Below are 576,716 nucleotides of genomic sequence, written 5' to 3' on the forward strand. Positions count from 1 at the left end.
GAAAATAATCTGTAATTGGATAATTTTCCTACCATTAACAATATGCAAATGAGTCTGTTTACATGGTTGAAGTGGTCTCTGCAGTTTTTAAAGATTGCCTTAAAAACGTCAAAGAAAATAACTCTTTTCAAAAATTTTATATCTTTGTGTTATGTCAAAGCTGTTGCTGAATTTCACATATATTCAACCAATTAATCTCTCTAAGCTAGGAAACTCGTACGCCACCCGCAAGCTAAGTTAAATTCAAAACAAAAATATTCTTCTAAATCTCTTGTTAGTTACACTAAAAATGGATTGTTATTGTACAACGTACAATTTAAGGTTTATCAGTAACCACAAAAGTATTGAAAAATGATAATGTAAACTACAAAATTTTTTGAATAAAATTAAATTGAAAATCAAAAATTCAAAAATTTAGACAGGTGGGAAATTAATATTGGAACAAGTAAAAGCTTAAATCACCCCCTCCCCCTCTTTTTATCCTAGAAAATGATTTTACGCTCATAATTTATTCACCATCACCTACCGCTTTCTTTAAAGGCTTCTCCAAGGGAAATAACCAGCCGTTGTCACACCCATTTTTTAAATCATCAACGTTGTCCAGGGTCAAATTGACCTATCACGAATTTTGATCGTTTATTAATAGCAGACCCAGCACGAATTTGATCGTTTATTATTTTGGTATAAGATGGTCGATTGTCTTGAAAGAAGTTATAAGTGGTAGATACTGTAAATGTTAGCTTAAAGATTGTCACACGACTATTTTTTAAATTTTTATTTAAATTTATTAGTGAAAAAACCAATCGTCAAACATTTTGTTTAAATAATATAAATTAAAATCAAATTGTTAATTTAAGCTTTAATTTTGCCCGCAGCTTTTTTCATGCATTAATTGCCCATTCTCAAAAAGTCAAAGTAATTACCTAACTTTTGATTTAAAACATATATTTTTTTTAATCAAATTTTTGAAAACGAGGCATTGATTTTTTTGAAATTTCGGTTTTAGATTTTTATTAACAACTATACTACAAAATCTCATCGCAATTATATTTTAAAATACAAAACTTTAAAAATTTATTCAGCTTACAAACTGAAGAAATTACTAATCCATTCAATTGTCTTGCTCCGTTTTTCATACTTGTTAACAAAATCACCTTCATTTTTTTTTTTTTTTTAATTACAAAAACATTTACATTCAGATTTAAATTCCAAAATACATAAGTATTTTTGTTTTGACGTTCACTTAAAAGATTATTTATTTATTTATGTACAAAAAGATAACACAAAAATGAACACAGTTGCCTTTATTTTACTGCTGGTCCCTTAAGCCCTTTTATTTTCATAACCTACATCTTCCTAAAAATAATATTCGACAAGCCCCTTAATATAAATTCGCCGAATTCAAAAAATAGAATTAAATTCACATAATTTTCAAAATGTAACTTGGTTACGGTTTAACCACCCGCAGATATTGGCCAGATGTAATATGAAATATTATTTCTTATTTCTGCTTTTGATTAGGTCTCATGTCGGGCAATGTCTTAAGTAACCTAGAGTTACACGACAAAACCAAAATAATTTCAATCTCCCCTTACATAAACATCTGGAATAGTGCACCACCTTCATAATTCAAAATAATAAAAAAAAAGGAAAACAAAATAATATACATTAGATTAAAAAAAGAACTTGTCAGAAGAAAAAAAAAATGTCAAGTTGTATTTCTAATAAGTTGTCAATACGAATATACCCAATACTCAAACTCATTCCATTTCACTATACTTTCTTATAGAAGGTTAAGGTACTGTGTGCCCGGCAGCCTGAAACCTCAATAAAAGGTATCGTTGACTTCCGCTTAAGTGAAAACAAAATTCTGCTATTCAAACAAACACATTCCCGCATATAATATTGTTTGTTTTTTCTTTTTTTTTTTTTTATTTTATTTACCCTTAAGCTCTAAGAAACACACAACAAGCAGAGACGATGACAAAGTTTATCATAGCTCTTCTTTTACAGAATTGGTAAGGGTATGGTAATATTTGTGTGGGTTTCGAAAACAAGGTGGTGTAAAATTTTTCAATCACTTAATAAATTTGGAATTTTACCTATACATAAAAGGGTACGGGTTTGAAAACGTAGCTTTTGGTTAGGTAGGCCTTTTGCAAAAAGGCTTCTATAAATTCCTGACGAAATTAACTTTCTAGAACATACTTACACTCGTTTTTGATCGGTAATTCTGCAAATTTCTGAATTTTGAGGTTTCAGTGATTCCTATCTCACAAAGATTCCCATTTTTAAAAGACATTTATTTGCTATTGTCTTTTAAGATTTTTATTGCAAAATGCGAATCACCCTGTGGAAATGAAAAGAATATCAGAGTTAACTAAACCCCCCTTAAACTTATGCTTTGCCATCTAACAATCACCTTCTTAAAAAAATATACGGAAAAAAAAATAAACTCGTACACAACACAAGCGTACGCTCGAATTCATCGCTCCGGGATACAATTGAACAAGAAGTGGAAAATTTCTACCTCCTTGCATTATAGGATGTATAGGTTCACATACATAAAGGGAAGAAGGCAACATTTTTCCACACCACTTGAAATCCGTTCCAGATTTTAGAACAGATCAGAGAGGGTTTCTATATCACGACCCTGTTGAGAAATTGTTTTATTTTTTCTGAAATAATAAGAGATTTTTTTTTGTCTTCATTTATTATTATTATGATTAGGTAACCAACCATAATTAGATGCATGGTGGACTGAGTAAAAAAAATAAAAAAAAAATTACCCAAAATACGTCGCAGAAAAAAATTAAGGTTTCAGAGGAAAACAGTGTTCTTTAAGTCGGGCTTAGAATTTGTTTTCGACTCCCATCCAAAGGCATGGCGCAGTAGAGAAAGACCGAATTTTTCATTCAAAATGAAATGGTGCGGACGTCGTGCAGAAGTTGTTCGGGGCAATAGAAATTTCTGATAATGGTGCGGACGTGGTGCAGCAATGGTGCGGCGGTCAAAATGTGATGCGGACGTGGTGCAGGGGTGGTGCGGCGGAATTCCAATTTTACTTGGGTGGCTGGAGAAGCTGGATGGTGGAGGCCCAAATATACAGCAGATTGTAGCCGCCTTATGGCGCTGTCCATCCTTAGTAATTTTTGAAAAACGCTAATGATGAAGATTATAATTTCTACAGTATAACTTAGTAAAATAAATGAAATAAAATATACAGGGTGTCCCAAAAGTAATGGATCAAACGAAATATGCTGATAGGCCAACTTAAGGGCTCTCAGAATTTGGTAACTTGTTCATCCCAAATCCTTACGGTTTTCGATTTAATGCATTTTTTGTGAAATTTCGAAAAATGCCGACTTTGCATCAGTATTTTGCTTCCTCCGCTCATAATTGATTTTTGTTTTTTACAATTCTTCCACTAAAACGTTGCCTAATAATAGGAAATAATTAATTAATCAAAATATTTTTTATTTCATACGCCATCTTGCTGCAAATTAATTAACAGTTTCATGTTTTATAAAAACTCAATTTCTTACTTTTATTTCAGAGCAGCACTCCGAAAAAAATTTGCATGGTGTGATACTGGTTTATTATTTTAAAAACTTGCCGTGTTATTGCAGTTTCCAAAAATGTATAAAAATTTCCAAAGTTGAAATTGGAACGAAAGATATTACAATTTAAATGTAACAAAACAGGGCTTTTCAGAGAAAAATAACAAAGAAAAATAAACACATTTTCTCGACTGTAGTTTGTTTATTTCTTTTTGAATAAAAGTCTCGACTTTTGTTTGTTATTTTTCTCTGAAAAGCCCTGTTTTGTTACATTTAAATTGTAATATCTTTCGTTCCAATTTCAACTTTGGAAATTTTTATACATTTTTGGAAACTGCAATAACACGGCAAGTTTTTAAAATAATAAACCAGTATCACACCATGCAAATTTTTTTCGGAGTGCTGCTCTGAAATAAAAGTAAGAAATTGAGTTTTTATAAAACATGAAACTGTTAATTAATTTGCAGCAAGATGGCGTATGAAATAAAAAATATTTTGATTAATTAATTATTTCCTATTATTAGGCAACGTTTTAGTGGAAGAATTGTAAAAAACAAAAATCAATTATGAGCGGAGGAAGCAAAATACTGATGCAAAGTCGGCATTTTTCGAAATTTCACAAAAAATGCATTAAATCGAAAACCGTAAGGATTTGGGATGAACAAGTTACCAAATTCTGAGAGCCCTTAAGTTGGCCTATCAGCATATTTCGTTTGATCCATTACTTTTGGGACACCCTGTATAGGCTCGTTTAAGAATCTCTTGTTAATATTTAAATACATTGAAAGATTTTATAATATCCCAATTTGATAATGCATCAAAAAAATATAATAATGTAATTGATTTTTTAACAGCTTAATCAACCAACGTCCCATCAAAACCTGGTATATTCATGTAAAATTAAATAAAACCATTCATACTTATGACAGCACATTTCGGCAATTAACGCTAATCCTTTCAATTAGATAATAATGAATTTCGTAAAAAAAAAAGTGTTATTATTTGATTTCATGCTCTACGAAGCTTATTAATAAATAGAGCTTTTAATACGAGACCATACGTATAAAAGCATCAAAAATACCAAATTCTGTAGTATTAACCTCAAGCCACAGTCATGGGAAAGTCAGTAACTTTAATTCTGATCGTTTGTATGGTGATTGGGGCTTCGGTAGAGAACTTTTAAAAAATATCTATTTTAAGTAAGAAAGTATAATTTTTTTTTTAAATTTTATTTATAGATATGTTCGGGTGCACCCTTATTAGCCGCTAATGCTGACCTTAAAGGTTCCAGTTTACAAGGTAACTTTATAAAACTAAATTATTGTCTATTAATCAACCTGATTATTATAAATTTACAATAATGAATTTTTAGGTGGTCCACCAGAAGGTTGTGGCCCACCACCTGATGGTCAACGTGGTCCTCCTCCATCTGGGCCTCCTCCATCTGGAATGCCACCTGGTGGTGGTAAATGCGGACCACCACCTACATCAGCTACATCTGGTTAAACATGATCCACAACAGTTAAATGCTACTTTTTTTGTATGCCTTAAAAATTATAAGCAAATAAAATTTAGACCACATAATGCAAGGAAAAAGAAAAAAATATTAAGGTTTCACAATAAACATGGAACACTTATTGACTATGCTAAGAACTAAAACTTTTTTTAAACAAATTTTACGGAACAACCATTCATTCACTGATTCACATAGATTATTATTTATTGCTAGCTGACCCGGCGGATAAAAATCGTTCCAAAAATACAAACATATATATAAAACATTTTTGATTGGACCACCCTAACCATTTAGTGGTATGAAAATAGGTGTTGGTCGATTCTTTGACTTACCCGATATACCCACAAAATTTCATAAAAATCGTTCCAAAAATATATTTAAAAAATTTTGGTTGGACCACCCTAATTAATTTATGGTATGGAAATTATGTTGGTCAGACCTACCCGACAAACACAAAAAGGTTCGTAAAAATCGTTCCAAAAAGATACAAAAAAAAATTGACTGGGTGTACCAATTTAGAGGTATGAAAAATAGATGTTGGCCGATTCTCAGACCTATCCGATAAGCACACAAAGTTTCATAAAAATCGGTCCATCCGGTTCGGACGAGTTTAATAAGAATAAAAAACACTGCGACAGGAGAATTATTACTTTTGATCAAAGTAAAATATGAGCATGAGCAATTTAATATCTACGAAACACAAAATTTGTACATATTTTGAAAATGAAAAAAAGTGTACCAACACATGTACACACTTTTACGGTAATGCTTCTCACTCACAGACATTCACTTTTATTAAAATTTTTTTGTACTCGTGGGAACATACCTTTTAAAATTAAGTAGGTTCAAAGTTCAAAGCTGCCTTAAATATATTAGGCCAGGGAATTTAGACATAATGGAGCCCTGATCCGGACAAATTACTATACAGGATCTTCTTTCCCGCCAAAATGCCCATGAAATCTCGGTCCGACGCGACGGGTGGTTCTGTAAACTCCGTACAACTTGCCATCCATGGTGAGGTAGGAACTATGACGGCCGGCTCCCGGACTATTAGAACTACAAAATTTCAAAAGTTCGATCCCTCAGAACAGAAAAACTGTTTGATGAATAAATCTATAAATTTTCAGATTTCAGATAAAAAATCGTAGAAGAGTCAAACAAACAGAAACTTTAAGCTTATTTATTAAATTGCTTTTATAATTAATTTGTTTCACTTTTTTATGAAGGAAAATATCTATTTTATTATTTATAAATATGTGCGATTACGCCATTTAAAAGAAAAAATGTCTACTAAAACGAAAAACCAGAAGAATGTATGTAGCTTACACCTGCTTTTTGTTCTATCATTATACCATCATTTTTCACTGAGATACAGTCTATCGAAAAAAAAAGTCACGAATTTTTGTTTTTTTGTTCCTTTAATTTTTTAGGCTACACCGAAAAAAAAAATTGATAATAACAGCTATCAAATTAACATTTTTCAGTGACAAAAGTCGTCCAACAATTAAAATATCAATTTTGATATTTTATCATATCATTTTCACATTTTTTAATTTCAGATGGGATGGTGAAAATTTCACTTTGACAATTAAAATATCATTTTGACATTTTTTTACGTTTAAGTGGACAGTGAAAATTTCACTTTGACAATTAAAATATCAATGTTGACTAGATTTTACGTTTTAGTTTATTATAATGAAACCTATTTCTTTCTTTTTCTTTTTTATTATTTTTATTATTAAAAGAATTTTCTTTCTTTTTTCAAAACATTGCTGAAAGGGAATATTCTTTACAAAATAATGATCATATTATTTTTTCTATTATAGGTGATATAATTGTTTTGTTATTTTCTCCCAAACTATGTGAAGTAAAATCTTAGTGCCGATCAAATTTTATCAGTAAATCATACATTTTACTTCGAAAAAACACAACGCGCCTTTAAATTAGTACACATTAAGAATTTTGTATTTAATATTTTTCAATAATTTGGAATGAGAAATTGATATGAAAAAATGATAATAAAATATCAAAAAAAAATTCCAAAATGTGACATTTAAATATCATCCTGATAATAAAAATGTTGTTTTAACATTTTAAATATCATTAAACACATTTTATAGAGCATTTTTGGCTGATATTTAAGAAATGTTAATTTGATATTTAAAAAATGTTAAATTGATATTGGTTTTTTTTTTCGGTGTAGTGTTAGTGTGAGCCTGCCTTTTAAAATTCAGTAGGTTAACACCATAATAATAATTAAATTTAATATCAAAAGTAAATTTTCAATCTGATACAAACGTCGGAAAAGAATTATAACTCCAAAAATTTTGAATTTGGTTAAACTGTGTATAGCATTTTATTTGTGTTAGTCATATTTAACCAGAAGATGCTGTTGAAGATGATGTTGAGGGTGCACTAGTTGCCATACCGGATGTGCGAGCACCACGTTGACAATCCCGACCGTTCGCTGGAGCACCTACATATTTTCATTGAAATTGTTAAATTAAATCTGAATATTTTGTTTCCATATAATATTATCTATGTACCTTGTAAACTGACACCTTTAAGATCATCACTAACAGCTAATAATGGTGAACCCGAACAAATCTGTAAATGACAGTTTTTTAATAAATCTATGTATATTACTTGCTTTTGAAGGTATTTTTGAAAATTCTTTACCGAAGCACCAAACAGTATACAAACAACTGAAATTAAAATTATTGTCTTTTCCATGATTGTAGATTTAGTAGAATTATTCAAAATTTTACGTTTTTTATGTTTTTATACTTCTATCTGGTCAAGTAAACAAATCTCTATTTATTAATGGAATTCATAGAGCGTAAAATCAAACAATGAAAGTTTTTTTTACATATTTTTTTAATTGAATAGACGAGTGTTAATTGCAATAATTTGCAACCATTATTTCGTTCACTTTTTTAAGGTTTAAAAGATATACTATAAGCTTTTTTCGGACTTTGTCATTAAAAAAAAATTAATTTAAATACTGATCATTTTCCAGAATTTTATTTTTAAAGAGGGAGATTATGATTTTCCCTAAAATTTGCAAACGCAGTGCGATTATATTATCAAAAATGAAGAAGGTTCAAAAGAAAAATCAAAGATGTATAAATTCAGAAAAATTTTTTACTGAGCTAGTTACTGCGTTACCAATAAAAACAAAAAATTTGTGGCTTCTAAGTTTAGATAAAAAACTGTGCTTTTTTAACAAGTTTTTTTTTTATTTTAATTTATAGGGTTGTATAATTTGTTGCCAATTAGTTACGGTTGTTTTGATTTTGTTGCTCAATTATTTTTTATATTTTTAACGCCACTTGGCTAAGTTATTAAGAACTATTGATGTATAATTTCAGCGAATGAATGAGCAACAAAATCGAAACTGCCCTAACTAATTAAAATTTTCAGAATCAATTATTAAGTTCGTTTATGGAAAAAAAATATGTTGCGTATACACCACAGTGTCCAACAATTGTTCTTGAATTTCATGTAACAAATGTTACACTATTTTCTATTAACTATAATTCAAGTAGGTAGGTAGGTACATTATGTAATATAATATCATCCTTTAAATGATTTCTTTTAGTTTTCCAAATAAACAACTATCGTAATAATCATAACACATTCCTTTTTTTTTATCAAAAATTAAAAGCAATATTAATTTTTCATTGAATAGTTTCTAAAGGACATCACTTTAAATGAAATGTTAAAAATTACTTTTTACATCAAGAACATGAAAGAAAAAAAAGAATATAATACCAACATTCAATAGAGCAATAAATCTGACACTCTACGACACACTCTCGAGGCTTCAATAGAAAAGACGAAGACGATATTTTCAAGACAACCATATACCAACAACAACGAAGAAGTCGCGTCGCGCGTCTTCCGCGCGCCGTTTGAAAGTTCATTTCTTTAACACACTTTTAGTTGTCAAGCATATTAAATGATTGCCGGTAAGGAATTTCACTCCTTTGTCTACGCTTTCCAGGTCCTTGATTTTTTGTTCGAAAGTGATTGAGAGATTGGGTGTGAGGTGTGTATAGCGATGTGGGGGTCGGGTGGCTATATAGGTGGTAGCAATGGGTGTACGATATAAAGTTCAATTGAGAGTCTAACTTGTGATTGACTTATTCGGGTGGAAATTGAAATCGTTGTTTCCAGTTTTTTTTTTTTCCTCTCTTTTTTCTTTTTATTTTATATTTGCTGTTCTATTGTGTCTCGGCACTCTTGAAGCCCGTCTGTTCCTGGCAGAAGCATCATCACGTGGAAATGGCAGCAGCAAACACTTGCTGCGCCACCGACCGGGAAGAGGCAGACAATTTTAAGATTGAACCTAGTTCGTTGTTCGTGTTTTTTTTTCTGCTATTTACTCTAAGAAGAACGACTCGAAGACGAGGATGAAGACGAAGAAAAAGACGACGATGACGACGTCTGTTGCGTTGGAGAGTGAATTGAATTTTTCTTCTTTACTCTTGCTGTTGCTGGAAATAAAACGCACTGAAAGAATCGAGAGAAATTATTATCATTCATGAATTTCACTGAATTTGTCGGAATTTAATTTTATTTCTTATTTTTTTTTTTTTATTTTTGTATCTGTACATTTTCCTTCGGTTTCGCCTTCTGTTTTTATATCCTCGCGACAAGTCTTAAACATTTTTCGTTGATTTCTTCTTTTTTTTCACGGAAGACTTTTGTGGATTATTCGTTGGACTATAAGCTAAAAAGGGATGCTTCATGTTAAATCGAAAATAAAAAAAAAATATTTACTAAGAGAGATATCTTGAATCTAATTTTTAAATGGTAATCATGATGGCATCTTGAAGTCAACAACACTCCACCATTGCTACGTTTTATTAATTTCTTAAAGTGCTCGCAATGTTAAGAGCCAGCAGCAAAGATAGCAGGGTGGAGTTTTTCTTGCGAATAATGAAAATTGAGTGACAGGACATAAAATCGAATGAAATAAACATGATGCAAAGATGTTGTTGGGTTTAAAAATAAAAAAAATATTGGTTAGAATGTTATGGATATTTTGGGTCACATTAAATTTAAGAAAGAATTAAATATTTAAAATGAAGAGTATTTTGAAAAGTTAAAGGTAAACATTTCATGAATTCAATTAAAAGTATCATAAGATAAATTGTCCTTGTCACTCTATTCTATTCTCAATCTTTTAATAAATTCGTCATCTACATATCTGGTTTCTTTCAGAATCAAAACTCTTATTTAGGCCCATTTGAGAGTAAAACTTTTATTAGCAGTCTTCAAGTTTCTTGAGAGTTGACTTATGTTGGAAAAACCTGTGGACAGTTAGAACTAAACTATGAAACTATTGTGGGAAAATATTAAATAGAAAAAACGTCGAAAGGAACAAGATGTAATTTTTCATGACAATGATACTCTTGGAGGCTTTGTCAATTCCTCGTAAGAGGTGGTAGGTACTCCTGAAATTTTTTTTATTTTAGGTGGTGGAAGCTGGTAATTGAACCCAGATCTCTGGCACCATAGTCCATCGCACTAACCATCAAGTTCCGTGGATGGTTTTTTTTTTTCAGAAACATTGGATGTTATAGTTGGTTTACTGACAAGGTCATCTTTGAATCGTTTCACCCAATATTATAGGGGAAGTGGGGGCAAGACCGCCTATGGGGGCAAGACGGTTTTCGTACTATATGTTGTATGAAAAAAAGTAAAATTGGCAACACTTGCAATATAAAATAGGTGCCCTTTGGTATGATCGATCACGTCTGTAAGTTTTAGCAATTGCGGTTAAGACCCCGAAGAGTTACGGTAAATTTTGTGATTTTTCATCAAATTCTTATCGTTCATGTGAAAAGTCAGTGGCATTTTTGACACTGAAATAATTAAAATTTTTAACTTTTCCTTTTTTTATAATACAAAGTGAATATTAAAAAGTATTTTCTGCGAAAGAAAGAGTCATAAAGATAAATTTAAAAAAAAAATAATACAGAACATCAAATATGATATGACTGGGGCAAGACCGCCCATGGGCGAAATTGGAAGCTCTGGTAGCTTAAACAAAGTGAAAAAAGAAGTTCACCGTTAAATCTTCCAAAAATCTAAGCAACAGGCGACAAACAATACTGTAATTGATGATGATGAAGAGAACTCTTCAGATTGTATTTGTACCTTCTATCTGCAATCCAAAGTATTGTTGGATTAAGTGCAAAATGTGTACCAAATAGTACCAAAAAGCTTGTGCTGGAGTGAGAACTAATGAAAATATAGCATAATTGTGTTATTATTACAAATAGGTTGCATTTAAAACAATAGAAACGGTCTTTCTACCAACAAAATTTTATAGGGCGGTCTTACCCCCATGTGGGGGCAAGACGGTTTTTTGTTTGATGTTTTTTCAAAACTTATTATCTTTTGTTCAGTATTTTTAAATTTTCTTATAATAATGAGAGTTTCTGCAAAAAACATTAAACTTAATAATTAAAAACTTTATTCTGTTTATAAGATGTTTTTCACTGGTTTTTAAGACAGTCAAACACTAAGTGGGCGGTCTTGCCCCCACTCCCACTATAGCAGTAAATGGTCAACAAAAATCAAAATGTTTCATTGTTTGTAATGCTGTAAGTAACATTATATTAACCATTAAAATTATTCAAGCAAAAATGTTACGCATACACCTCAGTGTCCTTATTTATTAAAATTATTAATAAAGTTATAGTCTTTATGGTTATGGAACTTAATTATCTCTATTGAGGGTTTTTACTCCTATCCTAACCGATCTTATTAGTCATTTAAAATTGTAAAAATATGTTATGTGGTAACATCCTTTGAAATTATAACAGTCGTTTGTCTCACACTACAAGGGTTGACCACGCTCCTTAATTGTGGAAACAAGCTTGTTCATTTGAGCTAGAAACATGATTTGTGAAATTATTTTATTATAACGAATTAGGACCATTTGCTGAATCGGAACTTAAATAATTTATGTTGAACATAAACTCTTATTCCCTACTTTTTCCTCTGCGTAAACTGTCACATAAGGATTTATGTAGAACTAAAATGCTTAAGTATCGATTCAGCAAACGGGTCTCAACTTTAAAAAATGCAAGATCGAGTCTCGAGGGAGATGCCCCTCTTCATGACGGTGGTTCTGATAAGATATTAGTGTCAATTCCCTGAGGGAAAAAATTTAACATAAAATGTTAGTGTTCAACGTTGAATTAATTTTGAAAAACTAACAGGAAACATAAATTAAAATTGAAACAAAGTAAGAATTTTATTTATTTTTGTCGGACTTCAGCTTTTGTTGTATTTTATCACCACAGTGAGGTAGCACGTTAGTAAAGCATTCACCTAGTGACCCAAGAGTTTAAGGTTCGATCCCCAGTGGCTGCCAGTTTTTTTCGGTTTTTTAAATAAATTGATGTTTTTTTTTTCAAGTTGAAATAACTTTGATTAAAAGAAGTTTTTTAACGGCAAACCACTTTCGTCTTTGTTTAAGTTGTTTTTTCCCCCAGTGTTCTTCGCTTTTTTTAATAATTATATGATCCACCTTCAATCTTCTTAATTTGAAATTAAATAAATGTATAATTTAAAGGATTTTAAATTAACACAATAAACACACTTTTGTGAGAAAGTACATACATTTAATAAAAATATTTTGTTTGATTCAAATGTTAGAAAAACTTTTATGTTTTTTTCTGAAGTAGGTAATACATTCGAATTTGTATTATTTTAAATATTTTTAGTTTAATTCTTAAAAATATATTTCCTCTTAAATTTTTCAATAAAACAAAATGTTACACATACGCCATAGTGATCAGATCAGGTTGTTGTTTAAAAAAGACTTGATAACATAACACGTTCCTATACAAACCAAATTGTTATCAAAAAATTAGAAATCTTATAAAATAAGGTGACAACATTATTGAATGCGTTAATATCAATTTGAAAATAGAAATATTAATAAATTTAATTGTATTCTTTTACAGTAGGTATAAACATTTATTTGGGAAAATTAAAACCTATTATAAAGGGAAAGGCTAAAAACATAAAAAAAATTAAAACACATAATAGCAGCGATCACTTGTAATCTTGCTTTACCTACGAAGAGAGCCAAGAATCGAAAGGGTTTATTATATATCGCATTCGAAAGGGTGTTTTTTTTTCGAGGGAAATAAAATATTCCATTTTATAGTGCTATGCTAACCATATTTCGGAGCAATGGAATAATATATGTATAATATGTATTTTCAGGCATCTAATAGAATAAGAGAATTTTGCTTAGTTGAAATTTGTAGTTAATGATAAATTGAAGTTTTTAAGGGCTTCTTATTAAAAAGTTTTCGTAATAACAAAAACCCAACCTCTCCCTATATATCTTTTGTATAGGTACAAAATAAGATTATCCTGTGAAAAATTCCGCAGTGCAGCATATTTTGTTCTTTTTTTTGTCCATCTTAATTATTATTTATTACTGTTATATATGTTCCTTGACGAGTTAACGCTTTAAATTAACCGAACTAAATTGATGTTGTCGTTTAATCCGTCCATACCGCTGTATCCATGTTTTTTTTTCGTTTTTGCTTTTTATTCTCTACTTACAGCCGGATATTGAGAGCACAAAAAGATGGCCGCTCCCAGGATTCACACGTTCACGTTGTAATCAATCTGATTGAACGGTGGTGGTGTATGGTACATGCAAAAAAAAAAAAAAAATAAAAAACATAAATAAAAAAACCCATGCAAGCTGCAAAAGTATTTATGTGTATTGGTAAAGGCGGAATGGGACATGCACCTGAACATACATATAAATGCAAATATTTTTAAAGTGCAATTTTAATAGCACTTTAGGTGTGAATAATTTACACGTCAGCCGCGCCGAGCCCGATCCCGGTGAGATATCAGTGTCCTTATTTTACAAGCGTTAATGCGTGCATGTATCTGCATATTTTTACTTTTGGTTAAGCTTTTTTTTTTTTTGTTGTATTTTATTTCCTTTTTTGTTTATGGATAATGGAGGAGTTTTTAATTTGTGGGCGCTGATTGTGAAAACATTTCTCTTTTTTTTTTGTAATTCAACTTTTATTTTAATGTAGGTAATGACGAGGTCACGCTTTTTATGTTATTCAGCTCATCAAATGAATGGTGTTGATTTTAAACCAATTTATATTGTTCGTGCGTAATGCCAACGATATTGTGAATCTGTAGATGTATATCCACAATTACGGTTATAATTTTGGTTTTAATGTTGCTAATATGGAGGGAATATCAGGCACCGCAGGCATGAAAAGCAGACTTATTATGCTCGGAGCTGCAGTGCAGTGCAGAGTTGAAACTGCGTTGAACTTTTTAAACGCAGGATTCCCAACAATACACATTTATTTGGATCTAAAGGCCTCATAATTTTCTTAAAAAGCTTATAGTTTAATGGTTCAAGTGAATTCTTTAAGTTTCTTTACTATAATAATTATTTAATTATTAAGAGAGAGTATGGTGCATGAAGGTCCACATAAGGCATCTTTACTGTTTCTGCGTTCCCTAAAACCTATGGTTGTAAGGTTGGCATGAATGAGACTTAAAGATAGTTTTGATTTTTCATATTAATTTTAAATAATACAAAATATTTAAAAGTAGGTATTTTTAAAGTGGAAGGGTAACAGTCTTGTAGATAATTGATACTCCATCTGGACCACGCCAATTGCTATGAAACACCGCATTTTCTTTCTTAAATTCATGATTTAGTAGGTAGCCAAGCCTTTTGACTTTTGAGTTCTACCCAATTTGGCTAAGAGTAACTGCGTCTAGCGTAGGTATATTATTCAGTTTCGTGAAGAAAAAGATTAGTGAAATCTTAACACCAAGCTCCATTTTAACATAACATAACTCCGATGTACTACTTCGAAAAACTTTGGTTAATGGTTACATCTTACATCCGTAAATCGTACCAATATAGTTTTTCGAAGTAGGACATATCGGAGTTAGAAGTTGGAGCTTTTTGTGCCAAATGTTAAGATTTCACTTGCCTTATCTTTTTCACAAAAGTGAAGAACGTGGCCTAACGCAGTCTAGCTCTAAGGGACATGTAAATTTTTCAAAAAATTTGTCAATTCAACAGCTTTTATTTAAAAACATAATAAAAGACATAGTTTTTGGACAGTACGTTATTTTTGGTGTAACCGTTTCCGTTGATTTTTAAATTTGTTTATTTCCAAATTAAGTGATTTTTTTATAAAATTGCCTCTACCAGCTAAAGGGGCGGGGGGGAATAGATACCCAGGTCCCATACATTTTTTTCTTGTCTTGTCCCCAGCTTTTTGGTACATTCCTCCTGAATCATCCCGTATATTCGTTCCTCTCAATGGTTGTCAACCCAAATACCACGTTTTATAGCTTTAGTCTCATAGTTGAATCAATTATTTTCAAAACATGATAAGTCCATGATTTTAAATTTTTCAGGAGAAGAAAAAAACTTTCTATTTTCTATTGATGTGTGTAGCAAAATTTGTAAAAAATATATTCTGTAAAGGACTTCCCTAACTATAGAACATCGTTTTGTTTTTACTATTTGGACCGATAGTTCAAAAGATAAAAAATGAAAACGCTTTTGGTTGTATAATACTTTGAAAATAAACGGATGTGAAATTGTTTTAATATGGATACACAATTTTTTTTAAGCCTTAGTCTATCAAACAATTGCATTTGAGATTGAAATACAATGTTCAGAGTGCTTGCAGACGCTTTAAACTTAAGACTTTCAGCCAGTAGTATATTATAGCATTAACACATACAAAAGCTGTTGTTTATTTTCAAAAGATGATAAGTCCGGGACTTATCCTGTTTTTGATACTAAAAAATATTTCGCGTAGCTGTTAAATCGGATATACATATTATGTAGATAGATCAGATAGTTCATATTTTGAAGACTAAGTTGTTACCCCTAGAGCACAAATTTAGTCCAAAAAACGAATTTTGAATAAAATGGACTTATCATGTTTTGAAAATAAATGATTCAATTCTGGTTTTCATAACTTTGGTTCTTCATAACTTTGGTTTTTCATAACTTTGACGCGCATAGCTCTGGTATAGGTTGGGGTCAAAATTCTGCCGGGGTCAAAATTCTTTTGTCAAAATTCTGCTTTCAAAATTCTGCTTTACAAAATTCTGCTTTCAAAATTCTGCTTTTCAAAATTCTGTTTTTCAAAATTCTGCTTTTCATAATTCTGCTTTTCAAAATTCTGCAAAAAATTAAAAAAGGGTTTGGAAAATGTTAAAAAGCGCGCGCTTTTAAACATTTTCCAAACCCTTTTTTAATTTTTTGCAGAATTCTGTAAAACCATCTTTTTGAAAAATTATTTCCTTATTTGATTACTTACCTACATAATTTGTCATTTTTTAAATGCGAATTAATTTTTGTTTTATAAATTAATAAATTTGAAAGTATTAAGAAAAGGTTTTTAATATTAAACATTTCCGAAAATAACTAAAAATTTATTAATTTATCAAATAAAGATGAATATTCAAAAATTTGAATAAGAAAAGGAATATACAACATCGGTTCCAATTAGTATACATATTTTATTTGAAAGAAAGTCAGTATATGCATTTCAAAAAATATTTGCGACACTTAAATAAAAAAATTTAGGAAAGTACCAATGTTGAATTACATTAATGAGGTGTATTTTTCTTTAGCCAGCGCATATGCTATAAAAAAAAAAACAGAATTAGCTGAATTTTTTTGTTCACATATAATGCTGGCAGAATTTTGAAAAGCAGAATTTTAAAAAGCAGAATTTTGAAAAACAGAATAGAAAAAAAGCAGAATTTTAGCTGAAAAAGCAGAATTTTGAAAAGCAGAATTTTGAAGCCAGAATTTTGACCCGATCCCCTCTGGTATTCATAACTCCGTTACTTTACATACGCTAAGCGGTGCAACGGCAAAGTACTTTTTATTTTGAAAAGCTGCTGTCCACTAAATAAGTCGAGAAAATAAACCATTCCCATTTTCGTTATAATCTCTTGTTTATATTTTCATAAATCCATATAGTTCCCCTCAATTATTGCCAACCCAAAACCCAAAAACCACATGAAAATAAAGTTTCCGTCATTTTTAACGCTTTGATATTCATAGCTCTGGTTTTTTATACCTTCAGTTTTTCGTATGTGTGTCGTGTATATCTTTATCGCTCATAAATCTGGTTTTCATATGTTCGTTTCTGTTTCCCAAGTGCGACTCAATCGTGCATTTAATTTTATATAGTTCTTAGATTTATTTTTTTTTTTTTTCTTTTCAAGAAATTCCATATAAGTAATATCTAAAAGAATAATAGAAGAATAAGTCGATAATCTACGTTTGAATTGCAGATGAGTTTATTGGTGTGCGCTACTTGGTAATCTAATAACATCAACGAACAGACTATAAGAGCAGTATCACTAAGCAGCTTCAAACAACAGTTGTTGCAAATTCTGCTTTATTAATTTGAAAAACAAAAACAGCATAAAATCAATTATAGATTACTGAGTAAAGAACTACCACATTACGGTAAATATTTAAAACAGCATTAGTAAAGACAATAACCAATCTAAACTCACCACATTCATGTTAGGAAACATCTTAAACACCAATCTTTGTTGGTAGATACAAAGCTTTTTCAATAAGAAACTTTCGGATGTCAAAGTTCAACAGAAGCAATTCGAAACATTCGTTTAATAAAAACGATTTATTTAAATTTTTAAAGAAAATTATTTTATTTATAAAGGATAATTCAACAAGACATCTTGTCGAGCCAATTCCAACAACATAGGATCGTCGAAGAACTTATTAATCGATACATCTTCGGAGAGACCTTTCCTTCTTCTCGTCTTAATCATAAACTCTCTGGCTAAGTGTGAAGCAGCTTGAGGTTCTAGTGGTCGAATGATGATGGATTTATCCAAAGGATCACCTGGTACAATTTGCCAATGATGAAATACTGACAAACAAAAGGCTTGTCCTTGAGTATGTGTTCTCAAATCAGTTTCAAAACCAAACGAATCAATGGCGGGAATAAATGCTTTGATGGTGTAAATTGGCGAACCAGACACAGGTGCATCTTGTGTTACATGTCCTCTGAAATAATTTATATATTAGTAAAAATAAAACAATTAAATTAGAAACTAAGAACAAACCTTCTTCTTGCCAAAACAGTGTAGACAGCCGAAACACAATCTGCAGGTGCTTGTACTTCAACGAATAAATACGGCTCCATTAGTCTTGGAGTTGCCATCAAGAATGCGGAGTAGGCGACACGACGAGCTGTTGGGATGACTTGTCCTCCACCACGATGCAAAGCTTCATTTGCTATGACTGCATCGAGAATTTTGAATTTAACATTCCGAATGGGTTCTTCACAAAGGGGACCTTCCCTCGTTCCCCATTGGAAACCTTGAACAATAGAATCTTTCACTGAAGTCAGTAAATTTTTGTCCACCTCCGACGGAAGAGTATCATCAACGAGAATATTTGGCCCAGTTGTGTCCGGTCCAAAGGCCCAAATAGAACGAGCTGCCAACAAATCCCAATCGTAGTTGATTTGGAAGAACTCGCCAAGACGTTTTTTGTTCCAATTGATCGAAACCACTTCATTTTCTATATCCTCTGCAAGTCCCTTTTCTAATGGTTCAGAAATCATTGTAATTTTATTCTTTTTATTTGGTGTTTCAGCAAAACATTTCAACGATGAAGTTTCGACAACAGTTTCACAGAAAGCCACTACCGGATCTGCAACCTTGATGTCGATTTCTGAGTACATTTTACGCAAATCATGCATTACACAATCCAAATATAGTTCTCCTGTACCAAGGATAACATGCTCCCCAGACTCTTCTACACGTGTCGACAACAATGGATAAGATTTGTTCACCTTTCTTAAACCATCCAACATTTTTGGCAACTCAGAAGGATTTACTGGCTCGACAGCAATTTTAATTATACTCTGGGTATTGAATTTAAGAGGTCGGAAGATATAAAGATCCTCGACAGCACTTATATCTGCTATGGTGGAGGTTTTGACAATACATTGATCAATACCTTCTATTAGAACCCAATTGCCGGCCGGAACTCGATTAAGTTCGACTTTATAACGAGCTTCATAGACCCATAAACGTCCAACTTCTAGAATTCTCGAGTCTTCTTCATCTTGAAGAGTATAATTTTCACCAAGAACACGAACTTCTTGGCCTGCATGGAGTGTTCCACTCACAACTCGTGCAAGAACCTTTAAATTTAAACACAAATTAATATTTAAATATAAACAGAAGATTATGTTTTTGTCAACTTACTTGAAAGAATGTACAATCATCGGTTGGATACATTTTCGAGCTGTGAACCATAAGTGTTCCATTTTGATTGCAATTTATCATATCCTTGTAAATGTCTCCTTCTTTAGGGCCTGTATAAATATGATCGACTTTCTTCTTTGCATTGTCCAATGGAGACTTAATATGTTCCACACACATATCGACAAATCCACTGAAGTCACTCATAAACCTATTGCAAACTAATCGCAATAAAGGTCTTATATTTGTTTTCATCTCTTCTTTGGTAACACGAACATTTAACTCAGCCAAGGTATCTAAGAGTGTGGTATCAACATCTCCCACAACTTGAGCAATAAGTTTGTACATTGGTTCGAGAATAAATTCAACAAAACTACGCTGTGCCGAACTGTGTGGTGGTTTTTTGGTGAATTTACGGCTAGATTGATTTGAAAAATTTTGTTAATTTATGCAAAAGATTGGATTTATAGAACAGTCTTACGATTTAGTGTGGAAATACATATCACCCCAAAGTCGTTTGGCAAACTCAATGTAGTTGACTCCTTCATAAGTGTCGGCGTATAGTTTTGCAAATGATTTTAGAGTAAAACAGAAACCATAGAGTGAACTTGCAAAACACACATTGCCAAGGGTGGGTGAAACCACTATTGCCTCGTCTCCATCGCAATAAACGCTGAAATGAAAGAATTTTTGCATATGTTATTTAAGTTTGTGATTTAATCTTCTTTAATCTTTTTTTAAACAAGCTGAGCAGAACATAAACAAAATTTGCGTGCTGACGGCCCACGATTTATCTCTGACTGATCTGCACTAGAAATCAAAATTCTAATTTGGACTTAAAACAAGAAAGATCATTACAAAAAAAATTTGGGGAAGTTTAGGAATGTTTTCACTGTTGGACTTTTGGATCTCTTTGAGTTCGTTTAATTTAAGCAATACAATAATTTTGGAATGCACATTTCTTATAAACTTCCTCCCACAGAGTTAGCATAATTAACGCAAATCATCATTTAATGTATTAGAAAACTACATATTTTTAGTGCAAAAACACGTTTTATGAAGACTGTAATTTGAAACAAATAAAAGGGTATATCGCTAGGCACTATCAATGTGACTCTGTAATGGGATGTACCGTGCCGTAGGATATACCACGGTTGCCACGGGCATTTGTGAACAAAATTGGTCATTTTATTTTCACTTGGTCACTTTTTACTCTATTTTGTCATTTTTTTCAAAACATAACTTGCTTTCCAGCAATGACCGTAGGGAATAGAAAATTTTGTTTGCCTATTTATGATGATTTAATAAAAAACAAACTAATTTTAAACAATTTAAGGAAATGAAAATAGAGATCAATTTCTGAAATTTTAATTTTAACTTCATTGGTTAGTTTTTCAACCTGAACAAAATCACAAGAGACATTTTTTTCTCTTTATCTTGAGTTTATTTTGACCTTAAAAAATATACATGTACATATTCAATCTTTTTGAAGTACGTTAATTTATTATGAAACATTTACTATCTACGCAAGATTTTTGGCAAAATTTACATTTTTTCATTCGATATTGTGTGTGGCTTTGAGTTCTTCTAATATTAAGGACACAACATGGAACTACATTCATGACAAATCATTTTTCAATCGCACTTTAAGTAGATAATAATTTTATATTTTAATTCAATTTTATTAAAAATAAGCGAAAAAGAGCTCAATTCCACATAAAAAACAAATAAAAAGTAGTGCTTTTTAATTTATATTTCTAAACATGTTGGTTTTCGACAAAATTAATTAATTGTAACCAAATTAACTCCTATTCAAAATTATTTCCTGTCCCCTATATACGAACTCCAACTAACTGAGTGATATCATTTTTTGAATATACGTATGTATGGAAAATGTTTACAAAACATTCAATAACTATTTCAGTCTGATAGGAAATATAAAACAGAGAAAGGTGCTTTATGAACAAAAATCTTCTACCTTTCTGATGCAAACAACAAAGTAATGTTAAACTTAAACTATAAAAAAACATTAATTTATTTACCTCAACAAACTATTGACTTCTTCAACAATGTGCTTAAGCTTAAAATAAGCATCCTGAGGAGGAAGCTTTAACTCCAAAATAAGACGATCAATCTGGAAAAAAAATAGGAATACAAAATCGAATACAAAAATCGAAGTGTAACAGTTATTTCTGAAGACTGAATGAAACAATAGGGTTTACGTTTTTCAGTTGAAAAACATTGTAGATTAAAAAGACAACTTACCTTATTTATGCAAATTGTGATGCCCATTTTCTCTTGGACTGCATGTTTCAACAACCTCTCAGTATTGAGCATAACTCCTTCAGCGGCATCAACAAACACTACAACACCATCACACATTCGCATTGCAGCTGTTGCTTCGTCCGAAAAGTTAACATGTCCTATAAGCATATAAGAATATTAAATGGACCTGAAGAATATGTATTTATAAACTAAACAGCTTACCAGGAGTATCAAATATATTCATTAAGAAACTTTTATGCTTAACGTCTGGCAAAACAAGAGTAATAGGAGTAGCTTTAATGCTAACTCCTCTTTCTTGTTCAGTAAACAGAGTATCTGTATAACGAAGTGTTCTTTCCTCAGTTGTATCAAATTGAGGATGAGTCTCTCTGATTAGACAATCAACAAATGTAGTCTTGCCATGGTGCAAATGACCAATAAGAGCAACATTTCTTATCAATGGTGGTGTATCCATCAAATCAGCCATGAATCTAAAACAATCAATTAGATCAATTTGTTTATGGGTCATAATCTTGGAGGTGGGAAATTTCGAGGACCGAATTCTTAAAAATCGAAAACGGTTTTAGGGTTCTAGAAATAATATCAATGTGAATGATCTATCATTTTATTATGATAGTAGATCTTAAATATATCATATATAACTTTATTTCTTTATTTTAGTCATGTCCGAAACACTTAGGCCATAGGTAATTTTTTCTTTTGTTTTTTTGTTTGTAACTTTTTAGATCAAAGTATATATTACAGCCATACTTGATAGGATACTGATTAAAAATACCCAAAAAAAAATGTAGAATCATGTGTGTAAGACCACATTATTTATTCAGATTCTAAGAGCGTTCCCGGAAATGAAGTTTTGAACTTAATTTATTTTTATTTTTTATGTCACAAAGAAAAACGAAATACTTTTGAGATTTTATTGTAGTGGCCTCGATTTTTGATCATTAATCAAAAAAAAAAAAAAATTTGAATCTAAATATACCCCAAAACTAGTGTTCCCGGAACGACGGTTAATTGATGTACGCTCTTATAGATGAAACTAAAACAAACTTATAACATAAATTTAATAGCGCAAAATTTTAAACGATTTAGTATCAGTCTAATTTTGGCTTAGTTACTTACTAAAATGGCTTTAGCAATTTACTTAATCGTTTAAAATTTTGCGCTAATATATTTACATATGTATAAAAATAGGTGTGGAATGATAAGTCTATATAATATAAACTTTAAAAACTGCGTGCAGCACCATTTGTACGTAAGATTATTAAAAAATTAACACTTTAACAAATTTTGCTACGATGCGTAGTTTTTCTTGGGACAACTTTTATTAATATATAAAAAATAGCACAATTTAATTTTTTTGTAAGAGATGTACAAATTTATAGAGAGTATTGTGTATAAGTGGTGTTAAAAAAAGAAATACTCAAAAATAATTGACTTCAATGTGTTTTTAAGCCATTTCAGTTTTTGAGTTATGGATATGTCCGGGAACGCTTTTTTGATTATATTATTTTCTAACCGAAACATATATACACTCCTTTTCATCAGAATAGATACACAATTTTTCAAATGTTCATTAGGCCGTGTGTGAATTGCGTTAAATAGTTAACACCGTGTAAAATTCTTGACACTATTGAGGTGAATAAAAAATGTTCAGCTGTTAAAAATGTATTGGGCTCTGGGACCTGGGGTGGAATCGCATAAGGTGATGGGTGATAAGTCACATTTGTGATTATGAAATGTGATCACATAAAATTTTCCGTCTGTGTAAGGTGATCACCAAAAATGTTTGATAAATTGGCATCACTCTGCTGGAATACACAGAATTGGCACAGAATTGGCACACATTTTACAAATTTTCATTGTTCATTCATAAAAACTTTTTTTTATTGTGGGCTTTCGGTTTGTTTTGCTTCTGTTTTATTGAACAAAATAACTAAAATTAATTAATTTATTACAAAGGTGTATTTATTTGCATCTATAAGAAGTGTCCTTCAAAGAAAAAAACATTCAGTTTATGTGATTGAAATTATTTTTGTGGAATTCCTTAACCATTTGAGAATATTTATTGTACAAGGAAATCTGTTTCTAAACAAATGATCTCAAATGGTTCCTGGGGTAAAATGTTCATTATAGAGTAAAAAAAAAAAACATCGAAAATTTTCTGTAGATAAATATAATAATATATTGTGCATTGATGAGCTTTTACATTATGCAAAAATAAAATAATTCAAATAAATTAAGATTTGTTTATTTTTGTTTTGCCTTGAAAATTTGAATACGAAATATATTTTGTATGGAAAAGTGATAGCAAAATAGTAGTCATAAGAAAAAATCACAAAAATGTGATTATAACTGTTACAATCACCTTTTGCAGATCAAATTTGTCTTTTGTGACTGTCAGCGATCACAAATCACAGTAGCCGATTCCACCCCTGGTTAAATTTGAGCTAAATTTTTTTTGCAGATGGTTTTGTTGTTTTTTTTTTTTATTAAAAAGGAGTTTCATGGCAGAAAAGAGGCAGAGAAAAATATTAAACAATAAGTCATACAGCTGAAATTTTTTTGTTCACCTCAATACTTTCAAAAATTTTACACGGTGTTAACTATTTAACGCAATTCACACACGGCCTTAATCGTTTGTCCTCTATAGTGGTGCGTGACCTAATAAGGTTTTTTTGATAGTTTAAGATGTTAGGAAAAACAACAGCTAAAATTATTTTTAAATTGACCATAACTTTCCCATTGTTTTTCTTGCAAAGTATTTTTTGAGAAAAAATTGATTCATTTTTTTCTTCATCAGAATAGGTACACCCTTGTTATCTTTAATGTTTTTGTGGATTTCGAAAAAAAATTACCATTGACTGGAGTTTCCTAAGCTTCGAAAGTGTAATTCAATAATCATACTTCAAATCGCTAAACAAATCGAAAACACCTTAATAAATAAAATAAAGAATGAAGGATCCACCAGAAATGGTATTGTTAAAAACAATTACGAAGTATGAATATTGTCTATCCAGACTTCAGATACAAACATTCTGGAAGTAAAAAAACCACGAATGGTGGTAAAAAAAAAAATGCAAAAAAACACTCGAAGATGAGTAAATTTTTACATGTGCTATCAGTTTTGGTGGATTAACGAAAAGAATAAACGTAAAAAGCAGTTGTAATTTGTAATTTTAGGACAGTAAATAGAATAGTCATTAGTCCCAGTCTTCTAAAATGGTTGAATTTTGAAAAGACACCATCACTAAACCAAGTATGCGTTTAATGTTTTTGAAATCCTATAGAACATTAAAAGTTGAGTGCTATTTCTTGTTATTTTTGGATTAACAATCATTTAATTTTGATGTCCTTGGTGAGTTAAACTATCAGTTTTCCATTCTACGAAAGGAGAAACCATTTTGAGCCCATCTTCATAGTTAAAAAAAAAAGAAGTGTTAAGGCATGGAAGAAAGTACTTCCGAAGAATGGTCACAAATATTTGTAAATGAATAGGTATTCAAGAAACTTTTCTTAATTCTCTAATATTTGTGAACAAGTATACTAAATTTTTCAACAGTACCAGGCCCCCTCCCAAAAATAATGCTCTGTAAAATATTGGAAGAAAATGAAAAATTAGGAAGTACTTCAGTATCTGCCATAGAAAACGGAAAATGGCTGGCCCATACCGATAAAATTTGTGATCGCCGATTTTAAGACAAAAACATTTTCTAACCCACCATTTAACAATTTAAGGAAGAGATTCAGATAGACTGCATAACGAGATTTAACAATGCAATTCTTGGACAGTTTTGTTATTTTTTATGAAATAAAAAGGCCACTATACAAATAATAAAATAAGTAAAATACATTCTTTAGAAGAACTTGGTTTAAATTCATTTCATGGACCACTTTGACATCATTCTTTATGTGTACCTATTCAGATGAAACAAAAAATAAACTCAGTTTTTTGTTATAAAATGCTTTGCCACAGAGAAACAAGAAAAATAAACACACCCTTTGAATTATTTTTTTTTTTTTTTTGTTTCTGCTAACAACGAATTGGCATAAAAAAAATTATTTAACTTACACTGTAAGAAAAAAACGAATACTGGACATTTGAAAAGTTGTGTACCTATTCTGATGAAAAGGAGTGCCTATTATTCTAATTGGTATATGACAAAAAAAAACTTTAATCAACTGTTACTTTGATTTTTTTTAATTCCTGGACATCGAATTTTTCACCTCTATGATTTTGAACCCTTATAGAATTTTACATTCGTAGGTACTTACTCCATTTCATAAGTTGTATCAGGTAGTTCTTGTTCTTTCAATTGAAACTTTAACTTTTTAACCGGTTCAATAAGTGGCTTATCCAATGGTTGGGCATCTTCTTCCTGAACAATCGTCTCCACATCAGGACCATAAACTTCAACAGCAGTTGGATAATAACGTTTGTCTTCATGCAAAACTACGGCAGTAATTTCTTTATCTTCATCGTTTTCTGGTTCATCTTCTTCCATAGCGTCATCCTTAAAAAAGAATGTCAATCATTGTTTTGTATGTAAATTTGATGCTTACATCAACGTCATCTTGTATATCGGTTTGTCCATAAATACTTTGATCATCATCATCGTCACTGTCCAAATCGGGTCCAATGTAATTACCGAATTCATCGTATAAATCTGAATCCATGTTTTAGAGAGGTTTGACTGTAAAAAGCAAACGTTTGTTTTTTTTCTGGCGGGGTATAAATCAACTCAACTACAAACTATTGGTAAAAGTTGGAAGATTGTATTTACCTGAAATACTTTTAGTATATGAGTTATGTACTTGATATTAAATTGGTTCAAACTATTTAATTATTTTGTAATTTTTAGTTAAAAAATGATTATTTCTTTGCATTCGCAGGAAAACGTTTTCACAAAAATGCAAATGAACTTGTCAGAGAAATGTCAATTTTGACAGACCGGCCACCGGCATCGGTCAGTTTCGATTTCGAAAAATTAATTACAAAAAGGAATAGAATAAATTAAGGGTATGTGTATACTTAAGAAAATGAAAATTGACTAAAGCCAGAACAATAATTGGCGGATATAGTCGGAAGCTACTGTCAATTGTTGTTGTTTTCTTTGACTTTTCATAAGTCGAGTGCGCTCGCAACCGCACGACGGATGAAAACTTATGGAAAAGTCAAAGAGTGAGTCTGGAGTGAGCCATTTAAGCTCAGATAGCTCAATCAAGTGCATACGCAAACAACAACAATGTTTAAATTCAAAGCACAAACCTGTATGTGAGGGAATCTAGTGGCGAGTGAAAAGTATTAAACGCATTTTACCTTTCATACGTATTCACAGATAGGAAAACAAGAGAAAAATAAGAGAGATGTATACCAATCATCTGAAATTAAATTTGCTGGTGTTTTAGGCAAGGGAGGTACGAGTCGGGTCTTTAGGTATACCTCCTCTATGGAGTAAATCATGTGTACTAGATCTACTCATGAGTAAACAACCACCTCCAGTTTTTTAATCAAAATAAATTCTCTTGCATCCTAAAATTACAAAAATCTGGGGTCGAATTACAGCATACGATTACGATCATTCGCTAACGTTTTTAATATTTGTGTCTCTATTTAATTAGTAGAAAAATATAGGGGCACATAGCAACTATACGATAACGACCCCTGTTTTTTATTTCAAATTTTTCTGCTTATTTCAAAAAAAAATTTTGAGTTGGTTTTGTAAACAAAACATCTACTTTGACACATCAACAATCTCATGAGTTTTCAACTCATATCATCTAGATGAGTTGGAAATAGTAACGATTTGTAACTATTTGACACTTCAAAACGAGTTTAGGAACGATGTTCATCTGTCAAATAGTTACAAATCGTAACTATTTTGTAGTTTAGAAACGACAAAAGTTAACACTAGCCCTGTTCCATTGGGAGGTGGCAAAGTACTAATAGTAATTTACTAGCGATTTTCAATGGAACGCACTTTCAACGAATTCAATACAAATTGTATTTACTCGGGAAGAAGAGCATGAGGAGATGATAGTTCTAGATTAACCAAAACATCTACTAATACTAAACTACCATCTCCAATGGAACAGGGCTATTATTTAACTATTAGCCCCGTTCCATTGGAGTTGGTAGTTTACATGGTATAAAAAGAGAAGGTATGATCATTAGAAAAAACTCAGTATCGAGAACTGTCAAAACTTATGGCTACTTAAGGTTTTGACAGCCCAGCCCATTGAAATTGTTGTTGTAAACAAATTTGTCTTGGAAATTGTTGTTGCTTTTGACTTTGCCAAATGCCAAACGTCAAAACCTTATTACCCCATTTTGTAAGATGGCGGCTCTAATGATCATACCTTGTCTTTTTATACCATGGGTAGTTTACTCATGAGTAGATCTAGTACTAGAATTAACATATGATCTTCTACTCGAGGAGATAGGAATGTGTAGTTGTTGTACTAGATTTCTACTCACGAGTAAACTACCACCTTTAAGCCATAGAGGAAGGAATACCTAGAGAACCGACTCGTACCCCTCTTGCCTGAAACACCCGCAAATTTCATTTGAGGTGAATAGAAGAGAACTCTCTTATTTTTCTCTTTTTTTCTTATCCGTGAATACGTGTGAGTGGTGGATTCAGAAAAAAGATGGCGGTTGTAGCTCAAAAAAAAAATTCTTAAGTGACAGCTGACAGCTGTCAATTTCTGATAATTATTTTGTTTTGGTTGCGAAATAAAAGTTTTTTTCAAGTTAGTTTATAAAAAATGTGCAAAAGTTAGATGAGAACAATGATAATTAATTAATAATCGGTCCAATTCTGGAAATGTGTTACCCCATCCAGCTAATGCCACAACCCAAAATATTGGTCGCTTGTCCCAATAAGAAAATAATCATAGCAAGGTGAGTACCAAAATATTGTCATGGTTTTCTCTCAATAATTTCCTTTTTTTAATTTTGCAGCCCTCAAAATTCTTACAAATTCCAAAACCTACAAACCATAACAACATACAACAACAACAGCAGCGGTCGATCGAATTCAACAACGCAAAAAAAAAATAATATTCAGGAATAACCACCATATAGCAGGACTGGGATGATAATAGTCTTGTATGTGGACACATTACTTGTTCCAGCGACAATTTTTTGGTGGTCAGTTGCATTCTAAAACCAAAGCAAGAATAATCTTTCGTTTAATTTCAGTGCTGCGGTTGTTGTTAGAGTTAATAAACTAAATAAATTATATATTTTCTTTTTAGGTGACAAAAAGCACCCTCGAAGTAATAAGACTAGAAGCTGAATTAGAATTAGAAGAAGTAGTCGGTTGCCAAATGCCTTGGGGCGTCTTGATGGGATGTCCTTTAAAGTATCCTATTTTAGTGAAGCATTTAAAGTTCGTACAAAAGAATCAAAAGATGATTTTCCCAGTCGACACGATTGGGATATATTCTTTCGTGATTCTCATTACATGGATGAAATGAAAGCTGGCGAAAGACCCGACACAATTCATTTTGCAAATCTACCAATTCGTTGGTTTTGTCCACGTCACAGTGAAAATGATGAAAATGTCAAGCCCAGCGAAAGTATATTCAAAAGAATAATAGAATAGTTTGGTGTTGTTCGGGCAGTAGATATTCGAATATGTGATGTTTTTCGACAAAAGATGAGCTCGACTGTCAATGGAATTCAGGTGCATAATTTTGAACAGGATCTTCTTTTCGAAGGGTAAGTTGTAAACAAAAAATAATTGTTGGCAAAAATCTAATAAAATTTGCATTTATATTTTGCAGATATGTTCAATTTGAAGAGTACATTGGATTTGTAGGTACGTGCAATTGACGAATTTATAGAAATGAAGCTTCTGCGCAAGTTTGTTTACCTGCAAGTAAACACACTAATTACCACATATTTTAGCTCTAAGCGCTAGTTTTTGTTTCATACACATTGACGTAATGGGACTGAATTTAAAAATGAATACAAAAAATAAGGAAACTTAAAACGAAAAGTAGCGTAATTTTTTTCAATTTAACAGCCTTCCAGCCCAGTAAAGATGGGAAATCTGGTATTGAGGGAGTTAGAAAGATTACACCCTGTATAGCAGATTCTATGACCCCCAAAATCCCCGTATGGTTTTTGTTTTGAAACAAATACAAATTAAATGAAACTTTCATTAAATTTTAGCATAATTATGTATATATTTAGTTCATCCATTAGGATAATTGGAACGTCCTGGTTTTAGCTGCTTACAATGCTTATTTTTTTTTTTTTTTTTCAGTTACATATAATATAATCACCCATATAGGAATAGATAAATGTGTTATGTTACATTGTACAAGCGCTAAGCTTAATGAATAATTATGAAATATATGAATTAATTGCTTGGTGAAAAGTACAAATTTCTACTTTTATCTAATTTTTTGTTTAAATATAAATAATTTATGTATAAATGTGTATTTAAAATGTAGTTACGTTGCACTTGATAAATATCTTTATTCTAATGTTTCATTTTAAATGCAATGATATATGTGCGTATTGTTTTTTTTTTCAAATATCGAATTGAGTCTACATAAAAGTAAATGCATGTTTCTTTTGTGTATAATGCAGCAGGTCTTTAAACCACACCAGTTAAAGCTTAAACAAAAAATTACACATAAATCCCTAATAATTATCTGTCTTTCATAATTACAATAAAGTAAAAACTTAAAATTAATTTAAATAAATAAAAACATATCGAACTTCTTTAAGCCGTTTAGTTTTTGTCGCATTGGCTCTTTCGCATTTCAAATACATAAGTACACGAAAGTATTTTTTGTTTGTCTTTTTGTTTATATCTAACCCATATACTGATACGAAGCACACACTTGTTCTGTGTGCCTGGCATGTGGCGATGCTTGCAAGGCCAATCTTTGAAGGTGACATGCTCGACAAAGTAATCTTCCGTCCAGCGGATAGCACCGCTTATCTGGTTCATCAGTCAACTGCATTCCACATTCCTCACATATGTAGCAATCTACATGGAAGTCTTTGTCCATGGAAACAACGCGAACAGTTTCATATCAGTTCCCTCAACAGGTGTAATACCTAAATAATAACAAAACAAATTATCAAATGAGTTTTTCTTTTAAAGAAAAGAAAAATACCCTTTCCACAGCTAGCACACTTGGGGGAAAACATTCTATGATAATCGTTGACACAATAGATCTTGAGATCTACATCAACAGTAAAAGGAACACCATCCAAGCACTCATTGCAAATACAACAACGGAAACAACCGGGATGATAGGATTTTCACATTGCTTGCAGTATCTTGTAACGAAAAAGAAAATTAAACTACAACAAATATTTATAATTTAATTCAGACTTACCATTTCCATGATAAGATGTCAGCATATTGCACATTTTTCTGCAGTTTGTTGAAATCCCGAGTACTGAAAATCAAGTAAGTTCTTTCAATTAAATGTTATATGTCTTTAATAATTGCTTGCATTTAAATTACCATATAATCTTCTTCGCAATAGACTCTTCCGTGAACATTGTAAAATGCTTTTCCACGCAATGCACGACCAAAAGAGCAACAAATAAAATAATTTGTATGATATAGATTGCCCATTGCCTGACAGGCTTGTCCAGCACCTTTGACTTAAAGTTATTTTTTCTATAGAAGAAAAGAAGTTGAAGTGCTTAGTAGTAGATACTTGAGCCCAAAGTAACACATCTAAAACCAATATTTAAGCTGCTTTGAATCTTTGGAAATAGTGTTTGTGTTTCAGATTTCAGATATGCTAACATTTTATCCCTGAGGAGATGATTTACTTGTAGCTAATGTTGTTCGATGGGAAATAGACCCTATGTTGCAAATATTAAAACTCTGCAAGTATTTGTCCGAATCGATTTCCAAGTTATCATATTATTCACTTAATTTACTATCATCAGTTATCTCATCAGGGTATCCAATATCAATTTAACGAATTTTCTTGAGTTTTCTAGACAAGAACCGATGCTATTTCCAAAATACTTGTCCTATTGAGATGAATTAAGCGAACGTTAGTCTGAATTGAGGTCCTTCAAAAGTAGTTGAAATCCAAAATACGTTTAGATAAGGATAAAATTAATTTGGTATCCAAAAGTATTTCCGTCATGTGTCTGCATATTGAAACATGACTGAAATACTTTAGGATACCAAATTAATTTTATCCTTATCTAAAATTATTTTGGATTTCAGTAGTAGTAGTAGCAGGGGCAGCAATCAAGACACAAAAAGCTAGATTTCATCGTCAGCGTCGACACAAATGGCAACATTAGAAGTCATGTCGTCAACCGCCGTCGCCATGACAGGAAAGAAACTAACAAACATTGAAAATTGATAATATTGGATTGGATTGGATTGGAGGGTTACTGAAATATTATGGAATTGAAGTTATTGTCAGTTTAGGTGAAGGAGTTGGTCGCCAAGAACTTATAATCTTGTAGATTGAAAGCTCTGGCTCCCGTCGACCAAATCATTCGCCTGAATTGACAATAAAATCAATATGCTTTATAGTTATATATAAGCTGCACTTACCTGACAAAAATGTTGATCACTTTTTTGCTGAAAGGTTAAAATATTAATTAGTATTCTTTATTTAAAAATTGTAAATTTTATTTCCTTAAAACATCCGTTCTGATAAGAACAGCGCCAAAAAATTAGAAATTGTATTTTTTTTTTATTTTTTTTATCTGTCAAAATACGCACCTTTGAGCTACTTTTGTGTGGTGGAAAATTAGACGCTGTTTATACTTTTCATAGTTTAGTTAGGGTGCGCCTATACTTTTTTTTGAAATTTTTATAGTTTTTAGCAATAAAGTTCATAAATATTGTTTGATTTTTATGCTAAAAGCAATAAAAAGTAATATTTAATATATTTTTTATTGATTAAATGTCAAAAAAAGATTTTTTTCTGCAAATTTAATTTTATTTTGCAATTTTTGAATTAACCGAATTTTTTTGTTCACCTCAGTTGCGCACTGGGCGGATTGAGCAAAACTCCACAGTTGAATGTGTTAGTGCCACTTAAAAAGCACGGGGAAACTACCACATATAGCCACTGTGGAGTTTTTTCTCTCATTGCAGCTTGTAGGGTTGAAGAGAACAACCCCCCGGAGTCGGTTCTCTAGGTATTCCTTCCTCTATGCTTTAAGCCAAAACTATAATTGTCGGATCGTCGGATGCAAACGGAGGGGAACAGCGCTCGCAACCGCACTCGACGGATGAAAACTTATCGAAAATACAAAGAAAACAACAACAATTGACAGTAGATTCCGACTCCATTCGCCAATTATAGTTCTGGCTTTAATGGAACAGGGCTATTGTTAGAAAAAGAAGGCACATCAGGGCTAATGTAAGCTTCTCCTTATTTCTTTCTTATGACTGATCTAGTACAATTCAGAATTTATTTCATCTGTCAATTAATTCGAAATTCGAACTTAAAACATGTGTGATAAAAAACACATTTGTTTATATTTTTTTTTTTATTTTTAATTTTCATAAAATTTGTTTTATAAAAAGAAATATTAAATGAGTTCCAAAAAAATTAACTTAAAAAACAGTGTAAATGCAATAAATGCAAAATCAACTGCTGCTGGCAAAAAGAAAGCCCTACCAAAACTTAAAGTTATTCTAGCCAATCCCTACAAACCTAAATTGTAAAAATGTGAAATTTACATTAATTTTCAATGATTCTTAATTTTATATTTTATTTTCAATTTTAGTGAACAACTCATCGATAATGAATTATCTCAATTCAAAGAACTTATATCCTCTGAAATTAAATCTTCCGGAACGACTGGAAGATTATTTGTCAAACAAAACAATATTCAACTTGGACTTGGTAGTTCATTGCGAACGATTGGAAATAAAAAAGCTTCTTGTGTTATTATATCTCATTCAATAAAACCCAAATTCATCATCGATCAGATTGGCTCTTTTACCAGACAATCAAATAAAACCGTGCCAGTGTTCATAGTCGAAGATTGGGAAAACATTTGTGCAAAACTTTTCGATGTAAAAGCACTTGTTTCGGTGTTTCCCTTAAATGTTTCTGGAGAACTAGGAAAATGGATATCAAATCGTACTCTCACGATTCCAAAAGTTGACCAAAAACTTAATAAAGTTACAGAGCCCATCGCAGAATCTTTACCGCCAGATGCCACCGAAAAGAGATTCAATTTGGAATCCATGTATTTAACTAAACCTTTAAATGGAAAACGATCTTTTATTCCAGATGTTGTGGTAAAATCTGAACCAATACCAACAAATCAAGAAAAAGACTGGACTGGAGACTTTATATCATTTTCGAATACAAAAGATGAAAACGTAGAAAAAATGGACATGGATGAAATTGATGAGGAATTTAATAGAAAACAAGACAAAGCTTTGGAAGCTTTAAAAAGAATTGCGAATAAAATTCAAAAAGTTGATAATGAACCTAAAGCAATAACCAAATCCAAGGAAGAGAAACTGAAATTTTCATTACAAAAGAAAATCGATAGTAAAGAGGATGAAGAATGGGAAAACGATAAATATGTTTCTCTTCAAGTACACAAAATTCAACCTAATCCCAATCGAAAACCTAAAAATAAAAGAAAAAAGAAGAATAAAAACAAAACCAATAAAGTTAATTAAGCTTTAAATAAAAAAGAAACAGTCTTTAACTGATGTGGTTCAACAAATTAAAAAAAATAACCAACAAGCTTTAGTTACTTGTTTACAGGTTGCATAAGATGTATTTTAAAGTCAGTCAAAAAAGGAAGTAATGCATCCTTAACTTTACTGTACAAAGATCGCTTAACCCTTTGCTCCCTAGTGGTTTCACCATGAAACCATCTATTAATTATTTTTTATTGCAATAACCAAAATTTGAAAATTATTGCATGAGCAATTGAATTATGAGTAGTACGACCAACAAAAAATTTAATATCTGTATAAAAGTTAAAATTTAGTTAAAAAAATGCAGGATTTGTGAGGGCTTTCTCAATTTTTCAAGTAGCCTTAAGCTTAGAGCTATAAAATTAAATAACGGTAACACTGAAAGAGAATGATTGTAATGGTTCTTCAATCTATGGAATACGTGAACATGTTTTTCATCAAAAAATTTGCTTTTCCAATCTAAATACTAGATTAATAAGACTTTTTGGTAAAACACATTGGTTTGTACGCGCATTTTTATCTTTTAGTTTTTTTTACTAAAAAATGGACTTCAACTTTTGTACTCTCAGCTCAAAACATTCCTTATACAATGTTATTACTAGTTCAATCATTATTTTTTCGTTTTGGTGTGTTATTAGAAAATATAAAAACTTTTTCTCAAGATTTTTGGAATTTTTCGTGAAAATTTTTTAAAAAAAAAGTTACTCCGGGAACAAAGGGTTAAAGGGTTCGATCAGATTTTCGCTCACTTGAATATATAACTGAACTTTACATTTTTTTTCTTTACCAACAACCAATTCAATAGTCAGATTAAAGACTAAGGCTCGGTTAAATTTTATAGTTGGGAAACTCAACTATAAAATTTAACCTACTGATAGCCTTTAACCTGACTATTTAATTGGTTATTAATATGGTGAAATATGAAAAATTCTATGTATCTAATGTGGAGTAAATCCGGGGTACTCAGCTCCGTAGTACTAAACTTACTCCAGAGTAAGATTTTGTTAACACTTTTGTGGTGTGAAAGAACATAAAACCATCAAAAGTGCAAAAATATGTACTCAAAGGATAATCTCAGTGGAGTGAAAAGGAATACGACATAAAATTCTGTATTTAAAAATTCTTTTAACATAATCCTGGGGTCGAATTACGGCACACGATTACGATCATACGTTAACGTTTTGACTATTTATGTCTCTATTTAATTATTAGAAAACGATAGGGACACATAGCAACCATTCGTTAACGAACGTATGCCGTAATTCGACCCCTGGTTTAGAAAAATCTGTAAAAGCTTGTGATTTTATTTTATTTTTTATTTTGTAATCTATAATTATTTAAATTGAAAAAGAAAAAAATTCCTTATTCCAGCTGCGTTCCTTTGGAAATATTTATCTACTTTTTAGTACTTAAAACTACTTTGATCTACTTTGCTATACTGAAAAAGTAGTTCAAAGCAGCTTTAAGTACTAAAAAGTAGATAAATATTTCCAAAGGAACGCAGCTTCCATTAACATAATTTTGGAATAACATTATTTTTAAATGCAAAATTTTGAAATACCGAATTATGGATATGCAGATTTTTGGAATATTAGCCGTTTTTTTTGTATCCCACTTGATCCATATAGATCATTAATTAACACGTAATACGATCACGTGTAATACGTGTTAATTAATGATCTATATGGATCAAGTGGGATAATAAAAAACGGGGTACTCCCGATTTTTTTAGTACTAAGCAGTAGATAAATGCTCCCAATGGAACGCAGAGAATATAGAGTTCAGTTGTTGCAGGGTCTTACTCTATCATTGAACAGTAATAAATGTGCCCCTAAAAATAAGAAGAACTTCTTATTATTTCTTATGCTGTTTTCGATTGGTCATTCGGAGTGCTTTTGGATGCTGTTCTTCTCGAAAGAAAAGAAATTCTCTTCTGGATTTGAAATCAGAATTTTTTTTGCTTTTAGATGCGATTTTTTTGGTAAACTGCTAAAATTTAATTACAAAAGCTCTTGAAAAGTACAACAAAATGAATATCAATATCCTTTCAATCATAAACGGTTTTGCTGACTTTTCATGACTCGATTTTAGCCGCAAAATTTTAGTCACTTGCGGCTTTCGTTTAAAGGAGAAAAATTACAGCTAAAAGCTTCTGCAAAAATTGACTCGTGAAAAGTCGGCATTTCCGTTGAAAGTGCGTTAAATTAAAAGTCGCTAGTAAACTACTAGTAGTACTTTGCCACCTCCCAAAAGAACAGGGCTGAAATAAATCGGCTTTATCATAAATTCCATTCGTATCGGAAATTTGCTACGATTCTCGAAATTACAATCACAAAATCCGATCGTAGGGATGATTTGTATGAAATTTTCCATTACGAACGGATTCCGTGATTGTTTTATCGGGAATCGTAGCATAGCGTGATAAGGCCGAATATTTCTAATGGAAGCGAGGCCTAAGGTGCGCCCGTGTTTTTTTTACATCTCTACTTTGACACTTTAATCTTCTAGTACAATTTAATATTTTTCATGTCATTTTTTTTTCGAAATTTGAATTAAAAACATGTGTGTGAGAATCACAAATGATATTTTCATTCTAATTTTGTAAAATATTTTTTATTTACATTAAAACCTTGGTCTAATTAACAAAAGAAACGTCTATTTTAGTGATACAAAAATTTAAGTTGTTCACTCTTGTGCTAATTTTGCAAAAGAGTGTCGTGCATTTGTGAGGACACGCGCATTAAAAAAAAGTAGGATAGTCTTTCTTTAAACAAACTTTCCACCGCATTTGGTAATTTAATAACAAAAATAATACACTGCTTGTCACTTGAATAGAAACAACAATTTTACTTAAGAAAAAAGCAATTGGCGCTATGGCCAGGTAACTAAGCAAGTTTTAAGTTTTGCATTTGTAAAGAGGAACCTTTATCAAACAATGTTAAAAAAATAAAAAAAAAAGAGAAACAACAGAGACTTCCTGTCCAGATCCTCAGAAGAAAACTTCCTTGACTTTCCCAGAGATGCCATGGTCACAAACTATAACTTTGTGAAGAACTACAACATATATCTCAGTAGTAAAAAAGATTGAGTAGTGGAATCTATTAACTACTCATTTAAAGAAAATACCATCAAAGGGTATACAGACGGGTCGAGAACAGCGGAAAGTACAAGTGCAGGCGTCTTTGAGTCTAGTACCAAACTCTCCGTACCAATGGGTACATCCCCAAGTATCTTTCAAGTTGAAGTAAATGCCATTGTAAAATGTGCAGAAATAAACCTCGAATTAAATCACCGAAACAAAAATATTGCCATTTTATGTCTGATAGTCAAGCTGCCCTTAAAGCACTTAAAATCTAAGAAATTAACTCCAAGCTAGTATTGGAGTGTATAAAAAAAACTTAACAAGCTTGGCAAACAAAGTCACTCTCCACTGGGTACCTGGGCACGCTCGTTAGTGCCCAGGGAACGAAGAGGCGGACTTTTTAACAAAAGCGGGAGCATGTTCTCCTTTAATGTGACCTGTACCGTATTACGGAATAAGAAAACATTTATTTAAAAAAAAAAAAAAAACAAAAAAACTAGAGGGGATCAGAAGAGCTAAAAACTAGGCAGAACTACCAAAACTGCGACAGACAAAAATGCTTCTCGAGAACTACAACCAAGAGCCTTTCAAATCATGTATCAGTCTAAGGTTAATAACTGGTCTCCTCACGGGCCACTGTAAGGTAAAAAAGCACCTTAATATTTTGGGTCTAGTAATTAGTGCAGTATGTAGATTTTGTAATAAACAAAAAGAAACACCAGGGCCCTATTGCACCAACCACTTTGCATTTCGCAAATTTACAAAATAATACTTTTCTGCAAAGTAAAAGTGCAAAGTGTTTCACCAAATATTAAAAGTTCCCCACTTTGCACTTTGCATTTTTCCAAAACATGATTCTCATCAAAAATTTTTACATTGAGACTATATCTAAAAAAAATGGCCTAATAAGTCAACATATACCTATTTAAAATAAGAAAAACCTTTAACCCTCTAGGGGCGCCATCTAGCGTCAAAATAAAAATCTGAAAAAATTAGGGGATTTTTTTGAAGTGAAAACTTCTTTAGTATCGTAGTGATTTGAAACAAGATGAAACGAAAAAGCGACACGAAAAATCAATTGATCATAACTTTTTTGTTTTAATAGTTAGATGAATTAAATTTTTACAGTAGATAGGTAATTAAATAAATTATAATTGTGCAAAATTTCAATTAATTTCATATTCAAAATTCTGAGATAACGGTGAAAAGATGTTCTTTTTCTAAACACGTTATATCTTTTTATCTAGAACACATAACAAATAATGCTGATAATATTACCTTTCATTTAATATATCACACATAACGGTACGTGCTCTACAAGTTATATAATCTTTAATTGAAAAAAACTTGAAAAATACCTCAAAACACCTGTGAAGATTTGTTGCCGATGACCAGCCAGCAGTAGAGGAAGTACCGTAATCTCAGTTTAAAATTTCGACATGGTTGGCTTAAAAAAATTCTTACTTTTTTTTGTAGGTATGGTAGAAATATGATTGAAGCGTCATATAAAAGGTGAAATAATAATGATATATATTATAGGTTGTCTTTTGAAAAATGGATTTAATGGCGTTAGAAGAGAAAAGAGATGGATTGTTTTGCTTTTTTTATGAAAACTAATTGGGTTAAAAAAATTCTACCTCTTTTTGTAGATGTTGTATAGACATGGTCGATATAAATATTTTGAGCTGCAACAATAAGCTTTCAGATGGTAAAAAATTTATTGTAGTTTGTCATATAAAAAAAGTGATGGAATAAAAAAAAAGTTATATTTTTTCGATTTTTTTTAATTGATTTTTAAGGTTTCACTTCAACCACGTGTGAATTACACACATGGTTTTTTTTTAATTACTTAGAAACAGTTTTTCCACTTAGGAACTTGATTCCCAAAAAAAAACCTAAATAACGAACGCCCTAATATATATAGTATAAATGTATACTCTTCATCTTCAAAAAGTCGTTCAAAGCTATTCATTTTAAATTATTATACCTGGTTGCTACCAGGTCGAAGAGAAAAAATTACACTCAAGAGAAAATCACAATTCACAAGAGGAAGAAAATACCCCAAATCCTCAATTTCCTTAAAGAAATTAGTTTAGAGAAGGAGTTATAACATGAGGAACTAACTTAGCTAGCTAAAAAGGGGGGCACAATAGATTTTATAGGTCGCAGTGCATCTTACACCCCAATATCAAACAATCCATCAATACCAAGGATGAGAAAAACTAGAGCGTTCCTATTTTTTTTTTCTGTGGGAATATTTTTGTCTTATACAATTTTTTAAAACAAGTTAAAATTGAGAATTAGTTATCTCAATGTCATCCGAAATATGTAAGTTTACAATGCATTGAGAATGTCGAAAAGTTGCTGATAGTCAAAGGCAAACGAAGTGTCTTTAGTTCCTATTACTATCCAAACAAAATTTAAAGGGAGGATGGTAAAGGTCTATGTTAGATATTGTAACGTCAGTTGAAAAAAACTAAATCGAGTATTCGATTTCTAAAATTGTTGATACAGCTAACTTGCTATAAGTTTGTTGGGATAATATTGCATAAAAAATGAAGTTCCTGTTGAGATGAAGTCTTCTGATGGCACCCAGTCAATGTAAGGAAGGTTAAAATCGCCTAATAGAAGAATTGAATTATCCAGATCTCCAATTCCAAAAATAAAATCTAGTGCTAATGAAAGTGCATCAAAAGTAGAAGCAGAAGTTTTGTTGGAGATAACAATATTATTGATAAAAGTTCCTTTTTGAAAAACCAATAAAATGCACGGGTCGCATGAACTTGATCTTAGAGTTAAAGTTGCTTAAATTGTACTATGTATGTTGTATATACATAGGTGCAAAAAAAAAAACATAAAATTCTTCTTTTTTTTTAATAAAACAAAATTTGAAACCAAATTGCCCTTCAAAACAAGTATGCAGTTTTGATTGATATATTAAGATGCATTTTTAGAAAAAAATTTTCAAAATCGTTAGAGCCGTTTTTTAAAAAAACTTATTTTTTATAAATATTTTTTTGGAAAAAAAGTTTTAAAATAAAATTGGTGTGCCATTTTGTAGAAATCACTTATCAACATCTAAAAACAAAATTTCAAAAAAATATACTGTCCCGTTTTCGAAAATTTTATTTTTCAACAAAAAAATTTTCAAAATTTTTAAAAAAATCCAAAAATGATTTTTTTTTTAAATTTTATTTTTGAGTTATATAAGTGCTTCTCCACAAAAAGTTTCGTTGAAATCGAATCAGCCGTTTTGGAGAACATCGGATTTGAAAAAGACGGTTCTATGGCAGGTACCGTTAATAATGATTCAATATAATATAATAATTTTTTATTATTTTTGTTATTTTTTTATTCGTTATGTTAATAATGATTTTAAAAAAAAAAATTTTTCATTAAAAGATAGACCTTGTCTTAAAACTTACATTTAAATTTTTTAAACAAAATCTTTGGAGCCGTTTTTGAGCAATTTCAACTTTACTAAAAACGGTATATGACAAGTACCATTATTTTTGGTCCAAAAAAATTAATTCCAAAAACCCCTCTGGAGAGTCTCCAAAGAATGCTACATACCAAATTTGAAGTCAATCGGTCCATCCGCTTAGGCTGTAGCTCCTTATACAGACAGACAAACAGACTGACAGACTGACTGACAGACAGACAGACCAACGAACTTCCGGGACCCACTTTTTTGGCATTCTCTACCATCGTAATATCATGGAAAAATGTTATCTCAACCTTTTTTTTTGTACGAATGCATAACTTGATATATAGTACCTATATCGCAAGTAAAAATCTGCAAAATTTTGGTTTCTATTCAAGTGACGCTCAGCGTATGTACATATGTATATCTATTGAAAAGTAGTGGTGCATATTGGTCATACACAAATAACTTTGTTTTGTAGGTCTTGTCTGAATAATGAAAATGTTGAGTGAAGTAACTTCTGCACCACTTCACGCTACCAGAATTTATTCACGAAAACGTTCTTCTAAAAATAAAAATGCTACATTTGCAAAGAGGCTACGCATGGATGAAAATGCTACTGTTAATATTAATGATGAATTTCCTAGCGATATACAGGATAAATCTACACAGGATTTGTCTGGTGAAGTAATAAAATTTGCTAAAAGTGTTGCCGGCAAAGAAGGTACATCTAGTTTTAATAAATTCTTCGATTTTTTAATTGAAAAAGAAGGGAAAGAATGTCTAGAAGTTCTGAAAAGAGAAGGAGTAAAATTAACTAGAATGTCCAGTATGTTATTCAGAGCACAACTTAATTCTTCTAAAGCCTTTAAAGGGTTATATGATCTTTGGATTGATAAAGAAGGAAATAAAACAAAATATTTAAAAGCTCTAGAAGATAATGATGTAAGTTTAGGTAATATAACAAGTATTTTAAGTTTAACAGGAACTAATGCTCCTAAAGCTTATAAGGACTTATATGACATATGGTTTGATGAAGAAGGAAAGAAATCTCGATATTTAAAAACTCTAGATAAAAACGGTATAAAAATGTCTAACATATCGAGTGTTTTGCATAAAGCAGGTTCTAATTGTGTTGACGCGTTTACAGACTTATACCACCTGTGGTTCGATGAAAAAGGAAATAAAACAAAATATTTAAAAAATCTAGAAGAAAAAGGACTTAATCTATCTACTATGACAAGTATTTTAAGTGGAGCAGGAGCTAATGCTCCTAATGCTTTTAAAACCTTATACAACATGTGGTTTGATGACGAAGGAAATAAGACACAATATTTAAAAAATCTAGAAGAAAAAGGAGTAAATTTATCTAATATGTCCAGTATTTTAAGTAGAGCAGGAGCTAAAGCTCCTTATGCTTTTAAAAACTTATACAACCTGTGGTTTGATGACGAAGGAAAAAAGACACAATATTTTAAAAATCTAGAAAAAAATGGAATAAATCTGTCTCACATATCGAGTATTTTGCATGGAGCAGGATCTAATTCTCCAAAAGCGTTTAAAGAATTGTACAACCTGTGGTTTGATGAAAAAGGAAAAAAGACAAAATATTTAAATAATCTAGAAGACGAAGGACTAAATCTATCTAATATGTCGAGTATTTTAAGTGGAGCAGGAACTAATGCTCCTAAGGCTTTCAAAAACCTATATGAAATTTGGTTTGATGAAGATGGAAGTAAAACACAATATTTAAAAACTTTAGAAAAAGAAAGAATAAATCTATCTAATGTATCCGGTATTTTAAATGGAGCAGGATCAAAAGCTCCCAAAGCTTTCAAAGACTTTTATGATCTATTGTTTGATAAAGAAGGAAACAAAACGCGATATTTAAAAAATCTAGAAGAAAAAGGAATAAATCTGTCGAATATATCCGGTATTATAAGTGGAGCTAGAGCTAATGCTTTTAAAGCTTTTAAAGACATATATGACCTGTGGTTTAATGAAGAAGGAAACAAAACGCCATATTTAAAAACTCTAGAAAATAACGGAATACATCTGTCTACCATATCTTGTATTTTGAATAGAACAGGAGCTAATGCTTCTAAAGCTTTTAAAGACTTATTTAACTTGTGGTTTGATGAAGAGGGAAATAAGACACAGTATTTAAAAACTTTAGAAAGGGAAAACATAAATCTATCTAATATATCCGGTATTTTAGGTGGGGCAGGAACTAATGCTTCTAAAGCTTTCAAAGACCTATATGACATTTGGTTTGATAAACAAGGGAACAAAACAAAATATTTAAAAACTATAGAAAAAGAAGGAATAAATCTTTCTAATATATCTTCCATTTTGAATGGAACAGGAGCTAATGCTCTTGAAGCTTTTAAAGAACTATATAACACCTTTTTTGATAAGCAGGGAAACAAAACACAATATTTAAAAATTTTGAAAGAAGAAGAAGGAATAAATCTATCTAGTGTATCCAGTATGTTGAATGGAGCGGGATCAAATGCTCCCAAAGCTTTAAAAAACTTGTATGAACTGTTGTTTGATAAAGAAGGAAACAAAACGCGATATTTAAAGAATCTAGAAAACAAAGGAGTATATCTATCGAATATATCCGCTATTATAAGTGGAGCTAGAGCTAATGCTCCTAAAGCTTTTAAAGACTTACATGACCTGTGGTTTGATGAAGAAGGAAACAAAACGCCATATTTAAAAACTCTAGAAAAAAACGAAATAAATCTGTCTAACATATCTAGTATTTTGAATGGAACAGGAGCTAATGCTTCTAAAGCTTTTAAGGACTTATATAACTTGTGGATTGATGAAGAGGGAAATAAGACGCAATATTTAAAAACTTTAGAAAGGGAAAACATAAATCTATCTAATATATCCGGTATTTTAGCTGGAGCAGGAACTAATGCTTCGAAAGCTTTCAAAGACCTATATGACATTTGGTTTGATAAACACGGAAACAAAACACAATATTTAGAAACTATAGAAACGGAAAGAATAAATCTGTCTAATATATCCACAATTTTGAATGGAGCAGGAGCAAATGCTCCCGAGTCTTTTAAAGAGTTATATGACCTTTGGTTTGATACACAAGGAAATAAAACACAATATCTAGAAACTCTAGAAAAAGAAGGAATAGATATACCTAGAATATCCATTATTTTTCATAGGACAGGCGCTAATTCGTCTAAAGCTTTTAAAGAGCTGTATGATTTTTGGTTTGATTCAAATGGAAAGAAAAAACCGCATTTAAAGCATTTTATCAAGAAAAAAGATAAAGAAAGAAGTTTTACGATGCAAAATATATTCGATATTTTATGTAAAACAGGAACTAAAGCCAAAGATGTTTTTGAAAGATTGCATAATGTGTGTTTTAATGACAAAGGAAAAAGGACACAACTTTTAGATGATTTCTTTGATGCAGGTTTTACGCCAAGTAACTTATCCTTTGTTTTATGTGGGACAGGAGTATCTGCTTCTTTTTGTTTAGAAAGATTACATGGTACTTGTTTTAACGAGAAAAGAGAAATATCTGAAGTTTTAGATGATTTCTATAAGTTGGGTTTTATGCCTGATCAACTATGCAGTATGCTAAGTGGAGAAACATATGATCTAGAAAAATTTCCAAAATTTTGTTTGCATGCAGAAGGCGCTGACATTAATTCAACTTTAGAAGATTTTCATGATGTTTGTTTCGAAGAGAATGGAAACAAAAGCCAAATTTTAATTGATTTTCGTAATGCAGGTTTTGTGGCAAGAGATTTATCAAAAATATTATCCATGACAGGATATAATGCCCCTTCTATTTTACGAAATTTTCATAATTCTTGTTTTAATAAAAAAAATTATTTAAATCATTTCTTGAATGAAAAAGAACTTTTCAAGCCAAAACGTTTAGCTAAAATATTATCTGGAACCGGTACTAATGTCTGTTATATTTTTAAAAAATTGCATCATCTTTGTTTTGATAAAGCAGGAAACAAAACAAATTATTTAAATAGTCTTATAAAATATTATCCATCGAAAGAGATAATTAAAATTATAAAAAAAGAAACTTCAACTTTCTTCGATTAACAAACAGAATGTTAGTGAATGAAACAAGGCAAACAAGTCCAGGTCCAAGTCCATGTTAACAAAGCTTTTCTCGTTTTAAGAGCAGATATTAAATGGGTTTCAAGAAAGTAAACTTAAATACCATTGTAAATGCATTAAATGCAAAATCAACTGCTACTGGCAAAAAGAAGGCTCTTCCAAAACTTAAGGTAATCCTATCAAAAACCTAATCTTTAACATTCCAGTAATTTGTATATATATATTTTTTTCATTTCAGTGAAACACTAACTGATAGTTAATTATTCCAACTCAAATAACTTATATCGTCCGAAATTAAACCATCAGGAAACACGCGAAGATTGGTGGCCAAATGAAATAATATCTCATTGCCAGTTTATTGCGGACGATCGGAAACAAATGGTGTTATTGAATCACTTAAGATATTTCCGATGCTCTGGAAAAGTAAAATTGGAATATACATTATGTTGAAAGATATGAACTTGTTAGTTTTATTAATTTGGATTTTGAATGCGTGTTGCCTCCTTTGGGAGTTTGCGAATTCAAATTCAGTTCTTACCAATCGCCAAGCCTGAATTACTTATTACAAATAATGAGCTTTCTCACCAATATAATCTAAATAATAGTCCAGACAAAATAAACATTAAAAAGAGAAAACCCAGAAATAATTCGCATAGGGCTGAAAATTGGTACAAAAGTCCCATGTGTGCATAAAAAGTAAAAGCTGAAACACAATCACGCTTTAGGGCGTCGCTTCGTTGCGTTACGTTGAGAAATCCTCCCCTTCAAGCAAACAGGTCCGACCTCGGTCCGAATCCGCTCCGCCTGAGGCGGAGCTGAGTCCGACTTCGGATCAGAAACTGGTCCGAAGGCGGCTCAAATTAGTATGGAAATTATAATCACCGCGAAGTCGATTGCATATGTATTGGTGTGGTGAAAATCTCCATACCGAGAAAACGGAGCCGAAGGCGGACCTGAGTCGGAGCAGCGAAATCCTACCAGAAAGAGGAATAAAAAAGGGATGACGTTTCGCATTTGCGACCAAAAAAAGAACAAGATTTATTTTTTTTTTTTTCACTGAAACTGTTTTATTTTTTATTTAATTTTGGCAAACGAAATTTTCACAATATATACAATATAAAATACAATACATTTTTTTCATTTTATTTTATTTGTTGTTGCTGCTGTTGTTGGTGTTTCTTTAGATGCCCAATTGCATGTTTCACCTTCTGCCTTTTTCTTCATCATTAGAGATTACATCTACAACACAAACAGAATCACATCACTTTAATCCAAACACTTTGAGCGATATATACAACATACCTTTTTTTGTTTCCATATTGTTTATAATTTAATAAAATTGTTTATAATTAATAAACTAACATTATACAAACAACGACACGAGACACGACGCGACCAAACACTTCAACAAAAAATAACAAAATGACGCTTTGACTCTTGTTGGCCTTGTCTTTCTTTTCCTTTTCTCATTTTTCACCACGATTCTCGTTCGACTTTGTGTTCATACACAAAAAGTTGCAAGTGTGTGAGTGCAACCCCGCTTTTCTCGGTCGGAGGTCGGACTGTTTTTTCTGGACTCCGTTTTCTTGCTTGAAGGGTCCCCTTCAAGCAAACAGGTCCGACCTCGGTCCGAATCCGTTCCGCCTGAGGCGGAGCTGAGTCCGACTTCGGATCAGAAACTGGTCCGAAGGCGGCTCAAATTAGTATGGAAATTATAATCACCGCGAAGTCGATTGCATATGTATTGGTGTGGTGAAAATCTCCATTCCGAGAAAACGGAGCCGAAGGCGGACCTGAGCCGGAGCAGCGAAAACCTACCAGAAAGAGGAATAAGAAAGGGATGACATTTCGCATTTGCGACCAAAAAAAGAACAAGATTTATTTTTTTTTTCACTGAAACTGTTTTATTTTTTATTTTATTTTGGCAAACGAAATTTTCACAATAAATACAATATAAAATACAATACATTTTTTTTCATTTTATTTCATTTGATGCTGCTGCTGTTGTTGGTGTTTTTTAGATTACCAATCGCATGTTTCACCTTCTAGATTTTTCTTCATCATTAGAGATTACATCTACAACACAAGAAGAAACAACATTTTAACCCAAACACTTTGAGCGATATATACAACATACCTTTTTTTGTTTCCATATTGTTTATAATTTGATATTGTTTATAATTATACTAATATTATAATAACAACGACACGAGACACGACGCGACGCGACTATACACTTCAACGAAACATAACAAAATGACGCTTTTGCTCTTGTTGGCTATGTCTGTTTCACTTTTTTTTCCATTTCTCACTTTCCACCACGATTCTCGTTCGACTTTGTGTTCATACACAAAAAGTTGCAAGTGTGTGAGTGCAACCCCGCGTTTCTCGGTCGGAGGTCGGACTGTCTTTTCTGGACTCCGTTTTCTTGCTTGAAGGGTCAAAGCGCGCTTCTGTCACTTTGACTTTGAACAGCTGATTGCAACATAAAATCTGCTGTCAAATAAAAAAAACACAGTCACTCACAAAATTATTGGGCCAAGTCTTTATCTTGATTTAATTGTGGAAAAATGAAAAAGGATATTAATGTGTTCAAAAAATGCATAGAAATTTGTTTATTCTTTAATCCTATATTTATAAAAACAAAACCAATCAAAATATATCGTTTTTAACAATAAAACATCATTAAATTTTTTTTGTTTTTAATACGTAAATTGTTTTGATTTAAAATATCTCGATGTCGTTTTTTTGTGCAAAATCTATATAGAGAAATTAAAAAACACACATAGTTTTACAATAATTAATTTTTTTTTATTCACATTTGGCGCAATAATAATGTGGGTGACTGTAACTATGTCTGTTAAATGTCAGAAAGCGAGCAAAAGTTCAGTCTGGTTGAACTTTTGCTCGCTTTAGGGGGGTTCACATTGACCAACTTACCGGACAGACCAGCCGCCATTCGGTCTGATCTGATGTTGTTTTGATAATGTGAACACCCATCCGACAGCCTGTCCGGTTTGCCGGATGGTTTTCAAAAAATTTTGATTTTTTGGTGGTCGGACGGACATGTTAGTCGATTAAACGACATGTCTGTCCGGCAGACAGTGATAATCCATTTCTCTAATTTTAGAGCAGAATAGGGTAAAGATACATTAAAAATAAGCTGAAAAATGGGTTTTGATAAAAATTATCTGATGAGTGTGAACGAAAAATATAAAACGGCCATCAGGCCAAATGACAATCGGTCTGTCCGGTAAGTTGGTTAATGTGAACCCCCCTTTTCTTACGTTTCCTTACGTTTGTCAAAAAAAGCGTACGTAAGAAAAGCGTCGTTGTGTGAGGATACACAGATTTCCTATAGTTGAACTTTTCGCAGTTGTCAAAATCGACGGCAAAGCGTGATTGTGTTTCAGCTTTAAAAGCTGAAACACATACACGCTTCAGGGCGTCGCTTCGTTGCGTTACGTTGAGAAATCCTCAAAGCGCGCTTCTGTCACTTTGACTTTGAACAGCTGATTGCAACATAAAATCTGCTGTCAAATAAAAAAAACACACTCACTCACAAAATTATTGGGCCAAGTCTTTATCTTGATTTAATTGTGGAAAAATGAAAAAGGATATTAATGTGTTTAAAAAATGCATAGAAATTTGTTTATTCTTTAATCCTATATTTATAAAAACAAAACCAATCAAAATATATTGTTTTTAACAATAAAACTCAGTCTAAAACATCATTAAATTTTTTTTGTTTTTAATACGTAAATTGTTTTGATTTAAAATATCTCGATGTCGTTTTTTTGTGCAAAATCTATATAGAGAAATTAAAAAACACACATAGTTTTGCAATAATTTTTTTTTTTTATTCACATTTGGCGCAATAATAATGTTGGTGACTGTAACTATGTCTGTTAAATGTCAGGAAGCGAGCAAAAGTTCAGTCTGGTTGAACTTTTGCTCGCTTTCTTACGTTTCCTTACGTTTGTCAAAAAAAGCGTACGTAAGAAAAGCGTCATTGTGTGAGGATACACAGATTTCCTATAGTTGAACTTTTCGCAGTTGTCAAAATCGACGGCAAAGCGTGATTGTGTTTCAGCTTTAACAGTGCCGGTTTAAACACTACCGGCGCCCCTGGGGAAGATTGCAAGTGGCGCCTCTAAAAAAAATCATTTTAAAACAATTTTTTAAAATCACGAAAAAAAAAGCAATAGCAGACCTATAAGGTGTGTTTTTTATTACCACCGGTCTTAACTGGACAAAAAAAACGCAGTCGGGGCTAACCAATTGGGTGCGTTCACGTACGCACAGATACCCTATCCAAGATACCTAATGTCGTTTTCTTTCACTCCAATGAGAGCACCCTTTTAGTACTTATTTTTGCACTTTTGAAGGTTTTGTGTTCTTTGACGCCACAAAAGTGTAAAAAAAAATTACTCCGAAGTAATTTTAGTACTACGGAGTACCCTGGATTTACTCCACATTTTTAGTCAGATTTACACCGATTTGCACACACACTTATGAATTTGAAGTTTGACATTTTAAAATTTTGTTTGAAAACAGAAAAATGCGAAAAGTGTTTCTTTAAAATTCTTTTGTTATTAACAAAAAAACAACCATTATGAATATATTTCCTATTATATTATATTCTGCCATATATATTTCTTCCATTATTTTCGTTAATTCTTCACTTTTTGACTTTTTCCAAAATGACATTGAAAACCGAATAAAAGAGTTTTTCAGCCAGTGTTCTTCATCAATAAAAAAAAATCCTGTGCCAGATAAAAAAAATCCCATTTTTTTCTGCGATGATGGGATATTTTTATTTTACAATTATCAAACTAAGGGTGTGTGTCAATTAGGCTGAACAAAACCGATCAGAAGTATAATGAAAAATATACCAAAAGTAAAACTAAGTCCGCTACTACACGAAGACGCAAAGTGCGAGACGCACACAAGAGCAAGGGAGAAAGAAAGTTCCAAAAAAAGGGAAGGAAGATTTTTTAACGTGAGTCTCCGGTAAAAAGTTTTGTGACTCTTTTTGACGTTTCTCTTTGATCTTGTTCTTTTTTTCTGCTTTATTTTATTTCGTCGGTTGCGGAGTCTGCTTCGTCGGTGGTCCGTTCTTTTATTGAACAATGTTAACTATTGTTGTTATGTCAAAAAAATCGTTGTATTTGTTTTTGTTACATTTTGTTACAAAATGTTAACTTTGATTTAGGAACGACTAAATGTTACATTTTGTTGATCTGTCAAAAGAAAAATTTTTGAGATTAATTTTATGAATGAATAAACAAGAAAAAATTAATTTGGTACTGAAATAATTCTTTTTAATTGAATTCTAAGCAAATTGAAACAAAAATATACATTCAATAATTTCAAATATGGAAACAAACAAGAAATTCTCTTCTCACATCATCCCCTCTCTTCCCCATTTAGTTGTGTTTGACAGATTAACATTGAAACTCAAGTCCAGAAGCTGAGTTGGAAAAAGTAACAAAATGTAACTATTTGACACTTCAACACTGGATTTAGGAACGATGTTGTGACGTCACGATGTTACACTTTGTAACTTTTTTCTCATTTAGGAACGATAAAAGTTAACTATTGTTAACAATAGTTAACATCGTCGAATAAAAGAACGCATCACGGTTGTGTATTATTTGCGTTTATAGTAACGTTTTTAATTTATTCAAAAGTTTTCGTTGCACATAGACCCCACTGGAGTTGTTTTTTTTTTTGTATATTTTGGTGTTTTTTTTTTGAATTAAAATACATAGTCTGCTTCAACACTGGATTTAGGAACGATGTTGTGACGTCACGATGTTACACTTTGTAACTTTTTTCTCATTTAGGAACGATGAAAGTTAACTATTGTTAACAATAGTTAACATCGTCGAATAAAAGAACGCATCACGGTTGTGTATTATTTGCGTTTATAGTAACGTTTTTAATTTATTCAAAAGTTTTCGTTGCACATAGACCCCACTGGAGTTGTTTTTTTTTTTTGTATATTTTGGTGTTTTTTTTTTTGAATTAAAATACATAGTCTGCTTCTACACGAAGACGTAGACACAAGATGCATATAAAGAGCAAAGGAGAAATCGATCTTTCTCACTCCCTTGTTCTTATGTGCATCTGGTGCGTCTACGTCTTCCTGTAGAAGTTGTCATACGAAAACAAGAACAAAATAAAACCAAAGAAAATAGCTGTCAAATTTGCGTCTTCAAAAAATACTACGCGCGACGCACCGGAACGAAAATCAAAAGGAAATTCGAAGATAATTTCTACGCCTTGCGTCTTCGTGTAGAAGCAGACTTATCAACGAACGCTTGTTATGCTTCATTATGTTATTAATACCTATTATTATTTTTTTTTTTTTTCAATTCATAAAAATTTGTCCCTATGCCTGTTATCACTATTTTTTTCAAGGAAATTATCCATTTTTGCCTTGTCACACACAATTACAAAAAAAAATTACTCTAATTCACTGGTCAACAAGGTTTTTGCCACAACAACCAAAATATACTTTTCTAGTAGTTTTTGATGTGCTGAACTCGAATCTGAAGTTAGAAAATTGTTATTGGCCTCCGTTTTTTAAATATTACCGTTAGAAAATGTCAAAAAACGTCATTTTGGCTGCTTTCCAGGTTATGTTTTTATGTGGGGTAATACATTATGAATAAATTTGTAACGGTGGCTATAAGAACTGATATTATTGTTTCAAAAAATGTTTAAATCTTTCCGATATCTCTTTTACTGCCCGAGATATTTAAAATTTAAATAGCGGTCTTTGAATCAGAAACAACACTGGCCAACCAAATTAAACTTTTTTTGCCACAAGAACCAAAATATACTTTTCTGAAGGTTTTTGGGTTGCTGAGCTCGAATCCGCAGTCAGAAAAATTTTATTAGCCTTTATTCTTGAAATATTACCGTTATAAAATGCAAAATAAAGGTTTTTTTATAACGGTTATATTTCAAGAACGGAGGCTAATAGAATTTTTGTAATTGTGGATTCGAGCTCAGCAACCTGAAAACCTTCAGAAAAGTATATTTTGGTTCTTGTGGCAAAAATTCTGTGACCAGTGACTTAATCTTTGAATTAAGTTTAGTTTCTCTTTGGCTTATTAACTGAAACTTAAGATATCTCGAGCAATAAAAGAGACATCGGGAAAATTTAAACAGTTTTTGAAAGTAGAATATCAGTTCTTATAATTACCGTTACAAATTTGTTTATAATAAATTAGCCCACATAAAAACAGAACCTCGAAAACAGCCAAAATGACGTTTTTTAGCATTTTATAACGGTAATATTTCAAAAACGGAGGCCAATCAAATTTTTCTGAATTTAGATTCGGATTCAGCACCCCAAAAAATACTAGAAAAGTATATTTTGGTTCTTGTGGCAAAAAAAAAGTCAAATTTTGTTGACCAGTGTCACTCCAGAAAAAGGAGTACAAATTTAGAGTACTCCTTAATAGAGTGAAAGAAAACGACATAAGTATGCGATACGTTCATCAAATATCCCATAAGGTACACGAGAATCCAGAAATTTTTAGGATACCTTTGGATTTTTTTGCTTGTCAGCACATGTTTACGATCAGCTGAGATTTTATTACAACAACACAAAGGTATCCGGATACCCTTGGATCGGTACGTGAACGCACCCACTGAACGCAAATACAATTCAATTCGATTCAATTCAATTGAAACGTTGAATCGTTCTGTCAGTTATCAGCTGATAAAAATTGAGGTTAAGTTGATTTACTTCAAACAATTTTCATAACAAATTTCGCTAATCTTGAATAGACGAACCTAAAAAAATGTTAACAAATAGATTTTTAAGAAATTTTAAACATTTAAGAATATGTAATTCAATATTAAAAACATCTAGTGAACTTCCTGCGATTCTTAAGTACGAAAACACAAAGAATCAGACTCATATTGTTGTTTATCCAGCAGTCAAATTAATCAACACCAGTACAGTGTTTAGTAAAAAAGTTAAAAAGCAATCATCAAAATATGAGGTATGATTGAAATTTCTCTAAAGGTTTATTAGCTCAACTAATGTTTCTCCTAGGATTCAGATAGTGATGATGATGACGATGACCCTCACCTTCAAGACGAACGAGATTCCAAGGTTGTTAAAGTCAAGGTTAATTCATTGCGAGCCGATTTGCTATTAAAAGCTGGACTACAAATAGCTAGAAAGTAAGTTATTTACTTTGTTTTCAGGATTATAAAAATATTGATATAAGTTCTGTAATGGAAAAGTGTAAACTTATCAGTAACAATATAACTATAATGATTACGCAAGTTTACCTAACTCATTAAAATTCTAATTGGAACTTGTTAAAAATTAAATTTTAATATTTATTTTTGCAGCAAAATTGAAGTTATTTTCTATGAAAGTAAAATACGTGTCAACGGACAAAAAATACCAAAGAAAAGTGTTCAGGTAAGAAACTATACAAATTTTGTATGAAACACTCTTTCAAAGACCTTTTTTCAACATATTTTTGGATTACAGTACGTATAACCATTCTTATTTTAGCTCTTTTCCATTGGAAGTGGTAGTCTACTAATAGTAGATGTTTTGGTTAATCTAGTACTATCATCTACTCATGATTTTCTTCCCGAGTAGATACGATTTGTATTGGATTCGTTGAAAGTGCGTTCCATTGAAAATTGCTAGTAAACTCCTAGTAGTACTCCCAACAAATAATATCCCTTCTTAAAAGCTTTACAGGAGTTATATTACCACCTGTAAAGCTTTATAGAAGCAAATTTGTTAGTCGGGCTCTGCCACCTCCTAAAGGAACAGGACCTTTATTGATAAAGTCATATAAGATATAATGGCTGTGTTCCTTTGGGCTCAGCAAAGTACTTTCTGAATTTATTCAAAGGCATTTTTTCTAAAGAAGAAATGGAGTTGAATACAACCAGAGGTACTTAGCAGTAGATACTTTAGGCCAAAGGAACACAGCTAATATATTGAGTTGGAGTTGAACCCTAAAGAGTTTTACAATAATTTTTTATTATTGTGATATGTATTATTATTTTTGTTACTGGATAATAGTCAAAAGTAAATTAGGCTCTGATTTATTATTAGGTATATGAATTGTTACCTACAAAATATGTCCTTAGCAGCGTTATCACTTTCAGAAAAAAAGTCTAGGTACATGTGAAGAAAAAATGGAAGTAGATTGTGAAAAATCGAAGTAGATTTCAAAAGATCTTTGTTTTTTATAAAAATATATGTATAAAAATAATTTAATTAAAGGAGAATGCCCAAAAAAAAACCAGCATGGATACGAATAAGACCTATATGGGTTGAAAGGGCATCAATAATAGTAACAAATATGAAATTTTTTTTTCAAAAAACCATCCCCTGAGCTTTTGATAACGATTCTTATTTTCATTCTTTTTTTTCAATGACCCTAAAGTCTGCAAAAATAAATCCAAATCCAAGATAACAATCATTTCATGTTATCACCCACGACCACATAACTTCAGTTAGAGTTGGGCACTCTATGTGATGAGTTATTTGACCAAATGATCACTTAATTAAAGATGTTTTAGAAAGTAATCACTTGTTTTATGTCGTTTTCTATTGACTTTTGAGATTTTTGTGTAAAATTCTCAGATTTTCCACTGCAAATAGAATATGAAATCTAGTTTTGTAATTGTGTGCGAAATCTGTGCGTATAAAAAAAATAAAACAACAACAAATGTTCAGACAAATGTCAAACAGAGGAGTGTGTGTGAAAGTGCGTGTGTTTGTATGCGTGAATCTTGATAAAAATCCAGAATCAGATTCTTGAATCTCAGATTCATTTTTTTTTTCTTCATTTTTTTGAATCTCAGGACGCAAATAGATCATGAAATCTGAGATTTGTCCACTATTTCCCCTCTTCCCCCCCCCCCCCTTTTTCAGCTGTCAAATTCACAAATCTCATTCTGAGATTCGTCAATAGAAAACGACATTAGATAACCTATTGCATATTTATATTCGGGTGGCTTGCCGAGCACACTTTTATCTACAAATATGTTGGGCTAGTGCCCAAAAAATGATCCAAAAAAACTCCTGGTACAAGCAAATGCAAAAACACCAGCATTCAGTTGGCCTCAGAAACGGAACAATACAAAACCGGGAGGCTTGCCGCCGATTTCAGAGGTCAACCCGGCGAACCCCACAGGCGGATCACTAGTGTGAAGCAGTAACGTGGGAAGGTTATGATCCCCTCCACATCGAGAGAGAAAAAAGGAAGAAGAAGAAATTTACTTGGAAGTGGCCCCAGAAATTATTATTTCAATATAGAATAAGTACAACAACCACAACTTTCAAGCAATTTTTAATTATTTTTTTTTTACTTTTTTCCAAAAGTTGAATTCAAATTGTAATATTTTTCGATATAACTTCAACTTTGGAAAGTTTTGCACTTTTTTTAAAACTGCAATACGGGGACAAGTTTTTAAAATAATAAACCAGTGCCATACCATACAAATTTTTTTTCTGCATGCTGCTCTGAATAAAAGTAAAAAATTGAGTTTTTAAAAAATTTGGAACTGTTAATTAATTTGCAACAAAAAGGCGTATGAAATAACAAATATTTTGATCAATTAATTAGTTCTTACTATTAGTCAATGTTTTAGTGAAAGAGTAATAAAGAACAAAAATCAATTGGGGACGGAGGAAGCAAAACACTGTTGCAAAATTTCACAAAAACTGCATTTAATCGAAAACCGTCAGGATTTGGGATGAACAAGTTACCAAATTCTGAGAGCCCTTGAGATGGCCTATAAGCATATTGCATTTGATCCATTACTTTCGGGACACCCTGTATAAGTGACACCAGAAAAAAATCTATGAATGTAGCGTTTTCAAGATCAAAAAAATCTCTGAAAAGAACATTTTGGTTACTAATAACCAAAACTTTAATAAAAAAATGATATTTAAATTTGTTTTACTTGTATTGATTTTTTTTTGTGTTAGGTGGTATTTATTTACTTTTTTCTTGTAATATTTTTAAAATAACTTGATTTTACGAGACTGTAGAAATATTTTAAAATTTTTGATATGAAACGATTTTGTTTTTATTTATTAACACTGACGACAAGAAGATGAACAATTTGTTGAATTATTGAGTGCAAATGTTTATTTAATTTTGATAAGGATGTGTTAGCATCTAGGGCAAAGTTGTAATACACATTATTAGCACGTTGTCCATGTGCACTGTGGCGTATAAGTGCTGTTTTTTGTATTGTTTTTTGTTTTTTTTTTTTTTAAGTTATAAAGTTATATTAAGGAAAAGTGTGAACTTTGTTTTTGTAATATTTCATGCCGGCGTAAATTGTATGAATTTTCCGGAGTAAGTTGTAACAAGTTTAAATTTGATCGGCAAGTGTTTTATGTGTTTTGCAAATGTTTCGTAGGGTTGTGATTCCGTGAAAAAACGTGCTCCTTTTTTGCACTTTTCGTGTTATTTAGATTTTGGTATAGTTGAACCCCCAATTTATTTTTTTTGTTGTTATTTTCTAAAATTAATTGTTTGCAAAAAGACCAAAAATATCCGAGATTTTTTCACGAAATAAAAAATGAGGATATCTTCAATTAATTGTTGTTTGCATCCAATGTCGCTGGGTAGCAATTGTAGGATTGAATGTTTGCCGGTTTTTCCATTGAACATATAATTCTATTCATCCAGCGATATGTCCGTAAGATATATCTCATTTAATCTTAACATTAATGCCCAAAAATATCTTTGGCGCCGGGTACAAAGGTGTTAAGTCAGAAAATGTAGTTTTGAGGAAAATGAAATTGAAGTTTCAATTTTTGTTTGTAAATCTGAATATTATTATTTTTAAAAAGTAATGATGCAGAAACATCATTTATAAGATCTATTTGAATATCCATATGCTGTTGACCAGAAAATGACCGTTTAAAAAAAAATTGTGTTGACTTAACACTTTAGAGCCATTTAGTCTTCAAAAATAAACTTGGTCCAAAGGTGTTAAGTCAAGAAAAATCTTTGTTTACATTGATAACAAGGTTTAATTTATAAAAGAAAGTTGGAAATATTAATGTTATTAATTACCAAATGTGAAAATTCTTTTTGAAATAATATAATACAGTAGAAAAATCGCTTTTCGTTTTTCTTCCCTTGACTTAACGCTTTAGGATCAATTTTTTTATTTAAAAATTAAAAATGAATGCAAAAACAAAGGAATTAAGTCAACTTACGCCCTTAGTATCATACAATTTAAAAAAAATTTTACTTAAACCCTTCGTACCGAATCATTTCTAACAGAAGGAGATACGCTAGAGCTATGGCGATAGGACCAAACGAAAGAGAGAAAAAAAACTGACTGAAGTCCAATAAAAATCCGAAAATCGATTTTTTTGACTTAACCCCTTTGTAAACGGCATCAAAGATATATATTTTTATTTTTTACTTATAAATGTCGTCTAAAATTTTCGAAAAATTCAACTTTCCACAAACAGATTATAAACTTTATCACTGTCTGATCTGAATAAAATATTTCATGGATAAACTTACAAATAATCCTCAAATCCTGATATCATTTCATGTCTTTTACTTTACGATGTGTTTTTAAGCTTTAAATATCAAACTCGCAAGAAAATAATCATAAATATCTTCTATATCTTTAACAGCTCAACGTTGGTGATGAAATCGATGTTATAAAAGGCTTTAGCACCGTAAACCCATCCCATTTGGTAATATCTCGAGTTATTATAGCATCGGCAAAAGAAAAAGAGGAAACCATAAGTGTACATTTGCGGAGATACAAAACGATGCTCATTGAAAACTATACCGGAACAAATGCATATAAATCCTCAGAATCCTCAGGGAGTACGTGAGTTTGCTTGCCAAGAACAATAACATTTCATTCAAAATAATAATAGCAAATAAAAATTCTTAAAACAATCAAATATGTGTTTATTTTCTATTTATCCTTTATTTATTGAAAACCTATATCTGCCTACCCCCTTAGTAAATACTGAATTTTAATTCATCTTATGGACGAGTTTTGTAGAATTTTATCTAGAGCAGTAGGTTTTAATTGATATTTCCTACTATTTGCATCTAGGTTCGTATACTGATGAACTGAAGATATCGATGAAATACAAAATAGTTGCAATAATCCACGTAGCTATATGAAGTGATGGAACATTCTTCTTCTTCTTTCTGCAACGATAGAGTTTTCGAAGTCCTTGGAAGAATAAAAAAACAATTTTTTTACCTTTACACTTCATAAATGGCAGGATATTTCCATGAACACATGACTGGAATAATAATAATAACGAAGAGGATGATAAAAAAAAAAATATATGAATAAAAAATGCAATCGATTTTGAAAATGCAGACAACGATAGACACACCGGTAACGATGACAACGACGACATCGTCGTCGTCAATATATGATTTTTTTGGCTAAAACTTCTTCGCTTGCACCTATAACAGTGAGAAAAAGGGGACGATTTGCATAGCAATGATGATATTATATCGACGAAAGTCACGATTTTGATGATGACTTTATGAAGGAGAACGCAAATGTGAAGCATTTTTATAATAACGATGGCTTTACTTCAGGTCGTAACTCGTAATGTTGAAGTTTAAGTAACATGTAGAAAAGTTTAACGCAACGAGTATACCTATGTGTATTGTTTAAAATGAGAGGAAACTAAAACATCTTTAGGTTTAAAACATTGCAACTTTTAATACATGTTGAAACTTTGGATACAATATAGCACTTAAATGGTTCTAAAGGAGTTTTAAATATAGCTCATTGGGTTCATAGTTTTATGTTTTACTTACTCACTAAAAACATGTAGGAAAACTTGATGTCAAGTCTTTTTACGAGTATAAGTATCTATTAATTGTAATTATTTGTATAGTTTTAAGGGATTTTAGTAGTAAGGCCGTATATGGATTTTTTTTTTACTGCCGCGGAAGTATGAATAGAGGGCCTGAATCTTCTAATAGAAGCGTTTGTTTCAAAATTCCTTAATAATAGTGCCTCTCATTTTTTTTTATTTTGAACTTTCATTTAAAGTCATTTATAACTTTGAACGGAAAAGAATCTATTTTTTATGCATTTTTATTAATTAAAATGTCATTTCTTAAAAAAAGATCATTTTACATTCAAAGTTCGATATCTCAGCATCGAAGTTTTCGTATCGAACTTAAAAAAAAAAGAAAATATAAGAAAATATAAAATAAACAAGTTATCCGATCCATGTAGTAATTAATGTGAAAACATTTTTTCGATAAAAAAAACCGAACAAGTTTCGAAAAAACAACACTTCGGTATTGAATAGCATTGAGCGGAACACGTACAAAGTTTGAAAAATGTTCATCATAAGATCTCAAGACTAGGAAGTTCGAGCTTTAAATCGCCTTTTTAAAAATCCAGTATGACCATTTTTAAGGGAAAAACATCAAAAATTTTGCTGACCCCATTACTGGCATGAATTAAAAAATAGTTTCCTAGTATCTATTTTATTTCTGCTTTTGGCAGTATTTTTCTGCATTAGCGGAAAAATACATCATCTTAAAGTCAATAATTTAAAAAAATAAAAAATGGAAAAATTAATATTGTACTTTACACAAAATTCAAGCTTTAGTACTTAATAGAAATCTAATGATAATATAATCGATTTTCTCCTTATCTATACCATTTTCTTTCGTCCATACATCATTTTTAAAAAATTTTATGTTATCAGTTTGTCACCCTTTTTCATTACAAAAAGTCAAAATTGAGAAAGAATTAAAATTCATTGTGGCTTGTGGGCCAAGACAACGTCATTCAGTTTAGTTAAGCAATAGGCTGGTTTCGAGATGTTCATAACTGATCCTCAAAATTCTAATTTCTACACAAAAATACGTTCAATGCGGAGTTGGGGTCAGAATCTCGAAAATCAAACTCTCGTTCACCCAAAGTCCCGGAAATCCAAAATCCCGAAAACCTAAAATAACGAAATCCTAAAATCACGAAAACTTGAAACCCTAAAATCCCCCATTCAAAATTCCGAGAAATTATTTTACTTTAAATAATTTCATCTTATACAACTTCTCGGAATTTCGACTTCGAAATTTTGAGTTTTCGAGTTTTTGGATTCTCGGTATTCTGGGTTTTCGAGATTCTGAAAGTTTCTCGATTATGGATTCCGGTATTTAAGATTTTAAAAATTTTGGGTTTTCGAAATTCGGTTTATAAGATTCTGACCCGAACTCTTGATCAAAAATAAATCAGGGATCAAAAAATTACTCAAAGTCGATGATCCTGGACAGAGAAAAATTTATCAGAATTGTACAAAGTTTCCAAGAACTTTATTCTTTTTAATAAAAGAGTTGAGAATACCTAATTATGTTGTTTAATCGGTGTCTCAGTTGTAGTCAACTAAAAAAATAAAACAAACAAAGTGAATTTGGATGCTTAAAGCTGTATGAATTTTGTTTGTTGAAGTGCGAAGAAAAGCTTTCGCAATGGTTCAGTTCAAATCTTATTTCTTAATTAAAATAAAATGTTTGTTGATGTACGAACACTACTCATATGTACATATCTATGCAAAACAGATAGCAATCAAAGTTTTCGTTTTAGTTTGCCATAGAACAGATAGTCAATATTCGTCTACTACAACGTCTAAAACTTCTGCAATCGTCATTAATATCATTTAATTGACATAGTTCGTACAATTCTTTCTTTCTCCCAATCTGATATTGATCTCAATTTTTTTTTTATTTCAAACTGTCCGAATGCCACTCAAGTGACTCAAAATTGAAAAACCATGAACAGATGTCCAGCCAAAGCTTATAAATGACAAAAACTCCGCTATTGACAGCAAAAAACACAGAGAGAAAACATTTCTGAGAGTCAATTTTAGAAATATCTGAAGGAACAAAAAAAAATAAAAAAAAAGTATAAAACTAAGGAAAAAACAATTTCCTGTTCACAAATCGAAGATGAAAAAACAAAAGATATACTAGAAAAGTTTGTAGAAACAAAAAAAAAAACATATTTTTTTCTTGCCACATGAAGGACCCCCAAACACCTATCTACCGAGTTCGAACTTAAAAACCCCCTTTTTTGGTTTTATAAGGGCAAGTTATGGGATCCTTAAAAAAATAGTGACTTAAAATATAACTTTTCTTTTTTTTCGTAATTCTTTGTTGGTAAAATAAAATTATTTAAAGTTAAAATAGATTAGTAGCTTTTTAAGAATTTAGGGCAAACCTTGAGAGTTAAAGAATTCTGTCAGTCTTTTTTTTATATAGTGTCTCAGAATACACTTTCTAGTCCCAAGTTCTTAGAACCACAACCTTCAACCTAGTCATGTGATTTAATTAAGTAGAGATAGAGAAATTGTTTCCTTTGTTAGGAAATATTGAATTGTCCAACGGAAGTGCATGATAGGACTTAACGAGGTTCTTCGGCATTCCGCCACTAAAGTCCACAGCTCGGAATACTACATTTATCCCATGATACGTGCATATACCGCTATTATAGTGATGCTCTGCTATATTCCTGCTACTCTAGAGCTGTTATACCAACAACAATCAGTATCACCTTCAACCAGGAAGGTTCCACATCGACTTGGAGATATACTATATTCTGATGGAAATCTATTGGTTGGGTTTATCTTCTTGCAATGGGATGTCAATGACGGTGATTGTGGAATGTGCAAGGATATTCAGTCAAGTGGGAATATCCTTCTTCGATTTGTCAACGATGGAGAGTAGGTAGACTAGAGAATGTATCTACATTTAACCTGATTTCTCATTGTTTCCCGTCATCGCTTCTATAAGGATATACTTCCCTTGTGCCTGCTAATGTGCCTGTGCCTTGCATTGGCAAAGTCGCACAATGATTGGGAAGTATTTTTTTATGAGCTCTTTCTTCTTTTTTTCGATTTCTTATTCATTATCAGGTCATTTTGTTATCCGATGTCTGCAATTGGATGGAAGAAAAATTTTATTTTCTCTCATTGAAGTGACTAAAAAAATTGTTTGAAAAAGGAATGGTTTTATTTAAAAGAAAATCGTTAATTAAGATTGCGATTTTATTTAATTAATTTCTTTCTTTTTTTTTTCAAATTTTCAATCATTGAGAAGCTATCCTTATTGCAGTTTTGAATTAGTAAGCACTCAGACGTGCGATACTAAAAGGATGTACCTACATTATAGTGAAAATGGATTAAGTTATTAGAATTTTTTTTTCTTCGAAGGAGACGGAGACAGCCTCAAAGTGAAATTTAAAAAACCTCAAGGTATTCAGCCCTATCGAAGTATCCGTTCGGAAAAATTTTTTTTTTTAACGATTTGTTCGAATTCGGAGAATTTTCTATCGAGGTATCCGTTCCGATTGACGTAGTTATCGGAGAATCTTCCGATGAAACATATGGCGCCTATCAACGCATTGCGATGAAGTGTTTTCAGCAAATACTTTTTGACAGTTGTGCGTTAAATTTCATCGGAAATTCTCCGACACAAAAAGGTTACGGAATACTTTTCGAAAAGTGAAATTTCACAGAAAAAAATATAAATATATGTAGGTATGTAAATATAATTTTCATTTTTTAGTGCAGATTAATAAAAAACAGCGACAAAGCCTCAGCAAGAGAGGTTGGTTAAAATTAAGAAGACTTTTGAGCAACTCAAGGATTTTTACTTATTGAATAAAAATTACGCTGACACAATGCGTCAAATGAATGCGGTTGTATACTTTATTTTTTTTTGTTCAGAAGTGGATACTTTGAAAGAAATGTAAGTTCCGTTCGGAAAGGACTATCGTTTCGGATTTTTCTGCGAACGGATACCTCGATAGGGGTGATTATTATTTTGCAGGTTGGGTTGTAGGAACTAGTGATGTCGCCGAATATGGCGAATATGGCCGAATAGTTCCTTAAACTTCCGCAACATTCGGCGGAATACCAAAAACTATATATGGTATAAAAGAGAATTAATTTGCGGTCCAGATGCAATGGTCATAACACGTCAAAAGTCATGTAGGAGTGACTTTTGACGTGTGAAAGTTTGTAAGTTTGTCCAGCCAGGCGACTATTGACTTCATAAATTTGGCCACGACATCTTCTAAATGAATCCAGCATAGTGCAAGTTGCAAGTTGCAAGTATCCAACTATGATATCATTTGGGCGCCAGGTCACAGTGGTATTGAAGAAAATGGCCATGGAAGAATAAGCCCTTCATTACTCACTTGAAGATAATTTAAAATGCAAATTGTTTTATGTCTTCTTAAAAGAACCAGATTTTTTCAAGATTTTTGGTATACAGCTTGGTGTTGGGGTGGTTTACAATTTGTAAAAAGTCCTGAAGTTTCCTCTGTCCGCTAGTCCCATTATAAAGGGCCAAAGGTTACAACATTTTTTGTTTTAAAAATGGTAGGTTATTATGTTCTAAAAAATTGTAGTTGAGGTTATTTTACAAAAAATTGTCACCGTTTTGAAATTATATCATTTCAAACTCGCACATGTTTTTCTTGATGTTTTTAAATTTGTTATTTTTATCATATTACATGGGATAGTTTGAAATGTTGTAATGTCTTAACGGTAAATGATACAAAAAAAAAATTCACGACTGGGTCGCACGTACTTGCTCTTGTAGTTCACAGTATCTTTATCTTAAATATCTATAGGAAATTTAAGATTTTGTTTAGTGTCGAGAAAAAAAAAATCGAAAGTTTAAAAATTAAATTCAAATTTTTTTTTTTCAAAAATGTTTTTAAAAACCTTTTTTTTTTATATTTTATACTTCAAAATGATGTCTGTAAATTTTTAACAAAATTGACTTAAGCTGTGATGAAATTTATGAACTTAAAAAATATGTCAATTTTTGAAAAACGGCAACGCCATATTTCCGTTCGCCGCATTTTTTGAGAAAAACTAAAAACGTATGATCAAAAACCAATATACTAAAAACGTAGTTTTGTTAGAATCAACAAGTCTATTACGTATACCAAATTTGATCAAAATCGTTAGAGCCGTTTTCGAGAAAGTTGCAATACCTCGAAAACGTTATATGGGAGATATCCGTTAAAAAGGCGATATTAAAAAAATAAAAAAACGGGTCTAGGGAATAGCGTAAAAAGCATCTGTACCAAGTTTCAAGCAAATCCATCCATCCGTTTAGGCCCTAGCTCGATGTACAGATGGACGCACAGACGCACAGACGCACACACGCACAGACCGACGGACGGCATGACGAAAACCACTTTTTTGATATTCTCCATCATCGTAATGTTGGTTTTGATTAAAACCTCAATTTTTTTTTTCTACTCGAAACCAATACTTGCCCTATAGAGCAAGTAAAAAACTTTATATAACAATTTTTTTGTAAAATAAGCTCAGCTACAATTGTGTAGAACATAATTTTTGTCTAAAACCTACTATTTTAAAAATAAAAAATGTTGAAACCTTTGACCCCTTATAATGGGACTAGCGGATAGAGGAAACTTCAGGATTGCAAACCACCTTAACACCAAGCTGTATACCAAAAATCTGCCTGTTACAATTTTTTTCAAATCGAATGTCGAGTAGGTACCTACTTTGACAAACTGTGACATAGCCACAATTGTAAAAACCTTAACACATACAGGACACTTGCAAATAGGAAAGAATATGTCTAAAATAAACAACCTAAAATCAAACAGTTGGCCACTTCTTTTCGGTACCCTGCTCATTCAAGAGGGATCACTAGGTAAACGCTTCAAAAAAAAAAAAATTATTAATTAATAAGGTTTATGTCAGTTCCGTAGCTTAAAAATTGTGTAAGCAGGTGTAGCTTGTTGAAGCTTGCAAGTTGCAAATATACTTTGTATAAATAAATGATTCAGAAAATTGCAAGCGAATAAATCACATACGCAATTTTACAATTATCAGACGGAATGCATCATCAAAAACTCTTCATAATTTCAAAATAAAATAAACACTCATTGCTCACAATTTCTAATTACTAAAGAAAAAAAATTACTTTAGTTTTACCTTTCATAATTATTGTTTTTTTGATTTCAAGATCAAAGACACAATTTATAATTGATTGCAATGTTATCTTTTGACTTTGCGTCTTCGGACAAACCTCTTCAAAATGTCATGTTAAAACATTAATTGCAGTTGCATTTTCTTCAAATATTTACATAAGATATCATTTAATTGGCACAAATTGAAGTATAAATACTTGCATTGAGCTAAATTTTAAAGTTAGGTTCCACAATGAAGGCATCAAGTAAGTTTCACCTACTTATAAAAAATCAGAGGTGATATTTTGTAAACTAACCTGTATTTCTTTATTTTAAAGTTTTGGCAATATTCTTTGTCGCCATTATCGGCATTGCTCTTGGTTCGAACAATCTTCGGGATGGTCGTCCTGGATGTGCGACCGATATAGAAATGAGACAGGTTTATTATAGAAATTTCTGGGATGCCAATGCTTACTGGAAGTGCATAAACAAAGGAGTTCCTGCTTCACCTATGCGTTGTGAAGAAGGTGGATATCAAGGAAATCTTAGGAAGTGCGTCGACTGGGAGGATTGGGAATGGGAGGATCCTGTTGCACCACCATCAAGTGCTTATTAAAAACCGTATGGCTAATGAATAAAAACATAATGTGACAAACGAAAATGGACATCTCTTTTATTACTATCTTCAAAACAATATTTTATTAAATTTAACTTTATTAACTAGTTTTATTTACGTTGCTCAACAAAAACATTTGCATTAAATTAAATACAGAACAAAAAATGAGTTTTTTTCTAACCTGACTACGGCAAATGAGAATTATCTGTTTTACCGGTATTATGAAGTAAGTATGTTTGTTCATCTGTGACATAAAAACTCTAAAGCTTCTTGTCGCAATTTGACAAAAGAGGTATCGTTGGAAACGTCTTGCTTGTCCGCTGGTTAATGAAAGTAAGAAGTTGTACAAAATCAAATATTGCGCCCTCTAGAGGCAAAATTTATAGACAATTTAAAATTTGTTTTAATGTACAGAGATAAGTTTGTAAATATGTACTTCATAACGAAATTTCAACTTTAATACATCAAAATCACGCTCTAAAAAGTAAGAAACAAGAAAATATTCTCATCTAAATTTATTTATGATGTTCACTAAATAGCCGTTGGTTATATGCCACCTTATGTGACCAAAACAAATATTTCCTCTTTACAATGGCTGCATATTTCTAGGATTTGGTATTGTTATTTAAAAGGTAACTTATCGGCCATTCCAAAGTAACGGAGAAGACATGTTGACCTTGTTTCCAGTTTATCTCGCTAAAGAAGCAATATTTTTTCTTGAAACTTGGTAGGCCTTAAGGGCTCATGATAAAGTTGATGTTCTAGATTGTAGAAGTTTCACAAATAAATAATTAAACGTAGCCAAATTATTCACAGATATAGCGGTAACGGAGAAGACGCGTACAATACTTCTCCGGGGTGCCTATTGTTTCGCCTTTTTTACTTCGATTTCTGTTATTTCGTTTTTGACACAATTTTTTTTTATTAGTTCGCCATCCTTTATTTGGGTTTTCGTTTACTTCGTATTTCGATCATTTCGCCCAACTAAAACTTCGCCTTGTGTCTTCTTGATTTTTATTTATTTCGCATTTTCATTACAAGTCCAATGAGTTGTTTCGTCAAGGTTCATTTCGCTTTTAGTTTGTTTTGGCATCTGGTTATTCCGTCTTCAGTTTTGTGGATTGTTTTGGGTTTTGCAGACTTTTGGATTAAGATTAAGCAAATCCTTATAATATAAGAGATCTGTTACCTTAAATTGTAACGAATTCGTTGTTTTTTTTTTTCTTTTTTTGGGCATTTTTAAAGTAAGCAGGCACTCAAAATGACGCGAATTATTCGCCACCATTTGTTTCGCCATTTTTTGTGGATGTTAATAGCCTAAGGGCGTTAAAATTCGCGCGAATTTTAACGCCCTTAGGCTATTAACATCCACAAAAAAAATTGGCGAAACAAATAGTGGCGAAATAATTAAAGTCCAAGTGAACTAAAGGCGACTTAATTCCAAAACGAAATAATGAAAAAACGAAGTAATCAATAACAAAATAAACCAAAAACGAAGTCATAAGAAAACAGAGTATAAGTTTGTCGAAATAAGGAAAAACGAAATAAATAAAAAACTAATCGACAAAAATACGAAACAATAAAATAACGAATCGACTTAGACGAAACAACCAAAAACCGAAATAAGAAAAGCGAAACAAACCATACCCCTTCTCCGTTACCGTCTTTGTCTGTTAATAATTTAGCTATTTTGAATTAATTTTCTAGAAATTTCTAGAACTTTAACTTTATCATGAGTCCTTAAGAACCACCAAATTCCAAGAAAAAATATTGCTCCTTCAACGAGATAAACTTGATAATAAGTCTAATAATGTGATAAAAATGCAAATGGAATGGCCGTTATGTTAACCTCAACTCAGACATTTTAATACATGAATACATTTTATTTTATAATACGAGTATATTTTAAGGGGCTTCTTACCTTTTTAAAGTCTAGCATAATAAATTCTTTATAACATTATGAAGACTTTTAATTTCATAGATACTCATCTTTTATGAAGTCTGTTCTAGTCAGACTTTTTGCATGAAGTCCATATATAACATGAAGACTTTTTATTAAAACATTAAGACATTAGGATGAAATCCATTGGAAAAGGAGGTGAATATGATAAAAATGATAAGAAAAATAAATTACAGGCGAGCCGAGTTCGGGAAGTTGGTAAAAACTTACCTTTTAATTTAATTGATTTAAAATATTCACTTTTTCACCATAAATTTTGACTTAATAAAAAAAACACCTTAATTTTCAATTGCAAATTCACATTTCAAAATATCAGCTTTATCAGAAAATCGGTGTCCATTTTGTTTGTTGAAATCTCTAATTTCTGATGGTGTAAAAAATATACATTATCTACTACTATGTTAAATTTTCTCAGAACATGCAAAAGCTGAAAAAAGCTTGAGTTCGAAAATTTTTACTTGCGATATAGGTACTATAGGGCAAGTTTAGGATTCGTAAAAAAAATCGAACTCGAGATAACAATTTTACATGACATTACGATGATGGAGAATGCCAAAAAAGTGGGTCCGGCAATTCTGTCTGTCTGTCTGTCTGTCTCTATCTGGAGCTGCAGACTAAACGAGTGAAGTGATTTTCTTCAAACTTGGTGGTTAGCAGTTTTTGGTGATTCCCTAGAGGGGAAATTGAAATTTTTTTTTTATGACCAAAACTAACGGTACCTACCTGCCATATAACGGAAATAGAAAAGTTAATTCTTTTCAAAAACGGCTCTAACGATTTTGATTAAAATTTTTGTGTGTAGTACTACACATAATAGCCAACTTTTTAAATAAAAAAAATATTTTTTGTAAGGTTATTAACGGTACCTGTCATAGAACGGTTTTTTTCGTTTCTGAATATCTCGTACAACATTAACCCGATTTAAATGAAAATGTTTATACAAAAGTGTGTAAGTAAAGATAATATTAAAATTTTAGAAAATTTTCAAAAAACGCATTTTTGGTTTTTTTAAAAATATTTCAAAATTTTTTTTTGAAAAATCAATTTTTTGAAAACGAATCAATAAAAAAATTTGAAATTTAGTTTTTATGTGTAAATTAATTATTTCTTCAAAATGGCATACCAACTTTTTTTTTGAAAAATGTTAAAAAATTTTTATATATAAAAAATTATTTTTTTAAAAAACGGCTCCTACAATTTTCGAAATTTTTTTTCTAAAAATACCTTTTTATACAAGAAATAAAATGGCATATTTGTTTTTTTTTTAAGATAATTTAAAACGGAGTTTAATTAATTATAAAAACAGATTTAATTTTTTTATACTACTTATGAAATTTCTTCAAAATATCAAATTTTAAATTTCTTGAATAAAAAGCTTTAACATTATAGTTACTTTAAGCATAAGAGCAAGTACGTGCGACCCCAGTCGTGCAATTTATTTAAAATCATTTTGTACAATTTTGAGCTATATTAATTAAAATTTGCATTTTAATAACAGTGGCGTACGTTGAGTCGCCGGGGCCCCTTTGATATAAAAAAAAGTGCGTATACGCCATACATTTTTTTTGTATGGCTTATTTATTTTTAAGTTTATTTTAATGTTTTAATATGTTCGTAATGCACTTAAAATTTCTATAAAATTTTTTTTAGCTTAGAATTGATAGTTTCTTGGGGCCTCTGTTCTTAAGTAATATGTAGGTACACATTTGATTTTCCATCATCAAACATAGTTTATTTTTTTTGGGCCCTCAAAATTAAGTGCTTAGGGGCCCCTAAAATATAATATAATTTTTTTGGAGCCAAGAAATAATAGGTATTGGTGCCTCTGTTCTGAAGTAATATTCGGAATGCCACCAATAACGTAATGTTTTTATTTTGGGCCCTGATGTATTTATGTTGGGGCCCCTGAATTGATATTTAATTTTCCATTTTTTTTTGTTTTGAACCACTGAAGTAATAGCTTTTGAGGATCCTCAAATAATATTTGTCATGCCATCAGAAAATTTGATGAATATTTTTGGGCTCCTTAGTAATAGTTTTTGGGGCCCCCAAATTAATATTTGATTGCCTCTCAACTAAGGGGGTTCCTGAAAAATTATTTTTTGGGCCCTTCATATAATATTTTTGGAGCCCTGAAGTCATATTTTTTGGGGCTCCTAAAGTAATATTTAGTAATCCATCAACAAATGTAATTTAATTTAAAAGACAATTTTTTTTAATTTAATTTTTCTTGGCGCTTTGAAGTAAAGGCTTTTGGGGCCCCTGGCCTGAAATTGTTTTTTGCTGTTTTGAGGCCCCTAATGTATTATTTGTGGTTGAAAAGATTTTTCAAGTTATATTTTTTGGGGCCCTAAGATAAAATTATAATTTTTCTTTTAAAAAAGCAGTTTATGTTTTTGGGGCCCCTGGGGTAACCTTTTTATTAAATCAATATATATTGTTTTCCATTTGATTGTTTTGAACCACTGAAGTAATAGCTTTTGAGGATAAATAATATTTGTCATACCATCAGAAGATTTGATAAATATTTTTGGGGCCCCAAAATTAATATTTGATTGCCTCTCAACTAAGGGGGTTCCTGAAAAATTATTTTTTGGGGCCCTTCATATAATATTTTTGGAGCCCTGAAGTCATATTTTTTGGGGCTCCTAAAGTTATATTTAGTAATCCATCAACAAATGTAATTTAATTTAAAAAACAATTTTTTTTATTTAATTTTTTTTGACGCCCTGAAGTAAAGGCTTTTGGGGCCCCTGCCCTGAAGTTGTTGTTTGCTTTTTTGGGGCCCCTAATGTATTATTTGTGGTTGCAAAGATTTTTCAAGTAATATTTTTTGGGGCCCTATGATAAAATTATAATTTTTCTTTTAAAAAAGCAATTTATTTTTTCGGGGCCCCTGGGGTAACCTTTTTACTAAATCAATATACATTGTGTGTACCAATGCATTATACATTACACTGAATGTCATAATTTGTCCCCCTTGTATCCGAAGTGATTCAAATACGGGAACGGGTCGTTATTCTGCATTCTAAAATTCTGTATGACCCAAATTCTGTATTTGAATAAAAAATTCAGTATGAACATAATTCTGTATTCCATTGTTCTGCTTTTCTATTATTCTGTATTTCAAAATTATGTTTTCAAAATTCTGCAAATCCATTATTCTGCTTTTTGGAATTCTGTATATTCCAAACTTATACATTTTTATCTTGCCTGTTGAACAATTTATATTCAATTAACAAATTAAGTATAACAATGTATAAGAGCCGTTTGCTAAAACGAAACTTAAGGATTTATGTTCTACATAAAACCTTATGTGGAAGTCTACGCAGAGGAAAAATTAGGGAATATGAGTTTATGTTCTACTTAAATATTTCAGTTTTGTGTCAGCAAATGGCAATAAAAGACCTTACAAAAAAAGAGAAATAAACCCTGGCCTTACACAAAAACAAATACAAAATAACAAAAAACAATTTGATAAAATATGTACATAATGAAGATTCGTGGCTAAATATTACTCGTATTTTGGTATTCAAGGTATTTCATTGCCATATGCAAATTAATTGGGGAGATACTTTACTTCAAAGTATTTTCTGCAAAGAAAATACCAAAGATCTGTTTTCCAAAATTCTGTAAATGATAAAAGAAAAATTGTGTTGATAATGAAAAAAAGTGCGCACTTTTTTTAATTATCAAAACAATTTTTCTTTTATCATTTACAGAATTTTGGAATACAGAATTTTGAAATCCAGAATTTTGTTTTTACAGAATTTTAGAATACAGAGTTTTGAATTTACAGAATCTTAAAATACAGAATTTTGAATTTACAGAATTTTAAAATACAGAATTTTGGAAAACATAATTTTGAAATCCGAATTTTGGCCCATACAGAATTTCGACCCCAACCCTGCAAATACATTTTAATTTACTTCGTAACTCAATTCATGCTAACAGTTTCCTTCTCTGCATTGTCTCCAGTGGGGGCCCTGGGGTCGGTCGGGGGCCCCGGGGCGCCACCCCGCTTGTCCCAAGGGAGTGTACGCCCCTGTTAATAACTCAAAAAAAGTACGATATAACAATTTCACATGAAATCTTACGGTTTTTGAGTAATTAAAGTGTAATTTTTTAATAACTAGCTCAAAATTGTGCATAATGATTAAAACAAATTTCAAATTCAAGCTTTTTTCATTTTTGCATTTTCTGAGAAAATTTACTTTAGTATAGTAATGTACAGTAGCGAGCAAAAAAAATGCAAACAATAAAAACATTTGCATTTTTTTGCTCGTCTTAAAACGCATATTTAGGTAGACTTTTGACCAAATAATGCTTTTGGAGTAAAATATTCCACAAATTGACTCTGTTTAATGAAAATAAAACAGTTTCAATATGCTAAATTTGGTAACTTACTTCTTGTTCAAAACTCTTTATAGTTTTTTCGTTTGCATTTTTTTTGCTCGCTACTGTAGGTATATTTTTTTACATTATCAGAAATTAAAGATTTCAACGAACAAAATGGCCACCGACTATTTGAAAATTTTGAATTTTCGATTGAAAATTGAAAATTTTGAATTTTCGATTGAAGATTAAGGTGTTTTTTTTTTAGTAAGTCAAAATAATGTGAAAAAGTGAATATATTAAATCAATTAAATTACACTGTATTTGAGACATAATAAGGTAAGTTTTTATAAAAATAAAAACCCAAAAACTTGGTTATTTGAATTTTTCACATAAATTTTGAGGTTAGGTGAAAAAATTGTTAATACAAAAGTTGAAGATCTCTTTATTACCTACTTTGCCATACAACTTCTTTGATTCTTTCCATAGGACCTGTAGTTTTGCCGGAAATCAAGATATACCATTTTTTACCATTAAAAACTCAACCACCCACTTCCCGAACTCGGCTCGCCCGTAATATTATTATTTTCCTTTCATTTTTATCATATTCACCTCCTTCATCCTACTGTAATTTTTTTTTGGTTTCAAAAATTATCGACCCTGGCCTATTAAGAAATAAAGAGCAAAAACGACCTTTGGCAACACATCTGAAATATATTTTTATTCAAAAAGTTTAACAAATCTAGTTATTACATCCTGTTTTGTTTCTCCACGTTTTCCATGGTAAACATCCTATGTATCCTTCATGTGCAATAAAACCTCTACTCTTTGGACATGACAATACAACAGGTTCAGAACTGCCGCTACTGCACAAATAATATCGAGTAGGATCTCCTTGTACGGGTAGAGGACTTTCTAATCCTTCGCAAGACTTAATTTCTGGAACTGGTTTTCTCAAAATACAGTCATCATTCCAATCTTCCCAGTTCACACAACCTGAAAGGGTGGCATTTCTTATGTACCCAGTGCCTGTACGACAACTTGTTTCTTTAGGTTCGTTTGTCTTTGAATTGCAATAGATGATTTTGGTTGGATCTATATCTCCCCATGTCTGATCAGTGAAAAGACAATTTTCACAAATAACACCACTGATCCAAAGGACAAAAGCAAAGGATATCAGTACTTAAATTGATTGAAGAAAAAATGAATTTAAAAAAATAAACATGTAAATAAGTTCTAGTTAAAATTACCTTTAAACATTTTAGGAATGTCTAATGTAGCTGAATGAAATCAAATATGCTTTATAAAGTATTCTTCTAACTACCTGGAAGCACCTAGTACTTCTTGATGACTGAACTGGTTAAGTATTTGTTGTTAAAATTTTTGGCAATAAATTAATCGGCATGATTCGAAATTGTAGGAAGGTTCTTTTTTTTATTTAAAAGCGATTTATTTCCAAGATAATAAGAGAATTTTGATATAAATAAATAGTCAATGCCGTAATACCTACATAAAGACGATTGACAAAATAGCTTATCGTTTATTTTTTATATAGATTAGAAAAATAATTGTCTTCTGTTTAATGAGAATTCATCATTTGATAAGATTTATTTAGGATAACGTGCCTATTTTTTTTTTAATTGATTGATGAGTTCTTATAAAGAAAGCCATCTTTATTGTAAAAATAAAATTATTATTGAGTTGAGCCCAGACAAAATATAAAAAAAGAAAAAGTCAAACTCAAGGAGAATGCAAGTGATTCAGAATACGTTCGCGAAAGTTCATGAGCAAATTATGACGAAATCATGGTTTGTTCAATTTTTAGGCTGCATTTTGAAATTTCAATCAATTTAAATGACTAAATAGATTCCAATTTAAGTTTTGTAAATGAAAAGATTTCTTTCATTTGCAGGTCACTGTGGCGTATGCGTAACATTTTTTTTAGACACTCGTAAAAAGTTCATAAATTAAATTTATATCGCCGACCAAATAATCTATTGATTTTTATTTGCTATATCGGTACTAAAGGACAATTTTAGGAAACGGAAAAAAATGAAACTCGAGTTAATAATTAGACATCATATAACGAATGCACTAATTCTGTCTGTCTGTGTCTTGAGCTGCAGTCTAAGCCGACTTAAGGTTTTTGGTAATTTCCTAGGGCTGAAAATTTAAATTTTTTTTTAGGAACAAAATAGCACTAAAAAAGTTTTTCTCAAAATAAGCTCCAAATTAAAAAAATAAAAATATTGCCGCAAGTAAGACAATACTTTTGAAATAATAAAAAAAATATTTTTTAAACCAGTATTTATACTACCTGCCATAAAACTGCGTTGTTGATCAATTTACTAATCTTAAAGATATACTAATTAAGAAAAAATTTAAAAACACAAATTTTTGGATTAAAAAAAATTAAAATTTTTTGTTTTTGAAAACGTATTAAGGAATTTTTTCAAAATTTCTGAGGGTATTCCATCGATCCCAACATCTTTTTCCTTTGGAGTGCTGAACAAAATCATTCATAATAAAAATAACCATTCATCTTTGAGAAGATGAAGATGCAGTCTCTAAGAAAACATTGTTTTTATTTGTTATTCGCTGATGTATTATTTTTTTTTGATTAAATTAAATTAAAAATTTTGTTTTAATTAAATTATATTTGACACCTATCGAGAGATGAAAGAAAAACAAAACAATATTGAAGCCAGTTAAGCAAATACATGAAAACAATAAGAAATCATGTACCTACATTACAAAAAGAACTTATTACACTGCCAAACTAGATGCTACAAACTATAAGAAATACAAAAAAAACTTCTCAAATGTCGATATCCTTAAAGTTAAAGATCAAACATAAAAACAAATTAAAAAAAAAAAACTTCAGAACAAAGACGACCAAACTCTATGGCTTCCTTCACAAAATCAATAAAAATAATAATAACGACTAAGATAAACGAAGAAGAAGGCAAATATATGAAAGTTTTTCTCAAATATTTTCATGAGGAAAATAAAATTCCAAACAAAAAACTCAGAGATCCAAGCCAAGGAGTTTTATTCAAGAGTTCTCATCTTTTTTGTTAAAGAATTTTCATCATGCGGCATGTGTGGAGTTTTTTTTTTTTTCATTTTATTTTTTTGTTTAAGGTGAACCTACGTTTCCGTATATTTCCTCTATAAACATATTTTTTTTACTTTTCTTCTTTTTTTTTTTTATTTTATTTTTTTTTAAGTCATAAACTTCTACCTCATGTTATCCTTCAGTTTGGCTTAGCTTTTATTTAAAAAAAAAATAATTCTGAGGACTTTAGCTATGTTTTTTTGAGAAGACCTTTAAAGCATAAAGAGAATGTTTGGTTTTATTAAAGAACCATCACTGAATTCTTGCAGCTGTTGATAGTTTTGAATTTAACAAATAAAACACTTTATGTTGACAAAATGTCTTGAATCTCTGTTAAATAAACCACAATTTTTATTTAATTTTCCCATTTTTATATCAATTTTAGTGTTTTTTTTTTTAAATCGGGAGCAGATGCTTCATGATGACTTCACGAAGGAACTATACTTTATAAATTTATTGTCTCATGAAAGATTTGGTGTTACTTAAAAACTATCTCTTGCACGCATTAGTTTAAACTCGACGGACATACATAGGTTTTTTTTTTCAAATAATATCAGTATAGCGTCGGTTTCAATAGTTGAAATTATTTTATTTTAAGCTCTTAAGTGGACATGTAGTTCAACATGAAGGTCAGAGAATGGTTAACAAAGGTCAACTTGTCGTTTATTAAAAAAAAAAAGGTACTCATACGTCACAGTGTCCCTAAAAATATCTTCTAATTTAATCATCGATTCAATAGTAAAACAAGTGAAATTTTGTTCACTGGCCGTTAAAATTATAAAGTCATAGTCAAAACCATGCATGTGGGATAACGGAAATCTTAATTCTCAATATCGTAAGTAAGTAAAATGCACGACTCGTAGTTCAAAGTTATATATTTATGTACTTTGAACTACGAGGGCTTCTACTATCGATCCAGTCTTGCATTTTACTTAATTACTATCTTGAGAATTAAGGTTTATTCATATATTATCTAACCACTGGAAAATTAACATATTGGCTAAGATATCAGAAGAAAAAAGAAAGAATAGGTTTATTAAATTATATTTTTTGTGACTATTTTTTTTTTTAAATGAGGCGATATGATCTAAAAATTCATTTTGAGTTCAAAGAAAAACATATTTTAAGGATTAATCGTAATAAAAAACATTATTAAATCGGTTTTATATTTTGTTTTGCGCAACAAATTAGCATTTAATTAGCTACAATTAATGAGATAAATTTTTTTTGATTCCGCCACAAAGTGTCCGCCAAAGTAAGGTACGTCAACTCTTTGTTCTTTTCCTTGACGTAAAAACAAACATCCTGTGACGCCATCAGCTAGGTACCTCGATCAGTCACCGTTTGAGCATGATAAATCTTAGACTTTTCGTTTTTAAAGTTATATTTGCAGAGTTACAGCGCCTAAAAGTAGGTTAATTTAACTACCATTTAGCAGTTATGAGTCAAAAAGTTGTGAATCGATAAATGACACCATCAAAAGAAAAAAACTTATATCGTAAAAGCCATTATTTTGTGCCGCAATTTGCTTGCTTGTATTTCAGTTCAATTTTAAACAAGTTTTTAGTGGACTGCAAGAAATGCAGAACTTCTACATTATTGCCACACGGTTACTTTTTCTTAAGGTTCAATGCGGTGTTGTAACTTTTGAGAAAAAGGATTCTAGATATTTAAATATTTTAAGAAGTTCTACCCGCCACAGTACAAAAAAAAAAAAAAATAAAATTAGGTTCCGATTATACTATAATTTTCTTTAACTTAAGCATACACATAAACTTTAAGCGGTTGAGTCCATAAGATCAGTAAACAGTTAATGAAACAGATAAAAGATGTGAAGTCCCGAAAACAGTGAATATAAATAAATTATTACTGCAACCATATCATTTTTCAGATATTGCAATTATATGAATGACGGTCAGCGTAGAATTCCCATTGATTATAATCTACCACTTTCTACAAGACAAGAAATCAATTTAATTTTTCATGTTCAATAACTTGTAAATATTGTTAAACATCTGCAAGGTTAATAATTTATAAGTAAATATAAACAAAACTTAAGTGTCTCTGTGTCTTATTTTTGAAGGCGCTTTGTGACTCTTTAAACCTCTTGAGTTTATATCTCTTATCGATGTTTATACATTATTCATTGTTTCCTTTGAAGTTTGAAGGAACAAAATTCTACTATAAATACAGACAATTTTTAACTAAAGTAATTTAGTATTATTTTCACTTGATCGAACGACAAAATGAAACTTTGCAGTAAATTAAAAAGATCAATTTTGTATCTTCAAGTTCCTGTGATTTAAATTATTTTTTTTTATTTTTTCATTTTAGTTGCTGTAGCTTTCTTGATGACCATTGGTGTTTCAATGGCTGTTATTTTGGGTAATGGTCAACCAGGATGTAAGACCGCTACAGAGTTGGTTGTTAAGAATTACAGAAATCTATGGGATCCAACATCGTACTGGGTGTGTGAGGAGAAAAATGTAGCTGCTTCCAGTAAAAAATGCCCTGATATGACAGCTTGGGATGATTCTGAAAAGAAATGTGTCGATTGGGAACTCTGGGCTTGGTTGGATCCAGTTGAACCACCAAGTAATCCTTAAATACATCATATAATTCTCAAAAATGTACTAAAATGGCTGCAAAATTATGTTGACAATAAATTAATTCTGCATAAAAAGTGATTGAATTCAGTTAATTTGTAAAAATAATATCATAAGTCTAAAGCAAATAGTTAAGAAGAATATAAGTAAGTAAATATGTACCACGAGGATGTTTAAAAATTATTACAATGCTATCTGATTTGGACACTCCAAACAACAATTTTGCTTCTATAAAACTAAGCAGATGCTAAGGTAAGGTAGATAAGGTAAAACTTTTTAAGAAGAAAAATTGTAGTTCGGATGGGACTAAGAAAATTATCGTAAATTCCTTCTAACTAAGTTGAAACGAAATTCTAAGCCTTCAGTCTCCAAGTCGGAGAAATTTTGTGTGGAGCTTAACAATACTATTCACCAATGAAGTTCGTAAGAATTTTTTGAAATATTGATTTTTAAAGAAATGGCATTAGTTTGAAAAAATTCATTTGTTCCAAAAACAAAATTCGGGAAAAAAAAGACCATAAAATCGTTAAATTTTAATATTTAATATTACGTACTTCACTGGTGAATAGTATTGTTAAGCTTCACACAAAATATCAGCCCAATCGGTTAAAAACTGTAGGAGTAAGTTGATCGGCCGATGGGAGCACAGGAGTCTGCGATCATATATTCAAAATATTTCACATCATTAAAAAATCTCACATTAGCCTATTCTGTTACCTATTGATATACTTAAACAAACTCTAAATGAAAATAATGTTTTCACTTTGTATCATACGCTGATGAACATGGTGAAACGATTTCGTGTCTACAAAGTGTTATTACCTTTTAACCTTACCCAAACCACTCTCTCGGTTACATTGTACTAAAATCTTAAATTTTAACCAAGTTTCTTGATCAATTTAAACAAGTTGACCTTCTTAAATGGTAATTTTAAACAATTTAGGTAATTTAACCGAGGTGACTACGTTGATCTTAGCAACGAGAAATACATATGCAGTTTTTAACCAAGACTACGTTATTTTTAATATATTTTTTTAAACCCACCGAAAAAAATGTCTCGGTAGTAGATTTCGTCTATTTAAATATGTGTGTTAAAATCATTTAGGCCACTCCACTATCATGGTATAAAAGTGCGATTTCTATTTTCCAACATAAAGGGTTCCTCAAATCTTCGTAGTTCGAACATCCAATTCGATACAGTTTATATCATTTGTTCTAGTCAAAACAGCTTAGAAGGAAAGAATGTTGTTATAAAAAACTATTAATTTAAAAGCGTTTTTATTATTTTCAATTTAAAGTTCATCTGTTCCCTCAGAATTTTTAAAGTACTGAACATAATTTGACAATTCTTTGGAAACATCTTATTTGTACGCTGGCTATAGGTTTTATGTCACATTGAATTCAAAATTCAATTTGGTGCTCTCTACACTGAGGGAAAAGCCACCATAAAACAACGTGAAATCAATGAAAACCACATTGATTTAACTATTATTCGGAATGATTTTGCGTTGAAGATGGACATTTTAAAATCAACGTGGAAAATAGGTTAATTTTTGGTTGTTTCGTATCTTAAAGTCACATAAATCAAAGTAGTTCAACTTTGAAACAACGACGTTTCAAATTCAATTTATTTTTTCCCTCAGTGTAGATTCAAATATTTTAAATTAAAAAGAATTTACAATAATAACCTAACGTACTTCGACTCCAGTACAAAGTAAAAGTTCTTTCAAATTACATTTCAGCTTCAGCTTCGCATTGTAGCACTGTATACTCATTTCGTATCATTCAAATTTTGTAGTACCACGAGCTTCAGCGTCATCATTGTGTTCAAGATTTTAATCTTAACAAAAGCATAATGAAAAATAAATAAAATGCAAGACTGGGTCGCACGTACTTGCTCTTGTAGTTCAAAGTATCTTTATCTTAAATTTCTATTGGAAATTTAAGATTTTCTTAATTTTCGAAAAAAAAAATTTAAGTTGAAAATATTAAACTTTTCAAATTTTTTTGTCAAAACTTTTTTTTTTTAATTTTTTTTACATTTTACACTTCAAGATAATAAGAAATACCTGCCTGTAAATTTTGAATAAAATTGGATTATGCTTTGATGAAATATACGAACCTAAAAACCTATGTCAATTATTGCAAAAAACGGCAACGCCTTCTTTCCTTTCTCCGAATTTTTTAAGAAACCTAAACACGCAATTTTGTTAGAATCAATAAGACTATTATTTACACCCAATTTAATCGAAATTGTCAGAGCCGTTCTCGAGAAAATTGCAATACCTCGAAAACGGTATATGCAGGGGCGTACGTTGAGTTGTATGTCGGGGCCCCGGGGCAAGACTAAATTTTTGGGGCCCCTTTGATATAGAAAATAAGAACAAATAAAAAAGTACCTATACGCCCACTTATTTTTTTTTTTGGGACCCCTGATGTACCTATCATTTGTTGGTCGTTAAAATTATGTAAGTAATATTTTTTGGGGCCCCAAGATAATATGTATTTTTTCTTTCAAAAAAGCAATTTTTTTTTTTTTTTTTTTGAAATATTATGTGGCTGGCTAACAATTCACTGAAAAATATAATTTGTCTTCCTTGGGGCACCGCCCACTTGCCCCAATGCACACTGGTCGATTCAGTACATCATAGCTGGTCAAAAGTCGAAAAAAAAGTTGTTGTCAGCATAAAAAATACCGTTAGGCCGAAACTAAATATTCTTAAACAACAAAAAACAACAAAAATAATTTTTTGATTCCGTTATTTTATTCATGGGAAGCAGAGATGGCAAAAATTGGATTTTTTTTGATTTCCTACATTTGTTACGTCTACTACATAAATGAGGTAGTTAACGTAGTTTAATGTAGTTAACGTAATTAAATGTAGCAGACGTAGCGCTAGACGTCAAAATGTAGTTTGAAATGCCAATTTTACCACCAAATTGTCAAAGTCTTATTCAAATCGAAATACATAGCTGTGATAGTGTAAATTTGAATAGAATATTTGAAACCAGATGGACTTGGGGTGGTTTCTTTGAAAAGGTTTTACTTTACGAAACCAAATTCTCACGAAAACACAGCTATTTTTTTTTAAATATTTTTGAAATATAACGTTTTTTATGTAGTTATTGCACGTAGCAAATGTAGGTAGTACATGAAACAAATCAAGCGAGTAGTTTATTCGATTAACTACGCGTAGTTAACCGAGTAGATTACCTGACGTAATCTACTCTGCCATCTCTGATGGGAAGCATCTCAATGTAATCATTCATGATTTGCTCACTCTCTATTTTAACGTCCGCGAGTTAACAAGTGTTTACAAAGTGATAGTTTATGATAAAAGTGAGTAATTGAGTTGAACAAAAAAATGTCAGAAAATGCTAGTGGTATGTATTTTTAAATTCAATTTGTTTTTTGTAAAAAAAAGTCGGATTCTATTTCTATTAACTGAATGTTGTAAGACATTTTTTTTGATAGTTTTCAGATGTTTGTTTTTTACTTCTTGGACGACTAAAAAAAAGTGCCGAATGGTGCCATCGTGAATTTTTTATAATTTGTAGTTTGAATCATTACCTTTAATTTGATGCTAAAATTAAATGCCGAAAACCGCCGCAAACTATTTTTTTCGTCTCTTTCAGGTACCAATCCGCTCTTTTTAAGGTGACAATTTTTTTTACGGAAGGACATTGTTCAAGATTGTCTAGCTTGTAGAGCATGAACTGTTATGTGTGATATATGAAATGAAAGGTTATATTATCTCTTTTCAAAATAAAAATAAATCAATTTTATAAATGCTCTATGTAAAAACATATTACGCGTCAAAAAAAAGACCATCTTTTTATCGTTATCTCAAAAATGTGACTATGAAAATGATTGAAATTTTGCACAAATATAGTCCTGGCTTTTATTTATATTTCAAAAAACGGTCAAAAGGGCTCAAAAACTGTCAAAAATTTGGGAAAAAGAAATATTTTTTCCCATTAAAGATATCTCGGGCAATAAAAAAGAGATCAGAAAGATTTAAATAGGCATTGAAAGATGGAAAACAGTTCTTAAAGAAAACTTTACTAAATATGTTCAAACAATTTTCCTTATATAAAAGAATAAGGTCCGAAATACCCAAAAAAAAAAACGTTTTTTTGCATCTTCTAACGGTAATATTTCAAAAACGGGAGCTGATTAATTTTTTTTAACTTCGGATTCGAGTTCAGGACACCAAAAACCTTCAGAAAAGTATATTTTTGTTTCGGCAACAAAACCCTTGTAAACCAGTGTAATAGTTTAAGCTGTACATTGATAATGAATATAGCAGCCAATGTGAAAAAACTGCTAACAGGCACGGGAAGAACGGAAGACCAGGGTTCATCGATTTTTAAGACGTTATCACATTAAAAAAATATTCAAAGCCAATAAGACATACAAAAGAATTAAGTCCACCTAGTAACTCAAAATCGACCACTGTGCAATGGTGTGTACGCCCCTGGGTATATGGGAGATATGCGTTACAAAAGAGATATTTAGAAAATAAAAAACGGGTCTAGAAAATTGCGTAAAAATAATCTGTACCATCCATCCGAGTCCCTAGCTCAATGTACAGATGGACTCATAGACGCACAGAAAGACGTACGGACGCACATAGGAGTATTCTGGTAGAAAAGCTGGACAAAAGTCGATTTTCTAAAAATCAAAATTTTAATTATATTTTTTACAAAGCGGATGGTAAATATACAGGGGCTCATATGATGCACCTCTTTTTTTTTTGTGGTAAATTGTGTGGAGTGACAAAACAAGTTCAAAGTCAGTTATTTATTTTCTGAATTTTTTTTTAATTTGTGGTGATTTGGTGAGCATTGGTAGGAGATTGATTGTGAGCGAGTGTGCTTTTAAACAGAAAATTTTCAAATTAAAAACACAATTGCGGGTATTGAATAAATTAAAGAGTAATTATGGAAATATTAAATGTTTTTTGTTCAATTAAATGACAGTGGGAAAAGAGTCTGCCACATATAGATATTTTTATTGATTTTTTTTAAAGTCTTAGTGCTTTGTTATAGTATACCCTACTATTCTGCCTTGAAACATTCAAATTCAATTCAATTTAAGTTTATTGAGACTTTCTTTCTGTTTTACATTTGATTTTTAAAAGTAATAATACTAATACTAGGTTTTGTTGCTGACTTGGAATTGGTCTAGCTTATACATAAATATTTTATAAAATGATTTATATTATCTTGTGGACAAAGTAATAAATAACTTGACTAGTTATTTGGGTGCGATTTTTTGCGATTAACGAAATAATTTGCGAATGAAATTTTCACTTTGAGTAAAAAACACGCCCTACGTTTTTTTTTTTTACTGGTTGTTAAAATTTTCCAGAAATTTTTGTTATTGAACTTGATGCATTTGGATTCAGTAAGCCTAAAAATCACAATGTTTCCTTTCTAGAAGCTCCAATAATTTAGATTTTTTAATTTTTCACATTTTGGGTGTATGAAATTTCATACTATTTTTTTTAGTTTTTCTTATCATGAGCGTTTTTAAAGTTTTTCAACTTATGTACATAAAACCGCCTTTCATTGCATAAATAATAAGTTCTAGCATAAATAAATTGTTTTACTTCAAAAAATAATTTTGTCCAGGTTTTTAATGGAAATACTCCTATGTGGGACGGCATGACAAAATACACTTTTTTGATTTTCTTCATCATGTATGTATGGAGTATGGAATATTAAGCCCTATGGAGCAAGTAAAAACAAGTCTCATAAGTGGGCCTTAATACGTACTACGGTAGGTTATTAAGGCCTGAGACTTTTATATAAGATAGCAACAAGTTTGTATCGTTATTTATGAGTGCCAATTTTTGGTATTAAAAATTAGTTTATTTACAATATAATACATTTTCAATCAAATTTAGTTTTCTTTTTATTAGCCCTTTGCATATAGAACCGTGTTAATATTTCTAAGAAACACTTTCTCATCCCCTCCCATAAGCCTTCTTCTAATATTCATATTAGGTACCATTAAAACATAAACCACTCTTAATTTTTTTTCCTGTCGGAAAACATCTTACGAAAAATTCTCTTTTTGCCTTTGCTACCAAAGGCATCTTGAGTGTGTCACCTTTAACGTTGCAACTCAATCTTCAAGTCCATAAAACTCAATTCCTCGCATTATGCTATTTTTGCACTTTCCTGGTTGAGAGAGGATTGCAGTATATAGTGTCAAACCCTTAGAAACACCTGAAGCGATAACTGTATTTTTTTAACCCTCAGAGCCAATTACTTTTAACGAGGTGACTTCAAGTGCAAGAAGCTTTTAATGGCTGCCAATTAGGGGAGAGGTTACACCAACAATTTTTTTTTTTCGCTGTACTTACTTAATTTTAATTCCTCGGATAAGTGCAGTAACCAGAAGAAAGTTGTTTGTAAATTTTTGGCTTATTTAAAGGTTAAAAATGCAAACAAAAAGAAAAAAGTTTTAAATTTTTTGAAAAAATAAAAAAAATTTGCAAAAAACCGATTTGACAGTTTTTTATTTTGTTGAAGTAAATTATGAAACTGCGGGAGAAAAGTATACACATAGGTGAAGGAATTAAGGAAGTAGGAAGGCAGCAACAACGTGTCAGTAGCAGCATGAACAGGAACTTAATTAAAGTTGAAAGAAAACTTAATGACACCCGGAGTTGTTGTAGGACAACGACAACTATACTACGACGATGATGATGACGATGACGAAGATGGCAACGTCGACGACGACGACGACGATGTCAACGACAACGACGACGACGCGTTGCTGTTTTGCTCCAGAATGTAATTAAATTTCAAACCGTGCAATGGACACATCTTCGCAAAAACCATAGACTACAACGGTCTTCTACACAGTAGTTTCCGGTTGTGGCACAACGGAAGAAGGCAGTTTGGGATAATATTTTCATTTTGAGTACTTGAACTGAACTGAAAGGTCCTTGCGGATGTGGAAGAGGAAATTACTTTTTGAAGGGTTATATAACAAGAAGTTATAAGTTTTTGGGTGTTGGCTTTTATTATTGGAGTCTGGATCTCTGGATTCGACAAGGATGATTTTAATTAATTTAAAGTGTTCTGAAACTTATGTTTAGTATTTTTTTTTTGCAATCAAATATTTTATGGAATCGAAGTTGTAGTTAGTCAAAATGAAAAAGGAAATAAAGTATTTTAAAGTTATGACATTTCAAAACCTTCAACGTTTAAAATAAAAATAACTTCAAGATAATAAAATTTTATAAAATTTAATTATAAAGTCAACCTTTATCATTTATTTTTTATTATCTCAAACATCCTGTTAAATTCCTCCACATATCCCATCCAAAACATCCAAGGTAATTTTTTTGAGAATAAAATGCTTTGCCTTTTGGACATTTCAATTTAATTGCACTGCCACTCGAATTGGTGCAAAGGAAATAATGTTCTGGATCTATTGCTGGCTGAAGTCGTTTGTAATTATTTTCATTGCAAGTCAAATTAAGTTCATTCGTTTTAGTAACACATGCATCATTCCAATCTTCCCATGGTATACAACCCGAAGCGGTGTGGTTCCTTACAAATCCTGATCCACCTGGACATGATCCTACAGCTGTGCGATTTGTCCTCGTATCACAATATAAAAATATTTTTGGATTTGAATCAGCATGCCAGAGTTGATCTTGGAATAAACAATCTTCGCCAATTGTCAGAGTTATCCATAAGACAAGAATTGTGGATATTAGAAGTTGCACTGAAATTATTAGAAATATTTTATTATTTTAAGTTAATTTGTATTACAACACACAAAAAAAAAAAGAAGTCACAAGTAAATTAAAGCCACAATTTATGATTATAAAATACCTTTAAACATATTGAACTTTTTTTCAAGTCCCTATCTTACAACTTAAAAGCAAAGGAAAGAGAAGTGTTTGGTTTTATATATAAAATATTCACATATCAGTTGTTACTGTGTAATCAGAAAAAATGTTCTACATAAATACTACATTCCACAAGTTTCAATGATTAATAAGAATTTGGTAATAATTAAAATATTGAAACACGTTTGTGATGATTTTCTGCTGATAATTTTGTATCTCTTTTGTTGTGTTCTTTCACACTGATTTCTTGGAGATCATTTTTTAAGATTTTTTTAAGTTAACAGAAATGGTAAGTGAAACAAAAGTACTAGCGCTATTGGAAAAAAAGCCTCCGACGTTAATCAGAACAAAGATTAATGAAAATGAATCCATTTTTTGATATGTTTAGTAATTTGTTTAACTTTAGTTTTTTAATTTCATATGTCTCATATGTTTGTAATTTTAGATTTTTTTGTGTAATGTAGTTTATAACTACACTGGCTGTCAAAATTGACACACCGCTGACAAAAAGTGATCTTTTTAAGTTTTATCGATTCCACATCATTTTAACAAAAATTTTTTTTTTTCTTGAGAGAAAAGTCGTAAAGACCAAAAATAGTCAAATTTGCTTTGTAAAGTATAATGCTTGGGAGCGGGTCATAATTCTGTTGTCAAAATTCTGTACGACAAAATTCTGTGGGGTCAAAATACTGTAATACTATAATTCTGTACGTCATTATACTGTAAATACAAAATTCTGTACGTCAAAATACTGTATCAACAAAATACTGACATGCAAAATTCTGTTTTGTAAAATTCTGTACGGCGCGCACTTTTTTACATTATCAAAACGATATTTTTTTACAGCATTTTTACAGAATTTTGATTTACAGAATTTTGATGTACAGAATTTTGAAATACAGTATTTTGACCAACCAGAATTTTGCTATACAGAATTTTGACTTTCAGAATTTTGTTCCTACAGCATTTTGCACATACAGAATTTTGACATACAGTATTTTGGCATACAGTATTTTGAATACAGAATTTTGCAACATACAGAATTTCGACCCCAACCCATAATGCTTATCAAAAAATTGTTTAATTTTATTTTCCATCAAGGTTCCACTAAAAGTTGGATAGTTTAATACATACTTGATATTTTGCCAAATTAGTATAAGTACTGCAAAAAGTGTCTGGCAAACCCCAACAGGCGGATCACTATTGTAAAACAGTTACGTGGGAGAGTTATGATACCCACGAGATCAACTATGCTAAATTGTTCAAAATACTTGAAAATTTAATAATTTTATTAACTTAATTATTATAAAATTATAATTTTCAATTTTTAGTACAGGAAAATTAGTAACAAAACAGGCATTTTGTGGAACTAAATACAGGAAGGCTGAATTTTACAAATCTGAAAGAGGGGTATTAGAAAAGCATAAGTCCTGATTTTAAGGACGCCAACCCCCTGACGAAATCCGCCATTTTGGAAAACATGAATTGCTCAATATCTCCAAAACTTTTGGTCCTAGAGAAATGATTATCAGACCAAAGTTCTTGGAAATTTAATTATATTTTTTTTTCTGATACATTATTTTTCTGAACGGGAAATAGTTTTGAGGTTATGTTGATTTAATTTTTTGTTTCGTTTTTTTTTTAAGTTCTTATCATTCCCGCGTAATAATTACATAATTTTTTAAAATAAAAGTTATAGACCATCAAATTTCCAATAATTTGGTATATTTTTGAAAGTCATGCGATGTATGAGTCGAAAGATATTGATCTGAAAAGTAGAGTTTTAGTACATTAAAGTTAGTAAAAAAAACAGGCATTTTGTGGAACGAAATATAGGAGGGCTGATTTTTTCAGATCTGAATGAAGGGTATTAGAAAAACTTAAGTAGGTACTAGTTTACGTCGAAATCCACCATTTTGAAAAACGCTAATCGGTCAATATCTACTAAACTATTGTTTTGACCGAATAATTTACTTAACCACAGTTATAGGTAATATAAATATTATTTCTTGTGCATTCGCTATTTTTCAGTGAGGACAACCTTTTAGAGTTTTTTTTTTATTTTTTCGGCTTTTTTAACTTTTCTCGGTCATAACATAATTTGTTTGCATCATAAAAGTTGGATGTTTGACTTAAAATAAAATATATATACCACAATATTGTAAGGCTAAGTATCTTATTCGGTCAAGCGTCAAGCCAATAGTTTAGTAGATAAAGACCGATTCGCGTTTTTCAAAATGGCGGATTTCGCCAAATGGTTGGCGTCCCGAAAACCAGGACGTAAGCTTTTTCTAATACACTTCTTTCAGATTTGAAAAAATCAGCCTTCCTGTATTTCGTTCCACGAAAAAGTCTATTTTTTCTGTACCTACTATTAATTTGTCGTCTTGTATAGCTTTCTGATATTGATAATATCGTTAAACTACCCATTACATAAACTATAGGAAATCCTGCCTAAAACATTTTTCTCTAAGAATCAATTCATGCAAGTCAGGACTATTGTGAAAATCTTTCAACCTATCGATGAAATTGAGGAATCTTGGTAAGGTTGTATTTTTATTAAACCAATGAAGTGTTAAGCAATAACCACATCATAATAATCGGAAGGTTGTGCACCGAAATTCAAAAAGAATATTCATGCACTTCTAAAATCTAACCCTAATTTTTTAATTTACAGAAAATATGTGAGATTTTACAAAGAACTTTCCTGTGTTTTTTACCAATTCATATTTATTTAAGGAATGAAACACATTCTACCTTCATTAATATTACTTATAACTTAGAATAGGATTGAAAGCCACCACATACAGACACAAAGCATATTTGAAATAAATTTGCAGCGCTATGAAATAGGTACAACAAGTAAAACCTTACCCAGCTTTAATTATGTATACTTATTACGTTAAAATCTGATAAAAGCATTCTTCATCGAATTCAAGATATAGTTTCCTGAATGAAGAGTAATCAAAAATGCTTTTGGCAAATAACAATCAATAAATAGATCTTCTAAGAAGACAATTCAATTCTAAGCCAAAATTCTATTCAATTACGAGTACCTACATAAACTTTGGTTTAAACTTTCTGAAATCTCACCAGAAAATCTCTATTTATCTCTCTTCTCTCTCTCTCTCTCTCTCTACGTCCAAAAAAGTTATTGAAAACAAAACTTTGATGGTTTTGTCTTTCTGCAGTCTTTTAATTAAGTTTTAAGATTGGAAAAAATAGATTATTTTCTTTGAAGATTGAGGCTAGGGAGAGTTATTTATTTTATTTTATCAAGTGTAGGTATTCCGGACCGAGTCTACACAAGTAAAAGCATAGGTATAGTTTTGGCAGGATAACAGCTTTTGAGGAAATAAGTGAATTTTTTATTTTCAAAGAAAAAATCTAAATCAAGAAGGAATATTCAATTTAAAAAAGGAATTTTGTGAAAGGTTTCTCAATTAATACCTTGACTGATTAGAGATATTTATGGTAGACCATAATAAATACCAAATATAACCAAAATATTTCCTTTAAATTTTCAAACCATTTATCCCATTCAAATTCTAACTGGAGAAGAACTTGTCAAAAGCTTTAAATAAACCGAGTCAATTGCAACCAATTTAAACGATATTTTAGATAGTAGTTCTCTATTTCAAGATAAATAAATGCAATACAAAAGTGATACAAATAATCTCGAACCACTGAACTGATTTTGAATTCCTTTTAAGTTAAATAATAATTCATTCCCCTTTTGAGAATAGGTACTCGTAAATCCTTGCCAGCCAGTACCGCCAGACCTTATATACACAGTGAACCTGACAGAATCGATTCCTTGCACAAAACTAAATAAATCGGAGCAAATACAAAAATGAAAATACAAAAAAAAAAAAAAACATCGAAAATATTCAAAAACGTTCAATGCAAAATGTTTCAGGTTGGGGTTTTGTGTATGATGCCAGGCCCAGAATCAACTTCACAAACATAAATCCTATACCAACCAACCAACAGAAGAAAAGCCGATTTACTTTTGTGTTTGCCATGGTGCTTGTACCTTTGCCTCTGCTTTGGTGCTCAATGCTTAATGCTCACCAACTCGAAGGAGTACAATTTTTGCCAAATGCCTTCTTCTAGTGTGGCAATGCCAAGCTTCTTAAAATAGTTCTATTTTTGCTTTGTATTTGGTTGCGAGTAAAAGTATGAGTGTTGAAAGGAAGCTAAACAACACTCATTTGCATCCCACATGCATCCTGTTGCAGTCATCCAGCTTTATAGGTCCAGACTCCAGCGTTCCTCTATAGTGGCTTATGTCTGTATACCCTTACATAAATGCATTGAGGAAATTTCTGCATTGTGGAACCTACCTCCAGCTTCGGGTGAAATCCAGGAAGAATGACGATGCTTTGTGTGTTTTGTTGGTTGAGTGTTTGAAGCCAAAAGAAATAAGCAGGGAATAAATTAATGTAACAACATTTCCATGGTTTCAATTAAATTTAGAAATCATACCAAATGGAAAGTTTTAACGATGAAAGGTCGATATGCTTGAGTATATAAATAGGTTTATTCGTTTCTTTCTATGCTTAAAATTAAACAAAAAAAAATTTTGTGAGGAGAAACTTAATACATTTATCAACAATTTGAAAGCAATTGACATCTTTTTATTTAGCTTTCTGCAATGGCAGGTAACGTTTATCGAAAATAAAAAATCTCAAAGCAATGCTGTCTTATATTTTTATAAGACATTATATTTTTCCCATTTTTTTCTTGGATTGAAAGATTACCAAAATAGGAACATTTACAGTACGGTCAACTTGGTTAGTCACATTGTACCAAGAATTAAGTAGCTACTTAGTATGTATTAAAGATTTTGATTTTAGTTTTGGTTTACATTAAAAAGAAGAATGATACAAAATTCTAGAAATATGTTCTGTCGTTTCCATAATCACCGTGAACGCATATTACTATTTGCAGAATTAAAGCTACAAGCATTTTTGTCATTTTCCTCACACATCGTGTCATTTTTACACAGTTATATCAGTGAATTAAAGTCTAACTTTTGGAAGTATCTAGTAATAAAGGGCGTTGGTGTTAAACAAAATTTGTAAATTGTGTCCTGTAACAAATCGAAAAATTTGCGGATCACTGTGGTGTATACGTAACATTTTTTTTTTGTTGTTGTTAATCTTGTACTGTCCACAACTGTGACATTTTATAGCTTTGAAATGCCTTTCAATTACGTTTTTAACCTATATATTTGAACTATTAGGTTTTTTTTTTAAATTAAATAAATCTAATAGTGAAATCCAGCATCGATTTTTTGTATCCACAATTTTTCCATGAAAAAACATTACAGTCAACAAATAAAAGTCGTTTTCTAAGGCACAGCTGTCTCTATACATTTTCAAATTTCTTTTAAACAAACATGATTCAAATTACATCCTTTATCTTTCAGTATAAAATTATTCAAACATCTTGGCGAACACAATCCTTGCTAAACTCTAATATCAGGGTTTTAACCTCTTGTATGTGTAATATAAGGCTTAACACAAATATAAAGTCATCTCAGGTTGCCCTTTGGGTATAAAATATCGAAAAGAAAATTCCATTTCATATACCCAGCTTGTTATAACATCTTTACATACGTAACGTAGGTATCTTCTTCAAAAAGAGCAAGAAACAAAACGAAATAATGATGAAAACTTTTGAATATCTAAAGTATATACATGAAATTTGATTTCTGAATAAAATTTTATTGAATTGCTGGTGAAACGCATGAAACAAATGCTTGAAGCTATTTTTAAACTTTTTGTAACGCAATCTTTTGAAGAATTATAATTAAATTGGAACAAAAAAACAAACAAACAAAAAAAACAATTTTGGAAAAGTTAACCATACTATGAAATCTTCAAGGACTGTTATTGTAATCCTTTTTTTTTTTAACCACCTGCACCTGGAAATATCAACATGAAAATCAACACCATAGCGTTTGTTTGAAAAGGATGAGAGAAGATAAGGAAAAGCTATTGATTTGAATAAAGCTGATGAAAATCGCTGATATCTTTACTTCTGTGTTTGTTGGAATGAAAGGAGATTACTTTTGTTATATTTACACATATGTTGAAGATACAAGGATAGAGATGCTCTTTACAATTTAAAAAATAAACAAGAAAAAAATGGATTTTAAGTTCAGGTGAATAAATAAGGGAAAGAGATTTCATTAAGTCTCCATACACGATGCAAGAGATGAAAGTTTTTATGAAAATACTTGTAAATTTTTGTATATGAGTTGTAAAAGTACATTTTGTACACAAAAGCTCTATCAGTGTCTATTTCTTTAAACTTCATTTTGAATTTTGTGTCTTCTTATAAAACAATTTTACGTATGTAAGTCATACTTGATTCTTCAAATATTTGCTCAATACCTGTAAATGGAATGACTAAAGTTTTGAATATAGTGTATGTGAGAAAAAATTTGTTTGGAAAGCTTCTCATTGACATTAAGACGACTTGAAAAGTGCCTGCGGATTGAAAAGTTGCTGATTGCTGTCCGCAAATAAGTTTCTCGTCTGGAACTGCCTTGCTGGTAGAAATTTGTTTTCTAGTTCTCATAGCTCCACTTTTACGATGTGGCCACTTTTTGTTATAAAGTTCCTAATAATTACATAAATCAAGAATACAATTAAAAAACTGTTTTAAAATATTAAAATTTAAACAACGGATTTCATGTGTTTTCTATGAGCAACACCATGCGACCCAGTTTTCATCCCCTATAGGCTGAGTAAAAATAAAAAGAATGTATTTTTTTACTGTTTCGGTTTAAACTGTTGACTTTTTGCTTACACCTGTGTTGTGAGCATCTTTATCTTTATCCCATGCAAATACAAGAAGACGTACAATAATACAATACAAAGTCATGGACGTCCCTTATCTTGGCGGACACTTTGTGGCGGAATAAAACCAAATTAGTCTCATTAATTGTAGCTAATTAAATGCTAATTTGTTGCGCAAACCAAAAATTTGTAGCTCGTTTAGTTTTTGAGTTATTGAATTTTCCGCTAAAATAAGACTGAAGTTAGCGGACAAAATCTGAAATAATTAAAATAAATGAGTTAAGTTGGCCTCCGAATTTGTAGCTTTTTAAATGCTTTTCAATTCCATAAACTTGGATTTTGTAGCCTTAACAGTTTTTTTGATATTAAAAATTCCGCTAAAATAAGACTGAAGTTAGCGGACGAAAGTAGGAAATTTAATATTTTTTTGATGCCCAAAATTGTAGCTAATTAAATGCTAATTTGTTGCGCAAAAATTAATTTTGTAGCTCCACCCAGTCATTTTTTATTTAAACTTAAAGATTCAGAAGTGCACTTCCGGTTTGACGAGGCCAGTGGAGACTTTTTGAAAAAATCACTTTTTTAAATTTTTTCTTTTGCCATTAATTGTAGCTTTTGAATACATTATTTTTGAAAGGGTACTTTTGAGGTGTATTTTTAAAACAAAATCTTGAATATTTCAAAAACGGTTTGAGCTACAAAATTGTGGTTTGTATCAAAAATAATGTATTCAAAAGCTACAATTAATGGCAAAAGAAAAAATTTAAAAAAGTCTTTTTTTAAATTTCGTGCATTGGTACAACGAACAGGAAGTGCACTTTTTAAACTTCAAATTTGAATTTAAAATGACTGGATGGAGCTACAAAATTAATTTTTGCGCAACAAATTTTGTTTTGCAAAGCTACAATTTCTAGAAAAGAAAAAAATTTGAAAATTCAACTTTTTTGAAAATTTTGACCGTTACATATGAAATTGAGTCTTATTTTAGCGGAATATTGAATAACAAAAAAACTAATCGAGCTACAAAATCGAGGTTTTTGGATTTCGTCTTAGTCTAGGTTACTTCAAATTTCTGGAAAAAAAAATTTTGGAATTTGGCATTTTTTTGGATTTTGAAAGGGTACTTTTGAGGTGTATTTTTAAAACAAAATCTTGAATATTTCAAAAACGGTTTGAGCTACAAAATTGTGGTTTGTATCAAAAATAATGTATTCAAAAGCTACAATTAATGGCAAAAGAAAAAATTTAAAAAAGTGATTTTTTCAAAAAGTCTCCACTGGCCTCGTCAAACCGGAAGTGCACTTCTGAATCTTTAAGTTTAAATAAAAAATGACTGGGTGGAGCTACAAAATTAATTTTTGCGCAACAAATTAGCATTTAATTAGCTACAATTTTGGGCATCAAAAAAATATTAAATTTCCTACTTTCGTCCGCTAACTTCAGTCTTATTTTAGCGGAATTTTTAATATCAAAAAAACTGTTAAGGCTACAAAATCCAAGTTTATGGAATTGAAAAGCATTTAAAAAGCTACAAATTCGGAGGCCAACTTAACTCATTTATTTTAATTATTTCAGATTTTGTCCGCTAACTTCAGTCTTATTTTAGCGGAAAATTCAATAACTCAAAAACTAAACGAGCTACAAATTTTTGGTTTGCGCAACAAATTAGCATTTAATTAGCTACAATTAATGAGACTAATTTGGTTTTATTCCGCCACAAAGTGTCCGCCAAGATAAGGGACGTAAGTCATGGTACATAGAACAAAACAATACCAATTTGATGCAAGGATATAAGTTGAGCCTTTCATTGATTTTGATATTTATTTCTGAAAAGAAACCAAAGCAACCTTTATTTCAAGAGAAAACACTTTAAATCATTGCTTCATATTTTATGGAATTTATTTAACCATAAATTCATCATGTCCAAACATTAATGTAACATATCTATTTGTAATTATTCATCAATCACAAAATGCAATCCCTACCAAGCTTGTGTTCTAAATATTTCAATCAAATGTCAATTTCCTGCCAATGAGGCCAGGAACAAAGTAAATATTCATGAAGTCCAATTTCAGCCCATTTTTGACAAGAACACGTGTAACTATAGGAACTGTTTTCCTTGTATGTATTTGGGACTAACTACATATATGTTTGTGTTTTGAGGAAGCCGACATGTTGTCGTATTATCATTCGAAGGACCACCACACCATCGTCATCGTATCCCACCATCTCGTTGTTGACCACAAGCTTAATTCAACATTTAATTCAACTGTGTGTTGTGTGTTCTCGGAAGTTGTAAATGATGTTCTTATCTGTTCAACGAAGATGGCCACTAAATTTAAGGAAATTTATTAGTCCCGGATATAAAATACATAATTCACTACAAGCCTCATCAATTATGTAGGTAAAGTAGCAACCTTTTGGCCAATTTTGGCCAAAGATTCTACCCAGAGATTTCAGTCCTCTTTTTCTCTGGTAGTAGGTATCTCTCTCATGACTCTGTTATATGGTATCAACAAGAGTATTTAACACACAACACCCTGATGCCTTTACTTGATGTCCTTAAATTCTACAACCACCATCAACCCGCCATATGGGGTGTTTGTTGAAGAATGAAGCTGTGCTAACAATAATTTGCAAAGCTTCCAACATACATGGTATACTTGAGTCTTGAGTGTTTGTGTCTATAAAGGCAACAAATTGTTTGGTTCTGGTCATTTTGGCTTTAAACAACTAATTAATTTAATACATGTATATTTATTCCAACATACAAACAAATTCACATGCAAACATACACAGAATTACTAAATAGAAAGGATGCCTACATATTATAATTTTGTACGATGTAGGTTAGGTACATGTGGAACACTTGGAGGAATTTTAGCAAATATTTTGCCTATTCATTTGCTGGATTGCATGTGTGTTCGAGTATGTGGGGGGTATTTTGTATAGGTATTTATTTGAAAGGATGGGTTTAATAAATAATTCACCAGGTCTATTATCCCGAAGGATATTAAGAAAACGCCTTGGGTAGATGTGTTATTGGAATTGGTATCGAAGACGTGAGAATTCAGTAAAAATTGATTAGTTTGTAAATTAATTTTGAAAGCTGATTGTTTTTTTTTTACAATTAATTTTGGATTTGATTTTTAATATTTAACTGTTTAGACTTAAATATATGTGGAATTTTTAATAATAGTCAAAAAAAAGAGAGCCGATTTACGGAAAACAGTTTGTGTGCTTTTGTTTGAAATGAGTCAATTGAAGCGTTTACTTATTTCAAACAATCATAATTTACAAGAAAAAGCTAAAAAAAAATACCTTTTTATTTTCTCATTATACCTATGTATTAATTTTTTTATTTTAAAAGCTTACAAAAAAATTATGCGATTTAAAAGCCAAGTATTCCTTTTTTAAATTTTTACAATGCGCAAAAAGTTTAAAAATAATTTATGGAAAACAATCAAAAAAAGCAAAAAAAAAAATAAGTTTTTTTTATCTTCTCACGTCATTAATTTCATTTTTTTCCCTAACAACCTATACAAAATTTTATACCATCTGAAAGCTTATTGTCTTAGCTCAAAACATATATATCGATCAGATCTATGAAACATCTACAGAAGGAGCTAGAATTTTTTGAACTCGATCAAATTTCATTAAAAAAAGAAAAAAAACATTTATTCTTATGTTCCACGCTATTCTATCAATTTTTTTCAATGACAATCTATAAAATTATATCGTGTGAAAGCTTATTGTTTCACCTTTCATATGACGCTTCAATCATATTCCTGAGCTGCTTACAAGAGGAGTAAGAGTTTTTTAAAGTCAACCATGTCGAAATTCCAGACTGAGATTACGGTACTTCCCACACTGGTGGCTGTTCATGATCAACAGATCTCCACCGGTGTTTTGAGGTTTTTCGCAAGTTTTTTGATTTAACATTTGTAGCTTGTAGTTAGTGTACCGTTATGTGTGATAAACCAAATGAAAGGTATTTGTATCAGGATGCTCATAACAGTGTAATCAAATTTCTATCTACTCTAGATCAAAATTAATAACCTGTTGAATTTGAAAATATTATTTTACCGTTATCTCATGATTGAAATTTTGTACACCTATAGTCCTGTGCTTTTCAAAAATTCATATTTCGAAACGCAGAGTGTTGGAAAAAAATCCGTATCAAACGCCTAAAATTTTCCCCTTTATATTTCACCTGGCATCGTTAGAATTGTCAAAAAAAATTTCCTTTACCCAAAATCATCATTTTGTCATAGCCCCAACACGTGTACAACGTGTAAACAAAACGTTATAGTTTAGTTCCAAAATTTTTTAGAATTTTTTCTTAAATGCAGTTATTCTTAAATTAGTCTCATCTATCTATAACAAAAAAAATCAATTCTCTACAACTTCGCGTTTAGATTTTAGCCTAAATTTCATCTTTCCGTTTTACCCCTGTTTACCCTTTTAAATGACGGAATTTTTAAAAATCCTTTATTTGGGTTAAGTTTTAGGTTATTATCTTTCAAATAAGCTACAGAAGATTTTTGTATCTCAAATAGTTTATTTTTAATTTTGAATTGAAATTTTTTGCGAGAGTGTAACGTTAGAAAATGGCGTCACTTTTTTGTGGTGGCTGCCATGGTTCATCGATTTATAAGACGTTATCACGTCAAAAAAAACTTTTTAAACATTTATAGTTGTTGCTGCTGAGAATGTACAAATATTGACCAGAGTGGGAAATGAATGGTATAGATGTAGAATTAAATTTTTTGGTATGGAGTAGGCACCTTGATTCTATTCCACTCCATTCTTGCAACTTAATTACACGCACACAATAATGAGCTGTTGCACGAATGACATGTCGGTCCAGGGTTCCCAGGTTGAGGGGAAAATCACCTTTTTTGCGGATTTTTTAGGACGAAAGGGATACAAAATAGGACAGGGATAAAAACGGGGAAAAATAAGCTAAAAGGGGAAAAATATAATCTTACAAAAACATTACACACAATATTTAAAATTTAACAAATAGAATTAATTTAAATAAAACTTAATTTCGAAATAAACCATCATATTCCACACTTAGTTGATTTTTTAATTCAACAGTTTAATTAAAGACTAGGGTACTTCCATTTTTTGTTCACTCCTCAAAATACTTTATTTTAAAGTTAAGGAAATCTCTCTTTGGGTAAAACAAAATTTTGAGCAGGGCAAAGGGAGTGAAAAATAGTCCCAAAAAATAACGACTAATAAAATTGTAAATACTTCGTGGTTGAAAAAGGCTGCCCAGAGCTGCATAAATGCTCTAAGATGTAGAAAAATATATTAAATTTCAAAAATTATGTCTATTTCTCAAAATAAGATTTATGAAGTTTTAAATACTTGCATTTTTTCTTCGTGAAAAAAAGGGGATTTTTTTTTAAAAAGGGAAACAATAACGTTTTGGTGTCAAAAAGGGAATTTTTATTTTGTCGGTCCACGATATTTACATACAAAAATGAATCCTTTTATAATTTGTCTCAGATTACAATGTTAAAAACTTATTGTTTAAAGTAGTACCAAGTTCAAGTTTATTATTTCAAAGGTTTGTTTTAAACTAATGGCTTTGTTTGGTTAAAACCAATAAACAATGCAGTTTCAAAACAAAAATAATTTCTTTGATAACTGCAATATTAAAAGCTATGATTCAAAGAATGTCAAAGTAAATAATAACTTGTATGTACTTTACCATTAATTTTTTGTTTTCTAAAATATTCTTGTTTTTCAAAAAGTTCTGACTCAAGCCGAAGACAAACAGACCCATTGAAAATGCACACAACAACAGCGCTTGTCAAAAGCACATGGCCATTAGTGTTTTTTTGATGATAAAAAAAAGTTCTGAAAGTGTATTTATTTTAATTTTACAAAACGAAATCGAAAACAATAAATAACTGACAGTGATAATGGAAAGAAATTAAATATTGTTTGACTCAATTTCCGACGACAAACAACATCACAAACTCTCAATTCTTAAGAACCTTGTTCGAATAAAGTTTTCAAAATCAATGTCAACCTGGAGCATATACATTTCCTAAAGCAATTGATCAAAAATCACAGATAAGAAAAGTTTCAAACACATCAGCAATAATGTTATTCTTTCTAAGACAGAAGTCGGTTAACAATATAGGCAATATCATAAAAACATGGTTGTTTCGATAACATAAACATCGTGTGCCACCACCAATATAACGTGTGATTGAATCAATTTGCCTCAATTGGTCTTGAAATTAATTGAAATAGATAAACCCAAAAAGATGGGACCGACGACTTTTTTCAAGAAGACCTTCCCAGATAATAAAATTTAATGGCTTTGCAAAAAAAGAAGAAAAATACTTCTCATTGTAGTCACAGGTGTTTGTGAAGAAGATGAACAACAACAAAAAAAAAATTGAAAAGGCACAACACTATCACAAACAACCGTCTCTCAGAGTACGTCGTTTAAATTGATTTTTTTTTTCATTTAATAAATTCAAAAAAACCTCTAAAGCCATTGGGGGCAATTTTTCTGAATGAGTTCCTATATCTGAACTCTCTATCTGTATCTTTCACCTTCTCTTATCATCATCAGGAAGTGTGAATATTCTGTAGAATCCTAAGGATCCATCCAAAGGCAAAGGCTTATAGATAGAAAGAGAGAGAATTCTTTTGGGGTTAAAAGGGTTTTAAATTTGCATTTAAATTGTATCCTTTTGTGCTTCACGCACACATCTTTATATATGAATTCTTTTTTAGAATTGCAAGTGATTACATCGACCTGATATAATTTTATTCACCGCATGAGATGAAATAAAGGTCCTTGAAGTTGAAAACATAGCTCTTTCAATTGAAAACGATTTTAAATTTTTTTTAAGCTTTTCTTTCTCAAAGGTGATTTCAATCTAACGGTTATGGATGCATAATACAAGGAAAAAAAATGTTAGACGATAGTCTCTTCTGCCAGCAGAAGTGATAAAGAAATCACTTAGAAATCGATCACAGGTTATTTGCATGAAAGAACACAGACATACTACGTTTATAAACATTTTTCTTTCATTAGGTGATTTTTTCATAGAAATGAATATTCAAAGTGATTTATGACTTTTTGAAGTGCAAATGATGAGAAAAAAAAGAGACTATCAAGAGATTGTTGATAAAGTCTAAAAGCAAAGTTAAAACAAAAAAAATTATATTTTAGAAAAAACACATAAATTATGTTTTTTAAAATGATCTTTATTAAGCTAATTCTGTTTTTTAACAGTCTAATAAAAGTTCCTAAAGTTAATACAATTACGTACATATATATTAAAACAAAGTTACATTTGGTCACTGCGACGATGTAACTATTGTAGGCATATAACAAAAATAAATTAAAAAAAAACACATACAAATCGTTTTTCAAGGAATAAAACAACATCTGAAATCAAATTGCCCTCCAAAAGAAGAATGCAATTTCATCTGTTTTAATAAGTTGCATTTTTAGAAAAAAAAAATTACAAATCGTTAGAGCCGTTTTTTTAAAAACAATTTTTTTTTAAATAATTCTTTGGAAAAAAGTTTTAAAATAAAATTGGTATGCCATTTTGTAGTAACTAATCAACATCTAAAACCAAAATTTCACAAAAAATTCACTGTCCCGTTTTCGAAAACTTGATTTTTAAAACAAGATTTTCAATTTTTTTTAAATTATTTTTTTCAAAATTTTATTTCTGATTTACATTAAAGTTATAAAAATGCTTTTGTATAATACAATTAGCAGTATGGCAGAAAATCGTTGGAGCCGTTTTCGCTAAAATTGAACTTTTCCGAAATTACACAGAGAAAAATATGACCCGCTAAAAACTAACAGATTGCCATATTGTTTTACCGTCCATACATTTCATAAGGAAATCTTATTAAAATCAACGATTAATAAGGTTTTTTTAAGGAGATTTCTTATTATTTTTATAGAGAAAATCTTATTAAAATTTGACTGAAAAGTTGATTTTTTTTGCAACTTAGCACTAGAACAAAAATCGCGATCAATATTTTCATGGCAGGTTGGTTCAGGTGGTAAGGTGGGCGACTAATGATTTGAAGTCTCCAGTTCGATTCCCAGCCTGGTCATCGTTTTTTTTTATTTTTTTGCAGATTTTAAAACAATAAGGAAAACCCGATTGTTTTAATAAGGTTTCCTTCTTGGATGAAAACCATAGAGAAATCTTATTGTTTTTGTTCTATTTTATGTGGTCTATTTTTCTCTGTGTAGTAAATGACAGGAACCATTATTTTTGGTCCAAAAAAAAACTAATTCCAAAAACCCCACTGGAGAGTCTCCAAAAAATTCTACATACCAAGTTTGAAGTCAATCGGTACATCCGTTTAGGCTATAGCTCCTTATACAGAAAAACAGACAGACGGACTTCCGGGACCCAATTTTTTGGCATTCTGACTTTCTCGTATACCATTAAATCGATTTCAACGCAAATTTGTATAAGAAATCTTTATAGGTATAAACCTTAATAAAGGTAAATAAAAATCATAAAAATATTTTTTGGATTTAAATAACAAAAATCAAATTTTTTTTTGGATCTACGAAATATTTGTTTTTTTTAAGTTTTTTGTTTTAATTTTCAAGTTATAAAATATTATTTTTTGTAGAAACGACTCTAATGATTTTTTTCGAAAATTCTTTGTTTTACAGGAAATGCAACGGCATAGTTTATTTGGTGCCTGATTTTGGATTTTGGAAATACATACTTTTTCCTTTTTTTCAGAACCGGTCGATCAATATGTTCTTAAAATTTGTGTTTCGATGTAAATTTATGATTTCTTGCGAATGGCATACCAAAGTATAAAAAACTATTTAAATAAAAATGACTGCAACGATTTAATTGTTTTTTATATTGCATCTTGAAAAGGGTCACTGTGGCGTATGTGTAACTTTTTTTTTAGAAAAATAAAAATAACGCTTAGGCTAAATATTAATTGTTCCACTCTTGAGTAGTTAATCAGGCGTGTTTTTTCAGGTCTATGAATTTTCAAATGAATTTTCTAATATAAGAAGAATTATAGAGTAAGTGGTATATAGATAGAGGAGAAGGTATGAATATGGAGCCCAATTTTGTTTTTTAGCTTTTTTTTCCGTACTAGTTAGCTGAAGAAATTAAATGTTGTTCAATAATAATAAGTATATATTTTTCCATAAAAAAAGAACATGTTCTAAGAACTTTTTGTATATAATTTTGTACTTTATTTAAAAAATGTTCCCTTCGTTCCGTAATAAATGTATGTTAAAATAACATTTTACCTCTGAGTACAAAAATCGATTTCATTTATCATTTTGTTTTTGTCCCACGACTTTCTTTCTTTTTTTATTGTTTGGTGACTTGATTTGGCTTCGTGGCATTATGTTGGCTAGAGGTTGTTGGAAACAGCTTTACCACGAAATGATCAAGGCCAAAGTTGTGTATCTTGGCAATATGAGTATTTGCTATGAGACTTCACAAAATGTTGCTATTCGATAAAATATGGCACTATCTGTTTTGTTTTTACAGAGGGGTACCATATTTCCACCTTTTTCTCTACATCTATAAAAACGTATTTTGTATCAGATCATCATTTTATCAACCTATTTTTTTGAGTTTTAAAAATAGTATTAAAAAAAATTATTTCTACACTGTACCAATATTCGTCAACATGATTTTCATCTCAAACGATTTATTTTATGATTTTAGAGCGTTGCTACATTTTTTATTTGGTAAAATGTACTGGTACTGAGTGAAATGCATTTTTAGGCATTTTTTATTCAAAATGGTAGATTCAGCTCTACATCAATGTCGAAACATTGTAGTTTTCATAAGACTCAATATTAAACAAAAAACACATATTTTGACATACAAACTTTTGATGACTAAGTACTAATATGGATGAATAATTTTTGCATTAGATTTTGAACTTTCCACGGTAAAAAAGAAATCATTTTTATTCAATGTTTTCATCAATTTCAAATTATATTTCTAAACAAAATAATTACGAAGGACAATTCTTAATAGCTCTCCATTTTGAATATTCAGCACATCCAATGGTACCAGGTACATTTACGAATCCTTTGCCTTCGGGACATGTCATCAAAATAGGGTTTAAGCCTTCACGAGGACAAAGATAGTATTTATTTGGATTAGTAGCTGATGATGGTCGATTAACATTATTTCCAACACATTTTGGTACGGCAGGAACTTGTGCAATACATGGTTCTGGCCATTTTTCAAATGGAACACATCCTGAGACAGTACTATTAACCAAGAAACCCAAACCTTCATCACATTTTTCTACAGATTGTCGTCCAGTTGTAACATCACAAAAACTGAAATAATTTATGTCAACATTTGGTAATAATTGACTGGTAGTTGAATTTGAACATTTCGAAGAAAGTTTAAATGCATTTGTGGCACCAACGAGGAAGATGATACTTAGAATTGCAATTTTCTCCATTTTGTGAACTGAAATGATAAAAAACAAATAAGTTGAAAGAAATTTAATAAAAATGCTTTGGTTAGTACGTTTAGTGGGAATCACAATTCTGGAGTTCTTCAATTAACTGAAAAGTTATTAGGTTTAGTTAAGGAATTTATACCTATTGATAAAAGGTTTTCTTTATAATTGCTTTTTAAGTAGAAGAGTTTAAGAAGTGATAAGCTTTACACATCTTTTTGTTAAGATAAAACAAGAGCCCCAATTTTCAGGCAATAAAGTCAACATTACTAATTAATTCTTATCAGTTGATCTGGAGCCCGTAGTATTGGATAAAATATTTCGTTCGAGTCTCGCTAACTCAATCAGTATGTCATTCAAAAGAAAACCGTGACACACTTAAGAAAACGCTTATTAGTCTATTGTTACGCTGGCTTAAATACCTTTTATTTCAATGATTCCTAGTTATAGGTCAAATAATCACAGAATGTTCCTCTTCAAAAGACGATTATTGTCTTCCGTTTAAGAGAGAGAAAACTAAAATATTATTCAAACTTCCACCTACATAAAGTTCAGAAAGACAAATTGCCACTCAATGGAATTATGCAAATACCAAAGTGCTCCTCTCACAATGAATTCTAAGAAAATTCAAATAGTTTACCTTTCCCGTGGAGTTTTTTTAAAAGTATATACAAGTAATCTAGCACCCTTATCATTGGGGAGACAAAACACTCTAACAACGTCGTATAACAGAGAAGATGCAACTTTGCATGTCGAAAAAGAAACCAGAAATGGAAGCACACCAAAGAAGTCGAGATCCACTATACTACTTCAGCTTTTAGAAGTCTCTCTGTTAAGTGGATAAGTTCTTTCCTTATCCCGGAAAAAGCACTACACTCTTGTACGATGATGTTAACAAAGGACGATGACGACGCAATGGTAACGCTGATTGTAACACACGGAATGATGCATCAACGAGTGAGAGAGACAATAATGCAAACATTTGAGTCATAACGAATTTGCATTTGGTAACTATATGATGTGAATTTTGATCCTAATGATGGTGTATATTCAGTTGCAGATTTCAAGTGGAATAAGAGTTAAAATTTCAAAATTTTCTTTGTTTTTATCTCTTCTGTTGCTATGGTTTTGGCTTAGCTTAGAAGAAAGTAAGTTATTATAATAAAATTATTTTAAGAACTAAAATTGTACATGGTTTTACACACTAATCTAAATTTTCGTTAAAACTTTTTTTTTTTAATTTGTTTTAAATCGAAAAACTGTTTTTCAAACTGAGGCTTTAAAAAAAAAAACTTAAAATAATAATTTAGTAAGAAATTAACTGCCTTTTTTCCAAAATTTGTGTGATAAAATATAATTATTTTTCAAAATTAATTAGTTAAGTTAGAGCCCCCGCACTCAACAAACTTTTTATCGGCCGACAGTTTAGTCGGTAAGTTGAATGGAAAAGATTGTTTTTCTAAAAATCGGGTTTAACGACTTTAATTAAAAAAATATGAGAACTATGGCAAATGAGGTCCTGCTTTTGATATATGTACCTACCTAATGCAAAACATTTTTCGACCGTTTTAAACGGTACAAGTTATAGAAAATTTAAACGAACATTTTTAAACAAAAACGTGTTAGTAACCTTAATGACAAAATTTACAACAATTTTGAAAAAAAAAAAAAAATAATTTTAGGATTTAGTTTTTTTGAAAAAATCAATGAAGCGGATCTAACGATTTTCAAAAAGCAAAAATATTAAAATTCAAGATATACAAATATATAGTTTGAAGTAAGGATCTCAAAGTTGAGGAGAAATTCAAGTATTTCAATACATCAATTCTGTGTTTGAAAGGACAAATCTATGTAAAGAAAGTCATTATTGTTTACAGTAATTGAATCGTCAGTTGTAAGAACGGAATAAGCCCATTTTGCAAAATTGTTAGGAAAACGCAAAAAACTGAATAGCTTCTGTATTTTACTGTTTTCCGATGTTTGACCTTCAGAGTTATCAAAACAAAAAAGTGTTATGCATAGTAAAACAAAATTTTTTGCTGTGGTCTATTTTTTATCTGAGTAAAACAAAAAATTGGAAAATAAAGATAGATTCGAATGGTCATTCTTCGGTTAATTTTCAATGAAAAAACTTTTAAGTCCAGCATTTTGAAGGAAATTTAATCTTCTAATTTTATTTAGAGCAATGCGTATGACTATCTCAGTCCGAAAAAAATACCGTTAAAAAGCAAAAAAACTCAAAAAAACGCTTTTTTCTTTTTTCATGTTTTTTTGGACTGTTTTGGTATGGAATTTTTTTTTTTTTCAATTTTTAAAAAAACATTTTTTCGATAATAAATTTGATTCTTTTCAACAAGTTTTAAAATCAATTTATCAAAATTATGCTTTGTTTACGAGATATATTGAAAAAACCAAAAAGGGGGCTTTTGCACCCCTTTCTTCAATTTTCACCATCTCATTTAATAGCACTCCGCGGTATTATAACCCATTCAACGTTTTTTGAAATCAAAACTCGTGAACGTTTTAGTTAAGACATTATCAATAGCCTGAAATCCTGGATTTATTCTTAGTACAGGTAAAATAGGCATTTATAAAAAAAAAAATTGTTCCACTCATGAAACTTGGCAAAAAGTTTGCTTTTGGGATAAGAACCAAGTACAAAAAAAAGTCTATAAAAAAAAGTTGGGTGGAAGGGTGTTTTTTCGCGGACAAGAGGGAGGGGGTGAAGGTCAAAAATATACTGAAAAAAATTGTTTGTTGAATATCATCATATGACACATGTTTTCAAGGTATTTTTTGATGCTGAATCCAATGACATAAAAATAAAGCCAATACGATTGCTCTAAGAAAAGTTATTGCCGATTAAAAACAAGGGTGCTTGTTTTTTTACTTCAACAAGTAAAATATTACTGAAACCCATATGAAAGCATGCTACACTGATAAAATTCGGGATGAAGGTTTAAGATAAAGTAGGGACAAAGGACTCATAAAGTTCTTAAAATTATTTTTGGTGAAAGGGTGTTTTTTTGATGGGTTAAGTTGTGTGTGAGGAAGTTATCATAACAGCTGACTTATATTTAATTAATTTTTAAAACTTGGTGTAAATGTTTTGGTTGGTATAAGAATTAAGAATCTATAAAAAGTAAAAAATTATTTTGAGTGAAAGGGTGTTTTTTTTAAGAAATGATGAAATTCGGAATTAGTACCACAAAAACTAGGAAAAAATTATTACACCAATGAAAATTGGTAAAAATGTTTCATTTATAACAGAAAGCAAGAACTCAAAAAGTCTATACAAATATTTTAGGTTAAATAAAATATAAGTTAGCTGTTATGATGCCTTTCTCACACACAACTTAACCTTTGTCCCTGTTTTATCTTAAACCTTCATCCCAAATTTTGTCAGTGTAGCATGTTTTTCACATTGGTTTCGGTTATATTTTACTTGTTGAAGTAATAGAACAAGCATCCTTGTTTTCAATCGGCAATAACTTTTCTTAGAGCAATCGTATTGACTTTATTTTTATGTCATTGGATTCAGCATCAAAAAATACATTGAAAACATGTGTCATATGATGATATTCGACAAACAATTTTTTTCAGTATATTTTTGACCTTCACCCTCTTGTACGCGAAAAAACACCCTTCCAGCCAACTTTTTTTTATAGACTTTTTATGTACTTGGTTCTTATCCCAAAAGCAAACTTTTTGCCAAGTTTCATGAGTGGAACAATTTTTTTTTTTCATTGATTTTATGTACTATTTTACCTGTAATATCTGTTTTTCAAACTTATACAATTTTTCAATTTTTTAACTTCGACACCTTAAATAACACGGTGTTACAAAAATGAGGTTTCAAAATATACGCGGGTGGAGACTTATCAGGTTTTGTAGAGCTAGTCACACTGAATACGAAACGGTATTTGAAAATCCCCTAACACCCCCAAAATCTGGAGTTACGGGCAAAAAACGGTTTTTTGGACCTTCACCCATTGAAAAAATTCTAGCTTCGACAATTTTTTACCCATTTTCGATTTTTTTACAGTTTCTGATAGAAGATAAATATACCTTTTCAACAATGTATAAAACATGTAACTCGGTTAAACCACTTAGAATTTATAAGCTGTCAAAGTTCAAAAATTCCATTTTTTTCGTCATTTGCCCAACTTCAGCATCAATTTAAAGTATATGTTTTCAAAACAACATGCTATTTAAAAAATATATTCTAAAACTATATCTATTTCCCAATCAATCGAGGTATTTTTTATGAAAATCACTTCAAAATTGGCTTAGAAAAACAGAAATTCGAACTTTTAGGTATAGAAAAAAAATGTTGTTTCGGCACGTAGTAGGATAACTTGGGCGCCAGGATTTGATAACGGGTTTTTGTAGAGGAGCTCAAAACAAACATTTTTTTCTTTGGGAGGGGGGTCTATCTCTCCCCGTTTAGGTGGGAGGGGCATTTTTCAAAAAAAAAAAATTATCAAAATAAAAAAAAATTATTAAAAAACAACGGCAACACTTACAGTAATAAATGATACCATTTCCGAAAGGAAAAATTGTACATTTGATTCTAATTTTTAAATCAAAAAATGGAATTTTTGAACTTTGACAGCTTATAAATTCTAAGTGGTTTAACCGAGTTACATGTTTTATACATTGTTGAAAAGGTATATTTATGGGTAAAAAATTGTCGAAGCTAGAATTTTTTCAATGGGTGAAGGTCCAAAAAACCGTTTTTTGCCCGTAACTCCAGATTTTGGGGGTGTTAGGGGATTTTCAAATACCGTTTCGTATTCAGTGCGACTAGCTCTACAAAACCTGATAGGTCTCCGCCCGCGTATATTTTGAGTGTTACACCGTGTAATTTTTTTGTTTTTTTTTTTTTTCAACTTGGAAGATGTGTCTACGCCTAAAGATGAAATTTGCATCAAAAAGTCAATTTTGGAAAAAAGTGGACTTATTCCAACAACTGACGATTAATTTAATACCTATAACTTTAAAAAATGGTTCATGACAAAAATATCAGCCCTGTTTATTCTCGTGGAAATATTATCACAACAAAAACATAACTGTTAAAAAAATAGCCAAGTTTTCCTATGTTAAAATTATGTTGGCACAAAAAGTACTGAGATATAAAAGTTAACCAAGTTCTAAAGTTTGGTTTTGAATTTGTATCAATTAAATTCTGATTGTTTAATTGAAAATTTTTCTTTTAATTATTATAAATTTTTAAGGTAATTTGAAAAATTGCCAAGTAAACAATAAAAATTTAATTGATACAAATTTAAAACCAAACTTTAGAACTTGGTTAACTTTTATATCTCAGTACTTTTTGTGCGAGCGAGTTTGAAATTTCTGACATATTTGGTATAGAAGTTAAAGGGGGGTCGAAAATGGCCTGACTTGTTTCCTGTACATAAGGGTGTAGTGCCAAAGTTGCTATAGAGAACTCGGCTGGGCACTACCGTGCCCCTTGATTTACACGTAACATAATAAACTTTGAAGCGAACTTATTTCCATCATTAATAATGTCAGGCCAATTGAACTAAACCTATAATCCAATATTAATAATTGACTTCATTTTTATCTTTTTCAGATTAACTTGTCTTCCTTCTCATTTTCACTTTTCACAATGCCATTCATTTTTATCGAGTCAACAAAAGACAATTTTTCAAAGAACAAACTAAAAAAGCAACACAAAATAGAAAAGAAATAAAAGTAGCTGGTACCTAATTTTTATTTAAGTCACCTCAGCTTCCGACATCAAAGCGATTTTCTGCATTCACTATGTATAAAAAAAGCTATGGAGAAAAGCAAGAGAAAGACAACCGACAGACTATTTCGAGCGAGAAGATTTAATATCGCAATTTACCACAAAAATTACGTGATTAGCATTACAAATGTTGCCTTCCTCCTCCAATACTAGGAGTCTGTGCAAAATGTTGCACCCTTTTGCACGGAAAGAAGAATATAGTTCAGATCAGACTTTACCTTTCCTACCTTAGAGTAGTTGAACCTAGGTGCACGTTATAAATAAAAAAGAAAGAAAAAGTAACAACCGGTGGATAGATAGGTCTGTGTGGTCGGCTTCCATCGACAAGAACAAAGTATCTGCAACCATGACTGAGTGGGGGTAACCCCCTTCTTCCCTTCTACTAGATTTCAACAATGTATAGGTACCTAAAGAGTCTATCCCAACTTCAACAGGATACTACACTCCGTCGGAGCTCTTGATATTAAAGCTTTTGAGTGCCACAAGACAAATTTGTGTGCAGCCAGACTGTCTGAAATGCAACTCGCTCTCGGATGTCTTTAAGGCAAGATGATTAATGATGTCATCAGATCGGAGCGGTTTTACATTATTTAGGGTATTTAAGATGTTAAATCATAGACTTATTACAGCTCATAGAAATTAATCCTGAAAATATGCACTAGCGTTGCAATGAATTTGCTTTTGCACACCACAAAAGTATGCAAGCACGTACCATACATCTAGTACAGGTAGAAGAAGATTTAATCACGTAAGATACAACGAATACCAAACGAATTGTATTGCTGCCACAATGGCTATGATTTATACTTTCATATCGTAGATTGTTTTAAGATTTACTTTCTGCTTCTGCTGCTCATACTGGTGTTGCTGCTTTTGTGCTTTATCGTTAGATAGGTAAGGTATCCCATCCACCAGGGTAAGTAAGGTGAAAAAGTTTCATGTCTTTTCCATGTCGGTCAATGCATCATTCTCTCTGTGCGCGCCCCAGGTGAGTTGAATTATCTAATCTTTTAGTGTAGTGATCCCCGGAAAGCATGGCAAAGTATGAGTATGATGTGTAATAAATCTTGTTGCTCTTTTAGCAAAAGATGGAATACAATATAAACGTATGTTGTTGGCTAGCATACGAGGTCTTTCTCTTTATAATTTTAACCAGGTTATTTATTACAAAATTTTTGGAATCTAGTTATGATGTGTGCTAGTGTTAATTCTGTTTATTAAAAACAATAGTTTGTGAAGTCTGATTTTTATTTAATACATATTAATAAGGATGACTAAATTACTTTTCTAGCAGAGACTCAAGCTTTAGTTAAGACCGATTTTAAGCTTAAATTTGCTCTAGAACATGTTATTTTTAATTAATATTATATTTAATTTTTCTAGACTAGTCAAAAAGTTTTTTTTATAGAAATCAAAGTATATTTTTCTAATGGTTTTTTGTGCGCTGAGCTCGAATCCGAAGTCAGAAAAATTCTATCACATCACGTTTTTGAGATATTACCATGCAAAACATCACAAAAATAGTGTTTTGGACGTTCAAAATTCAATATCTCAGAAAACTTTTCACGGTAGAGCTATTCTAATGCTAGATTCAAATTAAGAAGGTCAAAGGCCATTAGAAAAGTATAATTTAGTTTCTATGGAAAATTATTTCTTGCCAATATTACTGTCATTTACGGAAAAATCGATCTTAAAAATCGTTTTTTTTGTTGTTTTTTTCTCAATATTTTCTAAAACAAAAGTATAGTTTTTCCACACAATCTTAAAAATCAAAAATTTTTTCGGTAACTTTTTTAATTGAAAAATATGCTATTTTTTCAAATTAAATTCGTCAAAAATCACCTTTTGCTCAAAAAACATTTCTAATAGATAGAAAACATAACAAAGTAGTTTTTAACCAAGTTTTGTTAAAATCCAACCATTTTTGTAAAAGATAAAAATAAAAAATCAAAAAATCGTATTTTAGCATTTTTTCCAATATTTTTGAGGTTATATAGAAAAAAATTGTTTGAGTAAAAGTTGTAGACATTTAGACTACCTACAACTTTTGCATGTAACTTTTTTCGATAGGACGTCTAGTTTTGACAGAAATCGTAAAAAACCGTGATTTTTGACACCCACCCCACTTTTTCGCCCACCCACCCCCTTTCCCCCAATTTTTTTGTGGGCAATTTATTTTTCCCCTTTCATATACCATTTATCCTAAATTTTCCCAACACCCTTATGCTGCTAATAATTTGTTCAACTTTTGCCCTCTGAAAACCGGATTGCCACTGGTATAGGGTTTTCGTTTGGTACAAAAATCAATTTTTTTTATTGAATAGATCTGTTAAAAAACTGTTTTTTTTTTTACAATTTTTGACTTCGTTTGGCCATCTGTTTGATAACACTGGTTTACAAGGTTTTTGTTGCCGGAACAAAAATATACTTTTCTGAAGGTTTTCGGTGTGCTGAACTTGAATCCGAAGTCAGAAACAACTAATCCGCTCCCGTTTTTGAGATATTACCGTTAGAAAATGCAAAAAAAACAACGTTCTTTTTTAGTTCTTCGGACCTTATTCTTTTGTATAAGGAAAATTGTTTGAGCATATTTAGTAACGGTTTCTATAAGAACTGTTTTCCATCTATCTATATTGCCCGAGATATCTTGAAGTAAGTGGGTTTGGCTTCATATATCATAAACAAAACTGAGGATATCTCGGGCAGTAAAAAAGATATCGGAAAGATTTAAACAGATTTAAAAAAGTGGAAAATAGTTCTTATAAAAACCGTTACTAAAAATGCTCAGACAATTTTCCTCATATAAAAGAATAAGGTCCGAAGTACTGCATTTTCTAACGGTAATATTTCGAAAACGGGAGCTGATTAATTTTTTTGACTTTGGATTTGAGTTCAGCGCACCGAAAACCTTCAGAAAAGTATAATTTTGTTTCTGCAACAAAAAAAAGTTTAATTTTGTTAACCAGTGTAATAATTTGTTTCGGTTTCAAGAAACAATTAAAATATTTTTGTATTCAAATGGAAGTAATTTTAGGTGAATTAACTTATTAGTCCAGCTCATCGTCAGACACAAATACAAACCAAAATTGTAGCAAATAAAAATCAATCTGAAAAAGTATTCGTTTCGTAACGAAAAAAATCAAGTTAGAGATCAAAATTTAAATTTACCAAACGAAAACCCTATTAGAATATCAAAACTTTATACGTAAAAAAAAAATGTTTTAATTAGATTTTATAAGAAATTTAATAAAAATCTAAACAATACCTAATATAAAATCTTCATCTTTTTAAATATTTTGATCCAGAAAAAAAGTGTGTCATTTGATTTCTTGTCATCGTAAACTTAAATTTAAAAAAAATTTTGATTTTAAATCAAATTCTTTTTTGTTTTAAATTTAAATTGTAGGATTTGTATTACTTTTTTATAAAAAAAAACTTGTTTCCTATGTCATTACTTTTTCATCTTAATATTACTTTAGGAATACATTTTTCTGTTCCATTCCAATTCTATTTTCCAGATCTAGAAATTCATTTTATATATACATTTTTATTTTTATTCTAACTATTGTGCTGTCTGAGAATATCTTCAAATAAGATGCATTTTTTAGATATTCTCAGACATATAGATAGAATAGAAATTTTTGAACAAAAAAGTAAAAACATATCGTGTGTTTGCATACAGAGGCTTGCATATTATTAAGGAATCGAAGACTTATAGGATATTCATTCACGATGTTTTGATAAAATATCAAGAACCAACCCAGTTTTCAATTTTCCATAAATTAGAAAATCCATACAAGCTTTAAACTAATGCTTTTAATATTCCAAAATTAATTTGGTCCACATGTATAGTACACCGCATAAGGTATTATTTATTCATCTGAGAGAACGCAATCCCCAAGATAAATCTAAAGCAATTAGGCAAATGCACTTATTGTTAATCCCATATAGAAATAGATAAATAACTTAAGGGCAATTTAAAATCAATCCAAAATTTACCCGAAGGTAAAACAAAATTTAATCCCCCCCAAGCTGTAAACTCAATCATACACACAATTTCGATATATTAATAAAGCCCAGCAATAAGACGCATTCCATAACCCACATCCCCCCATGAGATAATTATATCCATTTATAGACTACGGAGTAATAAAACAAATAAACTCTCCCATGTGGCATAAATTCTTCTTGGTCCCGGACGAAGATAAGTATTATTTATTTTGTACTGAGAAGATATTACAAGGACTTAAGATAAATACACAGGATAAATAGCTCCTTTAATATTAGTTAAGTTGAAATAAGTAGAAGAGTTTGTTTTGATATTTTAAGAAAAGTATTTTTTTTTGTTAAAATTTAAGTTTAATATCGATTAGGCCTGAAGTCTTTCAATTTTCTTAAATTTTAATTTGAATAAATCTTTCCATATTGAAAGACTTGTTTCACCAGGATACCTTCATTTATTCTATGAATACTCTCCAGCATCAGATAAATTCCTTGCAACTTGTGTATATATCTGCAAAATTTAATTTAGCTCAAATCAATTAAGATCATTGCCAATCACTCACAAAGAAAACTCCGTCAAATACAACGAGTATTTGGCCAAAACTCTCCCCATAGAGTAGTCTGTCGGCAAGGATTTAACTCATCAATTTGTTTGTTATCATCCGACAACCCGAGGTTATCCATCAACAACAAGCAAAAAGGACTTTCTCGAAAAGAAAATAATAATAAAAAAAAAAAAAAAATGAATAAAAAAAGAAAATACACAAAATGTTTCTTCCGTTTCAGTGAATTTATTCAATTCGATTTGTTGCTACGACGACGACGACGAACGACCTCGACGGCAGCCAGCAACGGGCTCGGGCAGCAGCTCAATGAAACGAAAGAATCTTTCGAGACGACTTTGAAAAGTAAATCAGCTAATCAATCATCCAATCACGTCTTGCTGGCCATCAGTCCGCACCCGATCCGGATCCAATTCTCATACCTATCCCCATTTTTTTTTTTTGACTTGAGTTCCATCCCCCAGAGTTGGATCTGGTGGAAGGGTATATAAGTGAATTGTACTGCTCCATTCAGCCATATTCTCACTGCAGGCGCATCATTCGTTTCGTCCTCGTCATCATCATCATTGTCGTTCTTCTGGTTAAAGTTCAATATCATTGAATCGAATTTAGAATCGGAAGTGGAAGTGGAGAATGTTGTCTTCTATACGACTACTGTCATTCTCAGAGGCGAGCTCTGTGCACGAGAGTAGATAGTATTCTCGAGTTCAAGGATGAATTGCGAAACTACGTGTGGCATTAAACTTTTCCTCGGTTTTGGAAATTGATCTTCAGCAGGCGGATGCTGTCGGATTTGATTGTCTACACTTTGTTCATTGAAACGAGAGATGTTTTGTGTTGATTTGCCTATGGGCAGGGGTAGAAGGAAGAGTTGGAACCATTGGATGTGAAATTTGTCCAAGAAGAGAAGTGAGGAAACTTTATGCTCGAGGAAGCTATTTCTTGTCCATGTCCATGATATGAATACTTTGTATTTGTATTTGTACATTTTCGTAGTTTTGGACAAAAAAAGTTTATGAATTTTCGAAGAACACTTCTTAAATTTGAATGTTTAAAGATCGTTAAAAGGCATTTCTGCTGATATGTAAGAACACAAGGATGGTTTATAATTAAATAAAATTGATGATATGCAATTGAATTCAATTCATTCGCAAAAAAAATTAGAAAAATAAACAGAATTTTTTCTAAATTTTGACCATCCCGTTTTAATGATAAATTTTACAAACTCTTACTTTCTAGAGGGAAAACGAAATTTGTTTCAGGTTTTTGATATAAAAATGTAAGTGTATTTTCGCAAACAAAATTGTTTATTGTTTTTATTAAAAAAAATATGTTTTTTGACCCGTTTTCGGTGCCTGTTATAGAACAGTGTAGAACCAATTTAAATGAAAATTTTTGCAGAGAAAAGTTAAGCATTTTTGCTTGAAAATTTATTATAGGTTCATGTACAAAAAATTACTATTTTTCTTATAAATTAACGAGTTACTTTTTTTCTTTAAATTACAGTTGACTCCCTCTTAGTCGAAAAACTTTTTACTGACGGATAGAAAAACAAGAAAAAAGAAGGTTGAAAATCTTTTTAAAGTGCAATTTATTGAAGAGCTCTCAAAAAATACCTTTTTTCGACAGATTAATAGAATAGGTTCATTTGTCTTATTTGGGAAAGCGAAAAGAAACTTACTCAATTATTATCAAAGTAAAATAGTTCCTATCGATAATATTGGTTTTATTTTACTGATCGAAACTATTCGGACTGTGTGCATAGCTGGTTATTTTGCAGAAAAGTTAATCTAATGGCTCCGATAAATGAATTAACTCTGGAAAAGATATTTTGAGAGTAATTTGTCACGAATTTTGAGTCATGCGTGACGACGGAAAATCAAGTCTTACCAAATACTATGCAGGCAGAATTTAATTGAAATCGTTACAGCTGTTTTCGACAAAAAAAATTGCAATAGCTACCTCGAAAATTTTATATGCTATAGGTATGCAATCTAGAAGAGATATTAGAAAAATTACAAAAAAAAAAAAAATGGTTCTTGAACTTAGCTCGATGGGCGCACGGACATGCTGACGAACCTATAAAATTGATAAAATTTTGAAAGGAAAGGAAGACAGTTTTTTTGAATTCATATTGTAATATCTTTAGTTTTAGAATGAACTTTGACTTCTTTTATTTATTACTTGCGATATAGGTACTATAGGTACGGAGACCATATTTCTTGGAGCGAAACCCGGGACAGATACAAAATTTGTTGGACCGTTTCAAAAATATTGATTTTTCAAAAAAAAATGTATTATTGTTTTAAAATGACTCATCGTAATTATACTTATTTTGAGGTCTAGATTTCTTAAACATTTTTAAAGCCTAGTACGAAGCTGAAGCAAAACCAAATTTTTCTTAAAAAAATAGCACAACGAAATCTTGAACCAAATTTATTTTTTTTTGTTTTAAAACTTATTTTTTGATGTTTTTTCTTGAACTTTTTTACTTGATGGTACTTTTTTGTTAACATGTTCGCTGTTGACTTTGGAGACGCTTCAGCCGCCTCAGAAATCTTAAAAAATATTTTATCGTCGAAATCGTGAGAGCTGGTTTTTGACATTATATTTTATTTAAAACTATTTTGAGTGAGGTTATCTTTAATTCAATTTTTAACATGCCTTTTAAAGTTTTGAAATTTAGCTGGTATTTATGTTGTTCATTATTAGAAAAAATAACTTTTTCTGGTGTAGCTTTTCAAGCTGGAACTAGAAAATTGACGAAAAATCTTAAAAACTAATGCTTATTAACTAATTAGAAAAACTTTTATTTTTCAACCACTGATTTCTTGTTCTCCTTATAGTACAGGAAAGATAGACTTTTTCGTGGAACGAAATATAGGACGGCTGAATTTTTCAAATCTGAAAGAGGGGTATTAGAAAAGCTTAAGTCCTGGTTTTCGGGACGCCAACCCCCTGGCGAAATCCGCCATTTTGGAAAACGCGAATCGCTCTATATCTCCAAAACTGTTTGTCCTAGAGAAATGGTTATAAGACAAAAGTTCTTTAAAATTTAATTATCTTTTTCTTTGTAATACATTATTTTTCTGAGCGGGCAATAGTTTTGAGGTTATGTTGTTTTTATTTATTTTTTTTCGGTTTTTATAAGATTTTATCATTCCCGGTATTAGTTACATAATTTTTTAAACAGTTACAGTTGTAGACCATCAAATTTCCAATAATTTGGTATATTTTTGATAGTCATGCGATGCATGAGTCGAAAGTTATTGATCTGAAAACTATAGTCTAAGTACAGGAAAGTTAGTAAATAAAACAGGCATTTTGTGAAACGAAATATAGGGAGGGTGATTTTTTTCAAATCTGGAAGAAGGATATTAGAAAAGCTTAAATCCTGGTTCTCGGGACGCCAACCACATGGCGAAATCCGCCAATTTGAAAAACGTGAATTGGTCTATATCTGCTACACTATTGACTTGACCAAATAAGTTACTTAACCGAAGTTGTAGGCAATATAAATATCTTTTCTTGTGTATTCACTGTTTTTCAGCGAGGACAACACTTTTGAGGTTATGTTGTTTTCTTTTTTATTTTTTCAGTTTTTTTTAATTTTTCTCAGTCTCTATGATAGAGACATAATATTTTAGCGTGATTAAAGATGTAGAACATTGAATTTCTATTAATTTGGTATACTTTTGAAGATTATATAACTTTTCAAACAAAAGATACGGAATTTTAAGAGCAATCCCTTTTAATATTTTCAAAAATTATACTAATATGGTTTTGCATAAGGTATGAAAAAAGGCTAGATCGTGTACGTAAAGTAAAAACAAGAAACATATGGTATGAGAGGGAGTTATTAAGGTGGGTAATGGTAAAACTTAGAATATTGTGGTACGCATATTTTGTTTTAAGTCAAACATCCAACTTTTATGATTCTAAGATATTATGTCTCTATCATAGAGACTGAGAAAAATTAAAAAAAATGAAAAATTAAAAAAGAAAACAACATAACCTCAAAAGTGTTGTCCTCGCTGAAAAACAGTGAATACACAAGAAAAGATATTTATATTGCCTACAACTTCGGTTAAGTAACTTATTTGGTCAAGTCAATAGTGTAGCAGATATAGACCAATTCACGTTTTTCAAATTGGCGGATTTCGCCATGTGGTTGGCGTCCCGAGAACCAGGATTTAAGCTTTTCTAATATCCTTCTTCCAGATTTGAAAAAAATCACCCTCCCTATATTTCGTTTCACAAAATGCCTGTTTTATTTACTAACTTTCCTGTACTTAGACTATAGTTTTCAGATCAATAACTTTCGACTCATGCATCGCATGACTATCAAAAATATACCAAATTATTGGAAATTTGATGGTCTACAACTGTAACTGTTTAAAAAATTATGTAACTAATACCGGGAATGATAAAATCTTATAAAAACCGAAAAAAAATAAATAAAAACAACATAACCTCAAAACTATTGCCCGCTCAGAAAAATAATGTATTACAAAGAAAAAGATAATTAAATTTTAAAGAACTTTTGTCTTATAACCATTTCTCTAGGACAAACAGTTTTGGAGATATAGAGCGATTCGCGTTTTCCAAAATGGCGGATTTCGCCAGGGGGTTGGCGTCCCGAAAACCAGGACTTAAGCTTTTCTAATACCCCTCTTCCAGATTTGAAAAATTCAGCCGTCCTTTATTTCGTTCCACAATATGCCTGTTTTTTTACTAACTTTCCTGTACTATTACAAAATAATTACAATTTTGAGTACACAAATCAGAGAATTTGCAAATACGGGACAATCACGGGACAAATTTAAAAATACGGGACACTTATACGTCCCGGGTTTCTTAAATAAAAACCCGGGGCAAGCTATAGAAATACGGGACAGTCCCGGGTAAACCGGGACGGATGGTCACCGTAACTATAGGGCAAGTTTAGGATTCGTAAAAAAAATCGAACTCGAGATAACACTTTTACATGACATTACGATGATGGAGAATGCCAAAAAAGTGGGTCCGGCAATTCTGTCTGTCTGTCTGTCTGTCTGTCTGTCTGTCTGTCTGTCTGTCTGTGTGTCTGTCTCTATCTGGAGCTGCAGCCTAAACGAGTGAAGTGATTTTCTTCAAACTTGGTAGTTAGCAGTTGTTGGTGATTCCCTAGAGGGGAAATTGAAATTTTTTTTTATGACCAAAACTAACGGTACCTGCCATATAACGGAAATAGAAAAGTTAATTTTTTTCAAAAACGGCTCTAACGATTTTGATTAAAATTTTTGTGTGTAGTACTACACATAAGAGCCAACTTTTTAAATAAAAAAATATTTTTTGTACCGTTATTAACGGTACCTGTCATAGAACGGTTTTTTTCGTTTCTGAATATCTCGTACAACATTAACCCGATTTAAATGAAAATTTTTATACAAAAGTGTGTAAGTAAAGATAATATTAAAATTTTAGAAAATTTTCACAAAACGCATTTTTGGTTTTTTAAAAAATATTTCAAAATTTTTTTTTGAAAATCAATTTTTTGAAAACGGATCAATGAAAAATTTTGAAATTTAGTTTTTATGTGTAAATTAATTATTTCTTCAAAATGGCATACCAACTTTTTTTTTGAAAAATGTTAAAAAATTTTTATATATAAAAAACTATTTTTTTAAAAAACGGCTCCTACAATTTTCGAAAATTTTTTTCTAAAAATACCTTTTTATACGAGAAATAAAATGGCATATTTGTTTTTTTTTTTTAAGATAATTTAAAACGGAGTTTAATTAATTATAAAAACAGATTTAATTTTTTTATACTGCTTATGAAATTTCTTCAAAATATCAAATTTTAAATTTTTTGAATAAAAAGCTTAAACATTATAGTTACATTAAGCATAAGAGCAAGTAGGTGCGACCCCAGTCGTGCAATTTATTTTGTTTTTGAAACGATAATTTTAAAATCCTGCCTTAAAATTAAAATTAAAGTTATAAAATGAATTTTATTAAAACTTTGAACTTTTAATTAATTTTAAGCTAAAATTAAACAATAAAATACGGAATGAATGAGTTACTAAATTTTGAGAGCCCATACCCAGCTAACAGTTTTGTGAACGTTCATGAAACATTCAGTTTATGTAAAGAATATTTATCAACCAGGCTGACAAGACGAATTCCTGCTGTCAATATTTGTCTTTGTGATTGATAAGTGAAAGTTCAAGAAGAAGAGTATTCACACCTCCTAGTAAGGGGGATTGGCCAGCTCCCGTTGGAAAAAGTATTCTTAGTTTGAATCTGCTGTCTTTTTTTATTTTTTTGTTTAACGATTTTTATTAACTCACGATCATTTCCATTTCAGTATTTATTGGATAGCTCTATCAGTCAGTTTTTTTTAAACATCATTATTATGTACTTTCACAGTTCTTCAATGAACCTTCATATTCAGCTGTGTCGTTTTATCTCATACATTGTTTCCCATTGTCCAACTGGACACACTTTCCTCTAAGGCAGATTTTTGATCGAAAGCAATGATGTGTTATCTAAGCCAAAAATAATTCTGGGAAACAAGAGGAAGGATTCTAAATATTCAAAAATGAGTTATTGTTCCATTGAAAAGTTAACATACTTAGGACCACATTAGAGATTTTGAACAGAAAAGGGAATCTCTTTTTTTCTCTGAATTCCATGCATACATAATTTCAAGAAATCATTTTTGTTTTTCAATGAAAATCCCATCATAATGTCGATTGTCGAACAGCTAAAAATTGTTTCAAAGGAAAAATATCAATACTTGCAACTTTTTCAGTCCACCTTGTAAAAAAAAAATATAACCCAAAGAATAAAAATAACTAAATTACCGTGTTCACTTTCAAAACTTCACTAGTATTTCAAGTAAAAATACGAAAAAAAAAAGAAACTTGATAAAAGCCAAGAATTTTTCTCTCTGACATCCCAAAGCTAATAAAGATCTCTAGTTTCTTCACACATAAAAAAGAAATATTTCCTGACAAGGACGACATTGGAATCTTATTAAGGTGTATGATTCAATTTTCAAGAATGAAGCAAATCAGAGGGAGAGCATGATTTCTTCTCTTGTATAAGAAACTGCTAGTTTTTTTCTTCATTTTTTCCTTCTTTCGTATATTTTTGTTCATACAGAAAATGAAACATATTAGATTTTGTATCTTTTTCTTTTTAAGTATTTTCTTTTTTCTTTAGAATGAAGAAGATAGTTGGATGGATTTTAATCTTATTTTTAGACCTGGACCATCAAGGACGAACTACATCAACCATGCCAACTTATTTCATATGAAAATTTCAAATTCTTTCCATCGTCTTCGTCTTCATCTCATCTATTTCTTGAGCTATTACATACCATCTTCAACATCGTCGTTGAGGTAAAAGTAAATACTTTAAAAACTACAGAAAAAGGACGACAATGTAATGGGTGGTTGGTTACTTTTATCTTTCTCACTGGGCACCCATCATCAGAGAGGGTGGATTAGGTTAAATAACAAATAGAATAACGAACTTGTTTAATGTTGAAAGTTGATTTTTCTTACATTCTCCTTGGACGATTTTTAAGATTCTTCAAGCGTTACGAAACACAGAAACAGGACCAAACATTTGATTAAGCCATATTCCCTAAAGTACGGTCGCACAACAGTCTTAGATAAATAATAAATTCTATCTTGGAATCCTTAAAAAGAAAAAAGTTGAAAGGTATTTTTCCTCTCTCTCATAAATTCATGCACGTTTGGATAAAATAAGCAAAAGAAAAATTGAAAAAAAAGGGACTGGTACTATTTTTGGAACATTATGGGATTGAAATGCACACGAACTTAAAGGTGCGTGTACCAAAACGATATCAGTTCATATATCCTTGAACGATTCTTGTTGACCTTTTTTCAAGGGATTTTCTTCTATAATGATATGTGTGACGAGGAGCCGTTGTAAAGGAGCAAGGCTTATTTTTCGGAAAGGCATGGTTTTTTTTTTGTGTATTAACTAACCCAATTTGATATTCTGTTTATTTTTTCAAAGGACCATACAAAGGATAAATGGGGTCATATAGGAGGATATGATGATATTTTTTTTTTTCAGCTTACTTCCTTTTACGTATACGGATAACATTCATTACCTTTTTCTTGAAGGCTTTTTTTTCATGCGTAATATTTATTCAAAGAGACAGGTAAGCGTTCTTCTTGAAATAATTTTTGCCCCCAGCTAGAGTGGAGGGGAGATAAAAAATTCAATTGAAAATAGAGAAAAAAATGGGTCAGAATTTATTAGAAGAGATTATCCTTTTTTTGCTTCACTGTAAAAATGGTAGATAGATTTTTAAAAAGGACAAATTTGTCACAGAAATTTTTTTTATGATTGTTTTTTTTTTTTATAAAATTTTAAGGGCTTTTGGTTTTTTGGCAATTGGACAAAATCTTTCTTTTATGTTTACTTTTATAGATTAAATATGTAATAGGGCAGGTATAATTTGTAATAAAGAGCTTAGAAATATAAGATTGGTATTGGGGAAAGCTCATCATAATTTTCTAGTGATTTTATTTTTCAAACATAAAAGGTACTTGAATGAATTTTGTGCTCTTTGAAGGATCTATTTCTTGATGTCTACTTGAGTCAATGTTCATCAAATGTTATTTTTACCATTGTCGAGCTTGCTTATGATTAAGTAATAAATGGAAAAGATTGAGAATTGAAATATTAAATAGGTAAATACGTACTTATAATTTTAACATTATGATGTGTTTTTGGAGAAAATCTTGGTTGCCTTTGTTGAGAATTAAGATTCCAGTCTTAAATTATGGACCTCGTAAAAAGGATGCCGATGCGTACTCAAGTTGGGGACATGCAAAGGTAAAAACTCACATAATGGTCTTGAAATTCTTTTTACGCTTTAAAAAACCTTGCAAAGAGAAGGGCCTGTTCATGATATGATCGGTAAAATCAAAATAACTCCTATAGGTTTTTGAATATCTGAACACGCTTCAAAGTGTGTTGAGATATTTTATATTCATATAAATTTTTTTTTTTTTTGAAAAAATTATTGTCTGACATTTTGTTGTATTCAGAGGTAAGCTATTCTTGTTACATCATATAAAAATTAATTTATGTTCTCTTGCAGAAGTCTCCGATCATTGACCGATTTAATACATTTATATATTTTCATGTCACTGCAAAAATAAGAATTTTACTGTGGTTAATACATAATGACGCATCATTTTTATAGCTTAAATGAAAGGTAAAAAAAAAAAAATTTACGACTAGGGTCGCAAGTACTTGCTCTTGCAGTTCAAAGCACTTTTATGTTAGTCTACTTGTAGATTATAAGAGCTGCCTCTATAAATATAAATTTTTAAGAAATTTGGTTTATGTACAGGAAGAGGCCACATGGAAACTAATTTTTTGTTAAATTAATTTTTTTTGTTATTTGACTTTTTTGAGAAAAACTAAAAATGCAGTTTTATTGCAATTACTTTGAATATTACGTATTTCCATTATCCGTATTTTTAGAAAAAAACTAAAAACGCAGTTTTGTTGGAACTTTGTACAGTATTACGTGTGTTAAATTTAATCAAAATCGTTAGATCCGTTTTCGAGAAAATTGCAATAACTCGAAAATTTTGTATGGGAGCTATACCTACGTTCTAAGCGAGATATTAAAAAAACAAAAAAAAAATCATCCTTGGAAATTACGAAAAAAAACATCTATACCAAATTTCAAGAAAATCCGTCCACCCGTTTAGGCTGTAGCTACTTGTAAAGATGGACGCACCGACGCATAGACGCATAGACCGACGGACGTCATGACGAAACCCACTTTTTTGGAGGTTTTGATTAAAACCTCGTAATTTTTTTTGACAGGAAACCAATACTTGCCCTATTGAGCAAGTAAAATAAAATGCGCGACTGGGGTCGCACGTACTTGCTCTTGCAGCTCAAAGCACTTTTTTGTTAGTCTACTTGTAGATTTTAAAAGCTGGATCTAAATTAAAAAAAAAAAAAATGATATTGGGGAAGAGCCGACATTTAGGGCAAAATTATGTTAAATGAAAAAAATTTTTTTTTGTTATTTGACTTTTTTGAGAAAAAATAAAAATGCAGTTTTATTGCCACTGCTTTAAATATTACGTATACAAAGTTTAATCAAAATCGTTACAGCCGTTTTCGAGAAATTCGTAATATCGTATTTTTTTGTATGGGAGGTATACGTTCTAAACGAGATAAAAAAAAAAACAAAAAAAAACCAACTTTCAGAATACCATAAAAATCATCTGTACCAAATTTGAAGAAAATCCATCCACCCGTTTAGGCTGTGGAAATGTGTACAGATGGACGCACAACCGCACAGACGCACAGACGTACAGACGCACGGACGGAATTGCGAGACCACCTTTTTTGGAATTCTCCATCATCGTAATGTTGGTTTTGATTAAAACCTCAATTTTTTTTCGACACGAAACCAATACTTGCCCTATAGAGCAAGTAAAAAAGGTAAAAGAGGTCCTAAATGACTTCCTTGTGGAATATGGAACACTTAATTTTGCAATGAATGATTTTGAGGCAGAGTCTCTGAGCATCGCTTGATAATATCGAAGAGCAAAGGGTCAGTATTTGGCAAAAGTAATTCTTCGATTAATATCAAGGCTGGTCGTGTTGTCTGTATTATTGTAAGAGCAAACCTATGTAAACGAAGTGAAATGTTTTAATATCTCAGGATTATGGCTGCCCATGTACTGTTCAATACGTAGGTGTTCGGTTCTTTTTATAACGACATCAAACTCGACTAGCCTGAATACTTTGTCGGACGTATTTTCGCGCTATGGCTATGGTTTCCAAAGATTCCTTCTTATCCCAGCTATCGAATCTAGGAATTTTCTTGTATTTTTTTTTTCAAGGAGCTCCTAGAGTTCTTTTGTAGAATCGTACTTCTTTTGCCCATCTTTTCCCATCGTACTTCTTGGATGGAAATAATATTTCCTTAACGGTCTAGACTTTAGAGTCTCCGCTAATTGTTTGTCAGCAAGTGATCTATTAAAGGAGCTAACACTCCACATTCAGATTCGAAATTCGTCGTCATCATTAAATTCTTCCATATCAGAGGCATATCGTAGCGTCGTTCCATAACATCCTACTACTTCTGGCCATCCATTTACCCCGACACGTTTAGAGCCCCAAACCTTGACCGTTCTTTAATCACTCTTAAGGCGCTCTTAATATATCGAAGAAGCGGCACTTTTGCACTTTTATGTTCACTGGTGAATAATTACATAAAACAAGAATATGCAAAAGTGCCTGTCATTACATCTTATAGTTATCAAAATCGTGTTGAAGATTAAACTACAGATTATTTTCAGTATTTTATTTAGAGATACTTTTTCGGATCTTTAATTTTCAGGAAAATATAAATTATATGCAAAAATTTCTATATCTTATGTTGCTTAAAAATAAAATTTCAATTAAAAACATCTTAAACATTTCGAACTAGGCACTCGAAATATTTTTTGCAAAAAATGCATCTGACAAAATGATCTTCTTTGGTTTGTGAAGACGTTCCACAACACAACCATTTTTTAAAAGGAATTTTTAAGATAAAAAAAAAAATCACCATCCTTTTTAACATTCTCTTCGAACAACAAGAAAGTTACTCCAAATTGAAATTCTTACTTCCATGTTCCATCATTCCAGCAGTAGGTTACATATTTTTTATTTTTGCTACTCATACAGATTCGCTTACTATTATTAAAAAAAAAAAAAAATAATGTGAACGAGAGAAAAGGGAAAAAATATATAAAATTAACTGAACGAACTGTATGTACAAGTACCCACGGAGGCGAATATACAAGACCCTAGAACACGCCATCCTGAAGGTATTATCTGCATTTTTCAACTGAATAAAGCAAACCACCACACAGTGTGGCCAATCACGAATCTAGCTGGACAAAATTAATAACTCGCGTTTAATCGACTTTTTTTCTAAACAGTTTTAAACAAATGAATGTGAATAGATAAAATTCTATAAAAAAGAAAGATTTTTTAAAAAGAAATCTATAATTTCTGCAAAAAGTGGGTCAAAATAGTGATGAAGAAAATGCATTTTTGATTATGTTTCCGTAAACATATTCTATGATTGGATATACTTAATTATTTAAAAAAACGCTTGAAAATCTCAATAAATAAAAACTCTATTGCTATTCACGAAAAAAGAGAGGCAGAATAATTAGGTTTTATTAAGAAATAGAACTTTTACACACGTTTTTGCCAGGTGACATACATGATTTATTTTCTCAATATCATGCTTTAAATTAAAATGTTAGCAATGATTTTAATTAAATATGCTTCACAATCATAAAAAATGGCATCACCTTTAAAAATATCTGCAGATAATTTAAAAAAGTAACTCCTTTTTGTGCGATGCAAACTTGAAACATAAGGGCCTATTAAAAACAGCTGTGTTTATATTACCTTCGATGTTTTTCAAGCTAATAATTCTCTAAATTTTTTCGTGACCCTATTTCTGGCCTTTTACACTTGCTTGCTTTTTGCATTGAACTTGTTTAAGATGTTCCGACAGAAAAGCATCATTCATCAATGATAATGCCTCATTAAATTGAAAATTCCAGTGGTCTAGTGGTTCCAGAGGATCAGAACTTAATCTTTTATACATTTTGATCCTTCACTCAAAGAACATTTCTATAAATCCTTTCCGGTATTATTGGAATATGCTTTTTAAATTTTGCGGAGAGCGATTCTAATGATTTTAACTATTTTCTAATGGATAGGTGCACTTAGGAGACTTTTAACCTTCCGTTTTTTATTTTTTTTTCCGTTTTTTTAGTTTTTAAAAATTCTTTTCTACTTTTGTTTCACTATCTACTGTTTTTGTTTATGTAGTTATCACATAATATTGGTCAAGCAAAATGAAATTCATGTTTAAAGAGTGGTCCAAAGTGTCTTCCACCTTTTTTGTCTTTTTTCGCTTAACTTGAAGCACAAAACTTTTATATATGTTTTTAATTTTTATTTATTGTCAAAAATGTTCCAAAAATGATACCTGCTCATTCAAAGATCAAAAAAACTGTCTTTTCGATCTTATTTGGCAGTTTTGACACATTTTTCGAAAATTTGTTTTTTTGAAAATCTTGACTTCATTTTGAAAAGTGAAAAAAGTTGTATGGCGGTCGAGAAAACGCGAGACATGTAACTAGCTAATCTTAATGACAACACTCCACCAAACACTAATTAATTAATTTCAGACCGGAAAAATGCGGAAAAATTAACTTTACCTCTATTTGAAAAACAAAGATATTTTTTTTTGCACTTCCTAGCCTTCATACAGAATTTATTTTTTTTTAAATAGTTGCAATGGTAATTAATAAATAAAAATTATAATACCTTACCCCCAAATGTAGATTAACAATTAAAAAAAACAATTACAACAAAAAAACTACCACAGCGTTTTTAGTCGTCAACCAAACTCAAGCGAAAAATAGAATACTTTGTATTATCTCCATCCAACTGTTGACAAGAACCAACTTTCAAGCTTAGCTTACGATAATCCGAGATGAAAACAAAAAAACCAAACATGAATTACAGTTACCCATTGTATTGAGAAGCTCTGCTCATGATTTAAAATCATGTGGCTAAACTTTTTTTTTTCTATTTTGTCCAGTCAGATTGGCGAATTACCACACTGTGCACCACCAGGAACAAGCAGGACCAGCAAACAGAGGTATAGAAGAGGCAGCCAGGATATTCCCAACAAGCAGATATTTACGACTTTATAAGAAGTATTTGGCTCGCGTGCCGCTGGTAATGGCTGTGTTATGCGATAAAACAGAAACCAGAAACCAAAAAAAAAAAACCCTTCTAGGGCTTAACCCAGTAGCTAAGCCCGCAACATCACATCACTTGCACCAAGAAGAATGTGAACTTGAGAAAAGAAATAATTGTGGTGCCTGCCCCACCGGAGGAGATTCTCTCTAGCGCATATACTTAATACCTTCTTTCTCGAAAAAAGGAGCAAACAGAAAAAAATATATGAACCAACCTACATTCTCTAAAAGTTACAATCTACAAAGAAGAGAGAAGCAAATTCCCAGAGGTTAAACTCTGCGGTTTGATGTTATCCCAGTTCTCCAACAGTTCCCAGTCATAGTACGATGGTGGTATACGATGCACAGAAGATGACCTGCAGTGTAAAACCCCCATAACATAGCCTCGGCTTAATTCCTGACAATCAGAAAGACATTAAGCATTATCCTCAATATAAAACATGCTGAGCAACACACAAAGGAAAGGAAGGAGTATTGCACAGCAATAATAATAGAGGGAAAACTATTTCGGAACACAGAATGCTGGGAGAAGAATCCTTCGAAAGATTACTTCGCTTGGCAGCACAGCTGATGAGTGAAACTTTTCTTTTGTGCGCCCTTAATTGAATCACGTCAGAGAATTACGTCCCGAAGCACTTATTAGTAGTTATTCTTCTGCCAAGTCATGCGAGGAATTTTTTCGGGGAAAAAAATAAACGCAAGAACAAGGATATTCTTTGTTATATAGAACGAAACGAACGTCTTGATTCATGTACTTAAGATAATGAGGTAAATGTATGAATGGATTAGCGTCGCATATTCTAGCAAAGATTAATTTCACCATTAAGATTTTATACCATATAACTAGCTTTTTCTAAATGATGAAATTAGTTATGTATTTTGTTGTTATTGCTGTATCCTAAATAGCAGGGGATTTAGAAATAAAATATTGATCAATGGTGTCTTCAAGAGTAACTTCAAAAGATAAAAAGGTTTTATTAAGATGAGACTTAACGAAATAAGAAGTCTTCATAAAATAAAGGAACTTCACGATGTATATACGAGTACTATGACTTCAAAAGATAAAAAGGTTTTATTAAAAAAAGGAACTTCACGATATATAAACTATGACTTCAAAAGATAAAAAGTTTTTATTAAGATAAGACTTAACGAAATAAAAAGTCTTTATAAAATAAAGGAACTTCACGATGTACTTGATATGACTTCATAAGGTAAAAAGTATTTATTAAAGATGAGACTTAACGAAATAAGAAGTCTTAATAAAAAAAAGGAACTTCACGATGTATATACTATGACTTCAAAAGATAAAAACTTTTTATTAAGATAAGACTTAACGAAATAAAAAGTCTTCATTAAATAAAGGAACTTCACGATGTTCATAAGGTAAAAAGTCTTTATTAAAAATGAGACTTAACGAAATAAGAAGTCTTAATAAAAAAAAAGGAACTTCACGATGTATATACTATGACTTCAAAAGATAAAAAGGTTTTATTAAGATGAGACTTAACGAAATAAAAAGTCTTCATAAAGTAAAGGAACTTCACAATGTACTTGATATGACTTCATAAGGTAAAAAGTATTTATTAAAGATGAGACTTAACGAAATAAGAAGTCTTAATAAAAAAAAGGAACTTCACGATGTTCATAAGGTAAAAAGTCTTTATTAAAAATGAGACTTAACGAAATAAAAAGTCTTCATAAAAAAAGGAACTTCACGATTTATATACTATGACTTCAAAAGATAAAAACTTTTTATTAAGATAAGACTTAACGAAATAAAAAGTCTTCATTAAATAAAGGAACTTCACGATGTTCATAAGGTAAAAAGTCTTTATTAAAAATGAGACTTAACGAAATAAAAAGTCTTCATAAAAAAAAGGAACTTCACGATTTATATACTATGACTTCAAAAGATAAAAACTTTTTATTAAGATAAGACTTAACGAAATAAAAAGTCTTCATTAAATAAAGGAACTTCACGATGTCCATAAGGTAAAAAGTCTTTATTAAAAATGAGACTTAACGAAATAAAAAGTCTTCATAAAAAAAAGGAACTTCACGATGTATATACTATGACTTCAAAAGATAAAAAGGTTTTATTAAGATGAGACTTAACGAAATAAAAAGTCTTCATAAAGTAAAGGAACTTCACGATGTATAAACTATGACTTCAAAAGATAAAATGTTTTTATTAAGATTAGACTTAACAAAATTAAAAGCCTTCATAAAATAAAGGAACTTCACGATGTACTTGCTATGACTTCGTAAGGTAAAAAGTATTTATCAAAGATGAGAATTAACGAAATAAAAAGTCTTCATAAAATAAAGGAACTTCACGATGTACTTGCTATGACTTCATAAGGTAAAAAGTATTTATTTAAGATGAGACTTAACGAAATAAAAAGTCTTCATAAAAAAAGGAATTTCACGATGTATATACTATGACTTCAAAAGATAAAAAGGTTTTATTAAGATGAGACTTAACGAAATAAAAAGTGTTCATTAAATAAAGGAACTTCACGATGTTCATAAGGTAAAAAGTCTTTATTAAAAATGAGACTTAACGAAATAAAAAGTCTTCGTAAAGTATAATATCTTCACGATGTACTAACTGCGATTTCTAGAGTTAAAAAAGTAAAGTTTACGAAATAAAAAGTCTTCGTTAGTAAACAACTATTTTTGTTTAGAAATTCACCTTCGTGAAAAATCTATCTACAAAATGCTTCCACAACACATTCGAGCCAAGCAATCTAGTTGAAATTCTTCGACTACATTCACACTACCACCCTTGCCTAGAGGGAGAGTAATTTTGCCAGAAACTTTTTTCATTATGACATCAAACGCAAAATTGAAGATAGGTGGCGCGCGGGTGGCGCGCGGGTGGCACACAGAGGGGTCTTTACTTTAATTAAAGGTAATGAAGGCCGTGAAGCATAAGGTATGTGTTATTTCAATGCACCTAAGGGTTTATGTGTCATTTAAATTAGAATCAACTTTAGGAAAGAAGAACGAACGAAATTCATGCTGAGATTGTGTATAGTTTATTGTACAGAATATGCAACGGGATACGATATGTTGAGAAAGTATCTTTTGGATTTTTATTTGTTAAATTCTTCTAACAGATACAGTTGTGGAAATAATAATAAATCTGAGGTTGACATTGAAAGTGAACGTTTGGATGATGTCTTTGAGGGAACAACATCCAGCAAATGGATATGATTTAAGTGGATTTTGATTTTTTTCAGAAATTACATTTTTTTTATACCAAATAAAGATTACACTTCTCCTTCTGATATGAGTGAAAATTTCTTTACAATTTGAAGTAGTTCAAGGTGTGCCTGTATGAAAAAAGACATCCGTTCAGAAGATATGAAAATACTTTCTTTAATGAAAAGTGTGGGGATATATTTTTAGAACTTTTTCCCTCTCTCGATTCATAGTCATTATGTTGGCAGTAGGTGGGTAACACAAGATACAATCATTATTACAAATGATTTTAAGTGGTATTTGATGGTAATGGAAGTATGGAGCGGGATTTCAAATGAATGTTATAATACCTACTTAGAAGAAACTCGAGCGTTTGAATTGCATTTGGGGTTTGAATTAAATTTATGATATCTTTAGCTGGAAATGCTTTTGTGGAAAATAATTTAAAATAGAAATGTTATCTTAACAAATGCAATTACTATACCGAAGAAAGGCTTTATGCTTCTTAAGAATCCAAGGTAATGATAATAAAAATGTTTAGTTGCAAGCTGTTTTAATAATGTATGGGTGGGATTAAGAATGAAATTGAAATGAAATTTGAGATTATTTCTAGGGGTGGTGCCTGTACTTTAAGACAATTAACTGGTTCATTTAATTCATATAATTCAAAGCACCTCATTTCTTCACGAAATATTTTTATATTAATAATTTTATGATCAAAGAGGCTAGACGCTAGACAAATAAATTAAAAGTTTCGATAAGAAACACATTTCGACCGCTTTTTACTTGCGATATATTTATTTATCTGACTTAATTCTATATATATTTATTTATCTGACTTAATATAGGTACTATACATATATCAAGTTATGCATTCGTACAAAAAAAAAGTTGAGATAACAATCAGACAGGATATAACGATGATAGAGAATGCAAAAATAGTGGGTCCCGTTAATCCGTCTGTCTGTCTGTATATGAACCTACAGCCTAAACGGATAGACCGATTAAGATCAAACTCGGTATGTAGAACGGTTTTTTTTAAATCTGATTTGCTCCTGAACTAATTTTTTGGTTTCAACAATTATTTTTATGCTAAAGCACTTATACTATTTACATATAAATTTAAAATAAAATTTTTGAAAAATCAAATTTATGAAAATGGGATATTGAATTTTTTGGAAATTTTAGATTAGTAATTTCTTAAAAATGGTATACCAATTTTATTTTAAAACTTTTTCCAAAAAAATATTTATAAAAAATTAGTTTTTTTAAAAACGGCTCTAACGATTTTGAAAAAAAAAATTTTTCTAAAAATGCATCTTAATTATACAAATGAAATTGCATACTTATTTTGGAGCTCAATTTGATTTTAGATGTTGTTTAATTATTTTGGAAAACGATTTTTATGTGTTTTTTGGTTTTTGTATACCCACAATAATTACATTTACTAAACTTCTATATAAAAAGTACTAAAAATTCTAGCATCTTTAACCCTAAGAGGAAATTCGTGCGTATTATCAGAATCCTTCTTTAAATTATAATTTGGTTCAACAAAAAAAATTTATTATTCAATTTTTTGTTTAACATTGTAATTTGAATTTTTTTTTCTTTCATCCTTGACTTCAAACTTAGTTGGCAAACCATGAACCGTAGAAAAGCCCGGTCTCAGGTTGAGTGGGAATTAGCCCAGGCTCAAGATAAGAGGGAATATTCTGGTGCACACCTCCTAGCGAGGGTGAATAGGGCGCTACCTAATAACTCTCGGAGAAAGCCCAACCTCAAAGTGAGTGGGAATTAATTAAGTCCCTAGTGCACAGCCTCCTAACGAGGGTGAAAGAGTTATATAAAAAACTAAATAAACTTTTGCTTCAAAAAATCGGATCAATTAATTAAAATTGAACCTGGCACCATAACCAAGTTGCTATTCAACTTTAGTAGCGGCGGGAGAACTACTTCTGGTATTGAAGGTTGACGATTCTCCATTTTCAGTGGAAATTTCACCTCTACTTACATATATTTTTGCTTAGACTAAATGTGAATTGTAAAAACTAAACAAAATAATTCTGGTATAAAATTACACATTATAATTAATCTTAAATATATATATGTTGTTGCAGCTGTTGATGGTGTGGTGATGGTTGGTAGGTACGCTTATAGTCTGGGTGCAGTTGCTTGGATTTCATAGTCTGGGCGTACAGTTGCAAAATTGGATTTCGGTAATGAAGGTGATGATAGTGGACTGGGTTTATAGTCCGGGTGGTATCGGTTATCGGTTCTGTTTATAGTACGGGGGTATATGTATATAGGGAAATGTAACGCTTCGTTAAAACTTACAGTTACCAATGATACCTTTTTCAAAAGGCAAAACTATACAATTATTTCTAATTTAAAACAAAAAAATTAAATCAATTGTTTTCGAAATAATCGATTTCAAAGTCAATATTTGGGGAAAAATGTTTGAAAAAAAAAACACATTGAATACTATTTTTGTCATGACTGTGAATTTTAATTTTTTTTTAACAAAAATGTATTAATACACTGAACCAAATCCTTACGTAAATACAACGAAAAAATTCGTTGAGCCAACGAAAATTTAATTAATTTTCAGCCGATGAAAAATTTAATTGGCTCAACGAAATGGCTTTCATACGTTAATTGAAGAACTTCATCAATCAACGAAAACTGTAGTATTTTAATGAAATTTTTCATAAAAATTTTTGATCGAGAGTTAATGAATTTTTACATCACTTTACGAAATTTTTCATCGATTAACGTAAAATTTAATTAACCACGGTGATATTTTTCGTTAGTCAATGTATTTTTTGATTAATTTATGAAAGAACTTTCGTTAGCTAACGAATTTTTTCGTAAATTTAATGAACATTTTTATTAAATTACGAAAAAATATTTGTTAGCTAACGAAACTTTTCGTTGTATTAATTGTATTTTTTATTGGACTTGTTAAATTATTAATTTAATATAGTCCAAACCAAAAATTGGCGTTTCGACCCGGTGGAGCTCACTTAAGTCAACTGATGAGTCCGACTTATCGTGAGACACCTTGCCAATACGCAAATATTTTTTATATTCAGCTCAGCTTACATAGATTTTTAAACAAAAACCTAATGTGAACTATATAAAGCAAGATTCAATTTTTAATCATTAAAACAGAAATGCACCCAAGTCTACATTTTTTTTTGTAAGGCAACGATTTTTTTCCTTAACTGATGTATTTTTTCATAAGCCAATGTAATATTTCATTAGTATATGAAGAATTTTCATAAGCTTATGAAGATTTTCGTTAGTTAATGTTGAATTTCATAAGTTAATGAATTTTTTCCTTACTTAATTAAAACTTTAATAAAGTAGGGAAAAAATTCTTATTTTTATTCTTTAAAATGAGTATGAAATTTTTCGTTAATTAATGAATCTTTTCATTAAATTGGATTTTTTGGCACCAAAAAGGGAGAAAAAGTGTATGAAACGTTTTCATTAATTGATGAAGGTTTTCATATTACTAAAAATTACATATTTTCGTTGAGCCAACGAAAGTTTCGTTGGGCCAACGAAAATGTAGTGTATGAAACGATTTTCGTAATTTTACGAAATTTATTATTTTCAGTGTAACTTTTATATTTATGTATAGCGATAAAAAATTTTCTATCAGAGTTGTAAAGAATTTTAAGATGAACAATCTTTTCTCGGAAGTTCTTTTTTTCAAAATTTTGATAAAAAGTGCTAAAAACTTAAAGTATTCTTTTTTTTTAATTTTGGTTTACTCTTTTGGCTTATAACTATTTTAATATTAGGAATATTGAAAATTGTCTACGTTTTTTGTACCACCAATTTTAACATAGAATGAACAGAAGTCAAGATATTTAATAAAAACTTAAATTCAAGATGGTGGCCAAAATGTAATTTCACGAGTGCGAAAAATCAGGGGTGGTACAAAAATTTGGGTCAAATTATAAATGCACTGGATTATAGACCGCTTTTGTTGCGGAAAAATAGCCATCAATAACCATTAGCCATACAGATCTTCGAGAAAGAAAGAACGAGCCAAAGAGCTCATCAACGAAGTACTAGCGAAAAAATCTCTCCTAGCTAAAAAAAAATCAGTTGGTAAACTGAACGAGTACCTAATTCTTGGAGAGAAAACCAACATCAGAAAATTTGTTTTTGTTGTTGAAAGTTATGCGAAACGAAAACACGGTTATTATCTCCCTAGTTTTGTATTGACATATGCACGGCACCTTTTTAAATGTGGTAGTGGTCGTTTAAAAAAATTTAATTTTTGGTGTCTTTGGTTCGTCAAATGTCAATTCACGATGTATAGTTTTATTTTTCAAATAATTATAAGTGTTCTATATATTCTATTCAGCGTTAAAAACCAAGCACAAGTAAAGTCAATTTCTACCAAATGCATTTCTATAAATTTCAAATGAAATTTAGAAGAGTGTTTCAAAAATTGTCAGAAGTTTTATTTTTTTCAAGAAAAATCTATTTTTTTCATGTCATACATTTCAAAATTTTATAGAAAATTCGATCAAGTAAAATACTGAACAAATAAATCATAGAACAAAATAACAAAATTCAACAGCATTACCACTTGAAGGCGCCATGGGATTTTGGTAAAATTAAATACAAATCCAGTGACCACATACCATAAACAAAAAGTAAAATGAAATAAAATACAAAAAAAAAGAAAAGTTTCCTTGCAAAATTGTCCAGACCTTATTTCAAATTGAAGGCAGAAAAAAAAAAAAAATACTCAACGGAATTTTATTAGTAGCTGGCATAGAAAAGGGACACCATTACAAGTGGAATTTAATTTACTCAATATCTTCTTCATTGTTTTATGTTGTATTTTTTTTTTGTTCATGGATTACATACATATTATATTTATAGGTTAGTCTTCCAGCTCATGAGGAAGAAAAACTTGGCTATTTCTTATGGACATCATAAAGATTGTTTTTTTGTTTTTTGTTTTGTTTTGTCCTTTTTTTTGAAACTATGTGAAATTTCCCTGGGGGATCTCCTCACAATACACATACTGAGCGCTAATATCCGGGGAGTTGAAAATCACTTTAGGATCTATATACTAATAATAACATGTGAAAATAACGATGTCGAGAGAGTGTCCTGCTGCTGGCAAGAACCACATTGCTACATATGGGCCACTTGAGACAGGACATTCTCATATGAATGCAGAAGGTAAAGAAAACTCACATACCTGCAGAACATTCTGGAACGAGCTAAAGGAAATTGATTTTGGTTAATTTTTACCGAATGAGTAGTTTCTAGGACAGCGACGAGGATAAACATTGTTATTATTCTCTTTTTTCTATTTTTAGAATCCTTGTTTTATCCCTGATGTAGAGTTTTTCTAAATAATTACTAATAATAGAGTATGTAATTGTTTCATTTGTGTCGCATGTTCTGAAGTTCTTCATATTGCTCATAGAGAAGGTACGATTCATTGACGGACTATAACCAAAATTTATTAAGGCTCTTACTTCTTAAGGGGCCCTGGTAAGAAAGAATTTTTTTTTATTCTAGATTTCACACCAAACTAAGTTTATTTGAAGAAAGCATTTTTAGGAGGCTCAATTCAAAACACTTTTGCTGATTCAAAACAAATAATTGCATTTTAAAATACAGAACAGATGATTTTGTTGGCCCTCTTAATTCCTCAATCCAACCCCTGATGATATTTTCAAAGACAAAAAAGTATTCATTGTCTTTGTTCTTTTTATTACTTGATGAATAATTGCTTCAAATAGGATTTGTATTTTTAGATTTTCTCTTCTTAGACTCATCTCCTTTTTTTCCTTGGAAATTTTATGATTGACATTAAGAAGACATTTTTTTAGAATAGGGTAGGGGAGAGTGGGGCTAAATGTAACAGGGGTAAGAATTAACAGCTAAAAAAAGCGATGTTCCTTTCAATATTAAGAAACGCGTAAAGGAGAAAAATGGCTCAATTTTTGCATATCTACCGGCACATTTTCTTCAGATGAAGATTAGACGACAGGGTGAGAAGTTACACTAGTGGTGCCCAAAAAATGCATGTTTGTAACTTTTTTTTTTAATTTTATTTTTGGTCTACCTCTTAACCCGAAAAAGATAGAGTGCTAAGTGTTTTTTTGTTATATGCAACTGTGTTTTGGCTCAAATTGCGTGTATATGTTATGTCTATATCAGTTTCGCTTTTTTTAAAATTGATTTTATGTGCCAAATTTCATGCTGGGGTTAGTTGTAACATTTTTCCGGGGCAAGTTGTACCATGTAAAAACCTACCTATACTGAAAAATTGTTTACCTAATATAATTAACAACCCTGAATATGAATGCTTGTTATTGAATTTGTATTTATTTTGAAATTGGAAACACATTTTTGAACCACCACTTGAATTCATAAAGGTTATAAAACAATTTATGAATTCTTATAACTTTTATTTAAGACTACTGTCAAATTTTCTCTGGAAATCTTGGATTTGCTCCACTTTTTACAAATTTGCACCAAAATTTCATGACTGAGGTTTGTTTTTATTGTTATTAATTAAAAATAAATAAATATAAACAAATAAAGGTATTTTTCTCTTATTTTTAGTTCTTGGTACAACCTACCCCGGTATGTGTTACACTTTGCCCCGTATGTGGGGTAAGTTGAAACAACACGATTTTTTTTTTGGAAGCTTTATTTTTCAACATTACCGTTATGTTTTGCTAAATTTTTATGATGGATCTTGAAGCTAAAACATGGGTCTTTAATTTAAAAAAGGTCTGGTTGACCCACTTTCAAATTTGTAGGAGAACCATCGATTTTAGAAAAAAGTGTTACATTTGGCCCCACTCTCCCCTACATAAATATGATTTAAAATTTATTTTCCTTAAACCAAATAAAAGAATATTTTTTAAAGACTAATTTCATAAAGTTGGGCAACGAACAAAAAGACACGTCATAATTTAGGGTGTTTCATCAAAAAAAAGATTAGAAGGATACATTTTTTTTATAGCATTTTAACACTAAAAAAGGGATTATCTTTCTTTTTTATATTTTGTATGATTTATAATAAACACGCGGCAAACGATTTTTGTCAAACAGATTTTAAGTGGTAGATTATGGTGTTATTTAAGATGTTTTATTAGAGAGTTGACAGATGAAAAATGAAACATCGATAAAATAGAATGCGAGGGAAGGGTTAACAAAATGCGGATCAACAATGTTGAAATAATTTAATAATAGTGTTTTTAAGAACTTTTTTTTGGGCTATTCTAAATTCACTCTTGCTCTTTTCGTTAAATATTAACACTGATCGTTTTGAAGCAAAAAATATGTAATTGGAAAAGTAAACTTAATTTGTAATACTAACCGATTAAAAATAGAAATAGAATTTTTAAAGAAAAAAAATGTTGACCGCTGCACCACAGCTGCACCATCGCCACACCGCGACTGCACCACGTCCGCACCATTTCACTTTGAATGAAAAATTCGGTGCACCACCATTTTATTTTGTATGAACCATGATACATAATTTTGTATTATTGAAAAATAAAAAAAAAAAAAACTACTGACGAGAAGGAGATTACAACCCAAGTATCCAATTAGAAGTCCAACGCCTTAACCACTCGGCCACAAAGTCATGTTTGTACGAACTGGCAATTGCTTAAGTCAAAATAACTTTGAAGACGACTTAAACATTTGTATAAGTACGAGAATAGAAATTTTGATCATGGTGCAGGCGTGGTGCGGCGGCGGTACACCGAATTTTTCATTCAAAATGAAATGGTGCGGACGTGGTGCAGCGGAATTCCATTTTAACTCAGGTAATAAAAGGTAAAATAAATATGTTGGGAAACCTTTTTAAATTTTAATTTCGCAACGTAAAATCAATAAATTTAAAAGAAAAGAAAAATGATATGACAAAGTTTACTTTTATCACTCGGACCTCAAAATTATTAAATTAATTTAAGTGAATTTATATGACATTTATTACTATCAATGCAAATACGTAAACATGTGACTTATACAAGTTTCCAATATCCTATATGACAAATAAAAATTGTAAAACGTGTTTTTTTGTATTTTTCATAAATTGAATAACATTTATAAAGTTTTCTCAGCATGAAACTGTAGCAATTTTCCAAACCAATCACTTCAATCATTTTACACACTGTACCAACAAACCCACACACATTTAAACCGGACCCAACATATACACCTTCATATGACCAAACTCCAAAACAGATTTAACAAATACCCCTTCTAACTGTATAATATTCTATGAATTGAAATACCACAAGGAAATGCCAATGTTTGGATTTGAAAACCCAAGTGCCATCAGGAAAATTTTCACTTCACTCATTCAATTGCCAAATGGCAAATGCACAAGTAGAAGTTGAGATGATGTCGGAAATGGACGCAAGAAGGCAGAAGGGGCAAACCACTTACATTATTTGCCATTTCCTCTACAGACACCATATATTTTTTAAGAGAAATTGAGTCTGGGATGTTGAAGTGAAACACCCAAAGTGGATTACAATCGATTCCCACGCTTTATCTCTATACATCACCTAATACATACATAGTCTGGATCTGGGATCGACCATAACTTGACATTTCCTTGTCTTCATTTAGCACACATGTACACACGGAAGTATACCTTATACACAACCTAACCATCAAACTAACGTTTTAGGTAAATCCTTGCTAGATTAGATTGACATTTCCATTGGGTTCTTGCTCTACCTACGATTTCATTCTTTAAGTGGTTTTTGGTACTCTCTATTAAAAAATAAAGAAGTACAAAAAAAAATATATAAAATCACAGGAGAGAGAGAAGTTGTAGCCAATTTTCTCTCATCGACGCTAATGAATAAGTTATAAACGTTTCCCACAATAACAGGAAAAATCCATTTGAATCTTACAAAATCCTCTTAATATACCAAAAAACCCTAACAGCTCTTCATACCTTAGCATAGGAAATACTAAAACGATTTAAATGATATTTAGTGGTCGTGTGAATTTGCATAAAATTTTGAAATCAGAAATAATCGACTAAAATTTTTAGAACGACTTTTCTAAATAATAATAATACAAAATTAACCACCCAAGTAAAAATTGAAACCACCGCACCGCCGCGCCACACGGCTTTTTGAGAGCCGAACCACTGCCTCCGACGCACGCATCACAGTCGCACAATGATCAAACATTTCCATTCAACCACACCACCACCGACGCACCATCTGCATCATAATTAAACATTTCTATTCCGTCGCATCTCATCCGCACCATGATCAAACATATCCATTTCGCCGCACCTTCGCCATCCCATGATCAAAAATGTCCATTATGCCGCACCAACACCGCACCACATCTGCACCATGATCAAAAATTTCTATTCTGCCGCACCACCACCGCCGCACAACATCTGCACCAGATTAAAAATTTCTATTCCATCGCACCACATCCGCACCATGATCAATAATTTCTATTCCGCCGCACCACCACTGCGGTGCGGTAGTGCGGCTGTGGTCCAGCGGCCAAAAATGTTTTTTTTTTACTTTAAAAATTCAATTTATATTTTTACTCGGACTTATATCTTTTTCAATTACTTTTTATCTAAAAATTCCACTACATGTCCATTAAGGTACCATGTGAAAATATCTTATAAAATTTGCATTATCTTCTCAAGCACGTGCATGGATTATGTGCAATGTGCAAAGCGCGGATGTCCTGTTAGTAGGGCTCTAAATTGAAATTTCAAAATGTTTCAGCACACATATTTGCACTTGCAAAACCCTAAAAGCAAGGTCCAATGAGCCAAAACAGTCCATCATTTCCATTCTGTTTTGTGGTGGTGGCGAGCGTGCGGCAATGAACAGTGAACAATGTGCGTTCACATAGGACCTTCATTCTTCATTGCATTGGACTACTCTTAGCAGAATAATGCAAAAGCACCAATGTTATTGTTGTTTTTTTTTTTTATTATTATTATTATTTTTGGTACTCATCCAAAAGTCCTCCTGTGTGTATGTTTGTGTCTGTGGTGGTGTGATGGGAATTGTCCTTAATCACTGATGGGAAGTGGTTTGGAGATGAAAAGTTTTAAATTGAAATATGGGCTCTATGGTGCTGTCTAGTGTCTATTCTATTGGATGGTATAGCATGAATGTGTCCAAATTTTAGTGAAGTAGCAGTTATTTAAAGAAGAGCAGAGAGAAGTTTGGGGAGGATATGGGAGGAAGTTATTGGAGGAAAATGTTGGTGCTTTTGAATTTTAATGATTAATTTGTACAGTTCTGCCATTAGGATTAATATTTTGAATATGCTTGTGCCGTTATCACCATCAAAACCGCAGAACAGTGGGTTCATTAAGTAGTGATTTAAAATTTTTTAAATAAAATAAGATTTTAAATCAATTAAATATAATAAAAAAATGCTTTAAATTTCTATAAAAACATCCTTTTTCTTTATTGAAATTCAATTTATGTAATGAAAACAAAATTTTATGAAAGGACATTTAGTACTTTAGACAATCATATTCAACCAGATGCAGCTGTTGTTGGTGGAAGACCACCGCCAGGAGGCATTCCAGATGGAGGAGGACCACGCTGACCATCAGGTGGGCCACGACCACCACCGGGTGGACCACCTGTTGACAAGTAGTAACGAGAAAAAGTAAATTTGTTAACAGAGATATAAATATTAATTAGTCTTTTGTTTTTCATTAAATTACCTTGTAAACCGGCACCTTTGAGGTCAGTACCAAGGGCCATTAATGGTGCACTTGCACACATCTGTTAAAAAATATATTTTATTATTTTATTCAATAAGTACTTAATTTTTTAAAATTCTTTATACCGAAGTTCCAATCAGCATGCAAGCGATCAAAAGTAAAATTATTGTTTTTCCCATGATGCTTTAGTTGAATACTATACAATTTTGTGAGGTATCGATGCTTTTATACTATTGGTCTAGTTAGAAAAATCTCTATTTTATTAGCAACTCTTATTAATAGGTTTCATAGAGCATGAAGTTAAATAATAACACTTTTTTTTGGTAAACTTAATATATGACAATTTTAAAAGGTGTCAAAGTGACAAAGTTAATTGATAAAAACTGGGATAAGTATAGGCATAATAAAAAAAAAATAGAAAATGTAATGAAGTTGTTAAGTTTTTGGTATGTTTGTGTATCGTAAATGGATTTCAAAATAATTAATTTAAATTAAACATTATTTGTCAAGTGAAATTTTTTTTGATTAATTTTAATCAGGAAATAACTATTCAGAGCCTACTTAGCAAAGTGGATTTTATAATAGGTACATTATATGTAAATAAAGCATCATTATCATTATGTTGTTCATATTTCATTTTCAAATAGAAGTTGTTAGATTTTTTTTACTATTCTGAGGGTTAATTTTACTTAATAAAGATAGTTGTTATTGAAGTTATTTCAGTAGGAATTATTTCAATATTTTTCATTTAAAATAGAAAATCGTTATTGGCTATGGAAACAGAGTTTTTAATTCAATTAACTTTTGGTCTATTCTTGCGTCGAAAAGCGCTTTTTAACATAATGAAGCGGGTTTAAACCTTAAACAGTGTCCCCAAAGTCCAAATGTAAAAAATAGAAACATCTTTAAATTAAACTTGAATTAACTAAAACAAATTTTAGAAATAAAAGTGTTTGAAAAACTCAACAAAAATATAGCTGTTAAAAGGGAGCCAAGTTCTTCTTTATTTTAATAAAGTCTGGCACAAAAAGCACTGAGATATAAAAGAGTTCCAAAGATTTGGTTTAAAATTATAATCAATTAAATTTTGACTGGTTTATTTGTTTTAACTCAAATGATTTTTTTTTTCTTTTTTAAATCAACTCTTGAGGAAATTGCCTCTAATTTCTAAACTCGTGAAAAAGACCTCTGCTCCTACAAGATATTTTTTCGAACAAAACCACCGAAAATTTAATTATAATTTATTTTATAAAATTTAAACAACAAACTTGCATACAAATATTTTGATTACATTATTACAATTACACTGGTCGGCAACGAAAATGGAGCTTGAACCAAACTATACTTTTCTAAAGGACTTTTTTGTGCTGATTCCGAATCTGAAGTCAAAATTTCACTGGCACGTGAAGTTTTGGAAAGATTTAAATATTTACAGGTCAAAAACGCGTTTTTGTGGTACTTTTGGCGTTGAATTTCATCACCGTTAAATTTTTTTTCGCAAAACTACATATGCAATATTCAAAAGCCATATTTTATCATCTTAAATACGTTTATTTTTATTTTCAAAATTATTTTTTTCTGAAAGATATTTGGTATAGAAAGGTATGATATCTCAAAATCTTGGTGGTTAAGGTAACTTATGGTTTTTGAAGCAGATTTGAAGTAAATTTCAGTTTTCGACTCCTGATTCGGTTGAAAAAATAGCAAAATATTACGGAAAAATAATATTTTTAGATCAAATAATGTCAAAAAACATTTCATTTAAAATTAGTTTTTGGGACTTTATAGCTAAAATTGTGATGAGCAGGGCTCAAAACTAGAGGTGATGGAAAAATCTGTAAACTGTTTTGAATTCAGCACACTCAAGTTTATTAAAATCACCTCTCAGAGTTCTTGCTCCAGAATTTTTTTTGTTTTTTTTTGCCGACCAGTGTTATTAATGAACACCTTAAAGCATTTTTTTGAACAAATTTTTTTCATTGATTTTTCAAAAAAATAATTTAATTTACTCATAAAATTCCAAAGATATGTTTTTTTCGCAAAAATTTTCTGAGCCTTAAGATAAATAAAAGTTTCTACACAAACATTTCAGTAAAAATTGTTTTTTTGTTTTTTTTTTTTAATCCGATGTTCTTTTTTTTGAAAATATTTTTTTTTCTTTGAATTTTATTCGTTTTATTTATTTGAAATGCAATAAAAAAAACTCGTTTTCTCATACTTTTTGTATGAAGCAGCTTTTTCCATAATATTCATATTCAAGGACGGACTAAGTGATTTCTATGATTTTGTTTTGTTTCGGCCCTGATTCCAAAAGTAAAATTTAAATCTATTTTTAATGCCATCTATGAAATAACACAGTAGCAAAATATGGACAAATATGAAGAAAAGTCCAAAAACGGTCCACTTCAATTAAAAAAATAGGTTTCATTTCACTTTATATTGCATATATACATAAATATCTTGAAGTTAAAAATAAACCTTTTTAAGTGCGAAAATGCCGATTAAACTGTGAACACCTTTTTTCGAGATAACAGCCAAAGCACATATTTTTCAGTTCTTAAAATTAGTGTTTAAAGCTTGTCTCGATATGTTCGATATTCAAAGCCTTTGAAAAATGTTTTGAATACTTTTTATTTTATTTAGTTAGAAATTTTGTATAAGTTATAATTGGCACCACTGTGCACTCACTTTTACTACCGCTGCATAGTCAAATATTACATTTTTGAAATATGCCAATGATGGTTGGTCCTACGTCCTACCAAATACTATGCATAGAATAATTTCAAATGAACCGTAACAAACATTTTCATTTCACCGTGTATAGTAGTCGTCGCCATTGCCACCAACACTCTCATTAAAATAATGCCAACGTTGTAAATTTGTATTACATATTTATTTTTGAACATCTAAACTGCAAATGAGTTGAAATTGGAATTGAGATTCAGTGTGAAATTGCGAAAACGAAATACTGATGGTTGTGTGAATTTATTATTTGTTTTTTATTTTTTTGGGAAGAATGGAATCATTGTTGTTATCATAAATAATGAATTTCAAAACTGATTGCGGACAGGAAGTGTGATATGAAAATACTTTACTCGTATGATAGAGAGCATCATGATAAGAATCTCTACTTCATTTGCATGCGTTTTACAAAAGAGGAGGCATTGTGACTATCATTATTTTTGAGGTAGATATCTGATTTATTTGCTTTTGGTTAATGGAATGGGAAGTTTATTATATTAAATATCGCATTGTCAGACAAAACAATCGCAAACATGTTTGAAAAATTTATGACAGTCAATAAATTTTATAAATTATTCCTCAACATTAAATAATGAAGGGACTCATTGAGCTATGAAGTTCACCTGAACTTTGGAAAATAATTCAGTAAAGTTATGTATATACATTTTTTATAGCTGTAAATATTTTTAAAACTGAGAAATTCAAAATCCTCTAAAAACAAAATTGAGTGGCCAAGACTTATGTATGAAAAATATATTTTTGAGCTTATTATGTTGGTCCCAATGCGCAAGGATAATATTTAAATTCAGAAAATAATGTTTAAAATTTTTTTTTAATTAAAAATCTTATTATTGTGGGTATCTTTTATTTGAATTGGAATACATCAAGCTGTATTAAATTTCCAGAATTCTGTTGTAAACTTTCTTTATACCTTTATTAATAACCATTAAAAGTTAATGATTTGAATTGTTTTTCATTCAATGAAAACTTTATCAAAATTTTTGGAAATATAAACCACTATTCAGCTCTTTACCGAATACATTTATGATTAAAGTGAATATAAAAGTTGAATTATAAACAAGGAATATACCCCAATGGCGGGGTATATAAATTATTATTTTCAGTCTAAGGAATTGAGAGCAATGCAGAATGCTTTTGAACAGAAACCAAACTAGAGCGTTGGCGTTTGCATAGTCTGGAAAAACTTATATACACTAGAAGCTACTGCTGATGTGCTTCGTTCTTATTAAAATAAATCCAATTAATTTATTAAATAATAATATTTTGTTGCTGCTGTTGCGACAAGGACACAGACACAACACAAAGGAGGAGTTTTTGGTTTTTCTTGCGACGAACGCGACGTGCCAGCTGTTATTTTTCACTTGGGATTTTTAGTGCACTTAAATTTAACTATACTGGAAATATAATTTTGTCGTTGAGAATAAGTGTGTGTGTTTGTCTGTGTGAGTGGGTAGATGAAGTGCAATAAATGAGTCGCGTCATTAGGACATTAAAATCGAGGAAATAAACTTGCGATATAATTTCTTTAAAATTAAAAGCAGTAAAATTATATTTTCTCTTGGTGTTTAAAGAAGTTGATTAAGAAAATTCAAAGAGCGTTGTATGAATGTTTTTCCAAAATTCAGTTTCGTTGGTAATAAATAAAAAAAACTTTATCGATAACTTCTCAACCGATTTTTATTAAATTTGTTAAGATAGACATGCAGTTTCCGGTGTTTTTCAAAGACTATTTTTAAGTTTTATTTTAATCTAGGATGTTCAGCATTCAAAAAAGTTCACCGAAAAGTTTATGTTTTTGCCGTTATCCCAGCTTTTTCTTTAATTTTGCTTGGGGATAGAGCTGTTTTCGACGCTTTTTTTATACATTTTATTTTTTTCCTGAGGTGTTAAAGCTTCTATTGTTCCTCCTTTGAAGTTTTTACCGTTGGAAGCACTGTCTAAAAAATAATTCTTCTCGAATCGAAATGGTCACGTCATCCTATTTTTTTGGCAATGGTGCTTTTGGAAATACCTTTGGAATCCAACGAGTCATTTTCCTTTTTTCTTTCGCGCTCAGAACTATTTTTTTTACAGATTTTGAATGAAAATCATAAAAAAATCACTCCTTGATGCTTAATCTTCCAAATTCAATCAAATCAGCGCAATAAATCTCGCCAAACTAACTAATTTAAGGTGTGCGTCTAATCATGTGAACAAAAAAAAAAACGACCCTTTTTCTTACATCAGAAAGAAGAATGAGTAAAAAGTAACGTTAAACTCCACTCATCCACTATTTCTTTTTGTTTTTCTAGTAAGCACTAAATAACCATTCTAATAAAAACATTTTTTTTTTGGTTATTCTTGCACACACCTACAAAAAAATGAAATTTATGTAAACGAAAATTGGTGCGTTCAGGACATGTGAGCCGCACTGTATTGTTCAATTACAAATGTTACACATACACCATAGTGACCCAAGTGAACAAATAAATGATAGTCACAAAACTAATTATTTTCTTACGTTGTTTCAATTTTAATTTAAATATTATGTTTTATGTAAGTTTTTTTCAACATTAAACATGAAACAACATGAGCACTAACTTTTCAGGAGCAACAAAAAACTATTTTTTGTGTTAAAATTCCACAACACTTTAAATTTAGAGTATGCCGAGTAATAATCTAGCTAAAAACGCATTTAAAAACCTTTAAAACATAAACATTTTTTTTCAAGTCTTAGCGGGTTTTTAAGCTTTAGGTACTTCTAAGACACAAGTCGCTGGACTCAGGTCGTTTCTGAAATAAACGAATTTTTGTTGGTAAAACTTTTATTTTGAACCCTGCTCTTGATTTTAATGAATAAAATAGCAGTAGAAAGAGAAAATCTTTACCTATTTATTGATGTATGACTTAAAGGCTTGCGTGTCATGATGGCTGCCAAAATAATTTAAAACTATGGTAAAACGTCATGTATTTAACAGTCAAAAATGTTGCCACTTCGTGAAATCTTTCCATATATTTTGTACCCTTTACTTTCAGTTTTTGTATTTTGGGAGGTCTGACATACTTAATTATTTTTCCAGAAGATGAATAACTATACATAAATGAGAAATTTCAAAAAAAAAAATTTGGGAAAAATTGACTTATGAAATAAGCGATTCATTTTACGTTGCCTTTTTTCCCTCAATGATTCAAATGCACGACTGTGTCGTACGATTTCGCACATAATTTTCAGGTTGGTAAAATTTTTTTTGGCTTTTTATATTAATATTTGGTAAAAAAAAAAAAAAACAAACCAAAAAAAAAATAAATACAAGTTCTTTCTTCAAAGGAATAAAAAAACAAAACCTTATTAATAAAAATTTAGCACAAAAAAATGTTCCAAATTTAACAAATAGCCGGTTTTTAAAAACAATTTTTTTATAAATAAGCAAAGTTGGTAAACCGTTTTATAGCAATTATTATTAATAAACATCTAAAACCAAAATTAAAAAAAAAAACAATATCCCGGTTTCGAAAACATGATTTTTCAAAACGTAAAAATTATTTTTTTTTTCAAAATTTTATAATTATAATTATAAAATTTTGAAAAAAAAAATTATTAATTATTAAAATTATATAATTCTTTTTTTATAAATATTGATGAATTTTAGTTGAAATTAAAATTATTAAACAAAACATTTCAGCCAAAAGGTGTGCAGTAAACACCGGATCGGATGTATGGTGCGCCAACTGTAAGAAGGAAGGACATCCAGCTAGCTTCAAAGGATGCCCGACACTGAAAGCTAAGCTTCCTGAAAGGAATAAGGTGCTGGCGGAGAAAAAGTCTCACCAGGAGTTTGCTGCTAAGTCAGCATGTACCATTACCCGGCCAGCAGTGAGCTATGCAGCAATGGCCCTAAAAGCACAACCACCAAAGGCAGCAACACCCAAGCCAATAGCACCAATGAAGAACCAAAAACAACAACAGCAAACCAGGAGTCCAGCAAAGAGCATCCCAGTTAAGACAGGGCCATTACCGATGAATCTCAACAACGAAGTTGAGCGCCTCTTCGGAAGTGACCTCTTGTCAGTGATGCAGAAAGCCCGGAGTGCCGTTCCATCTAACTATGGGCTTCTGAGTGATAAAGATAAGTCCGCGGCCTTAGCCACCTTCATCTACACACTATGTCATTAAAGTAACTCCGCATACTGACGTACAATGTCAATTCATTGTACAGCCTGGAGAAGAGGACATCATTCAACTTGTTCTTGAAGAACAACAGCCCAGACATCGCCCTCATCAGCGAGACCAACGTGACACGGAAAAATAACATTGACATCGTTGGATTTAACACCTTCCGACAAGACAAAGCCGAGAACCGCAGAGGGACTGCAATTTTTGTAAAGAAAAATATAAGCACCAGTGAAACCATCATCAAAGGACTCTTGACCAGTGAAGCTACTGCCGTAATCTTAAACCTAGGAAGAGATGAGACACTCACCATAATAAGCGTGTACTTCAAATGCAATTCCACGGCCAAAAACATCCAGAGCGACTTACAGACCCTCAACGGCACACTCTCGAGAAGCAATTATGGACTCATCGGCGGCGGTGATTTCAATGCTAGACATCACCTTTGGATGGATACAACTATCAACACTGAAGGGAAGGCAATATCCGACTGGTTGGATTTCAACAGTGCCCAACACTCGTTAGTTGTAATTTCTCAACCGAAACCAACCTACCCAAGAACACCTTCAACATTGGACTTCTTCTTAGTAACATCAAATTTTGTGCATATTCATCCTGATTTCTGCAACTCTATCTGTTCAACAGTATCCAGCGACTCGGACCATGAAGCAGTTCAGCTCAGTATTAAGCTTCATCAGCCCATCAACTTAGTGACACAACCAGCGGAACACTTCATCAACTATAGGAGATTGGATATAGACAGGCTGCAGAGAGAGGTTGAACAATCCATCGCATTTGCAGCCCACTTCGAAGGTAACTTCACACCGAACCCTTCCGCAGACCCAGTCTTCTTACAGGAAATGGAAGCATCCATCCGAAGGACCTTAGTACCAAACATCGATGTAGCAACATTCAGCAACACTAATCCCGCAAGTGATCCAGTTGACAGCCCAAACCTGAGCACCCCAGAAGAGATTGCCGAAATAATTAGCCTATCCAAACCTAAGAAATCAGCCGGACCGGATGGCATTTCCAACTTCGTCATTAAGAGGCTCCCACAGACAATATTAATCTTCTTAACCATTATCCTCAACAACTGCATCAACAACAGCTACTTCCCGCAGAAATGGAAAACTGCAAGAATCGTGGCAATTCCTAAGAAAGGTGCGAGGAACATTATATCTAATTACAGGCCAATTTCTCTTCTCAACAACCTAAGTAAGCTCTTGGAAGAGCTGACACTGAGGAAGCTCAAGAAGTTTTGCAGCGATTTCAACATTATCCCAGACATGCAGTTCGGCTTTCGGGAGAAGCACTTCACACTGCATCCGCTCATGAAGTTCCACCAAGACATCACCTCAGCTTTGAACAACCATCAAGTTACCGTCGCATGCTTTCTGGATGTCGAGAAAGCATTTGACAGCGTATGGATAGAAGCCCTTATCCATAAACTTCATTTACTAGGCTTCCCTGTAGCACTAATAAAAATCATTTTTTCTTTTCTTTCTTCTAGGAACTTCTTCGTACAAGTGGAGGATAGAAAATCAGCAATGAAGTGCATTAGAGCTGGAGTTGCCCAAGGATCAAAACTTGGTCCCTTTCTCTATAGTATCCTGACGTCAGACCAGCCGCTTGCAAGTGAGTGCGAGAACCTGCTTTACGCTGACGATTCGCTCACATACTACAAGTCCGTCTCGCCAACGATAGCTGCCAGGAAAGTTGAAGCTCACATTCGAAAACTGTATGAGTTCTACAGTAAATGGGGTATCCGGATCAACTCATCAAAATCGGAATTACTGTACTTTAGACGAACAGGAGGACGAAGCATTCGGTCAGCTGCAAACTGAAGGAGCATCACACTTACACTACCTGATGGTACTAAATTGGCAGCCAAGCGCAACGCGAAGTATTTAGGGATCAACTTTAACGAGCTCCTGAGGTTCAACCTTCACTCTAGGTCTGTCCTGAAAAAAGCCAACTACGCCTTCCATCGCCTCCACCCCCTGATGAACAGAAGAAACGGATTAAGCCAACCAACGAAACTCCTGATCTACAAGCAGCTTCTTCGACCTGTCATCACCTATAGCTTTCCGGTATGGTATATAATCCCAACCGACAACGAGGAAGTAGTTTACTTTTACGCCGATACGCAATCGGCCTACTACCGCGGCTAAATGCCATACCACCCAACCCACCATAAACAGTACCACAATTGGACAACCGGGATGGAACACCCCGAGGATAACCTAGTCAGCAGACTTGTAAAATTAAGCCTATTCATGTACTATATTTATATATATTTTATCTTTTATCCATTGTATAAGGTTAGGCCCCATATGTGCCAACAAATTTTATATCAACCAATGTATGTATCTTATTAGAAATAAGTTAAGCTTAAGTCAATTGTATATAGTATGTTCAATAAAACAAAATTGAATTGAAAATTGAAAAGTTGTGCAGTTTATTCAATTTCAGTTACTCTAATCCGTTTAAAATAACCAAATAAAATATATAGGTATATATAACTTTCATATTTACCTACCTATACATATAAATTACTTAAAAAATCCCAATAATGAGTGTGGGTTTCATATTAAATTGTCTTTGCATTTTTTTTTAACTCCATTCATTGAAAAATGTATGAAACCCATGTTGACATTATAAATTGAATATCAAAGTAAAAGCCTATGTACACAGTACACACAATTATGACAAAACCAATAGACCCATTGACCTTTTTTTTCGACCCAAAATTATTATTGGCCTACAAAATAAAAGGCCTATATATTTGCTAAAATCTCCAAAGTCAAACGAAAAAAAAAAAAAAAAAACAAAATCAACAACGAAAATATCTAATTCAATTGAATTTTATTCCACAAAATCGCCATCATTTCATTCATTTAATTGAAAAATAATGTTGGCACCGAAAATCGAACGTGCCCGTTTTGAAAAGGATTAGGCAATAGAACCTTTTAAAATAGTTAACAATTCCAATCACACACGTTTTTGTCTCTTACGTGATTTCAGCATTTCTAACCCAAAAGACAACTCGAACAGGACCCTGTGAACTCTCTTTCTATGACAAAAAGAAAAAAAAAATAGTCAACACCAACAACGCACCCAAAAAACAAAGCAGATTCAGTAATTTGGTCCTACTGGTACCTGGTTCCTGTTCCTGATGGTCGTGGTGGACATTGGTACACAAAAAACTTTCAGTTCCAATTCAACGTCACGTAGTTTCCAGGTAATTTACGTTTCAATACACCAGTAACCGGAGTTTTCGAATCAGTCGTCACTGTTCCAGAGTAAGAATGGATGCAAAATCTAAAAATGAATAAAAAAAAGGTGGAAAACCAAACAAAGGAATAGATGCATAGAACAACGTGACACTCCGCTATCAGAATGTGTGGACTGGTTTTGAAAACAACAAGCCACACAAAAAAAGGAGCAAGTTGAGAGGATAAAAAGTCGGTAACCATCTGCAGTATACAGTTTGGTCTTTCATTACTTGGCAGCGGATCAGTTTTCAAGTCATTCAAGGGCGAATTACTCCTACTGCTTCAGAACTGGACACTGGATAGAAGACTTTGCAAACAACGCTGACAATAGATGGACTTTTTTTAAACAAACACAATACATGGTTCGTATGAATAAGACCTTTGACAGACCATCCGTTAATTTGGTTAAAGACAAAATCTTCTTTTTATTCTAATAAGGACTCTAAGGGCATGATCGTTTAACAATTTTTTTTTTTAAGTTTAACAATAGGTTTGTTTGGATGCAGACTTTTTGAAAAAGTTTTTCAAAAACACACATACCTATTCAAAGGAGTCTAAATGAAAACAAAACATTTAAAAATTGCTACGTTTGCACCTTAAATGTGGATTACAATAATCATTTTTATCAAAAAAACAAAACTGACTTATGGTTTTTCTCATAGTTTCTATAGCAATAACTTGACAAAATTAAAATGGGACCACATTGCAGGCACCAGCTTTCCAATACAAAAAGAATTATCAAAATTGGTTCACTTAGTCCAAAGTTATGAGGTAACAAACATAAAAAAAATACAGACGAATTGAATACCTCCTCCTTTTTGGAAGTCGGTAAAAAAATAATAACATGCATTTGGCGGTCTTTCTCTTTAAACTTCTATTAGACGGTGAAAATCTCCTTCGATACCAATTTATAGATATTGATTAATAAACTTGTCTAACAGTAGCACAGTAACTCCTACATATATTTATTAAGGCTTACAAGAAAATAAATAGGATGTGTTGATACCTAGATAAAGCGGTGACCGTCGTGATTCTTAACTCATAGGCCCTTCTTATTGCGTGTGTCGTTTGTGTATCGATAGACGATACACAATACAAAAAAAAAATATTTATCGACTTTAATCGCATAGAAAGTTGAACGACAATCGCAATAAGAGCCATAAACATGAGTTGTTACTGCAAATCAAAAAAAAAAAAAAAAAAATAGGATTACCATTTTTAAAATGGAAACTTTTATGTGGCAGCCATATTTTAAAGGAAAAATTGTAATCGACTAAATTTGTCATTTCTTTGTAATTTGGTCAAACAAGAAGAAAATGTTTAAAACTCCAAACAAAAGCCTAAACTAAAAAATTACAAAAATGTAATTGTATAAATAACTTAAAGAATTAAAAAAAAAAAAAGAAAAAAACAACAATTCTACAAAACTTTTTTTTTAACAAATATGGTTGATTTTTTAACGTCCCTTAGTTTGGCGGACACTTTGTAGCGATATAAAAAAAAATTAATCTCAGTAATTGAAGCTTATTAAATGCAAATTTGCTGCAGAAAGCAAAAATTTGTAGCTGGCTTGGTTTTTGAGTTATTGAATTTTTTTGCCAAAATAAGTCTGAAATTAGCGGACAAAATTTGAAATGATTAAAAACAAAGATTTGGCTGAGATCCAAATTTGTAGCTTTTAAATTCCATCTACTTTGTTTTAATAGCATCAGCTAAACAATTTTTTGTTTATCAAAATTTCGTTAAAAAAAGATTGAACTTACACTGAGAGAAAAACAACTTAAAATTAGCGAAAACCACGTTTATTCAACTATTTTTCGGAATGATTTTGTGTTGAAGACGAAAATTTTAAAATCAAAGCAGAGCATCGTTAGTTTTAAGTAGTTTGTAGTTATAAAACATCAATAAATCAAAGTAGTTTTAACTTTGAAAAACGCATCAATTTAAATAAAAAAAAAGGAAAAAAATGGCAGTCACTTGCGTTTTTATTTTTTCGATGTTCAATATTGTAACTAATTAAATGCTATTTGGTGCGTAAAATTTTGTAGCTCTTACCCGTAATTTTTTATTTTAACATAAAGTTTCAGAAGTGCAATTCAGGTTTGATAAGGCCAGTGGACCAGTGGAGACATTTTGAAAGAATAACTTTTTCAATTTGTTTCTTTTGACAATTAGCTTTTCAAAACAAAATTTTTGATCCAACCCTCAGCGCTTTAAAAAGTATTCAAGGTTTTGGTAAAATAATAAGTTCAAAAATCATAAAAAATGCTAAATTCAATTTATTTGCAGAAATTTGAAAAAGGCTAATCTGGATTCAGATGAAACACGAAAATCTCGTTTTTTCAGCTCTACAGTTTTCTTGTTATTCAAGACTCCCCTAAAAGAAGACGAAAGTAAGTTACGTAAATTTGTATGCACTTAAAATTAGTGATGGGAACTATCGAATGATTTGAACTATCGATAGTTAGTAACTGAATGATTTGAACTATCGAATAGAGACTCTCTTCTATCTAAAAAATATTCGGTTTTTCTATTTTTTTACGAATTTACTTTTTTTCTTATTATTTGTTTAATAAAGACTTTTATTAATTTTCAAAAATTTCGAGGAAAGCAGCTTTTACCGCTCAATATTTTTCAATTCAAACAAAAGTAAATGAAAAATTTTGGAATTAACAATAATTAGGCCACAAATAAAAATCTAACAATTAATTTATAATAATGAAATAATCTTTTTCTAACATTTCCAAACAATTTTTTTTGCATTTGTTAATATTCATAATTTAATTAAAAAAAAATTTTTTAACAAAAAACATTTTAATTTACATTATTTTTATTCTGCCTTAACAGCTATATACTTAACATAAAAAAAAAAAACGAAAAAAATCATAATAATGAACACTTTTTTTTTCGTGCATCACTGAAAATCTCAAAACAACCACGAATGTTAACGACATTTTAAGCCTCCAAAATCACACTAACAAATCCATTTCATTCGCGGACCATCTCAAATTCACACTGACAAGGACAACAAACAACAAAGCAATATCAATTCAATAAACATAAAAAACAAAATCCAACAACGACCACGACGACGCATCATCAAACTACATCTGTCTTACCATTTAAGCTATAAATCCATCAAAATCGCAATAGCCTACAGGGCAAGACAGATAGAGTATGACGACATAAGTTCCATTATAATCCCCTCATCCAGGCATAACTCCATTCTCCATCGTCCATCCATTTTCGCATTTTCTCTGCGCGAATTCGTCCATGAAAAACACAATGAAAACTCCTTTTGGCAAAATAACAAAATCAAATCACGAAACAATAATCCCTTTTTGCTGGGATGTGGATTGGAAAGAACACTGTCAACTTGGCAATACAGAGGGAAGTCTAAAAAATGGGCTTTGGAATCTCTCTAGAACACAAAACACACAGATGACACTTAAGCAACGCGTTGTGATAAACTGTTGGCGGTCGTCAAGCTGGCCCAAAGCATTAACTTGGTCAAATTAAATTTCATATTTCTTTTGTTGTTGTTGCATTTTTTTTTTGTTATTTTATTGAATTACCATCAAATGTGTGTGATGGGTAAAGTGGCCAAGACTCCATACAATTAGTTGGCACCTAACTCACGTACTTTGAAGACAATTTGCATTCGTTAAGAATTTCAATCATATCCACCTTCAGTTTTGATTCTTGGTCAAAACCAATAAAAAACCATGGCTCTACCAAATAGGGAAGTTGTATACACATACAGTCATAGAGTCAGAAATGGTGGTAATGGTATATAACCTAATTGTGATTACTTTAAACAGTTAAAGGTAATTGAACCTATGATGTGTTTTTAAGATATCATGGGGGCTATGTGCTATGTTGATGTCTTTGATATTGACAAGAAACAAGAAAGAAAGTGTTTGTAATGTTATCGGTGCTCTAATCTGTCTTTGAAATGAGTAATGAGTGCTTATTGTTGTTTAAACATTTTCAATATAAGCTTCCAGAAGAGTTCAAGTCCACAGACTACGCCTGTTCGAGTTTAAGCAGCAATAGAGTTTTAAAATATCTTTGATAAAAATGAACTATCATACAACGGGTCTATCAGTTACATCTTTCCAATTTCTTTCACAATCACTAAAAGTAGTTTAGAACAGATACAAATTTCATTTATTCATATTATAGATCTAACCTAGTTAAAATGCTGCTGCAGGATTGCAAAACGAAAAATAAGCATACAAAAATCGAAAACATCCACAAGTTCTTGTAGAGAGGTATTGATGTAGTTTGGAAATCTATTACACAGAACCTCAAGGAAAATGTTATTAATTCTTAATATTAAAGTTTGTAATAACTCCACAAAATTATTATAGAAAAAAATTAATAAAAAATTAATAAAGTAGATTTAAACAAAAAACTCGTTAAGATCGAAGCAAAAAATTCTTTTTTATAATTTACTAACGATAAAAGAAAAAAGAAACTCGTATTGCTGTCAATGAAAGTTAATATTATTTTAGTGAAATGTTAAAAAGTTTTTATTTTAAAGCTAGAAAAAATAAAAAAAAAATGGTTTGATAGGTGTTTGACGTAGATACCATAATATTTACTTACTCTTTTATTTCTTCTTTCAATGAACATAATTATCATTTAATCAAATGAAACTGTTGAAAAAATTATAATGGCTGCAAATGCATTTCAAAATTTCTAACCACTCCTTGAAAATAAATACTTTTAATATATTTATTGTGCGTAGATACAAAAGCTATAGAATTTAACATTTGGGCGTTTAGATTTAAGAAAGTTCTTATTGTAATCTTGCATTGAGGATAGTTTAAGAAGATCAACAACATTTTTCGAAACTTTATTAGTTTTAATGCTGCTTTTGAGATAATCATCATAATCCAAGGCAAATTAGCAGATGTTAAGATACTCATCGGCATCATTTTCATCAATAATATGTTCTCATTCAAAAAATATATAAACAAAAAATAGTACGTATACGCCTAAGTGATTACATTATAATATCTAAAACAATTACCTTCTCATTTTTTTTAAATTTTGTCTAGGTTTGAAATATACCATACACCTTATTTTTGCTCTAATCATATATTAAAACGGCGAACGCGAATTTTGTGGTACAAACTACGCGGCCCACAAAAACCGAAGGGGCATATATTATATACTGAACGATTAGAAATGTTCTCTAGAAGTGCAGAATCTAATTTTTTTAACCGAAATAGGTAAATTCAATAAATTAAAATTCGATATTTTAGTAAAAAAAAAACAAAACAAAAACAACTGGAATATCTGTTGGAAAATTTCCAATCGATTGGAATGAAATGTCATTCAAGAATGAAAGCATTCAGCGAAAATCAAAAAAACGTCGCTAGCGTAATTTTTTTGTAAAAAAGAGTTAACAAATTGTTTTTTATACAAAAGAAATTTGCATTCCGCATTTTTTGTTTTAATTTTCTATCCCGAAAAACCATACATGCGTTTGAAAATTTTCACTTTTGCACCTTTTCACTTCTTGAGCCAATGTAGTTAAAGACTGGTACGCAGCTCGCGCTAAATTTTAGCTCCCATACAAATTATGAAAAAATTTTAGCTGAGCTAAAATGGATCCCATACAAATTATCGATAACTTGTATGGGAATTTTATCTCGGCTTAAATTTAGCTCGAACAGCGTACCAGGCTTAAGGCTTTATAGGAATAACTACAACGGCCACTTTTTGCAAAAAGTCAAAAAGTGATAGATTTCAAACTTATTTTATGACAGTTTTTACGAAGACAAAATAAAAATAATGATGAAAAAAGCTTATTTTTGTAGTTTTTTTCCAAAAACAAATATTGCTACAAATAAATAAAAAAAATTAATTTTGTAAATTTCCCACTTTTTGACTTTTTAGGTCACTTTTAGGTATGTTTAATGGCCACTTTTTGCAAAAATTAAAAAAGTGAAAATTTTCAAACTCATTTTGTGACAGTTTTTCCGACCACAAAATCAAAAATAATGATGCAGAAAGCCTGTTTTTTGGTTTCAAAAACAATTTTTGCAGTTTTTCCCAAAATTTTTCCAAAAACAAATAGCGCTAGAAAGAAATAAAAAAAAATTAAAATTTCCCACGTTTTTACTTTTTAGGTCATTGTAGTTTTGACTTTAACAAAAAAAAAAGTTGTCGTGCAACGCAGTTGGTGTGGTAAAGCCTTAAGAATTGATTTGTTTGATTAAAAAATGTCGATTCTCACTTTCAAATGGATGTTTTGCTTAAAATTTCACTGCCACACAGTACCACGGATTACCTTTTTACTACTGTATACATTGAAGATCAACACCTGAACGCACCCTTAATAAATGTGAACCTATCCTTTATCTCTAATAAATATCTGAACGCATTCACTAAAATTTTCCTGGAAAACTTGGTCAACCTCCACTGGTGCTTTGTATATAAAATCTATAGTACTATCATGAAAAAACACAGCGCCACCAAAATAGTAAGCTAGCGAACGAACTTAAAAAATATGTCAAATTTCAAACAGTAATGTATGTATATATCATCTCCTTACTCAAATTATTAATTCGATATAGATTTTTTTTCGATTTGCAGTTTAATGTAGTTTCCATAAGAAAAAAACAAAAAAGACCTCGGAAGACATTTATTTTGCTAATTAATTTTATATGAACGAGTATCAATTTTATGATTGTAGAATGATAATAATATGTGTTTATATCTAAATCAGGTTAAAAATATATCAAAAAGAATAATAATTCCTATTAAATTTGTATCCAAAAAGGGAAGCAAATCGCAGGAAAACAACAACAATCGCAGAAAAACAACAACTACAAAAAATATAGAAACTATTTTGGTTTAATTTTCTTTCAGAATTGTTGAAAATAAAAAAAAAATACTTACCTACTATTATTTGTGAAAAAGCAAAACAAATAAAAGAATAATTTAATAATTTCTATATTTTTTATAGTATTTTTTGTTGTTTTCAGGCGATTCTCTTGCACTTTTTAAATACAAATTACACAGGTATTATTATACTTTTTGATATATTTTAAACCTGATTTAGATATAAACACGTATTATTATCATTTTACAATCATAACATTGAAAAGTGTAGTTAATCGCAAGAAAACAACAACAATTACAATAAAAAATAAAGAAACTATTTTGGTATAATTGTGTTCAAAATTGTTGCAAATAAAAAAAATATAAAGAAATTGGCACTCGAATTTCGAGGGCTGTGTCGGCTAGTAAAAATAATAATACTACTGGCTTATAACACATATTTCTTTCATTAAACACTTATACTGGTGTTTTACCTACTATATTTTTGAACTTACGTCTTTAATACAAATTATATTAGTCGTTCTTCAAATGCTTTTCCTGAAAATTAGCCAAAATTGAATTATGCTGTTATGGGTTATTACCACAGATTGTACAATATGCATGTACATATCTAGGCTAAATGCTAAATTCTTTGTCGAATTCAGTCGCCACAATGCATTGACTAATAAAATTGAACAAAAATTTCTTTTTTTTCCAACACGACAGCAGACCCGTACACTTAATTGGATATCTCTTTTAATTGTAACTGAAAGCATCCAAATAAATAATCACGCACAAAGAAGGTAATTTCGAACTTTTCTGGCAAAGTATCATCATCATCATCAGGAAGTATCACAACTTACATATAAATGGCCCCATGTAGCACTCAATAAAGTTGCTTAAGAGTTAAATTTTATTTTGTCGTCCTCATTAGAAAATTTAACTCCAATTTAAAAACTTTGCTCCCCAATAAGCACTATGTGCCATTAAAGTAAAAAATTTAACTCTCGAAACATGTGTGTGAGTGTAAAAAAGAAGCGAAGTGACTTTTGCTTCAGGGAACACAACAAATATGTTCAGAAAGAATTAAAAAAAAAAAAACTAAACAAAACTTTTATTTTGTTTTTTTATTTTTTACTTTATTTCTGTTTTTTTTTTTTTTTTTGTGAAAATTTGTAATCCTTGGAGTTTTTACTTTGAACTTCCCGCAGTGTTATTGTTCGCCGAATATTGTGTATACTGATTCTGCCACTAACCGTTCGTCTTTTCCCTGGCTAATTCAAAGAATAAAAACAAACAAAATGACAGTGAAACAAAAAGAAAAAAAAAATCTTTTCAAAAGTTTTTTTTTTTTTTATTTTATTTGTTGTGAGTCCTTACCAATACTGTCTGGTTGGTTGTTGTTAGGAGAGGACCTCTCCTTTGTTTCATCTAAAAAAAAAACTTCCCGAAAAAGGAAAAGCAACGGAAAAGTTTGTGCCAACTTTCCGGATATTTAGCTCCTGACAGGATTTAATTTTGCCCCACGAAATCAATAAATTTAGTTTCAATGCAACCGTCATCATTTTGTCTTCTTCAGAAAATGGAACAGTGAGGAGGGGTTGGAAGTGAGTGAATGTGAGTGCAGTTTTTATTATTTAGTCACAAGCTTGAGGCTTAAGGTATGAACAAAATAAAAAAAAAAAAATAACCAAGGATGAAGTTTACCCATGGATTTTTTTCTTTTTTATCTTTCCGATAGATGTGAAAAGTTGTCTCGTTTTTTTTTTTGTTGTGCTCCGTTGAGTGACAAAGTGTTATCGAGCAGGAAGGACATCATTACTGAATGAGACGAAAACTTTTCTGTTGCCACAAAAGGCACCACTTTTCGGTCATGTCTTCCGGTTCGATTAATCGGTGACTGGTGGTAGAAAAAAAAATATTGAAATACTCAGTGATTTAAAATGCACCAAACAATTTTGTGGAGAAAGAATTGAAAATGCTTTTTATTCGAGAAAGGATCAACGTTGAATTTTTAATCTGTGAAATCACCTTTCTTTATTTAAAATAAATAGGTACTTTCAAATTTTGGGATACCTACTGGATTTTTGACCATTTCATGTGAAAATTCCTTCAAAGGAATCGAAAATATTTTTTCTATCAAAATATTATGTAGTTGAATTATTTTAAAGCAGTTTTTTTTCAATTAAGCCTCAGGTCTCGTAATTTCAGTTAATCCTTTGACTTATTGTTTAAAACTCTTACAAAAAAAATAACTCTTTTTTGTAATCCCATTGATCAATTTAAATTTTATTTTTGGCAAATTAAAATGTATTTTTTCTACTTTCTATTGATAATAATATCCTTGTCTATCCATAAAAATTAATTTTGTTTATGACATGTTGATACATATGTTTGGTTAGTATCTATATAAACCCTAATAAATCCTTCACGTCTCATTTCATTAAAAACAATTTTTTTTTTCCCTAACCAAAACATAGCTTAATCTCACAACAAATTTACTCATCGATAAATAATGTATACAATTATTATTATTATTCCTGCCATCACATATATGGCATATTATAGAGGATTTATATAAAAACACACACACACAAAAGTTGGATAATCAACTCATCGATCGAACCGAGTGATGAAAGTTTTTTTTTTCCGGGTTGACATTTATTTAACCCGCAAACATAAAAATCGACTAAAAGAAAGATTAAAGCAGCTTTATTCCTTCGTACTTTTATTTGACTTTGTATTTAATATTTGTGTGTTTGTCTGGCTTATACAAACCACAATTTGATAGGAGTTTGGTATTTTTGTAAAGTTAAATTGAGCTCACACAGAAAGTTTTTAAATGTTTTCTATTTAAGGAAGATTGGATGTTTATTGAAAAAAACATTCATAAGTACATTAAAGAAAGCACAAACTTTTTTGGAATTTCTGTTTTTGTCTAGTAAATATTTTAAATTTTTTTAATTCTAGTTAATGGATACGTATAGCTTCGTATTCAAGGATTTTAATTGAAGACTCAAAAAGTTGAATAGAAAAAAAAAAGGAATGACTTCGGCTGAGCTGATTTTATTTAAAAGAGACTTCAAAAATGATAAATTTTTCAAAAAATTGAATTTTTTTTTGAGTCGATTTTATTTTTTTATTTTAATTTTAAAATTGAATAGAAGGAAAAAGTTTTGAGACGGATTGAAAAACTTAAATTTTTAAAACTAATTGAAATCAGTCGAAAATGGAGCTGTTTAAAGAAAAAAAAACACCTTAAAACATAAAAACATTGCTTTGTAACTTGAGAACAAAGCAAAAACGATAAAATTACCTTAAAAGATTTTTTAACCCATAGTTTTCCGCTGTGGTGATGATTTGACGTATTTAATGTATGTTAACATTAAAAACTATTAGAAAAACCTCTCTGTTTGAATAAAATCTTTCTGTTTTAACTGTAAAGAGGGATTCCATTTTCGATGAAAATTTAGAAGGTAATTTTGCTACCAAATTTAAATAATGACTTTACACCTTTCTACATCCAATTTTAGCCGTATTCAAGTTTTGTGACCATTATGTGGAAAGATAAAGTATCTTCTTTTATCTATTACATGTTCAATATCTATAAATGCTCAAATGATAAAAACATACCATTTAGTAAAAACCTCAAAAATTTCGTTTTTTTTTGTCTTTTTTTAAATATTTTTTCTTAAATTTTTTACAATATTGATAGGAGATTAAATTATCTACAAAAAATTAGTCAATACAAATTTTCAATTTCGACTTGTTTTTTCAAGTTATAAACAAAAACTCAAAAAGTAACAGAAAAAGTCGAAAATATTGATCGTTACAAAAATGATCATATCTCTATAATTTATCCATAGATTTTGAAGAAAATTATCTTTTTATCTTTGCCAAAAAATTTAATATACAAAAAAAAAATTAAAACTATGAGTATTCGTAAGATTTTGATTTTTTCTTTCAGTAATAAAGTTTTTTTTGCAAAAATTTTCTTTAAAAAATGTTTTAATACTTTGCACTTAAACATCTGGAGTGACCCAGAAAAGTAGTTCTAGTGATTGTTGCTTATTTACCTACTCAGCTTTCAGGCGCCGGCTTTTCGTTTATTACTCAAGATATAGCCCGAATACTAAGTAGGCTGGAAAAAAACAACGACAAAAAACTTTGAAAAATCCTATCTCGAAAACCTATCCCTAAATATTTTTTTTAGATAAGATTTTCGAGTTTTCTGGGCTCAAATCTATACGAAAAGTGTAACGGCACTTGGTGTCCAAAAAATTTTTATTTTTTTGTAAACTAGTGTAATTTATTTATGAAATGTCGATAATTTTTATTTTTATTTCTTTTGATTTCGTTTCAGGTAGGGTCAATGTGGGTAAATGTAAACAATTTCATGTCTTTTTTTTCTTTTGACTTTAGATTTTAATATGTTTTCACGGAACAACTTCACAGGTATCTTCAAATGCAAATATGAAATGATGGCAATTCTTCTTTATAAATATAAACAAATATTTCCCAAATTGTTTAAATTACTGTCATATATGGCATGTTTACAAATACCCCACCATGTTTGTGTTTTTTTACAAATTCGGGGTAAATGTGAACACTGATTTAAAATTTAGAATTTCCTCTTTATCATATGGATAACGACTTGAAAAACGTTCAAGAAAGTATTTGACAAAAACTTTTTTCAAATTCCAATAAAAGTTTTTGTATTCTTCCTTTGATTCTTTATATAGGCACCCAATATGCATCCTGAGCAGCTCTGAACGTCATATTTTTTTGTTTTTACGTCAAAGACCGATTTTGCATCATCATCCACTGAAGATGATGGATTTGGCTACTTTAAAATGTGACTCCACGGCACTTTAGCAGTAGTAATTGACTTAAAATACTTTATTTTTATTAAAACAAATAATTTCAGCAAAAATATATGTTTATATTTACCCCCAGAATACGTTGTTTACATTTTCCCATCATGAAAAATATTCTGGGGTAAATGTAAACACATGCAAATCGACATAAATGTCCTGTATTTTAAAATTTGTTTGTTTCACATATAATCTACATCAAAATTCGAAACTAAAAAGTATTTGCAAATTGTACTGACTTAATTGAATCTGCAAAAATTTTTAATATTTCTAAAAGACTAACGACTTGTTTGACACTTTAAAAAATTATCTTTCACGGAAAATAACCTCGTCGAATGAATTCTCCTTTGACAGCATTGAGTTTGACGTATAAGTTAAAAGATGCATGCGTCCGCGATTTGTACTTATGTATGCGTCAAAGAGACTTAACTGAAGCTTGTTATCAGCCATGTTCTCATTTACCCCTGTTTACATTTACCCACATTGACCCTAAAGTTTCTAATCTTGATTTTTTTATTGTATTATAAAATACAGTTTTGTTGCAAATTTAAATAAGGACTAGTATATTAAATTATTCTATATCAACGTAACATTTTATGCGCAACAAATCTTAATTAAATAACCCCTCCTATAAATGGCGCCCAACAAAAATGTTTCACTTTCTTAGAAACTGTATGTTTACAATATTATTTCCTCCTCTACAAGTAGTTTTATTAAAAATTATTTCTACCACCACTGTAATCTGTCATACAAAAGTACTATCTTGTATTGCATGATAGTTTTCTATCAGAGAGAACAAAATTATACATCTTTCTTTCATAGTAAAATATCGATGCCATTCATCGCTAAACAACGCATCAAATATTAAAAACAATACGTGTTCTCTTTCTCTCTTTGGTTTTCAGTATAAATTTGTACTGAGAAAATGTGATGTTTTTTTTTGTTTTTTTGTAAGAAAGTAAACAAAACAAATTTATATCAGCAAGACAATTGTATCCGTTGATGCGATTTCACCTGACATTTATTTTGTTTTTGAAGAATTATAATTCTAAATGTCTGTTATTTGTATGGTAGCAACAATTGATTCAAAGTGTTGCTGTTGTTTGACTAAGGTAGTGGACGAAAAAAATCTAATAATTTGCATTTTCTTATTTGCTTGAAAGGAAAACATTATTTTTCTTTTCAAGTAAGACTCTGCCTGAAGAAAACCCAACTGATTCGTAAAATATGTGAAAAAAAAAAATGCAAAATAAATTAATTTTTGTTCCAATTTTTGAAATAATGGATAAATTAAAAAATTGTTTTTGTTTTTCTTCTGATTTTGAAAAACTGTTAAATTTTTTTACGAAACCATGTAAGATTGAGAATTAGAAATTAAAATAATACGATTGTGCGAAAGGTACTGTCCCACAACAATTTTGTTTCTATAAAGCTTTACAGATGCTACTGTAGCTTCTGTAAAATTTTATAAGTTTAAAACTAAAGTAAAACAAACTAGAAAAAATTAAAAATAATTCAAAAAAAAAGAGTGTGTGTACACATGTACACGCGACTGAAGTTATACTTCTCATTCGGTATATGTAAATGAATTTCATTTGATATTTTTAACTTCTATTATTAAATTAATTAATCCACAATTCGTTTTTTTTACATTTTTATCAAGTGAACAATAAATTAATTCTTTCATCCTCCTTGCGTCCATGTTTTCAATTTATTCTGTGAAATTTACTCATGTTGTGCGGTTCAGAACGTACGGTATATGGTTAACGAAAGTAAATGAGTTGCTCAAAAAATGTGCGATATGGTAATTTTATGAGAATTGTGGAACTTGCAGGGTTGCCACAAAGCTCAAAAGTTAGCTGAGCTCAGCTCACAGCTCAGCTCAAATTTTGAGCTAGCTCACTTTTGAGCTTTGTACCATAGCTCAGCTCATTTGAGCTGAGCTGATGGTTGAGCTGAGCCGTTGGGTGAGCTGAGCTGTCGGTGAGCTGAGCTGAGCTGTTGGGTGAGCTAAGGTAAAGTGAGATGAGCTGAGCTGTGATGGGTGAGAGGATACATTGATTTTTATTTGGAAAGTACAATGAAATATGAAGATATTTTAAACTTTTATAAAACACCATAGCTTAAGATGTTTGGTTCTAGTTATTAATGGAATTATTTTAACACATGGATATTTTTATAAATAAGACAGATAATTTTTTGTGATCTTTTCTCTTGGTTTTTTTAATGGTAAATATATTTCTATTTTTTTAGTAAAATATTTCTTTTTTTATCTTAAAAAAAATTCCGTTACAATCCGGTTTTTCGATTTTTTTCAAAATTCCGAGAAAATCGCGTTTGAAAGTTGGGGTAAATTTTTTTTTCGAAAAATCCCCGTATCTTTGAACGCTCCTGGAAGCTAAACCGCTTGAGAGCAATTTTTGGAAGTGATGCTAAATGATAGCTTGTGTCATGGGCCTACGCTTTGCACATTGTCAGATTTTTAAAAAATTGCCTTCCATGTTAAACCGCCACATCATGCCTATTTTTTCAGAATCGTGCCTATTTTTTTTTTACTTTTAAGTTCTCCCGGTTTGAGAACGCGTGGACCTACAGGGATGGGAGTTGTACCCAAATGTAGGTTTGAGTCCCCGCTACCTTTTGGCATCAAAAATTTTATTTTCATTTTCTTCAAAATTCCGCGATATAGGCGTTGGAACGCTTTGATCTAGAGACAGGGGAGTGGTGCCATATGAAAGGTTATATTCTCAGCTACCCGATAGTGGTATAGTCCGGTTTTTCGATTTTTTTCAAAATTCCGAGAAAATCGCGTTTGAAAGTTGGGGTAAAATTTTTTTTCGAAAAATCCCCGTATCTTTGAAAGCTCCTGAAAGCTAAACCGCTTGAGAGCAATTTTTGGGAGTGATGCTAAATGATAGCTTGTGTCATGGGCCTGCGCTTTGCACATTGTCAGATTTTTAAAAAATCGCCTTCCATGTTAAACCGCCACATCATGCCTATTTTTTCAGAATCGTGCCTATTTTTTTTTTACTTTTAAGTTCTCCCGGTTTGAGAACGCGTGGACCTACAGGGATGGGAGTTGTACCCAAATGTAGGTTTGAGTCCCCGCTACCTTTTGGCATCAAAAATTTCATTTTCATTTTCTTCAAAATTCCGCGATGTAGGCGTTGGAACGCTTTGATCTAGAGACAGGGGAGTGGTGCCATATGAAAGGTTATATTCTCAGCTACCCGATAGTGATATAGTCCGGTTTTTCGATTTTTTTCAAAATTCCGAGAAAATCGCGTTTGAAAGTTGGGGTAAAATTTTTTTTCGAAAAATCCCCGTATCTTTGAACGCTCCTGAAAGCTAAACCGCTTGAGAGCAATTTTTGGGAGTGATGCTAAATGATAGCTTGTGTCATGGGCCTACGCTTTGCACATTGTCAGATTTTTAAAAAATCGCCTTCCATGTTAAACCGCCACATCATGCCTATTTTTTCAGAATCGTGCCTATTTTTTTTTTTACTTTTAAGTTCTCCCGGTTTGAGAACGCGTGGACCTACAGGGATGAGAGTTGTACCCAAATGTAGGTTAGAGTCCCCGCTACCTTTTGGCATCAAAAATTTTTTTTTCATTTTCTTCAAAATTCCGAGATATAGGCGTTGGAAGTTGGGGCGGTCACTTTCAGCTCAGCTCAAATGAGCTAAGCTATGGTACCTAGCTCAAATTTGAGCTGAGCTGTGAGCTGAGCTGAAATGTGAGCTTTTTGCAACCCTGGCAACTTGCCACATGCAACTTGCCACATGTAACTTGCCACATGCAACTTGCCACATACAACTTGCCACACGCAACTTGCCACATGAAACATGTTACTTGCAACGTGTTGTGTGTTTTATGTTTGCCGTACTGCGGCGTACTGCATTTTTAAATACTAAAGTACTGCCTACTCCAAAGGTAAAACGACAGCCCTGCTACCCAGGGTGATCGCGTCATAATCCCTTTGACATTCTTGTCAAAAAGTAAATTTTCATACCCACCCTCCCATAAGAAGTATAACTTCAAAAATGGGAACTCAGTTTTTAGTACGAAAAAGAAGCGCATGGCAAATACAGTGTTGGCGTTGAGTTTTTAAGAGAGTCTTTACTCCTAAGCAGCAAACAGTGGTGGTGTTAAATGATAAACAACTTCATTTCACCCCCGCTTTCCATGACTGTTTCTGTTTTTGTATTAATCCCATGCTATGGCTTCATGCTGAATTTCTCTTAAATCATGAATTTCCTCCTCGTCTAAAGTCTGTGGTGATTGTGTTTGGTGTTTCCACTGTTTGCTGGAATTCCACAGATGGGTACCCCGAGAAGACTGTGAGTTTGTGAGACAGAGTCAACAGAGCAAAGCAGCAAGTTGTTCCAATGTTGTTCTCTATTTTCTACATTGCATCAGTTTTAGTTGTCTTCGGTGCGTCGCTGAGAGTGAATGTGTTTAAAACGTATGAGACGGGAAATATTTCGTCCAACTCAGAATCTCATTAACCGGTTTGGCGTGTTTTAGGACATTTTTTTATTTGATTTAACACACTCGGAGAATCCAATGTGAATTTTTGAAACAACAACAAAAAAATTCCCTACAAAAAAAGTTAAAACAACAAAAAATCCCAAATTCCATGTGAATACGTCATTCTTCTAAATACATGTGTGTATTCTATATATCGTCGTCATTAAAAACGTGATATTGTTAAATTAAACTTATTTATTATTCACGGCTTCTTAACGCGGTTATTTTTAAACCCCCCTTTGACAGCTCTGATTAGTATCAGCTTAATATTTCTATATTTTGCCTGTTGCTTGCTTATATTTGCGCATCCATAACGGAGAAATAGCTCCTATAACAAATTTTGCACTACCCAATTTTCTTGGAATTTCGTCGTCGTCGTTTCTGGGTGTGAAAGTGTGTTTGATGTGTAATTTAAGTCGTAATCGCTTAGTATAATCTCGCATGTAGAAGATTCAAATGTGCTCCAGTAGCAACACTGGCTCTACTATTTGAGATAGATGATTTATGTCAAAGTGATCAAAAGTGTCATCTTGGTATTCGGGTTGCAATTTCCCGCTTAATTTTATTTGATTGATAACACTTTGTTGGGTGATAAATTTTGATATAAAATAATATTTTTAACAGAAATTATTATATTTCAAGACTTCTGAGAAAGTATTGAAGAAACTTGAATTTGTTTAAAGCTATACAAAGACCGAAACGAAAAATTGGATTTGTTGACATAATCTGGCGGAAAGGCCCCCCAAACAATCGTTTCTTTGTTAAATAAAATAAACAAATTCGTATTTGGTTACAACAACAACAAATAAAAAAAAAGCTTAATATTTCACCCATACCAATACAATTAAGAGAGATATTAACACACAAAAAGCGTGTTTGTGCAATCGTTTCGTTTCGTTACGTGTTGTTATTATTTTTTTATTTTTTTGTATTATTTTTTTTATAAATACAAACGCGGTTTGCGGTTGTTTAAATGTGTTAGTGTTAAAATAACAAATTATAAAAAAAAAATTAATTCTGTCAGAAAGTGGGTATTTTGGGAAAATTCATTTCTATTTTTGTTTTGTTGAAATTTTTCATCGTCGTACTTGGATAAATACTTTAATTCTATCAATCAAGACGAGGGTTTTTGCATATGAAAAGTTTCTTAAACTTCTTCAATTAAATGAAACAGGTAAGCTTGTTAATGGGTTTTTAAAAATGCTACTTTTTACTTTAGCTCTCACTTTGCTGTATTTTATTTTTATTCAAAGAAATTAAAGAGAAGTTTGACGTTTTAACTTGCAAGTCCCACAAGGTAACAGTTGTGTGGTTTTTTTTTTTTTTGTTAAGTTGAATGTATGTTTGTATGTTAAAAGTATAATAACTGTTGAATAAATAACATTTCTAACTGCGACTATTAGATGGTTAAGATGAAACGAATACAACTTGTTTAATAGCTACAAGCTACCCATATTCATTATAAAAAAAAAACAAAAGCTTTGATTAAAAATAATTAAAAAAATAATATCTTCTGGTAAATAGTATTAGAAAATAAACAAGGTTAGGTATATTGATTAAATTTAATATTTAAGTCGTATATATTTAATGACTAAGTATATTTAAAATGACTAATATGATTGCATTTACTTGTTATATTAGTAGTTGTTAGTCTGATTGATGGAATTTTTTTTTGGCATTTTGAAAATTAAGAACCATGGTTTAACACCGAACTTTGATGTTACCGGTTTTTAAAATCTTGATCTGTGGTTTAACTTCATAAATCTTCGCAAATTTTAGGCTTAAATCCAAAACTATCTATTTACTTTTTGCTCTAATAAAATTAGTCGCTAGAGCCAAATTTTTACTTTTGTAAAGGCAAGGCAAGGATTTGAGGCGAGATATATTTTTAATCCATTGGCTAGGGGTTTAAAACTAAAAAAAATTACAATGACTCAAATAGCATTTCCTTAGCCCATTTTTATTCAAAGTAAAAGTTATTCAAAGTAAAAGATTCTTAAATTTACTTTTGTTTTGACCTTAAAAACGCTTCTCTTGCAGAACAATTTGCACGTGTCTCATTCCTAACATTAAAAACTCATTTTATTTATGCAGAGTAAATCTTTTCTTTGTCGATTTGCTTTTTGTAATAAAAAACTACGAATGATTTGTCAGGGACATCAAGTAGGTACTTTATTTCTGTTGGTATATTCAATCATAATATAGTTAAATATACCAGAAATTTATTTAATGTACCAGAAATAAAGTAAAATATACCAGAAGTAGAGTTTTACTTGTACCTAGGAAGGACTAAATTTTTTAGCATAGCTTAAATATATTACAAACTCTATTGTTGACATTATGATAGTTTATTTAAGTATATTAAAATAGACAAATACTTACGATCAGAGGCAAAATGACAATATAGGATACAGACCCAATTTTGTAGTGCTTAGCAGGCTTATTGCAAAATGAAATGCATTGACAATGCACTTTTTTAAGTTATAATTATGCATGGTATAAAAAGACAAGGTATGATCATTAGAGCCGCCATCTTACAAAATGGGGTATTAAGGTTTTGACGTTTGGCATTTTTCAAAGTCAAAAGCAACAACAATTTCCAAGACAAATTTGTTTACAACAACAATTTCAATGGGCTGGGCTGTCAAAACCTTAAGTAACCATAAGTTTTGACAGTTCTCGATACTGAGTTTTTTCTAATGATCATACCTTCTCTTTTTATACCATGATAATTATGAATACCTAGAAAAAAACGATGCTTTAAATGTTGCTTTCTGAGCTTTATCAGCAAAAATATTGTTTCACTTAACCTTAAAAGAATAATTTTTCTTACATATTTTCAATTTTGAATTAAATTTAAAGACCACAGTAAAACATAATAAAAAGGTACATTTTTCTTAGAAGTAATTACAGTGGAGGTCCAGTATAACAAATGCCGATATAACGAATGATCGATATTACGAACACTTTTTTCAAGTCCATTAGGTATTCTATATAGCGAAAAAATAAAGAATTTCAGAAAATGAAAAAAGAAAAAAAATAAGTTTACAAACAAATTTTAAAGAAACTCTTGTAAATTGACTGTAAATGTGTTTATATCTTCCTATACGAATGCTTATGATAATATTGGAAGATATATACACAATTTTCTATTACTCAAATGTTTTTTTTTTCGCTTGCAAAACAGATGCTCAAAATTTTCGTTTGCTATGCACAGAACGGATTTTTTGTCCGATTTTTGTTGTTTAACGTTTCATGGCATTCTTTTTTGCCCTTTTAAGTAAAGTACGAATTAAAATAATGAAAAATGCAATATGTACTTTCCAGATTCCAGATTTCCAGATTTGTATAAAAAAAACGTATTCATTATAACGAATTTTTGATATAACGAATTGACTATTTACATTATATCATTCGTTATACTGGACCATAACTGAACTTGAAAAATATTTATTTTAATATCTTACTTTAGCCACTAGGAAAATCATCCAAGTTTTAAGTTGTGGTTTAAATGGTTTCTAAGTGTAGTTCTTAATTTAAACGATAACCACTACATCTTGGCCTTCTTGAAAGAAGTAACTACAAATAAATGTGTGGTTACCTTTGCTAGAATACGGATTTATGTGTTTGGAAAAATGGGTTCCAGCTTGCTTTTTATTTGTTTTCATAGCGATTTTCTTTAAATCTGGTAGGCATTATACGTATTTTATTTGAGAGAGACAGAAATTCTCACAGAATTGAGTTTTTATTTTTTTTTATTTTTAATTTAGATAACGAAAATATTTTTTTTTTAATTTTAATATTTTTATTACCTTCATATTCATTCATCCAAAACTTACATATATGCAGATGTGTTTTATCAGCCTTCTGCACTTTACACGCTCAATTTTTGACTTGAATATTATAAGATTAACTCTGCAAAAATAAAACTTCTTAAATGAAAACTTAGACTGATAAGATCTTATTTTTCAAGAAAAAATACCAACGTAGAAAGTCATTAAAAATAAATTTAATAATTGATTTAATTTTTTAATTGTTCCAGGAATAATTTTGTTAAGTGTCCCAAAGTTAGAACACCCTCCCCCCTTAATCCTTGATATGTATAATTATGATTATTTTATGAGATTACGTAATTTTAAGTGTTTTAATGTTTTCCTATAAATAAACAAATGAAACGAAAACAAACTTCATTTACATCTATTGAATAAATTTAATTCCAAATATATTTACGAACATGTATGTTGTATCTATGTATGTTTGTACATTTATAAAAATTCTTTGGAAAACCCCAAATAATTAATTTTGCTATATACATACAAAAGCATTCAAATTCTTTAAAAATTTTAACCCAAAAATTCGTAGAAGATAATAATACATTCAATTAAGCATTGAACATAAATTCGACATAATTCAATTGTTAATTTAATTAGCTATTGAGTATTCATAACACACAAACTGAGAGAGATATCAAAGATAAATACTTTTATACGTTTATGATATCTGATTTAAAAAAAAAAAAATAAGTCAATACCTAAGTCTATTTTCTTATATCTTTAGCTTTTAAATAGAATTACAAACAATGTTGTAGGTATTATTAAATTGCATCTCAAATCAATTTATTTTCTATGGAAAAACCTGTAAAATAACCCTAAACAACATCACAAACCCAACTTAGATTTGCCCACATAAAGTTCATCATCAGCAAAGAGTAAAGATGTAATTTTCCTCTTCATTTGTAGATACATTTATCTTACAATTATTGCAACCACATCATTAGTGAGGATTCAGCAAAATACAAATATAATATGAGTAGGAACTAATGTGATATACGAGTGATAGTGTATAATCAGGGACGGATTTACTGCAGTGCATTGTTCAACTATCTTAATAGATGCTAAATGGGTCGAAATTAAGGCAGTGAGTGCCATTGTGGTATAACTGATTTTCGTACATATTTTTAAAAAGTCAAAAACTTATACGATAAAAAAACTTCGGTTTTGAAAAAAACTTTAAGAAATGGTTTTTCAAACGAAATCAAAATGTTTTTTTTTTTTTGTTGTAATAAAGGTTTTGAAAATGTTGCTATACAATAAGCTTCCATAAAAATATTTGATCGAAATCTGTAAAGTCGTTTTAGAAATATTTTAAAATAATTTCATTTTTCTCTGAACTTTGATCTAATCCGCTCCTGGTTGTACAATTCCTAGAATTTCTCAGAAATATTCATTATCTCCATTGAAAATTGTTTTTGAATAAAATTAAAAAAATAATAATAAGAAACAGCAGGGGTAAAGATAATTGAATAGAAAAATAATTGAGATTTAATCTTTTTGAAATAAATGAATTAAATTATATAACAATTCATTCGAATACTTGTTCTAATGTAGTACCTACAATTTTGTGACTTTGTCATCATTCTAACTTGATAGCTTGCCAATTGTCAACCATTGAATTAAAATTCTTTTCAGAAATGCCTAATAAAGTAATCCGCAGTGTATTTTTTCTTATCTACTTTTGTTTAAAAAAATAATTTTTAATGAGAGAAATTCCGCATCAGTTATGCCTATTTTTTCAATCTAACTAAGTATTTTTTGTTCATTTTTTGAAATAAACAAAAATAGAAAACAATGTTGATAAAGAGGTCAAAGACTATCAAAGTCGTGCTACAAACACGTCAAGAAATAAATGTCTACAATAAAATTGAATAGAAAAAAAAACTTCTATACTTCTGTTATTGATGTAGACTTAATTGTCGTATCGTAACAAGTTCAAGCAACTGGCATAGTAATATGAATCATAACATTTACATCAAAACCATTGAACAAGTCAACTTGTTGAACATTGAAATACAATTCAGGTGCGGTCTGTGACTTTTATTAAAGTTGAGTTTGTTTATATTTTGCAGCCACCTGTTAGACGACCTTAAGTTTCATATACAAAATTGGCCACGAAACTTTTTTCTTTGAGGGAAATCCAAAATCGACATAAAACAAAATGAAAAGAACCACAACCGCGTGGAAATAGTAACTTAATCCCATCAAAATAATTCGAAATATAAGAACAAAAAAAGGGAGGGGAGAGTTATAGCTAAGTTATTGTTTATAATTTTTTACGAGCATTACGATTAGCTTTATGTTTATCAATGTGAATGTTTCTTTGCACGATATACATAATAAGAAGCCACAATAAAGAAGCAATTTAATTAATTAGAAAAGCGAAAGTATGTAGATCTTTCTAAATTCTTATTTTTGATGAATTAATCATAATTGTTTTATTTAGAAAATTGAAAACCATAATTAATTATTATTTATCCCTGGCATAATTAATTAATTCACAAACAATAGAATTATATCTACGAAATTGAGTTTTGTTTCTTTGGCTGTTGTTTTTTTTTTTTAAGAACTTGAGGGCAAATTATTTAGGTATTGGTGATGGGAAAATATCGATTTTATGATTGAATTTATAACCTAGCTAAATGGTATAATTTCACTAATACATTCAAAGTTATTCAAAAATAGAATAGTGATTTATTTATAATTTATGAAGTAAACAAAAAGGTGGTATAATTTACTTACTAGCTGCCTGACTGATTTGTAGGTAGATGGGAGATAAAAAGATATTATTATCAAGTTCAACGGCTTTCGAATCATTTAATATAAAAATGAAGAAAATGGTTCTGTTGTTCTTAAATCAGTATGACACTTCATTTTTTTTTTTTTTTATTTGTTTACTTCTTTTTTATTAGGTCGCTTTCTATTCTTCTTTGTCTGATTCATAATGAAAAATGGATTTTTGATATTAGTTAAAGCCAACTTCCGGAAAGACTAGATGTCAGATTATAGAAGAATACAAGTACCTTTATTATGTACTGTGTCAAATTGCAATTTCAGGAAGCTCTCTTGTCCTTTCCTATGAAAATAACTGATTTTTAGAGAAGCACTTTCACTTATAAACTATTACCATCAAAGTGATCAGTACAAATGCTTTTCTATCTAACCCTGGGATTCCACAAGGCAGTTAATATGGTCCTCTTTTTTTCATCTGTACAAACCATACCAATATGGTGGTAAAAAAATTTAAATACCTTAATTAATTTACGCCGACGACTCTAATTTTTCTACCTAGAGCTCTTTATGGTATCAAATGCCAATCAATAACATTTTGCCGAAAACGCTTTCAATTTACTCTCTGTTTCTACAGTATAGTCGCTGAAGTTCATGTCTGGTATTTCATGAGGTTTTTCTATAAGGCTTCTACTAGGCTTAATTTTCTTGAGGAAGTGGTCCTAATTTGATGGCTTGCAAGGTCACTGAAATTTTTACCCTTGCCTTGCATATATTTTTGTATATACTTGCGTTTGCTTTGAATTTCTACAATTTCAAACTAAACATGCAAACTGTTTAAATTGTTTATCCTTCAAGTCTTCATTTCCTAGATATCAAAAACCAAAAATGTTTCTACGCGTTTCGCTTTGACCAATTTTACAACTTTTACGATGTGTCTTACTTGGATTTTTATTACTTCCTTTGCTCCATAAGAAAAAACCTCGCTTCCAGCCTAATTGCATTGCGATATAGACTCTTCGATTGGTAACTTAAATGGTTATAAAAAAGCAATAACATTTCCATCGTCAGCCCATTCTGCAGTCATTTCTTATTACTTCGGTATAACCTTTAAAAAAAAACCGGCTATATTTTATCATAGAAAAGTCAGTAAATAAAACTTACATTCGCATTCTTTATAATAGCCAAAAGCTCACCCTTTTTTTCATGCCAGCAAGCAAGAAAACGAAACTCTGCCAATATAAATAAATCATAAAAAATAACAGAAAAAAAAGCAAAATACAAATACATTAAACCTGTCTTCGCCCCTGTGAGGTTATTTCCTTTTTTTGTTTATTTCCTGTACCTCCAAAGGAGCTGCTTGCCCTTGCACATAGTTACAATGGACACGACTTTTTTTTTTACAATAAAAAGATATTATATGTATTTATGACCACTGCAAACGCAACATTGTTGGTGAAATAGCTTACTAAGCTTTCATGATATATTTTCATAGAAATATTATAGAGAATAAACGGGAATAGGTCTTTTTATTCCTTTCTGTATGCACCTATATAGCCACTTAACGGATTATAGAAACACTTAAACGGGAGATCGCATTACATTTTTATCCTTTATCGCCAACCCTTTTCATTCATAAGAAATGAATTTGGATTTATGAGTTGAGTAGAAATTTCTTATGATGAAGGGGGTCTCTATTGCTCTAGGTTACCTGTACCGTACCTTACCTTGCAATTTAGAGCTTTCCTTGCAAACTCCCTATATAAGTACGGAGGAAGAAAAAAGGACAAGGCCAACAACAATAACTGAGGAAATAATGATTTAATGGCCGACTTTCGGAGTACCACCGAGCGGAAACACTTTATGCTGAAAAAAACAGGGCTACCAACTTGTTTACTTTTGAAATAAAATAAATTTGCGAAGAATATGTGTAAGACGTCTTTGTGGGGTCAAGGTTTACTTTAGTATAACAAAAAAAAAGTTGTAGTGTTTAAGACCTTACAGCGGTTCTATGCTTTTTAAGTTTTCGTTTCTTATTATACTTTATAGAAAGAAATCAATAATTAGGACCTCAAAATAATTCTCATGTTTGTCCATTATACCAATATAAATAATAAGCGCTTTAATTTTCAAATAATGCCTCAGGACCCTAACTCGTATATAAATGCCTAATAATTTTGATAAATAAAAACGACCTTAAAGTGGATTTTGATTCCGTGTTCCTGTCAAAGATGACATAATTTATACCTAATTTTGTCTTTATTTTAACCCATTAATAAATTAAATTCCAAAAATAGGTTTAAGACCCCAAATGCACACATAGATTTTGTATTAAACTTCTGATATTTTCCTTTTATTATACATTATATTTACAAAGTTTTCATAATATTCGATGCTTTGTGTTTGCAGGTTTATTATTATAAAACATTCAACACATAGGGTCTTAAAGTGGGACTCAACTAGTTTAACTTTCTTCTGAAAGATTAATCTCAATTAAGAGTTAGAAACATACCTCATACAAAAATGCCGAAATAATTGACGTTTTGTTTGTTATCAAAAAATTTCAATAGTTAGAACCCCAAAGTGATCATAGCTTATTGACTACTCGATAGAATTTTCACAATAGTTTTTTCAATGCCATAAAGGGCATTAAGACCGAAGTAAAATTATTAGGACCCCACCTCGCACAATTTAAAGTTTCTGAGAATTTTTGTTTGCTTATTTATAAAGACTCCGTAATATTTGATTTTCTCTTGGTTAATCGTTTGATTTTATATTTAAGATTTTCAACGATTGGGACCCTACAATTTTTTACAAACACTATCTGTACAATTTTTCTAATAAAGTTGCTGTGATATTCCTTATTTCTATTTCGACGGTGTTCCATATATTCGATTGATGTTTTACTATACAAGCAGATTAAATATTGAGAAATTTAAATTAGGACCTCAATTTTTTTTTAATAATTTTAAGTTCTCGTCTACGTAAGTGCTTAGAATAAACAGTTTTATTTTTTTAATTCTATCCAGGCGTTACATTTCAAAGTATTAGGACCTTAGCTCATTTTTTTAAGACTTTTAAATCGAGTTTTTTAAGGTCAACAGAGGAAATTTGTGAGGAAAAGTTTTAAAAAATTAAAAATTTCAAGTGAATCGATTATAAAATTTTGACCCTGAAGGACCTTAGTCTATTTTAACAACGGAAAACTATTTTTGTTTTAATAAAAATAAATTGGCAACACTATTTTGCTATTGGATTGAGTCAACGCAGCTGTGTGCATGTGCTATGCAATGTGCATGCACCAGCAACAGCAACGTTAGGTAACCATTGCATTGCTTTTGTTTATCTCCCGCGGATTGTGAAAATGAAAATGAACATAACACAACCATAACAATAAAAAAAAAAAACAGAAATGAAGACAAAACTGCATGACGCGTCATTCATCATTGTGTTGGCAAGTTTATCCAACCAAGAACCAACTAAACCAACTATACCCCACACTCTCTATAAGCCCCAACGCGGAGCCTTCTTTATTTTCCCGCCAAAAGTGGCAGGGTGCCTTCTTGTGGTGGTAAGAAAGTCGTAAAAGAAAAAAAAAACAAAAAAAAAAGAAGAAGAAAACCTAAACAAAACGAATAGTAGTTGTTTTATTCCAGTTTAATTTCATTTTTGCCATTAAGGATAACGACATGAAGGATATCCTTAAGTGTTTGCTTTTACTTCCAGTTCCTAGAGTGAATTCCCGGTTTTGTTTGTTTTTGTTTGCGTGTTTTTCGTTTCGTTTTATTTTTTTGTGAGTTTTTTTTTTTTTGTTTTTTGTTTCTAGTGTCTCGAACTGTGCTTGGTATTTGGCCAACACTTTTTTAATTAAGCTCTCTTTTACTTTTCCTCTCAACTCTTTACTGTTGATTCAGAGGAAAAGCGTTTTAGAACAAAGTAGGTACAGAGTAGAATAGTAGAGTCAAATTGCATATGCAAAGCATCCAATTTATATTTTTCATGCCACCCATTTGCCTTCCGCTGCTATACCTTGTGTCTATGCTTTTGGACGTTTTTAAATTTGTATGTTGTATATCTTTGTGTGTGTGTGTGTATGTGTTAAAATAATTGTATAGTGGTTTTTTGATGATGAAAAATTTCTTTGATGCAACGTTGTGGAAAACAGGGAAAAACACTCTTTGGAGTTAATGGTTGGTTGCACAAATGACAGGCACCATATAAATATACACAAACACACAGGCACACACACATACATAGACTGTTTTAATTAATTTTGATATTATCAAGGACAGTATATTTCAAAAACAGGCATTGCAGATAGATGGCTCATAAATGAAAGCCATTAACATGAATTTTTCGTTCGTTATGAGGTTTTTGCTTTGTCCTGCGAAAATATTGATGGATGCTTTCTGATATGGTTTTTGGGGAATATTAAAAAGTTGGTTTGTTAAAAAATTGAAAATTAAGAGCTTTTTGATGAGAGAAAAGGCGCATAGAGTGGAACTTAGGAGGATAAATAGAGGACATTTTTAAAAATGTTGTATTAACGCTGAGCCTAGCAGTGATTTATCTGTTTCACCGAAATTATGTCATAGCTTGAACACCGCTGTGATAAGGACCAACTATTTTGGAATTTTGGTATCAGAGGGGCTACTACTAAGAAGCTTTACAGAAGCACCAGTAGAATTTGTAAAGTTTTTTAGAAGCACAATTGTTGTTAGTTGGGCGTTTACCACTTTTACCTTAACTAACCTAACCTTTATCGTATTCGTTTGTCAATCATCTATAAAAAAAAAATAGTTAGAACACCATTCGTCTTAAAAAATTTTTTTAATAGAACTCTTTCCAGACCAATAAAGTATTAATAAAGTAATATTTTTATTGAACAGAAAAAAATTTTAGTTCCAAGTGAAGTTTGCAGATCAGCTCTTTTGTTTCATTTGAGCAGATAAATTAACAAAGTTATACTAATCAATGCGATGGAATAAGATTAAATTTAATTATCTTTAGTTGCTTCAGGTTGCCCTTTATTCAAATAAAATAAAAAGTTGACTCCCTCTATGTCGAATTCTTACACACGACACTAAAATTTGTTTGAGGGAAATTCGAGTAAGATGAATTAATATTACCTTTATTTTTTCTCCAAACGTTTTCATTGAAAATGGTGAAAAAATTCCAAGTTAGAGGAAATTTTTACTTAATTTTTCCTTGAAGCATTGCATTTGGTTTAAATAAAATTGCATGTTTCTTGTTATTATAGAAAAATACGTCAAATCAGAAAGTTTTCACATTTTTTTACTTCCAATTTAGAAAAAATAAATGTAGCACAAAAGCATGGCAAATTCTGTTCTAGTGGAAAATTCTTTTGTTCTCGAAATGTAGGTCTTTAATTTGAAACCTCGTTCTCTTATTCAATAAACATCCGTTTTTTTTTTATATCCTCTAAATGTTGGTCTTCTTGGAATCTTGCAAACATTTATTAAAAACTCAGGTACGAATATTAACACTTCTTGCACAGCTGCCAAAAAGTTGTTAACTTCGATAAATTTTAAATCTACACTTTCTTATGCCACCGCCACACAATTCGTGACAAGACATTTCCCTTTCTGTCAAAAAACAACGAAAAAAAAGTAAGAAACCAAAGAAATAAAAACAACAAAATTTTCATTCTCTCACTCCAAATTTTGACAGCACGCACACACATGCCACTTATTCATTTCAACTTTAGACACTTAAAAGTACACGTTTCTTAGGTAAACAACTTCTGATGGTTTCGAAGAAAAAAAAAAATTACTCCCAATCGAACGGCTGTCACTTTTACACACAATACATACAAAAAAATTCCTTAATCTCTTTTTCTTTCTACTTACCACCCCAGCCTCCTATACATCACCAACAAAACACGAACACCCAAGACCAAAAATATCCCTCGAGCCTCAAAATACTCGTATACACATATAAATTTTGTACTCAAATTCGTTTTTAAAATCTTTATTTCAAATTAAAATACTTTTTATTCATAGCTTATTTCAAGGGTCGTAACGCAGGAGGGAGTTTGAAAAGTGAGCCTCGCACTGGAAAGAGGAACCTTGGGAGGCACGGGGTGAGAATTAAATTAGAAATGAGGAAAAAAGTAAAATAAATACAAAGATGAGTAACGATGTGAAAGTCTCAACTTATGTGCCTACGAAACCGTGATAAGCGACAACTTAACTCTAGAGTACGTGCCTTATGAACATACACGCACGCCCTCTACATGTATGCACGCTTCCGCTTCCAAAGATAAAGTAAATAGGGAAAAAGTCCCTATATGTCCTTATAACATTCCTCCCTTGAGTCTTTCCTATATATCCTCCTCCATCATATAGATGGGGGAATATAAAAAAGTATTACCAAACGTATGTGGGGAAAGTTAGTTTATGAGCTGGTGGATTGGGTAAAGGACAAGAGTGGAGCTTGGTAACTTTACAAAAATAAAATGAAAAAAAAAAAAAAAATTCTTCAGAAATATAAATAATAATTTCGAATTATTTAACTTTGAGCGCGCGTGAAGTTTTTGATGACGGAATCGGGGTGGTGGAGTGATCCCTCTGTGACTTCTGGGCTAGTGAGTTCGGGGTCTGAGGTTAAAGAGTGACGAGAACGTTTTTGTAAAAGGAAAAACTTCGTCTGACATCCGTGTCGAGCCGAGGCGCATTGGGATGAATTTAATTGGCAGTTGGAAAAGTTTTTTGTTAGTTTTCTTTCATGTAGAGTAGTACTTTTTTTGTACCTCTTCCTTTACCAATCCCAGCCCCCCTTTCGACGTTTAACCCTTTCATCAAAAATGTTGACGTGGAAAAAGTTTCCTGATCCATCCTCCATCTATCGCGTCGCAGACGGTAAATTTCCTCCAAAAAAAAATTGTAACTTTTATTTTGCCACACAGATGATGATGATGAAGAAGATGATGAGGTAAAAAATTGTGGCAAGAGGGATGGTTACTAACTTAACTAGGTTTGGTACATCACTTGGATTACAATCTTTCTCCCGCTGGGATTTGTTATAAGGTAGGTGGAGTGTTAAATCAAACAGATTGCAATGAATTTATAAATTTTGTGGAAACTGTTATGACATATAACCAACACAAGGTTGAAAGGAAACATAATATCGCAACCCTTGCGGTGGTGATGATGGTGGTGCTGGCTGGGAGAAAATCAGAAATCACCCATGCGAAGCAGTGAAACGACATTTTCACTTGTGCGATATGGCTGCAATACCTCAAGGATCTTTTTATCCTCTTGTGGGTGATGTCAAGTTAATTTAAGATGAAAACTTCATACATTTAAGGTAATTTTGTATGTGTTTGGAGTGTGTCTGTATTCAGTTGTCTGAAGGGTAAGGAAATAATTGTATAGGCAATTTGGTTCTTGTTTTTATTCATTATTTACTCAGATTTGTGATGACTGGATGCAAAGAGATAAATAAGTAGATGTTTTGTTTAAATAGGGAACACTCAAAGGGATAGAATTTTCTATTGAAAATTAAGAGTTTTCTTCTTTTGAGAATAAAAACTCATTACGGGCCAAGGCTATGACAAATTTTTAAGTCAGATAAAGTCAATACTTTTGCACAACAAATAAAATACACGACTGGTTCGCACGAACTTGCTCTTAGGGTTCAAGTTGCTAGAATTTTAAGGACTTTTTATACAGATATCAAAACAAGTATGAAATTTCATTAAGATGCATTTTTAAACAAAAAATTTCAAAATCGTTAGAGCCGTTTTTTTTTTAATAATTTTTTATAAATAATTTTTTGGAAAAAAAGTTTTTAAAATAAAATTGGTATCCCATTTTGTAGAAACTACTAAGCTACATCTAAAACCAAAATTTCAAAAATTCAATGTTCGATTTTCGAAAATTTAAATTTTGAAACAAAAATTTTTTTTAAATCCAAAAATTTATTTTTGGCTTATACTAAAATTATATAATTGCTTTAAAAAAAATCGTTGAAATCGAATATAAGCAGTTTCGGAGAAAATCGAATTAAAAAAAAAAAATGGTTCTATGGCAGGTACCGTTAATAATGATTTTCAAACAAAAATTTTTCATTGAAAGGTAGATCTTGTATTGAAACTTTTATATATGTGCCCTTAATTATGAAAGTGGACTAAGTCACTCCCAAAAATGGCATCAAATCTAGCCTAAAAATAATTATTATTTAAGGGGTAAAGTTTATTTGAAAGCGAAATCGCAGTAAATAAACTTCTTTATTGCTCCTCTAGTGATTTCATAAAAGAAATATAAATAAATCGTTATAAGAAAATAATTATGTAAGTTTTTCTTCAAACAATTCAAAAAGTGACTTAGTCCACTTTCATAATCATGGGCACATATATTATTTTAACAAAATCGTTGGAGCCGTTTTCGAGAAATTTCAACTTTACTAAAATCGGTATATAAAAAGTACCGTTATTTTTGGTCCAAAAAAATTAATTCCAAAAGCCCCACTTGAGAGTCGCCAAATAACTCTACATACCAAGTTTGACATTAATCGGACCATCCGTTTAGGCTGTAGCTTCGTATACCGATAGAAGACGGACTTTCGGGACCTACTTTTTTGGCATTGTAAAATTGTTTTGTAAAATTGTTATCTCAACTTTTTTTTGTACGAATGCATTACTTGATATACCTATATATCGCAAGTAAAAATTCATGAATAAAAAACAGTACGATGGTATCCATAATAACTGTTCAAAAAAAGTATTTTTTGCATGAAAAAAGTTCCATCTTATCTGCTACATTACACACAAAAAATTGTCGATATTTTTGGAATTTTTGTCTTCCTGGAATTTTGGGTTTTCAAGATTCCAAAGTGGGAATGTTTCAATCAGATAAGACAGAATTTGTAAAATACAAAGGAACTTAAGGTTTTATTTACTTTGTTGATACAAAATTAGAGTTCGAAAATTTCAAACGCATTTTATCAAAAAAAGGTTTGATTTAAGTTTAAATTGATGAGTTGAAACGGTGAAATCGATTTTCGAAAATTTGTATTTTCTCTAAAGGCCAAGAATTGGAAAAATCTTTTTCCGTCTTCTTTGTTTTCGTCAACCAATTAATTTCAAAGAAATTGTATGACATTCTATATTTAAACCAACAAAAAATGAAAAAATAAACCAACCTAATTAGGTACTTGGGATTAAAGATCAAATATTTTCGTAATTTCTTCTTTGATTTTTTTTTACAACAAAACAAAACCTTTGACTCAATTAAAAAAAAACCTTGAAATATAAACAAAACACGTTTTCCAAATTAATAAGGTTTTGCTTCATTAGTCCACTGTGACCAAAAATAATTTTCAAAAAAAAAAAAAAAAACAAACAAAAAAACTCTAGTGTTTGCCCTGTGGGGAAAAGTAAACACGGATTTCGGGAAGGACATAATCAAAACATATTTTTTTTCTTATGTTTTGTTTTTTTTTTTCTTCAATATTTATATAAACATCCTTGTAAAAGATTCCCGGTAGAACATTATTATTCTTTGATGTTTATTTAGCTAAGGTAGATTTGATATTTTTTTTTCTCTTCTCTCTTACAACATAAAAACAACAACAAAAACCAACAGAAAAATGTAACGAAACCGAAAGTGTCCATAGAGGGAAAAACACGAAATATAATACGTTTGTGGGGAACACAAAAATGACCTGCGGTTCTCGATCCCGGCATGGCGACCAGGGGTTTTCCTAACGACTTTAACCTGCACACCATGCCATTGCCATGGACTGGACATGAATATTGGAAGTGTCTCATCCTCATTCAAAAAAATACATGTAAAAATGAAAAATAAAAAAAAAGAAAATAAAACTACAGGATGCGGCACAATGCTGCTGTTGTACGTGTATATCTAAATCTAATAGATCTTTTGGGATTTAGACGTTTCTTGTTTTTTTTTTTACTTTTACTTTTATTTTTATTTTCATTCATTTTTGATTTTTTTCACGTTTTTTGTTTGAACACAGATCAGGTGTTTGGAAAGGGATTTTCATTTTTGTATTGTTGTGGTCGTTAGAGAGACACCCTCGTCGTTGTCCTCGTCCTCGTCCACTTTTCTTATCAATCTGTAGACAAAATAATGATGTTGAGAAAAACAAATTAATTATCGGATACGATTACGCCATTCCATTCAATGGCTTTTGATCCTATAACGATGATATTGATGATGATGATGTTGATGGTGAAAAGGATTTGTATACAATTTTTTTTTTTTATTATACAAAATATACGATATCATGAACGTGCTATCATTTATTGATTTTTTTTTCGTTGTGTTTTTCTTTTATTTGAACAAGGTTGTCTGGCTTTGTCGTCTTGGGTGGTGATGATGGCGGCCGGATTAAGGGCTCAATATTGGAGGATTCTAATAGGATAGGTTTTGGGGGATTTTTTTATTTGGTTTGTTAGGTATTTGTTTTGGAAAAAAGGTTTGTAGGTAAGAGAGGAGAATACAAATATTGTATAACTTGATGTTATTTATGTTTTTTTCTTTTTATTGACTTTAAATGCACGTGCGGGCGTATATAAATCTGATAAAGTATAGGTATTTGTAGGTATAAGGTTTTAAAGAAGAAAAAATAAAACCTGCAATTGAAGTGAATTATAAAATGGAGATAATTTATCTTGGAACAATAAAGATAATAGACTTTAAGGATAAAACAAAAAAAAAAAAAATTATAAAATTGTTTAAAAAAAATAAGGGGAAACTTTTTGTCTTGATGGACTCGTCTAGAATGTCTAGAATTTAACTGAAGAAGCAACAAACTTTAGTTAGTTGAGGTTTTTCTTTTTATTTATTTACCCTACCTACTTTTAAAATGTTGTAAGTTGTTACTGAATAACTCCTTTTGTAAAAAAATGTTCTTATTTTTTTATTATCTAATATTTAGTCATAAGACAGAGTGAATTAAAATTTCCAAAATATATTAATTATCATTTTTATATTAACACCGAAAACTCGAGGTGCTATAGATTTAAATATAAAGCGAATTCGTCTGGTTTGCAACGATAAGAGAATTTTGATTAAACTTTACTTTTCCAAAGATTTTTTAATTTTTGTGCTGATTTCGAATATGAATTAAAAATTTCACTGGAACTTCAGTTTTTTGAAATACTTGAATATTAATAGCTCAAAAACATGGTTTTTTGGTACTTTTGATGTCAAATTACATCACCGTTAAATTGTTTTGTTGCAAGAGGCATATTTTATCATAAAAATAAGTTTACATTTGTAAGTTTTTTTTTTCAAAAATATTTTTTTGTCTCAAAAATAATATAATAAATTATTTTTTGAAGACAAATCCAATTTGAGTTTTCTAATTTTCATTAAAAAAAAGCAACATATTTTGAAAAATTTTATATATTTTGGACAGAATTGTAAAGAATTATTTTTTTTTAATGCATTTGTTTCCCATAAAAAAAATATTTATTGCAAATAAAAGATTTTTGCATTAAAAAAAAACAAACATTTATTTCGACTGAAAAAATTGACATTAAAAAAAATATTGCAACTGAAAAATATATGAATTGAAAATAAAATTTTTATTGCAAATAAAAATTTTTCTGAAACGAAAAAATAATTCAATACAAAAAGTTAGCAATTACCATATATTTTTTTAAATATTCGAATATAGAACCTAATGAATAGTCAATTAGCCAAAATTGTAAGATATTTTTCGAATATTAAAAAAAAATATTTAGTGCACACATTTTGCATTGAGCTTTTTTTTCAATGCAGAAAATTTTATATTTTTTTTTTTGTATGCAAAATATTTTTATTTCCAATACAAATTTCATTTTCAATACAAATATTTTTCATTTGCATAAACATTTTTTTTAATGCAAATTTTTTTTATTTACAGAAAATATTTTTTTTTAATACAAACATTTTTCATTTGCATTAAATACTGGTTTTTTAATTTTAAATGCATTTTTTTTTTCAATTTTACAACCTTGATTTTGGATTAAATAAAAAAATAATTCATTCGAAATTAATGTTTGGGGCTTAACGAGTATAGTGATGACTGCTGAATTTCAAAAACTAGACGCCATAGAATAGATCTGAAAACTATTTTAAATTTACACAAAAAAACAAGTTCTCAATTTTCAATTCGTAGCAAATTTTCCAAAAAAAAAAATACAATTTTTTGTAGATTCTTTTTTTAATTTTACCACAAAAAGTATTTACTCTTTAGTTCGAAATGAAAACAGGATTTCATATCCCTCAGGGAACAAGTAGGTATTCAGTTACAGTTAAAAATATAAAATATAATTAAAAATATTATTTCCATTAATTTACATTAGGTCTTTCATTTAGAAAGTACCCAAAATGACTACTATCTATCAATCCTATAGCCCAAAGTCGAGAATTTGTTAACGAAAAAAAAAACAAAAAATAAACAAATAGTCTCGTTTACAAATTTCTCCCAAAAGAACCAACTTACCAAAAAAATACACTTCATAAACAAAACAACCATCCACTGAACCGAAACCACATTACTTTGCTACGTTAGTTGTACCTATTGCTGTTATAATACCTACAACAGTATAACCTACGATTCTATGGTAGGTACGTCTTCTCCTCGAGAATCACTCATTGGAACGAAGTTTACAAGAAAATAGATTGAAAACAATGACCAACAACCTGTGAAAGAGCTAAAACCAAAACAAGAAGTAAAACAAAATAAATTTCAAAACAAAACTAAAAAAAAAAAAATAAATAAAAAAAAATGTTTGTAATGAATTTTCTTTGTCTACCAAGAAGTGCACATTCACTCTATCTGATAATTTTTCTACTTCCTGGTATTCTTTGGGCCCGTAAATTTCCGGAAGTCTTATCTCGAAAAAAAATTATACAACAGAAAAAAAAAATTAACATTACAACTTTGTCTTGGAAATTCTTGCGTTTACATTAGGAGATTTTTGTTTTGTCCGCCATTTGTCTTATTTTCACTGCGAGACTAGAAAATAGAAAAGATAAACATGTAACGAGAAATTGTGTAAGTATAACAGTTTTTTCATTTCTTTCTTTTTTTTTTTGTTTTAAAGGAAAGAAAAACCTTCCATAAATTTCTATTCTCAGATCATCTGGTGTTTACGAGCAAAGATTTGTTAAATCTTCGCATCAGGATAAGTAAATGGGAAATTTTAAACTTAACCGATTTTTGCTAAGATGTGGTTTTTCCTTGTCTGAATGTATTTGGGTTCTTTGGGGAAAAGTTATTTCTTTAAAATCTATCTAGAAGAAAAATTATAAGCTCTATAAATCCTTGGCATATATGGCAGTAAAAATAAGTTCAACATTTTCGAATCTTTTCTAAACATTATTATGTTATGAATATAACTTCTAAAACTTATTTATTACGAAAAAAAATGTTCTACAACTGAATTTTGTTCGATAAAAGGTAATTAATAGAATTTATTTTGCCAATAGCATATATTGAAAAAAAAAAAAAAAAATAGCAACCTTAAATGGCTTAAAAGTTAAAAGTCTTGTTCTAGTTAGTAAATTAAATCGCGTTTCTCTGCGGAAAAATGAAAAAAAAAGGTAAGACAAAATATTCACAACTGCTTGCTGCGTGCCGTTTTTTACACTCGTATAAAAATTCTCATTTTGAGAAATTTTGTTTAATGAAATTTTTTTTGAAATTAAATTCAAATACTTGTCTGATAAAGAAATATTTTTGTTACCACATTTCTTAAAACTAAACAAATCTTTAAAAAAAGGCGTTTTCAATGAACTTAGGATTGAGTCTTTTATTGTAAACGTTGCTAAGAATGTTTAAGCTCTGTATACAAAAATTCATTAAAGAATGATTTAAAAAATTTATTAGTAACGTAAAATATATAAAATATAAAAAATAAAACTTGGTTGAAAATTACAAAAACATCTTTTAGAACTATTTAGCAGCAGTATGTCATTTAATTTTCTAGATACCAAAGAATTTTTAGAAATTTTTTTTGAAAATTGTTACAAACGTTTTGTTTTTATTTTTATTTTTTAATAAAAATTTTCAAACATTTTTCAAAAACAAATGAACAGAATGATATTTTTAAGAGACTATTACCTTAAACGGCCCGTTTTTAAGAAAATTCTAATACTATAGTTATTTCAAATCCTGTGGTTTGAAATGTATTTTAAAACCAATAGGAGAAAGTCAGAAAACAAGAAAATAATGCTTCAAATAATGTTTTGCGTATTTTTTTTAAATACCTGCAACCTTTTTTTGTAACAAAAATCTTTAGAGTCGTTATGGAGAATAACACTCTTCCGTTTCTGTGCCTCCAGGCGTCGCACAGTGGTGCCATTCTTCGTTTTTGGCGTCAAAATTTATTTGCACGGCCGTTTCTGGACGAAAAGTCATGAAATTTGGTACACTGAATGATTATAGTATGGAGAATACGAAAAGGCTGCCAACTTTTTTGTATTCAAAATGGCGGCTCCAAAACAGTATATAAGCTAGAAATTGGGCTAAATTCATGTCAAAAAGGTGTTAGATTTAAGATTTAGAACTCATAGATTCATATTCTTTACAAAAAAATCAAAAAAAAATTGAGAACAAAGTCCAAAAAATGCCAATTTAGTAAAACACACTTTAAGACCTCTAATTACGCTATTTTATGCGTTTTTTTTTTAAATTTATCACAATTTTGGGATCTCTTTTATTTATGTTTCATAAGAAAATTGAAAATATTGGGGTTATATGGTTGCCAACTATGTTTTTAATTAAATATAAGAAAACATGATATAATGAAAAGTTTCAATGTTCAATAAAACTGAGAATTTATTTTTTCCGTAAACCAAAATATACTTTTCTAATAGATTTTAGCGTTTTAAATTCAAATCCGGAGTCAAAAAAAATCTATGACGTCACGTTTTTGAGATATAAGCAGATCAAAATTAATTTTTATCTTCGAAAACCAATTAAAAAGCGGGTGTCCTATTCAAGTGAACAAAAATAGGAGCACTTTTTTCACAGTTGTTTCGCAAAAAATTGCAAAATTAATCTGACGGGACATTGAAATTGAATGATTTTGCTCACAGAGAGAGTGCATAAGGGGACATACAAAAAAGTAAAATATTGAACAGTTAACTATTAAGAGACTGGAGTTATATCCACTTTATTAAAAACAAAAAGGGTGTCCTATTCAAGTGGCGAGGAGTGTATTTGTAATTTTATTTTGTAATGGTAACGTAGCGTTAGTATCAGATCAGGATTCAGATCACACGATTACGATCATACGTTAACGTTTTGAGTAGTTCTGTCTCTATTTAATTTGTAGAAAAAGTAAGGGACACATAGCGACCATACGTTAACGAACGTATGCCGTAATTTGACGCCAAGATTTCAGTATTTAATTTAAACGAAAATTGTGATTGTGAGAATTTTATAAAACCTACAATCAAACTGTGTTGTTTCTTCTGTACCTGGCTATAAGCTTACTTCTTCTTACAAATTAGCTGATTGCCTAGCTTTGCAGTTGCTTATTGCAGAATTTTTCTCAAAATATGAATGAATTCTTTGGCGTTTGCATATCCTATTTATTCAAATCTCCCAACCAGATTTCATGATCTAAATTCCCACTAATCAATACATTATTATATACAATTTACTTAGACACAAAGACCCTTATTTTTATCATGAGAGAAGTTCTCCTTTTTGGTCTTCATAACATCTCATTTTCTGGGGGAAATCCTTAGCATTTTTGGAAAGTTCACTTCCAGATTCAGTTTTTCAATTACAAAATTTCAATTTTACTGAAATCCTATGAATTTTTATTCTTTTTCTGTACAAAAATAATAAATAATGTTTAATAGGTTTAAAATTTCTTTAGAATTTTTTTTTTTTTTGAAACTAATCAAATTTATCATTATTTATTGAAAAATGGTCTGCCAAATATAATTTTAAAAGTCGTTATTTTAATAATACAAAATTTGTATTCATAATGAATCATACTAAAATTTTAAACCATTATATATAATTATTTCCAAGAAACCTGTTTATAAGAAAAACCATCTTCAACAAAAATTTGCATAAGTCGTTGGTCCCGCATATAATATTTTCTTCAAATAAAAAAAAATACAAACTGAATAAATATCGCACATTTTGTAAATAGAAAAAAAAGTACAAAGCCGAATAAGCTTAAGCCCTGTTAGCTTTGTATAGATCCAAAAATATACTCAAATAAAAATAGGTTCCAGAAACATAAAAAAAAACATGGGGGTGTGAATGAAATATCAAAAAAATATATCTACAATCATAAATTTTCTCAAAGGCTGTGTTTTCGTCTATAATATACGCAGTTATTGCTATCGTGTGAAGCAGTTTGATGATATAAAGCTCTGCTAGAGTTGGAGAAACCAATGAACAACCATTCGTCTATGATTTCAAACATTAATCGGTTTGAGCTTTAGGTGTATTTTTTTTGTATCTTTTTTCTGTTGTTTTTTATTCGTTTTGTTTTTTTATGCCAAAAATGAAAGAAAAAAAATCGTGACAAAGCCATATTTAGGCGGCAAGTTTCTATGGTTTTTTTTTTTTCATTTATTTTTTGTGTCTACAAGGCAACCTTTTCATTTGGATACTCTTTTATTACTTTTAGCCTTTTGTTGTGACTTTGCTTTTGTGCAACTTGTATCTGTTGGTTTGGTATTTTGTAATGCATGTTACCATCCGTCTGGCAGAGACGAAAAAAGTCTTTTTCAACAATTTACTTGTCTCTTTTGTACACCTTCCTTGGGGGGATTTAATTGCCTTTGAAAATAGACACGTAGAAAATTAAAAATTAATCGCATAACTGAATAAGTATACAAGATGCCAAGGTAATTTGTAATTAAAAATAAAAAAAAGGAAAGAAAAAAAAAACCATATGTTGGTTGGTTCGTCAAAGAATCAAGGAGTGACAAACCATCAACAACATCACGGTGACGCGACGCTCCTTCGTAGTTACTAATTCCATCCAAGAGACACAAATTCACCTTTTGTTGATCACGTAAAAGCAACAAAAAGTAACTTTTTGTTCTTCGTTGTAGATACTTCTTCTTTCATCAAAATCACTTGAGTTTGTTCTCAAAGAAAAAATAAAAAAAAACTCAATCATAAAAAGTTAACAAAAGTTCACTTGAAAACAACTGTGGTCTGATACTACAGGTTCCCATTAGGTACTTCAAGCTACTTTTTTTCATGGAGACACCATATAGCCTCCATCAATGCACCCATCCTGAAAGAGCATTATGTCTTAACGTGGTTTAACCTTTAATTCAAGTTTCAAGAACTCACAAAACCCACGTCTACTTCTTTTGGTCGGTTGTTGTGAACTTTAAAATTAAAGACACAAAATTGTATATTCTGATTCTATCTTTTTTTTCTTACAAATGCAGCCCACACTAAACACGTTTTTTTAATTTTATTATTCTTCTTTTCATTCTAGGTAAATCTATGGATAAATCTTGTACAAGTGTGTGTTGACCTAAATAGCCAGTAATAATCCAAAGAATTCAGGTGAACATATAATAAACATTAATCAGATTTATTCGAAAACATACACAAAACATAAGTAGATATCTCTTGGAAGTTGGGACTTTGGATTATTAAAAAAGAAAAAATGTTGAAAGAAGAGAAGTTTAATCTCTGTAGGAGATCTTTTATTGGTGTGCTGCTATGGCTGGCTGAGCACACTTCCTTGTCAAAAAAAAAAAACACTAATGAAAAATGCAAGACAGTTTTATACAATATTACCAGACTTTTCTTTTTTTAATTTCATAGAACGAGTAATTTCAAGACCAACTATAGGAACTAGCTTTAATTGTCAGCAGGGTTGTAAAAAATCAACTTTTTTTATGCAATTATTGTTTTCCATTACAAATTAAAAAAAATTATTTATATATAAATATAAAATTTTTGCATTAAAAAAAAATATTCATTGCAACTGCAAAAAAAATTGCATCAAAAAAAATTTATTGCAAATGAAAAATATTTGCAAAACAAAAATATATTTGTTGCAAATAAAACAATTTCGCATTAATAAAAATGTTATTGAAAATGAAAAACATTTGCATTAAAATAAAATGTTTATTGCACATAAAAATATTTTGTATTAAATTTTTTTTATTCCAAATAAAAAATTATCTGCATTAAATATTTTTTTTAATATTCATCAAATTTCTTACAAATTTGGCTTTTTGACCATACATAAGTTTCAATATTATATTTGAAATAGCTTATTTATGTTAAAATAGCCAAATTGCAAGAAATTTAGGCAGACGAATTTAGGCAGGCCTTTTCATTAAATTGAAAATATCCAAATGCGACAAAATAAAATTCATTTTTTTTTTCAAACATGCGCAATAAATTGCAGTTCAAAATTTGCATCGCTTTTATTCGAGAATATAATATTTGACATTTGTATGTAAATTTCAATTTTGATTGAATAAACCAAAACAGCTATGTTTGACACTTCTTCGTGATGAATTGTACGATTGTATTTAGCCGAAAAACGACCGAATTTTCAAATTAATTTTTCACAATTTTATAGATAAATACATAAGTCGAGGCATTGTAAAAAGTGATACAAATTAAAAAGCCTTATGCCAAAACGGGACAGAATTGGTCAAGTTTAATCACCAATTTTAAATTCATTAATATTTTACAGTGAAAAAATTATTAAAATATAAATGAGAAAAACAAAATAATACCAATACAAAATTAAATTCAAAATTGAAAACGATTAAATTTAATTAACCAACATTTACCTTTTTCAAAAAAGATAAAACATTTGACCACCAAGAACGGTTCCAACGATTTTGATATTGCTCACTAATGTTTGTTCAATAATTTTAACGGTACTGCCATAGAATTGTTTTCGTTAGTTCTGATCTGACTTTCTTCTGAATGAATTAATTTATTTTAACAAAAATGTTTGTACAGAATCCTTTATTAGCCATAATATTAAAATATTTAAAACTGAATTTATCGTTCTGTGAGTGAAACTATTCGATGAATTTTTTGAAGACCCGAAACAACCTTAAGATTTCTATTAGAGGCGTACCAGATTCGTACGTTGAGTTGCTGAGGCCCCGGGGCAAGACTAAATTTTGGGACCCCTTTGATATTTGGACGCCCCTTTGATATAAAAAAAATACATAAAAAAGGACTTATACGCCATACTTTTTTTTGGGACCCTAAGATTATCAATGTAATATTTTTGGCGACCCCAATATAACATTAAATTTTTCTTTTAAAAATGTAATTTAATTTTTTGGGCCATTGTGGTATTATTTTTTTTTTAGATGAAATATTAGGTACCTATGTGGTTGGCTACCAATTCATTATGCATTAGGCATACTGAAGAAAATAATTTGTCTCTCTTCTGTCCAAAGGCGATTCATGTCAAATATCTTATCTTTTTGCTTCGTTACTTTTATAATAAGTTGCCTTCTCTCCATTGTCTCCATTCGGGGCAATGTTGAAGTACATTCAAAAGACCAAAAAAAAAAAACTGGTTAAAAACGTCCAAATGAAGTTTAATTTTGAGTTGAAAATCAGTTTTGACTTAGGTATTTAACATAGATTTATTTAGCTTCTTGAAGAAAATATGAAAATCGTGTAGAAATAAAAAACTGCAATGTTTAAATTGTTTAAAAAAAGTTTTCAGAAAAATTAAAATTTTAGCTTCTAGTTTTCTATGTTCGATTAAAAATTTGTAAGAAAATTAAGAATTCAAAAGTATAACTTTATTCATTGAAGTTTTTAAGAAAAAAAAAAAAAACTAATCTAACATTAAAAAAATTTTTTTTTTTTTTAATTTTGTGTTTGAATAATTTTTTTTAAACTGTTAATTAAAAAAGATTTTTTCAGATTTAGATAGCTGTATAAAGCTATCGTTTAGTTTTTCGGAGCACATATTCATACTTTTAAGAATAAAATGATTCAGGCAGTGAAATTAATACCTGGCAATGATGTGACCAAAAAATCACGCAACATAAATAAATTAACAAGTTTGACGCCTTCTCGAAACTTAAAGACCAAACCTCATTAAATGTTGGGCTACTTATGTAAATTCAAAGTGGGTCGCCCATATCTTCCAAGTTATGTATTTCTTGTGTTTTTGTCCCAAAAGTTTATTGAACTTAACTGTCTTGTATTGAAATTCTACTGTCTACATTATAAATATGTGCGATCGACGCGACGACACGTCGTTGATGATGGTGTCTTTTGACGCTATACCACCACCACCGTGTCGCCACCAGTCATCATCGGTCGTCGCCATTCCCGTCACTCTCTACGTAGAATCGTGTGTCGTGCCACAAAACCTTTCTCACAGATGAATACGATCAAATTAATGACCATTGGATTCTTCTACGTCTTTTTAATGACTTTTTTTTTTGCTCCTCAGCAGAGTTATCTATCTACATAAAAATGCATTTGAATAATCAATCCGAAAGATTCCATCCAACGTCTTTTATATCTTCGACCTTTCAAGGTAGGTATGCAATTATGTTGGTCGAGGTATGTGTCATGTAAAGCTCTCTGATTAAGAGGGCGGCATTGTTTATAGATGCTTTGTGGATTCTAATTTCTGGCTGATGTAGTAAATTTTAAGAAGGTGGGCGCTGAATTATCTTGTAAAAGTGATTTAATATCACGAAATTCTAACATTCCCACGAACTGAAGAAGAATAGGAAAAATATAAAAGAACGAATTGTGAATGCAAATGGAATTTGAATTTCTTCATTTTCTACACGCATTTTCTAACAAAAAAAATAGAAGAATAAAATTAAAATGCGATGGTTTTTGTAATGGACGTATGTTTCCTGAATGCACATCGTGCTGATGGATAGCTACGAAGATATGACAAAAGAAAAAAAACAGACTTTGAGTGCCATGTTAGGCCGAATGGTCGGTCATAAATCTATGCTTTAAGTGTATTGAATGTTTGTCTGAGGGTTTTTTTTATATGTATTTTTTTTCTTGTACCTATGAAAGATTCAAACCTCGAAGTTCAGTATTGAATGAAAAATGAAGTAAACAAACTATTTCAAGGAGTGTTTTGTATGTCATGTTTCATACAGTGACAGTTGCTTATTGGCTTAAGCAAAATTGATTTGTAGTGAAGAGAATTTAGTTTCCCATATTCATTTAAAGTTGTCTTTAAAAACAAAAAAGTCATTGCATTTGCATAAAGCAATTATAAATTATTTGTTATTATTTAACTGAGTTAAATCAAATTACCAAAGAACAAGAGAGTTTTTAAAAATGTATGTTTCTACTTAAGTAAAAACATACAACATAACGATGACAGAAAATGCAAAAAAAAATGGATTCTGCAATTCTGCTTGTCTGTCGCTTTATCAACCTACAAAACCACTAAGAATTTTTGGTGATTCCCTAGAGGTTTTTTGGGGACCTGAATTAACCCTTGATATACATAATGTATAAAACCGAAATAGAAAAACTTAAACTCTCAAAAACAGATCTAACGTTTTAATTAAAAATTTTACTTATAATGTCGCAATAAGGTCACATTTTTAAACTGTTATTAATTCTGACTACCTATCAAAGTCACTTTTTCTTCAATTCTCATTTTCTCGTAAACTTCTAAATCAAATTCATTTTTATTAAACAAAAGTAAAAAAAAAACATGTTGTACTGTATATGTTGTATATGTTATTAATATCATTAAAGTTGGTGCCGAAAAACATACGCTGAATTCCAAATTTTTGTGAAAGTTAAATTAACCTCAAAAAAGTTAAACCAATGCCAAAGAACATAGTTAAATAAATCGATTTGAAATAGATCTGAAAAACCAAATAAACAGTCAGCTAACCCCACTTCGTTTCCTTTTTCATTACATTAGCAGAAAATTTTGTATACATTTTCAAAATTATAATTTAAGCGGTCACTATGGTGTATGTGTAACATTTTATTTTAAAACCAATTTTTGTTGACTTAGACAAATTTTTTTTTGCATTGACATCATGTTCACAACATTGATTGTGAGTTAAAGCAAAGATTATAGAATACAAAGATGTCGCATCCCATACAAATTATCGGAACCCCAAATTTTTCGGGTGGTACGTGATATGGCGTACCACAACATGTTGCTAGTAGGAAAATGTTGCGAGAGCTAGGGAATTCCTTAAAAAATTGGAATCTCTTAAAAAAATTACTTTGACGTTTGACCTTCTTAGGTTTATTTCTTTTTTTGTTCTTATGTGTTGTTTTATGAAGCGAATGCTCCTTGTGGCAGAGGTGATGGTATTTTTTTTGTCTTTTTTCTGTTCTTCTGCTGAAGTATTTCCTATTCTAAGGATTTTATTTATTTTGTAGGTTTTTCCCTTGTTTTGATTTTTTTTGTAAACTTTGCGTTGAAGACTTTTTACAAAAGTCGAGGGTAGTTTTCTGTTTTGATTTTTATTTACAATTTTGTTTTCTCTTTTTGTATGATCGTGATGCACAGGCGCATCGCTTTCAGGTGTACACACATAATACGTAGGTTTTTTTTTTCGTTTGCTACGGCAATCGTCCTTGGAATTGCAAGTTGAATTTTTTTGTTGAAATAGGTATACATATTTTCTTGGTTTGTTGTATTGTGAGCTTTGGTATTTTTACTTTGCAAGGGAAGAAAAGGTATTGAAGGAGTTATTTAGTGCGGATCGTAAGGGTAGGAAAGGTTTTAAAAAGTATTTAGTGCGGATGGTATGGGTAGGAAAGGTATTAAAAGTTTTTAAGTGCGGGTGGTAAGGGTAAGAAAGGTATCAAAAATTATTTAATGTACGTAGGTAGGTACCAAAATGGAAATTTTTCTTTGATGTGCCCGTGTTGTTATTTGTATTAGAGCATTTTTTATGAAAGTAATAGTATATTTTGAAAATAAAAAAATTATTAGCATGGGTGTTTGGAATTCTATATTCTATAATCTTTGGTAGTATTTAAAGTTTTAAATCTGATTTGTGGTAATAAAATACTATTAAGAATATTTAATTGAAATTAATTTTTCTGTGTTTTAACTTCATAGGAGACTTACGTTGTTCCTATAGTTTCAAATAGGAATATCAGAGAGCTTAATTAAATGATTTTACAAATAAAACTGAAATTTGCAATAAAGTAACGCAGTTGTTTGGTTTTGATCACTTTCTCTTTAAACTGTCATAAATATAGAATTATCATTCCAAACATATCGATGCAAATGTTATTTTATAATAGATTAAAGTATAACCATTCTATGTAAACTAAAATATATGAAAATACAGACGACTCCCTCTTAGTCGAACTCCCTCTAAGTCGAATTTCCCTCTAACTGGAACCGATTTTCGAATCCCGTGAAAGTTCGACTTAGAGGGAATCGACTGTATATTGATAAAAAATGTCCATATTTTCCATCCGATCAGTCCCAGCTTCCCGAAGTTCATCTTAATGTTGTAGATAAACTTCACGTGGAATAGACCAGGTACTCATTTCAAAGCTGCATGACCATTGTCCATAGTTTTTATTAAAAACTAGAATGTGTACTCATTTAGATCTATTCTACAGTACCTACACACTTTTTAATTTTAATCTGGCTTTACTAAAATTTATATTCTGTCCTTCAGTTCCCTTAAATATATGTACCTTAAATATAATAACCGGTAAATATAATTGAAAAGCAATTTTTTATTTGTGAATAAGGTTTGCTGTCTTAAAAAGCTCCTTTGAGTAGGTCTACGAAATAACGTCAAGAAATTATTGACGTCCCATATTTTGTCATCTTGATGTGACTTTGAGTTATAAATGATAAAGTGCCGTCTGTCAAATGGCTGATTTTCATTACTTAAATTACCATGGAAGCCACCAGAGTGTATTTTCGTGAAAATCAAAAATAGAAAAGTTGCTTTGAAGCAAAAGCTTCACCGCATTGTTATGGATCAAATATTGAAAGCCTCTTGTGTGGGAGACAGCAAAAATAGAAATTCAAAAGCAAAACAGAAGGACACACATTATTTTTTTTTCACTAATACATCGAATTTACTTCGAATAGATACCAACAAACAGGCTTTACGTATTTCATCAACCAGAAGTGCCGATGAGTCCTCTCTCATGAAAATAACGCAATAACAGTAGCTCTCTACTCCTACGCAGAAGGATTTAAACAGAAGCTGTAGCTCGAACAATATGCAGTGTGTGATACTTGAAATACTTGAAAATGTGCAGCAGGATTTCCTGTAAGGACGAAAGACTCGACCAGGCCATATATTGGATCCTATATTGAGCACCAATGCTATACATAGCAATGTATTGCCAGTGGAATATGGAAGGGGTGCGTTGAGAGAGGCAGACAAAGTAATAGGAAAAACATATTCCATACAATACTAGATCAAAACCGCACAAACTCACATCCTCATGAAGGACGTAATATTGTCAGTAAGCAGGCATATATGCAAGGATGTGTGGATGGAACTAAGCTTGTGCTTATAGTTACTGATGGTTACGATGAGTTAGGTAATTCTTTTAAAAACGCATCGATTGCTTTATTCTACTACTTACTCGTATATTTTTGATGCAAACATCTATTTTATTATTTTGTTGAATTGATTGACTTCACTCTTTGCTATTTTTTTTTGTTTTTATTAATCTTTTGTTTTGAAAGAATTCGATTCGATTGGTATTGAGTTTTGTGTTATTTGCAATGCTTCATAATTTACAAGTGGTATGTGTGGTGATGACTGCTTTTGTGTGTTTTCTATATTTTCATTGCATTGGAGGGAGTATTTGGATAATGTTTATTAAATTTGTATTCATGAAGTGTTTTTTGTTTGTTTTTTTTTTATTTTTTTTTACATTTGTGTGATGGAATAAGAACAATAGAAACAATGAAAACTATGGAATTGTTTATTTTATTATTTTTCGCCATAGATAACAAAAAGCTTTATAACTCTTGTAGTTCAAATTGATATTAAATAGAATTGAAGTATATGAATAGTAAGTGTAAGTGGGCGTATTGTATAGAATTGTATTACCTTGAGGATTCAGAGCTGTCGTTTTCAAAAATTTAGAATCGAGTATTTTTCCTGAGTGGGTAAGGGTTGTAATGAGAGTTTAACAATTTAAGAATGTTTTTTTTTTTATTTTTCATAACAAATAAATTAAAAACTAACTTTTTACACACAAAAATAGATCGATACTAAACTTAAAACTCGTTTCCTGAAAAACCAGTTTTTTTGAGTTATGTAAATGATCGATATGTAATTTAATATCTCGCTCAGAACATATACTATTTTATCTATACAAAATGTTTCGGGGTTTTGAAATTTCTTCGAAAGTTGCATTAAACTTTGTGCATGTAATATTCAAAGTAATTCACATAAAAGTATTTATTTTTTATTTTTTACGTCGGATGAAAAAGGTGGATTTTAGAATCAGGTAATTTTAGATTTTCTACAGAAAAAGTTCTTATAATCAACAACTTTACTAATATAAAGGTCCCTTGAACTGCAACAGCAAGTTCCTTCGACCAACTTGAAATAACAAACTAAAGTTGGTCACTGTGGCGTATGCGTAACATTTCAATCGGCCAAATTGAAACAGTTCATAAAAAAACTTTTTTCACTGACCAGATAATCTTCCTTTTTTTTGCATGAGGATACTTTTCTAATCTTTTACATAAGTATTAGACTGGGCCAAAAAAAAAAAATATTTTTTTTTTTGAAATTAATATCGAAAATCTTGTTCAGGACGATGAAAAAAAAATTTGGTGAAAATTTGAGCCGTTAAAAAAAATTTTAAGAGGTCTATCATCGGTGTTTTTTATTTTTATACATGATATGACGTTTTACAACAGAACTGCTAGACGATCAAAGTAAAAAAAATTTCTGTTCATTTTTTCTTATATAAAATTAAATTTCCTACAAAAAAGATCTTATTGAAAATTTTCGTCAGACGAGCCGTATTCGAGTAATTAAGCTTTTTAAATCGAAGTGTTTTTTCAATTTGACTGTTTCACTTTGGAATTTTGTGATGAGCAAATAAGTGAATAAAAAAATAAAATCACGACAGATTCTTATAGGAAATTTAATTCTCTACAAAAAAGGTCTTGTAGTAATTTTCCCTAAATTGAAATCTAAAAAAGTTATTCACGATTTAAATCGAGAAAAAAATTAAAAAATCAATTTTCAATTTAAAAATTTTCTAATTCACTGAAAATTCAATATTTTCAAATTAGCAAGATGTTTTCTTGTAGGGAATTAAACGTTCTATAAAAAGTTCCTTGGCAGCAAATTAATTGCTTTAACCGTTAAGAAGATATTCGTATCAAAACCAATGCCCACTGATTTCAATAGTTTTCTTATGACAAGTATGCATTTGCGATTTGAATACGATTATCTTCTAAACGGTTATAGCAATTAATTTGCTGCCAAGGAACTTTTTATAGAACGTTTAATTCCCTACAAGAAAACATCTTGCTAATATGAAAATATTGAATTTTCAGTGAATTAGAAAATTTTTAAATTGAAAATTGATTTTTTAATTTTTTTCTCGATTTAAATCGTGAATAACTTTTTTAGATTTCAATTTAGGGAAAATTACTACAAGACCTTTTTTGTAGAGAATTAAATTTCCTATAAGAATCTGTCGTGATTTTATTTTTTTATTCACTTATTTGCTCATCACAAAATTCCAAAGTGAAACAGTCAAATTGAAAAAACACTTCGATTTAAAAAGCTTAATTACTCGAATACGGCTCGTCTGACGAAAATTTTCAATAAGATCTTTTTTGTAGGAAATTTAATTTTATATAAGAAAAAATGAACAGAAATTTTTTTTACTTTGATCGTCTAGCAGTTCTGTTGTAAAACGTCATATCATGTATAAAAATAAAAAACACCGATGATAGACCTCTTAAAATTTTTTTTAACGGCTCAAATTTTCACCAAATTTTTTTTTCATCGTCCTGAACAAGATTTTCGATATTAATTTCAAAAAAAAAAAATATTTTTTTTTTTTGGCCCAGTCTAATAAGTATGATGTCAAATATTTTTTAAGGAATTAAAAGTTCAGACTTTAATGTTTTATTTTAAAGACTACTAGAGACAATAGAGATTGAATGCAATCGCATACAATTTTTCGAAAATATTATTTGGGAGCAACATTAAATTATGTTTAAAAAACACTTATTTAATTAATGTTTTATTAATGTATTATTTTAAACGACATCGAATCAAAATTGAGTCAGAAAACCAAAAAACTAGATAAATTTGGGCTTTGTTTTACCTAACTTTTAAATTAAAAAAAATCCACTTACAATACATTTAGAAAACCGTTAGGTCAATTAATAAAAGCATTAAAAATTCAAAGTCTGTTTCCAAAAATTTGATTTTTCAAATAGAAAAAAAAAACAAAAAAAGTTTTTTTTTTTAAATATAAATCAGGGCTATATATGTAAATGCTTTTGTGTGCTGAAATTGTACTTAGCGTTTGGGAAAAATCCATTAATAAAAAAAAAACGGTAGTACCTATGATTATGATTATCAATATCGCAATTTATTATTTCGAAAATTTATTCTATACGTGACGTGTTTGTTCTGAAATTTTTTGTATTCGTCAAATGTAAATAATCTCTTTAGGAATTGCAGCCTAAATACATGAACAGTAATCAACCGGATTAATCTCTTCGTTATGTCGGCCTACTCTTTATTTCGAAACGATCAAAATTCAATAAGTTATGACCAAACAAAATTTTAAAAGATCGTATTTTTGACCTTCTGGGTGTGCAAGTGATATTTAAATATCACTTGAAATTTTTTTAAGAGAATATTTGGTTTGCTTATAATGTGTCAAATTAAAAAAGAATTCCTCGACATATAATGTTTTTAAACTCTTACTCGAAAGTTACCCAATGTTACCCTACACCATGACATTATTTCTCGACCATCCTGATTTATTGCAGGGTTGTTTATTTACAAATTTGAACTCAATTTAAAAAGGGTTAAACAACTCTGAGAGTTTATAGTAAAAATAAATCCAAAACAAAAACAAAATCCATATAAATAAAAGATGGCGACATAGCCTTTCATCGGATCTTGAGATAATCTCTTGTTTTTTTGACTCATAAGTTCCAATACCATATATCAAAAGCTTGATAACATCTTTCTGTTTTGGAATACAATTTCAAGAATGCTGAGTGTATTTTTTTTTTATAAATATCCAATTTCGAAAACAAACTACGAACATGACCTAACTCATCAGGAGAGAGTCGAAGAGATTGAACTAAGTAAATGTCATCTGGATTGTACTTTGTTCCATTGGTCAATCCATCACATTGTATAATAAATTATTAACCCACTCTCTCTCTCTCTCAGTTGTAAAGCTGTATCAAGTTATTTATGTTATTTGGGCTTAGAAAGGCGAACATTAATATTTCCCAACTAACTGTTGTTCTTAATATGTTTCTATGTGTGTGTGTGTAGTTTTCCTAAATGTGCTTATTGTGCTTCTAGTATTACATATTCTTTGGTCCTATGTGTTGCCTTGTGTCAACTCATCGATAAGTGGCAGCCATTAATAATGGGTGTTGATCGATTAAAGTATCTACGAGAAGCAAATTGAGCCGTAAAGTGTGGTTGACACCTGCAACATAGCAGCAGCAGGACTCCACATACTCACACAAAAGCAAATTTGAAGCAATATCAACAGCCATAGGGGATAATGGGATGAGAAACGGTGTGAATTTTGTGTTGTATCGTCGACGACGACGACAACGACGGACATTTATACTCTATGCGACAAGGCAACAATGTACATTAAGTATCACAGACAAAAGTGTAAGTGAGCAGCAGATGGATGCCTTCTTTCTCTTCCTTCGAGAATTTGAGAAAGCACCATACAGACTGGGGGGCAATGGGAGAGAACGACGACGCTATGCTATCCATAAACAAGAACTTAATTTGAAAGGGAATAGAAATTGTCAGACGGATGTTCGTGTATAAACCAGCCAGCAGAGAGACATCAGGGCTGGCAGCTACATAAGTATGGGTGGGGTATTTTGGCACATACATTTCGAATAGAAACAGAGAAGGACGAACGGAAATCGGGATTGAGAGGATAGGAACACACAACCCGACATTCTAGAAATGGGTGAGAAACAGAGAATTTGTAATGTAATTTTGGGATAATTGAAGTGAATAGCTCGGTGAATACCCAGCGACATAACCAAAACGAAACCAAACGGACTCTCACTCTCTCTCTTTCGTTTTCTGTGACAATGTCAGGCTATAAATTTTGCTGATTATAAATTGAATATTATACCAAATTAGACAAGGATTTTGACGTAATTATTAAAGTCCTTAAAATTCATAAGGACAGTTTGGCTGGTTGTTATTGTTGGTGGTGGTGGTGATGGATGTTCGGTGGGGAATTTCAATTGAAATATTGCAAATCTCATTTTGAAATTGATTTTTTTTCATGTTTTGATGTCAAATTGGTAGTAATGGTCTTTTTTTACTTTCTTCATTTCAGGTATGTATTTGTGGATGACATTTGTATATTTTTGACTTATGAGTGGTAAGATTTTTATGATTCCTCGATCGATATTCTTCATAACTTGAAACTTATTGATTGAAACTAGAATTTTTTACATTAACTTCTTCGATGAAAAATATTGTACTGCAGATAATTTCGTATTAAATTGAAGTCACTATACAAAAATTACTCTGACTTAAGAAAAAAAAATCACCCTTATTGTTTTACACTATTTTCCTGAGTTTCAATGACCAGTTAAACCATATGAAAACGTGTTATTTTAAATTAAAGCTCTTTAAAAATTCATTAGAGATTTTTTTAACTAAAAATAAATATCGTACAAATTAATTGGTATAAAATAAGTTTAAAGTTACACAAACACCCCTTTAAATAGTTTCGTTTTTGATTTTCAAACAAGAATTTAAATTAATTTCTTGTATAAGAAAGAATTTTTAAAATTTTATGTTTTTGAAAATCGTTAGAGTTTGTTTTTTTAAATAGTTTTTTTTTTTTTTAAATATGGAAATAAAAAAAAAAATTGGTATGTTATTAAAAGGAAAATATTGATGGACACATAAAACTAGAGCTTGAGTAAAATTCATTGACCCGTTTTCAAACAATTTTGAGCTTTTTTGTAAAAATCGAAAAATGTATTTTTATTGTATGTATTTTATTTTAATAAACATTAGAGTTACCAAAATGTTTTTACACCAAAATTTCAATGAAATCGGTTGTATCACTATGGCAAGTACCTACCTACAGTTTATAATGGTCCAAATTTTTACTTGCGATATAGGTACTATATATTATCAAGTTATGCATTCGTACAAAAAAAGTTGAGATAACATTTTTCCATGACATTACGATGGTTGAGAATGCCAAAAAAGTGGGTCCCGGAAGACCGTCTGTCTGTCTGTATAAGGAGCTACAGCATAAACGGATGGACCGATTAATGTCAAACTTGGTATGTAGCGTTATTTGGCGACTCTCCAGAGGGCTTTTTGGAATTAATTTTTTTGGACAAAAAATAACGGTACCTGTCATACAAAAATTTCGGAAAAGTTTAATTTTTCGAAATCCGATTATCTCCGAAACTGCTCATTCGATTTCAACGAAACTTTTTGTGAAGAAGCATTTATATAATTTAAATATAAGCCGAATTTAAAATTTCGATTTTTAAAAAAATTTTCAAAATTTTTTTTTGAAAAATCAAATTCTCAAAAACGGGAAAGTGAATTTTTTTGAAATTTTGTTTTTAGATGTTGATTAGTGATTTCTATGGCATACCAATTTTATCTTAAAGCTTTTTTTCCAAAAAATTATTTATAAAAAAATTAGTTTTTTAAAAAACGGCTCTAACGATTTTGAAATTTTTTTTTCTAAAAATGCATCTTAATATATCTATCAAAACTGCATACTTGTTTTGGAAGGCAATTTGATTTCAGATTTTATTTTATTTTTTTTTTTTTAAACGAATTTTATTTTTTTATATTTTTTTTTTTTTGTACCCATATAGTAGGTACCTACCTACATTTTCCAAATTTCTATATAAAAAGCCTTAAAAATTTAAGCAACTTGAACTCTAAAAGCAAGTTCGTGCGACCCAGTCGTCCATTTTATTTTTTACATTTTAAAACAACGACAATATAAAACACATAACACGTAATTTTTTAAATCAAAATCGTTAGAGCCCTTCTTGAGAAAACTATACCTTTTTCATTTGGCCATATGGCAAGTAGTGTGCTGTTAATTTTGGTCCTAAACAAATTTAAATTAGAAAATAGACACACATACAAAATGGTGAAACCCACTTTTTTTTCATTCTTTATCATTCTTTATATGAAATTTGTGCATTATTATGAACTTTAAGGAGCTTTTGAACTCTTGAAATGAATATTTCACAGATCAGTAGCTCTTTATCTTTCAAATATTCCTTCTTACGTGACCTTTTTAGTAAAATGAATTATACTAGGGTTTGTGGGCTATAGGTCTTTTCTTGAATAAAGTTCTTACTTCAATCAGTCGACGTTTCGGGTATGGAAATTTCAATAATGTGAAACGTCTTTTTCAAGATATTCTATTATTGAATTTTAAAATATCATTGATACAAAAAGCTAGACAGTTTTTGACAAACCACTTTCGTTAAACCTTAAGAGGTTAAAAAGTTTTTAATATTAGTCCTGAAGAAGGGTATATCCATACCCGAAACGTCGACTGATTGAAGTAAGAACTTTATTCAAGAAAAGACCTATAGCCCACAAACCCTAGTATAATTCTTTATCTTTCTTTCATTTTATTTGTTATAGGTAAACGAAACCCTTAATTTTTGAGACCTTAAAACATCCAACCTATAGAAGAGAAGTGGACTTGACCCATTATTATTCTGAACACCTCATTTGTCATACCTAATTGAATCATTTATTTGCAAAAGATGATAAGTCCATGATTTTAAATTTTTCAGGAGAAGAAAAAAACGTTCTATTTTCTTTTGATATGCGTAGAAAAATTTATAAAAAACTCAAGTAGCACAAAAGTCTAAGATACACCAAAATATTTGGTGTATTTTTTGCACTTTCGTGATATGCATTTTGAATATAAAAAATACACCATTTTCTCGTATAAAATAAACTCCGGTGGTTAAAAAAATATACCGATTTTGGTGTATAAATGGCACTAGTGGTATATTAAATGATCTGTTTTTGGTGAAAATTATCCCTTTGAAATTGAAAAATACACAATAAATCTATGGATAAAATACACCATTTAAATTATTCTGATTTAAAATTTGAACCAAAGTTTATTTTTTATCTCAAACAGTTTGATGAATTCTAATTCACACCATTTCTTATGAAATAAATGAAAATGAATTTTTATTCACTTTCATAATATTGCCATAAGAAACCAATGGTTAAATATGATTTTGTTTGCCAAATTTTAAAACGAAACACATTCTATCTACTAATTTTAGATGCTACCCCCTCTAAAAATCGAGCGCCTCAAAAATGTCAGTGAATTAATGATTTTTTTTTTCGATTTTAAGAATCCATTTTTCAAAAATTATAATTTTTGTGTTGTTTTACATTTTTTTAAGAAAAGTTATTTTATAATGAATCGAAAAAACTAAGAATGCGGGACTATTAGGTCGATAAATATACTATTTTAATAAAATAATTAATCGCTGTCTTCTATTTTTAAATGGCGTCCATTGAAAAATATGGCGTCTCCCACATATGCATTTTGGTGAATTTTATGTCCACAGGGTGTGCTTCCTACACCAAACAGAGTGTACAAAATAAACCGTTTTGGTTGATTTCAGAATCAAATAATTTTATGCACCATTAATGGTATATTATAAAAACAACTGAATATCGGTGTATTTTTTGCACGGAATCTTAAAAAAATGTTGAAATTTTGTACAGAAAAGACAGTGGTATAATTTTTATACCACTAATTTTAAGAAATACACCATATTTTTTCAATTTTCTCAATTTTACACCAAAATTAATGAATTTACACCAATTTATACACAAGTGTGCTACTTGAGAATACATTCTGTAGAACTCTTGCCTAGCTACAAAATACCGTTTCGTTTTTAATTTTTGGAGCGATAGCTCAAAAGATAAAAAATAAAAACGCTTTTGGACTTATCATACTTTGAAAATAAACGGATGTGAAATTAGTTTTTAAATGGCTATGCAATTTTGTTTTTAGCCCCAGTCTATCAAACAATTGTATTTGAGAATAAAATACAATGACCGGACTGCTTATTTAACTTTAAAGTAGCTTTAAACTTAAGATTTTCAGCCATTAATCTAATATACCATTTACACAAAAAGAAGCTGTTGTTTATTTTCAAAAGATGATAAGTCCGGGACTTATTCTGTTTTTGATACTAAAAAAATATTTCGCGTAGCTGTAAAATCGGATATAGATGGAGTAGATACTTCATATTTTAAAGACAGACGTGGTTATCCCTGGAATACAAATTTAGTCAAAAAAACGAATTTTGAAAAAAAGTGGACTTATCATGTTTTGCAAATAAATGATTCAATTGTTATCTCGAGTTAAATATTTTTTACGATTCTAAAACACAACAAACTAATCCGCCTTGATCTGTTCTGCCACTTGAGACTCTAAGACCTGTCCATTTCAAATGGTTATTATGCCATTTTCGTTTCCTTAAAGTAAATATTTTTTTATTATGAGAATTTTTGAATGCTTACGTGCATGTAAAAAAATTTAAAAAAAAAAGTTCTACCAAAACCAGAACTTGATAACGATCTAAACAAAGCTGTTTTTTTTTTCTTAAGAGCTCTTGTTTACCAAACCTCACAATAGCTCCTCTAAACAATAATAGCTCTTCAGCTTTTATAAATTTCAAAGAACCATTCATTGAATCTTTTGTCCTCAACATCTACTACCTAATCCTTTTCCGAAAAAAAAAAGATGTATTAAGTGAAAAGAATCTAGTTTCCTGCCGACAAAACAAGCTCACCATCTCTAAAATAAATGGTCATCTTTTTTTTTAGATTTTAGAGGGGATAAAGAATTGAGTCCATTCTTTTCCACAACACTCCATATACAAGCTTATGAATAACAACACAAAAAAAAATAAATAAATCCCTTCTGCCCTCTCATAATTAAAAGGAAAAAAGAAAAACGAATACAAAATAAACAATTCACACACATAAATAAATATGTAATATAATTTTCCTGCAAATCCTTGCTGCTGACCAGAAATCCTGTACCCGTGAAAATAATAATAATAAAAAATAAAATTGAAAAAAAAAAGAAAATAGAATTCAATTTTATTCATGAGCTCCTGTCCATAAAGAGGAGCCACACAACACTCCGTCCACACACACACAGAAAAATGTGCCAAATAAAGTCATATCAGCATTTATCCTTATTTGTCTCCTTACTATGTACACTTGTACACGTATCCTTTCCATAGGTGGTTTGTGGATACTAACGGCTGCTCCTGCTGCTGTTGGGGATATTTCAACTGAAAAATTATTTTAACATGCATTTGTGTGGTGTATTGTATATTCACACATTGAAATGTTTATATAAAAAAAAATAATAAAATTGCATTGGAAAAATGGAAGAAATATTGCATGTGAAAAATACTGTTATTCACTATATACATGATGTGGTGGAGTTAAATTTAAGGGTTTTTAGTGAACAAAAGGGATTAAATATCAACAACAACAAAAAAATACATATATTTTTACGAAATCCTTGTGGAAATATGTAGGTATATGAATTAAAAATAAAAAATATTTTGAGAAAAATTTTGAATATTGCCAATATGTTATTGTGAAGGTTACTATTGAGCTTTTATACAAGGGTGTTGCCAGCGTATGGTTTAAAAATTTACAATCACATTTATGTACAAAGCATTCGATTTTTGTTTTTGAGGCACAGATTTTAAATTTATAGGTAAGTTTTTGAATTCTTTAATAAAATAGACGTCATTAATTTACGTTTTAAGGGAAAAAATAAATATTTTACACACGTAATACAGAATTACTTACAAAACAATCATCTTCTTAAGGTGTTGGGAATTTGTAAATACATTACAATGGAGAATAATAATTTAAATCGATAAATGTAAAAAAATTGGGACTGATACCTTAGATATAAGTTCGAAATTCAGCCAATTTCAATAAATAACTCTGCAATTTTTTTTGTATAAAACCCGTCAAAAATTCTACTTAATATTCTGCAAATGTACTCTTTTTCTGTTAAAGTATATATATGTTGATAGTGTGATTCACTTTAATTGAAAAAAATAACGATTTTATGTCACGCCCGCAACGTTTTATTTGTAGGTAAGCTCTGCAGCTATTTGAAACCAAACGTTTTTGATGTTATATATTTTTACTTTGTACAAATTTTAATTCCTATTCGAAATCAGGTGCTTAGATGTCACACCCGTAATAAAACTTAATTTGATTTTTTTTTTTTTCAAAAACATCATGGGCTCTACAGACAATTTAAGTTTAAAACTAAAATGTATTTTGTTATCGGAGCTCTAGGTGAGTAATTCATGAATCATGATCCATACCATAACACAACCGTAAATAGCATAAAAAGTTTTCTTGAAACGTTATTAAGCATAAATATTTTTTTTGTATCGAATTCTGATCGCTCAAAATCATTGGGTTTGAAATCAGGTCACACCAGTGACAAAAATCAGTTGAAATTAATTATTTCAAGAACACTTTAAACTCTGCAGACAATTTTAGTATTAAATAGAAATGTATTTGATTATATAGGAATAGGTGAAGTAATTTGCGAACTATCAATGAAAGTGTCACACCCGTAACAACAAAAATAGCCTTGTTGTTCTACAATTTTTTTCCTACGACCAATAGAAACCAAGATATTTGTCAAAGAACTAAAATCCTAAACACAAAAATAAAAGAAGAAGAAGTTTTTTATGCTTTTTATGACCGACACTTTCGAGAAAATAAAAAGTTTGGAGTTGGTAAAATATGCTGGATCATATTAAAAATGTTCTGAACTATTTAAAAAAGTGGTACTTAAACACTTTACACTTTAGTGCTCTTAAATCACACGAACTGACAAAAATCACTTATTTCACATAAATAAACTTCTTAATGAATTCAACCCTCGTTGTTAACAACTTTCAATATTTCAAAGTCCATTAACACACTTTTTCTTTATTCTATCCCTTACAAACACTAAATCAATTACAATTTATAGGTACAGCACAAAAAAAATAACTCCCACTCATTAATATTCCCCTTCTTAAAAACAAGAAAATGTAGAGAAAAAAAACGTTACCTTTTTCATGCAAAGGATAAACTTAAATCTATCAAAGAATCCCAATTTCCTATCTATCTTCCATTCCCCACACTTTATGTTCTTATGGAGGTAATTGAAATTACACTCCTAATCGAAAAGCTCTCCAATGACTTTTTCATCGACTTGTAGTGGCATCCTCCGTTAGATCCAGGACTCTGGCGCGGCATAGCGGAGTCGTTTGTAGATTAATTTCTTTACCTTCCTGTTGGTCATTCTATATCTATCTATTCTATATGTATCTACTTTTCTTCCGTCTATCGACTATCAGTTGATTGTCCGTCGGCGTCATCATGGTTGCCATTGCCTTTGCCAATCCTTGAGAAGTATCGGCATCGACCCAAGAGGATAAGTGCTTCGTTAATTGCAATGGAAATCCGAAATGATTTATTCTTCATCCTTTTTTTCGCTATCCTTTTTTGCTTTCTTTGAGAAGAAAAAAAAAAACAAAATCTTCTATCTTGTGGCTGAAGAAAAAAAAAATATCTAAAGAACAATATTCCCTAGGGTTACACAAACCAAAAAACGATTACAAAAAAAAAAGTAGGACGAAGAACAATTCTCTGAATCCTTGCTTGCTGCTCCAACAAGATAAAATAAACGCCATCATCGACATTTTGCGCGGAAGAGTCCTTGTCCCCCCCCTTTTTTTCTTTATCCCTCTTACCCTTTACCTAACGCTCAATCGATTATTACCTCGTAATATTCAAAGCGATTGCAAATTTCCTTTATTCCTTTATTCCCACTCACGAAAGCGTTTTCGAAGGACCTCACTTTCGTGTTCGTTTCGTCTCTATCGCTCTCTATCCATCTCAAAGTCGTTGAATCCTTGTGCCTTTTAATTGGAACAATTTAGCATTCAAATGTTGCGGCAGAAGTATAATTGTTCGTTTGTTCCTTTGTGCGCCCGGTTAGTGGAATTAATTCTCCAAGTCGTGATGGAATTTCGTTTTTTTTTTTGCATGTTTTTTTTTTCTGTCTCCCTTTCTTCAGGAATCCTTTTATTGTTTTCCATTCAAAGATTTTACGTTGTTTCTGTGTGTGTCTGTTTTTTTTTTTTTTTCTCTTCAAAGGATTCGTACAATGAATTTTAATCTTCTTTTCTTCTAGTAAGGATTTATGCTCATAAGGATTTCCTTCATCTGTCAGATTCAACACACACAAAAAAAATGGTGATTGCATCTTGAGAAAAGGATAACAGACATAATATTCAAGAATTATCATCGCGTAATCCTCATTTAATAATGGCAAATACTTCAAGAACAAAAGTCTATATAAGCATTGTTTCTCAGAAAAAAATTGTAATTATACGCGTAATTCTCTTGAGGGTTTTGATGTCCTTGTTAAATTTATTACCGATTTTATATTGGAATCAGATTTCATTGACATGCGTTATCGAGAATTTTCGTGATTTATTAAGCGATTTGTTTGCTGCAGGCAACAACAGCAAGGAATACGAGGATATTTTCTCATTTTCATTTCTTTTTAAAAATTCACTTCCTGTGCTGCCATTTTATTTCCCCCCCAAACCGACTTCATTTCACGTGATCATCTGTTATTGCCATTGGTACTGTGATTTATTCGATTCACACCTTGGTGAATGCAAAGTTTTGATCCTTATCCAATTTATGCTCGTATATTTGAATACACGTAATGCCACAAGGACGAAGGACTCGTGTTGTTTTATTTCTACTTGCTGTTTATGGTTTTTCCTTTTTTTCTGTAATTTAATGTATGTATTTTTTTGAATTTTCTTGAAGGAAGAGAAAAATTTACATACAAAGACGTCTATAGATTGTATTTTTGACTTTATCCTTATTCGGGTATAATGGAATGTAATGAAATGGGCATTAAAACGAAATTAAACTGTTTATCTTTTAAAAAAGTTTTATAACACAACAAAATAAGAATAAAAATAAAGCCCTGATATGCCAGAGATATAAAAAGGCTCCTTTTTTGTTTTAAACTGAAATTATTTTGCCAGACATTGGGTGTTAACTGTTTTGGATTAAGAGTCGAAGGATTAATAAGAAAAAAACAAAAAAAACTTTTGTGTGCAAAAAATTTTTTTTATTCTAATTTAATGTAAATGGATCTAATTAATGAGAGACTCATAAATCAAACGACGTCTTTCGTTTAAAGTGCCTCCGATTATTTGAGAAGCCCCAAAAAAGGATTAAAAAAGTGTTTATTTTTTGTCTTTTTTTTAAAGAATTTTTTTTGTACCCGGACATTGTTTACTTTTTAAATTGCTTTTGAAGTGTCTCTATAAGTGGAAAAAGCATTGTTATAAAGAGGACCTTTAAAATCCAATAAAAGTCCCTTAAAAGCTTAGGAGAACAAAAAAAAACCGATATTTCATTTTTAATTAACTTTGGCGGAAATATAGTCAGTTGTGTCTATAAATAACTTTAATGTGTCAGTAGAAAAGATTTATATCATTTCGATGTCAGTTTTTAAGCTAAAAAATGGTTAAAAATTTATAAATTTCAAAATTTCATTAAAATATAAATAAGTTTTCGTAACAGGACAAGCTTTAGGTATTAAAATGGAGATAATGACGCATATTGGTTTTAAAGTTCAACATTTTGCTGGACTACACTTTCCTTATTTTTGTTATTTTTAGAGATTCTCTTGCAATTACGCTCCTCTGGGCTATAAAATAATACAAGATTGTAAAAATTAAGAGATCACGATCAGGAGCACAGATCTTATGCATAAAGGGTCTGTTTTTTGAGTTTTTAATTGTTTATAAATTTAGTTTATATAATTTGTTTGTAAGTTTCGAACATTGCGATGATTTTTCTCATGATGAGATGTTCATGATGAGTTGTCCTATGAGGATATGTACTGTGATATGTTATTTGATCCTTGAAAATTCAGCTGATATAAATCTATTGACGTCTTAGTAGCTTTATTTTATTCAGTTTTATTTTATAATAACTCCCAATTGAGTTAAATAAATAAGCTCACTTATTTTGTTATCTTCCCACTTCGACATACTTAATTTAAACTCTTATAATACCTATCATCATTTAGACTTATTTAAAATCCAAGAAACTTGACTTTTTTATTTTATTTGAGTCCTTAACCAACTCTAGAGAAAATCCACATACTCTAAAAAAGATAAAAAAAAAAACCAAGACATTTTTCTATCATCTCGAAGAAAATCTTAAATAAAGGATGTGAGATTGCTTTTGTATATCAAAGAGATAAGACCGAAGACCACAAAATTTCATTTTGAATGGAAATTTTATTGCCATTTAAATATAAATAGAGAAATGACTTCAATTTCCCTTTCAGTGTATATATTTTCTATATTCATATAAACATAAGCGAATATACAATACACACACTGACACACTGTGAAGACCATAATATTAAATTGTCCTTTTATTCTTCTTCACTCAATTTTCTTCCATTATTGGCTTTTTATTGTTGTTATTGTTGGTTTTTCTTTCTTTTTTTATATTTATGCGGTTTTACATCTGTACGGTGTTTTTATTTTATATGTGTGCCTATGTAAGTCCTGCAGGAAGAGATTTCAACTCATAATAATAATACATAATGTAGATGTGTGTGATATTTTTCTTAAACGTTTCTTCTGTTTTTCCAAAGTTCACCAGGCTACGTTATTAGTTCTAATACTTTCATATCCTTTTTCATTCATCTAAAAAGGATTCATTTCTAGACAAAAATGACTGTCCAGACAAGAATGAAGAAAAAAAAAAGGATACAAAAGTCCAAAAACTTTTGCTTTCCTTTTAAGTTATTCCAGTTTAAGCTGTTTGCCATTGCCATTTTATTTATAGGTACCTCTATACTCCATTCAAAAAGGAGTTGCCTCACTCATTTTGACTGAAGAGCATTTTCCTCTCATTTTGATACTCCCTATAAAGCCTTAAACCAAGAGACAAGGATTTTGCTATGTCGAACTCCCTGGGTAATTCAGTTGGTATAGTCTTCTAGTGAGGAGTAGAGGGACTGGGTGTAGTAGAGATTTGCTAAACTCGTACTTATGGAAAATAAATTGCGGATGTTAAACTTTTCAATTGAATTCATAAAATACTTTTAAAATTAAAGAGATGAAGTAGTGTTGTTTCGAGAGTTGTTGTTGTTGTTGTTTTGTTTGATAAGAAGAATGAGAGTACGAGTTTTATTGCAGATTTTATTTGGATGCGGTAGAAAAAGACCAAACTGAAAGAATGTTTAAGGTTATTTCTTATTTTTCTAAATAATTTTAGAGTTGTTTTTTTTTTTCATTTTTACATTAAACTTTTTTAGTGTTAAAACAATGTTTTGGAAGTATTTTTGAGTGAAAAATTAGGGCGTTTATCGGTGTTGGTTGATTATTGTAATAAATTTTTTGTTAAAAGTTTTCCTCTTAATGAAAGAAGTGGAAGGATTTATTTAAAGGTGTCAAAGCAATTTAATTGGGATTTGTTTTTCTTTATACTTGTAGGCAAATAGGCAATAGCGTGGTTAGAAATGGATATATACTCAGAAATTCAATCAGGAATTTTTACTCGTAATTTTTTAACAGACATTTAACAGTTTTTCAGGTTTTTAAGGATTATAGCATATTTATAATCCAAATAGTTAGCTTTTCGCAGAAAAACAAATACATTTTGCGTGATTAAATATCTAAGGGATTAGAAGATAGTCAGAAATTTAATTAAAAACAAAAATGATTTCTGTTTTTTCCATGTAAATAAAATTGCATTTCCATTTAAACCAAAAACGATAAAATGTTATTTTAACAAAAAAAATCATTTTGGAAAATGAAAATTCAAATTTAACTGAATCCTTAAATTCACTTATTTCAATCGATTGAGTTTTGATTTACTCTGATTGTTTTAACTTAATTCGCTTTTCAGCTTCATTGAATAACATTTCAACTTCATAAAATGTTACATAGATATAGAGCTTAGGTACATTCGTAGAAGCTTTTAAGTAAAATTTGTTTATTTTTTTTTTATTTTCAAAGTATTCACTTCATTATTTCTATATTTATTTAGATATAAGTCTGTCTATACATAATCCCTATATGCCGCAATTCAATATTATCCTTATAGTATCCTTCATTTTTTCTACCGAAAATCCTCTCAACCAAAAACACAACGAGCGCCATCAACATGCTATAGCAGCCTAACTTCAAACATGCACATCTCATAAACCATATTTACACTGTGTATACAGTGTACACTACACACATACCCAACAGGCAAGAGGATTTGTGAAAATGTCGAATATATTTATTACATTTGTACGTGGAGTTGTGCTTTTTTTTTTTTAATGGAAAGTTAAGGTTGAAGGTCCACAATATGAAAAAACATTGCGTTCAATTTTGAGCCTAAACTCGTATCAACAGGGTGATTTAACCCTCTGTAGGCACACCTCTTTTTTGTGACGTGATAGGCACACGGGTGCGAATTTGGTTTATACTTTTTCATGTCGCTAGAACTTTTTTCGGTCACAATATTTTATAGAGAATCAAGTATGAAATTGATGTAGAATATGCCGAGGAATTCGAATATTGTATTCATAATTCCGAAAAAAAATATCTGCACCCTTATAAAGAGACTTTTTTGTGACCACTTTTTTGAAAAATCGTAATTTTTTTATTTTCGTCCTGCCAAATTCGCACCCGTGTGCCGACAGAGGGTTAATAATAAAATCGACATTTTTAACGTGGAATAAAATTTCTAAAAATAATAAAAAATTAAATCGTTGAAAAATTATGGCGGATTTATGCAGAAAAAAACGAAGAAATTAAGAACTTAAGTTAACTTTTTTTTTTAATTTGCAATACCTAATTTTTTCTTAATCACCCTGTTTGGTAACCATTGTGCGAGATTCGAAAACAAAAACTCTTTTAATGCCTCAATATGAATTTGAATTCAAATTTTAATGACAAGGACTTTAGTCCTTTTTTTTGTTGTGTCTTGGTTTGCCTTTACCTCACAGAAAGATCAAATGGCATTTTTATTTCAACCATTCAACGACATTAAGATAAAAAGTTGAACAAATTAATGACCATGATTTCTTTGAATATATAAAATTGAAAATTTTACTGAGATAAGTACTAAAACACGGTTATTATGCTTAAAAATCTTATTTTCTTATCTAGGTTTGGAAAGCCTTTATCTCACAATTCTAGTCGTGAAGTTAGAATTAAACGTTAAGTAGTTACCTTAGTACAAAATTTTCCAAGATTTTAACGGTTTTGAAGCATACCTCCAATTTTTTTTTTTTTTTTTTTGAAAATCGTTATTAACACGAGTTTTTTTAAACAAAGGCTTTTATATAACTTTAATCTAGTTAAGTCAGAAACTAGATTTTCGATTAAAAAAAAAATGATTTTATGTTTTTAAAAATCACTTTTTTTACAAATTTTAGTTTAACGTGTCGATCAGCCATATTACTACAAAATAGCAACAATTTCAAAAAAAAAAATCCAAAAACTTTTTAACTTTAACTTTATTTTTTTAACATTTTGTCTTCTTTTTAAAATACATTTTAATAAAATAAGTTTAGAACTATTTTTGGAGCTCAAATTCATTTCAAAAGTTGTTTTTTTTTAACAATTTTTGTGCGTTTCAAATTGTTATGGTAAGAAAAGTGTTCATTTCTACTTTATTCCCAAAAAAGCGTTCCCAGAACACTTTTATATTTCAAAAACTGATATTCAAGTGCAAAAAAAAAAAATACATTAAAATTATACAATTAGATGAATTTTATTCTGATTCAATTTTCTTAGAGGATTTAAAAAATGGTTTTCTTTCGTAATACAAGTTGTTCTATAGACCTACCTATAGTATCAAAATTGTATTCATCTGACGTGGAGATAGTGAGTGGTATCCCCAGTATAAGTAGTGTTTATAGTACATTAAAGTTAGTTTCATTCTGGGAACGCTTTAGTTTTAGGACAACTTAAACTTGAAATAATACAAAATTAAAATTAATTCGAATAAAAAGTAGTTCTGTTGAATTAATATGATACTCACAAAAGGGTTCAAGAATTCCCACTTCTCCTTCATAACTAAAACCATAAAGAAAATCTTCAATAAATCTACATCAACCCACGTTCTGTGGGTATGTCAGTGACTGTTGGACGCCACCGTTATTTAAAATATTCCCATTCCAAAGCAATTAATGTTCTTCATTATATTAACACCCAGGAGTATTTATTTTTAAAAGCAATTACTCGCACTCTTTCATCCATATCAATAAGTCGAGATCCACATTTTCTTTTAAAACTCTTCGTTGTGTTATCTCTAAAGACTGATCTCTAAACAAGAAACCATCAGATAACCTTTTTTTTCATAAATATCTAAGAACGATTTGCTTCTTTCTCTAACAAATAAAAAAGAAAGAAAGAAAAAACGAATGAAATAAAATTCAATAGAACCCCGTTTTCAATTAAAAAATTCCATCCTTAAAAAATATCATTCCATTTTGACACATTGCATCTGAATAGAGATTCTTTGGAGAGATTTCAAAAATTTCCAACACGCCAGATATACTCTTTTTTTTATGTTTAAATAGAAATTCAGCACATTCTTATCGCCTGTCATCTGTTGACCTATTCCCATCGCACAGAACCAGAACAGCACATAAAGTAAGGTATGGCATCGCATCCTCCCAAAATGCTGCCTCCGCTACTGTCCGTCGTCGGGCCGTCATCGTCAGAACAAAAACGAAAAAAAAAAACTAGAAGCATCACTTCAATTTGAATAGCTTTCAGATAGATTCCAATTGCAGATTACTCAGATGGACGTCTTCCAGCTATGTAAACAGTAATGAATCACAGCATCAGAAGAACTGACTCTGAAAACTCCTGTACCTATACATATAGAAGACTGAATTCAATGAAATGAAAAGCATCAAACTCATCTTCTGGCAATTTCAACTTATCTGTGTTCTGAGAGAGATATGTTTGTATGAGCATTTAGTGTATAAATGTTTGTGTCCTGAAAAGACTTTTTAATAAATCTCACATTTCCAACGGGACATGAGGGGCTTGTCCTGAGACCTAGAGGATATCATTTCGGACAGCCAACTTGTTTGTAGAAAGAGCTTATACAAAAAAAAATATAGCAAACGAGAACGTTCAGAGTTTTTAAATGAAAGGGGTACCAGTCGAAAAGAGGGTGGAGTAGTGGTAGAGGATTGGACAGAAAGATGCTCGAAAATCTTTGCCAAATATAATTGTAGTTTCCAGTTGAGAAGAGGTCTTTTGTGTAAGCCCAATCGAAAACTTGTCTCTCATCTGTATTGAAAACATGCGAGATTGTTTTGTTCTAATTTTATTTAGTTTAAAAGGTGTATTGTTCCGGAGTACCTTTTTGTGGAAACCATTTATTCATTAAGATTTATCGACAGACAGGTATTAAGAAATGCAAGAACCCTTTTTTCAAGCTTAAAAATTGAGTGTTTTATAACTTGTTCTGTAGTACGAGGCGCAAAGCTGTATTTTTTTACACCTGAATCAATGCTATTCAAACTTGGAAGGGATTTCGATCTCTTATGAAGAGAGAGCTTGGACCTGAACTCTTTCACCGTAAATCCCCCCCCCCCCCCCCCCCCATTTCTACAGCTCATGCTACTTTAGTGATTTTCTTCTCTTTAATGACTTAACCGATTTCAATGAAAATTTTTTATACAGAAGTCATTGAGCAGCCGAAATCTAAAAATTGAGCAAATTTTTTAAACTTTGTTTTCTACACGGAGAAAAAAGTGCACCTTAAAATAAGATGATGCCCACAACAATACAATCTCCGTTTAAAATGACTTAATCCCCTTAAATTCTGTTATATTTAAAGTGAGCTTCATTTAATTTTAAGATAAATTTTAATCATAAAAAAACCGATAAAAATAAAAATTATAAAATTTTCGTCAGATTGCAGCTTTGGTTGCTTGATGGTAAAGCACTCGCCTAGTGACCAGTTGTAGCATCAATCCCAAGTGGCTACCAATTATTTTAAAATTAAAATGTTTCCACATAAAAATAACATGATTTTCTGTTTAAATTAAGTTGATTTCTTTCCAATTTGCACATTAAAAAGATTTTTCCGCTTAACTTAGAAGGGAGTTATTTTTGAAAGTTGATGGTTATCTCCAACGACTCGAAATGTGAAATTAGAGATCGGCGAGTACTGATCGAGTACAATGGTACTGGACAAACACAAAAACGTAGTGTCATTGTAAGCAAGTTGATTTAAGTTAATATTTTATACGGGTTTAACTTTTATAAAAAAGCCTTCGTAATAACTCTATTATTGTCATTACCATGGGTTCTGAGGGCTAGGGGAAATAGGTCAACGGGACAAAACGGGTCTTCAAATGGGACAAAGTTCACAATTGTATCCCTTTTGAAGCTCGTTCTGAGTGCTGAATGCAGTAAATTTAAACATGGAAATTATTTATTTCAATAATATTTTCTAAAATGGTTCTATTTAGATGTCCATTCACGGTGGTCTTGAAAACGCGCCAGGTTTTATAAAAATGGACCCCAAAAGTAATGATGCAGATTTGTTCGAAATGATCTCAGGATTGCAAATTTGTAAATTTGATCAATTTTTTGAGTTACAGGCATTTTACATATATACATAAAATTAAAAAAAAAAACAAAAGCACATTATAATGTCCTATACCTTTTTGAAAAGCTAAAATATACTCCTTGAATTTGATGTTTATATGAAGTTGATTGAGTAAATAATTGTTGAGAAATTTAATTTTAAAGTTATTATTTTAGAAAAAAATATTTTTTTTTTCTTTCAGTTTATTTTATTCAATTGTTTTTAATAAAGGGTAAATTTTTTTCTATACAAACCAATGCTCTCATTGATTTTAAGACAAAAACAAAAAACCGCATGTTGAAAAGTATCTTAGTTTTCGAGATTTAAGGAAAAATTTATCTTTTCTCCAAATTTTGTTTTAGCTTTAATTTTTTAAATAAAAAAAAATTAGCCTCAAATAAAATGGAAAAAAGGTCACTCTAACACGATGCTGATCATGACGTCTTCTTTTTTTAAATTAAGGCGAAAAGTCAACATGGATGCATGAAAAATGGCTCTCACGATGAAAATCGAGAAAAGGTTTTGTGGTCCCTGAGGACCTTAGCTGTCCTGAAATCTATGTAATGTGGGATATTTTTCTGTTATACGTAACATTATAACTCTTACCTTTCAAAAATAGTCCTGAAATATACAGAACGTAATAAAAATAACTTAAAAAAATATAAAAATGAAAAAAAAATACAAAACTCTAAAAATGGCAAAAAAAACATTTAAAAAAAAAACAGCAAAAATGAACAAAATAACCTCAAAAAAGGAGCCAAAATACCACTTCGTTCTTTTGGTTGATTCTGAGTTACACTAAGTGTGATTAGAACTTAAAAAATCTGTTCATTAAATAACCATTATACAAATTTTTCCTTAGGAACAAATAAAACAAATATAAAAGTGCCTATCTTATTTCCCATTTTTGAAAAACTAGAATAGTTTTTTGCATCTATTTTTAAGGATTTCAATAAGAACTAAATACAACATTCAATTTTGAAAAAAAACTTGTATACCTTGTAATTCAAATTTAAAAAAAAATAGACTTAAATACAAAAAATTATTTTTGTTTTAAATTTTGACTTTGAAATTAAATTTCTCAAAAACTATTTACTCAATCAACTTCAAATAATCATCAAATTCAAGGAGTATATTTTAGCTTTCCAAAAAGGTATAGGACATTATAATGTGCTTTTGTTTTTTGTTTAAATTTTTTTCCCAAACGCTCTCCCACGTGCATATATGTAAAATGCCTGTAACTCAAAGGGATCAGGTAGGATTTTGAAATTTACAAATTTGGAATCCTGAGATCATTTCGAACAAATCTGCATCATTACTTTTGGGATCCATTTTTATAAAACCTGCCGCGTTTTCAAGACCACCGTGCATCTCCAAAAACTGTCTTTGTTTTTCATTCTGCACATCATTTCCATCAATATGCTTTTTTCCAAAAGATTGCATAAGATAATTAAAATCTCAAGACAAATCTGTGTAAAACATACATCCCCAATAGTATGATAATAAATGACTTCATATTTGTCATTAATCTCCCAGTATACACATATGAACAAGAACATATATAAAATATTCTTCTATCTCTATGCGAGTGCAAAAATGTGATATTTGATCCAGCACAATCTATTTCAAACCAGCCATCTACTCCGACACGCATCAGCCCACACACACACAAAACAAGACAAACATCATTAATCTAAGTTTTCACTCTGTGCTTCTCTATTATTTAGTGTCAAATCAACGCGCCCGCCCGCCAAAAGAAAATGGCAATGTCGTGTCGAGTCGAATCGAGTTTCTCGAGTTGAGTTCTTTGTCTTGTTTTAGGATTTTATCTTATGTTTCTATCAAAAAAAGGACATTATTATATGCTTGAGAGGCATAGGCGGATACAGGGGGGGGGGGGGCACGGGGGCATACAGAGGGGTTAAAAAATTTGCACTTTTTTCGTTGTTTTTTTTTTAACATTAGTGTTTTTAAAATAGCGGAACACGTCACAAAATTGCATAAACCATATATTATAGAACTGCTGGATATGTAGAACAAACTTGCATTTCAGAAGTTTGCTCAAGTTTGCACCCCGAAAATAAAGACAGCTTGAAAAAAAACTCCTCAAAAGCGACCCTTATACTTATAGATTTTTATAAATATTATTTTATTGAGAAAATTTCTCCAGGGATACCTCTAAAAATATGTAAAAAAAATAGTGTTCCAAATTTCAAAAGAATCGGTGCAGTAGTTTTGAAGTTATGAGGAGCACCGGCGTTGAAAACATTAGTTGTGGGGATAACGATTTAAAGTTTTGAACTCTGGACTAAAAGACTAAAACGTTCCTAAGGGAAGTATTAAAATACTCATAACTTGGTCAATTTGGCTCCAAGAGACCTACAATTTGAACACAATATTCTTGAGGTATAAAACAATTTAACCCCTTGTAGCCCCATGTGACATTTCTGTAATAAACCGAAAAAGATTGCATAAAAGCTCTACAAACTATTTTTTTTTTCTTTTGAAGCTTTTCTAATATTATAATCTTTAAGTATTGCTTTATCTAAATAGTACTTCAAATTTCTAATAAATAGCACCAATAGTTTTTAATTGACAGTTAATGTTGAAAGTTGGGCTTTTTTTTTAAAATAAGCAAATTTGTGTAAAAACAACGAAATTCAGAAAAAAAATAGTTTTTGTTACTAAAACCCCACGGGGTTTTATTTTTGGATTTTAGGAAAGTGCCTAAAAATTAATATTAGATAGTTTTTTGCTTGAATTTTTGCATTTTTATATAAAAATAAATTATTTGAACTTTTTTTTTACTCCCAAAATATCGAAATAACTAAGTAAATAATGACTTTATTGAATTTTTAAAAAATACGGGTTTTATTAAAGATAAAGGCCAATCGATTGACTTATTAATTTTTAAATTAACGACCTTGTGTTACAAAAGGTTAATGCAAATAAAAAAAAAACAAAACTGGGTTTCCCGGCAAAAAAGTATGATTCAGTTTTTTTTGTTATTCTTAGGAACTTTAATATTTATTAGAATGAAGTCTTTAGTATTTGACTAAAAACTACTAGGTCATTAACTAATGGTATAATTATGTCCATAATATTGCAAAATTTTATACAAAATCAATTAAAAAACGTAAACATTTTTTTTTTTCAAAATTTCATCTTTAAAACTTAATTTCTCAAAAACTATTTGGTGAAACAACTTAAGTCAAAAAATTAAATAAAGAATAGATTACTAACTTTAATATAGCACAGAATTGTACGTGCATTTTCTGATTTTTTATATTTTTTTTCTTCCGGCTAATCCAGGAGTTAGCACTTAAGTGGCTTTTACTGTAACAAGAAAATGAAAATTTTTCCTTCCGAATAACTTTTTGGTCATTTGGTACCTATTTGATGTGGGAAATGTGCCTAAATATTTTTGGCCAGGTTTTAGACCACTGTGGGTCGTTAAAATTTTCAGCTTGTTAGTCAGTCGTATGGTACTTCACTTTATTTCTAACTGTTATTGCTGTTTTTTTTTTTTGCCAATCCGTCCCTTGTGCCCCCCCCCCCAGAAAAAAATCCTGGATCCGCCCCTGTTGAGAGGGATAGTATATGTATAGTTGTTGGTGAAAAAAAAATTCAACACAAGCCGCGATGTTGTAAATCCGTAACAACAGGATGAACAGGACGACCAACGTAACAACTGTCAGATCCAATGAGTTCATCTGGCGATGGTACTTATGTTAGATGACAATATTAATTTACAATCCTGTCTGCCGCATTTCTTCAATTTTTTTTTTGCCTTGTTTTTATCATCATGATAAAACCACTTCTGTCAACAACCATATTGTGGCCACACAAATTCACAAACAATGATGGCGGTTTTTTTTCTTGCTTTCTTTGTGGTTAACTTTATTTTTTTTTTTCTTCTTTTTTTTCATTAATTTTATTGTTTTATTCGTTGAGTGCGAGCTAAAAATAAAGTTACAATTTTATTTATTGAATATCATTATTATCCATTCCAAAGTGACGAACTGTTGCGGACAATCCTATAGCAGCAAAGGACATTGATATATGACGGAAATGAACTCCTTAATAAATAGTTATCGATTATTAAGTCAATATTTACATTTGTTGCCGGAAATGACCTAAAGAAATCAAATAAATAAGAGAACAGAAACTAATTTGCTTTGAAGCCAGATCGAAATCGAAAAAAAAGGACAATCAATACCATTAGCAGTGATTTTTGGAAGAAGAACAAAACAACAAAACAAAAATGAAACAAAGTTCTGTCGTCAAGAAGTGTGTGGATTAGGACGATGTTTTGAGTTAATAATTCATAGTCCTTACACAAGCCTCAAGTCCTTTACTTTGCCTTCTGGCTAAAACAATCTCTCCAAGCGCACGTTTGATCGATGGCCGCCTGATGGGGGTACAAAAAAGGCATTGTCATTCCTCCTCTGTTTTTCTCTTCAATTTCTCTCTCTCTGGACTCTTGGGTATCCCACACATAGCGCACAGAGAGTCCTTCTATTTTTGAAATAGCCATACATCCAATTTAATTCCATGTGACAGTTATGGTGTTCCTTTGACATTTAACCCTAAGGGAGGTTGGATTTTTGTATTCTTCTCTTTTTTTTGTTGAATAGGGTCAAAGGCCAATCAATGGCTTCGAAAACAGTCGGAATAGTGTTGGGAAAAAAATAGAAAGACATTGGAATATTAACTTTCTGATTAAATCCCTAAGGGAGGATAAGGACATCTCCTACACACTTACTTCTGCCTGTATAGAGAAAATTCCAAACAAGAACCCAAGCAAATGACCCAAGAAATAAGACTGAAGCGGAATTTCCCTGCCCAAGTTGTTGTTGCTGGGGATTTTAGTTTTACCCATTTTCTGATGAAAAGGACGATGGTATGTATCTATGGACGATGGACAAAAATAAAAGGTTATTGAATTGACTAGAAATCTGTAAAGCATTTTGTCTAGACTTTCGGTATAGAAAAGACAACAAAAAGAAAAAAAAAAAAAAAAACCATAGACCACACCAAGCATATGTCTATACAATTTTGTAGAAGGAGTCGCCTTGATGGTTTGGGGTTTTGTGTATTGTGTATTTGAGTTTAGGATGATGCTTGAATAGAGAGTGTGTACTTTGACCAAATATTCGTCCTGACCAACGATATATAGCAGTAGAAGTAGTTTTGGGGTATCGTCATTTTCCCATCCAGTTTTCCGGGTTATTTGCAAAAGCAGAAGGATACCCCACTGGGGGATCTGTTTCATGTCGTGTTTTTTGTTGGCCCCATATCTGATAAGATAATGGCCCTGTCAGGAGGTGGTCCCTCTTGACATAGAGACTAGAGAAGAGGCATCTCTAAAGGGCTTTAGATATATATACAAATTCTATATGGAGTTGAACTTTCGACAAACTATTATTTAACCAACGAACACACACAGATGGTAAAGGAGGGAAAAAGGACATATTTCCTTTAATGACATATATCATGAGAGTGTCTATAATAATTTAAGTAAATAAGCTAAAAAACACTTTTTTTTTGGCTCAAAAAGAAATTGAGTGTTTTTATAAGTATTTTTATCTGTTGACCTATTTCAAAAATCTATTGTATGTCCTGGTTATAAACCATAAATGTGTTCTCAAAATGTTTGAATTTGAATTTATTTCTAAAAGGAATTCCATTTCTCTTTAGAGAGAGGGTTTGACCGCACATAGCAATTATCATTGTCATGGACTTCATGTCATTTGAGAAAATTAAATTGCATGTTTGGGGATTTTTGGGTCATTATTATATTGAAGAAATTTTATTTATTCTGTTCTTATTGATTTTTAGAAGAAGCTATATGAGTTACAAATATGTAGTAAATTAAATATTGGAAATAGTTATATAGATTCGTTTTTAGAATATATTGATTTACAGGTCAAAAGGAGAGATAAAATATTCATTAAAAATGGATTTAATGACTTAGAGACAAACAGAGTTGGCAACTTTAGCTACAATTGCACAATTTCTCAGGATGGAATTGTATGTGTGACAATATTCCTATTCTTTGCTGAAAAATGTTATATCAAATTAATTTTATTGAAAATTGCGTGTTAAAAATTTCAATTTTTTTTTTAATAAGGGGTTTTTTTATAAATTCTTACTCAAAGTTTCTTAGTTTTTTTTCGCAAAGCTGTTTTTTACTTTAATAAAAGAAAAGCTTAGAGAATGCTTTAATAAAGTTAGCTGGTCTGATTAATTGCTCTAAATTAATAAATTTGCCACTTAAGATTTGTTTAAAAAAAAAAGTACACATACGCCACAGTGGCCCTGTAAGTTACTTCAACTGGAAAAAACGATTAAGAACAAAATATTTGAATATTTTTGATACTCAATCGCTGTCAAAATTATATATCTATGCAGGGCTATCTTCGAGGCTTTTGAGAAATAGGCAATTGAGTACGATTTCAAGGAATAAAGAGCTCTCAATCAAAAAGGATCAACATTTTTTTCATTACTTCCTCACCAATTATTTTGCTACAGACATCTATGATCTATACCAACATATGCTGAAAGTTTTAGCTCTCAAAAGTAAAAGGAAGAGGGCGCTCGTCAGCTTTGAAATATTAGACTTTTTCACCCTTAATATCTGATTATATCGTTATAGGACTTGGCTTAAAGCTGGAATTTGGCTTAAATATATGATAAGCACGCATGCTCCCTACAACCAAGTTAATGATTTTCATGTTTCTTAGGTTTTGAGTCATTCATATTTCATTGATTAATTCTGTTTTGTTTTAACTTTAAGCAAAAAATACTTACAGACGAATTTAAATGAACAAAAAAAGTCTGTGAAAACATCACTTAAGTAGTGGTTTTTTATGAAAGAAAAAACATATCATAAAAAACTTTACTAGGTCACAACTAAATTCACTTGATAAATTAAAAAAAAAGTTAATTACTAGGCATGAGCACCTAGCTAGAACAGCATCTGAGCAAAAACTTTGAGCCTGTTGAGCGCCAACTTACACTTCACCTAAAAAGCTGAAATTTCACGTGATTAAGGGGGGAAATCCCTCTGGACGACACCTTTTTCAATATTTTTTTATGAAAAACTGAAAGCACTTATTGAAATTTGGAAAAAGACAAGACATTACTGACATTATTAAGTATTGAAAAATTTTTTTTTGAAATTAAAAAATAACAAAATGGCGGCTCTGGAGCCTTTCAAATTTGACGCCTCTAGTTTACGCCGTGCAATGCACAGGTCCAGGATATCATCTTAAATCAAAAAGGATTTTTTTCCTTTAGATGATATTAGTACGCATTGCATGAACCTAAATTTATTTTTTTTTAAATGAAAAATAAAAATTAGAAATCAAAAAAACGAAAAAAACCATGTTTTTTTACAAAGAAGTAGTTAAAAAAATATTTACTGTACAAATTTTATTCAACTTTTAGGTTCATGTTGTGGCCAATAAGTTAAGGAGTAATTTGCTTCAAATTTCAAGTCGATAGCTTCATTAGTTTTTGAGTTACATTGCACTGCGCGGAAAAAAACTAGTTTCGAAAAAAATGCGTTTAAAGTTTTCGTTTTCGTACTATGGTAGGTTCGGAGCGCATTGGTTTCGGGACTATCTAGGCACTTTTGAGGCTTCATTTAAGGCTAAGACCACTGAAAATGGTTTCTTCGGTTGATAAATAAATTTATTACGCAAAAAAAAAATAATGCAAAAATAAAAAATTCCAGAGGGATTTCCCTCCTTAATACAAAACAGATATGCAACCAATTTTTGAGTGGGGAACAACGGAAATGTAAAAACTAAAAAACTGGACCACCCTAATAATGTACATAGATGTCAGAGTCACTAAATGAAAATTGAAAATTTTTAAATTCAAACTGGTTTATAAGAATTGATGATTTAAGCTACTTACAATATCGTCGCCCTAGTATTGGTGTGCTAGGGTGGGAGTTTCTGAAGTTTGAGCAAAGCATTTCAAAAATTAAGAAAAAAAACTAGTGTCTAAATTTTTAAGAAAAAACATTCTTAATCTTAGGAGTCACTTTTAATAACATTAATTAAAATTTGTAAAAAAGTAATAATTAGAAAATTAAAAAAAAGATCGGGGAAAAAACGGACCCCTGCGGCACACCAGAATTTCAAAAGCATTTGTATCGAATTGATAGGTAGTATCTTTTTCAGCGCAGAACAGTCTCATCAATAAAGGAGTTTAATTCCAAATTCTATATCAAATGATTTTAAAATCCAAACGATGTACTGATTTTTGGCACTGTTCGTGAGATATACTATCACATTGCAATGATTTCTGCGAAAATATATTTTTTTAACTGGTAAAATTGATCATGATGGAACTTTCAGAACAAAAACCTTCTTCGACTAATCTTTAACTAAGCTACAGTGGTTGGCGTTATTACTTACCATTGGTTCTTTAGTTTAGTGTAAAACTGATGAAAAAGACCTTTTGTGGGTCACTGTGGCGTATGCGTAACATTTTTTTTTTTAAATAGAAAAAACTTAAACAGTTAATATAAAGTAATTAATTATTTTTTTATGATTCCTTTCTAATACATTAAATGATGGTTTAAAATAAAATCTCCTAACTTTATTTGTTAAGTGTAAAAATGTAGCAGCTAAGCTCCTCCAGATTCGATTTTTATACCAATTAGCAATGAATATATTACTTTCAGAAATATGCCAATACTAAATGACTTACAAAGAATCTATTTTCTCTAAATTATTTGAATATTCTTAAATCATTAGTTGCAACAAGTTTCCCAGTGCAACTACTATAAATTGCACTCTTACAAGAAAGCTAAAACCAAAAGAATTTATTATTTTGTCAATAATATAAAATTACAAAAGAATCTAGGTAAACCATAAAACTTGGAGTTTGCTTTTAAGAAGAATTTCCACCATCCCCCTGCACACTCAAGTGACTTATTGTTCAACCAAGAGCAAACACGATAAAACTAGCTCCATCAACATTATAACAGCCCCCACACAAATTCATCCCTCCAATTTGACCATCTTAAGTGCAAAACTATGTACAATGCTCGTTGCTCGTACTTTTCCTTCTCTGGCTGGTTGTTGCCTTTAGGATCTCGAAAGGTTGGCCAAGAAAATTTTCTGAAATTAATTTAATCCCCTTTTGTTCATGATTCTAGTGTTCTCTCCTGACTGATGTTGGTGCATAGGGAGACCAGGATAAAAACGATAAGGACGACGACGATGATGATGATAGCAAAAAACAAACATATATATAGTCAAGTATAATTATTATTGTTCAAAGTACCCGAACAGAAGTTTACTGGCTGAGAAAATATTTATTGCCACTTAAGGACGATAAGCACCTCTACATACCTATATGAACACACACACAAACACACTTTTACACACTCTCAAATTCATTACTAGTCCTGTGAGAGAAAAGTACCATAAATAGTGTAATTTCCAACAACACCCCACTGTGAGCGAGTAAATTACCTGTTTTTATGTTGGGAAGGTTAGTGGTGACGACACCCTCTCTTGCGACGGAGAAAGGTGTAAATATTTCACAGAACGTTTACCGAGTAGCGCCACGTTTGTATCTTCAAGTTTCATTTAACTCGCGTAAATGTGGTCGCGGCACCTTGAAAATTGGGGTTGCACCCATTTCGTGACATTTAAGCTGCGATTTTTCTTTTTACTGGTATCAGCGCTACCTACATAACAGCCCCTCATATCTTTGTGCTCTCTGTTTTTCCCGCACTAACTCCCACAAACAGGAATGATGTCGTTTACAATTTCGCATTCTCTGTGGCAAAGGTAAGTGCTTTCTTCTTCTTTTTTTTTGTGAGCGTCTTCCTCTTCTCTTTTTGGTGGCATCTGGAGTCATCTCGAAGTCAATTTGGAATTTGAGATATGAGCAAAGAAAAAGCGTTTTGGCAGATTGTGTGAATTGAAGAAGGGGAGGTCTGAGAGAGAGGGAGTTTATACGACAGCGAGACGAGAGTAGGTGTATGTAAGAAAGCACAAAGCCATAATTCTTTCTTAACAACTCCCACTTTTTTACACATTTTTTTTTTTTTGTAAAGTAATTTTCCATGTGAACAAGTTTACAGAGTTTTTTTTTTATGGAAAAGGTTTTTTTTTTTTCTTTAGAAGTCAAGGCTTTTTGATTTGGTAATGCAGAAAAGTGGTTGGGAATTATTGTATTTTTGTGGTTGACTTGAAAGATATCTTGGTTAGGAAGAAAAAAATAACATTACATAAAAGAAGAACAAAAATTAAGGTTCTTGTAGTTTAAATAATAAATATGCTTATGGTTCAAGGCATTTAAGTGTTTTGACATTGAAGATTTATTTTTATTAATAATATTTTATATTGACACAGTTAACAAAATGTTTATGGATTTTTATTATAACAACAAAACAAAGAATTAATGTTTTTAAAAAACTTGAGAACTAACGATGGTCTTGAGTAATTTTCGCATTGTGAGTAGTCCTCTATCGTCATTTCGAAACGGCAACGCAAACACCCCTTGTTCTAATTTTAGGACCAATCCTTGGGCAACAAACATGGCGTTATGTACCTACCCTCGATATAAGTCAAATATACGTCAACAGACTGCATGAGAATTGATGAACAAGGTTGTTTTTTTACTTGGTTTTATTTCAAAATACAGCATTTATTGCTGCACTTAAATACTTTCAAGTGAAAACGAATACCATGAATTTTTAATAGAATAGAAAAATAAATTTTTGTTAATCAAAATAATGAAAAAAAGTTTATTCTTAAGCAAACATCATAAATCATATTATAATAATCTCAAAAATCAAATTTTTGCAATTAAACTGCACTGGTCTGCAACGAAAATAGGATTTGAAACAAAAACCATATTTTTGTGCTGGTTCTGAATCCGAAGTCAAAATTGCATTAGCACCACACATTGAATATTGTCTGAAATATACATTTATTTATTTTAGAGTAAATTTTTCTCTTAAAGATTTTCGAAAAAGAAATTTGTGTTTTTTCAAAATTTTATCATCGGATTAGAATGAAAATATAAAAATGATTTTTAAAATGGATTTAATAGTCACAAAGCTCTCAAATCTTATTAAACCCTTAACATTTAGTATTATGGCCGATCACAATTCGGAAGGTTTCGAGTAAAACAAGGCTAAATACAAAAATTTATATTTTTGTATGCTGATTTATTATTATTCGGAACGTCTTGGTAAATTTGAAATAAAAATAATTAATGTACTCACTATACGTATAATCGTGTAGGAAGTTCAAGTAAGTTCCTCTTTTTGATCCCTTTTTATATCGATTCCATTCAAAAAAATATATTTTCTTATTGTTTAGACTCATAATAATTTTTATCAAAAAACAAAACCGACTTCCATGGATCAAAACTGGGTTTTATGGTTTTTCTAATAGTTTTTATGTCTAGAATGGGACCGCACTGCAGCCACCAGCTTTCCAAATAGAGAATTATCAAAATTGGTTCACTCAGTCCAAAGTTATAAGGTAACAAACTAAAAAAATCGGAAGTCGTTAAAAAATAATAGAACATTGAAATTATTACACTTACGAGCAAAAGTATAGAATCAAATCTTATTGTCTTCTAAAAAATCTATTGCAATGGTTAAAGTACTTTTGCTAAAATATTTCTGATTTCACCTAATGTCATAAGATTAAAACTTTAAACTTGGCCTTACTTAAACTTGAAATTTCGACATGGTTAGCTTTAAAAAATTCTTACTTTTTTGTGGGCCTGGTAGAAATATGATTGAAGCGACATACAGGGTGTCCGGTAGAAAATGGATAAGCCTAAAATGGCCGATAGGTGCACTTTTGACTGTTCTGAAACCGAATAGAAAAAGTTTCTATCGCAACCAGTTTAGAAAATATTAGCTTTTTTTCGTTCAGTGTACTTTTAATTTCATCATCTTACGTTTTCTTTAACCACAACCACGAATGAATGAATTTTATAAATTTCTTATTTTTATAATTTTCTACAATAATTGGCTCACTACATAAGAAGTTAAAAGTTTTTAAAACTGTTGCATCTTGTCTTTAAAAAAAATTTTGAAATTAGTTTTTCGATGCAATATGTAAAATATTTTATGAAAATTTTTAAACACCTGTGGTATAAAAAAAATCCATAGGAACGTAGGTGGCCAACTTTTTTAAAAATATGCGCGTCCAAAGGGGATTGCAGAATGGTAAAAGTTTTTATCAAATCTAGAGTTACTAGCAAGTTATTGGTACCAAAGTGCAAAAAAAGCCTATTATTTTAATAAATTATTTTAACTGTAAAATCTTAAGTTTTTCACATTGCTGTCACAAATGCATGGATTCCATCAGTTTTTTTTAATCAGTCATATTTTACAATAATTCTTCTTACACATAACTACTAAAAATAAGTGTTATAACCGTTGAACAATGGCTATAAAAAAATAATTTAACTTTTTTTTTAATTCAAAGTAGAAAAAAAATATTTGTTTGCTAATTCGCTAATAACCAGTTTAAAAGATAAAATAAGAAGTGGCTCACCATATTAACTGTAAATTAAATTGCATCTAACAAATATTGGATGTTTTTCGTAGCCCAATAACATTGGGAATTGAACAGAAATTCGAAAACATTGCAACATTTTCGATGAGGTTGCATTGGGCCAACGGGACCGAAAATCTCAATTTTTCTTTAAAACGAGATCATTAAGAAGTCAAAACTCAAAACAAGCTGTCCCGATGCACACTTGTATGCCCATGCTTAAACTGAGCAAACACATATATTTTTGTTCTACTTTGCATTAAAAAAAAGTTAAATTATTTATTTTATAGCCATTGTTCAACGGTTATAACGCTTTTTTAATAGTTATGTGTAAGAAGAATTATTGTAAAATATGACTGATTAAAAAAACTGATGGAATCCATGCATTTTAGGCAGCAATGTAAAAAACTTAAGATTTTACAGTTAAAATAATTTATTAAATTAATAGGCTTTTTTTGCACTTTGGTACCAATAACTTCCTAGTAACTCTAGATTTGATAAAAAATTTTACCATTCTGCAATCCCCTTTGGACGCGCATATTTTTAAAAAAGTTGGCCACCTACGTTCCTATGGATTTTTTTTATACTACAGGTGTTTGAAAATTTTCATAAAATATTTTTTTTTACATTTTGCATCGAAAAACTAATTTCAATATTTTTTTAAAGAAAAGATGCAACAGTTGTAAAAACTTTTAACTTCTTATGTAGTGAGCCAATTATTGTAGAAAATTATAAAAATAAGAAATTTATAAAATTCATTCATTCGTGGTTGTGGTTAAAGAAAACGTAAGATGATGAAATTTAAAGTACACTGAACGAAAAAAAGCTAATATTTTCGGAACTGGTTGCGATAGAAACTTTTTCTATTCGGTTTCAGAACAGTCAAAAGTGCACCTATCAGCCATTTTAGGCTTATCCATTTTCTACCGGACACCCTGTATACAACGTGAAATAATAAGCTTTCAGATGATATAAAATTTATTATAGGTTGTCATATAAAAAATATGGATTTAAAGGTGATGGAATAAAAAAAGGTAGATTTTTTCGATTTTTTTGTTTGTAATAACAATGATTTTTTAAGGTTTCACTTCTACCACGTGTGAATTGCACACATGAATTTTTTTTCAATTTCACTCAATTTTTGTTCGATGTTTCAATTTGTACAACTTACCTCAAAACTTCCCAAAATAACTAAATGCGTCGCAACTGCATAGCTAAAATTCTATATTTTTGCTATGAAGCACAGAAATGTTTTTATTACCTTCATGAGAATTTTCCCAAGTTCTTAGTCAGATCAATATTTTGCATTTACTCGAAGGTTGCAAAAATTAGTGAAATGATTTCATAGAATTTTAGACTGCTTGTATGCATTTTTACATCAGTTCAAATTAAAATTTAAAATGCTATACATTTCTAAAAAAAATTATGATATTGATACTGAATATTTGCATTTCATTTTTAATGTAATGCAAAATTATAAGAATTTAAAATCATATACATAATTAATATCAATAAAAATCAGTAAGTTATAAAAAGGTACTTTTTTTTAAACACTTAAACTTATTGAACAAGGGAATTTTTTTTCATTGTGATGATGATTAAACTTAAAAGACTATTAACTAATAAAAATGTATTGCTTTTGAACAAAAAATAAGAATAACTTGTCTTTAAATTTGCTTGGACTCTGTCTGATAAGAATATAAAAACAATTTAATATTTTTTTTTTTTAATCACAAGACCTCTTGACATTTTGTTAAATCTTATTTAATCAATAAAGTAGCAGAGCAATTAAATCAAATGATTAAGGGTTTTATACGTATTTATACAAATAGCTTGGTGATGGCGGGGTTTTTCAAACCTTAAAACGAATCAATACAAATAATTTAAACAAATCAAATTTCTGCATGGGTTTTTTTTCATCTGATTATTGTTTTATGATTGTTTATTAATTTATAAAATATCCTCAAAAAAATTAACATATTTTGTCATGAAAAATAAAACTTGACTTGTTAGTTTAGTTAGTTTGCTTGCATATCTGGTATCTCGGTGAAGCACTTTTGCACGACAAGAGTAATTTCATTTCATTTAATAATGTACATAATGTGAGTAATGTGATTATTTATTTCTAATTGTTTTTTGAAATTAAAATTGTTTTATTTTTTCAAACAAAAATAAATCTAAATTCAATTCTCAGTAAATTTTTTGAAGTTTCAAAATAATATTTACTTGCAACATTTTCTCTTAATTTTGATAACTTTGTATGTAACTAAAATGCCTTTCTTTAAAGTCTAGTTATCTCAAACGAAAATTGTACGATTGTTAAATTTAGAAGTCTTTTACTTTTTTCTTTCTCTCTTAAAAAAATCAAAATCCTTTCGTTCCAATTACATACAAATTTCATTAATTTACATTGAATTAACTTTCCCTCTAGTGTTAAAACAAAAGATATATATTTTAATCATAAGAAAAAATCCATGGCTTTGTACTGTATTATTATTATTTTTTAACACAACCCACACCACACACAACAATATTCAAATAATTTTGTTTTTTTATTAACATTTAATTTAATACCAACAGTCTTTTTAATTTTCTGCTACATTCACCCAATTTACTGACAAACATTTATACAAATCCATTCAAGTACATGTTGGCAAAAAAATAATATAAATCCATTCATTCACGTGCGTCTGTTTGAAATATTTGTAATATTGAGTTTATTTTCATCTGTTTTTCATTTTAAAATGAAATTTCGAGTTCGATTTATGAAAGTGATAATTACAAATATGAACAAAAATAAAAAACATACAAAAAAAAATAAAATAAAATTTCATATTAAAGAAATGCAAATATTTATATTGAATACATTATTTCATATACATAAAACATAACTGTACAGGAATGAAATAAAAAAAAGTTACACGCAAACAAGAAGTAAAGTGGAATTAAGGTGATTATGCGAGAGAGCAAAAGCGCCAGGACATTTAATTATGATCAATTTTACGTTAAACAAAAAAAAAATTATATGAATGTAAAAATGAAGAATAAAAGGAATACACATACACATTCGAAATAAATAGCGGTAGTTTATTTGTAAAACAAAATAATATTAATAAAATGAACGAGAGCCTTCGGGAGGATTTAAATATTTGTATTTTTTTTTTTTTTGTTTCCATTCGATTAATTTAATGTTGATTTATTTCCTGAAAATTATTATAATCATTGGAAAATTCGAGTTGAAAAGAATAAAGTTGGATGATATTAAAAAAAAAAAAGAATCAGGTTAAGCAAGCATCTTACCTTTGTAGTGGTTTAAGAATATTATTCGTGACAATAAATTGGAATGAAATAAAGTAAATAAATTATGGTAATGAATAATTAACAAAGTGTTTTTTCAATGCAAATCTGGCTAATTAATTTCACTTTTCCTCCTTAAATGTCATAATGCAGTATTCATCGTTACGGGTGTGACACTCTTATTTATAATTTTACATTATTGAATGCCAAAATAATTCAACATGAGTGATGAGTAGAAACAAATATGAAACTAATTTAAATTAGATCAATTTAGTTAAAAGTAATTATGCGTTACGGGTGTTACTTTACAAAACGCTTGATTTTGGAAATATTGCATGTGTATATTTATATTTGAGTGTTTACCTCCAGTACATACACTGTTAGGGGTGTGTCAAAAAAAAGAGTTACGGGTGTGACATTTGATATTAATTAGTAAATTTTTCGTACAAACTCAAATAAAATACAAGTTTCATTGGATACATCACTTCTTAAAAATTGCTATGAAAAACCAATCGATCAATCAATCACCGTCACCCTCAAACCCAAATGAAATTTCATTTAAAGTAAATTGATCGTAAATGAAAACAATTTAAACAAAAAAAAACTGAAAAACTCACAAAGTTCCTGTTAAAAAATTTAAAAGAAAAGTTTTCATAAATCAGACAATTCGCTTAAAAAGATTTCCATGTCCCTGAAATGAAAAACTTTTTCACCCAAACAGCAATCAAAATATACAAAACCCTTGTGTGTCCACAAATTTAGAATGGAAAAAAGTTAATATTTGCGCCCTAAGCGGATTGGGACTCATTTTTTTTATTTGCTTGTGTTTTTTTTTTTTCGGTTTTTATTTTTTTTTCTAAATTAAATTGTGGTAAAGGTTGTCAAGAGAGAGAAAAAAGTTTCCCCCAATAACTTCATCTCTTCATATACCCAGTGTGAATGACCACTTTAACATCGTTCATTTGTGAAACCGACCAACCAACCGACGAAATTAATGAAAGTTCGTTGTATTCGTATGCCCTCCATATTCTTTTCCGTCCATTTAATATTATACTTTTTCAACAGCTAAAAAAAAAATTGTTGATAATGATAACGACAATGATGACAATAATGAAGGTGATGACTTACGGTATTTTTCAAACACATTAATCCACAGCATCAGCACAGAATGTACACTCTATGATATGCGAATGTCCTCGATGGCAAAAGAGAGAGACCTTATGAATTATTAATGACTTCAAAAGGAGCAGGACACCAAAGCCCATATACTACTCGACTCGTATACAAAAGGCACAATTTTCTTCATAAATTTACCGGATATTCCTGAATCCCTGAATGAAAAAAAAAAAATAAAAAATAAAACATCACAAAACAAAAAAGGATATGGGTATATATTTATATGAATAAGTGTTTGGGGATGAGCTTCGCTTCAAGTTATGAAAGAATATTACCGCATATCTCGTCCGTATCATTATATACAATAGGAACGATGATAAATATTATTTTTTTAAATGTATGTGTGTATTTATGTGTGTATAATAAGTAGGGACTTATGAAAGCAAGTAAAAATGGGAATGGTGTTGAGCCTACAATCTGAAATTAATTTAGTCATTTATCATTCTAATTGAGTCTCAGAGTTTTTTTTTGCATTTCCAGCAAAAAAAAAAAAACACTGAAAAAAGGAGATCCAATTGTTTGACATTGAGGTCGACAGTGAAAAATTAATTATTTAATGTACAAGTGCTTGTTCAAATGTGTATACTTTACCCCTCTGCCTGCCTACACCCACTTTGAAATTTTACTAAAGTTGAATGACAATATTTACATTACTCTCAATATTAATAAAATATAACATCACATTATTGTTGTAGGGAATAGTGTGTAAATGTTTAGATAAGAGACAAAGGTTTTAGCAACATTTGTTGTTTTTTTTTTTTTTTAATTTCGTTTTGTTACAGATTCTAAATATTAAATTAATGAAAGTATTATTAAACCTATACAGTAACATACATTTAAGTGCATTGTTATTCAAATTAAATTTTCTTTAATGATTTTTACTCACATTCTTTAATCAAAATGTGTTTGGAATGGTCGAGTTATTAAAAAATAAGCACACTAGTCCGACACATAAAGGAGTATTTCAACGTAAGAATTGATAAGTACTTTTTTGTTACTTTAAAAGGTAAAAGGTTTTAAATTTAGAACTAATAACATTAAAATTATTTACAAAAATTAACAAAAAAAAAAAAAAAAAAGACTTGCGTTTTTGTGCAATGAATTAGTAAAATCATAATTTAATTTATTCATTAGGTGAAAGGTGTATTTACAGTACCTTGCCATATTATTAGGCCCAAGCAAAAAAAACTACAAATTTTCACGATGCTCAGTTTTTCAAGTTTTTGTCGAAATATCTTAAATTTTTTTTTGTCTCATTTACTTACACTTATCATGTAGATACGGATTGACTTAAAAAAAGTTGGAAGGTCTGCTCGTCTGGTCTTCTACGAAAAAATAAACTGCCAAAAATAAGAGTAAGTAAATGAGACAACAAAAAATTCAAGATATTTCGATAAAAACTTTAAAAATTCAGCAACATGAAGCAAAAAATTGTATTTTTTTCGCTTGGGCCTAATAATATGGCAAGGTACTGTACAATAAAAAAAAAAGTTGTATCTATTTTAAGTCATCCTATAAATCGCCAGTATTGGATTGGCGCATGCACTATTTCCCATTTTTAAAGAAGTAATCTCACACACACACATTAGAGGCAAAAAGATCTTTCTTTCACTATAAATATTTTTTGGGTTGGGTTCAAAATTCTGCCCAGGTCAAACATTTTTTAAATTAAATTCTACTTTTCAAAATTTAGCTTTCAGAATTTATTCTGCTTTTATTCGCGAAATTCTGTTTTTCATAATTATTCTTTTTTACAAAATTCTGCAAAACCTAAAAAAGGGCTGGGAAAAGTTAAAAAGCGCGCGCTTTTTTTTTAGTTTTGGAAGAATTTAGTAATATCGTCTTCTCAAAATTTTATGCTTAATTGATTACTCAACTACTTTCTCATTTTTTTTTTATATTCATTTTTTTGATAAATCGATAAATTTAAAAATGTCAGGTTTTAATGTTAAATAGCTATGTATCTTCGAAAAATAACACTTACTAGTCTGCAAGGAAATCCTCCTTTTAATAAGTCTATACTTTTCCAAAGGATTTTTGTATGCTGATTCCGAATCCGAAGCCAGAATTGGCCTAGAACGTCACGTTTTATAGATATTTCCGTTAAAAAAATCACAATTTATCACAAAATCACAAAATATTTGAAGGAGCAAAAAAAGATAAATTTTACAGGCCAGTGTAATTAAAAATTTATTAACTTATCAAATAAAAATTAATATTAAAAAAATTGAATATGTAAGAGAATATCTTGTATCACACAACATCGTTATTAATTAATTTTCAAGAGTAGGTATATATGTAGATGCGAGTTGCAAGAAAGCCAGGTAGATATTTTTATTAAGTAAGCTCATATATACTATGAAAAAAAAAAAATAAAAAGAAAAAATAGAATTAGCAGAATATTTTTGTTCAAACATATGCTGAAAGAATTTTGAAACCAGATTTTTAAAAAGTAGAAATTTGAAAGACAGTATAGAAAAAATGCAGAAAATTGAAAAACAGAATTTTTGTGAATAAAGCAGAATTTTGAAAACCAGAATTTTGAAGTCAGAATTTTGACCCGCTCTCATATTTTTCGTCTTACACTTTTGGAAAAGAAATCTATTTTATCAATAAAAAAAATGATCTGATGAAAAAAATATTAAAATATTAGATAGTAATACAAGAAAAGAGACAGTTCTTATTTTAATAAATATTGATAAACTATAATGTGTGAATTCGTCAAAGTACCTACAATTGCCTTTTTTGGTTATTTCCATATACCAGTATCTCGGCCAATTTTATTTAAAATTTATAAAAGATATTTTATATTAAAATTTCACATTTTTAAAGTTTAATTAACATAAATATGAACTATAAAACAATCATGTAATTTATTTTCATATAAAGACACATTTTGACCAAATGGTTTTAATTGAGACCCTCAAAAATAAAATCTCTTCTTCTTACCTAAAAAAAAGGTCAAAAATCATTTTTGTGCTTGTTTTTATTTAGTGCAAAGAAATATATGTCATATAATAAACGCAAATCCTGTCAAGTGCACCCAAGTGAATTTCATACATTTCTTTCCATTTCGACCATAAACAAAATACAAAGTTAAAATTTCATAAACTTTCCTTTTTATTTATATATACTATATTTTTTTGCAACTGACCAAAAAAAGCACTGAAGCATGTGAGTGAGTGACAGAGTTACCTAAAGGAGTAAGTTTTTATTCGGTGTACTATGTCCTGTTCAGCTTGGTTGATGATTTACTATATAAAGGTTAAAGTAAAATAATATTGTGCAACATGCACAAGGCTTCATGGAGTAGGTACCTCTACCTATTAAGTTAAAATCAAAAAGAGATGGATAACATTTTGTTATTTTATGCGGCTCAGACAAGCGTGCCCGTGTAAAACAGGTGGACAAGTTTGTGTGTGATGGTAGTATGGTTGTTTGTGAGTGAAGGACCATTTTGGATCGTTGCCAGCCTTTAAGGCAATTTATATATACTATATAATAGATTTTATTTACATGTAACCTACAACAACATTGTAGTGGCAGAAGACCGACATAGCCACATGAAGCAACAAGCATCAAGTTATAGTGGAAAATTTATTCATGAGGAAAACAGAATTTACATTGGACAGTTTTTCAGTGATATGGTCAGAAATAATGAAAATTGATTGTAAAGCAAATTATGGTTTTGTTCCTGTTGGATGAGTGAGAACCACAAAGAATTTTTGATAAGTTTATTTTTCTTTTAGCCATTTTTTGTACGATAGTAAACGAAACTTTGTTTCGATTATAAAAAAAATGCGCTTTAGGGCAAATAAGAAAAGGGTCTTACCCATAAACACTTTTTTTATTTGGGAGAATGAATACAAATTTTAATTTCGATGTGGGTCGGGTCCAATTCCCGAAAACCGAGATCTAGAAAATCTCGCAAGCCTATAAAGTTCAAAATTAATGGAGGTGGAAAATTTCGAGGACCAAATTCTTAAAAATCAACCGTGTTTAATGATAACAATTTCATGTTCAAATGTTAGCTTTAGCTATAATTTGTCGGCTTATTAACGGACAGAGCATAAAAATGTGTATATTTTACAATTTACCGCAAAAACCCAAAAATTAGTACAAGGAAAACTTTCCTCTTTAAAACGGGGTCTAAAAATAGTATCAATGTGAATAATATATCATTATATTGAGACAGTATTTGATTTGATTTTGATCGTTGGTCTTTAATAAATCAAATATAACTTTATTTCTTGATTCAGAGACCAATTTCTACAAAAAAATAATGCCGAAATGTCTAAATTACTTAGGACATACAACATTTGTTCTTTTGTTTATTGGTAACTTAATTGATAACAGTATATATTACCAAAAAAATGCAGAATTGTGTGTGTAGAACCACTTAGTTATTTAAATTCTAAGGCCCAATTTATACCCTCTCCATTAAGTTTAAAGTCGCCTTTAAAAAAGGTATACTTCTAATATAAATAATTGATAGTGAATAAATTGGGACTAAGAGCGTTCCCGGAAATGACATTTTGACCTTAATTTATTTTGATTTTTTAAGTCACAAAGTAAACCGAAATATTTTTAGATTAAAATTTTAATTTAAATATACTCCAAAACAAGCGTTTCCGTAATGACGGTTAATTCATGTAAGACACTAACTTATAACGCACATTTAATATATTTATTCATAAAAAATGGTGTGGAATGAAATCAACTTTAAAAACTGCTTGCAGCACCATTTGTACGTTAAATGGTTAAAATATTGACACTTTAAGAAATTTTCGTAAGATGCGTCATTTTTCTTGGGACAACTTTTATTAATGTTTAAAAAATAACACAATTTAATTTTTTTGTAAGAGATGTAGAAATGTATAAAGAGTATTGTGTTGAAGTGGTGTTAGGAATAGAAATACTTTAAAATAACACTGGTCAGCAAAAAAAAAAACAAAAAAAAAGTCGGGAGCAAGAACTTTATTTGGTGATTTTAGTTGACTTAGTAATTTTCGACGTCAATTGTACTCAAAAAACGCGTTTTTGACCTGTTAATATTCAAGTATTTCTCAAACATGACGTGCCAGTGAAATGTAAACTACGGATTTGGAATCAGCACAAAAAATCCCTTAGAAAAGGGGATTTAGTTCCAGCTTTATTTAATTGACTTTAATGGGGTTTTTAAGCCATTTAAATTTCAGTTTTTGAGTTATGGACATGCCCATATTTTTAAGTATTTCTAACAATGAATAATTTTCGCAAATTTTTCATCTTATATAATTTTTCACGATTTGGAAAAATAATCACGAAAATTAAGAAGTAAAGGTGTAAGAAAAAATATTACTGTATATGTAGTTCCTTTAATATCCCTTTTTTTTTGGCTTTTTTAGATTTCGCGTTTTTCGGATTTTGGATTTTCATAATTGTCCGTTTTCGATTTTATGGATTCTGGGTTTTCTGGATTCAGAGTTTCGGAACTGTGCCCGTCTTTCAGTGTTAGTGTTTTGTAGAAAATCCTTCTCAGCTTGCCATTATTTGAAATTTTTTTTTTTGAAAATTGGCTATCGTTTTCATACAAAAAATATATTCATTTCATAAAATTTATAAACCCTTCATTTATTAATTAATTTTGTTTTCTCTTTCAGATTTCGTCACGTTTGAAATAATTTTTAATCAAATGACTATCTTGTGCATGAATGGGTAAGTGATTTAAATTGTATTTCCCTTTCTTACATAAGATAAAATCTCCCTCTGTAAACAACTTCTTTATTTAATCAAAAGGCTATGGCAAATATAATTATAATTTCCCGTCCACACAAAATAAAACTATCTCTCATCAAAAACGTCAGTTTGTATTCATGAAATGCAAAAGGGATATAACTGACGCCATGCCACCAGCCACCACTCCACTATCTTTTCTTTTAACACACAGACAGAGTAGATACCACTTGTTGATGAGATGCCATAGCCACTTAATTGACTCGTTTATCCAACATCTTCTAATAGCTGCACCATTTGAGGTAATATGCTTCAGGGCATATCTTCAGCATCCACCCATTTTCAATGGGATTATTTGTATGTTTTTCAATTATGCACTTCTCTCTTTTATATCGAGTAAAATAGACGTTGTCGTTGTTTATCTATACACTCCTCGCCACTTGAATAGGACACCCTTTTTGTTTTTAATAAAGTGGATATAACTCCAGTCTCTTGATAGTTAGCTGTTCAATATTTTACTATTTTGTGTGTCCCCTTATGCACTCTCTCTGTGAGCAAGATCATTCATTTTCAATGCCCCGTTAGTTAAATTTTGCAATTTTTTGTGGAACAACTGTGAAAAAATTGCCCCTATTTTTGTTCACTTGAATAGGACACCCCCTTTTTAATTGGTTTTCGGGTGCAAATCAAAGAAGGTGGAAATGCAAAAATGTTTTCCAATGTCTTTTAGTAATTTTTAGCTAATTTCAATTTAAATGGGTCGCGCGAAATTATTGGCAGAGGAAGAAATAGCGAAAATCTAGAGTGTCACCCGATTTTTCACCAAAAAGGTAAAAAAAACGCATCAAAGCCGAAAACTTTTTTCATTTTTTTTTACGAAACGAGTCCAACTGTCGAAAAAATATGAAAGGCTTAACAATGAGTGCCGTTACTGCAGCTGACAGAAGAGCGATTCAACGACTCGCATAAAATTTACATGACTTTGCCGCCGAAAAGAACGAAAAAGTGGTTAAAAAGCAAGTGCATCCGTAGTGAAGCGAGTGATTTCGAAGGCCAAAGACTTGAGGCGATTGCAGCTTAAGAAAAAACCATGGGTTAACACCTGCAGTAAAGAACAACGCCTTAGTTTCGGTCTGTTTTATGACATGAAGTAAAGCATGTTTTCTCCAATGAGAAAAAAAATTAATTTCGGGGTCCAGTTGGCTTTAAATTTTTTGTTTCATATTTTGCGAAGGAAGGACTATCCATTATTTCATAAAAATAATACTTGAGGCCAACGGGGCCCTCTAAATTAATTTTTTTTCGCATTGGAGAAAACATGCTTTACTTCATGTCATAAAACAGACCGAAACTAAGGCGTTGTTCTTTACTGCAGGTGTTAACCCATGGTTTTTTCTTAAGCTGCAATCGCCTCAAGTTTTTGGCCTTCGAAATCACTCGCTTCACTACGGATGCACTTGCTTTTTAACCACTTTTTCGTTCTTTTCGGCGGCAAAGTCATGTAAATTTTATGCGAGTCGTTGAATCGCTCTTCTGTCAGCTGCAGTAACGGCACTCATTGTTAAGCCTTTCATATTTTTTCGACAGTTGGACTCGTTTCGTAAAAAAAAATGAAAAAAGTTTTCGGCTTTGATGCGTTTTTTTACCTTTTTGGTGAAAAATCGGGTGACACTCTAGATTTTCGCTATTTCTTCCTCTGCCAATAATTTCGCGCGACCCATTTAAATTGAAATTAGCTAAAAATTACTAAAAGACATTGGAAAACATTTTTGCATTTCCACCTTCTTTGATTTGCACCCGAAAACCAATTAAAAAGGGGGTGTCCTATTCAAGTGAACAAAAATAGGGGCAATTTTTTCACAGTTGTTCCACAAAAAATTGCAAAATTTAACTAACGGGGCATTGAAAATGAATGATCTTGCTCACAGAGAGAGTGCATAAGGGGACACACAAAATAGTAAAATATTGAACAGCTAACTATCAAGAGACTGGAGTTATATCCACTTTATTAAAAACAAAAAGGGTGTCCTATTCAAGTGGCGAGGAGTGTATCTTTCACCGGACGGACGTCTTATGGAGCTTGTTCTTTCTTTATTTTTTTTTTTTGAAAATAAAGACATTCTCCCAACTAATGTGTTGAAAGGCAGAATAATCCAATCGTGCTACTGAGTATATTCTTTGAAAAATACCGATACGGATAAGATGCGTGAGTTGCAAGAAGATGGAAAGAAAAATTTAAATGAACAGCTAAATGGACAATGAAAGACATTTAGAAGGGTTTACAATAAGTTCCATTGTAGGTAGGCTTAAAAGTTGTGTAATGAATGGAAGAGGTTCATATTGAAAGAATTATTTCTTCTTGGAAATTCCGAACACTTCAAAACTTTGACCTTAATTTTGGCCAAAAGTTAAATATTCTTGAAAGCTTCTTTAATAAAATAAATTATAGAGGTTGTGAAACACCACAAAAAAAAACTTAATAGAGTAGGAGTTTGGAGTCAAAATTAACTCCATTGACATCATGACCGCGTATCCTTTTTTCTTGTTGTTCATTATTTTTCATCACCATTTCCAGAGTTTGCCACAATACAAAAAAAGGGACAGCGAAATAATTGTTTATATTTTTTAATAACATTTTTTGAACTCATTACCAACTCTTTGGTCACTCGTAATGTAGGATAATTAAAAATGCGACCCAAAAAAAACGGAAATGAAACCACAAAGCACGAAGCAAAAGAAGACGGTTTTCATTAAATCTATATTACATCTTTGTTGCACACAAACAGTTGGAGAAAGGAGAGGGTGGAGAGAAAACAAACAGAACAGAAAAAAAAATAAGTACCAAGGATAAAACTTCACAAAAAAGGATACAACAACGAGAGAAAAAAAAAACAGAAAAAAAACCAGGCCAACAAATCACAAGTGACATTGTTAAACTCTGTAACATGATGTTATCAAGGGTTTACATGACTGTAGGCATACTTTTTTTTGTTAAAGTTTTTTTGTTTTGTCTTATTTTTTCTTCTTCTTCTTTTTTAATTCGTGACTCTCTGTTCACTTGTACTACTGTGTGTTACATATCATTTTTTTTATCCTTGTTATGTCCCTGTGTCAATTGGAATAGAATAAGTATTAATAATGCATTGTGAATGTTGTTTGGCCTAAAGGAGAATTGAGGAAGAAGTGTTGGAAAACAAAAAAAAAGAAAATCCAGAGAGTTTAATAAGTTTGTTTGTGAAAAAATGTATTCATTGCAAGACTTGTGCGACTTATGGACCTAGTTATCGATGTTGACTGAAATTGGAGTGAAAGAACTTAAAACAAAGGAATATTAACTTGAGTTATGAAGTGACTAGGCATAAACTTTAAAAAAAAGGCTTGAATGCCATATTGTATACCTTTTATTGTTATGGATTTATATTTTCTAATACAGTTTTTGCATTAAGAACCTATTCAAGTGGTTCTCAGATACAAAAAGAATTTAAAGCTTTCGTTTGCTATTTTTTAATAACAACAAAAAAATCAACTTGGTTTCAATGTTTTAGTTACCCTATATCGAGTTTGTACAGAACAATTTTAAATGTAGCGAACAGCGATGGCAACTAGTGATGGGAACTATCGATAGTTAGTAACTGAATGATTTGAACTATCGAATAGTTTATTCATTCATTCATTTATTCTTTCAATTACAAACTATCGAATAAAAACTATCGAATAAAACTATCGAATAAACTATCGAATAAACTATCATATACAAACTATCGAATAAAGAAAAAATATTCGAATGAAAAAAACTATCGTATAAAAAACTATTTGAATAAGAAAACTATCGTATAAAAAAACTATTTAAATGAAAAAACTATCGTTGAAGGAAACTATTCGAATGAAGAAACTATCGAATAAAAAAAATATTTGAATGAAAAAACTATCGAATAAAAAAACTATTTGAATAAAAAAACTATCGAATAAAAAAAACTATTCGAATGAAAAAACTATCAAAAGAAAAAACTTTTCGAATGATTTAAAACTATCGAATGAATGAATATTTTACAACTATCGATAGTTTTTATTCGATAGCTCCCATCACTAATGCCAACAGAGCCAAATTGTATTGGCTTAGGCATTGACAATTAATTTTTAACATATCACTTTTCAAGAAACCAGTTAATCAGTTAAAATTAAATGCACGACCTATTTGTACCATTCTAAATGGAAAACCAATACATTAAATTACATACACATTAAATTAATTTAATAAGGCTTAAATCAAAAATCCAAAAAAAAACGTCCTAGCTTTTTAATTACATTTGAAATAAAAACACCCGAATAAGCCTGAATGACATGAAAACCTTTCGTTAAAATATTTAAAAAACATCAATAAAATATTTTAATTAATTTATTTAAGCCCAATTTGATTTGGTTTCAGTATAATTTCAATCCCCTCATATAAATTAATACTTTTTGTAATTAATCTGAATTAAAAAAAAACTTATTCAGAAGATCGATTTTTCTGGCATAGCCATTTTCACACCACAATTATTGTCGTCATCACTTTTGCCAATAATTACACAATTTTTCATTGCTGCAATGGGGCATGCCAAGAGTAGGACGATGGAACAACCATCAAAGTCCTTAAAGCCGTTTTCAAATAAAAACGTAATTAATAGTATGCATCATGAAAAATGTTAAAACACTGCTGCTGCAGCAGCAAAATTCTGCTGCATTATTTGACACCTATTGGTTCGTCGTCGTTGTGTCGTTTGAGCCAAGCCAAAAAGGAGGAATGGCAATGCTGGCGAAACAGAAATATATATGTATACAAATACAAACACCATCAACAACAATAACAAGGGAACACAGTGTGTAGTGTAGCACGTCGCACCCTCATTCATCTTTGTTTAAAAGAGGAGTGTCATCCGTTGCCGCCTGCATGGACAAACGAGCGGACAAATTGCACGAAATCCTTCCAAACGAAAAACTGCTCTTACTCTACCAACAACGCCAACGACGGGACTACCACACCACTCTGCCCGTTCGTATAGTTCCCGGCGACAGCTCTCTCTCTGCGAGCAGCAATTAAAAACCGATTAGACTTAATTATTTCAACCCGCATATGCGGTTCTGTGAAATGGCATTACCATGGCATTTCTCTGTAGCCTCAACCCCCCCCCCCCCCCAAAGCCACCTCATCCTGGTATATCCTGATGGAATATTTTCGCTAGGATACACATGACAAATCAATGCCATACCCTTAAGGCATGCACCGTACTGATGGAGCTACACTATTCAATTATATGCACATAACGATCCGCGCCCGGGCGCCATTTCTATATGTAGGCTCACAAGCTGCTGTAGGCAAACACACAAACGCAATTCTAATTTGCATTTACACTCATAAATTCATATCAAGGTATACAAATCTTTTGGAACTCTTTGCTTTGCCACCCTTCAATTTGCAAACGAAAAAAAAAAAATAATAAAACACGAACGGTGTCATTCCGACAGTACACGTAGAGTGGAAGGTGTGTAGCTTTGGCATTTTGTGTTGCATACATTTTGGCGCATTTCACGCGGCAATAGTTTAGTTTGCTAGCTGCTGCTGCTGCTGTTGATTGAGAAATTAAATGTTTGGCACGAAGTCATCCCTTCAAGCCTCCCTCAAAAAACCTTCATTATATGTTTTAACGACCAAGTTGCAGGTTTGTTAACCCTAATGATTGCTACAAGGCATTAAAACACAAATTGAGCGTAAATTTATAGCCGTGTGCATGTGTGATGTAGATATACTCAAAGCTAAGGACGAGAGGTGTGGGTTGATGTGGAGCAGCAAGCAACACCACTAAAGGTTTACGACCGGCACAAAACGGGCCTAGCAAAAGCTGGGCAGGGCATAAAATGAATTAAGACATTAAGAATGGCCAAATGGCATGTTTTTGTCTATGAATGAAGTTGAAATGAGAGGGAGAGTGGGGGTAGCTTGGCAGACCTTACCATAGTTAAACAAATTGTGTAGGTACGTGAAGCTAAGTGGTGGTTGATGTTTCTACGAAATTTTCAGACTTTCATTTTTAAGAACCACTTCTTTGGTTCTCATTGTTTTTTTTTTTTTAATAAAACCGAACTGACCTAAGGCAAACTTTATTGAGAGCAGTTGCTCATATTGTTTGTTACTGTTGCTTATTTGTATTTCAACGAAACAAAATGACGAGAGGATTGTTGAAAAAAAAAACACACCCTAAGGCTTGGCATATTTGGATGGTGTATATTTTATGATATAGGAGTATGAAAAGGAAAGAGATGAGGGAGATATACAAGTATGCGATTGCTTTTGTTGATATTTGTAGTTGATCGACTTATTAAAGTCTTGGGGTTTTCATGTTCCATTTAACGAATGAGTGAATTCTGCAATGTGTGGAAAATTAGTATTTTAAATGAGAGGGAAACAAGGATATGAGAATTTTTTCGAAAATTTTATCATGCGATAAAATTTTTAATATTTAAAAAGTACTAAGATTTAAATACATACATTTAGGTATAGCTTTAAATTGAATTGTCAGTTGTAAGAACGGAATAAGTCCACTTTTTTCCGAAATTGAATTTTTGATGCAAATTGCATCTTTAGGCGTAGGCACATTTTCTAAGCTTGAAAAAAAAGAAAAAAAATTATTTTCTGTGTCGAAGTTACAGGGGTTGAAAAATTTTATAAGTTTGAAAAAAAAAGAATAAATCCAGGGGTGGAATCGTGTAAGATGATTTTTGATAGTTGACTGTCAAATTCAAGAAAATTCGTCTGTGTAAGATGATAGTCAAAAGTGACTATCATATTTTTTTGACTTTTTCAGCTGACACCTATTTAGGTGTCAATTTGATACAATTTAACATTTGTAGCATATTTTTTTCATGGTTTTCGTGGTGCTTTTACTTTGTTTGGGAAAAATGAATATTTTTGTGCCTGTGCAATTATTTTAAGACTACAAAATTAAAATAAAGTAACTGAATATGAAATAGAAAATAGAAGAGTCAGACTTGAGGAACAAATTAAATTATATTTTACATCCCCGACTCAAAGTAATGTGCAATCACACCTTTGTACACAAAAAAAAATAATTTGAAATAATATTTAGTGCTTTTTATAGACTCGTACAAAATTTTCGAATAACATAAGATACTTTTTATGAGTATAATACACATTTTGGATCTGCCATCTGAATTCAAAGTTTACACAATATTTTGTGGGATTCTTTGTAAGCGATCCTTTTCGAGTTGTGTTTGCTGGATAGATATTAAAGTTATAAATTATTATTTTAAGCGTTTTAAAAAATATTAACTTACGTTTTTAATAATTGTCTTCTCAATTATTGTAGCTATGGAAGTGAAAAACTGAAACTCTGCATTGTTTTTTTTTTAATTTAATGACGTTTGACAGATGTCAAACCGAAGTGATACCAACTAAACCAAAATTAAAAATGATCTAAAGACTATCACCTTACACAGATAAAAAATAGTTGACTATCAAATTTGATAGTAAAAAATATGATAGTCAAATCATTTTAGCCGATTCCACCCCAGGATTTGAGGCTATTGATTATGTCTTAACTAAAACGTTCACCGGTTTTAATTTCATAAAACATTGAATGGGTTATAAGAGAAGATAAAACCGCGGAGTGCTATTAAATGAGAGGGTGAACATTGAAGATAGGGGTGCAAAAGCCCCTTTTTTAGTTTTTTTCAATATATCTAATAAACAAAGCATAGTTTTGATAAATTGATTTTAAAACTTGTTGTTGAGAATCAAATTTAATCGGGAAAATGTTTTTTTAAAAATTAAAAAACAAATTTCATACCAAAACAGTCCAAAAAAAAACATAAAAAATTTAGATTTTTTGAGTTTTTTTTTAACGGTTTTTTTTCGGGCTGAGATAGTCATATGGACTGCTCAAAATAAAAATAGAATATTAAATTTCCTTCAGAATGCTGGACTCAAAAAGTTTTTTCATTAAAAAATAACCGAAGAATGACCAATCGAACATATCTTTGTTTTCCCATTTCTTTTTTTACTCAAGTAAAAAATAGACCACAACAAGAATGTTTGTTTTACTATGTAGGTATAACACTTTTTTGTTTTGATTACTCAAACTCTATCAATAGTTAATCTATTGATATCATTAAAACTTTTGTTTTAAATAATTTATGTGTTGATTTCATTATAAATTTGGCTTTTGGGTGAAATTTCAAACGGTAAGTTGTAAGAACGGAATAAGTCCAACGTTTTTTAAACCTTTATATCTGTCTCGCAGAAACCGATAGAAATAAAATTTTTGTTTTATTCGACTCAAATCCTAATAATCTTTATTTTATCTGAAGGTCAAACATCTGAAAACATTAAAATATAGAAGCTATTCAGTTTTTTGCGGTTTCTCAACAATTTTGCAAAATGGACTTATTCCGTTAATTATAAAGAATGGATTTTTTTTTTGTGAGAAAATTTTGTTTAAGCAATAACTATGTTGAAAAATCAAATTTTCGAAAACGGGACATTGAATTTTTTTGAAATTTTGTTTTTAGATGTTGATTAGTGATTTCTACAAAATGGCAAACCAATTTTATTTTAAAACTTTTTTTCCAAGAAATTATTTATAAAAAATTAGTTTTTTAAAAAACGGCTCTAACGATTTTGAAAATTTTTTTTCTAAAATGCACCTTAATATATCAATCAAAACTGCATACTTGTTTTGGAGGGCAATTTAATTTCAGATTTTATTTTATTTTTTTAAAAAACGAATTTTATTTTTTTTCCAAATTTCTATATAAAAAGTCTTAAAAATTTAAGCAACTTTAACTCTAAGAGCAAGTTCGTGCGACCCAGTCGTGCATTTTATTCTTTGTGGGTGACGTCAAGTTTTAATCGAAGATAAAACTTCAAAAATAACCAAATAGCTTCTTTTCCAATGATATTAGATCCGTTTTTACATTTACTCTATACCGAAGCAGTACATTAATAAGCTCTGTTTTCATTGTTACTCCATTTTGTTTCTTGGATGTACAAGATGTAAAAAATCTTCATTAAAAAGTCTTCATTATTTAAGAGAACTTCGGGGAGTGAAAATTGTGTCTTTATGGAGTAAAAAATCCTCATTAAAAAGTCATCATAATGTATGAGAATTCAGGGAGTCAGGGAGCCCAATCCCTTCCACTTTACAGCTTTTATCGTTCATACCTTCAACGTTAATAGTCCCTGAAATCCGTAAAACTCTTTTCTGATCATTTCTACTTGAGCCAGGATCAGTTTCATACATAGCAAAGCTTAAAATCCTTTTATGCCCAAAATATTTAAAGAAATTTTGAAAAACGTTTTGGCATGCTTCTTTTGTTGTTTGATCTTCTTTAACACGGCCAAGAGCTCAAAAAGTTTTCTTGAAAAATTTCTAGTAGGAAATAAATGCAAATATTTTATTTCTGATTCATTCAAAACTTTTCCATTTTGTTTAGGTCTCTGCTCATATTTTTTTGAACCAAAAGCTAAACCCTGACGAATATATAAAATGACATAACTTTTGATTTCAATAAACCTACTTAGGGACGCATAATAATAATGAGTCTTAAACCATCACGATAAGCCTCCTTCATTGTCATTAAACTAAATAATAATATTTATGTACACAAACAACCCGATAAGACATGACCAAACTGAGGTTGAGGTGTGTTTTCCTCTGGTCTTTGTGTGTGTTGGTATTTCCTCAATAAATTTTCATAAGCTTTTCCTTACACAATAAACTCATAAAACATATAAAACCTTCACACAAACACAACCTACAACCAAAAAAGTAAAAATCCAAATCCTCAATAAAATGAATCCTTTTTATTGTGATATTTAACCAAATAGGCACCTCTTCTACCATATGCGGCACAGCGACATTATTATGTGCGTGCCTTAAAGTCTATATTACCGTTGCGTGTCATAGCAATGTTATTTTCGTGTGGCACATGTGCGCGCTTCAATATCCTCCTCATTGGCTCTGTTATGATGTAATGAATTCATTTTAAGTGCGTTATTATGATGTGACGCGGTAACATTAGTAATAAAAAATGGCAAAAATTATTAATAAATTTTGTATATATATTTTTTTTTACAGTTTAATGATTTTTTGTTTGTTTGTGTTCTAGAACTAATGGAGTAATGATTGACTTTTAATGATGTACGAAATGTAAGTTAATTTTTTCAGGAAATATTTGCTAGCTTTGGGGAAATAAAGAACCTTTTTTCACATTTAAAAAGGACCTTTATCAAGATTCTGGGGAAAATTGAATATTTTTCTTATTTTTTTTTTTTTTTGAGTTCAATTCAATCAACTTCTAAGAACTAAAACTAATTTTCAAGAGGATTTTTTAGGTAAGTTTCATTTTTTTAATTAGGTCTGCCAACTTTCAATTAAACTAATTTCTGTAAAACCAGATTGGCATTAATATTAAAGTATTTTTGAGAATTATCCTTAGAAAGTCGGTTCGTTTTTTAATCAAACATTTCCTAGAATTTGGATGTTCATAAAAAATAATAACTTTCAATCTGCATTTGCCATTAACTTGAATAGAATTCAAATTGTGATTACATACTAATACGCTTTGCCAGCCATTTGGAAGTTAATTTAAAATATTTCCATCGAAAAAAGCTTGAAAATAATAAATTGGCTACTAGGAAAAACGTTTTCCAGTTTTCTATTACCATTGAATATAAATATTTTATCCTTAAATATGTACGAGTATGTGTTTTTATATATATATTTAAACATGTATGTGAAATAAAGTTCAATTTGTTTCTCAATTTCTATCGAATGGCAAACAAAAAAAAAAAAAAAAACATAAAATTCTGGGTGAATGTAAAGGTCGATTTTCGAAAGATGAATTCTTATTAATGGTTAAGGGGGAAAACCTATTTGGTTCCTCCTCTAGCACTGAATTAATTTTCAATATAGACTTTTATTATTATTTTTTTTTTTTTAAGAATACGAGTATTACCTTCAATCGACCTTGATAAAGAAAATTGTAAATTTATGATTTTGATTGCTTCCTATATTGACTTAGATTGCGATAAATATGAACTTTTATGAGTTTTTTTTTTCAATTTTATTGCTAATTTCAGGCTTAAGATATTTTTCTGAAGTTTAATGTTATGACAAAAAGGAAATGAATGCAAGCAATTTAATGTTGGTATTTATTTCAAATTGTATTTTGTGGGATCTTACACTTACGTTTGTATAGATTGAGTGGGTCTATAAAGAGTCTCACTTTACTAGGTTTTAAACGAAAAATTTACAGAAAGGTTAAGATATTTAATAGGCTTTATTGGGTCATGTAGGATAAATAAAGAATTCAAAATTTACAACCGTTATCAGGCGCCACCATGCTTTTAGTTTTAATAAGATTGTAAACTAAACATATAGGCGCCAATATCATTATAATATTGGTTAATGAAAACCTAAAACACTACCTTTTGGTACCCCAGGTGCTAAAATCTCAATAATTGATTTACGCGGACAATTCTGATCTCTAGATATTCCCTTAGAATTGTGTAGAGTCCTTCAGGTAGGACTTAATTCAAATTAAATTTGACAAAAGATTTCTTTTTTCGCATTATTCGACCAAAACTTTTAGGCGGTTTCATTATTAACTAAAGATTAAGGCCTCTATCAACTAACTGCCTGACCCTGAAGTTATGGACTTCAAGTTGGTTGAGGTCCTTTCCACTTGCGTTCGCCAACCGAATCACATTCTTTTTCTACTGCACTGGCCGTGAAAATAAATTTTTACTCTCAAAACAATCTTAATACTTTTCATAAATTCTATAGTTCCGTACAATGTATCAGACATGGAACTATGAAAATCTTGATTTGATCTCCTGTATTTATGTAGACTATCCTTTTCACGCTGCACAGTGGGCCCATCCCGACAAACAATTTTGGTTTCTATAAAGATTTACAGATGCAATTGTTGCTTCTGTAAAGCATTATAGAAGCAAAATTGTTAGTAGGGATATTGCCTTAGGCGTCTCAAAAATCTGTAACTTTGTTGTCTGAACAATAAACTAGAGAGTGGACTGTAATATTAAAATGTATCTATATGAAATAAATAAATAAATAAATAAATAAAACACGAATTGTCTTGTTTGTGACTGCGCGCAGCACGTCCTTTTAATTTAAAGGTCTTTTTATGACTGACATTTTTGACTGAGGAAAATGAGAGGAGGAAAAAGAAGGATGCAACACACACACAATCGTTGGCTGGTGTTGTTGGTTGCTAAGTAAAAAGAAGGTACACACAGCTTGTTCGCTGATCGCCTGTTCCTTTGAGATGTTGTATGTGTTGAGAGGCTTCTCCTGCGAGTAGGCGCGGATTATTTAACATCCTGCCCACTTTAAACCTTCGGTTTAATATTTGATGATTGTTGATCTTCGATGCGTTGGGTGGGGGCTTCTTCCGAATAGCATTTGCTCAAGGACATTGGGAAAACCATTGGCGCCCCTGTTGTAAATGCCAATGGAAAAAACCAAGTCGATTCGGGTAATATGTAGTGAATTGACTGAGGGGATCTTTGCTCGTATAGACCTTATAGTTGACTGTTTTGCAGACTAATGATCTGTTGAATCTCTTGGGGATTTTGAAGTGGCCCACCATTTGTATTAGACGTTGTAAAAGCTGTTTATGCATTCGCATTCTACTGCTGTTGTTGTGAAACAGATGGCTTGTTAAGAATGTCTGCTCTGCTTAACTTGATGAAGAATTAAAATATTTGAATTTGAGGGTGGAAAACTTGTTCCGTTTATTTGCAAAATTTTTTAATTGATGGCTGTATTAGGACTTTTAGATACTGATGTATTTTTAAAATTGAAGAGGTATTGAAGCCTAGGCGCATTACAACATTCCCAGATGAATGCCGTTGAATGATGACAAATAATTGTTGAAGAGCTGCCGATAAAGGAATTTCTGTTGATAGTTTTGATGAAGAACAGGCCGATATCGAGCCATCACTCTGATATCAATGTTTCTTCTGTTGCCGCTACTGTTGTAACACAAACCTGCCTGCTTGTGAATGGATCACTTGCTGCCATTGATGGACTATATCATTTTTCTTGAGCTTGAACGCATAAGAGATGTCCCTGCCCACTTTGATTCGGCAGAATCAAGAGAATTATAAACGATCTTTCATGTGTCGCTCGGAAAGAAAAGAAAATAAAGAAGAAAATATTTAATTATGCTTCCTATTTGGAGGAATATTACAAATGTATGTATGTTTTTGAAATGAGTGTGTTTTGAAATTTAATATTTATATGTATGTATGTTAGAAGTGTTTTTCATTGGTAAATATTTACTGTAAAATGATAATTTTTGGAATGCATTTTGTCTCTTGAACAAAAGATTCATCCTTGTTTCTTGTAAGAATGTACGCAAGGATGAATTTTGTCTGTTGAACAAATGATTCATCCTGCGAACGCATACTCAAAATGGGAAAAGGATACCCTATGTGGGTAGTCTGCTTTTCTGGAAGAATGTACGCTGGAATGAAATTTGTCTTTTGAACAAATGATTCATCCTACGAACGCACAATCAAATTCGTATTGTGAAAAGGATGCCCTTCGAAGGCGATCTGCTTTTCTTCTCTTTTTTTTTTTTTTTTTGGAAGAATGCACGCTGGGATGAATTTTGTCTCATGAACAAATGATTCACCCTGCGAACGTACACTCAGAATTGAATTGTGAAAAGGATGCCCTACGAAGGCAGTCTGATGCTTTTCTTTTTTGGAAGAATATACGCCGGGATGAATTTTGTCTCATGAACAAATGATTCACCCTGCGAACGTACACTCAGAATTGAATTGTGAAAAGGATGCCCTACGAAGGCAATCTGCTTTTCTTTTTAGAAGAATGTACAAATGATTCACCCTGCGAACGTACACTCAGAATTGAATTGTGAAAAGGATGCCCTTCGAAGGCAATCTGCTTTTCTTTTTGGAAGAATGTACGCTGGGATGAATTTTGTCTCATGAACAAATGATTCACCCTGCGAACGTACACTCAGAATTGAATTCTGAAAAGGATGCCCTTCGAAGGCAATCTGCTTTTCTTTTTGGAAGAATGTACGCTGGGATGAATTTTGTCTCATGAACAAATGATCCATCCTGCGAACGTACACTCAAATTTGAATTGTGAAAAGGATGCCCTTCGAAGGCAGTCTGCTTTTCTTTTTTGGAAGAATGTACGCCGGGATGAATTTTGTCTCATGAACAAATGATCCATCCTGCGAACGTACACTCAAATTTGAATTGTGAAAAGGATGTCCTTCGAAGGCAGTCTGCTTTTCTTTTTTGGAAGAATGTACGCCGGGATGAATTTTGTCTCATGAACAAATGATCCATCCTGCGAACGTACACTCAAATTTGAATTGTGAAAAGGATGCCCTTCGATGGCAGTCTGCTTTTCTTTTTTGGAAGAATGTACGCCAGGATGAATTTTGTCTCATGAACAAATGATCCATCTTGCAAACGTACACTCAAATTTGAATTGAGAAAAGGACACCCTATGTAGGCGATCTGCTTTCCTGCAAGAATGTACGCTCGGATGAATTTTGTCTCATGAACAAATGATTCATCTTGCAAACGCACACTCAAAATGGATTTGAGAAAAGGACACCCTATGTAGGCGATCTGCTTTCCTGCAAGAATGTACGCTCGGATGAATTTTGTCTCATGAACAAATGATCCATCTTGCAAACGTACACTCAAATTTGAATTGAGAAAAGGACACCCTATGTAGGCGATCTGCTTTCCTGCAAGAATGTACGCTCGGATGAATTTTGTCTCATGAACAAATGATTCATCTTGCAAACGCATACTCAAAATGGATTTGAGAAAAGGACACCCTATGTAGGCGATCTGCTTTTCTGCAAGAATGTACGCTCGGATGAACTTTGTCTCATGAACAAATGATTCATCTTGCAAACGCACACTCAAAATGGATTTGAGAAAAGGACACCCTATGTAGGCGATCTGCTTTCCTGCAAGAATGTACGCTCGGATGAATTTTGTCTCATGAACAAATGATTCATCTTGCAAACGCACACTCAAAATGGATTTGAGAAAAGGACACCCTATGTAGGCGATCTGCTTTCCTGCAAGAATGTACGCTCGGATGAACTTTGTCTCATGAACAAATGATTCATCTTGCAAACGCACACTCAAATTTGAATTGAGAAAAGGACACCTTATGTAGGCGATCTGCTTTCCTGCAAGAATGTACGTTTTGTAAGAACGTGCACTCAAAATGGAATTGAGAAAAGGACACCCTATGTAGGCGATCTGCTTTCCTGCAAGAATGTACGCTCGGATGAAGTTTGTCTCATGAACAAATGATTCATCTTGCAAACGCACACTCAAAATGGATTTGAGAAAAGGACACCCTATATAGGCGATCTGCTTTCCTGCAAGAATGTACGCTCGGATGAACTTTGTCTCATGAACAAATGATTCATCTTGCAAACGCACACTCAAAATGGAATTGAGAAAAATGTGCGTTTTGTAAGAACGCACATTCAAAATGAAAAGTTTAAAGGTCACCCTTGTAGGTAAACCTTTCTGCAAGAATGTTTTTTGCGAAAGCACTTTCAGATTAAAATTTATTAAAAAGGTCACCCTGCGTTGGCAACTCTTTTTCTGCAAGAATGTGCGTTTTGTAAGAACGCACACTCAAAATGAAAGGCTTAAAGGTCACCCGTGTAGGTAAACCTTTCTGCAAGAATGTGTTTTTTTTTTTTTTTTTTGCGAAAGCACACTCAGATTAAAATTTTTTAAAAAGGTCACCCTGCGTTGGCAACTCTTTTTCTGCAAGAATGTGCGTTTTGTAAGAACGCACACGCAAAATGAAAAGTTTAAAAGTCACCCTTGTAGGTAAACCTTTCTGCAAGAATGTGCTTTTTCTGCGAAAGCACATTCAGATTATACAATTTTAAATGGTCACCCCGCATTGGCAACACTTTTCTACAAGAATGTGCGTTTTGTAAGAACGCACATTCAAAATAAAAAGTTTTGTTTTTACATACATTTGCAGCACGACTAATCGTACTATCGTACAAGATGGGAATACAAATCCTACTTGCCAAATTAAGATAAGAAATATATTCCAATAGGAAACAAGTGAAACAATAGAACAAAGAAACTTCTGAAATAAAATTTAAATATGCGCCTGTATTAGTATAAATAAAAACAAACAATTAAACAATTATTGTGACAATCCATTTGCGAAAATGCACTTGTATGTTTTGTTACTCTCCTTAGAGGAAAGATCGTATAATTTTTGAGCAGTTGCTACTTCAATCTACTTGCACTAGTTTCTTATAGCATTCTTTAAAGCATTATGTCTTCTGCTATAACATAAGAATTTTTAATTCAGTTTTCGTGAATAACTTTGAACTTTGCATTGTCCTTTTTTTTGTTGTTTATTATTATTATTTTGTAATTATTTTATAATCGTTTGGTTTTACCCTTTTTTTTATTATTCTGCTCCTCTTGATTCGTTGCGATTAGCTTAATTGGCTAAAAATTGAATTGTTTTATATAAAACACCCGCCTAAGTATACCCGCTCTTTTAGTCAGTACAATGAAATCTATTTCACTGGAGGTGTAGCTCTATACAATGACGATTGTATTTCTTTTTGTACACATAATTTATTGCAGATGTAATTTTATTCCACTTTTTCTAAAAACTGTGAAAAGTTGCTAAATGGTTAAAGTTCTTTCTATACTTTAGTATTTTTGGTTTCTCTTTTTTAACATATGAATAAAAATATCCTCCACACCACAGATTTGTCTGAGTTTTTAAATCTTGATGTGGCATATGCAATTGCAAAGGTAAAATACCTTCATGTTACACAATGCACGCTGTATTTGTTTTTTGTTTTTGTTTTGATTAGGTGCTAATTATTCGTAATAGATAATTTTTTTTTTTTTTAATTGTATGTAAGTAATTGCGTTGAGCGTATCTTATTCAATTCTAATAGGTAGACTTGAATTTAATGAAGACAATATGCATTTGATACTGTGTGGTCAAATCTTTATATACCTATAACCTGTAAAATTCTAACGATACAATTTATCACACAGCCAACGAGCGACTTTCTCGATGAACCTCACCACAAAAGTAATCATATGTTTCCATAATTACTACAATCAATTGTCATACAATAACAATTAGTCTTATCCCACCCACCTACCAATCTATTTATGGGCCAAGATACATATCTACACGCTAACGCTACACCATACTATCAAGGTATGTACATACCTACCTCCCAATTCGACCCAACAGGAGAATGAGATGTCATATCATTTATACTTCCGATCGAGATACATACCTACGTGCCTACATAGGTACATACATGCATCCCCAACCTAAACCAAAAAACAAAACAGCAATATCCTTACTAAGAGAGAAGCAACCTACATGATCGGCATAACACAAAAGCAACCTAACGGGGTTTTTATTCAAAACAACAACACTTAAACAGAGCACAACAGCTACAGTAAAAAATCAAACAAAACAAACACATTTGCTGCGCAAAAATTATAAAGGATTTTGAAGAAGTTAGACTCTCAAAATAGATACATCACATGTATACATCATCCAAGATACATCCAAGATACATACACATGTACTTGTACATATATTGTGTAATAAATACCGCCATTAAGAAACCACGCAAACGGACAGCCAATATGATATCAAACAATTTTCTTTAGTTTTCTTTTTGTTTTTACTTCGTCCCTTATTTGTATTCACAATCATCTTATTGCATTATTTGTGTGCACGTCCACGTACAAATGTACATAGATACCTGAATGTATCCCCGCAAGAGTTGGTATACCCAGGTAGTGATCTCATTTGAAACAAAATAATTAGGTAGGTATGTAAATAATGATTTGCATGATTGTAGGTACATATATATATTAAGGAGGTATGACGTATGAGCCATATTTTTGAAAAGTCTTGATGGGAACACAATCAAGGATAACTATTAAATTTTCATGATTCATTTTATATATATACTGCAATATAATTTGTAAATACCTATTTCGTTTGATTTTTTAAAAACTTAGAAACCTATTACATACTTACGTACATTATAGGTACATAAATATGAAAACCTATTTTGTTAGTTTTTATAACGCTGAACTAAGTATTTCAATTAACAAGCAAATGGATGTGAAACACAGTCAAAGAAATCTTCAAAGAGGAATTCATTGATTGCCTCTTGATTACGGTTATATTTTTTATTTATCACTGCACATCATCACATATCGATACAAAATATGTATATCGTAATACTTTTATTTCGTGCGACATCTTCGCTCAACTTCTATTTTTTGTTTTCTTTTTTTTCTATTCTTTTAACTCTTTTTGGTTTGTAATGTATTTTGTATACCTATTATTATTATTTTTTTAATAACGGAATGTATTTGCTTTTGTATTTGTAGGTATTTCTTTTTCTTTTTCACACGCTGCACAAGCACAAGGGTGTTTTTTCTGTATGCACACGCGGATTTTTTTGTCTTTAAATGTCACACACTCACAGAAGGATCTACTGTTTCTAGCTTGTATCTGTTACATAATTTACGTTTATACGAGTAAATAGTTTTTTTTTTGTTTTATTAATTTTATTAAAGGACAGGTCGCTTAGAACAAATTGGGTGTCGAAGGACCGTGAACAATAAACTAGAGAGTGGACTGTAATATTAAAATGTATCTATATGAAATAAATAAATAAATAAATAAATAAAACACGAATTGTCTTGTTTGTGACTGCGCGCAGCACGTCCTTTTAATTTAAAGGTCTTTTTATGACTGACATTTTTGACTGAGGAAAATGAGAGGAGGAAAAAGAAGGATGCAACACACACACAATCGTTGGCTGGTGTTGTTGGTTGCTAAGTAAAAAGAAGGTACACACAGCTTGTTCGCTGATCGCCTGTTCCTTTGAGATGTTGTATGTGTTGAGAGGCTTCTCCTGCGAGTAGGCGCGGATTATTTAACATTGTCTTTTGTGATAATTGCGTCAAATTTGGAATATATTAACTTTGATATAATAACGAATCATTCAATTTAATTTTTTATGAAATTCAAATTGTTTTTAAGCTTTTAAAAACTTGTCAAATTTCAAAAAGTGCGATTTTCGCTAGATTTAGGTGTTTAAAAATATCTGTAACTTTTTTGTCTCCTGAAATAATTAAACCAAATTTGGAACACATAATCTTTAATATATCAGAAATCATTAAGCAAAGTTTCTTTTAAATGCAAATTATTTTTGAGCTTTGAAAAGCTAGGCATAGTTCAAAAAGTACAATTTTGGCTCGACTATGGCGTTCAAAAATCTAACTTTTTCGAGTTTGGAAATAATTAACTCAAATTAGGAATATATAACCTGAAATGTTTAATAAATTATTTGACAATTTGTTTTTTAGCTAATATTTTTTATTTAAGTATAAAAATTTATTCAAAGCTGTATACGATTTTGACTTGGCTAGAACGTCTCAAAAATCTGTATCTAAAAACTGGTTTCTTAATTATAAAGGCCTTCCTTTCGAGTCTTAAAATTACTTAACTATTTTTATGAGTATAAGGTATAGAAAAAATAAATTTCAATGTAGTTTGTTTGTGTTACGTTATTTGAAATTAAAGCTATTTTATTTGAAAAATATAGGAAAAATATTGATTATACACATTTTAAATAAAGTCGTTTTTAAGGCAAAGTGAAATAGTCGAAAAACTCCGTTTTTGGGAAAAGAGAAAAAAAAATCACAAAAAAAAACTGATTGTCAATTTTTCGAAAATCCTTCTTAATTAAATACTTTAAACGGCTCTTTTGAAAATCTTCGAGTAAAATCAAAATCAGTAAATAAAATCTCTATGTAACTTTTTCCAAAGATGAAATTTTTTTCAAATTAGGTACAATATTAAATTTTAACATTTTTCTGCTACTTTAGCCTCTTTCTAAAAATATAATGTTCAAAATAAAAATATATTCAATTTCGGGTGCATATACTTATTCTAAGAGCCCACAGCAAATTTTGGGAGTGGAGGTATAACCAAAATGTGAGTATACAGTTTTATAGCCCTATGCGTTCATATAACGAATTCAAAATTCTGGCAGCTTTAAATCGTATATGGTTTCCGAGGGGTTACATATTGCGAGTTTTCCAATTAATGTGAGTAGGCTAAATTAACATAAAATTGCATTCTGAATATAAGGACTGATGCTCTGTCATTTCCCCAAAGCCTGAAGACATCAATCTTGACATTGCGAACAATAGAACTCAAGTACATTATGTATTCAAACAGGTCAGAATGCACCAAAATACGTTTTTTTTTGTACTGTGTCTTTCGACAGATATATCGTTCTATATCAAAGAAAAGCAGATATAAGCAGCCAATTCTTTTTGTATCTTTTAGTAGGACAGCGGAAGACAGCGGAAACATTTAAAACTCTATTGACAATTCAAAAACAGCAAATAAAAGCTTATTGTGTGAACAAAATAATATTAACTAAAAATTTATTTTTTTTAATTTTTATTTTCAGCAATATAAATAGTAGTTAAAATAAGCTTTCCAACGACATACAACACTTACATATATAATTTATTCAAATATAGTTTTCAAAACGTATCTTGAAGATTTGCTTTATTTTGTTACTCAAACAAAGTATTTTCAAGTGGAGACTTCAGATACAATTTTGTAATAGAGGAACTCATTTTAAAAACCAATTTTCAATGAAAACATATAGATTGACTTTCCCTTGATTCATTTCCGTAAAGAAATTTAAAAAAAATTACAATTTAATAAAAACCATTTCTGAGGAGCAAATGGTCCTTTGGGCCCATTGTGCGCTGTTTATCAAAATCGCATAGTTGCATAAAAATTTAATTAATAGTTCAGTTGTTCCAATAACATACAATTAGAATCATAACAAAAAAAATTTAAAAAAATTAAAATTGATAAATTTAAATATCGATAAAATTGGTAAAACAAAAGTTTTAAGATAACATGTATAATCTTCTTTTTTAAACAAAGCTAATAGAGAAGATGAATTGAATATTTCTTTACCAATTCATCTCAATCTATCTAATTGTCTACCATCTTGTTAATATAAAGTGCCTTTATTTTCTACCCAAAAATGTCTTATCTTATAGATCTAATCTAAGAAACAAAATGAAATATACCTAAATATAAAACAAAATCTTCCAACAAAGCATCTCACAAGTAATCCATTCAAAAGATTTGTTATCCTACTCAAGAATAAAAGGATTTATCTAAACTTTCCTAAACTAAGTATAATAAATTTATATGAACCTTCCGAACCGATTTACACCCAAAAGCTCTTCAAAATTGATTCACTTCAAAATTTAGGTCTACCTATCTCTCTATACACACATGTAACAGTAAGAATTATCACACTATCCGTATATATTTGTCTATCTTTCTCCTTTGTCTATATCTTTCGCCTGCCAACAAACCACTATTCTAGATTAAAATCATATTTTAGATTTTGCAAAAAGAACAAATAGATAAGAACAATTCCCGAAGAAAGAGAGAGAGAGACAAAATATAAACATATCTCATTTTATATGGACAGGAAAACTTAAAACATGAGGGCTATAACCAGGGGACATATACAAGTTACAACTTACACAAGACTATCATCAACTTCAAAAACATATCTAATGCAATTTTGGGTTTTTTTTTTTTTTTTTTTTTTTTTGTGGAGAATATGCTTAAACTTCAACTTCTGTATTGTACTAGAATGTTTTATATGTACAGTACACAGGCGAATTGTGAGCAAGCCCCTTAGTCCCAACTCTGTTGTAATTTTGAAAATTTCATCTTCCGGTTTCATATTCAAAGCTTGTAGATGGTTGTATATTCGCCACACATTAGTTTTGTAGAAATTTTGGTCTGCCACCAACATATGAGCATATCCACTAGGATTTCTATCCCCCACATGAGAATATTTTGTATGAACAGAGCTGAATTTCACCTGATGTAATGCCTTGCTCTTGATGTACAAAATTAACTAAATACATCATATTTCCATTTTCATTTAAAAATATTCAATAAACCGTTCCAATTTGTAAAAAAAAAATACTCAAGAAAAAAAACAAAAAAAAGTTACGTATACACCCCGTAGTACCCTCGTAGATTTGAATACGAGCACCAAATTTAATTTTACAAAATAGGCTTCCATGTATTTATTTATTTTCTTTTGTTTAACATAACATCTTGTGAAATTCCCCTTAGCAAACACTTGTTATTCAAATTAAGCTCTTTTGGGGATACAGACAAGGCTGATACACATTTTATATATGAATGTTCGTAAAGTCTCGACCACAAAAAAGGGCAGCAAGTACTCTCATGTAAATATGTGCACACGTAGTTATCCTTGTTAATTTGATTCACAACAAATCCTTTGTGATACACTTAGTTGCTTACTTAGGTTTTCGTGATGTGCTACAGTGCAGTGTGTTCTGGCCATGGCTTTTACGAAGACTTTCTGCACTTTGTTCTTAGCGAATCCTTTAAGATTTGCTAAGCATAAGAAAGGAAGCAGTTATTTAGATGCAGGCAGTAGCAAAACTGCACCCCAAAAATTTACTCCTAGAGTGTTTACCTCTTTACTTACCCCAAGAGTGAGAGAGATAGAGAGAGGATATGTTGTGTATGCTAAATGAAATTGATTACTCCTGTTGCATTTCGTCTGAAATGTCGTCGTCCTTATGTTTTTGGGAGTGTGTATAAGGGTTTTGGTTGGTTTGACCAAAGAGAGGTGGTATGGTAAATATACATCAGGCTCTCAGAGTCTACGGTTAGTTAAGTACATATTTATTCATAAGATCCTCTTTTGCCATCAGGCTTTAGTAGATTCCAGATTACAAGAGGCTTTTTAGAGTATACACCATCAGAGCCCCTAGAGAGATGAAGAAAGAGAGAGATCTGATGTCCAAATGAATGAATCATTTTGCTTGTGTGTGATCCAATTAAATCAAAAGATTTGTGCTTTACATTTGTTGTTTTTTCTGCTAAAGTGTGTGTGTGTCTTGTATAATGTGGTAAGACTAGAATATTGATATATGTACACAATACTCCTTCTGGTGATGGTAATCTAACGGAAATACCTACACATGTTGCCAGTTTAGTATCTTATAGAATATTTTACTATATTTGAAATCGGATTTGTTCCTTTTGGCCCCGAAACAAATCTTCTCATAGAAATATACACAAGAATTTGTAGAATATTAATTTGCATTTAGAATGGTTGCTGATTTAATTTTATCAATTGCATATATTTTACAAAAATCTAGATTCTGTGCAGAAGATCAAGTGTTTTAGATTGATGCATTTATGAGAAGAAGTTTGATAAAGGGCCAAAGGGCCGTAGGTTAAAGTAAAATGAAAGACAGAAAAGATGAATTTATTTGAAATTTTTAATTGGTTTTGAATTTAGTTTCATGAATTGTTTCTTGAAAGGTTTTCTTAATTTGTACAAAGTCCGATTTTTAAGTGGATTAAAAAGAATTGATTTTAATTTCAGGAATAAATGTTAAGCCTTAAAACAAGTATACCTTGGGTGTATTACTGACTTTGATTTGAAATAAAATAAATCCATTTATTTGTGTTCAATCGAAAGAAAAGATTCACTAATCAGTTTTTTTTTCAACACAACAAGATTTGGTATTTCTTTAAAATTATTATTTCAGAGATTTAATTCCATTTTATAACTTATAGCGTTACTACCTTAGTCGCGATGAATCAGTTATTTCTTATGCAAAAAAGTCGTTCGAAGTTTTTATTTTCATACCAATTGATTCTTCAGAGGAAAATATTTCCGTATTTGGACTTTAAGACTAAAAAGATCTTACACGGTTAAAAAATTCTGTCGAAGTTTTAAATATAACTTCTGGAATTAGGCCTCTTTCAAAACAAAAACTATTAGTTTTTAATATTGCGATTTTATTACACAGTTTTTTTTTAGCATTAAAAGCATTAAACTTTAATCAAAAGTATTGAAATATTGAAAATTTGAACTAAAAACTAATTCCTTTGCACCTACATAAATTATAAACTTTATCTTTTGAAATTAAACAATCGTCTCCTCTTTTTTAAAACGTTAACGAAAATGGAAGCCATTTTAAAAAAGAAATACATTTTTTTTTGGTTGGATTTAAGGTTAAAAAGTACCTATATATAAAACTATTTTGGTTCAGAAATATGCAATTGGTAACCTTTTTTTCTGATAGAAAATAAAAAATAAAATGCACGACTGGGGCCGCACGTACTTGCTCTTATGATAAAAGTAGCTTTTATGTCAAAGATTTAAAAAAAAAATATATTGAATTAGTTAAAATTTGATTTTTTTAATTAATTTCATAAGAAATAAAAAAATACGAAATTATTTTTTTTTAGTTTTTCTTACGCCATATTTTTGTTACTCGTGTTTTTTTGACAAAAACAAAAAACGCAATTAGCTACATATATTAAAATCACTTAAAGCATTATGTATATCAAATTTAGTCTAGAAAATTGTAATAACTCATTAACGGTGTACGGGAAGAGCCGACATCAAAGATTAAAAAAAATGTAAAGTCATATTTCCATTATCCGTATTTTTTGAGAAAAACTAAAAATGCAGTTACGTTAGATTTACGTATAACATTACTTGTGTAAAATTTAATCGAAATCGTTAGAGTCATTTACGAGAAAATTGCAATAACTCCATTAAGATGTAGGGCAAGAGCCGACATCCGCGATTTAAAAAAGAGTTAATGTCATATTTTCACTATCCGCATTTTTTGAGAAAAACTAAAAACGCAGTTATGTTAGAACTGCAAACAGCATTACGTATGTTAAATTTAATCAAAATCGTTAGAGCCGTTTTCGAGAAAGTTGCAATAACTCCAAAACTTTGTATGGGAGGTATACGTTTAAAGCGAGATATTAAAAAACAAAAAAAAACCAACCTTGGAAATTACAAAAAAATCATCTGTACCAAATTTCTAGAAAATCCCTCAACCCGTTTAGGCTGCAGCTTCATGTACAGCTTTTTGTGACGACGCGTCGTCGCGACGCACCGACGCACCGACGCACCGACGCACAGACCGACGGACGTCATGACGAAAACCACTTTTTCGGACTTCTCCATCATCGTAATGTTAGTTTTGATTAAAACCTCGAATTTTTTTTTTACACGAAACCAATACTTGCCCTATTGAGCAAGTAATAAAACATCTGAATTTGCACTATTTTAAAGAAGCTTTGTGTTTTTTCGAAGTAAAATGTATGAATTACTGACAAAATTTGATCGGCAATAAGATTTCACTTCACATAGTTTGTGAAAAAAAAGAAAAAAAATCACTTTCAGAAATGTTTTGTTTCATTTTAAAATAAATACTTAAAATAATAAAAAAAATAAAATAAAAAACAAAAAGAAACAAATATAATTATTATAACTGAAACTTTAAATTTAGGGAAGCTTGCTTTAATTTTTAATTCAAAAATTTAAATTTCAATAAATTTTGTATTAGACTTAAAAATGTAATACATTCAAAGTATTAATTTTAATATAATTTTGGCGTTGCCTAAATTTTCGTAGAATCTACACCAAAATTTTTAAATCAAAATTAATAAAAATGAATTACCTCAACCCAACTTATTTTGATCTTAAATGTATTTTATATCTTATTTTGTCCTAAAAAGTTTTCATGGGAAAAAATAGGCAAGGTTTTGAAAAACATTGTGTGACGCCGTAATTTCTTATTTTTTTACTCATAAATGTTTGTGAAAAAGAGTTCCACAGACCCCGTTATTTTTCGGCTGTGATATTTTTCGGATTTGATATTTTTACTAAATTACAAATTCTTCCTTATTTCGTGACCTTTCTTTATTAAAATATTTTGTAGCCTACGAAAAAGAACAAAATATTTTACTAAATTACTTTCTTTTGGGTTTCTGAACCCGGCTGAATAAAAATTGTACCCGATTTAATATCACCGGATGCATGGCCAGTTGGTAGCTTCAACCTCAAGTTGTAGACTGTTTTGGAGGGATCGGAACTTGTGAGCCTTTAAAGCGACTCTTGGCATCATTTTAAATTAACCTTGTGTTAACAATGCACCTAGTAATATAACTCTAATCAAATGAGAAATGTGTGTAGCTTAGTATCGTTTCTTTTTTATAAAGTGAAACCTATTTTTATCTAATGGTCAAAATTTATGAAAAAAAAACCTTCAAAAACTTTGGTCTACAGTACTTTTTCAAACGCATATTGTTCACTGTATAATTTGCACCAACAAATTACCTAATATTTGTAGTGTATGTAGAAATTTAATCACACACACAAATCATTCCAACAATATTAACCTTAATCCACACATTAAATAAATATTTCGGATTTCAATCGAAAAACCAGGAAAAGTACTCCTTTTCATATTAATTCAACCATTTTCTAAATAATATATTAACAACATTAGCTATGTTTATGACCCGACTATATTTATATACCATTTTATCAGCAATTAGTGTGTTATTGAAACAAACTTTATTAGCCATTTGGGACACAATTCTGCCATAGGTATCGAAAACATTGATCTACTTCATACACAATCAACGGTACACCGAAATAAATATGAATTAATGGCAAAAATGAATTTATTTATCAGAAAAACAAAACAAAAACCAAAAATTCTATAATTTCGCTCCGAATATGTTGTCTGTTCCCTTGCCAACAAATACGACCAAATTCCATTAATTATTACCTTCAATTCTATACCAAAACGGTCATTAATATTGCAAAAGTGTTTCTATCTGTTCGAACATATGAAATCCCCCTAAAATCCATACATAAATAGAGAGGTGCGAACAAAAGTATAGAGAGATAGAACATTAAACCCAGGTGCAAATAGATATATCAAAAAGTCCTCCCTAATTTTTGGTGGCATGCGGGTGTGAGAAAACTCTCTTCCTGTGATGCCGTTCCACATTTTGAAACATAGCCAAGCTGGAAAGCTGCATCAACTTTGCCTGTGAGGCAGCATCCGTTGCCGCATGACGGAAATCCAAATCCAATCTCGAATGAAAAATAATATCGCATTTCGAGGAGTTTTTTCAATAAACAATGTTCGTTCGTTCACACACTCTCGCTCGTCCTGATCAAAAATGCAAATGCATACAAAACAAATAAACAAAACGAGAACAACCGCCACACGACAGAACAATGTGAGAACGACAATATCGTAGACGACGACGATGAAAAAGAAGAAGACCATGAAATGGGGACAAAACCAGGAGGAGTTTTGAAATTTATATTCGCTTATTTGGTGGCGAATGTACTATCTGGATCCAGGTAAATCTTCTATCTTGGTGTCTATTGAACCTTTCCGCAGAGGATCTTTCTTCTCACCAAGACCGCCGCACTATTGTTTGCATTATTTGTGAATCCACAAATCGGAGTGTCTTATAGTTGAATTATTGATTCAAATGGAGCCTTTGAATAAATGGAGTAATTATTATGCTTATATGCTTCAAGGATGCAAGGATTTGAATCGAATCTGTAGGTGAATTTCATCAGTATTGTTCTATTGTTTTTAAGCTATTGCATAGATTTTATCGTGGGCCTTGGCATGGGGACCGGATCAAGAAATTTCGTATCGAAAAAACCTGACGCCACCCACTTGGGTGGTTTGCTTTTTTTGTAACTTTTTTTGTGTTGTACAGATATGGTTGATGCATATTATTAAAGGTGAAATAATAAGCTTTCAGATGATATAAATTTTATTATAAGTTGTCATGTAAAAATATTAACAATATGATGTGTAAAGAAAAACAATAATTTTTTTTTGCCTTTTCCATGAAAAATCTGTTATTTCAAGAAATCATTTTTATACTTTTTACAAAACACTCTTAAGTTATGGTTTAATTCCTTAGAAGAATTATAAGGCTTATTGAAGGTCCCTTTTAACCTTTTATCAATCCTTGAATAATAAATCAATGATATCTTAATTGTTTGACAAAAATAAAAATGGGAAACGTTACTGAAAAAATTGGAAAATTCAAGCCAACTGTTCTGCCCAAAAAACAATATCCCTTTTATAAAGCTTTACAGGAGCTACATTAACACCTGTAAAGCTTTATAGAAGCAAATTTGTTAGTCGGGTGTAAGACTTATCTGTTAAGAAAATTTGGTAATTGTCCCCCAAACAAACTTATAATATTCAAGAAATTCACCTTTTCACAAATCAATTTGTTGGCTATACGGGAAAGATAGAACTTGAGCTTATTTCTTAGCAAATTGGGTTTAATCTTTCAACCAATATTTATGGCTAGAACCACACGTTATATAGAATTTATTCTCAACATCATCTCTTCACTCCACACACTACTAACTTCTTCTTCCTTTCCATTCAGTTGTTCTCATTGTAATACCATCCGATTGGGAATTAGATCAGAGAGCAAGTTGGCTGAGGTTATTTCGTGTTGATGTCGTTGACGTCGTCGTCGTCGATGTCGTCTGTCGTTGTAGTCTTCGTCGTCGTCATAGATGACTACATCATTGGTGTCGTTTTCATTTTCTTAGTCATTATCATTGTCGGCAGATGGCAGTGTTGTAGCGCTCTGATAATGATGATGTCGGTTTAAGTTTCGCTTGATTGAATCCTTTAGTTAATGTACACACACACACATAATATTCGCCTAGATGACTACTTACAGTGTCAATTGTCAGTTCATTGTGCGGGGAATTATAATTTTGTACCTAAAGTGACAATAGAGGAGCTTCTGATTTGATTCTTAACTCTTGATAATATTACCCCACAGAGTAGAGTTAGATTGGATATGGATGGGTAATGAATATGTGTGAAATGTGTTGTGTTAGAAGGAAAGTGCTTTAGCACATCCCACAGGATATAATAATGATGACATTACTTCTGGTTGATATATGATATTTTAGGCTGTGTTGAGCTTAAACTACTGCTAATTATATAATCGATTTTCGAATATTATATTGATTTATGTATAGGTGGTTTGATGGATTAAGATTGTATTTAGTTAAAATCCATGGAGAATGTAATGATTTCATGAAAACTATCTTGAGATAATATTTCTTTGTTTTTTCAGCTAGGTAATTAAAAGCCCAAGATAATTGAATTGTGTTATGTAAAGGGATTAAGGAAATGAAGTGATTTGCTTAAGACCCAGACAATTTTTTAGTTGTGATAGATATAACACAATCTCAGAATATCACGAAGTTGAACATTAAAGGAAGAACCATGAAGGAACATTAAAGTTTCTCGTTCTCTATGTCTAATGTCTTTTTGCATTTCCTTAAGCTTACAATTCTTTTACATGTTATGTAGGTATAAAAGGACAAGATAAGATTTTGCAAAAAATCGAACTCGAGAGGTTAATTTATTGTTCTTTTTTTAACCTTTATATAAAAATAATAATTATTCCTTTCTTTGTGACCTTTTTTGAACTAAATATATAATGGCTGTGTTTTATTTTCCTCGTGATCCAGATCAGATCATTGTATTTATTTGCGAAACATGATCTGATCTGGATCACGAGGAAAATAAAACACAGCTAATATTAAAATTACGAAATATTTTCAAAAAACATATTTTTGAACTTAAAAAATATTAAATTGTGTAAGACCTTATTTTTGAACATCAGTCGATTTGATCAATATTTTTAATTATTGCACCAAATTTTTTCCTTTAAAAAATTTTTCAAAAACTTCCAAAACAAAATTATACATTTAAAAAAAAAAAATAAGTTTGAATTAAAAAATATTGTATTAAACGAGGAATAAAACGGTACCTGTACTACGTTTCTAGCTCAAAACCATTTAAAAAGATGTATGAATTACAATCAATAATATTAAAATATTTTCATAAGAATTTTTAAAATCCTAAGCACTTTTTATCAGAAAAGTAAAAAGAAATTGTATATTTTCTGATTTAGCAATTCCATAAAAAAAAAAAATTCACGAATGGGTCGCACGTACTTGCTCTTGTAGTTTAAAGTTTCGTTATATTATATATCTATTGGAAAGTTAAGATTTCGTTTAGTGTCGAAAAAAAAATTCAAAAAAAAAATTGAAAGTTAAAAAAATTAAATTAAAATTTTTTTTTTCAAAATATTTAAAAACAATTTTTTTTCAAAACCTTTTTTTTTATTTTTTTTTTTACATTTGACACTTCAAAATGATTTCTGTAAATTTTGAATCAAATTGACTTATGCTTTGATGAAATATATGTATGAACTTAAAATATATGTATGTGAAATTTTGAAAAACGGCAACGTCATATTTCCGTTCTCCGAATTTTTTGAGATAAACTAAAAACGCAGCTTTGTTAGAATTAATAAGAGTATTACTTACACCAAATTTAATCGAAATCGTTAGAGCCGTTTTCGAGAAAATTGCAATACCTCGAAAACGTTATATGGGAGATATGCATTAAAAATGATATATTAAAAAAAATTTAAAAAAAATGGGTCTAGAGAATTACGTAAAATCATCTGTACCAAGTTTTAAGCAAATCCATCGATCCGTTTAGGCCATAACTCGATGTACAGATGAACGCACAAAGGCACAGATCGACAGACGGCATGACGAAAACCACTTTTTTGATCTTCTCCATCATCGTAATGTTGGTTTTGATTAAAACCTCGAATTTTTTTTCTACAAGAAACCAATACTTGCACTAAAGAGCAAGTAATAATGTTACGCATACGCCACAGTAAACCACATATCGTTGGGTTTATCACTTGAATGACCAGCAAGGTAATCCAAAATACATTTATTTTTTTACACTCTCTCAACTTGTTTTAGTTATTTACAATAATAACGCTGTGGAATTGAAAGTCGCTATCTTAAGTTCAATTTTTAGATTTTTTTATGGAAAAATGCGTTATCTTGATTTTACCGAAACTGCTGTCTGTTAAAAAGATTTTTATTTTTAAGAATAATTCAACTGTCTTCAAGCTTTCGAAACGTGAAATGTCCATTTTGTTTAAATTTGAAGAACAATAATTTACTCTCAATATTTTGAAGCATCATAAAAATGTTTCTACTGAAACCTTTAAATAACAGTAATTTTGTATATCAAAATGAACACTTTACATCTACATAATATGATTTTTTTTCTCTTGAATTTGTATCATAAATCAATTGCAGTTAAACCAAAAGTAGGCTTAACAATGAAAAGGTCAAACTAGAAACGTAGGCTTTTTGATTTTTTTTTTGGAAATCGATCTTGAGTTTGCAAAAATTTAATTTTTTTGTTTCACAATTTTGATGATCTTTTAATAGTTCTTTAGATGATGCCCTTCATCATGATATAAAGAGGGTATCATGTTAAATAGGTATTTAAAATTAATCGCAAAACTCAAAAAATTCTTAATGTACAAGAAAAACTAAAACTTGTCCATCCATTTTAATTGTTTACCAGGGAGACTATAAAAGTTAATGAAAACAAAAAACAAATAAACATAAAACAAAATGCATTTCAACCTCCTGCAGTACCTAGTAAAGCTTTCCACTGAAATAAGTTAAAGATGTCAACTACTGTTTTATAATTATTAGCCTTATTTATTCTCTACTGCAAGCACCCTGTTATCATTATTTGTTCTAGAGATTTCCTTCTAAAACAGCCAACTTCTCTTCTCGGACCACAAATCATCTTTCTTGCAGTTTTTGGTGTCATATCTCTTTGCATTCTTCACAAACAAGCCAGAGAGAGAGAGAAATAAATAAAAAAGAAAAAAAAGCAAAAAAAGAAACTGCAAAAATAAATTTCTTTGCATCTCATTTATCCTCATAAATCCTTACAGCAAATTACTTTCAAAAGAAGTTAACTCAAAACAATGCTATGCCATCCCCATTCACTAGTTCTGTTCTGTTCTCAGATGATGACACAAAAAGAGGTCCACATCCAAGAGCATTACATTGCATCGCAGCATCCAACACACAAATGCACCCTTATGTTGCTCATTTCCGTCAAAACCAAAAACGGAACAAACAACAATTCAACCCCCTTCAAAAACCCCTTTGCTCCAAAAACTCCCTCTTACACTTGTCACATTCATTCCTATTACGATGGCAGAGTGAGATACTTATGCACAAAATTTATGACTCCAACAGAAGTAGCAGCAGCAGCAGCTCCAGCTAAAAATGGTGGCAGGGCAACATAAGCATATAACCAGTAACTAAACGGAACGGTTTCTCGTTCTTCTTTTGTATTTCACTTGATTTATTTCTGTGTGACAGTTATGCATAAAAAAAGGCCACACAAAAAACTGAAACAAAAGTAAAAGAATTTCCACCATGGTTTTGGTTGAGAAAGGAGGGATGAGAGACTGCTGAAAGGGAAACACAAGAAAATGATAAAAGAACTCTTTGGCATTTTGCGCGTCCTAACACCGAAATGATATGCTCTCCTAATTTTTTGTAACCCCAAGTCCCAAGTCATCCCCCATCAAACCCGTAGTGTGCTATTATTCGTCTTTCCTTCTTTTTTTTAGGTTCTTAATAGTTGAAAAAAAAAAGAACAGTGGATCAACCGAACCAAACGTTGGTTGCTCTCCCTTTTTATGAGCTCGTATTTGCAGTTAAAAGACAAAAGTAGCGGAACTATGGTTCTAGTATTCGCAGAAGAATGGAATGGACAATGACTCGCGACAAAGCGCAGATCTGGGACACTCGGATGCGCTGATATTAACGGTCCACTGGCAAAGCAAAAAATTAAAACAGTTTTGTTTTTATTCATTTTTCGGTTTATGTAAGTTTGTCGCGGTCGTTTGTCGTCGTCGTGTCGCACAATAGAACAAAAGCACCCAAATGGGAATTATGTTTTACAAAATAGTATAGTTGCTTTTTGGTATTACGACTAACTAAAGTTAAACAATTGAATTGACTATAAGTTGAAGTTGACAAAGAGATCTGTTTCATCTAAAGTTTGGTTGTGAAAAGAGTGGCAATAATAAGAGATGTAATGTAAAATACTTCAGAAAATTTAAATTGATACAAATATTGCTTATTTTATGACTCTCAAGCAAACTGCTAATAGCTACTTAAGGCCTGAGAAGTTTCTATGTTTGGTAACTCTTTCAAGTAATATTCATTGATTCGTTTTGAAAAAGTGGATTTTTCAAAAAAAAAAATTGAAATATGTTTTCAAAATCCAAAAATTTTCGTTGAAATTGGTTCAGTAGTTTACAAGAAAGTTAAAAAATAGGTTCTTTGGCACGTACCGCTAATAAAAGCTTAAAAAATATATTTTTTACATCAAAAGAAGGAACTTATAAGCTACACTTCATGTTTTTTTTTTAAATCAAAATCGTTTGAGCTGTTTTTGACAAAATCAATCTTTTCAATTTTGCTCATATGACAAGTATATCGTTAATTTTGGCTCTAAAATTAATACTTAAATTTAGCCTCTGGGGAATATTTTTAAAATTCATATTTACCAAGTTCGAAGAAAATCGCTTTGAGGGACCCGCTTTTTCACATTCTATAACATTGTAATGTCATCTTTGATTGTTATCTCGAGTTTGATTTTTTTTACGAATCCTAAACTTGTCATATGCTATAGTACTTTTATACCAACAAACAAAAACTTCAAAAATCCAAACAAGTAGTAAGGCCTGTTTAAAAAAATACTGTCTCTTGCGAGAAATTGACCAAGCTTTTATACATACCTACCAGGTATGGAAAAGTCGATACAATTGTATCGAATTCGGTACAAATCGTTTTACTCGAGTACAAAAATACAATTTGTCTAAATTCGATAAAATTTATAAATCTGTGTCTTAAAAATTCTTTTACAATCTAAGATTTAAAAAAAAAGATAATATCGCAAGTATTGAAAAACGACAATTTGTTAAAGTTTTTATTTAGTTTCAGGTTTTTTGAGCCAAAAAAATTTTACAATTTTAGTATACTGACTTGTTTTTCTGAAAATATTCATAAAACTGATCAATTTGTTCTATTTTTTCGACATTCCTCAGTAAATTTTGGAAATGCTGTTCGAATTAGAGACTGATAAAGTCGAAATACAAAACACTGAATTCACTCTGTTATAAATTTTCAAAGTAAAGCATTAAGTCCCTAGACCTGCAGACTTTTATATGGAAAAGGCATGTAAATGTAATAAATTTCATGAAATTCAAAATAACACGTATGTCTTAATGTTGAAAATGTGTTAACACTATATCTTTTCATAGAGTTGTGGTAATTACCGAATATTTAAGTTTTTAAAATAAATTTTAAGTTTGTAACGAAGCGTCACACTTATCTTTCCACCGCAAACCAATTTAATTAAAGCTGTATGGAAACCAACCATCCCGGACTATAAACCCGAAACCAAAATAATAAAACGTCCCGGACTATGCCATCAACAGCAACAAAAAGAAATCAATTTAATTAAAACTATTTGGCAACCGCCCATCCCGGACTATAAAACCGATACCGAAACAACTGAACGTCCCGGATTATGCCATCAATAGCAACAACACAAACACGACAACATACATCTTGTTTTATACTCAAAACTATTATTATTATCAATTTTACCGTTTAATTTTATATAGTTCACACTTGCTTTGTGTAAAAATATTACTAAGTAGAAGTAAGAAATTCCGAAAAAAGCAGAGATCTTTTGAGTCTACTTCGAGTAGACGATTTCTCCCTCAATACTCCTATTTAAGCCATAATAGATGTACCGTATTGTTGTAAATTTTTGAATTTTGGCAAATTTCCGTTTTGAAGTTAGCTAGGTAGATTTAGCGTCTCTTTCCGAGTCCCCCTTCTCACCTTGAGTTAAGGGCATTACTTCCGACCATTAGGTATAATTCCCGTCTCTATCCGAAGGAGTTTGGTCATAAATCCACCATCTCATTTGGAGTTTGGTCAAAATCCCCGTCTCTATCCGAAGCCACCATCTCATTTGGAGTTTGGTCATAATTCCCGAAACCACCATCTCACTCTGAGTTTGGTCATAATAGCATATTTTGGTCACCGTAGGGTTTATTTCTTTTATCTCCGTCCGAGATCCCCTGCTATCTTGGAGTGATGGGCATTATTTTTAAGTTGTATAAAAGTTTTATTTAAAATTTTTATTTAAAGAAAGTAGAGAACAATAAAGAACGATTCTATAGTGAAAATAAAGAATTTAAGTCTTTAAAGTCCAAATACTTTTATAACCCTTGAAAGTCTTCTATAGCCGAGTTTTACTGTGCTTTCTTTGGCAAAACCCTGGAACCGGCGAGCTTACCTCAGCCTTTGATAAAAAAGCATCACAAGTTCAAAACTGACAGATTATCTGAAAACCAAAATTGCACTTTTATTTTTGGATCCCCACGATTTTGCTTTTTTTTCAATTTTTTTAATACTTGTAGTCTTTTGTGAATATGTACTTTTTCCCATATTTATTTATACCGAAATTAAATTAAAATTACTCTTTTACGCAGAATAAAATTTATCTATTTATGCAAAATTTAAGAGTTTTTGCAAATAAAACATTTTGATTAAACTTTATACATATTATTATATTTCTCGTGTGAAAAATACATTTCAATACAATTGTATCCATTTCAGTATAATACAAATGAAATTTTTTAGTACAATTAAAAAATGTCATTTTCCATCCCTGATACATACTCATTTTTGTCGTATTTAGCTTATTAAAAATTCTTACTGGCTGTTAACTAAGCATGAAGTACTGACTGGTATTGAACAAATCTGACAAAGTGCAAACAGTTTCCGAATACCATAGGTAGTAATTTTTGAAGACGGTGTGAATTGTAACGACTCAGAAATACAACAAAAGGACAACAGTATAAACCACTCAGATCAAAAAAGCACACTTGGATAATTTGTTAACAAAACTGTCAAATTGTATAATCGACCATCCAAACCTAGTGATCTTTTCAGTATTTCCTTAATAAACGTAATTTTCAAATTACGTATGTTTAAATTCGCAAACAATAGAAAATTGCTTGTTTATTTTTTTTGAAATAAAAGAAACATAACGATAATTAACTGTTATTGCTTCATTTCAAGCTCAGTTCAAGCGGCAGCAGGTGAAAACTTATTAGAACGTAACTAATCGGTTATTTACTATTGTTACGATGTTAGTATTTTATTTAAATATGAAGTTGTTGTTGGCCAATAATTATAAAAGTCACGGTACACTAGTGTAACATGTTTTGACTGATCAACTACATTGTCATCTTGATATTGTAAACTAAGATTCCTTTTAAAAAGTCAGACTTTTTCTCAGAAAAAAAAGAACAGATTCAAACTATGAGGTTAGTGGAACAAAAGTTTTCTTTTTTTATATTTCTTCACATATAGGTGCTACTGGTATCTTATTCTGATTGAAGAAGATAAAGAAGAGATAGAAAAAAAAAAGAAGAACCATTCTCTTTTTGAGTTGGTATAATTAATGTCTGGAGCAAGGTATGAATATAATTATACTTGAAGAAATCCATCACTGACTGGAGTGCAATATACTATTCACTGTCATGCTTGATGTACTGTGCGCCACCAAACAGCCACTGCACTCATATAGAATTATGTATTTTTATTATTAACTCAAAAGATGTTGGTAATTAAGTAGTATAGTCATAGCCATTTCGCTGCTTCAAAAAGAGGAGAATAATGGGAATGAATTTTTTCTCTCAAGAAATATAAAGTTCAGTTTTGCTTATTATGTTTGCTTTTGTTTTATTCGTGTTGACCATGGGATAATAATATTGTAATTCTATGTTGTTGCATTAAAATTAGATATGCAATTCATCATATTATCTTCTTGTTGTAATAATTGGAACATAATATGTACACAATATCAATAGACTTTTTTTTTTGTGCTACTTGCAACTTTGTACTTTATTATTGCGTTACTGTTCTGATTTTGTTATTTTTTTTAAAGATGCTCTTTAGATTTTAAAAGTTTATGCACCTTAAATTTAGTAATTAATAAAGTTTTCGTCTTTTTTGAGGTCTTATTCGGCAAAAGTTGCCTCACTTAAACACATGTAACCTATAAAAACAATTGGATTGACATGAACTTTTGTAAAGTAGTCTCATTGAAAGGTTTAGATGTTATAAAGTCTTTAATTGTTTGATAATTGTAACGCCCTCTAGAGGTCAGGCTCAGGACCTTTCAGCCAATGCCAATTCAATCTTTAAGCGTCTCTTATTATTATGTTTTGATTTACTTGGACCTAAGATAGAGAGATTCTTGATAACATTTATGGGTAGTTATTCCTTGCATACATCCGAAGTTGAGGCTCGTTTGTGGTATAATGAAAATCAAATCAAACCTACCAACATAGTGAAGTCTTTTACCACTGGTTGCCTTCATTTTTCATTTCTTCTTAACCTGCCCAAGTAACAATTTGGTTTGTATAAGGTCCAATTTTTTTCAATTCAAATAGCTATAGTTTGTATAGGTTTAGTTTAAGGCTTGATTACGCAAGTCAAACACTTTGGAAAGAAAGGAGAAAGGAGTTAAAGAAGGCCTTTTTAATACCTTTTTGAACCGGTCTAAGGAAGCCTCGTATTTTCAAGTGGCAGAAGGCCTCTATAAGCCCTCTTCCTAAAGGTTCTTTTAAGTATACACTACTTTTTTCTTTTAAGTATGCAATATTTCATCTTGTAAGTATGCAATGTTTTTTTCTAGTGCATTCGAAAAATAACATTACATTTCATTGTGAGGTATCAAGTAGCTCCCTATTTTCCACTCATCTTTAATGTTCATGGTCTACTGGTATAGTGCTGCGCTGGTATGCGGATTCCTGGACGGGCCATTTGTGAAATTAAAAAAATGTGTTCTTTTTCAATTAAAATAAAATTCTTCCTATTTCAGAACAACAGAAAAAACATTGCAATGGCCAAAAGAGATGAAAAAACAAAATATAAAAAAAAAATTAAAATTCAATAAATAAGTGAATTATGTAACGCAATAATTAAAAATGTATACAAAATCGATTTATAATTCTTCTTCTAGTTAACGCTGATTGTTGGTAGTAAAGATCAGTTGTTTGAACAATACACTCTGGGTTGACGGATTGTTAAGATTTTTCGTACATTCCGGAACTCTTCAACAGTTATGTCAAGTAAATAAAAATTGGTATTCAAACACATTTCGGTCGAAATACTGAAGGACATTGGTTTTGGTTGCGGCCCCTTGAATCAATTAATTTTATATTCTCCCCATTCCTTTGTCATTGAATTCTTTCATTCGAATAATAATTAAAAATTCAATAACAAGCAACCACAGTTATTTAATATTATCTCCACTTGATGGCATTTCCTTCTTCTCTTTCTTCTATTTTAAACATAAAACTTAATTTAACATATATCTTTTGTTACAACTCAATAAGAAGAGATACTTCAAATAAATTTCATTAACTTACACAAAGAACATTTTCTAATTCAATGAATTTTCGAAGACACAACACAGTCGACAAAATCAATTGAAATTTTTCGGTCTCAAATAAAATTGAAACTTCTTTGGTCCACACTTTTAAGTGTTTTTGTGCAAAAATGTGGAGTGGGATTTTAGGTGTGTGTCTTTGTGTGTGTGTATAATGATAGATGGCAATAGTTTGAAAACTAATTCTCCAAACAAATCACTTGAACATTGAAAAAAAAACTTGAAATTCCTTTCGAATAAATATGTATTTCAATTTCTACTACATACTTTCAGGCTCAAATACCTATCAATTATACAAAGAAATGTGTATTTTGAATTCCATTGCGCACAACAACAATGTTTTAAATGAATAAAATGATATTCAGTTCCGGATACAACTAGTATCCTTTTTCATTCTTATTAACTCTTGCTATCCATGTTTTTACTCACACTCCTAATAGTATGCTACACTTTTGGCGTAATTGAATAAGAAACTTCATCCATTCTGTGATCATAAGGAATTTTCTTGCATTTTTCATGAAATTTAATTTATTTGAAAGGCGCGAAGGATTTCTTGTACCCCCATAGTCAACCCCTTCCACTCCTTGTACAACAATTTTGAATACATAAGTTTTGCCCTTTGTTACTCTCTCAAGTGGAATGGAAATTTTCAAAAAAAAAAAATTAAAATTAAAAAAAAAACAAACCCCAAACCAACGAACCCATTTGAAAGCATATTCTTCGTCTTCTTGTGTATAGTAAAATATTTAAGGACTAAAGAATAGAGCCAAAAAGTCGAAAAGAACTTTCAAGAAACACATCTTGTTCCTTGTGCGCCTCTCTCTCTCAAGAGGTTTTACCATTGTATGCGGCATAAAAAAGTAGTTTGCATTCTATAAAAGAAGTCTTAATTAAGAATATCACATAATCGAAAATCCTTTAAGATGTCCTGGCTGTTGTCCAACATACAAAGTAGAGAAAAAAAAATTATATGCCAGGTGGGTGAAACTTTAGTTATATTCTATGTCTAGCAATGCACGTTGAGTTTTCAATCACAAAGAGCGAAGGAAAATTTTGCAACGCAATGCAAACTTATGCCTCAAGGTAAAACTAAATTAAAGAACTTGAGCAAACACATACACACGTACACAAGTAGGAAAGATGAAAGTCCTTTACTATGGGTTCGAAATATACAGATTGTGGACTGTATCCACTTTGATATTGTCCTCTCTGACACGGGACACGTTGAGTTTGAATTTATTGAAAGTTCTCTTGCATACCTCAAGCATTAGATATAGGTCTTCCTTCAACTTTTGTGTTGATGTTGATGATGATAATGATGATGATGATGACAACGATGCTGCTATGGTGTCGTGCGAAGATTGGAGTGTCAACAACTAGTTTCAAAGTTTTCGCAAAAGGGAATTAGTTTATAATTGCAAAATTTTGACAATGAAGTTAGACAACAACTGGACGTGTCAATAGAAGGTCCTTTTTCTTACTTTTACTTTCGATTCTGATAGAAATATTGTGAAAGTGATGAAATTGAAAAAAATAAATCGTCGTCTCTTTATTGTCATTTCGATTCTTTCATTAAATTTCACTTAGTCTCTTAATGACATAAGTTTTGCAAGTTAATTTGAACAAATGTTCACCAGAAGGAATGTTGATTGGGAGAACAGATTTTTTCGATTTAAGATTTTAATTTTTGAATTTTATTGATAATTCTCTAAAATAGGGACTCAAACGTAAAATGAGTGGTAAGAGTTTAAGGCTGGAGAAATGCTCTTAAAGATTTCATTGCCCTTTTTCAGGAAATGTTCTCGGCTCTTCAAAATTTCACTGCTTTTTTTCTCAGCATTCTGTTCTTCACATCTAAGGATTTGATTATCAAATCGGAATTAGTCACTTTCTTTTTATTTATTTTGTATTCCATATTTTAATTTATTATCTTTCAATTCAGGAAGAAATTAAATTTAATGAGTAATTTACGGCGTTTAATGCTATTTAAAGAGTGATTAAATTTTATATGCTGCTTACTTCTATCACTGCTCTTTAAAAATCGCTCTTAGGCACAACTCTATTCCTCAATGTGAACACCCAAAAGGTCCACTTAAACATTTTAGAGGTCTGGACCTAAGTTCACATCATTGCTTTTGAGTGGGGCTTTTTAATAGGAATTTTGGTATTGTGGACTCCATTAAAATCCGCTTTTTGAAAATTCTTTTTAAAGTTCAAAGTCAACAACTGGGATACTTAAAAAATATTCTGTACTAAAAATAAAAGAGAAAATTTTGTTTTTATAACCAAACACTTTTATAATCTTTGCATTCATATTATTTTTTCATATTCTATTATATTTAATTATATTAATTTTTTCGTTTTATTTTTCTGTATTTTCAGTAAAATTCATTCACCCAACTAAAACCCATCAACAACAAAGAAAAACAGCAGCAGTCCGTTTTTTTTGGAAAACCATGAAAAGATCCATTTGAAAAGGCTTTAGCTGATAGCACTTTATTATTATATATACACAAAACAGACAAAGGTAAGCGCATCAAAATACATAAACCAAACGTGAAGTTTCCGTACAGCAATTTATTTATTTTTTTTTTTTATTTTTTTTTTGTTTTTGCTGTTTTTTTGCAAACAACTTAATTTCACGGTTTTTTTTTTCTTTTTCATTTCACAAACCAAAAATACTATAAAACTAAACCAAACACCATGTCCGTGTCCAAGTATCGTATGGTGTTGCTTACTAGAGCATGATGTATTTCTATGTGGGTGCATATACCAGTTTAATGTGTATATAAACAAACAAACATAAATATATTTACGTTCCGTTTTGTGAAATTCGATTTCCTAATGGTTTTTTTTTTTTTCTTCATTTATTTTATATTAGTTTTTCTAATACAAATAAAAAAAAGAGAAATAAAAATAAATTTTAAAGAACATCTCAATTCTCAAATGAATATTGAATGCAGACTGGATTTTTTCCCACATGGTAAAAATTTGATTTAATTTCTGTATTTGTTTTAGAATATATAAATATTTACTACAAACATAATCAAGATTGAGGGTCATTTGCTAAACTTAAATATTAAAGTTGGACACAAACGTTTATGTCCTTCTTTTTCATCTACGTAAACTGTCCTATGATGAACTAAAATTTTTAAATTTCGCTTCACAGCGAACGACTGTTAGATCTTAAATATTTAATTAAACACGGTAATGATTTGCGCTCCTCTATGAAGTTATTACGGGCAAAAGACGACTTTATTTCCAAAAAGGTCCATTGAACACCAAATGTTTTTTCCAAAATAGCCTATACAAAATGTTCTTTCTAATTAGGCCTCCTCAGTATAAAAAATATCAAGTTGGCGTATGATAAATGCCACATTACGATGATGGAGGAGTTACAAAAGTAGTTTTCGTCATTACTTAGTTCCGTATAAACTAAAATACTGATATTGATAAAGGTTTATTTATAAAAAATTTAAAAAAATCGTGATTTTACCTGCAAAAGAAGATATTTTTAATAGTTTTACTTCCAAAAGAAGACATAATTCATTTATACTGCCAAAAGCAGATATACCGACTTTTTAATAAGGAATTTTCAATATAAAGACTTAAGATATATTTATTTTGAAAACTTTAATTTTATTAATATTTCGTAAAGAATAAATTTGTAGAAGATTATTTTTCTCTTTATCTTCTGTATTACGAAGTAAAGGTTTTCGGCATTTTACTCAAAACTACCTTCAGGTCAGATAGGTGGTTTTCGAAATCACCTCCCCAAATATCAGAATAACTAACTTAACTTCACACGTTGATTTGGCAGATTTTCCAGTTGATTTATCAGATTTGTCCGTTAATTTTCCGGGTTCGTCAGTTGACTTGCCAATTTGCCTATTGATTTGCAGATTCATCCATTCGTTTGCCGGGTTCGAACCGTTTAATTGCCAGATTTGCCTGTTAATTTGTCAGGTTCGTCCATGTCTGTCATTATGGCTGTCGGTCTTTATAAAGAGCTGTAGCCTAAACGAATGGTTCGATCAACTTCAAACTTGGTATGTAGAATTTTTGGATCCTGTAAAGAGGGGTTTTTGGAATTGGACCAAAATTAACGGTCCTGTCATGTACCAATTTTGGAAAAGTTTAATTTTCTTAAAAACGGATCCTACGATATTTATTTAAATAATCACTAATAGGCACATTAGTTTTTAAATAAGGTCTATCTTTTAATGAAAACATTTTTTACCGACTTCCAAAAAGGAGGAGGTATTCAATTCGTCTGTATTTTTTTTTTTTTTTTTTTTTTTTTTTTTTTTTTTATGTTTGTTACCATAACTTTGGACTGAGTGAATCAATTTTGACAATTCTTTTTGTATTAGAAAGCTGGTGGCTGCATTGTGGTCCCATTTCACATAGTTCGCATAGGAACTATTTTAAAAACCATAAAACCTAGTTTTGATCCATGGAAGTCGGTTTTGTTTTTTTGCTAAAAATGATTATTTTCAAAAACCCTTAATAACGGTACCTACCTACCATAGAAACGTTTTTTAAATTTCAAATTATCTTTCAAATTACTAGCTCAATTTTAAATAATTTTGTTATACAAAAACATTTCTATTGCTTAAATATAAATCAAAAACAAAATTTAAAAAAAAACTTTGATTTTTAAAAACTCCAAAAATTTAAATGTTTTTTTTGAAAAATTAAATTTTATGATATTTGGGAATTGCACCAGGTAAAATCTTTAAGAAATGTGTTTTTTGTTTCAGTCTTAAAAAATAAGAACAAAAAATTTATTTTTGTTGTTTAACCAAGAATCACCCCCTGAACTTTTCCTTACCTTATTCCAGTACACCCAGTATTTATATATTTGCATTTTAAGCGTGCTAAGTTTATAAATTTTAAATTTTTTGTTCAAATAAAAAAAAAATTGCCTACTTTTAATTTATTTTAACCAATATTGAAGGTATCAAACAACAAACTCTGCTCCTAGTTAGTTGACATTTTTCACCCGAAAATTGAGTTTATTTTATGAATTTACCAAATTCCCAGAAAATCTGTCAACTCAGTTAGCTTCCGGTTGCTTATGCAGCACAGTTTAAAGATGAAGTTATTTTTTTTTACTGTACAGGACTCTTGAAAAAACCGAAAATAATTTGATGCATGATTCAACTAAAAAAGAGTAGATATAAAAAATCCTTCAGTAGAATTGAGTTTTGTTTAAAAAATCAAATTTCACTTTGAATAGAATTTATTTGAAAACAGAGAAAATGTGTTGCCACTTCAAATTCCTCCACACACACACAAATAAACAAATTTATAGATTTGTTTTCGTTTTTCATTTTTTTTTTTTTTTTTCAAATGTTTTCCACAAATTTGCAACCAAAAACTAAATTAAACTTGGTTACCGGAATCGTAAAGGGAACAAAAACAAAAAAAAAAAAAACTTATAATAAAAACAGAAACATACATATGTATAATCCAGCCAGCTTCCATGTGGCGGAAGTAGCTCTTCTGTTGCCGAACATCATATCACATTCCGGGACAACGTTGAATATAAAATTAAATTTACGCCTCCATGCGTCCGTCGCGTCGTGCTTCGTCGTCCTCGTCCTCGTGTGCCTTTGTTGATGGTGGCGGCAGGCAAGGTGGTGGAGTTGCATTTGTACATGGTTGGGTGGTTGTTGGGAGTTATGCTGCTGCCATGCCACGCACGCTTTTCAAAAACGTTTCAAATAATATTAATTTTTGTCGTCTACAATGTCAGGCTGGTATACTATATTCTATGTCAGCTCCACGTTCCACATCCGTCCGTATCCTTTTTTGTGGGGGATTCAACATTGTGTTTGCATCCGGTACAGCAGCAGTTGTATAGTGCGACAGCATGTGTGTGGTGCATTTTGAAATTATCTTCATCTCGTGTTACGATGATACAATGAGGATTCTGTGTGTTATTTGGAAAAAAAAAAAAGACTGAATGCGAATGGTGGTGGTGGTGTTTTTATTAGCGAGGCGTTGCTGGTACTTTGTTTTGTGATGAAATGTAACAAAAACTTCAGGACCGTATTTATCATCGTTATATTTTTATTGTTATAGAAGTTATTATTACTACATAATGTACATATTTTTAGGCGCTTTTTACTTTTTTTTAATAAAACAATTCACAAATAAAATAACGGAAAAGAAAGGAAAGCCTTTGAAATGTTCTCTAAGTCTGACTTCATTATTTTTAACTCAAACAAAATACTCTTTAATTTAGGATTTTTCGAATATTAAGACAAATATGTCGAACATGTATGTAGATCAGAAGTTGAGAAGAAATGCTTTCAAAAACGCAGTAAACCTAAGCATTTAACAGGAAGATCATACTAAAAATGAAAAAGAGATTCGGGAAAAAGATGGAGCCCTGAGGTAGGCCAGTTTTTTATTATTAAATTCTCTCCACAGCGATGAACAAATTTGTTAAAACCTATTAATATGTGGCCATGCAAGCCAATAATTCTGGATGTCAAAAATTTATTATTGAAGTCCGTGGTGTTAATACTGATCGGCAGGTATGAATGAGTCTCCTTATAACATTTCAGACCAATACTGTTAGAAACGATAATCAAAAACCGTTTCAAAATTATATTAAATTATTTTAATTCCATTTTGCAAATATTTTATTTATAAAAAATATTAAGAGTAGGGCTTCATTGGGCACGTTCAGGAAATATTAGGGGATAAATATTTAGACAACGTCATTTTCTGAACGGAAATTTGAGTAAATTGCCTAAATTAGTTAGGATATGATGCTTTTGTCAAATTTCGAAATTTACTTAAGTATTTTACCGGTCGCATGGGGAAGATACCAAATCAAGGGGCACGGTAGTGCCCAGCCAAGTTCTCTAGCAACTTTGGCACTACACCCTTATTTACAGGAAACAACTCAGGCCATTTTCGACCCCCCTCTAACTTCCACACCAAAGATGCTAGAAATTTCAAACTCACTACATTGTTGAGCTCGTCAAAACCAAACACCTCACAAAATTTCAGCCTCCTACGATGAGTAGTTTCTGAGATATAGGGCTTCAAAAATCGCAAAAACCGTAACTGACTCACTGACAGATCATCAAAATTATGGAGAACTTCCCGATATCGTAGAAACTTGAAGTTTTACACGGTGATAGGACTTGTGGTGTATACAAAGAAAAAATTTGAGATTTTTAATTCAGGGGGCGTGGCATCCGCCCATTTCCGCTGAATTTTCATCATATATTATAGAGCACTTCTGATTATCGTAGAATCTTGAAATTTGGTAGAATAGTAGAGCTGGTAGTTTATACAAAGGAAACAATTTAAAACTTGACAATTTCAGCCAGGGGGCGTGGCAACCGCCCATTTCCGCTGAATTTTCATAAATTATTATAGAGCACTTCTGATTGTCTTAGAATCTTGAAATTTGGTAGAATGGTGGAGCTGGTTGGTAGTTTACACAAAGGAAAAAATTTTAAATTTGAGAATTTCAGCCAGGGGGCGTGGCAACCGCCCATTTCCGCTGAATTTTCATAAATTATTATAGAGCACTTCTGATTGTCGTAGAATCTTGAAATTTGATAGAATGGTGGTGCTGGTAGTTTACACAAAGGAAAAAATTTAAAATTTGAGAATTTCAGCCAGGAGGCGTGGCAACCGCCCATTCCCGCTGAATTTTCATCAAATATTATAGAGCACTTCTGTATGTCGTAGAATCTTGAAATTTGGTAGAATGGTGGAGCTGGTAGTTTACACAAAGGAAAAAATTTAAAGTTTGAGAATTTCAGGCAGGGGGCGTGGCAACCACCCATTTTCACTGAATTTTTATCAAATAAAGAGATTTTATATTCTACAGCCATACCTTGCAAAAAGTAGTGAAATCACAACAAAAACATTACTGTTAAAAAAAGAGCCAAGTTATCCTATGTTGAAATTATGCTGGCACAAAAAGTACTGAGATGCAAAAGTGTACCAAGTTCTAAGGTTTGGGTTCAAATTCGTATCAATAATTTTGATTGTTTACTTGGCAATTTTTGAAATAACTTTAAAAATCGATATTTAAAAGAAAAATTGTCAAGTAAACAATCAAAATTTTATTGATACGAATTTGAACCCAAACCTTAGAACTTGTACTCAGTACTTTTTGTGCCAGCATAATTTCAACATAGGATAACTTGGCTCTTTTTTTAACAGTAATGTTTTTGTTGTGATTTAAGTTAACTTTAATGAATAAATAATATTAATTATAACCGATAACACTGGTTTACAAGGGTTTTGTTGCCGAAACAAAAATATACTTTTCTGAAGGTTTTCGGTGTGCTGAACTCGAATCCGAAGTCAAAAACAACTAATCAGCTCCCGTTTTTGAGATATTACTGTTAGAAAATGCAAAAAAAAACGCTTTTTGAGTGCTTCGGATATTATTCTTTTGTATAAGGAAAATTGTTTGAGCATATATAGTAACGGTTTCTATAAGAACTGTTTTCCATCTTTCGATACCTGTTTAAATCTTTTCAATATCTTTTGTATTGCCCGAGATATCTTAAACTGAAGTCAGTGGGTTTGGCATCATATATCATAAAGAAGATAATGACGTTATTAAATTTATAAAAATAGCAAACAACTGAGGATATCTCGGGCAGTAAAAAAGATATCGGAAAGATTTAAACAGATTTAAAAAGGTGGTAAATAGTTCTTATAAAAACTGTTACTAAATATGCTCAAATAATTTTCCATATATAAAAGAATTAGGGCCCAAATGCTGCATTTTCTAACGGTAATATTTCAAAAACGGGAGCTGATTAATTTTTTTTTACTTCGGATTCGAATTCAGCGCACCGAAAACCTTCAGAAAAGTATATTTTTGTTTCGGCAACAAAAAAAAGTTTAATTTTGTTAACCAGTGTAATGCACTTTTTACTGGTTTTTCACGCAAATAAATTGAATTTTGCTAAATTAATTCTTCAATTAAAAACAATCTGCTGTCATGTTGACAAGAAAAACTTTCCTAAATTTTTAGGGAAAATTTTCTTGCCTAACTTTCCAGTTAGCTTTCCAATAAAACTACCTAAATTGGAAAGATTTTTTTTGACAGCTGACCAATCAGAGACCGAGAAATTACCTAAATATTTAGTGCCTAACGTTTCTGAACTTGCCCATTATGTTCTTCAAATCGAATAATGATTAATTAATTTTATATTTTTTAAAACAGTTTAGTTATGAACAACTACTCGTTTTGTTTATTTGTAAAAAAGTATTTTAGGTTTTCAAGTAATACCACTTGTAGCTCCATTTCAATTATTCTTCTGATATATTGGTACTAGCGAAGTCTGCTGTGGTAAGTATCTACTAGTTGGCAGGTTCTACTGAGATCGCTCGTGGAGCTTCTGGTCGGTCAATATTAGTTGGGCAACTATTGGAACTTTAAATTGATAGGTACAAGCGAAGCCTACTCGTGGAAGTACTGACCAGCAAGTCTCTGATGGTGGCACTTTTGGTCAGAAGGTTTTAGTGAGGCCCCTGTCTTAAGTACTAATCTGATAAAAGAAATTGGCCTAAGTCCAGAGATGTCATTTATCGTCAGATACATTTTTCAATTTTCTCAAAAACTAGAAGGCATATGAACATAATGGTTTTCAGTGTTTGATAAGGAATTCATTGGTAAGCAATTTACTTCATTGATACATTCCGTGTTGAAATTCACAGTCTTGACAAAAATAGTATTTAATGTAATTTTGTATATCTTTAAAAAAAAATCTAATCCGATTTTGGTAAAAACAGATTATTATTGCTGAGACCTTCATGAACAAAACCGTCTTTTTTAGTTTTTGTCGTCATTTAAGGTTAACTTTAAACTTGTTCAGGATCACTGTGAGAGATGTCATTGTAGTTAACATCGTTGAAATATCGACGGGAATAGAAATGTCAGTATTTGAGGACGAGGTTAAAACTAGTAAGTTATTATAATTTTGATTATTAATTTCATGGACCATACAAAAATTGAAACAAGGTATTATAAAATTAATGGTTAACAAGTCGACAATGGACCTTTTGCTCTTCTATATTCCAGAGCTTAATACATTAACTACATTAGAAACCTTAAAAGTCTGTGGTTGAGAGTCCCATTGAACCTCGGGAAATTCTTTTAATGGCCTTAATAGTGCAAATCTACTAAAAAATGCTTCCAATAGTCTAATAGGCCGTACCTATTACTGTTTAAAATATTACTGTTTAAAATAGCTGATGTAACTGATGTAGTTGGCTGTGAAAAAGGACCCTGTTTGTTTATTATTTTCATTATTTGTTAAGCTGACATCATAAAAGAAAACCAAAAGTTTTTTATGAAACCGATAAAAGAGATATGCTTTTTTATTGTTCAAAGAAATTGAATATAATTGAATATAAAGAGCCCTCTTCTTTTAAGGCCCAAAATATTGTTTGAACCAGCCGTTAAAAAAAATCGCTAAACACTACCTATATACCCCCAAAACTCAATTCCTTGTTGTTGTTTCATAATTAAAACCCAAGACTAATGGACGTGTTTTTTTTTTCTATCCAGGATTTAAATCATCAAAAAACATGGCGTCACACTCTGTTAGTACAAAAAAGTGTGAGTGTGTTCTTGCATTTAAATTTTTGAAAGCAAATATTATGTGAAACCCTATTTCGGCAGCTTAATATCCCTTTCACTTGATGCACATCGTAGCAATTTATAGTTTTATGTTTACATTTATATTCATCTTTTTGCAATCTCTCTCTCTAAGGATCCATCTGCTTACAAGCAAGCATTTTAGAGAATTATTTCTCTCTATTTTTCCTCTATTTTGTTGTGAATTTTAATTAAAAGCTTTTATTATTTTCTATTTTATTTTTTTTTTTGAGAAATATGTTTGTCTGCTGTTGTGATACAAGAAACGAATTCTAATTGGATTGTATTGTGTTAAAGTTAATTCAATTTTGTATATTTCATGTGCAAAGTTAATTTTTGTGTAATTATAAATTGTATCTTTCTTATATGCAAGGTGTTGAGTTGGGACTAAATTTTGCTTGTGTAAAAATAAAAACTTAATGAAAAGAAGTGTGAGAAAGAGCTTTTGAAGCAGCAAATTTAAGCAGGAATGAAAAAGAGGTTTACAATGAAATTTTGGTGCCTTGAGAAACTCCATATGTTTGTACTTAAGTACAAAAAAATTACTGGAAGTATTTTAATTAGTTTTTTGTTTTATTTAAAAAAGTAAAAATCTTTATTGTAAACAAAGTCGATTTTAACGCAAAGTGATTTAATTTTTACAATGAATTTAAACTTTTTCAGAAAATCACTGAAGCTAATTGGAAATACTCTTAGACATCATTTCCATATCAAGGGGCACGGTAGTGCCCAGCCAAGTTCTCTAGCAACTTTGGCACTACACCCTTATTTACAGGAAACAACTCAGGCCATTTTCGACCCCCCTCTAACTTCCACACCAAAGATACTAGAAATTTCAAACTCGCTTCATTTGTTAAGCTAGTCAAAACAAAACTCCTCACAAAATTTCAGCTTGCTACGATGAGTAGTTTCTGAGATATAGGGCTTCGAAAATCTCAAAAACCGTAACTGACTGACTGACTGACTGACTGACTGACTGACTGACTGACTGACTGACTGATTCACTCACTGACAGATCATCAAAATTATGGAGAACTTCCCGTTATCGTAGAAACTTGAAATTTTACACGGTGATAGGACTTGTGGTGTATACAAAGGAAAAAATCGAAAATTTGAGATTTTCAATTCAGGGGGCGTGGCATCCGCCCATTTCCGCTGAATTATCATCAAATATTATAGAGCACTTCTGATTATCGTAGAATCTTAAAATTTGGTAGAATGGTAGAGCTGGTAGTTTATGCAAAGGAAAAAATTTAAAATTTGAGAATTTCAGCCAGGGGGCGTGGCAACCGCCCATTTCCGCTGAATTTTCCTTAAATATAATAGAGCACTTCTGATTAACGTAGAATCTTGAAATTTGGTAGAATGGTAGAGTTGGTAGTTTATACAAAGGAAAAAATTTAAAATTTGAGAATTTCAGCCAGGGGGCGTGGCAACCGCCCATTTTCACTGAATTTTCATCAAATATAGAGATTTTCAATTCTACAGCCTTACCTTGCAAAAAGTAGTGAAATCACAACAAAAACATTACTGTTAAAAAAAGAGCCAAGTTCTCCTATGTTGAAATTATGCTGGCACAAAAAGTACTGAGATGTAAAAGTGTACCAAGTTCTAAAGTTTGGGTTCAAATTCGTATCAATAAAATTTTGATTGTTTACTTGGCAATTTTTGAAATAACTTTAAAAATCGGAAATTAAAAGAAAAATTGTCAAGAGAACAATCAAAATTTTATTGATACGAATTTGAACCCAAACTTTAGAACTTGGTACACTTTTACATCTCAGTACTTTTTGTGCCAGCATAATTTCAACATAGGAGAACTTGGCTCTTTTTTTAACAGTAATGTTTTTGTTGTGATTTTCATTACGGAAACATTCTCTTAAAACCATAGTATTATCATAAAAACGACTTATTTCTTATTTTAAGGTTAACAAGTTAAAAAATGGCAACAAGTGTTCATTATTTTAAATCGTAATAAAATATAACTTTTAAAAGAATTTTTCTTTTGTTCAAGACTTAAAAGCATGGGAATTTATCAACGAACAAGTCTTTAAATCAAGGGAAAAAAAATATATTTTATTTAACAGAACTGTTTGTTTTCAATTTTCCCAAATTCCAATGAAAAAGTTAAAAAATGTATATCCTTGAAGTATTTTTAGTCCCAAATATTTCTTCTTTTAAAACTTTGACATATTTACTTAGAAATTGAAGAAAAAAAAAAAACAAAATATTCTATGAAATTTATCAATGATGTCAGCAACAGCTTTTGCCTAGCACTCAAACGAACAAAACCATATGTTAAAAGTGAGTGCTTAAGCATAATATTGTAAATCAAAATTTGTCTGGAAAAATAAATTTTAATTCAAAACAGTTTTTTCATCACACACAAAATGCCATATCCCACATACACAAAAAAACCGATTGTGTTTTATTCCTTTCAAAATATTAAAAAAAAAAAAATATAAAAGCCCTTCACTTTGTAGTATGTCCTTTTCAAAGTCCATATAAATAATTGTTAAAGGGTGATTTGGAGGCTTTAGTATTGACTGTCAGTGTTAAGATGAAAAATAAGTGTGAGTTTACTGGCAAGTTCCTACTAGTATTTAAATGTACGTCCAAAATGTAGTTTTTGTAGCCGTTATTAACGGTAACCGCATTAGAACGGTATTTTTTTATTTCTAAATTTCCCGTAAACGACTTAGCCGATATCAACAAAAATGTTCACTCCAAAAAAAGTAATTGTATACATAAAAATTCAAAATAACACATTTTTGAAGTTGTAAAAAATATTTCAAATTTTTTTTTTTAAATCCATTTTTTGAAAACGGGTCGATTAGTATTTTGTTGAATAGTATTTTCTTAAAAATTGCATATCAATGGCTCTAAGGATTTTCAATTTTTTTTCCTGAAATTTCTATTTTAAACAAGAAATCAAATGGCATACTTGGTTTTGTGGAAAAATCATTTATAACGGTATTTAAATAATTATAAAATTTAATTTAAATAATTAAAAAAAATCAAAGTATAAAAAATATTTCCAATTTTTTTTATTTTATAAAAAGCTGTAACATTAGATGTTAATAAATGTGGTAATGTTAATAAATAATATCTTGCATTCTTCTTGGAAACCATTACAGAAACTGCGAAATGAATGAAATGTGATTGAAAACAGTTTTTTAAATCAAAGATTTTTTGTTAAGATTCCTGAGGTTATTAACTTGTGTATTTTGGAAATGTTGAATTTATCGCCAATATTTTGTTAGAAGCTCTATTTTTTAAGATACATGAATAAATCAGTCGGTGTTTTCACCTTTTAATAGTTCCGAGAACGCTTATGTTTAGACTTGCGGGTCTTAACTTGAGAGTGAATAAACAAACACCGTAGGTATTTCCACTTTTCATTTATTACATTTTTTGATGCAATCGGCTTTTTAAGATAAAACTTCATTTGTTACCTTCAATGGAAACAGGACATATTTGACACTTCTCTATAGATTGGATGTTTTAAGGTCTTTAAAATTAAGAGTATCTTTTTATTTCAAAAAGTTTGTAAGAAAGAAATTTTGGAGATAAAGAGCTATTGATTAGTGAAACATTTATTTAAAAACTTAATTTAGTTCCTGAGAAAAAGCTTCTCAAAATTCAAAATAATGCACAGATTTTAAATGGACTTGACCCATTTTATTATGTAGATAGAAATACGGCTTTTTTTTAGTTTTGAAAACAAAATCCAATTTTATGCGAAATGAACCAAATCTATAAAACATAACTGTGGTTGAAAGTTGAAAGTTTCTATTCCTTTTCCCCTCATAGAGTCGTTATATAAATTGATTTATTTATTTACCTACATAATCAAAATTGTCCAAAAAAAATAGTGATTTATAATGATTTAACAAAATCAAACACAAAAACTACCACAAGAATTTAGAAAATAATTTTAGACCTTATTGATCACACTTTTTTTTAATTTTCACACATAAATACGAAACGAATTCACATTTACACGAAAATTACCTTCTAGATTTATATACAAATAACAAAGAAAATAAAATAGTTAAAACATTAAAAGAAAAGGATTGTTTTTATGTAAAAGCAGATAAAGGCAATAAATTAGTTATTTTAGATAACTTCGGCAGAACATATACTAAAATTGGAACGATACAGAGAAGATTAGCATGGCCCCTGCGCAAGGATGACACGCAAAATCGTGAAGCGTTCCACATTTTTTTCAGGCAGACGGCAGTATTGCCATGTCCTTATTCTTAAGTATATAAATTGTTAAACTTTATGATGAAAAAATAAAGAATCAATCTATCTAATCTATCTATCTATCTATCTATCTATCTTATTTTAGATAAAACTGATTATGAAGATAGAATGACAAAATTAATTGATGATGGTTCGTACAAACGATTAACAAAAAATCCCTTACCAAAAATGATTAAAATATCTGCAGACATTAAAAAGGAAGTGAGTGAGACTTTTGGCTATCATTTGAAACGAACGTTGCACGTATCGAACCCCGAAGTACCAAAATTGTACGGCTTGCCAAAGATACACAAGGCAGGAAAGAAGATGAGACCAATAGTTTCAAACATTAATTCCCCTTGTTACTACTTGGCAAAATGGCTCGTTAATGAGATAAAAAATCTGCCAGCAATTGAAAGTGCTTCAGTGAAAAATTCTTTTGAGTTTGTGAAGAAGCTGAAAGACATAAAAATAGAGGAAAATGAAATGATGGTTTCATTCGATGTGGTATCATTATTTCCGAGCATTCCGATTGAAAAAGCTCTCGAAGCCTTAGTTGAACATTTAGATGTAAACGAGATACCCGCCGAAAAGAAAAGGGTCTATGTAAATGTTGCTAAAAAATGTATGGAACAAACTTATTTTCAATTTCGTAACGTGTTTTACTCCATAGAACACGGAACAAGTATGGGCAATCCCTTTTCACCCTTGATTGCCGAACTTTTTATGTCAAAGTTTGAAATGAACTTGAAAAACAATGGTAATCTACCACGAATTTGGTTACGATATGTAGACGACATTTTTGCGTTAGTTAAGAAATCGGAAATAACAGATTTACTAACGTTACTCAACTCCCAATATGATCAAATTAACTTCACAGTCGAAGAAGAAATAGATCAAAAACTACCATTTTTGGATCTTGAAGTATACGAAGACATAGAGATACTTTTAGTTTTTCTGTTTACCATAAACCAACAAGTACCAAACGTTGCATTCCAAGTAACTCGTATTGTCCGATTCAACACAAAAAAGCCGCCTTTCATTCATACATTCTTCGATTGTGTAAATTACCGCTTTCAATCGCTGATTACAAAAAAGAGTATGAGCATATTAAAGATATCGTCAATTTAAATGGATACAATGTTCAAATGATTGACGATCTCATCTTAAAACATATGAGAAAAATTAAAAATTCTAATCTTACAACATTGTATACACAAAATAAAAAAATCGATAAAAAAGATGATCGAAAAAGGGTATGTTTGTCATACAACCCGGTTATTACAAATAAATTAAAGAGTGCATTTAATCGCAACAACATGGAAATGGTGTTTTCGAGCAACAATAAGTTAAAATCTATCTTAGGCTCAACAAAAGATAAAAATGAAACTCTTAAGAAATCGGGAATTTATTCAGTACAATGTGGTGATTGTGAAAAAGTTTACTATGGCCAAACAAAAAGAAATATTGAAACAAGATTTAAAGAACACACTACATACATAAAAACAAACAACCCAAGACCTTCAACCCTAGCCAACCATGTTCTAACAAACGATCACTTAAATTTAACAAAAGATAACTTAAAATTAGTTCGACAAGTTAACGATTCGCGACGGTTAGATGCTTACGAAAGCTATTTTATCCAAAAAGATGAAAATTCAATGAACGCTGATCTTGGAAATATAACATCTTGTTTATTCCAATTGGTTTAAAATAGCTTTATACCTTATGTTGACATGCACATCGAGAAATACCGAGTGCAAAGTTCATTTTTTGTGTTTTGTTTTATTCTATTGTTCTTACACAATTAACTTTGTACCTTACGTGTGATGTAAAACCACCGTCGTCGGTCGCGTCGGTTATCTTCGTATAAATTCGTGTTTTTGCAATGAATTGCACTTTGGACCAGTGATGCTGTATGTACTAACCTACAAGAAGAAGATGACACTTGTAATCAGTCGTGTGCGCTGATGATGATAGGCAAGTTCTATCGAAACGCGTCTAGAAGGTAATTTTCGTGTAAATGTGAATTCGTTTCGTATTTATGTGTGAAAATTAAAAAAAAGTGTGATCAATAAGGTCTAAAATTATTTTCTAAATTGATTAAGATTGCACAAAGTTTACTCTTTTTTAAATATACCACAAGAATGCTAACCAGATAAAAATATCGAACATTCAGCTCAGGACACAAAAAACTCAAATATGACTATGATTTCAACGCCTTTCATGTAAAATGTTGAACTTCCATATAAAAACTCATTTGAGAAATTATATAATAGTCCAACAAGCCAGCGGTAGAGTTTTTCTATTTGAAGAGAAAAAATGTTGCGTATTCGCCACAGTGACCGCTCGATTGCCTTTTTTTTACATATTGCCTTCGCTTTTTTACTTTTTTTTCTGTCATAACTCCATATCACAGCGAATCACCCTGTAAATAATACAAATATCCTTTGTCTGCAGTAAAGTTGATTTAACAATAACAATAAATTACATTTTGACATATCCCAGTCACAGGATGAAAAAAGGAAAAAACAGAGGAAATTTATGGTATGTCATACATCTTAAATAACGGCAAAATGTCTGTCAAACGCATTCACGCACGTACGATTCAAAAAAGTGTCATACAAAAGCATTGGAATTGGAATCTACCTACCTACCTCTCTACGTGCAGATATACTCCTATTCTTCTTATATGTTTAAACGTGAATAAACGTTTTGGGTTGTGTGTATGATGTGCAAGCATTTATAATGGTCTCGGTCATGGCTTACCCACAACAAAATACACAAAATACAAAAAAAAAACAGGATTAATCCTTTTTGTTATCCAACATACTCGTAAACGGGAAAATAAAATCTACCACCCTTTTTTCCTCACACACTGACTACTGTCCCGCCTTTAACCCAGTCAACTGTCCATATTTTTCAAATTACTCAACACAAAAAAATAACAGACAACAACAACAAAACAAAGTGAAAGCAAAGGAAACATTTTGGCTGTAGAATTGCTTCTGACACATGTTGTCCTGGCACGTATCTATATTTCTGTCCTGACTCGAAAAAGCACACAATTTCACTTCATGATGATGATGATGATGATGATGATGGCGATCAGATACGAACACATATTGAAAAAGTTAAAAATATGACCATGATACGATTCGGGAATAAGTCCCGATATTGGTTTGAGGCAATATATATCGATGGTTCTGACAAAGAGAAGTTTCAGGAAATACAACAAAAAAAAAGGATAACAACCGGTTGTCAAAACAACGCCAATGAAACGTTTTTTTTTCTGCAGATGAAAAAAATCATTGAGCATTTCAACTACGATAACTTATATCTGAGTTATTATTGTACCCCAACAATTGCATCCCCAAAAGGATACATACTCTGCTGGAGGATTTCAAAGCGATGCACAAGGCTCATTAAAGTCAGCTGTGACATTCGCCGTAAATTACAGATGCTTTATGGTAATTCAGGGTGCAATTATGGGCGAATAACCTTTTCACAAGCATTCACACTGCTGCTGGAAGATTAATGCGCTCCCACACGCCTCTAAAATTTTTCTAACTGTCTGTCGGCCAAAAGTGTACTTAATTCACATCCCAGAGATAGAGTTCCCATAGAGTCAGTCCTGCACCAGAACAAGGGTCATCCTGGTTTTTGGGGGTGCGCTCTCTCTAGCTGGCGAATTATTTTACCGGAAATTCAATTGATGTCTGGTGGTGGTGGTGCTTTCGGACTTTGATAGTTGGAAAAGGGTGTTCAGTTCATGTTCGTGTTGGTTCAGCGAGAGTGCGGATGAAGGAGTGGAAAAGTTTGTTCTATGCACTACCACTGACTGTCTGTCTACTCAGCTCTATCTTTTGCGGACTTTGTGCAAAGCTCGATGACCCTTTGGGTCAATAAATCCACATTTGAATTGCTGATTTGGTGCACACACAGGGCTTTATTTATAGTCCAGCTGCTGAATGAATTTTACTGCTCTTTTTTGGCTTAATTGTGAATGCGCAGCGGGTGACGGAGTGGAGGCAAACGGGTGTGTGTTGTCATTGTGCATAAAATGTTGCCTGTTATATTTGCGCAATTCACCCAAAATTGACAGGGCAAATTATCACTGAATTACAACACGCTTTGAGAATTCATTGGGTCGTTTCGTCATTGATTATTCGAAGCAAACCAACCAAAATGAAGTTGTGAATGCGAATTTTTTTTCGCGTGGTGTTGAAAGGGAGGTGAAATTACAGAAGTGAATAATGCCATGAATATTGAATATTAAATAAGCATGTTGAAGTTCGTGGTACAATATGTAAATTTTCAACTTTAATAAAAATAATCTAAAAAGTTAATAATACAAAATTGCTGCATTTTATCGTATGCCTGCTTATGTTGAAAAATTGTCGAAATTTTTCTTACTACGCACTTTTTGGAAAAAATGAAAAAACACAGTTTTATTCCAATTATCTTAATCACTTCGCGTGCAAAGTTTAATTAAGATTCTTGGAGCCATTTTTGAAGAAAATAGCAATAAATCGAGAATTTTGTATGAAAGTAAACTTTTTAAGAAACTTAAAAAAAATAAAAAGCAGCTTTCCGTCCACCTTTTTACGCGTCGAAAAACTACCATTTCAATTTACCAGAAAAAAATTTAATTCTAATTCAATGACATCTAACTTACTACCTATTTTTCGGTCCCGAAAACTTCGTCTTCATAATGCTTATATCTTAAAAGTCAATTCTATTTAAAATTTGCTGTTAAAACTCAACAAAAAATTAGAAAACCGTTATCCATCTATTACTTTTCCAAAGACTACATCAAATAACAAAGAGTGGAGCAACTGAAGCAACCGAAGCACTTCACACTGACAATCTTGTATTACTTCCAGTAATTTTTGTACATTTTGTTCTAAAAACGAAACTTTTTGATTGAATTCTTTTATATTTTTTGAAAAGAAAATTTCAAGAAATCACTTCAGTTATTCAAGAAAGGTTTAAAAGTAATCAACCATAGATTTTCTGGTAACGAGATTGCAAAAACTTTGTTTTGAAGTAAAATGGTGTAGAGGAAGTCGCTTAGGGATCAATTAATGTGTTTTTTAACTAAATTCAAGAACAGTATGTCTTTTTATTATTAGCCAAAAATCGTTTCCTTTTTTTGTGTTTTTCTTGTTCTTGTTTTTTAACATCAAAGTTTTTCTCGTATTTTTGAGGTTTAAAAAAAAAAAATTATGGCAAAAAATGGTTTAAACATTTTGATTTTTTTTAACTTTTTCATTTAACTTTTTCGAAAAGAGACATACTCTATTTTCTTAAAAATCGTTTAAAAAATTCACTTTTTACCGACTTCCAAAAAGGAGAAGGTATTCAACAACATCCAGGCATAACATAACGATGATAGAGAATGCCAAAAAATTGACCCGCCAATTCTGTCTGTCTGTCTATCAGTGTGCTTGTCTCTATTTTGAGCTGGACCATTTTTCTTGAATCTCATAAACGACTAAACCTATTCTAACGAAAATTTTTATAAAAAAGCGCCTAAGTAGCCGTAATGTTAAAATGTCAGTTTAGGATTTTATTTTTGAAAAATCAATTTTTGAAAAACGGGTTGGTAATTTTTTTTTTTGACATTTTGTATTTATGTGCCAAATTATATATTTTCTTTGAAATTTGTTTATAAAAAAAAATAACTTCAAATCAAAGCGGTTTCCATAATTTTCAAAAAAAAAAAAAAATTGTTTGTTATACAAGAAACTAAATGATCAGTGAAAAAACAAACCACTTTTCATGTTTTTCAATGTTTTAACGAAATAGGCTTTTTAAAGCAAAACTACCCATGTAGTCAACAAAGAAGATAAAATTCATGTTGCTTTCAATAGAAACTGCTAAGAACTGCTAAAATTTTATATATTTCTTATATAAGGTGACCCTTGAAAAACTGAATTTCATACAAACCAGATACTCCTATATTTGTTACACGTTGTTTGCTTAGATGGAAACACGGCCTTTTGCTTATTCACTCCTCGAATGGTTTACTCAGTTTGAAGATTAAAATTATTATTATAAATTATTATTTATACTCCTTCTTACATGACTTATAAAATAGTAAAAAAAAAATAAATTAAATGAATGCTATAAGAATCTCTATTACTCTAAGAAACTTTAACCATAAGAGTATAGGTACGTGCGAACCAGTCGTGTATTTTATTTTTAAATAAGTTTAATTTTAAAATAAATGAAAAGTGACGAAATAATAACTTGACAAAGTGGTAACTCAGACAAATTAAAACTTGCCCATAAAAATGTTTCGTAAAAATTTGATTCAATTTGATTGTTTGAATCAAATTTTTGATGATGAAATAATTTTCGCCGAATGATCCATATATAATAAATCGTATATGTTTATAATATAAAAAGTAAGTGACTAAATATTCAGTTACCGTCAACATTTCTCTAAAAGCTTTAACTTTTTAAGTTACTCTTAAACACTTATTATTTTAACGCATTTTGATATTATGTAGATTTTTCAAAAAAAAACTTGTTAAACTGATAAACTTTCAATAAAAGACAAGACAGGAAACCTTAATAGAAAAACAAGAAAAAAAAATCATTAAAGATTTCTAAAATTTGTTCAATTAATCAAAAGCATCCTAACCTAAGCAAATCAGATAAAAATAAACTGATACACATCAAACTATTCCATAAAGGCATATCATGCACATAAAAGAACTTCTTTAATATGTCCAGGATCTCTCTACTTCTTCCTTAACAAGAAGTCATAATGACAGACAGCCCTTACAAGGCAAAAAAAAAGCCTCCACAAACAATTCTTTGTCTTTTTCAGTCTAAGTAGAACTCGTTAAGTATTAGCAATTCCGCATCATCTTATAGTTTGTATCTTGTATTTGTTTTGTATGATGCTTCAAATTGTTTATTTAAATCTAACAAGTTCAAGACTGATGGACTGCATACTGAAATAATGGAATCAAAGAAACTGCCACTTCCAAAGTCGATGTCGGTTACGTGCCATCATTCAAAAGAAAACACAACACACTTCTTCTTCATCATAATACCGCATATGGCATCATTACAATTCGTATTATTTTTTTTTGAATGCTATATAGATTGGATGTGAATGCCGAGATTGTTGGTGTAAACACATTTTCCAAGATAAAAATCCAGTTCTCTGGTCTTGTATTATTTTTTGTTGTTTTTGTTCCTTCAACTCAACTTAGCAAACCACCCATACCCATTTATGTGCTTGATTCGTTCGATTCGCAGTTTGTTAATCTGTCCGACTGACTGCGGCGATGGCGACTTCTGGAATTAGTTTTAGTTCCTTGAACTTATAATGATGTCGGCAACTATATGGCTTTAGTCGGGACAGTTTGCTCAGCTGCTGCTGTCAATGGTTACATAGTCAACTCCATCCTTGGTAGAGGACCCTGCTCCATGGTTGCGAATTCATTTGTTTACAATTGAGCCGGCTGCTGCTGCTGTTGGTTGCCTAAGCGCTGGATGCTCCATTGAAATAAGAATAAAGAATAGAGCATTGGACACGGCCGGCATGAGGCATCGTCATCGAGTCACTACGAGGAGGACTACGACTGTGTTTGGACTTGGAGAGTTGGGACACAAACATCATTTCACAATGGAAACCATTATTACTGTGACTTTCCTAAGAGACAATGAAATAGTTCTTCCTGCAGTAGGTAAGCCTGAAACAAAAAAAAAATACATAAACGACAAGAGAAATGGAAGAACAGCTAAACGACAACGACAGTGAAAGGCAACGATTGTTTGGACAAAAGCTTTGGACCATGAAAAAATAAGAAAAAAAAGTATAAGTTTGGTTATAACATGCAGTTCTTTGAATGTTTGTTCTATGGGTCTATTGTCGTCACAGATGAGCTACCACCATTCTCGACTTCTGTTTTGAAAATATAAAAAAATACAACTAAGAAGAACATTTGGTGTTGTCTATAACTGCTGCTACCATTGTTTGCGCTTAGATACACAAATAAGTTTTTAGGTTATTTTTGTTAGAAGATTTAAGTGTTTTGAGTTGAAATTTTACGAGCACTTTAAAATTATTACCTAATTTTTTCATACAATTTTTTCTGAGATTCTAGCTTCAACGAAAGGTAATTAAAGTAAGTTTACTGTGATCAGTCCAGGTAAGCAGATATTTTTGGCATGCAAGCTTGTAAGCAAAGCATATCTTTCGCGAAATTACATCTGAAACCGGCTTCCTATTAATCTGTGTTTCAGCAGCTCCTAACAGTGTCAACATCAGTTGTGAATTCTTTCCAAAAGTCCGTTCTAATCCTAGTCTATACGGAAGCTTGGTGTCAGTATGTTTTTTCTAAACATGAATTTAAGTGACAAAATCAAAAGATTTTCGGGTCACTGGGGTGTATACGTAACAAATATTTTTTATTAGAAAAACTGTAAATAAAATTGACATTAAATTTCTCTCACTGACTAAATAGCTTAGTTAAATAATATTTTACGACGGTAGATGGTGCTCAACAAATATTTCGGGGCTTGGTCGTTTACAAAATGCCAACTGCTTTTTCTTCGGATACAGAAGAAAGCCATAAAGCCGTCTTTCAAAGTACCAAGGATATCTTTCAACTCATTTGTGTTTTCATGTTTCAATTTTTTGAGAAGCAAAACATTTAAACTTTATTTTTGAGTGAACTTTATTTAAGCGAATTTAACTACCAACTCAAATATCTGAAAATAAATTAACTGTCTAGATCACATCTCTTTCAATTAAGACTAACAAACAAAACTTTTCATGTTTCGATTTCCACAAATTAAAAATCAATAAATCACACTGACTGTTCAATGTTTTTTTTTTTTGATTATTAACCACACAATCCTGAGTGTGATGTTTGTTACCAAGTTTAACCGGAAAAAAATATGAAAATTCAGGAGCACTCCGACATGGATTTGTTTGTTTATCCTTTATTTCAAAATAAAACAAAAATGAAAAACACAAACCTCCAAGCACAAACGTTAAAATCATTGCTCAAAACTTCAGTTCAATTTCCCATTGATGTGGTTCAGCCATATTGATGAGGGTGCACTTTTACGGATTCTATCAAAAAAAAAAAAAAATAAACAAAAAACTCCCAAATCGACTCTCGTTAGTTTTAAAAACTTTACGAGGTCAGAGATTGAACAAAATCTGAACTAGAGACCAAACGTTATTGATGATATGGGAGTATAGGGCAGTCCAAGTATAATTGGCTAAAATTCTTCTCAATTTCCATTTTATTTTTTTATTTTTTTTTTAATTTTCTAACTGACTAACCAGAGGACATTAACCGAAATGGGAAAATATTTTCGATTTCGATTTTATCATTTGAAAATATTTCATGGATTTTTAAAAAGAGAAAGGGATAGAGAGTATTTTGTTTGAAGTTACAATTTCATAGATAGAGTTAGAGAGGGTAGACATTTTTATTAACAAACCAAAAAAAAAAAAAAAATTATTGAAACAAATAAAAATGTTAACAAAAAATGTCCTGTCAAAAGATAAAAGAAATCATAAAGGATCTTCTTTTCGCAAAATATTTCAAATTTCAAGGATTTCTTTTTATCTCACCGTGATGAAAATTGACAAAAGGGAAAAAACTAATTTCATAAAAAAAAATCTGATAAATGTTGATGGACGAACCTGAAAAATTCCAAAAAAAATAAAAATTTATGTCAACAAGATGTCTTTTTCCTTCATCAAGACACGAAACGAAAAAAGATGAAGATCCTTAAAAATTCGCACACTAATACGTTTAAAAGAATAAAAGTCACGAAGTGAGTTTCTCGCAGTCTTTACTTCTTAACTTAAAGAAACATAATTGAAGAAAAAAAAAGAAAAATTAGAAATATGTGCTTTTTAGAAACAAAGCGAAGAAACAAAAAAAAAATTAAAGAAAAATTTATCTCTTTGGGGAGAAATAAGCCGAAAAATAATAATAATGGCAAAAAGGAACAGAGAAAGCGACATCTTGTCTTGTCAGTTAATCTGGAGAAATAATTACTTTTTTGTTTGAGAAATACAGCAGTCAACACATACATACATACACAACAGGAAAAAAATAATGAAAATATAAAAAGGAAAAAAAGTGAAGAGGTTTTTGATGATGATTCTTGGAGGCGAAATGAAATTGGCTTAACAGGAGGACAAAAGCAATACGAAAAAAATTAAAACAGAAAAAAATAACACAAAGTTAGACAAAAGTTTAGTTAATGATGTGGGATGTGGAATGTGTTGGAACAGTTTCTTCGTCAAAGAAAATAATTATTTTTTTTTTTCAAAATTCTTTTCCACAATCTTGATGGAATTTCTTCGGTGACTTAATTTAAGTCATTTAACGTTGTAATTAGATTCCTCATTTGATGATAATATTAATGAAGAAATGTGTCGATTAATTTGTTCAGTTTTTGATGAGACAATCATTTACTTTGTTAATTATGGACTTAAAGTAATTTTATATGATAACGTATGAAAAAATAGTGAACAGAAAATTGGAAATTGAAATTCCTATTTGGCAACAGATTAAAAAAAAAAAAAAAATAGTCACAAACAGTCTTAACCCCTTGTAACCCATGATCGTAAATTTTAAAATTAATAATGTCAAACGACTTGCTACAATAAAACACTCATTTTTATTAAAATTTCAATATCTTAGTTATTAACTTAGTAATTTCTAAATAAACGGGGTATAAAAATAAGTTAAAGAAATATATTTTTGTATACCTATAAATGCAAAAATTCAAACTAAAAGCTATCTAATATTCATTTTTAGGCACTTTTCTAAAATCCAAAAATAAATTTTGAGCTCGGTAATAAAATTAAGCAAGAAATGTGTTTGTTCAGGTATTTAACCAAATAAGTTGATTTAATATGATATGAAACTATATCAAAATACATAATTTGAAAAAAAAGTCTTTTTTTATGCATTTTTTAAAAGCTTTTTTTTATCTTCTGTAAGATCTAATGCAAAATTATAAGGATCGAACCCTTTTTAATGTTTTCTTTATCAGTGCAGAGTAGGTAAACTTACCGAAGCTTTACCGAAGTTGAAATGTAGCTTTAGTTATGCTTAAAAGAAGTTAAAATACTGAAAATAAAATAACTGCTCCATCGTACGTGACTAAACCCTTTGTCTCCCATCTTTTTACAAAACTCCAAAAGTATTTCGTCTGGCCCAACCCTTTTTGACGATTTATTTAACTTTTTATTTATCGAAATCTAATTTTTGTGACTTTGTCCAGTACCAGAGAGATCTAAAGATTCTGTAGGTATAGGCAAGATTTAAGGTTTTTTATAAAATATTTATTATTTTAGAAATAAGTCAAAAACTTCCATTCAAAATATGCTTCTCACAAACCTATAATAAGCTTCAGCAACATCTTAAACAAACATAATATGATACATATTTTTATTCCAATATGTTCCTATCCCTACATGAATAGGTATAGCTATAATCTCTTTCTTTTCCTCAAACCTATATCTAGTAAAATGATGGCAACCTCTTACAAGACCAAAGCTTTCAAAACCTAATGTAGAATTCTATTATCTTCTAAGGTTTTCTTGTCTCATTAATGTTACCTAAAACAAAGATTTACTCTGTAATCCCTATCCATTCCATATATACACTTCATTTTGTCTGTGAAGACACACACGATTAAGTATAAGAACATTAATGTCTGCTTCAGGTATAATAAATATATTCCTTCCAACTGACCTGATCCGATATCCTTAATTCTTGGTATTTAAGTCTCTTCTATCTCTCTCACATCACACATATCTATACAAAAGTGCTGATATAGCTGTTTTTGCTAGCAGCATCATCACAAGCAGCAGCTGAAGAAGACAGAACGACCAAATGAAACATTCAATTTGTAGTAACTTATAATAAGCTCAATTGCACAATGTTATAGAAGCTCTAAAATTCTCATTCACATTTCTTCTCTCTTTCTCTCTCTCTTGCCATCACCAGAGTTTCAACATCAGCATTTAGCAAAACTAAGCAAAAGATGTTGCCATATCTTCGTACAAGAAGAGATATACTGCTACTTCTATACTTTGCTAGACAACGACACATACTCTCGGTTGCATTGTGTGCCCTATTTCATTATATTCAATCCCTTCGACTTTTGTTCAATTAAGAAGACCATTAACACGGAAATTACAATTTCCTTAGCTAACACAAAAAGTAACACCCTTTCTCCATAACACACAGACATACAAATGGGAAGAAGGCATACTTGTACGTTTCTTCCCTTTTTCGATTTCGTTGCTATGCTCATGTATGAGGTCCTTTTTCTGAGCAAAAGGATAAAACTTAATATTCAGAATCACAACTGGTGGCATCAGCAGGAACACCACCAGCAGCAGCAGCAGTTCTTTTCGTAGATATTGGAGCATATATTAGCACTGCTGAATCCATTTCTTGAGATTAACAAGAAATAGAAAATCAGAAGCTATTCTCCTTTCGTGTTTTCTAAGGATTTTTATCTACAAACACACTCACATACATGTACCACATCAAACTTAATGTATATCCCTGCTTGTCGTTAAGAGAGACTGAAAATCCAAACTTGGAAAGAAAATTAAGTTGAATTTCAATTTTATTTACTTTCTGCAATCTTTTGGTACTCGTACTTGTAAGATCTAACGCACGCTATTGCGTTCTCCACCATGCTACTTTTAAACTTTACCGCCACTCTACCTTCACGATTCCTTTAAAATATCAAAAGTTACACAAAAAAAAAAAGGATCACGAAACGGTGTTGTAGAGCATACGTTAAATGAATTGAAATTAGTTTGCTTTCAATGAGTCTTTTTTTGTACGATGCACTCTATTCCACGGTAGAGAGAGATATTCAAGGATTCCTGGATATAAATATTTTTGTTTGTATTTTCTTCGTTTTCGAAAAGATTATTTTCTTTTCTGCAATTTGCCTCTTGGTATCATTAAACTCTGCAGCACAGACTCCAAACTCCTTCCCCATGCATATATTCACGGATGCAGCATTGATTTCGTGTACTAATTTTCTAGCAAGGACACAACTGCTTAAGAATATAGTACAAGACGTCATCGTTGTTGTTGTTGGTGGTGGCGGCAGCGGCATTCGGCGACGACACGGTAAAACGACTATAAACAGGAGTACGACAGGAGTGTATAGAGTCCTAGTTGTGCTCATTTAGAAGTCTCATCTGTTTTGTTTTTACAAAAAGCGTTTCATTTCTGTTTTTTTTTGTTGCAAGAAGTTCTTGTGTATTGAGAGTGCATCGACAGGGTGTTTCAGTGGAAGTGCAGTTTTTTTTTTTTTTGTTTATTCCAAAACATCAAAAATTCTTTTCTTTACACTTTTCAGTCTAATCCTAGTTTTCTTTAGAAAAAAAATAACTCACAGGGTGTTTTTTTTAATGAATTTTAAAAAATCTCTAAAAACAAGTCAAACTTATTTTGACCACCCTGTATTTCAACTCTTTTCAAAGTTTTTAAGTCTGATATTTTAATTTTCACTGTACTGAAACCCCCCGATATCAAAGCCAAACTATCACCAATATTTAATTTTTATGTTCATTAACATTGAACAGAACACCCTGTAACTTAAAAAGTTCACATGCATGTGCAACTATGCAATACTGCAAATGATTATTTGCTCTATTTGGTTTTCAGTTCGGAATCGTTTTCTTTTCTTATTTTAAGGATTTTCGTTTGGTCCTTATTTGTTGTTGTTTTTTCCTGTTTGCAAAAAAAAACTTTGTATAAAGATTCTGTGTATGTGTGAGTGTGCATGTTCGTTTTCTTTTTTGAACTTAAAAAGAAAGACTTTTCAATTTTGTTTCTTCTTCTTAAAGGAAAATGTTTTTCCAGGCGAAATCAAAATAAAATGAAAAGTTAAAAGAAAAAAAAAATCTAAATGATTTTCTTCTATTTAAGAGAAGCATCGTATAGAGGTGCAGCAGAGGTACATTTGATGTTTTTTTTTTCGTTTATTCGTTCGGTATTCCTTTTAATAGCTTGTTGAAGGACCTCTACGGATCGAGGATGATGCAAAAGTTTATTTTGGGAATTTGGGGGAAACAAATTTTTTTTTTCAATCATTGAATTGTTATCGAAATCGATGCTTGATGCTTAGTGAAGGATCGATGAAGAAGTTTTGAAAACAATAATAATAATTATTTTGAAGAAGAATGTTAAAGTTTTGATTAAAAACAACGTCTTGGAAACTAATTTAGGCACTTATTTTCTAGTTTAATTGCATTCCTTCTTTAAGTCTTTCAAGGAAGTTGCTGAAATCTTTGCGTTTTGATGCGACGATTTCGCTGAACTTAACTTAGTTGCTAACCATACATTCCCAGAAATATAAAATTGTGCAATTTTGGTATGTCACTTCTTTTCAAAAAAGGTTCAAAACACAATAACTAGAAACAAAAGTTTACAAATGAAGTCCCGCAATATTTAAAAAGTTCAAAAAGTAAAACAGTCTTCAAGCTGATTCGATTAGCAGTTCATTGCATTAATCAAAAAATCGCTTATTTTTTGTTTAAAACCGCAGGCTCTTAAGAAAAAATATCAGACGGCAAAGTCAAAAGCTGAAAATAATCACATTTAGAAACCGGGTCTTCCCGAGGAATCCATTTCATAAGAAATAAGTTATGTCTCGTTAATGAAAGTACTTCCAAGAAAGGTGTCACGAAAAATTAAATTAACCTTGGGCTTAGTAGAAGTAACCTTGTCGATTCTGTAGAGGAAGAAAGTTAGGTTAGGTTAGGTAGAAATGGCTGTCAGGAAAACAACTGACACACTTAGACCATTTATTGGTCCGTTGTGATACCATGATTTTGTGAGGAAATTCCTCACTAATTAAACCAGTTGGAGCTTTTAATAAAGCGGTGAAGGTTGAAGATGTCAGTATTGATTAGTTCACTGGTATCTTCTAAGAAATATTTTTCCAGGTATTTTTTACGTCTACTGGAAAGGGCAGGACATGAGCAGAGAAGATGTTGGATTGTTTCTTCTTCTTCCTCATCAAGGCAACTTCTACAGAAGTCGTTAGAGATTACGCCAAGTCTTATGGCGTGTCTACCTATGAGACAGTGTCCTGTTAAGACACCTATTACAGAGCTGATATGCAATCTGCTTAGAGACAACAAATTTTTTGAACGTTTTGGATCTAGCCTAGGCCAGATCTGCTTGGTCGTTTGGCAAGTTATAATGTTTGACCATCGTATGTTTGTTGCCTCTATAGCTTCTTGCTTCAGCATGAGTTTGCACGTTGCGATTGGTATACCAATATTTGCCTTATTGGGTAAAATTGGTATTAGAGTTCCATTTCTGGCGAGTTCGTCTGCTTCACAGTTTCCCAGAATATCTCTGTGACCCGGCACCCAGAAAAGGTGAATGTTAAACTGTTCTGACATCTCCATGAGAGATGATCGACAGTCGCGGGCAGTAACGGAGTTTGTGGAAACCGAAGCTAACGATTTAAGGGCGGCCTGGCTATCAGAGAAGATGCGGATATCCGATGTAGATATCACGTTTTCTTTGAGCCAAGTCAGTACTTCTTTAATCGCCATTATTTCCGCTTGGAACACGCTGCAGTGATTAGGGAGACGGAAGGAGAGACTAACATTAAGTCTATCGGAGTAAACCCCGCCACCCACTCCGTCATTGGTTTTAGAACCATCTGTGTAGAAATGAATTGAATCATCTCTTAGAAACTCGGCATTGTCCCATTCTGATCTATTTGGGATGGTGACTTCATAATTATTGCCGAAAACCAATTGTGGGGTGGTGTAGTCGGAGTGACTGTGGATTGATCCGAATGAATTCAGAATATTTGTGTGGCCAATAGAGTTATTGGTCCATTGAGAGATGGCTTGGAGTCGAATAGCAGTGCTCGCGGCCACCTGCTTGCTGAATATATCTATGGGTGGAAGATTGAGTAATATATCAAGAGCGGCGGAAGGTGTCGAACGGAGAGCTCCGCTGATGCACATGCAGGCTGAACGTTGGACTTTGCTTAACTTGTCTCGATATGTTACTTTTTCCAGAGCAGTCCACCAAACTGCTACCCCGTAAGTGAGAATAGGTCTGATGACTGCAGTGTATAGCCAATGAGTTATTTTAGGAGATAGTCCAAATTTATTCCCTATAGCTTTTTTGCAAGAAAAGAGTGCCACTGTGGCTTTTCTTATTCTTTCTTGTATGTTGGTTTTCCAGTTTAATTTGCTATCCAAAATAAGACCCAGGTATTTGGCTTCGCTGGAAGAAAGTTAGTAGGTACTTAAAATATGGTTGTTCTGAGTTTTGTCACAATTATTTATAATAAATTACCTAAAAACGTCCTTAGTTTTTAGACACAAATGTCGAATGCAACATTGCCTGAAATAAAAAAAAAATATAAAAAAACTGCTGGAATTTTGTACTCAGTTTTGTTGATTTAGATCTTAAACACCTACTTGTATTGACAAAATGGTCGTCCACGGCCTTAGAGAGCATATCCAATTATTTGAGAGACTTAAATTACATTTTTTTAGAACTTATGGTTTCTAAAATATAGCTTTTTTAAATATTGTCAGCTTAGTGGAAACTTTAGTGCATTTTTTTAAACCGCAGAATAGTGACATGAATCTCTTTGTTTCCCTAATCCATGTTTATCGTTTCGCATATTAGAATCAACCGACTCATAAATTATTGAGGCAAGGTAAATATTAAGAAATAAAACACAATTATACAATTTTTTTAGTCTGTTATAGCTTTAAGACAGAATTTATGGCTGGAATAAGTTTAAGGTTAAATTTAATTAAATAATATTATGAATCTTAAAAACATGGTTATTTTGTCTTTAAACTTTAAATATTATTAAACAAACCTCCTGAACCTAATGAACAAAAATCATAGAAATCATTCATTCCGTTCTCGAGATATTATCAAAATAGTTGTTCCATAAAAGTTATATAAGAAAATGAATTTCATTCAATTTACTTTTCGTGCATTTTTTCCTTCATTTCAATAGTTAATCAGCTTATCCGAAATAAGACGAATACAACAAATCAAAAATCATAAACATTAAATAATAAAAGGCCCAATTTATTCACTCTCCATTATATTTAAAATCTCTATTAAAAATGAAAAATCAGTCAAATCGTATATAAATTTTAAAAATTTCCCTTTTGAAATGGCGGCTTTAAATTTAATAGAGTGTGAATAAATTGGGCCTAAATGGTGTAACAAATACGACTATGAAAAGAAGAGAAGAAGATATGCCGACAATTTCTAAGAATTTATTGACCAAAAAAGTAGATCAGAAGTCTGTTAGCTTTTTATATTCCTAAAAAGTTGTTTTAACGAACAAAAATATCCTGTTTATATCAGTGGAATGCTTCTTCCAATCAATTAATAAAAATTTCATTGAAAAAGAAAGTAAACCAACTTTGGAATTCTTTGTTCATGTGTGTTTTTTTTTTTAATAGCTCATATCTCGCTGCAAAATATGTATGTACTTCAACAACTGATTCACCTTACAACTTTTCCAATCCATTACACTTTTATTGATATATTTTATAGGCTCTTGCTTGCAACCATAAGTGGCAACACTTTTAATTTTTTTGCCTCACATAGTAGTCATTCTCATACTATAGCACATTAAAGTGCGCATACAAACAAGTAAGATGAGATACAAAAAAAATTAATAAAGGGAGCTTGAATATACTCTTTCAGATTCGCTTTTCTGCATCTGAATTCAATTTCATTCTCTTTTGTCTCATTTTGTTGTAAAGTGAGGGTTTGCTTTTTTTTAATTTATTCAGCAGAAAAAAAAATAGCAACAACGATTCTACAATGAGTAAAGTTACATGTTGGGCTTGGGATTGTATTTATGTAAAAGGGAGTAGAACGAAGTTATACATCGGGAAATTAATGTTTTCCAGTGGAGTGGTCATGCATAATGTGAGGAAATTGAGTTCGAAGGCACATTGCCCAGGCTAGTAGAAGTTGGTCGTCGTGTCGGTCGACTTGGCAGCCACAATTACCCTTTGCAGTATTCTTTTCTGTCGCTGTGTCAGTCGAATCCACCAATAGTCATTCTCAGTCTTCAGTCGGTTTTCTGTTAAGCCTATTGTGCAAATTATCTTAATTAAGATATTTCTCTGCAAAAGCATTTTCTGTTTCAGAGTTCTAGATCTCCTTTAGCAGATAATCTCCGGTCAATGAAACGTGTAAGCCAATTGGTGCTGTTTATCTGCAGGATTTATGTGATTTACTTTTATGCTTTTTTCAGAAAAAGATACATTTTTTTACTGGTTTACTCAGATGTATCGAATTGAGATATAAAAGTTAAATGGGAAATCGCTTCTGGGCAGGTAAAAAAACATCCACGTGCTTGGTGGAATGGTACAAAATTGCATAAAGATCATGAAGATGTCGTAAATACTTGGTTGAGTAGCTGAAAGGACGCATTGAATACTATTTGAAAAATATTAAAATAGTTTATTGAATTATATTGAAACTAACGTAAAATAATAAAGTTGGTACTCAAAAGACTCAAAGAAATACAATTTTCTTATTATTGATAAAACTTGTTAACTCTGGGAAACTCGAAGAAAAATTTTAAACGGAACCAATACTTTCCCTTTCGAAATCAAAATAAATGAAAGAGTTAAAGATAAGTAAAAAAAAACATAATTTCTTTGTTTTTGTTGTTGTCACTGGATCCACTATTGTATCAAATTCAAATTTCGAATTTCATTAAGTTTTGCTTTTACTTGCAGGTGTTAGTTGGGTTGGCCAAATGCGGTTGATTTGGATGAGGGCTTGTCTTAATTTCAACTATAGTTGGTTGTAGTCACTAGATACGAAGAAGCATAAAAGACATAGGTTGTTTGGTTGTTTATAATAGTTTCAATTTTGTATCTTTTCCCTTTCCCTTTTGAAAAAAAAGTAAAATGAAAATTTGTATACAAAGTGAACAGACGGATGTAACAAGTGAAGAGTATCAAAGCGGAACTATGTACTATTGTACCTGCAATAACAATCTTGAAAGGTAGACAAATTATTCAGGTGCAGAAATAAAAGGGAATTTTGATACTGCAACACAGACATAATACTAGCAATTAATATTTTAATGATAAGTAGTTCAATGTGGTAACCTTTATAATGCAAAATATTGTGCGCAAGTTCATGGTAAAAACGTAATTTTAAATGATTGTTTTTTTTTTTTTTTTTTTTAAATAAGTTAAAGTTTAAAGGTACTTTATTTTAATAAGTAAATAAATTTTTCACATCGATTTTATTTTAAGCTACAATCTCAGTTTTGTTATACTTCGTAATATAAGAACAGCTTTTGGTTGTTTATTCGTTACACAATCATATTTTTGTACAAGCAGGTCAAAAGAATATGAATGCCATCTGTTAGACAAACCTAATATCTACCGTTCCTTAAACTCAGAATCAGCTTAAAGTTCATAGTTTTTATTTTATTAGCAAATTAGAAAATGAAAACTCATACAAATGCCTTCAAAACGATTTTGTTTTTTTGCTCTCCTATAACATTTGCTAAAATGGAGTTACACACTTTTCTGGTTTCACCGACGATATACTGATTTTAGTTATATTGAAATTCCTCGAAAACGGCTCCAACGATTTTGTTTAAAAAATTCATATGTAAGTTATAAGAAAAGGTCTATCTTTCATTAAAAAAAATTTTGTTTTGAAAATCACTATTAACGGTACCTGCCATAGAACGGTTTTTTTTTGTTTTTAATCCGATTTAGTCCGAAACTTATTATTCGATTTCAACGAAACTTTTTGAAAAAAAGCATTATATAATTTCAATATAAGGCAAAAAATTATTTTTGGTTTTTTAAAAGAATTTTGAAAATTTTATTTTGAAAAATCAAATTTTCGAAAACGGGACATTGAAATTTTGGTATTAGATGTTGATTAGTGATTTCTACAAATGGGCATACCAATTTTTTTTTAACTTTTTTTCCAAAAAATTATTTAACGAATTTGGATTTTTTTTTTTTTTAATGCACCTTAATATATCAAATAAAACTGCATACTTGTTTTGGAGGGCAATTTGATTTTAATATCAGTCCTTTTAAACCATCTAGAAATATTCCTGAGGAAGAAAAAAGCCAGAACATAACCATTAAGTAGGTACATAGAAAAAATTGTAAGATTTTATTCTTGCCTTTTTTTATGAATGTTTTCTTCAACCTCCTATGTAATTTAAAGCTTATCTCTTAAATATTTTATTCTTGTTTATTTATTATCCTTATTTTCATTGAATATTTAAAATTTGCATTTCTAAATAAAAAAAAATAAATAAACAACAACTCAAAATACTGTTTGATTCCAACTCATGCGGTTAATCTTATCTTCCACGCACCAAAAAACTCTCCATGAAAATAACTTCAATAAAGAAAATACAAAAATTTCAAAATTGTCCTCGATACATCTTGTTATTTTTCTTTCAAATTTACTTACTAAAATAGGGTGACCATCTTTAATTTTTTATACAAAAAGAATATGTTTTTCTGAATTATTATTTATTTTTTTTTTTGACTTTTTAACTTTTGGTCTCAACTTATTCATGAATGTTTTATCGATTAATAAACATTTAAATAACATTTAAAAATTTTGGCTAAGGTTAACAGACGGATTACACATCCCACCTCTGACCCCATAACATTTTCAAAGTTTTAAAGATTTTTGTAGGTATGGTCACACTACTTAAAGTTCATCTTAGTTAAGTACTTTTACTCTTCGAGTAGGAGGGAGTAAGGCAACATGGAGAAAAAGTGTTGTTTATATTATAAAAGCCAAATGCTTATCGTTAGGATTTCTTCAGCAAGAAAAAAGAAAAAAAAAATAACTTTCATGTGTTTGAAAAGGACGAATAATATTAAAACAAATTGTAAAAGGTTTTCCATTCCTTAATCTGAAAATAAAACAAATTTCCGAAAAATACTTTTTATTTGTGAAAATTGAATTTTTATTTCGATGTGCGCTGTGTATTTTCTCTCATAAATTTCAAAATGTACATAACGATAGGATTGTTTTGCTTCCGTTTCGTAGATCAAAGTTTTTTCTTTCCTTTTTCTTCTTATTTTTCTTTTCTTTTTTTTTCACCCACTTAAGCAGCTTATGATAACATTTGAAAAGATGATGTTTCGAATAAGGAATAAAATTTCAAAAAAAAAAAAAATTGAGAGAAATTTTAGAGAATCCGAGATCCGACTGAGGATAGATGCTAAGGATTTCTTTTTCTTTATATTGAATAAGTTTTGTTTTTATGTTCTCATATGTGTTTGTTTGTGTGTGTGTGGATGAATGTGTTTATATATATTTAATCCTTTTTTGTTGCTTATTGGAAAAAGGATTACGAACGTCTAGCACCTGAGAAAGAGCTTATAAAATAAATGTGCGATGTCTGAGTCTGAGTTCGTTTTCTACCTTTACTTTGGCATCACCACTAAAACGTGATAGATTAAAAATTTAATTTGTAAAAACCATTTGAGAGAAAAACCTTGAATTTATATTTTTTTTTTTGTTGGTTCTTCGTCCTTGTTCGAGTTGTGTGCTGTTGTTGCAACCGAATAGAAAAATTCATAAAGTGATGGATTAAGGATTTTGTGTATTTCCACTGAGGATGTTGTAGACTAAATTCATCTACACTCAATTCCCACCCGTATATAAAACGTATGTGCCAAGGGATTTGAAAGTCTTCTAGGTTTTTTGTATGTTTGAGGATTTTATGTATCAAAAACTAGTACACCTGCTGCTGTAACTGCGGTTTCTCAACCAAAAACCGCATACACCACAAAATCCCCGCAAATGTCAACAGATAAAACTTTGTGGGATGAAAAATTTTCAAAACAAGTGGGGATTTTTTTCTGCTTCCTTTCAATTTATTAGTGGGGTAGTCATTTTTTGTTTGCAGTTTTAAAAGAAGTCCTGTTAAATGGATTAAAAGGATTATATTGAATATTAACCAAGGCTAAAAGGTGTTCATAGATAATGGCTTGTTGGTTTTATTATGCTGAGCGGTTGCAAAGGAATATTTATAGGAAAAATGGTTTTAAATTGTTTGCCAATATCAAGGATTAGCTCTGTTTTAATTGATGATTTTTGAACATTGAGAAAGCTTTAAACAAAAAGTTGATTAAAAATGTATCTATTATATGAATTGTTGTGTATAATCTTCAATTTAAGACCTCTAGAGTTAAAAATCGGTGAACAGACCTCATTAAGGATGTGACTTCGAAAAGTAAAAATTCTTTATTATTTATTAGGACCTCAAGAGGTAAAAATAGTGTAAGTCGAGAAGCAAAAATACTTTATTAGGTATTAGGACAACAAGATGTAAAAATTTTGACTTCTTGAAGTTAACAGACCTCTTTGAATATGAGACTTCGAGAAGAAAAAATTCTTAATTATTTATTAGGACCTCAAGAGGTAAAAATAGTGTAAGTCGAGAAGCAAAAATTCTTTGTTAGGTATTAGGACAACAAGATGTAAAAATTTTGACTTCTTGAAGTTAACAGACCTCTTTGAGGATGAGACTTCGAGAAGAAAAAATTCTTCATTATGTATTAGGACCTCAAGAGGTAAAAATAGTGTAAGTCGAGAAACAAAAATACTTTATTAGGTATTAGGACAACAAGATGTAAAAATTTTGACTTCTTGAAGTTAACAGACCTCTTTGAGGATGAGACTTCGAGAAGAAAAAATTCTTCATTATGTATTAGGACCTCAAGAGGTAAAAATAGTGACTTCTTGGAGTTAACAGACCTCATTAAGGATGAGACTTCGAGAAATAAAAATTCTTTATTATTTATTAGGACCTAAAGAGGTAAAAATAGTGTAAGTCGAGAAGCAAAAATTCTTTATTAGGTAATAGGACAACTAGATGTAAAAATTTTGACTTCTTGAAGTTAACAGACCTCATTGAGTATGAAACTTCGAGAAATTAAAATTGAGGACCTCAAAAGGAAAACATTTTGACTTCTTGGAGAGTAAACATTGGGTCATTGGGGCCTCAAGATGTAAAAATTGTGAAATTTTTTATTTAGTATGAGGACCAGAATATGTAAAACCAGAAACTGCAAAAAAACAAAATTAATTCTCTTTCTAAAAATATTCGAATTCTCTTTACAGGAATTATTAATCAATCAAATCTTCACTCAAAATATTTTCCCGAAACTCAAAACTGCAACTTTATTGCATATTTTATTTCCAATTCCAATGAATTCTTGATATTTATACAAAAAAAACTTTCACATCAAAGGTAAAATAAAAATTCCAAATTCAGAAGTTTGATTTCATTCAGAACGACTGACATTATAACTTAATCTCAAACACATTTGCAGTCAGAAGAATATTTTGTTTGCAAAAATAAAATTCTCTGTATCATTCTTCATTAAGAATGTCATCATCACGAAATATTAAATTTTTGTAACTTAATTTTATCACAAAATCCTCATTGAATTTCAAAAATCTGTGAATTTGAAAATAAAATCCACACACAAAAGACAAGATGCAAGGATGCAGTACCAAGGTCTGTCGAATGTAAGAAAAGATTCAAACCAGCAGGGAGTGAGTGAGTAAGAGAAAAAAGAGTTTATTTTTTTTTTCTTTTCTTCCATCAGTCCTAGTAGTTATTAAATTTTTAAATTAAAATCGTTCACAATGTGCATCATCAGAAGAAACGCAATCAAGAAGGATGTTATTTCTTGATGTGCTAAGAAACAAAAAAAAATCCTTTTACTGTTTTTTTTGGTAGTGTAGAATTCTCACAACAGGACACGTATTTTCTTTCAAAACAAACTAAGAGAGAGTAGCATCCTTGAAGAAAATATGGTTTTATTAAATGGTGCTGCCGCCATCGCAGCCGCATATGCCACACAGCAGCTTTATTTTCTTTGTTCAACAAACTCAAGGTCTGTATTTTTTGTGAAGGAAGTCGTTTTCGTTTTAATTGCAATTGTAAACTCGCTCCTTTTTCTTTACTTTTACCCAAGTAAGCGATTTTAATTGCTTTTTTGAGCGATATTTTTAACCAAAATGGTCACTTTAAGTGTTTTCCGACGTTATAAAAGTCTTTATTTTGTAATGTTCACAGTAAATATTGTTGCTTTAATGCGTTTTTTTTAAGTACAAGCAGATGATGAATGACACAGCATATGGATATTTTAAGCATATGGATATTTTAAGGAAAATGAAATAAATAGTTTCGTCATACACAAGCTGATATTTATAATGATATCCCAACAAATTGCATTTGAAAAATCCATGTCATTTTAAATTTTTTGATTTTGTACCATTTAGATGTTTAACAATTTATGAGTTAAATGACATGGTTCCTCTTAAAAAAAAAAAAAACACAGTTTAATTCAATGATTTTAAAATGCACTCATTTACTATAAAATTCAAATAGCATATGGAACATTCATACCAAATTTTATCGGTCTACTACTTTTTGTTAATTTAAAGATTACTAAAAAAAGATCTAAAACTTCTTAGACCAAATAATCTTGGTTTTGATCCTATTAGATCAGGAATTAAAAAGCACCTTAAAACAATGCATTAAAAGTGTAAGGAAGTGTACGATAAAATGATATAGGTACCTACAAAATGTGCAGTACTAAAAAAAAATCTTATATTTTCCCACTCAGATGGAATCCAAAGTAACCCTTTACATCAAAATGATTTATATTTGAATTTAAAACATAATTATGTTGAAAACAATAAGATCAAGAACATTTATTTAAAAAAAAATTTACTAAATTACTTTTATAAATAAAATAAATACTTCAAATATTGATTTTTAACAATTATTTTCTTTTCCAGGTACGTTCTCACAACCAAAAACGAATTATATTTGTAAGTTCTTAATCTTAAAATTTACAATTTGTATAAATCTATCCAAATAACAACTTTTAGTTAAACAAAAATGTTTTTTTTTTAAATACTTCACTATTATGCATGAGTTTGTCAACTGTTGGTCTTCAAACATACACTTATCGAAAAAAAAAAAATAATTTTATTTTTGTTTGTTAACACATGTTATCTGGGACATTATTACCATTAATCATTATCAAGTGTTGCTCTAATAATAATAAACAATAACTCAAATAAATTGAGTGGAATAATAATAATTATTTGAATAAATGGAAAACGACAAAGTATACATAGTTGTTTTGTGGAAATAATCATAATAATTAACACAAGTACCTACATATAATTTTTGTATATGCGTTAATGGATTCACACATATTCATATATAATGTCAAACCACACAAATCCATTCATTTAATTAACCTTAAAATGTGAAATAAATTAGCAAACTTACCACAGAAACCAAATTTGTTTGAAACGCATATTTACACACATTAAAATGTTGTGTGGTGGTTCATAAATTGATACAAATAAAATCAAAATTATTTATATCTTTACAGGCTTGAATGTGTTAAATGTTGTGAACCACATAATTGAATTTCCAAAAAAAAAAATTGTTTTTAATGTATACAGCAATTTTTTATTAATTTTAATGAAAAATATGAAACAAATAAAAAAAACTGAAATAATTCTAAGTAAAAAATGGAAACGAATTGATTTAATATTATTCTGGCGACAATTCAAACGAGATAGGTCCTTGTAGAGATCTTTTGGAATTAAGAAAAATAATGGCTAAAATGCATTTGACTATACATATATCACTTAAGCTGCTGCTAAGTATTGAAAAACTTAACTTTCTTATTCATAATTCTTAAACATAGAAAAAGGCTACCATCTCAATCTCGTGTGATATTCTCAACAACTACTGTTTAATATTTAAGCCTTTTTAGAATTAACGATCAAAAAATAAACTAAAATTGAGGAAAAAAAACAATATGCTGATATTTGGTAGGTTAATGATTTTATCCTTTAAACAGCATTCCGGGAACGCTTGTTTTGGAATATTTTAGTTATTTTCACCAAATCATAAAAAATAAACAAATTAGGAACTATGACTACTTAATTATAAAATTATAAATAGGTGAGCTCCAAAAGGAGTAAAACAATGCCGACTTACAATACTGATAAGCGAAGTTTTATCTTTAGAGATTAGCTTAATTCAGCTTAATTAATAACTTTCCCTACGAAAACCATGTAGGTACAAAAAAAAATGTGTGCTCGTAAATTGTATAGAATATAACTTGTCTAAATTCCCTTTGAAAAAAAAAAAATACACAAAATATTTAAGCAAACAAAAAAATAAATGAAAAGTTTAGTTTTTCTGTATTTCTATAAACTAAAAACATCCTTCAGGCAGGATTTGTTTGGCAAAAAAAAAACTCAAAATTTTAATAACAAACAACATAAACAAAAAAAATAGATGCAAAAAAAAAACAAACAAACCACTTAAAAACTTTCCTTGCACAATACTCTCTACCGGATAAAAGCCGAAAAATATTCTAAACGTGGTGAACATTATGAAAATTCCTTGGCTTGCAAACCGTTAGACTTCCATGCCAAAAAAAACTCCAACTCTATTATAATCATCAAAACAATACCACATGTGCTCTACTGCCATTCCGTGCTGTTCCTGTTGCAGGATTGCTTTTGCATGATGCGTGATGGTTTTGGTGAAAAACAGGAAAATTATATTTCTCTTCCTTGGCAGTTTAAGGTATGAGCAATTCACACACACAACAGGTGAATAAACACAATAGTGAGGCATTATAATGAAATAGAGTAAGGACTCAGGATATAGCACATTTTTATTGTTATACACTAAACGAGTATCCTTTCTGCAATATGAAGCGCATGAACTTTTTCACTGATAGCAGCACAATATACCCGTACCACCAGCAAGCAGCACCCACTTGTCATCTCACAAAATGTGCAACAAAAAAAAAAATTCTCGTTATATCTTTTGTTTGTCTGTAAAAGAAAATACCAACCCCATCCCTTCCACCTTCATCATCCTGTCAGTGCTTTGTGGTATAGAACTTTATCCTTTTTATGTGATAACGATGAGCAACGAACCAACCCATTCCCTTCTAACTTCAACAATTCTCGTACATTTTTACCTTGTAATCAAAAGTTTGATTATCATCTGGAAAATATGCTGGAGGTAAAGCAACGTAGAAAGGGTAAAAATGCAATAAATTATTCAAGTTTTTAACGTTTTCCTTTTTCATTTAACTGATTAAATGTGGACGAGTAGAAAATTTACCATCAACACAAATATACGTAATTTGAGAATAAATATTTCAACAGGACAGGGACGTGACAAAACAATGTGACTGTGGAACGAAAATGCTTCTTTTTTTTTTTTTATTCGGAAATGTCACTCACAAGAGGGTTTTTCTTATAGAGAATGGTTAATTCACATCTAGAGGCAGGGCCGTACACTCCCTTGGGGCAAGCGAGGCGGGACGGCGCCCCGGGGCCCCCAACCGACCCCAGGGCCCCAACTGGAGACAATGCAGAGAAGGAAACTTTTAGCATAAATTGAGTTACGAAGTAGGTAAATTAAAATGTATTTGAATCACTTCGGAGACAAATTATATCATTCAGTGTAATGTATAGTGCATTGGTAGCCACACAATATATATTGATTTAATAAAACGGTTACCCCAGGGGCCCCAAAAAAATAAACTGCTTTTTTTAAAGAAAAAAGTTTAATTTTATCTTAGGGCCCCAAAAAATATTACTTGAAAAATCTTTGCAACCACAAATAATACATTAGGGGCCCCAAAAAAGCAAAAAACAACTTCAGGCCACGGGCCCCAAAAGCCTTTACTTCGGGGAGTCAAAAAAAAATTAAATTAAAAAAAATTGTTTTTTAAATTAAATTACATTTGTTGATGGATTACTAAATATTACTTTAGGAGCCCCAAAAAATATGACTTCGGGGCTCCAAAAATATTATATGAAGGGTCTCAAAAAATAATTTTTCAGGAACCCCGTTAGTTGAGAGCCAATCAAATATTAATTTGGGGGCCCCAAAATCTATTACTAAGGGGCCCAAAAATAATCATCAAATTTTCTGATGGCATGACAAATATTATTTGAGGATCCTTAAAAGCTATTACTTCAGTGGTTCAAAACAATCAAATGGAAAATTAAATATCAATTCAGGGGCCCCAACATAAATACATCAGAGCCCAAAATAAAAACATTACGTTATTGGTGGCATTTCGAATATTACTTCAGAACAGAGGCCCCAATACCTATTAATTCTTGGCTCCAAAAAAATTATATTATATTTTAGAGGCCTCTAAGCACTCACTTTTGAGGCCCCAAAAATAGTTTTTCAGGGGCCCCAAAATAAAAAAAAATATGTCTGGTGATGGAAAATCAAATACCTAACCTATATGTATTTATTACTTCAGAACAGAGGCCCCAAGAACTATCAATTCTAAGCTTAAAAATTTTTTATTTTAGGGGACTCTAAATATTTAATTTTTGGGGCCCCCGCACAGTAAAAAAAAATTATGTTTAATGATGGAAAATCAAATATGTACATGTTCATACTTCAGAACAGAATTATGTATCTTGCTCTGTAGTACAAGTGCAAGTTTTGGCATCCAAGAAAGTCGCAATACACTCAACAGATTTTTACTAATACATCCAAAACTTGCTTGCAAATTTTTAAGACCTTAGAGCTTAAAGGTGCAACATGTGAAATAAGTATAAATCAAAACCGTCGAAAAATTTGAAGCAAGCCCAACTAACAATCTTGCTTGTATAAAGCTTTATAGAAGCAAAAGAAGCTTGTATAAAGCTTTACAGAAGCAAAATTGTTAGTCGGGAGGTCTTGGTGACATGCAGTTTCATGCCGCAAACACCACATCAAATTTATTAATATAAATAAATAAGGAAAAAAACATATAGAACATAGAAGTTCACAAGGAATAATGCAAAATGAAAAATACCTAATGGGTTCATTTACTTTTTAGTTATGTTTAAATACTTTATTCTTACAAAAAATTTTATATTCACAATTTCACTTTTCATACAAAGTAAAATGCTAGACTTATGGTAAGAGTACATAGCTTTTATCTTAAAGCTTTTATCAAAATATTTCTGATAATGTAATAAATACATTAAATCTGTTTTGTATAATTAATGAAATACCGTTTTTAATGATTTTGAACACAAAACAAATTATGCCATCTGATTTCTTGTATGAAAAGGAATTTTTAGGCAAAAACAATTTAGTGCGGTCAATTTAGACATCCGAGGTTACATTAATTCCCAGCAAGATTGTTGGAAACACCATCATAAACTAAATCTAAAAAGTCCTCATCGATCCGAGACCTGGAAAAAATATGACTTATGGTAAAGGTCACAAAAAATGGTTTTTCACGATTTTCAGCAAAACTGTAAGTCTTATCAAAAAATTTTCAATGCAAGAATTGTACACCAGATTATTATATATAAAAAGTGTCATGACACTTTTTTTTCCTAAGATCCACCGTTTCTTACGTATAACGATTCAAAAAGTTGAAGTTGAGTTGTAATCGTCATAATCAGGCCTATTCTGAAAAAAAAACTCCCAACTGAAAAGTTCTTGAAATTTCATTATTTTTTTTTTTGCTTGAATATCGTTCTTTAATGGTTAAGAATATGGAGAAAGCAAAAAAATTTTCCATTTTTCCGATTGGGGCCCTTCTCCCAAAACCATTTCCCTGGTAATTTTTGTTTAGAATAGGTCCGAATATAATACAGGGTGTCTGATAGAGAATGGGCAACCCTAAAACGGCTGATAGTTACACTTATGACTGTTCTAAAAACAGATAGAAAAAAGTTCTATCGCAACCACTTCGTAAAATACTGTCTTTTTTTCGTTCAGTGTATTTTAAATTTTATCATCTTATGTTTTCGTTCACGTTTTCCAGGTCTCGGATCGATGAGGACTTTTTAGATTTAGTTTATGATGGTGTTTCCAACAATCCTACCAATTTTCAGCTTGCTGGGAATTAATGTAACTCGACCCCCTTATTTAATTCTAATTTGACCGGACTAATTTGAAAATCGTTCGAGCCGTTTTAAAAAAAAAAATTTATATATATACAAATGTTCTAACATTTTTCAAATAAAAGTTGGTATTCCATTTTGAAGAAATAACTAATTTACATATAAAAACGAAATTTCAAAATTTTTCACCAACCCATTGTCAAAAAATTGATTTTTCAAAAAAAAAACTTGAAATATTTTTTTTTAAATCAAAAATGTTGTTTTCGAAAAATTTCTAAAATTTTAATATTACCTTTTACTTAAACCCTTTTGTTTAAAAATTTTCGTTGAAATGCGGTTGGTTTTGTACGAGATATTTAGAAACCAAAAAATCCGTTCTATAGCAGGTACGTTAATAACGCTACAAAAAATATTTTTTTTATTTCAAAAGTTGGCTCTTATGTTAAATACTAAACAAGAAAATTTTAATCAAAATCGTAAGAGCCGTTTTGAAAAAAAAAAAATAACTTTTTAATTTCCGTTATATGACAGTTACCGTTAGTTTTGGTTAAAAAAAAAATTTAAATTTGTCTCGTTGTTCTCTTTTTAGTCTAATAGCTGGGAGCTGATTTTTTGCGTGAGAGGTAACCGATTAATATTAATATTAGAATAAGCCCCAGTCATGGTGATGACGGTGGTTACCCCAATCCCTAAAAACGCGTTTTCGGACTGGTCTGTCGGGTGTTTGGGCGCGGTTAAAACGTCTGTCATGGGTGTTTTTGTAATCAGGAAGATGTGGGCGTCAGGATTCTATTATTCCCATGTGGTTACCCTCACTAAATCCATTTTCAGACTTATTCTAATATTAATATCAATCGGTTACCTCTCACGCAAAAAATCTGCTCCCAGCTCTCGGTCTATTAGAAAAGCCCTCTTTAATTTTATTATAAAAAAATATATCCGCCTCATTTTTGCTTTATAGTTTGGTATTCGTGTAGTTTACAAACTGGTGAAAGTCCATAAGTCCGCAAGGCTTTTTTTTAAACAGCAAGTCTTAGACAAAAAATGTGTTCTTTGTCAGAGCCAGTTTTACTTCAAATTGTTTTTTTTTTTTTAATTGAAGAAATGTTTTAAAAGCATTAAATAAACACGTTATTTTTCTAGTGTCACGGGTGAGACGAAAAACAGAATTATTAAAAGTGCTCTTTTAATTAATTTATCTTCTTTAGCTGTTCCTTTAATTATAATAATCTCTGAACTTTATGAAATAATAATGATGTTGTGACAGAGTTTCTATTTTTATATTAAAGTTCAAAGTTAAAAAAATAAATTGACCTTTTAATTAAAAAAAAAGCAATAAAGAATGACTGATATTTTTATAAACATAAATTTTCTTCCTTCTTGGCCATTATTATAAATTTATCCTATTGGTTAATGTTTTTAAATGCAAGTTTTGAAATATTTCTATTATTTCTGTACTCAAAACTGTACTAATTTTATTAAGGATCAACTTAATATTTCATTAAATACAGTCAAGTAATGCGTGTTTTTTTTAAGGATGCAAGTCTTTTCTTCTACTCGGGTTGCTATGGAATGTATAAAAAGAAGTCCTTCTTTTAAAGGTCAAAGAATTACCTTGTTGGCTATGAACTTACTGTTGATAAATCTTATTATTACACCCAAGGTAAAATAAGACTTAAAAAATTAATGCATTTTCTCCATGTCTATTCTATAAAGAAAAACAAGATATTTTCTTACCTTTTATTGCTTCTTCTTCCTCTTCTAAGATTCAAAAGGTTTGTCACTCATCCTACTTAATCATTCCATAAATAGCAAATAAAAACTCCATAATAATAAAAAAAATTTATTGAAATATAAAACATTTTCTTATTTATAGACTGTGTTTAGAGAGATACAAGGATCTGGGCACTATATAAGTTGTAATAAAAAATAATGCATAAGGATTTTTATGTATTCTTAAATTCATTTTATTGAAGTGAAACTGTCATTGAACCATTCAAGAAAATAAAAATAAGTTACTCCAAAGGAAGTGCATCGTATAGTAGTGAGTGTAAAATTAGTGTTTAATGTTTGAAACAAAAGTGCCCAAAAACTATCCTGAGCAAAGTTACGTACTTATATCTATAGAAGTGTTTTCTGATTGATTAACAAAGTTTCTTACGAGATCATTATCAATTTCTTGTTAATTTTGTTAATGTTTAATCAATAGCTTCTCTATATAAATTATAATATCACACCACACATATTGATTGATCTAAGTTTTCAATTGTGTTTTTTTAATTAAAACATTTTCTATTAAGCATTTCTCAGATTAAACAAATCCCCTACAATTAAGTCTCTTCAAATAGATATTATATCATTAATTTCCTGGAAAAGATACATATAACAAAAACCCAATGTGATGTGCCTTTCACATTAATTTATATAATTGCCGCCAGCAAGACGCACGAGCCAAAAATAATTCCTTCAACAAGGAACAATCCCAAAACACACAACCCTCTTAGTTCACCTTTCTCTCTCAAAAAAAAAAAAAAAAAGAAAGAAGGACTCTGTTCTGTTTGGCGAAAAGTTTATTTCCTTATTCAATGAATATGGTTTCAATCAACGAGAAATTACCAAGCATTAAAGAGAAGATCTGAGAGAGAACACCTCCAGGATTCTCAGAAAGACTTTTGTTCACATTCGTGTTTTGCTTTATACCGAAAGGGTTTTGGGTGGCCAAGGGCTCTGTTCATTTGAGGAATTACAAGAAGTATTTTTCTGACAGCATACGAAGAATAGAAAATATTGTTGGTATCGTATAAACTTATTCGTAATAGAAAATCGTATGTATGTACAAATCCTTTTTGGCTAGAGGTGTTTATAGAAAATTTAGAAAACTCTTCGAAATAGAAGTCTATCGTTTTCAGAGGATAACCAATATTGAACTCAATGGATTCTTACAAAACCCAATTTTAAAGAATAAAGTCTTTAAAAATTTCGTTAAAGTAAAATAACTTCAAAAAACTTTTAAACGTTGGGTTTTTGCCTGTTGAATGGACTTACCTTTACCTAAGTTAAAATGTAAACACAGATCCAGCAATTACCATTTCACCGGAATTGCTTAGAATGTAAATTAAATTTTCAAATCAAAGTTAACACAAAATTTTCCTAGAACCAGAATAAAAGCCTAAAGCCTTTATGTAGTTTCTCTGAAGCATAAAGCTTTTAATTAAGCAATTAAAAATGAATACCACCAAGTTCATAGCTTACAACATTTTATTCATAGTTTCATACCCATAATCTTTTAATCTTCGCTCGCAATTCCAAACAATAATAATAACGAATAAGTGCGGTACTTTCACTATAAAACCTACAGCATGACAATTAAGTGATTTAATACGACTTGTAAGTGAATAAGTATCGCCTCTATAACATCAACTTTATAGCCATATCAAAAACGAAAGGTTTTCCCCGTCTTTCCGGTTACAATACAACTCTTCTTGATGCGATGAACTCACAACCATGCCTAGACCATCCCAACAATTTCTTCAAGTCTACTATCTCTGTGAGAAGAAAAAAAAAAAAACTTAATTGTGAAATAAAATAAATGCAAATAATTGTATAACAATAGTTTTTTTCTTTCAATTTTCTCATAGCGCCAATTCCCAATTCAACCATTGTCAATTGAAAAAAAAAATAAGAGAGAAAGGAATAAGTTTTTGGAATGGAAACAAACTGAAAATAAAGAAAATCATCACTCACACCAGCCAACAGTCAGTAACAGCAGCCTGGTTCTCAGAGAAAAGTTCATTTTAGACAGTCATTCACAGGAAAATACAGAAAACTGAAAATAAAATAACGCGTGAGGAAAACGTTAACTTTCAAATAAAATACATTTATTCCACCAAAAAGGTTTTCATTCAATTCAACAACCGACAACCATTCGCCTTTAGGCACACTCTCTCTCTCTTTCTCTCTCTCTACCACCCCCTAACTCATTGCCTTTGGAAACACAAAACAAAAATGTCTGTGACAGTTAAATTTATTTTCCGAAAACGCAATTTTAATGGAATTAATTTAATAAATTAATTTTCTTCCACAAAATAATTACCTCGAACTAACTGCTACTAACAAACAGTACCTCCACCATATTACAGGGTTTGGAGTCTGGAGATATTGACTCAAAAAAAAAAAAATATTCAGAGTCTGCAGCAGAAGCGGAATTTTCAAAAAGAGCCCTCTGGCGCCAACAACGCCAAGCAAAAAAACAAAAATTCAGAAAAGTAAGTCTCGAACAAATAATAATAATACAAACGCAGCACGAACTTTGTAATTACATTTCGTACTTAAAATCTAATGTGTAAATCCATAATGTCGTAATTAATGTTTTCGAAAGTTTAATGTAGTAAAAACCAAGCAAGAAGAAGCAGTTAGCAGTAAGCAGTCGCAGTCGGCATGGTATCGGCTTCGGCTTCAGCCAGATAGGGTAACGAAACGGGACTTGCCCCCATCCCCTCTTCCATTTAAAAAAAAGAAGGAACTAAGTGAGTAGGGGGCTAAAAAGTTGAAAGTAACATTTTCAATTTTTGGTTCTAGGTTGAAATTTGGTGCTGATAGCTATTGCAGTTATCAGCACCCTTCCATGGAAAGTGCTCATGTTTTTGTGGTTCTTTGGTTGCAACAGAGTTTAGCAGTGAGGAAGAGAAGAAATCCTAACCAACAACAAAAAACATTTCTGCAAATAAACTTGCACAAAATAGTTTACTTCTTCTTAAGAAATAGCCACCACAGCATAGAACCACAGAAAAATACCCTTAACTTTTGGTTGTATGGCTGGGAGCTGGAGCTCTCTGGAAGAAATATTATTGTGCAACAGCAAAAGTTTGCAACCCTTCTCTATTTTGTGTGAAGCTTTTCTTGGATTTTTTTAATAGAAAAGCCTCTTTGGTAACTGGGGTGTTAGTTTTCTGATTCGGTGGTTGTTAGCTATTGATGTATAATACTCGTCGTTGTTTTGTAGTTTTTGCATGAGGGTGATGAATTTTTGGTCTTTGTGCGGTTGGTTTTGCAGGCTTGAGAGAGTTTTATAAAATACATTTTCAGTGATAGCAAAAGTAGAGTTTACACAGAATATAAACTTTTCCCCTGAATATATTGTATGCTCCTAAATGTAGACAACAAATAAAATTTTCAGATTTTCAGGAGAATCCTTTCCTCTCCTCTGTTCGTTTAGGATAGAAAGTTTTTTTAACTTTTAACTTTGCTTTTGCAAAGATTTCAGATAACGAGAAATTAAGCTGCACTGGAGAAAACCGATTGTTAAACCAAAAAAAAAAGTTTCTAACTCGGGACCTTCTCTTCTGGGTTTGTGGGTTTTTATTATATTTATTTAAACTTCTTACGAGGAATATTTTGCTATACAAATTAAATTAGGAAATGTATGAACATTAGGGTGGGTCAAAAAAATCGAAATTCTTTTTTTTTTGATTTGGTACTCCCAAAAATCGATACGAATATCTTCTAAACGGTTAAAGCAATTAATTTGATGCCAAATAATTTTTTGTAGAACGTTTAAGCCCCTACAAGAATACGTCTTGCTAAATTGAAAATAATGAATTTTCAGTGAACTGGAAAATTTTTTAAAATATAAAATGTTTTCATAATTTTTTTTAACTTTGACCTCGAATATCTTTAGAATGGTTAGATTAATGAAAAAAGTTAACAACACCTTTTTTGTGGAGCAATCAATTTCCAACAAGAATATGTCTTGCGCGTTTGATGATTATAATTTTTCAGTTTGTTACAAAATTAAGACCAAAAAACGAATTTTTAAAGATTTTCTCGATTTTTTTACCTCAAATATTTATTCAATGGTTAGATAAACGAAGTGTATAAGGCCTTTTTTGTAGAGCGTTCAATTTCCTACAAGAATCTGAAAAGAAATTTGTTAAATTTTTTTTAGTAGAAGCTTGATGTAAAAATGGAAAATTGCAAAGCGGAGGACCTTCCCATTAATATAAAGAGCTCATATTTGGTGTGTATATTCTAGAGGGGTCTAGCAATCGATTTTTCGGAGTACCAAATCAAAAAAAAAGAATTTCGATTTTTTTGACCCACCCTAATGAACATAACATCTTATAAAACGATGAATAGATTGGAATTTCGTCTTCTTAAAGGCCAAGTCATATGAAGCCAAGTCCAACTTAAGACAGCCATACGCATGCAGATCAAGCTATTAAACCGTTGAACGATTTGTCTTTTGCACCAAAGATCTAGGGTTCGAATCCCAAGACAGTCCAATACTTTATTTTGAAATGGTAACGGAGTTACGAATAACAGAGTTACGCGCGACAGAGTTACGGCCGTCAAAGTTACGCGAAACCGAAGTTACGACAAACTAGAGTTACGACTTCTAAAGTTATGTTAAGGTATGACATGTGATTTTTGGGTTGGCAACAATTGCAACAACAGTTCACCACACCAAAATAACGTCTGTAAAAAAAAGGGTTATTTTTGTTATTATTTTAATATAAATAAGAACAAAGTGAGTATTACAAAATACGCTATGAATAATTATATTAATTAATAGAAAAAAAAAATACGCATTTGCAATATTAGTTGGACAAATAAGAACTTAAATTCAATTATGTCCCCCAAACTTACATAAGAATACTTATGTTTTTTTTTCTATTTCAACGTTTTTGCGATCTTCTCACAAAAACAAAACCATATATATGTATATATCTATACCTATCCAATCAAAATTTTACAAGATTAAATAACACCCATTTTCGCTTTACTCATTTAGTTCTGACCAATGAGAAAAATGTTAATCTCTTGTTTGTATTTCCATAATTCCATATCGTTTCTCGCAATTGTTGCCAACCCAAAAATCGCATGTCATAGCTTAACATAACTTTAGAATTCGTTACTCTAGTTTTTCGTAACTTCGGTTTCGCGTAACTTTGACGCTTGTAACTCTGTCGCCCGTAACTCTGGTATTCGTAACTTCGTCGGTTTCTCCTTTTTTTTAACTTGCAAATAATATTTTTTTTTTAAGAGAAAACTTCTTTTGTATCGTAGTGATTTGAAACAAGATAAAACGAAAAAGCGACACGAAAAATCAATTGATCATAACTTTTTTGTTTTAATAGATGAATGAAATTTATACATTAAATAGGTAATTATATAAATTATGATTGTGCAAAATTTCAATTAATTTCATATGTGAAAAGATGTTCTTTTCCTAAACACGTTATATCTTTTGATTTAGAGCACATAACAAAATTATTTAACTTTAATACGCATGCTGATAATATTACCTTTCATTTAATATATCACACATAAAGGTATGTACGTTAGGGTGGGTCAAAATACAATTTTTTGGATTTTCAAAAAGGCTCAGCGATTAAAAGGTGCTAAATGGTTCGGTTAGCTTATAAGTAAAATTTCATTTCATTATTTTAAGCCTAAGTGCCTCTTGATTGTGGTTTAATTTTTGAAAAAAGCTGATTTTTGCCTAAAAACCACATACGCTTTGCTTAATTTATTATGATCTCATTTCTTATACAAGCTAAGTCAAGAAGATGTGCCAAAAAGCTTAAGCGTGTAGGTTGGGTAGGGACTAGAAAAAAATCGTTTTGGAGGGGGTTAATATTCGCCCCCCTTTAGCCCAGAGGTCCTATTTTCTAAAAAAAATGATTTAATTAGGAAAAAATATTATTAAAAATCAACCGTTATACCTACAACAACATGTTTTACATTTTTGTTGAGCCCAAAATCTCTTTTTTAATTTTGCTTTCAAAGAAAGCTGTTTTATAAAACAGTTTTTGAAAAATTAATTTTCAAAATCAAAATTTTGAAAAAAAAAATGTTTAAATTTGCGAACTAATTTTTTTTCAAAATTTTATGTGATTAAGTACTATTTAAGTTTTCAAAATTCAATGCTCTTATTTGTTTTCAAGCAAAAACAGAAAACCGGATGCAAAAATGTTTTGTCATTTTTGAGAAATTAAAAAAAAAACCAAAACTACATTTTTGTAAGACTTGTTAATTAATTTATGAAACATTATATGTTTCTTTTATTATTTTTAAGGGGATACCACGCCTCCAAGGTAGAAAATCTGAAGTTTGAATATTTTTCCTTTGCATTAACTACAATTCTACAAGTTTCAAGATTTTAGGGTATTCAGAAGTATACTTTTTAATAATTGATATTAATTCTACCAAAATGGGCGATTACCACGCCCCCTGAATGTAAAATCTCAATTTTTCGATTTTTTTCTTTGTATGTACTTCAAGATCCATGAACCATGACAGTAACAAGTTTCTATGAATACTAGAAGTTTGCCATAATTTTTATCATTTGTTAGTTAGTATGTTAGTGAGTAAATCAGCTACTCTTTTTGCGAATTTTGAAAGCCTTTTTCTAAGAAACTACAAATCCTACGTCGTAGCTGAAAGTTTTTGACTAGCTTGATTTGGACTATGTTAACAAATAAAACGAGTTTGAAATGTTTGACATTATTGAAACAAAAGTTAGAATGGTTCGAAAGCGGCTTGAGTTGTTTCCTAAGGGTGTAGGACCAAAGTTCATAGAGAACTTGGCTGGGCAACCGGAGGCAGAAGATAAAGTTTGATTATAACCAAACTTTATATTATTGTTCTATTTACAGTTTGGCACCTTTTCATCACTGTGCCCGTAAAAAAATCAGCAAAAAAAATTTCTCCATACATTTGTGACCCAGCCTAATGTACGTGCTCTACAATTTATATAATCTTTAATTGAAAACTTGAAAAATATCTCAAAACACCTGTGAAGATTTGTTGCCAATGGCCAGACTAGTTTGAAATTTCGACATGGTTGGCTTTAAAAAAATTCTTACTTTTTTTGTAGGCATGGTAGAAATATGATTGAAGCGTCATATAAAAGGTGAAATAATAATGAAATAAAATTTATTATAGGTTGTATTTTAAAAAATGGATTTAATGGCGTTAGAAGAGAAAAGGGATTGATTGTTTTGCTTTTTTTATGAAAATAAATTGGGTTAAAAAAAATTCTACCTCTTTTTGTAGATGTTGTATAGACATGGTCGATATAAATATTTTGAGCTGAAACAATAAGCTTTCAGATAATATATAAAATTTATTGTAGGTTGTCAAATAAAAAAAGTGATGGAATAAAAAAAGTTATATTTTTTCGATTTTTTTAAATGATTTTTAAGGTTTCACTTCAACCACGTGTGAATTGCACACATGATTTTTTTTTTTTATTTTCTTATGATGTTATATATCGTCCGTAAACTGACTTTACAGACAGCCAAAATCTTGTTACTATTTTTTTTTTCTTAATTTGTATTAAATTTTACGAAAACTCACCGCGTTTTATAAGAAATATTTATTTATTTCATTCAAAGAATTTATCGACCCGTTTTTAATAAAAAATTGATTAAAAAAATAAAAAAAATATGGATTGTTTTTTGAAATCCAACAATATATTTGTTTTAATTATAATTATTAATAATGGCAGCTGAAAAACTTCTATATAAAATCTACATAGGGTACCATTTTTTTTTTATTTCCGTTTTAAATCAAAAACTAAAATAATTTGGTTTGATTTATGGATTAAACATAAATCAAACCAAATTATTTTATTATGGATCAGAACTGTTATTAGTGCCAAACGATTGACAACCAAACAAAAACGCTAGTAGTTTCGCATTTTTGGGTGTCAAAACATACTTCTTTTTTTCCGTTCGTAATATGTTTTGACTTTAATTTTATGCAAATATCTTAAAAGAACAAATCCATTCTTGTTATTTTTTCCTACAGTGATAAGGAACTATTTATACTAATTTCAAAATTATGGTCACTGTGGCGTATGTGAAACATTTTTTTTTTTTTTTTTTTGAATATTTATTGCTTAAGAAAAAATCTTTTTGATAAAGGTATTAAAACCATTTGACCAGTTTTCTTACTGTTAACATCATTTTGGGTTTAGTCGATATTTTTAATATTGAATGATGTAACTTCTGCACAATACAATTAATGCATTGTATTCATACCCTGTATATTCGACTTGTTAAACTCGTACATTGTAGGAACGATCTTCTTCAATCATCTAAAGGAAAATTATTTCACTTTACAAATAACACTTTGTTTCATTGAAAAAGACAACAAAAGCTATAAAAGAAGTTATTTGTTTTGTACTTTTTGCCTAGGATGTAAGTATGTGTAGATACAGTAACTGAATTTCCTTCTTTCTCTGACTGCAAAATTTCTGAAAAACGACTGAAAAATATTCGTTTCTCGTTACACTACACAAATAAAGACAAAAAAAAAAAAAAAAAAAAAAAACAAATTCTATTTTGAAAACTATGTATATAAGCATAAATAACCAATTAGTTTGTTTGTTACAAAATCATTCAATAAGAAGAAATATTCCACTAAAGAAGGAGCACAAGAAAAATAAAAACAAACCGATTAAAAATGTATGACAAACAGAAATTCCAAAAGGGAAGACTTTTTTTAAATATAAAACCTTTTTGATTTCTGAATGAATGATTTTATGTAACTGGAGGGGCTTAAGTTACGTTTCCTCTTCCTCTAAACGGTATACCATAAAACAGCTATATCAATTAAACAATTCAAGCATAATACCAATATTCTATTTCACATTAATTGTAGTCCACTTGGAAAGAACAAATTGCAACTGTTTTAGATAAAATTTTATTTATAACAATTTAACCTGGTAAACCAAAATAATGTACCCTCGACAAAGAGGTACCTTCACTATAATAATATGAAAAAGGACACATTATACTGTACACCCACGCGATCCTTTTGTATGTTACTCTTTATATAATGGCAATGGCATTGATTCTGTGGTTGGGTTGGACATTGTTAAACATTTCACATTGCAACAATTTGCAATTTTTGGTTCGTTTGTGGGGTTGAACGAGGCCAGATTCTGCCACAGGATACAACGATAACACAGTGGCAAAAAGCAATGAACAATGAGCACATTCAACACACAAACATACAATTACAATTGACCACAAACCGTTGATTACTTAATTCCCACATATAGATACAATTACTACATACATATAGGATATATGTAGGTATTTATATAAAACTTTATATTGTCTCGTTAAAAAAAAAAATACAATTTCCTGTTGAGTTGGCAAATATGGCAGACGCATAGAATACCTTTATGGGAACGGGTGTTAAATGAGTAATAATTGAAATTCAATTTTATTTGTTTAGCAAGGATCGAAGTAATCGATATTGCCACTGCAGTTACTGTGTGTGTAGTATATAATTGTGTTAAACAATTCAAAATTGTTGGAATTGCAAATAATATCAAGTTGATTGTTGTTAAAATTGAGTTCATTTAAATTTTAATAAAAAAAAAAATAATAATAAAATTGAAGGTAAACTAGATAACCAACAAAAAAATATTATGTTACAGGAAGAATTGCAAATAAAAATATAGGATAGCAAAAAAAGGAATGTAACTATTTTATGCCATTTAAGCGGAAAAATGTGTAATTGAGATTTAATTTGCTAGACAAAACAACTAGAATTATTAAATTCATACAAAATAGAAATTAAGTATTCGAGGAATATTTGAGAGAATATAATACTATAATATTATTTAAATCGCAGGATCAGTTAATGGAGGCCATTCAATTGAAGAAACTTTGAAAAAAAAAAAACAAAAAATGTAATATAATTTGTACATACCTATTTACTGAATAATCCGTTATTATGGGATCATTACAAGATTTGCTTGTTTTACTTGCTTAAACACATATACAGTGCTTTGGTTACACTTGTTAACTGAATTAATATCAATTAAAAGCTCGTCTTCTTCACTAAAATCAGGATTAACGAAGGAGTAAGTATTTGAAAGTAAAGATCTGAGTAAGAAATAACGTTAGATTTTTGACGTGATAACGTCTTATAAATCGATGAACCATGGCAGCCACCACAAAAAAGTGACGCCATTTTCTAACGTTACACTCTCGCACTTTCGCAGTGCGTCAAAAAATTTCAATTCAAATTTAAAAATAAACTATTAGAGATACAAAAATCTTCTATAGCATATTTGAAAGAGAAAAGCCTAAAGCTTAATCCAAATGAAGAATTTTTAAAAATTCCGTCATTTAATAGGGTAAACAGGGGTAAAACGGAAAGATAAAATTTGGGCTAAAATCTAAACGCGAAGTCGTAGAGAATTGATTTTTTTTTGCTATAGATTGATGAGATTAATTTAAGAATAATTGCATTTAAGAAAAAATTCTAAAAAAATTTGAAACTAAGCTATAACGTTTTGTTTGAACGTTGTACACGTGTTGGGGCTATGACAAAATGATGATTTTGGGTAAAGGAAATTTTTTTGACAATTCTAAGGATGCCAGGTGAAAGATGAAAGAAAAAAAATTAGGCGTCTGATACGGATTTTTTTCCAACACTATGCGTTTCGAAATATGAATTTTTGAAAAACACCTTGTTTTTTATTGGTATTTTTGGGTAATTTTTGATTTTTAGCTTTTTTTTGGAGTGTTCAAAAAATCTCAAACTTATAGGACATGTAGGTTTTGGCCTTATACATACATGTGTTTAGAATCGTTTAGTGATTTTAGACTGAATAACGGAAGAAACAAGTTTTTAAAAAACACGTTTCTTGACCGTTTTTAACCGATTTTCATCATTTTTTATTTTTATATTTTTTTATTTAATAGACACAGGAATTAAGTATATGGAGTAATGATAGACCATGACTACGACTATATGTGTGCGAAGTTTCAATCATTTTCGTAAACACAATTTTGAGATAACGGTAAAATAAAATTTTAAAATTCAACAGGTTATAACTTTTGACTAAGAGCATATAGAAATTTGATTAAACATTTATGAGCATCCTGATACAATTACCTTTCATTTGGTACATCAAACATAAAGGTAGACTAACTACAAGCTACACAATGTTAAATCAAGAAACTTGTGAAAAACCTCAAAACACCAGTGGAGATCTGTTGATCATTAACAGCCACCAGTGTGGGAAGTACCGTAATCTCAGTCTGGAAATTCCACATGGTTGACTTTAAAAAATTCTAACTTCTCTTGTAGGCATCTTTGAAATGAGATTTATACATCATATGAAAGGTGAAATAATAAGCTTTCTCATGGTATATATTTTTTATAAGTTGTCAAACAAAAAAATTGATTCCATAGCCTGAGAACATAAAAAAAAATGTTTTTTTTATTAAATTTGCTCTTTTTTGTAGATGTCTCATAGACCTGATCGATATATATATTTTGAGCTAAGACAATAAGCTTTCAGATTGTATAAAATTTTGTATAGGTTGTTAGGGAAAAAATGGAATTAATGACGTGAGAAGATAAAAATCCATGTTTTTTTTTTGAAAATGATTGTTTTCAATAAATTATTTGTATACTTTTTGCGCATTGCAAAAATTTAAAAATGGTTTCATTCTTAAGAAGAAATACTTGGCTTTTAAATTTCATAATTTTTTTTTTTTGTAAGCTTTTAAAATAAAAAAATAAATAAAATAAGAAAATAAAAAAGGTAATTTTTTTTAGCTTTTTCTTGTAAATTATGATTGTTTGAAATAAATAAACGCTTCAATTGACTAGTTTTAAAAGCACACAACCTGTTTTCTTACGACGTTATCACGTAAAATCATCATCCGTAAACCGGCTTTACAGCCAACCTCATTTTTGTTTGCTAACGATGACGTTAAGACTTCATCCACCTTCTTCCGCCAAAACTGTCACTCTTGGAGAACATGTCAAGCAATTTTAAGGCAAGACTTTATTTTATCGTATGATTTTCAGCAAGAAAATGAGGTGCTTCAGTTAAAAGAGTTAGGAATGGTTTGAAGCCAAAAAAAGTCAATACAAAAACCAAAAAAGTTGTAAAATTTAATATTAAAACTAAAAATTAATAAATATTTATATTATGTATAAAATTATTTTTCTAATTAATACCAAAAATTGTTTATTCCCCGAAGAAGAAAATTCTTAAAATTAACTTAAAATGAAATTGTTTCAATAAAACCTTTTTATGACATTTTACTTGATGATCAGTCTATGATTAGTTGCCTTATAAACAATGATATGTTGGGTTGATCCTGCAACACTGAAAACGATTTTTTCACAGTTCTCAACAGAAGAGTACTTGTTCTTTTTGAAAATATTTTTTTATCATGCTCAAGCACCAAATTGGGTGTATATTTTATGGACTGAATCTTAAAGTACAACATTTTTTCACCATTTTGTTATTTATAAAAATTAGTTTTTTAAAAGGACTAAAACGATTTTGAAAATATTTTTTCTAAAAATGCATCTTAATAAAAGAAATTAAACTATTTACTCATTTTGAAATCCCTCCAAGCTTGTACTTACTACATTATATTTATATTAATTTTAATCTTTTACCTAGACAACAAATTGATAGATATTTTTAACTAAATTTTACTTCCTATTCTTCTCTTTTCAGATCGTAAACTCCAATCAACAAGAACTTACAACCGAATATCATTAAAAATGCCCCAACATCGCTGCACCAGCAGCTATCTGCTGGCAATAGCCATGCTCCTCCTATCCATTGTTCAACTTACAACAACCAGCTCATCATCTCTACTCGCCTTCACAATGAAACTGCGAGAAGATTGTCAAGAAATGTCCAGTACCTCTCAATGTCACTGCTCACCAGTACTAACAGACTTTGAAATCGCCTGCCCCGGTCAAGGTATCGACCCCAAAATTATGATACGCATTCGACAAAACAATTATGTTCAAATTAATTGCCATCATATTGATCCATCAGAATACAGTCTACTGCCAAAAATGAACATTGGAAGTAATCCAATGGTACAAATAAGTCAATGTCCGTTACCGCCATTACAACCGATACAGAGTATTATTCAAAGATTAGGAATCACTCAAGTGAATGCTTTGCTTTTTGAAAGTGGTGAACTTGGTGGATCACTGTCACGTTTACATTTCCGAGGATTGCACGATCTCGGTCGATTAAGACTTAGTTCGAATGGTTTGTCAACTCTACCCGAAGATGTCTTTGCCGATCTAAAAAATCTCACCTGGCTCGATCTCCGTTCGAATAAAGTCGAATTACCACAAAATATTTTCACCTCATTGGAGAATTTAAATTTTCTAGAACTTGGCCACAATAATCTGCAAGATCTTCCCCCGGGAATCTTCCGAAATCAAAAGAAACTCATACATTTGAATCTCTGGAGTAACAATCTAACAAATCTCAGCAAAGATGCCTTTGAAGGTGTCTATTCAATAACTGATCTTGATTTAAGTGCAAACAATATTGTCACTTTCCGTCCGGATGTGTTTTCCTATCTCAAGAATCTCACAACTATCAATCTCAATGGCAACTACTTCAAGTCACTTCCCGAAGGACTTTTTGCAGAAAACAAGAATCTCTCATTGTTCCGATTGAACAATAATCGTGTTCCATTGAAGCATTTACCTTCGGGACTGCTCTCTAATCTGCCAAATCTTCGAGAAGTACGTCTTTCTTGTGACTTAGAGACCATTCCTCCAAACATCTTTGCCAATTCAACGTCCATTCGAAACATCACAATCTCTGGAAATAATCTTACCGAACTGCCGTACATGCTTTTTGCTGATCAAATTGAACTGATCGACTTGGATCTCACCAGAAATAAGCTACTTTCCTTGCCAGAAGACATATTCCAGAATACTAGGAACCTAATAGTACTTCGATTGTCACACAATCAGCTGACAAATGTCACAGGGTAAGTTTTCTTAAAATTTCTTTTTCACCCAAGTCACTGACTTTTTCTATCTCTTTCCAGGGAGACCTTTAACTCTTTGGAGAATCTAGAATTCCTCTACATGGATAACAACAATTTGCTCACCATAAGCTCTAAAGCTTTCGGTCACACCCGAAAACTCTCCTACATCAACATGGAGAACAACCAAATCCATTTACGTGAATCTTTCTTTGGACTTCTCGAAGAAGGTGATCAAATCGAAATCAGTTCACCATTTCAAGACCTTCCAGAACTGAGAACCCTAAATTTGAGAAACAATTCAATCCGCCACATTTTCACCGATTGGAGAATGAACAACTTGAAACTGGAAAACCTTGATCTCTCCCACAATAACATCAACATGATCACCGATAATGATCTTCTATATCTTAGCAGACGGATCTTTGTCAACCTTACCCACAACAATATTACCAGAATAAATTTCTCAGGAATCGATTATCTAGACTTGAACCTTTCCGAACAGAAGATTCAAGCTGCTGTAAGCTATAATCCTCTCTTCTGTGATTGTGAACCGTTGTTCTTCTTGCAATACTTGAATGGACATCTAGGAAGTCAGTTGAAGGATGCTTTGAAAATATCAGCCAATCATCTGGAATGTAGCGGCCCTGAGAATTTAAAAGGGCGTTTAGTACAAGACCTATCTCCAATGGAACTTCTTTGTCCACTGGAATATGAAAGAAACCGTTGTCCTGTTGGCTGTGAGTGCATGGTTCGGACATTCGATCGTGTTCTGATTCTGAATTGTTCCAATGCTGGTTTCACTGAAATTCCAGCCCTTCCAACATTAAATACTGCCAGTTCTAATGGAACCGAACTCTATGTAGAACATAACAGACTTACCAGTCTTCCCAATATCACCTCGCCAGGTTTTGAAGAAGTTATCCGGCTTTATGCAGCTTTTAATAACATCTCTCAAGTTAGTGTCCAAAATTTGCCAAAGAATCTCAAGACCTTGGATTTGTCACACAACAAACTTAACCTTTTGAACTCGAGTATCCTAGAGTTTTTCAACAAAAGTAAAAGCCTTAATTCTGTGTCTCTTAGCGCGAATCCATGGACTTGTGAGTGTGACTCCAAACCTCTCCTAGAGTTTGTACAATTGAACTTTAAGAAGATTCCCGATCTTAAGCAAATGGTGTGTTTAAGTGGAGAGAAATTCCAGTCTTTATCAATCAGCGCCATCTGTCCGTTTGAGGAGAATCTTGTTATAGCCATGAGTATGCTTGTTGCTATAATTGGACTGACTTTAGGCACCTTGGCAGCCCTGTACTATAAATATCAAGTGGAAATCAAGGTCTGGCTTTATGCTCATAATATGTGCCTGTGGTTTGTTACCGAAGAAGAACTCGATAAGGACAAGAAATATGATGCCTTCTTGTCGTATTCTCATCAAGACGAAGACTTAGTTGCAGATTATTTGGTACCGGAACTTGAAAACGGTCCAACACCGTTTAAACTGTGTCTTCACCTTCGTGATTGGGTTGTGGGAGAGTTTATTCCCACTCAGATTGTACGTTCAGTTGACGAGTCTCGAAGAACTATCGTAGTGCTGTCGCCTAATTTCATAGAATCTGTGTGGGGACGAATGGAGTTCAGGGCCGCTCACACCGCAGCCTTGAATGAAGGGCGAGCTAGGGTAATTGTGATAATCTATGGAGATATTGGAAACGTAGACGATCTTGACCCAGAATTGAGGGCTTATTTGAAAATGAACACCTATGTGAAATGGGGTGATCCATGGTTCTGGGATAAACTACGTTATGCTATGCCCCATCCATCGAATAACATATCTGGACTGGTTAAGACCGCTCTTAAAAGTTCAACAGATGATAAGTTAGAACTTATTAAACCCTCGCCAGTGACTCCTCCCCTAACAACACCACCTGCCGAACAAGCTGGAAAGAATCCATTGATGGTGAAACTTAACGGTGGCAACCCTATGATGACCAATGGAAATGGTGTACAACCCTATTATTTGAATGGAAAACTGCCCAACGGTCATAATGGACACATTAATGGAGCCTATATTATTAACACAAATGCCAAGCAAAGTGATGTATAGGACAGACTTGACTTCGGAACCTATTACCATCTAGAGTAGTTGTTGTGTGAGAAATATAAAGTTATTTTTTAAACAAGAGAGAGACTAAAGAACACCCACAAAATAATATTATGGACACAAACTATCTTTATCCTTGATGTGCATTATTTACAAAACAAAATTGAAAAAAAAAAAAATTCAACACTATAAATAAAATTTAATAAAAAGAAAAAAATAAAAACCGATCCTTCTATACTACATCGGCGGCGCCATGAATGACATTAAAAGGGGCTCCAAAGATTTTTGGACTTGACAAAGCCCTGGTTACGTGTAGCTTGTAAAATCATTCGAAATGTAGGTATCATGTCGCAAATGGAAAAAATTTTAAATTTTAAGAACTGACGCTCAAATGATGTATAATATTATTTTGTTTTTAATTTTTTTTTTAATAAATAAAATTATATTTTAAATTTAATTTTTTTTTTAATTAAAATAAGATCATCTTACTTCACATAAAAAACATAACAAAACAAACAAAAAATATATTTATACAAGCGATTAGATATTTTAAATTTTAAAAACAAAAAATGAAATCTCAATTTAAGTGTTAGAATAAAAAATATTAATAAAAATAAAAATAAAATAAAACTTAATTTCCTATTTAAAAAAAAAAAGTTTATATTTTGCATTTTTAGCTTAGTATGTATTTTTTTTTTTTTATTTTTATAGTTTATTTAATATTTTTTTGTTTCAATTTAATTAAAAATTAAAAATAAATTGTTAAAAAAATGAACTGATGCAAGTTTTGATATATTTTATTTTTGATAAACTTTAATTTCAATAAAATAAAAAATAATTATAGATTAAATAACAAAAATAAAACAGAAAATATATCTATAAATATATATATATATAAAATGTAAATTTAGGTTTGTGTAAAACATGATGAAAGATGATGAAGAAGAAATAAAATGATAAAATGGCCTTTTTTATATCGAATATTATAGTGAATACGTTTTTCTTTGTAAATAAATAGTAAAGTAAGTGAACAAATAAAAAAAAAGAAACTAGTAATTTAAAGACTTAATGAGATCAATAAATTCAAAAAATATGTAAAAAAAAAAAAATGTGTTTCTTTTATTTTAACTTTTCTTTCAGTAAATGATGTTTTTTAATGCGGATTGAAAGGTATTCATACTGGCGGATGAAGTTTTTATCAATAGGACCAAAGAAGATAATGGTTGTAGTCCTGATTTATCGAAACGAATTGCCTAGTTAACTTAACTACCTAGTCATTTAATAATTAAGTTCTTTTGCACGATTTCCAGCAGCCGTATCTCTAAGAATCCGTAAAAAATACGAAAGATTGAGACTTAGGCCCTTATTGCGAATGTCATTTTTTTTTATAGTTAGACGACTTTTGTTGACAGTCATCAAAAAATTAATTTTGGTATTGTAAACCTTTTTTTATAAGCGATATTTTTTTGTTTTATCGTTTGATCTTTTTCGTTTACAATTACTCTATCGACTCAAATTTAGTTCATAATTCACAAAAGCAAATATCTTTGTCGAAAGAGATACCAAAATACCAAAACTGATATTTATCGATTCTATGATATGGAGGGTGGCTTTAACCCCTTGTAATTTTAAAATTAATAATGTCAATCGACTTGTCTTTAAATATAATAAAACACGTATTTTTTTTTAAATTCAAAATCTTCATTATTTACTTAGTTATTTTGAAATTTACGGAGTAAAAAAATAAATTTAAATAATTTATATTTGCATACAAAAAATGCAAAAATTCAAACAAAAAACTATCTAATATTTATTTTTACGCACTTTCCTAAAATCCAAAAATAAAACTTCATTAGTTTGTGCAGGAAAAATATTTTTTCCGAACACTGCTTTTGCCCTTCAAAAATCATTTAATTTTTTTTACTTAGATGAAAATTAGATAATCTTCAAGGAATTCACCATTTTGAATCGATCATTGACAAAGTGCATTTCATTAAATAACTCGGTTCATCAAATTTTAGATCTAATTGCGCATAAAAAATTCCCTTTCTAGGAGAGAGGTCTTCTGAGGTTGGTGGTCCAAAAAAAAAAAAAAAAAAAAACGATTAAGCCGATTTGGTGCTAAGCCCAGTTTTCGCGAAGGCTTGATCGAAAACAATTAAACGAAACCGAATTTTCCATTTTTACATCAAGCTTCTACCAAAAAAAAATCATTTTTTTTTTAAATCGACTTTTTAGCAAATTTCTTTACATATTTTTGTAGGAAATTGAACGCTCTACAAAAAAGGCCTTAAACACTTTTTTCGTTTATCTAACCGTTTAATAGATATTTGAGGTCCAAAAATCAAGAAAATCTCTTTTTCTTTATCTTCTAAACGGTTACAGCAATCAATTTGATTCTGAGGAATATATCTTGTTAATTTAAAAATAATGAATTTTCCGTGAATAAGAAAATTTTTAAAAGTAAAAAATGTTTTTATATTTTTTTTTTTTTTAATTTGACGTCGAATATCTTTAGGATGGGTAGATTAATGAAAAAAGTTAATAAGACCTTTTTTGTGGAACAATTTAATTCCTACAAGAATATGTCTTGCGCGTTTGATGATTATAATTTTTCAATTTGTTACAAAATTTAGAACAAAAAACGAATTTTTAAAGGTTTTCTTGATTTTTGGACCTCAAATATCTATTAAACGGTTAGATAAACGAAAAATGTGTTTAAGACCTTTTTGTAGAGCGTTCAATTTCCTACAAGAATATGTGAAGAAATTTGCTAAAAAGTCGAAAAATGGAAAATTGCGAAGCGGAGGACCTTCCCATTAATATTAAGAGCTCATATTTGGTGTGTATATTCTAGAGGTGTCTAGCAATCGATTTTTCGGAGTACCAAATCAAAAAAAAGAATTTCGATTTTTTTGACCCACCCTAATGTGCATCTATCTTTCTTCTACTTGACTTTTGACATTTTATAATAACCTGTCATATTGGTTTGCATTGCATTCGGCCAACGAATAAATCGAATACCGATTGGTTGCAGAATATTCTTTTAAAACAAGATGAATTTCCAGATTATCAATAAACTGGACTGATCCATGAAGATTATATCAAAAATCAAAACACTCCCTCTAAACAGGTAGAATTTTTTTTTTCTTTCATAAGAAACCCCATCCTTTTTAAATAAGAGTTTTCCTTATAATTATGCAAGAAGAAAAAAAAACTTCTCGTTAATTTCTCTCCACAAAAAAAAAATAAATAAATAAATACAAGCGAAATAGATACTTTCTGACTTGACCTCTAATTTAGTTCTTCTTCTTTTTTTAAATTCCTTCGCTATTTTCTCATCATATTACTTTCCCCATATTTCCTACCATAATTAGACCGTAATTAGTTTCGGGTGTTTCCTTTTAAAATTTTATATACCATTTGAACAAATGAGAAGAAACTTTTTAAAGTTTTCGTAACTGTGATGAAACTTGAAGGTGGTTATCCTTTTGGTTTTTTTTGTTTACTTATTTTTTGTTAGCCTTCACTTTATTTCCGCACCCCCACTGAGTAATATAAAATAAATTGGCAATTTTTGCAAAAAAAAAAAAAAGAATTAATAAACAGCCTTCTCTTCTTTACCCCCGTGGACAGATTAAATAACTTTTTTACCTTTAAACAAACTAAAAGCTCCTGTGAGTGTAATTATGTTTTTAAACATTAATTTGTATTCCTATTTGTGTTGGTAAAAAAATCTCCACTAGAAGCATAATTTTGATAATTCCATTTAGGGTTCGTCCGAGCCTCTATAATAGTAGCTATAGAAACTCTATAGGAGTATATGCTCATTAATATTATTATTAAAGCCCAGTTTTGTTGCAATAAAGTCCACTCGGTGTGGTTAATGTTTGTGGTTTGACTGTATACAATTTTAAATAAACCAAGTCAATTGAAATGTGTAGGTTTTGGTAATATTTTACTCGACAACATCATCATGACGCTGGTATTTTATATGAATTTGAAAATTATCCACCACAGAATATGAATATCAGAGAGGAAATTAACAGTCCTGAGTGCATTATTAATGCGCAATATTTGTATGCTATAAATATTAAAAATTTAAATTAAGTCTTGTTTTAATTAGGCTTTTGTTTAATGCTATGATAAACATACTCACAGATAGATGGTGTGGATGCATGCGAGAAAGTTTTGAAAATGAATTTTTGATATAATTCAAAACGAATTGCAGCTTAAATGCATTTGAAAAGGAGTCTAAAAGTTTTTTTAGGATTGTATCAAACGATAAAAAAAGAGGGTGGTCTATTTCCTGTTGAAAAAAAAATGGAGGTGACCGGGCTTAAGAAGAGACTTCCACTTGCATTCGAAATTGAAAAGAAAAACCTCAAGACAAGTGACTGCTTTGCTTACACAAGGGACATCATCAAAGTTTTTTTTTTTTTCATCTTTCTTTTAAAACATTCAGAAATGAAAAACGGGAGGGGTGAGATGAAAAACGGATAGAAGCAGCAGTTTTTCTTTGTGTATTTAATTGACAGGCAGGATGATGTGCTGCAGGATAAATGTTAGTTGGGTGTATAGTATTTGCATTTAAATTGGCCGTTGAAGCAAAGAAAAATGTTGTTTTTTTCTTCATGATTTTTTTTTTTTGGTTTATTTATTTGGCCTGTTTGCTGTTTGTGTTTCTTGTTCTACTGATCTGGTTTTATCTCTTTTTCTTGTTTGTGTGTGTGTGTGTTTTTTTTTTTAATTTTTTATTTCAATGATGAATAAAATAGGCCGAGCTAAAATACATTACACCTTGAAAAAAAATACCTTGGGAAAACTTAGTGTAGGTATGGATGATATAGAATTTTCCTTTTTGGTTTTAGACTCACATAAAGACGTTTAACTTAAAAAGCTGGTCAAAAAAATGAATTTCAAAAAGAGAGAATTTCTTTTACAAGTTCTTTAAAACTTCCTTTCATTATTACAAACTACTTTGCAGTGGTGTTAAAGGTGACCTAATCTCCTTAAATGAAATAAATAAGCAGTGTTTTCGGTTTTCGAGTTCGTTAAACGATAAAGGCGAAAGCCCAAAAAAACGAAAACGGATACGAATGAGAACTACATGGCTTGAAAAATAGTAGATAGGTAACCCATATGAAATTCTTTTATCAAAAAACCATCCTCGCAACTTGCTTTGACGATTCTTATTTTTAAAATAGTATTTTTTTTCACAAAAAATTTTTCTCAGGAAATCCGATTGTGTTCGTTTTAGTTTCATGAGTTGCAGCATCGGAAAAAAACAGTAAGATCATGTGCCAAAAGATATGGTTGGTTTTTAAATGACGCTGTTAGCTTGTTCTTCGTTCTTGCGCTGTAACTAATCAGGGAATAAAGGGCTACAAGATGAGACTAATTTCAAGTGGTTACCCTAAAGTTTAAAAAAATAATGCATTTTTAGGACGATGTGACAGAGCTTTCGCACAACTTAACCCCTTGAAACGTAAAATGGTATGAATAATGTCAATCTATTTGCCTTCAACTAGAATAAAAGACGTATTTTTTTTTAAATTCAATATCTTCATTATTTACTTATTTCGAAGTTTACGGAGTAAAAAAATAAGTTTAAATAATTTATTTTTTTTGTTTAAATGCAAAAATTCAAACAAAAAAAATTCTTAGGAAATTTCAAAAAATCAAAAAATAAAACTCCGTTATGAGGAGAAATATTTTTTCTGAATTTCGTAGTTTTTACACAAATTTGCTTATTTTCAAAAAAAAAAGCCGAACTCTTAACATTAACTGCCAATTAAAAACTATTGGTGCCATGTATTAGAAATATGGCGTACTATTTCGATAAAGCAAAATTTAAAAATTATGTTATAAGCTTCAAACAAAAAATATACCTATAGTTTGAACAGCTTTTGTGGGATCTTTGTTGGTTTGTAAAATATATGTCACATGGGGCTACAAAATGTTTTAAAATGTCTGCCATAGCTGTTTTTGTAAACAGGGAGTCCAGGGCTACAGGATGCGACTACACCCAAAAAAAAATTTGATAATAACAGCTATCAAATTAACATTTTTGAGTGACAAAAGTCGTCAAACAATTAAAATATCAATTTTGATATTTTTTCATATCATTTTGACATTTTTTTTAATTTTAGGTGGATAGTGAAAATTTCACTTTTACAATTAAAATATCAATGTTGACTAGATTTTACGTTTTAGTTTATTACAATGAAACCTATTTCTTTCTTTTTTTTTTTATTGTTTTTATTATTTTAAGTGCCTATTTTCTTTCTTTTTTCAAAACATTACTGAAAGTGAATATTCTTTACAAATAGTGGTGATATTATTTTTTCTATTATAGGTGATATAATTGTTTTGTTATTTTTTCCCAAACTATGTGAAGTAAAATCTTATTGCCGATCAAATTTTCTCAGTAAATCATACATTTTACTTCGAAAAAACACAAAGCGCCTTTAAATTAGTACACATTAAGAATTTTGTATTTAATATTTTTCAACAATTTGGAATGAGAAATTGATATGAAAAAATGATAATAAAATATCAAAAAAAATGTGACATTTAAATATCATCCTGATAATAAAAATATTGTTTTAACATTTTAAATATCATAAAACACATTTTATAGAGCATTTTTGGCTGATATTTAAAAAATGTTAATTTGATATTTAAAAAATGTTAAATTGATATTGGTTTTTTTTTGGTGTAATTTTAAGAGGTTAAAAAGCGCATTTTCGGTATATTTGTTATCACTTAGTTTGTGGCGTTGCACATAGGAGTATTTGTAGTAAAAACCTGGTTATAAGTCGATTTTTCTGAAAATCAAAACACCAAAAAGTTTGTTAAAGTGGATGCAAAATAAACAAGTGTCAATATACTGCACTCATTTTTTTGTTTTTCGATCGTGTCTTGTTAAAAAATGAGTTCAAAGTTAACTGTTACATCTACCTCATTTTTATTTGAATGCGAAGTATTTTGGTAAGTGTTATTCTATATGCGATATCGAAGTGTTGTGATTGAAATCTATAAAAAATTAAATGGAGAATTCTTCTTCAGTTATTTATTAACGATATTAATAAAGTTTTGAAAATTTTAGATTGTTTTTTCTATTTTAATTCGGGCTTATGAGTTAGTTTATATATTCTTAAACACAATGCAACAAAAATTGGGTGCTCTTAGGTGCTCTTTAGAGAATCGAGGGTCAATTAGTTTTTCACTTTCTGATACAAAATACTCCTTACTTTATGCAACGTTTTTTTATTTTTAAATTAAATTTACTGATGTTATTAGTCTATTTTATTTTGAGTGATCTTAATTAAGGTTGGGGAAGAGAGAAAAGAAACTGAGAATTGGGTATTAGGGATGAGGAAAAAAATTTGAGATAAATAATGTCGACAGGCGGAGTACAGGCCATTAATCATTTTTTTTTTAGTTTTGGGTAAAAAAAATAAAAATAACAAAAACTAGGTTTATATTGTATTTTCTTGTAGGAATACTCATTTTAAACAGAAATAATAACAAAAACCACGAAAAATAATTATGGCCAGGTTTTTGATGACAATACCTCAAGTAGCACAAAAGTCTAAAATACACCAAAATATTTGGAGTATAAATTAAAAAATACACCAAAATATTTGGAGTATTTTTTGCACTTTCGTGATATGCATTTTGAATATAAAAAATATACCATTTTCTCGTATATAATAAACTCCGCTGGTTAAAAAATTAAACCGATTTTGGTATATAAATAGAGCTAGTGGTATAAAAAAATGAACTGGTTTTTGGTGAAAAATTATTCCTTTGAAATTGAAAAATACACAATAAATCTATATATACAGGGTGTCCCACAGTCACCGCCCCAAATAAAAACCATGGATTCCTGAGGTCATTTTAAGTCGAAAAACTTAAGAGGTAATTTTCTCGTTTTCGTCCCGTTTTCGAGTTACCAAGGTTTTTATGATTTTTGCTCTCTTGTCCTTTAACTGGCCTTATCTTTGCCAAACTACGTTTGATTTGAAAGATTTTTTTACGACCAATCAAGAATTTATTACAGTTTTAGTTTGTCTCAAAACTTTTTTTCCTGCGGACAACCGTTTCTCCACAATTTTGCATCAAACACAATTTTCTTCGTTTTTTAAGTTGTTTTTTACACTTTCATATCATTTAAGTCAAAAAAACACGTTAATGAGTATTAATTTTTTGTGCTTTTTATTAAAGCCCCGTTTATTTTCATAAAGAAAATAAGTTTTATTTCATAAAAAAGGCTACTGAAAGTAATTAAAAAAAAAAAACAAACTGAGTGAATTAAAAAAAATAATAATTTTTAAATAAAAAATTAATTTAAATGAATTAAAACTTTTTCTGAGCTTTATCTATTTGTTCTTTTCTTAACCACAATAGCTCAGAGAAAGTTTTTAATTCATTTAAATTAATTTTTTATTTAAAAATTATTATTTATTTTAATTCACTCAGTTTGTTTTTTTTTTTTTTTAATTACTTTCAGTAGCCTTTTTTATGAAATAAAACTTATTTTCTTTATGAAAATAAACGGGGCTTTAATAAAAAGCACAAAAAATTAATACTCATTAACGTGTTTTTTTGACTTAAATGATATGAAAGTGTAAAAAACAACTTAAAAACGAAGAAAATTGTGTTTGATGCAAAATTGTGGAGAAACGGTTGTCCGCAAAAAAAAAAGTTTTGAGACAAACTAAAACTGTAATAAATTCTTGATTGGTCGTAAAAAAAATCTTTCAAATCAAACGTAGTTTGGCAAAGATAAGGCCAGTTAAAGGACAAGGTAGGAAAAATCATAAAAACCGTGGTAACTCGAAAACGGGACGAAAACGAGAAAATTACCTCTTAAGTTTTTCGACTTAAAATGACCTCAGGAATCCATGGTTTTTATTTGGGGCGGTGACTGTGGGACACCCTGTATATATAAATTATTCTGATTTATAATTTGAACCAAGGTTTATTTTTTAACCTTAAATATAGTTTGATGAATTAAAATGTACACTATTTCTTATGAAATAAATGAAAATAAATTATTCTCTATCACAATACAATTAACTAATGATTAAATATGAATTTGAGTGCCTAATTTAAGAACGAAACAAATTCCATCTACTGATTTTAGATACTGCCCCGTCTAAAAATCGAGCGCCTCAAAAATTTCAATGAATTAATGATTTTTTTTTCGATTTTAAAAATCAGTTTTTCAAAAATAATAATTTTTTTGTTGTGTTTACATTTTTTTAGAAGCGTTCTCTTATTATAATATAAACGAATCGAAAAAAAGTAAGAATTCGGGATAATTAGGCCGATATAGTAGGTACTATTATAGTAAAATAATTAATCGCTGTCTTCATTATTCAAATGGCGGCCATGGAAAAATATGACGTCTCCCGCTTATGCAGTCTGGTGAATTTTATGTCCACAGGGTGTACTTCCTACACCAAAGAGAGTGTACAAAATATACCGTTTCGGTTCATTTGAGAATCGAATAATATTATGCACCAATAATGGTGTATTATAAAAACAATTGAATATCGGCGTATTTTTTGCACGGAATCTTAAAAGAAATGGTGAAATTTTGCACAGAAAAGATGATGGTATAATTTGTATACCTTCTTTTTTGATAAATACACCATTGGGAGCGGGTCATAATTCTGCTTGTCAAAATTCTGTACGACAAAATTCTGTAGGATCAAAATACTGTAAGACCATAATTCTGTACGTCATTATACTGTAAATACAAAATTCTGTACGTCAAAATACTGTATGAACAAAATACTGATTGCAAAATTCTGTTATGTAAAATTCTGTACGGCAAAATACTGTATTTTCAATACAGTATTTTTAAAGAAATTTCCTTTGATAAAAAAAACACTAATTAGTAGCTTTAAATTTAATTATTTACAGTAAAGTTGTTATTTTATACAAACATAATTATTAAAGTAAAAAAGTAAATCAATTCTAGAAACACAAATCAAACTTTTCTTAAACATACAAAATACATTGTACAGTAAAAATGTCAAAATCAATATAAATTTAATTTTTTTTCAATCCGTTTTAGGTATGCAACGTGGTTTAATTCAGATTGTTTTTTTCAATAAGTGTAGTTTTGTTTTCTCTCTCTTTTTTCCGTAGCTCCTAATAAAGTACCTAGATTAATCAGCATTAGAAGCTTGCCTCTTTATTAAGTTGATCTCTTAGAAATTCATAGTAAACCCTCTTTTAAATATATCTGTATTTCAAAATTCTGTAAGAATGCTGTAAAAAATATCGTTTTGATAATGTAAAAAAGTGCGCGCGCACTTTTTTACATTATAAAAACGATATTTTTTGCAGCATTTTTACAGAATTTTGATATACAGAATTTTGATGTACAGAATTTTGAAATACAGTATTTTGACCAACCAGAATTTTGCTATACACAATTTTGACTTTCAGAATTTTGTTCGTACAGCATTTTGCACATACAGAATTTTGACATACAGTATTTTGGTATACAGTATTTTGAATACAGAATTTTGCAACATACAGAATTTCGACCCCAACCCAACACCATTTTATTCAAATTTCTCAATTTTACACCAAAATTAATGAATTTACACCAATTTATACACCAGTGTGCTACTTGAGTATCTGTAAATTTTAATTGGTAACCCTCACTAAATCAATTTTCAGAAAAATGGTACTTTTGATGCGCTTTTTTTCGACAACGCTCCCAATGAGGGTTGGGGTCGAAATTCTGTATGTTGCAAAATTCTGTATTCAAAATACTGTATGCCAAAATACTGTATGTCAAAATTCTGTATGTGCAAAATGCTGTACGAACAAAATTCTGAAAGTCAAAATTCTGTATAGCAAAATTCTGGTTGGTCAAAATACTGTATTTCAAAATTCTGTACATCAAAATTCTGTAAATCAAAATTCTGTAAAAATGCTGTAAAAAAATATCGTTTTGATAATGTAAAAAAGTGCGCGCGCACTTTTTTACATTATCAAAACGATATTTTTTTACAGCATTTTTACAGAATTTTGATATACAGTATTTTGCCGTACAGAATTTTACAAAACAGAATTTTGCATGTCAGTATTTTGTTGATACAGTATTTTGACGTACAGAATTTTGTTTTTACAGTATAATGACGTACAGAATTATGGTATTACAGTATTTTGACCCCACAGAATTTTGTCGTACAGAATTTTGACAAGCAGAATTATGACCCGCTCCCTCCCAATGAATGCAGACAGACTGAGCACTGAGGTATTCGTAATCACCATCACCCAGACTACCAGACAGACTGAGCACTGAGGTATTCGTAATACCATCACCCAGACTACCTGTGACATTCATATGAATCGGTTACCTCTCGCTCTCATGCAAGAAATCTGCTCCCAGCTATTAGAATATTAGGCCGTTAAAGTATATAACTGCCACAGCCACTTTTTGAAAAAAGTTAAGAAATTACTTATTGTAAATATATCGTATGTTTTCGGAAGTTGTTTTTGAAACCAAAATTTTTGTACAAAATTTTAGTCGGAAAAAACAAGCGCAAAATGAAATTTTCAATTTTGCACTTTGTGAAAAAAGTTATAATTTAAAGCAAAAATTAAAAAAATTAATGAATTTTATGGACCGCTAAATATTGAGCGAAATATTTTTGTCAATTTTCCATTTTGCCATACAAAATTTGTGGATTTTGGTGTTGCAATATAATTTTTATACATCCATTTGTCCCACACAATGGAACAATGAAAAAATCAAAAAATTGAACATTCCGGAACAAATCGGGAACAACCTGAAACAACAAAATAACAATTTCAAAAATGGCGGCATACTTCACACATTCAGTAAAAAACAGAAATTCATCAACCTGTTTTAGAAAGTCGTTCAAACTCACAGTCTTCTCAGAAAAGTATTGTTCGGTTCCAAAAATTCAATAAAACTACAATATTTATTTTATTTTTTTATAAGTACTTAAGTTTATTTAAAAATCACAATTAAAGCTCAAAAATACCGAAATGGCAAAATACTATTTCCATATATAATAGAATGTAAGTGACTGTTTTTTTTTTTGTTTGTTTTGAGACCTTCTTATATAAGTTTTCTTATCTAATCTTTTTTTTTTTGTATGTTGTCTTCAATGAATTTTTCCCTTTACCCAAATGTGAATATTATTTTACATCTTAATATAGGAATTTATTTAATAAAATTATTATTATTATTATTTAGCCCACTTTGTCTTTGGTTTCAATTCCTCAGTACATCATAAAGTTAGCTGCATTATTTTTTTTTTTGTAACTATACATATAACAAAATGTTCATCTTTGCCTTAAGCTAAAATATTAAATCACTTGCACTAGAGTAACATGTCATCATCACTATCAGTAAATTGTCCATTTTGATTTAATAGTAAATTCGCTTCTTCATTTGACTCCACCTAAAATGGAAAAGATTTAATAGTTTAATTTTAAAAATACAATAGTAGTTTAGTAAACTCACTCTTGAATATCTCACAGCCGATGAACTTTTACGGAATAATCGTATCAGCCTATCCCTTCGTTCCGGTGTTCTTAATAGAAGACTGGTTCCAAAAATGATACTCAAAACACTGACAACTATCACAAGTGTTGCTGGAAAATATTATTTATAAGATAAATCGAACAAGAAAGTCTTTTAAACCTTAGCCAGCTTACTTGCAAACGATCCTGAACTTGGTACCGCAGGGGTAACATCAGTTTTTGTTGAACTTGTTGTTGTTTCAGGAGCGACTGTCGTTGTTATTGATGGAGAAGAAACCATTGGTGGTGCTGGTGTTGTACTCTTTGGAATCTCCAGGCCTAAGAACTTACAAATCTCAGGCGTATGTTGAGTGTAGATCAAATTACAATGATTATTCTGAAATAAAAGGAAATAAACATTGAATACATATTGAAACTTTTTACAAAGTTTTGACGAATCATATCGCAGATTATGTTTGAATGAAGTTGGATATGCCTTCACAAAACATTGGCAAGGATACATATATTTAAAAGTGGAAAAAATGGTGCTACCAAGGTGTATTTAACATGAGAAACAACGCAAGCACGGGTCTGCTAGTTGTTTTAAATACAATTTATAATTCAAATTTAAAACAATTGGCTCTCCACGTGGCACAACAAAAATCCAATAACCTGTACATTAGTAGACCGTGTGTTAAATCTGGCTGCTGAGATTTTTGGCTGAGCCTTTGATGATTTTCGTTTAAATAAATAAACCAAGTTAGCGACCTCTAGATTCGACAAGGAATAAGAATAAATTCTAACAAACCAAAAAAAAGAATATTAAATATAAAATATGCTATCGATTTTGTAAGCTAGTGCGCACTCGAAAACACTCAATTTGGAAGAATTTTTTTGGAATTTTTTTTTTTTTTCTCAAACCAAAAATATTCCGTTTAAGGCATTTTCTGGTTATTGCTCTGTTAACTTTTAATAAAACATTCATTTTTTCCAAAGTAGTAGAGCCCTTAATTTAATTTTGGGGTACTTAACTAGCATTTAATTAGCACTAAGAGATCCAATAACAAAATTGCTCTGATAATAACGAAGTGTTTATTTTTTTTGAAATATGAGAAGAATAGAAAACTACGAAGCGGAGAATCTTTCCATTGATAACACTGCCCAACATCCAAAATTTTCCAGACCGTTATTATTTCTTACTAAATGGAGGGTGCTGATTCTGAAAACAGCAGCTCTATAATAGTTTTTAAATTATTCATACATGAAATTCACACAACTTTTTTTTGTAATTTTTTTTTTTTATTTAAAATTTTTGTTTATGTATTTTTATTTTATTTACTGAACCGAAAAACATTACTTCCGAAATAAATTTTTCCAGCAAAACTTAAAAAACGCTTGTGATAGAAAAACTTAAAAAAAAAATAGTACGAAACTAGCCTCGAAATGTGAAAAATGAAAATATCCAAAAAATTAGAGTCCCTAGAAAGGATTCAGTGTGATTTTTAGGCTAAGTGAACCAAAATGCATTAGGTCCATTAAAAAATGTATTCATAAATGTTAACAAACAGTCAAAATAAGCATAACTTTAAAATTAGTACGAAATAACCCCAAAAATGTGGAAAATTAAAGATTTGACAAAAAATAGAGCTCCAAGAAAAAAATGAATATGGTTTTTAGGCTCATTGTCACTGACCTCAAATACATTAAGCTTAATACAAATTTTTCTGGAAAATTTTAAACGCTCGAAATAAGGAAAACTTAAAAACTAAATGAACATTCCCCCAATTATAAAAATTAAATATATCAAAAACTAGAGCTGCTCGAAAGAAACCAATTCACTTTGGGTAACAAAATTGACAAAATCGACAAAATCTTCCGTTTTAAACTAAAGTTGAAGTTATAACATTTTATTTTGTGTAGACATTAAATAACATACACATGAGAAATCGTTCTCAGTGAATTGCCATACCGAAGCCTTTAATTGTTAGTTAGCATCCGTTAAATTAAATTGAAAATTAATTGAAAATTAAAGTGAAATTTAAATATGTTTTGACTCAAAATGGTATTAAATTTGGAGAGGAATATTATCTTTTTAAGAAGTTTTTCAAAAAAAAATGTTTAACTACAAGAAAAAATACAAAAAATGGAATAAAAAAAAACCAGGAAAGAAGTTGACATGACAGAAGATGAGAAAGTAAGCAAAAACTTTTGATTAAATAGAACCAAATAAAATGAAAATGTTAGCTTAATTTCAAATATTTCCCTCCAATATTTTTTCCTGGCGTTGATGATGATGATGATGAAAACTTGGCTAATCTTCAATCTAATTTCTGAAAACAAATCTTTGTTAGACATAAATCTTTGTAAGGTTTGCAAATTACATCTTAACTTGTATCTACACAAATAAAAGTGAATCTCAAAAAAAAAAAAAAAAAAACACAAAAGGATAAAAGTAATACCTTCCATCAAATAACCCAGCCCAGCTTAAGACTCTGCGACTATCAGCAAATGACAACGTCGACAGACAGCAAAACAAGTCAAAACAACATTATTGCTTTCATTAAAAGCAATCTTCTTTATTATCCCTTTTTGTTGTTCTTGTTCAGATTAACGACAATACTTAGTCGTCCTTCAAGCTGGTTTTGCAAGTTGTATAGATACCATTCCGACTTCCTGTCAGCCACCAGGTAAAGGAGATATTTAGGTACCGCACACTCGTGAAAAATTTTCATAACAGGAAATCATAATTTTCACTTAATTACAGTCATTTTGCGCGTCTGGCATGAATGAAGCAGAAATAAACTTTTCACTTTTAAAAGTTATATTCCCTCTATTTCGAGCTAACGTAGATTAAGTAATTCATTCTAACCATCAAAATGCCAATAGTCACGACAGAATATTGCGACACTCTCTCAAAGCAGCAAAATAACCTACAAAACAAGAAATCATTTTCTTTGCAACACAACTTTATAGTAATATAAATACGAGCTGTGCTATGAAAACCAAGTATTAAAGAAGTTGATAGAGAGAAGGAGGCTTGGAAAAGCTATTTCGAAAATTAGCAATTCATCCCTTACGAGTCGACTTGAGTCAAACTACTACACATCGACACAGTCAGACCATACGTACCTGCTGCTGCTTTATCCTCACAACGAAAAAAAAAGAAGACGCCACGCTATTACGATTGGACTTTTATTCATACTTGTGTCCTTATTGTGCTCTAAACTTAAGCAAAGATATACGAGTATAGTCAAGTCATGGTGGTAAAGTAAGAAAACATCAGCAATTCATTCTTCCTTGACTACATTCAATAGCCTCTTTTATCACCTGATAGCATTCATGTGCGGTCTGAAGGCCAACCTTACACCGTCACGTCTCTCCGTCTGCTGTCTTGGTTGTCTCATCCTGTTGCTGGGATATATTATAGTTTTGTTGTATACTGTTTGTGCAATCGTCAATTCGAAAACGGGAAGAAGCTAGCAGACAACTTTTAAAGTGGAAAACTTAGAAAATATAATTTTTTCCTTCTTAACGTCTCATCCATGCACCCTCCCATTTCTTTCTACGCCCACTCCCCCATACACTCGCACGACAAACTTTTTATATCAGAATTTTTTTATAGTCAAAGTTTGGTCTAACGCTGCTTCCATTTTCTTCCAACCTACTCACCCCTTCAAATAGAATAGAAGTCTAAACAGGAGTAAGAAGAGGGATGGAACAAAAAAAAAAAAAGTATATCTCAAAGCAACTACTTGTGGATATGCCATTTTATAAATTACACCAAATTGAAGGTATTCTTTATTTGTTAGGAGCGAGTCCTCGTTTAGGTTTATGTATGTTGGTTGGGGTTTTTTGGAGCTGGGACTGGAAGAAAGCGGTATCAGCAGAGTTTCAGTTGTGTCGGTATCAGGTAGAGCAGAACGAAAAACTTTTGCAATTTAGCGTCTTTTTGTGTGCAGTTTTTCGTGTAATACATTTCGTTATGTTTTTTCTTCATTTTTCTTTCTTTTCTTTTTTTTTTTGAAAAATTTTGATAAAAACCCCCTCAACACTTTCGAATAAATATCGTGCACTTTTGCAAAGTGGCTTTTAAGATGCTTTCCCGTAACACACAGAAAAAAAAATTTAATTTGTCCCTCGCGATGCGTCACTGTTTAGAGTAAGGGTAGTATTTTTTAAGAGAACACCTGAAGAAGTTGGTTTTGTTGTATTAAAAAAAAAAAAAGTATCGCGATGTTGAAAAAGTTTCAAGAATTAAGTCGCAGGTTAATTTCTTTTATCGCTTCGTTAATCGGATGCATTAAAAAGTTTAAATTTTTTTTGGTAGTTGGCAATTTTGTACTTGAGTAGAGAACGTGTTTCTTAGATCTTTTAATTCAAACGAAGCAAAAATTGTGTTATCAACTGATATTTAAAACGAATTTTGTTTTGTTATTGTGATGGTGCTAAGTGTTCAAAACTCTTGTTAATACCCAATTTTCTAAGAATTAGTAAAAGAAAATTTATGGTGTTATTTTTGGGTATGTTCAACGAAAAAAAAATGTTCTACTTAGTAGAACTACCCCTAAAAGTTGATATCCACTATAAATGATTAAAAAAAAACTTTACTCTGGTATACGCACCTTGCCCCATGATAAAGTTAATTTTTCTGAATACTAATGTTGGAAACTTTGTTAAGGACTTTTTGAAGAAATACTATGCATTTTGCGAGTAACTGCGTCTTAATAATGTTGTTAAGATACTTTTGTTTGCGTGACTTTTCTTGCCCATTCTGATCAAAATTCTGTCTGAATGGGCCAATTCCCTTACGTCAATAGTTTTCGAAATATATGCATTAAGGTGGGTCGTTTTTGGGTTTTTTCGAATTTAAAATCGTAATAGCGCGGAAAAGTTGTGAATGGTGAAGACTAAGAAGGGGTTAAAAAATAATCAAAATCGGTTAATATCTTAAATCCGCGCATCGGCTCTAAAGCTTGAAAAAATATTAAAAAAATCGTATTTTTACAAAAAAAATTTAAACACCCTCACAATTTTTTTTATAATAAAATAGCTTTGGAAAACATTATAATAGCTAAATATTAAGTAGAAAAAAAATTGTTCAAATTGGGTAAGGACTTCCGGTCGCACATGCGTTTTGAAATTTGTCAAAATATGGCAAAATTCCTATTTTTACAAATTTTTTTTAATGGTTTAGACTATTTGGTAATTTATTATTTTTACCAAATTTGAAGTAAAAATGAAGTTGACACAATCAGTGAATGCTATGAACTCGTTAAAAATTTAAAAATCTGTTGGTCAAGATTGATTTGACTATGTATCATTCTCCTTGTCGCACAGTGGTGCTTTATGGCGTCAAAAATCATTTAAACGGCCATTTTTTGACGAAAAGTCATGAAATTTGGAACACTGAAGCATATTACTATGAGAAATACGAAAAGTCTTCCAACTTTTGTTTTTTCAAAATGGTGGTTCCAAAATGGCGGACAAAATAAGCGTTTATAGAATTTTCTTTTACAAAACTGAATATAAGCTAGAAATTTATCTAAATTGATGTCAAAAAGATGTACGCTCTTGGATTTCCTTAGAACTGTTCATATTCAATGAAAAACAAAATTAAAAAATTTTAAACAAAGACCAAAAAGTACCAAAGTAGTAAAAACACTTTTATACCCTTTTTATGCTATTTCTTGGATTTTTTGATTAAATTAGCACATTTTTTACAACTTTCATATTTATTTGCACATAAAGTTAATTATTTTGGCGTTATATGTATATTGGCAACTATGTTTTTATGAAAATAAATAGGAAAGATGTAAAAAATCTGGTTATAAGCTGGAAAAAATATAGCACTGTCTAGAAGCAAACATCGTGTCCCTAAAAGGTCACAAGGAAAGTATTTATAAATTTTGTTTGTTGTTTACTTATTTTTATGCATTTGACCCATTGTATTAAAATGTAAATATCTGTATTTAAAAAAAAAAAACAAAAACCTAAGTTGGATCGAAAATTCAGCAAATATGTACTTCTTGTCAAGTTATTTTATTTTTGCTCTCAAATGACATACAAATTATTTCAAATACCAATAATACTGATTTTTGGTGAATTATATACAGTGATGGACAAAACAATAAGACCACTTCGTCTTACTTTAAAAACAAATCATAAAACACATATTTTTATTTGTTTTTAAAAGAAAAAAAAATTTCATATACATTTCTTTTGAAAATATTGAGACCGAAAAAAGTTATAACGACATGAAAAAGCAAGAACCAAATTCGCCTACAGAAGGTTAGAATATCAAAACAATATTCTTATAGGATGATATTTAAATATCAAATTTTTGAAATTTGTTCGATATTTTATTATCAATTTGTCATATCAATTTTTTATCTGTTTCTCATTCCAAACTTTTGAAATAATAAACTCTTAATTTGTACTAATTTAAAGGCGATTTATGTTTTCTCGAAGTCAAATTTATGAATTACTGAGTAAAGGAGATGGCACATTTTTCTATGGAGCTTGGGCCCAGTGTGTTCACTAACGAAATTGGTATCAAATGAAAGGTGACGGTAAGCACATTACGTGGTTAAAATATTTTCAAATTCGTTAGTGGGGTTTTGGAGATATTTGAGTTTGAAGTTTCGGATTTCACAATCAAGATTTCAGCTAATTTTTCGAACAATTAATCGTAGAATGCGTAATAATGGGTGTACAGAAATAATATTGGTATAAAATAAAAGGTATTTCTCTTGTCTATAAATCTGTATCAAAAGTTTTTTTCTTTGTTAAAAAAAAATAACACATATTAGGTATTTACTTCTCAAAAGGTGATTTTTTTAAGCGAGGCATTTGGCACATCGAAATATCAAAATATTCAGTGGTGACATGCACTTTTGTTTTGTAATTTTTCGATAGCCTAATGTGTTACCTTTAATTCTATATATAAAATAGTTCTATAAAACATACAAAAACCTTATAATAAGCAAAATACACAAAAACGCGCTGAAATATGCCTATTAAATAATAAGAATAGAAACTATAGTTCAGTCAATGGGGAAAAATCTGGAAAAAGCTATGACTTGAGCTAAGTTTGAATGCAGTATTGAAGAGGGGTTTATCCCAAGTACAAATCTCAGATTGCGTATTGTTTGGTCTTGTGGGGCGACCGCCATTTTGAAAAACGCATTTGTCTCAATATCTCGAGAACGACTGGTCGGACAGAAAACTAGAGAGGACTTTTTAGATTGGAAATTAGTTAATCTTTCTTTTTCTAGTACATCATTTTTCTCTAGGAGTTATAATTTCAGAGTTACACTACCGAAAATTGTGTGTTTTTTGATATTTTAAATATTTTAAACAACCCTTAGAGTTAAGTGCGGAATTTCTGAGAATGAGATACTTTGCGGTTCTGTTACTCTGAAAGTATAACTCCTAGAGAAAAATGATGTACTAGAAAAAGAAAGATTAACTAATTTCCAATCTAAAAAGTCCTTTCTACGCATTCTACGATTAATTGATCGCAAAAATAGCTGAAATCTTGATTTTGAAATCCGAAACTTCAAACTCAAATATCTCCAAAACCCCACTAACGAATTTGAAAATATTTTACCCACGTAATGTGCTTACCGTCACCTTTCATTTGATACCCATTTCGTAAGTGAACACACTGGGCCCAAAAATGTGCCATCTCCTTTGATCGGCAATAAGATTTTACTTCACATGGTTTGGGAGAAAATAATAAAACAACGTATAATAGAGAAAATAATATCACCGATAATATATTTATAAAGAGTATTCACTTTCAGTAATCTTTTGTATCATTTTAAAGAAAAAAGAAAGAAAATACCAACTTAAATTAATAAAAAAGAAAGAAATAGCATTTTAAAGAAAAAAGAAAAAAAAATACTTAAATTAATAAAAAAGAAAAAGAAAGAAATATCATTATAATAAACCGAAACGTAAAATCTAGTCAATATTAGCTGTGTTTTATTTTAATCGTGATCCGGATCACATCATTGTTTTTTGTCGATGGTTTGATCAGAGGAGACGTTTTGAAGGAATAATTTTTTCAATTTTTGTCTTTTGTCAGCAATTGTAGCTTTTCTTCGCACGTCGCACGAACTTGCTCTTAGAGTTCAAGTTGCTTAAGTTTTCAAGACTTTTTATATAGAAACTTGGCAAATGTAGGTACATAAAAACAAAAAAAACAAATAAAATTAATTTTTCAAAAAAAATAAAACAATATCTGAAATCAAATCGCCCCACAAAACAAGTACCTACGCAGTTTTATTTGATATACTAAAAAACAATTTTCAAAATCGTTAGAGCCGTTTTTTAAAAAACTAATTTTTTATAAATAATCTTTTGAAAAAAAAAGTGGCAGGTACCTACCGTTAATAATGATTTTCAAAAAAAATTTTTTTCTTCAAAAGATAGACCTTTTTTTAAAAACTAACATTTGAATTTTGTTAACAAAATCGTTGGAGCCGTTTTCGTGAAATTAAACTTTTAGGAAATTTTTGTATGACAGGTACCGTTATTTTTGGTCCAAAAAAAAATTAATTCCAAAACCCCTCTGGAGAGTCTCCAAAAACTGCTACATAGCAGTTTAGGCTCTAGTTCCTTATACAGACAGACAGACAGACAGACAGACAGACAGACAGACAGACAGACAGACAGACAGACAGACAGACAGACAGACAGACAGACAGACAGACAGACAGACAGACAGAAAGACAGACAGACAGACAGACACACACACTGACAGACAGACGGACTTCCGGGACCCACTTTTTTGACATTCTCTATCATCGTAATGTCATGGAAAAATGTTATCTCAATTTTTTTTTTGGACGAATGCATAACTTGATATATAGTACCTATATCGCAAGTAAAAATTGATGCTTACCTACCCCAATTTAAATAATTTAAAATATTCAAGGTTTCGTTAGTAAAAGTAAGCCCAGAAAAGAGATTTCAAAATCAAAAAAAAATGTGAAATACTTAATTTTTTTGCATAAATTTGAAGTAACCTGGATACGAAAACTTCGATTTTTTAGCTCGGTTAGTTTTCTTGTTATTCAAGATCCCGCTAAAATAAGTCGAAACCCCATTTGTAACGGCAAGATTTTCAAAAAAATTGCATTTTTTAAAACTTTTTTTCTTTTTTTCGAAATAGCAACTTTGCAAAACAAAATTTGTTGCGCAAAAATTAATTTTGTATGTCTTCTAAGTCATTTTCTATTTAAATTTAAAGTTTAAAAAGTCCACTTTATAAATTTAAATTTAATGTTCTTGTGTTGAAAAAAAAACGCAAAATTAAATTTAATTGGCTCCTCCAAGTGTTTGGACTGGGGAAGTGTTTCGAGTGTATCGGTATATAGTAAATCTATAAATATCGGCCGTTGGTTTTTCCGTCTTAAATACACAATTTGAATGTGTTGGAATTACACTTTTACACTTAAGAACGCTGGATTATAAAGAATAATTTTAAATTTCCCATTAAGGTCAAATAATTTGGTAACAACCATAATTTAAATTATTATAATAATAATTATTTGTACAGACATACAAATATTGTAACATCTGACAAATTTCTCACGAATACAAAATGTAATTTGTCTCACATTATAAATGCAATTATATAATCCTAAAAGGTATTTAACTGAGCGTTTTTATCCTTCATTACCCTCTGCCTGCATAGAATGCTAAGTACTTCCCCCCCTGATTGCCTGAAAGCCTTAATAGAATCACCTTAGTTACATTTCATAATGACATAACAGAGCACCACTTCTAATTAAAGACATTCTCAATTCTCATGAAAATGAAGGTATTAATTGAATAATAACACATGTTGTGTGTGCCTCGTCACAATTACAACAAATTTAAACTAAGTATGTCTGTGTCCTGTCCTGTTGGTAAATGGTGTCCTTCATGGGACTTTAGACAGTGCAAAAGCGATTCATGTTGCTAAACTAACAATTTAGCCTCACTACTTAATTTCCTCTGGAAAACTGTAACAAACAGGATTCTGTTTGTACAACTTAGGCAAAGCCCCACATCTCTCTATCTCCCTTCAATGGAGCAACCACATTTGGGAGTAGCAATTAACGTTTGCCTCTAGTTTTGGGGTTTCAGGTTTCTGTCTCTGGCGATGCACAATGCACATGTTTTTCTATTTACTCGATGTCCTTTATCTCGAGTGCGTGTATCAGCGCTCAAAACTGCCTACACCGACGAGCGACGATGGACGACAAGAACTATCACAACATGCAGAAAAACATGTTCATTTGCATTTTCCATAATTTAATGAACGAGTGAGCCTTAAAGTGAATCACACAATGTTTCGACGACCGTCGCGTATCCTTGAATACGCGGTGTTATCGTCCTGTTCGTCGTTGTCGTTCTCATAAGTACTCTGTGTGTGTGTACGGCCTTTAAGCAAACAACGCCAAGTTTATTGTAATGAGTTGTAATTTATGCGTAGGGCAGCTTTTTGCTGCAAGGGATGAGATGAGAGCGGAGGTACTATATCGGCTGCTGTGCATGGAGGCTGGTTGGGCAGTAGACAGACTATTCACAAATCTCCATTTAGAGTGCTCATTTATTTCCATCAACAACTTGCTCACCGACACGTAATGCCCGTATGAATGGATTTTAAATGGAGTGTAAATAAAAAATATTATTAAAAATAAAAAAAAAAAACTCAAACACTCGATAGCAAACAACACAAAGGCCTTGATTGTGCTTCATTCAAGGACAACAATAGGCTTAAAAGAAATTATAATATAATTGAATACAAACAAAATAAAACAATGAAGTAGTACCCTAGGTTGCTTGACCATTTTTGCTATAAAACAAAAATATTTAATAAATGATTTTAATTTAAAAAAAATTACGTATACGCCCGAGTGAACATGTCTTTTGAGATGGATTTGAAAATTTGATTTGATTTAACAAATGGGTATAATATTTTATATATTTTGTTTACGGTTGACTTGCGTGAAATATTTTTTGAAAACAAAGAAAATGGAATGAAACAGAAATTTCAATTGGTTGTTTGTGTTTCAGTCAGCTGTTTGAACTTTGTCAATATCAATTGCTTAACTATTCAAGAAAACTTACAAACAAAAACAAAACAGGTGGACAAATCGAATCCGTGAAATAAGTTATCAATGAAATCTCGCAGTGAAAATTAGAGGCCCACAGACATTCGCAGCAAGGTCGAAAATTGTTATAAAGCACACTTAGGTACATTTACACAGCTGCTAATTTAAGACTTTTAAAAAAGTAGAAACAGTGCATTTATAATGTTCAGCCCAGCAGTTTGTACCATCCCCAAATTTTTTTTTTCCTCATTAGATAGAGAATTGGCTGAAAATCATTACCCTGACTTTTCGCACTCGTGAAATTTACATTTTGGCAGCCATCTTGGATTTTAGTTTTTATTGAATATTTCGAATTCTATTCATCCCATTTATTTATTTTTAATTCTGAAATCTTGTCGGAATATAAAAACAAAAACCAACAAAATTCATAGAGCTTTTTTTAATTATTTTTTTGTACATAGGTACCTAGGTAAACAAATTTTCTGACATTTTTCTAAAAAACAAATGACATTTTATGAACATATTAACCAAAACACTTTAAAACGAAATTTAAAAAAAATTTAATTATTTTAATAATTCAAAAATGCATTTTTTATTTTGAAAAGTAGTGGATTAAAGAAAACAAAATATACTTCGGAACCCGACTTGACAGTTTCGATTCAGATGGTCGGCTTTCTCAAACGTCGTCGCTCATTAAAAATACTAGCGTCTATGGGTTAAAAATTGCCACTGTTGTTGTATTGTTTTTTTTTTTTTTTTATTTAAATTATGATTTTTGTAAACAAAAAAAAATGAACTTTAGAGGAAAAAAAAAACATTTGCGAATGAGGGTCAATTTTCCATCGTTAAAAGATTGGTAGAAGCAATTCTCTTACAAATTGACTTCAAACACTGTTGAATGTATTACGAGGAATACCGATCACATATTGAACCCGAAAATCACCTTTTTTGATTTTTTTTTTCATCATAGTAATGTTAGTTTTGATTTAAACCTCAATTGTTTTTTTTTTTTTTTTTGAGAAAATTGTCGAACACATCATTGTCAAATATACATAAAATATAAAAAATATCTGAATTTTTCAATCTTGGTTGACTTAAGCTTTTAAGGCCTTGCTGTAGACAAACATTATACATAATGTATATTACTTTGGTCTAATCATTCTCCAAACTTTGAGTCTCTATAAATAGTTTTCATAACATTGTTTTAGTTTTCATGAATTTTGTCGAAATTGATTACATATATGTAGTGGAGTAACTAAAACTCAAAAATTGGCAATATTAGGGAACCCGGCCGAACAGCTTAGATTTTGATGATCTTTTTTTTCAAACGTCGGTAATTAAAAATACTTTAAAGTCTATAGATTAAAAATTGCCGGTGTTGCCATTTTGATTTTTTAAATTTAATTGAAGATTTTTGTGAACAAAAACAAATTTTTTTCAAAAATTTTTCTTAAATTTCATAAATTAATTGATGCCAAAAGATTGTCTAGGAAATTCAAGGAAAAAAAATATATGGGAGTAAGGGACAATCTTCCATCGTTCAAGCGATAGATGCAATTTTCTTATTAATTGACTTCAAACACAAAAAAAAATATTTGAACACAACGGCAACACCTACAATATTCAAATATACATTTTTTAAAAGCTAGAAGCTTAGTCATATATGTAAAATTAAAATTAAGTTAATTGAATGAACGGCTTTTGAAAGAATGGTAATTGAACTCAGATTTTTGAAAAAAAAAATTATTGAAAAAATTTTAACATGTCGTTTTTTAAACTTGGTCGTAATATAAAATGCATTTATTTTCAAATTTTTTTGGCCGCATTTACTATGATTTCAAATTATAAAAGGAAATGTCAATATGTATTACGGTTTATGAAAAAAATTAAAAAGTATTTCATTTTCGAAGAACTTTTTTTAATAAAAGTTTTGAAAAAAAATGTAACTTATTTTTTTTTGAAGTTCAACATCTAAACATAAAATTATTTTTTATTCATTTAATAACCCTTACTGTTGAAAGTTAAATAGCAAAAATTTAAAGTTCCTATTTACCACAGTCTTTGAGAAAATTAATTATTTCAATGCGAAAATTCAGTTTTAATAAAAAAAAAACCATTGAAATTGAAGTAATTTTTCATTTTTTTTTTTTCAAAAGTGTGATATATTTTACCTTTTTTGCTTCGAAATTCAACTGATAATATTTATGGCCAAAAATTTTTTTTTAAATAAATTCATATTTTATTAGAAAATGTTTGGAAAAAAGTAATTTTAAATTTTTCTAATAAAATTTTTTTTTTAATTCTGAGTTTGAGGACCATTTTTTCAAAAAGTCTTGATTAAATTTAGTGGATTTAAATTTAAGAGAAAAGAATGAGCTTCTGGCTTTTTAAAAATGTATTTTAAAATATTGTAGGTGTTGCCGTTGTTTTCAAAATATTTTTTTTTTGTGTTTGAGGTCAGAATGTTAGAAAATTGCATTTATCGCTTAAACGATGGAAGATTGTCCCTTACTGCCTTTTATATATTTTCCTTAAATTACCTAGAGAATCTTTTGCTATCATTTGTTTTATGAAATTTAGGCAAAACGGCCCTAAGCAAAACTCGGTATTTTTGAGTGAATTTTTGATCAAAAACTTTCAAAACCAGATCCAAACGTCCCCCAGTCACTCGATTTGGATACTATTTACCATATGTGAGACCATTTGATGAGAAAAGTAAGGAAGCATTCAAAGGATTCGCTGAAACGAGTCTTATAGGAAGAGTGGATAAGATTCGGCCCAAATGTTGCAAAAAATCTGGTAAAATTAATGCCTTCAAGTGAGTTTGACCTCGTCAAGTCTAGGGGGTAGCCTAAAATATATTAATTCCCAAAAAAATTTAGATATTTATACTTTTAACATCGATTTTCATAGTTTTTTCTTCTCTGTATACGTACTTTTGTAATGCGAAATTTTGTACTGTGTTTAGGTTTTTGTCACTTTTTCATTTAGTATTGATTATTTGACAAAATTTTTTTTGAAAATATGTAGGCAATGATTAATGAAATAAAACCACATTTAATTTTTTTTCGAAAATGTGTTAGATTCTTTTTTTTGAGGTCTTGGTTAAACAAAGTTAGGGGTGTATACTTACTTTTGTGACTGAGTGTATGTAATGTATTTTAATAACTAGTTTCCCCTTCAATGGAAAAAATAGTCTTTCAAAAGTTGAATTCGTTTGAATTTCGTTCCATATTGTCTGGACATTGACTTTTATGAAAACATGCCTTTAAAATTTAAAAAAAATGTACCGAAAAGTTGTTAACTTTTTCTAAATTTTGAGGTTTTGTTGCAATAATTTTCAAAATCAAAACATAATTTTGAATTCAAAATCTCAAATAATATGAGGTACACAAAAAAGAACAAACTTTTTTATTGGTTTTCCTAAAGAAAAAAAACCACTTTTGGAAAAACCGGACTAGACTACTTTCATTCATTTTAACAATGCATTAAGCAAAAAAAAAACTATGCTCTCTTAAATCTACTACTTTTTTTAGTTTTATCGTTAAAAAAAGTGAAGATGCAGATATGTACTTGCTGTTTGTTAGAATGTATAGAGCCATTTCTCCTTGATTCGGGTTATAATTTCTGGCTAAATTTGATTGTGACGAGCTTTTTTTAAGAAATGTATGAGTTCCAAACCAGTTTACAAATATCACTTTCTCTTAAACATGAGTAGCAGTAATATACTTTTAAAAACTGAAAAACTTTTTTCAGTGATAAATTAAACAAAACAAACATTTGTAACAACCTGTTGCATTTTCTTTTTCAATTCTTAAAACACATTTTCTATCCTGAAAAAAATTCAAAGAATATCTAGAATTTAAATCATAAGAACACGATTTATATAGATAATCAACACAAAAGCTAACAAAACAGAAAGAAATTCCTAAATGTGCCCGAAAGGCTGGTAGAAATGACAAAAAAAATAAAAAAAAAAAAAAAAAAACAAAAAACAAAGCGCTTTGTTGTTTTTACTGTTCACTTTACGCTTTGGTTTATCTTCGTTGCAAAATGTCAGCATCTGATACACAAAGAGAAGAAAGAATTTCAAACAAAAAAAAAAGATAATAAAAAAAAAACAATAGTTGAGGTTGCATCACACTCTTTTAGGGGGAGGTAGGGGGCGAAAATCATATTAGGTAAAGGACTAAGAAAAACTTCCTTCCACAAGGATATCAAAGGATAGCGCGTTATTTTCTCTTTTTTTTCTATTATTTTGTAATTTTTTTTTTTTTTAAGTTTGGTTTTTCTTGACAATGTCGTTTCCACTTAAGCTTTGTTCCATTTTTTTCCCATATTTTTTTTTTATTTTTTGTTGTTGTTTTTGGTGTTGTGAGCGCTCGCTCTACATTTATAAAAAAGAAAGAACACATGTACCATTATCCTTTATTTTATCGGTTTTGCCTTTTTTCCTCACATGAGGCGAAAAAAAACCCATTCTTCTTTGTTGCTACACCTTTTTTTTTTTAATGGGATGCTTGAAAGTCGTTACAAAAAAATATAAGAAGCATCCAAATGAGAGAGGAGCGAATATAAAAAAAAAGAAACACAAATGGTGTGCGCTTCGCACCACACCTCATTATGCTAAAGAGGGCTGTTGGTTTTTTTTTTTGCCTCTTTTATTTATTGTGTTGGCTTTAAGAACAAGGACGAACGAACGAATATGGTTTAAAGGAAGCATAACTAAAAATGTGAAGGATATAGGTACTTACATCACTTGATGAGGAAGCATCTTCCTTCTCGCCGCACACAAGTCGAAGTTCAACGTTCACTGATCCTGTAGAAATAAAAATGAAAGAAAAAATAAAACAAGAAAGGCGATTAGGTGAATAAAAGAAAGAAAGATATGGCGAAATGTTGTAAAAATGTAAGAACATTTTGTCAGTTTTTGTGGGTTTTTAGGAAAATTATAAGTGAATAGGGATTAACTACATTTTTATCCGTACGTAAACACATCGCACATCGCACATTAATCTCACTCATACCGCACATCACTTGATTGAGTTTGCATTTTGTTTAGAGATAATTTAAGTTTTTTCATTCGTTCACATGAGAATGTTGTTTAGTATTAAAGAGGTTCAGGTTTAAATTCTACCCATGCAGAAATTTTGTAAAAAAAAATTGATTCTTGGTAAAAACTCTTTTTTCAGAATTTTTTTTTTTAATTTCCCTACTTTTCAAAAATCTTGATGTTCCCAAGCAACGAAATAATTTTATTGAAAATGTTGTTGGAAATGATTAAAAGAAATTCATGTGCAAGTTACAGGCCTTGATATTAACATTAAAAACTGCTGCATGGCGAATTTCAATTTCCCATAAATTATTTACATGGGAAAGATTGAGTTTAGTGTTATGTTTAGATTTTAAAATTGACTACCTAAAAAATACGACGGTTTATCAAAAGTTTATACATAAGTTTTCTGTATCACAAGTTTGCAAGTAAAAAACTGCACACACAACCGTTTTATATCGTTACTTTTATTAGTTGTTATCAAGCAATGAAAACAAATGCTTAACATTTAACTTTTTTCAATTTTGGTTTATGAAAAGTTTGAAGAACGTTATTAACTTATGATGATTTCTGGATACGTGGTACTAACTTTTTTTAATTTTGACCTATGGCGGTACCCAATGAAGAAGTAAGGTGGGTCGTTTTTGGGTTTTTTTTTCGAATTTCAAATCGTAATAGCGCGAAAAAGTTGCGAATAGTGAAGACTAAAAAGGTGTTAAAAAATAATCAAAATCAGTGAATATCTTCAGCCCGCGCATCGGCTCTAAAGCTTGAAAAAAAAATTTTTAAAATGGAATTTTTACAAAAAAAAATGGAATTTTGACAAAAAAAAAATTTAACCACCCTAACATGTTTTTTTTTTTTTAATATAATAGCTTTGGACAATTTTTATATTAGCTAAATATTAAGTAGGCAAAAAAATTATTCAAATTAGATAAGGACTTCGGGTCGCAAATCCGTTTTGAAATTTATCGAAATATAGCAAAATTTCTATGTTTACGAATTTTTTGGAATGGTTTAGACTTTTTGGTAAATTAATATTTTTAACAAATTTGAATTAAAAATGAAGTTGACACAATCAGTGAATGCTATGAACTCGTTAAAGATTTGAAAATCTTTCGGTCAAGAGTGATTTGACTATTTATCATTCTCCTCGTGCGTCGCTCAGTGGTGCATTTGGTGATTTATGGCGTCAAAATTCATTTCTTAACGAAAAGTCATAAAATTTAGGACACTGAAGCATATTAGTATGAGAAATACGAAAAATATTACTACAAAGACCAAAAAGTACCAAAGTAGTAAAAAAACATTTGTATACCTTTTTAAGTTAGCACATTTTTTTAAACTTTCCTTTTTATTTTCATAAAAACATAGTTGCCAAAAATATAACGCCAAAATAATAATATTTATAACCTAAAAACGACCCACCTTAGTGTGCAGGGTTAAAATTCTTTGAACGAAATTCTGTCTTTTTTTTAAGTGAAAACTTCTTTAGTATCGTAGTGATTTGAAACAAGATGAAACGAAAACGCGACACGACTTCAACTTGTTATAACTTTTTTTGTTTTAATAGATAGATGAATGAAATTTGTACTGTAGATAGGTAATTAAATAAATTATAATTGTACAAAATTTCAATTAATTTCATGTTCAAAGTTCGGAGATAACGGTAAAAAGATGTTCTTTTCCAACACACGTTATATCTTTTGATCTAGTGCACATACAAATTTGATTTAACTTTAATACGCATGCTGATAACATCACCTTTTATTTGATATATCACACATAACGGTACGTGCTCTACAAGTTACACAATCTTAAATTGAAAAAATTGAAAAATACCTCAAAACACCTGTGGAGACCAGCTACCAGTGTAGGAAGTACCGTAATCTCAGTCTGGAAATTCGACATGGTTGACTTTAAAAAATTCTAACTTCTCTTGTAGACATCTTTGAAATAAGATTTATGCATCATTATACAAGGTGAAACAATAAGCTTTCACATGGTATACAATTTTTTATAGGTTGTCAAACAAAAAAATTTAATTAATAGCATGAGAACATAAAAATAAATGTTTTTTTTGCTTTTTTTGATGAAATTTCATCGAGTTTAAAAAATTCTAGCTCTTTTTGTAGATGTCTCATAGACTTGATATTATATATATTTTGAACTAAGGCAATAAGCTTTCAGATGGTGTAGAATGTTATATTTTGTTAGGGAAGAAAATGGATTTAATAGCGTGAGAAGATAAAAATACGTGTTTTTCGCTTTTCTTGATGGAAATTGATCGAGTTCAAAAAATTCTAGCTTTTTTTGTAGATGTCTCATAGACCTGATCGATATATATATTTTGAGCTTAGACAATAAGCTTTCAGATGATATAACATTTATATAGGTTGTCATATAAAAAACATGGATTTGAAGGTGATAGAATAAAAATAGGTAGATTTTTTCAATTTTTTTTTTTTTGCAAGAAAAATTATTTTTTAAGGTTTCACTTCTACCACGTGTGAATTGCACACATGACTTTTTTTTTGCATTTTTTTTACCTAAGTGAGGCAGATTTTTTTTTTCCTGAAAATATTGGGATTCTAAAAAAATGTTTAAACAAAAAAATTCCAATCAAATGACGCGGAGTGTTGGGATGGGATGAGTGTTTTTGTATTTTGTATTTTTTTTTTCTTTATGCCAGCCATGGGTTTAAGATGACGCGTTTCATCCAGTCGCATTTTTTATCCTTGATGTTAAAATAGTCAGTCATATATGTTTTACTTTCCACTTTTACAAGACAAAATAATATATTTTTATGTTGCACTAAGGATTTGTGGTAAAAAAAAAATAATAACAAAAACTGTGAACAAATTTTTCACTCTTACAAATAATACGATGTTAAGTAAATAAACAGTAAAATAATGTTTTTTTAAGCAACAGATGTGTCCTTGAGTAAAACACATTATAGTGGTTTTTGTTGCTATGTACCTACCTTTTTTGTGATATGTACCACCAGAAGCTTTCAAAAATTCGTATGTTTCCCTGACTGCTTAGACAAATTTAACCTCAAAAATTTTAAATTTTCATCTTGCTTAATAATTCAACACATTCTATAAACAAATTGGGTAGATTAAGAAAAAAAAAAACAAACTTTCAAAGGAAAAACACACATCTGAAATGAATTTTGAACCAAAAAAGTATGCAATTTAATTTCTTTAAAAAGATGTTTAGAACAGAAAACTCAAAATCGTTAGAGCCGTTTTTTTTTTAATATTTTCTAACATAAACATAATTTTTTTTACATAAAGTTGGTTTCAAATTGTGTAGCGATTATTAACCATAACCTCAAACCAAAATTTCCAAAAAATTTACTGGCCCTTTTTGTGAAAGTTTGATAAAAAAAAAATATTTATTATTTTTAAAATTTGATTTTAAATAGTTTTGTATAAACAAAACAGATAATCGCAAATAAAAAATGTACACCTAAAAATAGGCCGTTTTTGAGAAAATTAAACTTTTCCGAAATTGTGAGGTACCGTTATTTTTAGTCCTAAAATTTTTTCGTTTAGGCTGTAGCTCCTCATATAGACAGACAAGATAACAGACGGAGTTGGGAGCCCCACTTTTTTCACATTCTCTATCATCTATCTTAATGTCTTGTTTGATTGTTATTTTAACTTTGCATTTTTATTTACGAATGGATAATATGAGTATTATTCCGAAATAATGCCTTATTTTCAACTTAGGATAGTCTACTATTTGTATTTATTTATTTATTTCATATTCATTTCATAGAAACAAACAGACAACCAACTGAAAACATTAATTTAAAAAATTTTAATATTAATTTATATTTTTCGACAAAAACTTTTTTGCATAAATGTTAAGGGGAGGTTTTAAAACGTCTGTGCTGCTGTGTTTTTCTTAAACATCCGCACCGTGCACACAATACAAAATGTTCCTTTTACTCATCTTTCATACTTATCCTGCCAAGAAGACCATTTGAATTGGCAATTTTCCCAATGCGCCTGTTATTATCTCTCGTTGCACAATATGCCGGCTTAAGGAAAGTCTCCTCTTTGCAAAGAACATGCCGTACGTAATAAAGATAAGACCACAAAACAAAAGCAAAACCCAGCAAAGACAAAAAAAAAAAGACGACTTTTAAAAGATAAACAAAGATTGGAAAGAAGAAGAACGAACAAAAAAAAAAACCTTTTGCCAATGCGGTCTATGAATTTTTAATGCAGGCAGGAATTATACACAAAAAGAAAAACCTAATGATTTCCATTTTACGGTAAACTCTAAAAAGCCTCAGAATCAGCAAGTTGCTGCTGCAAAGGAAAACCTCCCTCCCTTGCCTCTCTTTACCTTTGCTTTCTCTATAGTCAAACTGACTTAGGGCTTCCTTTTTTGTTGACTCTGGCTGTATAATCTTTTCGATTGTGTGTCGAATTAACGACAAAACAACAACAAAAGACAACACAAACCAAAATACATACATCTTTTGCTGAAACTGTGCCATGTATCAGCAGCAATCAGCAATGGATTGGTTCGGTAAGCATCCTCAGAGATAATTTATGCATGAATTTAAAATACAAAATATGTATATTCTGGAGAGGCTGTGTATTTGGATTTATTTCATCTTGGTAAGCTTTGCATCTATCATTAAAAACCATAAAAGAAAAAACAAAATGCGATAGAGCCAAAGGAAAAGCAACAATTAAATCTGTTTCAATCAAATTTATTCAATGAAACAATAACATAGAAAATAAAGGATTCTGTTAAACTTTTCATCAGAATTTATTCATTTTCAAGTAAAAATATGCTTAACATTAACATTACTTACCAAGAATACCAGCTTCTTGAGAAATTACTACATTTCCTTTTTTTTATATTATTTTATAGTTATTTTTTTTTTTTTTTTTGTATTTCTACAGTTTTCTACAGATTTTTGAAAAAAAGTTATTAATTTGATCAGTTGATTTGATACGATTGAGTTAAAAAAATCACAACAAAAACATTACCTACTGTTAAAAAAAGAGCCAAGTTCTCCTATGTTGAAATTATGCTGGCACAAAAAGTACTGAGATATAAAAGTGTACCAAATTCTAAAGTTTGGTTTCAAATTTGTATCGATAAAATTTTGATTATTTACTTGACAATTTTTCTTTTAATTACCGATTTTTAAAGTTATTTCAAAAATTGCCAAGTAAACAATCAAAATTTTACTGATACAAATTTGAACAGTGACCAGTTCGACAAATGTAGCGAGTTTGAAATTTCTGGCATCTTTGGTGTGCAAGTTAGAGGGGGTCGAAAATGGCCTGAGTTGTTTCCTGTAAATAAGGGTGTAGTGCCAAAGTTGCTAGAGAACTTGGCTGGGCACTACCGTGCCCCTTGATTCAATTGCTATTTTTGAAAAGAATATATAGGTACTTAAGTGATTTTTTTTTTTTTTCAAAAATAATTATTATTTTGACAGAACTGTGTTTGTGATTTTGAATATTATCCAAAAAACTTAACCATTTTCAATTAAATTTATACTGCTTTTTAAATTCTATGAATTTTTTTTATTTTTCGTAGACGTTTCGAAAATGTTTATGTTCTTATTCGAGACTCCAAAAGTTGACGAGACTCTAAAAGATGACTTTTATAACCTAAAAAATATACTGTCTATGTTCTTTCGATATTTTGTTTGTAGTTGTTTATTAATAACATCAAAATGGCATACCTATCAAGATTTTTCCTGAATTTAAGAAATAGAAAACAAAATTTAAAAAAAAAAAATAAAAATGACATGCTTTGTTTTAGACTCAAAACAACTTAAAAACACGCGTTTGTCATTTAACCGAATTTTATTATTTTCTTTAATTTTTCTTTACTTTAATTTACATTTGCAAAGTTTTATAATAAATAATTTTTAAGATCGAAGTCATTTTATAAATAAGAGACTATGTACTTGCATTTATTTTTTTTTTTATTTTAACTGAATCGGTTAACTGGATCATTTCAGTTAACCGATAACAACACGAGAAATTTTGGATGAAGAGATGTTTTTTCGTGCAAGGGTCATTTCCCTACAAAATTTTGTTGCATTCATAAAAAAAAACGCTTTTTCACCGAAAGGCTCATTTTATTTGTGTCTTTTTGACTAGTGAAATCGAACAGGGCAGAAAAAATCGAATGCCTTGTTCGATTTCAAAAAGTTTTTTTTTTATAGAAATCAAAGTATATTTTTCTAATGGTTTTTTGTGCGCTGAGCTCGAATCTGAGGTCAGAAAAATTCTATCACATCACGTTTTTGACATATTACCATGCCAAAAATCAGAAAAATAGTATTTGCGACGTTCAAAAATCAATATCTCAAAAACTTTGCACGTTAGAGCTATTCTAGTGCTTGATTCAAATTAAAAAGGTCAATGACCATTAGAAAAGTATAATTTGGTTTCTATGGAAAATTATTTCTCGCCAATATTACTGTCATTTACGGAAAAATCAATCTTAAAAATCGTTTTTTTTTGTTTTTTTTCAATTGTTCTCAATATTTTCTAAAACAAATACACTACACTGAAAATAATAAATTTCGTAAAATTACGAAAATTGTTTCATACACTACATTTTCGTTGGCCCAACGAAACTTTCGTTGGCTCAACGAAAATATGTAATTTTTCGTAATATGAAAACCTTCATCAATTAATGAAAACGTTTCATACACTTTTTCTCCCTTTTTAGTTCCAAAAAATCCAATCCAATGAAAAGATTCATCAATTAACGAAAAATTTCATACTCATTTTAAAGAAGAAAAATAAGAATTATTTTCCTTACTTTATCAAAGTTTTAATTAAGTAACGAAAAAATTCATCAACTTATGAAATTCAACATTAACTAACGAAAATCTTCATAAGCTTATGAAAATTCTTCATATACTAATGAAATATTACATTGGCTTATGAAAAAATACATCAGTTAACGAAAAAAAATCGTAGAAAACGTAGACTTGGGTGCATTTCTGTTTTATGGATTAAAAATTTAATCTTGCTGGATATAGTTCACATTAGGTTGTTGTTTAAAAATCTACGTAAGTTGAGCTGAATATAAAAAATATTTGCGTATTGACAAGGTGTCTCACGGATAAGTCAACTGATGAGTCCAAGTGAGCTCCACCGGGTCGAAACGCCAATTTTTTGTTTGGACTGTTAATAATTTAACAAGTCCAATAAATATATATAATCTTAAAAAAAAAAAGGTAATACAACGAAAAGTTTTGCGAAAACGCGTTAAAAATGATTGGGCGATGGTTTCTTGAATTTCCTTAACTAGTTTTAAAAAAAAATTTTACAAAAAAAATTTTTTTTTTTATTTTTTTTTTATTTTTTTTTTTAAACAAGTTAAGGAAATTCAAGAAACCATCGCCCAATCATTTTTAACGCGTTTCCGCAGCTGTATTCCTTGATTCTACTGATCTCCTTTTAATTAAATTTAAAAAAAAAGTCATTTAAAAAAAAGCAAAAAACGTGATCCTTTAATTTTTTCAAAAATTCGATCGAGTGAAACAAAAAAACGGCTGGCTGGATTAATTTGATTTTTTGTAGGGTTTTTGTGGACATATTTAACTGTAAAACGCACACTTAACATTAGTGGTTTCCTCAATATTTTCGATCTAGCGCTCGATTTTCCAAAAAACCACCAGAAGCCCTTTTTTTGTTGCATTTTCAAATTCATGTGAAAATAAGAAAAATTTTTTTTTTTGGAAAAGCAATGGCTAGCCGTTAAGGAGAATTCATTCAAGTTCTTGAAACCCACCTTTAACTTTCTGTGCGATCATTGGTTGCTGAGATATCGATAATCAAACACAAAAGGATCCTTTTCCATTTGAAGACCGATTCTCGGCGAGAAGTGGACGTATCGAGGTGTTCAAAAAACCGAATTAAAGCTAAATGAACAAAGTATCCAATCCTTATAGTGGTTAAGCTAAAAAAATTTTTTCCACGCCCGTAGACCAAAAAAAAAACTAAAAAAATTTTGAAAATTTTTTTGTTGCAGGTTTTTCTACGATTACTCAAAAACCGCAGAGGTTAAAAATTTTTAAAGTTCTAATCCAAAAACTAGACACTTGGAGCTACAATTTTCTTCTCTATCGATTTCTTGTACGACCATTTCTTTCGAAGTTACGGCCTGTTGAAATTTGCCCAAAAATTTGGAATTTTTTTTTGATCCCTTAATTTTTTCCAGTAGTGTAGTTTTTCCACACAATCTTTAAAAAACGGTTTTAAGCTAAATAATTGCATTCCAAACTTTTCAAAAATCAAAAAAATTTTCGGTAACTTTTTTGATTGAAAAATAGGCTATTTTTTCAAATTAAATTCGTCAAAAATCCAAAAATTAACTTTTTGCTAAAAAACATAACATAACAAAGTAAATTTTAACCAAGTTTTGTTAAAATCCAACTATTTTTGTAAAAGATAAAAATAAAAAAAATCGTATTTTAGCATTTTTTTCAATATTTTTGAGGTTATAGAAAAAAATTGTTTAAGTAAAAGTTGTAGACATTTATACCACCTAAAACTTTTGCATTTGACTTTTTTCGATAGGACGTCTAATTTTGACAGAAATCGTAAAAAAAACCATGATTTTTGACACCCACCCCACTTTTTCGCCCACCCACCCCCTTTCCACCAAATTTTTTTTTTGGGCAATTTATTTTTCCGCTTTCATATACCATTTATCCTAAATTTTCCCACCACCCTTATGCTGATAATAATTTGTTCAACTTTATCTCTGATTGTTACCACAAGTTCGAATTTTTTTACGAATGCTAAACTTTCCTAAACATACTTTTGTGTCTACATAAATAGACCCAGACCCATCTTTACCACTTTGCCAACTGGGCCCGGGCCCAGGGTCCCGCAATCAGCAGGGGTCCTTAAATTGCTTCAACATCAAAAAAAATATTTCGATACAATTTAAGACACATATACGGCTCTGATTCAAAATTGAAACCTTTCTTCCCATTGTCGACGCTCTAAGCGTTCATTTGAAACAGCGACTTAATTCGTATACGAAGATTGGCCAACTATGAAAATCTTTTGCTAAATTTTACACTGAAGATGTAAACGGAGATGAACTGCATGCTGAATGCCTAAATTTAAAAGAATGCTTCGTCACGAAAATGAAAAAAAAAAACTGACAATATTTAGAACTTTAATTAAAAAAAAAAAAAAGATGAATTTCCAAATGTTGAAATTGCACTAAGAATTTTCTTAAGTATGGCAGTGGGGAACGTTCCTTCTCTAAGATTAAAAAAAAAATACAAAAAAAAACGAACTCTGAACTACAATGATTCAAGAAAGATTGACAAGTTTGTCGTTGATGTCAATAGAAAGCGACATCCTAACCTTTGTTGGTATCGATTTTGTAGATTTGATCAATGATTTTGCTTATCTCAAATAAAGAAAAAGAGTCCTTCAATAAACATTCCTCTCTTTTACCTAAAAAAAAATCAAGTCTGTGTCACTTTTTGCATATTAATATAATATTGTTTCTTTAACCCTCTACTGCAGGCTTGTCAAACTCAATGGCATTCACGGGCCAAAATAGCAGGATCTAAATTTCTATGGGCCGCAAAAAAAAGAAATCATTAGAATTTTTATAAAACAGATTTATTTTTATAAAAGAACAAGAACAATATGTAGTAATATTAATGATTTCTGCCTCATACTTGGCATCTCTTTTCTGTACCATCTTCTCTACTTTTTTAGAAGTTATTACTTTTAAAACAGACCCAAGGTGTAGATCTGTTATTCTGGATTTAACAGGTGACTCATTTCGATTCATAAGTGAAAACTGCTGCTAGCATCGATAAGTTAGTGCTTCCAATCATACAAATGATTTCATATATGCCAATTTTCGAGTGTTCTCAAATCTGCTTGATAGATACTTGTAAAATTCAGGCATCCCAGCTTCGAATTTGGATCTTTAAACGGAGCCACACTGGATTCCAATTAGCTCCATTTGCAAATGATTACGTACTGATTCTATATTTATAAACCCGTCTCAAAAAGAGATAAAAAAGAATGTATTTTTCGGGAAAAAGTAGCGAATTTTTTTCATTGGTGTTCATTTAAGAAAAAAGTAGCGACTGCAAGTCGACTTTGAATCAAATTTTTTGTTGTTTGGAAGTTGACTTAAATCTTTGTACAAATTGTACAAATAAACAAATATAGAGCTTATTCCCGAAAATTCACTTAGGATGAAACAAATCGTATGGAACTTTTTCACTACTTTCCCATATGGTCAAACTTAACTCCAATACTAAACACAGCAAAAAAAAGCTTGTTTTCAATACAAAAAATGTTTGTTTACCTTTTCACCCATCAAGAACTCATATAAGCTGGAAATTCTCCATCGCAACATAGATCGCAAAAAGTTAAAATCTCTGCAGTGAACATCGTGTTGAAATGGAGAAATTAAAAACAATTTTATTGGATTCCCCGGTTTGTTCGTGCTCATAAGATACATTTAAATTTTATTTTTTAAACAAAAATTGAAAATGCAAGTTGTACCTAAATTAAGCTTGGGCCGCACAAATATACGATGTGGGCCGCATGCGGCCCGCGGGCCGCAAGTTTGACATGCCTGCTCTACTGCATACGAAGCCAAATATGGTTTTGTCTGTTTGTATGCACTTTTCTCTTCTCTGTCACAAAAAAATGGTAAAGATTAAATACAATCCTCTTCTTTAAGTTTCTGAGAACCCATAGAGATAGTTTTTTCGTGTGTCCGACACAAAATAAAGGTGTATTTTATGATCACAGGGGAGTCGATCAGTCGTGTGCATTGAAATCGAAAATGTAGAATATATTCATACTTTAAGTGTTAATTACTGCGTTTGTTTGGAAAGTAAAGTGGAATTAAAAATTTATTTTTGATCGATTGTCTAATTGTGTATGCTATGAACCAATTTTTGTTGAAAAAAAATTATTGGCCTGGTCTTGGGAGGGCAAAAAGTACGGAAGCCATATTTGGCTTCGTATGCATTAAGGGGTTGTAAATCTACACAATTTTTTAAATTTTTTTGTTGGAAAATTTTGTTTCTTTACATTGTTATTTTGCTTGGAAGTTATGTTTTGCTTCAGAAATGGAGCCCCTTCGCCTTTAGAGACATTTTTCTCATGTTAACCCCATTTCCAGCGGCGTAACCTTTAAAATTTTAGGGGGAGGGGGGCTCACCAATAATATTTTTCAATAATTTTATTACTTTATAGTTTTTGTAAGATCTGGGAGTGGGTGAAAATGTTGGAGCAAGACTAACTTCGACAGTGGAAAGAATGTGAACCAGAAGAAATGTTTGAAACGGATGAAAACAAATTGCTTTTCTCGGTTCCATGTCTTAAAATGAGCCAAATTTGAATTAATTCGTAACCTTTTGTAATACAATGTATTTTTTTTTACTTTATTTTGTTTTTAAATGATAAATATTTATCTTTTGATGTTTTTAATTGTATTTTGTACATAATCTGAATAAATAAAATTTGTAAGATTTCTTACCCCTTAATGCATACGAAGCCAAATTTGGCTTATAAACAAATTTTTTAAACAAATTAATTTAAACAAATTTTTTTAATGAAAACCGTTTTGAAACAACCCGAAAACCCATGTAAAGCATTTTTTAATTTTTTCGTCCGCTAATATTAATTCATGCAGTAGAGGGTTAATTACATTCAGAATAACTTATGTATTTAATTTTAGGTTATTAAAATTTTGACTATTTTTTGAATTTTTATATGAAATATTTATTTTTTTGATTTTATTTTTACATTGTTTATATATATTTTTTAAATGCTGCAATAATTATTTATCTTTTTAATAAATTAAAAAAATATTATTTATTTAAAAAAATTAAAAGAATAAATATTAGTTCAAAGTTATGTGATATTTTCTGTATATTCGTTCATTACACAACCTAACATTTTTATACAATCATACAGGGGCCCCTTTGAAAAGTGCCCAGGGACCCCAAAAGGGTAAAACTGGCCTTGAATAGACCGAGGGCCCACAGCAAATGTTATAACGAAAATGTGAGTATTCATAAAAAATGTTACGCATACGCCACAGTGACCCGCAAATCTTTCGATTTGTCACTTGAATGACCTCCAAAGAAAAATTGAAAAGCTACCAGACTTTTAAATTCGTTATCCGAAATTTGCTGTGGGTTCGTAGACTATTATTCCGCGCACCATATTGTCATAATTTGTATGACGATTATTAGTGATGATTATTAGTACAAATTTATACCTGCCTACTTACAAACAAGATTGTTTTAATTTTTCTATGGAGATCGTTCAAGTGAAAAATTGAAAGATTTGCGGGTCACTATGGCGTATGCGTAACATTTTTTTTCGATACAAAAAACAGTAGATACAAAACAAATTTTGAATTTATGATTTATTTTTGTATTTCAACAATTGAAGTATTAAAGCTATTTTAGCAATTGAAGGCCATTTGCTGAATCGAAACTTAAAGAATAATTTATGTTGAACATTAACTCTTATTCTCTACTTTTTCCTCTGCGTAAACTGTCACATAAGGATTTATGTAGAACTTAAATACTTAAGTTTCGATTTAGCAAACGGCTCTGAAAGGTTAAGTTTTATTAACACCTATCAATATTTTTAACACTTATTCTCATTATTCTTTAAATCTAATTGTCCATTCATAGATATTGTAAGCCTCACCAAAGACATCCTAATCCACGCCAAATCTATTTTTTATTTTTAACTTTCACATTCATAAATATTAATACACTTACCATCTACCAGACATGGTCCTGGGGCGTTAAAGAACACTTTGACTGTGCTCTGTGAATAATCAGTTAACGCTTTGCGGTGGTCATCACCACAGACATCAATGTTGAATTCCGTTGCCCCTGGAATCTACAAATAAAGAGAGAGGGATTATGCATATACACAAGGCTCATCGGCAATTTGAATTTGAACTTTTGTTGGCTAAAAGCCTAAGTAATAAATGGCAGATGGGTTGGAAATGGAATGTATTATTGGGATTTTGTGGTTACTGTGATGGTTGTAGAATCAAGGATAATAGTTTCTAACGCCGCAATATTGCAGCAACAGCAGCAGCAAATTGCTGAAACATGTGCAATTTGCTCTTTTAGCTGTACTATGTGCAACCTAAAAAACCTTCGATCTATGTTTATATAAAAGAGAGGGACGATGGAGAGAGAGAGAGAGAGGGAGCTATGTTGAAATGATTAGCATTTGATATCTATCCCTTGTCGCCTTTCATTCCATCAAACCATCGACCGTTAATTTTTTTTTTCCTTTTTCCAAATGTAAAGTTGTGTAGCTTTTGTGGGGGGGTTGTGATTTTATATGAAAATGGCTCCAACTGTTTAGCAATTAGGCTTACCTTAATTTTGCCTTTATCCGTAAAGCTGGCATTCCGCATGCTATATCGTTCGTTTAGTTGCTCATTAATAATTTGGCAAGTGTCGACATCAAACTCGCACAAATGCGCCGGACAAATCACGTTGGTTGGCCAAATAAATTGGTAATGGCAATCGTTGATTATGGATGTCAGGACCGGAGTTCCCTGTCAAAAAATAAACACAAGCCAAATTTATTGATTAATAAATATTTGATGACAAATTTGAAATTTGAATACATATTTTTTGGGATTGGTTTATTGTGGTATTTTTAACTTAGAAAACCAATAACTGTAAATAGATGAAGAGAGTGGAGAGACAGATAAATTGGAGATTGTGTACAATGTTGACCCTAATTTGGAAAATGTTTCAGTTACCTATCAGTGTTTGTTTTATAATTTTTTTTTTATTATACATAATTTGGGGCTTGTGTATTTTGCATTATTTAATTTGTATTTTTAGGATTGGTTTTTGATTTTGAAAACTTACCTTGCCTGCACGGATATCACAAGTGAACTGGACAATCGATGACAATTGAATTGATTTATCTTTCGGACAGGGGCTTCCATGAAGATATTTTAATTCAGCACTTGTTTCATTAATCCGAGTGAGTGAAACATCAGGGTAACCCAGACTCTGAAAATAAATTTAGGCATTGAAGGTTAATATATAAAACTTTGGAAATATATTTTTTAAATAATTGAGAAACTTTTGACCTGCTATTAGTGGAGTGTCGTAAGGCATAAAATTTGTAAAATCTAGGAATCCAGGGAAAGTCAATGAATCTAAAAGCTCAAATAACGAAGTTAAATAAAAATTGACCGCTTTTGATTACAACAGTTTTTAACCACAATTTACTCTACCGCTTAGTCTTTTATATGAAAACGTCCAATCGGAATTGCTGTCTCATGTTAGATTTTGCTCAAATATTGTGAGGATGCTTTCAAGGAGTGTAAGGAAGTAAATCTATGGTGATTTAATTTTAAGTTGTGTCGCTTCCCCGCTATTCAAATTTGAACTTTTAAAAAATGTAATTTTGAAAACTTTTCTATTTGGGATATCTTTTTGTTAAAAACGACATTTTAAAGCTTAACGTGGCTGATACTTAAAAAATATTAAATTTACCTATTATTTAGTTTTTGGAAAGAGACCCATTTGTATGCTATGATTTCTCACGGTTTGACTAAAGATAGAAATATAAAACTTACAGTGAATTTAGTTCTAATCTTCAACTATTAGTTCTGAGATAAAAGTTGTAGTGTTTGTATATCTTCTAGGTTTACCGGTTGTATAAAAAAAAACCCGATAAACGCTAATAAGGCAAAATAAACTCCTATTTAATGCTATAATTTACTATGTTAGACTTCAAGAAGCAACAAGAAATTTACAATATTCTTCGTTCTAATCGTTGAAATCCTGAAAATTTCGTTTTGTTATTCACATATCTTCTTTCTCTAACTCCTGTTTAAAAAACAGCTTAAAAGCAAAATAAAACCATATTTAAAGCTATGATTTCACAATGTTTGAAATGAGATAGAAATATGAGATTTACAGAATACAGTTCGTATTCTTAGCTATAAGTTCTGATTTTTGGTTTTGATATTTAAATATCTTCTAGGTCTACTAGCTTGTTAAAAAAAAAAACAACTAAAACACCAAAAACTTTTAAAACGCAGTAGGTATATCATGTTTTTGATGAATTCATGGATATCAATCAATTTTATTCATAAAAATTCAAAATTTTGACAATCTGCAGTGGTAAACCTTTTAATTGAGCTGTTTTTTTTTTATAAATAATAATCTGTTTCAAAGAACGATTTAGAAACCAAAACGTTTTATGTTTAAACAATTTTTTTTCACATAGCTAACTTCAAAAGTAGTAAACAAAGTTTTTTTTAACTTTCTAACACACCGAAAGTCTTTTGAAAAGTATAGTTATTTAATCTCGACAAAAAAAATATAATTGAAAACTAGTGTTATAGTTCTGCTTATAGGTACGGTGACCATATTTCTGGAAGCGAAACCCGGGACAGATAAAAAATTCGTTGGATCGTTTTTAAAATTTTTATTTTTCAAAAAAAAAAAACAATTAAATTTTTTTAAATGTTTTCCTTATTTTTCCTTATTTTTATGGGACCGTTTTTTTTAAAGTCATTCAAGTCGTTTACGAAATCAGAAATCAAGAAAATGGTTTTATAATAATGTCTGTTAATAACAAACTTCTAAAAAAATATTTTTTAATCGAAATCGGGAGAGCTAACATTTTAATTCTATTTTAAATGATTTTGAAATTGTATGATCCTTTTAACATGTCCTTAAAAGTTTTGAATTTTATCTGGGTTCTTTACTCTTCCATATGTTGTTCTTTATTCGAAAACATTTTACCTGGAGTAGCAACCTGACAAACAGAAGCTGGAACTAAATAATTGACGAACATTTAAAAAAAACTAAAGGCAAGTCTAGAGGTGAAACGAAAATTTTCATACAAAACCAGCACAAAATGTTGCTTTTCGTTGCACAATACGCAGCTTAGGTAACGAAATTCTTACGTGTCACCTGTGCTATATATGGAGATTTTTCAATCGTTTGTCACTCCCATTTATTTGTCCAGGCAATTTTTCTTGCAGGAAAAGTTTTTTGACTTTGAAGACTTAGAAAAATTTTCGTTTTGATTCAGCAGCGTACTAGGCCTTATGCTTTATCCGAAGAATTAGAATAATTTTAATTTCCAACCACTGTTTTCTTGTCTTCCGTCAAAGTATTTAAAATATTGAATACAAAAATCAGAGAATGTGCAAATACGGGTTTCTTAAATAAAAACCCGGGGCAAGCTGTAGAAATACGGGACAGTCCCGGGTAAGCCGGGACGGATGGTCACCGTACTAGGCCTGCGTTAACAACACCCAACAGCTGCTGTTGTCCCATTTTGTCCCTTCTGCAGTCTTTTGATACCCAAGATCAAATTTGAAACAGTTTTCCTTTCTAAATTAAACTTTAAACTGATATAAATAAAGAAAAAACCCGAAAAATAATAATTATACATACAAATTGTTAAAAATTAAGAGCGGAAAAAAACTTTAACATTTTTCTAAATACACACTACCTATTAAAAATACATTTAAAAAGTTTATATAAAGATTCATTGATTTTCCCTTGATTCCGAGGTATAAATCTTAAAGCACTTCATTATATGCGAATTTAATTAAAAAAATGTTGAAAATCTCATGAAGTTGTGAGATTACGTATAATGTTCATTGTGTTTTATTCGATTGAGTTTAATTTATCATTTTTATTGCGAACATTGTTTTATTTTATGAAATTGATTTAATATTTTTTCTATTTTTTTTTTTTTTTTGAAAATTCGATGTTTTATTTTCATTTAAGTTGATTAAATCGCTATTTAAGAAAATGAGGCTAAATACAGCTCCATGTCTAGAAGCAAACCTTAAACGAAAAGTGTGGGAAAAAAACTCACAGTTAGGTGTCTACCCACACATTTTGAGGGATTTCGTTGAGATGATGACTTTTCTTTATTTCTTATGAACCCCTAACTTTTGAAGTTGTGAGAAGTTTTTTGATCGAAGCTATTTCACCCCAATTTCGAACATAATACAATACCATGACGCATAAATGGAACTTTTAGAGCCAAATGCAAATTCAATAAAATCGATAAAATATTCCTCTCCACCCAATTGCAACCCACAAACAATTGCTCTACATTTTAACCTGGCAATAAGAACTATATACAAAATGCATCTTCAAACTCCAATTTAAAGTCGTTGGCTATATAAAATATAAACGTACCTGAATAGCAAATTACTATTGAACGCATTTTACACTTCATTCACGAGAATGATGATGATGACGGCAGTAATCTCTTCCAAGCCCTTCCATCTATAAGCTAGTATATTTTTGGGGAGCTCATTGATGATTCAGCTCACACCACATTGCATTGAAAATGCCGAAGATTCTGTGTATCTGAAATCTCCAATATATGTGTGTTGGCAAATACCATCACTTACACCGCACACAACCCTGTAAGACCTTTTTGGCGCGGCTGTATGCACTTTCAACTCAGGGATTGCCACAATTTAAGTTGGAACCGCTGCTGATGTTGCTGCTCTAAATGCATGTAAAATTCATTCATTTCCTGCGAGATGCACTTTGGTAAGCGATTTTTACGATTTCACACAGCAGATACTCGAGGAAGAGATTTTATGTAGCCGCAGTGGCTTTGGATGTATATATTTGAAGCAGCTTAAGTACAGACACAGATTGTGGCTATATATATGGTAAGGGTGTAGCTCATAAAATATACACTCGTACGTGAATGTTTTATGAAATCAAAATCTGCTGCAACTTTTCAATACCCTTCACCCCCACACCAATCACAAAACAAGAAAGAAAATGAATATGAATACGGGGGAGCAGGTTGCATGAGTAAAGGAGCGTAGAGTGTATGCATAATTTCAAGACCGTGTTTCACACGTGGCCACCATCAGATCCATCGTTAGAGTTGCAGCATTGACGTAGCTCATAAAAAAAAGAACAAAAAGATGCAATTTTATAGCACGATAAAAATATTAATATTCAAATTTGTGAATATGAAAAAAAAAATTGGACCTCAATTCAGTTGTTTTGATTTTTGACAAAGTTGTTGAACTTTAGGGCGGAATTCAGAGTCGTAGTCGTTACTCAAGTAAAAAAAATTTCTCAAGCTAAAGTCTGACAAGAATTTCCCCAGTCTTTGGTCAAGTATATAGGTCAGGATTTTCTCAGTTGCTATTGACAAGCTAAAATTAAAAAAAACGGCTACGTTTTCTTTACGTAACCAATAGCTGAAGTGGCCAAACTCAAGAGTCAATATTCACTTGAGAAAAAATTTTACTTGAGTGACGACTCTGAATTCCGCTCTAAGTTTTTGATTTCCAGTGTCGAACAATATTTAAAAAAAAATCTTCAATGTCAAAAATCTTCAATTTTTTATAATTGTAGCTTTCAAAGGCTATTTCTTATATAAAAATGATAAAGTGACATCTTAAAGTCAATAAAATTTCTTATCGCTTTAGCTTTATTATGGGAACATTTTGTGTTTTAAAACAATCTTTTCCTCAATTTGTCTTAAAGTCAATAAAATTTCTTATCGTTTGAGATTTACATAAATAATGAGAACATTTTGTGTTTCAAAACATTCCTTTCTTCAATTTGTCGAAATTGAAAAGGTACATAATATTATTTGTTACAATTTTCCCCAAAAATGATGAAAAAGTTCTAGTGTTGTCATATATTGTTTTGGCATTGATTTTTATGAAAGCTGATGTTTTTTTGTCATGCCTTAAGCTAAAGTTGCATTGAATGAGAATTTCACCTAATAACAAGGTAACGGTTTATTTATGGAAAATAAAAACTTGAGTAAAAAGGTTATCAAAAAAATCGTATGAGATCAATATCACGTTGAATACAAGGTGATTTAGGATCAATTTGCCAAAAATTTTAAAATTTCGAACTTTCTGACCAATTCGTTGTTTTATTAAGGATCGAGTTAAATTAAGCCACCAAGTCCAAGCATTGCAAACTTAAATTCTTCTTTATTCAAAAATATAAGGGATTGGTCTGCTTGGAATTCTTAAAGCTTTTTTTGTATTTTTTTTTTCCGAACATTATAACACCATCTTTTTGGGACACAGAAGATTTTTGGTAAAAGTGTCTACCTATAAAAGATTACTCCTGTTATTTCTACTTCGGACGATAAAATCAAACATTGAAAAGCAGTACTTTTTTTTAACTTATTTATACTAGAATAAATTGCACGACTGGGGTCGCACGTACTTGCTCTTATGCTTAAAGTAACTATAATGTTAAAGCTTTTTATTCAAGAAATTTAAAATTCGATATTTTGAAGAAATTTCATAAGTAGTATAAAAAAATTAAATCTGTTTTTATAATTAATAAAACTCCGTTTTAAAATATCTTAAAAAAAAAAACAAATATGCCATTTTATTTCTCGTATAAAAAGGTATTTTTAGAAAAAAAATTTTGAAAATTGTAGGAGCCGTTTTTAAATAAAATAATTTTTTATATATAAAATTTTTTTAACATTTTTCAAAAAAAAAGTTGGTATGCCATTTTGAAGAAATAATTAATTTACACATAAAAACTAAATTTCAAAATTTTTCATTGATCCGTTTTCAAAAAATTGATTTTTCAAAAAAAAATTTTGAAATATTTTTTAAAAAACCAAAAATGCGTTTTTTGAAAATTTTCTAAAATTTTAATATTATCTTTACTTACACACTTTTGTATAAAAATTTTCATTTAAATCGGGTTAATTTTGTACGAGATATTCAGAAACGAAAAAAACCGTTCTATGACAGGTACCGTTAATAACGGTACAAAAAATATTTTTTTTATTTAAAAAGTTGGCCCTTATGTGTAGTATTACACACAAAAATTTTAATCAAAATCGTTAGAGCCGTTTTTGAAAAAAATTAACTTTTCTATTTCCGTTATATGGCAGGTACCGTTAGTTTTGGTCATAAAAAAAAAAATTCAATTTCCCCTCTAGGGAATCACCAAAAACTGCTAACTACCAAGTTTGAAGAAAATCACTTCACTCGTTTAGGCTGCAGCTCCAGATAGAGACAGACGGACAGACAGACAGACAGACAGACAGACAGACAGAATTGCCGGACCCACTTTTTTGGCATTCTCCATCATCGTAATATCATGTAAAATTGTTATCTCGAGTTCGATTTTTTTTACGAATCCTAAACTTGCCCTATAGTACCTATATCGCAAGTAAAAAATATTACATATAACTTTTAGTATTGAACGCAAAACCTTCTCCATATTTCCTCACAGTTTCTATATATTTCCACACAAGATAGAACTTTATTTTGGACCACTTATAGTTTTTGGATAAATTCTAACATTTTTATCTTAATATCTTACAAGAATTATGTCATCAATCGTATTAGCAAATTTTTTTCTAATATTTTGTATATTCATATTAAGAAATAACTAACATTTTTTTAAACAAAGAGGGTTTATCTAATTAACTTTCCACCACTGTAAAATGTAAATACATGCATACATATGTATACTTTAAGAAAAAGAGTGGGTCTCGCAGTTCTTTCTTATACATTCTTAACATATCAGTAGATGCACTATAATTTTTTTGTAAAGCTTTTTTTTTGGAGACAACAAGCCCGAAAAACAAGACTTTAGATTTTCTAAAAACTCGGTTTAGCCAAACTTTTTTCAATAGAATCGTTTGAATTCGTATTTCTGCAATTTTTCAGTTGGATAGACACAATTATTTTCCAAAACCTTGAACTTTCTTCTCCACTCAATGCTTTCTTATAACCTATATTTTAAAGTTACGCTCAAAACAATTTAAAAATTGAAATTACAAAAAAAAAAAACTAAAAAAAAACTAACATGTTTATACTTAGCAATTTCGTTGAAAGACAAGATATTTTGTTCTATTGAACAATGCATCTCCCAACTTTTATCTAGGATTCTAATTCAATAATATAGTACAATTTTAAACCACCGTTTGATATTTCTATCAAGTTATAAACGAAAACCCAAAATTTGTTTACTTACTTGTTCATCTTCTGGTGTTGACGGTCCCATAACGGCCATGCAAGCAGCTGAACCACCAGGACATCCTAAGCCATATTTCGACACCAGTGGTCTGCATACATTCAAATAGAACTGAAAATAAAACAAAAACAATACATTCAAACATACATAAAACAATGCAAACCTAACGGATTGATAAAATGTCAAAAATGTTCGTCATTTTTTTCTATACGATGTATGAGTTTGAGTACATCATCAGAAATTTATTCAATCCAACTACAAATACGTCACGTACGATATATTCGTACAGATCTAGGAAGGACTGTATTCGTATTATACGTACCTTCATTGATTTGCCGACTTCCGATTGAGAAATGGACGAACTGACTTCTGCCTCGTAGTTATCTGTTGTACTTATAAGGGGTGTCAGGTCCATGTCATGTCCAACGGAACTTGCATACCCGTCCATCACGGAAGTTGCTGATCCGTAGCCCCTAGTTTTGCATGTAATCTGATTTTGACATGCCAATTTCGTCTGATAGTGAATCAGTAGTTGACAATTGGAATTTTCAATTATTTTCGGTCCACTCGATGATGATGATGATGCTGCCGTAGCACCCTGCCCTGCACCATCACCACCACCATCGGTTGCACAGACAAATTCAATTTTCGTTGACCAAAATGTTGTGGTCGCTGTTTTGTCTTTTGTCTTTGGTTGACATGGTGCACCAGTTTCGTAGAGTAAATACGGTGAGCCAGTTTGATTGAAACGCAAATTCGAATTGGTATTGCCGAGTGATGTTGATTGGCCATTGATGCTCTCGCAGGCACCTGTTTGAATGAAATGAAAAAAACAGAAAAGGCATACAAAACAAATATATAAAAGAATCAGGAACGTAATTGGCTGTATTGGCAAGGAACAAGTATGAGATGATTTATTCCAACGTTTGCAGTGAATGTGTTTTATTTTTCGTTTTTAAGTATACCTAGCTACCTTCGGCAGATATTTTAATTAAAGAGAAGTTTTTTCATTTTATTTGGTATTTATTTTGTAATAAAGCTTTTCTATAAAATATCAAGTTAATTTTTGTCTTCTGTATTACTTAAGTCAGAGTTTTTAAAGAATTCGATACGCTTGATTTCTGGATCTTTTAAGAAGTACAATATATCAACGATAAAAATATTGAATTAAATCAAGATTCGCACCCTCAGTGCAAAAGAGCGAGAACTCAAAAAAGTTCATTTCGAGAAAACGCTTCTGCAAAATACATACTGACTCTAAACTTTCCCCTATAACTTTCCATGGGACAGCAATTTCCATAATGTCAAAGCTCTATTATAAGAACCATTATGTTTATTTTGTAGTTTTAATAAATTTATTTTTTTTAAATTGTTTAAATTAGGAAAGAGTTTGACTTTTAATATAGTAGGAATTGGATAAAAACAGTCATAATCCTTCGAATTTTTCGTTTACGTTAACAACAAGCCCTTCAAAAGAAATATAATTTAAAAATCAACATTTCCTCATCATTATCTCAAAAATGTCATTTTTTGACTTATCGCTCTTTTGCACTGAGGGTGCGATATAATAGTTGGGTTATTGCGATAAGTCATGAATTGATGACTTATCGCAATGTAACTTAAGTAACATATTAGGTCAATACAAACGAATGTTCAAATTTTTAACCCAAATTACTTCAAAATAGCTCTCATGAGAGATAAATTTGAGAAATTTAACCCAAAAAATTTCTTGCTGCTAAAATGTGAGTTTTATCGAAATTCGTTTCACGTGGAAAATTAATACTCTGCATTTTTTTCGTGGATTTGTATTTTAAGAATTTCAAATAAATAACAAAAATAGAAATTTTCTTTTTGGTTTGATTTTTTTTTTTAGTTTGAGTAGTATTTGAAGAATAAAACCGAAATAACTAAAATAAGTTATTAAGACTAAAGGGTACCCAACAAAATACTTAATTGTTCCCAATTGTATTAGATTTTTTCCCATAATATAAGCGGTTTGCCTATCAAATTTTCTTAGTAAAAAAAACCGTTTTTTTTATTTTAAATGCAGTCTATTTGCAATAATAACATAATTATGCTATATTTTCATTAGTTCTCACTCCAGAACAAGCTTTGTGGTACCTTTTGGTACACATTTTGGTACTACTTAAGCCAATCTACTTAATCCAATCTAATCTAGAAAACAGTTGCATGTAGAAGGTACAAATACAGTCTGCAAAATAATCTTCCTTAGAATCATCACTTACAGTATTATTTGGTGCATTTCGCTTATCTTGTTGGAAGATTTAACGGTGAACTTCTTTTTTCACTTTTTTTAAGCTACCCGAGCTCCCAATTTCGCCCATGGGCGGTCTTGCCCCAGTCATATCATATCTTATGTTCCACACCATCTGCTGCGTTCCAATCGATTTTCCTACATTTATTTACCATTAATCCTTAATTTTTTCAACTTTTGGCCTCCAAAACCGGCTTTGGAACTAGTCTTACAGTACACCAACGTTTTGCAATCAAAATCTAAATAGACCTTAACTATTTCAAAATACTACTGCAACCGGACTACTTAAAAGGAATAGAAATATAATTTAATTGTGAACATAAAAATATTTTTTTTTCATACCTCGGGTGGCATGCTGTTAAATCCAGAGGGAAATAATTAAAAGAAAGCTACCTAGAGAGGAGTTCGGATTCGGACCCATACCTTTTCATTTAACCAAACAAGTACAACATCCACTGCACCATTTTAACCATCAGCAATACAAAAAGACACTCCAAAAATTATATTTCTATATGTAGGTATAAATGGTCAAAAACTAAAATCACAAAGCCATATATTCATAATAACCATTTTACAGTTCATTGAGCCGCAAAGGTAGTTAACGCATTCAATCACTTTTTCTCTTTTTTAATAAAACATATTGGCAATTTCAATCCATTCTGCAACATCAACAAAATTGTGTCCACTCAACCCATTTGATGATGACATTTTTTTTTTTGCTCCCCACCCACCAATTGGAAAATCGTGAGAAATCTGCAAAACCACCACAAAACAGGGTTAGAACGATGGTATCTACTTTTTTTTTTAAATGAATACCATACAAATGTATATTTTCCGATTGAATATATATTTTTTTTCGGATTTTCGATCCCCCCACATAGTGAGAATGGGGAGGACATGTTTTGAGTGGAATGATGCAGGAGTACCTAACAACCTACATACGATACATACATTTACTGGAGGGAAAAATTGGTTTTCTAAAAATTTAATCCCAATTTAGGTTAATCGACAACGAATTCGTTTATCTCCACATGGGCTTGGGCATAGAGGCGGGGTGGGATACAGATAGATGGAAACATTTGTACCACAGGAAAAAAAAAAAAGGACGTTTGCATTATACACTTGTTAGAATGTGTATCCTTGTGATGTTTTTTTCTCGTTCTTATATAATATATTTTTATTTTAGAGATTGCGAATTCTTAACACGTTTCAACAATTTCACATCCCAAACCAAAATATTTATGGGATTTTCAATCCAAGTTATGTGCAATGATATTAAATGAAATGTGTGTTTGCTTTCAAAAAAAAGATTTTGATTTTTTCTCCCGCATTCATGTTAGGGAGTCGAGAATGAGAATCTCTGCTGGTTTGGTTTCTACCAGACATATAGACAGTCAGTAGTGGAAAAAATCATTCGTTATAACATCCCTCAGTCTCGCAACATAAAATGTAGAGCTATCGAATGCAATAACCATCGAAATGTGGAAAAGCCAATAAGTTAGCAATTTTGTGCAATCAATCGCATTTTTTTTTTTTTTTTGTATTTTTGCTTCCATTTTCTGAAATGGTAAATCGTATAAAATGCCCGATATTTTGAAAGGAATATGAGTTGAGTATTATATTACATTTTATGCAGAAAAGGAAAATGCTGAGGAAGTTATGTGAAGGGAATCTGCACTGTAGTAGGTATCATGATTGGCTTATGCAGAAAAATGTTTGAACTCGGGACCAGTTGAGTTCTCTATGGTCAAATGTTGTTATGGATATCAACTATTTGATTTGCTCATGTGCTTGTTATATGGCCTCTGATGAAATCAATTCAAAGAGATTTGATATGTTGGCATAGATGGTTAGTTGGAATAAGGCTACAAACAAAGTATGGAAACATTTCTACACGTCAGAGCATTTACAAAAAAAAGGTTATGACTTCTGAGACACTCTGATAACTATACCACCTTTATAAGGTAAGGATGCTTTAGAAAACACTAATTTTTAGATATTCACCATTAACACTAGGGCGGTTAAAAAGTTTTTTTTTATGAAAATCGGACTAACAGAACCCGAAATTGTTGTTTTATTTTTCAGAAATATTGAAGTAAATCTTTTAATTACGTTCTCAAGTTCACGATTTTAATAAATTTAATTTTTGATGAAAATCAATTTGTTTGAAAATCAGTAATTACCTAAATATGTACTTGTATATTATGCATTAAACGTTTTTGAAAGGAGTAAGAAAAATACATACCTACATATTTAGATTCTTTTTATTAATTTCTTTATTTCGGAATAAATTATAATTATATACTATGTTTCCACCTACGCTAAATCCGAGATTTAGCTAAGTAGATTTAGCTTAAATCTCGAGATTTATTCTAAATCTCGGTTTGAGGGTAGCTGAAAATCTTGGTTTTAGGCTAAGTGAACCTAAATCCACCATTTAGCGAAGTAGATTTAGAATAAATCTCGAGATTTATTCTAAATCTACTTAGCTAAATCTCGGATTTAGCGTAGGTGGAAACGTAGTAATAGGCAAATATAATTTTAAAATATACGATCTTATAAAGGTTTAAATAAACAAAATAACATTTGTGGCACGACACCCTATGAAAAAGCAAAGGCCTAGTGACTAACAATAAAAACTCTTCATCATTCTTTTGTGCGTATTATAAATTTGCAAGAATGGAAGGAAACTACACTAAAATTTATCGCCGATACTGAACCGTTAATCAGAGATGCACTTTTTCATGACAATAGTTTTGGACGCTTTGTCAATTCCTTGCAAGCGGTAGAACCCCTGAAAAATTGTTTTTAGTATGTTGAGGTCAGGATTCGAACCCAGGGTTCTACTAAAGGTTTGACATCCATTTGTAAATAAAGGAGGCGGCTCAAAAATGTATGGAGAAAAATCCGAGCACCGATTAAAACGAGACTTATGTATATGGCTGGAAAGTGCATCAATATGAAGCTTTTATCTGAAAAAAAAAACACCCTCGGAACATGCTATGTGATTCTTAATAATTTCAAATTAAAAAGTGTTATTTTTTTTGCAAAATCATTTTCAGGGATATAAAATTGTCTTGGTTTTATTTAAATAAGATCTAGCATCGAAAAATACGTAGAACATGTGTCAAAAGCTTAAATTGGTTTTAAATAACGCTTTTTTGTTTGGAAAAATTCAATTGATAGCCATGGGACCCACATCAATTATGTTTCTCGGTATCTTTAATGGGACTTTTATTTGGAGGTATCAGATGCGAAATGCTTCCAGTTAGTTAACTTGTAAATTATAAGAAGTGTTTTTATACAAAATAAAAAGAAAAATTGGCTGATATACGGGAAGAGCCGACATGAGTCAAAAAACTCCTTGTTTTTTTCTGTGGGTTCTTAGTATATTAAGAATCTTATTTTAACTTAGATTCTTAACCTAGCAGGTGGCAATGGCACAAAGGAATAGGTAGATGACTTCAGAGCCAGACATCGTGGGTTCGAGCCCAACGGTCGGCTCAGAAGTTTTTCTAAATCGCCAGCTTAACTGAAGCCACCTGTGCGATAATATGAGACAATTTTCAACTATGTTTTCTCCTCTGTGCCCCGTAGTTCTATGTTATATGTTCTTTCTTTGTGTCTATCTGTCTTTCGCTTTGTCATTGTCTGGTGTTGCCTCAGCCAAATGGCCTCAGTTGCCGCGCCGATAAATGTCAGTACTTCGTACATTTATGTACTTTGTACTACGAATATAATAATAATAATAATAATTTTAACTTAATGTGTAAAGAACTTAATTCCTCTACCGGCTAAAAAAAGTTTTCATTAATTTTTAACAACCTTTTATAAACTAAAAACACAAAGTGTGTTTGTATTTAAAAAATGTGTAAAACTCTTGTATTACAAAACAAAAAAATACATACCTGCATGTTCCAAACACGGTGACCCGCCATCTGTACAAATTCCAAAAGTATATGTTTTGCTATTCAAGCCAAGATTATATGTTTCATTTTTAAGGCTGTTCATGTTGTACCTTGTTGGATAAAATAAAAATCAAAATATTTATAATTAATTGCACTTACATCAATTTGCTTTTAATCTCACTTAAATCCACTAATTGGATCAATAGTCACACATGGTTCTATAGTATTACAAGCCATTGCATTAAGCCAAGAGAACTCATACGTGCATCCTTTCCTTCCCATAAAATCCGGGATACCATACTTTATTGAATAAAATATTTAATTTAAAAAATATTCATAACATCAATAATGAATGTGTAAAAATGAAAAACAAACCTCAATGTTTTTATCGCAATTAAAATTAATAACCGATGTATAGTTATGTGTTGAATTACATGGAGTATCAGATTGATATCGAATAAGTAGTTGACCATTTTCGACTTTTGGATTGGCTTCAACGGTTCCATAATTGATAAACCTTTGAATATAATTTAGAAATACAGACTTGAATCAAATAAATATATTTGATTTTTCTTACATATGCAAATAATCTGAGGCACTCATATCAATGCGGCAAACACTGCTTCCTGGTGGACACATGGCAGCTTCTGCATAAAGAACCGGCTTACATACATTTATCACAAACATTGAACCATTTCTGTCTGATAACCTGGAAAGGAAGCAAAATTGTGATCATTTTTTTATTTTGAAAATAAAAACTTAAAAAAACTATGTACCTATAGTTGTAGTCACTAAGAGGTAGTAAATTGTACGTATGCCCTGTTGAGGGATCCTTTGCTGTACACAAGTTCGACTTGACCGCATCTGGTGCCGGAAGACATGCTCTTGACGTCTCCAACACAATATAAAACGAACAATCGTTCTCATTCTGAAATCCATTAAATTCCATCAAAACTAATTCACACATATACAACTTTCATTCCAGAACTATTCTTACATAAGGAGTAACCTGTGATTGAAGTTTATCCATAGTGTAATCACAACCAACAATCACATTGAGTTGATATAAAGTGCCATCCTTGCACTTGGAACCATTCGTAAATGTAAAGAACATTTTACCATTCCTGTATGTAAGCTGCTGTTGAGTTCCTTAAAAACGGAAAGAGAGAGAGAGTGGGTGGGAGAGATGATAATGTGGGTGTTGTATAGAGCTCACATAAAATTCGGTTTTTGAGGTTTTGTTGGTTAAAAGATAATCCTCAAAACCAAAATCAATATTTGCTATGCCTTACCTAAAATATACTCTTTTGTGCCTCGTTTCATGCAGGCTGCAACCTCTTTTTGACCATCACATGTTTTTGTTAGATTACGACATATATTGAATTCGAAAATGTCACCAAGATTACTTGTTGCTGTTAGGGCCAAGTCAGAGCTCAATGAAGTGAAATTGAACGTGTAATTGTAGATGGGTTCAGTTAGACCGCATTCGAATGTGGTGATTTCCTGCAGGAGTGATTTTGTATGTATGTAATTTAAGTTTAATGATTTTCCAAAAAAAATAATATGAAATTCCAAATTTTAGATATATCAATATAAATTGCGAAATGTATATGAATGTGATGAGGATGACTATGATGATAAATTGGTTAACTTAACTATCACCAAATTTAAAGACTTGTGTACTTACTATTATAAGTTTTTATTTGAAAAAATGTCCCGAAAAAAATTAAATACGATAAAGAACAAGTTGTTTAAAAATGGACGGCAACTGCCAGCTGAATTCACAACATTTTCATAAAGAAATGTCCAGGTTGTGAAAATAGACTAACAAAATTGTCTCATTTAAAAGCACAAGTCCTCTATTTGGCTTATGAATTTTGTTTCCGGTATCCTTCTTTATAAAAAATTAGCCATTTATCTCCATTTTTAAGATTTTAACAAACCTTAAAATATATTTTTGGATTATAACACGATTTTAATAAATCTTCATTTAAAAATAGATTTGAATTATTAAATTATTCTGAATTAACAAGGTAGTAATAGATTTCCTATTTTTTCGAAATACATAAGCTGCGTTCCTTTGGAAATATTTATCTACTTTTTAGTACTTAAAGCTGCTTTGAACTACTTTTTCAGTATAGCAAAGTAGATCAAAGTAGTTTTAAGTACTAAAAAGTAGATAAATATTTCCAAAGGAACGCAGCTATACATACATGAGGCAATTCTTCACATCATTTTTTTTCATTTTCAGGTGCCTTTTTTGATGTTTGGAAAGATTGTTTTTGTTTTGAAAACGAAGAGACATTTCCAAATTAATGCTGTTTAATAAAGAGCAAAACATTTCGAGACTTCGCGCACACTACAAACTTTTTATCGGCCGACAGTTTAGTCGGTCTATTAATCAGTACGAAAATGTATGAAAAACCCGAATGAACTATCGGCCGATAGAAAGTTTGTAGTGTGCGGGAAGGGGCTCTTAAAAGGCAAAATAAAAGTTATAAAGAAAAGCTTTCTTGTATTTTTTTTTCTTCTTTTCACTCAGCTGTGATTATATACCTACTCTATTAATGTCGTTTTCGATTGGTTTCACTCGAGGATTAACTCGTTCTGAAATCCAATAAAACGGTTTGAATCACTTCCACTCAATTCTGTTTTTTTTTTGCGTTTTTGAAAATTCTAAATGTCAAAAATTTGAATTAATTTTTTTTTTCTGGCTAACGAATGACATGGTATTTAAGTTGAAAAATTATAATAATGAGGACGACGACAAAGAAGATAATCATAATAAATAGTTCCATCGCTTTTATGCACATATATTTCTATTTTTTTATTAATTTCAATTTCAGAAAACAATTAATTCTTGAATTAAAAAAAACACACTGATTGAGTTTTTTTTTTGGCATTTGAAAATTCATGTATTAGTACTTCTTGAGTGGATTCTGATTTGAAATCGAGAAGAGAATTTCTCTTCTCAGAATCGTTCTAGCTGTCATTTTCATGCCAATAAAATGGTTTCAAAAGGCGTCTGAACGCTTCCGGACGCTTCTGGACGTCCAATCGAAAACGACATAAGTAAAAACTTAAAATAAAACGAAAAAAATTTTCTGTTTTTTTTTTTTCAATCAGCAAATCCTTTTACCGTTATGCCGACTTTTCACGGGTCTATTTTTGACATGCGTCGAACTTTTATGGCGTTAATCAACGTGTGTTGTGAAAAGTCGCCGACTTTTCCGGTCCGGTCTTTTTTAACGCATACAAAATGAACGATCTTCTATTCATGCTGTATGTTATTAATGTTGTGCTATTTTTTATTAAATTTTCACGCGTGTTGCAACTCACAACTATCAATTGATAGCAGATAAATACTGAAATTTGGTATTTTAAAACCTTATTTATGATTGAACTGGTCAACTTTGTAATGGAATTTTTCTTTTTACATTTCAATTAATCATCATTCTCTGTTTTCAAAACCTTTGTGAATTAATATCGTTTTTGATTGACCGTCCAGAAGCGTCCGGAAGCATTCAGAAGCCTTCTAAAAGTTTTTTATTCGCACGAACATGACAGATAGCAAGTTTCTCAGAAGACAAATTCTCTTCTATATTTTAAATCAGAATTCACTCAAAATCAATAATGTGTTTTAATTTCCTTAGATCCAGATCAGATCATTGTTTTTATTAGCCTTACTCCCTTACAACAAAAGCAGGATTTTTGTTGTTATTGTTTCGCAAATAAATACAATGATCTGGATCTGGATCACGAGGAAAATAAAACACAACTAATGTCGTTTTCGATTGGACGTCCAGAAGCGTTCGGAAGCATTCAGAAGCCTTCTGATACCGTTTTATTGGCATGAAAATGACAGCCAGAACGCTTCTCAGAAGAGAAATTCTCTTCTCGATTTCAAATCCGAATCCAATCAAGAAGCACTAATACATTTATACTTACATGTCAAAGAAACACTCAATCATTGTTTTCTGTTTTTCATTCAATTTCTTTTGTTTTCTGCAATTAATTTGTTAATTTATTTTCTAACAAAAATTATGCTTTTAAAATATTTTCCAAAAATGAATTTCCCATTAATTGATTAAAAATTATCTACAATTTTCTTTAATGTCGTTTTCGATTGGAATCACTCAAGGATTCACTCATTCTGAAATCCAATAAAACAGTTTGAAACGCTTCCACTCAATTCTGTTTTTTGTTTTGTTTGTGTTTGTTTTTCTTTGAAATTTAAAATGTCAAACTTGAAAAATATTTAATATTTAAAGAAAATTGTACCTAATTTTTAACCAATTAAGGGGAATTCGTTTTGGAAAATATTTTGAAAGCATAATTTATTTGTTTGAAAATAAATTAACAAATTAATTGCAGAAAACAAAAAAAAAATGAATGGAAAACAGAAAAAAACAATGATTGAGTGTTTCTTTGACATGTAAGTGTAAATGTATTAGTGCTTCTTAATTTAATTCTGTTTTGAAATCGAGAAGAGAATTTCTCTTCTGAGAAGCGTTCTGGCTGTCATTTTAATGCCAATAAAACGGTATCAGAAGGTTTCTGAATGCTTCCGGACGCTTCTGGACGTCCAATCGAAAACGACATAAATATCAATTATTTTTTAAGTCGTATGCCATGTTTGACATTTTAAATTTCACAGAAAAACAAACACAAAAAAACAGAATTGAGTGGAAGCGATTTAAACTGTTTTATTGGATTTCAGAATGAGTGAATCCTTGAGTGATTCCAATCGAAAACGACATAATATTTAAATAATTAAACGTCAAACCAAATTTCATATTGGAAATCAAAAAAGCTTTATTTGATTACTCACCAATACAGAAATAAAATTTCTGAATTAAGTGAAAGCGATTGATTGTTGATTGTTTTCAGAATGAGTGAATCCTTGAGTGAAACCAAGCGAAAACGAAAACAGGAGTGATTTGAAGTGAATTCTTCACTCCTAAAATTTTGAAGGAGTGATGATAACCAATACTTCTACATTTTTCTTCGTCGTGAACAAATTCCAAAATTGCACAAAAAAGAAATGATTCACTCCCATAAAACGACATATACGGCTCTTTATTTCTTAGTTTATAAAAAAAATAATGAACTCTGAGCCAAAAAATGTAATTTGAAGGTGAAACACTTTTTTGTGGCTACCAATATGTTTTCAATATCAAACCATGCATGTTTAAAAAAATTTTCTTCAAAAAATACCAAACAACCCTACTGTACAATAAGTATAACTGTCAATGACAAATGACAACAAAAACAGAAGATATCGAAAAAAGAAAAACAAACATTTTCCCAACAAGAATACAACACCAAAATAAAAACATATTTTATATTGAAAAATAACCAAATACGACATAAAATTAATTACCCATTTGTCCACAGATGCAATGCAATTACCAAATGTGCAAAAACCAAATAGAAAAACAACCAAATACACTTTGCAGGACATAGCTGCAGTTTGTAGATCTTTTTGCGTTGTCAGAGTAGAGAGCTGAAATTTTACACCTTGCAACTGAAAATACGATATGGGAACTGTTGGAAAACTTTTATAAGCTGACAATGGTATTAATCATCAATATCTTATCAACCGAAATGATTTTATTATATCGGAAATTATTAAAAATCCACAGAAGGAAATCAACAACGATTATTCTAAAATTCTGCTTCAACACTCAACTCAAGTGCAAGGTATGTTTGATTAACACTGATTTCTATTTGCATTGCAAATTTCAGTTCGCTTTTAGTTCTGTTTGATTACAAATTTGCATTTCCAATTTTTAACAATTTTTCTGTTACGTGTTTTTTAACGTTCTTGCAAATTTACAACATTTTCAAATCTCACTTTAAAACATTTTTATATTTTGTATACCATAATAAACAGAATAAAAAAGACAAACTGTTTATCATGGGCGACGGTGAGCTGCCATCTGTCAAAAATAATTTTACTCCATTGTATTTTTATTTTGCAATAGGTCTAGGGTATAGCAAAAGTGCAAGGCTGTTGTAAAATTCTAATCCGTATATCCCTAATAAAATTTTACATTTTTACTAGGCCTGTTGCACCAGATAGTGAATACCCCTAATATTTAATTCATATCAAATTAATTAAATTGTTTTTTTTTTTGCAGAATAAAGGCTTAACTACATTAGGTGTGTTTTTTATTACAACCGGTCTTAACTGGACAAAAAAAAACGCAGTCTGGGCTTAGCAATTTACATTTAAAATACAACAACACCTTAGCCCCTTGGGCTTAGTTGTTTAGCCCGGAGATTTCTCTGGGCTTAACTTTTTGAACAGTTTTAAATGGGTGCTACCAAACTAATTTTTTCAAAAATTGTTTAGAATTTGTTTGCAAACGTGAAAACTGACGTTTGGAATGACAAAATGTATTTAAATATTTTTGCTAGCATACATTTTTGTATCTCTTTGTAAAACATACATGAAAAATACAAGAAAAACCTGAAAGCGAAAAATATAAAAACTCTAAATTTTTGTTTTGTCTGCTGTTTTCGGAACATTCAATATGCAGTGCCTGCCTATCGCAATTGTTTTGTGAAAAAGTTTATACAAATTGTTTTTTAGACCAAAAAATAAGCTTTCTGCATCATTTGTTTCAATTTTCTATCCCGAAAAAGTATATGAAAATGCGTTTGAAAATTTTCAATTTTGTACTTTTTCACTTTTTGAGCCAATGTAGTTAAGGCTTTAGAAAAAAACTACAAAAATTGTTTTTTAAACCAAAAAATAAGCTTTATGCATCATCATTTTTAATTTTGTGGTCGGAAAAAATGTCATAAAATGAGTTTGAAAATTTTCACTTTTTGACTTTTTGCCACTGTGTTGTGCCAATAACGTTCCAATTTACATTTTATAGGAACAAACGTCAAAAAGAGGAAAATCCTCATCCCTCTTGCGATTGATGGTTGTGCTCTCGTAGTGACAAGACGTATTCAATTGTGACTAAAAAAAAAAAAAAAAAAAAGATATTCATAAAATCATAATAAGTTATAAGCAGTGGTTTAAAATATATTAGTGTTTTAAATAGAACTGTGTTATAAACTAAAGTGCCTAAGCAGGAAAATAAAAAAAAATCTCATCGAAAGATGAGTGAAAGTGGTGGGCGGCAGAAAAAGCCACCCGATAACAATGATAACGGGACTGTGGAAATAAATGTGAAAGAATCAGAAGGTGGAATTACACTCCCTTCACAATTAATCACTAAGAATGATTTCCAAAGTATTTACCATAACGTTGAAAACAATTATAATAATCATGTTCATGATTTTTTAAAATCCCCAATTATAACGGAAAACGTCAGCTTGTCGCCGACAAACGGTGATTTACCACCATCACCAACACCATCATCATCACCAACACGTACAAATAATATGGCAATGGATCATTCAGATTCATTCGGAAAAGTGATACCAAGTGCACCAAATGGAAACTTGGAAAATTTATTAAACAGAGATGTCGAATTATTTAAAAAAGTAGTATACAGAAAGAGAAATTCAACCGCAAATGAAGATGCAGCAACATCATCCAGCAGGAAGAGAATTTCCATGAACTTACCGGACGGATCTCAAAAACTCTCGGATGTACATATTAATAGAAATAACAGGTTTGACATTTTTAACCAACTAGAAAATAACAATAATGTAAATAATAGTATTGATAAGTCTAATTTAAAAAAATCTGATTTATGTCCTGTAATAAAACTGCAAGGTATACAGTCAAGCACAATTTCTGAGTATTTAGATAAAAAATTCCCAGATAAAAAAGATGTTGTAAGTTTCGAAAACAGGGGCTATGGAAGAGTTTGGCTTTATGTTGCAGATATTGAGCTTCATAAGCATTTTATTGAAATATTTAGATCGTCAGATGTTGAAGGTTTTTCATTTAAACCGAAAGCTTTGAAAAAGGAAGCTATCTTATTGAAGGGCTTGTCTGGTTTTAGGAGTGCGGATGTGGGACAGGAAATCGTACGAATTGATCCGTCGATAAAAATATTTGAGGTTAAAGAATTTACTACCGGTTGGTCCCGGAAGAATAATATCTGCTTAGATACGTTTACTTGTCTATTAGAAGACAAAGAAAGCTTAAATAAACTCAAACAAATAAGATTTTTGCTTCACCATAGGGTTAGGTGGGAGAAATTTGAAAGAAAAGGTCCTTTACAGTGCTACAGATGCCAAAGGATTGGGCACTCAAGCCAGTATTGTGTTAACGTCGCAAGGTGCGTTAAATGCCGAGAAAAACATGATTTCGGGCAATGTAAGGTAACACCAGACATGGGAAGAGAAAAGACGGCGTGCGTCAACTGTGGAAAAGAGGGTCATCCGGCAAATTTTTCTGGCTGTGAATATAGGGAAAAAATAATCTTACTTAGAAATAGCCAGAAGTTAGCTGGTAGATCTTATGCAGATATGGCACGAAGGAATATTCCTAATGTAAACACCGGTTCTTTTGAGAACCATAGCAGCAAGACTGCAAACAAAACTGCAAATAAAAATGAATTTGAAGATTTTCTTAACGAATCTAACATCCTATTTGGAATTCCTCTTACAGAATTGATAACGAAAGTTAGAGCTTTTTGGCCTTGGTATACCAAACTAAGTCCAGATCAAAAATCTTCAGAGTATCTGAAGTTCGTTTTCAACCTCTGCAAATAAATGAATATGTCAGTACACCTAATAACCACAAATATAAACTCTTTAATTAGCAATGACAAGGTAGTTGAACTGGGTCTCCTTCTCGAAGACATTCAACCACACTTTCTATTATTACAAGAAACTCGTCTATCGGCCAGATACAACAGACAATTTAAGGATTACAATTTCATACGAAATGATAGTGAAGTGGGAACGGGAATATTAGTAAAAAATTCAATTTCTTTCAGAAACTTACAAATTAGATCTTTGCTCTTTACTGCAACAGCAATATCAGTGCCTTTTTGGATCGGATCGGTTCAAAAATCATTAGTAGTCGTTTCGCTTTATCTCCCAGGGAATCTGGGCCCTAGACTCCCTCATATTATTAATTCGCTTTTCTCAGCTTTAAATTTTCCCGAATTTTTCATAATAGGTGGCGACTTTAATTCGAGACACCCTTTTTGGGGTGACAGTAAAACAAACTCAAATGGAGCGCACTTATTTAATTGGTTCTCAGATGGCCACTTTCTTGATATGGATTTAATTCGCACAGACGGACCATCTTTTCCTAGGTCCGCATCTTATATCGATTTCTTTATAGCGTCTAACAATCTTACAAGTCCACCGCAAGTTCCTAGAAACTATGCTTGCGTAACACTAGATTTGATCTCTGATCATCATTCAGTTTTCCTGTCCATGGATCTTGGAGGAATTAATTTTCTCACAGCTGTTCCAAACCTTACTCAATCATTTACAAACACCAACTGGCGCCATCTGAACGCGGACCTCTCAGGGAAGTTGGCAGAAATCGGCATTCCTAATGACAGAAATCTTTCTAATAACGAAATTGACAATTACATAAGCTTAATAAATTCTAACATCGATGAATGCGTAAATGAGCATACAGACCAGTTTACGGCAAAAACGTATCAGGTGCGTATTTCTGCCGGCACCCTTGAGTTGTTCAGAACGAGAAAGGTTTGGAAATCAAAATTAAAAAGAATTTATCATAGAGCTGGAAATAGAACATGCCAGGAATATATGGCTCTTTCCTCCAGGATTTCGTGTCTTAGCAAAATAATCAAAGATTCTGTAAGGATAGACTTAAATAACAATTTCAAAGCTAGGTTACGCAAAATCATCCCATCTCATAATGTCTTTAAAGAAATAAATGCAATAACAGGTAGAAAAAAAAATTGTATATTAAATCCTTATGACACCCTGATCTATCAAGGTGTGTCTTACAACACGGATGAAGAAAAGCTTAATGCAATTTCTCAATTTTACTCAAACTTGTACACGCCCAGGTCACCTATTGACGATTTTTCTGAATTAAGCGTAAGCACATTAACGAACTCCTATTTCTCTTGGACAGCCAGCAATCCGATCTGCATGTTTTCAGAGGCGACTCCTTCCCACCTCGCAACGCCAAACCACTTCGCTACGTTGACTTCAATCGAAACTATACTGAATAATCTCAACAATAAAAAATCTTCAGGCCCTGACGGCATTTCAAATTTTCTTATTAAGAAAGTTCGGTCTACGATCACTATTCCGCTCACAATAGTAATAAATAACTGCATCAACAATAGTTATTTTCCGACTGCTTGGAAACATGGAAAACTGATACCGTTGAAAAAGAAAACAAATTCATTTGATGTGGAAGATTTAAGACCAATCTCGCTGCTGTCGAACCTGGGAAAGATCCTTGAAAAAGTCCTATTGGAAAAAATGCTAATCTTTGTCTCTGATAATAACATCATCCCGAATTCCCAGTTCGGATTCAGAAAAGCTCATTCCACGGAGCATGCACTTTTATATCTCCAGGACAACATTTTAAAAAATTTAAGAAATAAGCAGTGCACAGTGGCATGCTCAATAGATCTTAGAAAGGCATTTGACTCAGTGTGGCACAAGGGCTTGATCGCAAAACTAATTTCTTTGCATTTTCCAACAAATTTAATATTTATCATTAACAATTTTCTTTCGAATCGCACGTCAAAAGTTTTATTAAATTCATCACTCTCAAGAGAATTTAGAGTCGAATCGGGTGTCCCGCAAGGGTCAATTCTTGGCCCGTTGCTTTTCAATATATACTTACATGACTTTCCAGCTGTCGAAGAAAATAGCTCTTTGACAATTCAATACGCTGACGATACGCTGATCTTGGCCAATCACGAACGACCGTTTGAAGCGCTTGCTAAAGTAAAAATTCACCTGGAACTTGTTTTAGACTATTTCAAAAACTGGGCAGTAGATATAAATAGCAGTAAATGTGAACTTATATGCTTTAGGAATGCGTCCCCTAGAGGGCACCATTTGGCTGTAAGAGAGAGCAAGCAATTAACCTTAGCTATCCAAGGAACTAACATTCCAGTTAAAAACAACATTAAATACTTAGGGATCACGTTAAACGAAAAGCTTAGAACTAATATACATGCCAGGCAAACTTTAAAGAAAGGTAAAGCAGCGTCAGCAATGCTAAAAAGGCTACTGAATTCCCGTGAACTAAACGTCAAAACAAAAATCCTTATGTATAAGACCCTAATAAGACCGGTACTTGCGTACGGGTTTTCATCCTGGTTCTATATCTCACCAACTGTGGCGAAAGAAATGCAGAGATACGAAAGAGTCATCATCCGTAAATGCCTATCAAAATTCAGACGACCTTCTGGGAAATGGTTTCACAATGCAACGCTTTATAGCGATTCCAATATAACACCGCTATTGTCTTACCTCACAGATTTAGCCACTAAAAGACTGAAAAAACTAGAATTCCATGAAAATCCTTTGGTAAAAAATATCTATGATGAAAATATATTAGTGCCAATACAAAGCAGATACTACAATTCCCCGATAAGTTTAATTAATCAAACCTCATTACAACTTTTTGATATTGATGATGACCCCTCCCACCTCCCACATTTCTATGCCAAAGCAAGCCCTTCAAACCTCAGAGGATAGCCTCTGTTTTCGAAAAAAAGGTATAAGCAAAAAATAAAAATAAAAGAGACAAAAAAAAAATATAATAATAAAGAAAAGAAAAAAAAAAAAAAAAAAAAAAATTGATACTACTATTGAAATACAATTTTAGATTCACTTTTATTGTCAATTAAAAGTACAAAAAAAAAAAAAATTAAAAAAATAAAACACAATCTATAATAATAAATAAATGTATAAATAGCTACTATTTTTTTAAAACGTACAATATGAGACTGTAATAATAATGAACTAAAAAAGACTTGATCGCAGTTAATAAGTTTACTAATAAGTACCTATTTATTGTTTTTATAGTTTTAGTCAATACATTTTTATAGAAAGTAATATGTTACTAAAAAAAATGTAAAAGAAATACTTTATAAGAAAAAAAAAAAAAAAAAAGAAGAAAGAAAGAAAAAAAAATGAAGTCTTAAAAATTTGTGATAAAGAAAAGTACAAATAGTACTTTAGTACTAAAAAAAATATATCTTGTAAACAATGTATACTGGCAGCACTTTTGCTAAATGGAAGGAGTAGTTTATGCCACCAGTACACATACAGTGTACTATGAGTTTATGCTGCTACCTTCTCTTTCCAACCTTTGTTATTGTTTTTTAGTTTTAAGTATCTCACTAAACGTACAAAATTGTCATCGTGCCTTGAGCAACACGAAATATAAAAATTTATCTTTGTTTTGTTAACTAGTTTATTTAATGTTAATACACATATTTAAAGTGTAAATAATAATTAATACCCTTAGACCAGACCAATTCTAAGTCTTTTTTAAATTCCCACGCCTCTTTCCCCCCCAGATACCGCACGCGCTGGGGTCCATTTTCACCGAGTACGAAGTCATTTGCGGATGATTATCGTATCGGCACTTTTTAGTGTTTTTTGAAGGTAAAAACAAATTAAAAAGAACTAAATAAGTAAAGAGAATGGTGATACGAATATCAAAGGAAGGTCAAAGATTGGGACTGCTTAGTACAAGCATTTATTATATCTGTGCAAAATAAAAAAAATTTAAAATGAACAAAAAAATAAATTTAATATTTCATGTTTAATTTTCAGAAAGTGTCAAAATTTTAAAACAAAAATGTTTTAATAGTCAAGAGTATTGATAAAAAAATAATTCAATATACATATGTACATACAATTAGGTATAAAGACATTAAATGAGAAAAGAATCAGTAAACATTGAACATAAATACAAAAAAAAAGTTTATGAGCGTGGTACACTGGTTTTTAGTATTTTTTTCAGACTAGTTTTATTAATATTAAAATCAAACAGATTAGTATTCAAATTTACAAGCTTACACATGCGAGTTAAGGGCACATGCATACCATAATTAGTACGGTGTTGGGGTAATTTTATTAAATCTAAGCTACGAAAGTTATAAGCACCTCTCCGGTAGTTAAAATTAATAGAATTAAGCAGATCCGGGCCATCAATTACACCCGTTATAAGTTGATGAATAAATACAAGGTCGTTATTTACTCTCCTTTGAGACAAGGTTTGGATCTGCAGTAGGTTGATTCGATGCTCATAGGAAGGAAGGTTAAAAGGGTCCGTCCATGGTAAGCCTTTTAAGGCAAAACGAATAAAATTACGTTGGACTGATTCTATTCTTTCTATATGGATGCTGTAAAAAGGTGTCCAAACTTGAGATGCGTATTCTAAGTGGGGGCGAACTAAGCAGTTGTAAAGAGCTAATGTAACGTAAGGGTCCCTAAACTCTTTCGACCAACGCTTGACAAAACCTAACATAGAATTGGCCTTGTTTACAATCAGGTTTATGTGCTCTGAGAAATCGAGGTTGGAGTTAAAGTTAACACCAAGGTCTTTAAAGCTATGCACACGGAGTAAAGTGTGATGAGATATCTTATAATCATACAGACTAGGAGTTTTTTTCTTTGAAAAGGTCATCGTCTGACACTTAGTCGGGTTGAGATTTAAACCGTTCCTTGTACACCAAATAGCAAATCTATCAAGATCATCTTGCAAGGATATGCGGTCATTCACAGAGCTAATGCTTTTGTAAATTTTCATATCATCTGCGAAAATAAGAATTTCACTCTTACGTAAACATAACGGTACGTCATTAATAGCTAAAATAAAAAGAAGAGGTCCCAGGTGACTACCTTGCGGGACGCCCGATTTGGCAATGAACGATTTTGAGAAGGTCCCCCTGAATTTCACCTGATATGATCTATTTTTAAGGTAAGAAGAAATCCAAGTGATAAAACTTATAGGAAAACCAAACATTTTTAATTTAAATTTTATGATGTCATGAGAAAGTTGATCAAAAGCCTTAGAATAGTCTGTATAAATGCAGTCGAGTTCCTGTCCACTTTCTAAAGCGAAGGAGCAATTTTGCAAAAATGAAAGTAGATTCGTAACCGTTGATCTTTTTAGCATGAAACCATGTTGTTGATTACAAATAATATTTTTACAGTAGAACGTTAAACTATCACAAATAACTTGCTCAAAAAGCTTTGGAATACATGAAAGTTTAGATATTGGCCTATAGTTAGTTATGTGGGCTTTATCTCCCTTTTTAAAAACAGGAGTAATATATGCGCTTTTCCATATGTTTGGAAATATACCCGATTTAAGAGATAATACGAAAATGTGTTGAAGAGGGAGAGCTAAAACGGATCTACAGTTTTTCAAAACTATCGGAGGAATTCCATCAGGTCCCAGAGAGCAATCATCATGAAGAAGTGAAAGACAGTGTGAGATCTTATCGAGCTCAACTGGAATACTGTTAAATGTAACTTGGGGGTAATCACGTAAATAATGGAAGTAATCTATATCTATATCGATGGGGGTATCAATAAAAGATTGACTAAAGTTATTTGCAAACGCGTCAGAGATCTCAATAGTACTTTTTAAGATATTATTGTTATAATTAAAGTTGACTGGATAGCCGTCAGACTTTTTTTTTGAATTGACGAATTTCCAAAAACTTTTAGGGTCTTGTTTGATAGAAATCTCCATCGACTCAAGATATTCTGCATAAATACTATTAGAGAGAGTCTTAAACTCATCAAAAAGAGAGATGTATAAATCATGATTTTCCGGGGACATATTTTTCAAATAATTTTTCCATGCTTTATTTCTTTTGTTTCGGAGAGTTTTAAGTTCTTTGGTATACCATGGATGGCATATGCTTGTGTATTTGGATCTTTTCAAGGGAACTATCTCCGCTATACAACTATTTAAAACGTTATAAAAATATGACACCGCGTTTTCAACGTCACACGAAACTGGAATATTTACAATACCAGATGCACTAAGTTTATCAGATAACTGATGAAAATTAGCTCTCCTAAAGTCAAATTCATATGAATTGTCTTGAGAATTACTATTTACAAGTAAATGACCTCCTAAGTCAAGAAATATGTCAAGTGGGGGATGGTAAGGGTCTATGTTAGATATAGCAGAGGAAGATTCTACCACTACTGTATTAACTGCGTCAGATGAGAAGACTAAATCGAGTAATCGATTTTTAAAATTTTGAATACAGCTGACTTGCTGTAAGTCTGTAGAGATAATATTATCCAAATTCTGGAGCTCCAGTTGAGATGAAGTTAAAGAAGCTTCGAAGTTGGACTCGTCTTCTGATGGCACCCAGTCAATGTTAGGAAGGTTAAAATCGCCTATCAGAATTATTGTACTATTGAGATCTGCAATGCCAATAACAAAATCAAGTGCTAAGGAAAGCTCTGAAAAGGTAGAAGTCGGACTTTTTGGGGGGATGTAAGCTGTTAATACTAATAGATTTTTGGATTCCGTAGTTATTTTTACACATATTAATTCTATGGTAAGATCAAAAGGGAATGTAACAAGAGATGTGCAAAAATGATTTCGAACTGCGATAAGAACTCCACCGCCTACAGGATTCTTAACGCCTACGTGACGATCTTTCCTGAAAACTAAGAACTCTTGGTCGAAAAGTTCAGTGTCCAAAATTGTGGCATTGAGCCAGGTTTCAGTAAATGCGATAGCATCGTATGGTAAAGCTTGAGAGTTTTTAAAGATTTGAGTAGTTTTGCTACGAAGCCCTCTTACGTTTTGGTAGTAGAGGGAGAACCTACTAAGTTTTTTGAAATGTTTTTAATATTTGACTTTCGTTTATTTTTTTGCCTAGACGGGGTAGTAAATTCTTTTACCAATGTATTAGGTGGCCAGTTACTAAAACATAATATGTTCTCAAAAATTGGGCTTGGGGCAATTATTTTAAAGGATGATACAAAGCTAGAGGGTTTACTAATTTTCAAACATTTGATGCATGAGGCGTCCGGAATGACTTTAGCAGCAATTAAGTGTTCAACTATGTCTTGAGGTGTAGTTACAGGTAGCAGACGGGAGATAAATGCTGTTTTAGGTTTGGGTACAGTTACTAAACTTTTAACGTTAGTGTTCAATGAGTCACGAATGGGTTCTAAAGGTGTTGCACCCACTGAACTTTGAGGTGTAACAATTGAGACTTCAATGTTATTAGTCGCATTAACTAAAGGAGGACTATTTACTGTTATGGAATCGGGTGAAGGGTTTATATTATTTCCATTATTATTTCTAAAATTTTTTACATTTGATTTTTTGGGTGCGGGGCCTATGTTGTTCGATGATGCTGCACCTTCCCGTCCACGTTTTTTATTTGGTTTCGAATTAACAGAGAGCGGGTTAACTATCTCAGAATTTTTGGGGTCTAAAAGAGGAAGTTCAGGTACTTCCAAATCATCTGTCGAGGTGGATTTTTCAGATAAAATATTTGGAGCTGGCAAATTATTCACAGAGTTGACTAGATTTGTGAAATTATGGCTTAATTCCTCAAAACTCTTGGAAATTTTAATGATTTCGACTTTTAAGGCAGACATTTTAAAACTAAAATTTGACAAGGAGATTTTCCTGCAATCGGCACAATACCAGAAACCTATCTCAGACGCATTAATTTTATCTATGAATGCATTAGTAGCACCAACACATTTGGCGTGGAACATTTTACCACAAGGGCCATAACAAGGATAAACAGGAGTTGTACTAGAATTACCAGAACAATTTTTGTTTGCGCAATCCATTATTTTTACAGAAAAATATTAATCAATTTGAGAAAAAATATTAAAATAAAATAAATAAATAAAAAAAAAAAAATAAAAAAAAAATAATAATAAAATAAATAAAAAAAAATAAATAATAAAAAAAAAATCAGATCGGCTTGGGAATTGAACTTGAGACACTCGGTGTAACAATCCGCTCACAGACACTCTGAGCTACGATGACAATAATAATAAATGCTAATTTAGAACTACAAAGGGATTTTAAGAAATTAGTAGTATGTAATTTAAATAAAATTTAATTATTGAAGGAAGAGAAATAAAATAAAAAAAAGTTTAATAGCGTAAACAAACGGGAAAAGCTTTAAGAAAAGCGTTTTAATAGTCAAGAGGGGAATTTTGAATCATTAGGTATATAAAAAGAAAATAAAAAAAAAAAAGAAAGAAAAAAGAAATTTAAGAGAATTTAACATGCAGCTAAATGGAAGCTTTAGAAATATAGAACTATGTAGCAAGTTTACTTACTTAAACTAAATGAATACACTATTTTTATTTTAGTAATTAAAACTAAAACACAAATTAACACAGAAAAATAAGTCAATAATACGAATTAATGAGTATTTAAAAGTAATAATATGTTATTTCACAAAAAAAAACAAATCAGTAATTACACAGAAATTGATTAAAATTACAGGAGCTAGTATAAGCACGACAGTAATACACAAAACCAGTGTGGCCACTGTCGGTCGAAATAAAATACCTATACTTAAGCGAATGTAAAACACCAATGTATATGTAATTTCTTGAAGTCTCAATAAAGTTCATTCATTCATTCATTCTCATCCCTCTTGCCTACAACCAGACTGGTTAGGCGATTGAAAAATCAACGTGTTGCCAGACACATTTGGTTTTAATTTATTTTACTTTCTTATTAACATCGCTGAATGGTGCCTTTCAATTTTTATGAAATCTTCATTTTATAACCACTGAACTCGTCCATCATGCACTCTTGTCAAAAAAAAAAAAAACTTTGCTTGTCCGTCACCGCAACCGCACCGTCAACCGTCATTCGTCTGACTGAACTCAAAGCAAAAAGACCATTTCTCTTTTTTTAATTTTTATTTAAGAACTATTCAAAGAGGACTGACCTGTTACGTATTTATTTTATATAAAGTAACCAAATGGCCGCCGCCACAACCGAACTTGATACATCCCTAAAACAAGCTCTAAATTTCCTACATTCCACCAATCCCCAATCAGCCGAAGAAATTCGCAATTGTCTTGATGATATCATCAAACAACGTTATGGCAGCTCCAAAATGCTAGCCAATACAATTAGTCAAAAGCATTTGGACGAAGAACCCCAAGCACCTGGGACCATTGCTATTCCAATTGAGGTCGAAGACCTCACACTCACTCAATCACCCAAAACAATTACAGATTCTCCAACAAATACTTTAGCCGAATCTGATGATATGGGTGGGGCTTTGACAATATCCGAAGAAGTTGAAAATCTCAAAGAATTCGGTGATTTGAAATGTGTTGTTTGTGGCGAAATGATTGTCACAGCCACAAATCGTTTGATAGAATGTTCCAAATGTGGTTCGTTATATCATCAAACATGTCACAAGCCAAATATCACAGACGAAGAAGCCGACGAACAAGAATTGTCTTGGAATTGTAGTAGTTGTCAGAGTAGACAAGTTGTGACAAAGATTCTACTCGACGATCCAATTCCCCTTGTCAAACCTAAATCCTCATCTGCGTCCTCTTCACGTTCATCGTCGTCGTCGACTTCTTCATCTCCATATTATCGACATGAGCATTCCTCATCTTCCTCCAGCAGACATAATAAAGGAATTTCTTCCTCATCCAAGAAGTCGAGTTCGTCACGGGAACCAACAACAGTTTCTGGCGGCGGAGTATCGTCATCAAAGTCTAGCACTTCGTCGACGGTTGTTACTCCGTCGATAAATGTGATAAGCGCTGATAAGACTGGTTATTCGAGTAAGAAATCGTCGCATTCTAGTGGAAGTAGCAGCAGTAAGTCCAAGTCAAAGCATCACGAGAGTGGCAGTAGTAGTGGCGGAAGCAGTAAAAGGAAATCTAGTAAATAAGTTACAAATGTACAGAGCAAACAATAAAGTTACACATTTTTATAAAAATAATAAATTTATTTGGTAATCTAATTTTAAAATTGGCTATCCGCTTTAACGACTTGGAATCTGGATAGCTCTTTAAAGAAAGGGTCTCCTAAACCAAGAACGATAGAACGTGTCGTCAAGTTCTATCGTGACGCTTTTTCGAATAACAAAACGCATTGGTTTGAGAGAGCCTTTATTGTATTTGAAATTGAGCAATAATAGCAGGTTTCTTGATTCAATGGAGAGCAGTCGATACAATCGTATTAGAAGCAGTTCAATCGAAGGTTTTCAATTGAGAACTATCGATTGAACCAAATTAGAAACTAGCACACTCGATTGTATCGAGTTAACTTGTATGTAATGTATAGTTACGCGCTGGCACCCCAGCTTACATGTTAAATACAACAAATACATTGTTTTGTACCCGGGTTGTATGTGTATTAATAGAACCGAGCGTCTATTTTTATTTTCTGGCAAAAGATAGCCAAAACATACAAATTCTAATTTAGCGAGTTTTCAAATCAAACAAAAAATAAACTCCGGAAGAGGAGTTGATTTTTTAAAAGGTTTCATTCTTGTATTTCATTACTCGAATCGTCAAAATATAGATCTTCTGATTATGGGAAAATTACAGAGTTAAATTGGGAAACCCATTATATTTGATATCAAGACGTTATACGACGGCGTACATACCATGCAGACCGAAAGTTTTAGTTCATTCTTTTTTTACGAATTTTTATCGTAAACAAAATCGCACTCAAGATAAAAAAACAGGCATTACATTACGATGATAGAGAATGCCAAAAAATTCTGTCTGACCTTCTATGTGTCTGTCTTTATCTGGAGCTGCAGCCTTAGCCACTGAAGCAATTTACTTTAAACTTCGTATCTAAAATTGCATGGGGATTTTCTAGACGGGAAATTGAAATCTTGATGTTTGTAGCTTGTGTTCTAAAATAAAACACCCCTTTTATTTTCAAGTTTTAATTAAATTTCTAAATTTTTAAAAAGCTTTATTAATTTAAGCAACTTTTAGTATATGAGCAAAAAAAAAAAACCAAATACAAGCACCGAAATTTAAAAAATAAAATACAAGTATGGATTAAACCCATTTTTCGAAAAAGCTTCCCTTACATTCGACTACCTTTTTTACAATTCTTGGGGATTCTAGGTATAATGTTTCTTGTGGTATATTGTTCCTGCAGTTCTGTAATATAAAAGCAGATTCTTATGAAGTTTATTGATCCAAGACCCCACTATCCAGCTCCTCCCATAAGAACTCTATTGGGTGTATATGCGGTCATTGGAGATTTCTTTGTCTTCTCTCTGTTTGGGAAAAATATGAATTAATTTTTTATTTAATTAATTGCATCCACAAAACTGATCATTTAAGCCCAAACATCAATAAATATAACGTATAATATATGATCAAATAAATAAACTAATTCAGAAGTACTAAAAAGTACTTTGCTGAGCCCAAAGAAACACAGCCTTTGGAATACGAATCCTGCGCCAATCAATCTCAGTCCAGAGTTTAAAGCGATTTCTTCCAATGACTGAATCAAAGCTTCCACTCCACTTTAAGAGAAACAACCCCTTAGCCAGACCATTACAAAACCGCATCCATTTTTAACGGCGGGAACCATACAGTCGGGTAAAATCGGGAGAGATTTTCCTTGAATTTTCACTTATTACTATTCTGGGGTGACATTCTGTATCGCATAAGCGAACAAATCTTTTCGCACACACGAAAACGTTTGTTCGCTTATGCGATACAGAATGTCACCCCTGCTTTTCATTCAAAGTGAGCATGTAATTAAATCGGCTACTTCGGTAATACTGTTGGGTGTTCTGTTATTCACTTGAATGAACTAACTAGCTCCATTTAATTTCATTCAAATGGGGTTATGAAACTGCACGGTCAATTCGTGACATACAAAAATGAACGGACGTATACTTATTGACGAGTGCTCGTTTCAACTATTCTGAAGACCTTCGGTTTCGGTGATTTCTGCGTGTTATGAAATTTGTCCAACCACTTTGTAGAGAAATGCGAAAATATCGTGATTGTTGATTTTAACTAGGCATTACGCCATTTTAAGTAAAAGAACGAACTGATATGATTTTAAGATTTGCCAGAAAAGGATGATTGAAGTTTAGCATGATACAAAAAAAGCGATAGTCAATTTAGCGGAAAATTCCCAGATTTTTTTCAGTTATAATACTCAGCTCTTTTCGCTTTTTCTATTTGGAGCTCTTCTGCAGGTCGAAGTTCCTCGAGAGTTTACCATACATAATAGAATTTTTTTCATTGAAATGCAAGGCAATCGACAGTTCTTTCATTTCATTCGAGTGAAACTCGCAATAGCATTTTACAAAGTTGGCGAAAATAAAAATAATTCATTTTCATTCATTTTTCAGAGTAGGGCTGAATAGGAATTCTTCTATAGAGCCTTATCCAAAAAAATAATACTCCGGAAGTTTCATTCACTACCGATCCTTATCCCTTTGAAGAGCGCACCTAAATTTTTTCACAAATAGTTCAAGTCCCAAATGTTTGTTTTTCTTAATAAAATCAGATGCTTTTTTTTTATTTTGACAAAATTTATTTACAAACAAAACTTCAAAACATCAATGACAAACTAGAATATTCATAATTAATGTCATACTATTGCAAAAAAGAAAATATCTCTATACTGTTGATTGAAAATACTTGTGTTGAGACGTGAAATCCTGTAACATTTAAATTAATTTTAAGTCAATTTAAAATTAGCCAAAGTTTTTTTTTTTTTGTTTTTGATGAAATTACTTAATGCCCAAACAAAGAGAATAATAAACCATATAAAACTCATTAGTTTCAGCAATTGAAGTACACTGATAACGAAATCAAATATATCAAGTTATAAGCCAACTCTAAAGACAGTTTTCTTTTTTATTTCAAGTTGGTATCCAATATCCTATTTTGTGTGCGAAATAAATGTGTGTAAATGGGCAAAATAAAAAAACGGCCAACATTTTCCAAACAAAAAAATTACATTTAAATTTATTTATTATTCAATCGTTTTAAAAAAGAAGTGATTGTGGTCGTTTTTTTTTTCATTAGAAATAAAAAATATTTATGTAAAATATTATTTAATTATTAAAAGTACGTTAATTTTATCATAACAATACGGAAATAAGCTTTAATACCCTTGGGACAAAATGACAGTATTTTTTCGCTGAGAGTCTTGAACATTGTCCTCCTGTTGAATGAAAAAAAAAAATATGTTAGAAATTGATTTCATGAATATAAATTAAAAAATCAACTTTACCTTTTTACCAATCAAAGATTTGTGAATATGTGGAATGACACCACCTCCGGCAATAGTGGCTTTGATCAGACTGTCCAATTCTTCGTCTCCACGAATGGCCAATTGTAAATGACGTGGGGTGATACGTTTAACTTTTAAATCCTTTGATGCATTGCCAGCCAATTCGAGAACCTAAAATATAATCATGATTGTTAGGTTTAAGCTTATCTAAGTTTTTTTCTAACTAGAATATTTTTTAATTTTGAGTTTTTTTGAACAATCACAGATTGGTTTCCTCATCAACATATACGACATGAATATGTAGCTACATATATAAAATAAATTTAAAATTTGTTTTATATTTTTAAGCGACAACTTACAAAACGTTGAAAAAATCCATAAAATCAATAATTTTTCAATAAAACAAAATCTGGAAAAGTATAATATCGTTCATTAGATCTGATTTGTATAGATTTTCCACTAGTCTTTTATATAGAAGCCATGAATCGAACAAAAAAATGGAGAAGACATAAAGTGTTATTAATTTTGTTCACAAACCGTTTTCGTAAAACCGAAATACTAACAAGAAAAGAATACATTTTTTGAACTTTTTTGGTAATCTCGCATGGTTGCCTTAAGAAATCTAGTAGGACACTTTCAGACTCGTGTACACTTGTACGACGGCCACTAAAAACAATAGCGCAACATTTTAAACGATTTAGTAAATTGCTAAAGCCACTTTAGTAATTTACTTAGCTAAAAATCAGTCTACTTTTGATTTAGTAAATTACTAAAAAGGCTTAAGCATTTTACTAAATCGTTTAAAATTTTGCGCCGGCCCGGCTTAATAAATTTGTGCTGCGATTCCTGAAAAAAAGACCATGGTTCCCGTTCTAATTAGTTTGTGAGAAGTGGTATCAGAAGCTCCGAATTTCGAAGGAAATGGTTCTAGTAGGACGGGAACAATTATACTTGTTTTCAGGATTCGTAGTACGAATTTATTACTTCACCTGCATTCCATGAAGTTAAATAAATAAAAATGGGCACTTCTTTATGAGTTGTGTCTATTCGGTGTAACACAAGTGAACCTTTATCACAGGAAAAGCCTAACCCAAGATAATGCACGATCTCATAGTGCTAGAGGAGTTTCAAAATATTTATCTTCATTACGTTGGATTTCGGATTGAAAACCCAGAAATTCAGATTTAAAATAGTACATGCCTGGGAAATGTTGAAGAGACGCGTTTGCTCTCCAAATTTGCATAATATAGCAAGAAAAATAATTTTTGAATTGGAAACTTCAGTTTATAGCTAACATTAAATTTTGATGCTTCATTTTTGTTCTGACAGTTTTCATGAATCAATTTAATTGTTAAACAAGTCGTGCTATTTTCAATTTATTGAAGTATGCAGAAAACGTAAGTTCCTTAAAAAAATTCCGTTTCGTTTATCAAACTTAAATTGAAATTTAAAAACAAAATGTTTAATACACAAACTGTTGAACGCAAATGTAAAAACCCCTGTGTAACAGACAATTATAAAATGCTAATGCAATATTTTTTTTCTTGCCCAATCGCATTTTGATTTTTGGCCAGTTCATTAATGGACACAAATAGCAATTGCGTACTCGTACTGTTTTGTGCTTTACTTAAGGCCAGTGCTGGATTAAATCAGAGTTAGTTAACACTACGAATTTATTTAGCTCTAATCAAATTAATAAGTTATGTTTGGGTGTTTTCATAAACGTCTGCCTAACTTAGGCCTGCGTTAGTCGTGTTCATAAAGTCAGATCTGCGATCGGACTAACTTAGTCCAACTGCAGTTCTGCTGTTCATAAACGTCAGTATGTCGTCAACATCGGGCAGATTGCGCAGCCAAAATTTTATTGCTGCAGAACTCAAGAAGAAATTTATTTGACTCTTGATTCGATTTTTTTTTGTTAATAAATGTAAATATTGTTAAAAAAAATGAAAAGCAAACATATTAATATGTTAGGGTGGTGCAAAAAATGTTTCTTTTTGCATTTTTCGAAAAATTTAAATTTTAATGACACAGAAAATTTCTAAATCGGTTTTTTGAGATAATGAGTTTGTATTAATTTTTTTTCGTATTAGGGTGGCTTTAAAAAATGTTATCTTCCACAGTTGCTTGAAGAATTCCAAAAAAATCAACGTGGATATTGTTTTGACCAAATTATCGAAGAAAAAAAAAAATTTCCATTAGGGTGGTTCAATTTTTTTTTTTTTAATTAATTACAAAAAAAATTATTTTTCACTGCAGAGAAAGTTTGAAAAACATGGTTTATGAAATATAATGTAAAATTGGGGTAGCTCAGAAATAAGGGGGCTCAGAAAAATGGTATATTTAACATTTACGCTTGGAATTCAACCAAATTCAATTTAATTAATTCCGCATGAATTTAATATTTCTATAGCAAAAACGCACTTAACAAACTTTCTGTGCACTAAAAATCATTTTTTTTTTTCAAACGCATAAAAACACTTTCTTGAACACCCTAATTAAAAATATTTTTTCCATAGATAATTTGTTTTAAATGTGAACTACTCGGTGTTTTTATTATTTTTTTTTTAGAAGAAAATATTTTTTTTTTAGCCACCCTAATGTAACACGGTTTACAAATTTTTCATGTTATTAAAAACAATATTTTCGGGGACTGAAAAAGAAATATTTTTTTGCTTAAACAAAACTTATTCTGTGGTAATTTTTTAAAATTTTTTTTTCTGACGTTTATGAACACTCAGTGACTGCTGAAAATTGTACCAACGCAGGCCTGCAAACTTTCTGCAGAATTGGTGTGTTCATTAATGCAGCAAAGCAGAAAGACGATTGGACAGACGCAGATTTCCGACGTTTATGAAAACACCCTTTACCTAAGCCACAGTTAAATAAAGTCAAAAATTTAACAAACTTAAATTTATTAAAATCTTACACTAATCTTATTAAAAAACAATAAGAATTTTTAAAACTAATAAAAACTATTAAAAAAACACTGGGCCTTAGTTTCCTTAAACCTTTCGGACCCAGCGTTACTCTCATGTAACATTTTTTTTAAAACTCGTAAAAAATATTAAATTAAACAATTTTTTAGGTTACGATGGCTTAATTGAAAGATAATAATGCCTAGTTACTGGATTATTACAAAAAGTTAGTCAAATATCATACCTTTAATATTTTTTTATCGAGAAAGGGACTGAAATTCACATTTTTTTTCAAAAAATTTTTTATACATGATCAGAATTTTGAAAAAAAAGATATAAAAAATGTTAATGCAGAAAGTCTTATGTTTTTTTGCTTAGAAGAAGTAGCATACATTATAGTTTCATAAAAAGTTATTTTCTCAGTTCTCCGACTTTTTTTGGTGGTCATAGGCAGTGCATGTTACTTACATGTAACATCTGAAAAACACATTAGTTTTGCTATTTATTATTTTGGAAAATAACTTTTTGCTATTCATATTTCTTAGTTGTGATGTTTTTAATTTAAATTCAACTGAATTCTAACTTAATAGTAGAAAGTAAAACAAATTTAATATATTCTTAAATATTATATAGTTTCGCATAAGCAAATATTTTTCTAAAAATAATTTTCTAGTACCTACATACGTACTTAGTAGGTTTTATCCACTTTAGATGCTAATAAGTCATAAGGTCTAGCTCTGTGATCATGTTGGTTATAACATTCAAACTATTGATATTGATCCACTTTTAAATCCTTAACCACCCCTATTTAACTATTTATTCAAATACCTACTAAAACGGAATATATTTTAAATATTTTTTTAAACCCAAAAAATTGAATTTCAGCCTACAGAAATCGTTAAATAAAATCCACCAAACAAAAGTAGGTATCTAGATAGTTTACTATCCGTTTAAAAAATAAAGTAAACAAAAGTCCCAACGGACTTTTAAAATTAAACACAAATACTATGAAAAAATCCCTTTAAATTTTCATACACAAAGTTTTTCAAAATTGCATAAGCAAGGGAAATCAAAATTATACCTTCCTAATCCAAAATAAACGCTTTCCCCATATATGAAAATTGTATTTTTTTTTTAAATCAAACGAATGCACTTTAAGAGTTTAGAAAATGGCGGCATGACGCCACAGCAGAACAAGAAGTAAAGTAAAACATTACCGGGAACGACCGACGCACACAAGCATACAAACAAATCCAATCAAAACCCAACCAACATAGAAAAGAAGAAAATGGACAACCCAAACGCTCAACGGAAAATACAAGCAACACAAAATAAATAAAAAAAAAAAAAATAAAAATAACAGACAAATAGCGGTTGGCGGAAAATTTTCAAAATAAGTACAAAATGCTCCACAAGGACCCTAGAAAATCTAAAAGGATAAAAATTAAGAATTTCTTTTTTAAACTTACCTCAGCAGTTAAGTATTCCAGAATAGCAGCAGAATATACGGCAGCGGTAGCTCCAACGCGTCCATGACTTGTGGTTCGGCTTTTCAAGTGCCTATGGATCCTACCAACGGGGAACTGTGAACAAAAAATGATGAAATCCACAAAATGATAAAAATGTAAATTTTGAAAAAAAAATATTAAATTTAATGGAAATGTAAAGATTGTACAAATTAGCGCGTGTTATCGTCGTTTTTGGGCGAAAATGAAAAAAGGCGCCAAAATAAGTTCGCCCCTTTCGAAGCGCCAATTTCACTTTTTGTTGGGAACAAATCAATAAAAAAAAAATTCCAAATTTTTACCTGAAGTCCTGCTCGTGCAGATCGTGACACTGCCTTTGCTTTAGCTTTTCCAGAATCTTTACCAGCTTTACCTCCAGCCTTTTTGTTAAAATATTCGTTTTCGTCATCATTTTTTTTACAAAAATTTGGAGCACACAGCGAAATGAAATAAAAAAAAAAAAGAAATGTGTGTTTAGGTTAGGTTTCACAGAAAAAGGGGAAATTTTAGTTTTCTTCTTCTCATCTATTTAATTTGCAATTCTTTTGTTGAATGTGAAAAATATTTAAATTGTTATTTACACTTTAAAAGAATTATGTTTATTTACCATTTTTTTTTTTAAATTAATTTATAGTCAAAAATTGAAATAATATAAAAATGATAATTTCAATGAAATTTATGAATAAAATTTCACTTTCGAGTTGAGTTTTTTTTTTTTTTTTTTGGAATGAATTTGATGATGGCAGAGAAAACAAAATCGACGTTCTGTACCGCACGAATTTTTTTTAATAAATGAGAAATGACTAGTGAGGAGAGAGACGCCACGATTTTTAATATAATTGAACGAAGAGTGTGGTTGCTTGTGCGTTTTTTTTTTTTTGTTGGCCGCCAAATGAAATTCGTTGAGTTTTAACTTTGAGTGATACCAAGGTGCACTTTTGTTAGACCAATTAGAAATTCTTAAACAAATTTCTTGTATTGAAGATGTTTTAAAATTGAAAGGATAGCTATATAAAATAAAAAATTCTACGTTTTCTAGAAATTAATTTTTCATAGTTTTTCCACTTGCAAAAATAATTCAGAAAGCTCTAGTAAGCCTTAGCAGATCGAGCTAAATTTTAGCGGTGATAAAATTACCATAGAAGTTATCTATAATTTGTATGGAATTCATTTTAGCTCGGCTAAAATTATTCGATAATTTGTATTGAAGCTAAAATTCAGTTCGATCTGCATACCATCAGAGTTTAAGCCGGTTTTTACAAAATTACAAAAGTGAAAAATACAGTATATACAGATATGGGCCTTACTAATAATCAAAATTAATGCTAAGGTTAAACGAAAACCTTAAGATTTTAGAAAATCCGCATACCAATAATGAATTTAATCTCCATTTTAGTCGTTAGCAAAACATCAAAATTTAATACACGGAAATTAAAGTCAAGCAATAAATAACCAAAATGATGGTCAAATACCCATAATTATGGTTTATTATTGATACATTATTTATAACAACCGAATATTCTTGTGAAAAATAATAAACAAAAAAAAAAAAAAAAAAACATAATTAAAAAAGCAATTAAAAAAAAACCATCTCAGCTACACCCGGATTTGATCCTAGGCCGCACAGTGGGAAAAAAGTGGAAAAAACTCATTGGTGTGAAAGCTGGATTTTTGTATATGTTGGATGTTTTTCTTACAGTTATTATGTTTTAGAATCAGGATGTGAAAGCATTTCTTTCAAAAAAAATTTCTAGATTTAGAAATTTGTATTCAAAGTTGAAAAATAATGAAAACTGATGTAAATATGAGTATTTTTTAAATGATATAAAATCAGTTAAATTTTGACTTTTCAAAAATTTTTTTTTTGTAAATATATTGAAAATAAACTGTTTAACAATATCAGTTACAAGTTTAGCGGAAAAAATTTTTTTTCGATTTTTCATTTTAAGAATACTTATAATTTTCCGGAATTTTGAGTTCAAAGATTGTTTTAACTACTTCCTCTGTTTCCCTCTGTGGGCGGACTCATATCATATGATAGTGTTGAATCTCAGAAACATTTGGCATAAAAAATCTTATCCTAGTTCGTCCTAATAAACTTTTTAGAGCAATTTGAAGCTAAGCAAATGTGAAAAAACGTATTTTCTAAAAAAGCAGATTGTAATAAAAAATGGAAAGATTTTTTTAAAAATCATTGTGTTTTAATATGTATTTTTATCCGATGAATTCAAATCTAACGTTAGTTTGAAAATACCTACATATAAAAAAAAAAAATATCGAAAAATACATAAAAAAATGGACGGTTTTCAACGTTTTGTGCAATTTATTTAAAATTTTCTGGGGTACGAATATTAGATTCACTACTTAAAGATTTCAATTCAATAAAAAAAGGGAATACCATTTATTTATTTTTTTTTTTTTTCAGATATTCCAACAAGCAACAAATTTACAAATAAATTTCAAAATAAATTTGAATAATTTTCAACACTATTATGTTTACCTTTTTTAAAGTTGGATTTATGAAAAAAAAACATAATTAGGGTTCAAACCTATTTTCTCTTTTTGGTAGGCGTGGCAGTGGGCGGTAATTTCTGGAGTTGCTTCCCCTTGCTTTTAATAATCTTGCCTGAATATTTCATTTAAATCGGTTCAGTGGTTAAGATTTAATTGAGTTTTTTCCAGTTCCCCATACAACGTGAATAAAGGTTTCTATTAGAACTATTTTCCTTCTTTCAAGACTTGTTTAAATCTATTCGATATCTTTTTTATTTCCCGAGATATCTTAAAATGTAATTAGTGGGTTCGGCTTCATATATCATAAAGGAGATAATGACGGTATAATTTATATAGTAGATACCATGCCAAACAACTCAAGATATCTCAGGCAGTAAAAAAGATATCGAAAAGATTTAAACAGGTCTTGAAAGAAGGAAATCAGTTATTATATAAACCGTTAGTAAATATGTTCAGACAATTTTACTTATATAAAAGAATAAGGTCCGAAATAGTAAAAAAAAAACTTTTTTTGCATTTTCTAACGTTAATATTTCAAAAACAGGAGCTGATTAATTTTTTATGACTTCGGATTCGAGTTAAAAACATCGAAAACCTTCAGAAAAGTATATTTTGGTTACTGCAAGTCACGTTGTCTTCGTTAAATTTCATACAAAAGTACTAGTTTTCAACTTTTTTTCAACTTAAATAGCCATTTTTTACTTTAGTGGGCAGGGCAGTGGGCGGAAATTACTGGTGTTGATGTATCTTCATATTTCCTATCATTCCTGAAAATTTCATCAAAAACGGTCCAGTAGTTTAGATTTTACGGAGTTTTTTCCACTCTCCCATACAAGGTTCCCCACTGTGCGGCCCACAGTGGGGGGCCGCGGCCCACAGTGGGGAACCTTGTATGGGAGAGTGGAAAAAACTCCGTAAAATCTAAACTACTGGACCGTTTTTGATGAAATTTTCAGGAATGATAGGAAATATGAAGATACATCAACACCAGTAATTTCCGCCCACTGCCCTGCCCACTAAAGTAAAAAATGGCTATTTAAGTTGAAAAAAAGTTGAAAACTAGTACTTTTGTATGAAATTTAACGAAGACAACGTGACTTGCAGTAACCAAAATATACTTTTCTGAAGGTTTTCGATGTTTTTAACTCGAATCCGAAGTCATAAAAAATTAATCAGCTCCTGTTTTTGAAGTATTAACGTTAGAAAATGCAAAAAAAGTTTTTTTTTTACTATTTCGGACCTTATTCTTTTATATAAGTAAAATTGTCTGAACATATTTACTAACGGTTTATATAATAACTGATTTCCTTCTTTCAAGACCTGTTTAAATCTTTTCGATATCTTTTTTACTGCCTGAGATATCTTGAGTTGTTTGGCATGGTATATCTACTATATAAATTATACCGTCATTATCTCCTTTATGATATATGAAGCCGAACCCACTAATTACATTTTAAGATATCTCGGGAAATAAAAAAGATATCGAATAGATTTAAACAAGTCTTGAAAGAAGGAAAATAGTTCTAATAGAAACCTTTATTCACGTTGTATGGGGAACTGGAAAAAACTCAATTAAATCTTAACCACTGAACCGATTTAAATGAAATATTCAGGCAAGATTATTAAAAGCAAGGGGAAGCAACTCCAGAAATTACCGCCCACTGCCACGCCTACCAAAAAGAGAAAATAGGTTTGAACCCTAATTATGTTTTTTTTTCATAAATCCAACTTTAAAAAAGGTAAACATAATAGTGTTGAAAATTATTCAAATTTATTTTGAAATTTATTTGTAAATTTGTTGCTTGTTGGAATATCTGAAAAAAAAAAAAAATAAATAAATGGTATTCCCTTTTTTTATTGAATTGAAATCTTTAAGTAGTGAATCTAATATTCGTACCCCAGAAAATTTTAAATAAATTGCACAAAACGTTGAAAACCGTCCATTTTTTTATGTATTTTTCGATATTTTTTTTTTTTATATGTAGGTATTTTCAAACTAACGTTAGATTTGAATTCATCGGATAAAAATACATATTAAAACACAATGATTTTTAAAAAAATCTTTCCATTTTTTATTACAATCTGCTTTTTTAGAAAATACGTTTTTTCACATTTGCTTAGCTTCAAATTGCTCTAAAAAGTTTATTAGGACGAACTAGGATAAGATTTTTTATGCCAAATGTTTCTGAGATTCAACACTATCATATGATATGAGTCCGCCCACAGAGGGAAACAGAGGAAGTAGTTAAAACAATCTTTGAACTCAAAATTCCGGAAAATTATAAGTATTCTTAAAATGAAAAATCGAAAAAAAATTTTTTCCGCTAAACTTGTAACTGATATTGTTAAACAGTTTATTTTCAATATATTTACAAAAAAAAAATTTTTGAAAAGTCAAAATTTAACTGATTTTATATCATTTAAAAAATACTCATATTTACATCAGTTTTCATTATTTTTCAACTTTGAATACAAATTTCTAAATCTAGAAATTTTTTTTGAAAGAAATGCTTTCACATCCTGATTCTAAAACATAATAACTGTAAGAAAAACATCCAACATATACAAAAATCCAGCTTTCACACCAATGAGTTTTTTCCACTTTTTTCCCACTGTGGGCCGGTGGAGTTAATATAAAGGCAATCGCTTTATCCACTTGGCTAATTTATATAACACGAAAACTTTTGATGATATAAGCTGCTTCGATATAAATTAGATAAAATTTTTTTTCCAAAAATAGAAAACTCGAGACTAACGGCCATATTATTCACTAGTTTAAAAAATACATCTGGATGTAAAATTGTCAAACATAAAAAATAAATCCAAATCCAAAATAGTTATCCGGATGTTAACTATGAAAATAGTTAAAACATAGTAAAAAAAAATCACAAATTTTTCGTCTGTGTGATAGTGAATATCATGGATTTGGATTTATTTTTGACATTTCAATTTCTTAACATCCAGATGTACTTTTTAAACTAGTGAATAATATGACCGTAAGTTAGTGAAAGGGTTAAATTGTTTATTGGTACCATTTTTTTAAAGCTCAGCATTTTGTTCTAACCTTGTGGTTAGCTAATAGTCGACATTAGCGTTTGATCATTAGTAAGAGGCCCATTGTTTTGTAGACCAAAATAAGCTTTCTGAATAATTTTTGTAATTTTTTCATTTCGGGAAATCATCACAAAATCAGAATTAATTAGGTCTATAAGGGCCAGTTGTACAAACGTGGTTCAGCCACGGATCAGGAATTTAACTCGCCGATTTCGGCGGATTAGTAGTGGATCAACTTTGGTTGAAGGATGGATTTAGCTATTTCAACCTATATGGACCTAGAACCAGTGCTAAAAATCAATTTTACCGAATTCAGAAGATAAAAGTTGCTGAACCACGGATGAAATATTTGTACAACTGGCCCTAAGAAGCTTAAACGAAGCTTTACCGAAGCTTAGATAGCTTTTTAATACAAAATTTATCGAAATTATAAAAAAAAAAAGAATTTTCTTTTTGAATTCGTTTTGATTTTGTTTTATGGCCTGGTACGCAGATCGAGTTAAATTTTAGCCGAGCTAATTCCCTACAAGTTATCGATAATTTGTATGGGATTCATTTTAGCTCGACTGATTTTTTTTCGATAATTTGTATGGGAGCTAAAATTTAGCGCGATCTGCGTATTAGGCTTTTATATCATGAATTTTATCTTTTAATCTGAAGTTATTCTATTAGTTTTAAGTATATCTATTATCAATAACCTTAAGCCTGGTACGCTGCTCGCGCTAAATTTTAGCCGAGATACAATTCCCATACAAGTTATCGATAATTTGTATGGGATCCATTTTAGCTCAGATAAAATGTTTCGATAATTTGTATGGGAGCTAAAATTTAGCGCGAGCAGCGTACCAGGCTTTACCCAGGAATCGAACTTCGTGTTTTCTTGTTGTTAGTTTTTCCACTCTACTCTCTACCCACTCGGCCATCTTACGACAGTGTAAATTTATTAAAGAACTCTATGAATCTGACCCAGTACAAAAATAATTTTTAATAACTTTTCTGATAGCGCAATAAAAATCCATAAGTTGATATCACAGAGAACGTTATCTTTTTTACAAATTTGAAGACAAATTTTATTGGTATAAGAATTATCAAACTTGGCATCATTTTCTTTCAGCGATGTTTGAAATTTTAACGAAACATTTTTGCAGTATATCCATCTCTTTCTTACCAATGCTTTTAAAACAACACAAACTTCAAACAAATGCCAACGACTTTCATCAAAACGGCGCCTTTAAAAAAAATTAAAACACAAAAAACTTACAACAAAATTTAAAGATAAATACACGAATTGAAATCAAACTAAACTGACCACAAAAGTAACATCATTCAGTATTTTAATACATTCCAATAAAACATACATTTTTAAATAATGCCTCGTGTTGCTAAACCCAAAGCTGGCGCTGCTGCCGCTGTCCCTAAAAAGAAACCGGCAGCCAAGAAAAAGAATGACCATATTATGCCAGAACCAATTCCAGAAGGTGAAATCATCACCGATTTGTCCAAGACATCATGGAAAATTGGACCTTCCATCGGAATGGGTGGATTTGGTCAGATTTACTCGGCTTGCAAAGCAACTGATACAAAAAAGAAAACATCAGATTATGAGTATGTCGTCAAGATTGTAAGTGATAGCTTTTGTTTGCCATAAATTATTTGTTGTCATCTTTATAACATTTTTAGGAACCCCATGCCAATGGCACACTCTTTGTTGAAATGCATTTTTACATGCGAAATGCTCGTCTCGAAGACATAACTCAATTCAAAAAAACCCACAATCTTAAATCCTTTGGAATGCCTTATTTAGTTGGCAGTGGTTCACATGACATCAACAATGTCAAACATCGTTTTGTTGTAATGCCACGATATGGCAGTGACATTTGGAAGTTCTTCCTTGAAAATGGTAGAAAAATTCCAGAACACACAATTTATCGTTTGGCATTGCAAATGTTAGATGTTTATGAATATATTCATGGCAGGACTTATGTTCATGCTGATTTAAAGGGTGGCAATATTTTATTGGGCTATGGTAAAGGTGGAGCTTCTCAGGCGTATTTGGTTGACTTTGGTTTGGCAAGTCATTATACACAAAAAGAATTCAAGCCAGATCCGAAGAAAATGCATAATGGAACAATTGAATACACTTCGAGAGATGCACATTTGGGTGTTGCAACTATGAGGGGGGATTTTGAGATACTTGGATATAATCTTATTGATTGGTCGGGTGTTATGCTGCCGTGGGAAAAAGATAATTTGCTTAAAGTTCCAGTTAAAGTGCAGAAAGCTAAGGAAGCATTTATGGATGATGTGACGGGAAGTTTGAAAAAACTATATTCCAAAGGAGTGCCAAGTATGATAAATTGTTTATATCTTAAGAAATTGTTATTTATTTTTTGTGTTTTTCTTAAATATTTTTTCTTTATGCTCTCAATGGCCCATAGTAATAGAACCGAATTTAACAAAAATAGATTTTAACAAGATAATCTATGGTAATAAAACATACATCTAACTTCTAAACTTAGAATTGTCTTAAAAGCAGTTAACCGATAACTAAGTTGATTTTAAAATTTGGAAATGAAAAAAAAAAGAGAATTTTAAGTTAAAATCAAGTTTTAGTTAAATTTGGGTCTATTACTTAGGGCCATTGAGTTTTAGAATGCAACCATGTCACTAGTTTTGTGACTCAAAATATTAGTGATAAGGATCTTCTAACCAAAGGCTATATTTTCCATTGACATTGAAAAATGGAATGGTTTATTTTTTCTTTCCCTTCCTTCTTCGCTTTGTGCAAACGATTAATAAATTTTTGTTTGTCGATGTTACAAAAACATGTTTTGTCGAGAGCCCTAATTTAACGTGTCTTATATTGAAGGTCGTATCAAAGATATTTGCTCTAGTTCTTTCAAGAAAATCTTTCACCATGATTTGGATTCGTTAGCCTACGTGTTTCGGTTCTATCTTCTTAAAACAGTCTACTCGTTAACATCATTCGGAGAATAATTTTTTTAACTCTTTATATTTCCATGTGACATTTCTGTAACAAACCATAAAAGATTAAAAAAAAAACATAAGTAGCTTGTAAATTTCTTTTGTCTTTAATAACTTAATTTTTAAATACTATTTTATCGAAATACTACATAATATTTCACCAAAATTGCGTTACAAGTATTTTATTGAGAGTTTATTTTGAAAGTTTGGTTTTCTTGCAAATATGAACCCATGCCTACAAAAATAAGTAATTCAGAAAATTAATTTTTTCTCTCTTAACTTGAAAGTTTTTCTTTTTGGGCTTTCGGAAGTGTGTAAAAGTAAATACCTATTTAATAGTTTGTTTGTTTAATTTTAGCATTTTTGTACTTGAAAGAAAACAGCATTTAACACTTTTAATTGGATTTCTAAATGTCGAAAAAAACTACTATGAAAAAAAAATATTATTTTTGTTTTAAATACGTGTTTAATTATTCAAGAAAAGGGCTTACATGTTGTAAATTTTGATATATACTTTTATTTACATATAAAGGGTTAAAGAGATCCCAGTACTAATTGAACTGTTCTGCTTTTCGTTCAATACTACCAAAAAGCTAAACTGACAGTCTGATATGTTTGTTAGAGTTAAGAAATATAAGCTTAAATCAAAATAACAGTGATTTCCTTGGGTAACCACCATTTTTCCTATTAGTTTCGGTATTCGTAGAACTTTTTAGATTCTGTACTAATCTCCTGTAATTTCTAAAGCGGTCGTCATTTCGGTTTCTTCATTAGTTGATGTCAACGTTTTCACATCAAAATGTGTTCACTTGGAAACTTGGAAGTTGCGGAAGTAAGACTTCCGCAGACTTTAATTCCACTCCAAAAAATTGCTGTAGACTCTTTTACTGACCAGAGAATCCGTTCGTAATAGCGTTTTGTTTGAGATTATCTACAACAATGGATAATTGATGAAAAACTATTAGATACGGCTTTTTATCGAGATTTGAACAAATCTATGACACGAATGGATTTCATAACATACTTCGCCTATTACGTAAGTCGTTTGTACTAAAACAACAAGAAAACGAATTGCTCTAGGAGCGCCAATTTGTGTTAAATAACAAATTTAACTTTGTAGTTCCCTCCGCTCTTTACCCCTCTTCCCTAAGACTCGTTTTTGCCTCGTTTTAGTACAAAAGTTTTGTCTTGTTTTAGTAAAAACGACTTACGTAATAGGGGTGATTATTTAAGGTTTACTTTGCGTTAGCATGATATGTGTTACAAGTATCGAAATCGAAGAAAAATGTCTTCCGATAGGGCCATAGGGGTTAATATTTCAGAATATTTTACTCGCGTAAATCTTCACCTTGTCTCAAAAGTGAATTGTTTTTCGAGATTTTGGCTGTCTAGGTTTTTACAATTCTAAATTATTTGCATTCGAAATTTTGGTTTTCGAGATTTGTGTAAAACGAGATTTTGACTTCGACATTCTATCTTTTGATATTTTTCGAGATTTTGGCTTTCGATATAACGGTGTAAAACCCTTTTTAATATTTGTTGGTATGTTGTTTGGCGTTTGCAAATAAATTTTAACTTATTTAATCAATCAAATTTAATCAATAACAATTTTTTTTTAAATTTTTTTAGGTCCAATTTTGGATTTCATGAAATACGTTGCAACTTTAGAATACAATGAAACACCCGACTACGAAAAGTGTCGAAAAATGTTTCAGTCGGGTTTGAAAGCACTTAAAGTTCCAAATTCTGGTGATTTGGACTTTAAAATAAAATCCACTCCAAATTTCAAAGCAAAGCTAAAGCAACCTGAAGAAATTCCTGCCTCCGATGAAGATAATTCCGAAAGTGATGAAATATTTGAAAAGAAAACTCCCGTCAAACGTAAATTGAAGCCAGAAAAACTTAATTTGAAAAACAATAAAACTTCCCCTGAAATACCTTTGAGTGCAAAGAAGAGAACTCCAAAAGAATCACCAAAAAAGAGACTCAGAACTTCACCTCCACATCGTTCATCGCCAAGAAACACTTCGATTTCGGCAAATATAAATTTTAGTCCTGTTGTATCAATAAAAAAGAACGGACACTCTAGCACACCGAGTAGCTCTCGTAAACCAGGTAAAACGATTATCAACGATAATCTTACCCCAAATGCAAAAAGTGGCAAAACTTATGAATTTAACTTTGAGCTAGATGTAAGTATGGATGCTAATGTTGTGGTGAATGTTAAGCGAAAGAAAAAGGCTGAAAGTAGTAGTTTAGCTGAATCAACATCGACAGTGAATGGAAGATCTGAATCGCCCAAAACTACAGTGAAAGTTAGAAGAATGAATATGGGAACGAGAACAGCTGCTGCATCTCCGCGATGATAGTTATGTCAATTCTCTTTTTTTTTTTTGTTGCATATTTACATGTGACTTTTTATTTATATATCAAAGAAGGATCTTTTACTGTTTTCCTGCTTTTATATTATTATTATTATTATACATTTATACTTAATAATGCCTATTAACTTTGTCAACAACTTGAATTTAATTGTTTATGTTTTCTTTTTCTCAATATTAAAATTAAAACGTTATCATGAAGTTTATATAAAATTGTTTTAATTTATATTGGCCGGGTTCAACGCACCATGGTTTTTGGATTCATGACACCCATTTATGCTTTCCACTTATGCCTATGTTGCTTTGGTACCCAACTTCATTAAGTTTTTTTTTTTTAATTCGTCCTTTATTTTGATTATTCGATTTCTGCAACACTAACATACGGAGGAAGAACATAAAATTATGTTATTTACTTATTCATTGTTATATCATAATCATCAAATTAAAATAATACCCGAGATATTTATTAGAAATATAAAAAGATCCATCTATAACTTCAGTTAAATTCACAAAGTTGCGTTATTCACTTATCTAAGGTGGAATCGGCTAATTCTTGATTGTCGATCATCACAATAAATACTTTTGCTCCACGTAAGGTGATTATGAAAGTGACGATCACCTTTTTGTTATGGTTTGTAGGTGACAGCTATTTAGGTGTCACTTTCAATTTCTATTTTTATTGAATTCCTCAACGGCGAACTACATTATATTTTAAACTAATACGAAAATTTTAGTTCGTTAAGTAAAATATGGTTTCTTGTGAAGAAAAAATATAGAATATTTAAATATTTATTAAGAATTACAAAAAAAATTGGGCACCGGTAGGGATTGAACCTCGGTCTCCAGCGAGTGAGTCGAATACCCATCAAAATGTCAGCACTTGTAGGATTTTGGTGATCACTTTTCTCAGAGCAAAGAATAGGTGATGGTCAAAAGTGACAATCAAAAAGGTGACAATCAACTATCACCATAGCCGATTCCAACCCTGAATTTTCAGATGAAAATTTCCACCTGAAAATCGTAAATCGGTGAATAGAATTATGTACTAAAACGATAGGTGTTGAATTAGAAATTAAACTTCTCAGATCGCAATTCCACCTGCTCTTCTATATGACACGATAATTATTGTTTTACTCAAGGCTCAATTTAACCGTTCAGAGCGAGCCGTTTTAGTACAAAAGATTTACGTAATAGAGGTGAATAATATCATGTTATTTTTCAAATTTCAGTTTTCCATACAAAATTATTGTTATCAAGGTTTGTTTCCCTTATGCCCGTCGTAGCGGGCAACGCATTCAACGCAAATTTAAAACCTTAAATTCTAATTGATGGTGCTTTCAATTATATTCAAACAAAGAGTTTTAGACAGTTGGAGATAGCTACTAAACGAATTAATTAAAAAGTATACGTATAGTGGCGTCGTTTTTTTTTATAATTAATTTGTTAAATTCTCGTTTAGTGCGTTGAACGCTAGGTGTACGACGGGCATTAATGATTTGTTTATCAGATTCAGAAGTTTAAGTTTGGGAAATGTTTGCTTCAAATTGGTTAGATAAGGTTAAAGTTGTTTCCAGTTACAGGGCATGAGGCTGTTCAAAACCGTTTCATTTTGTGTCAAAAGCTCAGATTAAACGACATTCCTCAGCTAATGAGCTATCATGGCTATTCTGATTTCCATTCGAATTCTATTTTCTAACATTTTCAAATTTTAGCTGCTCCGAATTGCGGATTCGAATACATTTTGCGGATTCATAGGTGTTTCGAAAAACTAACAGATCTACAATGCGACAAATCTTTGCCGTTTTCAATCCGGGTAGCAGTTTGCTACCGAAAAACAATATTCTCCAACAAATAAGTCGGATGGAAATTAGGGGTCGAAATACGGCATACGTTCGTTAACGTATTGACGCTATATGTCTCGATCATTTTCTTCTGATTAAATAGAGAGAACAATAGTCAAAACGTTAACGAACGTAAGCCGTAGTTCGACCCCAGAACAACCGTTTTCAACCCGTAAGGATTCAAATTTCGTTTCCGTTTTCAAATTCGAACGAATATAACAAGAATTTCATTCGAATCAGAAACTTTGTACGAATCCCAACAAAAAAAAATCCGTTCGTAATGACAATTTGTATGAAATTTTCCATTACGAATAGATTCTGTGATAGTTTCTTGAGTTTTCGAAGCAAATTTCCGATACGAATGAATTACGTGATAAGGGAAGGCCAATATTATTACCATGTCCATGACTAACATTCAACGATTTTTCTATTTTGATGTAAACACGCGAGACTTTCGTCCCATTTATAAACCTTGTGCTTCTTCCCAAATAACTACGAAAACAAAGAAAAATCGGTACTGGCAAAATCGTCAAATGTGAATGCATAAACAAGGTATTACATTATGTACCTACATATTTTTTCATTCGTAGCAACAAACTAAATGTTTTTAAGGAAGTTAAAATTGCCATGGTAGCTTTTGTATACAATTTTGTATCTTGGGTTTGTTTAATTTAAAATTTATATACGAAAGTATGAACCAACCGGGATATTTGGCTTACAAAACACCAATTATATCATAAAATAATGATCCACCAATGTGCATCAAGAATAGGTAATGAAGAGCGATGTCTAACAGAAAATCAGGAACAGTTTTCATGGAAGGTGATATCTACCTATTTTATGTTTTAATGAAAAATTATATCAAAGTTTATTTTTTCACAAGATATTGAAGTCTTCGAAAGTTCGAAATCCATCTGCAAAAGAAGTTCATTTTATAAAATCGTTTGAAGAAACTCATCTTTCCAATTATCCCAAGTTGTTAGTCCCTACTTCAAGTATATCACAAAGCGATTACCAGTGGAAATCAAAAGTATCCGATAAGTGTTTACCAGTCAAGCACTTAGCAACCGAAACTAGTGGACAAAATAGAAATGCGCTTATTGATCGATCTAAACGTGGTTTCGAAAAATTATTGCATCCATCAGCTACAACGAATAACTTGACATATAGACCATATTCGAGAGAAGAAATCGGGAGCATGAGTTCGAATGATTCTATAAGTTTTTGGAATTGGACAAATACATACGAGAAGAAGAAAAATTTTAGCAATGTTTTTGAACTTCGCCACAGGGAATATCAAAACTCTGTCAAACATGTTCCACATAGCGGTTTGATATCTGAAGTCAAATCCAATTTTGTCCAACCCTTGAATTTAACAAATTTTGATTGTTGCTATGCAAACAACAAATTTATTAGTTTTACCGGTTCACCGGATGAAATCGAAAAGAAGACAGAAAACAACATTTACGGGTCCGGTATACGTATACAAAAGTATTTATCATGATGAAAATATTTTCCAGTCATTCAGTACCTCAAAAAGTTTGTAGTATAATAAAAACCTATTTGCAACAAAATTGAGTTTTAAGCGGTCTTATAACGTTACAACCGTTGTTGTTTAATTTGAAATTCGAACATGACCTTATTTGCAAAATTACGTCATTTTATAGCCCGCGACACAACGCGACACAACGCGACACAACGCGACACAACGCGACACTACGCGACACAATGCGACACAATGCGACACAACGCGACACAATGCGACACAATGCGACACAATGCGACACAACGCGACACAATGCGACACAACGCGAAACAATGCGACACAACGCGACACAATGCGACACAATGCGACACAATGCGACACAACGCGACACAATGCGACACAATGCGACACAACGCGACACAATGCGACACAATGCGACACAACGCGACACAATGCGACACAACGCGACACAACGCGACACAATGCGACACAATGCGACACAACGCGACACAACGCGACACAATGCGACACAATGCGACACAATGCGACACAATGCGACACAATGCGACACAACGCGACACAAAGCGACACAAAACGACACAACGCAACACAACCCAAGTAACAATTTTACTTACATAAGGTCCATTTTTTTCGATTCGTTACGTTTAGTTTATGGCTTACTTACGCAAGTCATCCATTTTTGAAAGAAAGGAGGTTTCTTTAAGGCTATCTAGAAGTGTTAAGAAGAAGTCTTGTTAAAGAAGACCTTTATAAGACCTGTTTGAACCGTTCTAAAGAAGAATTGTTTTTTCAAGTGACAGAAGGCCTCTAAAAGACCTGTTCCAAGAGGTTCTTGTAAGTATGCAAAGTTTTTATCCTGCAGATATGCAATGTTTGTAACGCATTAGAAAAAAACATTGCATTTCAATGTGAGCTTTCAATTAGCTCCCAATTTTTCACTCATCTTTAATATTCGAGTATGGTCTACTGGAAAGGTGCTGGCTTGGTATGCAGAGGTACGTGGGATCGATTCCTGGCCGGGCCATGTGATGAAAAAAAAAATGTGTTCTTTTTCAATTAAAATAATATTCTCATCATTTCAGAACAACAGAAAAAGCAGTGGAATTTCCATAAAAGGAAACGAAACAAAATAGGAAAAAATTAAAATAAATAAAATAATATGTAGAATATGCAAAACAGAAAAAATCTAAAGAAAATAAAAAAAATGAAATAAAATTCAATAAATTCTTTTTTTTTTTTATGCATAAATTCAACATCTTCTTCAACACCTTCAACAACTTCTATAAGGCCTTATTATAACATCCTACGCAAGTAATCCGGTTTGTGCATTAGATAAACCCTCTGCAGGAAAACCTCCGTAAGGCCATTTTAAGCTGTTTGTCACAAGCTATTAGCTTGTGGATTACCTGTGAAGGAAAGTCCTATGCAATTTCGGTAAAATGCGCCAAAATGATTTGCCTAGGACCTGTCCTTCTTGTTATGAAAGCCAAATAGCTTGCATTGACCCTTATGAAAGCTAAATTGTTACTTGGGAACAACGCGACACAATGCGACACAACGCGACACAATGCGACACAACGCGACACAATGCGACACATAGCGACACAACGCGACACAATGCGACACAACGCGAAACAATGCGACACAACGTGACACAAGGCTAGTCTTATGGAAAGGCAAGTCTCCTCCCTCTGTCCTCTTGCCATCCATATGTAAACCCCTGTGGTGTTGTAAATTGTTTAGAAACTTTATTTTAAAATTCTTCATTGTCTGTGTCCTGCTCAGTCCCCGAAATTTAACATACATAAATTAAAAAAAAAATACATAAATTAAAATTGGATACAAACGCTCTGAGAAGAAAATCTTAAATTTTAACACGGTAATAATTCAGTTCTAGTGAGCCGTTAATTCAGTGAAAATGACGGTTTGACACGCCCCGTCTTAAATTCAAAAATTTCCTTTGCATAAATTACCAGCTCTACCAGTTTCAAGATTCAAATTTTTTTTTTTTTGTATTTGTATTCGGCCCTAGCGGGGTAATCCGTCAGAGCGGATTTTGTCCGATTTTATCCGAATCGCACAGTTTTTACCTGTCGGAAACACAATTCGAAGCATATTTCTTATGAAATCGGAGAATTTCCGCTCCGACGGATTACCTCGCCAGGGCCGATTAACTACCAGCTCTAAAATTCTACCGAGTTTCTATACTACGATCGATAATCAAAAGCGCTCTATAATGTTTTGTATTAATTCAGCTGAAATAGACGGTTACTATACGCGCGCCCGTCCCCTGAATGGAAAATCTAAAATTTTCGATTATATCATTTGTTTGAACCAGAAAATATCATGCTTTTACATAAAACAAGATTTTAGATATTTTTATTTTAAATTTATTTTTGTTTTAAAGCTATAAAATTACAAACTTATTTTATAAAAAAAGAAATGGCTAGCATTTCGCTTTGGCTGTTAAAAAATTAAAGGAAGATTTCTTTTATTTTCATTTCATGTTATATATGTTTATAACTTAAAATACAACTTAAAGTTGTGTGTGTTGTTCTTTTTTCTTCTAACCCAAAAGATGAGGAATATTTTTCTGGATGTCATCACATCTTTCATTGAGCTCATCCTAAAAAAAAAGAGATGTTAAGTTGGGAAATTATTGAAATGAAATATTTGCTTACTGGTTCCAATTCTAAGCAGGTTCCCCACTCAACCAATGTCACTCTGTGATCATCGTTTTGATCGCATGACTCCAAGAATGGAGCAATGCAATGTTCTAAGCTAACAAGTGGCGCCCGGATAGGGAACAATTCGTGACGAGATACCGAACGATCGGTGTTACCATCCAAATCACACCATTTCCAGACAGCAGCGTTAGCCCAGCGACGAGTCATATTGGTTTCAGCTTCCATTTGCATTTGCATGTAATGTTCGGTCAATTCATCACGTTCAGCCAAGTCACGCATAACGTTGAAGAGCCAGTCGCGCATGCGACGTGGGAAGTCCTTCTTTTCTTCTTCAGAGCATCCCTAAAAAACAGAAATCGTTATTAGAATCATTACAAATTATCGTTAAATAAGTATTAACATACAGGCAAGTCTTGGCAAACACCATAGTAGTCAATATGTAAATGGCTGTTGGAAGGATCTGTGCAACGCTTGTCCTTAGTATCGCAGAAGCAACGCTCTTGGTAAACTGAGCAATCAGATGGCCAGGTAACATTTTTGTTTGTGCAAACATGACGACGTGTATCGATTTCTTCAGGGCAATCCTGAATGCAAATACATTCGGCTTCCTCTCCGGTGCTGTGGCAAACACGTCCGGCTCCGCAGTGCATTTTTTCACATGGATCAACTAGGAGACAGAAACAATAAGAATTTATTTGAATTATTTTATCGATTGAACTCACTTTCAAGAACTGGAATAAGAACGTTGTTGGATTCTTCGGCAAGTTTAGAAGCTATTTCGTTTTCACGGTCAATATCCTTTGCCTTTAATAGAAATAATGTTAAGTTAAGCAAATATAAAAAAGTCAACTCCTATTCTGTATATTTGATATGGTTTGACTAATGGCCATCTACCAAATCTTCTCTCTTGTGAGTTCAAAGCGGCTTGAAATGTTTAAGAGAAACCTCTTTTTCCAATTTGATTTTGAACTCATTTGAGAATTTCACGCGAATCGGGTAGCAGAATAAGGGTCTTAATTAATTATATAAATTAATTTACTTACCAACATCTTCTCTTCTAATTCCCGAAGAAGTGCTTCATCACTGTCATCAATTTCTTCCACCAAACGATTCAAATCATCTTCCAATGATGATGGCACCTCGTCCTCAACATCTTTAGATGTTACCTATAGTTACAAATTAGAATTAAAGGTATTTTTGAATATTTAAATAGAAATCTTAATCTTACCTGTGCGGTAAGGGCAAATAAACCCAAAACTATAAGTAAGCTCCACTTCATGATGGTGCCTGGAATAAAAATGAAAATCAAATAAGAATATGATCAAAACTTAAATTCTTTGAAAGCGGAAAATGTTTTTTGTGATAAGGAATGTCGCAAATGTATGACCTCTGTCTTATCGTTGCGTAGTAAGTATGTACATGGTGGACCATAGAAACTAATCTGTGTTCCACTTTTTCATTTGTATTTTTTATGTAGAAAAATAGTCATATATTTTTTTTTTCAAATGGAGGTCACGATGTCAAAATCTTGAAATCGGATTTAAAAAAATTTGGCTCGTGTTATAAAAATGAAGACTGCTTACTGATTTTGGCAAAATTTAATAATTTAATAATTGAGAGACAAGATTAGATTATAATTTGAAGAGATATATAATGTATTTGGTTATGGCTTATGAGCGTAAAGCCTAAGCCGGTAAGTATATATAAAATATAATTTGCATGTTTAATGTTTAAAGATTTTTTGGGTCTGTGGAAGATACTTCAAGTAATTAAGGGACGAATTCACTGGGGTTAAGTCAGATACTTCTCGTCCCAATAAGAAATACTTTGAATTTACAACAAAGATCATTTTTAAAATATATATAAGTTACACATATCCAGACTATGTCGTTTTTTGAAAATGTTTGTACCTTACTCATTTGGGAATAACTCCTATGTAGATATCCAGATTTTACTCCCAACCGGTCGTACATCAGTTTAGATAAGAAATTCAGTTTTGATCTTGTTTTTAGCTTTTGGGCAGCCTTTTCGGATTAATTTTTTATCAACGCTTATTTCTAATTTCGAAAACATAAACAAGACCGTGTTTTGATTGGAAAGATTGAGTACGAATTGGTGATTCCCATCGAAATCACATTAGAAATTTTAAGGTGCCTCAAAATATATTCTCAAAGAGCAAAAAAATTAACAATTTAACTGTGGATTCAAATAATCCGATGTTTGCTTTTTTGTGCCTCACGAGTCACGAGAGTTCTCACCCTATATTTCTTTAACTAACAAACTGACTTGAAGTCAGAATCAATACAAAAAATCTAAAGAGGGTGAAAGCAAATATAAAAAAATATTAGGTCTCAATCATGTCTATTTCCATACACAGATAAAAATAAATGCACTAAGAATGTTTTTAAATGCCATCTTTTTAAAAAAATAAGATTTCTAATAAAAGTAAATACAATCCGTTTTAACTCTATTAAAATCAAAATGAATTCCATTTCACTTCATAAGAACTTTGTTCTTAAAAAAAAATTAAGTGTATCGTCTAAGAATGAAAAGATTTCTCATTTACAATTACATCAAATTTTCTTCAGTTGAGTTTTTGGTGAAAATAGTAGGATCGAAAAATCATCGCAATCATGCTTCAATATTAAATGCCACATGAACCGACCAAAAACTACGTTATACAAAACTAATTCTCAGCTCCTGTGAAATAAAAACTGCAACCATTGAACCAAAAGCGAGAAAGTTTAAAATAAAAGCCTAGATCTAAGACCAATAGTATAGACATCGCTCCTTAGATTAAATTTTGTTTAGAAATTCTTAACTGGGCCTTGGAGTGCTCTATTCCATCTGTAAAACCTTACAAGGCCAATTAAACAATTTAAAGGGTCAGAGAATAATCAACAAAGGTCAACTCGTTCGATTAATTTCCTCAAGAACACAACAATTTCTATTAACCTTTAAAAAAAAGTGCGCATACGCCATAGTGACCTTAAACAACTTTTTCATAATTTTTTTTTTTTATTATTATAATTTTCGAAAAATTTGATTCTAAAGACACACCCTAACCTAAGAACATAATACATAACAATGAACCAACCAAGTTGACATATCGGTATGTTTAATATTATGAACTGTTTTGAAACTTTAATACCTGAAGAAGCTAGCAGACAAAATATGATAAAAAAGTTCCCTAGAACCCACACCTCTTACTTAGTAATCAAACACTAAATCTATTGTACAATTGCCACATGCTAACTTCTTCTATGATTAGTTTACAAAAACAATTCCCAGCCAGAACATGTATACGTACATAGGTTTCTTTTTATTTAGAACTGAGACACGTTATTGTTATCACAGCATTTCAATTGTATCACCGTGGCAAATTTATTTCAATTGGCTTTAAAGATTAAACACCATGCAAAAGTTAAATAGCATCGGATGCATTGTGTGGTGCTATGCAAACCACCTACGAAAAGTGACAACATCAATTTGTACTCCAGCATATATCTACGTGCATTTGTACGGTGTCGGACCGGCTATAAGCTAACTTTAAGGTGCAAGGGGCCTATTGATGATTAGTCTTTGATATAGCACATGCTACGGCATGTTTTAAGTCATATTGGGTGAGAAAGGGCGCTTTTGCTGTACTAAAAGATTGATTCTTTACTTTGATGGTAATTGGAATCCTTCTCTAAGTAAAATCCTGTTGTGGACCTAAGTTTTTAATTAAACTTATGACCTCAAATGTTTTAAGAGTTACATGTGTAAATGAATCCAGCCCTGACTAAACATAGACTTCTATGCAGGTTTCAGATTACAGCATCTGAAAATTTTAAGTGCAACGAATAGTCAAAAGGGCTACCTATGTACATAGTATACATACATACTTTACATTATCTAGTTAAAAAGACATACTCGTAACAAAAGTAGTTGAAGAGATATTCCACTAATTTTTGCCACGCGATATTTTCGCAAATGTAGAACAAACGATTAAAACAAAAAAAAACTACGATGTGCGGTTTTACAAAACGGAAGCTTTGTATTCTGATATGGTCCAACACAAAAGTCACAAAGGTCTGTGACTGCAATCTCTTAGCTTTATTTTATTTTTATTTTAATTGCTGAAGAGATATGAAATAGTATTTATGTATGTATGACATTTTTTTAGTCTCACTTGGTTTGGATGTGTTTTATTTTCTTGAAACTCAGTCTCAATTGATATTTAATCGCAAAGTTTATGTTTTCAGATGATTTGATTTGCTTGAAACAAAAAAATTACAAAAATAGATTATTATGCCATCGTTGATATCATCTCGTATGAAACGCAAAAAAAAAATTGGAAAAAATAAATGTTGAAACTTAATTTGAAATTAAGCGTTCGAGTGCTTAACTCTAAAAATATACATAAATGTATAATAAATGCATTCACAGTACCTACATACTTTCCAATAAATTTTTCGGATAATGACTAAGGACTCCTTAAAAACACAATTTTACCAAAAAAATCTTTCTACAAAAATTAATACATTTTCTTTTAAAAATGCTTCAGTTTTTAATTTAAAAAAAATTGATTTTCTATAGATTCTTTTGATATAAACTAAATTAAAAAAACTCGAATCCGAAGTCAAAAAAAATAATCAGCTCCCGTTAGAATGTGCAGTACTTCGGACCTTATTCTTTTATATAAGGAAAATTGTTTGAGCATATTTAGTAACGGTTTTTATAAGAACTATTTTCCACCTTTCAAGACGTGTTTAAATCTTACCGATATATTTTTTACTGCCCGAGATATCCTCATTTGTTTGGAAAATTATATCTACCATAGCAATTTTATAACATCGTTTATATCCTTTATGATATATGAAGCCAAACCCACTTTACTTCATTTTAAGATCTCTCGGGCAATAAAAAAGATATTGAAAAGATTTAAACACGTATTGAAAGATGGAAAACAGTTCTATTAGAAATATGCTCAAACAATTTTCCTTATATACAAAAATAAGGTCCGAAGTACTAAAAAAAAAGATTTTTTTGCATTTTCCAACGGTAATATTTCAAAAACGGGAGCTGATTAGTTTTTTCTGACTTCAGATTTGAGTTCAGCACATCGAAAACCTCCAGAAAAGTATATTTTTGTTTCGGCAACAAAACCCTTGTAAAGCGGTGTAATGAACAAACTTAAAGACAATTTAAAAAATTATTTTTTGGACTTAATGAATAGTTTTATGCTATCTTTTGGGTTAAATATTTTGTCACATATTGCATTGCTTATCGTTTTATACCAAGATAAATTTCATTGACCACATTTTTTTTTTTTTCAAAATTTTACAGTCTGGAAGAACTCCATTAAAAATATTCATATTAAATATATTCATATAAAATTTTTATGTAAGTATAACAAAAACAAAAATGCAATAAAAAAAAATAAACATAAATCTATAAAAATGGTATAAAGCTATTCTTCAAAGTAATTATGAAATTTAATTTTCAAAAGCAAAAAGAACGGAATTAATTGAAGTTTTAAATCAAAGAATTCTAAAGAAAGCAATCAATCCTCCCAATAATTTTCAACTAAATGAAAAAAAAGATCAATGACATTTACTTTCTCTGTATATTCGTACCTGTTAATAAAATTATTGTTTATAATACTCACGAGCTATTTTTGGTTTCAAAAAGAGTTCAATGATTTACTTAATAAATCGAGCAAGTTTGCACTATTTTCAAATGAATTGGAATGAAAAAAAAAAAAAAAACAAAAAACCAAAACACTGAGGTAAAAATGTGCCAAAGTATGTCTCATAAAACGAAGGCAGGTAATTTAATACTTGGCGGCAGGCGCATTAAAGTAGGTATATCTACCTTAATCCAATAGGCAGTAGATCATATTCCTTATTGAACTTTTAATAGCATTTCTTTCGAAGGTTAATGGTTTGCATAAATATTTGCAATGATTCATATGAAAAATATTTTTTTACTTCGTCAACCTCTAGAAAATTTCTAATAGTTTGTATAATATAAGTTTGCAGTACTATAAAGAGTCCATTTTCAAAGATCCATCATCTTTTATTATTTCAGATCCCGATGCCAGATGTGAAATAAATTACACATTGACATTGTAGTTATATATGTACTTTAACATCTACAATGAAATGCACACACTATTTAATTGATAAAACAAACGCGAATAAAATTCTATTTCCAAGGCCAATGATTCTATTGAAGTTAATTTTGCAAGCGAATTTCAATTAATTTGGGGCAGAAATCAAGTTAAGTTGTGTAGCCGTTTTATAAAAATAGAAGAAAGTACAGAAGTGTATTTTCTTTTTTATTAATTGAGAAACGATTCTAATGATCGTTTCTTCTTTATTATGTAAAATATTGTTATCGGATTTAAAACCTTCAGTAAAGAAAAAAAAAAAAAAACTTATGAGAGTTTTAATTTGAAGGTCAAAGTAAATTTTTTGTTTAAAATATTTTGGAGTATGTTGGGTGAAAAATTTTTTACGCCACGGAGTTAAACTTTAATCAAGATCTGGATTTAGAGGATTTGGCGAACCGTATTTTTTTAGTTAGTTATTAATAAGGACTTGAATGAGTTAATAACACGGGCACACAAAAAAAGGGACATGTACCTAATATGGAGCAGACGTACCTACAACCTTCCGAAATGTATTTGGACTCGCTGAATCCGAATTTCAAGTCCGTCACCCTCCAGATCGCGAGTCCGCGAAGCATTGGGAATATTAATTAACTTTTCTTCCATAAGTTCATGAACGTTCTTGCCCTAAAGATGATGCTCATAATAGGGGAAAAGTGAAATTCATGTTTTCTCATTGGAATCTCTTTCACATAAAATTCACGATAGGACTAATTATAAAAAAAACACTAGTTTTTTTTTTAGAAAAAAAAAATAACATTTTTAAACAAAATTAGTGGACTGAAATTTGAAATTAACTGCTCGAAGACCAATCCCCATGATATTTCTACAAGCTTCCCCCCATTATTTATACCTATACCTACATATGTTAAAAAATCCAAGTACCGAAATCGGTGAGTTAAAAACTTGAAATTGAAGGCTGTTTGTACAACTACCCAAATTAAACGTTTCGGGTAGGTATATTATTCAATATTTTGGTAAATGGTAAATTAATTTAAATAAAATAGTTTGGTTTGCCATTTTGTAGTAATTTATTAACAAGTTTTTGGAAAGATTAATGTTTAAAAAAAGATTTTTTTAGGTAAAAAAATTGTTTTTTATTGATTTTAAATCAGTCAAAATCCGAATTAAACAACTTTCATAAAAACCTTTTCACCAAAATATAGGTGTTTAAGAAGGTGCCTTCGGTTTTTCTTATACATAAAAATTATAAAAGCAGCTTTTGAAAAATATGAACTTTTATAAAACTGATATATGGACGGTATTTTGAATAAAATTTAAAAAAAAAGTAGTTTTTGGATTGTAAATTCTAGTTCTTGTCTTTCTGTGAGAACCATCACATCATGAAAACAAGCCCAATACAATAGAAATAACCCACACTACTTCTCAAAAAAGTTTAATTCACAACTAAAAATAATTAAACGTAGCACTATATCCCTGTAAGTAACACTGCGTGTTTTTTTTTGCATTGCTATCCGTATCCGCATTTGGCGTTTACATGCAGCTGCCAATAGGAATAGAAGCTAAACCAAGCTGTGGATAGAATTTCGACGAAGTGTATATACGCTTTCCTTTCTCTTGGTGCATACATATAAATTTGTGTTCAGTGTCACAAGGAGCCGTTTTGACCCACACACAAAATTTTATATCTTCACTAACTTATTTTCTCAGGTGCATATCGGACGCATTACCTCACTTGTGTGCTCTCATCTCTCACTAACAAAGATCTTTAATATTTTAAGTAACAAAACAGGGTATCTTGAGAACAAACCGCATCCGGCGATGATGGTGTCAGGAAAGTGCCTTTCATATTTGGATCATCACAGTACCCCCACACTACATCCATTCCAACAGAACGAAAATGGATTCATAAAACAAAAATGGTTTCCTCAAAGACATTTTTTGAACTGAGATCATCTAGTGTCATGATGATGATACGATTCTTATCTTAACTGTGGAACACATGTCATACATTATTTTAATACGTTAAGCGTTGGATCTTTATATTAGTTTTAGTAAAAAAAAAAACTAAACAAAAAAATCCAAAAGATTCTTTAAAAATGCTTGAAGTTGCAGCACACATTAATGAATAATTTCAATCCAAAAACAATAAATTTTTCCAGAAAACTCATCTGCACTTACTTATATATTTTTTATTTTCTTCGCCACTAGGACCAAGCCGACACACAGATGTGCAAAGTTATTTAAAAATAAAACAATATCCTCTTATGAAAATTGTTCACAATCTCCAATCCCCCGACTATTGAACAACACGACTTCGCTTCTCAACACGAACTAAAATCCAGTTCAAGCAAAGCGATCTGTGCTGCTCCCGGTGCTGGCTGTCGCTGTGATGTGTATATGATTGTTTTGTTGCTGGAAGTGTGGAAGTGGAGGAAGAGCATGAATTTCTAATCGAAATTAAAAAAAAAAAAAAATAAATAAAAACAAAATATCCACTTGTACATTAACGTTGAAGGAGCACGTCATCAAAATAGCAACAAAAACGGAATACCAAGAACTGATCTCGAGCAGGTCTGGTGGTCTGGCTGGTCAGATCTCAGATGCTATAGAGAACTACTGATATAGCAGGTTTCCGTTGATGTAATGTTTTTTATAACTGATGCATTTTTTCACCTCCTTCGTATCCTCTATCGTTATAAAAGCTACACATGATTAAAGATGAATGTATCATCTTTAGTTCACTGTAAAGGGTGTTTTTTTATTTAATCTTGCATTCTAAAGATACGTTTAACAGTTTTATTATACATTACTTGTAAAAAAAAAAAATAAGCTTGTCCGTCTTCATTTAAACGTAATTATATGTAAGAAAAACTGCAATAATAAAAAACCAATTCACCAGTATCCTTGGACATGGATTTATTTCTTAAAATTGATTGAGCACTTTAAGAGTGGAAAAAATCCAATTCTGTTTTTAATTAAAAAAAATTTGTACCCAAATATTTTTCTTCGCCCAGAATTTGTCAATGTTTTTGCTAATTGCACACGAAAAGACTTCACATTTTTCTCAAAACTGTTTTTTTGAATGCCATCAAAATTTAAGTTAAGAAAGAGTTGCCGATTACCTCGCATTTCTTCCGATTATTTTTTAACGGTGACAACTTTTCGCCAAGAAATCAGTAGAAAAGTCAAATTTTGTTGTAACTTCCGGGTGAACAGATTTTGAAGATCGAAATTCTTATGTGGATTTTGGGGTGAAATGCAAAGAAATCATTGACAATATGGCCCTCGACGAAAACTGGTAGTTTCCTGAATTATACCATTAATTTGTTACGCTGAAGTTGTTTATAGTGACCTTCAAGTCGTTTTCAATGATGCTGTTAGATATGTTTATGGGCTTCGAAGACACGACCATGTTTCTGACTTTGCTAAGAAACTCTTAGGTTGCACTTTACAGCAATACCTCGATGCAAGAAACTGCTTATTTTTACATAAACCTATTCAACTTAGGATGCCATCTTATTTATATAACAGACTTTCATTCAGTGCTGCCATTTCGAGATTTAAAAAAACATGATAAAAAACATGATTTCAGTTGAAAAAACATGATTTATAAAAAAAGCAAAAACTGATAGAAAGTGAACATCCACATCGTGACTAGGGGGGAATAAAACAAAGTATTTCGAGTTCATTTTAGAAAATATTAATAAAGTATCAAAGGTACACAGGGTACTTTTTGCAAAAAGTCTTAAAGTGAAAATTTTCAAACTCATTTTATGGTGCAGAAATCATAGATATTGGCTTCAAAAATTTAGTTTTTTTTTGGGAAAAATTGCCTTTTATAGGAAAAAATAAATTATTTGCTTTTGTAATTTTCACACTTTTTTTTCAAAAGGTTGCCATTGTAGTTATAACTTAAATTACAAAAATGGCAGGAATAAAACTTGAAAACATAAATCAGTTTATTATTTGTACTCATTTAATAGTGAATAATATGACCGTTAGGTTAATTTCATACACATACTTCATGTAGGTATTGAATAACTTATTAAAAAACAGTTCTCCTAGTGAAAAAGATTGTTGATTTATAAATTGTTGCATTATAAAGGTTTTTCTCTTGGATTGAAAAAAAAAACATGATTTTGGGCACGAAAACATTAAAACATGATTTTAGTTCAAAGAACATGAAAATCATCCTAAATCATGATTTCTGGCAGCCCTGCTTTCATTCAATCGATCCACCAGAAGCAACAATCTAATCCCTCATCTATATAATTACTTGAATTCATCCCGTTTATTTTTCATTCGTGCTGTCAGACTCTGGAATTCTCTCCCATCAATTAGTAGAGTAACTAAAGTAAATTATTAGGGAACCCGGCCGAACAGCTCTGATTTTGACGATTTTTTTTTTCAAACGTAGGTAATTAACATACTTTAAAGTCTATAGATTAAAAATTGCCGGTGTTGCCGTATTGTTTTTTTAAATTTAAATTCAATTTTTTTTAACAAAACCATTTTTTTTGCTTAAATTTCATAAAACAAATGATAGCAAAAGATTCGCTAGGTGATTTAAGGAAAATATATAAAAGGCAGTAAGGGACAATCTTCCATCGTTTAAGCGATAAATGCAATTTTCTAACATCCTGACCTCAAACACAAAAAAAATATTTTGAAAACAACGGCAACACCTACAATATTTTAAAATACATTTTTAAAAAGCCAGAAGCTCATTCTTATCTCTTAAATTTAAATCCACTAAATTTAATCAAGACTTTTTGAAAAAATGCTCCTCAAACTCAGAATTAAAAAAAAAATGTTATTAGAAAAATTTAAAATGACTTTTTTCCAAACTTTTTCTAATAAAATATGAATTTATTTAAAAAAAAATTTTGGCCATAAATATTATCAGTTGAATTGCGAAGCAAAAAAGGTAAAATATATAACACTTTTGAAAAAAAAAATGAAAAATTACTTCAATTTGAATGGTTTTTTTTTTATTAAAACTGAAATTTTCTCAAAGACTGTGGTAAATAGGAACTTTAAATTTTTGCTATATAACTTTCAACAGTAAGGGTTATTAAATGAATAAAAAATAATTTTATGTTTAGATGTTGAACTTTAAAAAAAAAAATAAGTTAGATTTTTTTTCAAAACTTTTATTAAAAAAAGTTCTTCGAAAATGAAATAGTTTTTAATTTTTTTCATAAAACGTAATACAAATTGACATTTCTTGTCAATAATTTTTTTTTTTTCAAAAATCTGAGTTCAATTACCATTCTTTCAAAAGCCGTTCATTCAATTAACTTAATTTTAATTTTACATATATGACTAAGCTTCTAGCTTTTAAAAAATGTATATTTGAATATTGTAGGTGTTGCCGTTGTGTTCAAATATTTTTTTTTTGTATTTGAAGTCAATTAATAAGAAAATTGCATCTATCGCTTGAACGATGGAAGATTGTCCCTCACTCCCATATATTTTTTTTCCTTGAATTTCCTAGACAATCTTTTGGCATCAATTAATTTATGAAATTTAAGAAAAATTTTTGAAAAAAATTTGTTTTTGTTCACAAAAATCTTCAATTAAATTTAAAAAATCAAAACGGCAACACCGGCAATTTTTAATCTATAGACTTTAAAGTATTTTTAATTACCGACGTTTGAAAAAAAAGATCATCAAAATCTAAGCTGTTCGGCCGGGTTCCCTAATATTGCCAATTTTTGATCTTAAGTTACTCTACTAAATAATCAAATCAATTATTCTTCATTTCTCCCTCCCAGTCCAACATTAGCCCTAATCCAACATCCCACTATGATCCTATTCCCAAATCCCAACTCTCACAAAGATTTGCTCATCATAATTTATCTTTTTTATTTTTGTTTTCTTAATCAATGTTAACTTTACACTATATCGAAGTACTATAAAAGATGTAATCTTACAAGTACAAAACGTTATTGTCAATAAATAAACTTAATAATAAATTTAACTTTCTATTGATACTTGTATAACTTAAAAAAAAAACCTCTATTTATCACCACATACATTTTGGAGGCGAACAAAAGTTCACATTAGTGGAAAATTTGTGAATTTCATTCTGCTGGTAAAATTTGCAAACAGCCCTATTGTGAGTTTCACGTGGAATGTTTTCCGCACGGAATTTTAAGCTTTAACATGTAATAATTCATTTCCGAATCACTTTCAACAGGTACTCTGTGTAGCCTTGTTATGTGTCTGCTCCTGATAGTCTTTGATAGCCTTACATCAAGTCACTTTGGCCTATCTTAGAGCTTATTTAGACTCTTAATAAACATAAACTAAAATTTCGACTTCATATTTCATTTCCTTTGCGTAACTATACATAATTGCAATTTAGATTAATAAAAGGAATTATGTTTTTAATCTTCTACGGAAGAAACACCCTTTACAATTTACATACATATACATTATATTCGTATCTATAGAATGTAGATCTTTTTCGCTGAAATTTAAAGCATGTATGTTTGTACATACAAATTACACACATAAATATATAGTATATTCATAATGCAAGGAAATGTTTACATAGCTCGAAAACAAATTATAAACAAAACTAGTGGCATGCATAGATTCTGGATTGGATCACTTTGGATACACATACGAATATACCGCTTTGCAAAGATGAATATTATTTTTTTCTACATGGAATGCGAAAATATTTTTTAATATCTGAAGATATGATTTCAGAACAATGAACACTCTCTTTATCATTTTACACTTCTTGAGAAACCCTCTTTTTCATAAGAACTATCTAGATTCTAGGGTCTCATCTGGGTATGTAAGTGCATATATCCCTAACAGAATAAATAGAATTACGTTGTAAGTGCCAAACTTTTCCATACATCTTTGTTTTGATTTTTTTTTAAAGAAAGTAATTAATACAAGAGTTTCAAGTATTCGGTTATTTGAAGAAAGCTTATTTTATTTTGGCATTGACATTGATTCTTTCAAGAAAAAAGAAACATCGAATTCCCACATCCCAGGGTATCAAAGATCAGGGGGTGCAATTTGTAATCGATCTTTTCGCGAATCCGCGAAAAAAAAAAACAATTACAAAATCCATTTGTAATGGCAATAATTAAAATTCACAAAAACTACTTTTTTGCTTAGAAAATTGGAAATAAAGCAATGTTATACAGAAAAGTTTTAAATTGAATGAATTTTGGATTAAACAGGTCTGCAACGAAATTGAACTAACACGTCATGTTTTTGAGATATTTCGATGCAAACGGATCATAAACGCATATTTTGGGTGCTTTTATTTTAAAGTTGTTATATCATTCCAAAATATTTTTTTTTGCAAATTTGGCTAAAAAAAAAATCTGGAATTTGCATTATTTTAGCTTTTGTCAAATTTCTTTCTTTTCAGATATTACTATTTTTCTTAATAATTTCAATTGTTTTTATTATTTTTTCTTAGTTATTATATCAGCCTGACCACAGGCATACATTTTCTTAGTGTCTGAATTTAAACAAATTCAATAAGAATATTATAATTCACAGTATATTCATGCTGTGAGTTTTATAAGAGTCGGTAAACATCGACGAAAATAAGGCGTCCTAGTAAAAGTACGACAGATCTAACTGATGAGCCCACTGTTGTACCTGGGCGACACGCTCTGGAGTTGAGGTCACTTGAACTTTAAAATTGAATTATAATTGAATTTTAGCTAACAACGGCCTTTATTTGATTTTTTTTTCGAGAAAAAATATAAATACATTTTTAATGCCATTAGTAAAAGTCGTTTTCGAGAAAATTGCAATATCCGTTTTGGATTTTTTTGATTCCTTGTTCCTTCATCATCGTAATGTTGGTCTTGATTTTTATCTCAACATTATTTTTTGACACGAAACCAACCCTACACCGAAAAATGCGCTACTGGCACTGGGTCGCACGTTTTTCCTCCCAGTTTAAAGTGACTTTAGTGGAGCGGCTTTGTGATAAAAGCATGAAATTTACATCATAAGTAGTACTCAAAATAAGTTTTTTTGAGATATTGGGCCACCGTGTATTCCATCCGGAAGGGTAGATACGAGAGTTTTTCTTTGTTGCACTCGCATTGTTGCATATCATAGTATTGAATTTTCATACAAATTAGAGTAAGGAGTGAGGTGCCGAAGTAAAAGAATGAAAATGTGATAATGATATTAAATTTATAGGATAAATAATAATTAATAACCCTCATTTTAAGATATATTCAGTATTTTACCTTGGAGGGTGTACAGTGCTGTGCAAAACATAGATATGCAACTATTTCAACTTGCTATTTCATAAAGGAATATGCAATTTACAAGGGGATACGCTCTAGGGGTATGCTTTGTACCTCTCAACTTTTTATAAAAAAAAAATAATTTTTCAATAGTTTTTAAAAATAAAATCACAAAAAATCATTAAACTTGTCTGTGCAAAACATAGGCATTTGTCAAAAAACATGTTGGACCAACGGACAAACTCGCACCTTTATAGGAAAACAACCGTTATTTAGTTCAAACGAAAAGTTATAAAAACCTAATAAGGATACATCCACAATTTAAAGTCATGCATTTGACAATCCTCTAAAAAAGTTACAGGCCATACAACACCTTCTATACAAAAACATTTGAAACATTTGCATATGTTTTGCACAGCACTGTGCAATATTTACAAATATTCTTCTAATATTTACAAATTTCACTAACATTCATTTAATTTGCTTTTTGTGCATCCTTAGAAACACCCTTAAAGGTAAAATATTAAGTGGCCCAATATCTTTAAATAAGGGTGATTTATTGTACTAACGATCCTATTAATTTGATTCCATTATCACAAATTGCACAATTATTGTTCACATTTTTACGTATGCATATCACTCCTTTAAAACTTAAATTTATATGAAAATTCAATGAGACATTTTATTTTCTTTTTAAATTAATGTGGATTAAGTAGATAAAAATATGTATTTAATCTTATAAAAACCACCCATTTAGACATAAGAAATAAGTAAGGCCCTTTATAAGCCAATAATATATAGTTAAAATTAAATAAAAGGCTAGTTTTAAGTCAATTAAATATAGGCGCAGCAATAAAAACAAATCTTAATCTAATCTTATCTTATCCCTGTACAGGCACGTAGCCAGAGGGGGGGCTCGGGGGGCTGAAGCTCCCCCCGAAATGATTTTCACTATACAAATTTTAATAATGTTCTACGTAATTTTTTTTTTTTTTCATAAAAAGGACTAAAAATTTAATTTAGAAGCAGTTTTGTTCATACTTCATACTTTTCTTTTAGTAAGTGTTTTTTGTTACAGCTAGGCTTAACTAGACAAAAAAAACGCTGTCGGGCTCAGGGCTAAGCAATTTACATTTTAAATACAACAACACCTTAGCCCTTTTGTTTAGTTAAGATTAAGGGGCTTAGGTTTTGTTGTATTTAACATGCACATTGCTTAGCCCCGACTGCATTTTTTTTTGTCCAGTTTAGCCCGATCGTAATAAAAACACACCTTATGTCTAAAACATAATAAGTAGGTACTACTACTACATATTACTCCATGTAAGTAGGCGGGGGCTCGCGCCAAATTTCAATTTGAAAAAAAAATTATTTTGATAGTTAGTATCTACTTGTTTGAAAACTAAAATTGATTTTGGTTGCCGATACTCTGGGCTTTTAGGAGAGAAAAAAAAATCAAAGCAGATAGAAATAAGAAAATTAGGCAAAACTCGTATCATTTTTTCAGAACAAAGCTTTATTTGCTCTGAATTTATTTTTACTATTTTATTTTAGAAATTTAGAGAATATTTTGTTCGTATTTGATTCCAAATTAATGAACCTATGGAATTACAACACGGCAATGACTTGAAATGGTCTTTGATGTATTTTGTTTACTATATGTATGTACTAGGTATGTAGTATCCTATTTAAGAAAAATTAGTGAAAAAAAAATATTTTTTTTTAAATCCCAATTTTTGTTTTTGTAAATTTTCTTTAACCATAATACTAAGACTTTTCTTTGAATACTCTAAAAAATGGTTCTTTGGAAATTATATACCTACCGACTATTAATAAATATTTAAATAAAGTGATTATAAATTTTCAATAAATTTGGTGTATATATAGGCAGTTTTAAAATTAATATTAATAAAATAAAAAGATATGTTCATTGAAAAACAAAAAATTTTAACCGAATATAAAAAAAAAACCTGTACCAGTTGGAAAGGTATTTGAACAGCACCCATTGCAAGTGGGCTTGAATGGTGTAAAATTTTGTATTCTAAAATCATTTTTGACACACACAGACAAATAATGGACCTACCAAAATTGTTTTTCGGTGGGTTAAAAAAATGTGTTAAAAATAACGTAGTCTTGGTTAAAAACTAGGTAGTTCTCCTTGCTAAAATCAACGTAGTCGCCTCGGTTAAGTTAAATTGTTTAAAATTAATCAACTTGTTTATATTGATCAAGAAACTTGCCTAAAATTTGAGATATTAGTAAAATTTAACCGAGAAAGTGGGTAACATTAAACAATTTTGAATAATTGAGTCGACTAGTGTTATTTTAAACCGTTTCTAATTTTAAATAATTCATCGAGCTTCCAGCTACAGCCAATCAAATTGTTTTAGCCTTTATTCATGTGAACCAATTTTATTGCTTACTTTTAAAAATTGTTTATCAAAACTTAGAAAAAAAATATAAATATAAACCAAAAAGTTGTTTATAAAGAAGAATGCCAAAAAAACCTCCAACCGCTCAAAATGAAAAGGCATCAATCGTAAATAAGAAATTTTTTTCAAATAAAACCTTCCCCGAAAGTTGCTACGATGATTCTTATTTTTCTTCCTTAGCTTTTACCAAAATGTCTGGTTTATGAATGTTTTTTGTGGACCCATCTTGCCAAAATATGCAATTAAAGTATTCGTTTTTAAGTGCATTGCCGGTCAGAAGACAACCATTAAACCGTTTTGAACTTAATTGTTTCGTATTGTGGAAGAAAATTCAATCATATGGTATCGTTTTTTCTGAGTATCATCCTTATTTAAGAAAATTAGTGCACTTTATTTTGGAATCAGCTCACTAGGCTCTGCAAGAATTTTGAATCCTATACATCCGAATCAACAATATCAACAACAGATCCACATAATGGCTGTGTCCATCATGTATCATGTATAAAAATAAGCAAACAGTGCAGCGGCATTTAAAAAATAATCTTAGGATGGCGCATCATCTTAGGATATTTTCGATGCTGAATCTCATGGAACTAAAACCGAGACAATCTGAGTTCAATAAAATAGTTTTGCATTAAAAAAACACTTAATAATTTGAAATTGAGAATCGTGATAGCAATAACCATAGATGGTTTTATGAGAAAAAAATAATATTGGATAGGTATTCAAGATTTTTAGGTATTACATTAAGCATGTAGTATACAGGCAGTTTTTATCTTACATCAAAATTGTTCACCAGATTTTGAACCAAGAATGTATTCTTAGAAATTATATTATGTTAATTTCCTTACTCTGCGATGCACTTCTTGAGTTGTTATACCGAGATATTCTTAAAATGTTTTTTCTAAGTAAACTTTTTTCTTCACCGTTCATCATATACCACAAGAAATAAAATGTTTTTCATTAAATTTTTTATGTGAGTTTTATTTTAAATATTAAAAACAAAATCAAAAAAAAAAACAAAAATAAGGTACTTAACTAAACATATTTTTTTTATATTATTTTTATTTTTTATTTATTTTATGTTTTTTTTTTTAACCACAACTTTTAGAATTTATTGTTTGCGTCCATTTTTTGTAGCATTTTAAATTTCGCACTTGTTCTAATTTTGAAGTATGTTTTGTTTTAAATTTTTGTTTTTATAATATTGCGGCAATATCGATTTTATACAAAATATCATCAATTATTAAAAAACATCTAAAAAGCAAATTTATAATAACGAGAACAAAAAAAAAACGTCTGATCTACTATATAAAAAAAGTTACAAATTTTTATTTTCCACTGTCATTTTAGATGCGAGTCTATATAATTTTTTTTTATGTTTGTTATAATTTCAATTCATCGTACTGTGGTTTCGGAAGTTTTAATATTTATACTTGAAATAGAAGGGCGGCACTTTTTTTTTTATTTTATTGTGTTTTTTTACAAATTGTGTTGTACGTTTTTTTTCTAGATTTTTTTTTATTTTTGTTTTTTATGAAAATGTTACCTTTTTTTCTATTATAATTAGTTCTTAGATATAAACTTAATTATAATTTTAGTAAGTAATTTCATTTTAAGACTAAAATTGGTTTCATTTCATTTTATTTTGTTTTTTTTTTTGTATTTAATTTTAAATTTATTACATTTAAATTTTTTTGTTGTTGTCGGTTTTATTTTTTTTTTTTTTTTAATTTTGTATTTTTTTTTTTTAATTTTAAAATTTGCTTGAAGGTAATTGGTTTTATAATTTTTGTTGTTTAGAACATTTAAAGCGTTGAACAAAATTCATTGAGGTCATATATTATTTTCTTAGTGTTTTAATTTGAAATGAATAACAGATCCGTTTTTTTTTTTTAGTTTTGTTTTGAATACCGCACTGACGATTTTTCAACTGTTTTTTGTTTATATTAAACCAAACCGTTTCCCAAAGAGATCTATTTTTGAAATTTTTGAAAAAAAAAACAAAAAATTGCTTGAGAGTTGAACATAAATTAAATGTTATTGATATTGAATATAATTATTATAATAGATTTTGCTGTTTTGGCACTAGATAAATACAAAATAAGTGAGGGGATGTTTTTTTTTTATTTTTGGTAACTTGCAGGGATATTATCATGGTCTCTACTTAAATTATGCACCGTGAGTTAGATTTTATTTTTAATGAATATAAAAATACACTTTAACCAATTACAAATTATACAAAATTTAAACAGTCCTTGCATCTGTAAGAGATTTTTTTAAATATAAAAATTAGTTAATTTTATGATATTGGGTTTATAGAAAGAAATCTCGATTGCCAATAAGCAGGTTTTAATGATATTAAAATAAAGTCAAGTTTCTGTTTTGATAACCCATATTATCAAATGTTTTAAATTTCAAATTAAGTACTATACAAAGAAAAAAATTTGTTGAATTTAAAAGCACCTCCGATTGTAATTAAAAATAAAATAAATACTTCAAACGAAACCTAAACATTTAAACTGTTTGCAGCATTTGATTTTAAGTATTTTTCTTGTTTATTTTAATAATTTGAAGAAGCAAGTCCTAAATAATAAAAACCACGATTTATTTTTTATTTTATGACTTCAATTTAAGAATCGCAGCTATGTAACTCGTAAAATATCAAACTATGAAGTAAAATACATAATTAAACAAAAAAAAAATCAATAGAGTATTCTAAGTATTGGATAGGTACCATACAACTGATAAAAATTTTAAACTTAATTTTCTAAGAAGAAACATGCAACATAATTGTTTTTCTTTTTAGAACCCTATTATTATTCGCTAGCCCAAAATTCGAAGTAAGTAAAAATGAATTTTCAAACACTCATGTTGCAGTATTCCGGTACGCAAACAAAAACGTACGCCCCGTAATGCAGTCAAAATAATGAACATTGATGTGATCATTTTTAAAACGACGAATGGCTTTTTGTAGACCCAATAACTTTGATAAGCAAATTTTTTCTAACGAACCACAAGTCAGTAAAGTAGATTCTTAAACAATCTTCTTTTTTTCATTTTGGTCATGTAAATCAGAGCTATGCAATGCATGATACGGAGATCCAAGCGAAGTAGGCGTCATAGCATAAACAGTTTGAGACACTCTGTATAGCAAGGAAAGAGTAGATTTGGACAAAATATGCGATTAAAAATTTATGTGTTTGGTTTGCTATTAGATGAAGTTGTCTGGAACATTTTCTGGCAACATTTTCATGAATGAATTTTCTTTTTATAAAATGCTCTTTGTCGTGACTATCGTTTCTCTGCGTTTCGTTTTTTCTGCCGCCCCTGGAAAAAGCTAGTCAGGGACCGAGCTGGCGGAGAGGTTTATTGGTTAAGGCCGAGATACATCTTGGACTGTGATCGTAAGTATGAATCGAAACTCTTAGTAGAATTTGTTTTTCCTGAATATGGTTTATACCCTCCAAGTTCTTATTCGAATTATTTTTCATAAAACAAAATCTATGAAGAACCGACAATTGACCCAGTGTCACCGAATTTTGAATATCATTCTCGTTCTTCAATATCGAAGCCAACAAAAAACAGCCCTGGGAAAAATGTTTAGAGTATCTTTCTTCTTAACGACTTCAGATCCTTCCACCCGTAAAATAAAAAAGTGTTTTTTTTTTTCTTTCAAAAAATTTCATATTTCTTCAGATTTTCCTGCTCTCGTTTTCGTATTCTCAACAAAAAAATAAAAAAAATAAAAATAAAGCAATGTAACCACAAGAGAATGTTGTATGATAAAATTTTAAGTAAACAAATATAAATAAAATGCAAAAATAAAAAATGTGCTTAGGTAACAAATACAAAATAAAATTAAAAAATATTCTGCCAATTTTGTGAGAAAATACAAAACAAAAAAAAAATTAAAAAAAAAAGAAGAATATATTAATCGGACAGACTGCACACTTTTAATTAGTTCAATGTATATGTATAAAAAGAATGAAATAAAATAGAGTATATTTCTATAACCTATTTTATATTATAATTTGTTTTGTTTTTTTTTTTTAATTTAATTTTCTGTCGAATTTGTAATTGCTTTTAGCTCTTTTATTTTGTTTAGTTAATATATTATATTAAGTTATATAAGTTTTGTTATCTTAATTTAAAATGATTTTTACTAGATTATTATTTATTCAACTTATTTTTTCTTACACACACACGCATCCGTTATTGTTATTATTATTTTTTTTTATATATATTTATTTCTTTTTTTGTTTGTTTTTATTTTTTGTTGTTCTGTTTTGTAGTTTGTTTCTTGTTTTTTATTTGTTTTTAAATTTTGTTTTAGGTAAATTTATCATTTTCCATTTTATAGTATAATTTTTTTTTATTAAAAAAAAAATAATAAAACAAAACAAAAAAGAAAATTTCTAAATTTATAATTACATTATATAATAACTTAATATTCATTTCCTTTAGACATAGTACATACTATCGCGCAAAGTTACGTTTAAAAGAATTTGTTTTGCTTGCTCTTCTTTTTGTTTTTCATTATTTTGAAAGAGAGAACTATATTTTGTATGTATTTTTAATAGTTTTTTTAATTTTTTATATTTATATGGTTTTTCTATTTTTTTTAAATATTTATTTTTTTTTTTTACATTTTTGTATGTTTCATCTATTTTTTGTAATTTTTTTTTGTTTTAATTTTATTTATGTAATATAAACGTACGAACAATAAAGTTTAAGTCTTTATTTTGCTTTTTTTATTGCGTTTTTCAGTGTTTTTTTCTCTTTTTTTGTTAAATTTTTTTAATTATTTTTTTTTTTTACATTTTTTTGATAAATTAAAAATACAAAAAATAAGAAAACAAAAGAATAGCATTATTTTAGTTAAAAGTAGAAAATAATAAAAATTGTTGACCGCAATTTATTGTTTTCTATTCTTAAAAAAAAAAACAGAAATATTTTGTTTTTTTGTTTATATTGAAGACCAAGCTTTAATTTTTTTTTTCGTTTTTTTTTTAATAAAATTATTAATTTTAAATTTTTGTTGTTGTTTTTTTGTTTTGTTTATAGTTTAATCGATCTTATAAAGATTAATGTGTGTAAATGAATATAAACGGTTAGCGTCGGTTGTAACTTTGGCCACCACCTCCAGTGTTGGAGCCGGAGTTTCCATTACCACCGCGTGACTGGGATCCACTTCCAGGTGGCCCTCGGCTATCGTTGCGATTGAAGCCTCCCATACGTGGCCCACCACTTGTGCCACGAGATAAACTATTGTTGCCGGGATTGCCACGCATCATACCACCAGAATTAGAGAGCGAACGATTTGGGCCCATGTTGGGTCGCTGCGAGTTGCCCATGTTGTTGCCGTTACCGCCATTGTTGCCAGACATGTTGTTTGATTGGCGTGGGGGCAAGTCATTGGGGTTTCGCAAACGGGGTTTCTTTTCTTCAACATTGAGTTTTTGACCGTCAGGGGAGTTTTCTGGATAGAAAAGCGGCTGAAATGTAAATATATGTTAGTAACTTGTTTCATTACAAACAACTTGGGAATATTTAGTACAGTACAGGTGAATATCACGATCTAAAGACGAAGTGCTTTTTTTAAAAATGGTCGTCGCGTTAAAAAATAATTTGTTTTATATGAGAAGGGTGGTAAAAATTACATTTTTAATGAAAAAGAACACGACAGAATAAAGTCGTAATTTATGTTTCTTAAATATTTAAAAAAAAATTATTAGTACAACAATTTTAATACTCTATTTTGATGAAATTGATTTTTCAACTTGCTCAAAACACGATTGTTTGTTAGAAGTGAAGAAGAGACATGTTTTATTAAAATGCTTATTTGGGTCTGCCTTGAGATCTACTTGTATAAGAATCAGTATTCCCCATGCTGAAGTTTTCTGTCGCCTTAAGTCAATCACTATTAAAAATGTTTAAAAAAATCTCATGTCTGTCATGTCTTTGATAAAAATTCAACTTGCATATGATCGATCTCACCGCAATGAAGAGAGTTTAAAGGTAACACTTCAAACATGTTTGAAGTATACGAAATTTTGCCTGAAAAATTTTCTATGAAATATCCGAAGAAGTAATTGTAGGAAAAAAATTCTGGAGTTACGAGGGTCCATCATGAGGACGATGATATGTCAATTTTTTTTTTCTTTTTGCTATCTGCCTATCCTCTAGAGTCTAGAGTTAAAGAAAGACACAAAGCTTTAACACAAAAACATTTGTTTTCCCACACTGTTTTTACACTGTTTAAACACCGATCTTTCAATAGAGGTTTAAATTTTAATTAGGAAAAACTCCTATTGGTTTATTACGAGTCAAACACATTATTTTAAAAATAGGCATAAACTTGAAAAATTACCACTTTATGAGCCCTATCCTGAATTTATTTAGCGATCATGAATCTCCATCGGATTTTATTTTCATTTTAACAATCTTTTTATATGTAAATGAAAAGAAAGTATATTTTAATATAGAATGGGAAAATCGGGTTCGTTACACTTTTAATCTCGTATTAATATGCATGGAATTACAAATCGTTTCTTATATCACATTCTGATAATACCTTAACACTCAAATCGTTCTTGGACTATATGAGACTAGGTAATTTTTTGTATACTTTATACTCTCTCCAAGAAACATCCTTTAATAACCTATGTTTGAGCTCCATTCGTAAATGCAGACAAAAAACCGAACTGAATCCTTAATACATCTACCATTTGTATTAAAACGACAAGATATCGACTAGATCTAGAAGCCTTAATTTTGTTTTGCATTGAAAATTTTACTTCAAGCTTCTCTTCGCTCACCTTCTTTTTCCAAATATTTAACTTGGTTTTACTTAAATCTTAATTTGGTTCTAGAGCGAATTGTTTTCTTGTCATTTAAGTGAAAACGAACATATAATAGGGCTTAACATTAACACTTTAAAATAAATATATGAAGTATTAGATATTTATATAGTTTTAACATACGCAATGAGACAAGCAGTTTTCAACAGATTGGGAGTCCTGGTATGTAATGAAACCATAATTTTGTGGATTACGAATTCCTGGAACTTTTGGGCCTGGTTTCGAATGAATTCTCAAATCCATAACAGCGCCGAAACGATTAAACAATTGCTTCAATTCATCTTCTGTAGCATGATGGGGTACATTGCCTAAGAAAAGTTGATTGCTGTCACTGAATTGTTGAGTGTTTGTATTGCCACCGGGGCGTCTTTGCTCAAAATCTAGAAATAAAAAACAAGAAGAGTTGAATTATATTGTATTGACATAAATTTAAAAAAATAGTAATTTTTATATTCATATTAAATCTTAACGATTTTTTTTTTAGGAAAATCTATAAATCTTACTAACCTTTATTTATCCTCGTTGAATTTGTCCTTTGTGGCAATGGTGCTGGTCCACTACTACCAGTTTGGATATTATTATCAATCATTCGTGACTCACTCTTATACACAGACGACGACGAAGACAAAGAAGACTGTTGCTGCGATTGCTGATTCATGTTCATGTGATTTTGGTTAACTGGGGGAAGTGGTACATATCCACTGCCAGGGGAAGATGGATTTATATTCGCAGACTTGAGAAGATTGGCATAGGTTTTGGGTTCATTGTTTTTAGGTGCTGTTAAAAAAAATATTTAATTAAAAACCATTAACTTTAAGTATAATCACCTTTAACTTACCCTCATATTTCTCTGGAGCCATTTGTGGTTCATCGATGTATTCCTGACTACTAGCATGATCACTGTAATTGCCCATGTCATCGTCTTTTTGGCTAGCACTGCCACCACTTGTATTAGCATTTGCAGTCATTATACCCGAGTCAGCTGGTTGAACATTAGTTGCAGGTCCGCTAGACACTTGAGAAATAACAGGCATTGTCTGACCCATTACCGGCAATGGTGGAGACTGCTCAACTGCTGCAGATGGCATACTTGGGATTTGAGCCACAACTTGAGGAATGGCACCAGCAGCAACAACTGCAACCTGAGTGGGTTGCTGTGGGATCACCTGTGGTGAAACAACTGATACAACAGCAGGAGCTACATTAGCTTGCACAGGAGGGACCATCTGCTGCATTGGAAGTTGCACAGGTTGTTGTTGCTGAACCGTCTGTTGTTGCATAGTTGTTGCCAATAGATCTTCATGGACAATTCCGCCATTGAGTTGGGTTTGCTGAGCAGCAGTTGGAGCAGGGAATTGAGCAATTGGAACAGCTTGGGCTGCAATTACTGGTACAGCACGTGGAGCACCTGCAACAACAGTTTGCGGCATCGAGTAGTAGATTGCCTGTTGTTGAGCTTGAGGCTGGGGCACTACAACTTGTTGCTGCTGAGTTGGTTGCTGCTGCTGAGGCTGCACCTGCTGGATAACATTGGTATCAGTGACACCGCTCAAGTTGTTAGTGGGTACCACTTGGGGCTGCTGTTGCTGCTGCGGGTCGATCTCATGCTCTTCATCGTTTTCAGATCGACTTTCACCATCATTCTCTTCATCCGAGTACATGTCCTGGTAGCGGAAGATGTCATTGTGCACGTAGTACTTTTTGGGTGACTGCGCAGCCAAAACAAAGGTTTGGGTGAAGCGTCTCATGGGCTGGCCATCGTTAGACAGTTCACCAGTGACTTGAACCACTACACCATTACCCAAAGTAGCCTGAGCATCGACTTGACTTATCTTCGCATGACAATCGCGAAAGTTTAGCTGCTGGATGCGATTGTGGATGTTCTTTTGTCCAACGACTAAGGTCGATTCACCATGAATGAAGCTGGAATTGTTGTTGTAAAAGCGATGCAAATGACTTGGTGCCTTGTTCAACAGGGTGTAGTATTGTCGGACGAATTCTCGTCCTACTGATTGTGGTGACGGTTGTTGTTCCTCCATTACCATTTCTTCCACGGTAGAACGGGAGCGTGCCTTCTTTTTTCTAGGATAATATAAATCGTAGCTTTTGTTTATTGATTTGGTGTTGCAGCAAATTAATTTTGCTTGCTTGTAATTGCTTGAGTGATCTTTCAGAGAATTCCTTATACTAGGCGTGTTGATTGTTGCTATAAAACAAATTCTGAAAACAATTTATGTGAAATTTAAGTGAATGTTGTTTTGAAAACGTATTTTTGTTGATATTTTTTTCTAAAACGCTCAGTAAGTTATGCCTGATTCACAATATTGCGAGACGACGAGACGAGAGCAATACAAGAGTAAAATTGATATCTAGTTTTCCATGTTTGGCCAAATAATTTCCTTCTTTTTACACACATTCTTCTATTTCCTGTCCAAAGTAAATAATTACCAAAAAAAAAAATATTAACATTACCAAATGGCTTACAATTTAAATGACCAAGAAAAAATCTCACTGATTTCTAGAACCCCTCTTAATAGTTTAACTACATATTTATGCACATATTCGAATATCCTCGATATAAATTAACTGTTAAGTCGATTTCTATTATGTAACCCTGAATTTTATAAGTTCTATAGAAACTTTTTATGTGAATAAGCACAAATAAAAGTTTTCTACAACAAAAACAAGTCTATTAAATAAGAAAGAATATTTACAACACAATGTCCTGTATGCATAAAAAAGTAAATACTAGCAATATGAAATTAATTAGTGTAAACTAGGTTTGGCATGCACAAAATGTTCATACTTTACAATTTTTCAAGTAAAAGCATTTACTATTTTGTATGCATATGACTCAATGATTTAACTATTTTTAAAGCTTTACAAATTACTTGTTCCCATAAATCTAAAAACCAAGTTTCAAATCACAAACGCATCACTGCTTTTGCATCACAACTTTTTGTATGGGAAGAAAAACTACCTTACCTACAAAGCATCACGTTTGCACCAGAAATATTTTTGATGCAAATTTTTGATGCGTTAATGAATTCAGCCAAATACATCTAAGCCTATTTTTCAGAGCTGACATGCCAGATGTCTCGGGCTCATAGTGCAATAACCTTTACCTTATATATACCTCCCTACAACAACGACTATCAAGTGGATACTCATATTAGGGATGTTAGTTTTCGGACAAGTGTTGAACGCAATATCTATTGTCAAAAATGCAAAAATAAAAGTAAAAAAAAAACCTAATTTTTGAGCGTTTGGTGATTTAACCCTATTTTTTTAGAATAAACGAAACGAGTTTCATAAAAATGAATTATGTATTTTCAATTTTTGTGCATGTTGTTTGAATATTTATTCTGGAAACAGCAAATTCTTGACATCGAGGGTGAGGCTGAGAAAAAAAAAGTGACAAAGCACAAATAAAATGTTTATAGACTATACTGCCCATAATTTCGTAAAGGCCCTATCTACAAAATTTTCGATTTTGATTTTTTTGCATATTTGGAGTTAGGGCATTGTCTCTGATTTATCCTCATTTATTTTTTTAGCCTAGGTCTTCAAATACGTCAGAAAATTGAAAATGAACTTTTGATTTTTTTCATTTTTATATGAAATTTGCGATATTACATTTACTATTTCCCTCTATAACTCAGAACTAAGAAAAGTGTAGTTAGGGCCTTTACGAGATTATGGGCAGTATAGTACAGTGGTACAACTTCGCATGAAACCTTTAGTATACTTATTTTTTATATAAATAAAACGTTAATACCAAATTGTATCACTAAACCATAGTTTTAGTTCCCATACAAAAATGCCAAAACGAAATCGTAAACGAAAAATTTCGTTCAGCTTTTCGTTCTACAGTACGCTGTTCGACACAGAGAAATTGAAAAGTCTCCACTTTTTTTCGCACACAAACAATTGTGTCCGAAAAAATTATATTTTATTTTGTTTGTATGGTTTTCTTGTTCATTTTGTCTTTGCGTGCCTTTCTGAGATGTGTGTTTGCTTTTATTGTATTATTTTTGTTTTGCAATTTATGAATATTTTTCCGTTGAGATTTCGCAAGCATTTCGTTGTCCTGGTGGAGACCGACGAAAAATTGTGTTTCGCATCAGCAGCGTACTAGGCGAATTGAGGCTCTCCACAATAGAACCAAATATGCAAACAATTCAAAATCCTACGTTTGTAAACAAAATTTCCCGTTTTTATATTTTTTTTTTTAATAAATGGACAACTTCAGAAACGTTAGGCACTAAATATTTAGGTAATTTCTCGGTCTGTGATTGGTCAGCTGTCAAAAAAAATCTTTCCAATTTAGGTAATTTTATTGGAAAGATAACTGGAAAGTTAGGCAAGAAAATTTTCCCTAAAAATTTAGAAAAGTTTTTTTTGTCAACATGACAGCAGATTGTTTTTAAATAATTAATATTATTTATTCATTAAAGTTAAGTGAAATTTGGTGTCTTCCCCATGCTATCGGTAAAATACTTAAGTAAATTTCGAAATTTGACAATAGCATCATATCCAAACTAATTTAGTCAATTTGCTCAAATTTCCGTTCAGAAAATGACGTTGCCTAAATAAATAGTCCCTAATATTTCCTGAACGTGCCCAATGTTCAAGTCTACAAAGTCGACAACGAAAATGCTAACGAAAAATTATCATCGAGTATTTTGGCAAAGTCAAAATAAAAAAATTCAAAATTAATTTAAAATCAAGGAACGTGTTGTTATAGTACTAGATTTCTACTCACGAGTAAACTACCACCTGCAATGGAACATGGCTAATAATACAAAAATCGGTGTAAGGTCAACCAACTACAGATATGACCAAGATTTTGTATCCTCGTAAATTAATAAAATCTATTGTGCCCATTGTGGTACTTTTGATATCCAAAACGTATGATTCCTGAGCGTAAAACGCACTTTTGACCTGTGGGACAAAGTTACCCACATTCCGTTTTACGTTATCTCAACAAATTTTTGGATTAATTTCGGGGGTCAAAATCAATTGAAACACATTTTGCAGCATTTAATTTAAGATTACAGAGTTATCTCACACTTAAAAGCTGGACCCAATGGGTCTACAAATATACAATTATATGTATATCAAAATTCAATACACAAATTTCAATGATTTGATTGATTGATTGTTATTTGGGGGGTAATATGCACTGCGACCTATAAGATCTATTGTGCCCTCCTTTTAAGCTAGCTGAGTTAGTTCCTCATTTTATAGCTCCTCCTCTGGCCTAATTTTTTTCAGGAAATTGAGTATTTGGGGTATTTTCAAAGAGTGTAATTTATTCTCTTCGACCTGGTAGCGACCCATGTGTTTAAATCTGTGATATGCATTGCAACTACCCAGAATATGACCTGGTGTTTCTTCTTTTTCATTATAGAAACTACATGTTGCAGTATATACTAGGCCCAAAATGTTTAGGTGCCTTCTTAATTTACAGTGGCCCGTGAAAAGACCAGTGATTAACCTGAGGTTGTTCCTACTTAGACTGATACATAATTTGAAACGTTCTTGGTTGTAGTTCAAGAGAAGCACTTTCGTAATAAGAATATTGAATATCCGCCTATCCGGATTGTACTCGCTACTTTAAAAGAAATATGTATAGTAAAAACCTACAAAGGATATCAACCAATTTACCTGTAAAACCTAACTCATTTTAACACTTCATAATAAAAAGATGTGGGAGATTTTGTTAGATTGGCAAAATTTGATTGTTAACATTTTAAAGTTTCTATATAATATTCCCCTGAATCCGAAGTTTCAATTAAGAAAAAATGATTTCATTTGCAAGAATTTTTTTTTTTTTAGTTTATCTGAATTATATTTTACTTTAAAGAAGAATTTTGAACATTTAATCTAAGCGATTACATATTTCATTTCTTTTACTTCAAAGATCAAGAACTTTGCTTGCCATCGAAGCCATAATTTGATTAGTTTTAAAGAAAACTTAAAAATTAATCCAAATCCAAAACAATACTACAAAAAGTGAGAAAGTTCTTCCAGGTACTTAGCATACGGTAGGAAACAAAAAACAACTACTGAAAAGCATACTAAGATACATTTAGGTGGTATCTTCTTTTCTTTTGTACAGAAAGAAAAATACTAAATGTTCATAAAACTTTTAAGAATTCCATGCAAAATAATACTATGTCAATTTAGTATGAATGTGTTTACTAGAAATTTTATTCATAAAAATACTAAGTGCAGTTAGTATGATTTTGTTTGGAATAAGTGATAAAATAGGGCAATATACTAAGTTCTTTTTTGCCTATATCTTTCTAGCCAATTGTTGGATTCACATTAAAAAATTATGAAAACTAAAAGCTGATACGAGGATTCCAATGGTATTAATAACTCAAAACTATACTATGTGTACTTAGTAAGTTTTTGCATGGGACCATCGATATTATAGCTTCTACACAAAGCCCTTAAATTAAAATTTTGTATCTAGGGTTAATTTTTCAATTTAAAACCCGAGTAATTACCTATCTACATAAATATGCCTGAAGTTTTTGATTTAAAAAAAAACTTTCAAAATTATCTATCTAAGATCACCAAATTTCCCAAATAAACCCATTGAGAAAAAAACCCACCTCCGCCCTTTTATGGATTTATAATATCATCTAGCACTAGCACCTGCGACCCAAAAGAGGAACAAAAGAATATTAGTAAAGTCTATTTCATTGAATAAAACTCAATGAGATCATACTAAAATCTATCTTCAAAGTTTTTTTCTTAAAAAAAAAAAAAAACTCTAGAAAAATACTAGATTACAAAAAATATAAAAACTTGTTTAAAAAAAAAAATTGAATATATTTCACACCATGAGGAGGATATTATAAATCGCCGCCTTTAAAGCTGCCACCACAAGACAAGAAAAAAAAAACACATTGCCAGAAAAATCTTCGAAACCACTACATTCGTCTCCCTCTCACTACCGTTGCTACAATAAACAATGGCAACAATTTTTTACTGCATTTCTAGAAGATTTTTTTTTTTTTTTTGCAGAGAAGAAACCAAAACTCTTGCAACTCTTTTTTAAATCAATAAATTTTAGCCTTTGATTTTAATTGAAAAAAACTATAAATAAAAATCAAAATATCTATTGAATAACTCCTCAATCCCACGTGCAAGCAGGATCACACCACCTTTTAAAAAGTTGTCTGCCGTGAAGCAAAGCAAAAGCAGCCCCGACATTGCACTATGACAAGACGACAGCGCCGCGACCACAAAAAATGCTTGCTGCTTCTGCTTCGCTTAGACTAGCAATTTTACATATATACAAAAAAAAAACCAATCCAATACCACACCGTCTGTTTTGTTTTTTTTTTTTAGAAAAAAAGAATTTCACATATCCATGAAGGAAATATTTACTCCAAAATCAGGACAAGTTGCCGCAGTTAGCTAAAAAAAATCCAACGATTTTTTTTAAGGTTAAGACACAAAAAAAATCTTTTTAGGGAAAAAAAAAATATCCCCCTAGCTGTGCTGAGGAGGTTAATAAATTCCTCGTTTCATTTTTGAGAAAAAAAAAGAGAATAAAATATAACCATTTCCCTTACAACAACAAAGAAAACTACATTTTAAGCAAAAAATCAAAACCACTCTTCTTACCTTTTTAAGTTCGACGGCGAAATTAAAAGAATTTGTCGGCTTTTAAAAAAACGTTTTTGTTTTTTTTTTGTGGATAATTATCACTTAAATGTTGCGGCAAGGCTCTCGATGAATGATGATGATGAATTTTGTTGTAAAAAATACTCTCCCGTCTTTTTCTAATTAAATTTGCATTTTTTTTTTCTTCTATGTATTTTTTTTTCTTTTTTTTATTATTTCTAAACAAATGATCACAGATTTTTATTAATTAAGTTTTAGGTTTTGCTTTTTTTTTTTTGTTAAATATAATTTACTTTTACTTGAGAAATTAGTTTTTTTTTCTTTTCTTTTTTGGTAAAGAAAAAAAAAATGCGAAAAAATTGCAATTTAATTGTATTTTGTGTGTGGTTTTGGTTATATTATAATTAATAAAGAAAAAGTGCTGCTAGTTGTTCTTTCTTATTTTAACTTCAGAGCAGAAGAGCGTTGTGTTGTAGAGAAGAGGAACAACGATGGAGTTTTTTTTCTTTCTAGTCTAGAGCCAGACGAACGAAAATGAAGGAAGATGGCTGCTGCACGGGTTTCTTTTCTTTGGTTTTGGTTGGTCGAGGGAGTAGATGAGTACGAGATTCTATGTTTTATTTTTTGTGTGTGGAAAGGCAAGTAGAGTTTTGTAGATTTGTCTCAGGTTATATGGAAAATGTGGAAGGAGGATGAGTAGAAAGAAGTAAGAAATAGTGTGAGATAGAAAGGAACAGATATATTATTGTAAATTTTTGCAATTTGGACGCCGGCTTGAAAGAGAAAATTAACATGCTTGAAATGAAAATGGCGGTTATTTAATGGTATAAAAAAAACATAGCCAATGTTTGGTATAAATTTACACCCTGTTTACATTAAGTTTATTACAGGCCGCCTCCACTGGAGATAATTTATTGCATGTTGACGAGACTTAAGGCCTCACCCTCACTAGAAATATTTATTGTAGACATAACGTATTTTAACAGCCCCATTCCATTAGAGGTGGTAGTTGACTCATGAATAGAAATCTAGTGCAACAACTACACATACACATGATACAACTACTAAAGATATGGCATTGCGCATGTTTGTTGTTGGTTTTCACACTTTTATGCGCCTTGCTGACGCCACTGAGTTGAGGCAAGTAGGTATTTTTGGCGGGATTTCACTCTAATTTCTGTTATTGCTTTTAGTATTTACTTTAAGGTGACATTTTTATTGATGAAAACAACATCAAATTGCTTTAATCGACAAGAACAAACAATTTTTTAAACTTTTAAATCGATTTGTGAAAAAAAAATGTATAATAGGTGTGTTTTTTTTTATCTATATAGATTTTGTGCAAAAAAACGACATAGAGATTTTTGAAATCAAAACAATTTACGTGTTAAAAACAACAAAAACTTTATCTGTATAGATTTTTGAAAAATCCAGATAATTATCCAGATTTTACTTTCTCTCGATAAAAACAGTAGTGCCAAGGTAGTTTAATTGTTGTGTTCATACAGAAATATCTGAAAATATTAACAAAAAAAAAAGTGGAGAAAACGAGGTTTGAAAAAAACTCTCATAGAAAAAAATAATCAAAAATTTTTTTGACATGGTTGCATTGAAATGTTAATATCTCGAGATATACGCAATGCACTTTTCAGATAAAAGTCTTAAATGGATCCTGATAAGATTGTTGAACAGATAAGTATATAAAATTACCAAAGTTTTTTCGAAAAATTAGAAATAAAAATAAAAAAGTTTTCACATTTGATTTTTAAAAAATCGATAAAAAAATTTCAATATGGCTACCTTCAAACGCTTATAACACAAGAACGACGCAACTAATGTTAATGGTCATGGTCTTAAAATGTAGCTAAGAATATACAGATAATTTTTGGTTTTTTTGTGAAAAAAAATTTTTTTGAATCCAACATGGATGCCATGGCCATATGAAAATTTTTGTTTGCATCCAACATGGATGTAATGGCCTTTCCACTTCGGAGTTAAAATAAAAAAAAACCAAAGCAACATTTTTGACAGACAGCAGCCAAAGTATATGTACAGTGGTGCCAAATGTTTGCATGGATTTCAAAAATCTCGATGTCGTTTTTTTGCACAAAATCTATATAGATAAACAAAAAACACAGCTATCAACATTATATAAAAAAGAAAACTGCAAACCAAAATACAGACATGATTTACTTTGAATTCCTATGCTGAAGGAGGAATGTCAAATTCTTTGAGAGTCTGTGACTTTGATGCGCAGAACGAAACAGAATTATAAACGCGAGTGCGCTATCTGTTTAGTTGTATCATGACACATACATATCTCCTCGAGTAGAAGAACATGCAGGGATAAAAGGAAATCTGTCAAATTCAAATTTGACAACTCCGACTTTGATGGACATGACAGATACAATTTTTTTTTAGTAATGGCGTTTTCGATTGGCAGTCCGGAAGCGTCCGGAATCATTCTGAAAGCGTTTTATTCGTACAAAACTGACAGTTTTGTGTGAATAAAATTTTTTCAGAATGATTCCGGACGCTTCCGGACTGCCAATCGAAAACGCCATAAATAAACCCTAGTACGCTGCTGATGCGAAACGAAATTTTCCATACAAAATTTCGTTAACGAAATCTCCTCGAATTTTTTACAAATTTGACTTCTTTTATATTTTGCATTGATTTTGATTTTCAAAATAAATAAATAAATTTAAAAAGTATATAGTCAGCTATTACATGAAGCCTCAAGAGGCTTTACTCTTTTTTCGAATTTTCTTTTGATAATCATTCTGTGAGGCGCGTACTATCACACGATGCCTCTTGAGTCAAAGACTCAAATTTGACATTTCTCTTTTGATTTAAGTATTGTTGTTGTTGTATTCCACCAAGAAGCAAAAGGAAATTAAAGGGAATGTTGAAAAAAGAAAGAGTGGAAAAAGAAACGTCAAAAAAGAGTCTCAGAATTTTGGCCCACGACTCTCCGGTCGGATAACTTTTTGTTTGATCTTCTATCTCTTTTGCACTCATTAGTTTTGAAAAGAGGCGCGCCTCTTGAGGCTTCATGTAATAGCTGACTATATACTTTTTAAATTTATTTATTTATTTTGAAAATCATGAAATCTAATTCAATTAACATAAAACATGCAAAAATTCGCAAAACACACAAATATATTTTGTCGTCCGCTACCACGGAGATAACTTTGCTCATGAAAGGACAAAAAATAATGAAAAAACTGCACTTCCAAAAGAAAAAAAAACACATCTGTCAAAATCGATATTAGATAATCGTGTTCAGACAAAATCGAAAACACAATTGTCTAACATTGAATCATAACAAGAAATGGCGAGCCTCCGCAAAACATTTCTTGTTAAGACACGTAAAAAAAATTATCTCCTGTGGAGGCGGCCTGTTATGTTGTAGATGTTACAGGCCGCCTCCACAGGAGATATTTTTCTCTAACTCAATGTCTAACATCTACAACATAACAATTTTCATTTTCTTGGCTGGGAAAATTATGTTCGGACAATTCATTTCATATGCCTCTTTCGCCAAGGGTTGATGTATGATTTTTTGCGGACAAAATTTGTTATATATGCCGTCAATTTTGTATGAATACTTCTTTTTGTTAAATTTTTTAATTTATACATGTACCTATTGCTTGTTTTTTTTTTCTAAGAAATAAACAAGATTTTTTTAAATTAATTATACCTGTTAAATAAATTCAAAATAAATAAATAAATTCAAATAATATCCACCACTTCATGAAATCTAATTCAATTCAACATAAAACATGCAAAAATTCGCCAAAGAATCAAATATATTTTGTCGTCCGCTACTACGGAGACAACCTTGCTCATGAGAGGACAAAAAATAATGAAAAAACTGCACTTCCAAAAGAAAAGAAACACTTCTGTCAAATTCGATGTTAGGCAATCATGTTCAGACAAAATCGAAGACACGATTGTCTAACATTGAATCATAACAAGAAATGGCGAACCTCCACAAGACATTTCTTGTTAAGACACGTCAACATGACAAAAATTATCTCCTGTGGAGGCGGCCTGTAATGAAAAAACTACACTTCCAAAAGAAAAAAACACATCTGGCAAATTCGATGTTAGTCGTTCGTGATCAAGCAAAATCGAAGACACGATTGTCTAACATTAGGGGTATTCACGATCCGGTGCAACAAAAAGGTGTAAGGCCGTGTGCGAATTGTGTTAAAATGTTGGTTAAAATATGACGTTTGGTTAAAATTTGACACTAGCATGGTGAATAAAATGGGTTAAAATTTACCCAGCTGCGGAGCAGGGTAAAATTTGACACTAGTGGTTAAAATTTGACGTTTCTCAAGATAGAAAGATCAAGATAGATTTAAAATTGTTTTTGTTATAATGCGTTGATATTTTAAGAAATGTTAAAGTGCCGGGCTACACGGTGATTTTTCAATCGCCTAACCAGTCAGTTTGTAGGCAAGAGGGGTGAGGATTTTCCTCTTTTTGACGTTTGTTCCTAGAAAATGTGAATTGGAACGTGATTGGGCACAACACTGTGTAGCCAGGCCCAAAAGTATTAATACAAAGTACTTCCACAAATTAATATTCATCTTGAAAAATTGAAAATCTACTAATTGTTTGTTTGTTTATTTTTTATATTTTTTTATTTTGTTGGCAGCTGGTGAACTACGAATTAGTGTTAGAAGACTGAATTAATAAATTTCTTTTTGATCATAATGAAATGGGAATTTATCGATAAAATAAAAAAAAAGTATGTGAAATTGAGAATTTCTTACATTTTCATACTAGAATATTTAACTTGATATATTTTCAACTGGGTTTTGTTAAAAAAAATAGTTAATTGAATATAAGAAAAACCATTTTTGAGAGTAATTTTGTTTTATCTTGAGGGAATTTTATTCAAAGTAGTACCAAGAAAAAAGTCCCATTTAATACATTTTAACCCAATTCGCACAGCAAAAAAATAAATTTGATCCCTTTTTTACCAAAACGTCAAATTTTAATCGTGGTAGAAATTTTAACCAACATTTTAATGCAATTCGCACACGGCCTAAAATTGATATATTTTGTTTTCGACTACTACACGGAGAAAAATGAATCTAGTATTTTATACTCCATATGACTAGTAAGGTAATTAAATAAAAAGCCCTAGATTTTAAGTAAAATTTACCTAACGTAATGGCATTTTTCAATTATTTGTATGGGAGCTAAAATTTGTCTCGAACAGCGTACCAGGCTTGAGAATAAAATAGGTATGCATTAATCACAGTACACATAATAAGGTAATATATTCCGAACGTTGTCAAAATTTGTTTGTAAAAAATGGGCACCAATCTGTCAGGTCGCTGGTACGCTGCTCTCGCTAAATTTTAGCTCCCATACAAATTATTGAAAATTTTTATCTGAGCTAAAATGGATCCCATACATCCCATACAGCGTACCAGGCTTAAACAGGAAATTTGTTTTTGTTTTAATTTATAAAATTTCATTTGATAAAATTATAAATATAAAATTTGATAAAATTATAAAAATAACAAATTTTCTTCGTGTTTCTTCGCTGAAAATAGTAAATAATTGTTAAAAAATTAGTGGTGTGCGTGGTTTTTCGGCTTTTGTGCGTTTTCGTCGGTAATTTAAAGCAATTAAGTTTTACGGAAGCTGACATTGGTCACAAATTGTCATGTTTTGACAATTTGGCGACCAATGTCGGTTCGGAAGATATTACCTTTTTATGTGTACTGTGTGCATTTATATCATTCAATCTAATTAATTCACTAAGGGCCAGTTGTACAAATATTTAATCCGTGGTTCAGCAACTTTTATCTTCTGAATTCCGTGGTAAAATTGATTTTTAGCACTGGTTCTAGGTATGTATAGGTTGCCAGAATATTTTAGAGGCAAGGAGCCAATTAAAAAAAAAAAAACTGCTTTCAAAAACGGTCCAAAATAACGCAAACAATTTTTTTCGTATGAGATTTTAGATTTTTTTTTAAATTTTCAGATAAAGGCTTGGCCACACCGGAGGGTACGCGGTAGAGGTACAGGTAACGGTACGGGTATTTGTATGGAAAAAATTCCAAACTGACACATCAACGTTCGGGTGTGGAATTTTTTTAATACAAATATCGTTGCCGCTACCCGTACCGCTACCGCGTACCCTCCGGTGTGGCCAAGCCTTAACTTTTGCTTACCAGATTTCAAGTAAAGTTGTTTGTTTTTTATTTTGTTGAAATATTCTGGTTTTCATGCTCATTGACGGACGTGAAGTTAAATTAGTAATACATAAAAATGAAAAATGTATGCAAATTGGTTGTCTTTATCTGTGAAGAAAGTGTTCTTGAGGAATTTCGGTAATGTGTGTCAAAATGATTTGCAAAAGACTTCTTCATTTTACACATTCATTGAATTGAGTATTGAATTGAATTTCTCTCTCGATGGTCGATGGTGTTGCGGATGATGTACTGGCATTAATTTCATACAATTAAGGCTTGGCCACACCGAAGGGTACATGCGGTAGTGGTACGGGTAATTGTATGAAAAAAATTCCACATCAGAACGTTGATGTGTCAGTTTGGAATTTTTTTCATACAAGTACCCGTATCGCTACCGCATGTACCCTTTCGGTTTGGCCAAGCCTTTAAAAATACATTTTCGTTTTCAAAACTATATTCGCTATCAATTAAGGTATAACTGCAACGGCCACTTTGTGGAAAGAGTCAAAAAGTGAAAATTTTCAAATTCATTTTCCGACCACAAAATTAAAAATAATGATGCAGAAAGCTTATTTTTTGGTTTAAGCTAAGTATACAGTTCTTTTTTAGCATACAAAAAAAAACAATGCATTTCTTATGGGAGATTTTTTTAGATTTTTTCCAAAAAAAAAAATATTTTTTAACTCACCAGAGCTGTATACTAGGCTTTAAAAAACAATTTTGGTAGTTTTTTCCAAACAAAAATAGCGCTAGAAAGAAATAAAAAAAGTACTTTTTGTCCAATGTAAATTGACTGTAATTCCTAACAAAAAGTGTATCCTGCCCAACCATTATTACAATTACCCCGTTTGTCGGCTATTACATGAAGCCTCAAGAGGCGCGCCTCTTTTCAAACATAATGAGTGCAAAAGAGAAAAAAGATGAAAGAAAAAATTATCCGACCGGAGAGTCGTGGGTCGAGATTCTGAGACTCTTTTTTGACGGTTCTTTCTCCACTTTTTCTTTTTTCAACATTCCCTTTCATTTTTTATTGCTTCTTGGTTCAATACAACAACAACAAATTTTAAATCAAAAGAGAAATGTCAAATTTGAGGCCTGGACTCAAGAGGCATCGTGTAATAGTACGCGCCTCACAGAATGATTATCAAAAGAAAATTAGAAAAAAGAGTCAAGCCTCTTGAGGCTTCGTGTAATAGCTGACTTTATATGGTCTGCTTTTACATGAAGACGCAAGGCGCAGAAATTATCTTCGAATTTCCTTTCAGCTATTTTTTTTATTTTATCTTGTTCTTGTTTTCGTATCTATTTTTATTTAAAAAAAGCACCAAAATATACAAAAAACAACATCCGGGGGCTCTATCTGCAACGAAAACATTTAAATAAATTAACAAAAGTTAGTATACACCCAAATATTAGCTGTGTTTTTTTGTTTATCTATATAGATTTTGTGCAAAAAAACGACATCGAGATTTTTGAAATCCATGCAAATATTTGGCACCACTGTACATATACTTTGGCAGCTGTCTGTCCAAAATGTTGCTTTTGTTTTTTTTTATTTTAACTACGAAGTGGGAAGGCCATTACATCCATGTTGGATGCAAACAAAAATTTTCATATAGCCATGGCATCCATGTTGGATTCAAAAAATTTTTTTTTCACAAAAAACCAAAAATTATCTGTATATTCTTAGCTACATTTTAAGACCATGACCATTAACATTAGTTGCGTCGTTCTTGTGTTATAAGCGTTTGAAGGTAGCCATATTGAATTTTTTTTCGATTTTTTAAAAATCAAATGTGAAAACTTTTTTATTTTTATTTCTAATTTTTCGAAAAAATTTTGGTAATTTTGTATGCATATCTGTTCAACAATCTTATAAGGATCCATTTAAGACTTTTATCTGAAAAGTGCATTGCGTATATCTCGAGATATTAACATTTCAATGCAACCATGTCAAACAAATTTTTAATTATTTTTTTCTATGAGAGTTTTTTTCAAACCTCTTTTTCTCCGCTTTTTTTTTTTTGTTAATATTTTCAGATATTTTTGTATGAACACAACAAATAAAGTACCTTGGCACTACTGTTTTTATCGAGAGAAATTAAAATCTGGATAATTATCTGGATTTTTCAAAAATCTATACAGATAAAGTTTTTGTTGTTTTTAACACGTAAATTGTTTTGATTTCAAAAATCTCGATGTCGTTTTTTTGCACAAAATCTATATAGATAAACAAAAAAACACACCTAATATACATCCGACGAAGCGAACTCTGCCACTGACGAAATCAATTAAAGCAAAACAGCAAAACAAAGAACAAGATCAAAGAGAGACGTCAAAATGAGTCTCAAAATTTTTGACCGTTGACTCACAGGGTAAAAAATCTTCCATCCCTCTTTTTCGAACTTTCTTTCTCCCTTACTCTTCATTGAATCTTGACTCTTGCGTCTTCATGTAAAAGCAGACATGGCGATTTGAATCCGAATTGAATCAGGATTTAGGTCTATATATACCTGGATCGAATTGAATCCGGATTTGTCGATCCGATCCGACTCGGGGAGCTGAATTGAATCGAAAATATGCATATATACCTAAGTCAGCTATTACATCCCTGCAAACCAAACCTCAGTAGTTTAGGGGAAATTACAACCACCAACAAAGTCTTTACTTTGTAGATGTATGTGTTTCCTTATTTACCAAAACCTCTCCCCTCAAAATATTGTAGTTTTGTTTCTCCTGAAAAAAATAAATTCTTTGGTAAATGGGAGGAAAAGAGTGCGATGTATGCAATGCTCAAGGTTTTCTCTCTTTTGTAATGGCGGCTCGCCATTTTCCTGCATTTCTAGTGAAACCTTGATAGCCACAGCAACATTAGCTAAGCAAAAAAAAACATTTCTGTGCTCCAAAATAAAACAATTTAATTTGAAAAAATAAATATCGTCTTAATCAGTGTTATTTGTGAGAATTATTTTCAATACACAATGTGTAGTAGCACAAATTCTTCGGCACGCCACAAAAATTCCACCACCATTTCTTTCCATCATCAAAATGCACAACCTCAGCCTTGTGCATTCAGAAAAATTAAAATAAAAAAAAATTATACAAAAACCACCACCCATGGATTTGGAAAATATAGGTATGCTTATTTTAAAATAAATAAATTATATAATTGTTGATTTTTCTGTCTTCTAGTGGAGATCAATTCCAGACATCAATGACTGAGTTTACAGTTCGAAATTTTCCTCCACGCCATCCAGAACGAGTGAAACGAATCTTATGTTTAGTAGAGGCTACAATACCTGAGTGTGATCCACAGACTTGTAGTGTAAGTCAAAGAGATTCCCTTCTGCTCTTTATGAAGCTGATGGTACTATTTTTTTTCTCAGGTCTGCACCCTCCGACCACTTGTTGATGTGTTCGCTCTAATCCAAACAACATTCAACAATATTCTATGTCGAGTATAAAAATGACGTCAGAGACTCCTTGCCCGCCACACTATTGGATGAAGTCCGTTCGAGTGGCAATCAAGATGTGCAAGTTCGTATTACAAATAAATTGCGAGGAAAGCATTTTGTTCCCCTCAACAGTTGTGTGCATGAAGCGACTCTCCTTCGTTTAGTGACAAAGAATTTCCAAAATTCCTCACGTAGATGTAAGATTTAAGAGAAATTCAACGCCAACATTCCTCATAGAAGTCTGAAGTAAAGTGTCACACAAGACGTTCATGTTTTGATATACAATTCGACTGAATAAATCTAAATCTCTAACCAAAGTTTTAACTTCAGAGTTTATTTGTAATTTCATTTGTAGTTTCAAAAGGTTTAGATTTACTAGGAACAAACTACTTCTCTTATGTACAAATTTCCCCACTTAATTACGTACTTCTAGATATGGAGTTTCAGTGGTTTTTCTGTAGCTAAAAAAGTACTGGAAGATGTACATCAGAAGCACTTCCAGATGTGCTTCGCTGATGTAGTTTTGAAGTACATTTGTCTGTACTTTTAATGGAGGGGAAATTCATTTCATCTTGCATGTAAGAAAGAGATAGATGCTTCACGTATTCTTATATACAGAAAGTATATAACTGAGTTTTTTCCCGAGCTCCTATCTTTTTTCAGTGGAAAAGAAGTACTTCTTTTACGTACATATTTCGCCGGTTTTTTCTGTAGTTCTACGTTTGCTGGGATGAAGCCTCAAGAGGCTTGACTCTTTTTTCTAATTTTCTTTTGATAATCATTCTGTGAGGCGCGTACTATTACACGATGCCTCTTGAGTCCAGGACTCAAATTTGACATTTCTCTTTTGATTTAAAATTTGTTGTTGTTGTATTGCACCAAGAAGCATAAAGAAATGAAAGAGAATGTTGAAAAAAGGAAAAGTGGAAAAAGAAACGTCAAAAAAGAGTCTCAGAATTCCCACCCACGACTCTCTGGTCGGATAATTTTTTGTTTCATCTTTTTTCTCTTTTGCACTCATTACGTTTGAAAAGAGGCGCGCCTCTTGAGGCTTCATGTAATAGCTGACTAACGAATTGAATACTATTCGAGATATAATTTATGGTGGAAATCGTGTGTGATTGTCTTCTTATTTGCAAATTCACTGTATGTATGTATTATGATATCTAGTTTTACTTGTACTTTGTTTTTGGTTAGATTTTTCTATTTTACTGCAAATATATTAAAAAGAAAAATTGTGTTTTCGATTCTATTTCAATTCGATTCCTCGATCTGGTATAGTGATATACCTGGATATAGATATACTTCGATCTTTAGGCCATTTGTGAATTGCATTAAATAGTTAACACCGTGTAAAATTTTTGACACTGTTGAGGTGAATACAAAATTTTCAGCTGTTAAAAATACATACAACTGAAATTTTTTTGTTCACCTCAATAGTGTCAAAAATTTTACACGGTGTTAACTATTTAACGCAATTCACACACGGCCTTAAATCGGGCATACAAAGGGGGTAAATGTAATCCACCCCTAACTCACCAAACTCATTAGACCATTCCCATCCTATTCACCACAAATTAGTCCACCATTTTACATTTTTCGACTACTTTCACCCGTAGAGAATTTTTTTTCTCAACGTCAACGCGTCTTTTCCGGCCATTACTACAGTCGTCATCGCGTGAGAGCGTGTGAATTAAAAAATTTCTCTTACTATAAAAAAAGTATTAAATTTATCAAATAAATTTAACAAATAAACTAGTTCATTAATTTTCTAAGTTAAGTTCTTTAAAAAAGAAGTTTGCAAAAAAAAAAAACAATCAACAATCATGTCTGATAACAAGAATAACGACTGCGAAATGAATGGTGAGGATTTCTCACAAGATGTGAGTACCAATGAAAAAGAAGAAAATGGTGCCGGTACAAATGGTAATTCTGCCGAATCACACGGACGAGATGATGACAGGTAAAATTTTAATTTTTTTTTAATTCCATTAAATTAAATTATATTAAAAACCAAATTAAGTTTTATAAAAATTCATTTTTATTTATTCTGTTACGTAAAAAAAAATTCTCTACTCGTACTTTTTTAAAGTGTGTACAATACGATGAGTAATATATTTGAAAAAGAAGAAAAAATCGATACTTGCGCGCCACCATTTTGCTTTTTTTGATATTGCCTCGGGCATTTTGTTGTTCGTGTCTTAACCTTTAATTTTTTTTTTTGAATTTTTGAGACATAATTCCTAATCCAAACTCATCTGCCCTAAATTCTGCGATAATTTAATTGAAAATTATAAAATTTTTCTTTTATCACTTCGATACGTGATTATTTGAATTTAGTTTTGTCCACAAACATTGTTTATCGTCCTATAAAAAGTAATGAAAAAATCTATGTCATCTCGTGAAATTTTTCCTTATCAATTCGAACAACGACAAACTAAAATGGCGGCCTTGTTGAGAATTGCCTAAATTATCGCTTTTTTGCCGATTCCTTGATATAAATTTTTCAATATGCCGGTTTTATTTGGCCCAGGTTCTGCCTCTTGATTGCCGCTTCCTCGGGCAATTCTATTTTTTTGTTTTACACCTAAAATAATTGATTTTAAAAAAATTTCGCTTTTCTGCTTTAGAATTCGTTTAGTAAATATATAAATTTAAGGGTCGTTTGTTTCTTGAAAAATAAAATTTGAAAAAAAAAATTCATGTAAATTCTCTGAACAAATTTTTTATTTTTGGATCATTTTTTTCCGTACCACCACAAACATACTCTCTCACATCTCTATTTAATTTGTTTTGTTTGTATTTGTATTGCATATTTGTACGATATGAGGAATATGGCGCGCTTGGCGTTTTATTATCCAGAAGATGTATTTTTTTTTATTTTAGTAATTCGAGTCTCGATTAAAGCTATATTCTTGATTTTTTTCTCTTCTGTTGGTACATAAATTCAGGAATATAAAAAAATGTTTAACATAACAAAAATCTATATTTTACCTACACACACATTTTTTTTTGTGTGTAATTTCAACAACGACCGGTTAATTAACTCGATACACAAAAAAATAAATAAGAACAAAAAAGGCGCATTGATTGGATTTGGCAGAAGTTTCATTTATTAGCATAAAAGAAAAAAAAAAAAGTAAACTTATACATACATATAATATTCTTAATTACATACCTTATTATAATTTTAAGTTGATTCAGGTGCAAAAATGACGTAACGTAAGGTGTGATGCGAAATGAAAAAAAAGCGCGTACCAACACCGAGAAGCAAAAAAGGGTGTTCGGCACTTAATTTATTCTAAATTTAAAATAGGTATAGTAATTAGGTATAATTTACAAGTCTATAGAAGAAAAAATGAAAGAATGGTGGAGATATTATAAACATGAGATTTAATTTTAGTCAACGTTGGCAATTTTTGAAGGGTTGGGTAGATATACATTTCTTTTATAGGTAGGTACCTACCTAGCACGTATTTTTCACTTCAAATTTTCCTAACTACCTAAAATTTCATTTGGTTCCTTAGTGTGATTTCTTTTATCATTCGAAACTCATTTTGAGAAACTGTTTATTTATGAAGATGGGACAGTTGTTAATTTTCAAAGACAAAAACAATCGGAAATAATATAACAACGAAGAATATACCTAACTAGGTACTGACCTACTTGGGTAGTCAATAAACAGAATAAATAAAAACGGTCATTGGAAACATATTTGGGACGGGTGACGAGTAACACGGATCACAAAAAATAAGGATACAACAACAACAAAATGCATGACATAATTTCTATAGATTTTCCTTCCTTAGGGTTGAATGCAAACAACCCAAAAAAAAAATACGACTGTACCTAAGCGCAGACCATTTGTAATTGTAGTAGGTACCTAGTCGCAGATTCTTTATGATATGACTGTTGACCTCACAAAAACATGTTATTCAAAGTACCAACGTTAGGTATTTTTTTATATAGTGAGCTAGGTACCTACCTACATTCAACAAAACCAACCCTCATGGGACATCTAAACAGAAATGACAGTTCCAGAAAACAAACACTTATTTTATTTGTGAGTGAAATAATATCTTGGAAGAATATGATTTAGGTAGAAGGGCCCATTCATTCACACGGTAGGTACATATATACATATATATTACATATTTCATGAAATTCAAACTTCGTCCTTAACACTAAGTTGAACATCTGTAACTTAGGGTGAAAAAATAGTTGAACTGTATGTAGTTGTTTATTTTCTACTTAAGCACTTATTTGATCATATAGTAAGTATGTCGCTCACAAAATTGATTTAGGAAATAAAACAGGACATCAATAAATTATTAATTTAATATAAACATTATGTACTTTCATTAATATTAACCATCCACAGATGGTGCATTCTATTATGAAAGTAAGGCCCTTATTGCGAGTGTCTTTCAACTTTTGATGCGATAAAAGTCGATGGCATCGATAAATATCTGTTTTCGTATTGTGTATCTATTTCGACAAAAATATTTGTTATTTTGAACTATGAACTTGATTTGAGTCGATAGGGAGCAAAAAAAGATCGAACGATAAAACGAACCGTTTCGTTCACAATAAAACTTAACAACACATTCATTTTCGATGATCGATTTTCCACAAAAGTCGTCTATCGATGTTGATTCACAATACCACAACCACAAGTAATTTTCGATGATCGACTATCGAAAAAAAATTGTCTATCGATACAAAAACGTCACTCGCAATAAGGGCCTAAATACAAACAACTCTAGCCATTTTCGACCCTCTAACTTCCACACCTAAGATGCCAGAAATTTCATACTCGCTTTATTTGTTGAGCTGGTCAAAACCGAACTCCTTAAAAAATTTAAACTACTTACGTTGAGTAGTTTCTAAGATATAGGGCTTCAAAAATCGCGAAAACCTTAACTGACTCACTGACAGATTATCAAAATTATGAAGATCTTCCCGCTATCGTAGAAACTTTAATTTTACAAGGTGATGGGTCTTGTGGTGTATACAAAGGAAAAAATCGAAAATTTGAGATTTTCAATTCAGTGGGTGTGGTAAACGCCCATTTTCGCAGAATTTTCATCAATTACACCGTCACACAAAATGAAAAAAGTGTCATGTACCAGGAACCGACCTATCTTTCTATATGTTTTTAGGCACGCTGAATCCGAATTTCAAGTCCGTTTGGCCCGGTCACCCTCCAGTTTTGTGCTGTGACTGCATTTTGTTTGGATTTTTATGACTTTTTTTGGAGTTTTTTGCATTTTTCTCAAAACTGAAGGGTGTTCGGGCAAAACGGACTTGAAATTCGAATTCAGCGAGTCCAAAAACATATAGAAAGATAGGTCTGGTTCCTGGTACATGGAACTTTTTTTTTTGTGTGCCGGGGATGAAAGCGATAAAAGACCCCAAAAAAGGCAAAAAACTTCCTTTTTTTTAGTTTTTTGCATTTAACTCAAAACTGGAGAGTGACAGGGCCAAACGGACTTAAAATTCGAATTCAGCGTGCCCAAAAACATATAGAAAGATAGGTCTGGTTCCTGGTACATGACACTTTTTTATTTTGTGTGCCGGTGTTATTATAGAGCACTTCTGATTATCGTAAAATCTTGAAATTTGGTAGAATGGTATAGCTGGTAGTTTATATAAAGGAAAAAATTTTAAAATAAGAGAATTTTAGCCAAGGGGCGTGGCAACCGCTCATTTTAGCTGACTTTTCATAAAATATTAAGAGATTTTAGATCTACAACAATAGGTACTTTGCAAAAAGTAGTGAAATCACAACAAAAACATTACTGTTAAAAAATGAGCCAAGTTCTCATATGTTGAAATTGTGCTGGCCCAAAAAGTACTGAGATGTAAAAGTGTACCAAGTTAAAGTTTGGTTTCAAATTTTATATCAATAAAATTTGGTTGTTTACTTGGCTATTTTTCAAATAACTTTAAAAAATTTGTAATTAAAAGAAAAATTGTTTGTAATATCAGAACTACCAATAAGAACTCGGCTTCCAACAAAATCTGAAACCCCTTTAATCATGTCGACTTATTACACTCTGTAAGTGTTATGAATGTAAATCACTGAACTATTTATCTAAGGGTGAAAGGGTTTACAAAATACTACATATTTAACTTCGAATATTCCACCTGCGTTTGCGTCATATTGCACCAACATTTTGGTCAATATCAAAACTAGATTAAAAGAAATTGTAAAATAAAAATTAAAACCCCTTTTAGTATTTAAGTCTATTTTTGTAAACATTGTGTGTTTTGTGTGTGATTAATAAATTTAAAAAACAATTGTAATCATTTTGTCCAAATAAATTAAAAATTCTTTTTAAATATACCGTTGTTTTAATTGTCTGAAAAAAAAATCCCCTTTCAAAATAAGTTCAATGAATTTAAGATCAATCAGAAAAAATTACGTATCCTGAATTTATTTATAAAACATAAACAAAAAAATAAAAACCAAATCCAATCATTGTGTGTATACGCCAGATCTATATGTACTGCATCATATCATGCATGTATTAATTTTTGAAATTAAATTGAGTTTTCTTCGAATATATATTTGGAATTTTATTATTTTTTTTTATTTTATTTTTATCTCTTGTGTTTAGTTTTTTTTAGTCATAATTATTTAGTGTTAAGACGAACAATAAGAAAAAAAAGAATTTAAAAAAAATTAACAGTAAATACAAAATCTACTTTGGAAATTTGATGTCAATCTACCTACTACATAAAATACTTCTCTTCTGTTCCTACTACACAACACGATCGATTTTCGGAATTTTAAACTTAAAGTTAAAAATAAATCAAATTAAATAAAAAAAATAAGACAAGCCCCTCGGAAAGTTTTCGCGGACACAATTTTTTGCATTAAAGGAATATAACAAAAAAATCGGAATAAATTTTTTGCAAATTTTGAAATAAAAAACGGTTTGTCAATAATTTATAAAAGAATAGTAAGAAGCTAAATAATAAATAGAAAAATGAGTAAATACCAGAATTCGGGCATTATTGGTCGATGATGATGAGAAAGAGATGGTGTCGAGATAAATGTGAAACATTTTTAATTTCATATCAAAAAATTGCTTAGGGACTCCTGTTGTGTATAGAGTGAACTAACCTTGTTCCTCTCCGGCAGGTATGTGTGAGAGAAAATCAAAGCTCGTTAGAGAGTCGTTGGATGTGAGACTCTACACCCCACCAACTACCACTAACTACTACCTACTACTAGTGCCACGCCACCAATGATTCCTCCTCTAGCTTGATCTGTGATATCTGTGTCGTGTGTGGAGAACCGAACGCAAGGCATCTGAAGTTGGGACAAAAACAGAGAGAGAAAGAGAGAGAAAAAACGATGTGATGGTATTTATTAAAAAAAAAAAAACAAAAAATAATACAAAAAAAAAATCAATTATTGGATTTTAATAAAAAATAAATACACTGATCAAACTAAACTAAAAAAAAAAAGTACTCTAAAATAGAATCTTATCTTGAATTGTTACTTGATTGAAATTCCGTTTAAAGTAAAGCTTTGTTGTTGCTATATTTATTGGAAAAAGAAAAATATTACTTCTTGAAAAGCTTTGAAACTTATAAGAGATACACATAAATATTTATCTAGATCATCTTTGACAAAATACTTTGGCCATTGTTGTTTTACTACTTGTTAAAAAAAAATAAGAAAACAAAATACAAAATTTTTCAAATTCTTGTTGAAGCTTTTTTGATTCCACTATTCGAATTATTCACTTGTACTTGATTTGATTTTATACATATTTCTTGAAGTAGAGATTGTTTCTTTAACTATATTGATTGATTGTCCTTTTATAGTGGAGAAAATATTATATATTTTTTTGAGATAAAACTTGCAAAAAAATGGAAATGTTGTCTGTAAAAATATATAACGTAACGTAGTTAAAAATTTTCCCGAAAATATACTTGAACGTTTATTTTTCTTTGCTTATTCAAAAGAAAGTAAGAACATAAAAGTAAATTTTAACTTTTTTTAGAATAAAAACAAAAAAGAATTTATAAAATATTATAAAGTAAAAAAAAAAACTCGAAAGAGAGATTTTTTAAAAATTACCTTCCTCGAAGGAAAGACTAAAATTGATCATACTAATTCTTTGTTTGAATATTTTCAGGAAACTTTTTGTTGGTGGACTCAGCTGGGAAACCACAGAAAGTAAGTTTTACACAGACTATATGAAATTGATTTGATTATTAATTTTCTTAAAATTATTTTTACAGAGGAACTTCGTGAACATTTTGGTCATTATGGTGAAATTGAAAGCATCAATGTAAAAACAGACCCACAAACTGGTCGTTCAAGAGGATTTGCCTTTATTGTTTATACATCAGCTGATGCAATTGATAAGGTTATCGCTGTTAGCGATCACATTATTAACAATAAGAAAGTTGACCCCAAGAAGGCCAAGGCACGTCACGGAAAGATCTTTGTTGGAGGTCTTACTCCAGAAATTAGTGATGACGAAATTAAAACCTATTTCGGACAGTTCGGCAATGTAAATTTTATTAAAAAAGAAAATACGAAAACAAAAATTCTTATAAATCTGTTTTGCTTTTAGATTGTTGACGTTGAAATGCCATTCGATAAGCAAAAGTCACAGCGCAAAGGTTTCTGCTTTATTACATTCGATTCAGAACAAGTTGTAAATGAATTGTTAAAAACACCAAAGCAAACAATCTCTGGCAAGGAAGTTGATGTTAAGAGAGCGACACCAAAACCAGAAAACCAACAAATGGGAACGATGCGCGGTGGACGTGGTGGTGGCCCACGTGGAGGTAGCCGTGGAGGCTATCGCCTAGGTAATTATATTTTGTTTTCAATTTTTATTTATCATAATAGGCGAGAAAGAAATTTTATAAGTATGTATTATTTTAATTACGTGTCTCTAAATATGAACTCTTATAAAACCTAAATCTAAAAATACTTGTACGAGTAGGTACTTTATACAACATATAACATTAAAACATTTCTGTAGGAATCAATAACTAGGGTTTCTAAAAGCATATGAAAAACCTCTAAAAACTATATTTTTAAGTCTGAAAAAAATTCTCTATCAATGTTATATTTGTGTGAGTTTCACCCTCATACTCAAAATATCAATATCATAGCATTGGGTAACTTTCTAATATGTCGGTGTGGTATCGCATTGAATTATACTCAGTACCAATTTCTGATAGAATTTCTTTCAGCGATACAGAAAGCAAACCGTATACCAATAATTTTGCAATTTGAAGTTGTATGCATTTTTTTAAAGTAAATAAAATACCGAAACATCGCCGAGAAAACATCGCCGAGAAAAAGGAAGAAGAAATAAAACACCAAAAGTAAACAATTACAGTTGGACAGACATTTTTTCCGAGTAAAAAAAAAAAACAAATTAATATAATAATAACAAAAATCAACGAAGTATTCAAGATCGAAAAAAATATGTGTAATCTAAAAAAATATGTAAATAAAATATGTGTGGAAAACGATCGAGTGATTTGAGACAGTGTTTCAGTGAGACTTTGAAGTCCAGCCTGTAAAAAATTAACACAAAGTCCAACAAAACAACCCATGAATTGGTTCAAATTTTTCCTTACAGTAAAAATGAGTTGGGATAAATGTTTTGGAACAATTTGAGATTATAAAACATACAAAAACAGGTTTAAAAACAGAAGTTGAACATAATGTGAAGAAGTTTATCTTTAATTTCGGAATTTTGTTTTATTCACTCAAAAGTGGACGTTTTTAAATTTCGATTTTCAACTCTATAGTTGATCAACTGGAAGTTGGCAAACTTAAGTTTTTTAAACTCAACGAAAGTTGAGAAACAAATAGTGAACAAAACAAATCTTCAACTTTTGTTTCAATTCTCGAGTTGAAGTCAACTCTTGAGTTCCCTAACTATAGAGTTTGATACAACTTAAAGAATAATAGAATCTTCCTAAATTTAAAATTCTTTGGAAGACAACCTAACGACTCAATTTAACACTACCCAAATTACTCATACGAGTTTTGTATCAATTTTAATATTTCATTTATACCGTTAGTTTCCTGGTAAATACCGGTGCCATTTCTAAACAAAAATGGAAAATATAACTTCAACATTTTTATTGTCAATTCAGGTGTGTTAACAAGGCAGTCACCTTGGTCCCTTATTATTTCTTCTATCTTCATCATCATTATTACTAATTATTACACATCCGCACTGAAAAGACGATCCCTATTTCTTGACACTGAAACAATGTTTACGGATCAATCCAACAAAAGCAAATAAAATTCTTGGATTCATAAAAAGATGCTCTAGAAATTCTCAGTCCCCCTTTGTACTCAAACTTCCCTACATATCCTCTGTAAGATCGGTACTTAAATATGGTTGTGTAGTATGAGCATCATAAACGGTAATGTTGACAGACTTGAGCATATTCAGCGAAGGTTCCTGAGTTTTTCTCTTCGTTTTATTCATTGAATCAAGCTATGGTGTGAATCCACATTATCAACTTGCGGTTCGCAAGAAACAAAGCTAAAACTTACAAAACACAATTTAAACTCAAAGGTTTTCTAAAATTTCTCTAAAGCCTAGTACTAAGCTTTCGCAAAGCTCTCTAAGAAAACACTCTCTAAAATTTAGCCGATATTAAAATTTTCCAAGAATTTCAAATTGGGCTGCAAAATACAAAATTATGCTTTTAGCTGTACGGAGTACGAATTTATTAGTACGATACATTATTGTATAGCTAAATTTTAAGATTTTTTTTCGTTATGTGTTTTGTGTTAACAACTATGGAAATCAATACTGAGGCATATTCTTGCACAAAAAAAATTAGTCTCGAATCTTAGCCGTTATTTAGAAAATAAAAAATGGCTAAAATTTAGAGCGAGTAGAGTAGTAGTAGTTTATTAGTATACAAAATTTATATAATTTTGCTTACAAAAATTCTTACCTTCTTTTTCTGTAGGTTATCCCCATCAATGGTCCGGCCAAGGTGCATATCCAGCATACGGCTACAGTGGCGGCTATGATGCAAGTCCCGGTTATGACTACTACAGCGGTGGCTATTACAACGGCTACGATTATGGCTATGGTAAATACACTCAACAAAATACCAATCCCCAATCTACTTCTAATAACTATTATAATAATACATCATACCACAAAAATAATAGCTATCATCACTAATCAAAGTAAAAACTATAAGAATACTGTACAAAACGCCAACCACTACTACAGCAGTTATTTAAATAAACCAAGATTTCAAAATTCTATAAACAATACTACTACTAGGCAACAAAACGGCAACAATAATATTAATTACCCGTATATTCCCCACAACAATAGATCTAGACCAAATAATTACAACAACCACAACAACAGACAACAACAACAAAAACGAACAGAACAGCCACAACAAAATAATGGAAACAATATTCAATAGAGAATAAATGGTTTTTCATTTTTTTGTTTTTATTAAATTTTTTTTTTAATTAATTTTTCTTAATTTTATCTTAAAAAAAATAGTAATCGTTCTTTTTTTTAAATAACTTGCACTTACGACGAAATTTAATCTAAAAAAGTTTTTTTTTTCAAACAAAAGATAAATAGTTGTCCCCAAAACTTGATAAAAAAATAATTCTTATTCTAACCAAACCGAGTAATAATTTTAAAATATAGTTTTCATTTTCTAGATTTATTAAATATATTTTATTTTTACTTTGTGTAACTTTTTAACTTGCAAAAAAAAAAATTATCTAAACAATTAGATAATTTTCTACTTTCTTAAATAATAATTATAATATTAATAGTGTATGACTGGCGAAGAGTGTGTTGACTTAAAAAAAAAAACAAAACAAAATATTAGCAAACAAAATTTTAAATTCCTCCCCCCCAAGACAAAATCTCAACTCAAATCAAATTGCATGTATGTAGTTCATGTACAACACAAAATCACAAAACACAAAACAAAAAAAAACTTAACAAACAACCACACACAACATACTCGTATGTAGATATACCTCAAGTATAATGCAACAGTTGGACCTGCAAAACAAGCAATTTTTATAAACTGTGCCAAAAAACCACTTTTATTAATAAGAGAAGTAGTTGTGTCTTGGAATTTTGCTCTTATTTGTTTAAAAAAAAAACTCAAACTCAAAAGCTTATTGAGGTTAAAATTGTTAAAAAAAAAAAACACAGCTAAACATTTCAAGATCAACTTTTTTTCCACAAAAAAAAGTTTAATTGTGCCTTTTTATTATATAAAAAACAAAACAAAGCAAAAGGAGTTACTAATCCGTAACTCACCTGAAGCTTTACACACACACACACACAAACATCATCTACGAATGTATGTGTATAAAGAAAAAAAAAAAAAAGAATGACTGTATTTAGTCAAGCCCGTAGAAGAGCTTATTATATGTATATACACAGACAATCTATGTATATTATAATATCGAGCTAAATGCATATATTTTCGTATGCAATATTTATATTTATATATATATATATATTTTTATTTTAAACATACTATTTTAATATAGTATAAGGAATAGGGACAATGGTTGCTGTTGCTTTTGCACAGCATACACTCACCTTGTCGTCGTAAAAAAGAAGCAAAAAACAAAACAAACAAACATAAAACAACAAACAAAATATTCCAACGCGCTCGCTCGCAAATGTGATGCGGTTGGAAAAACTTCTTTTATTTGCACGCATTTGTTTAAAAAATATAGATTTTTTTTTAATTATTCCAAATTTTAAATAAACACACGACTACACGACATATTTTTGTCTGTGTTATGTGTTTTTGCGCTCTTCCTCTTAAAAATGCAAGAGTTTTAATTTTGTTAACTTAAAAAAAAAAAAAAACTTGAAAGTCTTTTTTATTTTAATTTTTCAAATAAAACAAAAAACAATAAATAAAAAATAAGAACACACTTCGTCAAAGATTAAAAAGAAAAAAAAAATATTTTGCAATATTTTCGTAGCTAACATACACGTACATACAATTATTATATTAAAATAAAACAAAAAACAAGTAAATTTAATTATATATAAAAAAGTGAATAGAAAAACGTTTTTGGCTGCATGTTTCTCAATGTTAATATTTCCTTAAATTTTTATTATTATTATTTTTAAAAATACGTATTTTGAGTCTTTTCCCATGTATTCTATTACTATTTTTTTTTTTAATTAATTATATATATATATCAGAATTAATTTATGTATATATATATAAAGCAAAATGGTAATTTTTTTATATATATATATTTATGTATTCAATTTTAAAATATTTTGATATGTAATTTATATTTATTATTTTTATTTTATTTTTGTGATACCGAGTTTTCTAATGTTTCGCCTCACTCTTTGGATGATTCAAAATGATTTATTTTACACTTTTATATTAACTTTCGATCTTGGTTTGATGTTTTAGAAAACAAGTTGAAAAAAAAATTTAATCCGGTTGATGTTTTCTATTTTTGTGTGTGTTTTTCAAAAGTTCTGCTTCTGTTAATGATATGAAAACAAAATCTATTCGTAACACAAAAACAAGAAAAACGAAAAAAAAGAGCGAAAGAATGAAAATTTAGTAAAACTTGGGCGTTTTTTTGTATGCACTTTTTCTCTTTAAACAATAACAAATAGAGTAGTAGTTTTTTTTTTTGTTTTATAATAGTAACTTCAAGATAATTTTTTATTAAATCGACTAATTGATTGAGAATATATGAAAAAAAAGAACAAAAACCTTCCGCGAAAGGGGTGAGGTGAGACATTACAAAGTTACAAAAATTTGCCAACGCAAATGTTGTGGAAAATAAGGTAAATAAAAAAATTCAATATATGTGGAAATGCATTGTGAAACATGAGAATAATTATTTATTTCTTTTGTAATCCAAACATCAAAAAAATACAAAACAAAATTACTAAAAAAAATAAAAATACACAATTATAATCCAAAAATCATTTTATAAAAAGATTTTCTCTCAAAAAATGGTAAAAACGAAAAAAAAAATTAATTAATAATACAAACAATTTAATAAAACAAAAACCATTCATGATTTAAGTAAAAAAAAGTGAATTTGCTTTTGGTTATATACAGAAAAAAAGTAATATGAAATATTTTAAAGAAAATTCATTACTAAAAGAAAAAAAAAAAAAAATGAAACGAAACAAAGCTTGACAAGCAGCATCATATATTATTATAAAAAATCAAAGAAATGAAAATTTTATATAACAACAACAATATGGTAATGTTCTTTATTGAAGCAAAAATATAAAAACAAAGAAAAGGCAAATAAAAGAATCAAAACAAAAACAATGTGTTTCTCATATATTTTTTATTTACCATATTTTCCCATCGATGGAGGATTTTTTTCTTAGACTTCGGCAACAACGGCTTTTGTAGTTTTTAAAAAATTGTGTGTTTAGTTTTAAAGAAGTTTTTTTTTTTAATACTTTTGGTGTTTATTTAGTATTTTCTTGGTATTAATTTTCTCAGTGTTGCAATTTTTTTTGTTAGTTTTTTTTTTTTCTTTTTTATTTCTCTCTAACAAAACTTGGTTTTCGAAACAAATAATTTTTTTCTGGTAGTTAAACACATAACTTGGAATAAATTATACATTTCTTACGGTAAAGATGAGAGATTGGAAAGTAATGTTATTGGATTTTTAAAATACAAAGTTTTGTCGCTCAAGTTTTGTTCAGCTCAAGATTTAATTAACTAGGTTATATTGAAGCGCTTGAAGTAATAAGGTGATATATGATATTTTTCATATTATTAAAAATGCGTCTTCCATTTCAAAAATAATATAATCAGGGATGCAATTGTTACCGTCATGTACTTACTAACTAAAATTTAAAAATTTAAATTTGATTTCATAAATTCGACAAAAAGGAGAATATTTCAACAAATATTCTTTTTGTAAACGTATCAATTGTTAACTTAGATCAGAATTTGCACCTTAGAGATTATTGCATACAGCAATTCATAGATATAAATAGAATAAAATTATTTTTGAAATGGTCCTTGAGATGAATTTCTTGCAATATCTTCCTTTATTGGGCCAAAAACGAATTATTCAATACTGTAGAAAAATCCGGCTTTTGAAAAAACTCATAAATGTTCGTAAATATGAAAGTTCTTGGAGCAATGTCTTGGGCAATTTAGTTCATTTGACTGATCGATCATTGAAGTTGAAATCATGCTACTGAAGTAGTTCTTTCATTTTAGTACAAAGAACAAAACATTCAACAGAAAGTAGACAAAAATCTTAGCTAGACTAATGATAAAGCCTATAGTAACATTGTACATAACCACTTTTGCAGTAGCTCGTGAATTCAAACAAATTTGTATTTCTGTTCCCGAGGAACGTACTCTTGAGGGTGTCTAGAGAAAACAATCGGCGAGTTCTCTTCATAGCTGAACTATGTAGTCCAAAATGCCCGGGAATCTGTTCCAATCAAATGAAGCCAATACATTCTTTATTCCTGATGTAAATTCATTTGTCCTGTTCTACTGCATACGAAAAAACTTTTTCGTGTGTATTTCAATCAGGAAAAGAATAGGGTAGATAGATTTTGTGGATTGTCAACTGACATAAGTTTTCTTGACCGCTATAAACGACCATCAGGTAGAAATATTCAATTTCATACTGCTTCTTTTTTCCTGATGCATTGTCCTGATGGCTATAACCGGTGTAAAGATAGCAGTGAAAACGATGTAGTATTCCGAGGTAAAACAAAAAGCCTTAGTATGAATTTCAAAACTAATTTAGTGGTTTTTAATTTCAAAAAAGGTCGCTCAGTTTCAGTAGAAAAGTTTTCGATTTATTAAACAAAAAGTGCTGTTCATTTGATATAAGTATTTTTTTTGCCGGATTTTTTGTGTTCTAGGCTTATTAAAAGAAGGTAAGTTTAGTTTTAGTTACAAGGGACAAAAAAAAAAAACAAACAAAAACATCTGAGTCACAAAAATAAGCAAGCATTAAACCTACAAGAATGCAAACTAATTGGAATTATTTTGTATGACTTGTTTCAACGTAAACTTGTGCTCTTCTAGGTTCAGTGGTTTCTTAAATTTGTAATATGTACATATATTGTATATACATACCTACAAATTTTTGTACATACATATGTATGTATATTTTTTTTCTATTAAGGTCCAAAATATTATAAAAATATAATAATATTATAAAATCTGTGAGGTTTGGTACAAACATGAAAGCTCTTACACTGGTAAACCTTTAATAGTTGAAAATAGTGATCAAAAATAATAATAATAATAATAATAATAATACAAATAATGGGCTCTATCCTGAATCTCCAGAGGAATTTTGTTTGCCTCGGAATTTTTTGGGCAATCGTGAAATGACACCTAAATTTCGTTGGAAATTTTGTTACAGATACTAATAAATTCCGAGGGTAGCATTTCATGATCATTTTCGTGTCCATGTTTAAATCATGGGAAACATTTCCAGGGAATTTTGTGTGCATCTCTAAACGCCATTTTTATGTGGAGCTTTCATGTTTCTACTAGACACTACAGATATTTATTTTCATACTTTCATACACCAAGCATGTTTTCAATCTCTATCTTTCTGTGAAATAAATATAAACAAGTTATTAAAATTTAATTAAAATATTGCCCTCAAGTCCACCCACCACCCAAGTCGAAATTAATAATAATTACATGTATAAACCTTAATTACGTAGAAAAACAAAACTTAAAAATAAAAACATAATTATATAGTTATATATTTGCTGATAACACATTTTTTCCTTCTCTTACTTAATATATTACATAAAAATAGTAAAAGTAAATTTTGTTTAAAAGAAAAATATTCAAATAATATTAAACAAAAATGTGTTGTGATAAATTTAATGTTCAGACTATGGCTATGGAGGTTATGACGGTGGCTACGGTAGCGGATACGGTAGCGGCGGTGGTCGACCTGGTGGACCACGAGGCGGTGCCAAAGGTACTACACAAAATAATAAATAATTTAACTTGATTTTTTTTTTTAAATAAATTAAAATAAATATCGGTTTTTTTCTAAACATAAAAACATATTTTGCTAATGAGACAACTAAATAAAAAACAAAATTCGATTTGATTTTTGAGTGGTCTTGTTTAAATGTAGAGTAAATTTTTTGAATAAAAAATAAATACAATTTTATATAATTTTTTTTTATGTGTGCACCACCATTTGCGAATTCTTGATCTTTAATTAAAAAAAATCCGCACTTTCTTAAAACTTGATTGTACCTTTTAGAATTCAAATCCAATTGAAAAAAACATCAAATTGATTGAAAACCAAACAAATTAAGCAGGGTGGTGTGTTCAGTGTTATTTGATTTTATTTTTGAACATAAATTTAAAAAAAAGTGTAGTCCCAAGCATGCTGTACCCCCTTTCAAAGTAGTTTAGATTAATTTATATTCTTTTATTTTTAAGTGTTATTTTTAAAATTAAAAAAAATTGCATTGTTAAGGGCTTGATTAATGATAAGTATTGGTGAGAGAAAGGTTCTAAGGTATTTATTATTTTCTATAAACGATTTTTCAAGAGAGAATGGGCAAGGAAGACGTAGCTTGTAAGTAGTATTTATAATAATATATTAATTTGAAGCTTTCAGGAGCATTTCGCTTTCCTGGAAATATTTTGTGCGTTCCTGAAATTACCACAAAATTAATTTCCAGCGAACTAAAAAATTACAGTTAAGTTTGCCTGAAAAATTTACTGACGATACTAATAAATTCTAAAGTTAACCCATACCAGTGACATTTGTATTTACTATAGCCCCTTTATGAAATCGTCATGATGGGCGATTCACTCTGCTAGCCCACTGGCATCCACCTTGTTTTCATTCAATTCTGAGAAATGAACACATGCCATGCGGTTCAGCACGCATGGAATATGCTTAACGAACCACGAAAATGCGGATTATAGCCACATGCCATTTTGACATTACTCCATATAAGCTCATGTCTATCATAGTTTGGCCTTAAGGTCTTTGCTGAGTTAAACAACTTAACTCCGCGAAGAGGTGGCTCAAACCTGGGACCCTAGCACATAACTTGATACAATCATGATAGGTTCCAGGGGAAAAACGGCACATGTCCACTTTTTGTCAAAAATAAACTAATGATGAGGTCTTGTAGTATTTACTGAGCACTGTCTGATGGCATCCTTACTTTCAGAAAACAAATTTAAGCCTAGCTAAGAAAATAAATAACTGACGTGCCTTTAGTACTAAGATTTATGAAGAACAAAATTTTAAAATGCGTTTTTCTCGGAATGAGTTGGAATGGACTTGTGCTGTTTTTCCCTTCATATACTTTTGTTCAATGGAAGGTTTTCAGTAGAAAATGCTCGATTGATCCCAAATAGTTGCTGCCACTGGTCGATTGTATCGAGTTAACTCGATATCAAAAAGTTACATGCTGGCACCCCTGGAGTTCATCGTAGATCTGAAAAAAGAATTCTTTTGTTTTCCTCTGACTCTCAAAAATATTCTGTCGCCCACAAATTCGGTTAGAGACAAAAAAATCAAAAGAAACTGTATTTGGCAGTACGACACAACCACACAAAAAAAAAAAGTTTTGACTGGGGGTGCGACTATACTTTTTGGGTCACTGAATCCGAAGTCCATTTTACCCCATCACGTCAGGTTTTCGAGATAACCTCAAAAAATGTCACAGCCACACAAATTTTTTTTGTTTGGTCTGGGGGTGCGAATATGTTAATTATATGTTTTTCGGGTCGCTGAAACCACATTCGAAGTCTTTTTTGTTCTATCCCGTCAGGTTTTCGAGATAACCTCAAAAAGAATCTTGTCGTATTAGTCTAGGTGAGCTAGTATTTGCCTCTGAATCGAGTGGCCGAGGTTCGCCTCCCGAAATTGGATTTTTTTTCTGTAAGAGTCAATAATCGTCAATAAATAACGATAGCTAAATAGGTCTCGTTTTAGGGAGAATTTATTCGTTTTTGTACTTACGTATGCGTTGGAAGTGACAAAGGATTTGATTTGTCTCTAAGTTGCATTCTTATTTGTATCTTAAATAATTTTTGAAAATTTCCATTTTCTAAAATAAGTGCTTCGCTAAATAGCTGAACGGATATGAATTTTTTTAATGACCCAAAAGCAAAACTTACTTACATTGAATACAATTTTGGAAAATGCGTATAGTGGTAGTTAAACATTTTTAAATAATTTAAAATGGTTAATTTGTAGAAATTAGTCATTATTTTTTTTGTGGATTTCTAACACTTTTATAAAATCCAATATTGCACTCAAAAACAAATAAATTCTCCGAAAACGAGGCCTACTTAGCTATCGTTTATTTATTGACTTAAAGAAAAAAAAAAAACTATCAATTTCGGAAGGCGAACCTCGGCCACCCGAGGTTAATCATATGATTAACATAGTCGCCCCCCAGGTCAGTATTTTATTTTTTTGTTGTCACGACTACTCTTAAAATTTTTGTTTAAGCTACATCACCACCAATTTTCAACCAAATCGGTTCAGTCGTTCTCGAGTTATAAATAGTAAAACTATAGGGATGAAAAGAAGTTATCAGGATTAAAGCTTTCTACTTTAAAAAGCCAACCTAACTGAGGAAAACAAGCAAAAATTCAAACAAGTTAGAAATACTAGCAACGCCCATATTGAATGAATTTTGGCATGATCTTATTCTGAGATAACTCAGCATTGAAAAACTGGCCCCTAGGTATCAATTTTGTTGAAAAAATCCTCACGAAGATAGGAATACATACTTGCTAACTAAGTCCTTTCTTTGCCTCACCAATTTAATCAAAACCTTAAAACAATGCAAATATGAAAAGTACGGGTAGAAGGGGGAGGATTTGCCAGGATTTAGGAAAATTGACTTAACGCAAAGTTTTTACGTTTCTTTTAATTTTTTTATATCTGATATTATTATTGACTTTATTATCTTCACTTAAATATTTTTTTCATCTTGACATATTAATTATTTCTATTTTTAATAATTTATTCAAAAAAATGAAAAGCGATGTGGCAAATCCTCCCCAGGTGGGAGGCTTTGCCACGGGGGTGGGGAGGGATTGCCAGTTACCTTAATATCAAAGTTAATACAAATAAAACCAATAATCATAAACAAAACTTCTTTTTAGCTGAAAATACGAAGAAGGGACTGATTTTAAAGGATTCTGCCATCCTCTTTTGAGGAAGCTTACTTCTGGCAAATGTACCCCATGGGGTGCATTTGCCAGAGCAAAACCTACCCAAAAACGAATGGCAAATGCACCCCACAAGCTAATCTTTCAAAAATTTACTTATAACTTTTTTATAAGTTAAACAGTAAAAAAATCGCTTCTACACAGCATAGTACACATAATTTTGAAAAGATATTTGTATCAAAAAGTAATTTAACACGACAAATACCTACAATTTACGACGGTTATGTACCTTCATATTTTGGTTCTCAACATTAAAAAACTAACACAAGCGTCTAATTTATTTCGTGTCCAGCCAAAAGCTGTCAAACTTTGTGCAAAGTTTTCAATCATAAATGTGCAACAGAAAATGATTTTTCGGTATTTAATATTCTGTTGGTTTGGAAAAAAACCTGGACTGGCAAAGGTACCCCACTGGCAAATGCTCCCCCTTCTACCCTACTTGTATTCTTTATTTTTTTCTTTTATCAAAAATGTATAGCATTACTTTATTTGCCTGCTTTTTAGCGTCCTATAGAACTGCAAACCTTAAAAAATTGTGTCATGTTTTTACTTTTTTTTTGGTCCTCATTTAAATTGTGGTTAATACATGCAGGGGATGTTCTATCTTTACCATAAAAACTAACTTAGTTATCATCAGCAAAAAAAAAAACGCACCAACAGTTGGACTAAATAAGCAATTTCTTAATTTCTTCAACAGGTTCCTATCAGACAGGCAAACAAAGGGGGACTGGTCGTCAACCAAGGCATCAGCCTTATTAAATTTAATTAATAATTGTATTGCCGTATTTTATAGTTTGTTGTGGTAAGATTAAATAGAATTTATAGATTTTATCTGAATTTAACTAAACGATTTTCTTTTTCTTTACAGCGTACTTTTTTTTAAATATAACAATACACAATTTTCACCAAATTCATAAAAAAAGAAACCAGAACTCAGACAATTTAAAAACAAACTTCAACCAACAACAAATTAAATACAAAACAACCAACAGTTGCGTTTCATTCATCTTCTTCCATTCACCATTCCATTTGTTATGAAATAGGAAACAAAAAACAAAAAAAAAAAATATAAATTAACTTAAAAAACATTGAACAAAGTAAAAATAAAATAAAAGGTGTAATATCACAAAAACTTAAACACAAAAATCTGTAGAAAAAGAAGGATGCCAACACTATTACCAACAAAACAACCTAACTAAAGAACAAACAAGGGTATTTTTTTTTAAATACAAACGAAAAAATACGAAACAACAAAGTTTGCCTAGTATATTTATAATGAACACGTTTTTTTCCGTACCAGGAGAGAAGAAGTGGGGAAAGTAAATTGTCCAAAATTTCCTTTCACTTAACATAAAATTATATAGTTCTACGGAGGGGTGAAAATGATCAAATATTAATTTAAAAATATAAAAACCACAATAAATGAAATTGGGTAAAGGGTGATTTGCCTTCGAGAAACATCATTAAAAAAAAAAACAATACAAAGTTCTGCATCTTTTAAAATTTACATCAACACAAAAGTTGCTTGCAAAATTCTTAAAATTAGTTTATAAAAATATTAAAAAAACACAGTAATACATAGAATCGTATGTATATGTATCTTTAAATAAAAAACATAAAATAAAAAAATGTACAAAACAAACAAAAAGTAAATTTAAACAAATAAATAGAAAAGAAAATTTTGTTGTTTATTATTTGTATACTATATAATGAAGATTATTTTGAGCAGGCATAAATAAAGTAGAAAACAAAAAGGAATCAAACTTAAATAAAAAAATAAATAAAAACAAAAATAAGACAATTTGTTTTATCGAAAACCAATATTAGTTTAGTAATTTACTTTCTTAATCGTATTTAAAATTTCTTTTCTAGTATTTTTGTATAAATTACTGTGACTGATTAAAAAACAACAAAACAAAAAGTAAAAAAAAAAACCGACGAAAATATGAAAAGTAATTTTTTTCTAAAAAAAATAATAAATTAATTAGCCTACACAACAAGAAAAGAATGAGATGATTAATATTTACACTAAAATTTATATACATATATTTACATTAAATAATAAAAATAAGTATGTAGTGGAGATTAAAAAAAAACACAAGTAAAGAAAAATAAAATAAGAAGAACACATAAAGCATACATCCACCAACAACCAACACAGGAGGCACATTCATTTTTTAAAAGGACTACTTAATTTTTTTTTTCTTTGTCTCATTATGTAAGGGGAAATATTTAATTTTTTTTTTTTATTATTAATTCTATCTGATTTCCAATAATTATTTTTCAGTACAGTCAATTATGGAAATTAAATCTCTCTCTTTTTTTTTAAATTAATTATAATTATTTGTAGTGTAATAAATTTAATTTTTGATAAACATTTCAGCATTGGTTTCTTATTTGGTTTTAAATGATGTGTAAACGGAAGCGGTGATAATTCTGTTTAACGATGGAAATTTTCATTATGTACTTAAAAGAAAAAGAAAACTTAGTGGATGTTGTCGACTATGTAATTAAACATCCTTTTTCTGAATGGCAACATACGGGAAAACGTTTTGTGGAAAAGACTTCCATTCAAAAAGCTACAAGAAATTTTGCTCTCTTCGCTTTTTTATCATTATAAGTGAAAAAGGAACAAAATAAAACGGAAAAAAAGAATGATATTCTGGGAGTCTTACGATTGGGAGCCCTTCTCTCAAAGACATTTCACATTTTCGGAGAACATTTTTGTTCACTAAAATTAATTTTAATTTTTTGTGCGATTATTTTTGACTAAAAAAAAAATATTTTAATTAATTTACCATCGATTTTGTAGTTTGACCTAAAGCCCGCATAGGAGTTAATATTATAGATTTTGTAGTTGTGCTTCGAAAATTATTTTATAGTTTTTATCTCATTTTGTCAACAATTAGGAAAAAATAGCAGAAATCGATCAGGTAGAAGGATAAGAGGAATAATTTTCACTTTTTTACTTTGTGAGTTTCGGCCGAAAAGTTGTTCACTGTCCAAAAACTCCCCATATTTTGAACTTTTTTTTTAGGTTATATGCGAGGCAATCAACAGCTTTTTTTTTAACTTAAATTTTGCTGACGAGCAAAATACTAGATAAGTGGAAAATGTAAATTCCATTCGGGTGAAACTCACAATACATTTAAAAACTCCGTAGGAACAAAAAAAAAAACGTTTCATAGCAAGTAAGGAATAAATAATATTGCTGATTTTGTTCTCCAAATGAAGAGACATACAAATTTTTTTCACCTGTATTTGTTTGAGCTTGGGACAAATTAAAATTTACAAAAAGTTTAAAACAAGTGAATTTTTTTTTCTCAAAAATGTCTTTTCACTTGCCCGGTCTCATGTAAAATATTGATGACATTTAAAAATGATCTATAGTCGAATTCAATATGTAAGCCTGAAAAAACAAAATAAATTGTATGAAGAAATGAAAAACAACCAACTTACCTCTTTCATAACCAAAACATTTACAAACAATCTCAAACTCATGACTGCTAATCATGTTATTCATATCGCGAACTGTTAATGCTCGTAAAAATTGATTTTGAGTCACTGTGCCGCAATTTTCTTTATCGAAATCTTTAAACAACGATTGAAGATTTGAAATTTGATCTGGTTTTCTTGCAAGTTTTTGTAAAGCTTTCGATGCTATTGTTCGTTCTTCGAAATTAAGAAAACACTGAATGCAATCTACACAGGGAAAGTGTTTTATGGGAGTTGGTAACATGTTGTCCCCAGCAGATAATTGTCCTTGAACAAAAATTTCATCAAGAGCTTTGCAAAAATCACGATATCGAACGTGACAACCACGATTAGAAGATCGGAAACTGTTGATAAAAAACTTAAAAATATGCAAATAGAAAGAAATGGGGTATAGTTTAACTTACATATCACAAATTATATTGACTTCCGGTACTGTTAGCTTAACATTTGCATTATCCAAGCCCCGACGAAAATTCATTTCAGGTATTTGATTTTCTTTGTGATGATCATATCCCTCGAAGAAATCAATAATTTTTACATTATTGATGGCCATTTGTCTCTTGATTTTGGAAAGAACTTGAATCACATCTTGTTCTGTCGGTTGGCTTTTAACCAAACAAGGTTCCTCGGTTTCATGAATTTTTCTTAGTGGCAAAGGCTCTTTCAACTTTATAAAAATTAAAAAAAAAACTTCAATATTAGAGGCTCATAATGTTCTCATATGTATGTATAGGTCTCTTACCTTTGGAATAGCATATTCAGCTGGATCTACATCTTCCAAAAATCTCATGTAATTGAAACCCATATCATTAGAATAGCGTTTTTCCAGTGCTGCAAATTCCTGCTCAGAAACCAAGATAGTATTACTCAATAAAGCTTGTAACGCTTGGTTTGGACGACAATAACCTTTGTTTAACCTAACATCTCCAAATAAAATTAAATACTTTAAAGACAGACATCTCATACCAAATTACCTATCGTAGTTTTTGAAAAATGGATGCAAATAAATTCGTCTTGTATTGATTTTATTCTGTATTCTTCTAATAGTTTCCTCGCAAAGATCTCGAACAGAATCACCTTGATCTTGCCAATTTGCCTGACCTGGTTTAGGTAGAGTTTTAGTATATTCAAGAGGAGACTCCACAGTAAGTCGGGGTTGCTTATCCAAGTTTTTTTCAGTGAAAACTGGTAATGTTATTTATTTAAAATTATTTTTTTAATATTTTTTATAAAAATGAACCTCTATCAATTTCATCAGTAAATATTTTCCATTTAACACGGTTCATGTCAATTGGATCAGAATATCTTGTAAAAATCATTTCAATTTCACGTTGGCTTAGTTTTAAACGTTTTGTTCCAGAGATACCAACATTATCTAAAGCTCGTAGAAATTGATTCCTCGTTATACTACCGACTTTAAGAAGATCAAAAGATTCCATAAATTCTGATATTCGAATACGATTTTCATAGACATATCTTTGTATTCGAAAAATCACATCACAAACGATATCAGGCTTATCGGGTATTTCAAAGGTTTGAGCGTGCTTATTTATTTGCTTAGCATTTGGAAATGGTAACTCTGCCAGTTCAATATCAGCCAATTGTCCGGGAAAACAAATTACACTCTGTGAAATATGTTTTTAGTTTTATTTTATTTTTCAGTTTATTATTTTGTCTTATTACATTGGTGAGGTCCATTAATCCATGTTCTTTAAGGTATTTTATTATAGCATCAATATGCTTTACAAACGCTACATAATTTACAGTGTATGAATCTTTCATGTAACGTTTTAATAAAAGCATAAAATCCTTTTCGGAAAGAGTTAATTTCATAAAGTGCAAGACTCTAGAAAAGTGAGCTACAGTCACAGTACCAGCATTTCTTGTCACCTGCAATAGTATTGGAATTCTGAATGATTCAATACCTTTAATACTAAACTAGCAACATAAAAATGCTTTTAGTCGAAATGGATTATTATTTTCGCTGCAAATAGATTTGCATTTTTTGAGAACTTTAAAATAATAATACTTCAAATAATTATAAAAATTAAAATAAAGAAACTCGTTTCATAATTAGCACAATGATGAATAAATTTGCCCAACACTTTTTCCATAGAATAAATGTTACACATACGCCATAGTGACCGCTTAAGTTTGATCTTTTGTAAAGTCAATTGCAAACGGAATTTTTTCAACTTCAATTCATTACTTACTAATTCATAATCTTGAAAATATGGAAGCAAAGGTATTATGCTGGTTTTTGCTATTTTCATAAGTAGGATACATAATTGACGTTTTTCATCATCAGTTACAGGGTTAACGTGCATTGGATCATTCCACTCGAGTCCATGAACAGTATCTTTATTTCTACTATGATCTTGACCTTTTAAGAACAATTTTATAGAAGTTAATTTGAAGAATACAATAAAGGCGAATAAGTAACCTTCTTCACAAAGAACTCCAGAAAATTGCTTATAAGCTATTCGACCATCTCGAATTCGAAAATAATCAGTTAATTCACGAATTTCAAAGTCAGATAATCCAATGATTTTCTTGTACCTTCCCAATACACTTGAAAATTTACATTCTTGGAACATACATAATTTAAAATTATTAATTATTAAATTTGATTAATTTAACATGAAGAAGAAGATACCTGGTATTAATCCTGTACCATTTGGATCATGATCATCAAGTTCAATGCTTATGTTAAACCCATGCTTGAATACAGCTGCTTGAATTTTTCGACAAGTTCGCCAAATTTCATTTAAATTAACTTTCAACTATTAGAAATATAATTGTAATAATTAAATGTGTTATAAATATTCCTGATTTACATTTTGATCATCGTCATCCATTTTTTGTCAATAAAACTCTTGGATTTTAACGGATAAATTTGTGTAGCCTGTTTAAATATATTTCCTCGAATTTATAATTTTTAATTTTATTTTGGAATTGAAAAAAAAAAATTATTGATAAACTTAACAAGTAGCGAGTGTTTTATTTTATATAGTTTAAGCTTTTTTCCGTGTTTGATGCCGTTTAGTTTATATCAAGCACTTATGTATGTAAATTAGTTTTTGTTGTTTTTATTGTTCAAATTGAAACTAACTAAGCGTTCAACCGAATATTTACCTACTCTTCAAATAAAATAATTTGTAATGAAATTCTTTCTTAACTTGAAGGGCATATTTTAAATAACAGGGACGTTTATGATTGCTCATACTCGTTTTTGTCTTCAGAAAGGCTAAATTTCAGTTCCTTTAAAAGATTTAGGTAGATCAGTTATTGATATTATCAGTTTCTACTGTAATAAATGTCTCTGCACAATGTTAGCTGGGTTTTTGTGAGACTTCGAAGTCTAGTCAGTAAAAATTAAGCACAAGGACCATCACAATAGAGTTGGGCACTTTAGTTCATTTGAGTGATCGATCACTTTAGTTCAAATCACACTAATGAACTAGTTCTGAACTAGTTCATTTTAGTTCAATTTATTTTGATCACTCCGGTTTTGTAAGAATTAAAAAACAAAATTAGTTTGCAAAAACTATATCCAAATTTATGTTAAATTAACGCATTCTACATAATAAAACAAATACAACCTAAAAATAACAGATATGTACATTTGTACATATTTTTTTTTCTATAAAAATTCTTAATTTCGTTCATATACTTGTCGAGCTTTCTGGTTCCTGACAAAAGTCTAGAAGAAGTACGTTTTGCTTTCATTAAATGGAAATCATAGTAATGCAAGGACCAAGATGCCACTTGATTTTTTGTTCTTGCTCAGAAATAAGAGTAACGGCTCGCGTACACCAAATCCGTCATCGGCCGAATTATAGTCGGGCGTTGTCGGCCGAACTCGGCCGATAGAACCAAGCACATAGAAAGAAAAGAGAGTGCGTACACCACTTAAAGTGACATCGTCCGTTGACGTACGTTGACGCCCGATAATAACCGATCAACCGGCATAATCCGAACTTGTTTGGATTTTTCGTCCGTTGTCGGGTTGATTTATACATAGATATTGCTAAAAGCCTTTTCTTTGCAAAAATTGCCGGTATGAATTTTCAAAAATATAAATTTCTTGAAAATATTCCATTGAAAACAATTATTATATGCACTTCAAGTTTCACAAAGTCAGAATACAGACCGGCAGCGACGTCCTAGACCGGAAGCAGTGTATGCAGACGATCGTCCGAGAAAGTCGTCCGAGTAGTTCCGACCCGATGTCGGCCGATAATTCGGTTTTAGTGTACGCGAACGGTAAGGGGTGCTTGAAGAAGATGTTTTACATCTAAATCTTGAGGTACAGCAGAAGAACTGATTTCGCTCAACAAAGAATTGGATGCAATTTCATATGAACTTTGGTTTCTGCATCCCTTCTTTAAACGTCTGTCGGGTTAAAAGGGCGCAGTCGTCGTATAAGACAAGGAGACCAGGACCAAATTTGAAAATTCCCTATACAGATGGGACTTCCTTTCACCCAAAAATTATATAAAAAAATGATAATAGGTGTGTTTTTTATTACAACTGGTCTTAACTGGACAAAAAAAACGCAGTCGGGGCTAAGCAATTTACATGTTAAATACAACAAAACTTTAGCCCCGTGGGCTTAGTTCTTTAGCCCGGAGATTTCTCTGAGCTTAACTTTTTTTTTTTGTCCAGTTAAGCCCGGTGGTAATAAAAAACACACCTAATGTAAGGTGAGCGCAAGCTATTTTGTAATGTCATATTACGACTGCTTTAGGTTGCTGTTTAGTTTGTTGAAAAAAATCTTTTTCGCTATTCGCGAACTAAATTGAACTAAGTAAGTGAACTAAGTTCACTAGTTCACCAAGATGAACTAGTTCATTGAAATAGTTCGTTCGCGAACTACACAAGCCTAATCACAACCACATTACAAATTTCTACGATAACGGTAGGTTTTCCATGATTTTGATGATCGGTCAGTTACGGTTTTTGTGATTTTTGAAGTTCATATCTTAAAAAAATGTATCCTAAGGAGCTGAAATTTTCTGAGGAGTTTGTTTTTGACTACCTGAGCAAATAAAGCAAGTATGATATTGTAACGATGAATTACTGAACTACTTTTAAGATAAAAGTCTGAACACACTACCTACTACTGCAAAGGTAGAAATGTGAACGGACCTTTAGTAATTAAGAAAAATATCTCACTGAACACATCTAAAAATATTCCACTGAACACATCTAAAAATATCTCACTGAACACATCTCAAAATATCCCACACTGAACACATCTCAAAATATCCCACTAGACTGGAAGTATGAAGTGCCCTTCCTGGAAAGGAAGTTTCGAGAGACAGGGACGAGAGCCTTCGAGGACGTTCTCGAGTCTCGAGATTCCGGTATAAAAGGCAGCGTAGACACCGACCGGGGACAGTTTAATCTTGAAAGTGAAAGAGTACAGTACAAAGTGAAATAAAGTGTTGCGAATTGTTAGTAGTAAATAAAGTGATTTAAAAGTGTGTTTGTTTGAGCGAATAATAAAAGTAAATTGAGTTGAAATAAAGTGTGTTCTTATTTGAACGGAAATATAAGTGGAAATTAAATAAGTTTTATTGTGAACCCGGAATAAAACATTACATTGGTGTCAGAAGTGGGATAAAACTTATTTATTTGTGCGAATCAGATAATTTCGCGAATAAAATAAAAAGTGCGCGTGTGTTTTAACAATAAACAAAGTGTAAAACATTTTGAAATAAGTAAAAGTGCTCGCGTTTTGAAAAGTTAAAATGGGTAAAACACTAAATCAGTTAAGTTTGACTGAGTTGAAGGCGGAATTAACTAAGCGAGGTCTTCCTACTGCTGGATCAAAAAATGATCTCATTATCCGTCTACAGGATTATTTAACCCAGAAAAACGAAGATTTGGATACATTTCAATTCGAGGTTGAAATGATAGAAGAACGAGTAAGTACTAGTTCCGATATGTCATCCATGATGGCTGTTCTCCTTGCAAAATTTGAAGAACAGAAAGATCAAATGGAACAACAACGTAAAGAACAAAAGGATGAACAGAAGAATCTTCTCGAACAAATAGAGACACAACGCAAGGAACAGAGAGAACAATTAGAAAAACAACAGAGTAGTGTTCTCGAAAAAATTGAGGCACAACGTACCGAGCAAAAGAGTGAACAACAGAATCTTCTCGAAAAACTGGAAACCCAAAAGAACCTTCTAGATGAACAGAAAAACCTCATCGAAGGTAAGCTTGATGCTATCGAGAACAAGTTCGTTGCTCTTGATGCTTCCATCAAAGGTGTTGAAAAACAATCTCAAGAAAAGTTCGAGAAAGTTGAAGAAAAACTCGAGAAAGTAGAAATAAAATTCGATGACAAATTGAAAGGAATGGAAGTCAAAATGCAAAATTTTACCGAAGAACTTGACAAGGTTCGAAAAATTAAGGTGCGAGAAAGTTCTGGTGAGTATTTAAAGAAGAAGGAAATGCATCCACCAACCTTTGATGGACAAAGTTCTTGGTCGATCTACAAGAAACAGTTTGAGGCAGCTGCCACAACAAATGGCTGGGATGACGAAGACAAATGTATAGCGCTGACTCTTGCTCTTAGAGGTCCTGCTGCTGAGTTGTTACAAACGTTACCACCAGAAAAGAATGGTAACTTTAACGCTCTTGTCCAGGTCATTGAAAAACGCTTTGGAGATGGCCATATGCAGGAAGTCTTCCGCGTCCAACTCAATACAAGAGTCCAGAAAAGAGGAGAAACTCTGCAACAACTTCAAGCAGATATTGAAAGGTTGGCTCATCTGGCATATCCGACAGCAGGAGATGACATTATCAATCAGTTTGCGACAGAAGCCTTTGTACGTGCTGTATCTGATATAAATCTTCAGCGAGCAATTCGAACAGCTGGAAAACGTTCCCTTCCTGAAGCATTAGCGTTTGCACTGACTATGGAAGCAGCAGAACAGGCTTCTCAAGGCGTTCATCGGGTAAGAGAAGTTGCAGTGGAGGAATGCTCTTGTCAAAAACTCGCATTCCAAAGAAACCAGCGAGACGGAGCTGCTCGATGCTGGAACTGTAACAAGACAGGACATCTCCAGCGGCAGTGCAGATTGCCACCAAGAAGAACTGCTTGCGAACACTGTGGAAACAGAAATATTGCCCAACAACAGGTAAGCGATACAACTAACACGCATGCTCATCTTGATTCCCATTCGGGAAACGAGTAAGAACCAACTTCGAGGGGCAGAAGCTGGTTTCTGGTATCGATGGCCCCAGAACCACAATTCAAGTCTCACAGACTAAACGAGACAACAAAAGTCTGACAGTGGAGGCGACCATAAACAACAAACAACACGTGGCTACAATTGACACCGGTGCCACCGCCTCCATTGTACGAAGAGACTTGGTGGAGATGACATGGCTACATAACACCAACAGCTACCGTCTGAAGACCGCCACAGGAGAAGCAGCAAGGGTGTACGGTGAAGTTCGTCTTACGATCCGTATGGCAGAACTAGAGTTTTCGCATGTGTTTTTGGTGGCAGATATATGTGACGAGTGCATCATTGGAATCGACTTCATGAAGGAGCATGGAATCATTTTGGATATCGGAAATCAAGTCCTGAAATACAGAAATGTAGAGATTCCAATGGTCTATGGCACTGAAAACTCGACAACAATTAGAACTGTCATCAAAGAAGACATGTGCCTGCCTCCTTCTTCAGAAGTTTTTGTGTGGACCAAGTTAAAGGGGAACTTTGGAAGCCATCGATACCTCATGGTTGAACCAGAAGTTGAGCAAAGTTCCGAAAACATCATCATCGGGAAGACTCTTGTGACACCAAAGAACAACATGGTACCTGTACGGATACTTAACATCAAACCGTACCCAATCAAGCTTAAGAAAGGAGAAGTTGTTGGGCAATGTGAATCTGTGGCCGCAATAACTAAGATCAACGAAGTGGATACACAGATGACTACGAACTCGGAGAAACTAAAGAAACAAATTCTCAATTCAGACAACTTGAGTCAACATCAGCTTAATGTTGCGGGAAGGCTTCTTCACGAATATGCTGATATCTTCTCTTCCCCCAGCGGGCAGTACGGCCGAACACAACTAGTGCAGCATCGAATCGATACAGGAGATGCTAGGCCGATTCGTCAACCAGCAAGACGTCTTCCCTTGGCCAAACAAGGTGAAGTTGAAGAAATGATATCGACAATGAAGAAAGATGGGCTGATCGAAAATTCCAAAAGCCCTTGGGCATCACCGGTAGTTCTCGTCAAAAAGAAAGATGGAAGCACTCGATTTTGTGTCGACTACCGCAGGCTGAATGATGTGACAAAGAAAGACAGCTACCCACTGCCAAGAATCAGCGATACTCTAGATGCAATGGAAGGAGCACAATGGTTTTCGACTTTGGACTTGAAGAGTGGCTACTGGCAGGTAGAAATCCATCCAGAAGATCGGGAAAAGACGGCTTTCTCTACAGGAAATGGTCTGTGGCAGTTTAATGTCATGCCGTTTGGGCTATGTAATGCCCCAGCTACTTTTGAGCGCTTGATGGAGTGCGTTTTGAATGGATTAACCTGGAAATCTTGCCTAGTCTATTTGGATGATGTCATCGTTTACGGAAAAACATTTGATGACCATTGTGAAAACCTAAAGGCTGTATTCCAGAGGCTACGAGAAGCACATCTTAAGTTGAATCCAAAGAAATGTGCACTTTTCAAGACCGAGGTTAAATATTTGGGGCATATCATCTCATCCCAAGGAGTGAAGACTGATCCTGAAAAAGTTGACACTGTGAAGAACTGGCCAACCCCTCAGGACAAGCATCAACTTCGGAGTTTCCTCGGTCTGGCAACGTACTATCGACGATTTGTGAAGGATTTTGCGAGAATCGCCAAAAGCTTGCACCAACTTACGGAGAAGGGTAAACCCTTTAAATGGTCAGGTGAGTGTGAGAAAAGCTTTCAGGAACTGAAGCTGCGGTTATGTGAAGCTCCTGTGCTGGCCTATCCGACTCCAGGCAAACAATTCATCATTGACGCAGATGCAAGTAATGTTGGAGTTGGTGCTGTTTTATCGCAAGTTCATGACGGAGAAGAAAAGGTCGTTGCCTATTTCAGCAAGGTACTCTCGAAACAAGAAAGAAACTATTGCGTGACCAGAAGGGAACTTCTAGCTCTAGTATTGGCAACAAAGCACTTCCATAAGTACATCTATGGACAGAAGTTCCTTCTTCGCACAGATCATGGTGCACTAAATTGGCTTTTGAACTTCAAAAATCCAGAGGGTCAAGTAGCAAGATGGATCGAGATACTTCAGACGTATCAATGTCAGATTCAACATCGAAGAGGAAAACTGCATTCAAATGCAGACGCATTATCTCGGCGCCCGTGCAAGCAAGACTGCAAACATTGCACACGACTAGAAGAAAAGGAAGTTGTCGCTGTTAGAAGAACGAGAGCTGATCCCATTTGCGGCTGGAGTAATGAAGAACTCAGAATGGCCCAACAGGAAGATTCGGACATCGAACCCATCCTTGCATGGAAGGAACATCAAGAGAAACCAGAATGGGCCGACATCTCCGACCGAAGCCCCACTCTAAAAGCATATTGGGCACAATGGGACTCACTTCATGTGCAAGAAGGGCTACTCAGGCGTAAGTGGGAATCCGCAGATGGTAAATCCTATGTAATGCAGCTAGTCGTACCTCAGTCAAAGATAAATGATGTTCTCCGAGAGATGCACGGCGGAACTTCTGGAGGCCATTTAGGCATCAACAAGACGCTGGAAAAGCTACGACAGCAATTTTACTGGTTGCGTATGAGAGAAGACGTTGAAAAGTGGTGCCGAAAATGTGATACTTGTGCCGCTAGCAAAGGACCAGCTAGAAAAATCCAAAGCAAGATGCAGCAGTACAATGTGGGTGCACCTTTTGAGAGAATTGCAATAGACGTAGCAGGTCCTTTTCCCGAAACAAACAACGGAAATCGATACATCCTTGTAGTGATGGACTACTTCAGCAAATGGCCTGAGGCATTTGCCATTCCAAACCAGGAAACCAAAACAGTTGTGGATAAGATTGTCTTTCATTGGGTGAGCAGGTTCGGAGTACCCATGGAACTTCATTCCGACCAAGGAAGGAACTTCGAATCTAAGATTTTTCAAGAGGTTTGCTCACTCCTTGGCATCAAGAAGACGCGAACAACACCGCTTCATCCACAATCTGATGGGATGGTTGAGCGATTTAACAGGACACTCAAGGAACACCTGTCAAAAGTAGTCAATGATAATCAACGAGACTGGGACCGACATATTCCATTATTCTTGATGGCTTATAGAAGTGCAACACATAGTTCTACTGGACATACACCATCGGAAGTCCTATTTGGCTCAACAATACGTCTGCCAAGTGAGATAAAATTTGGAAGTGTTCCAAACGAGCCACATGAAATGGATGAGTACGTAGATAACCTGAAAGGAACACTGGCTGACATTCACCAACGGACAAGGACAAATATAAAAGCGTCTAGTGACAGGATGAAAACAAGATATGACGCACGAGCGACAGCAACAGGGTTTCAAGAAGGAGAACTTGTGTGGTTTTACAATCCCCACCGACAAAAGGGACTATCACCGAAGCTACAACAAAACTGGGAAGGCCCTTACACAGTAATAACCAGAATTAACGACGTGGTTTACCGTATACAAAGAGGGGTAAGAGGCAAACTAAAGGTAGTTCATTGTGACCGTTTACATCGTTATAATGGTGATAGAAGCAATGGAGTTGTTCGGGACGAACAATCCTAAGAGGGGGGCAATGTAACGATGAATTACTGAACTACTTTTAAGATAAAAGTCTGAACACACTACCTACTACTGCAAAGGTAGAAATGTGAACGGACCTTTAGTAATTAAGAAAAATATCTCACTGAACACATCTAAAAATATTCCACTGAACACATCTAAAAATATCTCACTGAACACATCTCAAAATATCCCACACTGAACACATCTCAAAATATCCCACTAGACTGGAAGTATGAAGTGCCCTTCCTGGAAAGGAAGTTTCGAGAGACAGGGACGAGAGCCTTCGAGGACGTTCTCGAGTCTCGAGATTCCGGTATAAAAGGCAGCGTAGACACCGACCGGGGACAGTTTAATCTTGAAAGTGAAAGAGTACAGTACAAAGTGAAATAAAGTGTTGCGAATTGTTAGTAGTAAATAAAGTGATTTAAAAGTGTGTTTGTTTGAGCGAATAATAAAAGTAAATTGAGTTGAAATAAAGTGTGTTCTTATTTGAACGGAAATATAAGTGGAAATTAAATAAGTTTTATTGTGAACCCGGAATAAAACATTACAATATTTTAGGAATTTTTGGTAAAGAAGTTAGAGAGGGGTCGAAAATGGCCTGAAATACTTCTTATAAATTAGGATTTAGTGCCGAAGTTGCTAAAGAACTTGGCTGGGCGATACCATGTCCCTTAATTATAAGCTTAGTCTCTACAGTTTTTGTTTAGATATGGCATCTGTGCAAAAGCCCGACTCATTTAGACCTTTATGGGTCCATTGTGATCACAAAAGACTAGCGAGTTTATAACTCAGTAGTCGAACGAAAGTACTACCAGTAGTTTACTAGTGATTTTCAATGGAACGCACTTTCAACGAATTCAATACAAATCTTATCTACTAGATTAACCAAAACATCTACTATTAGTAGACTACCACCTCCAATGGAACAGGGATAGTATATAAATAGCCCTGTTCCATTGGAGGTGGTAGTTTACTCGAGTGTAGAAATGTAGTACAACAACTAACTACCCATTCTAATCTCCTGGAGTAGAAGATCATGTGTTAATTGTAGTACTAGATCTACTCACGAGTGAACTACCTCCTCCAATGGAACGGGGCTAATGTAAAATGGTATACAGTACCTTGCCATATTAGAGGGCCAAGCGAAAAACACATCCTTTTGGATTATCTTGCAGTTATGGATTGACTGAAAAAAGTAAAAAAAAAAAAACATAACTACATTTTGATAAAACATTAGCCCTCTTCCATTGGAGTAGGTAGTCTACTAATAGTAAATGTTTTGGTTAATCTAGTACTATCATTTACTCATGCTTTTCTTCCCGAGTAAATACGATTTGTTTTGAATTCGTTGAAGGTGCGTTCCATTGAAAATCGCTAGTAAACTACTAGTAGTACTTTGCAACCTCCCAAAGAAACAGGGCTATTACCTACAAAACCCCTCCAAAAGACGTTTCCTATGGAGTTCCTATGGGAAATTACCAGAGCGGCCCAATACTTAAAACCTAAACAAAATTTGATAACTTGCAATGAAAACTTGTCAGTATGGCAACTAGATCCCAAAATTAATTTTTTTTTTGAAATTATCTCACTCAAAATTTGAAAACTGTATGAGAAATTATATCTTGTTTGCCCCTTTTGGTTTTCCAAAATAGGTTATTAATTGCGGATTTATTTCATTTTGGTTCACCCCGAATTTGCTAATATCCCACTGTGAAAATAATAGATAATTCTTTATCACCTGAATGCTTAACATCCATTGTGACCTTAATTCATTATTGATTATTGTGAATGATTCAATTTTTTTGTTGACATGTGGGCTTTTTTGACAGTTCTCTAATTTCCCACCTTAATCTGGCACATTTGAAAACAAAATTCATTTCTTCCACTGTTTTCTTTAAAATAATTAATAAAAAAAAATGTCCACAAATGTTAACATACGTTTAGCAATGGACCGAGTCAATATGGCTCTTCTATCCCAAAATGAAAATCGAATACCTCGTCTGTTTACACCGGGAGAAGTTGTCACAGCTCAGCAAGGCTTCATGAAAGGTCACGGCACTTATGTCGAAGGTGAAGACATCAAAGCATCCGTTGCCGGTGTCATGGAACAAGTTAACAAATTGATATCCATTAAACCTCTTAAAAGTAGATATGTTGGGGAAATCGGTGATGTTGTTGTAGCCCGAATTACAGAAGTTCAACAAAAACGCTGGAAAGTCGATACCAATTCTCGACTCGATTCTGTATTGCTTCTATCTTCAGTGAATTTGCCGGGTGGCGAGTTGCGTCGTCGTGGAGCTGAAGATGAACAAATGATGCGTAAGTATCTGCAAGAAGGCGATCTGATTTCAGCTGAAGTACAAAATATCTATGACGAAGGAACACTTTCTTTATACACACGTTCTCTAAAGTATGGAAAACTATCTCAAGGAATCCTTGTTAAAGTATTTCCCTCGCTAGTCAAAAGGAGGAAAACTCATTTCCATAATTTGCCTTGTGGGGCATCTATAATTTTGGGCAATAATGGATTTATTTGGATATCACCGACGGTTAATTCAGAAGTCGAAGGTGATGGAGGGTTTGCTCAAAATCTTACCGATGTTGTGCCTCGTGCTGATCGAGAAGTCATTGCACGTTTGCGTAATTGCATATTGGCTCTGTCGCAGTGTAATATGGTTTTATTCGATACAAGCATTTTGTACGCTTATGAAGAGAGTTTAAAGTACGAAGTCGATGAGTTGTTGAACCAAGAGGCCATTTTTGATGTGGCTTTTCTGACTCAACATCGACTTCGTTTGCAGGAGGAATAATTTTTTTAATCTTTTGTTTTGATAATAAATATTTTTTTAGAAAATTATTTGTATGTTTTTTTCTTTTTTTTAAACCCAATTGAAAAGAATAATGAAAAAAAAATGTTCAACCGGTATAAAGGGGCCGATATAGAAAACAGCCAAAACTACAGTTTGGAGAAAATATAGTTACTTAATCCAAAAGGCTTGGAAATAAGTTGTATTTTGTTGCAAAACAAGCTTTGTCTCATTGAAATGAGGTAAAGCTCGTCCCAATGACTGAATATTTAAATAATTTTCCTCCCCTTGAGTCAACAGGGGCCCTATTTTGTAAAACGATAATCGTTGAAATTACTTCAAATGCGACTATGTATTACGATAATTGTATCTATTGTTTGACTTTCGTTAAGTTGTAATTTATTATTGCGTCTGCTGGTTGAATGCATGTGAGCCTCAAACAAATATTTTTTTCGGTTTAGTTTGGGCTTACGACCTCTTCGTTTTACATAATCGCTCTATGCCGTGACTATCGTTTACTTCAGTATCGTTTAATTGCCGCTTGTTTCGTATTACGTATATTTGTCTAGAATCTTAAAAAAATCCTTTATAGGCCCGGTTTACCCAAGTTGAGACCTTAACAAATTATTTTCTTCAAAACAGTGATGTTTTCGTCGTTTGCCTTATATTAACAGAATGACATTTCTCTAAATTTTGTTGGTTGCTGAATAAATTATGATTGAAACAGAGAAAAGGATTAAAAAGACACTGAAAAAATAATTTGGTTCAAAAAGTTTACATGATAATACATTCCTTATTTGCATTGGCGCAATTGATTGTACTCAGTTATGTCGTTTTCTATTGACTTTTGAGATTTTTGTGTAAAATTCTCAGATTTTCCACTGCAAATAGAATATGAAATCTAGTTTTGTAATTGTGTGCGAAATCTGTGCGTATAAAAAAAAATAAAACAACAACAAATGTTCAGACAAATGTCAAACAGAGGAGTGTGTGTGAAAGTGCGTGTGTTTGTATGCGTGAATCTTGATAAAAATCCAGAATCAGATTCTTGAATCTCAGATTCATTTTTTTGTCATTTTTTGGAATCTCAAGACGCAAATAGATCATGAAATCTGAGATTTGTGCACTATTTCCCCTCTTCACCCCCCCCTTTCAGCTGTCAAATTCACAAATCTCATTCTGAGATTCGTCAATAGAAAACGACATTACGCATTAAGAACTTCTTAATAAGAAGTCGAACGGGCATAGTGGTGAATTTTATAAATAGAAACTGGCGTGGAGCTCGAAAACATCGAAAGATGATCATCGAGAAGGATAAAGGATTTAATTGAAAATGGCAGGTAATCGAAAGCTTGAGTATTCTCAAAAAAATTAAGGGTTTTTTGGATGATTCTCTTAAGAGATTATGTTTTCTTAGGATCAATATTTAACAGTACTTGCCATTTGACCAAAATGAAAAGTTTTTTTTTTCAAAAACGTTTTTAAAAACAAAAAAGAAAATTTAACCGTTATCAACGGTACCTGTAATAGAAACGTTTTCTTAATTACTGAATTTCTCGTAACCGACTATAGCGATTTTTACAAAAATTTTTCTACGAAAGTGTTTTAGTTTAAATTTATTTGTATTAAAAAAAAAATAAATAAATTATCTATGTTTATGTTTAGTTCAAATAATTGGTCAAATTATCATTAATTCAAATAAATTATCTTCTGAAATCAATTTTCTCAAAACGGATGGGAGAATTTTCTTAACACTTTGTTTTAATATGAGTATTAAGATCTGTTTGCTGAAACGAAACTTAAGGATTTAATTTCTACATAAAACCTTATTTAACAGTTTACGCAAAGGAAAAAGTAGGGAATACTTAAATATTGAAGTTTCGTTTCAGCAAATGGACCTAAATTTTTCTTCGGAACGACATTTTTTGATTTTTTTTAACGGCTCTTACATCTTTCGAAATTTTTTGTTATACAAGCAATCGAATGGCATTCTTTATTTGGAAGTTAAAACCATTTACATATAAACGAGTTTTCGTATTTTAAAAAATAACAAATTAGCCGAAGAATATATAAACTTGGACTTGTGGACCAGTCGCACAAAATTAAAAAAAAATCTCGCTCTCTCCTGGGTGTTGTACCTTATGTTTTTAATATGAATTACCTCTGCTATCTACAAAGATGGGTCAAAACCTTCGCGGAATGTTAGAAGAAAAATGAAGAAGAAAATGGATAACTTTTGCGAGATAAGGCATAGTTTAAAGTGACCTTTGCCACGACTGTCTTACAGATTCATTATACCGAATCACTAACTTATAAACTCAAATTTTGATCTTTTAATTATATTTTGTTCTCAATACTGAAAAAAGAACTTTGAAAAAAAAAAGAAAAAATGAAGAAGTGAAGTTGAGAATTTCAACCTATTTTGAAGAGCTTGGCCTTAGGTTTAGAGAAATAAAAACATGTTAAATTTTCTCCCCCTTCCCTGCCATATTCCGTAACCACCTTTCATATAATGGAATTAATAAACCAACAAGTACATTTTAAGCTTTAATTAGTTTCTCTGGAATAGAGTAAAATTTACGTTACCAATCATTAGATTTCAACAACAGGAAAACTTACAATTCTATTAATTAATTTTTAAATTATTACAAAAAAATTACACACATTCAAAATAGCCAACGAAAGCATAAAAAAACATGAATACTTTACATAAAGCTAATTAAGCTTTTATATATTTTTATCTCTTCTTCGTGATTTGCATTGACTTTAAAATTACTTTTTACTTTAATACAGTAAATATCTTTTTTGTGCATGAAATTTTAGAAAAAAAATTATTAATTGTTATCTTATTAATACCCAAATTTGTCATTCAAAGAAGTTATTCCATCACCAGATTGATTCTCTGGTGGAACCCATTTCGCATATTTTTCTGTATCTTCATGCTCGCCTAGATCTTCAATGTCAACGTTCTCACGTTTTCCTCGAATTCTCTGGCGTTGTCGTTTTCTTTTTACAGCTGATGATGTGGATTCTTCATCATTTGTTGTTGATTTTTCTGGCTCTTCCTTACTTGGGGTTTCATCGATTTTTTGTTCTTCAGTAGTTTTCTCTTCGGGTTCTACTGAATCTTCAATGATTTCTTGTGTCTCATCAAGAGAAGGAATATTTTCTGGAATAAAAGCTGGTCCATATAATTTATTTGATTTTTCTTCTTCTCCGGTTTTTTTTGTAACGGATTCTGATGTTGGTTCATTGTCTTTGACGACCGACTTTAGTTCTTCTTCTTCCTCCTCTTCAACTTCTTCTTCATCTGATTTGAGTTCTTTTTCCTCACCAACTGTTGTCTTTGTCTCTTTCGGCGTCACCCTAACCGGCTTTAGAGTTTGATATGAAAATTGATTACGTTTTCCAACCATTGGCAGTTGTTTTGGCTTCTTCGATGGCTCGGCAACTGAAGATATAATCGCTGGCAGTTCTATTGGTTTAGCAATTTGAATTAATCTCTTAAGTTTGGTTTGATCAACCAACAGCTGCTTCTCTTCCATTTGCAATTTCCATAAATCAGATTTTTCCAAAACTGTTTGTGCATCTGTTAGATTCTCCATGAATGTATCAAGATCTTCGATTTGTTGTTTCTTCGATTCTTTTACCTGCCTGGCGAGTTCCTGGTATTCTTCCATCTTGGCTTTAACTTGTTTTAACTTTTCCTCCAATTCGATTTCTTGAGAAAGCTAAAGAGGAAGGTTTAGTCTTTGAAACCAGAAATATGAGAGTTAAGGTGGGTCAAAAAAATCGAATATCTTTTTTTTTTATTTTATACTTCGAAAAATCGATAGCTAGACACCTCTAGAACATACTTTGCAGTTTTAAAATAAAATACACGACTGGGTTCGCACGTACTTGCTATTATGGCAAAAGTAACTCTAATGTGAATGATTTTTATAGAAAAAAAATAAATAAAATCTGTTTTTATAATAAATAAAAAATCTTTAAACGGTGATCAAAACTGTCAACTACCAGTATCTAGTTGTAGCTGTAGCTCGAGATACTTACAGACGGACGGGCAGACAGAAATTGCAGGACCCACTTTTTTGGCATTCTCCATCATTGTAATGTTATTTAAAATTGTTATCTCAAGCTCGATTTGTTTCACGAATCCTAAACTTGTCCTATAGTTACGGTGACCATATTTCTAGGAGCGAAACCCGCGATTAGTTGGATCGTTTTGAAAACATTGGTATTTCAAAAAAAAAGATAATTAAACGAGTTTTCATAATTTTTTCTTATATTGATATCAAGATTTTGGTAATAGACTTTATGGGAGAATTTTCGTTGAAATAATTTAAGTCGTTTACGAGGAAGTCAGAAATCAAGAAAATTGTTTTATTTTTTAATACATAAGTAGGTTCTTTTAAAAAAATGTTTTTTTAATCAAAATTGTGAAAGCTAGTTTTGAAATAAAGGTGGGAAATTTCCTCTTTCATATAATTGTTAATTACACGGTGTTACAAAAATGAGGTTTCAAAATATACGCGGGCGGAGACCTATCAGGTTTTGTAGAGCTAGTCGCACTGATTACGAAACGGTATTTGAAAATCCCCTAACACCCCCAAAATCTGGAGTTACGGGCAAAAAACGGTTTTTTGGACCTTCACCCATTGAAAAAATTCTAGCTTCGACAATTTTGTACCCATTTTCAATTTTTTTTACAGTTTCTGATAGGAGATAAATATACCTTTTCAACAATATATAAAACATGTAGCTCGGTTAAACCACTTATAATTTATAAGCTGTCAAAGTTCAAAAATTCCATTTTTTTCGTCATTTGCCCAACTTCGGCATCAATTTAAAGTATATGTTTTCAAAACAACATGCTATTTTAAAAATATATTCTAAATCTATATCTATTTCTCAATCAATCGAGGTATTTTTTATGAAAATCACTTCAAAATTGGCTTAGAAAAAAAAATTTTTCGATTTCAACCCAGATACAGAAATTCGAACTTTTAGGTATAGACGAAAAATGTTGTTTCGGCACGTAGTAGGATAACTTGGGCGCCAGGATTTGATAACGGGTTTTTGTAGAAAAGCTCAATACAAACATTTTTTTCTTTGGGAGGGAGGTCTATCTCCCTCCGTTTAGGTGGGCGGGGCATTTTTCTAAAAAAAAATTATCAAAATAAAAAAAAATTATTAAAAAACAACGGCAACACTTACAGAAATAAATGATACTATTTCCGAAAGGAAAAATTTTATATTTAATTCTAATTTTTAAATCAATATAATATAACCAATAGTTTTTGAAATAATCGATTTCAAAGTTAAAAATAGGCGAAACAAATTTTTTTTTAATTCATTTTATACTATTTTTTCCAGACTGTGAATTTTAGTAAAAAAATTACACACACAGAAAACTGCCTCAATTAATTTCTTAAAGAACAGTGAAAACTATATGTTTCTATGTCTTCTAGTTTTTGAGAAAATTGAAAAATTATTTTATCGGATTTTTTATTTTTCAAAATATTTTTTGTTTTTATTTGTTTTAATTTTTCAATTTTCTCAAAAACTAGAAGACATAGAAACATATAGTTTTCACTGGTCTTTAAGAAATTAATTGAGGCAGTTTCCTGTGTGAGTAATTTTTTTACTAAAATTCACAGTCTGGAAAAAATAGTATAAAATGAATTAAAAAAAAATTTGTTTCGCCTATTTTTAACTTTGAAATCGATTATTTCAAAAACTATTGGTTATATTATATTGATTTAAAAATTAGAATCAAATATACAATTTTTCCTTTCGGAAATGGTATCATTTATTTCTGTAAGTGTTGCCGTTGTTTTTTAATAATTGTTTTTTATTTTGATAATTTTTTTTTTGAAAAATGCCCCTCCCACCTAAACGGAGGGAGATAGACCCCCCTCCCAAAGAAAAAAATGTTTGTATTGAGCTTCTCTACAAAAACCCGTTATCAAATCCTGGCGCCCAAGTTATCCTACTACGTGCCGAAACAACATTTTTGTTCTATACCTAAAAGTTCGAATTTCTGTATCTGGGTTGAAATCGAAAATTTTTTTTTTCTAAGCCAATTTTGAAGTGATTTTCATAAAAAATACCTCGATTGATTGAAAAATAGATATAGTTTTAGAATATATTTTTAAAATAGCATGTTGTTTTGAAAACATATACTTTAAATTGATGCCGAAGTTGGGCAAATGACGAAAAAAATGGAATTTTTGAACTTTGACAGCTTATAAATTATAAGTGGTTTAACCGAGCTACATGTTTTATATATTGTTGAAAAGGTATATTTATCTCCTATCAGAAACTGTAAAAAAATTGAAAATGGGTAAAAAATTGTCGAAGCTAGAATTTTTTCAATGGGTGAAGGTCCAAAAAAACGTTTTTTGCCCGTAACTCCAGATTTTGGGGGTGTTAGGGGATTTTCAAATACCGTTTCGTATTCAGTGCGATTAGCTCTACAAAACCTGATAGGTCTCCGCCCGCGTATATTTTGAGTGTTACACCGTGTTATTCGAAAAAAAATTTCTGGGTTTAGCTTTTCAACCTGACAAACCCAAGCTGGAACTAAATAATTGAGGCATTTTTTTTTTAAACTATTCGAAAAATTAAAAAAAAAAGTTTATTTTCCAACCAATGTTTTCTTGTTTTCCGTACAGAGTATTTAAAATTTTGAATAAAAAAAATCAGAGAATTTGGAAATACGGGACAAACTACAAAATATGGGACACTTATACGTCTCGGGTTTCTTAAATTAAAACCCGGGACAAGCAATAGAAACACGGGACAGTCCCGGGTAAACCGGGACGGATGGTCACCGTACCTATCGTAAACTTTACACTTTTTCGTTTATCTAACCGTTTAAAAGATATTAGAGGTCCAAAGTTTCGGAAAACTATTAAAAATTCGTTTTTTATTTCCTAATTTTGTAACAAATTGATAATATAATAATGTAAGGGACATGACGTCGACTATTTTTTAAGCGAAAAAAGTATATAAGGCCTTTTTTGTAGAGCGTTCAATTTCGTACAAGAATATGTAAAATATTTGCGAAAAATTCGATTGATAAAAAATTATTTTTTTTTTTAAATTTAAAATTGATGTAAAAATGGAAAACTGCGAGGCCGAGAATCTTCCCATTTTAATTAAGAGCTCATAAAAAAAAGAAATTCTATTTTTTGCCCCTCCTAATGAGAGTAATCTTACCAAATCCTCATAAGTCACTGTAACGCTTGTACTTGGATTTGACTTTCGCATCTTCTTCCGTTCAACGTCTCCAGTGCGATCAAAGAAATCATCTTCATCATCTGAATCGGGTTTTACTATCTTTCGCTTCAAGGGTTCTAAAACAACAAGAAAAGAGAAACGAATGAACAAAGCAATAAAACCTTTTATTTAAAATCCCCATCATACCATGATTAGCCTGCCTAAGGACACCATGTCTATCTAGAATTCTACATGCCTCTAAGGCACATTGGACAACGCAATCCTTCTTCTTTCCCTTATGACATATCTCTGCCACAATTTGCTTCCCATTCAAATCATCAACCGGAAGTTCAATGCGACAAACAAAAGTCCCAACCGACATTTCATCGCATTTGTACTCCAAGTCAAGTCCTTCACGTTCAAAGAACCCACGAAGTGTTTTCTTCGGATCATCAAGAAACAATTCTTCATTGTTAGTACTAGCATAAGGATTAACTGATAAATCAGTTTCCTCATCAGCATCTTCACCCATTCCCCAAGTAACATCTTCCCTTTCCATTGCTTCCAATTGAATGGCAGCATTGATTTTCTTATGCTCGTCGGCATTAATACGCATTTGTTTCAATTCAGTCACAGACATTTCAGATTCAGGTTCCTGATCGAATTCAGGCCCTTGCAAAATGTAACTTCTCATACTAGCACCTAACCTTAACATATGACCCACTTTAACCCGAATATATGCTTTTGGCGGGATTCGCATTTTATTTAAAAATGTCCCATGAGTACTTCCCAAATCGTATATATACCAACCCTCTTCAATGTGTTTTTTATTTTCCGCTGTATCATCGGATTCTAATTTTGGGCGGTATTGGAAAATTGCATGAAAACGAGAAACAGTCGGATGGGCCATTTCAATGTCATTGCCCGGCGAACGACCGAATACCCAAAATGGTTTTTCTTGTAAATCTTTTACTTCATCGATAATTTGTCCAGTTTTTAAAACTTCGAATTTATAAGAGAATTCTTTTGGTGGACAAGCAGACCATTTTGGTTCGTTGTATGGACAATTGGGTATTGGTTTTGTTTGGGGTTTTTCATCGGCGGCGGCGGTGGATTTGGTTGGTGGAATGGGATCGATAGTTGGTTTTTCTTCGATTGGTTTGGCGATAGACTTTGGAACCGCATTTGGTACTTTGAATTCTTCCATGTTTTAAAAAAATTAAAATCGATTATTATTTTAAAGTAATGTTTTTTGTTTTTTTGGGGAAAGACAAGAGGTATATAAACAAAAATATCAAATTTCTGGGAAAAATTTTAAATGTCAAAGTGGCTGTCAAAATAATATGGTAAGGTTGACAGGAAGATGGCGCTTGGTTGAAGCAATAACTATCACAGGTAGAGGTCAGCACTATATTCGTAGAAATTTCGAAAATTTAACCCCCGTTTAGAAGAAATTAAAAAAACTTTTTTTTTTTAAATGTCAACTTAAAGTTTTTAAGTGTTTTCTTTTATACTAGGTGTGTTTTTTTGTTTATCTATATGGATTTTGTGCAAAAAAACGACATCGAGATTTTTTTAAATCCGTGCAAAAGTTTGGCAGCACTGAACATGAACTTTGATAGCTGTCTGTCAAAAAGTTTGCTTTTGCTTTTTTATTTAAAAAATTAAAATTTAATAAAACAAATCTCTTAACAAAATGAGAGAAAAAAACAAACAAACAAAAATCGTAGAATTGTTCCTGTTTTGTCGATTGTCATGTTCCTCTAGCTGTGTTAGTTTTATACCATAACAGTGCTTAACTAGGATGCCCAAGATGACGAAGACAGATCGCTGCCACACATCGACCATGGTTTCCATTCCAAACTACCACCAGGAAGTCTACCACATGGTTTGCCCACTGTGAAGGAAGTTGCATCAGCCATAACACCACTTGAACACAAAAAAGAATATGAAGAGAAAAATAGAGTAAGTGAATTTTTTCTCTCCTGTCTTTACATCAATTTAACATTTGTGCTTTCAGTTAAGGAACTATCGGAAGAACAAAAACAGATGATCATCTTGTCGGAGGACTTTCAGAGGTTTGTTCTACGCGCTAGACGTGTCATCGAAAGGGCTATATCTGAGAATGTCGACATCTACACAGACTACATTGAAGGTGGTGATAATGAAGAGTCAAAGGATGAGAGGACACGTGCCAGGTTGTCATTGAATCGAGATTTCTACGAAGACCGATGGTCTAAGAATCGATGCATGACTTAAATGGATTAGTCAACACATTTTCCTGAACTGGTTGTTGCTTTATATCACAATAATGAGGTTTGCATTTGTATTTTTTTCTACGATTTTATCTAAAACCCACTAAATAAATTTTTATAGGAGAGTCCCAATGAACCAGATGGTGTTGTAATGGTCTGGAACACAAAATATAAAAAACAAACACCCGAAGATGTATTCCATTGTCAGATATGTCCATATGTCAGCATGCTTTGCTAGATTCAATCAAAATCTTATACTCGGTGGAACGTATTCCGATCAGATTGTATTATGGGATAATCGAGTGCAAAAGCGGACACCCATCCAGAGGACACCTCTAAGTGCAACTACACATACGCATCCAGTGTATTGTTTTGCAAATGGTTGGCACACAGAATGCACACAATGTGATATCCATCTCATCCGATGGCAAGCTTTGCTCATGGAGTTTGGATATGTTGTCGATGCCGCAAGATACAGTGAAATTGCAGCAACGGCAATCGAAGCCAATTGCTATCAGTTGCATGTCCTTTCCGTCGAATGAGATTAACAATGGTAACGTTTATTCTGGTAAAAGTTTGTTGTGATTTTCCATTTGCTTATAAATAAATTGTTTTTACTCAAGCTTATCGACATGGAATACGTTCGGGTGTGCCTGAAGTCTATGAGAAGCATTTGGGTCCAGTGACGGGAATATCAACTCATCCAAATCAATCTACACCAGATTTTGAAGATTTGTTCCCTACATCGTCCAATGATTGGACAATTAAGTTATGTAGTCTTAAGGTGAAATTTAATATCTACTATAACGACCAATATGTATAACATTTTTTGTATTTACTTGTAGGACACTAAACCATTATATTCATTTGAAGATAATTAAGATAATGTTATGGATGTTGCATGGTCTCCAATTCATCCCGCCTTGTTCACTTCTGTCGACGGCAGTGGTCGCCTTGATATATGGAATTTAAATCAGGATACCGAAGTGCCCTCAGCATCGGTCGCAAGTTATCGTAACAATGCTTCCAACAAATTCTTTCGTCGATGAGCAGAATTTGCTTTAGAAAACTTCCATTACTGTACAAATTGTATGTGATGTATATGGGTTAGTGTTTTTTTTGTGTGGTTATATGTATATGCATAGCTATATTTAATACAAAATAAAAATATACAAAAAAAAATTAGTATGGGTTTTTATGTATTGTAACGATGAATTACCGAACTACTTTTAAGATAAAAGTCTGAACACACTACCTGCTACAGTAAAGGTAGAAATGTGAACGGACCTTTAGTAATTAAGAAACTACCCTCTGAACGCATCCAAAGAAATTCCCTCGACTGCTGAATATCCCAAAATATCCCACTGGACTGGAAGTATGAAGCGCCCCCTCTTGGAAAGGAAGCTTCGAGAAGCAAAGACGAGAACCTTCGAAGACATTCTCGAATTCCGAATTTCAGGTATAAAAGGGCAGCGTGGACACCGACCGGATACAGTTTAATCTTGAATGTGAAAGAGTACAGTACAAAGTGAAATAAAGTGTTGGAAATTGTTAGTAGTAAATAAAGTGATTGAAAAGTGTGTTTGTTTGAGCGAATAATAAAAGTAAATTGATTTGAAATAAAGTGTGTTCTTATTTGAACGGAAAGATAAGTGGAAGTTAAAATAAACGAAATAAGTTTTATTGTGAACCCGGAATAAAACATTACATTGGTGTCAGAAAAGTGGAATAAAACTTATTTATTTGTGCGAATCAGATAATTTCGCGAATAAAATAAAAAGTGCGCGTGTGTTTTAACAATAAACAAAGTGTAAAACATTTTGAAATAAGTAAAAGTGCTCGCGTTTTGAAAAGTTAAAATGGGTAAGACATTGAATCAGTTAAGTTTGACTGAGCTGAAGGCGGAATTAACTAAACGAGGTCTTCCTACTGCTGGATCGAAAAATGACCTCATTATTCGCCTGCAGGATTATTTAACCCAGAAAAACGAAGATTTGGATACATTTCAATTCGAAGTTGAAATGGTAGAAGAACGAGTAAGTACTAGTTCCGATATGTCATCCATGATGGCTGTTCTCCTTGCAAAATTTGAAGAACAGAAAGATCAAATGGAACAGCAACGTAAAGAACAAAAGGATGAACAGAAAAATCTTCTTGAACAAATTGAGACACAACGCAATGAACAAAGAGAACAAATGGAACAACAACGAACAGAGCAAAAGAGTGAACAACAGAATCTTCTCGAAAAAATTGAGAAACAACGTACCGAGCAAAAGAGTGAACAACAGAATCTTCTCGAAAAAATGGAGAAACATCTAGAAGAACATCGCGATGAGCAAAAGAATCTTCTAGAAGAACAGAAAAATCTTTTAGAGGGAAAGCTTGGTGATTTCGAGAAGAAGTTCACTGCTCTTGACGAGCGTGTTGAAGAAAACAAAGAAAAGCTGTTGGCAATGCACACAAAGTTCGAAGAGAAATTCCAAGACATTACTAAAGAGTTGGACAAGGTTCGAAAAATTAAGGCCCGAGAAAGTTCTGGTGAGTATTCAAAGAAGAAGGAAATGCATCCACCAACCTTTGATGGACAAAGTTCTTGGTCGATCTACAAGAAACAGTTTGAGGCAGCTGCCACAACAAATGGCTGGGATGACGAAGACAAATGTATAGCGCTGACTCTTGCTCTTAGAGGTCCTGCTGCTGAGTTGTTACAAACTTTACCACCAGAAAAGAATGGTAACTTTAACGCTCTTGTCCAGGTCATTGAAAAACGCTTTGGAGATGGCCATATGCAGGAAGTCTTCCGCGTCCAACTCAATACAAGAGTCCAGAAAAGAGGAGAAACTCTGCAACAACTCCAAGCAGATATTGAAAGGTTAGCTCATCTGGCATATCCGACAGCAGGAGACGACATTATCAATCAGTTTGCGACAGAAGCCTTTGTACGTGCTGTATCTGATATAAATCTTCAGCGAGCAATTCGAACAGCTGGAAAACGTTCCCTTCCTGAAGCATTAGCGTTTGCACTCACTATGGAAGCAGCAGAACAGGCTTCTCAAGGCGTTCATCGGGTAAGAGAAGTTGCAATGGAAGAATGCTCTTGTCAAAAACTCGCATTCCAAAGAAACCAGCGGGACGGAGCTGCTCGATGCTGGAACTGTAACAAGACCGGACATCTCCAGCGGCAGTGCAGATTGCCACCAAGAGGAACTGCTTGCCAACACTGTGGAAACAGGAATATTGCCCAACAACAGGTAAGCGATACAACTAACACTCATGCTCATCTTGAATTCCCATTCGGGAAACGAGTAAGAACCACCTTCGAGGGGCAGAAGCTGGTTTCTGGTATCGATGGCCCCAGAACCACAATTCAAGTCTCACAAACTAAACGAGACAACAAAAGTCTGACAGTAGAGGCAACCATAAACAATAACCAACACGTGGCTACAATTGACACCGGTGCCACCGCCTCTATTGTACGAAGAGACTTGGTAAAGATGACGTGGCTACATAACATCAACAGCTATCGTCTGAAGACCGCCACAGGAGAAGCAGCAAGAGTGTACGGAGAAGTTCGTCTTGAGATCCGTATAGCAGAACTAAAGTTTTTACATGTGTTTTTGGTGGCAGATATATGTGACGAGTGCATCATTGGAATCGACTTTATGAAGGAGCATGGAATCATTTTGGATATCGGTAATCAAGTCCTGAAATACAGAAATGTAGAGATTCCAATGGTCTATGGCAGCGAAAACTCAACAACAATTAGAACTGTCATCAAAGAAGACATGTGCCTGCCTCCTTCTTCAGAAGTTTTTGTGTGGACGAAGTTAAAGGGGAACTGTGGAAACCATCGATACCTCATGGTCGAACCAGAAGTTGAGCAAAGTTCCGAAAACATCATCATCGGGAAGACTCTTGTGGCACCAAAGAACAACATGGTACCTGTACGGATACTTAACATCAAACCGTACCCAATCAAGCTTAAGAAAGGAGAAGTTGTTGGGCAATGTGAATCTGTGTCCGCAATAACTAAGATCAACGAGATGGACACACAGATGACTATGAACTCTGAGAAACTAAAGACTCAAATTCTCAAATCAGACAACTTGAGTCAACATCAGCTTAATGTTGCTGGAAGGCTTCTTCATGAATATGCTGATATCTTCTCTTCACCCAGCGGGCAATACGGCCGAACACAACTGGTGCAGCATCGAATCGATACAGGAGACGCTAGGCCGATTCGTCAACCAGCAAGACGTCTCCCCTTGGCCAAACAAAGTGAAGTTGAAGAAATGATATCGACAATGAAGAAAGACGGGCTGATCGAAAATTCCAAAAGCCCTTGGGCATCACCGGTAGTTCTCGTCAAAAAGAAGGATGGAAGCACTCGATTTTGTGTCGACTACCGCAGGCTGAATGATGTGACGAAGAAAGACAGCTACCCACTGCCAAGAATCAGCGATACTCTAGATGCAATGGAAGGAGCACAATGGTTTTCGACTTTGGATTTGAAGAGTGGCTACTGGCAGGTAGAAATCCATCCAGAAGATCGAGAAAAGACGGCTTTCTCCACAGGAAATGGTCTGTGGCAGTTCAATGTCATGCCGTTTGGGCTATGTAATGCCCCAGCTACTTTTGAGCGCTTAATGGAGTGCGTTTTAAATGGATTAACCTGGAAATCTTGCCTAGTCTATTTGGATGATGTCATCGTTTACGGGAAAACATTTGATGACCATTGTGAAAACCTAAAGGCTGTATTCCAGAGGCTACGAGAAGCACATCTTAAGTTAAATCCAAAGAAATGTGCACTTTTCAAGACCGAGGTTAAATATTTGGGGCATATCATCTCATCCCAAGGAGTAATGACTGATCCAGAAAAAGTTGACACTGTGAAGAATTGGCCAACCCCTCAGGACAAGCATCAACTTCGGAGTTTCCTCGGTCTGGCAACGTACTATCGACGGTTCGTGAAGGATTTTGCGAGAATCGCCAAAAGCTTGCACCAGCTTACGGAGAAGGGTAAACCCTTTAAATGGTCAGGTGAGTGTGAGAAAAGCTTTCAGGAACTGAAGCTACGGTTATGTGAAGCTCCTGTGTTGGCCTATCCGACTCCAGGCAAACAATTCATCATTGACGCAGATGCAAGTAATGTTGGAGTTGGTGCTGTTTTATCGCAAGTTCATGACGGAGAAGAAAAGGTCGTTGCCTATTTCAGCAAGGTACTCTCGAAACAAGAAAGAAACTATTGCGTGACCAGAAGGGAACTTCTAGCTCTGGTATTGGCAACAAAGCACTTCCATAAGTACATCTATGGACAGAAGTTCCTTCTTCGCACAGATCATGGTGCACTAAATTGGCTTTTGAACTTCAAAAATCCAGAGGGTCAAGTAGCAAGATGGATCGAGATACTCCAGACGTATCAATGTCAGATTCAACATCGAAGAGGAAAGCTACATTCAAATGCAGACGCATTATCTCGGCGCCCGTGCAAGCAAGACTGCAAGCATTGCACACGGCTAGAGGAAAAGGAAGTTGTCGCTGTAAGAAGAACGAGAGCTGATCCCATTTGCGGCTGGAGTAATGAAGAACTCAGGATGGCCCAACAGGAAGATTCGGACATCGAACCCATCCTTGCATGGAAGGAACATGAAGAGAAACCAGAATGGGCCGACATCTCCGACCGAAGCCCCAATCTCAAAGCATATTGGGCACAATGGGACTCACTTCATGTGCAAGAAGGGTTACTCAGGCGTAAGTGGGAATCCGCAGATGGTAAATCTTATGTAATGCAACTAATCGTACCTCAGTCAAAGGTTAATGATGTTCTCCGAGAGATGCACGAGGGAACTTCTGGAGGCCATTTAGGCATCAACAAGACGCTGGAAAAGGTACGCCAGCAATTCTACTGGTTACGTATGAGAGAAGACGTTGAAAAGTGGTGCCGAAAATGTGATACTTGTGCCGCTAGCAAAGGACCAGCTAGAAAAATGCAAAGCAAGATGCATCAGTACAATGTGGGCACACCTTTTGAGAGGATTGCAATAGACGTGGCAGGTCCTTTTCCCGAAACCAACAAAGGAAACCGGTATATCCTCGTAGTGATGGATTACTTCAGCAAGTGGCCTGAGGCATTTGCCATCCCAAACCAGGAAACCAAAACAGTTGTGGATAAGATTGTCTTTCATTGGGTGAGCAGGTTCGGAGTACCCATGGAACTTCATTCCGACCAAGGAAGGAACTTCGAATCTAAGATTTTTCAAGAGGTTTGCTCACTCCTTGGCATCAAGAAGACGCGAACAACACCGCTTCATCCACAATCTGATGGGATGGTTGAGCGATTTAACAGGACACTTAAAGAACACCTGTCAAAAGTAGTCAACGATAATCAACGAGACTGGGATCGACATATTCCATTATTCTTGATGGCTTATAGAAGTGCAACACATAGTTCCACTGGACATACACCATCGGAAGTCCTTTTTGGTTCTACAATACGGCTGCCAAGTGAGATAAAATTCGGATGTGTTCCAAATGAGCCACAGGAAATAGATGAGTATGTTGATAACCTGAAAGAAACACTGGCTGACATTCACCAACGGACAAGGACAAATATAAAAGCGTCTAGTGACAGGATGAAAACAAGATATGACGCGCGAGCGACAGCAACAGGGTTTCAAGAAGGAGAACTTGTGTGGTTTTACAATCCCCACCGACAAAAGGGACTATCACCGAAGCTACAACAAAACTGGGAAGGCCCTTACACAGTAATAACCAGAATCAACGACGTGGTTTACCGTATACAGAGAGGGGTAAGAGGCAAATTAAAGGTAGTTCATTGTGACCGTTTACATCGTTATAATGGTGAAAGTAGCAATGGAGTTGTTCGGGACGAACAATCCTAAGAGGGGGGCAATGTAACGATGAATTACCGAACTACTTTTAAGATAAAAGTCTGAACACACTACCTGCTACAGTAAAGGTAGAAATGTGAACGGACCTTTAGTAATTAAGAAACTACCCTCTGAACGCATCCAAAGAAATTCCCTCGACTGCTGAATATCCCAAAATATCCCACTGGACTGGAAGTATGAAGCGCCCCCTCTTGGAAAGGAAGCTTCGAGAAGCAAAGACGAGAACCTTCGAAGACATTCTCGAATTCCGAATTTCAGGTATAAAAGGGCAGCGTGGACACCGACCGGATACAGTTTAATCTTGAATGTGAAAGAGTACAGTACAAAGTGAAATAAAGTGTTGGAAATTGTTAGTAGTAAATAAAGTGATTGAAAAGTGTGTTTGTTTGAGCGAATAATAAAAGTAAATTGATTTGAAATAAAGTGTGTTCTTATTTGAACGGAAAGATAAGTGGAAGTTAAAATAAACGAAATAAGTTTTATTGTGAACCCGGAATAAAACATTACAGTATGAATAATTTAAAATGCTAGAAAAAAACTAAAAATGTTGTTTTCGGAATCAGCACCCTCCATTTAGTAAGACATGATAAACAACGGTCGGGAAAATTTTTGTGTGTTGGGCAGTGAATTTATGTGGTTAAATTAAAGAAAAATGTATGAAAAGAGAATTCAAAACTATACAAATAAAAATTGTTGTAATAATTGAAACTTATCAACCACGATTCTTATTTCAGTAATATCCCGCCTTTGTGAGGCCTCCCACAGCTGGACCAAGAATGCTAGCTTGCAAATAAGTTTTTTGTTTAATTGCAATTTAATTTTGATTTATTGAACTTCCTATTTACAATTGACTTAAAATAACTTATTTCTAAGATACATTGATAGATACAAAATTTTGTTGGCACAAAGAGGGCCTAACGTTAAATAATGACAAAGTTATAAAATATAAACAAATATAATACATGGATAAACTTTATTTAAAAAGTCTGCTGTCTAGGTTGTCCTCGAGGTGTTCAGACCCGGATGTCCAGTTGTAGGGTTGGTTGAGTTCGGTTTAATTCCTTCCGCTGCATAGCTGTTTAGGAGGGGAAAGTAATTGCGAAGAAGATTCATGCAGATATCATTTTCTCGGGATCCCGATGGGGTCTTTAGAGCCTTTTGTAGAAGACATGTCCTACAGAAACAGGACGACATCAATGCAGGCAGAGTTCATCTGATGAAGAAGGAATAAGGAATATATCGAACCAAAAAAGGAGAATCAATAAAAAAAAATTACCCGCAACCAAAATTGGGGACCTAAATGATGCTCTGAAACATTTACTATAACGTTCTTTCAAATATTTCTTCCACATCAACTTTCAAGATGCCATTGTTTCCACACTTTACATGCACATGTGGTCCAAGTTTATAAACGTCGATACCATCATTTGCACAGGCAGTGAAGTGATCTTCTTCTAAGATGGCTTTTCATCAACGGGTCTTGGTCCTGATATCATTTACATAAAGTGAGGGCAATTTAAGGGAGCTGAAAGATATGGGTGTTGAATGAGCTGCATAATGCGATGTTAGGATTGTCTTGCTTATTGCTGTCTGCTGTTTGGGATGAAAAGTATTTCCTGGGGGAATATTTTTCGGCTTTTCTTCGCAGCGCACATACATGACGTGTATATTTTTAAAAAGTTATGAGACTGTTTTTGTGGTGGGCATTCTATTGAGGCAAATGATTAACAACAAGAGCTTTGTTATCATTTATCCATGTTTATCGTCAAAGAATAAACGTTTTCGCAAACGAGCGGGCATTTCAAGAGCATTTTACACTACATTTGGCTGTGAGGGTTGAAGGTATCGACACGATTAAGACACAAGCGCACAATACACAGGATTCTTTTTTTGTGAAATAATTCCTAGAAAAAAAGATAAATTATGCTAGCTCATTGTAAGAATAAATTGTTTTACTTTCCATCTGGTTTCAGGTTTTTTTCTTTAATTTTGCGGAAGATATCGCACTCTTGCAAAAAACGTGAATCCTAAAATTATTAATCAAATTAAAACAAAACAAATTGTATGGTACAATTTTCATCTTTTTTTCAAAAAATATGCTTGTACTTACATTGATTTGTGTTGTTTGCTATTCCTAATTGAATTCAATTTTAAATATTATATTTTTTGTCATATTATGTGTCAACTGCAGCTGTCATGCAATGGAATCTGACATTTAATACCTGTAATGTACCTTGGCAGCACTGTTTTCTATCGAGAGAAAGTAAAATCTGGATAATTATCTGGATTTTTGAAAAATCTATACAGATAAAGTTTTTGTTGTATTTAACACGTAAATTGTTTCGATTTCAAAAATCTCGATGTCGTTTTTTTGCACAAAATCTATATAGATAAACAAAAAAACACACCTACTATGTTTCCACCTACGCTAAATCCGAGATTTAGGTAAGTAGATTTAGAATAAATCTCGAGATTTATTTTAAATCTACTTCGCTAAATCTCAGATTTGGGTTCAGCTACCCTAAATCTATGATTTTTACCTACTTTCATTCCGAGATTTAGAATAAAAGTCGAGATTTATGCTAAATCTACTTAGCTAAATCTCGGATTTAGGGTAGGTGGAAACGTAGTATTACAGTCGTTTCATTTATGAATTTTTGGCACTTCAATTGGCGATTGGAGGATATACTACTAGCGCCGTAGTGGTCAAAAATTGCAACCAAATATACAGGACGGAAAGAACTAGCGCCACCTAGCCTTCACAAATTGGAAATAGTTTTGATTACGTCAAGCTGTCAGGCCATCTTTTTTGTTTTGTAAACAAACACTCATCCTTCGCATTTCAAAAAAAATTTCTTTCGGGGTTTATTGTTTTGTTAAAATTCGTATGTAATACAATTAAATACATAAAAAGAAATATAAATATAAAATGCTTGAAAAAGTAGTTCATACAATTTAAACAAGTATGTAGTGTGGTGTTTAGATAAATGTAATTTTTATTAAGTTTATTCGTTCAGTCGGTCGTTGTCGTCCGCAGTCGTTTGTGTCGGTTCTCACAACAAGGTGGCGCTGGTTCTTTCCGTCCTGTTTATTTAGTTGCAAATTTTGACCACCGGTAGCGCATATCAACTTTTCCAATCCCCAATATTTTTGAAGTTATATTGCTTTTGGGTACATTACACACGGAAAAATTTAAAATTATTAATGATCGGCCATTTTGAAACTTTGATATGGGCTTTTGTTGCGAAAAGCCATCATGGTAATTTTTAACCGACATATTTTTCTCCGATTTTCCTAACTTTTTTCAGTGTGCTATATTTGTGATAGATAAGAAATGTATTGTGATTATTTGGTTGGAGCCAATCAAACAATTGTGCTTAAAAGAGCTTCTATATAGCTTTTGTAAAGCCTTATAAAAGCAAAATTGGTAGTTGTTGTGCACAGGTAATATCTTTCAAACTGACATTGGTCGCCAAATTGTCAAAACATGACAATTTGGCGACCAATGTCAGCTACCGAATTCTAATTTTTTAAGTTATTTACCATTTCCGCGAAGAAACACGAAGAAAATTTGTTATTTTTCAATTTTTAATTTTTTCAAATGACATTTTATAAATTAAAACAAAAACAAATTTCCTGTTTACTGCGATTGAAATATACAAATTAAAGGGCGACCTGACAGATTGGTGCCTATTATTGACAAACAAATTTTGACAACGTTCGGAAGATATTAGGTGTGTTTTCGTATTACCACCGGGCTTAACTGGTTAAAAAAAAAAACGCCTCGGGGCTTATCGAGAAAAATTGGCAGCACTGCATACTAAATGTCCCGAAATCAGCTGACACAAAAAAAATATAAAGTTGTCATATGTTTCGCTTTTGGGTTTTCTTGTGTGTTTTTGAAAAAAAAGTTTAACTAACTATTAAAAAAATATTTAAAATAATAATTGTCATTCCAAACATCAGTTTTGATGTTCTTAAACAAATTCTAAACAATTTACGAACAAGTTAATTTGGTAGCACAGATTTAAATCTGTTGAAAAAGTTAAAGGCTTGGCCACACCGGAGGGTACGCGGTAGGGGTACAGGTAACGGTACGGGTATTTGTATGGAAAAAATTCCAAACTGACACATCAACGTTCGGGTGTGGAATTTTTTTAATACAAATATCGTTGCCGCTACCCGTACCGCTACCGCGTACCCTCCGGTGTGGCCAAGCCTTAAGGCTTGGCCACACCGGAGGGTATGCGGTAGCGGTACGGGTAGAGGTAACGGTACTTGTATGAAAAAAATTCCAAACTGACATATCAACGTTCAGATGTGGAACTTTTTTCATACAAATATCTTTACCGCTACCCGTACCGCTACCGCATACCCTCCGGTGTGGTCAAGCCTTAAAGCCCACAGAATTCTCCGGATTAAGGCTTGGCCACACCGGAGGGTATGCGGTAGAGGTACGGGTAGCGGTAACGATATTTGTATGAAAAAAATTCCACATCTGAACGTTGATATGTCAGTTTGGAATTTTTTTCATACAAGTACCGTTACCTCTACCCGTACCGCTACCGCATACCCTCCGGTGTGGCCAAGCCTTTAAACAACTAAGCCCAAGGGGCTAAAGTGTTGTTGCATTTAACATGTAAATTGCTTAGCCCCGACTGCGTTTTTTTTGTCCAGTTAAGACCGGTGGTAATAAAAAACACACCTATTACCATTATGTGTGCTGTGGTTGTTGTGAGATGTAAACATGATTGAAATTCTTTATTTTATTTTAAGCTTTACAGGTGTAGCGAAGCGAAGCGAGACTTTCCATATAAAAACAGTACAATGAAAGTTTGAACGAAAAATTTCGATGCTTATATAATTTTTCAATACGCAGCTGTTGCTGTAGAGGAAAATTCCAGATTATGTAAAGTTTTCATTCATGTCACTAATTTTTTGATTGTTCTGGATATTTTTTCAAAAGAAAACTTGGAACCTATATCAATTTTAATTACAATTTATTAAAAGATGTGTAAAAGCAAAATTTCACAATTTTCATTAAAAAAAATCATTGGTGTAAAATTTTAAACGATTAACTAAAATGCTAAAGTGATTTTAGTAGGTTACTATGGTTAAAAAAGAAGACTGATTTTTTAACGTTTTACTCATTGACCTATTATCATTGACCTATTATATATGGACTGCCAGGACCAGGTTCAAGCTATGGTGGCGCCCCTTGGTAGGGTAGCGGGAAATAGTAATTTGACACCTAGTTTTGTGACTTTTGCTTGTCAAAAAAAAAAAAAAAACTATTTAATTGTTTGCAAAAATTTTATGTTTCCCAAGAATAAAAAGGTAACAAAAAATTAAAAATATATTAATATATTCTTTTCACAGTTTTATTCCAAGTTTTATAATTTAAATTTTTATTCTATTCTTTCATTTCAGAAAATCATTTGACAAAAATGGACAATCTCCTTGAAAAAAAAACAATCGATTGCCCTTACTGCTAGCCATAAATTCACTTCCTTGCATTCAAGAAGAAGGAAGAATAAATTCAATAATTATTCCCTCAGCAGACCTATGGTGCAGAATGTGAAGATTACCTACTTCAAAATAGTTTTCTCCACATCATGTTTTTTAACTTGCATTCTCCTTTAAATATTTTTCATTTTTTTACTTGAATTTCAGTTAAAAAGGAAACTTTCTTTGAATGTTCAGCTGGCATAGCTCATAAGTCATAACAAAATTGTTACCAAACTAGAAGCTGGCATGACTAAGCCCAATAAACAAACAATCTTGCCTATGTCAAAAATCAATGCTCTCTTCGTTAACCTCCCTGTGAGCAAAATCAAAGGTCTTGGGCTTTGATGTCTGTGAAAGACTAAAGAAGAATCAAGAATCTTGGAAATTTGTTGAATTTTTCTGAAGTTGAACTTTAAGAGGAAACTCGTCGGAAAAAATAGGTAAGTCATAATTTCTGAGATTCTCTTATAAAAATCCAAAATTCATTCCCTCTATTAGATTATGGTTGCACTTTATGTTCTCGCTTTTACTCGAAAAGCATTGGTTGCTGTAAAAAATTCAAATTTCGGATGGATTTATTCTATTCTGCGACTTTCTTCTTTTCCAATTAAATTAAATATTCGTGGGAGCTCATAGCGAACAGCACCTTGTTTATTCAACCAAGTAAATCACATCGTCCTCTTTCCGGAACAATGTCGTCTAGTGGAAGATTTCTAAAAAATAGGGAAGTTCAAAATATTTTCTGTATCGAAATGAAAAAACCGATCCTGGATTCATCGACGAAAAAATTCTACTAATTATATCACAAAACCTGCACCGACTACATTAAGCAAATTGTTTTATTCCTACTCTTAAAAAAATCTTCATCCACCAATTCATTCATTAATTGTAAAACATTTTATTCCCATCGATTATTTTGTAGAACTGGAAGAAAATCATCAAGAAATTCAAGAAATATCTTCTCAGCTAGAAACTATTCGGAAGCTGTGAGTATACATAAGTTAAAATCAAAAAATTAAAAAAAAAATAAATATAAGATAATCTTAAATTTTTTTTAGAAACCTAAGTTTTATGGAAAAATTTATTAAAGACAAAGCTAAATCGAGGGCCACCCATTCGATGATTGATAATCTTGACATCATTAAAATGCACATTGTCAGTATTTCGGATATGAAGTAATAATTTTAAAATTTGTATTTAAAAATTTAGTCTCTAAACAAATTTATTTTCAGAAAAGAAACTCGAGAATTAGAAATGATTAACAATCATCACTTTAATTGCACTAACAAAACTATTCTAAATGATGCAGAAACAACGTTCTCAGCAACAAATGGAGCTTATTCTTTATGAAAATACAAAAGAAAAACTCAACCGAGCCTACAAGAGACTTGAGAATGTTAAAATGCTTACAAAAACTGTATCCGATGCACTTACGAATGCCGAACTCATATGGATAACTACACAATTGGATTTGGAAAAAAATCGTAACCGATTTAGTAACTCGGATGAATTAAATATGCAATGAAAATGTACAAAAGCTTGTTTGTATGAATATGAAAAGTTTGGAAGGCTTTTGAAATATGCTTTGAATGCATTGATAAATAAGAAACCTTATACGTCTGTTTTAGATTTAATCAATGAACTGTAAGTTTTCAATAATACTCGTATTTTGTATGATAAGCTTTAAAATGATATTTTTAGCAATCGAATTGAGAACATCTTGAAGCCTTATGTGTATGAAAGTCCTGTTAAATTGGCCATGTTCGAACAAATAAACTTACTCAAACCAATTTTCAATGCAAAAATGAATAAGAAACATTTTGAAATTGATTTTCGGCATTTGCGTTCTCAATTCCAGGAGAATATTCATGAAAAAATGGTACATTTTTTAATTTTGTTTAGACCATAAACTTTAAATTAATAATTTGTTTCAGAGCAATGATGCCTTGTTGCACAATGGTCAGTTGCTTTGGATTTGGTTTCTAACTGAACCAAAAAAATTACTAGATGCCGTTGCTGAGGTTCGAAAAGCAGCTTTTAAAGTACCAGTAATGACGGGAGTCAAATCACTTGGGGGTACAAAGAGAAAAGGAGGAGAATCAAGTATACCTTGAAATGTTATTGTAATATTTATTAATTTTTTTTTAATAAAAGTTAGTTAATATAATAAATTGGAACTTACAATTTTTAGAATATTTCAATCATTTTTAAAGCATTTAATTAAGGGCTCAAATTTTGTATGACTTTGTTTTAAAAATATGTTTTTGTATTAGAATACAGTCAATCAATGCGCTAACATTATAAATGTTGCCCTCTCCTGTGTGCCTTATCGTGCTTAGGAACTCTTTATCTTTGGATAGAGCAACCCTAAAACAGTCTGTGGGCTCTATTATCGACATCAATCGTCTGGCAAAAAAGTATGTTGTCATTATTTTTGGGAAAGATCCAGGAGCTGTCTAGTTTGCGGGGCATTTGGCCCTTCTTCCATCCAACACGATTCCATAGGTGATAAATTTGCATCTGAAAAAAAAAACAAAAAGGAAAAAATTATTTGGGCTGAACGATTTAATTCTAATTTTTAATAACTTTCAAATATTAATGAATTTAAATAAAAACCTTTTTCCATAATGATTCATTGCACATTTTTCTTAGCACAAACATTTTAAAATACATACTTTTTTTCTGAGAACTGAAAGAATTCTTCGTTCTTCCAATACGTCAAAAAGTAGACTTCAAAAAAGACAGATGCTACTGATTTGTACAGCAAACAAAATGTAGATGGCCATAGTTTCTATGCACAAAAATGGTAGTTCAAGCGATCTGCCGGAAGATGTCGCTACGCTAACTGAGTTCTATTTACCGCTTTCTTCCACAGGCGCTAGTAATGATTGAACCACGTTTTCAAAAATTTTGTATGGAAACGAGGAGGAACTGGCAGTCCATATATAATAGGTCAATGGTTTTACTAAATCGTTTAAAAGTATATGCTATTGATTTTCTAATTTTATTTTTGAATTATTTTGAGGCAAAGTTAGTATTTTTATCTTCTTATTATGAAAAAAATTTATTAAAATCGGTCTTGATTTTGGTTTCTTGCATTTTCTCATTAAAAAAAAAACTAAAAAAAAGTGAACGTTATCAAATGTTAAAAAATTAAAAGATGCATATTATCAAAAGATTTTGCCTATACTTTATTAATACAAAGTTTGGATGTATTGAGTTCATAAATCAGTTTTAGGTAAACATTTTAGTAAAAATTTATTTTTCAATTTTTTTAAGCAAGGATTTAGTAGCGTTTGTAGATGAAGAATACTTTTTGGCAAGGAAAAGGAATCTTATTTAGCAAAAACAAAAAAAAAAAAAATAGGGACAAATTTTTGTCCTATTTTTGCTATATATTTGACTATTGGAATATTGTAACGTTTAACTTAGGTTGGTCCGCAAAAAGCTGGCTTGGTATGCAGAGGTACGTGGGATCGATTCCTGGCCGCGGGGCATGTGAAAATAAAAAAAATGTGTTCTTTTTCAATTAAAATAATATTCTCATCATTTCAGAACAACAGAAAAAGCTGTGGAATTTCCAAAAAAGGAAAAGAAACAAAATAAGAAAAAATTAAAATAAATAAATTAATATGCAGAAAATGCAAAACAGAAAAAATCAAAAGAAAATAAAAAAAATGAAATAAAATTCAATAAATTCTCTTTTTTATGCATAAATTCAACATTTTCTACAACACCTTCAACAACTTCTATAAGGCCTTATTATAACATCCTACGCAAGTAATCCGGTTTGTGCATTAGATAAACCCTCTGCAGGAAGACCTCCGTAAGGCCATTTTAAACTGTTTGTCACAAGCTATTAGCTTGTGGATTACCTGTGAAGGAAAGTCCTATGCAATTTCGGTAAAATGAGCCAAAATGATTTGCATAAGACCTGTCCTTCTTGTTATGAAAGCCAAAAAATTGCTTGCATTGACCCTTATGAAAGCTAAATTGTTACTTGGGAGACTTATCTTAAATGAACACACAATGTTTCTAATCAATTCATTTTTATTTTTACTTTACTTTACTTATTTCCGTTCAAATAAACACATTTTATTGCAATTAACTTTTTTGTGCAACATTTTCGAATTCTAGTTCACGAATTTTTCCGCAAGTTAATCGTACAAATAAAGCGACCACCTTGACTATTGGCAGATGAAGAGTAAGCAATGACAATTTTATTTAATTTTGATACTCTTGTAATATATCCTGAACCACAAACTTTGTCAGCTTCATTTAAGCTTTGATCAGCATCGCGAGAGATGAAAAAGATGTCAGTAGTACATGAATTCTGTATCTGGAAAAGAAAATCAAACAAAACTTTTAATCACAATTGGATAAATTGTGAAAAATTAAGATTTTCTCCGTAGTTTATCAAAATTATAACCTAATAGCCTGTTTTCACTAGAGTCTAAATGAGATAATGTCGCAAATGCGGTCAGTTTAGGTTTTAAATTAAATTTTTTTACTATAGAATTTGACATTCGAAAAATGAGATAATTTGCGTAACTATCTCATTTGTGCTCTAGTAAAAATAGGCTATTATACCCTACGCCTACATAGTGTAACATTTAGAGTAGGTACTTACATAGCTACTGAGTATTAGAAAATAACACGGTTTTTTTTTAATTAGATTTCCATTTTTATGAAATCTCAAAAATGAGAGTACGCAGTAGTTCTTCATTTTACATATTTACCTTTGGTATTGATAAACTGCAATCGGCAACAATTTTATAATCCTGTGGAACCGTGAGCAGATACAAGCACGAAGTTCCTGGATTGTATTGGTAAGGATAATTTGGTGAATATAAATAGTGTTCTTTATTAGGATCTGAATTATTGTACGAAAAGTTGCAATTTTCGAATAGGGCATATGAAAGTCCAACATTGTAAAGCAGAATCAATGTATCTTAAATAACATCAGAGGCGGTTATACTAAGTCTTTTATATTTTATAAGTTCAACTTACAAATTGTACTCAATGGAAACATTATATCTCCTAAAATGGTGAAATTTATGTTCTTAAAATCAGATGATAGCTGACCACAAAAAACTGTACACAAATAAAAAAAATGCTAAAATTTCCCAAGGAGTTAAACTGAAAATATCTCTTCAAACCTTGAAAGCTCGAAAAATACTCAAATTTTATATTTTAGATTTTTCATTTTTGTGCGATGACCAATTAATTTCACCATTTGTTATATATCAGAACATTTTACCGTCTAATTACTCTAATAAAAAGGTGGTATATGTTAAAATATGCCATTATACTTGATAATCTAAATTAATTGTAGCAAGCCTCTGTAGTTCAAAATTGGATAGGTATATGTAGATGACTTATAAAGTTGCGCTAACATTTTAATGCATTTCATTAAGTTTTTATAAAAAATAATTGAAAAATAAACCTTATATTTAAACAAATTGGAATTGCTTCTTACACATAATTTTATCAAATCACGTTCTTTTATAAAAAAGAACATTATTTTCAGAATGTGATTTGGCTTAATTTAGCCTACTCACATTAATTGGAAAACTCGCGATGATTAACCCCTAGGAAACCATATATAGCCGCGATTTAAAACTTTTGAATTCGTTATTAGAATGCATAAGGCTTTAAAACTGCATACTCACATTTTGGTTATACCTCCACTCCCAAAATTTGCTGTGTGGGCTCTTAGACTATAGGGGTATTCACGATCCGGTGCAACAAAAAGGTGTAAGGTTGCTAAATTTTGTTTTTGTACTACCCTTTCAAGCCAGAAAACGGAGTTCAGAAAAGACACTCCGACCTCCGACCGAGAAAAACAGGGTTGCACTCACACACTTACAACTTTTTGTGTATGAACACAAAGTCGAAGGAAAAATCGTGGTGAAAAAACCAATACATATAAAATCGGCTCAGCGGTGATTTTAATTTCCATACTAGTTTAAACCGCCTTCGGACCCGTTTCTGAGTCGAAGTCGGACATGTTTGCTTGAAGGGACTACAACTACAACAGCCAAATTTTGCACCATTGTATTTTATTTTTTTTTTAGTTTTAAAGCGTAGTGCTTCAAAAATTGTATTTATTATCTCTTTCAAAAAAGATGACCTTATTTGCCAAAGTATAGTTACACTTTGTTTAATCGAAAGCTTTAGAGCTGTTTTTGAAAAAAAAATAGGATTTTCATATTGGTCATATTACAGGGACCATTAAAAAAATTTCAATTTTCCCTATAAAGAAACATAAAAAACTAACAAGTTTGAATCAAATTGCCGTGCTGGTTTGGGCTGTTGCCTGGATTAACAATATTGCAAGAAGAGAAACGATGCAGGTTTGTTGACCGATTTTTTACCCTGAGAGCAATATTTGACGAAACTTATACTCGCCAATTAGAATAAATTATATTGAAACATCTAAAAAAAATGATTATAATCTTTTTATTTCCTTGAATTACTATAATTAAATTGACAGGTACAGGTATTATAGTAGGTACGCTTCTGATGCAAAATGTAATTTATCTTCGGCTTTAAAATAACGAAATGCTTGCAAAATCCCATCGAAAAATTTGCATTTAGATTTTCCCAAATTTCAAAATAAAAATATATGCAATTAAAGCATTATAAATTAAAGAATGGCCCTAAGCCGTATGAAAAAAAGAAAAAAATATTTAAAACCAAACAAATTTATTTAGGCGTATACAAATTATTGGAATCAGAAAAATAAAATGCAGGACTGGGTCGCACGAACTTGCTCTTAGAGTTGAAGTTGCTTAAATTTTTAAGACTTTTTATAAAGAAATTTGGAAAATCTGGGTACACTATAGGTACAAAAAAAAATTAAAAAAAAAAAAAACAGTTTTGATTGATATATTAAGATGCATTTTTAGAAAAAAATTTTCAAAATCGCGGTTTCTTAAAAAACTAATTTTTTGGAAAAAAAGTTTTAAAATAAAATTGGTAGGTATGCCATTTTGTAGAAATCACTAATCAACATCTAAAAACAAAATTTCAAAAAAATTCAATGTCCCGTTTTCGAAAAATTGATTTTTCAAAAAAAAAAAATTTCAAATTTTTTTTAAAATACCAAAAATTATTTTTTTTTGAAATTTTGTTTTTGGATTTTATTAAAATTATGTAAATTGTAAATACTTCTTCACAAAAAGTTTCGTTGAAATCGAATGAGCACTTTCGGAGATAATCGGATTTGAAAAAAAACGGTTCTATGGCAGGTACCGGTTATTTATTATATATTTATTATATAAAATTTATTAAAAGATAGACCTTGTTTTAAAACTTACATTTGAATTTTTTAAACAAAACCGTTGGAGCCGTTTTTGAGCAATTATTTTTGGTCCAAAAAAATTTATTCCAAAAATCCCTCTGGAGAGTCGCCAAATAATGCTACAATACCAAGTTTGACATCAATCGGTTCATCCGTTTAGGCTGTATCTTCTTTTACAGACAGACAGACTGACAGACTGACTAAAAAGCAATAAAATTTTCAACAACGTTTATTAAATATTTCAATGGTTTGTCGAATTTTTTGCTTGATTTATTGACTTACAATTCGGTAAAATCTGTATTTAATCGCTTCTATAAACATACATTACCTATTATAACATGAAGTTGTGTATGTGTATCTTAATCATCCCCATTTTATTTATAAAGTAGATAATGCTTGTAAAGGTACTAAGCGAAAGTATAGGTTTAATGATAAATTATTAAAATAGCCAATCAAACGATTTTCTGACGTCATTGAGTCTTATCAATAATCCAAACTAATTTATTTTGACTTAAACAACCTTAAGTGTGTCCTTCCACCACCACCAACAGGGGAATCATTGTTTTCTTTTTGAAAGACTTATTGATGGGGAAGAAGGGGTAGTTTTTATTGGGGTGAGAAGCTTGTAAAGAATATTTTCCATCCCCTTTTTTGGGCTTTTATCGGGGAAATTCGTTTGAAAAACAGAATATAATAATCTTTTAGCGGTTGTCTATATGGACATGCATCAGCAAACCAAATCTTAAGGATTTTTTGACATAATTTACCCCAAAAAATGTACTTTAAATGTTTTATAAACAAACATTTATTTATTTAAGACTTTAAGCAAGGTGGCTTCTATTGATAGAAATGGAATTATTGATATATGCAATGTACCTACTTAAAAGCATTAATATTTTTCTTTTTTTGTTGATGTTTGCCATACAAATATACTTGCCAAACGATTTTCCTATAATTATGATTATGATTAGACCATCGTGTTGGCGTGATGAATTAATAGAATTTGTTATATATATATATATATATATGTCAGAGTTCATTACCAGAACCAGCACGCAATGAAACATAAATATATGTATATTTTTTTTTTGACACATGAATAGGACCATATAAATCTTATTAATTATTAATAGATTACAGAAATTTTATATTTATATGCTGTATACAGGGACAAACTCTCATATTTATTTTGTGTTAGCAAAAAGCTGGTATTAAAATTTTTGTAAAGGGCAAATAAATCACGGTTGGGTTGCCATTCGATTATACAAGGTCCTTTTCCGACCTTTAACATTAAAATCAATGTATTTGTTTACATCTTCCATAAAAAAATTTAAAAAATTTAATAATAAAATAAAATTGTAGATACATGAACTTAAAGCTGATTTGATTTGTTCACTGAACTTTTATTACCACTCCAATTTAATTAATTCCTATTTTGGACTTAAAATTTAATTCTATTTAGTTGCATAGAAATTTTCTTAAATATACATATTTAACTACTTATATTTAGTTATCTTTTTGAAAAAGCAACTTTTTCATGCACTTTTTTACTTGCTCTATAGGGCAAGTATTGGTTTCGTGTCAAAGAAAAATTTGAAGTTTTAAGCAAAACTAACATTACGATGATGGAGAAGTCCGAAAAAGTGGTTTTCGTCATGACGTCCGTGCGTCGGTCTATGCGTCGCACATAGGAGTATTTCGATCAAAAACCTGGACAAAATTATTTTTTGAAGTAAAACAATTTATTTTTGCTAGAAATTAGTATTTATTCAATGAAAGGCGGTTTTATGTAAATAAGTTGAAAAACTTTAAAAACGGATGTGATAAGAAAAACAAAACAAAAATAGTATGAAATTTCATACACCCAAAATGTGAAAAATTAAAATATCTAAAATATTAGAGCTTCTAGTATGAAACTATTGTGATTTTTAGGTTTAGTGAATCCAAATGCATCAAGTTTAATAATAAAAATTTCTGGAAAATGATAAAAACCAGTAAAAAAAAAACGTGGGCGTATGAGTGTTTTTTACTAAAAGTGAAAATTTCATTCGTAAATTATTTTGTTAATCGCAATCGCACCTAAATTTTTGATATTAAATTAAAAGAATAGTCAAAGTTATCATAAATCTATGTATCGAAGCTGAAAGCAGAATAGTAGGATATACTATAACAAAGCACTTAGACTTTAAAGAAAAGCAATAAAAATATCTGTATGTGCCAGACTCTTTTCCCACAGTCATTTAATTGAACAAAAAACATTCAATATTTTCTTAACTACTCATTAATTATTATTCAATACCTGCAATTGCATTTTTCATTTAAAAATTTTATGTTTAAAAGCACACTCGCTCACAACCAATCTCCTAACAATGCTCACCAAATCATCACAAATTACAGATGATTTCGTAATTTCCAAGTTTGTTTTTATTATATCTCGCTTAGACCATATACCTCCCATACAAAGTGTTCGGGGTATTGCAATTTTCTCGAAAACGGTTCTAGAGATTTTGATTAAATTTAACCCACGTAATGCTGTACGTAAATCTAACAAAACTGCATTTTTACTTTGTCTCAAAAAATTCGTATACCTAATGGAAATTTGATATTATTTTTTTGTAAACCGCTGATGTCGGCTCTTCCCGTACATCGTTAATGAGCTATTACAATTTTCTGGAAAACGGCTCTAACGATTTAGTTTAAATTTGACATACATAATGCTGTAAGTGATTTTAATATATTTGCGTTTTTTGTTTTTTTTTTCTCAAAAAATACAGGTAACGGAAATATGGCGTAAGAAATTATAAGAACAAATTTACATATTTTTGCATTTCTTATGAAATTCCTTAAAAAATCTAATTCAAAATATTTTTTTCCTGAAAAGCTTTGACAAAAAAGCTATTTTATCATAAGATCAAGTACGTGCGACCCCAGTCGTGCATTTTGTTTTTTTGTACAGAAATTTAAAAACTGTGTTCAGGTGGTTAAAATTATTAATTTTATTCACCTAAAATGTGGAGGACTTATTCCTCATAATATGATCTTATGATACAAAATATGTTTATTAATGCTTACCCACATTTTAAAATACTCATTTACAAAAACAGCAAGAGTAATAAAATTCTGCAGTTTTTAATAAATACCGCATGAATAGATACAACTTTTTTAGAGGAAATGTAAAATCTCAACGCCATCTTACTTTTTATATAGTTTTTGATGTGCTGAGATCAAAACCAGAGTCGGAAAAATTCTATTACATCAGGATTTTGAGATTTACGCGTTAGTAAATAAAAAAAAAAACAAGTTTTTTGTATAAGAAATCTAAAAAAACTAGTATATCTTGAAAACGAGAGCTGTCCGAAAAATTTTTGAATTTGTATTCGAAATTAGCATACCAAAATCCATTAGAAAATAAAACTTTTGTTTTCGGGACGAATAAGTATATGATTTTTTTAAGATCAGTTTATTTATGGTACCATATGAAGAAAGGAGATATTTAGAACATTGAAACGGAATTTGAAAGGAAAACCATTTGTTTTTGTAAACCGTAACAAATTCAGTTAAAAAATATTACCTTACGTCAAAATATTGCATCGAAAACACCAAAAAAGTCGGGTTTTGTTGTTTTCTACCGGGAATATCTAAAAAATCCTGAGCAATTCTCACTTCGGATTCGGAATTAACATACCAAAATCTTTTAGAAAAGTATAGGTTTATTAAAAGAAGGTGTAATTGGAGGTAGAGGTAGGTTTTAGGTCTTATGTTTCTAATGGAAACTGCATTCTTAATATGAACTTCACACGGTAATACATCTACAACCACTGTTGATTTTTTAAAGTTTCGTACTCAATTTATCGTTTTAAGGTCATTATACTGGCAACACTATTTGTGTGCACGCACTAATATGCTACCGGTTCTAAATCTGTCAAATCCCTCGTTTACAGAGGCCATCCACCTATGACCGCCGGAAGTTATTTTATTCTCCTTACGTCAAGAGTCCAATTATAAGAAACTTTAAGTTATTTCACATTCACACTCAATATCAGGTAAACGGTACCTTAATAAATTATTTCTCCACTCCAAAGTAAGTCTTCCCCAACCTCAGGTGAATTAAGGAGCTTTCTAAGAAACAGGTGCGTATATACATACAAACACTTAAAAGGACTGATAAAGCTTATCGAAATCCCCTTAATTTCGAAATCGAATATGATTAGAATGTATGCGTGTTTTTGAGACAAAACACAGGATATAAAGTTTGATTTTTCGAAGGTCTAGCTACAATTTTGAAATTTCGAAAATCGTTGGCATTTAAGTCAGTTACAAGTTTACCACTGAGCCTGTTAGATCGGTGTGAAAAAAGCTCGCTGCGTGTACAGAATACTCCGCCGCCGCCGCTATCACCAACGTCGTCAAACACCTCAAACTGACTTCCACCTGTCTCGTGCGCGCTCGTTTCTCTTGCTCTCACATTTTTAAAACTACCCTCCTTAAAAAATACAAGCCACCTACAAAAAAAGAGGGACTCACAACCTTAAAAGTCCCAGTTCTGCAACTTTTTTTTCGTATTCTTCTTCTAAGTTTTTTTTTTGGGGACGAATATAATAAAATTGGACATGGAAATAAGCAGCCAATCGAGAAATATTCTGCGTTCATTCATCGAGTGGGATTGATTTTGACAAGAATTTCCAACCAACAACAACAAAAAAAAAAACGAAGGACCTTTTAAAAACTTCGTCCTTACAAATAGTTGAAAACATCGTTAAATCGAATACTCACGCAACACTTATTGTAACGGAAGCCATTACATAACACACACTGGAAACTATTCTATTCCGTCGGTGGGCTTTGGATTTACTCAAGGTTTTGGGGATTTCAAACTAACAAAAAACTAATTACTTAATGTCTCCGTCGAGAATATTAAATATTCGAAATTCAATTTCAAATGGAAATATAAATATAAATTCAATTGTTTTGCGAGCACATGTGCGGGCTACGTTTTAAAACCCGAAATAGCCCGTCTCAGAAGACGTCCTTGCGCTGGGGTGATAGCTGTTGGTGTGTGTCTGTCTAAAAGGTTCCCGTGGAAGGAATTTCTTCCTTTATTGAATCCCACAAAGAATAAGCTAATAAAATAATCTTTCGCGAAAGAAACAATTTCCTATACGATTTATTTTATATATTAAAATAAATTAAAAAAAAAAGAATTAAGTGAAAATTTAAACTTTAAGTTTAAAAATTCATATTTAAAATATTTTGCTACACATACATTATACATGAATACATACATATTATACATGTGTATGATATAAGATATAATATCTATTCTATATAGTTTGTGAAAATGTCTGTGATTTGTGATTTAAATGAAGAAAAAAATGATAACAACAAATTAAAAAGGAAATTTTGTTAAGATTGTTACGAATTTGTGGAAAACCTAGAAAAAATTCAAAGAAGAATTTGAGAAGAAAAAAGCTTTTATTTTTCCTATTAAGGTAAGTCCTCTCTCATTATATACTTTCAACCTACCTTTATAAAACACCCCCTTAAAAAGTTAAGATACTTATATCCTACCCACACACATACATTCATTTGAATTTATCGAATTCCCCATTGATTTCCAAAAACAAAAAAATTGAGGAGAAGCCGGGGAGTTTTTTTTTTGAATGAAAGCCTTTTTCAATCAACTAAGCAAAACCAGCTGAAGAGAATTAAGAAGCTTTAAGAAGTTCAAACTATACTGTTAAACAATGAATTGAATAAAGCACAATTTATTTGGTAGATACTCTAACGTAGGTACTTATAGAAAGAGAGAGAATCGAATATTTGGATCACATGGTTTTTAAAGTGCGCGTGGTCTCATTAAATGTGTAGGGACACGATATGCTAAAGGCTCTGATATCTCGACTCAGGCTCCACCAAAATGGTGTAGGATTATATTGGGAACACGAAATGGAGTTGTGCGCAGTAATATAATCATGCAAAATGGGAACTTTTTGATAAAAAAAAAAGAAAATGGTGTATTTTTGTCTTCTTTTTTTCGGCGAAAAAAAAAACGCTTATCTAAAATTGAAAAAGAAAACTTTTTAATCGATAGATACAAAGTTACAAGCACAATTGAATTTACATAAAAATGTAAATATTTATTGTTAGGGAAATCAAAAAAGTTCTTATGTAGGTACGTAAATGTAATGTTGTATACGAATATTAACTTCATATGTGTAATAGACTACAAGGTCTCAAAATGTTGTAAAATTACACATAGACATTTAATTTTCAATATAAAATAATACATGTGTACATGTATCTATTTACTATTACATTGTAAATTCAAAGTAAAAGTAAACAAAATTTAAAGGAAAAAAGGATATGACGTCCTTGTACCGTATTTTTATACAAATTACTGTAACTTTTAACAGAAAGAGAGAGAAACTATTTCCTTTTTCGTGAAGTTCAGATTACAGACATTTTAACGCCTAGCAGTCAGTCAAGTCAGTAAATAAGTAAATTGTAAAAGGATCCATGGAAGAGCGGAAGCATTTCTTGTCATGAACAATGAAAATTTTCTTTTTACACATATTTTGTTGGATATTTTTAATTTATTCAGAGTTTAGGTATGTAAGTTATGCACACGTATGTATGATGTCCTTAAAACATTATAACGCCAAATTTTATATGTCGAGAAAACAACTTTTTGACCTCCATATAAATTCTAGGTTAACTCCGCTCGTCTGTATGTGACGTTTCTTAGTTTTGATTTTATCTCATAATTAATAACACTGGTTAACAAGGGTTCTGTTGCCGTATTAAAAATATACTTTTCTGAAGGTTTTCGGTGTGCTGAATTCGAATCCAAAGTTAGAAAAAATTGATCAGCTCCCGTTTTTGAAATATTACCGTTAGAAAATGCAAAAAAAATATTTTTTTTTGACTACTGCGGACCTTATTCTTTAATATAAGGAAAATTGTTAGAAGATATTTAGTAACGGTTTCTACAAAAACTATTTTCCATCTTTCAAGAACTTTTTTAATATTTCCGATATCTTTGTTATTGTCCGAGATATCTTAAAATGAAGAAAGTGGCTTTGGCTTCATATATCATAAAGGAGATAATGACGTTATAAAATTTATGAAATATGCAAACAACTGAGGATATCTCGGGAAGTAAAAAAGATATCGAAAAGATTTAAACAGATTTAAAAAGGTGGAAAATAGTTCTTATAAAAACCGTTACTAAAAATGCACAAACAATTTACCTTATACATATAAAAGAATAAGGCCCAAAGTACTGCATAAGTGCATACAAAACTTACTTATATTTAATGAAAAAAAAAAAAAAAATGTCTATTTGGGATCCGACGTCTTGAACAAGAATTTTTGTTATCAATTTTTGAACTTATTGATTACATATTTTTTTTCTTTTATCATCGTTATACAAATCAAACACGATCGAAATAATACAACATTAAGCAGTTTGTGTTCCACTAAAGCATTTTCACATTAAAAACAGATACAATATAAGAACTAAAAATTCGCTTTTATCACGCACTAAAACCTATAAAATAATGTAATTGACTTATTGGAAGTCGTTAGATAAAAACGCGTCGAGCGCTTTGTTAAATTTTATAAAAGTTCACGCAACAAAAATGCGCTCTACGCTTTTTGATCTAACCATTTTCAATAAGTCAATTAAATTATTTTATAAGTTTAAGTACGTGATAAAAGCGTATTTTTAGATTCTTAAACTAAATATTTTATTTTTTAACTTTTAAGTCTTACCTATCATGATTGAAAGTAGGTTCAATTTAACTTGCGTTGTATTAGCCCCCAAAACCCCCTCCCCAGGATCCGAACCCTCAAAATATTGTGTTGTCATGCGAACTACGTATATGTACAAAGTTTCAGTTCGGTACGATAATTGGAAGTGGGTCAAAATTTAGTTCCAAGATATTATTACATTATTGTTAGTTAGTTAGTAAGTTACAAGTGAAGCTAGTAAAATCATATTAAAAATAACACTGGTTAACAAAATTAAACTTTTTTTTTTTTGTTGCCGAAACAAAAATATACTTTTCTGAAGATTTTCGGTGTGCTGAACTCGAATCTGAAGTCAAAAAAAATTAATCAGCTCCCGTTTTTGAAATATTACCGTTAGAAAATGCAGTACTTCGGACCTTATTCTTTTATATAAGGAAAATTGTTTGAGCATATTTAGTAACTGTTTTCATAAGTACTATTTACCACCTTTTTAAATCTGTTTAAATCTTTCCGATATCTTTTGTACTGCCCGAGATATGCTAAGTTGTTTGGTATTTTTATAAATTTTATAACGTCATTATATTCTTTATGATATATGAAGCCAAACCCACTTACTTCAGTTTGAGATATCTCGGACAATATAAAAGATATTGAAAAGATTTAAACAGGTGTCGAAAGATGGAAAACAGTTCTTATAGAAACCGTTATTAAATATGCTCAAACAATTTTCTTTATACAAAAGAAGAAGGTCCGAAGAATTCAAAAAACGTATTTTTGCATTTTCTAACGGTAATATCTCAAAAATGGGAGCTGATTAGTTGTTTCTGACTTCGGATTCGAGTTCAGCACACCAAAAACCTTCAGAAAAGTATATTTTTGTTGCGGCAATAAAGCCCTTGTAAACCAGTGTAATACACTACCTTCTGATGCCTTTTAAAAACGATCTGGGGGCCTAAATTTTAAATGTTAAATTACCAAAATTAATGTCAGAAAATTGTCCAAATTAAATATTCTTAAAAAAAAAATACACATACGCCACAGTGACCACTTAATATTAATATGCAGAAAAAAGTTAAACCAGTTAAGTTTATTGAACGATCTCTGCTGTTTTGAATGATTAAATACTGGATGTGTTGCCATGGCAAATTGTCAAACAAATTTCGAATTTCAATGAAACTAATAAGAAAAATCATCGTCAAAATAAATATTCCACATACGCAATAGCGACCGTTTTAGATTAAACATTTTTAAATGTTTATTGCTCATTTTCTATGTTATTTTCAATTTGTGTATATGAAGAATGCGTTTTTAAATGTTATAATTTAATATTATAAGGTTTTTAATCGAGATTGTAAACGAATTTTTTTAAACATAAGCAAAGTTAATAAAATATGTTAAGATATAATCAAAATCAAAATTTGAATAAAAAAAATGTCAGTCTGGTAGACGGTTTCGGCCAAACCAAAAGACTTAGGAATAACTACCAAAATATATAACTTATGTATTATTTTCATGAATCAATAAAACTAATCGAGATTCGCTTCAAACATTCCACAATGCATGATAGACTGTTTCTTAGAAATTTTACTGTTAAAATAACGAGTAAGACCACTAATTGATTCGATTACCTTTACCTTTACATGTATTGTACCTCCATAATGTTTGCATGTAACTTTTTTTTTGTTGACGAAAAAAAATAAACTTTTCTGAAGGTTTTAGGTATGCTGAACTCGAATCCGAAGTAAAAAAAAATTAATCAGCTCCCGTTTTTGAAATATTACCTTTAGAAAATGCAGTACTTCGGACCTTATTCTTTTATAAAAGGAAAATTGTTGGAGCATATTTAGTAACGGTTTTTATAAGAACTATTTTCCACCTTTTTAAATCTGTTTAAATCATTTCGATATCTTTTGTACTGCCCGAGATATCCTCAGTTGTTTGGTATTTTTTTAAATTCTATAACTCCATTATCTCCTTTATGATATATGAAGCCAAACCCACTTACTTCATTTTAAGATACCTCGGGCAATACAAAAGATATTGACAAGATTTAAACAGGTATCGAAAGATGGAACAGTTCTTCTAGAAACCGTTACTAGATGCTCAAAAAATTTTCCTTATAAAAAAGAATAAGGTTCGAAGAACTCAAAAAAACGTTTTTTTTTTGCATTTTCTAACGATAATATCTAAAAACGGGAGCTGATTAGTTGTTTCTGAGTTTGGATTAGAGTTCAGCACACCGAAAACCTTCAGAAAAGTATATTTTTGTTTCGGCAACAAAACCCTTGTAAACCAGTGTAATCCTTAAATATATTGATTAATTTAATATTCAATTCCTTTAGTACTTATATGAAACAATCCTTTCAAATTTCATTTATATAAAACTTAGTTTCATTCTACATTCTGAGCTGACTATCGGCCTTAAAGTTACAGTCAGTAAGTTTATGGGGGATTCTACTAAAATCGGCCTACTTTCGGACGAAATTAGTGTCAATTAGCCAAATGGACCAGCTTTTGAAGGAATCTTTTCGAAAAATGTATACGTATAGAGTTTTACAAATCTATCAACTGACAGCATGCTAATAAATAAAACAAATAAAACAAATTGTAAAATACTTTTCTCGAATATACCAAAGGAGGACAAAGAATACCTTGGAAATGTTGATTAATAACAACAAATTGTGGTTATACAAAAAAAAATCCTTATCAAGGGACAAGCAAGGTGACTCAATCATCATGAATCGCGATCACCAAGTTATAGGTATAATCTTTATGTGGATGCCCAAATGAATAATACCAACCATACATAATTTCATGCTTTTATCAGAAAGAACAAAACTTATTTGCTAAGTTACATCTACAAATAATGATCCTTGAACGATTTTTTGAATAATTGAGTTCATAAAATCATTGGAAATTTCTCTCAAGGGATTAAAATTCTATGTTTTGATTCATCCGAGAATCTATAAATCAAAATACAATCGATTTATCATTAAAATTGAAGCAATTTCAACATAAATCAACCATATTTAAATGTGGACTCTTGTATTTACAGTCTATCTCTGCACAATACCATGGTTAACCTTGGTTAACTTTGGGAACGTGCGTGGTTGGTGGTGGTCACTCTCTGCATTTCCATTCAGTTCAAAAGGATTTACTCATACATTATTATGAAGGTCTTTCTTTGTAATTAAAAACCATCTCTTAAATGCCATAGGTTAAATATCTGAATGCAATTAAAATAAAATAACCAGAAGGAGCGAATCCTTTTAAAGGTCATCCTATTCAATAGTAAAATTCAACAAGTTTCTTGTTTAAAATTTTCCTCACATAAGATATCTAATATTATATTTTTTATTTTGTGCATACAAAATATTAACCTTTCATTTCGTAACCTCGAGGGAAACTCATTTATTTGAAGCTTGGAATATTAATTAGCTTTTCTTCTTATTTTTTTTTTTGTTGTCTTGAAAGTTCATGGTTTAAAATGCAATCCTTTGTTTTTTTTTTTTTTGTAATTTAACATAAGTATGTTTTTGTGGAAACTAAACTAGTGGAATATGTTTGTGTGCAGTGTTTGTTTGGAATCAGTATGGATCAGAAATGGGTTAATCTTTTTTTACATAACTAATACATACATGTGGGATATGGAAAGACACGATTTTTTTAATGATATTTTGTCAATCTTACCCAATAGCAGTAATTTTTGATATCATTCAAATTTATTTTCAAAAACAAATAGTAGGTACCTTTTTTTTCTCTAAAAAATTAGTTTAACGTAACTGTCATTTATTTTATTGTCCTTTTTTCGAGGATATATATTCACATCAGAAAATGTTTTATTGGAAAACTTTAATGGCAGATGAATGCAATTATAATGCAGCCAACATTTCAAGTTGTGTTGTGAATTGATCGAATTTTGTTTTGAATGAAACTGCTGTGCAATTGGCGAGTGTCCAATAAAATTTTTCTGGCAGGATATATTATTGTCAAATTCACTTTCGAAACTTTTTTTTTTTGTAATAAGAGCACATAAATGAGACTATTTATTTTCAAATATGTACAAAACATAATTAAAGTGTTTAAGTTCGGTATTCAGCGGATGTTGTTATTGACTTCTTCTACAGGAAGGAATCATTTGCCAACTTTGGCGCTTAATTACTGAATATAATGTTCCTTAAGTTAAATTTTATACATATTGATATATTTTCCTGAGAGTTTAAGAGTAATGTTTAATATAGAAATCAATTTTTTTTTAAACAGTTCTTACGAATTTCAAGCTTAAACTAGGAGCATTGAAGGAAGAAGAACGTGTAAAAAAAAAGTTGCTGTTTTTGTTTTTGGTACCATAATTTTTAAAAATAACTGCAAGGACATTTCTTTTTCAGTTTGACATACACAATAAGACATCAAAAGTTTTAATACTATTCTAAATAAAATGCACGGCTTGGTCCCACGTACTTGCTCTTATGGTTAAAGTTGTTGAAAATATTAAGGCTCTTATAATTTTCAAAAAGAATAATTTTAATTTAATTAATTCTTTATTTTAAAAAATTTTAAAATAAATATAAAAAGAGAGAGAGAACGAACATATTTAAACAAAATTTCAAGTAAATTTGTCAATCCGTTTCAAAAAAAATGATTTTTCAAAAAAAAAAAAATTCTGAAATATTTTTTAAAAATACTAAATTGAATTTTTCCAAAAATGTTCCTCAATTTTTAATTTAAGACTACTGAAACGTTTTTGTACAAACATTTTTGTTGAAATTTGTTAAGTGGCAAAAACCTTTATTAACGTTCAAAAAAAGTTAAGCTTTAATTGCCACAATACATGTATTTTTTTAAATCAAAATCTTTTAAGCCGCTTTTGAGAAAAGCTAGTTCTTCCATTTTGATCATATGGCATATTTCAACTCATCTCATAAAACTCATAACTTACAAGTTTGAAGAAAATCGCTGCAGTAGTTTAGTACATCAAGATAGAAACAGATAAAAGACAGACAGAATTGGACCAGTAAAACTTTACAAAGGTGCAAGAAAATTGGTTATCATAAGTTAAAAAGGAAAACATAAAATTTGATCTTCAAAGGTAAAAAACAACTTCTTTAATCAATATAAGCTCCATATAAAGAACGGAATTTGATTTCTATTGTTAATATGCATTTTGGAAAAAAAAGTTTAAAAATCATTTAGCCGCGGTCGTTTTAAAAAATACTTTTTATAAATGATTGTTTGAAAAAAAATTTAAAATAAACTTGACTTACAATGTAATAGTAAATACAAAGGTAAATAAAAATTTACTTTTCCGAAGGTTTCTTGAACAAATTTCGAAAGAAGAAAATTAGTTCTTTCAAGAACCGTTACATTGCAACATATAACCTCACGTTATAGCATAACCTCAAAAACTTTTTAAAACGTGAGGTGATAGAATATTTCTGGTTTTAAATTCGAGTACACCAAAAATCATCTAGAAAGTTTATTTTTGTTTTCCTTAACAAAATCCTCCTTGACCAGTGTTAATCAATCAACAAAAAAAAAAAAAAACAAATCACAACAAAAATTTCGAAATTTTGTATACGCAAATTTGTTGAAGTTGAACAAATCATTCGGCGAAAATCAGAAATTAAAAAAAAACTGAAATTCACTTTTAAAATTATTTTATTTTATCCGACAAAAAATAGGTACATACACAATAACAAATAGGTACATATAATATCAACCAAAAATTAAAATTTTGACACTTTAAGACACTTTGGTGCAATCTGACATTCTTCGGACAGTTTTTATTAAAATATAAAAAACGATATTATTTTTTTTAGAAATACCTAAAAATATTTGAACGTTTTAGGTATATTTCATATATTTCATGGAATAAAAAAGTTGAAATAACGTCTAACTTTATGTGCACACTGCATACAGATAAGATCCTATTTTTTCGAATTAGTATAGATATCGTTAGCAAAACAAAAGTTTACGTGACCTAATTTTAATTTGATCCAAGAGCAAAGTGGGATAGTTACTTATGCTTTTATCAAAACTAATGATTATTATAAATACACCTACAAGGTAAATAAAAACGTATATAACTAAGTGCATATTCAGTTACCAAGCAGGTCGAGAGTTTTCAATTAACAGTAACTATGTGACGGAAATTCAGTGTTGTTTCATTTTGAATTATTATTATGTTTCCACGACTTGTGTAAAGCAAAAGACAGTATATTTTCAGTATAACATTAGCACTTGGAGGAGCCCTTGTCCTAGCCCCTAATTATCTTAAAAATCTACCAGACATTCAAGAATTATGTAGTTATACCCAATTGTAGCATTTGCTGGAACATTTTGCTCTTAAACAACATCCTACTTAACCAAAAAAGGGTTGGCCATTATGAAGCTTAGTGATGTATTAAGTACCATGAGTTTAGCACGTGGGAGTGCAATTTAACAGGATTTAGGTTACCTGAAATATCTTATATCTCCATTAAATCGCTTGGGAAGGTTCGTTAAAATATTTTTATCTTAGTTAGCTTAATTAAGAAACCTATACTTTCAATGTTATGTCTTTTATATAACAGGTCCTGATCCCTGGGGAAATTTCACAATTTTCTTACAATTTTTATTTAATATCAATTTCCTATCTGTTTTTTTGTATTATCAATTCGATATCATTTTCCAACATCTGTATTATTTTTCAATCGATAATCTATTTAAAACTTAAAACCTTATTACTCTTACCTTATTTTTCTTCACAGTGTAATATCGATAAGAAAATATTTGCTCTATAGTCATCCCACATATTATACCTTATATCCTTGTTGAAGACTATACCATCTTCAAGTAGTAGTTGCAACCATGATTAATATCGCCGGAGTAGTGAGCATCGTGCTCTTTTATCTACTTATATTAGGAGTGGGTATCTGGGCCGGACGGAAAAAGGAAGCTGGCAATGATTCCGAAGAAGAGGTTATGCTTGCAGGAAGATCGATTGGATTATTTGTTGGTATATTTACAATGACAGGTGAGCAAAAAACCATACATTGTTGAGAAATGTGTATAAGCATCTTTGTGATTTTTTATTTTATAGCAACTTGGGTTGGCGGAGGTTATATAAATGGAACAGCTGAAGCCATCTACACACAAGGACTGGTATGGTGTCAAGCACCATTCGGTTATGCACTCAGCTTAGTTTTCGGTAAGAAGAAACTGTTGTTATACAATATACGCTTCCGGTTTAATGGTTGAATTTTTGTTCATTTGTGTTGCACAGGTGGTATCTTCTTTGCGAATCCCATGAGGAAGCAAGGTTATATTACTATGCTGGATCCGTTGCAAGATTCATTTGGTGAACGGATGGGTGGATTGCTGTTTTTGCCAGCTCTGTGTGGCGAGGTGTTCTGGGCTGCTGGTATTCTCGCTGCTCTGGGTAGGTTAAGTTACATAAAATTGATAACTAACAGCCTTTGAACATTATTGAGAATCAATTTATTTTTGTACTAAACTACTCTTTTTTCCTGTGTTACAAAAAAAAAGGTGCAACATTATCTGTCATCATCGATATGGATCATCGGACATCTGTGGTCCTTTCATCGTGCATTGCTGTCTTTTATACACTCTTTGGTGGATTATATTCTGTAGCTTATACGGACGTTATACAATTGTTTTGTATATTTATTGGCTTGTGGATGTGCATACCATTTGCATGGGCCAATGATCACGTCAAGAGTTTGTCCTCAATGGATGTCGATTGGATTGGATCTATTGCTCCTGAAATGAAATGGTTTTATATAGACTATGGATTGTTATTGGTATTTGGCGGAATTCCATGGCAGGTAAATAAAAATGAAAAATATTTATTTTTTTTTATGTTGTTTTGTAGTAAAATAACGCGATTATCGATTTTATTTACCGTAATAGGGAAGATTCGGCTAAAACCATTAATTACAGATATGAAACTTTGTTCTTCTGTCATCGCGTATCGAAATTTTGCAAGACCTTAATTTCCGTATTTTTTTTTCGAAAATCGGTTCAGTTTTACGGCAGTGACAATTCTATCCAAATTGAAAAAGGTTTTAATTATGATTTTTACAAAAAACATTTTCAAATACATGCACGACAAACGACGGGAAGCAACGTTATGTTGTTGTTCACTGTGGTGTATACGCATTTTTTATAATATTTAATATTATATTAAAATATATTATTATTAAAATGTAGTTCTGGATTGAGAAAAATAAAAATAGTCTAAATAAACAAATTTCCAAAAACTCATTAAAAAGTTTCATGTATTCAGTAGTATAGTAACCGACTGCAAAATTTGAAAGGTCTCTCTGATTGTGAATTGGAAAAATTGTGAACTATAATTGAGAAGTGACTTTTCAAAGAGGGATAAAAATACTCTTTGTCATTTCTCAGAAAATCGAAAGAAAAAAACTGAAAGCGAAATTGTGATTTTTTAGTTTTCACCAGAAGGGAACTTAGTTTGAAAAGGTAAAAAGTGATTTTATCCCATTTTGAAAAGTCACTCCTCAATTTCTTTGTGATAGAATTATCTGCTTGTATTAACAATTCACATTGTTTACCAATTTATTGCACCCAAACATGAATTTTAAAATTATTTTAAATTTGCAACTACATGAAAAATATCTGAAATGATAAATTTCTACCGTACACAACATGTATTTGTATAGTATACCAAAAGTTCAAAGATGCCTAGAATCTCTCAATTTTTTTTGTGATTTAATACTTCTTTAATTATCCGTAACCAATTCCACTATAAAAATTTCTTTAACTTTATCACATAAGTTGCGTCCCAAAAGGGTTAAACCTTTTTTTTTCGACTTTCACGCCATAATTTTTCAACACATTTTAGATTTTTTGGAGAAAAAAATTATTAAATTATTTATTTAATTATGAAATTAAAAAACAATTTTCTGTCAATTCTCCACCCATTTTTATAAAAAAATACCCTATTGAATTCTGCTTAGAAATATAAATTAGAAATAAAATGTTCTAGTGCAGGTATTTTATGTCTAAGTCGATGGCAGAGTAGGAAAAATGTAGAAAAAAAAACAATATTTTTGAAATTCTTGAGCTTATGAAGTATAGGATTTTTATCACCACCACAAGTTTCATGCAACGTTAATATCTTCTTAATAAAAAAAATTGAAATTTTTAGCAATTTTTGAAACAACTTTATTTTTTGGTTCTTAAACCAGATGCAGTTTTACAACAAGGCTTACAAAACCCATTAGGTCCCGATACAAGTTTTCTTTTTAAATCGGTTTTTGTCATATACCTACAGTTTTATTAATGGTACTTGTCATAAAATTATTAACTCATTTCCGTACTTTCTCGTAAGGATTTTTGTACCAATGTTTTTTTTATAGAATTGTTAAAAAATCCGTAAAGTTATATTTTAAATTTTCAAAAGTAAGCCTTTTGAAAAAAAAAATCAATAAATGATGTTTGTTTTTAAATGTAGTTTTATTTTTTTGTCTAAATTTCTTAAGAATGGCATACCAATTTTGATTTAAGCCTTTGAAAATTTAGGGTAAAATTTTGAACCATAGAAGTTTTTTTATATATACAAGTTTAAAGATTGTTCAATAAAAAGATATTAATAATTACGCATTACAAATACCATTTAATCGCAACTTAATTCCTTAGCTCCAAAATAAAATTTAAGGTATGAAATCTCTCGAAAAAAAACAGGCTTTTATCTTGGATAGTTGTATAAACTCTTGCTTTTTGGTTATCATATCAACTGCAACATTTTCACCGAATTTCACAGTTGTTGAAATTATTTAGTAATACCTAATTCTTTTATTACCTTTAAAAAATAGCTTCTCATTATGTAAAATTTAAATAGATTTTCTTAATTCTATGTATTACAAATAAAACAATAGCGCCAAATTTGAATACCATACCATTATTTTTTACAAGTTTCTGACAAGTTTTCAACTTTTCATAAAAAAGAGTAAATATTTTTAAAAGTGGTTTTATTACGTCTAATGCAAATTTACATTCAAAAGTACACCAACCTAATTAATAGTCACCTCCTCTCCAACTCTTGCAGAAAAAAAAATACGGTGATTTTTGAAAGCTTTGAACTTTTTAAGTTACGATATAACACGTTTGTTATTTCCTATTTTTTTTTAATTAGTTTTTTTTTTAAATGCAGTCTCATAACGTCAATATATTGAATAACAACATAAAAAAAAAAATAGAACACGTATACGCCACAGTTCATGTGTACAACTTGCAAATGATGCGAATCACAACTTTGGCATTTGTATCAAAAATGTACCTTTTAACAAATTTTAAAATGATATTTGGTTCATTATGGTGTCAATTTACTAAATTTAAAAAAAAGTTTTGATACAAGTGAAATTCTGTGCTTTAGAAGAATAACTTCAATTGCATGTACATTGTACATACATTAAACTGATTCAAAAAAAAATTTTTTTTTTGTTCAAAGCATTACCGAAAACATGGTTGGAAATGACGAAAAAAAATACTGTAAAAGTTTCAGTCCTTAATATTAACATTAAGTACCGCCGCATCGCAAATTTCTGTTTCCTTATCTTAAATTTAAACGATATTTTTCAATAAAATTATCAAATAAACTCAAACGAATTTGATTTTGCTCATAAAAAAGTTACAAGAAGTAAGTCATTTAGACCTGCAGAAATATGGTGTTTTATTTCATCTCAAAAGTTCAAACCCTCACAACAGAAAAACTGCTTAATGAATAAGTCTGAAACTTTGCATACTAATTACAGGTATATTAGGCTTTAATAATTAAGCCTCAGTTTAATCTTATCGCCCATAGAAATAAAATAGCGGTAAATTTTCTAAAAAACCGTAAAAATGCCTATTTTGATAGCTTTTCTAAATTAATCTAAAAAATAAGAAAACATTTTGTTTAACAAAGCAAACTTAATTTCTTTGGAGAGAATTGAATGAAGTTTTTAAATGTGTCCTTGAATGTTCTGTACAAAGATCCGTTATTGAGATATTGACAGTCAAAGTCTAAAGTATGGGTTTTGGTTTGATGACTGATATTGCAGTCTAAAAAAAAATCGTAGAAGCTTGAAACAAAATAAATATTAAAGCCAAATAAATAGCCTTTCTAAAAATAATAATCATTTTATCAGAAAAAATTTTTCCACTTTCTTAGGAGAAAAGTAAAAACAAAAAAAAAATTGGAAAATTTTGGTTTTTGAACAGTTCCAACAATTTAGCTATTTTACCGTTAGAAAGAAAATATTTAAATATTTAATCCTAAAACTAGAAGAATAGAGATTTCAAATGCTTTTTAATTTGTCATGATGCGATCATTTTTTACTGAGATACAGCCTATCGAAAATCACTAAAAAAATCACGATTTTTTTTTGTTCCCTTAATTTTTTGGGCTAGTGTATTAAGGGCTGAAATTTTTACAGTATTTTTTTTTCGTCATTTCCAACAATATTTTCGGTAATGCTTTGAACAAAAAAAAAATTTTTTTGAATCAGTCTATTGTACATTGTACATGTGTACACACAGTCCTTTTTTTTTGTCCATCAGACAATGTAATGCAATAATAAATGTTCACATTAGCATGTTAACACAGTGCATCTTAAACCCCAAATATCAATCAATCAAGTGTTAACATTATATCTGGTACACTGTGGTGTATACGTATTTTTTTTCATTTTATAAAAGTACAAAAAGGTATATTTTTGAAACTTTGATTTTTACTTTTTTCAAAAGAAATATGGTTTCTAAATATATCAATTTCAACACTTTATTTTTTTCATCTTCAGGTCTATTTCCAACGAGTATTATCGAGTAAGACTGCTGGCCGAGCACAAATTTTATCCTATGTTGCCGCATTCGGTTGTATCCTAATGGCCATCCCACCGGTTCTAATTGGAGCAATTGCAAAGTCAACTGGTAAATACTTAATAAATCAATCAACCCACAAAATACTTTTCTAAAAATCAATAATATAATCTTTGAAAAAAAAAAAGCTTGGAACGAAACTGACTATAAGGGTCCATACCCACTGACTGTTGACCAGACCAGTATGATACTTCCTATGGTGCTGCAATACTTGACACCTGATTTTGTGTCGTTTTTCGGACTTGGTGCTGTTTCTGCGGCTGTGATGTCCTCCGCCGATTCTTCTGTTTTGTCGGCATCGTCCATGTTTGCCCGCAATGTCTACAAAATGGTTTTCCGTCAAAATGCATCCGAAATGGAAATCATTTGGGTTATGCGAGTTGGTATTATAGTTGTTGGTATAATGGCAACTGTAATGGCACTAACAATTCCTTCAATTTATGGACTATGGTAAAAGTGATTGCTAATTTTTGATTTCAGATTGGTATGAATGATTTTGATGTTATTTTTAGGTCAATGTGTTCCGATCTGGTTTACGTCATTCTGTTCCCACAATTGCTAATGGTGGTACATTTTAAGCACCACTGCAATACTTATGGCAGCTTAGCAGCATACTTGGTGGCCTTTTTTGTGCGACTGTCAGGCGGAGAGCCCTTAATGGGACTTGATGCATTCATTTACTATCCTGGTTATGATGAAGAAACTAAAACTCAATTGTTTCCCTTCAGAACGATGGCAATGATAATGAGTCTATTCACATTGGTATTTGTATCCTGGTGGACAAAGTATGTCGATAATTTCAAAATTGATTTTCAAAAATGAATGCTTATTTATTTATTCAAGAATGATGTTTGAATCTGGGAAACTTCCACCGAACTATGATTATTTCAAATGTGTGGTCAATATTCCTGAAGATATTGTTAGAGTGGGCGAACCATCAGAAGCTGGCGAGCAGGTAATGATGCTGAGTTCTTATTCAAATTATATTCCCAATTAAATAAGTTTGTTAAGTTTGATAGTTGGATTGAATGTTGGATTTATTTTGTGTTTTTTTAAATTAAAATTAAGTTGCAATAGTTTTAAACAAATTTAAATTGATTTTGCTTCAATTAATTATAACTTAGCTGAAAACAGTAAATCTCCTGTTGCTTTGATTATTTTAAATATATTGGACTAATTTATTTGCTTTCTTTAAATTTTATAAATATATTGGATGAATTTTTATATAATTTATATGAATTGAATACACTATGATTTTGCATGATGCATGAATAAAATACGTAAAATGGCTTTACTATCGAATTATTAGATCCGTTTGCAAAGGTATAAAGGTATAAAGAAAATACTATAAATGTCAGTCTGGAATTATGCTATTACCTTACATGAAAATATCTATTAAATTCCAATAATCTAAATTTAAATAAGGAAATTTAAATTTAGAACGCTTTTATTGGCTTAAACTTAACTGAAGGAAAAAACAAAAGGGAAAACAATGTGAATAATTTCCGTCAGTATAGATTTATTGAGATTTATTATTTTTCAGTGGAAGTTAATTAAAATATAATAAGGCAACACATACAAAAAATTAAGAATTCTAAAACACTTTTCCTGAAGCTGTTCTCCCACTTTTCCACTTTTTAAATTCTGTTCAATTTTTCTTGTTCGAAAAAATGTTTATTGTCATCAGTAAATCATCAATTCTAAGCCGAAAATTTTAATAATTTTATTTGAAAAGTAAGACTCACAAAAAGATAAAAGGAAGAACAGTTTTTTTTTTTTCAAACAAACAAATTAACTTTCAGAAGCAGGGCTAAAAATTATGTGACCTTTGGAGTGAATAAAAAGGGTATCTTGTTCCTTTGGGAAAGTCTAAATAAATTGAACAACGGTTAGGATGCCTTCGTTTTTCATATAGAGGTAAAATTACTAAAACAGATGAATCTTTGAGGAAGTAAAATAAATTAAGCGAATATTAGGGGCACGGGCACCTTCGTCAAAAGAAGGGGATCTTTGGAGGAAGCTCAACAAATCAACAAAAATAATAAAAAATTGAGGTCAATTTCTGTTGTCTAAATAATCTAGGCTCTAAGCAACAAATATTCAGCTTGAGATTTAAAAAAAAATTTATGTTGGCATCCACCTTTTGTGTTAGCAGGAGCCGGAACTGAGACATAAAATATTCCAAATAATGACCAACAGAAATTGAAATCATTTTAAAAATTGAAAAAGGGTATGAAATGGGTAGTGGAGGGTTGCCAACAGAGGCGTACGTTGAGTTGCCAGGGCCCCGGGGCAAGACTAAATTTTAATGGCTCCTTTGATATTTGGGGGCCTATACTATGTAGAAAATAAGAACAAATAAAAAAGTACGTGTACGGGGCCCCTGATGTATCATTTGTTGGTCGCTAAAATTATTCAAGCAGCATTTTTTGGGGCCCTAAGTTAAAATATAATTTTTATTTAAAAAAACGGATTTTATTTTTTTGGGGCTCCTGTTGAAATATTTTATTTTTTAAATGAAATATTATGTCCAGTCGGGGCTCTGGCATGTCGGGGGCCCCAGGGCTCTGCCCCACTTGCCCCATTGGTGTGTACGCCCCTGGTTGCCAACATCTTAACAATTGTTTTGCATTTAAATATTGATGCTTTTTCAAGAACTCTTCTGCCCTGTAAACAAAAACTATATAGCGTCAAACTAATGACATATGTATATAATATTCAAAAATTGAAGGTGAATATTTTTTGCTCTCACCATGTGAGAAGGGGAGTCTTAAAAAAATAATAATAATAATAATGCAAAGAAAGTCTTAACTTTAGTTAATAAAAAGTTAACAGAAATAGAAAATAAATTTTCAAAAAACAAAATAAAAAATTGAATTTCAAAATCTACAGTTTCCCAAAATGTACATTTCTTATCTTGTTGCAATGTACATTAGACTGGGCCAAAAAAAGTTATTCACGATTTAAATCGAGAAAAAAAATTAAAAAATCAATTTTTAAATCGTGAATAACTTCTTCAGAACTCAATTTAGGGAAAATTACTACAAGACCTTTTTTGTAGAATTAAATTTCGTATAAGAATCTGTCGTGGTTTTATTTTTCTATTCACTTATTTGCTCATCACAAAATTCCAAAGTGAAACAGTCAAATTGAAAAAACACTTCTATTTAAAAAGCTTAATTACTCGAATACGGCTCGTCTGACGAAAATTTTCAATTTGATCTTTTATGTAGGAAATTTAATTTTATATAAGAAAAAATGAACAGACCTTTTTTTTACGTTGATCGTCTAGCAGTTCTGTTGTAACACATCATATCATGTATAAAAATAAAAAACACCGATGATAGACCTCTTAAAATTATTTTTAACGGCTCAAATTTTCACCAAATTTTTTTTTCATCATCCTGAACAAGATTTTCGAAGTAACTTTCAAAAAAAATATTTTATTTTTTTGGCCCAGTCTAATGTACATTTTTAAAATTAATTTCTTATTTTGTTGTGATTTTCGTATTTTTGTTCATTTTTTACGTCAATGACTGCAATTTCATAACGGTGGCTGACTAAAAACATATAGCTCATTCATAATTTTGTGATGGATTCAAACAACGTGCATGTCTTATCAATAACTCGCAAATGAAAAACAAAACTAAAGTATAAATGCAAAATAAATGCTTTCAAATAGTTCGATTTGACTAAAAAAAATTATGAAAATGTAAAATATCATTTCAGATTACCAAATTTATTCACTATACAATTTTTAATATGCCATATAAACGTACACAACACATACAAACACTTACAAATTATTTAACGCTTAGCCTTTTCTCTTTAAATTAATTCTTGGATTTTTAATGCATGAAATAGCTTTTTTAATAATATCTTTAAAACTTAACACTTTGCGTTTAAACGAAAAAGAAGTTTATAAAAAATTAAAAATTTTAAACAAATAAACAGCTTTCTGTGATGGCGGGTCCACTGGCACGTTCTTATGGTGCTGCCACAATGGTTGGAAAAGATGAGCGTAATGGCCGAATAAATCCAGCTTTAGAACCAGATGATGACTTGCCAGTTGCCGAAGCGCAACGTCAATATCAATTATCAATGGGAAGTGGCGGTGGTGGAGGTCAACCAGGAACTACAGCTGTGCCAACTGCTGAGGATAATACATCCTTCTAATAGAGTGAAATCATAAAATAAAATCACAACATCATTAGCCACTAAAACTACAGACGTAAATATTATACAACCAGATTAAAACTAAACTCATAAAAAAAAAAACTAAAAAAACAAAAACATATCAAATTAAAATTAAAAATTATAATTATTTTTATAAATATACACAAAATCTATTGTATATTTTCTAAGTTACAAATTTATTCATGTTCTAAAAGTGATATTATTGTAAAATTATTTCAAAGTTACATATTTTATTATTATTATTTTTTTTTTTTTTTCTTGGCTTTTGAATATTGTTGGAGAGATGTTAAGTGCTCAGGTATATTTATTGATGGATATCATTAAAATTAGTTCTATATACACATTTACTACAAAAATAGTTTTATACATATTTTAAATATGAAACAAAAAAACATTATTTTATTAATTTCATTATTTTTAGTTTTATTTTAATTTTTATAGTCAAATTTTTATAGAAATTCTTAAACGAAGTATTAAAACCTAAATAAAAAATAAACTATACCAACTATCTACTAAATGTAAACAAAATAAATCAAAAGACATATCTGCAATCCTATACTATATTATAGAAACAAAAAATACGAAAGCCACTGCAACTGAACATATCACTGTGAATAATAAGTTATTATTTATTTATTGCTAAAGTTAAACTTAGCCTCTCTTTGAAGGTTATAGATAACTTTAAAAGAAAAAAAACTTAAAAATACAGGATTTATAAATATACATATAGAATTAATGTATAGGAATTCAAAATGAAATATTAAAACTAACAAAATTAAATATAATTCAAAATTTGTTTTTTAAACATTGCAACTTAAAACAAGACGTGAATATTGGCTTGATTTTTTGTTTTCGGTTAATAAATAATTCCGTTTATTAAACATAATGGTTATTTTATCTTTTAAACATTTGTGCATAAGAAATTCATTCAATCAATCCAGTGGTAATATATTTTTCGTTTATTTTGTTTTAAAACTTCATAATTATTTAAACACTTAAAAATTAGTATTTTCAGTTTAAAAGTTACAAAATTTGATAACTCTCTACAAGGTCTTATATAAAGAAGTAAAACAATATAACTTTTTGATAAGTGAATTTTTGTTACAAAAAATTTTCACAATTTAGATTTTTATAATTAAATGGTAAAGAGCTCGAGTTATGTATATTGAAATTCTCTAACAAACAACAATATCACTCTTCAAAAGTCAGTGCTTTGTTCATAAACTTTTATGACGAGTAACCTGACGAGTAACCTGAGTCCCTAAAAAACTTGTAATTCTTTAGTTTAAAATGTAAATTGTTCAGTCCTGATTTTTAATTTTCTTCCAATTATGTTTGTATTATTATTTTCAAAAAAATCTACATTCATCTGCTATATTTTTAATTAACAACTAACAATGTTACTCGTATCAAGCTCACGGCTGTTCTATGTCAACAACTTGTAGAGCTTTCAAAACTTCGAACTGTTAAAATGTTGTTTAACATTGTGATGCTTCTTTATCGAGGCTGGGGTAGGCTCATGGATGTCCAGGGTAAATCCCAAAGAAAGCAATAAAACTTAGGATTGATTAGGTTCAAACGATTTTTATTTACTCATAAAGTTTCAGGTTTTACAGAGTTTACAAATTCATTACTTAATATAAATAACATAATACTTCATATAACTTATGTATGCTATGCTTCTATCGGCTGGATAGAAGATTAAACGGAATCTGGCCCGCGACGGCCAATTTTGCCCGTGTAAGTGCGGGAATAAGCGGTTGGAGCGATTTCTCCTGTCACTAGAACAACTCTAGCAAAACAAACAATAAACTGCCCATGTTGCACTTAGAAGAAGTGAAACAAGGGAAAAAGTAGCAGACAGCCAATAAGGTCTACTTTTGTCTTTAGGAAGTCTAAAGAAACAATCGGTGAGTGGCTCGCGGTTAGAGCTGTAGCAAAT

The 576,716-nt window shown here is 30.9% G+C and overlaps 23 protein-coding genes, 6 long non-coding RNA genes and 4 pseudogenes across 39 annotated transcripts; 17 read left to right on the top strand and 16 right to left on the bottom strand.

Annotated features, from left to right (window-relative positions):
• Positions 1-6,906: 6,906 nt before the first annotated feature.
• On the bottom strand, positions 6,907-7,842 carry LOC129916608 (uncharacterized). Its single transcript, XR_008772512.1, has 3 exons — positions 7,756-7,842; positions 7,623-7,683; positions 6,907-7,552 (listed from the first exon to the last, which is right to left on the bottom strand). It is a non-coding gene; the product is annotated as an uncharacterized LOC129916608 (long non-coding RNA).
• A 1,846-nt stretch (positions 7,843-9,688) lies between these two features.
• On the bottom strand, positions 9,689-10,040 carry LOC129914166 (uncharacterized). The gene is made up of 2 exons (XR_008772142.1): positions 9,862-10,040; positions 9,689-9,811 (listed from the first exon to the last, which is right to left on the bottom strand). It is a non-coding gene; the product is annotated as an uncharacterized LOC129914166 (long non-coding RNA).
• Positions 10,041-17,808: 7,768 nt separating this feature from the next.
• On the bottom strand, positions 17,809-26,452 carry LOC129915643 (116 kDa U5 small nuclear ribonucleoprotein component). The gene is made up of 9 exons (XM_055995284.1): positions 26,236-26,452; positions 25,948-26,186; positions 21,877-22,145; positions 21,655-21,812; positions 21,432-21,523; positions 19,871-20,062; positions 19,393-19,807; positions 18,241-19,328; positions 17,809-18,181 (listed from the first exon to the last, which is right to left on the bottom strand). Exons 1-9 carry the CDS (start codon positions 26,347-26,349, stop codon positions 17,824-17,826), a joined length of 2,925 nt encoding a protein of 974 aa, XP_055851259.1. The 5' UTR covers positions 26,350-26,452; the 3' UTR covers positions 17,809-17,823.
• Positions 26,453-28,938: 2,486 nt separating this feature from the next.
• Positions 28,939-29,593, top strand: LOC129914892 (A-kinase anchor protein 17A-like; annotated as a pseudogene).
• A 466-nt stretch (positions 29,594-30,059) lies between these two features.
• Positions 30,060-31,629, bottom strand: LOC129914622 (LIM domain-containing protein jub-like; annotated as a pseudogene).
• A 1,506-nt stretch (positions 31,630-33,135) lies between these two features.
• LOC129914228 (uncharacterized) lies at positions 33,136-34,350 on the top strand. Its single transcript, XM_055993369.1, has 2 exons — positions 33,136-33,355; positions 33,422-34,350. The coding sequence occupies exons 1-2, from the start codon at positions 33,228-33,230 to the stop codon at positions 34,332-34,334; spliced, it is 1,041 nt and encodes a 346-aa protein (XP_055849344.1). The 5' UTR covers positions 33,136-33,227; the 3' UTR covers positions 34,335-34,350.
• A 2,548-nt stretch (positions 34,351-36,898) lies between these two features.
• LOC129915905 (uncharacterized) lies at positions 36,899-45,437 on the top strand. Of its 2 annotated transcripts, XM_055995608.1 has the most exons (4): positions 36,899-37,149; positions 41,346-41,945; positions 42,015-45,147; positions 45,216-45,437. In XM_055995608.1, the coding sequence occupies exons 2-3, from the start codon at positions 41,360-41,362 to the stop codon at positions 44,957-44,959; spliced, it is 3,531 nt and encodes a 1,176-aa protein (XP_055851583.1). In that variant the 5' UTR covers positions 36,899-37,149; positions 41,346-41,359; the 3' UTR covers positions 44,960-45,147; positions 45,216-45,437. The 2 variants fall into 2 exon arrangements, with proteins under 2 accessions (XP_055851583.1, XP_055851582.1); XM_055995607.1 differs by having other exon boundaries at positions 41,346-45,147.
• A 1,442-nt stretch (positions 45,438-46,879) lies between these two features.
• Positions 46,880-47,585, bottom strand: LOC129915779 (uncharacterized). The gene is made up of 2 exons (XR_008772369.1): positions 47,115-47,585; positions 46,880-47,053 (listed from the first exon to the last, which is right to left on the bottom strand). It is a non-coding gene; the product is annotated as an uncharacterized LOC129915779 (long non-coding RNA).
• A 5,123-nt stretch (positions 47,586-52,708) lies between these two features.
• Positions 52,709-57,929, top strand: LOC129916369 (mitochondrial transcription rescue factor 1). Its single transcript, XM_055996255.1, has 4 exons — positions 52,709-53,001; positions 53,055-53,185; positions 53,360-53,432; positions 57,651-57,929. Exons 1-4 carry the CDS (start codon positions 52,798-52,800, stop codon positions 57,855-57,857), a joined length of 615 nt encoding a protein of 204 aa, XP_055852230.1. The 5' UTR covers positions 52,709-52,797; the 3' UTR covers positions 57,858-57,929.
• On the bottom strand, positions 52,869-53,403 carry LOC129916370 (uncharacterized). Its single transcript, XR_008772447.1, has 2 exons — positions 53,297-53,403; positions 52,869-53,234 (listed from the first exon to the last, which is right to left on the bottom strand). It is a non-coding gene; the product is annotated as an uncharacterized LOC129916370 (long non-coding RNA).
• A 7,178-nt stretch (positions 57,930-65,107) lies between the features above and the next one.
• On the top strand, positions 65,108-65,633 carry LOC129915451 (uncharacterized). The gene is made up of 2 exons (XM_055994994.1): positions 65,108-65,238; positions 65,311-65,633. The coding sequence occupies exons 1-2, from the start codon at positions 65,226-65,228 to the stop codon at positions 65,586-65,588; spliced, it is 291 nt and encodes a 96-aa protein (XP_055850969.1). The 5' UTR covers positions 65,108-65,225; the 3' UTR covers positions 65,589-65,633.
• Positions 65,634-77,157: 11,524 nt separating this feature from the next.
• Positions 77,158-77,688, top strand: LOC129915988 (uncharacterized). Its single transcript, XM_055995739.1, has 2 exons — positions 77,158-77,260; positions 77,336-77,688. Exons 1-2 carry the CDS (start codon positions 77,248-77,250, stop codon positions 77,605-77,607), a joined length of 285 nt encoding a protein of 94 aa, XP_055851714.1. The 5' UTR covers positions 77,158-77,247; the 3' UTR covers positions 77,608-77,688.
• Positions 77,689-84,908: 7,220 nt separating this feature from the next.
• Positions 84,909-85,477, bottom strand: LOC129914893 (uncharacterized). The gene is made up of 2 exons (XM_055994340.1): positions 85,468-85,477; positions 84,909-85,357 (listed from the first exon to the last, which is right to left on the bottom strand). Exons 1-2 carry the CDS (start codon positions 85,475-85,477, stop codon positions 84,909-84,911), a joined length of 459 nt encoding a protein of 152 aa, XP_055850315.1.
• Positions 85,478-102,292: 16,815 nt separating this feature from the next.
• On the bottom strand, positions 102,293-108,619 carry LOC129916052 (uncharacterized). Its single transcript, XM_055995813.1, has 2 exons — positions 108,514-108,619; positions 102,293-102,789 (listed from the first exon to the last, which is right to left on the bottom strand). Exon 2 carries the CDS (start codon positions 102,779-102,781, stop codon positions 102,320-102,322), a length of 462 nt encoding a protein of 153 aa, XP_055851788.1. The 5' UTR covers positions 102,782-102,789; positions 108,514-108,619; the 3' UTR covers positions 102,293-102,319.
• Positions 108,620-140,703: 32,084 nt separating this feature from the next.
• LOC129913818 (small nuclear ribonucleoprotein-associated protein B-like) lies at positions 140,704-141,150 on the bottom strand. The gene is made up of 3 exons (XM_055992694.1): positions 141,039-141,150; positions 140,914-140,974; positions 140,704-140,829 (listed from the first exon to the last, which is right to left on the bottom strand). Exons 1-3 carry the CDS (start codon positions 141,090-141,092, stop codon positions 140,720-140,722), a joined length of 225 nt encoding a protein of 74 aa, XP_055848669.1. The 5' UTR covers positions 141,093-141,150; the 3' UTR covers positions 140,704-140,719.
• A 26,027-nt stretch (positions 141,151-167,177) lies between these two features.
• On the top strand, positions 167,178-344,380 carry LOC129916140 (protein toll). 3 transcript variants are annotated; one of them, XM_055995936.1, is made up of 6 exons: positions 167,178-168,521; positions 191,378-191,448; positions 242,521-242,575; positions 283,500-283,644; positions 340,540-341,830; positions 341,891-344,380. In XM_055995936.1, exons 5-6 carry the CDS (start codon positions 340,587-340,589, stop codon positions 343,929-343,931), a joined length of 3,285 nt encoding a protein of 1,094 aa, XP_055851911.1. In that variant the 5' UTR covers positions 167,178-168,521; positions 191,378-191,448; positions 242,521-242,575; positions 283,500-283,644; positions 340,540-340,586; the 3' UTR covers positions 343,932-344,380. The 3 variants fall into 3 exon arrangements, with proteins under 3 accessions (XP_055851911.1, XP_055851909.1, XP_055851908.1); XM_055995934.1 differs by lacking the exon at positions 191,378-191,448 and adding an exon at positions 320,907-320,939; XM_055995933.1 differs by lacking the exon at positions 191,378-191,448.
• On the top strand, positions 295,888-296,001 carry LOC129917430 (U6 spliceosomal RNA; annotated as a pseudogene).
• Positions 344,381-356,238: 11,858 nt separating the features above from the next.
• LOC129913798 (cation-independent mannose-6-phosphate receptor) lies at positions 356,239-405,549 on the bottom strand. Its single transcript, XM_055992661.1, has 17 exons — positions 405,227-405,549; positions 401,136-401,346; positions 400,841-400,992; positions 400,620-400,771; positions 400,421-400,552; positions 400,219-400,360; positions 400,025-400,143; positions 399,844-399,953; positions 393,983-394,470; positions 393,661-393,771; positions 386,542-386,688; positions 386,037-386,219; positions 385,420-385,543; positions 372,319-372,383; positions 356,652-356,853; positions 356,458-356,588; positions 356,239-356,395 (listed from the first exon to the last, which is right to left on the bottom strand). The coding sequence occupies exons 1-17, from the start codon at positions 405,305-405,307 to the stop codon at positions 356,315-356,317; spliced, it is 2,631 nt and encodes an 876-aa protein (XP_055848636.1). The 5' UTR covers positions 405,308-405,549; the 3' UTR covers positions 356,239-356,314.
• Positions 405,550-417,627: 12,078 nt separating this feature from the next.
• Positions 417,628-418,729, top strand: LOC129914213 (integrator complex subunit 12). Its single transcript, XM_055993356.1, has one exon. It carries the CDS (start codon positions 417,732-417,734, stop codon positions 418,665-418,667), a length of 936 nt encoding a protein of 311 aa, XP_055849331.1. The 5' UTR covers positions 417,628-417,731; the 3' UTR covers positions 418,668-418,729.
• A 2,979-nt stretch (positions 418,730-421,708) lies between these two features.
• On the bottom strand, positions 421,709-427,208 carry LOC129915622 (histone H2A.v). Its single transcript, XM_055995242.1, has 5 exons — positions 427,036-427,208; positions 426,731-426,808; positions 426,393-426,506; positions 422,006-422,176; positions 421,709-421,936 (listed from the first exon to the last, which is right to left on the bottom strand). Exons 1-5 carry the CDS (start codon positions 427,036-427,038, stop codon positions 421,877-421,879), a joined length of 426 nt encoding a protein of 141 aa, XP_055851217.1. The 5' UTR covers positions 427,039-427,208; the 3' UTR covers positions 421,709-421,876.
• Positions 427,209-433,197: 5,989 nt separating this feature from the next.
• On the top strand, positions 433,198-437,551 carry LOC129916057 (nucleosomal histone kinase 1). Its single transcript, XM_055995819.1, has 3 exons — positions 433,198-433,617; positions 433,677-434,343; positions 436,611-437,551. The coding sequence occupies exons 1-3, from the start codon at positions 433,366-433,368 to the stop codon at positions 437,345-437,347; spliced, it is 1,656 nt and encodes a 551-aa protein (XP_055851794.1). The 5' UTR covers positions 433,198-433,365; the 3' UTR covers positions 437,348-437,551.
• Positions 437,552-439,842: 2,291 nt separating this feature from the next.
• LOC129916738 (uncharacterized) lies at positions 439,843-440,780 on the top strand. Its single transcript, XM_055996844.1, has 2 exons — positions 439,843-440,025; positions 440,087-440,780. The coding sequence occupies exons 1-2, from the start codon at positions 439,948-439,950 to the stop codon at positions 440,705-440,707; spliced, it is 699 nt and encodes a 232-aa protein (XP_055852819.1). The 5' UTR covers positions 439,843-439,947; the 3' UTR covers positions 440,708-440,780.
• Positions 440,781-443,184: 2,404 nt separating this feature from the next.
• Positions 443,185-451,866, bottom strand: LOC129915887 (SPARC). Its single transcript, XM_055995586.1, has 7 exons — positions 451,697-451,866; positions 444,626-444,684; positions 444,441-444,563; positions 444,120-444,201; positions 443,802-444,064; positions 443,392-443,739; positions 443,185-443,336 (listed from the first exon to the last, which is right to left on the bottom strand). Exons 2-7 carry the CDS (start codon positions 444,674-444,676, stop codon positions 443,277-443,279), a joined length of 927 nt encoding a protein of 308 aa, XP_055851561.1. The 5' UTR covers positions 444,677-444,684; positions 451,697-451,866; the 3' UTR covers positions 443,185-443,276.
• Positions 451,867-464,286: 12,420 nt separating this feature from the next.
• LOC129913696 (ras GTPase-activating protein-binding protein 2) lies at positions 464,287-475,459 on the bottom strand. Of its 3 annotated transcripts, none has more exons than XM_055992496.1 (5): positions 474,704-475,459; positions 467,895-469,276; positions 467,564-467,833; positions 467,180-467,436; positions 464,287-465,691 (listed from the first exon to the last, which is right to left on the bottom strand). In XM_055992496.1, exons 2-5 carry the CDS (start codon positions 469,099-469,101, stop codon positions 465,308-465,310), a joined length of 2,118 nt encoding a protein of 705 aa, XP_055848471.1. In that variant the 5' UTR covers positions 469,102-469,276; positions 474,704-475,459; the 3' UTR covers positions 464,287-465,307. The 3 variants fall into 3 exon arrangements, with proteins under 3 accessions (XP_055848471.1, XP_055848473.1, XP_055848472.1); XM_055992498.1 differs by lacking the exon at positions 474,704-475,459 and adding an exon at positions 474,400-474,660; XM_055992497.1 differs by lacking the exon at positions 474,704-475,459 and adding an exon at positions 474,238-474,275.
• An 8,086-nt stretch (positions 475,460-483,545) lies between these two features.
• Positions 483,546-484,784, top strand: LOC129915452 (dnaJ homolog subfamily C member 13-like). The gene is made up of 3 exons (XM_055994996.1): positions 483,546-484,063; positions 484,120-484,252; positions 484,314-484,784. Exons 1-3 carry the CDS (start codon positions 483,909-483,911, stop codon positions 484,389-484,391), a joined length of 366 nt encoding a protein of 121 aa, XP_055850971.1. The 5' UTR covers positions 483,546-483,908; the 3' UTR covers positions 484,392-484,784.
• A 1,236-nt stretch (positions 484,785-486,020) lies between these two features.
• Positions 486,021-506,722, top strand: LOC129913018 (RNA-binding protein squid). 3 transcript variants are annotated; one of them, XM_055991344.1, is made up of 8 exons: positions 486,021-486,345; positions 492,539-492,579; positions 492,645-492,919; positions 492,983-493,223; positions 495,366-495,491; positions 501,295-501,384; positions 505,324-505,428; positions 505,495-506,722. In XM_055991344.1, exons 1-7 carry the CDS (start codon positions 486,209-486,211, stop codon positions 505,383-505,385), a joined length of 972 nt encoding a protein of 323 aa, XP_055847319.1. In that variant the 5' UTR covers positions 486,021-486,208; the 3' UTR covers positions 505,386-505,428; positions 505,495-506,722. The 3 variants fall into 3 exon arrangements, with proteins under 3 accessions (XP_055847319.1, XP_055847318.1, XP_055847320.1); XM_055991345.1 differs by lacking the exon at positions 501,295-501,384 and having other exon boundaries at positions 486,023-486,345; XM_055991343.1 differs by lacking the exons at positions 501,295-501,384; positions 505,324-505,428; positions 505,495-506,722 and adding an exon at positions 495,574-496,782.
• A 1,116-nt stretch (positions 506,723-507,838) lies between these two features.
• LOC129913017 (uncharacterized) lies at positions 507,839-511,089 on the bottom strand. Its single transcript, XM_055991342.1, has 11 exons — positions 510,959-511,089; positions 510,778-510,904; positions 510,565-510,708; positions 510,335-510,504; positions 509,805-510,011; positions 509,362-509,746; positions 509,096-509,306; positions 508,864-509,038; positions 508,526-508,788; positions 508,086-508,465; positions 507,839-508,035 (listed from the first exon to the last, which is right to left on the bottom strand). Exons 1-11 carry the CDS (start codon positions 510,977-510,979, stop codon positions 507,950-507,952), a joined length of 2,169 nt encoding a protein of 722 aa, XP_055847317.1. The 5' UTR covers positions 510,980-511,089; the 3' UTR covers positions 507,839-507,949.
• A 9,664-nt stretch (positions 511,090-520,753) lies between these two features.
• Positions 520,754-521,788, top strand: LOC129914354 (exosome complex component RRP4). Its single transcript, XM_055993556.1, has one exon. It carries the CDS (start codon positions 520,848-520,850, stop codon positions 521,739-521,741), a length of 894 nt encoding a protein of 297 aa, XP_055849531.1. The 5' UTR covers positions 520,754-520,847; the 3' UTR covers positions 521,742-521,788.
• A 2,520-nt stretch (positions 521,789-524,308) lies between these two features.
• LOC129915862 (kanadaptin) lies at positions 524,309-530,280 on the bottom strand. Its single transcript, XM_055995558.1, has 3 exons — positions 529,170-530,280; positions 528,963-529,099; positions 524,309-525,469 (listed from the first exon to the last, which is right to left on the bottom strand). Exons 1-3 carry the CDS (start codon positions 530,167-530,169, stop codon positions 524,588-524,590), a joined length of 2,019 nt encoding a protein of 672 aa, XP_055851533.1. The 5' UTR covers positions 530,170-530,280; the 3' UTR covers positions 524,309-524,587.
• Positions 530,281-530,543: 263 nt separating this feature from the next.
• Positions 530,544-532,390, top strand: LOC129915481 (cytoplasmic dynein 1 intermediate chain-like; annotated as a pseudogene).
• A 6,367-nt stretch (positions 532,391-538,757) lies between these two features.
• On the bottom strand, positions 538,758-540,527 carry LOC129914595 (uncharacterized). Its single transcript, XR_008772207.1, has 4 exons — positions 540,239-540,527; positions 540,085-540,155; positions 539,405-540,032; positions 538,758-539,341 (listed from the first exon to the last, which is right to left on the bottom strand). It is a non-coding gene; the product is annotated as an uncharacterized LOC129914595 (long non-coding RNA).
• A 3,133-nt stretch (positions 540,528-543,660) lies between these two features.
• Positions 543,661-545,861, top strand: LOC129916336 (uncharacterized). 2 transcript variants are annotated; one of them, XR_008772441.1, is made up of 7 exons: positions 543,661-543,696; positions 543,802-544,076; positions 544,135-544,622; positions 544,695-544,811; positions 544,869-545,280; positions 545,338-545,515; positions 545,571-545,861. It is a non-coding gene; the product is annotated as an uncharacterized LOC129916336 (long non-coding RNA). The 2 variants fall into 2 exon arrangements; XR_008772440.1 differs by lacking the exon at positions 543,661-543,696 and having other exon boundaries at positions 543,721-544,076; positions 545,571-545,859.
• Positions 545,862-555,274: 9,413 nt separating this feature from the next.
• On the top strand, positions 555,275-575,627 carry LOC129915543 (high-affinity choline transporter 1). 3 transcript variants are annotated; one of them, XM_055995130.1, is made up of 10 exons: positions 555,275-556,431; positions 565,444-565,709; positions 565,776-565,883; positions 565,959-566,114; positions 566,222-566,520; positions 570,499-570,628; positions 570,706-571,027; positions 571,090-571,362; positions 571,421-571,532; positions 574,532-575,627. In XM_055995130.1, exons 2-10 carry the CDS (start codon positions 565,544-565,546, stop codon positions 574,751-574,753), a joined length of 1,788 nt encoding a protein of 595 aa, XP_055851105.1. In that variant the 5' UTR covers positions 555,275-556,431; positions 565,444-565,543; the 3' UTR covers positions 574,754-575,627. The 3 variants fall into 3 exon arrangements, with proteins under 3 accessions (XP_055851105.1, XP_055851107.1, XP_055851106.1); XM_055995132.1 differs by lacking the exon at positions 574,532-575,627 and adding an exon at positions 571,589-571,737; XM_055995131.1 differs by lacking the exon at positions 555,275-556,431 and adding an exon at positions 561,435-561,455.
• The last annotated feature ends 1,089 nt before the right edge of the window (positions 575,628-576,716 follow it).

Source organism: Episyrphus balteatus, chromosome 3 (assembly GCF_945859705.1).
Source record: "Episyrphus balteatus chromosome 3, idEpiBalt1.1, whole genome shotgun sequence".
Lineage (NCBI taxonomy): Eukaryota > Metazoa > Arthropoda > Insecta > Diptera > Syrphidae > Episyrphus > Episyrphus balteatus.

What these genes read in the sequence shown, in the direction of transcription:
- LOC129913696 (XM_055992496.1), bottom strand. Translation starts at nt 469,101, where the DNA reads ATGGTAATGGAGGAACAACAACCGTCACCACAATCAGTAGGACGAGAA. An exon ending in TTCAACGAGGATAAATAAAG is followed by an intron (nt 467,437 to 467,563) that starts GTTAGTAAGATT and finishes TTTTATTTCTAG; the next exon opens with ATTTTGAGCAAAGACGCCCC. An exon ending in AAAACTGCTTGTCTCATTGC is followed by an intron (nt 465,692 to 467,179) that starts GTATGTTAAAAC and finishes TTTACATTTCAG; the next exon opens with CCGCTTTTCTATCCAGAAAA.
- LOC129916057 (XM_055995819.1), top strand. Translation starts at nt 433,366, where the DNA reads ATGCCTCGTGTTGCTAAACCCAAAGCTGGCGCTGCTGCCGCTGTCCCT. An exon ending in ATGAGTATGTCGTCAAGATT is followed by an intron (nt 433,618 to 433,676) that starts GTAAGTGATAGC and finishes TAACATTTTTAG; the next exon opens with GAACCCCATGCCAATGGCAC. An exon ending in ATATTCCAAAGGAGTGCCAA is followed by an intron (nt 434,344 to 436,610) that starts GTATGATAAATT and finishes AAATTTTTTTAG; the next exon opens with GTCCAATTTTGGATTTCATG.
- LOC129915862 (XM_055995558.1), bottom strand. Translation starts at nt 530,169, where the DNA reads ATGGAAGAATTCAAAGTACCAAATGCGGTTCCAAAGTCTATCGCCAAA. An exon ending in CCTTAGGCAGGCTAATCATG is followed by an intron (nt 529,100 to 529,169) that starts GTATGATGGGGA and finishes TTGTTGTTTTAG; the next exon opens with AACCCTTGAAGCGAAAGATA. An exon ending in CAGTGACTTATGAGGATTTG is followed by an intron (nt 525,470 to 528,962) that starts GTAAGATTACTC and finishes CTTCCTCTTTAG; the next exon opens with CTTTCTCAAGAAATCGAATT.
- LOC129913818 (XM_055992694.1), bottom strand. Translation starts at nt 141,092, where the DNA reads ATGGGAAAAACAATAATTTTACTTTTGATCGCTTGCATGCTGATTGGA. An exon ending in GCATGCTGATTGGAACTTCG is followed by an intron (nt 140,975 to 141,038) that starts GTATAAAGAATT and finishes ATTTTTTAACAG; the next exon opens with ATGTGTGCAAGTGCACCATT. An exon ending in CAAAGGTGCCGGTTTACAAG is followed by an intron (nt 140,830 to 140,913) that starts GTAATTTAATGA and finishes ACTTGTCAACAG; the next exon opens with GTGGTCCACCCGGTGGTGGT.
- LOC129915622 (XM_055995242.1), bottom strand. An exon ending in CTGCACGAGCAGGACTTCAG is followed by an intron (nt 426,507 to 426,730) that starts GTAAAAATTTGG and finishes TTTTGTTCACAG; the next exon opens with TTCCCCGTTGGTAGGATCCA. An exon ending in TGGAATACTTAACTGCTGAG is followed by an intron (nt 422,177 to 426,392) that starts GTAAGTTTAAAA and finishes ATTATATTTTAG; the next exon opens with GTTCTCGAATTGGCTGGCAA.
- LOC129914213 (XM_055993356.1), top strand. Translation starts at nt 417,732, where the DNA reads ATGGCCGCCGCCACAACCGAACTTGATACATCCCTAAAACAAGCTCTA.
- LOC129915905 (XM_055995607.1), top strand. Translation starts at nt 41,360, where the DNA reads ATGAAAATGTTGAGTGAAGTAACTTCTGCACCACTTCACGCTACCAGA.
- LOC129915887 (XM_055995586.1), bottom strand. Translation starts at nt 444,676, where the DNA reads ATGAAGTGGAGCTTACTTATAGTTTTGGGTTTATTTGCCCTTACCGCA. An exon ending in AATTAGAAGAGAAGATGTTG is followed by an intron (nt 444,202 to 444,440) that starts GTAAGTAAATTA and finishes TTTCTATTAAAG; the next exon opens with GCAAAGGATATTGACCGTGA. An exon ending in TCTTATTCCAGTTCTTGAAA is followed by an intron (nt 444,065 to 444,119) that starts GTGAGTTCAATC and finishes TCTGTCTCCTAG; the next exon opens with TTGATCCATGTGAAAAAATG.
- LOC129914354 (XM_055993556.1), top strand. Translation starts at nt 520,848, where the DNA reads ATGTCCACAAATGTTAACATACGTTTAGCAATGGACCGAGTCAATATG.
- LOC129913017 (XM_055991342.1), bottom strand. Translation starts at nt 510,979, where the DNA reads ATGGATGACGATGATCAAAAT. An exon ending in TGGAGTTCTTTGTGAAGAAG is followed by an intron (nt 510,505 to 510,564) that starts GTTACTTATTCG and finishes TGTTCTTAAAAG; the next exon opens with GTCAAGATCATAGTAGAAAT. An exon ending in TACTGATGAAATTGATAGAG is followed by an intron (nt 509,307 to 509,361) that starts GTTCATTTTTAT and finishes TAACATTACCAG; the next exon opens with TTTTCACTGAAAAAAACTTG.
- LOC129913018 (XM_055991343.1), top strand. Translation starts at nt 486,209, where the DNA reads ATGTCTGATAACAAGAATAACGACTGCGAAATGAATGGTGAGGATTTC. An exon ending in CACGGACGAGATGATGACAG is followed by an intron (nt 486,346 to 492,538) that starts GTAAAATTTTAA and finishes GAATATTTTCAG; the next exon opens with GAAACTTTTTGTTGGTGGAC. An exon ending in ATTTCGGACAGTTCGGCAAT is followed by an intron (nt 492,920 to 492,982) that starts GTAAATTTTATT and finishes TTTTGCTTTTAG; the next exon opens with ATTGTTGACGTTGAAATGCC.
- LOC129916052 (XM_055995813.1), bottom strand. Translation starts at nt 102,781, where the DNA reads ATGGAGAAAATTGCAATTCTAAGTATCATCTTCCTCGTTGGTGCCACA.
- LOC129915452 (XM_055994996.1), top strand. Translation starts at nt 483,909, where the DNA reads ATGTGTAGTAGCACAAATTCTTCGGCACGCCACAAAAATTCCACCACC. An exon ending in CATGGATTTGGAAAATATAG is followed by an intron (nt 484,064 to 484,119) that starts GTATGCTTATTT and finishes TCTGTCTTCTAG; the next exon opens with TGGAGATCAATTCCAGACAT. An exon ending in GTGATCCACAGACTTGTAGT is followed by an intron (nt 484,253 to 484,313) that starts GTAAGTCAAAGA and finishes TTTTTTTCTCAG; the next exon opens with GTCTGCACCCTCCGACCACT.
- LOC129916369 (XM_055996255.1), top strand. Translation starts at nt 52,798, where the DNA reads ATGTTAACAAATAGATTTTTAAGAAATTTTAAACATTTAAGAATATGT. An exon ending in AGCAATCATCAAAATATGAG is followed by an intron (nt 53,002 to 53,054) that starts GTATGATTGAAA and finishes TGTTTCTCCTAG; the next exon opens with GATTCAGATAGTGATGATGA. An exon ending in GGACTACAAATAGCTAGAAA is followed by an intron (nt 53,186 to 53,359) that starts GTAAGTTATTTA and finishes TTATTTTTGCAG; the next exon opens with CAAAATTGAAGTTATTTTCT.
- LOC129916738 (XM_055996844.1), top strand. Translation starts at nt 439,948, where the DNA reads ATGATCCACCAATGTGCATCAAGAATAGGTAATGAAGAGCGATGTCTA. An exon ending in AGGAACAGTTTTCATGGAAG is followed by an intron (nt 440,026 to 440,086) that starts GTGATATCTACC and finishes TTTTTTCACAAG; the next exon opens with ATATTGAAGTCTTCGAAAGT.
- LOC129915643 (XM_055995284.1), bottom strand. Translation starts at nt 26,349, where the DNA reads ATGGATTCAGATTTATACGATGAATTCGGTAATTACATTGGACCCGAT. An exon ending in ATATACAAGATGACGTTGAT is followed by an intron (nt 26,187 to 26,235) that starts GTAAGCATCAAA and finishes TTCTTTTTTAAG; the next exon opens with GATGACGCTATGGAAGAAGA. An exon ending in ATGTATTTCCACACTAAATC is followed by an intron (nt 19,808 to 19,870) that starts GTAAGACTGTTC and finishes AAATCAATCTAG; the next exon opens with CCGTAAATTCACCAAAAAAC.
- LOC129915543 (XM_055995130.1), top strand. Translation starts at nt 565,544, where the DNA reads ATGATTAATATCGCCGGAGTAGTGAGCATCGTGCTCTTTTATCTACTT. An exon ending in TGGTATATTTACAATGACAG is followed by an intron (nt 565,710 to 565,775) that starts GTGAGCAAAAAA and finishes TTTATTTTATAG; the next exon opens with CAACTTGGGTTGGCGGAGGT. An exon ending in TGCACTCAGCTTAGTTTTCG is followed by an intron (nt 565,884 to 565,958) that starts GTAAGAAGAAAC and finishes TGTGTTGCACAG; the next exon opens with GTGGTATCTTCTTTGCGAAT.
- LOC129916140 (XM_055995936.1), top strand. Translation starts at nt 340,587, where the DNA reads ATGCCCCAACATCGCTGCACCAGCAGCTATCTGCTGGCAATAGCCATG. An exon ending in CAGCTGACAAATGTCACAGG is followed by an intron (nt 341,831 to 341,890) that starts GTAAGTTTTCTT and finishes ATCTCTTTCCAG; the next exon opens with GGAGACCTTTAACTCTTTGG.
- LOC129913798 (XM_055992661.1), bottom strand. Translation starts at nt 405,307, where the DNA reads ATGTCCTGCAAAGTGTATTTGGTTGTTTTTCTATTTGGTTTTTGCACA. An exon ending in GCCTCAGATTATTTGCATAT is followed by an intron (nt 400,361 to 400,420) that starts GTAAGAAAAATC and finishes TTATATTCAAAG; the next exon opens with GTTTATCAATTATGGAACCG. An exon ending in AAGTTCAGGATCGTTTGCAA is followed by an intron (nt 356,589 to 356,651) that starts GTAAGCTGGCTA and finishes AATATTTTCCAG; the next exon opens with CAACACTTGTGATAGTTGTC.
- LOC129914228 (XM_055993369.1), top strand. Translation starts at nt 33,228, where the DNA reads ATGAGTTCCAAAAAAATTAACTTAAAAAACAGTGTAAATGCAATAAAT. An exon ending in AATCCCTACAAACCTAAATT is followed by an intron (nt 33,356 to 33,421) that starts GTAAAAATGTGA and finishes TTTCAATTTTAG; the next exon opens with TGAACAACTCATCGATAATG.